Consider the following 576,716-nt stretch of genomic DNA (forward strand, 5'->3'; position numbering starts at 1 on the left):
CCCAAGGCTTAGCAGAACATTCCTATGGCCAGCTCTCTGCTGGGGCCTGCCTCAGTAGTTCTCTCAGAATGAGGTTGAAATCCTATGGTTCCAGGAAGCTCCATCCTTTGAAACCTAGGTAGAGGCAGTCGTGCCCCTTGGGCCTGTGGTGGCAGAGATGGCACCACACAGATGCCACCAAAACTTGCTGCCTGTTCTGCTCTGCACTGGGGCCCAGGGGAGCAGCACTTGTGGTGGCTGAGGAGCATGGTGCTATGGAGCAAAGAGCAGAGCCATGGATGTGAGGCAGTGCTGGGTAGCAAGCACCAAGGTTCTTCAAGTGCCAGAAGCCTCTCCTTTGAAACTGTTCTACCCTATGGGCCCTTGCACTCTTCGCCTGTGATGGGAGTGGCAAATCTGATGATCTCTGAATTGCCTTTGGGGTCATTCTTCCATGGTCTTATAGAATAGCTCTGCCTCAAGTTAAGTTGGCCCACTTACACTTATTTCATTAAACTATCACATGGCTACACCCTTAGTGTTTAATTAAAAAAAATTTTTTTTTAATGTTTATTTATCTTTGAGAGACAGAGCATGAACAGTGGAGGGCAAGAGGGAGACACAGAATCTGAAGCAGGCTCCAGGCTCTGAGCTGTCAGCACAGAGCCCAATTCGGGGCTTGAACTCATGAACTGTGAGATCATGACCTGAGCTGAAGCCGGACGCTTAACTGACTGAGCCACCCAGGCGCCCCATAGTGTTTAATTTTTTTAAATGTCGAAAGGCTTAGAATTTTGTAAATCTTTTAAGTTCTACTTCCCTTTTCCTTAACAGTTCCATCTTTAAGTCACTTTTCTCTTCTCATATTTTCCTATAAGCAGTCAGGATGTGCCAAGCCACACCTTCAACACTTTGCTTAAAAATAGCTTCAGCTAAACATCCAATTTCATGGCTCAAAAGTTTCACCTTCCACAAAACACTAGAACATGAACACAATTCAGCCAAGTTCTTTGCCACTTTATAATAACAAGGATGACCTTTCCTCCAGTTTCCAATAACATGTTCCTCATTTCCATATGAGATCTCATCAGAATGTCCTTTACCATCCATATTCCTACTAACATTCTTTTTAAAATTATTTAGTATTCTCTAAAAAGACTGAGGCTTTCTCTACAGCTCCTTTCTTTTTCGAGCTATAAATAAAATCACCCTTAACAGTCCGTTTATAACAATGTAGGTTTTTTCTAGCGTGCACCTCAAAACTCTTCCAGCTTTTGCCCATTAACCAGTTCCAAAGCCATTTCCACATTTTTAAGTATTTGTTAAAGTAGCACCCTACTTCTATGTACATATTTCTATTTTAGTCTGTTTGGGATACTATAACAATACCATATACTGGTATAAACAACAAAAATTTATTTCTCACCATTCTGGAGGCTGGGGAGTCTAAGATCAAGGTGCCAGCAGATTTGGTGTCTACTGAAGGTATGCTCCCTGCTTCACAGATGGCTGTCTTCTCACCATGTCCACACATGTCAAAAGGGGTGAGGAAGCTATGATGTCTTTTATGAGGGCATTAATCGTTTACATGAGGGCTCCACTTTCATAATCAAATCTTCTCCCAAAGGTCTCATTTCTAAATACCATCACATTGGGAATTAAAGTTCAACATACGAATTTTGGGGAGGACACAAACATTAAATCTATAACAAAGTGTTTAATATATTTTGAGTTATTTTTCTTTTTTTGTTTTTGATGGTAGAAAATCAAATTTACTAGTGTATATACAAGGAATCTACATAGATATGGGAATTCCAAAGACAGTCAGGCAACATGTATGTGTGTATACACACACACACACACATACACATATATATACATATATATAAATATACATACATATATCTGTAAATATTCATACATATATCTATAAATATACATATATATATAGCTATAAATATACATATATATAGATATATATATATATATCTATATATATCTTAGGGGTTTTTTTTATATGGTATAAGATAAAGGTAAATTCACTATTTCCGTGGATATTCAGTTTTCCCAAGACCATCTGTTGAGACTATCCTTTCCCTGTTGTGTAGATTCAGCAGCACCCTGTTGAAGATCATTTAACCATAGACATCAGGGCTTACTTTGGGGCTGTCTATTCCATTGTTCCATTGGTCTATGTGTCTGTTTTTATGCCAGTGCCATACTATACTTTTTTGATTACTATAACTTTGATTACTGTAACTTTTTAAAATCAGGAAGTATGAGACCTCCAGCTTTGTTTTTCTTTCTTAAATTTGTTTTGGCCCTTCAGTGTCCTTTCACATTCCATATGAATTTTAGAATAATTTTTTTCTATTTCTGGAAACAATGCCATTAGAATTTTGAAAGAGATTGCACTGAATCTAAAGATCATGTGGGAAGAATGGACATTTTAACAATATTAGGTCTTCTAATCCATGAACATAGATGTCTTTCATTTATTTGTCTTTTACAATTTTTTTATCATTTTGTAATTTTTAGTGTACAAGTCTTTCTTTTCATTATTACCTTGTTATATATTAACTAAGAACTATATTATTTGTAATTCATATAGAGTACCCACTTTTTCCTTTTCTCTTTCCCAACTATTTTATTTAAGGAGTGTTTATGGTGATTAATTTTCTAGTATAGTCTTGAGGCCATAGGATGTCCCAGTGCAGTGTGTCTGAATAAGAGCAAGAATTGACATGCTCAAATGCACAGGTGACCAAAAAGGCCTTCTGCCCTCCAGTCTTTGGAAGCACCAGTGTGTCATTGGCATGACAATAGCTACAGGATCTTAGGCCACGGCTCAGTGTTGCTGCTGAAACTGGGAGGTAAGGTAGGAGGTGAGTACAGGTGCTAAAAGCCCAAAGGGTGCCCATGCTGGGAAGTCTGTTACCCAGCCTGTGTGTCTCAGCAGCTACAAGTCTGGAAACCATGGGCCTTTGCTGTCGGGATCCCTTATTGGGTTCTGAGATGAAACCAGTGTGAGGTTTGGGAAAAGCCACTATGGTTCAAGCCAGTGACAGGCATGAGGCTTTGCCAGAACCCCAGGCATCCTTCCAGAGTTGCCCACATCAGAATTTCTGGCAGCCAGAATCAGGGTGGCGGGTCTCCATGAATGCCATACTTCCTGATCTCCTGTCCATTGTTCCAGCCTTGATCTCTCAAGAGATTAAATTATTAATCAAGAGATTAAATTATTAAATCTTTCTGCCTTAAATTTCTCAAGTGGTTTTGATTTTCCTGACCAAACCCTGTGAAATAAACTGATGCTGACCTGGGTAGAGACAGTTTCCAGTCCCCTCCTCAGTGAACACAACCCCACATTACTGTCAAGGGGAGACAGAGACCCTCTTGAGCTGCATTTCAAGAAGAGGCAGAAAATGAAAACTCCATGTGATGGTAAAGAAGGATATGAAAGACCACCCTGGAATGAGTGTCTCTTCCTCTTCCCATCCAGAGGTCACAGAAAACTCCAAGTGCTCCTGCTTTGAGAGTTTGGTTGTCCCCAAAGGCTGATGGACTAGGATTCACCCTGGAACTCATATACTGTCTTTGGAAGTACTGTCCTAGTTGTTCTCTTGGAAATCAGGACTGGGACTGCAAGGCCTCCTCAGACATCTGGAGTTTTCTGGACACCAGAAACTCAGACTGGGTTTTGCTATGGGATAGGCACTCTTCATGTCTGAAGGCCTACAGCAGACTGAGTCTGTGGTGCCACATGAGACAGGTAGTCAGTGCAGTCAGTGTCAGCAGAAGCAGAGCAGCTGCTACTATCCTTGCAATAGAGGAGTTGGTGCTGCTGGCACCACTGCTACCTCCATGTTGGTGTAGGTGGGCTCTGGTGCTTCAGCAGGTTATACACCATGTCATCAAACATGAGCACTCACAGCTCAGCCACAGTATGAGTTTGTGGGCCAGGGTGCCGGTATGGAAAGGTGAAGCACAGTGTGATGATACCTGAGTGAGTCAGTGGCTGCATCAGGGCTATAGCATGCATTCCTAAGGAAGAGTAAGGAGGCAAGGCCCATGAGCAGTGGCTGGAGAGGAGCAGCATTAGGACAATCAGCTTGTCCCAGGTCTGTGACCTACTTGGTTAAGTTGATTTCTAAGTAATTTATTCTTTTTTATGTTATGCTAAATGATTATTTTTCTTCATTTTTTTCTTTCTTAAGATTATTTTTAAAGTTTATTTATTTATTTTGAGAGAGAGAGGGAGCATAGTGGAGGAGGAGCAGAGACAGAGGAGAGAGATAATCCCAAGCAGCCTTTGCACTGTCAGTGCAGAGCCTAATGTGGGGCTCAAGGTCATGAACATGAGATCATGATGTGGTATAAAATCAAGAATCAGACACTTAACTGACTAAGTCACACAGGCGCTGCTTTCTTAATTTCATTTTGGATTGTTCATTGTTAGTGTATAGAAATGCAACTGATTTCTATATGTTGATTTTGTATCCTGCGATTTTTCTGAATTAAATTTTTAGTTCTGACAGCTTTTTGTGTGTGGAATCTCTAAGATTTTCTACATTTAAGATTATATCATCAGTAAATATCTTCCTTTCCAACATGGATGCCTTTTATTTCTTTTTCTTGCCTAATTGCTATGGCTAAAACTTCCAGTACTATGTTGAATAGAAGTGGTAAGAACGGAAACACTTGCCTTGTTCCAGAGCTTAAAGGAAAAGCTTTCAGTTTTTCACAATTGAGTATGACGTTAGCTGTGAGTTCTTCATCTATGGCCTTTATTATGTTGAGGTAGTTTCCATCTATTCCTAGTTGGTTGAGTGTTTTCATTATGAAACAGTGTTCAATTTTCTCTAAAGTTTTTTCTGCATCACTTGAGATGATTATCTGATTTTTTGTCTTTCATTCTGTTAAAGTGGTGTATTACATTTCATATGTTAAACCATCCTTGCATTCCAGGACAACATCCCATTGGTCATAGTACATAATCCTTTTAATGTTCTGTTGAATTTGGTTTGCCAGTATTTTGTTGAAGATTCTCGCATCAATATTCATCAGGGATAATGGTCTATGGGGTTTTGCTTCTTTTCTTTTTATACCTTTGTCTAGTAATCAGAGTAATGCTAACCTCATAAAATGAGTTTGAAAGTGTTCTCTTAACTTTTTTGGAAGCATTTAAGGATTGGTGTTAATTTTCCTTTAAGTATTTGGTAGAATTCTTCAGTGAAGCCATTTAGTCCTAGCCATCTAGTTTCTTTGTTGGAAGGCTATGAATCCTGATGCATAATTGATTTATTTATGATTTAATCTTAGGAGGTCTTATGTTTCTAGGAATTCATCTATTTTTTTCTGGGTCATCCAATTTTTTGGTATATAATTGTTCCTAGTAGTCTCTTATGATCCTTTTTATTTCTGTTGCATCATTTATAATATCTCCTCTTTCATTTCAGGCTTTGTTGAATTTCCCTGTGTTTTTCTTAGTCTAGCTAAGGATTTGTCAATTTTGTTGATATTTTCAAAATACCAACTCTCAGTTTTGTTAAAAATGTTACTATTGTTTTGCTATTCTCTCTTTATTTCTACCCTAATCTTTATTATTTCCTTCTGTTAATTCTGGGTTTAGTTTGTTCTTCATTTCTATTTCCTTGCAGTATAAAATTAGGTTGTTGATTTGAGATCTTTCTTCTATTTTATTAATGTAGGTGATTACCATTATAAACTTACCTCTTAGTTCTGTTTTTTCACCTCATACATTTTGGTATGTTGTTTCATATTCATTTATCCTAAGATATTTTCTAATGTCCCTCATGATTTCTTCTTTGGCCTGTTAGTTGCTCAAGAGTATGTGGTTTAATTTCCACATATTTATAAATTTTCCAGTTTTCCATTTACTGTTGATTTTTAGGTTTTATTCCATTATGGTCAAAAAAGATACTTGGTATGATTTCAGTTTTCTTAGATTTGTTAAAACTTTTTTTTTAACTGTTACATGGTTTGTAACCATATAACATGTGATCTATCGTGGAGTATGTTCTGTATGTACTCCAGAAGAATATCCATTTTGCTGTTTTGGGGTAGAGTGTTCTGTATATGTCTGATATGTTCAATTGGTCTATAGTGCTATTCATTTCCTCTATTTTCTTATTTATCTTATGGCTGGTTGTTCTATCTTATATTGAAAATAGGACATTGAAATCCACTACTATCATTGTGTAACTATCTACTTGTCCTTTGATTCTATCAATGTTTGCTTTATATAGTTAAATGCTCTGATATTAGTTGCATATATAATTGATATATCTTCCTGTGAAATTGATCCTTTTATCATTATATAATGTCCTTCTTTGCCTCTTGTGATTATTTGTGACTTATAGCCTATTTTTCCTGAATTAAGTATGTAAGTATGGCCACCCCTACTTTTTCTTGGTTACCATTATATTGAATATCTTTTTCTATCTTTTCACTTTCAGCCTATGTGTGTCCTTATATCTAAAATGAGTCTCTTATAGGAGCACCTGGGTGGCTCAGTCAGTTAAGCATCAGACTCTGGCTCAGGTCATGATCTCTTGGTTTGTGAGTTTGAGCCCTGTGTCAGGCTCTGTGCTGACAGCTTGGAGCTCAGAGCCTGGAGCCTGCTTCGGATTCTGTCTCTCCCTCTCTTTGCTCTTTCCCCACTCGTGCTGTCTCTCAAAAAATAGAAATTTTTAAATGGGTCTCTTATAGATACGTTATAGTTGGATCTCATATTCTTGATCTATTCAGCCACTCTGTGTCTTTGATTGAAGAATTTAATCCATTTAAATTTAAAGGAAGGATTTACTATTGACATTTTGTTCACTATTTCCTACATGTCTTATAGTTATTTTATCCTTCCTTTCTTCTCTTCCTTCCTTATGTTTTATTGATTTTTTTGTGTGTGGTAATCTGCTTTAATTCCTTTCTGATTTTCTTTTGTGTATCTTCTATAGGTTTTATGTGTTTGCATGGTTACTATGGGGATTACATAAAACATCTTATAGTTTTGGGGTGCCTGGGTGGCCCAGTCGGTTGGGCGTCCGACTTCGGCTCAGGTCATGATCTCATGGTGAGTTCGAGCCCCGCGTCGGGCTCTGTGTTGACAGCTCAGAGCCTGGAGCCTGTTTCAGATTCTGTGTCTCCCTCTCTCTCTGACCTTCCATCATTCATGCTCTGTCTCTCTCTGTCTCAAAAATGAATAAAGGTTAAAAAAAAAATAAAAAAAAAAACATCTTATAGTACTAACAATCTATTTTAAACTGTTACCAACTTCAATTATATACAAAAACTCTTCTCCTCACATGTCCTTCCTAGTTTGTCAATGTCATAAATGACATATTTTTATATTTTGTATGCATTAATATAGTTTTATAGTTATTTGTTACAATTTTATATTTTAAATTCTTTGCCAGAATCAAATATGATTTATGCACTACCATTAAAGCATTCTGTGTTTGTTTACCATAGATTTATGATTTCATATGCTAATCATATTGCTGTTAGCATCCTTTTGTTTCAACCTGAAGGAGTCCACTTAGCACTTCTTCTAAGGCAGGTCTAATGCTAATGAACTCCCCCAGGTGTTGTTTATATGGCTAGGTCTTTATTATCCCTCCTTTTAAGCATTTTTAAAATTTATTTTTGAGAGAGAGAGAAAGATACACACAGAGTGCGAACAGGAGAGGGACAGAGAGAGAGAGAGGGAGATGGAGAATCCGAAGCAGGCTTCAGGCTCCGAGCTATCAACACAGAGCCAGATGTGGGGCTTGAACCCATGAACCGAGAATCATGACCTAAGCCGAGTCAGACGCCCAACTGATTGAGCCATCCAGGTGTCCCTTCCTCATTTTTGAAGAACAGTTTTGTGAGATACAGTTTTCTTGGTTGGTAGTTTTTTGGTTTTTTTTGTTTTTTTTCTTTCATCACTTTGAATACATCTCCACATTTTCCTTCTGGCTGATATATCTGCTAAAAATCTAATGAGAGCTCACTTGTGTGTGACAAGTTGCTCTTCTCATGATACTTTCAAGATTCTCTTTTTGTCTTTGAGTTTTTTTGTTTTTTGTTTTTTGTTTTTTTTTTAAATTTTTTCCCAACGTTTTTTATTTATTTTTGGGACAGAGAGAGACAGAGCATGAACGGGGGAGGGGCAGAGAGAGAGGGAGACACAGAATCGGAAACAGGCTCCAGGCTCCGAGCCATCAGCCCAGAGCCTGACGCGGGGCTCGAACTCACGGACCGCGAGATCGTGACCTGGCTGAAGTCGGACGCTTAACCGACTGCGCCACCCAGGCGCCCCTTGTCTTTGAGTTTTAACAATTTGATTTTAATGTGTCTCAGTTTAGGCCTTGTTAGATTCCTCCTAGTTAGAGCTCTTTGAGCTTCTTCAACCATTATTTCCTCAAATAAGCTGTCACCTTTTCTCTCTCTTCTCCTTCTGCGACTCCTGTAATGCATATATAGTAGTCCCCCTTTATCTGCAATCTAGCTTTCTGTGACTTCACTTACCCGTGGTCAATTGCAATCTGGAAGCAGTTGATCCTTCCTCTGAAGTATCATCAGAATGTTAGTGGTAGCCTAATGCTATACCACAATGCCTACATCATTCACTTCACTTCATCTCATCACATAGACATTTTATCATCTCACCTCATCACAAGAAAAAGAAGAATGAGTAAAGTATAATATTTTGAGATAGAACACATTCACATAACTTTTATTATAGTATATTGTTATAATTATTCTATTTCATTATTATTGTTGTTAATCTCTTAATATTCCTAATTTATAAATGAAATGCTATCATAAGCATGTAGTTATAGGAAAAATCATAGTATATATAAGGTTCAGATACCCTATGGAACACCCCATGGATAAGGGGGAATTACTATATTGTTCCATAGATGGTGTTCCACAAGTCCCTTTGGCTTTTTTCATTTTTCTTCTTTCCTTTTTTGTTCGTTTCTTCCTCTGAGTTGATAATTTCAAATGATCTGTCTTGAGTTTGTGATTCCTCTGTTTGATAAAGTCTGCTGTTGAATTCCTCTAGTGAATTTTTTAATTTAGTTACTATATTCTTCTACTCCAGAATTTTTGTTTGGTTCTTTTTTCCAAAGTTTCTATTTCTTTGTTGATGCATGTTTTTGTCATTCATCATCTTCCTGATTTTGTTTAGTTGTCTGTGTTCTCTTGCAGTTCATTGAGTTTTTTGAGATAATTACTTTGAATTCTTTAATAGATAAGTCATCAAATTCCATTTCTTTTGGATCAGTTTTTGGAGATTTATTTTGTTTCTTTGATAGGGCTATGTTTCCTTATATTTTCATATGCCTTGTTATTTTTTTTTTCAGTCATTTTTTTTGGTATTTTTATTTTATGGCCTTTTTATTTTTTGCTAGGATCTGGGCATTCAACAAAACAGCCACCTTTCCTGTTCTTATGAACTGGATACATACAGAGAAAGATCTTTCCCAATCAGCTTGGCTAGAGATTCTGGCCTCTCAAGTCTTTTCTAAGAAGGCATCTTTTCTGGGCTTGTATATGCCATTTCCGAATTAGAGGGGTTTGCTGGTTTCTTTTTCTGGAGCTCATAATCTCTCTCTCCCTCTGGTGTATGGGCTCATAATCTCTTTCTCCTTCTGGGGTATGTGCGTACTCTGCAGGTTTGCTCGAGTTACAATAAACCATTGAGCTCTTTTTTCTCAGAGGCCCCCACATATCCAAATATGCCAGTTCTCTATCAGCACTGTGAGTTAGGTAAGACATTGCCCGTCCCTCACGCAGTCCCCAAAAAGCCAGAATGTTAGGGACACGTTCCACATTTCCCTTTCCCTTCTTAGAAAAAAGTGGGCACTTTATCCCAAATGCATTAAGCTGTGTCAGCTTGGGGAAAGGACTACCACAGGTAAAATGCAATGGCTTTTCTTACCCATTTCAGTGCAAGTTTTCTGGTTTTGCACTTGTTTGAGGTACTGTGTTGTCTTAACTAAATTTCTGAATTCTCATGAAGGCTTTTTGGTATATTGTTGTTAAGTCAGTGTCTCTGTGAGGAATGAAGTCTGGGATGCCTATTTTACCATCTCGCTCTGACATAGTGTTTTTGGAAAATTTGTATTTGATTATAGATCAGCAGAGCATGCAGCTCAATTTAGTCCTACCCTCACTTATCTTATATGGAGCCCTGAATGATACAGAATTGTCTTCCAGGCCCCTCTAGACACTCTATATCCATACATTTTCCAATGTTTGAAAACCCAGTATCAGAATACCATTCACAGGAAGCCTCACTACAGGAGTTTCACCTTCAAGAGTGAAGGGATTACCACTTCATGAATGAACTAATTCAACTGATAAATAGTCTTAGGCTTCAGAAATTGAATTTTCATGATTTTTTTAACACTAAATTGTAATCTACTTCTATATTGTTTCTACTCATTGCTCCTATTCCTACCCTCAGGAGAAATTCAAACTAATTGGTCTGAGTTTGTTTTTGTTGTTGTTTCCTTTTAATTACATAGGGCAGTCCTTTATCTAAACATGAATACAATGACTCATTCTAGTTTCATCTGGTTCTGGATGAACATCCCCAAGCCCTTTTGTTGTATGAATCAAGGACTTCTTTCCATCTGTATGGCCTCCATGGAGTCTGGTTTGCTTTTGTCCTACCTAAAATTTTCTTTAAAGGACTCCAGAACTTAACACAAGATTCCAAATTGTGTCAAGTTAACATTCTGCTTTTTTGTCCAATCCTCCACATATTTTTCACATAAAATAATGCCAATTGAAGTCTTCCATATTCTATTCTTGTGAAAGGAATTCCACAGTTTCCAGACTCAGAGTCCTAAAGGAGGAATATGATTAGCATAGAAAATAATAGGTTTTATTACTTCACTGAGACCCAACCTACTCTGATATTTAATATTCCCCACCTAGCGTTCTCTCTACTCTTTTCTTAGATTTTTCTTAATATCACCATTGTGATTCTTTGCTCAATTATTTGGTGGGTCCAGTGTTTTGTGTAATTTATTTGTTTAATACTATTCCTATTTGACTGTAGCCATAAGAAAAGGAATCTTGTTTATCTTGTTCATGGATACAGCTGGTGTTTAGCATATCACTTGGCCATTATTGATCATCAATACATACTTATTGAATAAATAAAAATGCTCTCTCCATTTTTCTTTGAAGGTCATCTGCATTGGCTGGGTCTTCCAGGAAGCTGACATTGAGATGGAGCTATGAGTGTAATCAGTTTATTGGAATAATGTTTGTCAAAGATAACAGCGAGAGGAAACAGAATTAGGCAGGAAGAGCCTTGAACAGTCTTCTCCAATCCAATGAGGAGCTCTAGAGCAAAAAGTACTCATTAGAGGAATTCTGTGTTAGGAAGAAATAGACAAGCTCCAGTATCCCAACCTCTTGGGAGCCAATACTATGGTTTGATCATATTTTCTGGCATGTTATAAGCATTAAGTAAATATTTACTAAGTGAAATAGCAATATCATAGGATTCTTTATGCTCTCCTCCCCCTGTCCAGGAAGGAAAGATGTGCTTTAAAAGAGGATACGGTTCTGGTAGTGTATTTATTAGAATTCCTCATTAAGAGGCAACAGAAACCAAATCTAGTTGGTATAAGTAAAGAAACATTTTTGGTTTTGGTTTTGTTTTTTTGGGGGGTGGATATATTTTAAGGATAAAGAGATGCCTTACAGATCCTGAAAGATGCCAGGCCTCACAGATTCTGGAAAGCCTTCTGGATCCCAGGCAGTGTTCCTCTTCCACATCATGCCTGAGTCTACAGATTGGCTTTCTCCATTTCTCTTGTTCTCCAGGGGAAAGTGGCCATCCAACATCTTATGAGTTTACACTGTATGGTTACAATACAAACTATCAGCTGCTTCTCAGTTCCAAATACCAATTCTCATGAGAAGGATTAGGCTAAATAATCTGCTTGGTTCATCCTGAATCATGTTTTCAGCCCAGTTCCAATCAGCCTTGCCTAGGGAGTGAAGTAGGATGGTAGGTGAGGTGGTTGGATTATACAATGGAAATATGGCTGGTAAGTTCATCTCATGCTTGTGACCTGGAGGAGCAGTTCGAACAGAATGAAGATAGCAAGTGAAAGAATGTATCTCTGGACATGAAAAGATGTCATGGTGACTGTATCCCTGGAAATCTTAAAAGAGAAGATTTAGGAGCTCCTGGGTGGCTCAGTTGGTTGACTGTCCAACTCTTGATTTTGGCTTAGCACATGATCTCACAGTTTGTGAATTTGAGCCCCTTGTCAGGCTCAGTGCTGGCAGAGCAAAGCCTGCTTGGGATTCTCAATACCACCCTCTCTGCCCCTCCCCTGCTTGTGCGCATGCTTTCTTTCTCATTCTGTCAAAAATAAATAAATAAACATTAAGAAAAAAAAAAAAAAAGAAGAGAAGCTTTAATGATGTGGTTTAGATATTCCCTTAGAGGCAAAACACCCTCTTAATGTCTCTTCCAGCTCCCATGACTCCAGTGATCAGGCACTCTCTCTCCTGAGGGGTGAGTTTCTCTTCTATGTCTTTTAAGACCATCTCGAGTCAAATTTACTTTTGGATCAAGCAGGTAAATGGAGATAGGGATCAAGGTGAAAGAACTGCACCTCTCAGAAATCACTCAAGAGAACTGGTATTAATAGGGCATGGATGTTACTCTCTATAAAAATCACTCATATAATTAAAGTTGCTTCAGTTAGGACGGTAACTGATTCTGCAAATTTAATAGTCGTTCTTTTAGTTAAATCAGTTTGTCAAAGAGCATGATGGGTACAGTTTTTTATGAGTTGCAAAGCAGAACAAATAATAATTTCTTATATATATAAGTTTAAAACCAAAATTTACAATGTTATCCTAACAAATACTTTGACTGTTTGGGTCTCAGTGTCAATAGTTCACTAATTCTCTTACATATTCACTCATTATTTCATCTAACAAACACATCTCACGTGTCTCCACAATGTCAGGTTCTATGCTAAGTTTGGGAGATACGAAGGTAAATCACATAGTTCCTTCCCTTAAAGACACTACTATTTTGCAGAGATAGTCACATAAATAGGTAATCACAAGACACCAAAAAGTACTACAATGAAACCACATAATGGTGCTGAAGGAATCCAGGGGAGGCAGTAGGAAAGATTACCTGAAGTTTCAAAATTTAGATCTCTGAGATTCTACGTGTACTTTCTATTTCTATTTCAGATCCAAAGTACTGCTTTTAGCATGAGGCACTTCTTCCCTAATTAATTTTTCATTTTTATACTTTATGCTTCAGTCAAAGTTGCAAGCCTGGTGTAGTGCTTTTTACTGATTCTGTAACAAATTACCACAAACTTAGTGGCTTAAAACAACACCTTTTATTACCCTTACAGTTTCAGTAGGAAGTATAATATGACATGATTGTTTAGGGTCTCACAAGGCTAAAATCAGTTCTCAGCCTTTTGCAGCCCAAGATTCATATCCAGGCTAACTGGTTGTTGACAGAATTCAGTTACTTGTGGTTGTTCCAAGGTGGGTTGATGTTCTCATTGCCTTGACACATGGTCCCTTTTATTTTCAAGCCAACAAAAGCACATAGCATCCTCCTTGTATTTTGAATATCTCAGATTTCCTCTTCTGCTTTAAAGGGATCATGTAATCTCCCTGTCTTAAAATCCACTGATTAGTAACTTTAATTACATTTGTGTAATTCTGTCATGTAACAACATATTCATGGGTGTAAAACCAGAAAGAGATAAGGTCACAGAACAAAAAATCTACCTATTATACCTGACATATGTATATTATTCTTCCTTTCTTTGCTGGTTGATTCCTTTTGAATCACTATAAAAAGTGACCAGTGCCTTAGACAGAAGATGTACTAAACTCAAAGGCAATGCCTAATAAAATGAAGATTTCTTTGGACTAGGTCAGGTGATTAAACCACTTAGTCCTAATTTGTGGTTTTCTTTCATTAAACCTCTCAGTCATTCTAGGGTAGTCAGTAAAGGTAGAGGCTGATAACCGAGCTGATTGGTATTTATTGACTACTTACCATGAATCAGGCACATAAATTCATGTAATCCTCACAATGCTCTTATGAAGTAGAAGTATTACTGTGATTATTTGAAAGATAAAGTAATGAAGGTCCAGAGAGTCTGTATAGCCAGACAGGAAATCCTGAGATGTAAATCTAAGGCTACTATCCAGTGTTGTTTCTCCTGGTAACCAGAGAGAAACTTTCTTTTATATGTAAACTAGGTGGGAAAGAAAAAAGAGATGAGAAGGGAAGGGAATATTTATGTGTCAAACACATGCACACACACACAGTCTCATGGAATTCCCCAAGATATTCTATTTGGTTATATATTCTCCATTTATGGAAAAGGAAACTGAAGCTCATTCAGGTTAAGTAATTTTGCCAAGACCCTAGACTTTGTAAGAGGTAACCAGAGAACCACGTGTAAATCCAAAGTCTGTAGCCCTTCAGTTTATGCTACCTGTCCTACAAGTGACACACTCCTTCCAAAGTTAAAAGCAAAAGTTTTGCCTATTAGGAGCAGGAAATGAAAAGAGAAATGTTCTGTGTGCAGTGAACCAGGATGTTATTAGCACCCGTGAGGTTCTGGACACATCCATGGTGTCAGGCTCAAGTATGGAGCTGAATGTGCCCAATCTCTTCAAGAAATGAGCCCTGAGGCCAGCACACCTGGGCCTGTGTCAGCCACAAACATGCCAGGTGATGCCTCTTCTACTCAGGAGAACACCTTGGTTCAGCCAGGATACCATCTGGGTCTCTGATTAATTTGAAGGTGGGTTAGCTCTAAATACCTAGAGAAACTGGTACTAACCTGTGAAATCATTCCAGATTGCTCTACAAAATGACATCATTCAAATGATATTTTTGTTCCCAGGCCTTTGATTTGGCATGGTTCAGCTGGTCTGAAAATGTTCTGCCAAAATAGAACTTATGCCACTGCTTTGACAGAAGCCACTTTTGGAGTCAGAAGATGCCAGGCCATTGTCCACCCAGCCAGAGCTCCTGGTTTGGCTTTCCTTCTAAACAAACCCTGGCCTTTCAAACCTTTCCTGTAGAGAGAGCTTTCTCCTACCTCTTCTTTAAGACTTCATAAATATGCCCAAGTAATTTCTTATGAGAAAGAGCAGAAACTTTATATATATACATTTTTTTACTTTTTCATTATTTAAATTTTTAAATAGACTTTCATATACAAAGGGCTCAGGTTATTCATTCAACAAGCATTTATTGAGTGTCTACTGCAAGTCAGACACTATTAGCTATCTTGGGCTCTGCAGTAAATAATATTGACAAGGTTTTTCAAAGAGCGTGGAATCCAGTGGAAGGAGACAGAAAACAACAAAGTAAATACACACATAAGCAAAATAATTACAGATTGTAAAAAGTGTTATGAGAGAGACATATAAGCATGGTTATGAGATACCAAAAATCCACAGAGGCAACTTTAGATAGAAGGCAGGGAAAGACCTCACTAAGACGGTGACATATGAGCTGGGTCCTGAAAGGTGAGAAGGAGCAAAGAGCTGTAAGTATAAAATTACAAGTAGAGAGAAGAATACATGCAAAGGCCTTGAGGTGGGAAACAGCTTGGTGTTTTTGAGGAAGAGAAAGGCAGTTAGTGTGCTAGGAGGGTAGTGAGTGAAGGAAAAAGGTATTATGAGATAAAGTTTTGAAGGTAGGGAGAATCTAAATCATGGTGGCAGTAGGTGCTGGAGGCCACATTGTATATATATATACACATATATAATATATAATATATATAAGCAAATATATATATTTGTTTGATCTTTCCACAAACCAGTTAAGGATTAATATCTTTTCTACCAATAAAATTTAACCAACTGAATGGTGGCTTTCCTCCAAAGACAAGGAAGCCTAGCCTTGGAGAGCTACTATTAACCTACAAAATAGTTCCAAATTGCTGCATAAATAAAATTCTTCAAATATAATTTTTGTTTCCAGGCCTTTGTATTGATGGGGCCTAGAAAATTAAAAAATCTATTTAAAAATAAGAATTTTTAAGAGAGACAACTTCCTTACTTTGCTGGTTGATTCCTTTTGAATCACTATAAAAAGTGACCAGTGCCTTAGACAGAAGATGTACTAAACTCAAAGGCAATGCCTAATAAAATGAGAGACAAGAGACAACTTTAAAACAGTGAATGAGGGATGAAATTATATGAATACTTCCATCCAAAGTTGATAACGGAAAACAGGTTTGGGGATAGGCAGACAAAGACCTCTCAACTACTTCTGTATAAATGATTGTAAAATCTGTGTTCAACCCCAAGATCACACCCAATTCCTATTCATGCCTCCTACTCTCTTCCATTGTGGTTCCTAATACCCTTTAGTTGGCAGCATACGTTGACATACAATATACATGAAGGGGTTAAAAGTTAGAAGTTCAATACTGATTTTAAAATAAGTTTTGTCAAATAGAAAAAAATGCACCCAATTATAGTGCCACTCACTGATTTTCCTTAAGCTCTATGTCTCTGTGTGAGTAGCAATGTTTACTGCCCTGACCTTTCTTATTTTGTTTGTTGGATAAGCTATCTAAGGAAGATGGAGTTTAATCAGTTTTATTTTTTATTTCCACTGCTGCCCTCAAACCATTCTACAAGATTTTTCTTCTCTGTCCTCTTAGGCCAATTTGTTAACTTTTTTGGCCACTTCTGGATATTAATAAAACTGTTATTTTCAAATATTAAAATCAATCTAAAACAACATCTATCCTCAAATTTAGGTTCCTCTCTTTTCTAGTTTGGCATTGCACAATAAATCTACAGATTAGAGTGGGAAAGGGGATAGCCATTTCTTTGCTACTCTGATATCCCATTCTCCATATTCTCACCTCACCCATTATGTTCCTGTGAGAGCACCAAAGTGAGAGAGCCATGTAGGCTGGTTCATTGGTCAGCCATTTTTACCTAAACATTCTGTCCTCCCAGCAGAAAGGTCAGTCAGCATTTCTCACCTGTGCTGTGAAGAAGTGCAGGCTGGGTCTGGGGACATCTCTAAGAGTTCAGATTCTCAAGCTCAATTTGCAAAGAAAGGAAGTAGACCTAATGTAGAGAGAATAATAAATTACATCACAAAAATTACATTATCTATACCATATACACTGACTCTCAATTTTCATCTACAGAGCCATTTTCATTCTTACAACCATGAAATCCTTTTGAGGGAAATCAAAGCCGAGAGAATAAGTGACTAGCTTCATGGCTCCAGGTGAAATGAACCTTCCAGCAGAGCTTATAAAACTTAGTCCCTCTCAAGTTTTGGCTTAAGAGATTTCTTAATCGTTAGCCATCTTCATTGAAGACCTCTAAGTCCTGCCTATGATGATTTTGCTTAGTTATAAATTTCCTGTTATGCCTAACTGAAACATGATATGTGACTGGGTAATACTGCTCTGTCATATTAAACTGCCTTAAGTTTATACTTAATGATATTCAAATGCAAGGACACACACTGTCATACTATGGCTTAGCAACCTGTGTAGACTGATGAAGACTATATACTCCCTTACACCTGGACTGTAGGCCATGGTTTATGAAATGCTCTCTCACACACACATATCATCACACTGACTTGCTAGTAAGGCAGATACTCTCATAGAGAAGTGGGGCAAAGGACTTGAAACGTTCATGTTGCTTATTTATTTGTGTTGATGAATGATTGTTTCTGAATTCATACTTTAAGTAGTCTGCTTCAAATTCCATTAGGTTTAACAAGTAAGAGAGATTTCTTCTGCTACTGCCACACTGTCTGTAAGGAGAAATTAATGGAGCTCATTGCATTTTCCAGGTTGGCTAAACTTCTCAAATTCAGGTAGGATATGGGAGAGTGGGTAATCTTTGTAAATAAGAGTTGCTTGGTTACCAATGGCCTATTTTAATAGTTAGGGTAGGGAATGTATATAAGGAGGTTTATAATTCCTACGTCTCAAAATTTAAGTTAAAAATTTGAATTGTGATTTATTTTCTTAAATAGAGCAAAGCTCCTTAGGGACAGTGCCCAGGCAGTGAATGAATACCTGTTGATTGTTTGACAACATCACTTTGTGTTCTATATTTATACTTTTATCAGTGTGCTAACTGATGTACAAAAGGAATTCCCCAACTTGGGTCAGATGCTGAACAATAAAAAGATATAAAGGCAAAAACATGTAGAGCAAAAGGAGTGATCACCATTTAGAAAGACCAGGCTTTTCTCCAAAAATCTTCAAACCAAGTAATTTCTTTCTAGATGGATTTTACCATGAAAGGGGCAATTGTTCCAGCAAACTTGGGTTGATTCAGTGTTTAATAGGCTTAAATTGTAGATTATGGGTGGCCCTTTTATTTTTTTAATGCCAGCTGTAATTCTATAATAAAACTACTTTTATTTATTAAAAACCACATACAAATTGTTAAATAGGAAATCTACCCTCTTTGCTCTTCCCTTGTTTTTCTCATTTCTTTCCAGTGCCTCTGAAATGGTCAATTTGCACATCTGTATATTTGTGAATTTTGGCCATAATCCATAAATTAGAAACAATAATTTGTGTGGGGAATAAGCTTAGGAATTCCCTGAGCCTGCACTGATGGGTTAACAAGGCATAAAGAATTAGAAAGCCATAGGATGTTCACGTCCAAGTTTGGGTAAACTAGGTTAGGTAAGTAGGTATAGAGAGGGTGGGGCAAAGGCCCCAGTATAGATAAGGCAGGGCAAATGCCCCAATATAGAACAAAGGTATACAAGGTAAATAAGGTTAGGTATTCAGGGCAGAAACACCCCTCCCCCCCCCTTTAGTAGTATAGCAGAAAGCTGCTTCCACAGGAAGGAAGGACCAAATTAGGTGAACAGGTTAATAGGGTTATATACATCTGCGGGGCAAAGTTGCCCAAAGCGGAGCTAATTAACAAAAGAAAGGTGCCTTTTTGACCCTTAGGTAGCATGCTCTGTCTTTCTTGTCCCCCTAGACCAGTTTAGGTAAACACAGGTGGTGCCTCACGTCTGCTGTAAACAAACTTCCACCAGGAGTCAGGATTTTGTTTTGTATTAACCCAAACCCTTAACATCATATACCTTCAAAAACCCCTTTCCCTCACGCCCATGAGTTAATATTGTTTCATTGCCTCTTTGTGCACTTCCATCACCATGTTTGTAAGCCTTCTGATCCTAATAAAAACGGAGCAAGTACCCTTAATCAGGGCTCTTGTCTTCTCCTGGACATTAGGAGAAGAAAAATCTGTCATATTTTTAATCCTGCGTCCCGCTTTCTTGCTGGACAAGAAAGAACTCCAGACCCAGAGTATATGACAAATTTGTGGCCATATTTGTAAACAATTCCTTGGACCAGGTTATGGTGATCATCTCTATTTTGAATGCAGGCATTGCCCCTTATTTGTCTTTAGCTCCTGGAGCACACAGTAGGTATATAGTAAATACTTGGAAAAATGAGTACATATGAAGGGAGTAGAGAGGGAAGGTTAGAGCTTGTATCCATTAGCCTAATATTGGTGGCTATCTTCAGTGTAGCAGAGAAACATTTCTAAGGGCAAGAGAAAAACTCTGCAAGATGTCCATGAAACAAACCATTGTGGCTACAACACCTTCTGTGCTATCCCCTCCCTACTCCTTTTATAATCTTTATCATTTATATATTTTTTTTTCATCAACACTTTACTTAAAAATATTTACAAAGAAGCAAAACCAATCCTGATATAAATCACAAAACTCAATGCCTACAGGGGATGGAAATTGACTGGGATCTTCTAGGGAGATCTAAGTATTCTACATCTCAATGTGATTATATATATATATATATATATATATATATATATATATATATATATATATGTTAAAGCATTGAAATATATGCCTAAGAACTGTGCTGATTAAAGTATGTAACTTTTTCCTTAATTAAAAATATATTTAAACAAAAGAAATAGACCGGGTAACTTAAATACATTCACAATTAAAACAAAAATTGTGTTATTAACTTCTAGATAGATACTATTCCTTATAGAAGGCTCTACGCCTAAAGCTGTTCCCTTTTTAAAAGAGAAAAAAAGTATAAAAAACACTAGCAGCTATATCTCTCCCTCTCCCCTTCCCCTTTGTTTCTTTCCTTTTTTCAAAAAAAAATATTTATTAGCATTTTTCTTTCTGTTGTTCAATAGCCATGAGTTGAGTCTGACAAGGAAGGCTGAGGGCCTATGCAGAAGAAGCCAAACATAGCATGGGGCAGGTGTATTTGCAAAGAGGGTGGTGGCCCAGCAGTATCAGAAAATTGGCTACCTCCAGGGAGATTGAGCAAATAAATAAATACATCAAGAACAATAAGAGTCAGGCTTCTCACTATTGGATAAAAAGCTACAAATACAGAAAAAGATAAAGCTAGAATAAATGCAGCTGCCATTGGGTTGGAATTGGATGTACCAGAGTGAGCTAAGTTTCCATTACAGATAAAGAAATAAATATAGATGTAAACATGTGGTTAGTTCCTAGCTATCTGCTGGAAAGGCTTGGGAGCAGTGGCATCTTAGTAGTAACGAATACCTCATGCTCTTGGTGTCAAATGCTAAATGAACCAGGGCTCTTTGAAGAAATGACTAAATCCAGGTCTGGGGCTGGAAAAGAACACGATGAACCTGAATCATCTTTGGTAACAGAAAGTAAGGAAATGCTCAAAGAAGGATAGGGGCATGTCAAAAGAACACAGAAGTAAACTTGAGGGGGCTCTAACTGGCCAAATAAAGGACAATTGGAGCCTTTAAAGAATGATATAACAAACTGTAACTCATTGATTTAACTAGTACTCCACTGATATAAATAAATGAATGACTAAATAGATGGATAGAAGAGAAAGTTCCTCCATAGAGTGGAAAGCCTTCAATGAAATGTAGAAGGAATAATGGTTTTTAGAAAATTACCATTTGGCAAAAGGCATAGTAATAATTAGCCCAGGCAAGAAATTTCAGTGGATACTAAAACAGGTAGGTGAAAATGAGACAAGGAATGAAAATTTTACATGGTTTCAAAGAATACTCTTACAAAGTACTTGTTAGTTACAGATGGAACAAAAAGTAGATAAACCTGGTCTTGATAAAGTGGTCAAAATGAACACTAGTAATGGAACAAATAGCCATAATGTGCAACTGATAAAATATAATGAAGAGACTACAGTGAGACAGTCTGGCCAAAAATACACAACGGGTATAATAATGGTTATATATCCAATAATGAAGAAACACTGGATGAATCTATACTGCAAGACATTCTAAAAAAAACAACCGGCCTGTCTTCAAAAGTGCCAAGATCATGCAAGCTAAGTCAAGTATGGATGCAAGAGGAGGACACTCTCTGAATTCTGTTTATAGATGTCAGGGAAGGCTAATCAAAGGAGATGACTCACAAGTGGTCTTGTAAATATTGCCGTATAAACTAGAGAGGAAGTCATTTTAGGCAAGGGGATAGCATTTTCAAATTGCAGGGTCCTGGGTACTTGTAGTGAGCTGGGTATATCTGGAGCCTAGAGATGGTAGAAGCAGCCAGGGTAATGAGGTGAGGCCAAATTATAAAGGGCCATTTTCTTTGCTTTCTTTTGCAGAGTATTATATACATATACAGTTTGAGAAACTGAAAAAAAATGATCTGAGTTAATGTATTAGTCCAGGTCTTCTGAGAAACAGGTGCGAAGACAGGATTAAATGTACAAGTTTATTAAGAGAAATGCCTGCATGAAAGGGAACTGGGAGGAAGCTGAAATCTGGGAGAGTCATTTGGCTGTGACATACATCTGATGCTGAGTGAAGGAAAGGTAAGGAAAGTTGGTGGGAAGGTTCAGTAAAACCATTTATGAGTCCTTGAGCCAAAGCATTCCCCTGTTTCCCAGGAACAAGACTGCATTACTATCCTACCTCACTCAGTTACTGGTGAGAAGCAGCCCACAGTAGGCACAGCCTCAGTGCAAACACAGGGAGAAACTTCATAGTGCAGCAGCTTGGATCCTTAGTCAATTAGGCTCCCTCTTGTAGAAGAAAGCAATATACATTCTCATGTACAAAACTCAAAAACATTTGATGATTATGAAAGGATTTAATTGACAGAAGAGGTGAAGGATATTCCAGGGAGAGGTGTGAAAAACCTTCAACTCAAGCATTTAGTACTTCACCTTTGTTGTTTTTAAATTATCAGTTGGCTTTTATTTACAAAGGAATCAGGCACTTTTGAGCCATGAGCCATGAGCACACTTATCAATCTGCAGTTAATAAACATGGACATCTAATCCTGGAGAGCCTACCAACTTGCTTTGGCTTCTTAATGTAGTTAAAATTTCTGTTTTTATTTGGTCCATCTGTGGAGGAGGCTAACTTAAATATCACATAACTGTCTTTTTCTGGAATTACTTTGATCCATCATGGTAACACAAGTTGTTTTACACTGAACAGAAGCTGTTTAGTAATTACATATGTGTTTCACTAATAAAATAGGGAAATACATTTTATTTATACTTAGTAGAAAAGCACATTTTTCCCCCTTAAACACTAGGTTCATGTGGTAGAGAAAAGCTGGTAAAAAGGAAGAGCAAAAGGGATCCTCAGTTTTGTGAAGGTTGGGAACAATTGAAATTACTGATCTTGTTGAGGTCCTATTGAGTCTGAAAAGAGTATGAATTCATAACACAATTTCAAGTTGTTTTAGTCTATTCTTAATTGCAAATTTTCTAAACCCTATTAAAGAAAGGAAATGGTCTTTCTAGACTCATTTTATCAGGTCTGGAGTCCCCTCATTCTTTATCAAGGGCCTGAAAAGTTCTCCAAATTGCATAAGTAACAACTATAAAATATGACTCACTGCATTTTTTTCACTGAGTAATGCAATTAACACTGCAATACTGTAGCCACTATTTTGAAAAAAATCTTATTAACATTTATTAACTGCTAGCAGAGAGATTTTTTTTAACCCTAAGAAAAGATTCAAGATGTCCATTATAGCTTTTAACAAACTTAACAATGTGCCCTTTCCTCAAAGTATGATTTGTCTGTCCCAAATGATGCCATTTAAAAACACAACGAATATTTTATCAGGTAAAAAAAAAATGGTGGCTAGAATAGTTTGGAGGATTTTTTTTTAATTTAATGGCAAGAAAATTATTCCAAAAATGAAATGCATACAAGAAATAGCTTAACTGGGGAATCATGCTGAAGATGTGTCTGTAAAACAGCTACATATATATGTATATGTATACTCTAGCTTATATATGAGCTATAATTTTGACATTTGGTCTTCAAGATTATTCAGTTAAATGTCCTATAGTACCTGAATAAGATAGCAATATTTTATGAGCGATGAAGAGGTTGAGGAAGGAAGATTCCCACTCCCTCTTTTTTTTTTTTTTTAAATAATGATTTGCTTTAAATATCTTTCTCTATAACCATCATTCCTGGCTTAATATATGCTGTGGTTGTTTCCTGGCCAGGAATGCATCAATTTACCTACAGTATAAACTCGTCTTTTAATGCTGATCAACCCTGGTGTAGTCAGCCTGAAGCAATTTTTAGAGAGGTTGCTAGTATGAATTAGTTTGATTTTGGATGTGGCTACAAAGATCTGTTTTGGTTATTTTATTTTTAAAGCTGTTTTGGAAGTCGTACCAAATGCATTGGCCCTTTAGAGAACAGGATTGACAAGATGCAGCTTCCTCCTGATCAGGGCCACTGCACAACATGGTTTCAGGGGGCATGACTTGCATCTCTTCCCACGTGAGATGCAGTACAATAGAAGAAAATAAACTGTTCGTTTCTTCGCAGATAGTTATGGGAGAAAGTATTCTTAAAAAGGTAAAAAACTGATCACTGCTATAACAAAGCCGGGTATACAGAAAGATTGACATTTATTCTGGGCTTAATACCTTCCTGTCCAGTATGAAAGCCACTACACACTCGTAGCTACTGAGTTATTGAAATGTAGCTAGTCCAAACTGAGATGTGCTCTAAGTGTAAAATACATACCAGATTTCAAAGACTCAGTACAAAAGAAGGAATATAAGATATCTTGTTACTTTTGTATATTGATTACATGTTGGAATATATTGGATGCATTCATTTAAATAGATTATGCTATTAAAATTGATTTGAACTGTTTCATTTTACTTTTCTCAATGTGACTTCTCAAAATTAAAAATTACAGTGTGGCTTGATTTGGTGGCTTGCATTGTATTTCCATTAGACAGCACTCATCTGGAATATTTGATCTACTCAGGTTTTTGGAAAGAATTTTATCTCTTCTATTCATTGTGCCCAGTCAAAACTGTTACAGGAGCTCAGATTAGCCTTGGGACACTGCCCAAGTGGGTGATACCAAGATTGGGATCCTGGAAAACAACATATGGAGCTTGAAGTATCTAGGACTGAAGAGACCAGGTGAACCTGAATGGTAGAAATTGTCAGCCTTGATCCTTAGATGTTTCACAGGGTCAGATTTGGAAATGCGATGAACTGAGATGTTTTTCTAGTGCTAGAGTTACTGGACTTGAGCCCATCATAGACATGAGGGCTTTATAACCACTCAATATTACACAAAATTAGTCTGTGTGTACCTGTTTATTTAAAGAGACTCTGGGGTGCCTGGGTGGCTCAGTCAGTTAAGTGTTAAGCATACGACTTCAGCTCAGATCATGATCTCATGGTTTGGGAGTTTGAACCCCACACAGGGCTCTGTGCTGACATCTCAGAGCCTGGAGCCTGCTTCACATTCTGTCTCCCTCTCTCTCTGCCCCTCTCCCGCTTGTACTCTCTCTCTCTCAAAAATAAATAAACATTAAAAATAAATAAAAATAAAGAGGCTGTAATTTTAAGAAGATTCTCATAGGAGGCCATGGCTTCAAAAATATTAAGGATCCTAATTCTACTTTTCAACAGAATTATTTATTTTTGCATTAAGTTGTATGAATTCTTTATATATTTTGTATATTAATGCCTTACCAGGTGTATCATTTGCAAATATCTTTTCCCATTCAGTAGGCTACCTTTTCATTTTGTTAACGATTTCTTTAACTGTGCAAAAGTTTTTTATTTTGGTGTAATCCCAATAGTTTATTTTTGCTTTTGTTCCCCTTACCTGAGGACATATATATAGAACAATGTTGTTAAGGCCAATGTCAAAGAGATTACTTATGTTCTCGTCTAGGAGTTTCATGTCTCACATTTAGGTCTTATTCCATGTTGAGTTTATTTTTTATGCATGGTATAAGACAGTGGTCTGGTTTTTCCTGTCTTATAATTCTTTGTTATAGATTAATTGACCATAAAAGCATGGATTTATTTTGGCTTTCTATTCTGTTCCATTGATCTGTGTGTCTATTTTTGTGCCAGTACCATACTGTTTTGATTATAGTAGCTTTGTACTTTAGTTTGATATCTAAGATTGTGACACTTCCATTTTGTTCTTCTTTCTTAAGATTGCAGGATCTTTTGGGGTTCCATAAATATTTTAGGATTACTTGTCCTAGTTGTGTGAAAAATACTATTGGTAGATTGATAGGGATTGCACTGAATCTATAGATTGCTTTGGGTACTATGGACATTTTAACAATATTGGTTCTTCCAATCCATGGTCATGGAATTTCTTTACATTTGCTTGTATTGTCTTCATTTTCGTTCATCAATGTTTTATAGTTTTCATGATATAGGTACAAGTCTTTCACCTCCTTGGTTAAGTTTATTCTTAGATATTCTGAATAGACATTTTCCCAAGGAAGACATACAGATGGCTACCAGCCACATGAAAAGATGTTCAACATCACTTATCATCAGGGAAATACAAAATCAAAACCACAATTAAATATCACTGTCAGAATGGCTAGAATAACACACACACGCGCGTGTGTTGGCAAGGATGTGGAGAATAAGGAACACTTGTGCACTATTGGTGGGAATCTAAATTGGTGCAGCCACTGTGAAAACCAGTTTGAAGGTTTCTTAAAAAATTAAAAATAGATTACCATATGATCCAGTAATCCACTACTGGGTATGTATCCAAAGAAAATGAAAACACTAATTCAAAAAAGATATATGCATTCCTATGTTTACTGCAGCATTATTTACAATAGCCTAGATAAGGAAGTAACTCAATTGTCCATCAATAGATAAGGAAGATGTGGTACATTATACACAATGGAATATCAATCAGCCATAAAAAAGAATGAGATCCTGCCATTTGCAACAACATGGGTGGAACTCAAAGATATGATGATAAGTGAAATAAGCCAGGTGGAGAAAACAAATACCATATAATTTCACTTATATACTGAATCTTAAAAACAAGACAAATGAACAAACAATAAGCAGAAATAGACTCATATACAGAGAACAAACTTGTGGTTGCCAGGGGAGAGGGGGGTGAGGAGATGGACAAAATGGGTAAAAGGGAGTGGGAGGTACAGGATTCCAGTTATGGGATGAATAAGTCATGGGGATGAAAGGTATAGTATAGATAACATAGTCAAGAATATAGTAATAGTGTTGTATGGTGACAGAAGACAGCTATACTTGTGATGAGCATAGCATAGAGTTGTTGAAATCATCCACTATGCTGTACACCTAAAACTCATATGAACTCATATGAAAAACTCAAATGAATGAAACTCTAGAATGAAATGGCTCATTTAGATAGGATACTTCACAATTATTGTAAGGTAGTCATCCGTGTCTATGACTAGTAGCCTTCTTAATAATGTGAACATGTGTATACACACATCATGAAAATGAAAGTGCATGGAGCTCAGTGAACAAGAATCACCAGCAATAAGTATAAGATGGGAAGGCTATCAATGGCATTAAAAGGAAAGACACCTGGTGTTGATTATGTCCCAGGACACTACTGATGATTCAGCATAAAATTCCTGTAGCTCTTACACTTAAAGGTTAAGTTATAAATCCAGCTCTGCTTGAAAGAATAAAACATCATTCACTTATTCATTCCTTTGTGTTCTCAATAGTTTAACCTCTATTACAGAATTTAACCCATTATATTCTAACTTCTCATAATTTGCATGTCTGTGTCTCAATTTATAATGTGGCTCTTCATGAACAACAGGCACAACTTTTCTTTTCACTCTTTTGCCCTCAGCGCCTAACAAGTGGATGCTCAGTAGATGTTGAGTAAAATAAGTTAATGGTTGTTGCCTGACTTCTACACATCTGAGAATAAAAGATGATTTATGAAACAAATACAGCTTTAAAGATTAAAACTTAATGGAGGGCTAAATAAAAGGCTAGAGCTGTGTAGTTTTAGCCAAATCAACGAGATTCAGCATTTGATCTCGTTCAACATCCAAAATTGAGCTAACCTGTAGAAAGACTGCACACAGATTGTGGCTGCGATACACTTTTCCCAGGCCCAAATAGTGCTGATTCATTCACCACAGTTTATTTGCAAGTGAAGGAAACAAGCTTTTAAGTTAGAGAAATATAAGCAGTCTTAGATCTGGGAGTCATCAGGAAATGTTTGATATTTTAAAGAACTGACTGAAAGTTAAACAGGTTAATGTGACATTTCAAAGGGATTTTGAAATTCAATAGCTTTCTCTAGCAGCTGATGTTTATTCTCTGGCTGTAAGGCAAATGTTGAATTTCTTCAAAGGAACAATGATAGATTCTAGGATAGCTAGATAGGTTCAACGTTCACTATAGGTTTTGCTTTTTGTCTTCTCTGTGACCCCTCCCCATCATGAAAAATATATATGTATGTACACAACAGGAAATGGGAAAACCATCTGGCTGACTTTAAAACATGGTTTTATTCTTCATCATCAAAGGGTTTCTGTGTGAAAATAAATTTATGGATAAAGAAGCAGATATGGTGCCATTAAAAAGAGAAAAGCAGAATCATAAAGAATATATGTAAATTTGGAAAGAGGACATAGTCATTTTTTCCCTTACCATACCAGCACTGTGCAGGAATGTAAGATGTTATCACTTAAATGAAAGTTCCATGGGTTGGACAGTCTCTTTCAGATGGACATATTCAAATTTAGTTAGAAAGACTAATGACAAAGCCATGTGATATCTAGTTAGGTAAGTTTGAGGAACTTATTTTATTGCTCAGAACCTGGATATGTATTGTACAATTGTGCATGTAAAATAATTTCGTAAGTGTTCATTAATATGAAGATCACATTAAGTGATTCAGTAAATTAGGAAAGCTAAAGAACATATTTTAAGGAATTATTAAACATTCAGGTAAAATAATTCTTAAGCATCATCTATTCCAAACCTATACTGGTGTAATCGTAAATAACAGAAATTCAACCTGAAGTGATTGTCTTTAAAAAAAAAAAAAAGTGATAGGAGGAAGGAAGGAATATAGTGGCTTATAGAGTCCAAGAATGAGCTACACAGCAAAATCATGGAAAAGGCATGGATACAGATGGGTTTCCAGAAAAACTGAGATCTGGAGTGAGAATGCTCCCAGGAGTAGCTCTCCAACTTCTATCTCTTTATTGTCTCTGCAAGTCACACTCTTTTTTTACATGGTGGGATGTGTACTCCTAAGAGTTCTTCAGTTTTACATCTTTCAGATATGGAGGAGGGATCAAGAGATTTCTTTTTTCACATTAAATCAAACAATTTTAAGAAAATAATGCATTATTGGTCTAGATTAGGTCAATCACTTGTAGTCAGGATTAATCTAGTTTGCATCAGAATCCTCCCCTGGACCAATCAATTATTGTGACAAGAGTGGAGCAAGAGATTTGGGGAGGGGAAGCCGTCATGGAATAACACAACAGATTGCAAAGAAGTCATGTAGATGAGAGTCAGCTCTAGAAGAGGTGGAGGGTACAATGGAATGTCTCATACAAATTCTGTCGTTTTACAGGTAAGCAAGCAAAGAGATGAATTGGTTTGTTGTAGCTTATATGACAAACTAGCAAAATAGCCAGAACTCAATAAATGAAAATAAAAAGATAAATGTTGATTGCTTTGGCCATAAACTGATAAAGTGTTGTATATACATATTTATGTTTAATACAATCACCTTATAAAATAGGTATTAACATCCTCATTTTTCAGATGAGAAAACTGAGGTCCAATGATTAAGTAAATTTTCTAAGGCTACACTGCTACTTGGTGTCTCAGCCCAGATTTATACAAAGGTCTGTCAGATTCCAAAACCTGTGCTCTTTAAAAATAATAATACTGACGATGAGATTGTTTTTATAAAGCATGTAAGTGCTCACTATAAATAGTTACACTGTGCTATGTTTAACACAGAATGAATAAACACCCCACATTCCTCCACCTAGAATTTAACATCATTAACAAAGAATATCTTCAATATATCACTAAGAAGAGTAAATAGATCAGCAATGCTTTTTTGTGTGTGTGTTTGTTTTGTTTTGTTTTTGCAAAAGGGACCCATCATGATGTATCTTATTTTTAAAATAAAAACAGAACATTTAATTTTACTTGAATTTAACTGGAAAGAAATTAGAGAGTGAAGAACTGCTGAATCTCTATTTTTTTTTAACTATAAAAAACCCTTGTTTTTTGGGGTGCCTGGGTGGCTCAGTCGGTTAAGCGTCCGACTTCGGCTCAGGTCATGATCTCGCGGTCCGTGAGTTCAAGCCCCGCGTCGGGCTCTGTGCTGACCGCTCAGAGCCTAGAGCCTGTTTCAGATTCTGTGTCTCCCTCTCTCTCTGACCCTCCCCCGTTCATGCTCTGTCTCTCTCTGTCTCAAAAATAAATAAACGTTAAAAAAAAATAAAAAAAAAACCGTTTTTTTACAGAAACAAGTTACAATTATGTAATGTACAAAATATGTAATGTACAAAAATGTACAAATTAATGTACAAAAAGGTTGGAATATTTTTAAGAAACTATGTTTCAAATTTTCACAGTATTGAGTCCTTGCTCTAAAAATAAGGAAATTGGTGCACTATACTTCCCTGTATCTTGACCTCTTAACCTTATAATTTTGGTGAGTTCTGTTAATTTTCAAGACTTATGCTTGTATTCTGTTCTGTAGCCATAATTCCCACAGTTATTTACTCTTAGTTCTGTATTACATGGATTCCGAGCTTATCATGGTACCCTTTACCAAACTTCTCCCTTACTGGTTTTTTGTTTTTGTTTTTCTTATCTTGGTTTGCTTTATTTCATCATCAATAGTTACCTTTCCCTAAGAATAGTTCATGTGAGCCATATTCCTAGAGAATGCCTGTTGCCTTTGATTTTGATTTCTAGTACGTTTTAGATGCTGTTTCTAGAAAGTTTTGAGCCTTCTTGAATTTGTAGCTTGGTGTATTTCATTAGCTTTGGAACATTCTCAGCCATTTTCTCTTCTTCCTCTTTTCTCAATATTCCAATCACACATGAATTAGACCTCTTATTGTAACTGCTAAGTTACTCATATTTTTGTGTTCCTTATCTTTTGTCTCTCCATGCATTATTCTGAATATTCCCCTTTGAAATATCTTCCAGTTCATGATTTACCTTTAGCTGGGTACAATTTGCTCTTTAATTAATCCACTAAGTTCTTAAGTTTGAATACTACATCTTTCAGTTGTATATTTTCAGTTGCTTTATTCTCTATAGTTTTTAGTTCTATTTCCTTGAACATATTTATAGCATTTGTCTACATACCCTATGAGTATTTTTAAATTATCTATATTCTTCTCCTTCTTTTAAAAATTGTCTTGTCTCTTCATGACTGGTTATTTTTCTGATTCAGTAATAGACAATAAATACGAAACATAACAAATTGTGTGCAAGAATTCTGCACCCTGCCCTCCCCACCCCCAAAGAGTATTTAAAATTGCTTTGGTCAAACAGGTAGGGACTCTAGCATCTAGGATCAGTTTAGTCCAATTTCAAGGACTAAGATGATTTGAAACTGAGTTTCAGTTCTTTCAAGGTCCAATTGACTTCCAGTTCACCTGTACTCCATAAAAGATTGTCAAAAGTTGGGTTTTCCTTCTCACTTGCCTTCTCTGGAATTAATTGGCAATTGGCAGTTACAAATGCTAGGGTTTCCTTCTTCCAGATATTCTTCACTGCCTTATTAGCTTTTTATGTTTTCAAATAGACATTAAAAAAAAAACACATTGTTTTTCTAGATTTTCTAATTGTTCTTACTGGGATGTTTGGTCCAAGTTATTGTCTGCCATTACCAAAGCTGAAGTCCTGATTAGTATATACTTTAATTTGATGTCAATTTTAGCATCCAGGAAGACTCCATTCTCTGTTCCTTCCACTGCTTGTTATCTTGGCAACATACCCATCTTTCATCTGCTTCACAGATGATTATGGAGTGATTTCATAGCAGTGCCTTCACTAAATGTAGTTCTTCACTTGGTATACCTACACCATGAGAACAAATCACATGAGACATGGTCTGGCTAGATTGGACAAAGGAAGAAAATCTGGTGAAGGAATTAGAGTGTGAGAGAAATAAAACTACAGAAGGGGTGATTTTGGAGAATGCAACAGAGAACAGGTTTTTATGGAAGGATAGACCAATATTATCAAACACTGGAGAGATAACGTACCACAAGAAGAAGATTACAAGATTCGGTCTTGTAATTAAGAGGTGACCATTGTGCTTACTCTAGCAGCTCATTCACTAAAATTCAAATGACACCAACAAGAGTACCATGGCCCCTGTGCAAGGATGACAGGCACATTTGTGAAATGTTCCATTAAAAAATTAAGGTCACCATTAATCATTAAGAGAACAGTTTCTATAGATAGTGTACTAGATTGGATAAATAAAAGACAGGAGAGGAGTTGGAGGTAGTGTAGACTTTAAGAAGTCAAGTTATGAAAGAAAACAGAATGATGGGTGTGGTATTTTGGTAAGGAAGACAGAGTCAAGGAGAGATTTTAGTCCTTGTTTGCTTTTCACCTAGGCACTTTTGAGTATGTTTGGCAGCAGAGAACAGATTAAAGCCTGGAGGGACAAGCAAAATTAATTGAACTAAATCGCAGAGAAAATAAAAAGAAAAGGAGCGAGGCTAATCTCTCCACTGAGATATAGGAGTACAAAATAGAGATAAAGGACAAGATTTCTAAATACTGAGATGAAGATAAAGAGGTGGGAATTACATGGATTCAGTTCTGTAGTATCTATTTCTATGGTGTTGTAAAAAAGGTCATCAACTCATTCTAAGTGTAAATAGTTCTCTTACCTTTCACTGACTATTTTCCCTTTAATATCTACAACACACATATTTAGTCCTTCTCATTGGCTTTGGAGCCCTTTGGTATCCTTTCATTGCCTTTAGTGTGAAGAAGTAGGAAACTTTTTTAATACTCCCAAAGCAATCTTTTCTTACTTCACAAAGTACTCATTTCCTTTACCTCCCTCAAAATGTATTCTGAAAAATCTTAATATAAGGACCATGTAGGTTGGCTACTTACTGATATGTAAGTGTAGGAGGACAAATACTTTCTCCAACCTAAATGAATGTCAAATAACCTTAGCAACTAGTTCTTTTTTTCTTATTTTGTTTTCTTATAAATGGAAACTCCACATGAAAAATGACTGTGTTTTATAGGCCCTGTCAATGTGTTGCAAACATTGGGGGCATTACATAAATAATAAATGGGGATAAAGCTTCCAAATAATAAAACTGACTATAACCCAGTCAATTGCTGCTAGTAATGTAGATACTGAACTTAAAATTACAAAGAATAAAGCACACACATCCTTAATCATGATGTCCAGAAATGTGAGTTACATTTTGGTAATTATAACTTTCAGTTAATTCATAAATATTTATTGAGTGTTTTCTATTTGACTCATAGCAACTGATGAGAAATTATCCTCAATATTATCCTCATCTTAAGGTGAAATAAATGAGGATTCAGGAGATTAAAGAGCATGCCCAAGTTTGTATATTCAGCTAATATATGCAGACCTTGAATTCAAACTTGTTTTTCTGAATCCAAAGCCAATAGTGTTACTTACAATGCTATACAGCTTCCTCCCCAGTCTAGCACTTATAATTATGAGTTGGATGATAATATTTTTCCTTGTGAGAGAATAAGAAATTAGAATATTTGATTGTTTATTGTAACAAATTCTAACCCTGTGCAAGGCAGACAAGTATATTGCCCAAAGTATAAGGATGGATTTTAATGGATAGATGCAATTATTCAAGAATGAGAAATGGAAAATGTCCTGTCATTTGATTTCACCTTTGTTTTTTAGTGCCTGGGCAATGATATATTTAATGAGGCATGTACTAAGGGGCACCTGGGTTGCTCAGTCAGTTAAGCGTCAGACTTCAGCTCAGGTCATGATCTCATGGTTCGTGAGTTCAAGCCCCATGTCGGGCTCTGTGCTGACAGCTCAGAGCCTGGAGCCTGCTTCTGATTCTGTGTCTCCCTCTTTCTCTGTCCCTCCTCTGCTCACACTCTGTCTCTCAAAAATAAATAAACATCGAAAAAAAATTTTAATAGGACATATGCTAATGTAGAAAACTTGTTCAATATTTAAGGTAAAGAACTGTTTAAGGAGATGTGACATTACCAAAGAGGCAAACTTCTACTGTGCATATCAGAGTATTAAATTTTATTCTTTATTTTATTGTCCAACAATTTTGGTAGAATATATAAGAAAAGAATAAGGTTGACAAAAGTCTACGAAGAATTTTTAAGGTCCATCTAAATAACAGGCATTATGACTATCACCACTGCATCTTAAGTAATTAATTCTATTGAACTTTTTAATGCTTTGGGAAATCTATGCTGTAACTAGACTTATAAAAAATAATTTATATATATTTAAACTTTCTCTTAGTATTCCCACAGATCATGCTGTGTGTTACCAAACATTAGCTGGAAATAGTAGCTATAAACAGATGAAATTTGACAAAATAATATAAAAATAGTTATGCTTGTTATACAATCCAGCCTCTTTAGAATATGATGCTGATTTTTATAAATCATGCTTCATTCAACATCGAACATATGGCATTGTGGTTCTGAGAAAAATATATCTCTGATTAAGATTTCTATCACTAAATTTATATTTACGAAGCACTTCACAAAATTCCCTTCTATTCTTTATTGCTTACCGCTTTCTATTAAAGAATGTTACTTACACACACACACACACACACACACACACACACAAATCTACTAGATTAAGGCAGCAATCACAAAAACTCAGTAGAAAAGTAGCTTAATTAAAATTATACAATTTTGACCATAAGCAATTTTTAGTTAATTTTTAGTCATTACAGAAATCCTAACATGTAGGGCTTAGTTTGTGAGAGTACATGCTAATATTGTCTAATATTTCTTTATCTACAGTAAATATGAAACATAATGCCACCACAGTTGGTATAAGAAATTCACATACCAATGTGAACAGAAACGGGAAAGGGAAAGAGCTTAAAAACAAGACCAAGTCAAAAGCTTCCATGTTTAATGTTATCCTCTTGCTCTATAAGTAAAGCAAATTCCTTTAGGCCAGGGTCTGAGAGGGAGCTGTCTTGTCATCTGTTAGAGTAAAGTAAATATTCTATACACATTTGAAAATGGCCCTAAATAAATCTAAAATTAAAAGTTTTGAAAGAATAAAATAAAAAAGAATATCTGATAAGGGACTAATATCTAAAATATAAATATATAAAATATATTTAGATATCTAAAATATCTAAAATATAAAGAACTTACACAATTTAACACCAAAACAAGCAATCCAATTAAGAAGGGGGCAGAGGACCTGAATACACATTTTCCAAAGAAGATACATGGATGGCCAATAGACACAAGAAAAAATGCTCCACATCACTAATCATTAGGGAAATGCAAATCAAAATCACCATGAGCTATCACCTTATACCTGTCAGAATGTCTAGTATCAAAAAGACAAGAAATAACTGTTGGTAAGGATGTGGAGAAAAAAAAACAACCCATGAACAGCTGGTGGGAATGTAAATTAGTATAAACACTATGGTAAATAGTATGGAGTTTCTTCAAAAAATTAAAATAGAAATGCCACACAACCCAGTAATTCCACGACTGGGTATTTACCCCCTCAAAATGAAAAGACTAACTCAAGATGATATATATGCACACCTATGTTTATAGCAGCATTATTCACAATAGCCAAGTTATGGAAGCAACCAAAGAAAGTGTCCATCAATACATAAATGGATAAAGAAGATATGATATATACATACAATGGAATATTACTCAGCCATGAATAAGTGAAATGTTGCCATTTCTGAAAATATGGTTGGAATTAGAGGGTATTATTCTAAGTGAAATAAGCCAGACAAAGACAAATAACATATAATTTTGCTTTTATGTGGAATCCAAAAACCAACCAAAGAACAACCAAAGCAACAACAAATGCAGAAACAGAATCATAAATACAGACAACAAATTAGGTGACTTCCAGAGGGTAGGCAATTAAGGTAAAGGGAATTAAGAGGTACAGACTTAAAGTTATAAAAGAAGTAAATCACAGGAATGAAAAGTATAGTGTAGGAAATATAGTCCATAATATTACAATAGTGTTGTAAGGTGACAGATAGTAACTATACTTACTGTGGTGAGCAAGCATAATGTATAGAATTGCTGAATCACTATGTGGTAAACCTGAAATTAATATAACATTTATGTTAACTATACTTCAATTAAAAAAAATAAAAGAAATATCACCTTAAATTTATTAATTTAATGGATAATACAGTGTAAAATAAAACTATAAAAAAGAAGTGAGAATTGTTTTGATTTCTTCCTAAATAGCTTAAAAAAATTATTTATTTAAGTAATCTCTGCTGCACCCAATGTGAGGCTCAAACTCACAACCCCAAGATCAACAATCAAGAGCTGCATGCTCTTCCAAATGAGCCAGCAGGGTGCCCCCAAATAGTCAGCTTTTAATACATACTATGTAAGAAATATACATATACATTTTAACAGAATAAAAGTGCTGATACAGATTTTTATTTGTACATTTATATGTACATTGAATTTTCCATTAAGAATTATCTCTTACTTTTTGAATGAGAGATTTAAAATGAAATTAAAATTGCTTTTGTTTAGAAGTCTGCAGTGTAGATGCATCATTATTTCTGCTTATTTAAAAACAAAAATCAGAAAAAAGAATTTTATAAACCTCTGAACATTTATTACTTTGCATAGACTAAAGAAAATATGATTTTCAAATGCTCACAAGTGAATTTTAAGAGATATAAAAAACCTACTTAGGCGTATTGGATTCTCTCATGAACTATTGGTTGTAACATAATAAATACTTCAATAAAAATGACTTTAAGCACAAATCATGTATCATATATTACATGAAATAGAAAAGATGTCTCTCAAATGATTCATGTCTCTCAAATGACCCTAGAAACTCCAAAGAGAAGATTATATAATAACTAATATACAGTACTTAAAACAAAATGAATATACAAAATAGAGATATCAACTAAAAATTGTGTGCTGTTATTAAATTTAATTTCTTAATAAGCAACGAACTAAAACCTCTTAAGAACTGATGTACTACACAGTGGTATTGATGCTATATTAAAATGATTAGTAGAAAGCAGTCAAGAAGAGATTCAGAAACATAAGACACTTGTTTTATATTCATTATATTTGATTAGAAAAGAAATACACATTCATTTTTAAGACCAGTGTTTATTTTCTGTATGTACTGTTTGAATTTCACAAAAACATTTTCCAGCATAAACTCATTCATGTATTTTATTATACATTCTACAGCAAAGACTAAGAACCAGGCAAGAATGATTGTGGCAAACAGCCTAGATACAGAAAATAACATATATTTTTACACTACAACATTTGAAACTAATTTGGTATTTATCGAAGAAAGGATTTCTATTCAAGATTTTTTTCTATCACGGTATTAGCTTCCCAGGGCTGCTGTAACAAATTACCACACATTAGGTGGCTCTGAACAACAGAAACATATTGTCTCGTGGTTCTGGAGTCTGAAGGTCTGAAATAAAGGTGTCAGCAAAATTGTTGGCTCCCACTTCAGACTGAGGGAGAATCCCGTCCATGCTTCTCTTAGGTACTAATGGTTGCCAGCAATCCTTGGTGTCCTTTGGCTTGTAGATGTATCATTCTGATCTCTGCTTTTATCTTCATGTGACATTCTTCCCTCTCTGTCTTTCTTCTCTTCTTAGAAGGATACCATACACATTGGATTAAGGGCCTGCTCTGCTCCAGTATGACCTCAGCTTAAGTACTTACATCTGTAGTGACCACAGTGCCAAATAAGGTCATATTCTGATGTTCTGAGAAGGACATGAATTTTGGAGCGGAAACACTATTCAATCCAGTGCAGTTACTTTCCATTCAATGTTAAAGAAAAAATTCCCATACTATACAGGATCCAAAAATGATGAATAAGTGAATCATTGTTATATATGAGTGTGATCTCCTATTTTCCAATCAGATACTCATACAGGTATTCACCTTTTGGAATTTTCTCATTCACAAATATGACTTACATGCAAAACATTTTTTTTTCAGAAAAGATTAACTTGGGTGCATTCATTTCTTTCTAAATTGAGGACACTGCTCCCTAGAATATTTTCTAATTCTGCATAACTAGAAATTACTTTCACTGCAGAATTGCTCAGACTTGAATACAGCCTATACAGTAAAAGTTGTGGGGCACATGGGTGAGCTAATCAGTTAAGCATCCAACTCTTGATCTTGGCTCAGGTCATGATCTCACAGTTTGTGAGTTCAAGTCCTGCGTCGGGCTTTGTGCTGATGGCACAGAGCCTTCTTGGAAATCTGTCTTTCCTTCTCTCTGCTCCTATCCCACTGCTCTCTCTCTCTCTCTCAAAATAAATAAATAAAATTTAAAAAAATAAAGTAAAAGTGGCGCACAAGCTTGAGAACTAAAGTTAAATATCACAGAGGTAGATAAAGTAAATCTAAGGAGAATTAAAGTATTTAGTTCTTATCTTTTGCCCATAGTTATGTTAATATTTTATTCACTTGTACTCACCAATTCAGAATGTCATCATAGTGGAGAGAATGAATTTTCCCTGTATTTGAATAGTTTACTAAGCATATTAGTAGTATAAATATGATATCAGGAACTACTTAAGAAAGCAATCATTTATATACACCTTTATTCAACATGCCAATGTACCCTTTGACTATATCTCTCATTCATCCTTCAAGTCATAATTCAAGCATCACGTTGTCAGGCCTGGTTTCCTTCAGTAAATGAAATCCCTACTAGATGTTCGTATCCCTGTATTGCTTCTTTGTAGCTTTTACCACTGTGTTAATTTTACATTGACTTTTGTGATTATTTAACTACCATCACTCTTCTCCACTAGACTCTAAACTCTACAGGCCAGATACTGTGACATACTTTACTCACCTTTATTTCTCTGCCTAGTTCAATGCTTGCTGAATAATTAAAAAAAAAAAAAATAGAAATGTTTATTTATATATAAAAAGTTTATACGTGAATTATGAATCAATGTCATTAAGAATCCTCTACCAAGTGAACGTCTCCTGAAAAAACATTTTACTATTACAGTACTGTTGGGTAAATAAAAACATTAAAGGGCACATTCATTTTAAACTTTTTTTTTTTTTTTTAAATGTCTATTCATTCTTGAGAGAGAGGGACAGAGTGTGAGAGGGGGAAGGGCAGAGAAAGAGGGAGACACAGAATCCGAAGCAGGCTCCAGGCTCCGAGCCGTCAGCATAGAGCCCGCTTCCAGGCTCGAAATCACAAAACGTGAGATCATGACCTGAGCTGAAGTCAGACACTTAACCAAATGAGCCACCCAGCCAAAGGGCACATTCGTTTTAATATCTTTAATATGCCCTATATTTTATTGCAATAGACTTGGTTGAATTATTTTGAATAGCTCAATTAAAAAATGCCAGATTCAAATGATGACAGATTTTATTATTTGTCAAAGACATTCTGGGATATTATTAAAATATAATTGACTTTAAATATTAGTTTTATGAAACATTCTCTATGAGGGCTATTGAACAATTTTGCATTTTTACTTTATAATATATAAAAATATAGTACATATCATATTGCAAAATTCCTTTAAAACAATGAACTCTGTAATTTCAAAAGTGACATTTCTCAGTATGATGCATTTTAAAAATAATACTTGAAAATTTAAAATTTACATAATACCTGTATTTAAGAAGACTATGGTACTTACTAATTAATTACTCCTAAATAGAAATGAAAATTTCTTTGATGATCTTTACTTACTTATTATTTATTACTTGACCCATAGAAAGTTTGTTGCAAATCTGAATATCTAAATTCAGAACTTAGAAAATACAGATACAATTATAATCTCTATCTTCCGACAGTTTGAGTGTTCATACTTAAATAAATACACATAGTATTCTTCTTTTTAAAAATTTTCCATGATTAGGGAAAGGACTACATTTCAAAAGTCAAATATAATGCTCAGATAGAGACATTTTTCCAGTTTTGGGATGCTGCTTCTCCTTGAGTTGAACCTTCTGTGTCATGCTAGTATTTCTGAGATTTTCTTTCTAAGACAAAAAATGGTAAATACCCTCAATTTCCACACATATATAGTACATGTTTCTCTATAGATCCCATACTTCCTTATATTAAGTTATTCAGGAATATCCAATAAAAGAAGAGAAACTCTGAGGGAAAACTTGAAGGACCACATGATGAAAACTTTCTTTATCATAATTTGATGGCTGCTCTAAGCTTGGCTGAGCGTGCTCTGGGGTTATCCTGTACATCCTGATCTTCTGGAGTAAGTACTTTCTTGTGTATCAATTCCCACATTAAAGGGGCTCTGCTTATAGAGTCTCCTTCCTTGTTTTCATAACTTGAACCTAATTGTGATGCTTGTATCACCTTCTGTCTGGCACTTAGGTTAAACCTTTCTGTCATGCTTATCCCAAGCAAGAATCGTTTGACAATGCGATCCTCTAGTGAATGGAAGGAGAGGGCAACAAGGCGACCACCAGGTCTCAGAAACTTCTGAGCTGTCTTCAATCCTATGTAAAGTTCATTGAGCTCATTATTTACAAATATTCGAAAAGCTTGGAAAGTCTTGGTAGCAATATGGGTAGATCGTTGTAGCAAGTCTTTTCGTGCAAAAATAGCAGATGGAGGAAATGCACCTATAAAAAAATTTAGTAAAAACAGGAAAAAAGGAGAGGAAAAATTAATATTTTCCACTCTAAGTCTACGTTGTATTGTGTGTGCATATATTTAAGGAACTAAGTTTCTTTAGAAAATTGTGGCATTTCAGCCATACTTTCCCATTTTATTTCCAACCATTCAACCAAGATTCAAACTATTGTGTCAGAAACAGGTTTCATAACTCATAAGAGTAACTGGTGTCAAACACGGAGCAGATAAAGAGGTAGCCAAATTTTTGAAAAAATAATGATTAAAAAAACTTCCCAACTTAGGTGAAAGACATTAACTCACTGATACAAGAAGTTCAGTGAACCCCAAATATAATGAACAAAAGAAAACTGCATCTAGGCACATCATAATCACACTATTACAAGCTAATCAGAAAAATCTTGAATACAACGAAGAAATACATTACATAAAGAAGAGCAAAGATATGATTAACAGTTATTTTCTCATTAGAACAATTGAAGCTATAAAGTACTAGAATAACATTCAAATTGTTAAGGAAAAATATCTGTCTTCCAAGAAGGCTATCTAAAACTATTCTTCAGAATTAAAGTTCAAAGACATTTTTAAATGAATAAAAAAATGAGAGGATCCACTGCTAATATGTCTGTATTCAAGAAATGCAAAAGGAAATACTTCCATGTTGAAGTAAAATGACACCAGATGATAATTTGCATATACAGAAAAAAAGAGATTATAGATACATCTTTATATATTAATTCTTCTCTTAATTTCTTTAAAATACAGGACGCTTTAAGTGAAATTACAACAATTTTTTACATTTATAAATATTTTAATATAGATAGATATGTCCTGTATATGATAGGCAATAGTGTGAAGGATTAGAGTGGGTAAATGGAACCATACGCTTGCAAGATTCATGTTTTGCTAGAAGTTAAAGTTGCATATTGTGGTCCCTAGAGCAATCGATAAAAATAATGCAAAGAAATAAAGCTAATAATCTAACAGAGAATAAAAATAATACAAAAAAATTATTGGTTAACACAAAAGACAGAAGAGAACAAGAAACAAAAATGAGGCAAAGAGAAGACAAATAGTAAAATGGCAGACAGTAAAACCAAATATATCAATAATTACATAAAGTATAAATGTACTCAACATCCCAATATAAATGCAGAGGTCATCAGATGGAAAAATAGTGAGACCTAACTACACTGTCTAGAGAAATGTACTCTAAATATAAAAACAAACAGAAGTAAAAGCAAGGAACAGGCTGTGGAAAGTTATGCCATGTACACAGAAGCATAAAGAAGAGAGGTCATTATATATTATTATATCATAATATATAATAATGATATTAATATTAGAAAAAACAAGTTTTTGAAAAAAGGGAGAATTCCTAGACCCAAAGAGGAACATTTCCTATTGACAAAAATGTCAATACAGCAGAAAGATACAACTATAAGTGCATATGCACCAAATAACATAGTTCTCAAAATTTCAATGAAAGAGAGTACCTGTACAAAAGAAGATGAACTTCAATTCTTACTACACACTATACACAAAAAGCAATACAAAATGGACCACAGACCTAAGAGTAAATACTAAACATAAAATATATATCTGACAAAACTCTCTTATCCAGAATATATAAGGAAATCTGACAACTTAATAAAAAGAAGCTAAACCACCTATTTGAAAAAAAAGGCAAAAATTTGGACAAACACTTCACAAAAAGAAACACAAAAAGTCAGTAAACATGTAAAGACATTCATCATTATTAGCCATAAAAATGCACATTAAAACCACAATGAAATACCAGCACACATCCACTAGATGCTACATCCTAGAAAGCAACAAACTATTGAAAATGACCCAAGAGGGGCGCCTGGGTGGCTCAGTCGGTTAAGCGGCCGACTTCAGCTCAGGTCATGATGTCGCGGTCCGTGAGTTTGAGCCCCGCGTCGGGCTCTGTGCTGACAGCTCAGAGCCTGGAGCCTTTTTCAGATTCTGTGTCTCCCTCTCTCTGATCCTCCCCCGTTCATGCTCTGTCTCTCTCTGTCTCAAAAATAAATAAATGTTAAAAAAAAAAAAAAAAAAATTAAAAAAAAAAAAAAAAGAAAATGACCCAAGAAAGAAATAGATAATTTGAACAGAACTATTACAAGTGAAAGGATTAAACCAGTAATCAAAAGCAACCCACAAAGAAATGTCCAAGCCCAGATGGCTTCACTGCTGAATTGTGCCAAATATTAAAAGAATTAATAACAATACTTCACAAATGCTTCAAAAAATTTTGAAGAAAAGAGAACACTTCTCAAATTACTTTATGAGGCCAGTATTACTATGAAACTAAAACCAAAGGCATCACAAGAAAATTACAGATCAATATCTCTTATGAATATAAACATTAAAATCCTCAACAAAATATTAGCAAAGCAGCATATTAAAAGAATTATATGCCATGACCAAGCTGCATGGTCATGACCAAGGATAGCTCAACACATGGAAATTGACCAATGTAATACATCGTATTTATGGAATGAAGGAAAAAAAAAACACATGATCATTTCAATGGATGCAGAAAAAAGCATTTGAAAAATTTCAACACTCTTCCATGATAAAAACACTCAAGAACTAGGAATAGAAGGAAAGTACCTCAACATAATGAAGCCCGTATATGAGAACCCAGACCTAACATTATACTTAATGGTGAAAGACTGAAAGTTTTTCTTCAACGATCATGAACCAGCAAGGATACCCATTTTTACCACTTCTATTCAACACAGTACTGGAAGTTCTAATCAAGGAATCAAACAAGAAAAAGAAATAAAAGGCATCCAGATTGGTAAGGAAGAAGTAAAATTATCTGTTTACAGAGGACAGGATCTTCTATGTAGAAAACAATAAAGATTACGCATATACACACCTTGTGAGAACAAATGGATTCAGCAAAGCAGCAGTATATAAAATTAACATGCACAAATCAGTTATGTTTCTACACTTAATAATAAACAATCCAAAATGAATTTTTTTCACTAGGGTTAGTTCATTATTTTTTTAAATATGAAATTTATTGTCAAATTGGTTTCCATACAACACCCAGTGCTCATCCCAAAAGGTGCCCTCCTCAATACCCATCACCCACCCTCCCCTTCCTCCCACCCCCCATCAACCCTCAGTTTGTTCTCAGTTTTTAAGAGTCTCTTATGTTTTGGCTCCCTCCCTCTCTAACTTTTTTTTTTTTTCCTTCCCCTCCCCCATGGTCTTCTGTTAAGTTTCTCAGGATCTACATAGGAGTGAAAACACATGGTATCTGTCTTTCTCTGTATGACTTATTTCACTTAGCATAACACTCTCCAGTTCCATCCACGTTGCTACAAACGGCCATATTTCATTCTTTCTCATTGCCATGTAGTATTCCATTGTGTATATAAACAGAATTTCTTTATCCATTCATCAGTTGATGGACATTTAGGCTCTTTCCATAATGTGGCTATTGTTGAAAGTGCTGCTATAAACATTGGGGTATAAGTGCCCCTATGCATAAGCACTCCTGTATCCCTTGGGTAAATTCTTAGCAGTGCTATTGCTGGGTCATAGGGTAGATCAAAAATTTGATTCCCAATAGCATCAAAAAGAATCAAACACTTAGGAATAAAGTTAAAAAAAGAAATGTAAAATTTATGCTATGAGAGCTACAAACAATATTTTAAAAATTTGTTTAAGATGGCAATACTCCTTCCTCCAAATTGGTTTAAGATTCAATGCAATCTCTATCAGATCCCAGCTGACTCTTTTATATAAACTGACAAGCTAATTCTAAAATTCACATGGAATTGTAAGAGACCCAGAACAGTCAAAGTGATCCAGGGGTGGGGTGGGGGGATGAAAAAAAAAAAAAAAAAAAAAAAAAGAGAATGAAGGAGGACTCACACTTAAGGATTTCAAAACTTTCTAAAAAGTAATGGTAACTAAGACAGTGTGGTACAACAGACAGAGAGATCAAAAGAATCTAATTGAAAATCCAGAAATAAACCCTTCTATCTATGAGCAACTGATTTTTGACAAGAGTGTCAAAGCCATTCAATAGGGAAAGAATGGTGTATTGAACAAACAGTGTTGGGACAACTGGGTAGTCATATACTAAAAACTGGAGTTGGACCCTTAAGTTATATAGAAAAATTAACTCCAAATGGATCAAAGACATCAATGTAAGAGCAAAAATTAGAAAACTCTTAGAAGAAAAACACAGGGATAAATATTAATGACATTGAATTTAGCAAATAATTCTTAGATAGGACACCCAAATCACAAAAAAAAAAAAAAAAAAAAGAAAATTGTACTTCATCAAAATTAAAAATTTTGTTCTTTAGGGGCATGTGGGTGGCTCAGTTGGTTAAGCAACTGACTCTGGATTTCGGTTCAGGTTATGATCTTTTGTGTCATGACTTTGAGCCACAGGTCAGGCTCTGCACTGACAGTGTGGAGCCTGCTTGGGATTCTCTCTCACTTTCTCTTTGCCCCTCTCCTGCTCGCCGTCTCTCTCACTCAAAATAAATAAATAAGCTTAAAAAAAATTGTTCTTGAAAGGACACAATCAAGAAAATGAAAAGACAACCAAAAGAATGGGGAAAAAACTGCGTATCATATAACTGACTAGAGATTTGTATCTAGGGTATGTAAAAGAAGAAAATTACAAAGTGATGCATGTATGTATGATAGTATTTACATTTTAAAATATGCACATCAAAAGAGACAAGCCCCATCTAGTTTTCAAGAATAGGGTTAAATAAAAAGTGTTGATTTAATAAATCAATGAATATAATTTTATTTAGACCTACTCCATTGGCATACAAATTATATTAAAGTATAATGTTCAATGCATTTATACAGAAATTTTCTATTTAAATTTTTGTTTAATCGTGTCTTAAAATTTTTGTTCCTAAAGAGTATTATCCCAGAGAGATGTAATCCTTCCAGTCCAGATTTTCTATGGATGAAGATCTGAGAGTGTGGCTACAATCCTGGCACTTGAGTTTCCTTGGCATGCTTCTTACAGCAAAGTAAATTATACAAGGCTGGTACCTTGGTACACATTTTAGTAACCTGCAGGTCCAGAAGTACATTAAGACACACCTGATTAAGCTTCTTGGGGAACTGGATCAGCGAATGAAAGAAATAGTATCTTACTTGTACCAGGGAGCTGAGAACCTGGCTGTCAACAGTTAACCAAATCAGTGTTATGGATTCACTCTTTCCTCTACCAAAACTACTCTGATGAAAGGCTCTTAGAAGATGTTAGATGTTAGGAAATTTATCTTCTAACAACAGGTCTCTCAGAAGCAAACTATCAAAGACAAAGCTGAAGAGGGAGATCACCTCTTTTCTATTTGCTATTCAATCTCCCTGCTTTCCACAGAATGAGTTTTGGTCACTGGGAAATGTATTTTAAAACATTTGAATATCTGAACAAATACGCAACTCTTCATATTTTAGAGCATGAATTTAGAGGATGCTTCAGGAAGGGTGTATTCCTAAAGACTTGCATGATTCAAACCTTGCATAGTTCAACACTAATTTTCTCAAAGAAGAAATGTAATATAGAATACATTTTAATTTACATGTATTTTGATGTAAAATAGGAGGTTAACATCCATGGAGCACACGAAGCAACAAATAACGTAGCATTTAAAAAAATGTTTTTTCTTAACATTATCTCTAGTATTTTGTAGAAATAAAAGGATGGCTCAAAAGGTTAATTCCCTAGCTTTCCTGGTTCTTATCACATTTCAAGGATATATATTCGAGGATGTTGTTCTAACAGCACTGAATTAGTCAGACCTGGCTATATGTTAACTAATTTGATGAAATAACACAATGGCAGAGAGCTTAAAAATATTTGCTTGATATTGTCAATGAATGTATTTTTAAAAACTAATGAAAATAGAAAATGCTAAAATCATAACTCAAATCACCATGCAAATTCTAATATAAACAACAGCATTGGTTGACATAAAGTATGGTAGGCATTTCCATTTACCAGCTAAATGGTACCTTCCCATGGCTGAATTATCATTATAATTCATTCAGCCAGCTAGCTGTGAAATTATGAGATCCCCAATTATTTTAAATGAAGGGATCTGTTTTTATTTCAAAGTATTTCACATAACGTGAGAATTTATTCATATTTTATATTATACAACCTCATGTTTATATAATTAATACTTACATTAAACATATGCATACTGCATACGAATCTGCAGCTGAAAAATTAACACCACTGTGATCAGACAAGTTTTCTTTATAGGGTCTAATTAGGCCTTGCCAATGTCATATAATAGAGAGAGAAAATAAGAGCTTTCATTTTATTTAGGAATGGTCTTAAAGATAATAGGAGAACTCCAATCCATGAAAAGCTTTTCTTCCAGGGCTTTCTTATTTTGCTTAGAAAATCCTAAACTAGACTCTGTGAAATGAGTTTCCTGGACAGGATTTCCAGGTGTGGTCCGGTGACCTCCTCAAGCCCCATCTTTACGGGAAGATAAAGAACTGCAATGGGCAAACGATGTGTTCCGTGGAGTTTTCTGGTGCTGCTCTGGGGATCAGAAGTACATATGCTGCCTTATTTTAGAGAAGTTCAATTTCTAGGACTACCCTTCCTTTATAAACTGGCACTTCTGTGTCTGTAATTTATAGGAAGAAAGGCTGACGATGCAGATTGTATAAAATGAAATTAAAAAGAAAAAAACAGAATTTAAACAGCCAGTAATGGAAATTAAAATAGTAAAAACAAAACATCAACTGGCAATGGTACACATAGACAAGAAGAAAAGACAATCCTACTATCAAGGATTAAGCAAAGATTTTTGGTCTGAATTAGCAAGTTTAAAGACAATCAGTAAATGTCCTGTGCCTGTAAGGTACCAAAAATGGACTTGCTTGTGAAAGTCACTGGCCAGAGAGCAGGGGCCAGAGTTCTCCTAGGTAAGCAGAGACTATGTGGGAACATCTGCTGGACTCTAAATTAGGTCAGAGAAAGAAAAATATTAAAATGAGACCTGGTTCTTGCCCCTGAGGAACTCACTGTTTTGCAAGACGTCTTCCTTCTCCCACCTCCTTCTCATCGCTCATATTCTATTATCAGAAATAGAAACAGGTCTCTGATCTTCCCTCTATCCTGAGCTTAGTCACAGATCTTAGATGGCTAATTCATTTGATTAAGGGATACAGTAGGTAAGACAGAAAATATTGACTCAATCACAAATTTGGTCCTTTGATTTGGTGCTTAGAGAAAATCTCTTTTGTGTTTTCTAGTCCTTCAATGGACTTAGTTAACACCAGGCCAATGTGAATGAGTTCTAAGTGGGCAGAGGTGTGCTTACTCCTAGTGGAGCACTTGTCACACTCTACTCTGATTACTAGGTTACTTGTGTCTCAGTACCTTGACGCTGAATAGGAGCTATTTCATGTTCATTCTTCATATTCCTCATACTTAACAGAGAAGCTTGTGATTCTTAACCTTGACTGTACATCAATCACCTGTGGAGCCTTTGAAAAAAAAAGATGCCTGGCCCCAGTCCAGACCTATGGAATCAGTTTCAGGGGTTTATTACATGGGAATCACTACTTTTAAAAAGCTTCACAGAGGATTTTGATTGCAGAACTACTATAGTAAACACTCAGTAAATGTTTATTGAAAAGATAATAAATAGATAATGAATGGAAAAAATAAATGGATAAGTGAAGAGTATAATATTCAATCATATAAATGAACGACTAAATGAAGGGCATATTTTTAGTCACACAAAACATTATGAACTGAATTTTCAAATAATGTTGTGAAATGCCCTACTTTTTGGCCAAATGTGAATATGGGTAACAAATTATGATTTTAATGGGACAACAGAACTCTCAAATTTGCTAGTTATTTCATTATCTCAATATAATTATTCCTATGTATTTAATGATATTTTATAATGGCTGGGAATGAATGTCTTTAATGAATCAATTATTTGCACATGCAACAGAGCACCTGCAAATAATTTTAACCTCAGGAAATGCAAACTTGCAAGCCTTTATTAACTGAAAGTAACCAATGAGCAAGGTGAACGTTTTTGCATATTTCTTCTACAGAATAAAATAAGACATGAGAATGATCTTCAATGATATCAACCCAAAATTTTTTCCACAAAGATTAGTGCACAATACTGTTGATATTTTTTGTAAGCTTTTATTTCACTTAACACCTATGAAATCCTTAACCATGAGTTTTCTCAATTCTTCAAAATAGCAGAACTGCTTTCCTCCGAATACGTTTTTTTTTCATGTTTTGAGGTTTTTTATATCCTTCTAATACTTTATGATTGCAAAATTATGCTAGTAAATCTGACTACAAAAGGGAATTAAAGGTTAACATACATTTAACAGCAAGATGTTTTCGAGTTAAGTACACTTTTAACAATGTATAGTTAAAAGTAAATGTACATTAAATCCACTATGCGGTAACAAGTTGTAATTTCAATTCAATTTTACATTATTTGATACTTACCTCTCACACAGTAATTTGGGAAAATTTCTGACATACGAGATTGACCCTAGCTGTTCAAGAAAACTGTTGAGTTCTGCCTCATTAAAGGTACTCGCTTCTCACATTCCAAATCAAGTTTGTTGTTGCAAGATTTTTAAAGTTCCTGACAGTCTCATATGGTTACTCTTCCCTTTCTCTCATATCAGCAATTTTTGACAGCTCTATATCCGAATTGTATCCAGAACCCCACCATTTCTCACCAGTTCCACTATCACACTAGTCCAAGCCATCATCATCTTTTCCACACAGCCACCAGGTCAATCCCTTTTTTTCTTTTTTTGGGGGAGAGAGAGAGAGAGAGAGAGAGAGAGAGAGAGAGAGAGAGAGAGAAGGGAGGGAGGGAGGGAGGGAGGGAAGGAGGGAGGGAGGGAGGGAAAGAGAGAAGGAAGGTACGCAGTGAGGGAGAGGGGCAGAGGAAGAGAATCTTAAGCAGGCTCCATGCTCAGCATGGAGCTCAGCTCACACAACCCTGGGATCATGACCTGAGCTGAAAGCAAGAGTCCTACCCTCAACCAACCAAGTCACCCAGGCACCTCAGACCACTTCTTTTCATATAAAAATTAGATCATGTGATTATACTATTCAACACCTTTAGTGTCTTTCTATCACATGATTATAAACTGAAGGGTCGCCTGGCTGGCTCAGTCAGTTAAGCAGCGGACTCCTGATTTTGGCTCAGGTCATGATCTCAGAGTCTTGAGATCCAGCCCTGTGTCAAGCTCTGTGCTGAGCGTGGAACTTGCTTAAGATTCTCTCTCTCTTTCTCACTTTCTCTTCCCCTATCCCTTGATTGTGCTCTCTCTTTCTCTCTGTTCCCCTCTCCCCTGTTCGTGCTCTCTTAAAAAAGAAAAGATTTTAAAAAAGAAAGAAAAACTGAAGTTCTTACCTTGGTCAAGTGTCTCTGTGCCATATGCAACTACTGCTACCTACCACTCCCATTTCTTTGACCTCACCTTCCTAACCTTGAGCTCTGTACTCTTAACTGAACCATGGCATTTTCCTTCCTGGGACCTTTGACTTCCCTCACATACCTGGATGGCTTATTCCCTACTTCATTCAGGTCTATTCTTAAGTATCTCAGAATTAGATAGCCTTTGACCACAGTTATGAAAAGTAGTATCCTGTCACTAAAGTCCCTTACATTGTTTAATTTTTTTCCTAATATCTTATCAGGAACAAATATTCATTTGTTTACCACCTGTCTTCCTCCGCTAGATTATGTACTCAGTGAAAACAGAGAACTGTTTGTTCACTGCCATAAATCCTTTGCACCAAGAAGAGTTGGTGGATTTAACGAATGATTTCATTTGTACTTTAAATTTATAAACATAATTATTATTTAAAAAACAAACAAAAACATATCATTAGTTGTACATGAAGTAAAACATTAATGTCATTACTCCTTAAATCCCACCCCAAGAAGCAACTGAGAGGTATACTTTATAATTTTTTTCCTGATACACACATATGACATTGTATATGTAAATGTATCTATGCATATAAATATATTTGTAAGAAGGAAATGCACAATAATCTGCAACTTGCTTTGTTTACTTATCATACTTTAAAAAATAATTTCAGTTGTAGAGATGAATGTAATTCATTTTGCTTGTTCATATAACAAATGGGTGTAGTGTGCACCACAGTACCAGAATACCATGGTAATTAAGACAGAGGCAGTCTCTACTCTGGTGGCACTCAAGCTGCCATCACAGCAGTAACATTTAGGATTGTCTCTATTTTTGCTATCACAAAAATATTGCAGTAAACATGTGAAATGCACATTTTAAATTTCTGCATGGTAGAAAACTCCACAAAGTAAAAAGACAGCCACACTGTGGGAAAAAAAAAAAAAAATGTGTAACTATTTGAACCTATGATAGTCATCTATAGGATTAGAGTTTTTAGGTCAAAGGCTATTTACGTCCATTTAAACTTGAATCAATGCTTCTAAATTCACTCTCAATAGATTGTACCAATTTATTTCCATCAATAGCACATGAGTCCATCCCCCCATATCTCCACTAGTACTAAAACTAGCTATCTTTTAAACTGTAACTAGTCTACTATACTGAGCAAATGATAGTTTATAGTTGTTTTAATTTACATTTCTTTGGCAATTAGAATTGGGCATCCTACCAAATCTAATGGCCATTTGATTTCAGCTATGAATTTACTGAGCAAACCCTTTGTCCATGTTCTTATTCTGAGGTTGCTTTTTTTTCTTTATTGATTTAAGAGAGCTGTTTATAAAATAAGGATATTAAACTGTTTGTCTTATATATAGTTGCAGATATGTTTCCTGGATTGTGACTATCTTTTTACTTTGTGGAGTTTTTCTGCCATACAGCCATTAAAACAGTATATAGACTTTTTTTTCATATTTTTTTAGATTTTATCAAGTTTAAAAAGGTTTTCCCCATATCAACATTATGTAGTTACAATCAACTGTATGTTCTCTGGTATATTTCTAGTTTTATTTCCTATATTTAAATATTTAATCCACAGAAGATTTAATTTTAGTATGGTATGAGGCAGGGATCTAACTTCATTTTTTGAAAATTACATAGCCAATTATCCCATTACATGGTACATTAATTCCCTACTCATTTGAAGTACCACTTTGATCATATACTACATTAAAAAATTTTAATGTTTATTCATTTTTTGAGACACAGAGAAATAGAGCATAAGCAGGGGAGGGGCACAGAGAGAGGGAGACACAGAATCTGAAGTAGGCTCCAGGCTCTGAGCTGTCAGCACACAGCCTGACACAGGGCTCAAACCCACAAACCGTGAGACCATGACCTGAGCCGAAGTCCAATGCTTAACTGACTGAGCCACCCAGGAGCCCCTAAAAATAATTTTTTGTTTGACCTTAACTATTTAATAACTAATACTAAAATTGTAAGAGCCCTAACTGACTAACCTAAACCTTCCTGGTTGCATTATATTCACCTGGCCAGATTATTTTCCATAATTAAACTTCTATATTTCTCTTGTCATCCAAGTACACAAATTGTATTCTGGTATTTTGAGCACACAATTTTATTTATTTATTTATTTATTTATTTATTTATTTATTTGGTCTCTACTCTTGTCTTATTCCTTTGCTCTAGTTTTCATGATGCACCTTTCTGTACAGGGTATCTTCTTTCTTAAGCATAGTTCCACAAGGATGAAATATATTTGTGTATCATTTTAAATCATACCCATTGTTTTCACCGATCCAAACCCTGATTTATTTAGTCCATTTATTAGTTGAATGATATCTGACATTAACTGAAATTGTTTCAATTAAAACTGGCATCAGCAATATTTGGTAAAATGCAGTAATGATGGGGTTAAGTGTCTGACTTCAGTTCAGGTCATGATCTCTTGGTTCCTGAGTTGGAGCCCCGCGCATAGGGCTCTGTGCTGACAGCTCAGAGCCTGCAGCCTACCTTGGATTCTGTGTGTCTCTCTCTCTGTTCCTCCCCCTCTCGCACTGTCTCTCTGTCTCTCAAAAATAAATATAGATGAAAAAAAAATTTTTTTTAATGCAGTAATGACAACCCGAATAACACATCATTCATTCACTTAGTATTTATTATGCACAGTGTACAAAACACTGGGGATTAAAATGTTTATGAGGACATCTTATTTAGTCCTTGCCCTCAAGAAATTTAAACCCAAGAATGGTATGTAAATATTGTGTAGAGGGCTATAAAGGATTGTACACAGTATGAAGGGAACAAAACAGGGGAAAAAAAAAGGAATTTTGATCCCCTGGAAAGACAGCATTTTCCAATCTACTGTTCTGGAGACAGTGACCTTGTGAACTACATAGCACTTTCAACCCCTATCCAAATACCAATGTGTCTGTTGTCAAGTGAGTCTGAGAAATGCAGCATGCTATACTCCTCTTTTGGAGAGCCACAATGCCCATTAGCATGGTAAAGCTCTGCAGATAATTGTTTAACTTTGTTTACCTCGTATTTCCAAACTTCCTGAAACAAAAACTTCAATTTTATAACCATCCATTCCATAGAATTTGTTTTCTGGGTAGGAAAATACTTAGAAGTATGCTTGGTGTTAATCACTCCACACATGTTTTTTCATTAAGATTTTTTTTAAATGCTTATTTTTGAGAGACAGAGGGAGAATGGGGGTGGGGCAGAGAGAGAGGGAGACACAGAATCCAAAGCAGGCTCCAGGCTCTGAGCTGTCAGCACAGAGCCCTATGTGGGGTCTGAACCCATGAACTGTGAGATCATGACCTGAGGTGAAGTCGGATGCTTAACCAACTGAGCAACCCAGGTGCCCCTAGTTTTTTTTTTTTTTTTAAGTTTATTTATTTACTATTTGAGAGGGACAGAGACAGTGCCAGTGGGGGAGGGGCAGAGAGAGAGGGAGAGAGAGAGAGAGAATCCCAAGCAGGCTCCATGCTGCCAGTGCAGGGACTGGCTTGGGACTCAAACTCACGAACCCATGAGATCATTACCTGAGCCAAAGTTAAGAGTTGGACACTGAGCCACCCAGGCACCCTCTCACATATCTTAATTATGTCATTAAATCCCTATAATAATTCTGAGGGAAAAGCAGATATTCGTATTTGCATTTAAAGGTGAAAAACTGAGGGTTAAAGGCCTCTTCCCAAGTTCGCAGAGCTCAAATGGAAATCTGGGTCTTTTTAACATGAAGCCTATCCCTACACCTGTTCTTCCTATGAGACCGAATGAAGTCGACTCCTCCCAAAGAGAGGCCTAACATTTCTGACTAGTCCATCTGATAAACACACTCTGGGAAGGCCAGTTTTGTTTCGTTAAAAAAAAAAAAAAAACAAAAACATTTCATTATATAGGTTTGTTATGTTAATTTTTCAGTTTCTTGTGGATGTTCTTGAGTTTTCTTGTCTTTACGTGTGCTCAAAACAAGGCAACAATTTTAAGATGGTACATTCACCAAACCACCTCATCTCCTTTTTCCTGATTAGAATTTAAGGAAGTTAAGATGAAATCACATGGCTTAGAGTGATTTGCAGAAGCTCTGATTCCATGTCTAGTGTTTTATTTCGGGGAGAAAATGAGTGTGGAATCTTTAAGCCTGAATAGCCTTTTACTGAGAGATGTTGTAATGGAACCCAAATCACTTTGCATCAGGTTGCAAGAGTTTGGCTTTCTCTACACTTTTCCCTTGGGGAGATGTGCATTGTTAGGCCTCAAGACGGCACATCTGGTGAAGGCAGCGAGTGCCCTGGTCTCTTACCCTGGGAACGGTAATGAATACCTTTGGCTTTTGTCCTTTTCGTTCTATTGAAAATAACATATTGTTAGCTCAGGTTATTAGACTGTACATTTGCCTCTCTTCTTCATCAGCTTTCTTGATAGTGGGTTTAAAAAAGAAACTGCTGTCATTATCAAAAGACTTTTGGGCAGGTACTGATTACATGTTTTTGATTAAGAATCTAGACTCACCAATGCAGTACACACTGGGGCCTTTCCTGACTCACTTGCTAGGAAAGGAGCCCTTTATAGTTGTTTTTATGCTCCAAAAATTAGTGCTTAATATTCTCTTGCTAAGCAAAATGAGGGGACAAGCTTGTGTAAAATTAGAAATAAAGGGTTCTGGTGGCTAAAGTCTTGGGAAATTAAACCCAGCTCTAAAACTTTTTCTTTAAAGCTTCTTGAGAAATATTGAAAGAGAAGAATGAAAGATTTTTTATACATTTTATATTATGCATTTCTTGTAAATACAGTTTCAGCAATGACAGGGCAGTGATCTTTGCTCTTGTTCTGTCTAGAATGCCCTTCTCCCTCTTCTTACAGTTTATGTCTACTCATCCCTAATGCTCACTAAGGTGGCATCTTCTCCAGGAAGCTTTTGCAATAACCTTTTTATACATATTTCAACAAACTATTGCCATTCTACATTATTGGTCTATTAACATCTACTAGCCTGTAAAAGGTCCAAAGATCTTGTACTATCTTCATTTATATCCTCAGTCCCAGGTCTCAGTCCCAGGGCTAAGGCCTGGTGCACAGTAAGTGGTAAAGGGATAAAATCCACTAAATAAGAGACACTCCTCCAGTCCCAAAGATCAAGATGCACCATAAATGGTATTCTAAATGTGGACATTCCTGAAAGCGCTGGAATCTCTGTAAGATTTTGTGTGTATGTACAGTTTTATGTGGAGATAATCCAGGGTTTCTACTGAATTCTCAAATGCATCAGGGACCCCAAAGTAGGTAAATTCCTGGTAAAAAGAGTTGGCTGCGTTGTCAGCTTACAATTTACCACCTTTAGTGACACCACCAAAAAAGCCTTTGCCTTCATGTAGTTTGGTTTTGCATTTTTAACTCCAGGAGTACCACCACTTAGCATCATCAGAGGCACGGATTGAGAACCCCCTTCATGCATGACAGCAGAAGCTGGAAACTGCATCAGTGAATACTCAGTTTTCTGCTGACTAACAAGGGATTTCATATTAAAAGTAAGAGAAAACCTTGCTTAGTAACAGTCTGCACTACATATAATAATAGAACACAATTTGTATGGGGAAGCTGTAAGATAGATTTCATTCATAAAAAACACCATGCTTCTGGCTAGATAAATGACTTGAAGTCCCAGAGAGAAATTATCATTTTTAGTTCTGGGATACCCTTATGCTACTTACACTTTTTAAAATTTAATACATTCACATGTTCAAATGTATTGAGATTTTTAAGCTTGTGAATGAAATTAGCAACGTGCTGTGGCTGTCAACGTGATGCATTGCAATTCCCCCTGAGTGGTAGGGTTTAAAAATTAATTCAGCTCTTGCACCTGTTTGCCGGCATTCGTCTGTTGAATTTCCATCACATTTAATAAGTCTCTGTGACGCAACTCGTGTCCTTTTGCCTGGACTCCTATAATACAGTGTTAAATTCTCACCCATTTGAAATTCAAGTAATATTACAAATTTCAAACTGTTAATTAAAATCTGTGAACTTGAATGGTTCTGGATAAAATTGGCTTTACTCAGTGAGGTTCTTTTTAAACTTCTTCATCGTCTCATCTAATCCCCAACTCCTACAGGTTAAGTCTGATGACAACATGATCTCACTACGGGTGGTTGAGGCTTACAAATCCTCATACAATAGGGAAAAAAAATCAAGTTATAGGCTTGAGCAAAAAAGATAAAGAGGAACATTACCTGCTGAGCTGAAATAAAAAACATGGCTTAGAATTAAAGAAAAGGACTGATATTTTTCATATATAATTTTTAAATAAAACATATAACACTATATAATATTATACTATACTATAATATAGTATAGTACTATACTTCTATAGTATCTAAGTCTTAAAATGTTGAGGGTAGATGGCATATCTCAAAGTGAATCATGACTCCTTTTACTTATTTAGGTGGTCAATATTAAATTTAATTATTGAATCTTTAAGAAGGAATTGAGGCCTATTTGCCAAATACTGTAAACACAAAACAGAAGAAGGTTCTAGCATATTTAAGACCCATAATAAGATACTTTATTTGAACCATTACTTTATTTGAACAGGGCAGTGCAGTACTGCCCTCTGAGTTGGGACATTTGCACTTCCCAGCACTGGGAGATAGTAACAAGAAAAGGTATGTAACTATGCTTTTTTGTGAGATGAGCAAATACCCAGACCTGATCCTTGGGATCCAAGGTAAGTTGCCTGCCCTCCTGTAGCATACTTAACCTGCAGTGGAACACTGATCAGCTGTTTACAATGATCTTTAAAAAATGTTTATCACTTCCACTGAAGCATAAGCTTGCAGAAGGCAGGGACTGCGTGTTACTCTCAGAAAGTAGGGAGTTTGCATTATCATAATTTTTCTCATAACACGCTTGTTGAAAGACTAACAGACTATCTGATTGAATTGAAGAATAGATGATTAATATCTCCAAGGGCCAATAGCATATGGATTTTAATTAAATCACAGGTTATAAGTAACTTTTTTCTACCACATCTAAATTCACTACTGAACTGCATTCTTCCATCTTTTATTTTTCCGCCTGTTCTATTCTACTACCTTGGTCTAGGAGCAGTGCTTTGAATAATGTCCAGTAAAGTCTTTTGGTTTTGGATGTGTATCCATTTTGAAAAATAATGTTTCGAAGGCAAAAGTCATATATGTCATTAACCTCATTAGGGAATTTAGACTAGAAAGAAAGTACACCTCTCCTCTCCAAAAATCTCTTAAATATGCACAAAAAACTATTACGGTTTTTAATAATAACCCTCACTAAGATGTATGCCAAATATTTAATAATAAGGATGTGATTAAATAAATTCTAATATTTCTTACTGATACACAGTATAGTGGCATCAAAGGTAGCATGATAAGATACCAAGTGAATAAATTTCAAAATTATATAAATTCAATCATTTCAACTAAATGATGTGAGAATAAATAAAGGTAAAGAGATAAAGAAAATATGTAAAATTATAATCATGTTATGGTGGTAGAGTGGTGTTACAAGCTTCTAAAAGTTTTCACTTGAATTCCTTAACAATGTTGTATATATGACCAACAAATGAAAATGCTTATATAATACAGAAAATCATGGATTTTACATATTTTTACATATATTTATAAAGTAGATTCTGTCAACAACTAGATAAGGTAAATTCTTTTTACTGACTAGCTTTATCAAGTGGCTATCATATGTCTACCATTAGGGTAGGTAGTTTTACATTCTAATTTCTAATCATCATGGCCATCTTATAAGTTAGGAACTATTATCCCCATTTTAGACAGGATTAGAGTGGTTATATAACTTGTCTAAGTTCACACAGCTAGTAAACAGCAGGGCTGAAATCTGAATCCTGGTTTTTGTATAATTCCAAAGTTAATTTCTTTTTCAATTACTCAGTAACACAATAGAATGCAGTGACATAAACCCATAAATAATGCAAGGGTGATGAGACATTAAAAAAAGACTAATAAGGAAAAATGGGTAAGCAATATAGAAATACAGCATGTTGGCTTGATGATTTGAGTCTGTCATCAAAGTCCATTTCCATCTAAAGAGTACAGAGATAAATCAACAGCTTATAAATTCTACCTGTTAGATTACCTTTCTCAGCTTCAACTTTTGAGACAAATATCTGAAGCACACAAGACTCTAAATTAAGGCCTTCTAGTAGATTTTACATAAATGTTAATATTTTTTGTTTGTTTTTTTTAAGGAAGGAAATGTAGTGCTTTCAACATGGTTGCAGTGTATGCTGTGTCTGAAACAGCTCATTGAATAATAATAATTAGGCAACAGAAATCTCCATTCAACAATAATTTATGTTACTATTAATAACAATCCACTTTCCCTTTTCAAAATCCATAGACCTTTTTGTGTGAGGTCTAACTTGTCACCTGGCTAATGAGATGCTGATGAATCTTGAATGAATTGGCAGCCAGCCCATCCTTAGAGTTCTTTAACGTGAGGAAGAAAAACTAGGTAGAAGGGTAAAGTGACAGCAGAGAATAATGTTTTCAACAAAAAAGGGGTGCTTTCCCCAGTCTTAGGCTTTTCGCACGCTGCTTCTCAAGGTTCAGGTTCCCAGTGCCTTGACTGCAACACTGCTGCATGCTGACATCTTAACCATTCCTTTAAAGAGTAAGACAGTTGTTGCTTGTATAGAAAGTCTTTCCTTTTCTGGTGAATTCGTTATAAAAAAATTTTTATAGTATTTGCTCTATTCACTCAAGTGCATTCGCTCATTCAATTATCCACTCACTCACTCATTCATTTTTTATGTGCCCATGCAACAAAAGTTGAAAAATAAATAGATTATCTACTAGAGGTGGATCTCTTTTGGGCATTTAAAATACATCGTTGGGGCACTTGGGTGGCTCAGTCCGTTGAGCGTCCGACTTCGGCTCAGGTCATGATCTCACAGTTTGTGGGTTCGAGCCCCACATCAGGCTCTATGCTGACCGCTTGCTCAGAGCCTGGAGGCTGCTTCAGATTCTGTGTCTCCTTCTCTCTCTGCCCCTCCCCCACTCACTCTTTGTCTCACTCTGCTTGTCAAAAATAAATAAACGTAAAAACATTTTTTTAAATACATTGTCTGATTTAGTAATCCAAGAATCTTGTAAGGTAGTTATCATAACCCATATTTTGCAGATGAAACAACAGAATCAGAGAAGGTAATAAATGCCCAAATTTACAAAGATAGGAAATGACACAGCTGGCTCAAATCTACCTGACTCAATAGTTCTTGCTTTCGTTAATCCAGTTTGTTGACTTCTTCAACATATCCTCTAACAGATGGGTGCTGAGGCTATTCAGGAAAATGAGATGTAGTCACTCTATCTTTGAGCTCACAAAGTATATAAGGGAGACAAAGTATAATGGAGCAAATGTTCATCAGATATATAAACATCAGATAAACAGGAGATATATAAATATATTGAAAAAGTAAGCAACTTCAGGAGGAGGGTAAAAAGGAAAGTGCAGGAAGGATCCAAAGTAATGATACATAAGCCTAGTCTTAAAAGAAGTAGAGATTTTGTAGAGTAGGTAGGGGCAAGAGAAAACATGAAGAAGGACATATCCTGCAGAGGAAGATCATACACAAAAGGATGGAAGTGAGAAAACAGAAAGTGAGTTCTGGGAACCTAAATGGTGAGCAGTTTGGTGTAGATATGGAGGGCTGTGGTGGGGAGTGGCAGTGAAGAAATTAGGTTAAAAAGACAGGCAGAAGCCAGATCATGAAGGACCTTGTTTTTCATGTGAAGGTGTTTAAATTTTGTCTTACAGATGATAGGAACCTATTAAGAATTTTATGGAGAGGTGTGATGTTATGAGGCTTCTATTTATAAACATAACTCTGTAAGTATATTTTATAAATATGACTCTGGCAGAGTTTGAGGAGGTTGGGAGAGACAGAAGATAGAGTCCAGTTAAAAGATTAAGGTAGTAATTTTGGCAAAGATGATAAACATTTACAATAAAACAATGACAGTGGAAACCTGGGGTTGGGGAAAATAGAAGGATTTAAGAGACATTTAGAAGGCAGAACTGAAAAGTTCTAGTGATAAACCTTTACACTTCAACTCAAGGTTGATTTTCAGGTTTTGATTTGGGCTTTTGGGTAAATGTAGTTAGGTGCATTGGAAACTGGGTAAATGTAGTTAGGTGCATTGGAAATAAGGAAGGGTCAGTGGCACTCAGCAAGGTAAGATTTGGAACACTGAACTTTATATGCTTGTAGGACACATTGACTGATATGTTCAGAAAGTTGGGCAAATATTGGTCTAAAATTCAGAAGAAAGATTTCAGCTGCAGATGGGAATACAGATGATGTCAGATCTGTGGAAATGGATGTAGATGTCCAGCATCATATGTATTGTGAGAAAAGACCCAAGGACTGAAACCCCAGTAAATATCAACATTAAAGGCACAAGCAGAGGAAGAGAAATTAGTACTGAAAAATACAATCAGAGAGGTAGGAGGGAGATAAAAGGGAGATTATGTCATCATAAACATCAGTGGAGAAGGGGAAGGTAGTTAAAAGACAGAGAGTGGCAAAATATTCTGCTTCATTTTAGAATTATTTGTTTAGATGTCTAATACTCCATTAGAGTTTAAACTTCTTCTTATGAACATATAACAAGGATGGGCATATATATATATATATATATATATATATAGAGAGAGAGAGAGAGAGAGAGAGAGAGAGATGTAGATAGATATGGATGGATGGATATATATATATGTATATATATATATATATATACACACATATATATGTATGTGTGTATATATATATATATATATACACATATATATGTATGTGTGTATATATATATATATTACTGAAAAACAAAGAAAGTAGAAAAAGGGAAGTCGTCAAAAGGAAATAATCAAGAGATGTTAGAATTAAAACAGCAGTGCTTGTCCTGGTTTATTCATATTTCAATGTTTTAGAAGAAAAGGTTGGTCAAGTACCAGAGTGACACAGCTTAACAGATACACAAAATTGATGCTAACAATTATCAAGATTATGCTACAAAATGTCACATAACAGAAATAGAGGAATGAGAATTAAGCTTGAGATCAAATACATCAGGAATGAAGAGCCAATGGAAGTTTTTGAACAAGTAAATTAAATGATTAGTAAACTGTAATGTCTTAGGGGATTGGTTGAAATAATAAAAAATAAACATGAAATAATAAAAAATTGAGAGTGAAGTAACATTTAAGAGAAGAGAAAATATTAGTGATGAAATAGGATACAGAAGGGCCCCAGTACTTTGATTTATGTTTAGTTTCTTTGTATTGAAAACTCTACTCCCAGACTTGTCCCTTGGCTACTTATTCTTTAAGTCTTTGCTTAAAGGCCTCCATAAAACCCCTAACCTGCTATGTCTCCCTACTATACTTTCTCATGATTTTTTTTTTCTTAACATTTATACAATTTATAATTCTCTCTTTGAGGGATTATTTGCTTATTGCCTGCCCCCCCCCCCCCACACTGAGGCACAAAAAGATTAAATAACTTGTCAAAAATCACACATCCCTTAAGTAGCAAAACCAGGATATGAATGCAGTTCTGTCTTACTTGAAAGCCTATATTCTTCCTGCTATACCACACTGCCACAAGGAAAATAAAAGATGGACAAAATGCTATGATAGTTTAAATCAAAGACTCTATCCAACTCAGGAGATCAGAGATGCAATCATGAAAAAATGGCATTTATGCTGGGTCTTAAGAGTGTAGATGTTTTCAACCAGTGGAAATGTTTTCAACAAGTAGAGATAGAAGGAGAATTTTGTTGTTTTGTTTATTTGTTGTTGTTTTTCCAGGTAGAGGATATAGCATGATCAAAGATATAACCAAGGAAAGTACAAGTCATGTTTGGGGAAAAAGGACGAACAATTAGGTAAGAATATAGGAGGATGATGAGAGAGAAGCATGAAAACTATGGCTCAGGCCAGAGAATGGACCCAAATATGGCAAACTTACGGGATAAAATGCAGCAGCAATGAAGAGCTAATGAAAGTTTTTGAACAAGTAAATTCAATGATTAGTAAAACTGTAATGCCTTAGGGGATTGGTTGGATGTTAATGAATAGAGCAAAACCCACTCAAATTAAGATAACAAAATAATAAAGGATATGTAGGGATCACAAAAAGCCAACTATAGGAAATACCATTAGACTTTATGGGAATTGGAAACCTATCCAACAAGCATTCTTTCCACACTTGTGTTTGTGTGTGCATTTGTGTGTGTGTGCGTGTGTGAACATCTCTTCCGTTTACTGGATGTCTGTTCTTTCTTCAAACTTATTTCCTTCACTCTGCTCATGGTTCCCAGTTCTCTTAACTGTGATTTTCACCTTGCTCTGGACTGACAGAGAGTCAAATCTAGTCTCAATTCTACACTCCCAGTACCATATAATTATAGTTTCTGGGTTTGGTGGCTCACATTTTGAGAAAAGTATCTAATTTATATGACCTAATCAGTTGCTTCTTGGGTGACCTGGTATCAACATGGCTGCCTAGGTGCACTGTTTCTTAATCAGGTATCAGGAACTGGTAGGAGTCTGGGCAATTCTAAAGGAAGAGAGTGTGGGCTGGGCAGACACTTGTAAATATGAGTAACAAATGGATTTAAGGGGAGAGAGTGAAAGCAGGTAAACCTCTAAGGAGGCTCTTGTAATAGTCTACACAAGAAATAACAGTAGTGGTGGTAGGTATGGAAAAGAGAACTTAACCAAAAGCCACAATCAGAGCAGAATTTAATAAATGATCAATGGAAAAATGTGTGTGGGGGTGTGTGTGGCAGAAAATGATGCAAAACTATCTTTGAAGTTTCCATACCAGAGACTAGGAAAATGCCTGATGTAGTTTCATAAGACATTAGACTCTGGGGGGTTTAATATACCTTCCCTTTATGAGAAAATAAAATTGGGACCAGAGAGACAAAGTGACTTAAGTAACAGTCAATTAGTAGTAGAGTAGGAATTAAGACTTGTGGAGATTGGACTTGGCCAGGAAGGGGTGATAAAAATTTGGACCTTGGGTGGGGTAGAAGAAATGGTGCTGCAAGATTTCCAAGAAAATAGGCAAGAACACTATTCCATGGGAAGTGTTAGAGATACAAAAGGAAAGATACCTGTGTTAGTAAAGTGAAGATATAAGAGTAACAGAATTGGGCACTGAATAAGAGAGAAGTGGAAGCTGGTCAGGACTAGGGCTAGTCATGGTCAGGTAGGTATAGAATGTATAAGAAATCAAGTTAGCTGGGAACCAAGAACACTGAAAAGAAGGCTTACTAGTCACCAGTGGTAGTGTGAGTCGGAAGCCAGACTGACATGGTCAGTCAGCCAACTGGCAGCAATTGAATGGAATCCAGGTATTAACATATGCACAACAAACCCAGGAAGAGAAGATGGTTTTGGTGTAGAAAATTATGAATTTGCCACATTACACATTTTGAGATGGGGGTGTTGGCAAGAAATTCAGGTGGAGATGCCCTGTAGACCACTGGAAATATAGGAGTGGACCTCGGAAATGTGATCCTAGCCAGAGGCATATCTGTCTGTCTATCAAATGACCTGCTAAAAGTGACATTCTAGAGAGAAGAGAAGATGTCTCAGTGTAGCCTTATTTTGGTGGGAGTGGGGGGGAAGGAAGAGAAGATCTCAAAATAAGGCTATTAGTCTTGGACAGTAGAGTGGTTTGATTGCCACTGGAGATTTGGGAAGACTATAAATTTTATCATGCTTTGGTAGCATATTAGAACTGTTATACAGCAGTTACACAGCAACTCTTTCAACAAAAGACTACTGAAAAAGACACAAATTACAGGGTCCATTTTGTTTACCTAGGTAGATGAATTAAAGGGGAAAAAACCTCACCACTAGTCATGGCCTCCTTCATTAAAGAACAACTCCTTCTTTAAAGCATTATTTGAATAATTGCAATCCTGAGGAGGACTCTATGGACTGACTGGAACTGTCCTAAGTAGTTCCTCAAGCTTTAGTCACCGTGCTAGTGCCACGTAATTCCAGTGGCAGGCATTTTAAATGGAACTAGTGTAAAATTCTGCCAAACAAGGAGATGCTAAGGATAACTATGGTCCAAATTAAGTCCTTTAGTTTGGGAAACTTGAATACCAGGCCAAGAAAAAGAAAGATGAGGTGATGAGAAAAGAAGGAGAAAGACAGAAACAATTGGCAAAAGAAGCAAAAATTAAAACACACAGTAAAAGATTACTTAAGTAGGAGCCATGAGACAGTAAAAACAAGAAAGATCTGAGTAAGCAGAAACTAGTAATCCTGGAAAAAAGTTAGTAGTAGAGAAGAGCCAAACAAAAATAATAATAATTTACTCGAGAAAAGAAGTTTCCTGTTGAGGCTGCAACACAATCGTTTAGTTGCAAAACTGTGTAGCATCCTGAACAACCTTTGAGTTGTCTTCCAGTCTTTCAGAGATCTGTGAAGCTCAGATAACTGTCTTTCTTAATAACATGAATAGCCTTATAATAATTTCTTCTTATTATCACATATACCTTATAATAACCGTTTATCACTTAAGTCTGCCTACATGTGTCTTTGATTTCCACAACCTAAATAGCCAAACATACGTTTTGCTCATCAGGTGAACCCTAGATGGAAAAGGGGAAGGGAAAAAGGAAGAAGCAAGCATTCAATCACAACAGACAAAACAGGATTTCTAAAGGGGATGTGTCTATATGTAAAACCCTCTGAAGACATGCTCATACTATATACATTTATGCATACAAGTGTGTGTGTGTGTGTGTGTGTGTGTGTGTGTGTGTGTGGTAAATCAGTGGATGAAATAAATAGGAAGAACTGGAGATAACAGAACAAATCAGCACAAAATATGAGATAACTGTGTATATTTACTATTTAAAATGTTAAGATTTAAAATAATTGATAGAGACTATGATGAAAGAATAAGAACAAGAGTATTTTTTAAAAATAGAACTTGCAGGGATGAATAGTGAATTTAAAAATTCCACAAGTGGGTTAACAGCAGATTAACTATCTCTTTAAAAGAGACTTAGCAAATCAGTAAAGGATCTTACCTAGATTGTAACGTACAGAGACAAAGACACAGGAAATATGAGAGATGTGGTGAGGAATAAGTGCTGCCCAGGAGTCAAGAAAGTAAAGGAAACAAATATGGAAAGAAATAATATCTGATATTTCCAGAAATAGAAATATTAAAGAAGTTTGTTTTGTTTCATTAATGATCAATAAAAACAAAGTCACAACCAAGTACATCACAATTAAACAACAATGACAGGAAAATCTTTAAAGGTAGCCAGAGAAAGAAAAAGACCAACCATAAAATAATGACAGTTAGACTTTTCATCAACTATGATAAATGTCAAGAAACGATAAAATATTACCTTCAAAGAACTGAGTGAAAATATTCATAAAACTGTTGACTTTATACTCAACTAATTATCATTCAAAAGTGAGGGCAAAATGAAGATATATTTAGACAAAGTTTGAAAATATATCACTCACTGATCTTCAGTGAAAATATCAGAATATGTACTTGGGTAAGAAGAAAACTGATCCCAGAAAGGAGTGGGGAGTATATGCTAAGGAGAAAAAAAAGTAAACATGATGCTATATGCAAATAAGCACTAACTATGAAGACTACTATCTAAATAGGGGAAAATCACTTTTTTGTTAATTCTTAGAAGATGAAAACTTCGTATTTATCACTTACGCAATTTCATCAGTGCCTACAACAAAGTGGAGTCACAATAAATACTTGATTAAATAAATTTGTGATGTATAAATAAAATGTGTCTCATCTCAATGTTAGGTCAAATTCCCTGCTTTGCTAATGAGGAAACTGAAAATATAGAAGACTGACCCAGTATTGTGTGACATATTGAACCTGATCCACCCTTTAGAGAACAGGAAAGATATTACAATGCCAAGAAGATTATGACAGTTTCTCTTATTACTGTAGGTTTGAGTCTACTAACAATAGAAAGTGCCTATTGCTGAAGAAACTAGTTGGTTGGGAAATTTTATTATTAGCTGTCTCTTATCTCATCCATGTTCTAAACATCACAAGAACTACAAAGAAATGGACACTGATGAATTCATTCAAGAAATATTAATTAAACACCTATCATAAGCTAAATACTATATTAGGTGTTGAAGATGTAACAATGAAAAAGATATATCTAATCCTTGTTCTCCAAGAGTTAGTAGTCCAACTGATAAGAAAGTCATTAAATGAATACTCATGCATTATGAGAATGTAGGAAGTCCTACTGCTTACTGTGTACTACATGCAAATGTAAGGGGAGAATATACGTTCTCTGGTTTATCATATGGAATGAGATTCTAAGTAATTAAAAATATGTGAGGCAGTATATAGTCACATAAAGAATAAATGGGTAAAATAAATTAAAATGCAAAACTACTATATTCTTTAAGAAAAACTTTTTTTTAATGTTTATTTATTTTTGAGAAAGAGAGACAGAGACAGAGCTTGAGCAGGGAGGGGCAGAGAGAGAGGGAGACACAGAATCTGAAGCAGGCTCCAGGCCTGTACAGAGCCCAACATGGGGCTCAAACCCACAAACTGCAAAATCATGACCTGAACTGAAGTCAGACACTTAACCAACTGAGCAGCCACCCAGGCTTCCCCAAACTGCTAATTCTTGACAAAAATAAAAAGATGGGGAAAGACACAAAACAATTACATACATAAAAGATACGAAAAATTAATATGGATTCCTTTTATTTTTAAATTCTGAGGAATATCTTTTCCAGATATTCCATAATTTCTCAACTTCACAAAACAAAAGATATAACAGAAAATAATTTGAAAGCTTTTGTGTTAGTTTTCCATTATAATTAAAGCTTGGACATCAAATCTACTCTCATTCACTATTCCCCCTCCCAGCCCTAGAAATCTAACCTTTGATCTTTATCAACCTATTAACATCTGGGGTTCTCTTTCTCTGACAGTCTTTTGGGGTGGTTTAAACATTTAAACTTTGAAAATGAAAGCAGATGCTTGTCTTCAAAATATGTTCCCAATGTATACATATAACTGCTGATGTCTGAAACCTACTCTTTGGAAAAGTGCTGCACACTGTTGATCCTCTCAGTACTTTTAGGGTGAAGTAAAGACAGGTAATTGTACCTACCATGTAGATGAGATCTGAATCATGTTAATCTCAAAAACAGGATGGTAGTACAAATATAGAAGACTGCTTTATCTTAATTCTTAAATCAAGAGCTCTTGTAAATATCTAGCACCAAATTCTTAAAACTTCTGAATAACTAGTTACAGGAACAAATAATCTTTCTTCTTCTTCTTCTTCTTTTTTTTTCTAATCAATAAAGATAAGGACAAGATGGCCAGGCTATTTATATACATCTTTGCAAAATTAATACCAATGTGAAAACTACTATATGCAGAACATACAATACCAGCAGATCACTTTAATTTTCACCTGTAGAAGTACACAAAATATAACATAAGAAATGGGATAAGAAATAAGTAAAGGGATGCATTTCTCTTCTCTTGTTCCATAAAAGCAGTTTGAAATTCGGCCATAATCATTAAGACTTAGAGGACTTGATTATGCTGAATTATTGTTCTAAAAATCTAACCCAACTCAAGGTCACATTTAGGATAGTGGATACCAAGATAATGGGGGGAATTTTAGGGATTTGGAATTCCACTGGGTTTTGGGATTGGACTCTGAATTGCCTATCTTGTACTCCCTTCAGCCCTTTGAAATCCTACCTGCTATTTGTTCATTCCTTTTTTACTTCTGCGATTACTGAGTATCTACTGTGTGCCATGCACTTTTCTATAGATAGCTATCACTTCTCCCCCTAAAGACTCAACTCAAAGGTCTCCTTTCTGTAACTTCTACTTAACCCTTCTCCACAATAAATTAAACCCTCTCACTACATCAAAATCAACTTCTCCCTTCTCTGGGTTCCCATACCTTTTCATTCATGACTCTATACAGCACTTATCACAGGGTGACAGAGTGAGCTGCTTTTATGACTCTCTCCCATATGAGAGATGTGAGATCCTGGAAGACTGAGCTGTCAGCATCCTCCAGCAACAGTTCACACTGTACCTTAATTATGAGAAAGGGATCTAGGGTAGCGTCCTAAATAAGAGCACAGAATCTACAGTGAGATTACTTCTAATTCCAGCTCCATGTGACAAGAGACAAGTTACCTAGACTCTGTGCTTCAGTTTACTCATATATAAAATGGGGATAAAAACAGTACCCACCTTGTAGGTTATTGAGGATTGATTTAATACATGAAAATAATTTAGGATAGTGTCTTATATTTGCTCAATAAGTGTTAGCTAGCATTCATCATAATCATCATCATCATCATCATATCACCATCATCATCAAATTAGGCTTGGGCCACCATTACTTGGGATTAGGGCAATCCCTGCTCCCCACGTGATACTTCAAACTGAGAATGGCCAGGTTTTTAGAAGGAAAAAAGATTTTTCAGGTTTCTTTCTTTCTTTCTTTCTTTCTTTCTTTCTTTCTTTCTTTTTCTTTCTTTCTTTCTTTCTTTCTTTCTTTCTTTCTTTCTTTCCATATTTCATTTTTTTCTGAGTTGGGCTTCTTGTACAGAATGTCTCTTGGAAAAATTACTTATTAAAATAAGAAATAAGTTTACTTATGAAATGTCATTTGATAATTTAGTTGGCACGAAGTTACCATACTAATGTACACAGTGTATAACAGATTGAACTCAAGAGATTTAAATGACAGAATAACTGCATTATCATAGGTGGTGACAATGACAACTGTAACTCACTGGCAAGCCATCCAAATTTGACTGTAGGTTTGACCATACTACAGAGTGACAGATCGACCAGAGAGTGACAATTGAACTCTCTGATATCTTCATTTATTTCATAATCATGGCAATGTTAGTATACAGAGTGCTTTTGGGGGAAGATGGAGGAAGTAACGTGTAAGTTATTAAAACAATAAAAAGATGGCAAACTGGTCTAATTAATTTCATCAGGAAAAAGTTGCACTAAAATTTGATGGCAATGACTACTTCTTAATGAATGCTACACTTCATTTATTTTGTATTTTGGATGTTTCTCTCCAGATTAACAAAGCTTTGTTGGAAAAATATAATGATTTCAGATACAAGCAGAGGCATAAGCTATTAATGTTACTGTGGAAAGATATACCTTATATGCCAATGCAGAAAAAAAAAAAAAAAAGATTCTTCTTTTTTCTAAAAGTCACATAATCCCTAAGGGAAGAAAAGCTTGGAATGAAGCAATTAGCCTATCACAAATCACACGGTTTGGCTGTGGACAGGTATTCATTGGTATAAGATCACAGTCATAGTTCTGACTACTGCACTTGTTTGTTCCCTGGATCTTCTCAGGTCTGGATAGAGAGAAGTAGAAAATGCTTATAGTTGTATATACACTTTACAATTCACAGAGAACTTTCTTACATACCACCATCTCATTTATTGGTCATAGCAAGAATTAGTTATTCTTCTTTTCCAGATGAGGAAATAAGGATCAGAGAAGAGAAGTGATTTACTCAAGTTCACAGAGCACATAAATAGCAGAATCAGACAAAGAACTTGAGAATTTTTGATTCCATGTCCTAGGGAGTCTCATCTATTCCTCAAGCTGTTTTAATTTATACTGTACTTGGAAGCTTAGGTCTCCCCCCTCTTCAGTGTGAAGGGGAAAGTACAATTGATTCTCAGTAACACCTAACAACTTATACTTTTTCCCTGAATTTTCATTTTACCTTGGCTGGGAATGTACACATCTTTTTATTGATTTATTTGTTCAACAAGCATTCATTAAGATCTGGCCATGTACCCAGTTCATGAGTCAGAATAAAGGTTACATAGAAGTTTCAGTCAGGGAATAAAGTCTATATATTTAATCAACAAGAATCAAACAAATCTAAGAAACCTACCCCCCTCCATTTTACCTTTCAAAAATTGATATTGTATGCCTTCTGTCACTTTTTGATTATCAGTGCATTGATTATATATTTTGTGAATTTGAATCTAAATTCCAATGATCTGAAAAGCATACTTTGATTTTGGCATGTGCTTGGAAACTGAGTGAATTTCAATATTACAAAACATAGTTACATTATGAACAAAATAACAAATGGTCATAATCATCAATTTTATTCACTTCCATTTCAAGATGAGAAAGAAAAGGCCTAGAACTGTTCGAGTCTACACAGGAAGCAAGCAGAACCAGGACTTGAACTAAACTCTCTTTGTTAAACTGAATTTAATAATTAAGTTTCCCTTGATGTATCTAGAGAATGGAAAGAACAATGGAATATGGAATAAAATATGGACAGCCTTTTGAGACAATATTCAGAGGTATGTCTAGAACCAATCCCATTTTTTAAGCCTCTGTAAATCAAATATACACAAATTCTGCAAAATCTAGACCACAGCCATGTTTTTTAAAAAATTAAGTACATAAATCTTTTTCCTGGGGAGCTGGAGGGATTTTTATATGTATCATTTCCCATTATTAAAGATTCTTAATTAATAAAAATATTTTATTAGTGTTATTTTTCTTACCAGCACCTCTAAAGAATAAGGGAAGAAAAATATCATTTCAGTCTAAAGATGAATAAACTAAAATACTGGGAAGGCAGTGTGTTTTTCTAATTTACCTGAGTACTTTAGTGTTAATGTTATTAGTGCATATTGGTGTGGGAGAGATTCAGTTTATGGTCTACAAGACTGAACACCAATTTTTTACTAACATTGATGTTATTTCACTGAATACCAACTGTATAAAAGCAGAATCTTCCTGGATCTATGTGATTTTCTTTATTTGATAAATTAACCTTGAAAAAGCATTTACCAAATGTCTTCCAAGGGCCAAAATTATGATAAGTGCTGGGGACACCCTGATGAGTAAAAGAGTCACAGCAGTGCCCTCACAGTGCTTAGTATCTGGAGTAGCGACATCCAATAAAAATATAATGCAATCTACATATGTGATTTAAAAATTTCTACAGCCACATTAAAAAAGTAAAAAGAAACAGGTAAAGTTAATTTTAATACTGTATGTAACTCAATAATTTATAAAATGTTACCATTTCAACATAGAATGAGCATATAAATTTTTGAGACACATTAAATTCTTTTTTCAAACTAAGGTGTGTATTTTACATATATGACCTCTCAATTAGGAGCAGCCGCATTTCAAGAATTCCAAAGACACATGTGGCTACTGGCAAGTGTACTAGATAGTATAGGTCTAGGGGAGAAGTTAAATAGAAAGCAATAAGAACAGTGTCAGTGCTTCGGCAGGGAAATTCAGCACTATGGGGAGCATGTGGGAGAACACCTCAACTAACTAATCTGTGTAGAGCTAGAAAAACCTTCCTGGAGGAAGTGACACTTTTAACTAAAGCTCACAAGGATGAGCTGGCATTAACCACAGGAGAGGATAGGGGTTGGGCACTCTAGTGTTAATGTTAATAATATCCAAGGCCTGTAAGAGTAGAGGGACTGTGGTGTGCCGGAAAGACACGACCATCAGGACTCTAGCATGGCCGGAACGGAGATTACTATGGAGAAGCAACAGAGATGAAAATGAAAAGGTAGAAACCGGTCCATGAAAAGCTTTGCAAGCCATGTAAAGGAATTTGGACTTTATTCTAAGGAATTCATCCTTTCTAAAGACTTAAGGCCTCTATTTATGGAACTAGCAATTTCAGACTGAAATGTGCTCCTCTTCACTGAAATACAAGGGGGGAGTAAGATAGATGGAGATGAAAAGGCTAAAAAGCAAGATGACCACTTATTAGAGATAATGAAGAATTTGGCTCTACATTAAATTAGTCCCTCAGGCCATTTTCAAGTCTTAAATTTCATAAATCCAATTTTTCAGCTATAACTGCATTAGAATAGAAACTATGCTTAACAAAATGTGACTTGTTATTTATAAATTATTTTTGGAGGGAACACTATCTAACATGTGTGACATATTAATATTGAAATTTCTGCCTAGCAGTTCTGAATAGTGTGTATGAATAGTGAAGTCCCACAGGTCGTTTTTGGAATTATAAATTACTAATTTGGTAATTTACAAAGTAATCCATGGTAGTTATAAGTTTCCTGCCTCAATTTGCAGCCTTGAATCTGTCTTCTGGTGCTGATAGGATATGGAAGAGTACTGGACTATACTCATTTGTACTAGTGAAATGCACCAGGCTCTAGGTTCTACAAATTACAACTTACTTACTTGAATTATTATATAATCCCACTAAGTATATTGTGATTATAAGTGTGGTGGTCTTCCTTGTCCTAATGGATTATTAGCTTTTTGAAAGCAAGGGGAATGATTTATATTTCCATCAATATATGGGTTTTACCATGTGTCAGGAACTGTGGCATATTTCCCAGAGTGCCTGGATAATCTTGAACATATTTAGCATGAATTTATTAGAACCAGAAAAGATGTCCAGATATAGTCACAGCATATTATAGCTTGACAAAATACATGTTTGTTAAATAAAGATATTGCTTAGAAGCTGTACCAGCTTGAATAGTGTCCCCCCAAGTTTGTGTTTACCAGGAAGCTGTGAACGCGACTTTATTTCAAAATAAGGTACTTGCAGATATAATCAAGTTGAGGACATACTCTATTAGGGTAGGTGCTAAATCCAATATGACTGGTGTCTTTATACTAAAGATAAATTTGGACACAAAAAACATGTATGGGGATAGTGAGAGTGGAGGCAGAGACTCAGTGATGCATACACAAGCCAACGAACACCAGGGATTATTGGCAAGTGCCAGACACAAGGTAGCGTCAAGGAGGTAGCTATTCTCCCCCAGAGCCCTGCTGATACCTTCATTTAGGACTTCTGGCCTCCAGAACTGTGAAAGAATAAATTTGTGTTATTTTAAGCCACCAAATATGTGGTACTTTGTTAATACAGCACTAGGAAATGAAACTAATAGAGGAACCTTCCTGGGCCCTCCATTGCTTCCCATCTTCATGGATTAGCTCTCTTAAGAGACTTCTGTTTAATGGACTTGACAGATTAATCCCTTTCTCTGTTAAACTGTCTCAGCATGGTATTTTACTCTCGAATATTCCTATACAGTCCTGCTTCCACCAAAAGAGCTGTAAGCCAAGAGCACTTACTATTGCCATTAAATAATTCAATCAAATGTTACATAAACTGGTGAAATATGAATGCAAAAGGAAAGACATCTGCTGTTCCCATGAAAAGTAAATTGGAGACTTTGGAGAGTCTTAATAAAGATAAGTCATGTAAAAAATGCAATCAAATTAGATGTAGGTGAGGTAATTATGAAAGATTTAAAAAATTATGAAAATGTAGAAAATTAAGAAAATCTAGAAAATATGCTCAGATTGCTTTGTAAGTACCTTTGAACTCTAAGTTCGTTTTAATATAAATAAAATCAGCGCTTGTAGAAGGTATGCCATGGGTATGGTTTATGTAAGAATGGACTTTGTGGAACTGCAATTAGGACCTAAGCATCTCCATATATATAAATATGGATAGGTTCTATAAATTCTCCCCATGTACCAACTTTTTCTATTACCCACACAATCATAACTTCAGACTACAACAAATAAGAGGGTTTCCACTATAAGTAGAAAAACCTTGTTACTATTACCATTTTTTAATCTAGTCACCTCTGACCCATTTTTCATTAGTACTCAGTATAATGTCTGGTATATACCAGCCTCTTCCAAAATATTTTGTGAATGAATGAGCATAAAATGCAAACTGTTTTTTTTATGTTTTTTCCTTTTCTACAGAATTATATCATCATCAATAAAGTTGTATTATTATGGGCTGATTTGAACTATAAAAATGGACTCATTATGGGGAACTCAATCTTTTAATGGCATTTATTAAAGCCTACACATATATGAATATTCTCACTTTTACAATATCATTTGTTATAGCCCTAATACGTTTTTCACATCATAATCTTTCTGAAAGTACTTAAATTGTTTCTATTCTACATCTTGATATAATTTCTCTGTAATGCCAGTGTTAGTACCCCAAGTTCGAAGATTAGGACCTTGAGACCAAAAAATTAATATCTTAAAGGCAAAAATACCCAGTTATGCCTCTGATTCTAGATTAGTACAGACTCTGTCATTAATTAGGCTGTATACCTTCGAGGATACTATTGACCCTCTCAGAGTCGCAGTTTCTTCAGTTATCAGATGAGGTTTTTGATTGGCTGACTGCCCTCAGCCCTAGTCTTCATTTTCAGCACCAGAAAATTCTGGATTTTCTTATGAATAAAAAATGTGACTTTTCACTGTCATCATTTCCATATGGGAGACAGAGAACAACACATATAGCTAGTTAAATCATGACAAAAAGATAAGGTAAGGTGGTAATGTTTAGTGAGTATGGGCTGGAAAGAAAGGGACACAAGACAGAGAGTGAATTAATGCAGCCTACTAGTACAAACTCTTTTTGGGAAACAAATACAATGGCATATTTTATGATCATCTAACCCACAAGAATTGTGCTCTTAGTTGCCTAAAGGAATCTCAGTGGTAAGTTGGAAGGGCCTTGAGGTATATATAAAGCTTAAAACATTTAAAGACTTGGTCAGCTCTTTATATTTTATTATTCTAACTAAGTAAATATAGTCTTATTAAGTTATGTCATAAAAAAATTGCTATATGATCCCTAAATCTTGATCTGAATGAATTTATAATCAAGCTTTATTCCTTAAATTATAGATAATATTAAGATTAGAGGCAACCAATATCAGGTTCTTTTTACAAGTTATACAATTATTTATTTTTCTCCACTTCTTTAGCTACTTAGGTAACTTAATAGGGGCCATGGGAAAGAAATCCTAATACATTTGGTAAATAAAAATGATGTAGGGTTTCAGATGGCCCACAAGACAAAGAATGTAACATGAATTCTGTTAAATAACTGCAGGAGTTGTATTTTTGCCTTGGAAAACTTTCATCATGGAACACAGCTGTGAAACAACTTTGGCTTCAAACAGAAAGGCTATAATAAAGCGCCTCCTAGCTAGACTTAAGTTCAAGAGGTTTATGGTGGCGAACAGCAGAAAAGATGAAATGTTTCAATAAGCCCCTCAGGCTGATTTAGTTAGCATTCACAAAGTGGAATAACCTATACATCACATACCCTTTGTTAGCTGGTTGTTTAGAATAGATGTATGAGTCACTAGATTTTATTTTAGCAGTTGGGCAATGCAATTCTCCTTTTGCCCAAAATATTAAAATGCAGAAATGTGAAACTAAGAGAGGTAATGTCAGATCTTATACAGAATGCTTATCAACCACTGTGATGGATCAAGAAATTCTGCTCTCACCATTCCATGTTGCACCTTGGTAGGCACAATGATAAATTACCTCTCATGAAAAAACAATCTATTGTTCAACTAATCAGCAACTATAGTATATTTTCTTAAATTGTGTGGGGAGAGGTGCTGGGTGAGGGAAGCTTGCAGAACCAAAAGAAAGCTGATATAGAGAGAAAGATAGGCAAGATTCTATCCTGAATGATTTTAAGTACAAATGAATCCCTCTGGGAGTTTGGAGGATATGTGTATATGTGTGTGTGTGTGTGTCTGTATATATGTGTGTGTGTGTGCGTCTGTATATGTGTATATATATATATACATATATATATACACACACATACATATGTGTGTGTATATATGTATATATATATACATATATATACATATATATACAGACGCACACACACACATACATATATTAGTGTTGTTTTTTTTTCTCTGAGACACTGTTCAGAATTAATGAGGGTACCTGCAACGATGCTGGCAAGCTGCTGGGTTCTGGAGATGGGGTAGAGGCTGCGAGCCTGAACGATTGCTGAAGCGATTTTCTTGGCATGCTTCTCCTCTCCGTATGTTCTCAGGATGGAGGCAAGTGCCTGTTGATCTAAAGCGTTCACAACATCAGCTGCGGTGGGCATGTCAGGGTACCTACGCACAAGAAGAGCCAATTAGTTCGCTGACGTCAGTTTTCATTGACAAGAGGTGAGACTTCAGAGTACTGAAGTCAGGCATACACACACAGTCTAAGCATCTGAGGTTTTTCAAGTCAGAGACTGAAATCTTACACAAATGAAATAGATTTTCCATTTCAAATACCCATCATAATGGCAAGAGGGGATTGTGTGTGACATTCATCAAGGTCAAAGGCAGCAGGAAATTAAAATATTTTACTAACATTTAATTCACGAAGTTATTATTCCTTATGCAGATTTCCCCTAAGCCAAAATAATGGAAAATGTTTGGATATAGTTTGTTGAAAATTTAAACTACCATTTGATTTTTTTTCACTATAAGAAGATACAAGATACAAGATACTGACATATTTAGATGAGCCTATATCCCAGGAACTTGACTAAATCTGAGATTATAAAGTAACCGAGTACTGATATGGGAGCACAAATTGAACTTAGAAAGTCTATACAAGAAGGTACTCCCAGTCAGTTTCCCTCACAAAAAACTGAACAATCTTAATGACAATAATGTATATTACTTCAAATATTTAACGATATTGGCTTATAAACTCAGGACTAAAGTCACCATGGGGTAAAACTTAGTAATCAAGAAACAGTACTAAATAAGCCTAAGACAATAATTTTAGGTGGTGGAGACAAAGGAAAACCTCTAGCCAAACAGAACAGATCACATAGTAGGAAACAGCATTCACTCTGTCAGACCATTGCAGTTTACTTTCCTTTAGGGAAATGTGCCAAGGAATTCTAAATGATGAACGAACCGAGAACTTACTTATTGGTAAGACAGCTTTGTTAACAGTATTGTTACTACTCCTGTAATTAATACGTTGGGTTGATTGCCAGTATCACACTGTGAGGACTTTAAGTAATAAGGATATGGTAGAGCTTTAAGGCCTAAGAGGGGGGTTGTAAAGAAACACCTGAAAATCCCTTCTTAAAAATAATAACCTAAACCTTGTTAACATATCTAGTGCCTCCAGGAGAATGGCTTGTCCCCTATTTTGTTATGATCTCTCTCTCTCTCTCTCTCTCTCTCTCTCTCTCTCTCTGTGTGTGTGTGTGTGTGTGTGTGTGTGTGTGTGTGTGTGTGTGAGAGAGAGAGAGAGAGAGAGAGAGAAAGAGAGAGAGAAGGCAACATTGCTTTCCAGATCTGCCTCATTTTTTTTAGCTGCCATGACACCCCCAGACCAATGAACATCCTGTAAGGTAGTCCTGTTTCCATCTCAATAGGCTTTGTTCTGCTAATAATAATAATAACAACAACAACAATGAGGAGGAGTCAGATCCACATAGATTAGAATACCTGACTTGCTATTCACACTGAGTAAGACTTTTAACTTACTGAAACCTCAATTTCTAACCTGTAAAATGAAAGTAACCATGCTTTACTCATAGGATTGTTGGGAGAATTAAGGGTGCATGCAGCTGTAAAGCAGATAGTAGAATGTCTGGCACACGGAGAAGGTCAATGAATGTGCATGTCCCCTAGATCTTGCCCATTCCTAAATTTTCCCATCATCATTCTTGGCCTCATTGACAAAATCCCTGCTACATCTTACCTAGTTGTGCATTCAACTGCCCAAAACCACTGAGCATCAAGATAAACCTTATTAATGATGGTAAATTCAGACCCAAGGGACAAGGTCCAGTTCTACCAGGACAACTCTGAGATTAGTATAGATGGACTTAGCAGTTCTTTATAATACCTTTCTACTTTTAAGTGAGACAATTAAAACAGCATTTTGCTCAAATAGAGTTCAGTGAATAATGGGCATCATTTTATTTTACTCTCATTCTAACATTGAATAGCAATGTACAGGTTTCCATTGTTCCACAAGACAAAAGGGGCAACACTATGAAAAGCTGACAGGCTGCTAGCAGACACATCAGGGTAGGCATTCATAATGAAGAAGTCAAAATCTGCCCCCCCCCCCCAACTTAACAGGTAAGAGATTTTAACGGTTCTCCAGAGATTTAAAATGACTACATTAACAACAGAAGGAAAATATTAACATAAGTGGAAATTTATTTATTAACTTTCAGGGAAGAATACAACTAACAACAGTTAGACCTACAAGTACTTGAAGCTGTGCTGTAAGATTCTAGTGATAAACGGAACAGGTTAAGAAAGCCTCTTGTGTCCACCTTCACCACAGATATATCAGCCTCCAGGATCTGACTGGCCATACTTTTTGGTGTGGCCTCCCTCTCCCCATGATACCACTTGGGTAAACATTGCACATATTTACCATGATTCTCCTTTTCTATGAATTCATGCGAATGAACTCCCTTTTTCTGAATGCCATATACTTTCTTCAGATCTGTTAATATCTTTGATCAGGTTATACAGTCTGGGCTATCTACCTGGAAGCCACCCTGCTTTCTAAGATATATTTGCTAAACTCAAATCTCATCCATTATGTATTGACTTAGAGTTTAATGTTTAAGGAAAATTTTATTTTCAGGTTCTTAGGGGAAAACCTCAAGAACCCTGATTCACAACTACAATTTGCTGAGAAGTTTTTACATTAACAATATGGGGATTTACTACCATTAACTAGAAGCTTTGTTCTTCGTATTTCAGAAGGCATCCTCCTTAACAAGACATAGGAACAGCAGAAATTTGCTTGACATTTTATTACCTCTGCACAACAACCTCAATCTCCAAACATGAAAAGATATTTGACCTTTACTATTAGTCACTGCTTTTTAAAGGATTTTCATTATTTTCTTTTATGATCACATTCTTCATTCAATGAATGCCAACTTGGGAAAAAGAAGGTATAAGACTCAGAACAAAAGGTTCTAGCAAGTATGGGTCACAATCCAAGTTACTAGGTCATATCAGAACATGGGGAAAAGGCTATCTGTGAATAATTAGCATTGGACAAAGAAGTTTGTGGGAAAAGAAGTCAAAGTCAACTCAATATGAATTTGCTGACTTGAATTGGACCTTAAATTTCTTATATATAGGTCCTTTGAATAGACTGTAAGAAATTTTGGAAAACCTGTTGGTCTCAGTAGAAATGTTTATGCAGGTCTAGAATTGCAGATTAGCAAGAGTAACAGAATGGTTTGCTTATTCAGATATAAGAAAATCTAACATTTCTCTTAGAAGATAAGGTTCCCAAAGGTAGGGGCCATGATACATAATTTGGCAGTGGTGGTGGGACATGAAATAAGGGAGAAAAACATGGTTAAGCTTTGTAGGAACAGGCTGTTCAGTCCCTAAGCCAGTGTTAGGCATAGAGACAAGTGCTAATCTAAGCTTTACACGTTAATTTGGATTTAAAAGAACTTACCCTATACTTTACTAGAATGTGAGCCTCATTGTGTTCAAATGTACCTATTTGAATAATGGAATAATGGAGAACAAACTAGTATTTCCATGGTGGTGAGGAATGAACAGGAGGTGTAAAGCTGTCCTATATATAGTACTATGTGGATACAGTACCATAAACTGTAATTTCCCTGGAGAATGTTAAATAAAAGTGACTATACAAGAGACAGCACAAAACACACAATCACTGACCCCTAGAATCCTGCATTTCATGCAGGATTCAAAAGAATATGTGTTAAGTAGAGTTCCTTTTACATCTCACAAGAGGCATAGTTGGGCCTGCATAAAAATGGATCCATTGTTTCAGATTCACATTAATCAATATTGTAAGCAGTCTAAAAGCCCATATTGTATCTATAAAAAAGATAATTAGTATGAAAGTTATCCTCCTCACTATTTTGTGTAAAGACAGCAATGATTTTTCTTTTAGAATCTCAAATCTAGAGAAACACTAAAATCTATAATGAGTAGCAAACAAAACTGATTTATTATGTATGGATAGTGTTAGGTGTGGGCGTGTGATGGGAATTCTGCAGTCTTAAAAGGAAATTAAATTCAGGGTGTTTTTGCAAAATTGATTTCTTGTTGTGAGGAGAAATGCTTTATCAATACTCACCTGCCACCATCCATTCTCATGTCCAAGGGGCCGTCCTTCCGAAGGGAAAAACCTCTTTCAGGAGCATCAAGTTGCATGGAGGAACACCCAAGATCCAAAAGAACTCCATCCAAAGTCCCTGGCTGCACTCCAGCTTTCATTAATAAGGCTTCTGCCTGGCTGAACTGGCCTAGCATAGCTCGGATCTGTTTACTGTGAATAAACCCAGGAGATGGGAGAAAAGACTTCTGTTATATTAAATTCTTAAGGTCTATGATCAGTGAAAGGAAGTGTATCCTATTATTAGCTTATTTAACCAATATATATTTATACCAACCACATGTTTAGTACTACATAAAGACATTTGGAAATGGAAACTTTACATCCTTGGTTTCAACACCAGAGGTGATTTAATGTAATTTTAGTTTTGCTAATAAATGTAATTTATTGTATACCTATGTGAAGGTATACAATAAGTCACTGAATTTGCAAAATCCCTTTGTCGGATCAGGTCATTCACTTTTTTCTTAAAAAAATAAATCTTAAATCTATAGGTTAGGAAAAAAAGCACATATCATTTATCAAAAGAATAAATTTAGGGATAACAAATGCTGATGAGGATGTGGAGAAAAGGGAACTGTGCACTGTTGGTGGGAATGTAAATTAGTGCAGCTACTATGGAAAACAATGCAGAAGTTCCTCAAAAAATTAAAAATAGAATTACCATAGGATCCAGCAATTCCACTTCTGTAAATATATCAAAAGGAAATGAAAACATTCTGTTCAAGGTATGTGCACCCCCATTTTCATAGCAGCATTATTTACAATAGCCAGAACATGCAAACAACTTAAGTGTCCACCAAAAGATGAATAAAGAAGCTGCATACACACACACACACACACACACACACACACACACACACACAGGAATATTATTCAGCCATAAAAGAGGAAGGAAGTCCTGTCATTTGTGACAGCATATATGGACCTTAAGGGCATTATGTTAAGTAAAATAGACAGAGAAGACAAATACTATATGATCTCACATGTGAAATCTTAAAAAATGAGAGAGAGAAAGAAGCCAAATTGATTAAAAAAAAAAAAAGGCAGATCAGATTTGTGATTACCAGAGGTAGGAGATGGGGAAAAAGAGAATTTGATGAAGGTGGTTAAAAGGTAGAAATGTCCAGATAAATAAAGTGAATACATATGATGGATGTTAACTAAACTTATCATGGTAATCATTTGACAATATATGTCGGTCAAACCATTACACTGTACACCTTAAACTTAATACAGTGCTATATGCATTACTATCTCAATAAAACTGGAAAAAATAGATTTTTGAGTAAGCCAATTTAATTACAACAAATAATAAAGTAGAGATCACAGAAAAAAGATATGTCAAACATCTTCAAGCCAAGCATTTTAGCTTTCTCCATATTTTTCCCATAATTTAGGATAGGGGTACTGTGTAGCTGCATACTTGAAGCATGAAACTATGCTTAAAATAAATACCTTCTTGCAGAAGCATGTTTTAGCTTTCAGCAGGGATTTTGAAGTCAATGGAGCATTCAAAATCAATAGACAGGCAAGAAGTTGGGATCACCTTGCAGCTATACTAATTCTCCTTCCTACACAAAGTGAGATGCTGCCTGCAGGGTTCTTCGGAAGCCTTAGGGCAACTGGTATGCATTTTGGATGGGGAATGAGAAGAGAAAAAAAAATGGCAACTCTCCCAAGACCTCATTCCCTCCATCTACAGGTGGATAGGGTCAATTTGGATTTCAACAGTGTTGGGGAATTCGTATTTATGATGTTTACTTATGTGTTATGTTTAAGGAGAATTTCACTGCTCATTGGTAATTTCTTCCCAAATTCGAATGGAGAAAGTGATTCTCAGATTCACTCCCCAAAAATTCACTGAATATCTGCTATCTCTCAGGCATTATGTTAATTGAAGGTATATAAAAATTAATAAAGCATGGCTTTCCGAGCTTTGAACTAAGAGGAAGAAATGTACAAATGAATAGTCTGTGAAACAACCTGATGGGGGCTAATTGTAGAAAGATGGATTGTTATGTCTGTCTTTGGAAAATATAAAATGAATGCTAATACTAATACCGGGAACACAAAAAATAGAATCATGGGATTGAAAAGCAACTCACAAATCACTTATTCCAATTATTTAACTGATGTTTGAATCTCTTCCCTCTCCACCATCACAGTTGAATGGGCTGGGTGGGGGGGAGGGCAGTTATTTTTTAGCCACCTCCCGTTCACCCCATTGGTGAGGGAAGGATTCCCATTCTAGGATTATGGACATTGCTTGAAATATGGCACCTGACCACTGGACAGATGAGATTGACAGTTTATTAATCACACACACTTACAGCCCAGGGGAGGAGGGCAGCATGTGCCCTGCATGGCTACAAGAGGGTTGTACTCAGAGACAGAATGGGCAGGCAGAGGCTGTAGGATGCAGGTTTTATACTAACAAAAGAGCAGGTGGCCCTTCGTTCCCATGAAAGTGATTGTCTTGTCTGAGTAATTCCACGGGCAGGGAACTGAAACCTGCTTTTCAATGATAAGCAGATGTTGTTAACAAGGGTCATTTGGCTCAGGGACTTTATCTGTGGGAGCACAGTGGGGAGGACAATTTTTGATTGGTCCACTGGAGGATCTCCTAGTCTTCCTCAGATGTCAAGAACACATAATATTGGGATTTAATTTTAAGGCCTTACACCACAATCCCCTGGTCCATGTTTGAACACTGCCAATAATAAGAACTCATTACTGTTTTCTTAGTTATTTTTTAGTTGATAGCTGTTTCCTCACTATTTCTACAATTTTTCCTCTTGGTGTCAGTCTATGTAAAACAACTGAAAACTCACAACCATGGAAGCCTTTTACATTTCTTCTGTTGGTCATTGTAAGGGATATTTGTTGGCTACCTCTTAGTTGCCAATCTCTGTTTCAACAGGACGTCAACGTTTCAGCCATGTATTTTGGAAGAGACTCATTATATCTATGATGGTTTATGTGTCAACTCGGCTAGGCTACAGTACCCAGTTATTTAATCAGACAATAATCAAGGTGTTGCTGTGCAGGTAGTTTGTAGATGTGGTTAATAATCAGTTCACTTTGGGGGAGCCTGGGTGGCTCAGTTGCTCAAGTGACCAAATCTTAATATCATCCCACGTGGTGACCACTCAGGTGTGAGACTGAGCCCTGCGGCAGGCTCTGCACACAAGGGTGAAACCTGCTTGGGATTCTCTCCCTCTTCCTCTGCCCCTCCCCCGCTTGCACACATGCACTCTCTCTCAAAATAAATATACTTGCACACACAATTTATACATAAAAATATATTTTATGTATAGTCTATAAATTATAATATATATCAATATATAATACAATATATGTAAGTGTGTGTGTGTGTGTGTGTGTGTGTGCGTGTGTGTATGTGGGTATCTTTTGCTGATTCTATTTCTCCTGAGAATCTTGACAGACGTAGTATCTTAGCTCAAGATGTAGATTTGTGGGGGCGCCTGGGTGGCTCAGCTGGTTAAGCATCCAACTCTTGGTTTTGGCTCAGGTCATGATCTCACAGATCATAAGTCTGAGCCCTGTGTCAGGCTCAGCACTGACAGTATGGAGCCTGCTAGGGATTCTCTGTCTCTCTCTCCCTCTACTCCTCCTCTGTTGCTCTCTCTCTCTCAAAAATAAATAAACTTTAAAAAAAAAGATGTAGATTTGTGATTAGCCATCCTAATTTACATACCATCTCCAAGCCTATATAATTTGTTCAGAGACTGGCATATGTCACAATTCTAGCCGGTGAGATACAAGAGATATTTCCTAGGGATTTAGGAAGAGAAAATTATTCTTTCTTTCAATGAACTATATAGGAAGAAAAAGGTTTTTCAGATTCTCACTTGACATTAAAGAAGCACACTGTCTGGACTGTTGCCAGCAAATATTCTGACCCAAAGAAAGGAGAGAGTAACCATTTTTGGCCAAACAGCCACTAGATTGAGACTCAAATAAAATCCAACTTGTCTTAGAACTTTTGAGTTACATGAACCCATAAGTTGTTTGTTATTGAAGCCAGTTAGAAATGCTTTTTCTCTTACTATGGCAGACAAACATCATAACTATTGTAGCTATCATGCTCCTTTAAGTCTTCTTTCCTCCAAACCATACTCTTGTTTCTTCTGCTATATTCTCCATTAAAAAAGAAAATCTATCATGCTAGATGCTCTTTTCTGAATGTGTTCCAGTTTGCCTATGCCCCTTGATCTAAATTCTATAATGATCAGCATGGAATAAAGTCAATTCTGGCCTTTTCTTATTGTAGTTACTATATTAACGCAGCTCGATATCAAAATAATTTTAGAATTGATTTCACACCATTGCCTTATGGTACCTAATACCCTTCAGTTTTTTTCCTGTACACAGTTGCTAAGCTTCCTCCATCACTGTGTTTGTATAGCTTTGTTTTGTCAAATGTTGCGGATCTAAGTATAATTTCTGCCCTACACATTCTCTACAACCCTTTAGGATCCAGGTATTACCTTTAACCACAGAATCTTCTTTATATTTCAGCAAAACCTCCAACAAATCACTACTTCCCAGTCTTAATTCCTTAGTATTACAGCTATTATCCTGCTTGAAGCTAACATACTTGTTAAATAACAAGTAACATCTTATAAGGAGTGTTTGCATTCTTGCGTACCCTCAAACATAATTGTTTAACACACAGTACTCACACAGTTTTATGCCTATTAGTAAATAATAAAAATGCAATCCTTGTGGTACAAAACTCAGTGTAAAACACAAGTATGAAAATGTCACATGGGAACAAAAGTAACCACGTGGCAATAGCACAAAGTAAATCATATGGCAGATCATTAAGGCAGAGTTTTCTGATGCTGAAATCAGTTATATGTTTCCAGAGTTAGATCGTTCTCACAGTCAAAAAACCATCCACAATGTTTACTGACCAATCTGTCGCATGAAAACTCAGCCTTAACTTCAGACCCTGGGGCATTATTTCATATATACAATTATGTTCAGGCTAATTTTCCTGGACAGGCACATTCCATGCACCCTTTTCTCTTTCTTCCTCCCTTCCTTCAAATTTTAATTTTCAGTATTTTTTGCATATGTATTTCACAAGGATTCTAGAACAAGTAACATAAAGTGTGAATTGGCCAGGGAGGATCATGATGGTCACAAAAAATAGAGGCAAACCAGGACATTTAGCCATAATTACAAGTGCACAATTTGTTCAAATTGTCATCATCGTGTGTCATCACCTTAGGCTCCCTAGGATGTAAGCAGAATACTACTGTGACTCAAAGCACATCCTATGTGAGAATGGTTCTGCAACCCAAGCCCAGGAAAAGCCAAAGTGCTTAGCAGTAGAGTGTCAACAATACCTTGGTTGCTGGAAGCCATTTATGAGGTTCTCTGTGATAATCTTGATTCTAACAAGTCATCTGCACTTTGAGTACAAGTGATGGGTCTGTTTATTATAAAGGACTAAGGTGCACTGGGATATACTGCGGTGGTGATATAAGAGTAGTTACAACTCACTGTGTATTTGATTTAGGATTGAATGTGGCACATCACCACTCCTCTAACTGCACATAAAGTCTAATAATAAGGGTTTAAGGATGTTAAAGATGAATTACTCTACAAATTATAAAAGTGGATCCAACTCACAGGGTTGAACACCTTGGAGTTAACATGAATATCTATCCATCTTGGTTTTAAAACCCCAAAACTCCAATGGTTTATAAAATGCTTGATACAAAAGAGGTACTTTGGCTGCCCAGGGATATGTAATTTTCAGTTTCATGGAGAGAAGACTTATTTGTGTAGAATCAGGTAACACAATTTAAAACATATGAAGTCTGAACATAAATGTTCAAAAAACACTGAATTTGGAGACTAACTCTGAGACAGGCTAGGGAAGAAAACCACCACTATTATACTTTTCCTCATAGGATTTAACACTCTTCCACCTTCACCAATAATACTAAATAAATGCTTTAAGTCATTATATGCCTCTAGCCTCAAGTACAGTAATGAACTTTTCCATAATAAACAAATATAGAAACATACACAACTGACAAAAACAAAAAATGGTTCTTGAAAATGATTAATGACAGTCTTGATTCTTTCTGAATCACTTAACTTTTGCTGTGTGGCAAACTACCCCAAAACTTATTAGCCTAAAACAACAATTATTTATCAGCTCATGTTCTGTGCATCAACAATTTAGGTTAGGCTCAACTGGGTGATTCTTTTCATAGTGGGTGACTGAGGCTTAGTTGGTCTCATTTGGCCTCAATTACATGTTGGGAAGTTGGCTGGGGTAAACCATGTGTCTCTACCATGTAGCCAGCTAGCCCAACCTTCAACACAGAGTGGTCAAGTTCCAAAAATAGCAAGGTAGGACAACCCCAATACAGAAGTACTTTTTAAGTTTCTGATTATGCCAATGGGATTTTCTAATATCCCATTGGCCAAAGGAAGCCCACAGCTCAATTCAGGTTCAAAGGCTATAAAATTAGATTCACCTCTTGATAAAAATAGTAAAGACATATTACAAGGGAGTATGTAGAGAAAAGAGAGGGATTACAGTGGGCATTTTTGCAAACAATGTACCACTTTCTTTGTATTTAGGAGTGAATTTGAAAGTAGGAAGGAGAAAAAAAAATTCCCTCTAGATTCTCTTCTATGGAGTTAGAATTTATATTACAGAGTAGCTTCCTCTACAGGCATCACAAGAAATACGCAGTGGTGAGTGGTGGTGTTTGATGTTAGAATGCAGAGGAAGACTAAGGTGCTAGGTTCTGGTACCAGAAATACAACTCTGGGCAGAGACGAACAAGGAGTCTGCCATACGGGTCTGGCAAGAGCTAATACGTGATCATCTGGGAGGGGGTAGCATGCGGTAGTAGGGGGCCTGCAAGAAAGCAATGTATTGGGAATTAGTTGTGTTCACATCAAGTAAATGTGGCAGCAAATAGGCGGGCTCTAACTGTTGGCCAGACTTTTCCTAAAAAAACAAGTCGTGTAGGACAAGTGTAAAGGAATTGAGGTGCTAAACAGGAATAAGGGAAGAGATTCAGGCATAAGACAATAAGCTTAGACACGTAATTAGAACCAGCCCAGTCACTAAAACTAAGGCATCAAATCGGGAGTAGTAGTAAAGGCAACTTGATGCTATCACTTAGGCTACAGACTAGGCCATCTTCAATCCATTACCGGAGCCCTGTGGTGAAAAATGAGGGTACACTGAACTAGCAGATGGATATACAGAAAACTCTAATCATATGAACTAGAGTGATAAGCAGAGCAATGGAAAGCAGAAGAGAACTAACATTTCTTAAGAAGCTGCCAGGAACAGTACCCAGACACTTCAAGTTTGTTTCACTGAACTTAAAGTGAACTGAATCCAGGGTTCACTTCATCATAAACCTGAATCATTCATTTTGTGTGTACACTTGGAGACATACCTAGGTGATAACATTCCATAAGAGGATAAGAGCAAAATACAAATAGCTTTTTTTTTCTTTTTTTTTTTTACTGTGGCTCCAGGTCCTTCTTACATTAGCATCAACATTATTTCATATGAATCCCAATGTACTGCCTATTTTCCAGTCATTAAATTTAATTGATCTGTAGGCAAAAAGCAGGGCCCGTGGCTGCTTTTACCATGTCCTTAGGCCTCCCAAATAGGAATTCAGAGTGAGCCAAAGCAGTGGATGAAACATGTAGTTAATTTGAGCAATGGTAAGAACAAACATCCAGAGTGCTTTCTGTGTGCCAGACCCTATCAAATCATTTATACTTATCAAATCATTTCAGCTCCTGATAACCTTATGATGTAGGTGACACTATGGCCTGCAATCTGCAGATGAAGAAACAAGTTCAGAGGTGAAGTTATTTATCCAAGTCATACGACTACTAAGTGGCAGAATTAGAATGCAAACTCAGGCTAGTCTGGCTACTGAGTCTCTGTTCGCAACCACTATACTGTGATACCTTTCAACTTTCTATTTACTTAGTACCATTTCAGATCTCTTACTCCTTACCATTATGACCTTGTCATGATCCACAAATCTGCCTAGTTTGTCTGACTTTTTATTAAAATACTTTAATTGTTTTTAATGTTTGCCATCTCTTCATAGTTGTAGGTCTGCAGATTCAGCACTCAACAAATATTTGCTGAATAAGGATTATCTATTAGGTGCTGGACACAGGAATATAAAAATGAAAGAGAGCACATAATATAGAAAGGTATATGCACAAACTCACTAAATTACAGAGGAGGTGGTTTATTTCTTCTTAAAACAACAGTGGCAGAGTGGAATGGGGACACTGCAGCATAAGGTTTATGTTTAAATCTTGGCTCTGCTACTTATTAAACCCTGTGGTATTGGACAAGTTATTTAATTTCTCTCCATTTCAGTTCCTAATATCTCATGCTATTTAAATTTTCCCCTTTTATTTTAAGTTGTTTTTTTTTTTTTTTTTTTTTGAGGTTGGGGTAGAGAGAGAGAGAGAGAGAGGGAGAGAAAGAGCAAGCAGGGGAGGGGCAGAGAAAGAGGTAAAGAGTGAATCCTAAGCAGGCTCTGTGCTGAGAGCATAGAGTCTGACACGGGGCTTGAACCCATGAACTGCGAGATCATGGCCTGAGCTGAAACCAAGAGTCGGATGCCTAACTGACTGAGCCAACCAGGCGCCCCAAGTTTCCCCCCTTTAACTCAACTTAGTATGGAAGAAATATCTCAGTAAGTTCTGGACTCAGACTGAATCAGACCATTAGCTTTCTAATTCTTTAATTATTTTTGAATCTGACTATGTTAGGTATTGTTAATCTTGACTCCAGCAAGATCTGCACTTGGAATACAAGTTATGGGTCTGCTCTATTACAAAAAACTGTGGTGCACTGGTATGTACTGAGGCTGGTGATGTAAGAGCATTTGATTTGTGTATTTAAGATCGGATATATAACTTCATCCTTCTTCTAGCTGCATATTGTCTAATGATTCTGGAGCCAGATTCCTCATTTGCACTATGTGAACAACACAGCAGTACCAATGTCATGGAGCTTTTGTGAAGAGTATATTAATTAATGTACATGAGAACACCTACTAAGATGCCCTAGGCATAGAAAAGCCCTCAAGAAATGTTACTTCTCTTCCTCTGCTCCACGTTATTTTATTCCTTTAGATACTCTTCTTACAAGTTGGTCACTATGCTGCCAATCAAGAGCTGGGAGCATTGGCAAGGATTTCCTTCAAGCCCACCAAATGCAGGGCATACTGGCTGTGACCCTTTGACTACAAAGATTTTTCTCTCCAACCTCTTTGATGTGCCACTATTATTTCTCCTTCCACTTCACCATGCCCCTGTTTTAGTTTGAGAACTTGTTCACTTTTCTTTTGAGTTTTTATTTAAATTCCATTTAGTCAACGTACAAGGTAACATTAGTTTCAGGTGTACAATATAGTGATTCAACAATTCCATACAACAACTGGTGCTCATCACAAGGGCACTCCTTAATCCCCATCACCTATTTTTTTTGCCCATCACCTATTTAACCCATCCCCCCCCCCCCCCATCCACCACCCCTCTGGTAAACATCAGTCTGCTCTGTATAGTTAAGAGTCTGTTTCTTGGTTTGCCTCTCTCTCTCTCCCTCTCTCTCTTTCCCCTTTGCTCATTTGTTTTCTTTCTTAAATCCCAAATATGAGTGAAATAATATGGTACCTATCTCTGACTGACCCATTTCACCCAGTATAACACTCTCTAGCTCCATCCATGTCATTGCAAATGGCAAAATGTCATTCTTTTTTCATGGCTGAGTAATATTCCATTATATATTGGAATTATATATTGCATTATATGTCACACCCTCTTTATCCATTCATCGTCAATTGGCACTTGGGCTGCCTCCATAATTTGGCTATTGCAGATAATGCTGTTACAAACATCAGGGTACATGTATCCTTTTGAAACAGTATTTTTGTATTCCTTGGGTAAATACCTAGTAGTGCAATTGCTCTATTGTAGGGTAGTTCTATTTTTTTTACTTTTCAAGAAACTTCTATACTGTTTTCCAGAGTGGCTGAGCCAGTTTGCATCCCCACCAACAGGGCAAGAGGGCTCCCTTCTCTCCTTTTCCTCACCAACACCCGGTGTCTCTTGTGTTGTTGATTCCAGCTATTCTGACAGGTATGAAGTGATATCTCACCATAGTTCTGATTTGCATTTCTCCGATGATAAGTGATGTTGAGAACTGTTAACTTTTTGATATGTTTATGTTTACCATACCACATAGAGCTCTTTGAAGACACATATATATGTAATCTAAGATATTTTGATTTTCATATTAATTATGATCACTTTTAAATATTATTAAAAGATGCCCTTGCTCAAAGAATAGTTCCATATACCGCAGAGGTAGAATGAAAAAAAACATTATTTTTGCTTTGCATAATTTGTTCAAAATCTTCGATAGCATATTTACTGACCATTGTATTTCCTTTCAGGAAATGCTTGTTAAAAATTGATCTAGCCATTCATTCAAACTCATAATGTACATTTTAGAATAATACACATTTTAGAAATGATAAAATGTAATTGGTATTTGTATCTCTTACAAAATTTTTCAACATTTATTCACTGGAGTAATCTCCCCTGTTCTGGAATAATAGCTTGGCAGGCCTCATAACTTTTCCACTCACTAATTTGTTACAGTCCTATAGCTATTGTGAGTTGTAAACATAGCAAGGTTAGAAATTAGACTGCCCAGTGCTCGGCTACAAAAACAAACAACAAATGAATATTTACCGAGCAACTATTAAATATCAATCATTGTTCTAAGCACCTGTGATATAAGTAAATAAAACATAAAATCCCATGACTGCAGAGCTTACAATCCAGAAGATAATCCAATCAATATATTTGAAAACATCTATTTCTGTCTATAGCAATTAACTTGACCAGAACAACCCTTCCATTGAAAAAACCTAGGAAAGTTAGAGAATTACAGTTATCTGTTTGAAGGGATCAGACAGCTACAAAAGCAGCTAAGACTTGAGGAGATAAATGGGTAGTGCAAACAAGTGAGCCTGACACTCAAGGCCTTTGTTTATTTGCAAGTAGAAACTCAGAGGCTATGAAACTGAGAACTTTTGGGAACCTTATAGGATGAGGGAGACAAAGATTGAGCTTAGAGTCCATTAAGTGGATATGACCAGGAAATAGCCCTAAAATTTTAGATGGGACCCAAAAGGGCTAAAACTCGTGGAAAGGTAGACCAAAAATAAGTCACACAAAGACTGCAATACAGTTTCAAATCAGTTCAATACACACTGCAATAAGGTGATATGGTCTTTGATGAATTGCCCACCAGAAGCAACAGTAAACAATATCTGGAGGAAGATACATTTCAGACTCTCAAAATAGCTCCATGAGTTTTCAAAAACAATGTATGAAATCAAATAAAAAACTACTAGATAGACCAAGAGATAAAGCCCAAATACCTTAAGGAATAGATAATAGAAACAGACATACAGAATATAGAATAAAGTCCTTAGAATGAACTTTAATATAACTAATATGCTCAAGAAAAGAAAGGATAAATTAAGTAATTTCAACCCAAAAATGCCTCTATAGACAATGGTAAAATGAAAATCAGAGCAAATGGAAAACAGATAAACACAAGAATTAAAATTAAGAATTCAATAGGTAAGTTTAGAAAATAGACCAAGAAAGTACTACTGACATAGAAGATAGTTTAGTGGAAAGTATTAAGACTGAAAAAGGCAGAGGAAATGATTTGAAAAATACAGAACAGAGCATAAGAGACATGTAACATGGTAATGAAATCTAACATATGTATAACTGGAATTCCAAAGGAGAAGAGAAAGGAAATGAGGCAAAAAAACAATGTTTATAATGATATAATGACCAAGAGACTCCAAAATGATTCAAGGTTTCAAGCCACAGATTCAAAAAGCATAATAAAGTCTAAAGAGAATAAATACATAAACAAACAAAACCAAAAGGAAACAAAACCAGCAGTGGGACCTTCACAGTAGAATTTGTGAAGACAAGGGAAATTAAAATATTAAGAACAAAGAAAAATGATATATTGCATTCACAGGAGCAATAGTCAGAACTGAAGTAATGAAAGCCAAAAGACTGGTAAATTTTTTTTCAGAAGTGAAAGGGAAATAAAAATATTTTCAGATAAAGAAAATTGAGATAATTCACCACTAGCAGACCCATACTAAAAGACATACTGAAAATAGTTTTCTTCAGGCAGAAGGAAAGTAATCTCAAGTTGAAAGAAAGAAAATACATGATGGAATGAAGATCACTGGAATGTGTAACATATTGGTAAATCTGGATGAATACTGACTGTATAAGACAATAATAATTTCTTGTGCCTTTTATATATGTACAGTTAAATATATGGTAGCAGCACAAGAGGCAAGCGTGTGATAAATGTAGTTAACGAATTTAAAATTCTTGCAATTCCAGTGTCCAGAAAGAGATTAAAGTACTAATTTATGTGAGATTTTCATAGCAAATTATGCATATTGTGATCTCCAGAGTAACCTTAGAAAGAATAATAATGTATAATGTATGAGCAACCAGAGAGAGAAGATAGAAAAACAACAAGAAAAGAAGACAATAAAGGAGTTAAAAAAAAAAAAAAGGAACAAAGAATAGGTTAGGCAAGCAGAAAACAAACAGGAAAATAGTATACAGATTTAAACTCAAATATAACAGTAATTATATTAAATACTCAGGTTAAATATTCAAATTCAAAGACTAAGATTTTTAAAATCTATATGCTGCTTATAAATAACAACTTAACTCTTGGAGACAGAAAAGTAAAAAGTAAGGGGGAAAATGTCATACATAATCATCATGGTAGTTTTTTAAATATCACTCTTAGTAAATATAGAATAAGCAGACATATAGAAGACTCCAAATACATAATTATCAACTTTGATATAACTGAAATGTGAAAACTCCCCACTGTAAAACTACACAATATACATAGTTTTAAAGGTATACTGAATATGTAAAAAATGGACTATATGCCAGACTATAAGACTAGTTTCACCAAATTTCAAATAACTGATACTATACAGAATGTGTCTTCTAAACATAGTGGAACTTAATTGGAAATCAATAATAGGAAAATAGCTAGAAAGTCCCCAAATGTTTAGAAGTTTAGTGGTACACTTCTAAATAATACAGAAAGAATGGAAATTAGTAAATATTTTTAACAATAATAAAAAGTACAGCATAACTTAAAACCCAGTGAAAATATAACACATCAAAACTTATATTTTTAAAATTATATTTGAAAAAAAATTCACATACTTGAATGTTCATGTTTAAAAAGGCTGAAAAGCAATGATCTATGCATTCATTTTTATAAGTTAAACAACAGCAATTTAAATTCCTAAAAAGAGGTAGGAAATTCTCTAGAGCAAAAACGAATTATAGAAATAGAAAAAGAACATACAATCGAAAGAATTAAACAAAAACTAAAAATTTCTTCCTTGAAAATACTAAGAAACTTGTTTAACCCCTTATAAAGATGATGACAAAGTGAGAAGAGAGACATTACTAATATAAGGAATGAAAAAGAACATGTCATTACAGATTCTACAGACATTAAAAATGTAATAGGAGGACACTGTTAGCAACTTTGTGAAAATAAATTAGAAATTTATAAGAAATAAAAAATTTCCCAGAAAAATCCTACATATAAAACTGACCTAAGAAAAAATGTAAACTAGTCCTAAAACATTAAGATATTATATCTATAATTATAAAACCTCACACAAAGGAAACAGGCGTAGATGGCTTTATTATGAATTCTTCTAACATTTATACAACATCAATATTATGTAAACAAACAAAAAAAAATCAGTAGTAGTATATAAGCTCTTCCAGAGAATAGAGAAAGAGGAAATCTCTTTCAACTCAATTTACAAGGTCAGAAAAACCCTGATATAAAATTCAACAAAGATATTACAAAAAAGAAAAACTAAACACCAATCTCTCTCATGGACAAAATAAAAAAATAACAAAATTAACAAAATATGAGCATACCAAATCCAACTACACACATATGAGATGATAGATATCACTAGGTTGACATCCAAGTGGCAAGACCCATGAAGCAGTTGACCATACTGTACTGAAGCTAAGGAGAGAAGTCAGGGCTGGGCAGATAGCTTCTGCAATTGTCTCAGAATAGTAAGCACTTAAATTTTTACTAAATGAATATATAACAGGACGTTAAAGTGGAAGACTTCTTCTGGCCTCAGTTTCAGGCCTATATTTTCAGGAGATGGATACTTGATACTAAAAGAAATATCAAATAAAAATGTAATTTTCCCAAATATTTGGTCTAGAGAAGGCTTCATTATACTTGGGCCCCTCATAGGGATGTTATATATACTTTAATAGTATAAAAAGATTAGAAAAGGAATAAAAAAGACTTCTAATAAGGAAATTTTCTTGGTAAAAACTGCTTTCTTATTTTAGCATTTCATGTACTCTTTTGACATGGTATTCAAACACTGAACTCTGATTCTATGTAATGCTCACATAAAAACACCAACATAATTGGACTGTACTATTCCAGTGTTTGCTGATCACTTCTTCCTAGATTGCTATAGAATTTACTGATGATTCATTGGCGCTCAGTACATGCTACTTTGTAACATTATTGTGTGCATCCTGCTTCATCTGCAATAAGAACCTAAAGTTCTTAAGGGTCACATGGACTAGGTCATATACTCTTTTGTATCACCCAAAAATTTGTAAGTGTATAATAAACTTTTTTTTTTTTTTACAATAAAGGTGGTGATTATCATGACATTTAGTATAACTCATTTCTTTTTTTAAGTCATACTTAAATGTGATCAACTACTAAAAAAGAGATGTAAGATACAAAGTATACTTATACAGGCTTTGGAGAGGAAGCGTAGTTATACAGTGCTTATCCCACAAGTAGTTAACTAAATACAATTGTTATATGGGCATAAGTTTTAGACACTTATTTTTCACATGTCTGAGAGTTATAAGTTTTATAGAACTAATCTGTAACCACAATCAATTTAGATTATTTTAAGTTTTTGTTCACAATATCTTGCCACCTACATACAATATCAAAGGAAGAACACTAGCATGTTCTATTACAAAAAAAATAAAATTCACAATTCATACCAACTATAGCCAGAGAATTAAAGATAAATTTAATTCACTCAATAAAAAAGAAAACTTTGAAGAGCTTTACTTTGAAAGATAGTATTACAGTCACAATACTATTTAAACAAAATTTCTTTTTGGAGTATTCTTTTTCCTCATCTGGGGCACTTAAAAAGTCCCAGAAATAAATGTATTTTTTTTCATATGCAGAAAAATTTATCTACAATCTGGTTTTCTCTGGGTAATAATTATACAGTAATTAAAAAATAGTCTTTAAACTGCTCCTTCTATGATTTCTAATATGTCTCTGGCTTTTGCATGCTGGTTAACCTCGCTCCCTTCATACTACCCTCACATCCAATTTTCTAAAAAGTAATGTGATAATTGGAATAAAAAGTATCCATTTCTCGGAGGTTTCACTTTCTAAAATTTATACCCTGTGAAGTAGGTTAGATGAATTCAGCCTCTAAATAATCACTGTGCATATACACTGCCAAAATATATCACTGATTCTATTAGTTATTCAGGGAATTCTATCACAATTTAAACATCAATAGTTTTGAATGCTTGGGATTGTTGATGCAGGATGCTTGGATGATGGCCTGAATCAAGTCTGAAGGGGCCAGATGATTTAATCTAGACATCTCTAATTAAGGATGAATATCACAATCATCTGGAGAGTGTTTACAAATTATGGATTTTTTTTTTACCAACCTAAAGAATCAACATCAAGACAAACATGCTATATTTTGGGGATTTTCCTGAGGTATTCTCACTTACAGCCCTCTTTAAGGTGCAACAGTTAGATTCAGACACAAAGAAAAAAAACTTTAGGCATGTTTATAAAGACCATGAGGAATGGTAAATTCTTGAGGCTGATAATAGCTTTAATGAAGTATGTACAACAAGCATGAAGCAAATGAGTGAGAAAAATTAAATGCTTACTATTATACTAAAGAATGATGGTTGTCACATAGACAAAGGACAGCAGCTGTTAGGAACCTGAGGCTTAGGAAGTAGGTGTGTATGTCACTCCTTGCAGAGAGAAGAGAGAAATTCCACTTAACTTGTGGTAAGCAATAAAGTCACCTACACAGAGGAAGTGGTATGGGGACACATGCTAACCTGCCTTCATGTATCAACTGGCCCTAACTCTAGTCAATCTGAAATTTCCAATTCCTACCCTAGTAGCCTTTGATGGATGGACTCTAAGACGGCACCTTGAGTTCAGTTTAAATAAATAAATAAAAATCACTAAATTCAACCAAGTATTTTAAAATGAAGGAAAAAAATCTATAATGGAAGTCAGCAGTGTTTTTCATTTTTTTAATGTCTATTTATTTGTTTTGAGAGAGAGAGAGAGGGAGGGAGAGAGAGACAGAGAGAGACAGAGAGAGAGAATCCAAGCAGGATCTACACTGTGAGCACAAAGCTCAATGCAGGGCTCGAATTCATGAACCGTGAGATCATGACCTGAGCTGAAATCAAGAGTCAGATGCTTAACCGACTGAGCCACCCAGGTGCCTCAAAGCAGTGTTTTTCAAATGAAGAGAGTAGTCATTAGTTCAAAATTCAGACCATGAAGTCTGAGGTTTTAATGTTTAAATTAATGCACATTTTTTATCTATTCTATATCTGTGTTCATTTTAATATAATGTTTAATTATAAAACCATGTTTAACTTAACAAGTTGATGCCCTAAAAGCCATATCATGTTTTTTCCTGTAGTCTTGAATACTCACTGGGCAACACTGCTGACAACTACTGGCATATTAAAATGTGTATCCAGAGAAAATAAAATAAAATGATGTATCCTGAGAAGAAGAAGAAAGCATGCAAACTTTTGTCCTGTTGGTGGTTCTCATTAGCTTAGACACTTAGTGTGGTCATTACATAATATAGCAAGAAGATTATGGCAAATAGTTAATGGTTTTAGTCTAAGGAAAAGAAAATATAACCTTTCTGGCCTCTTTAAGAAAGTTCATTAAAACTTAAAATTGATAGTGGGAAATTTTAGTAAATTTTCATTGCTTTTTTAAGTTCAGTGGGAGTAAGAAAATTCATTCCCTCTGTAAATGCAAATTAAGTCGCTGGGTGTGTGTCAGAAGGAAATTTCTTTTAGCCGTATTATTTTCCAGTGACCTCTCTCTGAAAAAAGGCTTTCTGTACTTTTCAGTTGCTGAGTTTTAGTCCTGTAACTACTATATATAATTTCTCATTTTAAAAGAATATTCAAGGGTATATTAGTAGCAGATAATCTCCCAAACCAAGCATGGATTTAGTTCATATATATCTTGAGTGCTGTTATTTTGCAAAAGGGTGCCTGGGTGATTAGATTCAAACCTGGAAATGCAATGTAAGAAATAATCTCCAGGATCTATTTTTTTTTTTTTTTTTTTTTTTTTTTTTGTCAGATTAATGTTGCCTAACTCCAACACTTTTCTGGTCTACAGGATTTTACTTCCTGCATTATTAACTTAAAATACATTAAACACATTACATGAAAGATTTTTAAATGCAGTCCAGTGTGCTAAAGTTTGTGTTTCTCGTCCATTCAATAATGTTAATAAACATATAGTGTCCAAATAATTAGAAGGATTTTAAGGAGTTGACTACAATGCCGATTAAGTAGATTTCATCATTCAAAGATTATTATTAGGTTTAGGTATAAAATATATTTTCAACCACTCAATATATTTCTATATATGACATATAAATTCAATTATTCTAAAATCTGGAGGCTAACTGTGGCTTTAGGTACATCATAATAATACCAGCTTTTGGCCATAATAGATTAAATCAATTTTGAAATGTTAATATCCTTCTATGCACAGATAAATGCTTTTGAGATTTTTAAGGAAATCAGTCTGCTAGCATTTTCTGAATACTTCTTTGTGTCAGGTATTATGTTAGATACTAAGGTAACAAAGGTAACACCTGGTCCCTACTCTCCAAGATCTCACAGTAAATAATAGTACAAAGCTTTATTATTTACCGAATGTTTTAACTTAGATGATTACATTTGGAGCTTCATCACAATCCTAGAAGTTATATAATATAAATACTTTTACCTTTAACTTATAGTTATTGAAATGTGGGCTTAGAGAATATTTTTCTAATGTATCTTTGTATAAGATTATCTAGCACACTAACGGGGAGCATAGTGGATCCTCAATAAATATTTGATAATGAGTGATGTGCTCAAGGTCACATAGCTAGTACCAGTAACACTAAAAATTAAACTCAGGTCAAGTTAATTCTAAGACCAAGAGGTCAAAGTATTACTATAGATAGTTTTGAGAGGTTGATTCAGGGCATCTGTTTGTACATCTCTCTGATGTAACTGATTCAACAACTTCTTAATATAGTAATTCTTGAGCTATGTATACATTTTTTTTAAGGTGGAATGGCAAGCATGCCAGAAGAAAAAGTCTATTCATTGTTCTAGTTTTAGCATCCACCCTTGAGGGAGAGGAGGCAGCAAAGAAATGGAATTATAGAGCTCTAGCATCCAGGTCAGCAATATGGATGGTTAGGGCACTGGCAAGTATTATCAGACTGAAATTATCAGCCTGCTTAAAAAACAAAACTAGGTGCGCCTGGGTGGCGCAGTCGGTTAAGCGTCCGACTTCAGCCAGGTCACGATCTCGCGGTCCGTGAGTTCGAGCCCCGCGTCAGGCTCTGGGCTGATGGCTCGGAGCCTGGAGCCTGTTTCCGATTCTGTGTCTCCCTCTCTCTCTGCCCCTCCCCCGCTCATGCTCTGTCTCTCTCTGTCCCAAAAATAAATTAAAAACGTTGAAAAAAAAAAATTTTAAAAAAAAACAAAAAAAACAAAACTAAACTAAAAAAAAAAAAAAAAAAAACTTATTGTGTGCTCAAAAACAGGAATAATCCAAATCTCAATCTTGAATCAGAATTAACCAGGTTAGCCTCAGACCAGTGTAACTAGATTTCCTGGAAGGACTCTCTCAACTTTCCAAAATGGAACACCAATAAAATCTGAAATAACATGGTTTTGCATTAAGTACTAAAATGAATTCACCTGAATTTTAGTGTCAGTTATTTGGGTTATTTCATTTGTGTTTAAATGAGTTTTACAATAAATTTTTATTGAAAGGCAATTTACAGGATGCGTGGGCTCTGGATGTCAAAATGCTCAGAAATGCTGTGTGTCTTTGGGAAAATCATTTCTATAGCTGGGCCTGTTTAGTCATTATAAAATACCAGAGCTAGACTTAAACAAAAAGCAAAACCAAACCTCAAATATACCAGGGAAACTAATATTCAGTAATTTTTGGACAGTGAAAAATAATATTTATTGAACCCTTACTATGTGGCAGGCATTGTTCTGAGTACTCTCGTTGTATTAAAGCATATAATCTTCAAACACACCTGAAGTAAGTACAACCATATTCTCCCATTTCATAGATGAGGAATCTGAGGCAGCAGAGCTCCAGAACTTCTTGAGGCTTACACAGCCAATAAGTAGTAAACATGGGATTCCAGCCTAGGCAGTCTAGTTCTAAAGCCGGTCCTGTGCCATACTGCCTCTGTAGACAACAAGAGTTAATCGAGTGCAACAGCTCAATTGATGGCTACCTTTTACTGAGTTGTTACTATCTGCCAGACATTGAACTACCTTATGTTTGTTATTTCATCTAATCCTTACAGAAACAATAATCTTTGAAGTAGTTGTTATTATACCTATTTCACAGGTCAGGAAACGGACTCTGGATTTAAAAATGCATGGTCACTGTCAGAGGTAGCGGCAGGCTGAGATTCTAACCTTGTTTGCTCTTTGCTTCTAATGCCTCTATGCTTAACCAATGTGCAATATTAGGATGCTTTGTTAGAAATATGCTACTTTTGGAGTTGGAACTCATCATATACATTTTGAACTTCAAAACAGTTTTGGTGGGGTGGGTTTCAAGAGGAAAAGATGAGTTGAAAAAATTATATAACGTGAAGGGGTTACCAATTTATATAGAAGTATTTGAATTTTCTGAAGAAAAACAATCAACCCAATAATATGTGAGGATTAAAAAGTAGATGACACATGAAAAATAATAGTAAGATGATTGTTCATTTGAAGTTTCACATTGGAGTTTGAGAGAATTAACTTTCTTTTCTCAGATTAAATGCAAGCATCTCCTTAACTGACAACTGAATTATTCCACAAACACAAGTTTGGCAAAGTTTTATACAGGGTTTTAAGAGCAGCTAGGTCATTAAATAAAAAACTCAAAAAACTTCCTCTTCTTAATTCTAAATGGTGGTCCCATCAGATCCAATTTGAAATGCACTGGCAGAGCTCAACATATAAGTTGATGCTTGGCTGGCTCAGGAGTCAAGGGACTTTAACACCATGCGTGGATGCACAGCGCATATTTTAGTATCTTCAGGGGAAAAAGAAAAAACCAAAAAACCAGACAAACTGAAGCAGGAGGAAAGCCTGTCTGTAACTGATTATATTACATTTGTACAACACGGTATTACCCCATCACTTCCAAAGAATCTACAATTGGTAGTAAACAAATGAAATGCTATGGAGTCCTCTTAAAATAAAAGCAACAGCAATAATGACAACAAACATGTAAAACTAAGCAGCTAATCAGTATCCACATCGATAGTGAGAAATAACAATAATATATAGGTAATGCTTTTCCATGAAATACTAAGCAGTCTTAAGAAAATAAAAACATAATACGTGGCTTTTGAGAAGAAACTTTTAAAAGGCTTTATACGTATAATGTTAGAGTATATATAAATATAAACATTTAAATATATATTACACACCTTAGGAATATAAAGCATATGCATATTATGTATACACACATGTATATATATTTGTGTATTATATATAATTTCTTAGTTCTAAGAGGGAAAGAAATCTAATTGGTCAAAATCAGTCATAAAATTTTAACCATGTTTCTGCAAAAAACAGCAGTGCCAAAGGGTAATGCATCGCTAATGGTTTCCAGTGGAATAAATAGCTACTCTGACGTCAAAACTTTGTTACACTCCAATAACTGGCTCACTTGGGGTTTCAGGTACAGCAAGTTACATGTCAGTTTTAAATAAAGTTATAAAAATAGAATGCCTGGTGAACCATATTGTCGCTATGCAACCTGATACGTTATGATTTATATCCAATAAAATGTTAACAAAGGTGATAGATTATACCAAAATAGTATCTGGTGGTGTAGGATGCCCTGCTCCTTAAATTTCAGATTTAAAAAATACTATATTTTATTTTGTCTGGACCTAAAGTGGTACACAGCTGAGTTATTCACTGTTAGCACAGTGTCAAATTAGAAATATTTACATATCTCAAAGACAAAGTGATTCATACACTGGTAAATCTCCCTTGATAGGTATAATGATGATATTTTAACCAAGGACTTACAGCAATAGGAACAGTGAGTCTACAGAATGCCAAAGGAAGGGCGGGGGGCTTATTATGTTAGCTCATATAGGAATATCAGTCTCCTTTCTGAAAGGATACTGCTCAAATAAATACAGGCATTCCAATCAAAATAGAGCAACTGTACAATCTTACCCTAGAACCAGACTTGGAACTGGTAAGTTGAAAACACCTGAAGGGTGTGCTCTAATTATGCATTATATTTAATATTGAAAAGATGCTAATTGAAACAGTTTATTTCAAAGTGAGTGCAAATCAGATCTTATAAGGTTGGAACAATCCATCAAACAGATCATGCACAATCAGAATGATAATAGTTTTTCTATACCAGTGTCTTGCTATGGACTGCATAGAGGATATATTTGTGTAAAGAAAGAAGAAAAAATTTCTGTTTCAGCAACAATATTTACTAATATATCAAAACAAAGCAATATTTATTTAAGTGATTGATGAAGACAATGATTTATACGAAAGAAAATATTTGAATTGTTATTCAATTATTATTTCTATATTAAAATAAAAAATATTTTATTCTTATAGTAGACACTTTTAGAACAGTGCCTTATCCATGAAATAACACCTAAATCTATACATAGTTATTATTTAATCTATCCGTATTTATTCTATTGCCTTGTTTTTCCTTACTTTGCATAAGAGAGGCAAGTAGCAGAAGATTTAGACAGAAAAATCTCAGCTCCACTATTTACCACATGTTGACTTCAGCCAAGTTAGGGGAGCTCTATGAGTTGTCTTCCTCCATACATGCAGAAATAATAATTAAATGAACTAATGTATATAAAATCTCTAGAACAGTGCTCCTCACAGGCAATATTCCAGGCACCGTTCTATGCTACTGAGAATCATCAGCAAACAAAACAAAGAATTCTGTTTCATGGAGTTGATAGTCTGGAAGGGGTAGGGAATGAGAATACACATTTTAAATAAGTAAATTATATAGTTTAATAGGTAATAAGTAGCATCAAAAAATACAAAATACAATAGGAAAGAGTAAGATCAGAAGTGCTGGGTTGTGATTTTAATAAAGTAGTGAGGTAGGCCTCATTGAGAAGATGATGTTTGAGCAAAGACTTTAAGGAGGGAAAAGAAGAGGGAAAACATTCTAGGTAAAGGAAATATCTAATGCAATCCCTTTAATTCAGAGGCATGCTTGGTAATTTCAGGAATAGCAAGGAAGCAAGAATGACCAAAGCAAAATGATCAAGGGGCAGAGAAGTAATGAGGAGGCTATACATTGTAGGGCTTTGTAACCTACTGTAATTCTTCATTTTTTTTGTAAAATAGCTACCATTGCAGAGTTTTGAGCGAAGGAGTGGCATAACCTGATTTTTGTTTTAAAAGGATCATTAATGTTTGCTGTGTTGAGAATATACTGAGGAGACAAGAAGATTGGGTAAGAGACTATTGCAGTGATTCAGGTAAGAGATGGTAGTTAGGAACAGAGCGGTAGCAGTAGAGGTGGTGCAGTCTAGGTATTCATTTATAATATATTGTGAAGTTAAATGGAGGAGATGTAGGCTGAGAGAGGAAGGGAGAAATCAAGGATGTCTACAAGGATTTTGGCCATACCTATTGGAAGGATGAGGAAGGACATAAATAAAGCAGGTTTTGGGTGAAGATCAGGTGTTCAATTAGCACATTAAATTTGAGGTCTCATCATATATGCAAGCAGAGATGTCAAGAAAGTATTTAGGTATACACGTCTAGAGTTCCAGAGAGAATATTGATATGAAGATAGTATTTGAGGCCATTAGACTTGGTGAGCTTACTAAGGGTGTGAAACTAGACAGAGAAGAGAACCACAGAACTCCAGTACTAATACCAAGTTAGGAAAGCTGATGAAATTATGATTGACAATGTATTTATGTTTAATATTTATTCATTGCAATAATAATAATTTAGATTAGGATGCTCCCCAGATACTGTATTTAGGGCTTCATGTGCATGTCTAGACTCCAAATAGGAGATAATATAGAGAGGCCCAAAGGATTGACAATTTCATTTACTCACTGCCTCTTTCATGCTTTTCTCAAAGAAAGTTCTTTCTCTCTACCTTTCTGTGATATAAGTAAGCTTCTACCTGCTAAGGTGGAAGACTTCATCATTACATTCCATATAGTACTAATCTGGTTGAATAATTCAGACCTTGTAAAGTTAGGGAATTCACAAGGGAAAGGGGGAGGGGAGGTGTGCAGAGAATGAGGATCCTACCTGCCTATGAATCACAAATAGGGCTTGGCCTGACCTTAACATACACAGACCTTAAAATATCTGTTTTGTTTAGCCACTGTTTTCTATAGCATTAGCTATCTTTGGTAATTTGTACTTACTCATTCCCAGCACATATAGAATTCATTTCACAAAGTCTCTGATTGGCTTATTACGTATTTTACAATTGTTTTGATTACCACCAATTACAGAGGCTTGTATATTAGATGGTTGATATATTATAGCTATTATTATTGATGCAAAGCATTACTACAAGTAAATCCTTAGGTGAGTAAGAAGGATTCTTTTCTCCATACACAATGCTTACACCAGGTCATATCCTTCTGTAGTCAATATTTACAACTTAAATGTTACACAAAATCCGTGAGATCATATAGCCTAACTAAGCCCTTACCATACAGATAAGGAAAAATTCAAAGAGAGCCAGTAGTCTGTCCAAGTTCAAATAGTTAACGAGTAGAAGAACCAAAGTCTATTCAGAATTGAAGTCTACCACAAGAGACTGTGAACAGGGTATGAAAAGGAATATATTAAAGAGACTGTATTCTAGAGTATTCTAATCCTTTACATCTTTATTCTCTTAATATGCAGAACAAAATCTTGGTACACAATGATTTTTCTTGGTTCCTACAAACAATTGATCCTTGACTTGATCAATAACTAGGTAACATGTAACCACAGGATCTGAGACGACAGTGGCGTGAGGTTCGTTACCAGAGAGGATATTCTTAAGCAGGGTCCTCAGTCTACACTGATTTTTGAGTAGTTGCAAACCAAAAAAAAAACCAAAACAAACAAACAAACAAACAAAAACAAAACAAAACCAAAAACCATCCAGATAACCACTAATTCTATTGCTCTAATTACCAATGTACAAAAAAATTCTACTAAAATGAATGGAAAAAATGGTGAGATATTAATGTTGATTATCAGATACTAAGCAGTAATTTAGGTCAAGAAAAAAATAAGTTGTATGAATAGTAACAGAAATACAATAATAGTCTATGAGCAATATTATTCAAAATATTATACTAGAGAATTGGGCTGAATGAAACACTTTCACATTTTTTTTAAGTTTATTTTGACAGAGACAGAGTGAGAGAGCGGGGGAGGGCAGAGAGAGAGGGAGAGAAAGAACCCAAACAGGTTCTGCATTGTCAGTGCAGAGCCCAATGTAGGGAATGAACTCACGAACTGTGAGATCATGACCTGGGCCGAAATCAAGAGTCAGATGCTTAACCGACTGAGCCACCCAGGCGCCACAACACTTTCATATTTTTAAAAGAATTTACTTCTCACAGTGTCGGTCACACGATTTGAACGGGGATTACAACAGTAGGGATTCAACCAGCTGTGCAACTTAGGCAAAGTCATGAGAATTTTTTAGGCCTGTTAAGATTCTATGTGGTTAAACGGAGCTTAGAATTTAAGTGTAAAAAATTAACTGCCATGTGTGTAGCACTGTGCAGAGCCCTAAGGAAGAATCACATGAGGCATATTATGTGACTTTTGCTTTCAAGGCATTTACCATCTTCTTAGGGGAATGATACATTCTGTTGACATTAAAGGTCAATATAAGTCAGAATATAACTGTGCATTTTATGTGTAAAGGTTGCATGTCTATTGAGTTCTAGGAACTGGGCAAGGTACTATACTGGAAATATGAAAATACATGGACAGTGCTTCCTAATGAGAATAAATACAATTAAGAATACAAAATGATTAATTCTACAATGGTATTTCAAAACTCAGAGACAGCTAAATTCTTTATATAAAAAGGAATCAAAACATATATTCAGGTTTCAGTAAAATCGAAGTCTAAAAAAGAGATACATATATATATATATATGTATGTATATATATATAATTTTCTCTGTAGTTTTAGTCTTTATCCAACTCTCTCCTTGACTATAAGACTAAATTTTATTTCATCAATGTCATCTATGCCTATAAGACCAACAGGTAAAAGGCATGACAATAAAATATGAACTATAGAGAGTCTCATTTTAGATTATTACATCTAACTTTACAGAAGTGGGTATACTTAGTAAGTTTTATCATATGTAAAATGAATCAACTACATCTCTTAATATTTTGCTAATAGGAGGCTAATTTCCAGAGTATGGGAAGACAGAATGTCACCATATTCTCCTGGGGTGGGGGGTGGAGGGGAAGGGAATATCAAAGCATATACCATGTTCAATTAGGAGCACCAAATTTCAAAAGATACACTGACCAAGAGGTCAATGGGGAAAAGCATTTGGAGGTCAGGTTAAGAGATCAAAAATGGAAGGAAGTAGAAATAATGACCTAAAAAGAAAAAAAAAAAAGTTCAAACATAAAGACTGAGGCACTCAAGAACATGAAAAATATTAAAATTTCAAGATTTGTATGAAATTGCACATCAAGTTCCTCTTTGTGGATACAGTTCTGAAGTTTCACGTGTGGGAAACCAGGAAGACTGGTATTTTGAAGACTCTGAATAGATAGATAGAGCCCAGTAAAGGCAGACAGAAAAGCAGATGGCTTTTGCAGTAAGCCTGGTTAGAGATGATGTAGCAGTAGAGATGGTGAGAAGTGGCTGAATTAGACAAGAAGTATTACTGAGGGAGAGGAATTGTGTGGATGACCTCTTATTTTTTGACTGAAGCAATTGGGTGCTAATTCTGAGACAAGAAATAGAGGATGATTTTGGTGGGGATGAAAAAATATTTCAGGTTTGGCCATGTTAAAGTGGTGATTTCAAGTAGCTAATTAGACTACACCTGAATTTAAACCTTGAGTTTAGGAGAAAGGTCAGGGATGGAGATGAACTGTAGAGCCATCATTGAAGAGCCGACTTTGGAGGTCAAGGAATCAAACTCTGAAAGGATGTAGATAGAAAAGAAGGCTAGGGACACTCCAAAACTAGAAGTCTGGTAGAGGAGGAGAAGACCAAGAAGTGGCATTAATAAGGAAAACCAGTGACTTTGAGGTCATACAAGCCTAGAAAAAAATATTCTATCAACAAGGAAGAAGTGGTTATTTCAGTAAAGTCATGAGGACAAAAAAACCATTGGGAGTGGTTTAAGGAGCAAATGGGAAGTGGACAATTGGAAGGAGTAAATATAGACAACTTTTTCAAGCAGTTTTGCTGGAAAGAGATGAGAAAAATAAAGCAAAGCTGTAAAGAAATTTGGGGTCAAGAGAATTTTTTAAATTGTGATATTAAAAATGCTTGTTTACTGATGAGGGTGTATCATAGAAGGGGAGAGACTGATAATGCAGGGAAGGGAAATTTTCAAGAGCAAAATCCTTGGGAAGAAAAAGAGAGTGGGGTTCAGTGCTTGAGGCCTACTTTATAAAAAAGTACTTCTCCATTACAACTATAAGGAAAAACAGTGGACAGATACAGATACAGGTAAGATGGTGGGGCTGATGGGAGAAATTTGAAACAGTTCATATTTTATTTCATCCTTTTTATCTGTACCTGGCAAGTCAGTGGCTGAGAGGGAGAGAGGAAAAAGGAGCTAGGATATAAGAAGAGTGGAGGTATGAAAATACCTATCTAAGAGAATGGAAATTTACTGGCAGTAATATTGTCCCTTTGAAATTAGCGATGCTGTCTTTGTTAGCAAAGATATCAATACTTCCCCTTTCCTCTCATCAATGCTTCTATTCCTATTCTCTACTATATATTATCCTTAGCACTTGATAATATATATATTACCTCCCACTAAAATGTATGCTATATGAAGGAAAGGATTTTTGTATTTTTTGTTTACAAATACAGTTCCAGCACTCAGACCATGTTTACCACATAGTTAATAAGCAATACGTATCAATTAATTGAATGAATTTGTGGTAATAAATTTGAGATTTGTCCACCCAGTAAAATTATATTCCCTTCTCTAATAAAGCTCAGTTGCAGCTGTGGAGTTGGGAGTTAGGTGGGTTTAGAGAAATTCGGGGGTAATGAGAGGCAATATGACAGAGGAAGAAAGGGAAAATGATGAGTAATGACTTGAAGTGGATGATGAAGAGTGAAACAGAATAATAGTCATTGGATGTTAACTAGAGGTCGGAGGTCACCAAGCAGCTGAAAGTTGGCAGGTATATTTTTGGGTAGGGGATCTAAAAGGACAGAAAGTGATGGTCAGAAAGTAGAATGTTTGAAATGAAAATTTTAGAGATCTAAAATCTCTAAATCTCTTGATGGCTGAGGTGGGATAAAAGAAAAAATCATTAGAGTTAAGGAAGCCAAGGAACTGAGACAGCAGGATGTTGAATGGAATTCATTGCGGAGACTGGTTAGTAACATATTTCTAATATTGATTCCTGGAGTACCAGGTACCTTGTGTATATGAAGCATCTAGGACTTTGTCAGTTATTACAAGGAAAGTCTATTCCAGCATTATATTACTTCTGATGGCATAAAGAATCTCAGAGCCCTGGAGTAATGACTCAGATAGACAAGAAAATTAATGACCTAGGAAGAATAAAATTAACCTTCAACAATGACTTGAGAGAGAAGTTTATGAGTTTGGAGTTAGCTGAAAGCCTTGGTCTCCTTAAAGCTAAAAGCTTTATTAATTATAAAATTTATGGCTAAGAGGGTTATGTGTAAAGAGTGAAGCAAAACTCTGACCAAAATAGGAAGTTTCTAATTTAGTAACAGGGGGCTAGGCCAAAAAATGATCATTCTCATTTACCCCTTTGCTAGAGAATAGCAGACACAGCGGGGTAGGACCATGGTATGAAAAGCAAAAGGAGTAATTTCGCTATCTCTTCAAATTTGCTTCAACTATTAGTAGGAATATCAGGATCTGCATTACTGAGAAGCAAATGAGAGGTTAGAAAGTCATAGAGCATTAGAGAACAAGTTATATTTCACATGCGACTATGGGGAGGCTTTGTTTAAAAGGACAAAAGAAAACTCCAGATCTGATACTTTTGATTCAAGAATCACCCTTTCCCCAAAATATCCACAGAAACTCCTGAAGCTCCTCTCTTACACCCCACACACAAATAATGCAAGTGGGACAGGAAAGTGAAGAGCTAAAACTGACAAGGTGGTTGACCTGAAACATTTTATTAGTGATGCAGAAATAACAATGTTTTGAATGCTACTGACAAGTCAAAGGTCACTGATAACAAGAGAGAAGATCTTTTTCTGGCAGGTGAAGAGCAGAGTTGAAGGGGATTTTCTGGACAAGAAAACCAATGAAGAGAAGGTTGCTTTGGCCTTTGAATCAATAATTAATTTTGCTGCATCAGCCATGCCTGCTGCCCAGAAAGTTACATAGTTAGGTTCCTCTACTCATACTTTTATGAGCAAGAAGAAAATGAAGCAACTTGATGTAGGGGAAACATCATGTTTTAATGGAAAAAAAGTTTTAAAATATCTCATTAGTGTCGTACCAAATCAGTGCAACATCACATGACAACATCATTTGTTTAATAGGGCAAGGCAGCTAAATTATACAACATATTAATGTGCATGATGATGAGCATTACCTGTCTAATGATGTAAAGAAGGAACTTACCCGTTAATGAACACTTACTGAATCCCTTACAAAATGCAAAGCAATAAGGAAATAATAAATTTAAGAAGCATAAGATTTTCCCCACAGAAAATATAATGTAATTTAGGAAATAATATATTTACATGCTATAATACAATATTAGGTAGAATACCAGAGGAGTATTTCAATTTTTAGTTAAGTACCTAATGTATGAGGGATGCTAAAAGTAGTAATTCTAATTTTTATTCACCTAATAATAAAGCCTCAAAATATATGAAGCAAAAACTGATAGAACTACATGAAGAAAAAAATAAACCCACAATGATAGTGATTTCAGCAAAAAAGCTACAGACTTTACATTAGGGTGACCATGAGTGAATTTTTACTTCCTTCTTTGATTTTAAAATCCATCAGTTTAATTGCTTTTGCAATAGAAAAGTAAACTGAAATTAGAAAAGTTATATAACATTAGTTAGCTTCTCAGGATAAAAAGTATCACGCTTTGAATTTAAAGCCATCTGCAACTGATCCATTCCCAGATGAAACGCCTTATTTTTCAATTTATTCAATATCACATATCTATCAAATCCTTTCATACACCACTGTTTTAAACAATGAGGATTGAAAAACACCCTTACATCAAGTTATTCACATGTAGTAGGAGAGACCAACAGGCAAATCTCTACAATACAATAAATGTTATGAAAGAGATAAGAAGTAGATGCTAAGGGAACACACGGCAGGTATGTGATCTGGACTTGGGAAACCAAGGAAGGCTTGCAAAGAGCAGTAGGAGTTTACCAGGTGTAGGAGGAGGAGAGGGGTTCTGGATATAATCAACACAAGGGACTGCAGGCTGGAATAAAAGGAGAGGTGATAGGGATGGGGTGTAGACAGACTCATAAGTGGCTTTCAACTTCTGACAAAAGGATTTTGAATTTTATTCTTAAAAGATGAGAAACCACTGAGTAACCTGATGATGAGATTTACAGAATAAACTGGCAAGTATTCTTTTTCAAATACTCTCATTGTTGTCTTCAACAATAAATATAAATATAAATTACCAAGAATTTGATAGAAGCTATTTTCAAACTCAAAAATATCATTTTGAACAGGTGAATGTCTTTTTAATTATTATTACAGTTACCTATTTTAATTTACTTTAACTAGCCATTGTTGGTTAAAATATGCTGCTTAACAGCTTTTGTTTGATTATTTTTCTGGTTGATTTCAACCCCTTGGGTGACTTGTTAGTAAATGATTTGGAAATAAAAAGTGACGCAAAAAGCCTTGAAAAGCCTTATTAATTGTTAACTCACTTTACCTTTAAGCCACCTGCTGTACCTCTAAAAGTTGATTATGGGACAAAGACGTCAGCAACCCAATAAGGAGAGAATGAGTTTTTAGTTCCGGATTTGCAACATGGTATTCTCTTTCCCCCCAGGAAGCTCTGTTCAAATTACCAATCAATCTGAAAATGTTCTCAGGTTCTGGCCTTATATAAGGCTTGATCTGTGGGTCAAATTATAAAAGATGCTAACTGATATTTATAGCATAAAAGTATGAAGCAACTCACTTCACAAACCAGTGAAAGGTATACAGAAATAAACAGACTTCTTTTGAAAAGTTCCTTTTCATGAACAAATTTAATATCTTGAGAAATTAGGAAAACCAGTCACAAAACTAAAAATTAAAACTATATTATTATAAATTGTACATTTGTGACAATATTTACCACAATTTAAATTTTTTTTTTAACGTTTATTTATTTTTGAGACAGAGAGAGACAGAGCATGAACGGGGGAGGGTCAGAGAGAGAGGGAGACACAGAATCTGAAACAGGCTCCAGGTTCTGAGCACTCAGCACAGAGCCTGACGCGGGGCTCGAACTCACGGACCGCGAGATCGTGACCAGAGCCGAAGTCGGACGCTCAACCGACTGAGCCACCCAGGCGCCCATACCACAATTTAAAATATGCATACTTTTTAATTCGCATATTCCATTTTCAATAAGTTTCCTACTAAAAAATTATAGACATGTACCAAGTTATGTGAAGAATATGTCCACTGTGGATAACTTAATGTTAAAATTATTAATGAGATCTTTTACATTCTCTTTTCTACACTAAGTTTTGGAAATCCAGTATATATTTTACACTTACAGCACATCTCATTTCAAATGCAAAATTTCATCAGAAATGTTCAATCTGTATTTAGATTTCATAAAATGCAGGTGAAAAAGTAGATTCATATGCCCATGTTACTCCAAAAACATTTAAAAGCTTTCCAATAATTTAAAAAAATGTTCCAATAATTAAGTACTGAATTTTTAATTTAAATTAATTAAAATTAAAAATTCAGTTACTCACATGAGCCTCATGTTAAGTGTCTAATAAGCTGTCACATGTGGCTAGTGGCTACCCTATTGGACAGTGCAATTCTTGAAAATGGTCATCCTTGCTCATAGACATCAGCCATGTGCATCACTAATGTATCTTAGTAGGAAATGTGAGCTTGACTGAAAGGGGTCTCCCCAAAATACCATAAAAGCCCCAGGTCAGTTTTCCCTGGTTTTCATGATAATAGAAGTACTACTGGCCATAGTTATAAATCTGTTGATTACGCCTTTTCGATTATGTGATGTGACACTTAAACTGCACTGATACTTAAGTATGTGATACTTAAACTGCACTTATTAATTGCTATACTTTTAAAATCATGTAATGCTATGGATGCAAAAATTCTCAAGAAGATACTAGCCTAGCCAACCGGATACAATAATACATTAAAAGAATTGTTCACCACGATCAAGTGGGATTTATACCTGGGATGAAGCGCTGGTTCAATATCTACAAATCAATCGATGTGATACAGCACATTAATAAAAGAAAGAATAATAACCACATGATCCTCTCAATAGATGCAGAGAAAGCATCTGACAAAATACAGCATCCTTTCTTGATAAAAACACTCAAGAGAGTAGGGATAGAAGGATCATACCTCAAAATCATAAAAGCCATATATGAAAGACCCACCACTAATATCATCCTCAAAGGGGAAAAACTGAGAGCTTTCCCCCTAACATCAGGAACATGACACAGATGTCCACTCTCACCAGTTATTCAACATAGTATTGGAAGTCCTAGCCTCAGCAATCAGACAACACAAAGGAATAAAAGGCATCCAAGTCAGCCAGGAGGAGGTCAAACTTTCACTCTTCACAGATGACATGATACTCTGTATGGAAAAGCCAAAAGATTCCATCAAAAAACTGCTAGAGCTGATCCATGAATTCAGCAAAGTTGCAGGATATAAAATCAAGGCACAGAAATCAGTTGCATTCCTATATGCCAACATGAAGCGACAGAAAGAGAAGTCAAGGAATTGATCCCATTTACAATTGCACCAAAACCCACAAAACACCTAGGAATAAACCTAACCAAAGAGTGAAAAATCTATACATTAAAAACTATAGAAAGCTTATGAAAGAAATTAAAGAAGACACACAAAAAAAGAAAAATATTCCATGTTCATGGATTGGAAGAACAAATATTGTTAAAATGTTGATACTACCCAAATCAATCTACATATTCAATGCAATCCCTATCAAAATAACACCAGCATTCTTTACAGAGCTAGAATTTGTATGGAATCTAAAATTTTTATGGAACCAGAAAAGTCCCCGAATAGCTAAAGCAATCCTGAAAAAGAATACCAAAGCTGGAGGGAGGCATCACAATTCTGGACTTCAAGATGTACTACAAAGCTGTAACCATCAAGACAGTATGATACTGGCACAAGAACAGACATATAGATCATTGGAACAGAATAGAGAACCCAGAAATGGACCCGCAAACGTTCGGTCAACTAATCTTTGACAAAGCAGGAAAGAATATCCAATGGAATAAAGACAGTCTCAGCAAATGGTGCTGGGAAAACCGGACAGTGACATGCAGGAAAATGACCCTGGACCACTTTCTTTCACCATACACAAAAATAAACTCAAAATGGATGGAAGACCTAAACGTAGGACAGGAAGGCACCAAAATCCTCGAGGAGAAAGCAGTTAGAAACCTCTTTGACCTCGGCCACAGAAACTTCTTACTCAACATGTCTCCAGAGGCAAGGGAAACAAAAGCAAAAATGAAATATTGGGACCTCCTCAAGATAAAAAGCTTCTGCACAGTGAAAGAAACAATCAGCAAAACTAAAAGGCAACCGACGGAATGGGAGAAGCTACTTGCAAACGACATATCAAATAAAGGGTTAGTATCCAAAATCTATAAAGAACTTATCAAACTCACCACCCAAGAAACAAATAATCCAGTGAAGAAATGGGCAAAAGACATGAATAGACACTTTTCCAAAGAAGACACCCAGATGGCTAACAGACACATGAAAAAAGTCTCAACATTACTCATCATCAGGGAAATACAAATCAAAACCACAATGTGATTCTACCTCACACTTATCAGAATGGGTAAAATCAACAACTCAGACAACAACAGATGTTGTCGAGGACGCAAAGAGGAACACTTTTGCACTGCTGGTGGTAATGCGAACTGGTACAGCCATTCTGGAAAACAGTATGGAAGTTCCCCCAAAAATTAAAAACAGAACTACCCTACGAACCAGCAATTGCACTATTAGGTATTTATCCAAAGGATACAGGTGAGCTGTTTCAAAGGGGCACATGCACCCCAATGTTTATAGCAGCACTATCGACAATAGTTAAAGTAGGGAAAGAGCCCAAATGTCCACTGACTGATGAATGGATAAAGAAGATATGGTGTGTATATATATACAATGGAGTATTATTTGGCAATCAAAAAAAAAAATGAAATCTGGCCATTCACAATAACATGGACGGAACTAGAGTATATTATGCTAAGCAAAGCGAGTCAGAGAAAGACAAATTATCATATGACTTTACTCATGTGGAATTTAAGACACAAAACAGATGAACATAAGGGAAGGGAAGCAAAAATAACATAAAAACAGGGAGGGGGACAAAACATAAGAGACTTAAATACAGAGAGCAAACTGAGGGTTGCTGGAAGGGTTGTGGGTGGGAGGACGGGCTAAATGGGCAAGGGGCATTAAGGACACTTGTTGGGATAAGCACTGGGTGTTATAATAGAGGATGAATCACTGGATTCTATTCCTGAAATCATTATTGCACTATATGCTAACACACTTGGATATAAATCAAAAAATAAATAAAATCATGTAATGTTTATTAGCTTAGTTCATCCTCTCAACAATGCTATGAAACAGATGAGAGGTTAACTTGCCTGGTTCACTGTACCCTTAGTGTTTCAGTCATTTTTTTTTCACAACACCCCCCAGGACAAAATAAATATCCAAAAGTTCTGTTATTAAGTAGTTAGGGCCAAGCAGCTTAATAAGTATTTATGTCTTCATCATTTAGAGACATTTGAAGTATGTATTAATTGAAACAAGAAATATTTCTATTTTATTCTTCATCACAATTACTTACTAAAGGTATATGTATGCCTGTTAGACAATGTACAGCTTTTCAAATCTTGGCATCAGACTGAATGTTACCACCCTTACTTATTTCCACGTTGCCTTTATGTGGTAATTTTTTTTCTCATAACAACCACTAAAAATCAAGCTTTGTAAAGATATAACATCACTGAAAGAAATAATGCATGATCTAATGTTGAAATCATCAATAACCTTGAACTGGTGGGTTGGCAATATACAAAAGGTATTAAGTATCACTATGTTTCCCTTGAAAATTCAAAATATCCTTTTGTGGCCACATTAGTTAGCTTAGCCTCCTTGGTATACAGTTTCAGAAGTGGAGAGAGGTAGTTAATTACTTCCATTATTTTACAAATGGGGAAATGGGCACTGGGATTGAGTAATTTTCCCAAAGCCTCACATGACTAAGGGTAGAGTTGGGTTTTGAACAGAATTTGTAATGGTTCATCATCCGTGCTTTTTTTTGTTTTTTTTAACAATTCTGCAGTTCTGATTTCCAACTGATACAGACCAAAATACGAGAAGCCAAATCAATTAAAAAGAATGTCATCCCCCATCTAGCCGGGCATCAGTTCAGGTCCTAGACATGCTTGTCTCAAATCTATCTTCTGACCTTCTCCTGCTCTGCTTTCTATTTCAGGGGGGCTAATGCTAAAGGCTGCACTCTCCGGGGGTCTATCAGGGTCAGCCAATACAGGATACTGACATAATATCAGAATGCAAAAGGAAGAAAGAAGCCAGGGGATTTCTCCACTTCCTCTGGGTCTCTTTTCCATAGCTCCAGCTTCAGCTAGGTGACCCAGGTTCTTGAGCTCTAGTAAGACTTTCATGCCTTTGTCCCCCCAGCCTAGGATTAGTAGTGGCTTCTGGCCTTTTTAATCCCTGGAAAGCCTCCCTGTTTGACTTCTCAGCTCTTCAGTTACTGTGTATATATCCCCTCCCCTCACTGAGAGAGTCTCCTTTTGTTCTAGAATTCTCCTCACACTTGCTAATACTCTTTCCAATAAGTATAAGGTTTGGATAAAACTCCAGTAGTTCTCAAACCTGGACATAATGTCAAAATAACCTGGAAGAGCTTTTAGAAATACAAATTGCTGGGCTATAGTGAAAACAAAACAAAACAAAACAAAATTGGAGTTAGAACCTAGGAATGTATATGGGAGGTGGGGCGAGAAGAAAACAAACAAATAAAAAATCACCCCCAATAATCTTATGTATCTGGAATTTCAACTACTTAGATCCCACAATCTATGGGAAATGATTGTTACATTGTTTCTTATATAAATGTCATCATGTTAAAATTCAGGTAGAGCTAAAAAAGATCAGGACAAGAAAAAAATCATTATAATAAATGACACTTTTCATATTAAAGAATAACAATAAAATAGATACCCATGCAGATACTCACCAGGCAAAGAAACAAAATTTTCTTGATCCTCAGCAATCTGATTTCCTTGCCTAATATCAAGTTATAACTAAGATCCTGAATTCTGCACTAATTATTCCCTTACTTTTATTTATAGCTTTTTATTTTTTACAGTCTATGACTATATAACTAAATATTACTGTTTACTTGCCTGATTTTGAACTTTTTTTAAAACTTGTTTTGAACTGGCTGTCCTAGCCACTTCCAGCCATTTGAGCTACCCAGCTGAGCAGCAAATTGGTCAGTAAATTTCAATGGTCAGTAAAATTGATGATTTGTCCCTTACTTTATATACTTCCACATAACCCATCTGGAGATCCTGGAATGCTATTCTTAATTTGAATTAAACTTTAATATGAATAACTTTGCTTAGGTATTTGAATGCTATAACACTGGCAAAAGGGAGAAGAATAGAATAAAACAGTTTTCTTCTCAAAAAAGTAGTTGATGTCAATGCATCATTTTATTAAGTCAAGTAGGAAGATGAGTCTTCAATCACAAATTCAAGGAAGCAAACACATCTGTATGTTTTTAGATATTCTTTCCCACCTTAACTACTTTAACTGTAGCAAATAACACATTGATTGACCACAAGAAGTCACAAGACTAATTCTAACCAAACCAATATTCCTACAGCTGAGTACTCTACTAGAAGTCTTGCTGGGAAACATACACTTATACCAATGATGGCACCAAGACCCCATACATTTGAGGAACTCTTCTTTGGCATTCATCTATAAAATCATTTAAAAATCCCTCTAGAATACCAGTTTTAAACATACCATTTTCACTCTCATGCTGTTTTTGCTTATCCTTCTATTAAGATACAGAATTACAATTTTTCCTCAGTAAGTTCTTTTATTTTTAAAGAGATTATAAAAATATATGTGGTCATTCTTGGCTATGAAGTTTAATCCACATTACCTCCTTCAAAACAACAAGCATTCACTCAATAACAGACACTTATGTTAATGAAATTATTAAAGCAATAGGATGTCTAGAAAACAATGTAAGAAATTTGGTGTCTGCCAATAAACAACTCTTATAGGAAGGCTGGGCTAGATTTGTAAGATTTAGTTCTCTGCCAGCTTAGCGTATCCTTTCCCTTCAGAGCAGCCTTAAAGAAACTCCTCCAGGGTCCATAGAGAGAAGGAAATTAACTCTAAAGTTCCTTTTCCCTGATTCTTCAAGACTATCGTGAATATTTATTTTATCATTTGAAATTAAAATAGATGCAGAAAGTCCAAGGAAGGTAAAATTGGAGTTTTATCTACAAAAACATGGAAAGACACAAATGAAAATGAAAAGCAATAATATAATAGATAAACATGGAAAAGGAAACTATCATGACTTTGTAATCTGATGAAATCCTTTTATTACATTTGAATAAATGGGTATTTTTATATGCTAGAAATGATATTCTCTAAATTACAGTTGACTAAGGTTTGTCGTTTGGAATCCAGCCTCTGGCTGTCTCTCTTTCTAGGATAATTTTTGCATATTGATGGTATATTTGAACTATTCTAATTCAAGAAACAAATTTTGAGCACTGAAAATACAGGTGAATAAGACATCATTTCTGTCTTTGAGTTGTTCATACTCTGGAGCAGAGATGATGCAAAGCATGAGAGAAAATCAATAAATCTAAGTATAGTAACAAGAATTTTAACATGAATATTTAAGAACTGACAAGTGCACGCTAATAACATGCAAACGTGTGTATAGATCTTTTACCAAATACCTAGTTCTGACATTCTCACAATCCTAATCAAGATTAGAATTTTAAAGAGTTTTATTGATATTATTTTAATAGCCCCCCTATTTCTAGCTTCCTTGCATCTGCCCTTGGCCTCTTGAGAGTACTCTCAACATAGCAGCCAGAGTTGTGCTTTTAAAACATGTCAGACAATGTCATTCATTCCTGTACTCAAAAATCTGTGATAACTTCCCATTTCACTCAGAATAAAAGCCAAAGTTCTTTCAATGGCCTAAAAAGTTCTGCATGATCTGTCATCCGAGCACCACCACCCTCCCTCCTTCCCACCCATTAGCTTTCTGACATCTCTTATTCTTAAAATCTTACTTGATCATTATCTACTCCCCATATGGACTTCCTTTTTTATTTTTTTTTTATTTTTTCCCTTGAACACTCTGGATGTGAGTGGTATAACCCTCATGCCTTCACCCTGCCCTGGCCACTCATATGCCTCAATGTTCATCCTCGCAGATCCATCCCATGCTAATTTCTCAACTCCTCTGAATCTTTGCTCAAATGTCCCATTCTTAATGAGATCCCATTTACCTTATTGAAAACTGCAACTAGTTTATGTCTACACTCCCTTCTCCTTCCCATCTCAACCCCTTTTGCTCTGTTCTGGTGTTTTTCCAAAGCATGTAACACTTTCTCACATACTGGACAACAATATGTTTATCATGGGTTCTGCTGTGCTAGCGTTAACTCCCATGGGTAGAGTACTCTGTCTAATTTGTTCACTGATTTAACCCAAGCACTGAGAAAAATACCTGGTACATTGTCAGTATTAAAAATATATGTGTTGAATGAATGAACAAATGACTGTGTGTCTAGAATAAAACAATATTTCAAGAAAACGTTTCCAGAGTATTTTACTATTCTGAGAAATCTGATTAGCTCTTTAAAAATGCATCTTGGGCACCTGGGTGTCTCAGTCGGTTAAGCATCCAACTTCTTGATTTTGACTCAGGTCATAATCTCACAGTTTGTGAATTTGAGCCCTGCATCAGGCTGCACGCTGACAGTGCAGAGTCTACTTGGAATTCTCTCTCTCTCTCTTTCTCTCTCTCTCTCTCTCAAAATAAATAAAACACTAAAAAATGTTTTTAATAAAAAAATAAAAATACATCTTTCATTTTCTGATGATCATCTTGCTAAATAATTCCATTTAGCTTTTATTTTCTTCAAATTTGAAACCTATCAGCAAATTAAAAATTTTTTCCATTATCTGATTTCTTACCTAGGTGTCTTTTAATACATATCTCTATTGGTCCAAGCCTGTTTGGAATCTTCAAAAAATAGGAAGGAAACTGGGAAGCTGGGGAAGCTAGAATGATGTAAAATGGAGGCAAGCAAAGAGCAGAGTCGTGACATGATCTAATTTGCTTTTAACAGTTAGAATGACTTGTGCTGGTGGTAAGAATAGATTACAAAAATATTATAATGGCAGAAAGAAGCAGGGAGACCAGTTAAGAAAGCAAAAATCCAGGTAGGAGATGAGAGTGGCTTGAACCATGGTACACAGTATCACTAAGGTGGCTTATAGGAGTCAAATTTTGTGTGTATTTTGAAGATACACCTAACAGGATTTCCAGACAGAATTGTACTGGCATATGAAAAGATGATATTCTCTTCTTAATTAAAAAATTTATTTTATTTTTTTTGCATGAGCAAATAGAAAAATAGAATTGCCCTTAATAGATGGTCAGAATCAGGGCAAAACATGTTTTAAAGGGGAAGATCAAAAGCTTTGTCTCGATGTATTAGATTTGAAATTTCTATTAGCCAAGTGAAAGTGTTAACTAAGCAACTGGATGGATAAGTCTAGAGATAAAAATATGAGAGTCATCAATGGGTAGTTTTTAAAACTCTGAGACTAGATAAGATTACAGAGGGAGTGATTATAAATAGAAAAGAAGCCTGTAGAATGAGCCCCAGAGAAGCACAAATGTAAGGGGAAGATGAGAAGAATGTGGGGAGAAGTTCACAAGAGGTAAACAGCCCAGGGAGGAGGAAAACCAGAACACCCAAATAAAATAGTTTGAAGAAGAGAGACATGGTCAACTATATCACATGATGCTGCTGGTTCAAATAGGATGAGGAATGAAAATGGAGCACTGAATTTGGCAGGGTGATATACTGGTACCTTTGATGGGGCGCAGTTCTGGTAGAGCTGGGAGGTGCGGCAGCTGAAAAGTCATACTTGAGTGAATCCAAGAAAGAATAGAAAGAGGAATTCAAAACAATGAATGCAGAGAGATGATGGAATAACTAAAACAGGACAGTGAATATGACACTCATGTATTTGTACTTGGATGTTAGCTGGGGGACTGACTACAAATTAACAATAGCATAAGAAGCAACAGCTATGGTAACAATGATTAACATTTATTTAAATAATTGAGCATTATTTTCTTTAAGCCTATAAACTACACTCATCAGGAAGAAGACAAGGTGACTAACACATAAAGGAACTTGCTCAAAGTCGGACAGTTAATGAGAGGAAAAAACTGAAGGTAGTCTTGTATTCCAAAGAGACTTTTATCCTTTAGGTTAAAAAAAAAAAAAAAATCAGCCACAGATTACATAGGAGTATCTGGATGTCACATGAAAACAAAAATGAAATAGAACAACAACAACAACAACAATAAAACACAGCAACAAAACAAACAAGAGTTTTACGGCTCAGATGGATAAAGAAATTTATAGCAGATGTGATCGTTTATGTGAGCAAATTATTTTTAAAATACTTTTTCTTATTCTCTATATAATTATTTTGCTTGATTTTAAAGAATTCTACCAGTATTACTATTCAAAGTTTTAGTCTTCATTCAATTATTACTATCTATATTATTTAACCAGTAAGGCAAATACTTTGTGTCCTAATCTAAAATAGTCAAATTCAGAAGGAGAGAATAAAATGGTGGCTGTCAGGTACTGGGGGGGAGAGAGAAATGGGGAGACATTAGTCAAAGGGTACAAAGTTTCAGTTATAAAGATCAATAAATCCTAGTCATCTACTGGAAAGTATAGAGCCAAAGTTAACAATACGGTACATATATTTTAAAATTTGCTAAGAGGGTAATCCTTATTCTAAGTCTTTTCACACACACACAAAATGATAATACAGAGGGTAGGAGTAAACTTCTGGAACTAATGGATATGTTTATGGCATAGATTGTGGTGATGGTTTCATGAATGTATACTCACCTATAAATTCATCAAGTTATATACATTCAATATATATAGCTTTTTGTGTGTTGAGCATACCTCAATAAAGTGGTTTATAAAAAAAATACTTTGCATCCTAAAATTCAGATACAAAGGCATATTCATGATTTATAAATGTGTTCTACTTTTGGTATTCACATTCATTGCATTTGATAACATAAATCTTAAGACATTAAAAATGAAGCCATATTGATGATACCAGATGTGATTCCTTGATATGAGAAATTTAGATTTTTATTATGGGTATAATAAGAAATAAAGAGGAATTTTGGTTTCCACTTCAATTCCTTGCATACAGGTAGATAATTTTTTGAAAGTCCAAGTTTGGACAAGCTCTTATTCTATTTTTCCCCATGATGTGTATGCTGCTACCTTAATAAGGGGAAAAAAATAGGTCAAGCCCTGTTAGATATTCAGAGTGTAGGTGGAAATCCTTTGACGAGCTTTCTGGGGATGCCTCTGACATGGGAATTGCTGTTGAGATTCCAGGGGAAAAAGGTAAAATTCTGTCAGTAGCAATATCTCTTACAAATAAACCCTTTCACACCCACTAAAAAGAAGGTTAGAAAGGTGCCCGAAATCTAGCAATTAACCAATATCATTGCAAAGTTTTAGTGCAGAAAATCCTACGCTGAGCCTACATATTGCACACAATATGTTCCTTTTAATATACCTGCTTATATGAAAACAATCCTTTAAGATACAAATAAGGATGTTAATATAAAAATTATTTTCTAGATTATTCTATGTATCCTGATGTCTTAAATTATTACATGACTTTAATATCATGTAGTACTGACTTTTTTTTCTTTTAAAAGAAATTATTAATTTTATCTATAGGAGCTTGACATTCTAAATCTGAATTTTTAAGTTTCAGTGAAAGAGAAACAGACTAGCATTACTAGAGAATGGAATTAAAATTTCTTATAACATATGGTATCTAAACACCTTTATGTAATGGGAATACATATATTTCCATATAGGTTCCCTGGATGTGCAGGACTTCAAGTGGAAACAAGTGGTAACTACTTTCTCCATAGTAAAACTGGTAATAAGGGCTTTTAGCTCATTCTAAAGTTTACTGTATCCAATCAGAGTTTATCTCCTAGTATTTCTTCATAAATATTTAATGAGTAGTTGAATCTGCACTTAGTCTTTAGTTCTCACTAGAACCTTGATCTGGACTAACATGATTTCAAACAGTGGTTTGGAGATTTAGAAGGGTTATATTTACATTGTGAAATGGAAAGCAAGATAAACTCTGCAAATTATATCTAATTTGACTCCTTCACACATGTGATCCAGATAATAGAAAATCATCACCATTCATTCATCCATCTATCCATATGACATTAATCAAGTATCTACTACAGAATTTGGAAGATACAAAGTCAGGAAAGATTACAACCATACTGTAAGAAGCCTGTAATATATGGAAGTAAACCAACAGAATAGTGTGTTAAGAACTTAGACAAGGGTTGTACAGGGTGTGATGGGGAACAAAAGAGAGACATTAAAACAGACTGGGAGAATCACTGATGACTTCTCAGAGGCCATAGTGCTTAGTCTTGAAAGATAAGTGGGATAAATAATGCTCCAGGTAAATGAACAGCATGTAGATATAAAGTATGACATAACATGATAAGTTTATGTAAAAGCAGTTTAGTATTTCATAGAGGGTATGGGGAAACTGGTATGGAGTCATAGGAGGGGATTCTAGAGAAAAGACAGAGGCCAAATCCTCAATGGCCTCCTGTGGTAAGCTGAAAAGTTTAACTTTATTTGGAAAGCTATGGCTCATCATTGAAAAACTATAAGACTTTTACCATGGAATAAAGATTGCTGTATATAAGTATTACTTGAATAGCTCATTTAACTTGATCAGTGTTATCGTTATTATAGACATTTTAATTGTCCTATGAAATGTCCGTAATATGTGTTATGTAGTGAGTATTCCCACTTTTCATAAATATTTGTGGAAATGGTATTTTATTTAAATAACATAGAATCAGTTCTTCCATGATATAAAAGCTTATTCCTGTAACATCTAATGCTTCTGGGTCCTGACACTCATTACTATCTATTGTAAACACCTGTTTAATATCTGTCATTTTTAATAACGTAGGAAGGGATTATACTGCTCTTTTTATCCAGCTGTACTCCCAGAATGTGGTTAATATCTGCCCCAAAATAGGGTTTCCTGAAGTGCATAAATGAATAAAAGATAGTACTAACAGAGAAAATAAGAACAGATTTTCCAAAAATAATTTAATTTTGGATTTAGAATACATCTGGTATTTTCCCTTCCAAGAGATTTACCTAACTGATCTCATTATTGGTTTACCTGTCTAGGTATTAGACAATGAACTCTCTCTTGTGGTACAGAGACCTTGTCTTGGGGCTTCTGAGCACTCCCCATGCCAAGCCTATTTCCCTATACACAGGAGGTTCTAAAATGCATGTTGAGTTGTGTACTAAATTTAGATTGTATTCTCTCAGGAAACAAGAATAAAATACTAAAGTAGATAATCCAATCTAGCAGCTGTTTGTCTCAGTTTTACTTTAAATATCAGGCAAAAGTGGGGGTGTAGAGAACAGGAAGATTATACTTGTAATTATAGCTAACCTATTTTGATTTAATTAGTTTATGATGTTAGAGAAAATACAATTATTGTTTTCATTCTTTTAATATCTCAGAAGCCCAAACATAAAGGGTTTTACTAAAGCTTTCTCATATGTAATAATATATGTCCCTAAATATGTATTGTTTACCCAAGATAAAATAAAATGAAGTCTTTCTAGGTATAGTCATTCTTGTGCTAAACAAGCTGCTATTCTCATCCTGGTACCATATGGATATGTTCAAATGACGTAGGCAATAAAAATGGATTATCTTAAGTTTGTGAAGAGATAATTCATCTTCTCATAGTTATCATAATATGAAACATGATTTGAATTTCAAATATAATGTTGACTTCTATGAATCAGTTTTGTAAACCTTTAAGTCAAATATTCTAAGTGAAGAAATTAATCTATAACACCACTTGGAAATGGGTGTAGAGGTGTTAATAATATAGATGTAGAGTTAAATTTTTAATGTCAGAAAACAAAAACAAAATATTTTATTTTATTTTTAATTTTTTTAAAAATGTTTTTAACATTTATTCATTTTTGAGAGAGAGAGGGAGAGCTGAGAAGGGGCAGAGAAAGAGGGAGACAAAGAATCCGAAGCAGGCTCCAGGCCCCGAGCTGTCAGTACAGAGCCTGACGCGGGGCTCGAACCCACGAACTGTGAGATCATGGCCTGAGCTGAAGTCCGGTGCTTAACTGACTGAGCCACCCAGGTGCCCCATCAAAGATTTTATTTTAAATAAACACTTGCAGACTCTGTCTCCCCATGCTGGTAATAAGCTAAATAATAGACAATTAGAACTTAAATATAAAGGCAATGAAGATGACTCAGGAATCAACCTTTCAGAATTTTCAGATTTCAGAACAAGAAGTAACTGAAAAGTAAATGACAGAAAACCTTCAATCTTCTTTAATGGGGAAAAAGTTTTGGGGAAGGTAGCTGCATATAAATATAGGAGAGGGCCAGAGAAGAAGAGACACATAGAAAAGGTCTTTTGATTGGTTGATGGCATTCGTAGAATATTAATTATTTTATCCTGAAGCCAAGAATTGATAGAGAAATCACAATCAATAAAAAAGTAAATCGGGGGGGAGGGGGGTAAAAAGGAAGACAATGATACAGCTCAGTGGAAAAGTGTTTGGAATTGTGACAGACATCGTCTTCAGTATTTTTTGCTGATAACAGGAAAAAGAACCTGTAATAAAAGACAGAAGGCAGAATATGGCAAGGTGAAGAAAGCTGGATGCAGTGTCCCACACCTGAAATCTCAGACCAGCTCGTATCCATGCATGTTAAGGAACCAAGAAGGTAAGGACAGGAAACAAAAGCCAACCATCATCTTGGTATATGCCAAAGAAACTTTCCATACTTTTAGAATAATGGCAATAATTATTAGTATAATTATGTATTATCTTATATAACAGTTATTATAACAAAGGAATGATAGCTAATATTTAGTAAGTAAATTGAAGCTACACAATTTAATTGTATAATTTTATTTAACTTAATAAACACACCGTGGGGCATATATTAATAGTACCTCATTTTAGAGATGAGAATAAAAACTCAGAAAGTTTAAGTCACTTATCTAAAATTCCACAGCTAGAAAGCTGAAATAAGACTCCAAACCAGGACTGATTGATTCCAAAATCTAGAGTCCTTCTCCATCAGTGGGGATGGAAATTTGTCATAAGTTAGATCCACATGAGTCCATAGAAGGAGAACCCAGAGATAAAGAAGGGTCAGAAACCCTGTGAATCTGCAAAGTTTAAGGTAAGAGAAAAATGGCACATCCAGGCAGGGTAAATAGAAAAAGTTTAATAAAGAGACTATTTACAAAAGTATGACTAGGTTAAGGAGAGTCAAAACGGGCTGTGAGAAGCACCCCAAAGCTACGAGGTGAAAAGGCAAGGACAAGAAGTGGTGAGTGGAATCCCGAAGAGCCAGAGATACATCTGGTAGGAGGCTATGAACAATGACCTCCCTGAAGAGGAATATGGCCATTGTGTCTCACACTTTGGCCTCACTCTCCTCTGCCCTGTCACTTCCTTCCAGTGCCTCCCATTTGCTGAACTCAACCAGAAGCCAGAGGCAGAGAAGACTGTTGATAAATCCATAAAGGTTATCTTCTGGGATTCAAATGTGGACAAGGGTGGAGGGAGAGCCTAGGGATAAATGGAGATTATTCAGTACACCTCATAGGAATTCAGAAGAGTAAGGGTTGACTTAAAAAAAACTGAGAAAAGCAATTCATTTGGTCAACTTGGAATCAGGTACCTTTCTGAGCCTGTTTATCATTCCTTCTTCCAGGTGCTATCATAGTTCTAAGTCAAAAGAAAAGTTAACTTTTGTCATATATTAAAAATGTTTTGATTATAGACATCATGCTTTATCTCTTACTTTGAAACACTATTCCACTTCCAACCATGTGTCCTTTCTTCATAGTCGGTGTCTAATATTTTATATTCTATCTCAATCATGGCAGGACAGTTAAGCAAATACAAGTTAAGGGATGGCAGTTTTCAGGGGGTTCTAATTCTCTAGGCAAATTGGGCTTTCCAGACAGCACGATCCTAGAAGGTATAATTGCCCTCTATACCATTGGTTTCTTTCTGTTTCAACCATAAACAAACACTTGTTAACTTCCATATGTATATCAAGCACTGAGCCAGGTTCTAGGAATATGGATGTGCATTAGACAGAGTTTCTATCTTCAGTGAACATTTAGTATACAATGTGAACAAATATGTGAAATGTAGCCATATGGAACTACTGTTTTCAAAAGAATTTGATCAAGATACATAGTCAGAAATATGGTTTAGGGATATCTGGGTGGCTCAGTCCCTTAAGCGTGTCCCTTATGCATCAGACTTTGGCTCAGGTCAAGATCTCATAGTTTCTTAGTTTAAGCCCTGCCTCAGGCCCTGTGCTGATGGCTCAGAGCCTGGAGTCAGCTTTGGATTTTGTGTCTCCCTCTGTCTCTGCCCCTCCCCTGCTTGCACTCTGTCTCCCTGTCTCTCTGTCTCTCTGTCTCTCTGTCTCTCTCTCTCTCTCAAAAATAAACATTTATATATATTATGGTTTATATAATATATATAAAGTTTAACTGCAATCCCATATACAAAAATACAATATATTTAAATTGTTAAGTAGATATAACCTATAGTTAAACTGGTGATGGGGATTAAGAAGTGCATTTGTCATGATAAGCACCAAGTGATGTATGGAATTGTTGAATCACTATATTATACACTTGAAACTAATATAAATGGTACGTTAAGTAACTGGAATTAAAATAAAAACTTAAAAATGAAAACAATACAATATATATGTATATATACAAACACACATACATATTATTTCATTGAAAACAATACTTAAATTAACTCCATGTGATATACTATATTTCCTATTCTTTTTCATTCAATTCCATAAAATGCTGATCAAGACCCCCCAAAAAAGGGGTACCTGGATGGCTCAGTTGGTTAAGCGTCCAACTCTTGATTTCGGCTCAGGTCACAATCTCACAGTTCATGAGTTCAACCCCGTGTTGGATATCTCTAACATCTCAGAGCCTGGAACCTGCTTTGGATTCTGTGTCTCCCTCCTTCTCTGTCCTTCCCCCTCTCATGCTCTATCTCTCTCAAAAATAAACATTAAAAAAAAATTTTAATAAAATAAATAAAATTTAGTATCACAATACTAACTTAAATTTCACCTATGAACATGCAACATAATTTTACCTTGGAATGAACTACTTTAATCCCTTCAAATCCCATTAAAATGGGAAGCCACAGACCATCAAAGAAAAGTAGGATTTCTAGTAGGATGATCAGAAAAAGGAAACCTACAGGGCCCAATCACTACCAGCTTTCACAAAGAGTGTCAATTCCTAGTCTTTTAACTTGTTCTCACTAAATCTTTTCCATTTTACCCTCTTCCTACCCATATTCTTCAGGTAGAATAATTTGTTAGACATGCAAATATGATCATATCAGTTTTCTGTTTCAGCACTTGGTACCTTTACATTGCTCATAAAATAAAATCTAAAATCCTTCACAAGGCACTGTATGATCTGGCCCTAGTTTACCTCTCTATCCACTTCTCCTCTCTGTCTCTCATCCATTCAAACTGTTCATTTTATAGTCCCTTCATTGGCATTCTCTTTCCTGCTAAAGATCTTTGAATATTCTGTTCTCACTACTACAAGTGCTGTCTCAACTCCATCATCCCTCCCTCTTCACCTAGCTAACAGTCACTAGTCCTTCAGGTCCTGTCTTGAATTTACATAGTAGGTAGCTTTCTAGGTATTCTAGACTAGAACATATTGCTCCTAGAACATACTATATTCATTCTTAGCCATAATCACAACTGCAATGCAATAATTAATTGTGAAATTATCTTCTCCTATCTATTTTCCATTTACTTCATGAGCTATGTGAAGGCATGGACCCTGTACCCATCCCCTGGGAGCCACTACAACAGTCACGACTGCCTAACACTACTTAGTACAGCATGTTTCCTCAAGCCTTGGAACTAAATGTTTAGTATATCAGAAAATCACATACGTTCATCTCCCCAAACACCTTCATCCTGTAAGATGGATATCCCTCGGGTAAAGGTTATATTTAGTAGTGTTCAGTGGGACAAAACCTAAGATGTCTTTTTAGTAATGTTTAAATTACCAAAAATAGTGAAAAGGTGACAGACCATCAACAATAGTTCAAAATGGCTTTGTTAATTTTTCAAGTTGCTTTTTTATGCTTGCTTATATTTATAAAAATTCTTTTACTTTGATGGTACACAGTAGAACTGACCTCCCATGGTTAGTAAGATTAATAGGAGCTGTGTCTCCTATCTTATCCTGGTAGTCTAAATTTTAGGTAGATAGGGCTGTTTGAGGTAGTGTATCCCTTTGTGCGGTTTTTACACTGGCCCTGGGGACAAAAAGCCTGGGTATGAGTATGGGTTCTGCTAGAGAAAATGACTAAATTGCTTTGCATACAATATTGTAGAGTGGTACAGAGAACATAAGTAGCAAGCCTGAACCCATGAGGTCTAGATTTGCCTTTGCCCTGGCTTCCTGTATGAATTTAAAATAAAATTTAACAAGTTTAACCAAAAATAAGAAAATAGTCGCTTAAAATAAGAAATAGTCGCTTAAAAGGAATAAAAGTTAAATGGTAAACTTCAAAGTGCCAGGGAACGGACTATAGACTTAGAAGAGATCATTTGATTTAGAATAGATCATGTCAGGGGGACGTGGGTGGCTCAGTCAGTTAAGCGTCCAATTCTTGATTTTGGCTCAGGTCATGATCTCACAGTTTGTGAGTTCAAGGTGCAAGTAGGGCTCCTCACTGACAGTGTGGAGCCTACTTGTGATTCTCTCTCTGTCTCTCTTTCTCCCCCACTCATGCACCCTCTCTCACTCTCTCTCAAAATAAATAAATAAACTTAAAAAAAAAAAAAGAATAGATCATGTCATATGAGTAATATACTTATAACTCTCCACTTTAATGACCATGGAACAAACTTTAATCTAAAAAAATGGAGGCCAGCTATTGATACCTATTTAATCTTCTCTGAAAGCAAACAAAACAATGGATGTTCGAATAGTATCAGTAACTAAAAACTTTCCTCAAAAATGTGGCGGAATACTGGAAAAACATCTCTTCTTACCAAAGGTAAGATGAGAGCCTGATTGAAGGCAGTAGAGACACTTAATTAAAAGGTTAAGAATGTTCCATTCTTACTCATTACCTCAGAAACACAAAAAAGCACCTGAAAGGATTATTTAAACAGTCTAGACAGGAATACTCTGGGGCTACCGGGGCCATTTTACCTCACTACTTCTTATGCAGGAACCAATACTTTTATGACTACATGCATTTAGGGCTTACAATTCATACAATGTGTTAACACCAAGGGCAGAAATGGATAGGTATTGACAAAAGGTACCTTGGATATGAAGAATCTCTGTAGAATGGAAGGCTGGAAAAGCCACAGAAGTAATAGGTTATGGGATCAGTAGCATTTATAAACCGTGTTCTCCAGTAAGAATAAGAAAACAGAATACTCCTCCTATTGGCAGATCCTAGACAATGAGTCTAAAATGTTAAACTTTTTGCAGTAAGAGACTATGTGCCTCAAGTAATTTTTTAGCTTAAAATCTAAAGTGAAGATTCCAGCCACATAACACCAAATAATGAGCAGGTCAACAAAGAATCTATGCAAATAGTAAAAACTGTACATATAAATACATGACCAAGAAGGGGGCCTATGAAAAGATCCTGGAAGAGAAAAGAAGGAAAACTTTGCATTCAAGAGACAGAGCAAAAACATACTTTTAAAAAAGATTTGTTAGAAAAAACAGAAATACATATACTTTGGATTCCATAAATTTCAAAAGTCTGCTGACTGTTAAAACAAAAATGAGACAACAGAACAGGAAGAAATAAAAAGGAAATGGCAGAAAAGAACAGATCAACAAATTAAATATGGTTACAAGGAAAGATAACTTCCAATACCTGAATCAAAACATGAACAAGAGTCAATAAAAATCACAATCGACACTGTAGAAAACCAAATCTGTAACATGGAGAATAACCTTGAGGAGATGTCCCAGTATAGTGAGGCAAAGTAAAAGTAGCAGGAAACACTGAAGGGAATTAAAGGTCATGGAGACAGATAATACAACTCCAGCCAACAAATAAAAAGTGCTCAAAGGTTAGAAAATAGAAAGAAAAGCAGAGGCTAACTAACACAAAAAACTCCTTTGTAGAGAAAAGACCTGATCCACAGGCAAAATTGTTCACAGAGTATATGGAAAATTAATGAAAAGAGACCAATTAGTAATATTTCTTAGTGAAATTTGTGAATATCAAAAATGGTCAAGAAATATATCTAGTAAGCATCTAGGCTGGTGTGGGGAGAGGGGAGTGAGAAACAGATTACCTCGGAGTGGAAAAAGGAAACTAGGTTGATCTCAGACTTCTCTACAACATTCCACGTCAGAAGAAAACAGAGTAAAATCTATAAAATGCCCCAAATGGTATGCCAAATCAAGTTACTGATGTAAGAAAGCATGAGTACCACAGTCTCTGTAGACAAAGGCAGAGATGATTCCCTTTTGCATATTTCTAGAAATAACATTTAAAGATGTGATCAACCGACTAAGATATGAGCCTACATGAAGAACTCAAAATAGGACCTGTAGTATAAAAAGGCTAGTGGAGTGCACTGACATGAATTAAATGGATTTAAGTAAAAATAATTATTTTAGGGGTGCCTGGGTGGCTCAGTCGGTTAAGCATCTGACCACGGTTCAGGTCATGATCTCATGGTTCATGAGTTCAAGCCCTGCATCGAGCTCTGTGCTGACAGCTCAGAGCTGGGAGCCTGTTTCGGATTCTGTGTCTTCCTCTCTCTCTAATCCTTCCCCACTCATGTTCTGTCTCTCTTTCTCTCTCTCTCTCTCAAAAATAAACATTAAAAATTTTTTTAAATTATTTTAGATATGACCGCCAAATAGTGTAAATGTTAATAAATTATCATAATAGTAGATATGAATGAATAAATCCAAGATAATACTTTAAAAGACAAGCAGGGGGTTGGGAAAAACAAGTAAAATAAAAATGGGAATATCATTTTCTTCTGTATACTTAACAAAAAAAATGTTTAAATTCGTTAAATTTTAAAAAAACACATCAGCCAGTAGTAAATTAAAAAACAAAAAGTATGTCATCAAAACTGGTAGAGAAAAGGCAAACTGGATATATATATGGACAAAATAGATTTTAAAAGCCAAAAAAATTTCAATGAAACATAAAAATAGAAAAGTATAAAACAAGATCACATAGAAGAGTGCAAGCATGTCCTGAATTAATTATCCGTTTACAGAACACATACTCAGATTTGTTTACACAAAGTACATCTGGTATTTGTTGTTAATAGGAAGACATCTAAAATAATATAGCATAGAAAGATTTAAAATAGCAGCAATATGGACATGGATGACACTACAGTGAAGTTAGAATTCTTATAAATTAAGTAATAATTACATGAAGGAAACACTCTACAATCAATAAAATTATTATTTAGATATTTAATGAAATATGAACGTGCTAATATATAAGTAATAGTATGATACATATATCATATATGATCTATATAACATATAATATATAATGTATAATAATCTGATAATGTATAAGTATGATCAAATTTTATAAAACATATATGTATGCATATTGAATGCATAAACATGTTAATACTGGTGATGGGATTTTGAGTTATTTTAATTTTCTTTTCAGACTGTTCTGTATTTTATCATTTTAATCAAGAAAAAGTATTAATGAGAAATTACACAAAATCTGTAATAAATGGAAAAGCATATGACGCTTCTGGATTAGGATATAGAATAAATATGCCAATTCTTTCTAAATTAATTGTTTAATACAATTGATCAAAAATTTTTTTAAACTTGGCCAAGATATTCTTACAATTTAGATATAAGTATAAAAAGCAAAAGTACCCAAGAAAGTACAAAAAAGAAATAGTACATATAATGAAATATTGATAATTAAAAAGATGGAATGAAATACATAAAATCATTACTATTGATAAAGGTGGTGGAATAATTAGTGAGTTTAATTTTTTCCTTTACATTTTTCTGTATATTATAAATTTGTTCCAATGAGCTACCTACTTTTATAAACTGTTGAACTATAATGTTAAAATTATAGTCAAGTGATGGGGCACCTGGGTGGCTCAGTTGGCTGTGTCCCATTCTTGATTTCAGCTTAGGTCATGATCTCATGGTTTGTGGGTTCGGGCCCCACCTCGGGCTCTGTGCTGACAGCATGGAGCCTGCTTAGGATTATCTCTCTCCCTCACTCTCTCTGCCCCTCCCCTGCTTGCTCGCTCTCTCTCTCTCTAAATATATAAACATTTAAAAAAAAAATTAGTCAAATGATAGAATCAATTATGATATTTATTATTTTCTTTATATATGTCTATATTCTCTCTACTCAATAGCACATTTTATTCCTGAATTTAGAAAAAAAAAATCATTAAAAAAATTGTCTTCCAACATCCATCTTCCACTGTGGCAAAAGTAAGCAAACACCCCACTGCTCCAATTTAAATGTGTTTTCTCTCTTACAGTCTTCAGAGGCAATAGGAAAAAGCTTCAGTTTTCAAACAAGAGGTGATCTGACATGCCATCTTTTCTGAAACACCTAAAATTGGTTAGCCTAAAATTCAACCTTCCCATGAATTTCTTAGTTTTCAATGAAAATGTTACTTTCTATTTTTGACTTCATTTTGACAGAGTAAAGAATATGAGATTTTTCACAAGCATAAGCTTCTCTTTGACAATGGCAAAATAAATAAATGAAAGAAAGAAATTACTATATTTCCTCAAAGGATACTCACACTGAAACGAAAAACCGTTTCCTTTATTGTGTACCTTACTACAAGTCGTAATTATACATGTATCTTTAAGAAGATGTATTTTTAAGAAGTTTAATCTGTCCATCCTTCCAACCATTCATCCATCCATCCATCCATCCATCCATCCATTATCCTGAAAAATAATCCTAAGGCCGAATCTGTGTTTTTTTTTATCTCATGTATGTTCCTATACTACAACTACATAGGTAGGTATTCATAAATAATATATAGCATTGCTTGGCATTTTCTACTTTCCATATCATGCAGACATGTGATCATACAATCTCTGGGTTTGTCCTTTTTAACCAATTTTCCCTTTTTCCACACATCCACCCACAACTAATTCCTTCTTCCTCAAGTACTCCATGATTATATATACACAAAATGTATATATAAAGTCTACGATAATGCTGAAGATATGCTTCCTTAGATACCGATTCTTTTACTTAGATGAAATAAATTCTTAGCATGTTGTGTACTTTTTTAATATTAAAAGAAGCTCACGAGAAATGGATGAATATCCTTTCCCCATATCTTCACTTTCAAAATCATTCTGTTTTTCCAGTCTGATATATATAGGATATTAGCCCTTATTATTTTCACTTCATTTTCCTCATCACCGTTATTGATATTGAGCATCTTTTCATACCTTAATCTACCATAAATGACCTTTCCATATCTTTTGTTCATTTGCCAAATTGGATTTTGTTGTCTTATCAATTTTGAAAAAAAACTCTTCTTACATAATAAATATTGATCGGGTTCAGGACATGCTACCTCAAAATACATTACCTTGGCACACTGAATATTTCAAACTGAAGGAATTTGAGAAATGGCACATGAAAGAACTTGTTGACCTTCTTCTGCAGTAGGTCTTCAGACCCTTATGTGAGAGATGCCCTCCCTCTATGCAGAGGAAAAAAGCCTTCTTATCTCTGAAGATGAGGGACAAGAGGAATCTGAATGCATGGGGCTTGCTAAGTTTCTCCCAGTTGACTACACTTAGTTCATACCCTTGTCCTATCATATTTATCCATAACTTTCCACTCTTCATCAAACCCAGTATAGAAATAATCAAGTATAACCATGTCTTAGGTACTTTACTTCCTTATGAAAGCTCCTATGTCACAGAAAACTTAAATAAAAAATGTGTATGCTTTTTCTCTTGTTAATTTGCTCAGGCTGAGAATTTAGGAGGATAGAGGAAAAAGATATTTTCCTTCCCTAGAATATCAATTCTGTTCCTATTCTCTATATTACTAATATTTCTTTTTCCAGATTGACTGGAAAATATACCATATTATTTTTGTCATATACTTTTAAAATTTTTATGAGATACTCTAGCATTTAATTTTATAGATTTATGATTTCTAGTCTTAAGAAATTTTCTTACCTTGGATTATCTATATTATCTCTTCAATTTTCTTACAGAATTTTTATTTTCAGCTTTTCATACCTTTTTACTTTATCTGGAAGTTATTTTTGAATCTGATTTAAAATAGGGGTTCATTTTATGTTCTTCATAGTGATCACTGTAACAACCCTATTTATTTAACAATGCACTATTTTCTCAAAGAAGTGAAATACCTTTGTCTTTTATTAATTTTTTTATAGTATAGTATATACCTATTACATACTGGAATCTATATCTAGATTCTTTCTTCCACTAATCTACTTACCTATTCTTGTGCCAATATGATACTGATTTCATTATAGTGTTTTTAAAGTATGATCTGACATCTGGTAAGGCAAGTTTCCCCTCACTTTTTTATTTCCCCCCAAAGATCGTGTCACTCCCCCCATCCCCTCAAAAAAAGATCTTGTCACTCCCCTGCCATACATACTTAACATCATATTATATAAACTAATAAACAAATGTACCTCAGTTAAAGTGCAATCAACTAAGATAATTCCTGGGAGTACATTAAATTTGGGGAGAATTGACTTTTTAAATAATACTAATTTACTGGTACTACACCAAAACAAATGTTTTCTCTTCGTTCATTTCCATATGTCCTTCAGTAAAATTATATTTTTTTAAAATTTAGAACTGCGCCTTTCTTATTAAATTTATTGCTAAATATTCTATATAGTGTTAGGTACTTTTTTGAGAATGGAATTTTTTTCCTAATTCTCTTTCCAAGTATTTACTACTGAGTATATTTTAAAGTTTTTATCTAGCCATCTTATTGTATCATCTTACTAATTTTACAAGTCTTTCAGTTAAATGATTACAAGAAGAATATTTTAACCTTTCTTTTAGTTTCTTACTTACATAAGCCAGAACTTCCAAAAATACTGATTAGAATATTTATAGAAGCTAATCCATATTTAAATCTAGATTTTGATTTAAATTGTTATAGTATTTTACCTTTTGGGAAAATAATTTCTGTTTGTCCTTGCATAATAGGATATTTTACATTTAAGTAGTTTATTTATATTCCTGCTTAGCATAGAGATTTTAATAAGAATAGTTGATTATAGTCATGCTTATCAACTTATCACTGGCTGTTTGATGTGGAACCATCTCTATATTCTTTAGGTATTACTCTTAATTAGGCTATACATATTCTTCTTCTTTTTTTTTTTTTTTTGAGTTTATTTCTTTTTAAGAGAGAGAGGGGTGGGGCTGGGGGGAGGCACAGAGAGAGAGATAATCCCAAGCAGGCTCCATTTTATCAGTACAGAGCATGATGCTGAGCTCAAACCCACAAACCATAAGATCATGACCTGAGCCGAAATCAAGAGTGGGACGTTTAACCAAATGAGCCACCCAGGTGGCCCGTATTATTCTTTTAATTAAATAATATATGAGTTAGATATGCTAGTATTTCCTTTTGAATTTTGCATCTATATTCTTCAGTGAGGTTAGACTTTTTCTATTTTTTTTCTTTTATACTATTTCTATCAGGATTAAATATTAAAACTAGGTTAGATTCAATATAAAATGAACTGAAAGGGCTTTACATATTTACCATGATCAAGAATAGTGTAAAAGACAATGCTCTTTCCTATTTTTTTAAGAACTAGGTAACAACTGCAAATCTAGTCATGGTACATTGTTCTACATACTTTAGCTACCTTTCTTATCTCTGTTGTGATAATGTAATGATCTACTCAACTTTCATAATATTCAGTCATTTTTAATAATTTATATTTGATAAAACATTATTCATTTCATCCAGGTTTCACATATTACCACAGAATTATGGTTGTATTATCTTATGATTAATTTATCTTGTGTCTATGGTTGGTGTCCTCTACAGTCTTAATCATATATTTTTGCTCATTTTTTTCTTTAATAATCAGGCTATTGGGGCTCCTGGGTGGCTCAGTCGGTTGAGCATCAGACTTCGGCTCAGGTCATGATCTCGTGGTTTGTGAGTTCGAGCCCCGCGTCAGGCTCTGTGCTGACAGCTCAGAGCCTGGAGCCTGCTTCGGATTCTGTGTCTCCCTCTCTCTCTGCACCTGCCCCACTTGTGCTCTGTCTCTCTCTGTCTATCAAAAATAAATAAAATGTAAAAAAAAAAAAAAATTTTCTTAAATAATAAAAAAAATTAATCAAGCTATCAAGGACTTTTGTTATTTTCAAATAAACACTTAGGATTTCTTTATTCTTTTTTCTTTTTAGTTTCTTTGATTCTGATTTCAATCTGTATTAATCCCTTCTTCCTATCTTATTTTGATTTACTCTATTGTTCCTTAACTAATTTATTATGCTTGACAAAGAATTATCTTATGGATGATGTAAAAAAGTATCAATTAGATTTGAGTCAAGGTAGTATAAAACAAAATAAAATGAGATTATTAGGCTTGAAATGGAAGAACAAAGCCAAAGGTATCATAATCCCAGATTTCAAGGTATACTACAAAGCTATAGTAATGAAATAGTATGTTACTGGCACAAAAATAGACACATACAGCTCTTTGGACAAGAATAGAGAACCCATAAATAAACCTATGATGATATGGTCAACTGATATATAACAAAGGAGGCAAGAATATACCATGAATTAAAGGCAGTATTTTTAATAAATGGTATTGGGAAAACTTGACAGCTGTGTGCCAGAGAATGAAACTGGATCACTATAAACAAAAATAAATTCAAAACGGATTAAAGACCTAAATGCCTGGGTGCCTGGGTGGCTCAGTTGGTTAAGCCTCTGACTTTGGCTCAGGTCTGATCTCACCATTTGTGAGTTCGAGCCCTGTGTCGGGCTCTGTGCTGACAGCTCAAAGCCTGGAGCCCACTTGGGATTCTGTGTCTCACTCTCTCTCTGACCCTCCCCCCCCCTTGCACTCTGTGTCTCATTCTCTCAAAAATAAATAAACATTTAAAAAAAATTAAAAACAAAGACCTAAATGTGAGGCCTGAGGGGTGCCTGGGGGGCTCAGTCGGTTAAGCGTCCAACTTCAGCTCAGGTCATGATCTTGCTGTCCTTCAGTTTGGGCCCTGCTTTGGGCTCTGTGCTGACAGCTCAAAGCCTGGAGCTTGCTTCATATTCTATGTCTCCCTCTCTCTGCCCTTCTCCACTGATGCTCTGTCTCTCTCTGTCTCTCAAAAATGAGTAAATGTTAAAAAAAAAAAAAAAAAATTAAATGTGAGACCTGAAACCATAAAACTCCTAAAAGAAAACAAAGGCAGGAATCTCTTAAACATTCACCCTAGCAACATATTTATGCATATGTCTCCTTGGGCAAGGGAAACAAAAGCAAAAATAAGCTATTGGGATTACATCAAAGGGAGAGACAGAGAGAGAGACAGACAGAGGGAGACAGAGAGAGAGAGGGACACAGAGAGAGAGACAGAGAGAGGAATTAAAAGCTTTTCCCAGCAAAGGAAACCATCAACAAAACAAAAAGGCAGCCTCCTAAATGAGAAGATATTTGCAAATGATACATGCAATAAAGGGTTAATATCCAAAATATATAAAGAATTTATATAACTCAAATAAAAAAAAACAAAAACAAACAAACAATCTGATTTGAAAATGGGCAGAGGACTTGAATAGATGTTTTTCCACAGAAGACATACAGAGGGCTAGCAGATGCATGAACAAATGTTCAACATCACTAATCAAGGAAATGAAAATCAAAACCATAATGAGATATCACCTCACACCAGTTAGAATAGCTAGTATCAAAACGATAAGAAATAACAAGTGTTAAGGAGGATGTAGAGAAAATGGAACGTTCCTGTGTGAAAAGTAAACGGGTGTAACCACTGTGGAAGATAGTATAGAGGTTCCTCAAAAAACTAAAAATAGAAATACCATACAACCTAGTAATTCCACTGCTGAGAATTTACTCAAAGAAAACAAAAACACTAAACTCAAAAGATAATAGCATCTCTATTTTTATTGCATTATTATTTACAATAGCCAAGATACAGAAGCAACCCAAGTGTCTACTGACAGATGAAGAGATAAAGGTATATATACATTGGAATACTACTCGGCCATAAAAAGAATGAAATCTTGCTATTTGTGACAACATGGATGGAACTAGAGGGTATTAATACTAAGTGAAATAAGTCAGACAGAGAAAGAAAAATATCCTATTATTTCATTTATGTGTGGAATCTAAACATAAAATGAACAAACAAAAAACAAATAGATTTTTAAATACAGAGAAACTAGTGGTTGCCAGAGAAGAGGTGGACGGGAGGATGGGTGAAATAGCTGAAGGGGTAAGAGGCACAAACTTTTAGTTATAAAATAAATAAGTGACAGAGATGAAAAGTACAGCCTAGGGAATAGAGTCAATAACATTGTAATAATGTTATATTGTGACAGATGATAACTATACTTACTATAGTAAGCATGGAGTAATGTGTAGAAATGTTAAATCACTATGATGCATACCTGAAACTAATAGAACATTTATGTCACCTATTCCTCAAAACAATAATAATAATAATAATAATAATAATAATAATGATGATGATAATAACAATATTAGGTGATGGGGCAGGATGCATGTCTCAGCTTTGTTTCTATTTAGTCATATATGCCTTTTAGCAAATCATATCTGTCTAGCTAATGGTTTCTACTACTGAAAACTGAAAAGAAAACACAGTCTCAAGATAAAAAACTACACCTGACAAAATTGATAAAATGTTAAGTTCTATCCGAGGAAAGGAGGCTATTTGAAGGAATAAGAGACTTTGGAAAATCTGAACTGGAACTCATTGCCTTTAGAAACAACAATGTCTAAGAAAAATCCAGTTTTTCTATGATAGTGAAATAGGAGACCTACATGCATTCTATGAATGTTCAGGTCATAAACAAGTGAACTCCTAAGATGTTTTACAAACATGGATGCCCTAATTAATACAAGATCTTCTTAAAGAAGATGCATCTATGGGACATTGCAGAATGACAGAGGTAGGTTTAAAAAAAAAAGTATCATATCATTAAACCATATCCTCATATTTTTCTTAGAAGAAAATAACCTGGGGTCAAACTGATTTCAGGCACTCCAATAAACCCTCTGATACTGCTAACAAAAACTTAGGTGTATTTATTCACATTTTTATTGGGAGAATTAATCACATTGATAGATTTGTAGAGTTTGGGACCTGAAAACGTGAAATAGACTATTCTTCTTTTTTTAAAATTTTTTTAACATTTATTCATTTTTTGATAGAAAGAGACAGAGTGTGAGTGGGGGAAGGGAAGAGAGAGAGACACAGAATCTGAAGCAGGCTCCAGGCTCTGGACTGACAGCACAGAGCCCAATGCGGGGTTCGAACTCACGGACTGTGAGATCATGACCTGAACTGAAGTCGGACGCTTAACTGACTGAGCCACCCAGGTGCCTCAAAATAGACTATTCTACATTAGTAATTCAGCTTCCTATCCTTAGTCTGTGATTAAACTTTTCCATGGTCATACTTTTGCTACTTTACCAAATGGGCCTTTTCATTATTGGACAGTTAGAACTATCAAAAGACCCTGGCTTACATCAAGTCAAAATTTACCTCTAAAATTCTCATCTATTTTCTTGATTTCAGTCTCTGAAGCATAAGAGAAGAGAACAATTCCTTATTCCTGAAAACAGCCCTTTACATATTTGTAGATAGTCATCTTAACTCCAAGACATTTTCCTTTTTCAGGCTGAAAACTTTTAAACGACATAGCATAACTCATCCAAAATTTTCTCTAAAGGAAGATGCTTTCACTTAGGAAGTGAACAGGAAGGAAGTTCTTCCTAAGGAAGAACTTAGGAAGACAATATTTTATATTCATTTCCAAGGTGAAAGGTCACCTAATTCGTGACAGAGGGATAGACTGCTCTAAATTTACTTGTGAATTTCAAAAAGAATTCAGAGACAACAACTGTATTACGTTAATATATGTGACCTAATGAATTCTGCAGAAGTCTCACATACTTATTTACTTCAGTAAATTCTTGGAAACTGTAACTCATAAATTCTTTAAAAATTATTTTTTAAACCAAGGCTTATTTGTCAAAACATTATTCATGGATGGATTTCAACCCATCTTCAGATTTTAGCCATAAATCATTTTTGTATTCATTTTTATGAATTCAGAAAGGATAAAGGCAGTAATATCATTTTAAGTGGTACTAAAACATTATTTACATTAATTCTTTTGAGGAAAAAAGGGAGAAAATATGTAGCATAGTGAAGCATAACATCACACAAGGGAGAACAAATGCCAAAATGGTAAACCAAGCTCTATAAAACTCAGCATGAAAATTCAATAATTATACAAGAGTATTACTTACGGATAGAATTCTGAAAGCTGTTCAGCTATTGCATAAGCTGTCGGGTCTCTGTCTAAGGCATACAGAGTAATATCTGACTCCTTCTGTAGAATGGCTCTTGTGTGTCCTCCAGAACCAAATGTCATATCTAGAAAAATCTAGCCAACATGAAAAAAGAAAATTACCACTTAGCATGAAGAAAATATTCTTGCTAGCTACCTTAATTTCTAGAAGCACATACTGAATTTCAGAGCTGATAGTAATTTGAAAAACAATTAAAATCATTTTGCCGAGAGTTGAATTTGTTATACATGAGATCTGGATCAATTATGATTGATCGGTCCAAAAGAACGGGACAGATATCAGTAAAATGATAATCTCTGGTACAGGGTGGCCAATTCAAGACAAATTTACATTTTCCTCCAAAGGTCAAACTGGCCACAGTGTTGTACTGCTAGCTTTTTAATGCTTTCCAGCACCTGGCTGATAATGATATTTCCAACAATTTCTCATCAAAAGGAGACAGCTTACAATTAGTATGGCTCATTTTATCTCAGTTTCTCTAAATACTTTATATTACACATAAAGATATTCAAGAATACAAAGAAAGAATGACAGAGCGAGAGTGAGAGAAACATCGAGAGCGAGCAAGGGAGAGATGGAGGGAAAGAGAATGAATATATCCAACAATAAATAGTCACAGGACAAATCTTTAAAAATCTAAACTGGAAAAGGCTCAAAGCTAAAGTCAAAACAACTACAGTAAACTCTAGCTTTGCCATGAAGTAGCTATACATCTTTGGGAAAGACACTTAAAATCCCAGTGTCTTTAGGTTTCTCCAGGCTCTGAAAAGAAAAAGAAAGTCTAGAAGAAGATACCATCAATACCTACCTAACTGGTAAGATGACATATAATTACCTAAACGAAGACAGTTTTGAGAGTAAAATATTTGCTAGTAATAATTTTGCCAGGACAACAGATTAAAATGTGCAGGGGTGCCTATCTTCAATGCTTAGATCATTCTAAAAAAAAACAGTAAAGTAAATTGGATTTGAACCTACTTTTTGGCTATTTTATTGGGCCATACTATAAAGAAAATAGGTCTCAGTTGGGCAAGAAATCAGACCTGGACCATTAAAAACATATTTGTGAAGAAGTTAATTGATGGCAGCCAATGTGGAAGTCAAGACACTCAGTGTTGTGCTCTTAGTTTAATGTACCCTTTCAATAAGCTTCATGGTATTATGAAAATAAAAATAATCATTCCAATAATATCGATACTGTGAAAAAATAATATATACTAAGCCAAACTATTAAAATATTCAAACATATAACTTTAAAGTTATATGAATACACTGCACAAGGGAAATCCCTGCAATGAATGTGAACATTTCCCTGCCCTGAACGCTACAACTTACTTCCAGCAGAGTGGGCAGAAACAAGACGCAAGTATGCTTTCAATTTTTGCTACCAGCAATCATGCTGAGCCCCATCCTCTGATCAAGTCCTCAGAAAAGCTATCCTGCTATTTGAAGAATAATATGGAGAAAATATTCCAATAAAAATTGAAAAGAAGAGAGATATAAGTTATGAGGGATGTAAATGTGGTGAAAATACACAAGCACTGCTTTTTAACAAAAGTATGTTAATACAACTTAACCTTGCATTTCTGTCACTGTCAGCACAAAAGACATGGCTACACACTCTTTTCACCATTATAAACAGTAATGTGAAAACAATACTTGAAGTCATATTATTTGTATAGTTGTTAGGAGTACGTACTTATACTCTCAAGAATGAATAATTTCTTTTCCCAGTCTGTATACTTTTCTTATGCATCTATGAATAGGTAAAAATCTGCCATCTCACCATATTTCAGTTTTAAAATTGTTAGGGATTTAGGGGCCCCTGGGTGGCTCAGTCAGTTAAGGGTCCAACTCTTGATCTCAGCTCAGGTCATGATCTCACAGTTTGTGGTTTGAATCCCACATCAGGCTCTGTGCTGATGGCATGAAGCCTACTTAGGATTCTGTCTCTCCTTCTCTCTGTGCCCTCCTGCTTGTGCTCTATTTTCTCTCAAAATAAATAAGCTTTAAAAAGAAATTAAAAATGAAATTTCTAGGCGTTTGGCATAAACAAAAAAACTTCTCCAAGGCAAAGTATAAATTACCTTCTTGTTATGCTCAGTATCAAGTCTTAATATCAAGTCTATAATCCTGCACTTAAAATATGATTACCTTATCCCAAGCCAGGAAAAGTCCCCATCAGTAATTAAAAAGAAAAATTCCTTATCATTAAAAATGTTCTTGAAAATGTGAGATGATGATAATAATTTACATGATTATTTTTTTTAATATACAATGATTACACCATTGGAGATATACTGACAATCAAGGAAGTTTCCATAGAGGGAAAAAATTATTACCAGTCAAGTGTAACACAAAACAAAGTGGGAGATATGGGATTTATAAAACTATAAGTGAACCCCACCATATGTCCTGGGTTAATACATGACTGAAGCCATAGACTTTCATTTTTAAAATTCAAATATACATTGCTCATCAAATATAAATCATGACATCCAGGCCTTGTGAGTCAACCAGCACTACAATTGAAAAGGGAGCCAATCAGTCTCTCCCTTTTCCTGGGTCATTAACTTGACATAGGACCACATTTTTTAATTTGTACGAGTTGATGATAAAATTAGGAGTTTGGACAAGAACAATGCACAAGAACAAATATATCTGCATGTTAAAAAACAATCTTTCTATGAGTCTGATCTGTGTGTGTGTGTGTTCATATGTTTAGGTCATGTTCCAAACATACATGGAACTCTTTCTTTGAGATTACCTGATATAATTTATCTAAAACACAAAACCCATATTTGATACTAAGAGTTTATTCTGCTAATGTCAGTTTTCACCTGTATAACCCTGGTCAAATTTTAACTCTCTGAGCCCCAGCTGTTTCACCTAAGAAAGGGAGACAGAATGTCTCCCTGTTTACTTTACAGAGATTTATAAAAATTATGTTATTTCTTCCTTATGACCAAAAAAGTAGATGTTATTAGATTTGTACATACACAGAAACTAAGATTACATTAAGCTAGTCAGTGGCAAATGCGGGAACTGAATACAGGAACTTGAATACAATTTGTGTTTTTTCTCGCACTACTCTGCCTCTGCATTAAATCAGTGAAGGCTGTATTTGCCCACTACTTCATGTTTACAAGCATTAACGTTTTCCTTCTTGGTCTAACAAAAGCTCTGTTAGTGAGTATGGACAAGTGGTGTTATTCCCATTTTTGCAAATAGAAAAAAAACTCAAGGTGCAGAGAGATGATGTGACTTGATTTCTTAGATAATATTACTAGCAAGTGAGGGAAAGAGAACTCTAAGCCATGTGTCACCAACTCTAAATTCTGTGCTTTTCTGAAAGAAAGAAAGAAAGAAAGAAAGAAAAAAAGAGAAGGAGGAGGGGTGAGCAAACAAAAGAAATTTTAAAAAGTGGATGGCACAGAAACAATCACAGCAGAGATAGCTTTACAAAAATTATACAAGAAAACTTTACTTGTTTTATAGAGCACTCATTCCCACTGGCATTTAGGCTCTTGGAAACCATGTCTTAATCTTTGTTGTACCAGGGTAATTCTTGAGATATGTGTGTTTCTCTCTTTTTTTCCTTTGTCCTCCCTCCTTCTCCTCTTTCAAACAGGCACCTAAGGATTCAGAGCTTTACAATGTATGTTCCTTGAGGATTTTTGCATGGCACAAAGAAAAAAGTATCTTTCCTATAGTCTGAAGACAACTACTTTCCTGTCAGTAGTTAAAAAAAAAAAAAAAAAAAAAAAAAAGCTCAGAAAGAATGCTAGTTATCCTGGATAGGTTAGTGTCTTTAAGGAAAAGAGACAGAGAGAGACCGAGATTTCACTGAAATTGGGCAGAAGAGCGATGGAAATGAATGAACAAATTCCAAGAAGGTGCAGGACCAATGAATGACTGACAGGGGATAAGATCTCAAAGCAGCTGTCTGTTTGAGGAACTGAGGGAGTGTGGTCCCTCAACACAGGGTTCTCAGCGCTACTAGAGATTTCCATACCACTATGTGGTACAGAAGAAGCAGAACCTTTGGTCCTCGAGGGCCTACACAGGTTATAACAAAAGGTATCTCAGGGGAAACAAAGGGTAGTATGAGGTGAACAATAAGATGCAGGGCCTCTGCACAGCTCTGGATGGTGTGTGGAGTCAAGAGAATGACTGAGATTGATGGTTTCTTAGCACAAGGACATTGAGGCTCAGAGTCAAAATGAAAGTGACTTAAAAAATAAACAAGCATTTGAGGGAAGATCCATGACTACAATTCTCCAACTTTTTTTCAAAGTTTATTTATTTATCTTGCGAGAAAGGGGGGTGGGCAGAGAGACAGGGAGAGAGAGAGAGAGAGAGAGAGAGAGAGAGAGAGAGAGAGAATGCCAAGCAGGCTCTGCACTGCCAGCGAAGATGCGGGGCTCAACCCCATGAGCCAAGAGATCATGAAGTGAGCCGAAATCAAGAATTGAATGTGAACTGACTGAACCACCCAGATGCCCCTTGCCTCAAATTTAATAGATTAGCATCAGTGCACAGAGGTAGATGCATAGTAAATATTTAGTGATGCAATTTGAAAAAAAGAGCTCAGCCTCCCAAGGTAACAATGATAAAGATAGCAATACTCATTTGTGCATATTAATTCAGAAATACTCAAGATAGAAGATTCATTACCATAGGAGGACATAAAACAGTCACAGGATATCCAACTTTTGGATTTATTTAACATTAATATAATCCTAACATTACAAATTGATTCACTAATGAAAAAAACTTTTGCAAAACATTCATAATAATCTGATATTAATAGTATTATGTACCTCTAATGCACCATGTTCCTATTTGTTGACTAGTGTTCCTTTGCGTTTGAAATAAGAAATGAATATTTCTTATTTTAGGTTACCTCTTTTAATCAAATACAACTAAATGACATTTTATCCCCATGGTCTTCTAAATATAGAAATGATTAGGTTCTACCTTGCACCATGATGAGTCACACTTGAATAGTTGAGCTATAGCTGTGAATCTGATAATGAACAGGGTACAAATGCAGAATTTCAGAGCTGAAAGGGACATAACACACTATTTATTCCACCTCCTCATTTTACTTATGAGGAGACCGAGGACCAAAGAAGGTAGATGTTTACTAGTGGAGGGCAAAGCTAATACTAAAACTCAGATCCTATGCTCTTTCCACTTGATCTCATAATATTCTTCTACTGACATTATACAATAACAATCAATTTTTGAAAAAGTATTTTTTCTTAATATGAAGATAGATATATGTAGGAACTTTGCATCTTAAGCCTCCAACACAGTTGAAAGCAACCACTGTTCTACTGTTCTAAATTGTTTTAAGACTTTATGAAGATAAATCCAATTGAATTAAATTCCAAAGACAATTATGTTATATATATGGCCTCATGTAAATGTCCACCCATTATATGTAAGAGCAACTGGGGATAACTGACTTCTTGACAAGTTACAGTTTTCAAATTGATATTGAAATTAAGAGCAAAAAATTAAAATACTTAAAATCACAGCCTCATGGGTAGTTAGAGCTAGAATGACCCATAGAAATAATGCTAATTTAATCCCATTAGTGTATACTACTCTTTCTAGAGTATTCTTAGCATTCCTTTATACCTTTCAGAAATGATATCCTTTAAGACTCAGCTAACGCTGCTCTCTGAAGGGGGAGACTGACAGAAATCAAGGGATTTGCCCAAGATCATCCTGCAGACTAGATAATTAAATGATTTGTTTTTTCCAAACCAAGAATTCTAATCATTGAAATTTTCACACTGGAACACTGTTAAAATTGGACATGAAAACATTTTTAGCCATGAATAGCATGAGGGCAGATCTTTCAATTTCATTTTCCTAATGTTGATTAGTCATTTCCAATCTGTGCAAGATTTTTAATAGTAAGTTCTCATCCGAATTTGGAAACAATATGGCCTGATTTAACTTTAAAATTTCTTCCTATGAATATTTTCTTTTCTGGCAATTACTAATTTTGAATTTTTAGAATTGAAGTGTTTTTGAAAGAATTTTAGTTAAGCTTCACCTATTTGCAACGGGCACCTATTTCGGTATTTTTTTAAATACTGAAACGTCTCAAGCATATACTTAACTTTCTGAATTTTTTTTCAGGAGGTAATTAAATTTAAATGTAGCATTAATTAATAATCTGTATATTTACTGAACACTCAGTACAGATAAGCCCACATGAGGTAATACAAAGATATTAAGCTATGGACCTTTAAATTTGGTAAGGAATTTAGACATGCATACAAATAACTACTAATAAAAAGAAATCAGCAATACAAGAAAAAGCATATTTTATAGGAGTGAAAAAAACATACTTATGTCAATCACTTGTGAGATGGACAGAATCAGGGTAGGTTACAATTCACTCAGCTGGGCCTCGAAGACTGGGCAGAAGTCCGAAAGCACCCTATCTTCTCACTCTCCTATATTCTCCAAATTCAATTAGCTACCAAGTCCTGTTGATTTTATCATATAAATATGTCTTAAATTTCTCCGCTCCCATTTTAAATTCAGGCCCCTTTATTTCCTTGTTTTACTACTGCAATAGGCTCACACTCATATCCGCACCTCTAATCTGAATTCTAATTTTTTTTCTACACTGTTAACAGGATATCCTTTCTGAAATAAAATTGTTAACATGTGACATTATTCTCCTCAAAAGCTCTCCAAAGGTTCAAGATAGAGTCCAAATTTCTAGGCATATTGGATAATATTCTTCAGAATCTGGCCTCTGCATTTCTGCCTAACGTTATCTCCCACCACTCACACATGAATTTTACAATGTATTCCTTAGCCATATGGTTATAAAACATAATAAAAGCACATGCAATTACCAAACATGCTGAACTGTCTCATGTCTTCTCTCCCTTCTTTCCTTGTTCCATCTCGCTCATTTTATTCTCAAACAATTACAAGGATTCTGGTATATCCACAGCTCTTTTCCAAAAGTTGGAAATACAACAGTAGGCCGAAACAGACATGGCCTCTGCTCTCATGTAATATTTAACTGGGGGCCTTAGTATCTTTAATATATTCTTCTTTCTTTCTCCTTTCCTCCCCTCTCCTCTCCTGTCCTCTCCTTTTCTTTTTCTTTCTTTCTTTCTTTCTTGCTTTTTTCTTTCTTTCTTTGCTTGCTTTCTTTCCTTTCTTTCTTTGCTTGCTTTTCTTTCTTTCTTTCTTTCTTTCTTTCTTTCTTTCTTTCTTTCTGTCTTTCTCTCTCTCTCTCTCTCTCTCTCTCTCTCTCTCTTTCTTTCTAGAATACACCTCAGGAAGATGTCCTAAACATCTCTGTCCCCAATGCCAAATAATGAATGACACAGAATATAATCAATAAATATCTATTGAATAAATATATAAAGACAAAGAGAATTAAATCTTAGCAAAGGTGTAGACATAGGAAAGAATATGTTATATAGAGTTTGATTGGAATCCAGGATGTATTAATAGAAGAGAGGAGAAAGAAAAAGGGAGGAAAGAGAAACAAGGAGAAATTAAAACTTTCACTTATGTGCCAGATACTGTGTAATTTGTTGTGATATGTTCCCTCTCTCCGTCCTAATAGTAGCCCTATGAGACAAACTAGGAAATAATGCTGGAAGGTAGGGTGAAGCAACTGTGGCAATCACAAAAGGCCAAGGTAAGTGATTCACATCACATTTGCTAGAAAATGAACAGCTTTTGAAGACTTCTAAAGTACATAAAATAATGTAACTGCCAAGAGTATTAGATAGGTGGCAGGTTGTGAGAATATAGTTGTGACTTGGTATAGAGCATGCACCCAGGCCAGAGGACACAAACGCTGAGCTGTCAACAGAAATGGAGAGTAATTATGATAAATAACAACATACAATGCACTTATTGAGTGCTTATTTTATGAACCAAAAATGGTGCCAAACATTTGATCTGCATCATGTATTCATTTTATACAGAGGCATAAGCACACACACACACACACACACACACACACACACACACACTCAGTTAATTGAATGTGATTCTTACACATTCTAAGTTACTATTATTATTACTATTTTATAGAGAAACAGGAGATTTAAAAGAGGGTTAGGTGAATTGTCTGAGGCACAGCTGATGAATGTTGGAAACAGATTTCAAAAGCAATCCTGTCTCCTGAACCTAACAGCTTTGCCTTTCTATAGAGGTAGAATAGACTAATTAGATGTAGTGAGTGGAGAAGTCAGAAAAATAAAAAAATGATTACAAGGCATGCTATCTGGGTAACTAGGAGTACACAAAAGACAATATTTATTGTGCAATTATTATGTGCCACCATACATTATGCCACACACTTTAAAAACTTGACCTAATTTAATACTTACAACAGATTGTACGGTACATAAAATAATTTCATTTCACAGATGAGTATATCAGAGCCATTTACTTAGGAAAATATAAATTGGCAGTGTAATTATAGATAGAGGCAGAAATAAGCATTTCCCTCTCCTCCCTTCCACCCTTCTACTCCACCCTCACCACCTCCCAATTAGTGTTAGAAAGGCCAACGAACAACTTCTTTTACTCCAGAAGAGAGAAAAACAGAAGTATGAGAAGATACAGGCAGCTTGACAGGGAGAACAAAGATTTAAGAACTCCACGTGGGAATAGAGTAACTCTTTGTAGTAAACTGGAAACAGTGAAGTGAGGGGCCATACTGAGCAGAGATTCTGAAGAGAGTAATAATAATACAAAGCTGGAAACCCAAAAACATAAGACCAATTATAACAGCATTAATGCATAGTGGGAGGAAGAAGTTTGATTTCCTAAAATACTTAAAGAACACTAAGTTCTAACTATATTTTTAAAGCTCATCCTAGTCAAAAACATTGATACATTAAAAAAAAGTAAGATAAATTACTTTTATTATATATCCAAATTGTATTATGTAGCCTTTGGAAGTATTGTGCCCCCAATACAGTGTAACGTAGCACACATTAAACCAAATGCAACAGAAGAGAGCCCCTTGATGTAATTAGTGAGGCAAATGTTAAAAGGGAGATGAGCTAGTTATTTGGACATGATACGATAAATATAATGGATATTTTGAATTAAAAAAAAATGACTAGAAGAAGTTACCTGCTTTACAGTGTCACCGGAATATTTATAATTGCTAAGCAAACTATTGTTGTACCATTGTGTATTGAATCATACAAGACTATCACTGACTTCTCTCAGACTTTACTTATGTATCTGTCTAATCTACTGACAGGTAGACATTTATCACACCGAAGAATCTGAAGACCCAAAATAAATTAGAACATATAACTGTGAACATAGAAGGCTACCAACCTTATAGTCAGCTAACATTCTGAACAAACATTTTTTCTACCAAACTCCTTGATTTATTATTGTCTTGTCAAGCTCCGTTGAGTATCTGTCTGCTACACGCTTATTTTGTTTTATTTGTAACTATTACATGGGCTTATGTAAAAGAAAAAAAAAAAAAAAAGTCTCAAAAGGACATAAAAGTTATACCACAAACAAAACAATCAATGCACTGCAATAAATTTATCTCTTTTCCCATTTTATCAAGAGTATTGGTGTTACTATAACTCATTCTGCAAACATTTCATCTTGTAGCTTAAATTCCATCCTATTCACAATAGAAACCTTTACTTGTCATAACAAACCTTATTTTTCTCTTGTTCATAAAGTATGTTCTTCAGTTATATTAAATTAAATAATTATAGTATTCATCTTTCTCCAGTGATAAGTAGGTTTGCTCTTATCTGTAACATGGATGGGTTTCAGTCATAAGTCCCAACTATGTACAATGGACTCCCACTTGATCTGCTTGCAGATACATACAATGCACGAATTAACAAAAATAGCTAAAAATAATATGGCATGGGTGGTCACAATAAGCTTAATTTCACAGACATTTCTGGCCCAGACAATGCCAATCTGTTAGCATCTTTTTAATAAGAAAAAAAGTTTTTATCTACACCATCAAGAAACTCATATGACATATTCTGGACACACTTTCTCTGAGAATGTCAGACAAATATTTTCTTATAAATATTATTAAATATATAGATTGTTTACAGTACTTGCAAAAAATAATGTGAAAATAATGGCATATTGAGCTCTTTAATCAGTGTGCTCAGCAAATGCTCTTTTCAATATTATTATTATTATTTTTTTTTTGGTCAGAGGGGCAAATGTCATTTTACTGATGGCACTTTCAATGTGGTTCTAGTACTAAATTTTTATCAGCATTAAAATAAAACCAATAATGGTAACATTTTCTACTACTTAGCCTTCAGATAACAACTTTGTACAAATCAAAGCAGACCAACATATACATAAGTACTGGTGTCCAATCTACTGTGCTATGTGCGCACACAAGAAGGCATATGTGTATGCACATGCATGCATACATATAAAAACAGATGAGTACAAACTGCCAATGTACTTGACTTGTTTAAATATGTGACTCAAGGTTGGACAAGTTTCATACTCAGAATAGGGTACACTACACTACCACGAAACCCTTGTGTGGAGTAGATGTTAGAAAGTAAAATTTAAAGAGAAAGAATTTCATAGGTTAGTAAGAAGGAAAATCATTAATTATTTTGAAAATAATTCAAAATAATCAGAAGAAACAGGTTCAATAAAATATCTAAATACTTTTAGAACTGCCTTTGTGACTTTCAAGTACTATATGACTTGAAAAATAAGACATAAATGAGGCAGCAGGGTGTAAAAGAAGGAGACTGAAGGTTACAATATCTAGTTTCTGGTCCAGAATCTATTATTTAACTGGCATAAAAGTTGGGCAAGTTACTTCTCTAAACCTCAATTTCCTCATATGCAAATGGAGATAAGTATATGTCCTACTCCACATCACCAGGTTATTGGGATATGGAAATAAGACAATATACATAAAGGAATTTTGAAAATGGTATAGTGCTATTTAATAATACTAGTAATAAAATGCACTTTAAGGTTAAGCATCAATTAAGTGTCTGACTCTTAATTTCGGCTCAGGTCATAATCTCACGGTTCCTGAGACTGAGTGCTGCATTGGGCTCTGCTTGGTATTTTCTCTCTCTGCCCCTCCCCAGCTCATGTGCTTTCTCTCTCAAAAATAAACAAACATTTTGGGGCGCCTGGGTGGCTTGGTCAGTTAAGCGTCCGACTTCAGCTCAGGTCACGATCTCGCGGTCCGTGAGTTCGAGCCCCGTGTCGGGCTCTGGGCTGATGGCTCAGAGCCTGGAGCCTGCTTCCGATTCTGTGTCTCCCTCTCTCTCTGCCCCTCCCCCGTTCATGCTCTGTCTCTGTCTCAAAAATAAATAAACATTAAAAAAAAAAAAATTAAAAAAAAAATAAATAAATAAATAAACATTTTAAAAATGTACTTTAAGAAAATAATTATTCACAAAAGACTTAAATTCCATAATAATTTATACTAAATACAAAAGTAATTTAGCAGACCAAAAAAAAACACCCCACTTTTTTTGGCTTCTGAATCTGAAGAAACACTAACAGAACATTCAGTTGGCAGATGGTCTTTAAAAGGAGACTCTCTGTAATAAAGGGAAAAAGTCATGATTCATTTGATGTGATTGGCTTCTTTTTATGTAGCATCGAGAATGAAACTGTTTAACAGCTGTAACCAATGGTACTCATCTATCCACCCAATCTTGTCTGATTGTGGTTTGATAGTATTGCATTGTCACACTAGGAAAGCTAAAGAAACAAAATGGCTTTAGTTTTCATGAAGATTGGCCTTATTAATGGACAGCTTTCCTAACAAGCGATTATTAACTTTTATCAGGTGTTAACATCTGTTTCAGGAACATGGCAGTATGTTTACACGTCAAAATTTTTGTTTAATTCTATGATATTTCTAAACTGATTTGTTTAAATAAATTCAGCAAATAAAAGAAGCCTCTCCATAATGTAATGCTTCTAGAGGGAGAAATTTCAAAAACTTTTAAATGCAACAAAAATCACTAATGATACATCTGAAATAAGACAATTTCATAATTAGTCTGTCTTTGGTATGCTTAAAACTAAGAAAATGTCTTTGAGTTATCTTTTAATTCAGCCCAAATTAAAAAAGCAAAACAGTTTACTAGATGATCTTTAAATCCTTTTTCTTTATATTTTTAATTTTTTTGAGTATAGTTGACACAAATGTTACACAGTTCCAGGTGTACCACATAACTAGTCAACAACGCCAAACATTATGCTATGCTCACAAGTGTAGCTACCATCTTTCACTATACAGTACTATTACAATACCATTGACTATGTTCCCTATGCTGTTCCTTTTATTCTTGTGACTTACTCATTCCATAGCTGGAAGCCTGTATCTCCCACTCCCCTTCTTCCATTTTGCCCATTCCTCTACCCCTTTCCCTCTGGCAACCAACAATTTGTTCTCTGTAAGTACTCACTCTTTAAAAATATTTTTCCATGAATATTATTTTATATATAGACTTCTGAGTCATATAAATTTTACATAGTCAAAACATCAATTTAAATTAAAAAAAAAAAAACAAACCCCCAAATTGGAAACATTTGTTGGTATTCTCAAATAAATAACCTAACCATGCAGAAAAAAATTATTCCAAGTGACTTTTGAGTAAAATAAAAAATATTTTAATTAAAAAATTTTATTAGTGTTTATTTATTTTTGAGAGAGAGACAGAGCACAAGCAGGGGAGGGACAGAGAGAGACAGGGAGACATAGAAATCTGAAGTAGTCTCCAGGCTCCAAGCTGTCACCACAGAGCCTGACACAGGACTCAAACTCACCAACTGTGAGATCATGATGTGAGCCAAAGTTGGATGCTTAACTAAATGAGCCACTCAGGTGCCCCTAAAAAATATTTTTTAATGTAAGAATTATTACTTTTCTTTTTCAGATAGTAATAGCTTTAAAAAATTTTATTATTGCCCTTTAAAATTTTATCACACTGCTGGTCATATTTTAGAGTGGATAAACAATTCCATCTAGGACAATGAATTGGGCAGTGGGGCAAATTTAACTGCACTAGTACTCTGACATAGTACTAGGAACAAAGAATTCAAAATTTCTCAATTCTTAACTGACCCGGAAGACTTTATACAACTTTCAAATTGGCCAGTTTACTCAAAGTAAGCACTATTCATATGAAAATCAATTAGCTAATTATCTCGACACTAAAGAAAAATTATATACTTATTGTATAAATTCTGTATGCAGAATACAGAATTTTAGAGTATAAATTTTGTATGGAAATATAAGAATTATTAAAATAATTCCTAGTTCCTAATGAACATTCAATCTACTTGCAGAGACCAAACATATCTATAGAATGATTAAATAAGAAGAAAGAAAATTCCAGGCATGCTAAACACCAGTATACAATTAATGGCAGAATTAATAACGAGTAAACTATGTTTTACAGAAGCAAATAATACGCCATGCAGTCATTGTCTTAAAAGTCCCCTTTATTAAAAAATCATGGCCCAAGTCAAGCCTGGATTATAATTAACTAAGTATAATAGAGGGGAAAAAATATGCCCCCAGGGTAGAGAAAAAATCTAAAACAAAGATATTATCCTTGAATCATTCATTGATTTAATTGTTTGAAATACAAGATTTGTAATAAGAAATAGAAGAGACCAGGTTGAATGTTAGATTGTTTAACCTTTGTAAGTCTGCTCCTTAGTTATAAAATGGAGTCAAAAACACTGCCTTACAGATTAAGTGAATTTTGTGTTTACATATAAAGTGCTTAACTTCCAGAAACATAGTGAGCGTTCAAATAATAACAATCACAATGACAACGATAATAATTATAAAACCTACTACTTCCACTGACAAAAAGTAGAACAGACGAGAGTCCATGGCATGACAGGACTTGCACTAGGATAATAACAGATGGAGAGGAAAGGGTCCATATGAGAGAAATGACAGAAGGAATACCACCATAAAGAAGTACTCATAAGAACTAAAGCTCAGTTTGGATGTAAATACTACACTTGGAAAAAGGTTAACATTGTCACAACACTTTCAAAACTAATGATAGTGCTTACCAAAAGATGGTATCATGAAAGGAGATAATCTGTTTTTCAGGGAATTACCATGATCCTCTCAAATCCGGCCCTCTCAAAATCAGAAGCATGAATTTAGAAGTAGAGGTATTTTTCCCTAAGACTCATCATCATCTCTACTTCACCAATATAGTTTTGTATATAAAACAAGGACAAGAACAGGTTCTATTCAAGATCACTAGCAAAAAATAGTATAGTTAGGACCTTATTTTTTCATTATTTTTTAAAATATTTTATTTATTTTTGAGAGAGAGAGAAGCAGAGAACGAGCAGGGGATGGGAAGAGACAGAGGGAGACACAGAATCTGAAGCAGGCTCCAGGCTCTGAGCTGTCAGCACAGAGCCAGATTCGGGGCTCCAACTCACGGACCAAGAGATCATGACCTAAGCTGAAGTTGAATGCTTAACCTATGGGGCCACCCAGGCACCAGGAACCTTACTTTTTTGTTTGTTTGTTTTAAGTTTGTTCGTTTGTTTAAAGAGCAGGGGATGGGCAGAGAGGCAGAGAGAGAGAATTCCAAGCAGACTCCACACTGTCAGCGTGGAGCCTGATGCAGGGCTCAAATTCACAAACTGTGAGATTATGACCTGAGTCAAAATCAGGAAGTTGGATGTTTAACCAACTGAGCCATCCAAGCACTCCATTAGAGTTAGACCCTTTTATTATTACTACTACTAATAGCAAAGATTTATTAGATTCTTTCTATATGTCAAGGAGAAGGTTACTTTATATAACAACTCTATGAGATAGATGCTATTATTATTTCCTTTTCATGTAGAGAAGTCACCTAAGCTTGTAGGGTTAATAAATTACAGATCCAAAGGATGAAGTCTATCCTCTGAGTTTACACTCTTAACAAAACCATTTCCTACCATTTGTTTTTGAGTAGCACAAATACAAGATCACATCAACAATTCTGCTCAAAACTTTCTGATGGCTTCTATTTCACAAAGCCCTTTTCAAAATATGCCCAGCACACCTCACCCAATTTGTCTGATTTCATCTTCTACCCTTCTCCTCCTGGATCACTCTATTCCAATTACCAGAGCCTCCCTACTGTTCCTCAAACACACTCCTGTTGCAAAGCCTTTGCACTTAAGTGTCCCATCTGCCTACTCCACTGCAGCCAGATATTCAAGGCTGGAGCACTTACCCTATCTTCTCTTCTGGGTCTTTGCTTAAATATAATTTCCTTAGTAAGGCTGTCTCCAGTAAAGCTATTATTTTAAACTGAAACTCTTTTCCTCACCACTAACACTCCTCAATCCCTATACCCCTTTCTTGTTTTACTTCTTCCCTATACCATTTATTATTTGTTGAATGTATACATGGGTAAACGAATACAAATATATTGGTAATTAAACACAATTTGTTTTCAAAAGAATAAAGGAGAAAAGGCAATCATAATTAATATTTATTTAACATCTAATGTGTGCCAGGAAGTCTACTGGGTGTTTAGCATATATTAACTCACTAAATACTCATCTAATCCTCCTGTGAGATACAGATTTCCCCTATTTTATAAAACAAGAACAAACTCTGAGGTTAAGCAGCTTTTCCCAAAACAAACTGTAGTAAGTAATGAAGCCAAGTTGTAAACAGTGCCTTTTTGATTCTGAGGGTCAATGAGCTTCCTGCTTTATCACCCTGCCTCCTATAAAGTATTTTAGGTACTAGCTAAGATTTACATATCTAATCTAGCATGTGTAAACTCCATCAATGGAGGGATGCAATCATAGGTAACTTTTCAAGTAAATGGCATCGTGATGATTAGTTTTATGTGTCAACTTGGTGTGGCTATAGCACCCTGTCACTTAATCAAACACTACTCTAAGTGTTGCTGTAAAAATATTGTGTAGATATAGTTAGCATCTAAAACGAATTGACCTTAAGTGAGATTAGGTGAGTGAGTGGGGCCTCATCCAATCAGTTGGAAGGCATAAAGAGCAAAAACTAAGGTTTCCTGGAGAAAGAGGAAGTACTACTCCAACACTATAGTATTGACCCCTACATGAGATTCCAGACTGCCAGCCTGCCCTACAGATTTCAGATCCCCACAAATGTATGAGCCAATTCCTTAAAATAAACTTCTTAATATATATGTATACATTCTACTGATTCTTTTTTTCAGGTTCCAGAGAACCCTGACTTTTACAAATACTGCCTAAATGTCTGAAACAATAAATAGGACAAAACAGAAACTCCAAATGTAGACTTCCAGCAATGCTATGAACACAGCAGGTTATAAATATTTGTTAAGTATAGATGAACAAATAGATGGCTTACTTAAAATGGAAAGAAGAGAGGAAGTCTATAAAATCCATAAAGAAAATATTATCTACCAGGAAAAGCTTTAAATAAACTTTGATATGAAATGAACATCTTGCTTGATTATTACAGTGTTATTAAAATACATTAAAGATATCCAGAATTAGGAGCACCTGGGTGGCTCAGTCAGTTAAGTGTCCAACTCTTGGTTCCAGCTCAAGTAATGATCTCATGGTTCGTGGGACAGATCCCCACACTGGGCTCTGTGCTGACAATGCAGAGCCTGCTTCGGATTCTCTCTTTCTCTCTCTCTCTCTCTCTCTCTGCCCCTCGCCCACTCTCTCTCTCTCTCTCAAAATAAATAAGTAAACATTAAAAAAAATGATATCCAGAATTAGTGTTAATTTTATTTGTTTGAATCTTAGATTCACTATGGGCTTCTTTCAAGTGTTCTTTACTATAGGTATTGACATAAGATAGTTCTCCACATAATTCAATAGAGTCCCAATATAGTGCTGGAAAACAGATGGGTGCCCTTAAGAACACTGAAAATGGAGTAAGCAAAGGGTGGGTTCATTTAGAAAGCGGTCTCCACTATAAATGACTTTGGAAAAGTCATTTAATAAAAGTCTCAATACTGTTGTTTAAAATAATGAGATAATTCATATGAAAATGTGTTGTACACTGTAGATCACTACACAAATATTATTTTTGCCATTAATCATTTCATGGTGGCAATAATGGCATGGCATCTAATTCTATCTCATATGTGTTTAGAAATATTGTATTTCAACTGGAATTCAAATAAAAACTTGAAACAAACAAAAAATTAAAGAAAACTGCCTCTCAAAATGCCATATATCAAAAATGAAAAAGTTCAAGTCACTTGAAATTATTATTTTTTATTTCATTTGTCTATGAAAAATAACTAAGAAGCTCGAAAGTCTCACTATTAGAGATCTACTACTCTTTGAGTTCAACTGTAATGGGAATCTCAAAAGCCCAGATCATGGTCCACATTCTTGAACAGTTCATGACCTGTGTTGTATACTTCCTGTCTCTCCCCCAATTTTCACACCTCTGCACATCCAAAAAGTATGCTGGAATACTTGAAGCAATAACCCAAAGTATATAAATATTTTCAAAGCTACAAAGGTACTTAGGGACACCTGAGTGGCTCAGTTGGCTAAGCATCCAACTTCAGCTCACATAATGATCTCACGGTTTGTGAGTTCGAGCCCTGCATCAAGCTCTGTGCTTGACAGCTCAGAGCCTGGAACCTGCTTCAGATTCTGAGTCTCCTCTCTCTCTCTGCCCCTCCCCTGCTTGCTCTCTGTATCTATCAAAAATAAATAAACATTAAAAAAAATTTTTTTTAAGCTACAAAGGTACTTAAATGCCAAATATATCCATTACTACAGGGACCATTTAGGTTTCAAAACAATAATTGTAACGTGCAAAATAATTATATTTTTAAGCACCAGGACTATATTATGTTAGAATACAAGGAGCAACTTCTTAAAACAAAAAATGTAAATTGCTATAAATCTAATAACAAAAGGAAGCTAGTCTTCTCAATATATCTTCTTTCTTCCACTTTTCAAGTGGTGCTTGAGTTACTTCTATTTATGAAATGACCAAAAAAGTCCAATATTTTCAATCCATTCTAAATTAAATCATCTTAACATGCCTTCTGGATTTAAGGAAGAAACATTAAACTAGATGAAAAGTCAATTTTTCCAATCATTCCTTCAACCCTTCACCTAAAATTAAATGCCTACCCTAAATTTTCTATCTCCAATTCTAGATTTATGCTGCAGTAAACATGACTACAAACAAGTTCATAATCACTTAAAGCGTGTAAATCTTTTAGTTACGCCATGTCGTGTACTGCAGTATGTGTTATCATTTGTTATCGAACAATATCATTTATGTCTTCATAATGCAAGTACTAAGCCTATTTATTTGATATGATTTTAAGAGAAGATACCATAAGCCAGAGAAGATATGATCTTTGAATGAATACCCAATCCTGAAAAGACATACAAATAAGCAAAGAAGAAAGTTTAGTTGCCAATGTTTGAAGTAAAACATAATACTCCAAATAACTTCAGATGATTTGATTAATCATTATAAAACATGCTTTAAATATGTAAACATTAAGTATAGCAAACAGAGATCAGAAGCAGGCTAAGAGAAAATAAAAAAATATATATTAAAATATTAGTGCAGATCAAGAAAATTCTTCTTACTCTGGCTAAGAGTTATTAGACAGAAACAATCAGCACTTTCGGTTAGTTAAGGTATTTTACTGTCAAAACACAATGCTAAGCTATTTTCTATTAGTTCTCACAAGAGACTTAAAAATAAATCAACTTTACCTTTCAGGAGTTTATCTAACTTCAGACATGTAATTGCTGTTACTTCTTAAAATATTTCTGTGCCAAAAGAACTCTTCCACAATATATTACCACTTGCTTTTTTATACTCGGAATTCAAATTAAACACTAGAATACTATCCACAAAGCCTGAAGTATACCACAGACTTATATCCGTATGGTATTTTTATAAAAACATTTTTAAGTTGTAAAAATGACTATTATTGACTAACTGTTCCACTAAAAAATAGTTTTTTATGAAAATATACAGACTCTGAAAGGTAACTTTCTTTATGCTAGATAGAAAGGCCAAGTAAAATTTCGATCTTTTTGTCTTTTTTGCCTCTATTCCAAGTTTTTCCTGTTTTTTAATTTTAGTTAATAATTGAATTCTCAATAATACCTGAGAGGTACAAAAAAAAAAAAAAAAAAAAACAACGGTAACACAAAAGAGAAAAAAAGCAATTTGAATTACACCAATACCCAAACTAATGACATCACAAGAAAAAGAAATTTTTCATAAATTTAATCAACTTACATAGAGAAAAGGTTTGCTTTTAAAATTTCAGACAAAATTTTAAGTAAAAGTATTGTCACCCACTTTTAAATTCCACTGGCAAATGTAAGAACTTACAAAGCTAGTTTGGTTCTACAAAACAATTTATAACTTCAGGGATAACTATAAAATATAAAACTTATTATGGTAATTATATGAAGGAAGCATCACTTGTCTTCTGGGAGATAATACAGAATCTAACTGTTGTCAAGCAAAGGTATTATTAATAGGCTCAATGTTATAACTTCATTGTATAGTATAATGTAAATAAAATCTAGTATAATTCTCATTAGTGCCATTCTACATCTATAACTTGGGTTAAACAAGTTATAACTAAAGCACATGAGCTAAGTATGACAAATATTGCCTTGCATCATTCCAAATCTTGAGAAAAAGTTCACTTAATTTTTTAAATAAATATTTTATTTTTTAAATGTTTACTTTTTATTTTTGAGAGAGAGAGAGAGAGAGAGCGAGCGCTAATGGGGGAGGGGCAGAGAGAGAGGGAGACAGAATCCGAAGCAAGCTCCAGGCTCAGAGCTGTCACCACAGAGCCCGATGTGGGACTCGAACTCATGGACCATGAGATCATGACCTGAGCCAAAGTTGGACGTTTAACCAACTGAGGCACCCAGGAGCCCCATAAATAAATATTTCAATTTAAGTCACATTATAATTCTACCTAATGTAAACATTAATTCTGCCTTTTCTGTCATAATCTCTTACCCAGGTTTTGAAACAGATAATTAGTAAACACTTCATGTATAAGCATCATGCTAAGCTCTGTATATAAAAACAGGTATGTAACTTCAGGAAGCCATTTCACCTCTCCAGGCCTTAATTGCCTAAATGATAAGGCAAGGGGATTAAAAAAGATAATCTCTTCAAGCTCAAATATTCTAAAATTCTAAAATAAACAGGATCTAAATATAGCTGACTATAAATTCAGAGACATCTTCTTTGCATTTTTAATAGAGTTAAATAGACTTAAAATAACTCTCTTATAACTTAATATCACGTCAAGTGCACTGGAAATTTAAATCCAAAGAGTTAAGTAACTGAAAGATTGATAAATACTTGAAATAATGATTTTTCCTAAAATTCCTGAAAAATAGTTGAATTTCATATATATATCACTTATAAAAATATAAATTATTTTTGTTACTGCTAGCTACAGGGGGGAAAAAGTCTCATGTGATGAAGGGATTTTATTCATGTTCTAGGATAAATGCAAAAAGAGGCCATCTATTTCCCTTCTCTAAATAATTATTGTCACACACAAGAAGAGAACTATTAAGGGAAATTTAGATGTCAGAGGTCTCTCTTTATGAGAAGTAATCTTAAAATCATCAATAATAAACAGTATTAAATCAACTTTTGAATAACCATTGATCAAGAAAAAAATTAAAGTAGACAATAAAGTATAATCACTATATAAGAATAGATCAATTACATTAACTCAAAATACAGAGCACTGCAGAGGACTCTAGCAGGAGCCCCAAAAAGAAAAAAATTATAAATCAATAACATTGCAAATACACATGAAATCTGTTTCAAAGAACTTTGTGGTAATGGCTTCATAACTAAGTGCTGTTGCAATAAAAACACAGCTGACTGTGATCAATTGGGAGTCTTTTATTAAAATTTCTATTATAATGTTATTCGAACAATTCACAAAATACTCTTGCATGACATCCTACTGATATTTTATAAAATGTGAAGTTTACTGTACTGGCTAGCTAATTATCACTGGGAATCATCAATGCAAGTGAACTCATGGAAGTTTAGTCCAATTATAACCATTCACCCAGTTGTACACGTCAACTGATAAAAGTAGTCATGGAATCAGATTTTTAAACTGGTCTGTGTCATTTACTACCACTTCCTCTATGCTTAATTGAGACTAATAAGTTGATCCAGATTTGTTTATATTTGTCAGAATAAGAACTGGAGAATAGATATAAGGAGTTTGTAAACAAAATTCAAAAAGAATTCAAATTAGAGCTTTTGGAAAATTCCTTGGGAATTATTTCATGGTCTCTTTCTCCATAAATAATATCTGATATTGACTTTAGGCATAATCCTATCTTTATCTACTATGACATTCTGTAGACTTTGTTTCTTTCTTCGGTTAATAAAAAATGAAGATACACAGGATGAAATGCCATTAAATTAAGCACACAAAAATCTCATTTGGTAGTTCAAGTTATTAGTGACTTTGCAGCAAGGTTTATAACCCCAAAATTCTAAATACATGTTAAAGAAGGAAATGAAACTTGGAATTATGATTAAACATTAAATTTAAAATTTCTTGAGGGCTTCTGAGGGAAATAAAAATTCAACAATAAATTTACTGGCATACTAGTTCAGTCAATTTATACTATCACCTATATGCTACACTTTATTATACACTTAAGTGTGTTCTAGGAAATAAAAACAATAAAATAAGCTATATACCTAAATTATACATCGAATAAATGATGATATTTCATGAATGCAAACATTAAAAATAAGTTAAGATGAATGGGTTACTAAGAAACAAGTTAATATATTTTTATACTATCATTTATGCAAACAATCACAGTTTCCTTTGGGAAATAAATATTATTTTACACTGAAAGAAGTTAGTGATGACATTTCCCAGTGTAAAAAAATAAATAAGGTTACAGGGAAGAATCAGTTATCCATCTATATGATATGATTAAATTGACTTTGGGTAAATTACAATAACAGCCATGCTTCAAAGGGCTAACAGGTACAGCTCAGCCAAGACTATACGGAATGCACCAAGGCTTTGAAACTAAGCAGCTTAATACAAACTCAAGAAAGTCCTAACATCAGCTTTGCTACTGATCTTATGTATCACTTTTTGGTTTTTTTGTTTTGTTTAATTTTATTTTTATTTGAGAGAGCACTCCAGTGTGTGCATGCGCGCTCATGGCAAGTGGGGGGAGGGGCAGAGAGAGGAGAGAATTCTAAGCCAGCTCCAGGTCCCACAAGGGAACAAAACAGGGCTCCAACCCACAACATGGGTTGAGATCATGACCTGAGCCGAAATCAAGAGTGCCCCTATCTACACCTTTTTGAAAGGCATTTCTGGGAAGCCTAGGTGGTGTAGTCGGTTGAGTTTCCAATTTCCACTCAGGTCATGATCCAGCAGTTGGTGGGTTCAAGCCCCGCATCTGGCTCTGTGCTGACAGCTCAGAGCCTGGAACCTGCTTTGGATTCTGTGTCTCCCTCTGTCTCTGCCCCTCCCCTGCTCAGTCTCTCTGCCTCTAGAAATAAACTTCAGAAAAAAATTAAAAAAAAAAAAAAGATTTCATATCTTTCTGTTTCTTCTGTACATCTATACAACATTATTTATTGTTATGAATATTACAAACTAGTAAGCTAACATTTAGGCATGAGTCGAGTCAATTTTTTAATATCTGCTTGGTATCATTACATCAGTTTTCAAATTCATAGTAAGTTAGTTCCAATAAGTGAATATCTGACTTTATGTTTTTCATCCCTAAATAAATCCAAACAAAAGATCAAAGTTATTTAATAATTTTCACTGTTAAATATCACAAATTAAAATACCATATATGCCTCAGTTTAAAACTTTGTCAGAATATTAAAATATCTCTCCAATGATATATTTGAATTTATTTTCAAATAACATACGTAATTCATATTCTTTGATGAACCAAATGCCAGAAATAGGCTAAGTCAACTATGATATGTCTCAGAATATTTTCCCATTTAGGAAGTTAATTGGATAAAATTTTGTGAAATGGTGTTCATTGTATTTTCAAATGCCATGAAAACTAGTGTAAGGAAAGGTAATGAATAAAACATTAATCTAATCTGGCATAGGCTGGGGTAGGGGAAAACCTAAAAAGAATGAATGGTAAAGAGAAAAGTACCCAAGAAAGTAATACTTGCATATCTAAATTATAAATGCAAATACTATAACACTAAAATTTAAGTTATAGTCTACAATTTTATGGAATCAAAAACATTTCTTTTCCATATATTTGATCACTTACCTGTGTGACATAAATCAAACCTCACAGTTTCTTATACATGAAAATACAGTAAATCCATTCTCCCAAGTAATCGGTTAACTTACAGTAGCAGTCAAGCACTTTTAAGTAGAAATTAATCCAATTCTGCTGTCAATAAATTGGATAGTATCCATATACATGAAGTGGTGAAACTATCACCTAAAGGCCTTTCCAGATCAGAATATATACTTTTTTCTTCTCTATTATTATTTTCCAAATTAGAACACTTCAAACAATAAATAACAATGAAAAATAAATAATGGCTTCTACTTCCTCCTCCTAGTTTTTCCAATATAAACTTAAGTGCTGCTTTTTCATACCTTGTTTTATACATATGCAAACATAAATACATATTTTTTATAATGTTTATTTATTTTGAGAGAGCAAGAGAATGATTATAAGTGGGGGAGGGGCAGAGAGAGAGAGACAGAGAGAGAAGGAGAGAGAATCCCAAGCAAGCTCTGTGGTGTCAGTGCAGAGCCTGATTCAGGGCTCAATTTCACAACCATGAGATCATAATCTGAGCTGAAATCAAGAGTTGGACCCTCACCTAACTGAGCCACCCAGGTGCCCCAAATATAAATATATTTAAATATGCATATATAGCTTTTCACTACAAAAAAAATAACAGATTAAAATAAAATTATACAGTAAGTCTTGTATTGCAACTATGAGGTAACTATGTTTTACTGACATGTAGAAAAAACCCAGCATTTATTGTGTGCTTCCTATGTATCAAGTACTATTTCATATGCTTTTCTTCAATCTTCATAATGACTCTGAGTTTTATTTTATTAATATCCCCTACCTCCTCTACCAGTCCTACTTCATCATTTCTAAAAGCTGCATGTGCAATCTTATAATTCTATTTAAGCATTTCCTGAATGATAAATTTTCAAACATTTTCAAAATCTCCAGCTACCTAACTGTATGTGTTCAAAGTTCAGCTAGGATTTATTTAGTCAAAGAGGGCCATAAGCAACGTCAAAGTTTACAAACCCACCTACTTTTGTGCAGAATCACCTCTAGATATGTGGAGAAATTTAGTTACTTTTATATTCATTAATTATTATTTTTAAAGAGCTAGTATACCCCATAGATTTCTGAAGCTTTCTATTATATACTTCTGAGAGGTTTCCAGTAAAGATTTACTTAAGGTTATTCAGTTTAAGCTCCTCAAGAATAGAGTTGTTTTTATATTTTTATGAGGTTTGTCTCCAAGTATAAGTACACAGTGTCACCCTGTGTACATCCCATCTGATTACTGGAATGAAGATATGTGATTGGTAAACTAATTTATTTCCAAAAATACATACTTAAAGATTAACCAATATGAGTACATCTTCAAAGGTTTTACCAGTCTATTCTATCCAAGGAATCTCCTTGCTTTTGATAAGTATACTATACATAGATTGATTAAGCTTACTTAACCACAGTATCCTCTTCCTAAAAGTTTTTAAAAATGCTGTATTACTATAGTGTAGGGTAAAATTAAGATGATAAAAGTACTAAAGATAAACAGCTACACTGCATTTAAAAATATTTTACATAGAGGAGTACCTGGGTGGCTCAGTCGGTTAAGCACCCAGCTCTTGATTTCGGCTCAGATCACAGTCTCACAGTTGGTCCTGGGATCAAGTCCCATGTCGGGCTCGGCATTGAGTGTGGAACCTGCTTAAGATTCTCTCCCTCTCTCTCCCTCTACCCCTCCCCTACTTCTGCACACTCTCTATCAAAATAAAAAAAACAAAGTTTAAAAATATTTTACATAGAATTATTATCCCACTAAATATTCTCAAGCTTGTGGGATTTAAAGCTTTGTTCACACTTGTCACCTATGCCATTTTCATTCATAATATAGGTACTATATATTATTGTACATAGTGAAAAACTAGGCAATTATGGTTATTTATAATTAACTATTATGAAACAAGATGTTTTCATCTCAAGGTATTAACCACTAAAACAATTTTTATTATAAATATAAAATCCAAATTCATAAAATTAGCCTTCCAAATAAATTAGTAAAAACACTGAAAAATTATATCAAGAAATGCAAATCTTAAGCATATAAACATTAAGAAATCATTTATTTTCTTGCTGAATGTAAAATATTTGATAATTATTGAAAATAATACAAATTTCTGTAATACAGGTTTCCTATATTTGCTATCCTTATAACATTATTTCTTTAACCCACTCCAATCAGGTTTTTCAATCCCTACTACTTTCCTGACACATCTCCTCACAAAATCTCCAATGACCTGTATCTAGACAAAACTCAGTTCTTATCTTACTTGACCACAGCATTTTACACAGTGGATGATTCATTCCTCAAATTACTGTCTTCCCTAGCCATGACTTTAAATACCCTCTATAGCCTAACTTTTCATTTATTTTCTAGACCCGAACATCCAAATGTCATATTTGTCATTTCTACTTGGATTTCTACTATGCATCCTACACTTAACACAGCTAAAACAGAATACTTGATTCTACTACATTTTAAATACATACATATATGTGCATACATATATATATATATATATATTTATATATGTAATATATAAATGTGCATTTTATATTTATTTATGTATTAATTATGTCTTCCCCAGTAACTCATAAACTCCATGAAAACATGAATGTTTTCTTGTTAGCTGTTAAATCCTCAGGGCTGTGAACAAACCTGTTTCAGTACCTGAAACATAGAGCTCTATAAATATGTACTAAGTGAATGAATAAATAACATACAGAATTGGAATAAATGATTCTTCACTTTGCTTTTGCCCTGGGCTTTAAAATAATACGCAAAACAGTTTTAAACCTAAAACCATCACAGGGTAATAACTGATGAACTGTTTTATTTTTAAGTGAATTACATAACAATGGATTTCTTTTGTTTCATAGCAAAGTCAAGTTGATCCTAATCAATAATAAAAAAAAAAAATGATGATGATGACAATAGCTACTAACTGTTCAATGGCTACTATATGGGAGTCACACTTGAAACGGCTTTATACATAATTAATCCTAATTAACAATTTTAAAAGAAAGGTATTTTCATGTTCCCAAATGCAAATAATGATAGATATAGAAACTAAGACTCAAGGTTAAGCAACCTGTCCAAGTTCTTTTAAAGGGGGGGTTAGGATTTGAGCCCACCCAAATCAGTCTGACTCAAAACTCAATGTTTTTAAAATAAATGTTTTCATTTCTTCTTATTTTTAGTGTCTACTCATTTTCAACAGTATTCAACTTAACCAAAAGAACTATCAATCAATAGCTACAATGTGTAACACACTGTAGGACAGTAAACAAATATACAGATATAATCCCTAGTCCTATAAAGCTTATTATATACAACTTAAGGGACCACTGTAGATAGCTTTCAAATCAAAAAAATATTTAAAATATATATATATATATATATAGCAGTTATTTTATATATATTTTTTAAAATGCAATTTTCTTCTTATAATACCTCTTCTGGCATTAAATGCATTAAGTGAAATGTGAATTAAGTAGGATTCATCATTACAAACTTCCAATATATCTCCTTTACCCAGGGATGACATATCAGGGCATTTTCAACAGTTTTTCTCCATCATACATTTGATGGAAGATGGCTTTCACAGGTGACACATACTGCTAGGAGCCTACTTACTCTGTAGGGAAGATAAGACTGGGTTTGATTCCTAACCAATACCCATCATTTACCATCTTTCCCCCATATGAACATATATGAGAATATTTGCAAAGTATTAGGTAACATTACTATAACAATAACCTGAATCGGCTATAATTTTAAAAATTTGCATTTGGTACTAATGACAATAAGAGAATGGTAGTTAAGAATTATAAACCCAGCACAGTCCTAAGTACTTACATGTATCATCTTTAAATATTATTAGTAACAAATTACTTACAATTATGACTCATCAATGTGTCTCTACACATATGCTTGAGACCTTTATGTAACACAGTAGTTATTCATGCCTCTGGGCATGAATATTTTCTTTATTATTTATCTTGCCGTTTGGCCATTTTTGAAATCCACAGGACAAACAGGAAAGAAAGGAAAATAAATTTAGTATCAGTCAATGTTTTATCTCTGTAGCTATTACACTTGAGAGGAAAAAACCTAAACCTGGTAAAAAAAAATATGGAAGATTTAGTGTATGTGTAAATTATTAATTAATTACTAATGCTTTTACTTCCTTTACCAACAATAAAAGGAAAAACTGGTAACACTCGATGGCAATTGTCATAACTCAATTTTCTTATTCAAGTCTTAGAGACCACCAGTAGAAGAAAAGGCCTAAAAAATGAAATAAAATACCAAAGAATTGGGGAAACTCGTGTTCAAATGTTATTCATTTTATTTGCATTGCTTATAAAAACCATCTTGTTCCTACATTTTTCTAAGGCTAATAATGATTATGACTTGAAAGTATTCATGTCAATGATATTGAGTTTTTGTTCCAAACAGTAAAAAGATTAGCACCCCAAATTTTTTTAATGGCCATATTGAAAGTAAGACATAGAGACAGAAGATTAAATGTTCAACTTTACATATAGTTAGGAAATGTAAATTAAAATAGAAATAAAATACTCTTGACAAAAAAGTTTGTTAACATCTGGCCTTGTAGGAGGGCGACACTGATAACACTGTTGGCAGACTATCACCTGGTAGGTGTTTTCTGGAGGGCGATTAAGTAATATGTATCAACTACCATAAAATGGTCTATGTCAAGTAATTGATGCGAATGTAGTAATTATATAAGTGAGATACCAATTTTCCATACAAAATTGTGAATAATAGCAAAAACTAGAAACAAAGTGTATTTCTTTTTTTTAAGTTTATTTATTTATTTTGAGAGAGAGAGAGCATAAGCAGGGGAGGGGCAGAGAGAGAGGGAGATCGAATCCCAAGCAGGCTGGGCACCATCAGCACAGAGCCTGATGCGGGGCTTGAACTCACGAACCGAGAGATCATGACCTGAGCCAAAATCAAGAGTCAGATGCTTAACCAACTGTGCCACCGAGGAACCCCAAAACAAAGTGAATTCCTAACAATGACTGCTTAAATATTTGTGGTATATTTTTATAGCAGAATCCTATACAGTTAATATACTGTATTTATGTTTATTAATATGACAAATGTTAATGATAAATTGCTACTCAAAAATACTGGTGTAAGAGCGGTGAATGCGTATATATGTATGGGTTTTCATACTCGCATAATCTTGAATAAGCAACCACACTGCCAGTAAATGTGGCTTAGTAGAATGGCTGGGCAGGCAAATAAATGATAACAGAAGCAAATTAGGCAGTCAAGCATCAAATCATTTCTACCTCTATGGAAAGGAAAAAAGCAAGTAACTTGGGTTCAGTATTTCTTCCAAGGAAGTGAAAAGCACTGAAAAGTCCCAAATCAGAGATGTGATAATATAGTAAAAATCACAGTCTTAAATCATAGTAAGGTCCTAAGTTCTAGTCCCATATACATACAATGAACTCATAAAGGGTTGTTCAACTTTGTTTTAAATCCATCTGTCCATCCATCCACCCAAAGCAATTTAAGCTACAACCTCTCTTCAGACTTTCACATTAAATGTTCCTTCTAAGGCCTAAACACTCTAGGATATCTAAATTCCAAAAGATTCTATCACTTTTACCACATCAGATGAGGAACAGATGCCAAGAAAAGCATGAAAATTCATAAATCCAGTGAAGAAAGCATACAATTTCAAATGCCTTCCTAACTCCTCTGATCATGTGAGTAGTTTAATTTTGCAGTTCCCAGAGTTCTGTGTTCTAACTTTTACTTTTTCTTACCTAACCTTTATAATCCAAATGTTGTGCCTCCATTGCCATATTTCACATTAAATACAACTTTCTATGTGAACAGAAAACATTTTAGTTGGAGTCTTCACACAACCTGAAACACTTGAGACACTTGTCTCAAATAAAACATCTGCTTTGCCACCAAATGTTTCAAATTTGAAGACATTTGTTTCAATCATCTTTGTAGAAATTAGCATTTCTCTTGATTTGAAGCCAAATACTTACAAAAAATTACTATATATTTTTTTATGGCGTGATCTATTCCCTAGTAGAAATCTGAACAAAATTCATTTATTTTACTACTGCAAAAAAAGTTTACATAAAATATTTTCAAACTTTTAAATATTTTCTTCCAGACTCTGTGAAACTTTTCATTTCTAAAAAGACTTACCAAATATCTCAACTAATGTAAAGTTTAAAAAATAACTACAATGTGAATCATTGAACTTTTCTCCTAGTGTGTCCAGCTTACATAGAACTTTTATCCTAGTGTGTCCAGCTAAGAATTATTACATTTATAAATTTATCAAAGCTTATCACTCATAACTTCTTAATTTTACAAATATCATTTAAAAACTTAAGATACCCTTTTGATGCCCTTTATGAAGCTATTCTACCTTGACAAAAACAGTAGGTAACATTTATTGAGTATATTATGTGCCAGGAGTTTTTCTAAGTTGGTGTTTTATACGAATACTTTATTTTTCACAAAAACCTTACACAGTACCATAACAACTCGATCTTACATGTAAAAATAATCTCACAGAGTTAAAGTCAATGGTTCAAGGTCACACTGGTAATAACTGGCAACACAAGCCAGGTCCACTAGCTTACAAAGACCACACTTCCTAAGATTGGATATCTTAGTGTAAAAGAATACTGGATGATAATAATAATAGCAAATACTTATTTAAAGCTGATTAGGTACCAGGCAGTGTTCTAAACATTTTCCAACATCAACTAACTTAACCCTTGTTATACCCCTATCCTTACTTTATAGATTAGGAAATTGATGCACAGAAGAGAATAACTTGCCCAAGAACACAAATAGTACTTTGCAAGATCAGGATTCCGACTCAGACATTCGAGGCTCTTAATACTATATCACAAAAAAAAAAGATATTTAAATTTTGCTACATACAAAAAAGTGTGAATAGTATGATTCCAATTCTATAAGAAAAGAACAATCCTTCAAACACAAAGAGTTTGGAAAGATATATGCCAAGGGTATTAACAGTGATCACCCCTAATAACAGGGATATTTTTGGTCTCCTTCAAACTTACCTGTGTTTTCTTAAGTTTCTAAATTTAATATATATTTATTCTAAAATGTAATTAATATTAACCCAGTTAATAGTTATAGCTTTATGACTAATGTAATTATCAAAATAAGATTTTACAAATTTAGTAACTTAAAACAAGTTTTTTTTAAATTTTTTTTTTTAATGATTATTTATGTTTGAGAGACAGAGAGAGACAGAGTGTGAGCAGGGGAGGGGCAGAGAGAGAGGGAGACACAGAATCTGAAGCAAGCTCCAGGCTCTGTGCTGTCAGCACAGAGCCCAACATAGGGCTCAAACCCACAAACTGTGAGATCATTACCTGAGTGAAGTCGGACGTTTAACCAACTGAGCCCCCCAGGCACCACAAAACAAGTTTTAATGTTAAAAAGTGTTCACCATTAAAGAAACCAACAAAAAAAGTTTTGAAATGAAGAGAGAAATTAATTGCTATGATTCTACAGTAATTTTGATATATCACCTTTCAGATCTACAATGAACTCATAAAGTTCATAAAGTTTTCAGCTACATCAAAGTTTTAATGGCTGTATAGTATTCTTCTATATCATTTGCCTTTACTTTCTAAATTTATTTTTAAATAATGTACATTATATTTTTTAAAAATCACTTATAACTGAACCAAAAAGAATACCTAGAAATAAACTTAACCAAAGAGGTAAAACACCTGTGCTGTGAAAATTATAAAACACTGATAAAAGAAATTGAAGATGACACAAACAAATGGAAAGATATTCCATGCTCATGGATGGGAAAAATTAATATTGTTCAAATGTCCATATTACCCAAAGCAATACACTTTTTTCAATGAAATCTCTGTCAAATGCAAACAGCTTTTCTACAAAACTAGAAAAAATAATGCTAAAATTTGTAAGAGCCACAGAAAACCCCAAAAGCCAAAGCAATTCTGGGAAAAGACACAGCTGGAGGTATCATAATACCAGATTTCAAGATATACTACAAATCTGTAGTAATCAAAATAGCATGGTACTGGCACAAAAATAGACACACAGATCAATGGAACAAAATAGAGAACCCAGAAATGAACTCACAATTAATCTATGACAAAGGAGGCAAGAATATACAATAGGGGAAAGACACCTTCTTCAATAAATGATGCTAGGAAAACTGGGTAGCTACATGTAAAAGAATGAAATTGGACCATTTGCTAACACTGTACACAAAAGTACACTTAAAATGGATTAAAGACCTAAATGTGAGACCTGAAACCATAAAAATCCTAGAAGAGACCACAGGCAATAATTTCTCTGACAATGGCCACTGCAAAATTTTTCTAGATAGGTCTCCTGAGGCAAAGGAAATAAAAGCAAAATTAATCTATTTGACTACATCAAAATAAAAAGCTTTGGCACAGCAAAGGAAACCATCAAAAAACAAAACAAAAGAAAACGACAACCTATTGAATGGGAGAAGTTTTTGCAAATAATATACCTGATAGAGGATTAGTATCTTAAATATAGTAAGTTAACTTATAAAACTCAACACCAAAAACAAAACAAACAAAAACAGTACAATTAAAAACTGGACAGAGGACCTGAATAGACATTTTTTCAAAGAAGATATATAGATGACAGACACAAAAGTTGCTCAACATCTCCAGTCATAAGGGGAATGCAAACCAAAACCATAATGAGACATCACCTTATATCACTTTAGAATGGCTAGTATCAAAATGACTAGAAATAACAAGTGCTGGCAAGGATATAGAAAAAAAGGAATGCTTGTGCACTGTTGGTGAAAACGTAAATGGACACTCATCCAAAAACTGAAAATTATTTCTATTTTCATATGGTATTTCTCCATATGATCCAATAATTCCACTACTGAAAACGAAAACAAAAAGACTAATTTGAAAAGACATATGCACCCCTGTTTGCTGCAGCATTTACAATAGCCAAGATATGGAAATAACCTAAGTATCCATCAATAGACAAATGGTTAAGGAAAACGTGCTATCTATATATAATGAATACTATGTAGCCATAAAAAAGGATGAGACTGTGCTGCATTTGAGACAACGTGAATGGACCTAGAGGGGATTATGCTCAGTGAAATAAGTCCAGCTGAGAAAAACAAATACCCTATGATTCCACTCATAAGTGAAATCTAAAACAAAACAAAACAAAAACAAATGAATAAACAAACAAAAAGCAGAATCAAAACTATAAATTCAGAGAACAAACGGGTGGTTTCTGGTAGGGGGAAGGGAGGTATAGGTAAAGGGAATTGGGAGATACAGGCTTCCGGTTATGGAATGAATAAATCATGGGGATAAACGGCACAGCATAAGGAATATAGTCAATGATAGTGTAATGGCAATGTAATAGGACAGATGGTAGCTACACTTGTGGTGAGCACAGCATGATTTATAAACCTGTCAAATCACTATGCTGTACAGCTGAAACTAATGTAACATTGTGTATCAACTATACTCAAATAACTAATAATAATGTATATTAGAGACGAATGAAAATAGGAAAAGCCCTCATAAATGTTTTAAATCTGAAGCTTTCAAAGATTTGGAGAGCCAAGATAAGAAACATCTGGAGAATCTTTCCTCCATGAAAATTTCAAAACACATAAAATGACACCCAGATTGGACGTAAAGCTTGAACATTAATACCTCTTATCCGATCCTTTGAATTAACCCTCAGATTTCACTCTCAAACCTGCTCTCTTCTCTCCACTGTAACAGTGATTTCTTTAGTTACGTTGTCAGAATCATTCACCTAGATTACATAAACATTTTTATTAATTCTACCATTTATTCTCTTTCCCCATTTTGATCTGACCGCCACTTTGCCTTCTGAAACATCTTCTTAATAAAACAAATCTAAGCATATCACTCCCTTGTTTAAAAAACCCCAGGGATTTCCTGTTGCCTACAGGTTAAAAATCCAAAGACTATAGTTGTTCTTGAGGAAAGGGGTTGGGAATGGAACAGTGTGGGTGTTTGTTAAAGGGAACTTAAGCTATATCTATTAATGTTTTATTTCTTTTAAAAATTAACTAAAAGATATTATGACAAGGAGTTAACTTAGAGAGATGGGAATATGGGAGTTAATTGTACTACACATTGTGTTTTTCTATATTTAAAAATTTCTCTTTAAAAGAAGCATCACTTAGATTACGGATTCTTTTTTTTTAATGTAATGTCTACTTTTGAGAGAGAGAGAGAGAGAGAGAGAGAGAGAGAGAGAGAGAGAGAATGTAAGCAGGAGAGGGGCAGAGAGAAAAAGACACAGAATCCGAAACAGGCTCCAGGCTCTGAGGTGCCAGCACAGAGCCCAGTGCGGACTCAAACTCAGGAACCGGGAGATCATGACCTGAGCTGAAGTTGGACGTTTAACTAACTGAGCCACCCAGGTGCCACTAGATTACTGATTCTAAAAAACCAAATGAAAAGGCGCCTGGGTGGCTCAGTTGGCTGAGCGACCGACTCTTGATTTCGGGTCACGTCATGACCCCAGGGTCATGGGATCAAGTTCTACATTGAGATTCCGTCTCTCCCCCTCTGCCCTCTCCTTGTGCACTCTCTCCCTCTCTAAAAGGAAAAAATAAATTTAAAAACCAAGTGAAAGCAAAGAGATTATCCTTAATTATCCTACCACATAACCTATCAAAATTTATACTTATTTTTATACCATTTTTCATTTCTCAATTATAATGGTAATCACTTGCATTTAGTATCCATACCTGTCTGCAGTTCTACACTGGACTGTGAGTTTCCTCAAGGGTGGGTGAGGCTGAGGGTGCCATGTTTTTTTTTTTTTTCTTTTAGACATCCATGCCTACATATAGAAGTGCTCAATAAATAAGTGACAAATGGAAAGAGGGCTGGAAACAGGATAAGAAGGAAAAAGGAGGAAGGGAAGGAGGAGGAAGGGAAAGAATAAAAATCGTCAGTATAAGAATCTTTCCCCAAATATAGGAAAAGTATTGAATTTAAAATTTAAATTGGGGTGCCTGAGTGGCTCAGTCAGTTAAGCGTCTGACTTCAGCTCAGGTCATGTTCTCCCAGCTCATGAGTTCAAGCCCCGCATCGGGCTCTCCACTCAGTGCAGAGCCCACTTTGGATCATCTGTCTCCTTCTCTCTCCGCTCTCTCTCTCTCTCTCTCTGTCAAAAACAAATAAACAGGACGCCTGTGCATCTCAGTCCATTAAGCATCTGATTCTTGATTTCAGCTTAGGTCACGATCTCATGGTTTGTGAGTTTTTTGATTTTGAGCCCCACATTGGGCTCTGCACTGGCAGTGTGGAGGCTGCTTGGGCTTCTCTCTCCACCCCCCTCCTGCCCCTCCCCTGCTCTCATTCGTTCTCTCTCTCAAAATAAATAAACTTAAAAAAAATAGATGAACATTTAAAAATAAATAAAAATTTAAAGAGTTTCCATTATTACCTTCTTCTCACTTTAATTCTAAAAAATGGATTGGCACATTACAATCTTATAGAACATAAGTAGTTTTCACACATTGATGCTAACAAGTTTTTCTTCACGTTTCTCAAAGACTAAAACAAGAATATAAAATTATTTAAAAATTAACTTACGCTGGATAAAAGAAAATCTAAGTAGCAGATCACTGTGATAAGATATTGAAATACCATCTGAGAAAACTTGTAGGGTTCTGTCATTACAGTCTAAATTTGACTTTTTAGTATCTAGCACCAAAAATCTTTCCATGGAGGTAAATACCCCAGCGTGGGCTTCCTTGGTAACAAGTACCCTCTATCTCCTCATAAATAAGCTGCAGGGACCACATCACCCCCCTTCTGCTCTCATTCCCCGGCAATAAGTGATCTAGATTCAGGCAGTTCAATGGTTCCACCTGGGATTTTGAATCCTGAAGGAGTGATACTAAGTAAGAATCGGGGATAGTTAAAATTATACATGTGAGGATAAGAGCCCGGGTGTGGCGAAAGTGTTGAGAATTTCGCAGCAGCAACAGGACTGAGAATGACAGATTCCCAACCTAGACTATTCAGTGGCATGATGCTGGTTATGTTTGCCACTGCTCAGCTTCCCTTGATTTCTGCCCATTTTCTGAACCTGGTTCTCCAGTGCTTTTGCTGACTGTGAGAACTATTCAGTTTACTTCAATGAATTCCTCTTCCACTCTTGCCTTGATAACTAGCCATATCCATTCATTTGGCAATAAGCAAAGATCTCTCAAAGTTCCTGGAAGCCCCATTATTTAATGACTGTGTCTTTCAATAGCAAAACTTGTTAATTCAGGGGGAAAAAAAAGGAACAAACACTATCAAAAGGTTAAGTCAGAACCCACAGGGTATAGAGAGAGCAGATGAAATACGTAATCATTTTGTTCACACAGTTTTTAAATGCTTGTTTTAGTTTTAGACCAGGAAAGAAAGGTATAATAGTGACCCAGTGTGTGTGTGTGTGTATGTCTGTGTGTGTGTGTGCACATGCATGTGTAATAAAGTCAGTATCAAAATAAAGTACCAAGGAAATACAGTGATTTCATTTTGGCAATGAATAATCCCTAAGGGTGACTTATGTTTATGTTTAAAGAGCTCAAGGGGTGCCTGGGTGACTCAGTTAGTCGGGCGTCCAACTTCAGCTCAGGTCATGATCTCACAGTCTGTGAGTTCGAGCCCCGCGTCGGGCTCTGTGCTGATGGCTCAGAGCCTGGAGCCTGCTTCAGATTCTGTGTCTTCCTCTTTCTCTGCCCCTCCCCTGCTCATGCTCTGTCTCTGCCTCAAAAATGAATGATAAAAAAAAAAAAAAAAAAATTAAAAAAAAGAAGAATTCAAAATGTGAAATTTTGGTGTTTGTATTGTCTTCAGACTTTACCAATTGCCTCTAAAATTCATATTTAATTTTTAAAAATAAATTTAAGCCCACCAGGAAAAAAGGGGGGGGTCTTGATTCTTAAAATGAAAAACAACAAAAGAAATAAAAAGAGCCTCTTCTAAAAAGATACAAATTATAATTTGGAAAATACATTACCAGTATAACTCTTTCTAATAAAAGAGAAGACATATTAGTTGTGGCAAGTTTTCAAATTGGACAAAGAAAAGGCTTCCAGACAATGAAATGCACATTGAAGAATTAACAACAGTTCACTAAATTTTAGTTAAAGATAATGAAGTTCCCAAGGAACAAGCCATTTTGGGTAAGGTAATTCTAGGGGAAAATTATATAAACAAAATTATTCCACCTAAGTCATTAAGGGTGAGGAAACGTATTTGTGTTTATTATGTATATGATGATTGTGTGATATATATAGTTCTATAAGAAAAAGGATCCTATTAAAATTAGATAACCAAGTAACAGCATGTGGAGGAGTTATGACAGGAAAAAATCTGGAACAGATTTCAAATGACAGCGAAAGCAGTGCTGCTGTAGAAAGAAGTTCTGGCAAAAGGTCCAGAAAGATGGGCACATGGGAAGGCGGCCATGAAGCCTGACAGAACTCTGGGAATACAATAATAATATTTAAAATTTATGCCATACTTTTTTTCTTCAAGCATTTTACACACAACTAATTAATCATCAAAACGCCCACATGACTATTTCTCTCTTCATTATCACACCCAAGAATGATGAGTGGCTTCTTCTGGACCGCATAGTACAAATCATACTTAAAATTGTTTCTCTTTTACACTGAACTTTTCTGTAATATTTGTTGCTCCAAATAAAAATAATTTAATTGTTGCTTCTGGTGTTTTCAACAGATTCTACTGCTCCAATTAAATCCAAAATTAGACCGCTTGTTTCTGATAGATCTTCGAGAATGGCATAAGGATTTATTAAAAGAATGGCTACACCATGGTTGCTGAAGCTCAAATTCAATCTGTATAGAATATATTAAAGTTCAGAATAGGTATTGGAGAAATAGAAAATTAAAAATTTCTAGAAAGTCTGAAGAAACACACTTGGATAATTTTTGTGGGCTTTGTAACATTACTGAATGATGATTTCCCAAGGATCTACTAATCACCAAATCTAATGACCTTTTCTAAAATGCTCTTAATCCTGTGATATAGCTATCATTCTCGTGTCTTTGGCCTTCTATAACAACATAATTTATTCACTAACTGCTATTTCTTATTACTGTTGCCTCTAAAATGAATGAACTCTTCAAGAATTCATTGAAACTGGGCTCCAGAGTCAGATCACCTGAGTTTGTATTCAAACCCTGCCACTTACTAGCTATGTGAAGTAAGGCAACCTTTCTGTGTGTCCATTGTTTAATACGTAAAAAGGAGATGTTGATAATAATTTTACCTATTTTATAGGGGTTTGTGAGAAATATATAAGAAAATATATGTCAAATAGATGTATAATGCATGGCACAAAAGAAACGAACAAATGTTAGCCATGAAGATATTTATTATTATTATATTATTATTATCATCCTCTTCTTTATTTGTAATATTGTCTAATCTTACAGCTTCAATGATTCCTGCTTTGTGAATGACCTTCAAAACTAAATCTTGTCGAGATAACCTTTTTCTGGAACTCTAATTCTCATTTTCAATTACCTGCTGAATATCTCCATTACAATGCCCTGACAATAAGCACAAATTCAACAGACCCCAAACCGAACTCATTACTACCCCAAAATTATTACACTTACGTTCCTTTTTCTTGATGTAGAAGAATTCCAAATACAAATCATATTTTCTATCCTATTTCACTACTATACCACCTTATGTCACAACCTAGACAATCATTTTACTATTACACATAAAATGAGGCCCAATTCATTGTCTCCAATTTGATAGTATATAATTTGTCTTCTTATGTTTCCCTACTTTGGCTAAAGGTATTATCCTTAAAAAGGTATTTTGCTTAAATAAAAAACTAAAAACATGGTATGTTATTACTTATTCTAACATCCCCTGTGACTCTACAGCCCATTTGTACATGAGCTGTTTCAATTTCCTATCTTTCTTATATGGAATAATATGTGATCTCCTCCATCTCTTAACTCCAAATATTCACTATTAGCATTGTTTTCTAGCATTTACATATTGTAATACTTAGTTTTTACTATGATTTACTTCTTTAAATTTCTCTGAACTGCAATTGGTATATTACATTGATTTGCTTTATTGTGCATATTTGGCTATATATTCAGGATTATAAGAGATGCTACAAAATATTTATTATAAAAAGGGGATGTTACCTCTGACAGGATTTATTTATTTCTTTATTTTTAATGTTTGTTTATTTTTTGAGACACACAGAGAGAGAGACAGAGCATGAGCGGGGAAGTGGCAGAGAGAGAGAGGGAGACACAGAACCTGAAGCAGGCTCCAGGCTCTGAGCTGTTAGCACAGAGCCTGATGTGGGGCTTGAACCCACAAACCATGAGATGCCTGGTGCCACCCAGGCACCCAGGTCTGATAGGATTTAGAATCACTGTACTAAATGAAGAGCTACATCATGAAGTTCTATTGTCTTGCTAGGTTTATTAAAGGGAGGAATGTTTTGCTATTGGGTTTACTTATTTTAGTATTATAGCCACTTGGTATGTACTATATATGAATAATAGGGTGAATTTGATCATTACCAGTACAATACTATTTCACAAATGTCTTCATCATACCAGTATGTAATTATTGCAAAATCTCACTAAGCATATTGATTTCATATGTATAAATTCTATGACAGAATTAAGTATACCAACTCCAATATAAAAAATAAAAAGTTTTTAAAGAGTAACAACAGGGGTGGCCTGGGTGGTTCAGTCAATTAAGCGTCCGACTCTTGGTTTCAATTGGGTCATGATCTCACGGTTCGTGAATTGGAGCCCTGTGCTGGGCTCTGCGCTGACAGCGCGAAGCCTGCTTCGGATGCTCCCTCTCCCTTTCTCTCTGCCCCTCTCCCGCTTGCTCTCTCTTTCTCAAAATAAATAAAAATAAACTTAAAAAAAAAAACAAACTAACAACGATTTTCTAAGAAGCCAGGGCCACACTAGATCAGTACATAACTATGCACTTGTATTTATAAAGGATATCCAGGAAACCATTCTTAAACAGATTAAATTGTACAAAAAATCCTAAATCCGACACATAAGCCAGGTCATTAATTTTAGAATCCTATTATCTAACAAGCAATTTTTAAAATAGTCTATTAACTTGTTATGAAGAGAAAGATGCCATCCTTTTCTCTTTGACCACTTCCCAACAACAAGAATTAACTACTACACCTGTTATGAAATAAGAAAATGAGGGTTTATAATTTCAGGAGTAAGAACTAATTATCATTTCTCTTATATCTATTGCAGATTAAATAACCATGTTTTTCAGACATAATTTAAAGTAACTGTTTTTGCAGAATTTTGATGTCAAGGATATTTTCTGTTCTTTTATTGTGTTTGAAGCCCATTTTCTTCTCAGTGGAGCCATCAGAGTCATATGTCTAACACTACCAGGGAATAAAATAATTGCCCATACTATCATTTGTAAGTTTTAAGGCGATACACTTAATTTTATAAGATAAGAGGGGAAACAAATTTGTCCACAGGCAAGTTTGACAGCTCGTAAATATTATATTTTGGAGTTTTCTTCATTTAAGAAAGTGACCTTACACAAATGTCTTTTTGGTTGTTTTATTCCCTCCCCATTCCCAGAGAATGAAGCACTGGTAATTGTTAACACTTCAAAAAAAGAATAAGAATGGCTTAAAACATCTACAAAGTGATGACATAAATGTTTATGGGCAAAGATATTTACCTATTTGAAAAGGTTATTTTTAAAGGCTTCAAAGATTCTATTGTAATAAATATCCATGGTCAGGAAGAGTTATGGTATTTTGAACTAAAGATACACTTTCCTAATACACTGAGATGTGTTAATGTTAAAGTTTCAAGCATATGAAATGCATTTATGACATGAATAGAAAGATGAATTTCTAACCATTCTATCTATTTGAAAGATACAAAATGTTCCCAAGTTATATATGCCTTAATATAAATTCCAGGTCTTCATCTCTTCCTTCTTCTCTAACTGGGTACCTTATCACGAGCATGTCTCCTAAAAAGTACAAGGGATAAAAAAGATTTTCTCTGAGGTCCCTTCCAAATCTAATTTCCTACCCTACGGTACACTTTAGACCCCAAAAGAGCAAGAGTAATAACACACTAGATACACATGGGAACATACAAATTTTTCCAAACAGAATAGCATTCATAGAGGAAATTTACACATATACCTACACAGCCTTCAGCTTTAGGCATATCAGTTTCTAGTAATTCACATTTATCACAAAAATGAAGCCCATGCTTCCCGATCTACTTTCTGATATAATCCTAAGAACTTTTTAGTAACAACCTTTAAAATAATAATTGTTAATATTAGCAAGTGTTCATTTAGTGTTTATCACACATTAGTTAAAGATCACTACCAAGTATGTATCACATTAATACAGTCCTCTGAGGTTTATTGTCTTCATTAAACTGAAGGACACAGGCACAGAAAGAAGTCAGGATGTGAACTCAGGCAGTCTTTCTCCAAGTCCCATCCTCATAACCTCTTCTCTGTATTGTCCTTTCTTCTTTGTCCTTTACTCAAATCTTCAGCTCCTAGATTTATTATGGTCTCACCACCCCCTCCATCTCACTCTTGCTAAGAGGGTCTATGGGCTATTCATTCAAACACAACCGCTCCAGAAACCTGGCAAGGGAGGGAATGAAAAGACAAAGTAAATTCTAATAAAAGTTAAAGAGAGAAGGACACATTACTCAGACTGTAAAGTAGCAAGAGCTATGCTTTTTGACAGATCAAGAATTGGCTCTAAAGGAAATTTTATTGGAATAAATGTAGCATTTTCTAAGGTTGATTACTCTGCACTCTGCAGGACAATATATTTAGGTTAATATTAGAGACGGTAACATTTTAGAGGTGGGAGACATTTAAATCATCTATTTCGATCTCTGTCTCTTCCCCCCTTTCTCCTTCCCCAAAAAGAAGAGGCTGAAACATTAAGTGAACATTAAAAAAGTTGGGGGACTTTTCTCAAGCCCTAATAAGCTGTGGCAAAACCAGATAAAGAACCGATGTTGAATTCTTATTGGAAAGCAATACATTCTAAAAATCCTTAATACTGGAGAATTACCAAATACAGTGCAGTAATAAGGCACAGAAAGACTTCAGCAAAATAATCAGAAGGGAAGGAACTGGGACTGGTTTTCCCTATAAATTGCTGCATTAGCACTGCAGATAACTTGAGATCCACCCTACCCTTACACTGCTTTTGTAATTCTTTTTCCCTGTGTTCTCAATTCTGATCCTGCCAGAATAAATGCCATCAGGAGAGCTTCTTTCGAGAGCTTCTTTCTATCTTTTGTGGCTTCTTAATTTTCAGCAACCTTAATACGGCTTTCCCTTCCACAAAGGACTGGATGAAATTTGCTTCATCTCAAATTCACTGGCAACCAACAAATTCACTTAAGTCATATGCTACAACCATCCCAGATTGAGACAGACACATATTCAAATACACAGATTAGAATGAAGTTCCTTTAAGAGAGAGAAAGACTGTGTATGTAACTGTAAGTTAAGGGCAGCAGCATTTTTGAATATATATACTACATATCAAGCATAACTGGCAGTGTGCACATTATCTCATAAAATGAGTACAACATCCCTATGAAATAGCTGCTATTAACCTATTTTATACACAATACTATTGAAGCTTAAAGAAAAAACTTTGTCCAAAGTAACACAATATTAAATCACAGACTTCTGAGATCAGAAACCTTATTCACCTATTTAATATCAAAAACTATATACTTCATATACACTGATGCAATAAGCTGCTACCTGTCTACTTCATTCTATTAAAATTAATTCTAGAACCAGAAGGAAACCTGGAGCTTAGTTTCTTGTACAAAATAAATAAAATAAACAAAGCCAAGGATATAAAGTAACTCACGTAAGATTACATAACAAGTTAGTTAACTGGCAGGACAGAAACTACAAACTGTTCACATTTATGTTGAACTTACTACCCTGTACCATAGGTGTTCTTACTATCCAATTTTTTTAAATGAAAAAAACTGAAGCAAAGGGAAGGTTTAAGTGGCTTGTGTAAAATCATAAAGCAAGCAACAAGAGGAGCAGAGATTTGTCCTCAGTCTGGCTCCACAGCCTGTGTTTTTAACTGCTGTGCTAGAATGTGCCTTTCAATTGCAAGTTGGATCTCCTAATTCCCTTTTCAGCTCCCTTTACTGCAGACTAAATAAACAAAAATTCCTACCTGAAATTAAGATAAACTTTGCACTTATGAGTTATGGATAAAAGAATTAATAATAGAAACATCAGATAAGAACCCTAGTTTGAAAATTCAAACAACTCCATTATTTCAACTCATAATAGATATTTATATTAAAAGGCAAATGAGTCAATTTATAGAGATTAACCGAGGCTCAAATTTTAAACTAGAACTTTTCCCAGCACAACTAATTTCTGCACTTAGCTCATGCTTCCAACTCTACCACATGGATGTTTGTTAAACGAGCTTAACGATTAGAGTCTGTGTCCAGAATCATTCTAAATTGGGACCTTAATTGTTTCTGTTTCATGAGTCAGTGGGTGTAATATTTTATCTGTTGGATTTTCTAAATGCCAGTTCCATCATGTTCTGAGCACACTCTTTTGCCCACTCAGTAGCCTGGGTCACCAAGACAAAATTTTGAGATAACAGGAAAATGAAGTTTTCTAATTCTTTAATTATTACAAGCAACCAACAGACTAATATTTTCCTGGGCTCAGATCTCTCTTCCTCCACGTCCTTCCACCCCCCCGCATCCCTTCTCCATGTAGCCAAGCCCAATTGTATAAATCACACATTAGAATATTTCTTTTAAAAGATTATTTTTCAAAATTAAAAAACATCACTAAAGGCTATGAAGGTTTCATAACCTTTTTCCTTTTTGCTCTCTGTGAACTGTCAAACTATAAAAAGAATGTGATGGGACCACCATTTGGCTACACTGTTTATATATTTACAGTATATAAACAAATCTCTTTCATCAAAACTGACTGGAAAGAAAATTTTTTGTATCCTAAGTTCCACTTCCTTCCCTATCATCCATTTGGAAACGAGAAATGAATCAAGAAAGCTAAGGTTACAAGATGACTGTAGAGAGCAGCTTAGGCATAATGCTAATGAACCAGAAAGGAACAAGCAGGGTGGTGCAGCAAAAAAACACACACAGGCTCTGAGGCCATGTAAAACTAATTCTATCACTTCCCCACTCTGTGATGTTGGGCTACTCATTTCACTTCTCTAAACCCAATTCCACTTATCTAGAATGTGCATAAAGTAACAGGTGTGGCCTAGAGGATAGAAGGAAAATGTAAAAGTCTCAAGAAATAAAAGCAGAAATACAGATACACTAACCAATGTTACATAGTATGAATAAAGCAAACATTCATGCCAGGGGTTAACCCTCTCTAGACAAATAATTACAACTGATTATTGAAATCTGAAGGAAGAGGATGGGACCAATGATAGCAGGGGTAAAAATTAGAAATTAAAGATATGTTTTCAGGGGAAAACTTAGAAAATATGGGTCTTAAAGAACAGCCATCAGGGCACCTGGGTAGCTCAGTCGGTTAAGTGTCCAACTTCAGCTCAGGTCATGATCTCACAGTTCATGGGTTCCCGCCCCACATGGGGCTCTGTGCTGACAGCGTGGAGCCTGCTTAGGATTCTCTCTCTCCCTCTCGCTCTGCCCCTCCCCGCTCACACTCTGTCTCTCTCTCTCTCTCAAAAAAAATAAATAATAATAAAGGATAAACATAAAAAAGTAAAATAAAAAAAATTAAGTGGTTTGGGAAAAAAAAGAATAGTCATAAATTTACTTACAATTCTAAATGTTGTTGAACAAACACAGAGTGAATTTTATAAGACACAGAAGGAGGGGCAAATGGGCTAACTGGCTAAATGTTGAGAAAATACAGAGTTGGTATGATCCACAGTCTTAAAGAGGAAACAGGTAAGTTAAGAGACAATTATAAAGCATGTAATAAATGCCATACTGGAAGAAAAGAAAAAAAAAATAGCGTAATAAACAGTGCCTAAGTGTCATCACAAAAGAAAACAAGGGACAGAAGCATGTGCAGAGTAACAAAGACCTAAAAGAACATCACAGGTCTGATCAGAGTGGCAAGTACGGCATGTGGCAGAAGAGGAGCCTGAAGAGGTAGAATGGGTCTAGCGGTAAAGGAACCTGTACATTTGTCAGGAATTTATAGACGATTAAACTGAAAAGTGATATGATCACAGGTAACATTAGATCCATTTAACGGCAGAGTGGAAGATGTATTCAAGGTAAATGACCTATTATGATGTTCTTGAGTCATCCTCGTAAGAGATGAAAAGGTGGTGATACAGTGTTTTAAAATGGGTGAGATATTAAGCAAAAGAATACCTACTGGGTCTTGAATTCAATCACCAACCCAAACAAGTAGATTATATAGTACAATCTTGAAAGCTATAAGTTTGTTTTTAATTCAGGTCCAAATACTTGCTTTGAACATCAGGTCCAAATATTTGTCATATGGAAACAAACAATCCCTTCCAATGAAAAGCTTTCATCCACAAAAAGCACATCTCAAACAGGGAAATCTTTTTTATTACCTATTTTTTTTATCACTGTTCTTCTGTCTGAACAGATGGGAAATTCCTCCTCTTAATCCAACTGAGGGCAGAAACTTCAAATGGTAAGAACCTTCTGGCATGGGTTTACAAAGAGTGCTTAAATCTATTCCAACAACATAGTGTGGGAGTATTTCAGCACAGGTTGGAGGAGCTTTGGGTTTATCATTACCTCCTGAGAATGCCTTTGATAAATAAAGCTTTATAAGAAAAGTAAGGCTAAAGCCTCAACTCTCTTGAATAGACAGGAATTATTCTCTTCTGTTTTTAATGTTCTAACCCTCATGGGCAGGATTCCTAAACTGCTGATCACCAGAAGTTAGAACAACATATCCCATCCTTTAGAATGAAATTATATAAATGTTAGGGGGTTTTGTTTAGGTTTTTGTTTTTTCCTCAGGGGGCATGTATGTATGTGTAAGGGGAGAATCTTTCATTTTTTTAAAATCATCTACACTTCGAATTCAGTACAGATATTCCCAATGCATCTTCCCAACTCAACATCCTCACCTTTTCTCCTTTTTCCATCTCACTGTCTCCTCCTTCTCCATGTCCAAAATGCTAGGTATTTGTGTGTTTGCTTGTGGAAGAGGTGTTAGTGAGAAGATATTGGTCAAATTCTTTGTTCCCATAATCTCTCTCACACAAATCCACCTCAGTACAAAGGCCGAAATAGAAATAGTAAGAAAGAACAGGGAAATAAGCAGTAACAGGGAAAAGGCAAAAGAACCAGTAACAATGAAGCAGGAGCCAAGCTGAAGAAAGATCAGTATATACTGATATAGCAAAACTACTGAATTGGAAGGTATCTTAAAAATATTCCAGTCTAACTACTTTGTTGACAATCTGACACAAAGGAGAACTGGAGTACATAGGAGGGCATGGAAAGAAGAGCCTTTCAACCCTAATCTGGCTAGGAGTTGAAGACTGCCTGCCCAAGAGATGCATCCTGCACAGTAATAGGCCAGAAGTTTGTATATCTGAAATGTAAAGAGGCTACATTTACCTTAGATGTGTAAGGACTATAAAAATATCAGATACTACTCAACTTATTTTTTTCTAAATTCTTCAGTTAACTCAGTGAGCACTTTCCAACTGCAGGGATGTTTTCTTGTCTGAGAATTTTATGTATTGACTCTCAATCTGAAAAACACAAATGCATTTTAAATGCACTTTAAGCACTGTTTTGGTACAGTGCTGTGTGTGTGTGTGTGTGTGTGTGTGTGTGTGTGTGTGCGTGTGTGTGTAACTCCTTCTTGTAGTTAAAATAATTTTTCTATTGGAAGCAGATGAATCCTGAATAGTCATTTACCAGTTTGTTTAGGGTAATCCATCAGAAATAGTATAATGAAATAAAAGAGATAGCCCAACTCTCCTGTCATCTTTAAGCCATCCTTAACTACTACTTGCCTGGCCCCAAAATATCATATATTTTAAGCTGGGATAATATCTTTTAATAATTACCTAATCCAAATCCATTATTTTATCTATTTAGGTACAGTGGCCTAGAAGGGAAGGTGACTGGCAAAGTCACACAGAGCTAGGACCAGAACCCAGGTCTCCTGATTTCTAGTCTAGAAAATACAAGCTGCAAAAATGGCCCTGGGGTGGTATGTCCGCTACCCAGCTAGGCTTGCTAGACTAGAACAGATTGTGTGGTTTCAACTCCTGCCCCGAAACTCCCCACACACATACTTCGGCTATACCCATATTCCAGTACTTTTTGGCACTTTATTATTGTCATTGTCATATGTGCCAAGAACTGTTAAATGCTTTATGAACAATGTATAATTTTTTTTTAATTTTTTTTTTTAACGTTTATTATTTTTGAGACAGAGAGAGACAGAGCATGAACGGGGGAGGGTCACAGAGAGAGGGAGACACAGAATCTGAAACAGGCTCCAGGCTCTGAGCTGTCAGCACAGAGCCCGGCACGGGGCTCGAACCCACAGACCGTGAGATCATGACCTGAGCCGAAGTCGGACGCTTAACCGACTGAGCCACCCAGGCGCCCCAGAACAATGTATAATTTAATCACCAGAAAATCCTATGACATAGGTTCTTCAAAGTAGAAAAGGCTAAAACATAATATCAGAAAACAGGCTGAAGCCAAAAAGATGTGGTGGTAATAAAAGCATCAAGCTTCTTGAAATAAATTCAAGTGTTTAGGCTAACTACATAGCTTGATAGGAAAAATGAAGTGTATTATTCCCTTGCTCAAGAGCTATCCTACTCTGGCAATAAAACTGCTAAACAACCTGGCACCAGTCCACATTTCTAATCCCATTTCTACACCCTTAATGCAGTATTATACTTCTCAGGGTCCCCTTTATATGCTATGAATGCAGTAACTTATGACTTAATGGGTTTTTCCTCACTGAGATCATAGGATGCTTAAAAGCATGAATATGTAAACTCCATGATGGCCACTACCATTTTAGAAACATACTTCAAACTCAAGAGTACTTGCTAGCAGGCATAATGATCACAAGCATAGCTACAAGTACCACAGGTAAGAAAGGAGGAAATTGGAAAACACTGCAATAAAATCAGCATACCTGAATGCTTGGTGACTGAAAAGACATGATGATCTATTTATTGGCCAACAGGAAGACTGGTAAGAATTTAGTTTAGCTTAAGCATAAAAAGCCAAAAGCAGGCTCTGTTGTACAGAAGTGCTAAGAACAGGGCTCCAGAAGCAAGATCATTAAAATATACAATGGGGAATGAGAGTATACAAATATTACATGATTAAATTCATAATCCCGACAGAACACAGAATTGGTAAGTAAACTGAGTCCAGATATTAGGCAGAGGGCAGGGGGAAGGATAGAGAGGAGGAGAGCGGAGGGGAGGGTCAGGAAATAAGAAGATAAGTAAGAAAAATAGCAGGGAACATACTCCTCCTTAGTAAGTCCTTGGAAGATGAAAAATGTCATACCTTTGAAGAGATCAGCATAAGATATGTAAATGAGTCTCCCATAACCTACTGACCTTTAGATGTCATAAAATGAAAGAAAATGTGATTTATACATTTGTAATTTATACATTACCAAGAATTCTCTGGTTGTTTAGAATCCTTAACAAAACTCCAAACACCCAGTTGATAAGCTTCAAAAATTTTGCTAGCAAATGAGGAAAAACTGTACACCAAGACACAACTCAAGAAACTTAAAAAAAAAAAAAAAAAAAGACAAGAAATTGGTAATGAGGTATGATTAATACATGAAAATAAAAATAAAATGAGGTTGGGTGAGAAGTCTGAAAAAGAAAAACCTGTTAACCCTCAGAAAGCTAAGACTCTTAAGTGGTGATACCCTCAGGCAAGAGAGTGTGTAATCCAGCATTTCCCAAAGGTATAAACAGGGTATTAAGTTCTTCAAGTGCAAAAAGACAAAAAAAAAAAAAAAAAAAAAAGAATACAGGAGATTCTTTGGTCAAACAAATTTGTACAACAATGGGTTAAACAAAGTTAAATATATTTTACTTTTCACTTTTTTTTTTTTTTTTTTTTTTTTGCTAAAATGCTTATATGCTACTGTGAAATGAGAATCTCCAAGAGGATAGAGTATGCTATGTTTCTAAAACTTCGTTGACCATTGAATTTTTTAGACCATCTCATTAGAGCAGACATAGGAAAAAATGAAAGAAAAACCAAAAGGTTAAATGGTTGCTTTTGTTCTTAAACATTTCTAAGGAGTGACAAGAACAAAGACTATCTACTGTATTCCAACAAATCTAAGATCATACTGATTATAAGATGCAGCATTAATCTTACATACTATAAAAAAAAGATGCTGCCAATTAAACTGACATATCATCAGTCGTAAAATGTTTCTCAATTTCAATGAAATAACTTCAAAAGTAATGGTTAAGAGGAATGATTAAAAAAATGTGTCATCCATTTGTTGTCATATAGATGGTCTATTGTATAACTAAAATAAATACTTTTCCTGCATTTTCCTTTGGCATAATGCCCGAATCTGGCATGAGACAGCACACTAAAGAGCTGCCATAGATTGCCTAAGGTGTTTACTAAAGGACTTTGAATAAGTTATTAACTTGCTGGGCTTCAAGTTCCACATTTGATTGTGGGTAAATAAGTCCCATATTAAAGACATGCTAAGAGGACTTAACGAAATAATATATGCAAAGTACCTGGAAATTAGTAGGTACTTATTATGTGAGTTTTCTTACTTTTATTTCTTTTTCCCCCTTACTAATTCACCTTAGCGTTTTATCATCTTGCCAGAACATATTTGACCTCTCAGCCAAAATATCTTCCTGGTCTTAATTTCTTGTTTAATCTTCTGTAAACATGAAGAACACCTAATCAATGTCCCCCTTGCAAAATCCTTCATACAAATGAAAGTACTTTCAACAAATCTAAGTACAATAAAGAAAAAGAATCTTTCAAAAACATGTCATCTTTAATGAATTTATTAAGGTCAAATTAAGGCAATGTAAAGAAATCTATATAAGCCATTTAATTTGTATTTGTTAAATTAAACACATGGTGTTTCATTGGAGAAGGGGCTCTTATTTGATAAATCAATATATTATTATTGTATAAACTGGTTTCTGTGGAGCATAAAAGACTTCTCTCGTGACCTGATAAATTAGCAAGCCAGAAAGAACAGGAACTGTATTGAATAATTTTTAAAGGAAAAAAGGCATCAAGCAAGGGAGAAATTAAACACAAATGACACAAGGTTCATAAGAGAGCTTAAAAAAAAATCAACATGGTAACTATAGGTCTATTCAACAGATTTAAAAAAAAAATACATAAAGCAAAACAAAAACCTAAATACCAAAGAACAATTAAGCAAGTTGCCAAAAAACAAAATACTTTGGTGGGATGTCAATCAGTAACACTGAGCTGACAACTGTGCCTTAATTAATTTTGAAACTGTTTCCAATTAGTTCGTATAGAACACTAGAGGCTTCATGCTGCCTATGACTCAGTGCACTGACTCATCCACCAAAACTTTTCTTACAGAAGAAATATCCAAGCACCCGCCAGGATGCAAGATCAAAAGGAAAGAAGGTTCACCAACCTTCTTAGTTAAAGGCCTGTGATAAATTTAGATGACCGGAAGGATATGGAACAACTTTTCAGAAAGGTTTAATAGTCAAAAATAGCTTGAAAAGTTTGATTTGTTAACAAAACAATGAAAATATATTACTTTAAAATCAGTTTTGCAAATATATCCATAAGGAATGCTAGTTGCTTTCTAAACCATATAGAGGATATAAATAACTCATATTAAAGTGTTTAATGAAATGCACCAATTCATATATATATATATATATATATATTTATATTTATATTTATATATATGTACATATCCCATATTTCCTAACTCTTTGTAAATAGCAATGGAAATAAAATTTAGATATGAACAAAAGCCTAGAAACATTAAAATACATTTAGCCTATGGGAACTTTATTTTTTTTTCAGATTTAGTTTATTCTTAGTGTGATCCAAGATTACTGACCTTTCTAGAATTAATATAAATGAGTTAAATGGTTCTTCAAAAAAATTACAAAACATAATATAAAAAAGAAGGCAAGTAATTAGCTTTCCTTGCTTTTAGTATAAAATTTACTTCTACCTAATTCAAAGGTTTTATTAGATCATAGAGTTATAATATAGGTAACTATTTTTAAAATACTTAAAAATTGCTTTGGGGTTGGGAGAGTGGGTAGAGGACCAGTGAAAAAAAGAATGAAAGACTATTGCCTGCAGGGTAGACAAACAAGACCCTGTATTCACAAAATAGAGTCTAAGAGAGGGGGTGTTCCACAGGCCCCAGCCAGTCTCAATATCCTGGAGAGCCTAGAGAATCCAGTGAGAGAAGCCAAAGTTAACACCAAGTCAGTTCCCAAACAAACTGCCAATAAGAGATCCATGTCTACATGTAATTTTTAATGCCTTGTGATTCAAAGGAAATTTAAAATGACTTACAGAGAGAAATCAGCACAGAAAGTAAAAAAGCAATGAAATGGAGATAGGAAGGGGAGGAAGGTGGCAACAAAGACAGAAGAAATTAAAAAGTATAATTAAAATCAGTAGTAAGACTATTAGTCAAAACACAGAACAAAGAATGTTTATGTCCTCTGATAAAGGCAGCTACAAAATTTATCTGAGTATCCCAGAAACCAGTATAAAGAGAGAAACATAAGCAGATGCATCATTTGCCATATCCATGGAAAATTAAACACACACACACACACACACACATACACAAACCATAGTCATACAAAATAAGTCTTCCTACTTACTGTACCTTGAAAAAAATTTCCTACTAGTCTTCACAAAGAAATCACAGTAAACTACCTTCTCCTCCAACCTTTCAAGTGATCACAATGGTGAGTGTCAGAGCTGTGTTACTTTCAGTATCCCTTGATATAAGCTATGGAATAACACAATTCAGTAAAACCAGTTCTAAGAATGTGAAAATGATATGATCCGAGTACAGTGCAGTCCTTCATAAATTCTATTTCCCCCCAACTTTTTATATGTATTAGGTGGCAAAGAGTTCAAAGTCATAACCTACAATAAAAACTTGGACTATAGCTATTTTATGATGTTTGTTAAAGAGAAAGTCTATATATTTTACCAGTAAGCTAAGCAGGGAATGTGGTTGATATACACATATAAAACCTAATGAGTCCAATGAGAATACCTGCTTAAATTAATTAAACAAGTGCTTAAGGAGTCCCATTTTTAACAGATAAGGCAGTACTTACTGAGGATACAATAGTGAACTTGTCCTCCATCCTCCCAAGGTTAGAATATTGGGGACCACATGCAATTAAATAATTATAGCAATGATGAGGACAATAATAGGGTTCAGTGGCAACTGGAGAAGAACCTAACCTGGAAATGAAACGTTAGAAAAGGCTTTTCAAAGAAACGACTATCTAAGCTGAGACCTAACAGAGGAGTCAGCTCAGAGGTTCCAGTCAGAAGTCAACAGATTGGTCCTTCTCTAGGCTCATCTTCCTAACTCGAACCATTACGTGATAGAGCTACTTAAGGATCAGGACACTCTTTCATTTACTCAATGACAGGCAAAATCATCTGAGCCTATGGCTTCAATTTTTACTTAACACGCTGAAAAATCAGTGATGTAACGAAAATCATTAATGTGTCACTGTTCCCAAAAGTGTTCCTTGACTTTCCTCTCCCTAAGCCATCTGAAGAACATCTGGCTTTGTGTTCCCAGTTTCCCTACCCTCCATTGCCAGGAAAGCCCTATTTTGTCAAAACAGGACAAAACAGTTACATCAATTTAAGCAATGAGGAGCAAAAAACAAAAGATAAAGGAAGAGTTAGTATAAAAGTTGGCCTGAATAGGAGGGAGCAGCTTCTTCAGGAGTGTTGAAAACAGGGGTGGAAGAGCAGCTGCATGTGACGAAGAAAGAGGAAAACGGAACAAGAGCATTAACAGAAAGTACTGCTGGGAATTAGGAGTCCCATTCACAGTTTTAAGAAACGCACAAAGGATCTGCATTATTTTGACGTAACTGTTTTGCTAGACTGTGTTCTTTTGACCACAACACTCTTCAAGGACTGCATCACACAGGTTATGACTTAAATAAATCTGACAAACTTTGGTCTCATGTTCATAACTCTCCACTGAGCTTCTGAACAATGTATCTAACTAGTTCTGGAAACTCCATTTTGGCTGTCTGAAAAGCACCTAAAAACATGTCCAAAAAGAAATACAAGATCTTTCTTCCTTTAAAAAATTGAGTCTTTATCCATACAGTAACAAGGCCAAACACCTTCATTAACAGCTGCCTTTCTCTTCACCTCTCATATCTAACTCCTCACAACATTGTTTATTTTAAATAGAAAACCTCCCAGATCTGCCCACCTCTTTCCATCTAAACTGCCACCACATTAGCCCAAACTATCACCTCTTTAGATGAATTCAGTTGCTTTCCCACTGTCTCCTCTCATCCACCTTTGTACAACCCTTTGCCAGCCTACCACTTCTAATCTATTCTCCACAAGGCAGTCTGAATGCTCTTTACAAAACACATCTAATCCAGTTACCCCACAACCCCTGATAAAAACTTTGTAGTAGATTCCCACTGCTTTTTAAAATAAAGACCAAAATCCCTAACACGGCCGCAGGCCTGGCATCTTCTGGTCTACCTTCCTTTCTTTCCATCTCTTCTCTGCTGTCTACCCTTAGCCACACTGGTCTTCTCCAGGTTTCTCAAAAGTACTCTCCTTTTCCCACAACAGAATTTCATATGATGCTTCCTGTCAGGAATGCTCTTCCCTGTTCTTTAGATCTAAACTCACAAGCCCTTCTCAAACCCCCATACTAAGTCAAAAGTCTGTTAGCCATTCTCATAGCAGTACATACCTTTCCTTGATGACATTTATCACAATTGAAACTCTTTTATTTGTGTGTATTATTTCTGCATTACTGTGCAGCATATTAATGTGCTGTGTAACAGGTTACCCTAAACTTAGGGGCTTAAAACAATAAATATTTCTTATCTCACAGTTTCTATGGGTTAGGGATACAGAAACAGTTTAACCAGGTGATTCTGGCTTGGAGTCTCTCACAAGGTTGCAGTATCAGCCAGGACTACATTCATTTGAAGGCTTGTCTGAGCCTAGAGGATCAGCTTCCAAGATGGCTGACTTACCTGTGCTGGCTGTCAAGAGGCTTCAATCCCACCCTATGCAGGCCTCTCCATGGGTTGCTTAAGCATCCTAATGGTATGGTAACTGGCCTTCCAGAGCAAGCAAGCAATCCAAGAGACAGAAAGGAAGAACCCACAATTTCTTTCTTTTTTAAAAATTTTTTATTAAATTTTATTTATTTATTTTTAAGAGAGAGAGAGAGAGTGCAAGCGAGGGAGGGGCAGAGAAAGAGGAAGAATCTCAAGCAGGCTCCTCACTGTCAGCACAGAGCCCACTGGGGCTGGAACTCAGGAACCATGAGATCATGACCTGAGCCAAAACCAAGAGTGGGACGCTCAACAGACTGAGCCACCCAGACACCCCTACACAATTTCTTTTCTGACTTAGCCTCAGATGTCACCCACCATCATATCTGGAATATCTTACTAGTTACACAGGTCAACCCAACTCACTGTGGGAAGGAACTCCAAAGACTGTGAACACCAGGAGGTGAAGATCAACAGCAGCCATCTGTACACTGAATATCACAGTATGTTAACTGATTTTTTGTAATGTTCCCCAAGAGATTAAACTCCAGGTCCTAAACTCAAGTGACTATAGTAAACCTGAAATTACCTTGAAGTCTGTGCTTAATCTGAGTCACAGCTCCCACCCCCAAGGTAACCTATTTCTTGCCACGTTCCAAAAACATCCTCTTTAAAGCACTCTACATCTGCCTCCCGCACTTCAACCACTACCTAGCCTAACTACTCTAAGAGACATTTTTTTTTAATGCTTATCTATTTTTGAGAAAAAGAGACAGAGTGTGAGCAGGGGAGGGTCAGAGAGAGAGGGAGACAGAGAATCTGAAGCAGGCTCCAGGCTCTGAGCTGTCAGCATGGAGCCCGATGCAGGGCTGGAACTCACGAACTGTGAGATGATGACCTGAGCTGAAGTTGGACGCTTAACAGACTGAGCCATCCAGGTGCCTCGAGACATTTTTAAAATAATTTTTATTAGTGAGCTCTACACCCAGTGTGGCCTCAAACTCAGGACACTGAGATCAAAAGTTGCATGTTCTATCAACTGAGCCAGGCAGGCTCCCCTAAAATCAATGTCAATATTTGGAGAAAAAAAACTTACAAAACTACATATCCTAAGATCTTTAATCTTTTTCTTAAATCAGATTACTCTTAAGCAATATTCTCAGGATTTTTTCTTCATGACATGATAGGTTTTAACAAATATTAAAACTTTTTATTTTCTAAGTTGCAATTAATTTCCTTATGCATCATTATTCTAATAGGTCTATAGACTTCCAAATCTGAGGAAATGAAAATTGAAAGTTAAAAAATATACCTTCCCTTTAATCTTACCAACTCTTGCTGATTTTTGGAATCAGTATTAATTCAATATTTTATTCAAATAAAACTTGCTAAGATTATAATATACAGTAAGTAAATGGAAGTTTCTGAAATTTGATTTTCATAGAACTTTTCAGGAATTTGTCACTGGTGGCAAAAACAACAAACAAGCAAACAAACAAAACACTATACACCATGTATCAAAGATGAAGAAGTAATTCTCCTCTAATATACCACATGCCACACCAAAGTGAATTTCAAAGAATAGATGACTGAAAAACTCATTTATGGTATATATAAGCTCAAGTATAGTTTACGAAAAACTCATAGGGGAAAACCCCCACAGAATGAACTTAAAAGCAGCTGAAATTAATTTAATTGATTTAATAGACTCATTTTCAAGATTATTAAGGAGCCATGATAAAAAGAGTAAGACAGTAAGAACAAATTATTTTCTACCAGTTTAAAACATAGACTAATGTATTAAGGTTAAGGGACAAGAACAAATTGGATTTATGAAAAATCTATTTTTTCTCACATAAAAATGATATATATTTTAATACAGAAGAAATGTAACTGAATAAAGAGATGCCACCCATGCGTATAATTATGATGTAATTACACAGTGCTAGGCGACCATACTAGTGCTTCATTTCAAGACCATATTTGTTGCTCTGACCTTTATATGGGAAAAAAAAAAAAAAGGTTCCATTTTTACAACTCTGGCTAATCTGCAGGGAAACCCAAGAGGCATAACAATTAATGCCAATCACAATGATTTTCTTGGCATGGACATTTCTCCCAGGAAACAGACTGAAAGTAGGTATATTGCACAAAGCATGTATACTTAAGGAACTACAACGAATCTTCACTATTAAGGATGGGGTTTTACTTCCCAAGGGAATCTATAAAAACCTCATCAAACCTCATTTATCCCTGACTAATCATTTTTTTATCATCCTAAATTTTTATTTAAAATGGAAACTATTGGGGCGCCTGGGTGGCTCAGTCAGTTAAACATTGGACTTTGGCTCTGGTCATGACCTTGAGGTACAAGAATTCGAGCCCCACGTTGGGCTCTGTGCTGACAGCTCAGAGCCTGAAGCCTGCTTCAGATTCTGTGTCTCCCTTTTGCTCTGACCCACTCCTGCTCACACTCTCTCTCTCCCTCTCTCTCAAAAATAAATAAACATTAAAAAAATTTTTTTAATGGAAACTATTGTTCCATATTTCAAAAGTAACCTAATTTTATTTTTTTATTTTTTAATATAATTTATTGTCAAGTTATATAACATACAGTGTATACAGTGTGCTCTTGGCTTCACATGCAGATTCCCATGATTCATTACTTATATATAACACCTAGTGCTCATCCCAACAAGAAAAGTCACCTAATTTTTAAAAAGCATAATATCTGAATGGCACAACTTGACCAAACTTTACTCTTTCAAAAGCAATACTTTTGATTAAGATCACCAGAAGCAACCTGCTGCAAATGAGATGATTCTTCCAAAATAACAAAACCTGTTGACATTGGACAAAGGTGACACTATGAAAGGTTTATCATTTTGAGCAAAAGATGAAACAGAAATAATACTACTGCATTTTAATGCATTGGGTTACGTTCACAAGCAAACACAGAAATTCAATGATTACAATTTTATGCAACACATTTACTGATGGCAAGGAAAAAAATGAGAATAAACATTTAAATGGGAATGATAAGGCATTTATACCAGTCTTCATACAGAAAAGGAAAGCTTGGAAGTTAGCAGAAAGGAAGTAAAATGCTAATGTAGTTAAAAGAGAAATTATGCTGAAACTATACTCTTCACCAAATCCAGTCAAGAATTCTTACTGCACCGGGCCATGAAGTGTTAACATAGGTTGGCTACCAGCTGCAACTGGGCTGGGGGTGGCTTGGAGGAAGGAATTAATGAGGACAAGAGGCTAAGGTGGTAAGAAAACTTTACCACTTTGCACCATTTCAACTTTGTATCAGGATTCTACCTGGAACTTTGTTACCAGGTAATTCCCTTCCTCATATCTCTATAATATTAGGTCACTGTGCAAAACAGGACCGTTTTCCTGGGATCCAATCCACATGCTACTCTGTGCCTTCTCTCCCCTAATTCCCTGTAATGCTCGACAGGAGCATTTTGAAAATGTGCTTAGGCTGTACAAAACATTAGAGGACACCGCTAGCTATCAATGGATCAGGTACAGGAATGCTGGATGCCCTGCAATAGACAGCACAGTGCTGAAAAAGAACCCAAATTCTATAGGACATACAGTTCACAAAGGGGGTAGGGGAAAGGGGAGGACAATTATGCCTGAAACCAAATTTAAATTTACATATCACACAGTACTTTTTATAAGAATTTAATATACAGTAAATTTTCCAAGAATGCAACTATTAGGTAAATTAAGAGAAACTTTACCAAGAATAGCTTTCCATTCCAGAAAATCAATTCACGTTTAGCAATGCCACTTGTCATATTTAAGTGGTCAACAGTCAATACCACACCCCTTTGTCAGTCTGCAGAGGTTGCATCAATCATTCTGTCTATAAGTACAAAACTCTAATACTTTGACAATATGTCCATCTCAAATCCAGTGACCTTTACCTCTCACAGTCAGTTACCAGACCTTCTCATCAATTCAACATGTTCTAACTAAAATTTTTAATTCAAATAACCTATTCTTTAACCACAACTACTCCAGCTCTTGCATGGACACAACCACATATATTCTTGCTCTCTTTCCCTCTCCATACCACTTATTCACTGCTTCATCCCTCACATTTCAAGTATAACAATCAGAACTATAATTTATAGAGTATTTACTAAGTACCAGACACACTTTAGAAGGTAAACATTTATTAACTGTCACAATATTCCAGTGAGGCAGGAACTATAGTTATCTCCATTTCTCCATGAAACTTGAGGCACAGAAAGATAGTGTACCCTTCCTGTGGTCACACAGCTAAACAGTAGCAGAATTCTAGAGCTCAAGCTCTTAACCACACTTCATTTCTCAGTGACTACTCCAAATTTTTAACAACCTCCTAAAACCCCTACTTTAATAATTTCTTCAAACAACCCTCAGATTTACAGACAACATTGTCTTTGACCTTATCATGAAAGTAAAGGCACTCAGACTCGATTCCTCTCAATGTTTCTGACTCCTTACCTACAAATTTACCTTTAATCATCCCTATCCTTACTTCAAGTCCCAAAGGGTGCAGTGACTCTCCTCTACTTAAGGCCAATCTAGTACCTGTGTTCTTGAACCAAGACTCTCTGGCTTTTATCAGACATCCCCTCTCCTGTATCTCCAAAATTTCATTCTGCCCTACCCCATTCTCATAAAAGTAAATCAATATCTATTTCTGCCTATCTACCTACCATCCTACTCACCCACATACATACATACATACACACATACATAAAACCTTGTCTTGACATATTTCCATCCATATTCTCTCCTTTACTCACCTCAATTTTTTTCATATCAGTTTACACTTGCTCTTTCTGTCCCTTCCATATAGAAATCTAATATCTAATGAGCAATTACTCCATTGAAACCGCTGTTTCCCTACAGTAATCATTTAACTGTCAACTCCAAACACTATTTTTCAGCCTCTACCTTTCTGAAATTTGGGTGCATTTGCCATTGTTGATGGTCCTGTGTTTTAAAGCTCAGTTTCTTTGGCTTCCAGGCTACCAGCGTCTCCTGGTTCTCTGCATACCCCTTCAACCATTCCTTCTTTCTCATTCCTCAGGTCAACTTCTTCTACCAAATTCATATTACATTAGTTTTCTCCAGCTTCCGATCTTTGGTGCACATTCTTTTTTACACACAATTATTGAGTGATCTCATTCCCTTTTTGGTTTTAATAATGGTTTGCTGATGACTCCTTAGGTTATTATTTCTAATCTGGTCTACTCCTCCTTGCTTCAGACTATTCCAATCAACTGCCTTCTATAACAGGAGAACCTAGATGTCCTTTAGGCACCTCAAATACACAAATAAAAAATTAATCCATCATCTCTCCCCCAAACCTCATCTTCCTCCATTATTCTCCATATCATGTCACCATCCTCCATCTGATTACTCACACAAAAAAGATAAAAATGATGTAAAGCTTTTTCCCCTTTCATCCAGTCCACTGCCACAACCACTCATTTTTCAACTCCTTCCTTCAACACACTGATTACTACTGTTCTTCTTCAGATACTTATAATCGTTTATCTAATATAAAACATCAGCCTCCTTACCTACAAATTCACCCAACATATAGACATCTGAGGAGCCCATAAAAAATAGAAATTTAACCAGGTGACTCCTTGACTTATACTTTTTTTTTTTTAAGTCTATTTATTTTGAGAGAGAGAGAATATACATGCACACGAGTGAGCAGGGGAGGGGAGAGAGAAAGAAGGAGTGAGAGAACCCCAAGCAGGTTCTGCACTGTCAGCCCAAAGCATGACATGGGGCTTGATCTCATGACTGCCAAGATCATGACCTGAGCCAATATCAAGAGTCAGACACTTAACTGAATGAGCCACCCAGGTGCCCTGGACTTATACTCTTCAAAGACTCCTCCTCACTGGTACAAGAAAAGACTCCACACACCTTGATCCAATTAGTCTAATGATATTTTCTTCCAGGAAGATGACTTAAATAAAACTGTTCAGTTCTCACTGAATGCAAAGAAAAGGGGCACACACAGAAGAGTACACACACATCTCTTAAACAGGTAGCATACAATCCAATCATAGCTACTGACAATTAACATAATCGCCAGACAACTTAACATGTAGTTCCTCCCAGAATATTTTCATTTTATAGAGACTCTTGATAACACGTAATGGCAATAAATCTTTAAGATATAGAGATTTGTGGGACATCATTCCAGGAGAACAGAAAGTATTCAGTCAGTTCTGGCACAAAAAAAAAAAAGTGGCATGCTCAAACTTGGTAATTTGAGAATGATAGCTTAACTAAGGGTCTACTTCAAAAACATGGACAGAGTCTAGGGGATAGAGAACAGGGGATAGTGCACAGTTCCTGGGGATCTGGCAACAACAAGAGATATTACCATCCCTAAGCCTGAAGGGCAAGAGGAGTAAATAATTATCAGAATCTAAAAAGGGGTAATTATATAGAGAGGGCCTTCTGACAGGAGGTATAGCTTTTGGGAGAGGAAAGCTGCCAATTCAAGGCAACACAAGGGAGGGCACCAGGGGAGTAACTACCCTGACTCCACTTTCACCTCACTCTCTGATCTCCAGCTGGTGACTCCCATTTGTGTAATCCAACCAGAAGCCACAGGGCAGGGGAGCCAGATGATTTGGCTGGGGAAGGTCAGTCTCCCAGGACACAAATAGTGTAGACAGAGGTAGAGAGTAGTTCTGAAAAGGTAAACAAAAGATATCCAGTCCATTTACAAAGTCAACTCTGATAATTACAAATAATCTGTTACAGTTTAAAAGAACCCTTAAAGAGGAATATAGTTCCAAAATCTTCCTTTTCCATATTAGGAATTGAGGTTTAGAGAATCAAGTGACATTTCCAAAGTCATATCATTACTTAGGAGCAATACATGTACTGGAAGTTAGGTGACAATTTCCATTACACCTCATGAGTTCTGTAAGCTTCCATTAAACAATGAAATATTCAAGTCTCCAAAAGCATAAGCATCTTTCCAAGCCTTTATCAAATGCCACCTTTTCCATAGTGTATTTTCTAAAGATCCCTATTTAATAAAATTGCTCCCTCCTCTAATTTGAATAATACACCTTTGTTATAACACTTACCTTTTCAACTAGTGTTACTACTATGGTCATCTACATATGGATTATTCTCACAGGTTGAATTATAAACCTTGAGAGAAATTTTAAATCCATCCCCACACATACCACCCCTAACATGTGACTGCTCCTTAAGTAAGAGAAAACCCACCCCTTTTCCCCATGAATAGCCAAGCTATTTCATACCTGGGCTCTTTCTCCACCAACTCTAGATTTAGATGATCATCCCACAAACACAAAATAAGGGCCTTCATTTAAAGGATAAAATCTCCTTAGTTTTGACTATCCCCTCAATATTTATTCACCCACTATTTTGATAACTCCTACGTCTCCAAACATAATGCCAGACACATAAAAAACATTCAATACATACTTACTGAATTTTTAAAAAAAATTTTAGAGCATATAAAAGATCCATAAGTAATTTGATATAACTTGAACATTTTCCCCATCATTAGATTAGAAAGAAAAAAGTACAAAAATGAATATCAAAGTATATGAGTATGCCTTTCTTCTGCAATCTAACAAAATCAATATAATAAAATGTTATGAAGACTGGGGGGAAATCTAAACAATTTCAAATGTTCAAGATAACCACAAATATCTATTCATAGACATGTTGATCTAAAGTCCACTGACCTGCAGTGTAAATGAATAGAATCTAAAAGAGCTCTCATTTCTGAGTCATGAGAATAAATTAACATAACAAAAAGCAAAACCATCAAAGACTAATTGATGCATTTTGTCAATTTAATGTTTTTGTACTCTCCTAAAACACCATCAGTGCTACTTTAAATTACAGTCTAAAAACTTCTGTTGATGGTCAACACATCCCCAAGTCATCTAATATAATTAAATAATAAAGCCTTACCTATAAAATCTGCTCAGGAAACTCATTTGAAAGAATTTAGTTTCCCAATTCACATTCTTACAGGAAATCATATATCCCTGATTTTAGTAAAAAGAAAAACAGTGAATGCGTAATTTCTGCTCCGTTTTGAACTTTTACACAAAACATGAAAAAACAAAACCCCAAAGATTCATATAAAATGTCCATTGCAAAACAATTAAGTTTCTATCTCTAGCAGTAATATTATCTGAGGAAAAACTATACAAAATACGTGTCTGATTTTTAAGCATCTTGAAAATGTTTATAGCAAGCATACACATTCATGTTAATTTTCAGCAAATGACAACAAATTTACAAAAAACATACACCCTGAATGCCTCTCTTAAAACATCATACAAACTCTACTTTTCAATTTTGAACATTATGTATATGTAAGCTAAATTATTCTTATTTTAAATGTTCTCATTGACTAGAAGTGTGGTATATAGTGTACCTTTTAGCAACATTCATTCATTTTGAGAGTAGACTATTATTCCTAGTTAGTTTTCTGCTCTTAAATTTATTTACTTATTTTCCTTTTGTTTTTTTTACCCAATCTATACAATACCATCAATATATAAATATGGAAGAGAGGTTTATACCTCGATTAAAACAGTTGCCATAAGAAAATGCCTGGGTGGCTCAGTCAGTTAAGAGTCCAACTCTTGATTTCAGCTGAGGTTGGGATCTCACTATCCTGAGACCGAGACTCAGTGGGGCTCCGCACTAGGCATAGAGTCTGCTTAAGATTCTCTCTCTCCCAGGTGCATGCATGCTCTCTCTCTCAAAAAAAAAAAAAGAAAAAAAAAAACAACGCCTACAGATAATTCAATGGAAACTCATATGCAGGAAGATCCTTTCTTTTCTCCATTAGGTATGAACATTATATATAATTCATCAAGTAGGTCCAAAAAGACAAAATTAAAATTCACAACTTAAGTAGGTGTTCTGTTACTTAATTTACATGGAAATTAAGTCTCTGAAAGGTAATAAGTCAACTAATAGGTTGAATATTAGCCCAAAGCATTGAAGCTATAAACACATGGAAAGAAATACAACAAAATTCAAACAATGGACCAGAGATGGGTAACCTCTAATTCGAAGCTGGCAATTCAAAACAGGGGACACCTGGGTGACTCAGTCGTTAAGCATCAAACTTTGGCCCAGGTCATGATCTCTCCTTTCAGAGTTCAAGCCCTGGGTCGGGCTCTGGGCTTACAGCTTGCAGCCTGAAGCCTGTTTCGGATTCTGTGTGTCCCTCTCTCTCTCTGCCCCTCCCCTGCTCACTCTCTCTCTCTCTCTCTCTCTCTCTCAAAAATAAATGTTAAAAAATAATTTAAACTGGGCAATTTCTTTGGAATTCCTTTTTGTAAATAAATCTGTCAAGATTAGTAGTGATATAGTATTAATTTGATTAACTGGATCTATGTGGTAAAGTTTATTCTACATAAAGCAATAGCAATGTAAAGCTTTTAAATAAAGTCATTTTTTAAAATTTAAGTTTCTAGATTAAATAATGCATATATTGCAAGTGGGTGTTTTGGAACTTGGATGAAATGTTATTATTAATTATAGCAAGGGAAGAGTTAATTCTAAATATAAAGAAGAAAATAGTCCAGTATTAAAGATGTTATAAATCATTTTTGCCTTTCACTTGAGCTGTTCACAGAGCCAGAAAACAACCTTTTCCTTTAAACCCCGGGCCAATGGGCCAAAAGTAATGAATCAGATTAGACTAGGTAGCCATTCATTCCAACTTACTTTACATACCTACCAACTTCTCTAACCCTTTCTTTTTCTATCTCCCAAATTCTTTTACAGCTTTGATATTCAATGTGTTATCCAAGAACCTCTTTTATCTGCCTTAACAATCATATCTATTCTCAAGGGTTTAAATATCACTTGTGTGATATATTCAATCTCCATATCTAGTACCTATCTCTTTCTAGTCTCTTCTTTCTGCTGGTGAACATTTCAAATGAAAACCTTATCTCATCAAACCCAACTGTCCATCTTTCCATCTCTACCCCCAAATGAATTTTAACTCCAGATTCCACACCAACCTGAAGGTAATGAGAAAGAGGAAATGACCAATGTTTCCAATCTCCAACAGGATAAAGTTCCTATGTTATTAGCATTCCTTAGACATTCCTTCATGTTCTGAACTTTTGCCTCCCTGAACAAATGTTGCCTTCTCTTGCCTTTTTGCCTTTCTACAAATAGTTCTCTCTAGCTAGAATGCCTTTCCTCTACTTATCCACTTAGAAAACTCTGAAAATGTATATTAGCTTTCCATATCTTCTGTGAAACACCAGGCAGAAGTGTTTCCTTACTATTATCCCAAAGCAATCTATACATTATCTCTAAAATAGATACCTTTATTCCAGAGAGCTCTTTTACCACAGGTTATCTTTTCTGTATCCCCATTACCTAACACAGTGTCTAACGTAAAAATAGTGTTTTAATAAGTATCAGTTTCATCCAGTGTTTTTACCTCCTAAATATCTCTCAGATCTATCCATTCCTCTCCAACTCCACAACCATCACTACTCATTAATTTTGGTCTTCATCCAACCACTTGCCACATCTCTCTCCTTAACATCTCTCTTACTAGCATCTTTCTTTTCATTCCTCCATTCAGTAATTATTTCAAAAAATATTTATGGGGCACCTTCTATGTGCCATACATTGTTTTCAGGGTTGAGGATAGGGTTGTAAAACCCAGCCAAAATCCAAGCTTTCATGAAGCTTATATTCTAGGATTCCACAGAGGAAGGGCATAAGACAAGGGCAACAGACAGTTAAGAAGCAAGACGAAAATTAAATATATACCATATATATTAGTGATAAGTGCTGAAGAAAAAGAAAAAAAAAGCAAGAAAAGAGGACATCAACTATTGGGGGTGGGTGGTAGCTGAAATTTTAGATAGGGTAGCCAGGGAAGGGGGTCTCTAAAAAGGTGTTTTTTAAAGAAAGACCAGTAGTAAGGAAGCCAGTCATGTGGATAACTAAGCGATGAGTATTTGAGGCTTTTTTTGACTCAATAAATGTGTTATCTACTTTCACCTACAAACTCCCCAATTTGCTTAGATTAGCTCTATGTTGTAAGTAAGTATGTAGCTCTTGCTGTAAGTCTGCATACTACAAAATGAACACCTGCAGAAATAATTTAAAAACAAAAAGGCATCTAGAAATACATAGCCATGTAGGGATTTAGATAAGGGAGAAATTAAAGCACTAAGAATATCACTGTTACACAGAACAGAAAAAGAATATTGAAAATTACTACCATAAGTCAATTAAGAAAAGTTTAACTTAAATGCATATATTCTAAGGTAAGTAAGTTTGCATTTTTGAAAGATCAGATTTTAGAAGACTTTTATCGAAAAACCAATACAAAACAAGTGAACAAAAACAGTTATAATACTTAAAGTGGTAACTAAATATGCAATCACCCTAATTCAAAATCAAACATAAGTGTTAGCTATGGTTTGTTTTCTCATTTAATTAGTTAGTTCTTGTTTTCCCATTATCATAGAAGTACAGTGAAAAGGGCCCGAGGTATGCAACACTGTGGTTAACATCTTAAACTGACATAATGAACTAGACAGAGATGCAATATTGAATCCTATTTAAAACATAAATTAATATCTTAGTTTTCATATCACCATACAAATGAATATCTGCCTTTGCAGATCATAACTCAATTAGAGTTTGCTCCTATTTCAGCAAAATGAAAATCTATATTAACTTTGATATATCATTTAATATTAGTTTTGTCAACAGTCTCCTATCCTGAAACCTAGGCTGCTTCTCTCTTACCTTCAATAGGAAACTCTAAGCTATTTTTGGTGGGTACCAGATTATATTCTTGTTTCCTCAAATGGAAGAAAAATGTGTACCTTGCTATGCTCTGAATGTTTGTATCTACCCAAAATTCTTATGTTGAAATCCTAACCCCCAAAGATGATGGTATTAGGAGGTGAGGCCTTTGGGAAGTGCTTAAATCATGAGGATGGAGCCTTCATAAATGGGATTGGTGCCTTAAGAGAACCTCCAGAGAGATCCCTAGCCCCTTCCACCATGTGAGGACACAGCAAGAAGGTGCCTGCAATGAACCAGGAAGAAGTCCCTTGTCCTACCATGCTGGCACCACAATCCTGAACTTAAACCTCCAGAACTGTGAGAAATAAGTTTATGTTGTTTATAAACTACCCAATCTATAGAGTTTTGTTATAGCAGTCCAAATAGACTGAGGCATATCCAAGCAGTTGGTCAATAAATATTTATTGATTAGCCATGAACAAAAGAACTTTCTAATTTTTATGGTTACATCTTCAGAAAAAATAATTCTGGCAAAAGTCATTCATTAATCATTTATAAAAAACAATTACTTTTTGGATTTTTTCCCATATATAATTATAAAACCAAATGTGTCAAGTAAGATAGCTTGGGTGTAATTAAAAAATTCAGAACAGAACACACAGAAAATAAAATGAACAAACAAAAAATGTTAGTTTTAGATGGATACCAATTGCAAAAGGTTCAGAAATAATACATTCAGCATAATAGAGCCACAGTAGTGTCAATCTACTTATGGAAGATTTTACAGGAACTGAAGAATCTGACACAACACCACTTCTCACCTCTGGCTTTCAGAAGGCATAGTCACGTTAAGCAGAACTGATTAAAAGTCCCTGATATACGTTTCTCAAAGAATTTCTAATATATACTTTGAATGAATCCCGAAATAATTTTTTTGTTTTGTATGTTATGAATCATGCTTTAAGCTAATGGCTTTTCAGGGGAAAACTTTGTAACTTTAGAAAAATCTGGGCAGTTTCTGTTACTAACATATTACAAAAATAATCATTAACACAAGAAAACATTATAAAACATTTCTCTCTCATTGGTATCTCTATTCTCATTTCTAAAAATCCCATTTTGTATTTAAATTCTACAGTAATCTTCCTTAGCAAGAGAAATTGATTCATTCATTAAAGTGACTCACCATTTTGATCATTTTAAACTGAAGTAAAATCAAGTCTTTCTTTTTGTCATTGTTGTTACTTGAAACACACATTACATACTGTGTAGTTTCATTCAGGTAAGAATAGGTCTATTCCCACGTGTTTCATACATATGTTTACAAACATATATATCAATGAAAGAAGGTGTTATTTGAGTAACAGTTTATACACAGCTAAGCATATAGCTTTCACATATATGTCTACACATATATGTAGAAACTTCTAATGAAAGAAGATGACACTTGAAAGACATTATACATCGTGGTTTCAGAGCGTGAAGCATACAGCTATTCCCATATGATTCTACATATACATTTACAAACACATGTATTTTAATGGCACAAAAATAGACACAAAGATCAATGGAACAGAACAGAAAACCCAGAAATAGACCCACAACTATATGGGTTGTGGTTCAAAGCAGGAAAAAACATCCAATGGAAAAAAGATAGTCTTTTCAACAAATGGTGTTGGGAAAACTGGACAGCAACATGAAAAAGAATGAAACCAGACCACTTTCTTATACCACACATGAAAACAAATTCAAAATGGATTAAAGACCTAAATGTAAGACAGGAAACCATTACAATCCTAGAGGAGAGCACAGGCAGTAACCTCTCTGACATCGGCCATAGCAACTTCTTACTAGATATGTCTCCTGAGGCAAGGGAAACAAACTATTGGGACTTCATCAAAATAAAAAACTTCTGCACAGTGAAAGAAACAATCAACAAAAGTAAAGGGTAACCTACGGAATGGGAGAAGATATTTGCAAATGACACATCTGACAAAGGGCCAATACCCAAAATATGTAAAGAACTTATAAAACTCAACACCCAAAAACCAAATAATCCAGTTAAAAAATGGACAGAAGACACGAATAGGCATTTTTCCAAAGACAACATGCAGGTGGCCAACAGATACTTGAAAAGATGTTCAACATCACTGATTGTCAGGGAAATACAAATCCAAACTACAGTGAGATATCACCTCACACCAGTCAGAATGGTAAACTTAACAAAAAGAAACAACAGGTGTTGGCAAGGATGCAGAGGAAGTCCTTCTATTTAACAATGTTGGTTTCATACATATGGCTCAAAGAAGAAATCATCTTAGTGATGATATCCTATATTGGTGGAAAAGTTAGTCTTCATAGGACAATTATGAAGGTCATTTTTAAAAAGGGGGTGGGGGAGAATAAACTCATTTTTTTCATGATTTCTGCTGCAAAGAAACAGTAAAATCAAAACACAGAGAAGAGGCATATGGTAGCAAGGTGTAGGAGAAAGAACTGAAAACATATAAAAGATGGAAATTCATGAAGCTGTTTCTCTCTTTAGCATTAATACTGTTCTTCAAATCATCCTCTTAACAGTTTCCTTCCCTTGACCCTGTCCTTTCCCTCCACCTTCATTTCTAAGCCTTAGTCACTTAATGGCTCTAGTCAATTTATCCTATACCTTTATTACACGAATATACCTCCCTCTCCTGTCATTAGAAATACAAGGTTTCCTTGCCAGAATGAAAGATCGATCTTGAAACAAGCTCTGAAAAACCTAGAAAGTAGACCAAAGAGATGTGTCAGGACCCCTTGCAGAGTGTTGTGATGGCAAAAGCAGCATAATGTGCTCTGAATGACTGAGTACTAACATAGTCCCTAGAGTGCTTGGGAAACTAGTTATCTATTTTCTAAGGATATTAGGCCAAAATGGCTGACGTAAGGGATTAAGGGACCAAATACAGATCCTGAAGGTCTTGTAGTCTGACCACTAGATACAAGGGAACTAACACTAATGGTGGAGTTAAAAAGCATACTGCATAATCTGATTATTAGCTAGAAGCATTCAAATCCAACCAATATCATTTATTACTACATGGTTCCAGTAGCACAGAAGCACTGGAAATATTTCCTTTCCTACTTTCTACATTTAACATGGTACTTTGTACAAAAAGCTACTGAGATCGGACCTAATGAAAAGCACAGACAATATATGAAAGTGCTTTGCCAACAGTAAAATCTTACGTAATTCTATGCTATTATTATTAATAATATTCTTCCTAGCAAACACTGGCCTCATGTGGAAAAACCTCCATCTTTATGAATATATTCAATATCCAGAGTTAACTTACTTGCTTTCCAGAAAGAAAAACACATACAACAAAAGAAAAAGCTAGGTTTTATTTGGAAATTTAATTATAAATATAGAAAAATACTGTATGCCACTCAGAGAAAGTAAATATGACAAAGATAAAATATATGCTTAAATTAGTATGAAATGTGATATAATGACATCTCATATACTGAGGACCAAACAAGTGCAATGTTTACACAGAACAAGAAGAAAAATAACTATAAAAAAATGCACATAAACACTTTCTAAAACGACATTCATCAAAGTAAATAAAACCTTTAAAGGCACATTACCTCCTGGTAAATGGTATTTGTTTCACCCAAGAGAAACAAAAACTAGCACCCGCAAAAAAGAAGAGAGAGAGGGTTCACAGAACATTACAAGAAGATGAGTCATCATAAAGCTTTGCAACTTGGTTTATTATAAAATAACATTTTAAGTATGCTACCTACAGCTCAGTAGTTTGTTATATGAGGAGAAAGTAGTGTAGGAAGAATAAAATAAAATATTATGAGAACTTACAAGGTCAAGGTATACTTCCTACCACTCTTAAAAACAGTATGGGACTTAGAAAAACAATAGGAAAAGAGAGAACCACTGAACCTAGCCTCTTGCAGTAACTATGATTAGACTATTGATTAAGGACTAGTGCTGACTGACCTAAATAGAGAGTAACCAGTACCCAGGATGACTCATGAGAATGTGTTTTGGGAACAAAAAAAGTCTTATTTCTCCTGTTTTCTTTGAGCTTCCATTCTAGAATGGACCTCTGTTTTCTTCCTGGGTCTCTATTTACTGAACTAAAAGAATGACTCTTAAATAAATTTTAAAAATCAGTACATAAAGCTGACTTTTAGACATGGTGGAACATCATTTTTCACAACCACAGAAACATATTTATTTGGGGGGTTTTAACTGGACCAGTGATTTTTAAAACTGTAGTTCCTGACTATCATTTAAGTTGAATTTAAAACTTAAAAATCTTTATTCTTATATTTTAATAGTAACAATGTAATAAAGATTCAGCTTCTGGACTACAAAAATGACCAAATTGTAGGACGATAATGTGAAGACATTGGATAGGCCAAACAATCAAGTTAAGTAATTGGCCTTATTTTTCCTATGCCCTCTTTAATTTGATTGTAAACTCTAATGAAAAAAATTTTATTCAGTGATAAAAATGCATTAATTCGCTGGTAAAAAAGCAAGAATATTCTCATGGATGTTGAACTTAAAGGAAAGGGTGGATATACATGCAAGAAATATACAGCACTTATTAAAGATTTCAATATGAAAATTAATATATGTATTATTTACATAAATGTGTACAAAAATACATGTAAAATAAGTATTTTAAATAGTATCATATCATTATGAAAAATAAGCATAAACAAGTTATTTTCCTTTTAGTTTTAAGTGACACATTTATATCAAAAACTTTAAAGGAATTGTTAAAGAAACTAACATTTTAGGTATGACTGAATAGTTCATTTCGTTACAAAAGCTTTATTCCTTTATATATACCAAGTAAAATTTTAAAAAGTAACCAGAAAACTTCTTTCTGCATCAATTCTCAACATTTTTTATAACGAGACACAAGCAAGCATTTTATAAATAACATTAACTATATAAATTCCCATTGAAAACATTATATTAAATTTACCACTGGGTTCCATACTCCCATATGCTCCACCTCAAAACTCTAAGAGGAATTTCTAAATTTGACAGTCTAAGGAGATGGGATTTACTAATAATACACATTAACATTTTCATAAACGATAAATTTTATTGAGAATATTTGAAAAGAAGGGGCACCTGGGTGGCTCAGTCTGTTAAGCAACTGACTTCGGCTCAGGTCATGATCTCATGGTTCCTAGGTTCGAGCCCCACATCGGGCTCTGTGCTGACAGCTGAGAGCCTGAAGCCTGCTTTGGATTCTGTGTCTCCCTCTCTCTCTGCCCCTCCCCAGCTCATGCTTGCCTCTCTGTCTCTCAAAAATGAATAAACGTTAAAAAAAATTTAAAAATATTTGTAAAGAAAATATTTTAATAAATGATCAAAAAATATAAGGATTTAACATTTGTCTATTTTATGTTTACTACTGTTGACTCCCTATAAGATTTTAAATACTTTAACAGTATGTTCATCACATCATCAGGTAGTGTAGCTTTCTGTAAATGCTTAATAGTTCAAGTGAAAGATAACAAAATAAATGTCACTAATAAAATATTACATATAATAAGCACAAAGCTAATCATGAAATTCAGTACTAATAAGATTCTTAAGTATATATTAAAGACATATTTTGGAAGTACACATAGAAAAATCTGCAAGTATACAGGCTTTGTGCTGTTAGCTCAGAACCTGGAGCCTGCTTCAGATTGTCTGTCTGTCTGTCTGTCTCTCTCTCTCTGCCCCTCCCCCACTTGAGCTCTGTCTCTCTCTCTCTCTCAAAAATAAACATTAAAGTTTTTTTTAAAAAAATAAAAATCTGCAAGTATAAAATTTGCAAAAGAAAAATAAAAAAGCAACAAATTCATTTTACTTGCAAGCTTCATATTAGACAATCATCTATACCTAGAACCATAAAGTAATATAAGAACTGTGCTTTCTTCAAAAAGGTAACTTGCTTTAAAAACAGTTTTATTGTGCTAAAATACACATAAGAAAAAAACTTACCATATTAACCATTTTTAAGTATACATTCAATGATAGATATTAAATACATTCATAATGCTGTGCAACTGTCACCCCCATCCACCTACATAACTTATTTTATCTTATCAAACTGAAACTCTGTACCAATTGAACAATAACTCCCTATTCCCTATTCCTCCCAATCCTTGGCCACTACCATTCTACTTTCAGTCTTTATAACTCTGACTACACTAAATACTTCACACAAGCACTATCATCTAGTATCTTTTTATGACTGGCTTATTTCACTTAGCAAAATGTCTTCAAGACTCATCCATGCTGTAGAAAACAGCAGAATTGTTTCCCTTTTTAAGGCTGAATAATACTCCCTGTATATATATGCCACATTTTGTTTATCCATTTATCCATTAATGAAAACTTGAGTTAAATCCACATTTTAGTTTTTGTGAATAATGCTGCAATAAACATGGGTATACAAATACTGCTTCAAGAACCTTCTTTCAATTCTCTTGCATATATACCCACTGTGTCTCCCTCTCTCAGTGTAATTGCTGAATCATACAGTAAGTCTATTTTTAATTTTTTGTGGAAACACCATCTTATTTTCCACAGCAGTTCTACCATTTTCCATTCCCACCAACAAAACACAAGGATTCCAATATTTCTACATCCTTACCAACACTGGTTTTCTGGAGTTTTTTGGATAGTAGCCATCTAATGGGTATGAGGTTAAACGTCATTGTGGTTTTGACTTGCATTTCCCAAATGATTAGTGATATCAAGCATATTTTCATTCAGATATCATCTTTGGAGAAATGTCTTTCCAAGTCCATTTTGAATTGGGTTGTTTTTGCTGTTAAGTTTTAGGAGTTCTCTATATATTCTGGATATTAAACTCCTATCAGATATATGATTTGCAAATATTTTCTGCCATTCTGTGGGCTGCCTTTTTACTCTGTGGATAGTGTCTTTTGATGCACAATTTTTTTTTTAATTTTCATAAAGTACAATTTGTCTATTTTTTTTCTTTTGCTACCTGTGCCTTTGGTATTATATCCAAGAAATCACTGCCAAATCCAATGTTATAAAGGTTTGTCTTATGTTTTCTTCTAAGAATTGTATGGTTTTAGGTGTTATATTTAAGTCTTTGATCCATTTTTTGAGTTGATTTCTGTATATGGTGTTAGGGAAGGGTTCCACTTCATCCTTCTGCATGTGGATATACAGTTTTCCAGCACCACTTGTTGAAGACTGCCCTTTCCCTCTTGAATGGTTTTGGTACTCTTGTTAAAAATCATTTGACCATATATTTAGGGGTTTATTTCTGGGCTCTCTAGTCTATTCCATTTGTTTACATGCCTGACTTTACACTAGTACCAGTTTTGATTACAGTAGCTTTGTAGTAATTTTGAAGTAACAAAGTATGAGTCCTCCAGTTTTGTCTTTTTCAAAATTGTTTTGACCCTTCAGGATCCCTTGAGATTCCATATAAATTTTAGGACAGATTTATCTATTTCTTCAAAAACATCATTGGGACTTCGATAAGGAATGCATTGCATCTGTAGATTGCTTTGGATAGTATTGACATTAACAATATTAAGTGTTCTAATCCATTTATACAGGATGTTTTTCATTTTTGTTAGGTCTTCTTTAATTTCTTTCAGCAATGTTTTATAGTTTTCAGTGTACAAGTCTTTCACCTCTTTGGTGAAGTTAATTCCTAAGCATTTTTTTAATGCTATTGTAAATGTAACTGTTTTTATAATTTCCTTTTCAGATGGTTGATTGTTCACGTACAGTGATTTTTGTGTGTTGACTTTGTATCCTGCTACTTTACTGAATTTATTTGTTCTTATAGGTTCTTTCTTTTTCTTTTCCTTTTTTTTTTTGGGGGGGGGGAGAGCCCATATAGTTTTCTATATATAAGAGCACATCATCTGCAGATAATTTTACTTCCCCTTTCCAATTCAGATAACTTTTCTTTTTCTTGCCTGACTGCTCTAGCTAGAACTCCCAGTACTATGCTGAACAGAAGTGGTGAAAGCAGACTTCCTTGCCTTGTTCCCAAGCTTAGAGGAAACACTTTGTCTTTCACTATTGAGTATGATGTTCACTGTAGGTTTTTCATTTAAGACTTTTGTTAAGTTAAGGTAGTTTCCTTCTATTTCTAGTTTATTGAGTGTTTTATCATGAAAGGGTGTTGAATTTTGTCAAATGCTATTACTGCACCAATTGAAATGATATGGGTTTTCTCATTCTGTTGATATTACAGATTACATTAATTTTTGTATGCTAAACCCTCCTTGCATTCCGGGAATAAAGCCCACCTGGTCCTTTTAATATACTACCTAATTCTCTTTGTTAGCATTCTGTTGAGGATTTTAGTGTCCATGTTTATAAGGGATTTGGGGCTATAGTTTTCTTGTAGTGTCTTTGGTATAAGATAATTCTGGCCTCATAAAATGAGTTGGGAAGTATTCCCTCCTCTTCAAAGTGTTTGGAAAAGCCTGAGGTGCTATTAATTATTCTTTAAACATTTGTAGAATTCACCAGTGAAGTCATCAGGTCCAGGGCTTTTCTTTGTCAATAGATTTTCTTATTAGTGATTTAATATCCTGAATAGTAATAGGTCTATCCTTATTTTCTATTTCTTCATGGTTCAGTAGGTTTGGTAGGTTTGTTTTGTTGTTTTTTGGTTGTTTTGTTTTTTAAGCAGGCTTCACACCCAGCAAGGAACCTAACACAGGGCCCTAACCCATGACCCCAAAATCAATACCCGAGCTGAGATCAAGAATCAGACGCTCAACCGATACACTTAGGTGCCCCTAGTCTTGGTAGGTTTTGTGTTTCTACGAATTTGTCTAGTTTCACCTAGGTTATCCAATTTGTTGGCATACAACTGTTCATAGTGCTTTCATATAATCCTATTTCTGCAAAATTGGTAGTAATTGTCCCCATTTTCAGTCTCGTAATTTGGGCCATCTCTTTCTTTTTTAATTGTCCCTCTAGCTAAGATTGTCAATTGTGCTGATCTCTTCAATCTGGCTTCACTGATTTTCTCTATTGGTTTTCTATTTCCTATATCATTTAACAGTGCTCTAATCTTTAATTTCTTTCCCTCGGCTAACTTTGGGTTTATTTATTCTTTTTATTTAGTTCCTTAAGTTATAAACTTAGATTGTTGATTTGAGATCTTAACTGAAGTATAGTTGACATACAATATTACTTTGAGGTGTACAGCAGCAATTCAACATTTATATATGTTACAAAATGTGCTTATATACATTATGGAAGACTTGGCACCTTTCTTGATTTTTAAAATAAGCAATTTATAAATTTCTCCCTTAGCACAAATTTCACTGTGTCCCATAAATTTTAGTATGTTGTATTTTTTTTCATTCCTAAGTATTTCCTAATTTCCCTTGTGACTTCTTTGATCTTCTTTGACTTCTTAGTTGTTTAGGAGTATGTTGTTTAATTTCCATAAATTCATGAATTTTCCAGTTACCATATGTTCTATCCCAGAAAATGTCCCACGTGCACTTGAGACAAACGTGTATGCTATTTTTGGGTAGAGTGTTCTGTATACATCTGTTAAGCCTAGTAAGTTTATTGTGTTAAAGCCCCTACTTCTTTATTAATATGTGTTCTCGTTATTGGAGAGGCTATTTTGAGTGAGGTATTAAAATCTCTAACTATTATCATAGCACTATTTCTCCCTTTAATTCTGTCAGGTTTGGGGGCACCTGAGTGGCTCAGTCAGTTGAACTCTTGATTTCGGCTCAGTCATGATCCCAGGGTCATGGGACTGAGTCCATGTCAGGCTCCATGGTAAGCATGGAACTTGCTTGGGATTCTCTCTGGTCCCTCACCCCCACTCTGTCTCTCAAAAATAAAAATAAAAATAAAAATAAAAATAAAAATTCTGTCAGGTTTTGCTTCATATAATTTGATGGCCTGGCACTAGGCACATGAATATTTATTAATATATAGTGTCCTTTTTAATCTAATTAAAAATTCTCTTACCACCTCAATTTAACTACAAATTAAGCTGAGGGGCACCTAAGTGACTCAGTGAGTTAAGTGTCCAAATCTTGGTTTCAACTCAGGTCATGATCTCACAGTGATGGGACTGAGCCCCACATCAGGCTCCGCATGGAGCATGAAGCCTACTTAGAATTCTCCCCCACCCCTGCCCTCTAGCCCCCTTGCATACACACTTTCTCTCTAAAATAAAATAAAAATAAATAAAATAAATTTTTAAAAAATTAAGCAGATTTCAGAAAGACTGTTTTAAAAAATTTACATTTTATAAATTATAAATTATAATATACCTTTGTGAATCCAAATTATGCAAACAAAAAAAATTTTTTTTAATTAAAAAAAAAGTGGGGGAGGCACCTGGGTGGCTCAGCCAGTTAAGTGTCTAACTTCAGCTCAAGTCATAATCTCACCGCAGTTTGTGAGTTCAGGCCCCACACTGGGCTCTGTGCTGACAGCTAGCAGGCTGGAGTCAGCTTCAGATCTTGTGTCTCCCTCTCTCTCTGCCCCTCCCCTACTTTTGCTCTGTCTCTCTTTCTCAAAACTAAATAAACATTTTAAAAAATTTTTGAAATTATGCAAAAAAAAAAAAAAAAAAAAAGACACGGATGTTGATTTTGAAGTTTTGCACTCAACAAAATGCCTCTGTTCCGTAACTGACTCTGTCACAACTAAATTATATAAACAAATTTACACTATGTAATGCTGTTTTTATCTGTCTTATGTTTGGGATTATTTATTAGAGAGAGAAAAAAGAACTCTGTTGTTAAAAAATGTATGAAAAACAATATTCTTTGGCTATACCATGGTACTTCCTAGGGCAGAGAAACATAAAACAAAGGTTTTAACTAGGGAACATCAAATGAACAAAGACAAAAGAACTCTACAGACCATACTGATTTTCAGAAACGTAAGGCAAAAATTCTGCCATTATATAATTCACAGATATCTCATGGCATCATGAGAATCATACCTGGTATTGGTCATACCAGCTGAAGAGCACCAGCTCTTCATATTTCTCCCTAAGGCTACAATCAGTGACATTAGGTTGGTAGGCTGAAATGGCCTATGATAGGAATACATATATCATGAAAATCTGTAAACAAAATAAATCAAGGGTTTTTGTTTTGGGTTTTTTTTTTAACGTTTATTTATTTTTGAGACAGAGAGAGACAGAGCATGAACAGGGGAGGGTCAGAGAGAGAGGGAGACACAGAATCCGAAACAGGCTCCAGGCTCTGAGCTGTCAGCACAGAGCCCGATGTGGGGCTCGAACTCATGGACTGTGAGATCATGACCTGAGCCGAAGTCGGACACTTAACCAACTGAGCCACCCAGGCGCCCCTTGTTTTTGTTTTTAAAGCTACACCACACCCTGACTCTCAGACCAGGCACTAAATATTTACCAGTGTAACACTGGAAGTATCACACTGCAGAAAGTATTCTGATGCAAAGTTCACTTAATTAGCTACCTCATTTTTTAAGATGGGAACATTATTTTTTTCAAATAATTGGTAGAATGCAATGTAAAATAAAAATTTACTTCAAAGAAACCTATACTTTAAAAAATATGGGAGAGGCACCTGGGTGGCTCAGTCGGTTAAGCGTCCGACTTCGGCTCAAGTCATGATCTTGCGGTCCATGAGTTGAAGCCCCGCATCAGGCTCTGTACTGACAGCTCAGAGCCTGGAGCCTGTTTCAGCTTCTGTGTCTCCCTCTCTCTCTCTGCCCCTCCCCTGCTCACACTCTCTCTGTCTCTGAAAAATGAATAAACCTTAAAAAAAAATTTAAAAAAATATATGGGAGAGGAAGCACTACATTTTGACAGTCCATTCCATCTGAAATTTTAATAGTCCTTCCTAAAAAAAAAAAAAAAAAAAAGGCAACTCCCTACAGGAGCTATGGTACTGGTCCTGTCTCTCAGAAAAGTTCCTTTTTAAATAATTTGAGGTCAAACAAAATAAACTCCTCCTCTCTGTGACCAATCAGCCTTCAATTGTTTTAAGACAGCAAACATATAGTCTCAGGATTTTCTCTTTGATGTTTACTCTACATTAAAGATTATAAAGATTTTCAAGTAAAATATTGCTCCTGATCTTAAGAAAAATCCATTATACAGGGAATAATGAATCTTTTTATAAAGAAAATTATCATAACTGGTACCGGGACAACTTCAGTAAATCTAGTAATTATGAAATTAATATTAAATGTTAGAATATCAAAATAGCAAGATAATGATTTCGAGTACATATAAAACCAACCTTACAATCTTACTCTGATATTTATCATAATTGATTTTGCATCAGTTTAGATATCAGCTCATTTTCTCAGTCCTTGTATCTACTCCCTCACCAGGGACTAGACCTGTCACACTGAAGTTGGAATGATATAAAGTCTTGAGCCCAAGAAGCAACCTTAGTACCCAAGGGACATTCTTTTTATTTGTGCCTCTCATCTGTCCTTCAATTTGACTTTTACTCATTCACTTAAAAAATCATTATAAAACCCACCATGTTGTAGGCCTGTGCCAGGCACTGAAGATATAATGGAAAAAAAAAAACAAAAAAACACACCTATGACTTCATAGAGGACAGTCTGTTAGGAGAAATGTCCACTGAACAAATAATGTCATTAAAAAATTATAATTATAAATTATTATTAATGCTATGAAAGAAAAACATATGACTCAATGAATGTATAACAGGAAGACCTGCCACCTCTGGAGCCTTAGAAAAAATTTGCCTGATAAAGTGAAATTTGACTCAAGACCAGAAATATGACGATAAGGAGAGTTCAATAGTGCAAAGGAAACTACTTTTTCCAATTCCAGACATATTGGTTTCACCTTTCCTGAACTTTTGTTTCCACCTTTGTTATCTCTTGGTATTTTTTTCCTAAGTTTTATTGTATCTAGCTAGCTACCAGCTCTGACCCTTACTATCCCCCCTAATAATAACAGCTAATGTTTATTGAGTTCATACTACTTGGAAGATATCATTATAAGCAATTTACATATGTGAACTCACCTAATCCTTACAGTGACCAGGTGGTACGTCACATTTCCCCATTTTACAGATGAAGAATCTGAGGCACAGTCATGATTAGCTACCTGCCCAAAATTACACAGCTACTGGTACTAGTCCTTGCATGTCCATCACCTGCCTCATAACCTATCACTCTCACAGAAACCCCAAGGCACCAAACTAAACTGGCACTACTACTAGGAAAAAAATAAATATCAAGTCTCCTATATCCTCCAAATTGCTACCATCTTCAACTAGGCAGGGTCATGCTTTCTCTCCACTTTTCAGAAATTAGGAATGAAAAACTGACCACAGTAGCCAACACTAAACCATCTCCAGAAGCAAGAAAAAATTTTTAGAATAATATATTCTTACAAAAAGTTACCCACCCAGAATATGAAATGGAAACTTGCCAAGGAGAAAGAATTATAATTTATTCAATCCCTTCTATACCTCCCAAAGGAAAAACTTTTTTTTTCTTTTAATCCAAATTTATAAATATTTTGCATGTATTTGCAATAGTAATATAAATTAATAACAGTAAATTGGTTATGATATAGAACAAATTCCCCCAAATTAGCTTGAAGTAAGCAACTTTTAAATGTTACAGAAAAAAAAATTACTATTAAATGAACAAGGCCTCATTGAAAACTATATTTAGATATTTTTAAGGTTCCTGTTATGATCAAAACTTTCATTTGTTAATTCACCATTGAAGGTGATGTGAAAAACAATAATTATGTGGGTGATTGATACAAGTGAGTGTATGACTCATAGTTTGCAAAAGAAAATGATTTGGGGGAAAAGGCTCAGGAAGAAAGAAGCAAATAATGGATTCTGGAAGAAATGAAGACCTTTCCTGTCCAAGAACTGTCACCAGTTCTTTATTACTTGAAGATTAAGGGAATAGTGAATAAAGCTGTCTGCCAGACAGCAGAAAAGGTAAGAAATAACGTTGTCTCTAAATGTACCTCGCATGAAAATTTTCAAATATAACATTCATAAAATTAAACTTTCTATAAAAAGTTACCAGAAAACCCAACTCAAATCAGAACAATGGAAATGTCAAAATAAACCAACATTACATTTGTCAGGAACCTGAACAAATGAAACAGCAAGATAGGTCAAGTTGTAAAATTGTCTCATTTTATTCCACTTGGTTTTAGAACAAAGGCAGATCCAATACTGATTTAGTAGGAGACTTTGTGGGGTTTATTTTTGTTTGGCTATTTTTCTACTTTAGTTATTACAAAATAAATATTTAGTTGTTACTAAGTTTCAGCGAATTTATACAACGAGCTTTAGTTTCTGGTTCCAGAGGTCAAATTCAAGCCACTAAATTCAGTTCCACTTTTTTACTAACTACCCCTTCCCTCTCCTATAGATCTCAAATATATCATATATATTTACATGTACTTTTTCTTAGACTCACATTAAGGTATGGGTATTAATTGCTATTCCTGCATTATGAATCTTTACAGAAAATGAAGAGAATTTCATTTTAATTAATGTTCATTTTAATTAATTTCATGTTCAAGTTACATGTCTCAAAAAAAAAAAAAAAAAGAGCTGTGTGTGTGAATGTATGTACACACTTGTGTGTTAGATGACGGATTCAAACCTAGGAAGTCCAATTATAGAATCTTTGCTCTTAACCATTAAGCCACTATATCCTGGAAAAGAACCAAGGTGTGACTTTTAAACGTACATAACTGATTTAGGGAATAATAACTTTTAAAATAAGAGATCATATTTCTGAAGTCAGTAAGCTAAGTATCAGCATTAGGTTATAAGAACACATCTGATGAAAATTTACTATGACAAAAGGGTTTTTTTTTTCTCTCTCTTGTGAATGAGCTTAATTTCCAGAAATTCTAGCTTTATCATATTGGATATTATATTACCTAACATTTTTGTGATCTCTTTATAGAGTTTAAAGCATTTTTGTATCTAAAACCTTATATAATCCTGCCAGCAACACTATAAATAAGTCAAGTATGATGGTTAATTTTATGTCAACTTTGCTGGGCCATAATACCCAGACATTTGGCCAAACATTATTATTCGGGATGTTTCTGTCAAGGTTTTTTGGGGGGGAGTGAGATTAAATTTTAAATTACTGGACTGAGTAAAGCAGATTACTCTCCATAATGTGGGTGGTCCCATCCAATTAGTGAAAAGCCTTAATAGAACAAAGACTGACATCCTGAAAACAAGAATTCTGCCGGCAAATTGCAGACTCAATTTGGACTCAGATTTTTTACTTGGGTCTCCAGCCTGTCAGCCTACTGTACACATTTTGGACTTACCAATCCTCTTTGAGATTCGATTCCTCAAAATCAATCATTCAATCTCTTTTCCACCTCACGCATGTGTGTGCACACACATATGTACTCACATACATGCACATGTACGTACACATATACATGCATGCACACAAACACACACATCCTGTTGGTCCTATTTCTCTGGAGAACTCTAAATCAAAAAGCAGGGTAGTTGAAAAGTCTAACAAAACAAGAAAACAGGAATTCATATCCTTATCTTTGTCTATAGTCATTCTTAAAAAGATAGTAAAATTCTCAAGCTATGCTAGAATTGTTTTCATACCCAAACCACTCAGCCAATGTAATGTTCTTTTTCTTTTAAAACAGTTACTTGACAAAACTAATCAACTCCGTAAAACAGTATGGCAGATCCTCAATGAGTTAAGCATAGAATATCATATGACCCATCAATTCCACTCCTAGGTATATACCTGAGTGAAAACATATGTCCCTACAAAAACTTGTACGTGAATGTTCATAACAGCATTATTCACAGTAGCCAAAAAGTGGACACACAAATGCCATCAATTAGTGAATGGATAAAAAGGATGTGGTATATCCATAAATGCAATGTTGTTCAGGGAAAAAAGAAATCAAGTACAGGCACATGCTATAACATGGATGAATCTTGAAAACATGCTAAATAATACAAAGCAAATGCAAAGGGCCACATATAATATGAATCCATTTATATAAGATTTCCAGATTAGGCAACTCCATACAGACAATAATAGATTAGTAGTTGTCAGGAGCAAAAGGAAGGGGGTCAATGCGGAGTGAATGCTAATGGATATGGGATTCCCTATTGAAGTGATGAAAATGTTCCTGAATTAGATAGTGATGATTGTACCACCTTGTGTATATACTAAAATCCACTGAATAATATGCTTTAAAATAGTGAATATTAAGATAAGTGAATATCTCAATTTTCAAAGTGTTAAAAATTTTAAAAACTAATCAACTTACCTGGCCTTTTTGTGGTGCCAAACAACGAACAACTTCATCCACCATTACTGGGATATGTAATTTAGTCATAGCTTCAAAATCTCCATTTTGAGATCTATGTAACTCCTGAGCTCCAGTTTGATCTGTTTGCTCCTGGGCTTCATATTCATTACATCTTTCTGTTGTAGCATGTATTTTTTTTGGCCAGATACCTAAATTAAATATGCCAGATTCCAACCAGCATGATAGAAATTCTTTATAGATTTTACAAAAATATGGGTATCGAAGCATCTTGTAGGTCAACCAATCTAGAAAAAATTAAAAATATCATGATTGTTGGATTTTTAAAATATGTAATTTTGTATAACTTTTTAAAATGGCCTGGTAAGCTTCTAAGACCATTAACATGTTAATTATTAGAAATGTAAAAACTGTTTATTAAGTCATCATTTTTCTGAAATATACTTTTTTTTAATGTTTATTTATTTTTGAGAGAGAGAGAGAGAGAGAGAGCACAAGTGATGCAGGGGTAGAGAGAGGGGGAGACACAGAATCCAAAGCAGGCTCCAGGCTCTGAGCTGTCAGCACAGAGCCCGACACGGGGCTCAAACTCATGAACCATGAGATCATGACCTGAGCCTAAGTTGGGCACTTAACTGACTGAGCCACCTAGGCACCACAGAAATATACTTTTCTAATTTTAATTAAGTCTAAAGAACGGATTCAGTGCATTAGAAATGTTTATTTGAAAAAACTATCTGGATGATTGAAGGGATTATAAATATTATCCTATTTTAGGTTCAGGTAGTCTTTCATTTCAAGCTCTTCTATTTGTTTTTTCTCATAATGCTAAATCTTCATCTTTAATTTAACTTTGAGGAACTGTCCCTGGAAAAAGCTACATATGTTTATCTAAAAAGAAAGAAAGGTAAAACTGTCTGTGAAAATCTTGCAGACTTGTTATGAATATGCTCTGACAAGATTGTCTCAGATGGCCTATATCAGCGAAGCATGTTTCAATTTAAATTATAACTTTACAGGGGCACCTGGGTGGCTCAGTCAGTTAAGCACCTGACTCTTGATTTCAGCTCAGGTCATGATCTCACAGTTGTGAGATCGAGCCCTGTTTCAGGCTCTGCACACACAGCGCAGAGCCCGCTTGGGATTCTCTCTCTCCCTTTCCCTCTGCCCCTACCCTGCTTGCTTGCTCTGTGTTTCTAAAAAGTAAACAAATAAACACTTAAAAAAAAAAAAAAAAGCTTAGGAAATCTATAAAAATAAATAAATTTTAACCTTATAAACGCTCAGCTGAGCCTACCTTGGCATTTCGTATTCACCTTTGTTTTAACTGTCTGTCCTTGCCCCCAAAAAACAAGAAAATAAAGATTAAGTTCCTTAACTTTCTCACACTTGTTCCTTTTTATTCTGCAATCTGTAACTCTTAAATGCAGAGGAAAAAAGTATGTAAATATATTAACGGAAAACGTTTTAAAAACATTATGCTTTTAATACAGGTTGTAAGCAATGTTTTTAATACTATTATAGTAAATGCAGAGTTAACACTGTTTTTTAGTCCTCATAGATTAGGAGTTATTTAAAAATAAGATAACACCTTTTTATCTACAAAAGCAGATGCACACTCAGTGCTTAGTGTTTTCTGAAAAAAAAAAAAAGTGAATGGATGGATAATTCTACAGAATTAATATTTTTAACAAAACTTGCTTTAGGAAATTTTGCCTGCCTGACAGACCCTACCAAAAACCACATTCTCAAAATACTTCGACACATAAATATCCACCTCCAAAAAAGAAAAAGAAACATAAATATCTTGTTTAAATATGCCTTCCCTTCCTTTTGCAACAGAAAATGAAAAATGATGTTGAAAAGTTGACCACACGTAATGACTAGAAAAGAAATACATTTATATTATATAAATATAGTATCAACAAGATGTTACCTTAAAAATACGCCAACTTTACCTAAGGCATAATCCACAGAATTTTGTAGCAAATGTGACACAGGAAAAATATTGGGGGAGGGGGGGGAATGTTTTAAGTAAAGTTTTCAATGTTCACCAGTTTCAAATTAGTCAAATTATTAATTATGCCTCATTTGTTTCTGAAAAGTTATACAGGGGCACCTGGGTGACTCGGTTTAGCATCCAACTATGGCTCAAGTGGATGGTGGGTTGTGTCCCAGGTAGGGCTTTGTGCTGACAGTGTGGGGTCTGCTTCAGAGTTCCTGTTTCCCTCTCTCTCTGCCCCTCCCCCACGCATGTGCACAGCAAGGGTTCTCTCTCTCAAAAATAAACATTAAAAAAAAAAAAAAACTTTAAAAAAATAAAAAAAGAAGGCTTATACAAAGTAAACCCTACTACCCTCAAAACCTAGTGTTTCTAACATTTTTCAAAATAGAGGCTAACATTTATTAAGCACTTACTAAATACCACTAAACTCATTCTATCCTTACAACTCTTAGAGATAGACAGTATACTTATTTCTATTTTACAGATGAGAAAAACAGAGAAGTAATTTGCCAAAAGGTCACATACCTAGAAAGCCATAAAGCTAGAACTGTAACTCCAGCATTCTATCCCAAGCCTTTAATCTTAGCTTCTATGTTACAAACATAGCCCACTAGCTCCATTTAATGCACCCATGTAATTGCATGGCACTTTAATTATACTGACTGTATATTTGTTGTATCTCATGGGTTACTTTTTCTGTAAAGAGCCAATATCCTATTGCTTAATCCTATATCCATATGTTTATATTTAAATATATACCTAGATAAACGTATGATGTATATTTAAATAGACAGATATACATACATCTATACATCTCTATAATATTCCAGTACAGGAATCAGAACCGCACAGGAAGTGCGCACAGAACCGCAAGTAGAATAGAAAAAAAAGCTTCCTTTGCCAACCGTTAATTCTTTTCTTTTTGCATTCAATTTATACGTATTTACTCAACTATGTTTCAAGTACAAAGCCTGAAGATTTTATTATGCAGCAATTGGCTACTAACGTGGGTTAACATGGAGAAAGGACCTCAAATAATCTTCCTCTTTGGTGGTTTCCTTGACTATCTCCCAAGAATGGAAGGGGACAAGCTCTAAAGGAGGATGTTCTTTCCTTTCCGCAGCCCAGTGTCCTACCAGATAACTCAGAGCGCTCAAGCAGTTGGCTATGAACCAAACACCCTACAGGATTTAAGATCCTTTAAAAGTTTCCTCTGGTCACAGGAAGGAAGCGGAGAGACGGGAAACCGGCCGCTTGAGCCAACTCTGGTTTCCTAGGTAAGTCTTTTAGCTTTGCCAGCAAAGTTCAGTTTCAGCTGTTGAAAGCAGGGAATTGGCCAGGTTACTCTTTAATTGTGGGTACAGAAGTGAGGGATACCTTTGAAAACTACTTCCTCAACGGTGCCGTTACCATCTTAGCACTCAGCTTTCCCAGTGGAGAAAAACGTTCGAAAACTTAATTCCTAAGGCCAAAAACCCAGCCTGGAGGCTGGCAGCCGAAAGGAGAGAAACTGAAAGAGGTTCTAAAGTTCAGGAAGAATGCATCCTTTTGCCTAAGAATTATACTCGGAGGAGGGAAAACTGTTCACAAACTTCTGAACTCAGGATGAGTGTTTAGGAGGGAAAGCGGGAGCAGGGGCGTGTTTCCTTTTGTCCTGGGCGAATTCAGCGACCTCTGGAAGTTCCCCCAAAGGCTTGGGGTGAGCTCCAAGAGAGCTCCCGGGACTCGGCCACCTTCTCCTCACCTGAGGCACGAAGAATTCACTGTTGGCTTCTAACTCGGGCCAGCGACGACCACTACTACGGTGCCAGAGAACACGAGTTGGCGCACGTCTAGGTCCCAGCCTTGGGGGAAACTTGCAAGGACGGACAGATCTGGTCCACGTCCGCCCCAGCAACCGAAAACCGTCCGCCTTTCGTTCCGCTCTTTTCAGGCCCCAGCTGACAAAGGGTCCTGCAAGCACGAGGGGGTTCAAATAGCGTTCCTGAAGAGGGGGCGGAAAGAAGAACCTACCACTGCCAGGTTTAAATTTACTTTTACTTTTTTTTTTTTTTAATGTCTGAATCAACTTTAAACCTAACTCCATTTTATTCTTAACTCCACTCTATTCCGTTTACTATGAGCCTCTGTTAAATTTCCGTGTTCTATTGTAACACATTATACTCCCAATTTCTAACAAAAGGTGGGAATTTCTGTCTCCTTTAGTCCTATGTTTTTATGGTTTCGGTTCTTTTTCCTTCATTTCGTTACAAAATACACTAGTCTCATACTTTGTTTTATTTCTTGATGTCTTGCCAAACAGAAGCCAACTGGCAGAGTGATGGCATTTATTGTAACATTAAAGTTTCTTTGCTTTGACTACACAATACTTTAAGAATATAGACCTCATCATCTAAATGTGCTAAATGGCAACTGTAAGGCAGAATTTAAAGTTAAATGTAAAATAAGCACTTAGATTAGGTGTGGAAACACCTGTTAGCAAGGCTTACAATGTGGTGTCGAAATGAAATCTAAAACACTTCTTATTCACCAATAATGAACGCAATTTTACAAGAAATTGGTTTTAAAATACCTATTTTCAGAATAGATTAAGTATCTTAAGATCACTTAACCTAGAAATTATTTCCGAGACAAATGCCTCATTTCTGAATTGGCTGGTTTGTACAGTTAAATTTCCTTTAGGGATCTTCTGAAAACTTGTTTTTGTCTTTGTTTTTTAAGTAAAATAAATTGTGCCTGTGTCTCATGGGCTATTTTGAGAGTGAAATAAAATAACATATATAGAGTTAACAAAATGCCTGGGACATCAAGTACTATAGAGTGAGTACATATTTGAAATAAAATAAAAAGACTTCTCAATTTTATTACCAAACCCAGCACCACACAAGTAACTATTGTGTTAGCTAACATATATGTAATATAGCCAGCAATTAATATCTTTATTGATGCACTATCCAGAGTTCAGAAACAATCATATAACATGCATCATATACAATACACTGTGCTTCTGATTTTCTTCAAAAGGAAATAAGTGTCCATAATGTAGAAGTTTTCATAATTGTTTCACTTATAATATTCTGCAATGTGTTGTGCCATCCTATTTATTATGGTGATAAGCTCCATATAAGAATATAAGCTCCAAGAAGGCAGGGAGTTTTTATTTATGCTATTATGTCCCTAAAGTCTACAATCAGTAAGTGCAGAATGGATACAATAATGTTAATATAAAGAATAACAATGACATTCAGATCATGCTATTGAAAACATCCTGACAAATAAAATGGACTTATCTTAGCAAACATATTTCCCTTTTTTCCTGGTATTTTTTTTTTCTTTTTAAACCGTACATTTTGAAATAATATCTACAGTCTAGGACTTTAAAAAACACTGCATCCAAAAATGAACTAAGCCAATAAATTTAAATGGATTTATTTTGTAAAGTCCTCATCCGAAAGGAATGTCAAAAACACCAAATAGTTTCAGTCAGCAATAAAGGGAGTAGGCCTGGGAGTCCTGAGAAATGAAGCCTAGGGCCTCAAACCTAAAGCTCTGGACTTTCAATTAATTGAGGCGAATTGACCCCAGTTCGGTTTAAGTGAAAGTGGCTGAAAGGAACAGGTCCCTACACCTTCCAGAGCATGGGACCTGTGCCTTGGAGGCCTCACTACTCAATAGAGAAAAGAAGATAAACATTCAGAATCCATTAACCCACACCCAACAGGCTCCGCCTCTCCCCCAGCAGACGGCACAAGCCAACCCCTGCCCGCTCCCTTCTCACTCACACCCTGAACCCAAGGACCGGGCCCTGCGCCCGCGGCTCTTGAAGTGGTCTGAGGATCCCAGGTGGCTACCTCCCACCTGCAGCTGCGGTCTAGCCCCGCCCACCTCGGCCAACGCCTCCGGAAACAGCCGTGCGCGTTGCCCTGGCGACGCGCAGCAAGGCCGGTTCCACAGAGCCGCGCGGCTGAGACTACTGGCGCCAAGCTACCACGCGCCACGGCAACGTCCGACGTGATTGCGTCACTAAGTCGGCAGCCAATGAAACGAGGTGCTGGAAAAGCTGGATTGGGTTTGAATCTTGTTGCCGAGTTTGAATCGCGGGGAGGCGGACATCGAAGTGAAGTGTCGCGGTAACCTTTGGTGGACCAGAGGTGAGTGAGAGGCACGTGAGGAGAAACTTCTCGTCTCGGGAACGCTTCTTTTGATGGCCTATCTCGCTGGAAACGGAAGGCTCCTGCGGCCGCCTGAGGAGAAGACGGGATGGGCTTGTTGACAAACGCCGAAGGATTGAGTGGGGGGGGGGGGGGGTAGGGGAGGTGGGCGTAGGGGGCGGGTAGTTAGCGTCCCCGGGGAGAAAGTGAAAGGAAGAGGAACTCGAGTCCCAGCTAGAGCAGAGCTCTACCTGATCGGGAGCTCTTCACTGCTCCACAGGAAGGGCAAAAATCTCCTGCCTTAAATTCTGAGAAAGTCGGAAGTTTTAAAGGGCATCCTGGCTCTTTCCCTAGACTGGCAGAGCACTTTAATTGCCTTGCACCTTACAGTGTAAAGTTCGTTCCGGACTCCAAATTCAGAATGTTTTGTTTAAGATACAGTTGTAAATGTAACTCTGAGCTTAACTATGTAATGAGGAATTTTGGTTTTCCAACTTACAAACTTTTTGTCCTGCAAGGTCCTGGTGTTAACGTGGCAAAGGTCAGTCGGGAACCTCCTCTGAGTCTCAGTTGTAGCGTCAAGATGAGACCTGCCAGCACTGTGTAACGGGATTGCCAAGAATCAGATGAGGTATGGAAGCGGTACCACTTGGCAAAGTGCTTTGCAAATGAATCAGAACTCCTTTTACCCTCTGTTCTTAGTTTATGCAAGACTTTTAGCAGCTTACTAGGCATTCAGTTACAGAGAGATCAAGGCTAACTGCTGTTTATGAAAAGAGTTTATTTGTCCAGAGTTGAATAATTTTGTATAATACATACTTTAGGTTATTTACTATGAACTATGGAGTAGACTGTGTTAAGCATTCTACAGGGTTTAGTTGGTAGTGTTATTCCACCACATTCAGGCCCTCTGGGAAGTATTTATGAACTTTGGTGCTAGAGAATATCAGATCCAAAGACTAGATAGTGCTTGTTAATAAGTTTCCGTTACATTGTAAGAATTGACTTTTTCAGTAAACAAAGATTATCTGCCTTTAACGGTAGTAATTAATCTCTTGTGTTACTGAGCAAGTATATAGAAGTACATAAAATTTTCACTTTAAAAGTGCATCTTGTCAATATCCATTGATAGCCTGAATCAATTAAAGTACACAATAAAGTCACTTTTATGGTAACTCCATGAAATCTAGGAGGAAAAAATAGCCCAGATATTAGTGCCACCCTTAAACTCCGTTTGAAATTTTTGTTCCTCCCTGATGTTTTTAAGTTAGTAGAAGCACTGGCTCTAACACTAAAGTTATTTCCAGAGAGGTGTAAGCTGCATAGAGACTATAAATGATATTGTGGAGGATAGTTCCTGCTCCTAAAAAATGTTTGTTGAACCTGAATCTAATTCAGATTTGAGTTTGAATATAAGAAATCATTTATAACTGTATAACTCCACACTCAAGATAATTTGAGCAGCATTTCTGTTCCTTTGTTTGAAAATGTTCTGTTGTTATTCCAGTAGAGTGTAATCATTAGGGACATGGGCTTTGGATTTAGAATGAGTCTACATTCTGGCTTCTCATTTACTAGCTATGTCATCTTGGAAAAATTACTTGTCCTAAATTAAGTCTCTGTTTTTGTAAAATGGAGACTATTGTAGAGTATGCCTTATATGATTATTTTAAGGATTGAATAAGATGATGAATATTAAATGTTTACCATACCATATGTATGTCTGACATACATAACATGCTCAAATGATAATCATTGTTCATTAATAGTAGTTATCACTTTACTGATCTAATTTAAGAGTTCTCAATAGTATATTTGCTGAGAGTAGATGCTGTTGGATATCCCACAAGCAGAAAGAAATCATACACTTTTGGTTTTATTTCAGTATTCATTCAAGAGCTCCTACGCTAGGCCCTGAGGTTTCTATCAAAAATAGGCAAATATATATTTTTATTCTCTCTGAGAAAATTTCTAGAGATTAAATATTTACAACTGAAAGAGTAGTGATTTAAATACTTTGACTTCATATCCAGTTAGTCTGAGTTCAAATCTCATGTCTTGTGCTTCCAAGTTAACTTTAGCCAGTTAACTTAATCTCTCTATATTATATTTTTCCTATGATAATAATACCTATATTATAAGATTGTTACGGGGATTAAATGAGAAGTATGTAAGTTGCTTAGCAATTTCTATTTGTATACTAAGAGCTCAATAGAAAATATTCCATAAATACAATGTAATTAAATGGAAGATTGTGCTTAAGGTAAATTTTAGTACTTTCTCCTTTGGTTTGTTTTTGAAATAAAAATAACTAGTCTTGTTTAAAATCCAAATTCTACAAAAGAATATACAGTAGAAAGTAAGCCTGCCTGTCACCCAGACCTTCATATTTCCCCACCATGGGGCAACTGGTGTTATCACTTATTTTTTTGCACATATTTTTTTTTTTTTTGCACATATATTTTGAAAAGCTGCATTAGTTCATTCATTCATCTATTGAACAAGTGTGTTTTGAGTCGTAAATATTGAACAAGCCCTGTTCAAGTTTCTAGGGTACAAATGAAGTCCATAGTCTCATAGTGCTTATATTCTAAAGAGGAAACAAGCAGTAAATATGTAACCAAATAATATTTTCCAGTTAATCTAGATGCTAAGAAGAAAAATAAAGCCCTTAAGAGATTAAAGAGGAAAAGGCAAGGTGACACTATTTTGAATGGAATCTTTAGGGAAAGCCTCTGTGTAGTGCTATTTGAACAGAGACCAGAATAATGAACTGAGAGATTAAGATTTGCAAGTGTCTGAAGGTAGAGCCTTCCAGGAAAAGAAGAGAAAGTGCAAGGTTTATGAGGTTAGAATAAGACTGAGTATTTTAGGAACATTTAGGACAGTGTGACTGGAGCAGAGTAATCAAGGAGGAGGATAACATTTAAGGAAGGGGTTGAAGAGGTAGACAGGGCCAGATATAGAACCTACAAGACATGCTAAGGAGTTTACATTTTATTCTGATGCTGGGAAGTCATTGGAGAGTTTGGAGCTGGGGAATGACATGAGATACATAACATGATCTGATAGCTCTTGAAGAAGACATCAGTGCATGCAATCAATGAATTAAATAAAATTTATTATTTACTTGCACATAACTGGGGGTGAGTCTAACTTATTTGGTTTATATTTTTTTCTTGGGTGAACAGTAGTGGCTTGTAAGTTAAGAATTTGCCTCTTCAACTTGGTTTATATTATCTTGCAGCTGGTGTAGAGAATTAGATTTTAACACCTCTTCATTAAATGTAGCAGAGGAATGAGCTTTTTTTATATAAGTGAATGTCCCAGAAAATTAAATGTTACCCTTGTTAAGTATAACATGGCATGGTGTCTTAACCACCCTCAATAATTCATATAAAAGATGATCTTCCCATTTTCCTAATTTTGTAAACAAGAAACTGGGTACACTATGTAAAAATTTTTTTTTTTGATGCCTCAGAATCCTCATTGTAACTGCCTATTACTCCAGTCATACTTACTATAATATGTTCATTCTTTCAGAGAAATATATTGTATGTTTGCCTCTATTCTGAATGAGTGAGTTACTGTCTTGGATTCTGTGTCTACTTTTTATAATTTATTAATTTACTCATTAATCAAATATTTGAGAACATGCTATTGACTAGGCTCACTGCAAGAGATTAGGGATATAATGGTAAAAACATACAGTCCCATTAGCTATTATTTCTTGTCACTTTCTTAGACCCTTTTCCAATCACATGTAATAATAAAATATTAGAGCTAAAAAAGGACTTTATCCTTTCACCAATCCTATCACTTTATAGATTAGCAACTGAAGCCTCTTCATTATTCTCATTTATATTCTACTTTCTCAAGACTAAACAAATACCTTTTTATTATAATGAACAGTGGTGTTGGAAGTATTTATCTTTAATGTTTTAGTCCCATCAGTGAAATTCTAGCAGCTTACTCTTGGTTCTATTAAACAAATATAATTAGGAGTAGATATGACAGAATTAATCAGAAATTGTGATTCTATCTTCTGAACAGTCATCTGAAAAGAATGTTTGAATCAACACATTATTACACAGATAGCAATATCTAGGCTTTTCTTTTGTTGCTTCTTGGTCAACATGGTCAAAGAATTTGCTTTCTGTGTGCCTTTATTCAGAGTCAACTAGATGCCCATCTCTTTTAGTTGGCCATGTCAGGAAAAAAACTGGCATCATGCATTAATGTAGGAAAAACTTCATATTTTAAGTTTATGTGATTATTTTGAGAGAGAAAGAGAGCAAGTGCACACGTGTGTGTCCTTGAGTGGGGGAGGGGCAGAGAGAGAAGGAAAGAGAATCCCAAGCAGGCTCCGAGCCATCCACAGAGTGCAACGCAGGGGTCAGTCTCTTGAACTGTGAGATCATGACCTGAGCTGAAACCAAGAGTTGGATGCTTAACCAACTGAGCTACCCAGGCTCCCCCAAGACATCAGTGTATTTGAACATAGACTACTTGTTTACATTTTGGTGATTCTGTTGACCTTGGGTGTTTTTATTAAGAAAATTATAGTCACTCCTTTGTTTTGAAAAATTGGAGAAATATGTGATACTTTAGAAGTTAAGATCAATGTCTTTCTTAAAATCTGTAACAAGTTGTAAAACAAAGTTGTATTTGAGTTTATACTTCTTAAACCCCTTTAGATATTTGTCAGTATTTCTACTTGATGTATTCCTTGAGTAAGATCATTTGCCTTCTAAAATACCTTCAGCAGTTTCCAGTAAACTGCAAAATTAAATCTAAACTTGATAGCCTGTACTCAAGATTTTCCAAATCTGGCCCCACTCTTCTTAATGCAACCCACTCTGTTCCCTTTCGTTCTCTCCAGCTGCCTTAGGACTGGGTAAAGCTAAGTTGAGTATTTCTTTATATACTGTAAAGTTGCAATTAGGTAAAACGAAACAGCTAAAAGAAATGAGATTTAAGCAGATTGACCATGCTTAAATCAGTTATGTCTTCACCACAAGCTCTTTCTTACCACAGGCCTTCAGACTTGCTGCCTAAGATACTCTTGTCCCAGAGAGCCACTCCTCTTCAGTTTCTGTAAAAAGACACTCTACTAGACAAGCTTTTCTCAACTGCCCCATCTAAAATAGGAGCCCACACATACACTCCTGCCATCTATCCTGAGACCCAGGAAAATGCCTAGCTCATATGTATTTAATGTGTAACTAGTTTTCCTTCCTGAAATGCTTTTTTTTTTTTTTTAACCTTGTTAATAACTATGCATCCTTCAACTCTCTGCTCCTGTCACTTCCTCTAGGAAGCTTTCTAACTATTTGAGCCCCCCATGATAGTCTTATGTAGCACTATTAACCTTTATTTACCTTACAGTACTTGTCATAGTTACACCTTTACATATTTGTGTCACTATTTTACTAATACCACTTTCTCTCACTGCACTGTATATAATAATAATAATAATAATAATAATAATAGCAATGGTGGCAAACACTTGTAGTACCTATCGTGTGCCAGGCATTGTTCTAAGTTCCTCACAACAGTTCTGTGAGGTAGGCATTATTAGTCCCACTTTACAGATGAGGAAACTGAGCCACAGGGAGGTTACGTAACTTGCTGTCACAGCCAATAAATAGTAGAGCTGGAATTTTAACCTAAGGTATCTGGCTCCAACATCTAACAGTGAACGTATTGAGTTGATTCGTTAATTAATTCATTAGCAAGAGATCCCATCCAACCTTGAGATTCTAAGGTCTATTTTGAAATAATTACCTAATGTTTTGTGCTTATTTAACCATTTCATTTGTGTGTATTTTACCTATCATTGGCGGGGAGGGGAATTGTATCCGTCAAAATCAAAGCATTCAATATTCCTAAGAGCTTTTAGAAGTGTGTATGGAGGTCAGTTTTTGGTATCACCCGGAATGTGGGATGCTACTGGCCTATAATAGAGGTCAGAAATGTTAAACATTCTCTAATACATGGAACAGTTCCAAACAAGGAAGAATTGTCCTATCCAAAGGGCCATCATAAGCCCATTGGGAAACACTAAAAAGATGAACCATATCTCTGGCAAGAAGAGACAAGAATGGGGGTGGATAGGGAAGAGAATTGACATTTATTGAATGCCTTAATACGCTTAATACTTGTTATATCTTTTAGCCTTCACAACTATGAGGTATTATTTCTTTAATACAAATGAGAAACCTGAGACTCAATGAGATTAAGTAACTTGTCCAAGGTCACAGAGGTGAGGCATAGGTGCTTTGTGGGACTTAGCTAGTCAGAAGGTAATTCTTCTGGATGGAACCTGACTGTTGGAATCAAAATGACCATCCTTCCCTCTTCAGCATTCTATTTTTGGGGAAAGACAGAGTCCTAAAAAGGGAGTGCTGTGTCCAGTGTCTCCTGCTTTTAGATTACTTCGGCCTTCTTTGAATTCTTCCCAAAAGTGTATGGCTTTATCATTGTTGATATTCATCCCATTTTAAAATAACAAAATATTGGGGCATCTGGCTGGCTCAGTTGGGCAGCCAACTTCGGCTCAGGTCATGATCTCACAGTTTGTGAATTTGAGCCCTGCATCGGGCTCTGTGCTGGCAGCTCAGAGTGTGGAGCCTACTTTGGATTCTGTGTCTCCCTCTCTCTCTACCCCTCCCTTGCTCACGCTTTGTGTTTCTCTGTCTCTCAATAATAAATAAATGTTAAAGAAAAAATTTTTTAAATAACAAAATATTTTCTTCTAACCTTCCCCCTCCCCCACACCATTTCTTGGCTCACTTTTGTATTATTATTACCTGTGTTCACCGAGTCTTCTCTCATCAGGTTTTTGTCCCGTCTTCCCCTAGAACTTTTCTTCTAGTCGGCTTCCATGTTACTAAATCTCGTGGTTACTTCTTAGTGTACTTTATGTATTAGCAGTATCTAACACAGTTGATGATCCTGTCCTTCATTTAAAGATTCCCCCAAAATCTTAGTGTCACTTGAAGCTCTAAAAACTGTTAAAAGCTTCAAAGAGCATTAGGACTCTGAGGACAAACTGTACTTTTTTAACTTGGGTTCTATCCGCCTTGACATTTGTAGATTTCCAGATCTTCCAACACTCAGGCCAAGAACTTTGGAGTTATTCTTGAATCCTACTTTCTCTCATACTGCACATCTATCAGGAAAATCTATTGTCTTTACCTTCAGAATACATCCAGAATATGACCGCTACCTGCTTCTGAGTTGACAGCATCATCTCCTGTTTATATTACTAAAGTGTTCTAACTAGTCTCTATTCCTTATAGTGTGTTATCTACGCAGTAGTCAGAGTGAGCAGATTATATCGCAAAACAAAAAATTAAATGACACACACACAAAACCCTGATAAATCTCTCTGCCTGAAGTATAAGTCAGACCCTGGGCTTCCACTTAGACTGAAACACTACTGTTAAACCACATACAACCACAGCTAGGCTGCCCAAAAACCAAGCTTTGGCTTTCATAAGAACTTCAGCACTATTTTAGTTTGGGTTATGGGAATGGACAGGAAAAGATCTCTCAGAATCATCATGGTAATGAAGGGAAAGTCTTGGCTTTTGAACTATTTTTAATAAAAGTGATCTTGGCTGCAAGCCTGTTGGCAGTGGAAATTGATACATCCAGACTCTTCTCTACCTGTATCTTCACAAACCCCTGTGTTTAAAAATAGTTACAAGGATGCTTCAATTAGTTAGCCCAGGCATGAAGGTGATAAAGATGGCATATACACGATGACGTGTTCAGAGATCCTAATCTGCTCTGTAATTCTATAAGTCTACTGTACGTCAGTGATGGTAGGTTTAAAAATTGTCTGATTGGAGCGCCTGGGAGGCTTAGTCGGTTAAGCATCCGACTCTTGATCTCGGTTCAGGTCCCGATCTCATGGTTCATGAGGTTGAGCCCCATGTTGAGCTCTGCGCTGAGCATGGCACCTGCTTAGGATTCTCTCTCTCCCTCTCTTTCTGCTCCTCCCCTGCTTATGTGCTTGCATGTGCGCACTCTCTCTCAAAATAGATAAACTTCAAAAAATTTTGGCTAGACTGTCTCACATAAAATTAGTAAAAGTGAAGATAAACTAACAAAGATCAATAATTTGGAAACCTCAATTATCCAGAAAATAATCTAGAATCTAAAAGTTAAAACTAAGAAAAAAAATTTAAAACATTTTAGATTTTCTAACATATTTATTCATCAAATAGTTATACAGTCTACCATGTGTCAGGCACCGTTTTAGGCTCTTGGAACATTATCAGTAATCAAAACAGATTTAAAAAAATGCATGCCTTTAAAGAGTGCATAGTTTACCTGGAAGAGAGAAAATAAACAACAAATACAATAAATAGGTAAAAAATATATACTATTTGGAGATGGTAAGTGTTTGGGGGGGAAAAGCTGTATAAGAGTAATTAGGAATTGGTTTGATAGTTTTAATAAGTCGTGAGGAGGGCAACATTTGAGCAAGGACTTGAAAGAAGCGAGGGACTTAGTCATGCAGATATTGAGGGAAGCATTTTGTAATAGAATGGCTAGTGGAAAGACCTTATTGGGGTGCCTGGTGTGTTAGCTGGAATGGAGGGAACAAAGGGAAGATCAATAAAATGGGAAATTGAGACCATTTAGAGAACTTAAACATGTACTCTGAATAAAATAAAGAACGACTGGAAGGTTTTGAACCAAGGAGTGAAATATACATTGTATTTTTTAAATGTACATATTTCCAGTAACATTTACCAGGTGAGTAGAATAGAATTATTCATAGTTTTTTTAGTGACTACTACATTCCAGTCATATTATAATAGAATTAATATTAATACTTTATTTTCCTTTTTAATTACAGAGAAATATTCAGGCTTTCACATAAACAGAAGCAAGATAGTCAATAATGTCTGTCACCGAGGAAGACCTGTGTCACCACATGAAAGTAGTTGTTCGTGTGCGTCCTGAAAATACAAAAGAAAAGGCAGCTGGATTCCATAAAGTGGTCCATGTTGTGGATAAGCATATCCTAGTTTTTGATCCCAAACAAGAAGAAATCAGTTTTTTCCATGGAAAGAAAACTGCAAATCGAGATATTACAAAGAGACAAAATAAGGATCTCAAATTTGTATTTGATGCTGTTTTTGATGAAACTTCAACTCAATTGGAAGTTTTTGAACACACTACTAAGCCAATTCTTCGTAGTTTTTTGAATGGATATAATTGCACAGGTAATTATTTCAGTTAGAGTTTAATTTTTCCACCTGATTTCAGTTTTACATTAGAATGTACATCAGCTTGGCCCATTCTTCTAAATATAATCAATTTTAAGGTGCTTTTTGCTAAAAATTATTAAGTTCAGTAGTATTTCGCTGTAAATGTAGACTTCCTTTGAAATTCAATTATCACGTGCTCACTTCGGCAGCACATATACTGAAATTCAGTTATCACATATAACATATCTTGAAACTCTCTCTTCTAGAGCCTTGCTATGGTCCCTTTAGGCAGTCATCTTCTCAGTTTCCTATGTTATTAAACCACACATATCTTGTAATTGATGCCAGATTTCTCACAATTTAATTCATTAGTATTCTCTCCGCTTACCTATACAACGATCTATCCCTGGGGAATAGTTGGACATTTCATTTATAGTACCTTGAAATAAAAATGTTAAAAGACCATGTTAATTGAGTACCATGTGCTATTTCAGCATATCTTCAGCCCACAAAGCATCTCTAGTGTTCTGGATAGATCTCTAATTTGCCTTTCAAAACAGCCATGTTCATTTCCTAGAGAGAGATCCAAAAGGCCAGTTAATTCAGTGTTTCAAAGGCCCTTAACACTATTATTTATATCTTATTTTTGTAATTACCACCATTTATGACATTTTCTTTAAGATACCCCAAAACTGTAACATGTTTCACTGTCTCTGACTCATTCAGTTTTATTACAGAAGACTTACCGTCTTGGTCAAATAAGAATAGAATGTGGTTTATTGATTAGAACTGCTGTTATTCTCATTTTTAAGTGTATATTTTCCTCATTCATGAAACTCCATATTGTCTCTAGAGATTTTTAAAATTTTTCTTGACTCCAAATGAAAAAGTCTCCACCAAGCAAATAGTGAATCTCTGTGAATCTTGACTTTTACACTATGATCCAACTGTCTTAAGACTTCTCAGTTTACCACTAGCTTACATAATATAGAACAAAATGAAACATGTGTCAGTTCAATTAATTCTGTTGAAAAGTATTTTAGTAGTTTGTTAATATTTGGTTTAGCAGGGAAATTTAACTTATAAAAATATTCTTACCAGTAATAATATGAGGACTTAATTGTCTTAATTGATTATTATGTCAGGAATTGCCATATGTAATTCAGAGTAGCTTTTTGTTTTTTGTTCTTCAAACATCACTTTTATGTTATGCTAGAGAGAATTGTGAAAACAAAGTAATTTGCCTAAAACAAATTTTATTTTTTTTAATTTTTTTTTAATGTTTATTTATTTCTGAGACAGAGAGAGACAGAGCATGAGTGGGGGAGGGGCAGAAAGAGAGGGAGACACAGAATCCAAAGCAGGCTCCAGGCTCCGAGCCATCAGCACAGAGCCCAACGCAGGGCTCGAACTCACAAACCATGAGATCATGACCTGAGCCGAAGTCGGTCACTCAACTGACTGAGCCACCCAGACGCCCCTAAAGCAAATTTTAAAAAGGAATTTTATAAATGGCTTCTATTGGAATTCATTTATTCAGCAAACTTGCAGTGGATATCTGCTTTGTTTCAGCTGATTCGTGATTTGTGAAGGATACACAGTTTCAGACTTAGAGCTCACAGTTGGAAATACAGGGTGATACAGGCTAGAATAGAAGGATGTGCAGCATACACTGAGAACTCAAATGAGGGAGTACACATATCTGCCTGTGACATGGAAAAGTGACATGTGTGCTGAATATTTAGAACAGGTGTAAGTGTTCCAGCTGGATTAACTGGAGGAACTCTTCAATGGAAAGGCAGTGGAGTAGATAAGGAGCAGCACATGCAGAGAACGTCGCACAATCTAATATGCCTAGACCACAGCAAGGAAGGAATAGGATAGAGGAATATTATAGATATAATATTAATATTCCAAGTGGAGGAATTTCTACTTTCTCATATAGGACTGTGGAACAATTAAGGAGATTTAACATATTCGATTTTGTTTTCATAAAAATAACTGTACAAAATTCTAAGAGATGAATTAAAGAAGATTGAGACTAGGTAGGGATACTGATAACTGATTAAAGGTTTTAAGAGTGCTGTAGAGGAAAGGGAGCAGATGAGCTGGGGTGGGGGGGGGGGGGGGGGGGAGAGCAGTGGTACCATTAACCAGAATAAAGAATACAGGAGTTAAGAGCAGATTTGTGCTAAAATTCCTGGGTTTTAGGATAAGCCTAGAAGTTAATTTAGGATCTAATGAGTTTAAGGTTATGTTCAGGATATACAGATTGAACTCTCCACTGGACAGTGGATAGAGTAATGTTGTGTGTCATAATAAAGAGCTTTGATCCCCTTTTATAAAAACTTAGTACTTGCATATGGTGCCACTGGAGCTGGGAAGACCCACACGATGCTAGGATCAGCTGCTGAACCTGGAGTGATGTATCTAACGATGTTAGACCTTTACAAATCTATGGAGGAGATTAAAGAAGAGAAAGTATGTAGTACCGCAGTTTCTTATCTGGAGGTGAGTTGACAATATCATTCTTTAGATGAGTCAATGGTATTACAAAATCTTTAAGACGTTCCATGGCCTATTCAAACTATTTTATCATATAGGAATTTTCTTATGAATGTATAAAATCATTGAAATTCCTGCTCTTAGGTATTTGTTATGCATCTTTATCTCTTTCTGCTGAGTATGTTATTTTGGCCTAATTTCTGAGTAGCATGATTAGCACAAAGTCCTTCCAGATACCCTTCACCCAGATCCCCCATATTTTACTACCTTTACTACCTTTGTTTTTTCCCTTGGTATGTGTGTGTCTTCCTCTTTTTTCTAATCTGTTTAAGTTACAAACTTGTAAAAACAAGAATAACCACTGAATAGTTATCAAAAAGAGGAAATTAACAGTGATAGAACACCATTACCTAATCTATAAATCTTAATGAGATTTTGCCAATTATTCCAATGTTGCCCTTTTTGAAAAAGGAAATCTAAGATCATAAGTTGCATGCAATTGTCATATCTCTTTAGTTTTAATTTGGATTTTTTTTCTCTGTTTTATGTCACTGTCATAAAACCTCTAATTTGTGTTAGTCAGCAATTGGATTCAGGTTGTAAACTGGCAAGAACACCGTAGAAGTAATGTTGAGTTCTTATGGTATCATAACTTACGTGGTTAGTTAGTCCCATTACTGGTTTGGTTAACTTTGATCCATTTCATTATGTTGATGTAGGCAAAATTTCTGCCCTATAAAGATATTACTTTACCCTTTATCCTCTTATTCCTCAAACTTTCATCTATTACTATTGGCATCCACTGATGATTCATGCCTGAATCAGTTATTATGATGGTAGATGATAGTGATACTTAAATTCCATAATTTCATCTATAGTCATTCCTCACTTTCTCCTATACGGAAAGAGCTTTTCCTTTTCTTTATTATATCAGTGTGGACTCATGGTTTCTTATTATTATTTAAGAGCTTATAAACCTTTTCCATAATTATTTATAAAGCTCAAATTATGCTAGATTTGACCAGTCAAGTCTCCTTCATGTTTCTCTTGTGTCCTTTGACATACGCCATCATTCTTTGAGGACTTCTGCTTTCTTAGTAGTAGCTGACATTCAACAAATCATAACTAGGTGGTAGACACTCTTAACTTTGTGTTCAGATAGTGTTTCTGATGCCAGTGCAGAAACAAATCCGTGATTTTACTGCCTATTCGTTTGTGGTATCGGAGAGAACATTTCTACTGGTTACAGCTCTCTTATTGACATCTTGTAGTTTGGTTCCTACTGAGAAAGTTTCTTCACATTTCAAAAATTGATTAAGATATGTAGGTTGCTGAAAAAACTCATTGTCTATAAGTAAGTGTTGAAAAAATTGCTTTGAACTTAATTGGGGAAAGAGCATAGCAGTATTCATTATTTCTTCCTTAGATCCTTTTGTAACTGGGGGAATTCTAAAGTTTGGTTATTTTTATAATGTTTTTAATTGTTTTTTCTTTTAATCTGCCTTCATTTTATTAATGGTAAGGAAGGCAATGTCTAATCTAGTGGTTTTTCACTCAGGCTCTGCACCCGAGTTGGCTATGGAGCTTTTTAAAAATAGACATACCTAGGTATCACCCCCTGGACATTTTAATTTAATAGGTCTGGATTGTGGTTGAGGCATCTTAGGTTTTTTAAAAGTTCCCAGGTGATTCTGATGTGTAGACTGGCTTGAGAATGATTGTTCTAATTGTGTATTTTGTGTGATTGAAATGGGTAAGGGGAAGCGTTTGAAAAGTGACTGCTGCTTATCAGAAAAATAACAACCAACAAAAATTATCTCTTTCGATTTTACTACTTTTAAGAATTTATTACATTTTGGGGCACCTGGGTGGCTCAGTCGGTTAAGCATCCTACTTCGGCTCAGGCCATGATCTCACGGCTCGTGGGTTCGAGCCCCATGTCGGGCTCTGTGCTCACAGCTCAGAGCCTGGAGCCTGCTTCGGATTCTGTGTCTCCCTCTCTCTCTGACCCTCCCCATTCATGCTCTGTCTCTCTCTGTCTCAAAAATAAATAAACGTTAAAAAAAAAATTTTTTTATTACATTTAAAAATGGTTATCATTCATTGTAGAAAATCTTACGAGAAATGAAGTATCACTATTGGCTATTTATTAGAACATGGAAATAACTTAAAATATTTCTTAAAGCCTTAATTCTCTGTGTGTGTGTGGGGGGGGGGGGGGGTGTGGGTGTGTGTGTGTATGTGTTTAAGTTTTATCACTAGTTGTAGTTGTGATTTGTTTGGCAAGTAGAAAATTCAGTAACTTTGATAAATTCATAAAATCAATAGTACCATTTTTATGCCTTGCTTACAAAATTACTAAAAAATATATATATTGCCAGAGACATAAAATACAGATGTGTATTCAATGCCATGCAGTAGGGTAAAGCTATTTGGCACCACTCTGCTATTACTTTTGTGACCATGGACAAATCACTTAACCTTCTAGGGCCTCAGTTCCCCTCATCATTCGAATGAAGGGTGTGTGTGTGTGTGTGTGTGTGTGTGTGTGTGTGTGTGTGGTGGGGGGGGGGGGTCCTATTATGGAATTTATTATTAAGAATTGCATATTAAACTTAATGCAATTAAAAGATAAATGAAATATATCCCTGAGTATGGGTTTTCTTTAACTTTTAAGCTCTAAAATTTAAAAAGTTTTGACTGTTGGGCATAATAAAATAACATATATCTTCAGTAAGAACCATGGCATCTCCATATAACTTACTAGAATCTCCCAAGACCTTATGTCCCATATATTTCCAGAAAATAGGAAAAGACACATCCAGCTATCTTATTTGTTTCACTGTAGTTATCAAACTAGGAATTATAGAGTAAGAATATAATGACTCACCTCTAAATTTCAGTTGCAAACCTAGGTAATAAAACTTCTGTTTTCTCAGACGATAGAAAATTAATGGCAACAAGAGGTAGAATGGGTGAGATGAATGAAAATGAGTTGATGCTTACCTTTAAGATGTAATTCTAATACAACGTTAAATCAGTAGCATATGTGATGTTATCACTATTATTTCAACATCAGTGCTAAAGCAGTTGTTTTTGGGTTTTTTTCCCCGCTTAAGGTATATAATGAACAGATTCGTGACCTCTTAGTAAATTCAGGACCACTTGCCGTTCGGGAAGACGCCCAAAAAGGGGTAGTTGTTCAGGGGTTGACATTACATCAGGTATGTTTATAAATTTCTTTTTCCTTATGCTAATAGCAAGTGTGATTATTTAGCCGTTTACTTTTTTTCCATTGTGTTCAAGATAGAAAAATAATGAAGTGCAGAGTTAAAATAATCAGAGTATATCTTTAGTATTGTTTCCCTTTGAAATAATTGAATGACCTTTTCTTTTAAAAATCTACTTGAAAATTTAATACCATGTGTTCTGCATAATACATTTATATTTTATCTCCACAGAAAGAAAAGATTTTATCTTTTATTTCTCATAGAACACCAAAGTATAGTTGACCCTTGAACAACATGGGTTTGAGCTGAACGCGTACTCTTATATGCAGATTTTTTTCTTATAAACACAGTACAGTACTGCAAATGTATTTTTTTCTTCCTTATGATTCTCTTAATAACATTCCCTTTTTTCATTTATGGTAAGAATACAGTGTATAATACATGTAACATGCAAAATATGTATTAATCACCTGTTCCTACTATCAGAAAGACTTCAAGTCAACAGCACATTATTAGTAAAGCTTTGGGGAAATCATAAGTTACACATAGATTTTCAATTCCCTGGAGGGGAGGGGTGGGGAATATTTAATGGGATTCAATTTATAGAAAACGTTTTTTACCTTTTATCTTTAAAAGTCTTTTTTCTTGTTGAAAGTTTATTAAAAATTTTAAAGATAGATGGCTAATTTGTATATTTTTCTTTCACTTAAACTTTTCTAGCCCAAATCCTCAGAGGAAATTTTACAGTTGTTGGATAATGGAAACAGAAACAGGACACAGCATCCCACTGACATGAATGCCACATCTTCTCGTTCTCATGCTGTTTTCCAGGTAACAGGCCATTAGACTATTGCTCTTAAAATTCAATTTAAAATGAACAAAGCCAAATTCATGTGTGGTAGTTTTCACATATACAAAGAAAATCCCTTCATCTGTGGACTCCTTACTCAGTATTTCCTTAACTCTACAGCTTTGAAAAGATTTTATCAAGAATATTCAGAATTGAGATGATGTAAATCGGAAGTATAAAGTTTTACATGTGTGAAGATACAGGATAGTAAGGTAGTAGTGTTAGAGGGTTTTTTCCTTGAGTTAGTTGTTTTTCTTTTTTTAAGTTAGCAAAAATATTTAGTCTTTTCTAAAGATAACCTTATATTCAGAGCAAACTTTCTCTTTATAGATCTAGATTTACAGAACCAATAAGTTGGGGAGATACTGATTCACTTTCTAAAGATTTCACCATAGGGACTGTGTGAGTAGTTGCATTCCTGAAGGACATCAATTGCATTGTTACAGTTCTTTTTAGGAATACAATTCTAGAAAGAGTTAAAGCATAGGTTAATATATATTATTTTTTGTAGCTTCTGGTCCTGTTAAAATACAAATTATTTTATAGCTTCATTCCAGATTATATTATTGGAGCACATCTTATAAAAGAAATTGACATAGTTGAAAGAATTCATATCGTAAGCAGTCAAGTCATTCAGAAAGTCTCTAGTCCATAAAATTTTATTAATCTTTTCTGTTCTTTCCAATGACTCTTCATTTATCAGTGGTCATGAGAGAAATGTTTATCTGTGACACTGAAATTTCCCCCAAATGTCTTAGACCCTGCTTCATAAGAATATTAGCAAAGAGTTTTATAATGGAATAATAGCTAATCTTCTCCATCTTTTTAAGTTTGCCACTTAGCTTATTTCAGTTAAACTATAAAGTAACCTAAATTGGCTCAATAAATGATGCTGTATGCCAACGAGCTGAACATGACAAGTACATTTTAGTATTTTTTTTTATATGGGATATTTTCTTAAATATAACAACATACAACAATTTTGGGAATTAGAATACATTTACTCTCCAATTTAGGCCGACATCAAATTCACCTTTCCTTTAGGAAAAGTCCCCGGACAAAGGCAAAGCATTCTGACCACTGCCTTTGGTTCTGTTAAGAATATTATTTCTATGGGAATGCAAGCTGGTGCAGCCACTCTGGAAGGCAGTATGGAGGTTTCTCAAAAAACTAAAAATAGAACTACCCTACCACCCAGCAATTGCACTCCTAGGCATTTATCCAAGGGATACAAGTGTGCTCTTTTGAAGGGACATGTGCACCCCCATGTTTATAGCAGCACTATCAACAATAGCCAAAGTATGGAAAGAGCCCAAATGTCCATAGATGGATGAATGGATAAAGAAGATGTGGTATATATATATATACAATGGAGTATTACTTGGCAATCAAAAAGAATGAAATCCTGCCATTTGCAACTACATGGATGGAACTAGAGGGTATTAGGCTAAGTGAAATTAGTCAGTCAGAGAAAGACAAAAATCATATGACTTCATTCATATGAGGACTTTAAAAGACAAAACAGATGAACATAAGGGAAGGGAAACAAAAATAATATAAAAACAGGGAGGGGGACAAAACAAAAGAGACTCATAAATATGGAGAACAACCTGAGGGTTGCTGGAGGGGTTGTGGGAGGGGGGATGGGCTAAATGGCTAAGGGACATTAAGGAATCTACTCCTGAAATCATTGCTTCACTATATACTAACTAATTTGGATGTAAATTTTAAAAAATAAAAAATAAAGTAAAATTTAAAAAAGAAAAAAAAAAAGAGTATTATTTCTAGAGTACCTGTTCCCTACCACCACCACTGGTAAGTCTATGTTCTGGTTCAAGGGTTACCAGAACACAAATGGTAGTTGTTTTGAGCTTCTGTCATGCCAACAGTCATTTGCCCTCTGGTACACATACGGGAAATCTCACTCTTGAGGTTTTTTTCAACTTCCATAATTCTGGTATTCTTACATATCAGCCAGTCAGAATATTATACTTTCTTCAGTATGTTTTTGAAATGAAAATAATTTTGATTTCATGCTCTTTTAAAAATAAAGTGCACATTTCTCTTTTAATTTTGTTAAATCTTATCCTTATTTTTCCTATTCTCCTGTAATTTCAAAAAGATTTATTTGCGACAACAAGACAGAACAGCAAGTATCAGTCAAAATGTACGAATTGCCAAGATGTCACTCATTGATCTGGCAGGGTCTGAGCGAGCCAGTACTACCAGTGCTAAAGGGACCCGATTTATAGAAGGCACAAATATTAATCGGTCACTCTTAGCTCTTGGGAATGTTATCAATGCCTTAGCAGATACAAAGGTAGGTGCCATATGTTTACTTATTTAAATATATTGAAGTGATGAAATATGTATGATTCCTAGAAAGATACTACTTAAAATAATTTTTTTTTAATTTTTTTTTTAACGTTTTATTTGTTTTTGAGACAGGGAGAGACAGAGCATGAACAGGGGAGGGTCAGAGAGAGGGAGACACAGAATCTGAAACAGGCTCCAGGCTCTGAGCTGTCAGCACAGAGCCCAACGCGGGGCTCGAACTCACGGACCGCGAGATCATGACCTGAGCCAAAGTCGGCCGCTTAACCGACTGAGCCACCCAGATGCCCCAAAATAATTTTGTTTTAATGGTCTATTATAAATCAAATGTCATTTGTATATAGGGCAAAGATCACAGAAAGCCTAGTATATCAAATAAAGCTATATTTTGTTTCATTTTAATTTCTAGTTTTAGAATCAGAATTTGTTGAAAGAAAACGATTGACTATCATATTCATAGTCAGTATTTTATCGTACTTTCTCATCACCTATTTTCTACCTGATTATTAAAATCACCATTTAGGGGTACCTGGGTGGCTTGTTTGGTTGAGTTTCTTATTCTTGATTTTGGGTCAGGTTATAATTTCATGGGTCGTGAGATCAAGCCACGTGTCAGGCTCTGTGCTGATGGCATGGAGCCTGCTTGGTATTCTCTCTCTCCCTGTCTGTCCCTCCCCTGCTCATGTACCCTTTCACTCTCTCTCAAATAAACATTTAAAAAAATAAAATGATCACTTAATGATCACTACACAGCAAGCATGATAAGTGAATTGGGATGAATATGAAAACCATATTTAGAAAAGCTAAATTTTGTTCTGGTTTGTATTTTATATACTGTAAGATTGGGTTAAATGTTAGAGTTTTAATTTTTCTTAGGAAGAAGGGCTTAAGATATAAAGTATAATCAAATCACCTAATAAGGTCATGTTTATTATTAGATGTCTTTGAGGCATTTAAAAATATTTTACGTCTATATGCTGGAGTGCTTACTAGAATACAGCATATTTAACAATTTCTGTATTGGTAAAAATGACTTTTTTTTTAATCAAGTTCAAGCCAGGTTCAAGATTTAAGAAATTATATTTAGGAAAATACAGGTCAATGAATGCTAGGAAAATGTTGTATTTTGATTTAATAAAATTAAAATGATTTGGGAAGTGTTTTTAAAAAAGGCAAGTTCCTGAAATCACATAAAGATTACAAAGGCAATATGTCTTTTATATTCTAAGTTAAAATGTCAAACATGTAAATAGCATGATAAAGAGACTGATTTTCTGAACTTAAGCCATTTATAGCATTTTTTCCATACTGTCTAAATTTTTAATAATTGACTCTCAACTATTGAGTCATTTATGAGTCCATGTTTAACGTATGGACTTGTACATGTAAAATCATTTCAAGTTAACACCAGTAATATACATTCCACACTATTTGGGAAACACTGCTATAGTGGAAAGCACAGTACTACTGGGAACTGGGGCACCTCGGGTGCATTTCTAGCTCTGAATTATCAGGCACATGACCCGAAGCAAGCCATTTCACTTTTGGTTTAGCTTCCATTAGTCTTTTGTATAATATGAAAGATCTACACTAGATAACATAAGATTGTTTTTAGCTCAACATTATAATGTTTTGTTTTTATATAGAAAATGTGCTTTTTGGAATTTTGATTTTTACTTTAAAATCAGAACTGTATCTTTTAAGTAAAGGGGAACCTAGAAGTATTAAGTTCTCTTAGAACTCTGTTGTCCTTTCAGATGAAGTCTCTGTAAAATTATAATTTTAATTTACTTTATGTCCATGTTAGCTAATTATTTAATGAGAGAAATAGCTGTATGCCATACAAAATTCTTATTATATTTGTATAGGGCATGTAATACTTTTGTATTTTAATTTTTTTTAATGGTGATTTTTTTTTAATGGACATTTATTTTTTTAAGAGAGGAAAGTTGCTAAAATAATATGGAAAGATCTTCTTAAATATACTCCACATTCAGTTTTCCCAGTTGTTAACATTTCACATTTATCTGGTGTACTTATCACAACTCATAAACCAATATTGATTTTTTTTAATTAGCTAACGTTTATTGAGATGGGGATATAATCCTTAGGTAGGATATTTGTTTTATATATTCACTCAATAGTTCCATAAGATTCATCATCATCATTTCAATCACCAATTATATCATAAGTCTCTGCAAAGTTGGGCAGTGCTTAAATTCTTAGAGTGAAGTGATAGCAGGTTTGCATTTAAATGTGGAAAATGACATAAGAATTCTTTTTTTGTTCTTTCAGAGAAAGAATCAGCATATTCCTTACAGAAATAGTAAGCTCACTCGCTTGTTAAAGGATTCTCTTGGAGGAAACTGTCAAACTATAATGATAGCTGCTGTTAGTCCTTCCTCTGTGTTCTATGATGACACATATAACACTCTTAAGTATGCTAATCGTGCAAAGGACATTAAATCTTCTGTAAGTGTGTTTACTCTGCCTTTGTTGTAAGGGCATTAGATGTATACTATTTTTATAACTCTGAAAAATATTGTATTTTTACTAATGAATTAGCAAACAGGGTTAGAAATGTCTTTATTGGCTTGGTTAATTGAGCACTTACTTGGACAATTAAATCATTAAGCATCTTGATTACATATATAATAGATACCATTATTTAGTCTTTTGGAAGCTAGAATGCTTTAGTGCCTTTCTTCCTAAACTTTTTCACATCATGGCACATTATATTTTGATGGCACCCTGGGGTAATTGATCAAGGCTTTAACACATTTGTTATAGCCAAGGATGATGCCATCTGCTATAGCTCAGATCTAGCCCTTTCTTCGTGAAAACCTTGGACATGTTAGGTAATTTCTCCAAGCCACGGTCACTTCATCTGTAAAATAGATATATCTGGCTCAGTTTATGAAGTAAATAACCCCTTTAAAATAATTCATGATATTGATGCAACCAATATAGCTCTAACAATATAATAATTATTGATTAGGTCAGTATTCTCGCCAGTAATTTGGGGCAATTTAAAGAAATTTAGGTCAAACATGATATATGTTTAAAAATCACAGGATCCCAGGGTTGGAAGAAACCTAGAGTTCAGGTAGTATGATGATTTCTCCTCCTGCTTACCCTTCTGCTACTCCCACTGTATGAAGATGAGCCAGTTATTGTCTTCCTTAGAGAAATGTCTATATACATTTTATATAATTAATTGGGAAAGATTATATTATATGGGTACACAAAGCTTTTCACATGTTTTTCATATATTCCTTACACCAACCTATTGATACTCAGAATTTTAAGTACCAAATTCTAAATCAGTTAAGTAAGAAGTGGACAGGGCCTTGAAATCAAGTATTTGGACTTATATCTTTGATGTTTTCCCACTATTCCATAGCTGCCAAAGAGCCCATACAATTATAAAAAGGATAAAATGTAATAAGAACTCATTAAAAACTAGTTGAACTTAAAAATGATTGAAACTTAAAATTATCTCTAAATTTCTTAGAAGTCAGAGGAAAAAGAAAATGGGCAATTTTAATTATAATGTGAATGAATGTTTTGTAAGTTCTTAAAAGTATCTTTTCTCAGGTAGTAAGATAATTTCTTTATAATTTCATTTATTTTGTAGATGTGCTCAGCATGTCCTCTTATCATAGATTTTGAACATGAGCGTAAATGATCATGATTATCACATGACTGTAATTGTCTCAAATTTTGAATTCATGGATCTGAATTAATGAGGATATAATGCCATTTTTCTCATATATATATATATATATATATATATATATATAGCTATGTGCTTATTATCTACCTACATACAATCATAATTTCTATCTTTTAACAGTTAAAGAGCAATGTTCTTAACCTTGACAATCATATAACTCGGTATGTAAAGATCTGTAATGAGCAGAAGGAAGAGGTATGTCTTCTCTTTATGTTAATCTCCTTTAGTTCTTCATTTATGGGATTCTGCAAACTTAATTGCTTAAAAATTTGACATTTTTTTTCTATTATAGTTGAAAATCTAGCATGTTCAGTTATTTTTCACAGCTAACATTTTTCTGTAGCCATGTATTATGGAGACAAATAATTTGTATTTTAACTAGTGTTTCTCTCTACTAGATTTTAATGTTAAAAGAAAAACTAAAAGCCTATGAAGAACAGAAAGCCTTTACTGATGAAAATAACAAAGCAAAGTTAATGATTTCAAACCCTCAGGAAAAAGAAATTGAAAGGTAAAAATGACATTAAGATCTCATTTTGAGGATTTTATGGTTTTGATTTAGTCAGATATTTTATGTTATCATTTTTTGTGTAAGTATGTCTTTATATATATTCTCAACTGAATTCAGGAAGTCACTGATTGCTCTTTATTTGCACACTTCGGAGATCAGATAATTTTAGTTATGATTATACACAGTTGTGATTATACCAGGACTTGGGTATAAGATGGAGAAAGTAAAGCCAGTTACGTCACTTATGAAATTAGTTTTTAGCTGTTTTCATATTTTTCTTCTCAGGTGTCTTATTCCACTCAGGCTGCTGTAACAAAATACCACAGAGTGGCATCTTATAAACAAAATAAATAAACAAAAATTCTTTCTCACAGTCCTGGAGACTGGAAGTCCCAAGATTAGGGGGCTAGTATAGTTGGGTGAGGGCATTCTTTCCAGCTGAAGATTTCAATTCTTGAATCCTCACATGAACTCTGAAGGGAGATCTCTCTCTCCACAGCCTATCTTATAAGGGCACTAGTCCCACACATGAGGGTCTCTGCCCTCGTCTGATTACCTCCCAACAGCCCCACTTCCTAATACATCACCTTAGGTGTTAGGTTTCAACATAGGAATTTTGGGTAACAAACATTCAGGCAATCTCATCTGGCATAATATCATTATTTGTATAGTTCACATGAATCTTATCTACTCTTTCTTGACTATGTATAACTCTAATAACTCACTTAGTTTGGTTAATTATTTGAAGGGACATCTCTCAGCGATATAAATTAATACGGAATTTTGATAGGTTCCCACTAAGCTTCCTAGCAGGTAATTGGGAAAAAAAAAAAAAAAGGTGTTGATAATACGATATTCACGAATACTTCTCCCCTAAGCAGTTAAGATAATTTTCCAAATTGTCCCAAAGGGGATGCTAGTTCAAAAGCTGTGAATCTTGAGTAGCTCTAAGAAGGCAGTAAGAAATTCTTGGATCAAACAAATTTGGAAATTACACCTTACTTGAGGATTCTAGGTGATTTCCAAAGTATATCAGTTTATTAAAGGCTCTGAGAGGTCTTATAATAAAGGAATCTGTTCAATCTTGATTGAAGTTGACTGAAGTTAAAGTTACTTGACATTCTCTAGAGCCAGTGTTCTGTTATCATTAGTATGAGAAACTAACCACAATTTGGAAACCAATGATTATTCACACTGTTTTGGAACTCTAGAGGTTATAGAAGATATCTTGCTATATGTAAGGAAGACTAGTTGACAGTGACTTTCAACCTAGTTTCAGGTACGACACCATTTTTAAAATTGGATTTGTATTTTGAAGTTTATGGAAAATATCCTTGATTTGAAAAAAATAATGTTTTCTGACTCAGTTGACCCCAGATGCTAAGATTGCTACTTCTAGTAATAGTACTTTATCTTTGTAGATGACTTTATAGTTTTTGATGATTTTTAGCCCCATATCAATTTAATCTGATCACTAGAACAATCCTTTGAAATTTGAAGTGGGATATTGTTTTTTCAAAGATAAGCCAAGAACTTTTAAATCTTAATCTTTTTCTTCCATACCATGCTATTTTACAAATATCATAAGAGGTAATTAAACAACTATTTCTCTGAGTGACAATCAGTTTTTAATATAGCATAAAGTTGACCTATATATTGGACTCCTTTCTTGCATGGAATTGTTCAACACTATCTAACCAGATTTAGTTATCAGTTGAAACCTTATTAAACTTTTCTGCAATTGATGGCTTTAAGTTTTGAACCTTTCCTTCTGGTAAGATAATTCTGGAGGGAGATGGCCTGAACTATGAAATAAGCATTTCAGGGGGGTATTTTTCACATTTCAACCTGATTTAACCAAGAGTAAAAGCCTTTAGAGTTTTAATTTGTACAACATGTTAAATAATTTACTTGTATTACAAAGAAGCTTTAATAATCGGGTTATATACCCCATAGCCTTTGTCATTTTCCCTCAAAATTAGCTGTCTCCTGAAAGAAATATATGAAATAACTTTTATCATATCCATCATACTGTTACTTAGAGCTTTTTTAATGCCATGAATTTGCAAAGTGTCTTTTTAAAAATAAACTTAACATTTTTAAATTTTTTTTTTTTTTTTCAACGTTTTTTTATTTATTTTTGGGACAGAGAGAGACATAGCATGAACGGGGGAGGGGCAGAGAGAGAGGGAGACACAGAATCAGAAACAGGCTCCAGGCTCCGAGCCATCAGCCCAGAGCCTGACGTGGGGCTCGAACTCATGGACCGTGAGATCGTGACCTGGCTGAAGTCGGACGCTTAACCGACTGCGCCACCCAGGCGCCCCTAAACTTAACATTTTTATATGGTTGAATGAGATGAAAGGAAGAATGTACAGTATTTACTGCCTATCAAAGCTATTCTAGGAGAAGTCATAAAGAGAAAGTACAGTTCTTTATATACAGAATAATTATAAAACTTCACTATGAGTGTATCACGAAAATTGTGTAGAATTTAATATTCATCATGTATCACCTAAAATTATTGGCAAATATTTTTGTTACTAGTTACTTGAATGTTTTAAATGACTAGAAAATAGTTATGAGTCAATCCCTTAGGGTTCTTACTGTTTTAAAATGGTAAATTTTTTTTTAAAGGAGATCTCTAGAAACCTTTGATACTATTACCTTTTCTTCCATCCTAAACAATAGACCCCCACCAACTAAAATAAGTCTGAACCACAAAATTACAAAATTGACCAATATTTAGCTATGTCCTTGAATAAAATGTTATTAAAAAACCTGAGAAATTATCTTTGAGTATAACCTAAAGATAACTTATCAATTCATTTACTGGCATTAGCGTGTTGTAATATAATACAATGGAATTGCAATGTCCGTACATACTTCCTATGAAATATTTATCAGTTTGACAAAACTGCAGTAAAGTCGATGTATTGTGGTTTATAGCCATTCCCAATAGAGTTTCATTAAGAACTACTGACGTAAATTGGCAATGTTTTTACCACAGGTCCTCACAAATACATTTAAAATTCTAGCTGAGGAACATTTATTTTTAAATGCATATACTTTGTTACAGTTGTATTTTAAAGGCTTCACAGTTAATTTTTCTTTGAGAGTTTTACCTGTATGTGACTATTTATACTGTTACTGTAGCTCAGACCTACCTGATCTGAGATTTTAAAACATAAATATATACTTACAAAACTAGAATATTGCTGTGACCAATGTTCTGGTGACCCTGGAGGATGCAGATTTGCAGGTTCCTTTTAGGCCTTTTATAGTAGTTTCTCAGCTTGAGGCCTTTTATGTGTTTGGAGATGCTGTGAATCAAATTCCCCAACTTTGATTCTCTAAATCTCCATTGCCTTTGGAGGAAAGACACTGGAGTGGCTTTTCTAGGTTTGCCACATTGCAAACTTGGTTGTTTTGGGTCCTGGCAGTGTCAGCTGACTCTTAGCCAGGCTGTAGGGGGTACCTAACCTTATGGTGTGTTTTTGCTGTAACAAATTCTGAAACTAAAAACTGGCTATCTCACTTTCCCTAGGGGGCCATGGAGGCACCATATGATCATGCCACCCACTGCTTCTTTCTTTGCAGTGAGCCAACATCAAAACAACACACAATAATGTGTTGCTTCTGGGGCCTTGTTAATTGGGATAGTACAGGTCCAAATTATCATCCTTTTCCTACAAACAAAATATTTTTGCTAATCAGCTGGATTACATAGAGTATATGACTTATATACCTATGACTTATATATAGAGGCCTTATAATACCCATATCTTTTAATAACATGATCTTCCTTGAAAGAGGAAGAATACAGTAAAACTAATTTAATATTCTTTTCCAAACATTTTGTAATTTCATAGGAAACAGTCACTCTAACCTATTTGCTGTTTGTCGTTTAGTCTAATTCTGTGAGTGATATATATTCTTTTGCTCATTTATTTCTTTAGGTAAACATTGTAACATCTGTCACAAAATTAGTGAGATTCTATAATGTGTTTTAATTTTTAATTTTGGTAGATTTCAAGAAATTCTGAACTGCTTGTTCCAGAATCGAGACGAAATTAGACAAGAATATCTGAAGTTGGAAATGTTACTAAAAGAAAATGAACTTAAATCATTCTATCAACAACAGTGCCATAAGCAAATTGAAATGATGTGTTCTGAAGACAAGGTAGAAAAGGTATTTATTTATAATTAAATTTTAGGCACTGTAAAGACATGGGGACTTCTAATTCTAGAAATGTGATAGGTAATGTTATCTAATCGCCCATTCACTACAAATACCTGGAAATGCTGGGGGAAATGTATCAAAGATTGTTTCAAATGCATAGTTACGTATGCAAGACAGAAAATTAAATTCCTAGGTGTCAGAGAGAAAACGGAAACCAAAAGAACAAAATCTCAGTTGGAACTGTTGCTTCTGTGAGGGTTGTTGGAATGCTTAACATAAACCTACCGCACTCAGGAAATGTTGGGTATCAAAGGTGAGGCAGTGGGAGCAGTATATCCCAGATGTAGGTGATAATGTACAACTTAGACCAAACTCAGATCTTTTTTTTCCAGGAAAGAATATTTTATCACTAACACTGTTAGAATTTCCATTGCGTGGTACTTGAAAAGGCAGACCATCTTTTACTTGGTTTTATTATTTTATGCAATTGTACACTGCCCTACAACCTCCATATACACAGCCCACTCCCGATACCCTAGCTTTGATGTACACTGCTATTTAGATAAGGGACTGAAGGGAGACCAGGGAGATAGAAATGGCAGACCCCACGTAAAGCTGGGAACCTCAGAAGCCTTCACCGTTCATATTGGTGGTACACCTTGAAGAAACATCTTCTTAATCAGCAAGACAACCATGCCTAGAGTAAGAAAAAGTCTCATATAAAGATTGTCATTATAAATATACTTTTCAAAGAGTTGAGGTTTGAATTTTTACAATCCATATGTTTTATTTAGTAAAGCCTTAAAATGAAAAATTAACATAGAAAATGGTATCAGAGCAGCAATAATCTATGGGTAACCGTGCAGAAGCCGTACAGAAATAGCCTATTGAAACAGACCCTCAACTCAAATTACTAATGAGAACTCACTGTCCAAATTACAAAACACATGGTAAAACAATCCACCATAAATAAGTCAGCAGACTTAGCAAATAATGACAGGATCTCCAAAAATTCAGACACTAGAGCAATCTGATTTAAAAACTAAAAAACTACTGGGGTACCTGGATGGCTCAGTCGGTTAAGGGTCTGATTTTGGCTCTGGTCATGATCTCATGGTTTGTGGGTTCAAGCCCCGCATCGGGCTCTGTGTTGATAGCTCAGAGCCTGGAGCCTGCTTCAGATTCTGTGTCTCCCTCTTTCTGTTCTTACCCCACTCATGTTCTGTGTCGCTCTCTCAAAAATAAACATTAAAAAAAAGTTTTTTAATCTATAAAAATGACTGGGGCGCCTGGGTGGCTCAGTCGGTTGGGCGGCCGACTTCAGGTCAGGTCATGATCTCTCAGTCCATGAGTTCGAGCCCCGCGACGGGCTCTGTGCTGACAGCTCAGAGTCTGGAGCCTGTTTCAGATTCTGTGTCTCCCTCTCTCTGACCCTCCTCTGTTCATGCTCTGTCTCTCCCTGTCTCAAAAATAAATAAAACGTTAAAAAAAAAAAAAAAAAAAAACTATAAAAATGACTAAAGTCGTCAAAGTAGGAATTAATGATAAAGGAATTAAAGGTCAAAAGAACATACATTATACAAAAAGAAAACAAATGAAATGTCCAGAAATTAAAGATTTATTCACTGAAGTTTATAAGTTCATTTTATAGGCACAATGTTTTAAATACTTTGCATGCATTAACTCAATTCTCAGAAAACCCTATGGGATATGTTATTATCCTCATAATTAAGATGAGGAAACCAGAGGACAGAGAAGTCATTTTGGGCAAAGTCACACCTCTCATTAGTATCAGACCTATATGGTCTGAACTCAAGCAAGTTGATTCCAGAACCTGTTACCTCTGTCCTTTTCTATGTGTTAGATACAGCTAAAGATGAATTACTGAACTGGGAGATCTGAGGAGACTATGTCAAATAGAGGATAAAAAATAGCAAATGTAAATAAAATGTTGTTGCATGAAGGACAGACTGAAAAGGCATGCATTCTTCTAATAATTGTTTTGAAGGAGGTATATTAGTGCAAAAAGGGGAAAGGATAATATGCCATTTCAGGCTTAGAATTTTCTAGGACTAATAAGATGTCAATAAGATGTACATTCAAGAAGAATGAGTTCTAAACAGGATAAAAAATAATGTATTCCTAGGTGTATGTCACTCCAAATCACCAAAGAGCAGAAAAATAAACATTTTGATAATTATTCCCCCCCAGTTCTGGTGTTCACTGATGATAAGCTTAATTTATTTTTATTTTATGAAATTAGTTACATAGATAATACATGAGATGATTTGCAAATTACTTATTCAAAAGCTGCCTCTTATAGGGGCTCCTGGGTGGCTGAGTTGGTTAAGAGTCCAGTTTCGGCTCAGGTCATGATCTTGTGGTTCGTGGGTTCAAGCCTGCAACGGGCTCTGTGCTGACATCTCAGAACCTGGAGCCTGCTTCAGAGTCTGTGTCACCTCTCTCTCTGCCCCTCCCCTGCTTGTGCTCTGACTCTCTCTTTCAAAAATAAATAAACATTAAAATACTAAAAAAAAAAAAAAAAAAACTCTTATAAATAACTTTTCAGTCCTCTTAGACCTCTACCCCAAATGTGTTTCTCCTGTCCCAGAAGTATCAACTCTATATAAAAATTTCACATGTTTTAATGTTGAAAGCCATCAAATTTTAAACAGTGCTTTAAAACACTAGTATTTCAGTTTTTTTTCCAGCCTATGAAATTGTAAAATGTGATATGCTAAGAAACTAATCTGAAAGGATTCATTAGTATATCACTGATGCCAGCTTATCAGTAGCTGTTACACTCTCAACATTAGTATTTTTACTTATGAGTATGCATTTATTGTGCCTTATCTTATCAAAAAATGTCTATTTAAAAAATCACTGTTAGATATGATTGACACCAAAAATGTGAGTACTTAGTAAGATGGAGTAGGGGAATGGGTTTGGCTGGGTTTTTTAATTTTTTTTTTTTCTGTTTTCATCTGTATTCTTCTGCTTAATTGCCTTTTTTTCAACCCACTTACCTTTTATGATTTCTTACTTTTGGTCATTTCAATCTGCATGTTCCAGTTCTTATAGGTATTTTCATGAGACTAGGTAAACAATGGAGATAAAACCTCCTAAGTGTATCGGTTTGGGTTAAATTATTGAAAAGCATAGGAAGACATCTATAGAGATTGAGTTGTTTTTGTTTTGATTTTTACACACTAAAGTGTCAAACTATAGTTTTACTAAACTGCTTGCTAAGGCAAGAAATTTTATATCTGTGTTGGACCCTCTCCAAAAGTGGTTTATTATCAGAAGTGCTAAAAGAATCTCATAACATTGATTCAGGCAGAAATGGTTCCAGAGTATAGACTCTGAGATTAGAATTAAAGTGAAGCTCTTGGGTAATTTTATGACCATATAAAGATAATCTGCAAATTATTTTTAGCAAAATAATGAGTTTATTTACCACATTAGCAGTCCTTTTGCACAGAGCAGTAGTAACACCTAAATTTTAGAATTATATGTTTGTTCTCACTCAAAAAGTTTTGTGGTATTCTGGGGGTTTGTTAATAAAGTGTATAAAGTTCTTTTTAAACCTTAACAGGAAGCATTTACTTTAATGTCAGGGTTTAACATGCATATTTAGAATTTATTCTCAGATAGTTATTTGCTATTTATTTCAGAACAGTAGGTTATTATGAGTACCTTGATGGAAAATGTCTCCATAGGGAACCATCATAGAGGATACATTTGATGGACATTAGAAGTAAAAACTCAAAAGCATACTTTTTGGGGTTTTGAGTTAGGAACTTTTTGGTATTAAATTATTGGCTGCCATGAGAGCCTCAGAGCATTTCCTGCCCTGGTTTCTAAGAGTTCCTACAACATTTATAAATGTTAAAGCCAAGTAAAGATAATCTGATTTAACTGCCTTCCTCCAGGCAGGTACAATACTTTTATGTTCATTTTCAGATGAGGTGATAAAGAACCACTGAGATTAACTTGCCTAAGTTTTCCTACCTGCTGAATACAGCAGAAGAAAGTCAAGAAGCTACATATCCTACCTTCTGTTAAGGTAGTGGCTCTAAACTTTTCAGGTCTCAGGACCCCTTCCTATTTAAAAAAACAATTATTTAGGACCTAAAAGAGCTTTTGTTCATATGAATTCCATCTACCAGTATTCCTATATTAAAAATTCAAATTGAGACTTATAAAAATCTATTTAGTATCAGTTAATTTTAAAACCATTAGCTCATTGCATGACAACATAACTAACACTTCAATGAAAACTAGTGAGTTATATTTTCTAAAACAAACCAAAAGAGATAGTGAAAAGAATGACACTGTTTCACATTTTTGCAAATGTCTTTAATGCCTGGCTTTCCCCAAAAGTTTCAATACATCTTTTATGAAAGATAGCAAGAAAGAAGAAGTTAGCTTTTAAAGAGAGCCAAAAGGCCAGATTTGTGCCTACATAAAACATCAAAACTATTCAGAATATCCATTATGAGTCCTGAACCAATCATCAGGTAAGATCAGATATTTATAAGCACTCTGATATAAGCTTTATTTTCTATTACTTGCACCAGCCTATCTAAAAGCATTGTGGGCAAAATCAGAGCAGAGTTATTTCTTCACATCTTTCATGTTGTAGGAAAGGCAAGGTAGGACTTGTGTCTACTTTGATTTTGAGTAAAATTGTGGGAATTATCAGACCTTGTACGAACTTTTCATATGCAACACTTAATGGAATGTATTTTAGCACACACACACACAAAGTTATAGTCTTCAATTTGGCCAGTGAAATTCTTAAAGCCATAAACTCTCAACATGTAATTTTATAAAAATGAGTCACAACTCAATTTCCTATTTTCCTGCAAGCAGTAGTATTGCGGAGATTTCAAAGGGGAAATAGATTTAAATATAAAAGTATAGTCTAACTTAATAGATTACAATGGCAAACTTACAAGAAAATTTACTACTTTGCTAATATCACATACATCAAATATCATAAAAATTAGTCTGGCTATTAAATACATTATTTTTCAGGCCACTTGCCGACGAGATCATAGACTTGCAATGTTGAAAACTCGTCGCTGCTACCTAGAGAAGAAAAGGGAAGAGGAATTGAAGCAATTTGATGAGAATACTAATTGGCTCCATCGTGTAAAATCCGAAATGGAGCTCTTAGGTCAAAATGGCCATATTCCAAAGGTAAGATGTGTTTATGTGTTCAGATTCACTTTGTAAAAACTGAGTTCTTTAAACCCATTGTCTTTGTCATGGAGTAAATATCTTTCATAAGACAACTATTGCTCCATCTCTCTGAGATTTGATTCTTTTTACCATTTATATTTGAATATACCATCTGCCTTGCTAATTACCCGTTAAATTTGCCTTTTCTGTACTTTGAGAAGAGTAAGGTTATTTTTAAGTGACGTTACTCTTAAGCAATCGCTTCCTTTTATGAGGTAGCTCTTAAGTTAGAATGAAGTAATCAAACTACTTGAGGATTCATCATATAGGTAATTTGTTTTAATGCTTGATGTTTTATGGAAAAATAGTTTTAAATGTAGTCACCCTTACTTGTATTATGGCTAATGAAAGCTGATTTGAAAGCTGTATGTGTGTGTACGAAAGTGAAGATATTCCACCTAGAATGGCAAAGGATTATAAAAAGTAGTGATGGGTAATGGTTAATGGCTGAATCAGATAAGAATTCTTTTCATCCGCATGGTTACAGAAATGTGACTTTACTGCCTTTACCAGTTAGGGCTGTATTTTGTTCCTTTCACAATAAGTCTTGGGAATATGCAGTTCGTTCCCAATATAGCACCTCCAAAATGTCATCATTCTACTTTTCATTTCATAGTTGCCATGTCATCATTTCATCTTTAGCCTCAAGTTCACACTTAGGCCAAGAAGAAGAAGAGAGAAAGAAACGGGGGAGAGCAGAAGCTTTTCCAGAAACTCTTAACAGACATCTTATTGGCTAGAATTGTCACATGACTGTCCCTAGATATAAGGGAATATGGAAAGGTGACTGTTCTTGCTGGACACATTATCACCCTGAACAAAATTAGAGTTTTCTTAATAAGAAAGAAGAGGGAAATGAATATATAATAAGCGACAAGTAGATGCCTACTACAAAGTAACTAATTTTGATCCAAGTACCTAATACTTTAAAAGAACAACTTCTTTACACTCTTTTTTTTTTTTTTAAGGACGAGTATCTGCAGCCTTTACTTTGGTGGTGCTTTTCTGAAATTCACTACTATGTATTAGCAAATTGGTATCTAGTCCTAGAACTTTGAAATTTTTAAAAAAGCACTAGACTGATTATCAATACAGATAAAATAAAGCTCAGTATATTCAGTAACAAACGAATCCAGGTTGTAATGGTTAATATTCAAAGGTAATTTTAAAAGGTATTACCCAGTACACCATGATTAGGGAAATGAATTCTCTGGTTGTCTAGCAATAGCTATCAGGGGCCATCTTTTAGCATTACAGCTCAGACTGGAGAGGGAGAAGATTAGAGGGAGCAGTCAGTGATGATAGTCAAGGTAGTGAAAGGAGCAGTGAGCAACAAACAGCAGATACCCTGTTTCCTAAAAAGAAAACCAAAGACAAGTAGAAACTGAGTAATTGTTCAGTGTGGAGATTTGTGGAGGGTCAGCCAACAACTTGATCTACACTTCAGTTATTCTAGAAGTCTTCAAAGTATCTTACCGAAAGCATGCCACTGGATTAATTCAGTAGATTAGGTATTAAGTGTAATACAAAGCATAATTTAATAATATTTTATAATATAATTTAATTGATAAAGCACTTTGGAATATTCCCTACAGAGAAAGAATGTAAATATTGGGGAAAGGTTAGACTTCAGAGTTGGAGTGGTTAGTCATTCTGTTATTTAGTAGTTGTGTTGAATATCCCCTCTAACACTGTTGTATGATTTTGGATAAGTTGTTTAATTTTGTTGTCTTAATTTCCTGTCTTCAAAATATATTTAAATATTTAAATGAGATGCTATATGCAGAGGCCTAGCACCACCTAACACATAGTAGATGGTTGACAAATAATAGTATTCTCAGCATCTATAACATACATGTCAGTAGCCAAAGAAAAGTGTCAGCTGCATTACAAAATGCACTTTCTATTCTTCCTCCAGAACAGTGATTCTGACCTTTTTGGGTAATAGATGCCTTTGAGAATCTGATCAAAAAGCTATACAGATCTTCTCCCAGAGATTAGGGAGGTCACATTCATATAATTTCACTTTTTTTTTAAGTCATTTTTCTATTTATCAGCATTAAGAGTATCTACTTTAGAAGCAAACTAAGGGACACTTTTTTTAATGCTGTATTCATATTAAGATGACAGAATAGACATTTATATAACAAGAGGAGTAAGCAAAAAGAGACAGTGATTAATCAATAAACTGTACTAGAGATTATTTAGGTTTAGAAAAGGTAGCTTCTAAAATTCCACGTAGGTCTAAGGCATCTAAAGCTGTAAGGGCTCATCATAGAATGCAGCAGCCTCCGTCAGAGCACCTACCAGAGCACCCAAGCCAGGTGCTGAGTGACAGGTTTTCTGAGAAACCAGCTGAGAGTCCTGGGCACATAAGTGTTTCTCATTCACAGCACAAGAGCCTCTTCTCTTGGAAAGGCAGCAGGTGTTGAATGTTTAGAGTAGTTTTTGGTTTTGTTTCACTTATTTATAAGTTTTACTTATTCGTTAGATACCATGTATCTCTAATATGGTCTTGTTTTCAAAATGATCATTGTCAAAATGGCTTTAGGTTAGAGTTAAAATTTTTGCACTTGTTTATCTATTTATTTGTTTACTTGCTTTAAAATAGCTAATTTTGAGAAAAGACTCCCATTGTAAACTTGGCTTTCCAAAGACAACAAGCTAGCCAAGGCCCATTGTTGACTAATATAATTATACATTCAAGGCTTGTCTTTTTAAGAGATAAGTAATTCAAGAAGATAAAAGAATAAAATTATTGGAGGAAATATTTAAAGAAGGGTTTTGTTTTTTTAAGAGAAAGGATGGAATATTTGGCAAATATGTTCAGACCATTAGGATCATTGAATTTTCTAACTGGAAAAGACTATAGAGATCATCTAGTCAAGCTCTTAAATTGTAGTCAAGTAAAGTGATCTCCATAAACACTATATTTTTGGCTTAAGGTAGCACTTTTGTCCTGGCTGAAACCATCTCTAAGACAACTTGACTCATAGGCCAGTGCTCTAACCATATTATCCTGATTCCCTAGGAAGGATTTTCTCTAAAATGCATGCTATATTTCTTGAAATATAAATCATGTAAAGAAACAACCCCCAAGTTTACTCTGTCTCAGATATATTAAATGACATTATTTCCAGTCATAGTGCCTACCACTGGCATAGGAAGTTTTGAAAAAAAGAAAAAGAAAAAACAGTTTTAAGCTTTTAGATAATCTGGTCAAATGCAGGTTAGGAAGGAATATTGAAAAGTTAAAATGGATTATGGGAATTGTCTCCAGGAGGAAGTTTCCAAGCTTAGCTTCCCTGCTTATCGGATTGCTGTTTTAGCCCCTCAAATGTCCAAAAGATTTCATTTCCTTTCATCGTATTGAGTAAAATTTTCCCAGTTAAGGATTCTGAGAATGCTATTGGACTATCCCATTCACTCTTTCATATGACCACTTAGCTGACATTTTCCTACTGAGGGTATAGTAGGCTTAAGGAAAGAAGAATGACGTTAGGTGATAGGTTGGAGAACACTTGTACCTAAGCACATGAAGTTTAGGAAAATGGGCAGCTACAAGAGACTTTTCATACTTTTGCTCTAGGATGAAGCTTACACCAGATTGAGTGAGTGAAGGCAAGAAATTTTTATTACATGCAACTTCAGACACTGGACACTAGGTCTGTAACACTAAAATAGTTTGACACACCCCCCTCCTGGTTCTGAACCTAACATTCTAGTATAGATAGTGAAACTATAAACAAACAAATAGGTAAATGAAATAATTACTGATCAGTGCTCTGGCAGAGACTATTGGTAGTAGAGTGTCCATCTTTAAATATAATGCTCAGAGAAAGCTTCCCTGAAGAAGTGACATTTAAGTAAAAACTGGTCATATTCATGTATTTTCACAGCATTATCAACAAATTGGATAGACCAAGAAACTGCCACCAGAATAAAATTTGTTCTGAGTTCCTAACACTTAGTTTCTGAGAAACTTGAAACTTATCTTGCTTGTAAGTTATAGAACTCCTATACCAATATGTTTATTTGTCAAATTGTTTCTAAACATTATCATTTTATATATAAAAAATTAAAATTATTAACACCAATATAAAATAAGTTTTATTAAAATTTATTTAATTTCAACATTCTTAAAGGAATCTGAAGTGTAGTTTGTATTGTTTTCCCCAGGAGCTCAGTAAAGATCTTCATTGTCACCATTTGCACCTTCAGAACAAAGACTTGAAAGCACAAATTAAACATACGATGGATCTAGCTTGTCTTCAAGAACAGCAACACAGGCAAACTGAGGCGTAAGTGCATGGATTTACCTATTCTACAAATTTTAACATTGTGGCCCTAAGGAACCTGAAACAGAAGTTGTTTTCCAGAAAATTGAGTTTTATTAGGTATAGGATACATTATTTTTTAGTGTCTGCCAGCATCAGAAAGTATGCAGAGTTAGAAAACACTGATAAAGTATAAAATAGGTAGTTCTTCTCCAACTAATATTGTTATTGCTTTATAATAAAGTTTTGAAGGCATTTTTCTATAAAACTTAATTATTAGAAGCAATTACTATTAATACCAAATCAATTTTTAAGGAGGCAGTTTTTAAGTATTCATAATTCCAGAATGATTTTTCTGTCATTAAAATGAAATTACTAAAAATGTATATTTTTTAACTTCAGTTGTACCAGTTTTTATGTGATGCTATAGTAGCTCTTTCATGCTCTACTAGCTTAGTAGTAACATCTTTTGAAACATAATATTTAAAAAGTATAAGTCTTTATTTTTGTTATATGTCAGTCGCTTCTTTAGGTGTCACTTTCATGCTCTGTAGAAAAGAAATTTATTTTTCTAAGGGCTTTCCACCAGTCTACAATTCTGCAGTTCTAGTATTCTTGCATATCTAGCAATTAATTTTCCATACGTCTCATGTAAGGGAAATCATATTAGGATAGTTACTTTAAAAAGAAGAAAAAAGAGGGGCGCCTGGGTGGCTCAGTCAGTTGAGCGACCGACTTTGGCTCAGGTCATGATCTCACAGTTTGTGAGTTCAAGCCCCCAGCTCAGAGCCTGGAGCCTGCTTCAGATTCTGTGTCTCCCTCTCTCTCTTTCTCTGCCCCTCCCCCACTCATGCTCTGTCTCTCTGTGTCTCAGAAATAAACATTTTTAAAAAAATTTAAAAAAAAAAAAAGAAGAAAAAGGAAAGGAAGAACTTTAGGGAGATATTCTTCTATGGATAAAAGTTCAACCTAATGTCCTCATACTTTCTGTATCTCTGTCTAGAACAGACAATGAAAATTCTTTTACTAGCAGTCAAACCACCTGCAAGAGTTAAAGTTATCAAAGAAACCCATTAATTTATTTTACCCATACTGTATTTATTATATAAGACATATATACATTTTAAGGTAAATTTTAGTTTCAAAATGGGCAAAAAGATTCTGACTAACTCTCCAATTTAGTAAATTGGTGAGCCAAAACATTACAAGCAGAGGTAACACAGCATAGTAGAAAGAGTATGAGTTTTAGAGTTAGTCTTGAATTCTATTTTATATTAGCAGAATAAACTTGCATAAATTATTTAACCTCACTAAGCCTTAGTTTTCTTTTATGTTAATAGACCATAATACTTTCCTTAAAAGATTTTGAAAGGATTTAAATGACATTAAAAAGGAGGTGAACTGTCTTATTCTGACCTTGTGTAGTGGAGGCAAAAAAACTGATTTAATATACATTCAAAGTGCTGAAAGAAAAAAATTTCCAACCAAGAAAACCCTAACCACCAACAAATTATCATTCAGAACTAAAGGGGAAAGATAAAGAATTTTCCAGAGAAGCAAAAGCTAAAGGAATCCATTACCATAAAACTGGTGTTATGAAAAACATTAAAGAGACTTCTTTAGGCTGAAAAGAAAGAATGCTAATTAATAATAAGAAAAAATGAAGGTATAAATCTCACTGGTAAAAGGAAATATATAGTAAAGGTAGAGAATTAATTACTTAAAAAGCTGGTATGAGAGTTAAAAGAAAAACTCTAACTGTAATAATTAATGGATATATAAGATGAAAAGACATAAAATGTGTCATCAAAAACATAAAACTTGGATTATTAATTATATATTATATATATTATTATAGATTCTATGTAGAATCTAAAAAACAAAACAAAAAAAGTCCTAGCCAGAGCAATTAGACATTAAAAAGAAAGAACAGGAGTCCAGATTGGAAAGCAAGAACCGAAATTGTCACTATTTGCAGATGACATGATACTATATATAGAAGACTCTAAAGACCACCAAAAACTGCTAGAACTAATAAATGAATTTAGTAAAGTTGCGTGATACAAAACCAATATACAGAAATCTGTTGGGTTTCTACATACTAATAAACTATCAGAGAAATTAAGGAAACAATCCAATTGACAATTGCATAAAAAGAATAAAATACCTAGGAATAAATTTAGCCAAGGAGGTGAAAGACCTGTACACTGAAAACTGTTAAGATACTGATGAAAGAAATTGAAGAAGACAGAAATAAATTTAAGATATTCTGTGTTCATGGATTGGAAGAATTAATGTTGTTCAAATGTCCATACCATCCAAAGCAATCTATGGATTGAATACAATCTCAATCAAAATTCTAATGGCATTTTTGACAGAAATAGAACAAAAATTCTAAAATTTGTATAGTGTTACAGAAGATACCAAATAGCCAAAGCAATCTCAAGAAAGAAGAACAAAGTATCACACTTCCTGTCTGATTTATTTCCTTCAAACTATATTACAAAGCTGTAGCAATCAAAACATTATGGTATTGGTTTCAAAACAAGCATGTAGTATATTGTATGTTGACTAACTAGAATTTAAATTTAAAAAAAAAAGAAACTGCTCTGTGTATTTAAAAAAAAAAAAAAAAAAATGTAGATTAATAGAACTGAGTAGAGAGCCCAGAAAATAAACCCACAGATATAAGGTCAATTAATTTATGACAGAGGAGCCAAGAGTATACAGTAGGGTGATATGCAAAAGAATAAAACTGGACCACTGTCTTACGCTATACATAAAAATTAACTCAAAATGGTTTAAAGACTTGAACATAACACCTGAAAACATAAAACTCCTAGAAGAAAATGTAGGTAGTAAGCTCCTTACCACCACATAGGTGGTAAGAGATGGTATTTTGGATTTGACACCAAAAGCAGAAGAAACAAAAGCAAAAATAAGTGAAATTACATCAGACTTTAAAACTTCTACATACAAAAGGAAACCAACAACAAAGTGAAAAGGCAACCTTCTGAATGAGAAAAAATATTTGCAAATCATATATCTGATAAAAGGTTAATGCCCAAAACACATGCAGAACTCATACAATTCAATAACAGAGAGAGAGAGACAATCTGATTTAAAAATGGGCAGAAGATCTAAATAGACATTTTTCCAAAGAAGACATATAGATAGTGAACAGGTACATAAGAAGGTTCTCAGTATCACTAACCAGGATAATGCAAATCAAAACCATAATGAGATATTACCTTATACCTATTAGAATGGCTCTTACCAGAAAGACAAGAAATAACAAGTGTTTCCAAGTATGAAGACAATAAGGAATCCTTGTGTATTATTGATGGGAATTGGTGTAGCCACAATAGAAAACAGTATGGAGGTTCTTCAAAAGTTAAAAATGGAACTACTGGGGCACCTGGATGGCTCAGTTGGTTAAGTATCCAGCTCTTGAATATGGGCTTAGGTCATGATCTCACAGTCATGAGATTGAGTCCCATGGGCATGAAGTCTGCTTAACAATCTCTGTCTCTCTGCACAGTCCTGCTCATGCATACACACTCTCTGCTCTCTCTTAGTCTTTCTTTAAAAAAAACAATAGAACTACCATATGATCAACAAATTCCATTTCTCAGTATTTATACAAAGAAAATGAAACACTAACACAGAAAGATATATGCACCCCATGTTCATTGCAGCATTATTTATAATAGCTAAGATATGTAAACAACCTAAGTGACTATCAGTGGATGAAAGGTTAAAGAAAAAGTGGTATATGTTTATGTGTATAATATATCTATACACACACAATGGAATATTATTCAATCATAAGAAAATAATGAAATCTTGCCATTGGTGACAGCATGGATGTACCTTGAAGGCATTATACTAAATGAAATAAATCAGTGAAAGAGAAATAACAAATGATCTCACTCCTATGTGGAATCTTAAAAAAAAAAAAAAAAAAAAAAATTCATCAATACAGAGAACAGATTGGTGGTTGCCAGAGGCCAGGGTTGGGGACTAAGCAAAATAGGTGAAGTGAGTCAAAAGATACAAATTTACCATCATAAATAAATCATGAAACAAAATGTACAACATGGCGACCATAGTTAGTAAAACTGTATTGTACATCCAAAAGTTGCTCAAGAGTAGATCTTAAAAAAGTTCTCATTGCAAGAAAAAAAACTTACATGTGGTAATGAAAATTAACTAGATTTATTGTGGTGATCATTTGCAATATAAATAAATATTAAATCAAAAAATATAAATGAATGAATTCATAAATACATTCAAACAAATATAAGTACATATGTATGTCATGGGTCCCTAAGACCACCTCCTTGTTTGATGATTTACTACGATGGCTCACAGAACCCATCATATAGTTGTACTCATAGTTATGATTTATTATAGCAAGAGCATGCAAAACAAAATCAGCAAGAGGAAAAGGCAAATGGGGCAAAGTCCAAAGGAAACCATATGCAAGTTTTCAAGTGTCTTCTTCCACTTGGACCCACATGGGATGTGCTTAAGTCCTCCAGCAAAAAGTTGTGAATACATTTTAAATGTTGTCTAAACTTTGGGATCTCATTATACAATTAGTGCACTTGGGTTTTTACTGGGAGTTGGTTACAAAGGCACCTTCTTCCTAGCCTGTACCAAAATTCCAGACTTTCCAGGAGGAAAGTAGTTGTTCAGCATAAACCATATTGCTTATACAAATAGTTTAAGTACAGTGAGCCACTCTTATTAGTTCTGAAAATGAGAACACTCTCAAAATTCAAGTATTAAGATGTCAACCAAGGGCCAACCTTGCCAGCAAGCCTTTTTTTTTTTTTTTTTTTTTTTTTTAGTGTTTATTTTTGAGAGAGAGACAGAGTGGGAGCAGGGGAGGGGCAGAGAGAGATGGAGACACAGAATCCAAAGCAGGCTCCAGGCTCCAGGCTCCAAGCTCTCAGCACAGAGCCTGATGCAGGGCTTGAACCCATGAACCACAAGATCATGACCTGAGCTAAAGTTGGACGCTTAACCAACTGAGCCACCCAGGTGCCCCAACTAGCAAGACTTTTTAAGAATAGCAACGTCTGGCTGGCTGTGTTATGTGTTCTCTGCACAGCACCTCATTAGTATAGGTGCTCAATAAATACTGTTTCTTTTAGTGACTTTATACTTAATGACTTATCCCTATAGTTGTTGCCTACGTGATTTAAATGGAGTACTCTCTACCCTCCCCAAAAGGGGCAGTGTCACAATTTATGTGTACTACTATCTAAATATTTAAGTCTCTGAGGTAAAAGCGCAGTTATTTCCTTGATTGTTAAAATTAATGCCTATCCTTTTTCCGCTGCCCTACCATACTTCAAATAATCCTTTTCTGCCGGATGTTATGAGTCAACTGAATCAACCAGGTCCGAAGCATTTCAAGGTCATTCAAGTTGTTTGACATCTTCCTTGATATAAAAATTAGGAACCATTAATTGAGTGTATAAATTTATAACTGTTTAGCTGTGGTATTTCTTCAGTGAGCACTTACATGGAGGTCTAATACATAAAAAGATACATTCAGTACTGCTCTGATTGATAGCATTAGGCAAGATTTTGAATCAGAGCCAAGAATCCAGTGCCCCTTTGATTCCCTTTAGCTACCATCCCTGTCCACAACTCTTCTACTTAGAACCCCTCTGAATGGCTTTGAAAGCCATTGCTTTAACTCATAAAGAGCTATCTTGGAGGAAATTTGACTCTGCGGTTCCTTCAAAATACTATATACCTGAAACGGATCTCATCATTTAACAGTGCATTTTTTCATTTTAATTCCATGGTACTTAGTATGAGTAATAACAGTATCTTTGTTTTATAAATCACATAATGCTTTGTAGAAACCTTTTACATGTATTTAACTCACTTAGTTTTGACAGTAGTCTCCTGTTTTAAGTAATGACTGTCTAGTTGTACCCCAAGTTATCGAGAAGAAACCTCAGTTCGTGTATTACCCAAGATCATCTTGGAATTGAAAACTAGCCAAGTCTACACCCTGGTGCTTGTAATTCCCATCCAGGATTCTTTCCACTCTGTACTTAATGTAGTGAAAATATGTTGAGGTATTTTATTGAAATATCTAAATGAAAACATATACAAGATATTATTTAATGATGTGCTAATACTTAGGATATTATGTAGAACTGTAATAGTGTATTTAAAATTTAATATTTATGTCTCTTGTCACCTTTTTTATATAGAGTATTGAATGCTTTGCTTCCAGTCCTAAGAAAACAGTATTGTGCATTAAAAGAAGCTGGCCTTTCAAATGCTGCTTTTGAGTCTGACTTCAAAGAAATTGAACATTTGGTAGAGAGAAAGAAAGTGGTGGTTTGGGCTGACCAAACTAATGAGCATACTTTAAAGCAAAATGACCTAACAGGGGTTTCTGTTCTTATGACCTTTCCACAACTTGGACCACCAGATCAATCTCCTTGTTGTAAGTACAGCTTTTCTTTTATTAGGTAAATTATAAGGTTATTTCTAAAGAGTAACCTCCTTTATATATTGATCTCCAGGACAGTTAATTTTTTAATAGGTTTGGCTATTTTGTGAGAATTAATGGGAAAATTAGCTTCACAATCATTTCATTAACCAGTACCTTTCAAAGGTTTAAGAGCCAAGTATGTTTGATGTCCTAAATAACTCTAGCAATAAAACCTTTAAGTTATTTTACCTATTTTTGATGGAATAATTGTACTTCCACCCTTCTTTAAAAGTTAACCTCATTTAAAGATGAAGATGATAATCAAGAATATTATATTCTGTAATACATAATAATCTGTTCTTAAGATCAACTAACAGCATAGAATAAACTATATTTTATTGCCATATATCACTTGTTATCAAAGTGTGTTTAGGACATTTTAATTGCAAAACAAACATATAATGTTTAAAATAAATTCAGGCAATATAGAATTACACGTACAAGTAGAATGGCCTTTTCAACTTTCCCCAGAACCCAATCTTGTGTCCTGTCTCAGAAATAAATACATTTAACAGTTTGATTGTCTTTATAGTGTGTGTGAATGTGTGCATCCGTGTGTGTATGTGAATGTGTAATATTTGTAGTACATAATCTAACTCTAGCTTTTTGTTAAGTTTCATATGAATCATAGCACATAATATATATTGATCTACAACTTTTTTTTTATTTGTCTAGTTTATTATGAACATATTTAGGGTATATGCTTAAAGAATTTACCTTATTTGTTTATTTTTTTAACAATTGTGAGAATTCAGAGAATAGATGTACCATAATTTATTTAACCGTTGATCTATTGGTGAACAGTGCATCAGAAAACATGCTTGTATATTCACATTTGTGCATATGTACCAGATTCCTAGAGACTGATTTGTTGGAATATAGGACAAGTAATTTTTTAAAAAATTAATCTGTCAAACTCCAAAATTTTCTCTATGCCGAATGTATATGAGATAACCTCTCTCATTCTTATCCCAAAATAATAGCAACCCTAAACTGGTCTGTATTCTTTTTAAATTTGCAGCTCTCAGACTTTACCTCCAAACTTTTCTGTCTTTCTAGAAGTTTGGATCTTCCCAAGGCCCTATTCTACTTTTCTTTGTTTCCAATGCTGGTACTAGGAGGTTTCCATTTTGTTTAGAGAGTTTTAATTGACCGTACAACATCGCAGTCAATCCATTGATCAGTTAATCTGATTATCATTGGTAATTACCTTGTAGTCTCTCCCCATTCCTTTTTTCTGAGTTTACAGATTTGGGAAAAGCGTTTCTCATATATACAATAGTGGGGTCCCAATTTTCCTTGTAGCTTTTCTGTTGATCTGATCCACGTGATTTCCAACTTCCAAAAATTACCCAGTTTCTGATGTTGGCAGCTGTTTCTTTTTTCTATTGCTGATGCTGTGTCAATGGATTTTAAGAGGAAGATGAGGCAAATCTCTGTAGATTTGTGTATTTGATTTTATTTCTTTTAGTATGATCTCTTCTTGTCAAAACGGTCAGTCGAATATTTATTTTGTAGCTTTTTCCTTTTAGGTGTTTGTTTCCTTTTTCACTGTGGGTTTTATTTTCTATTTAATTGCTTTTATCTTTACTTTTATTATTTCTTTCCATCTACTTTTACTCGGTTTATACTGCTGTTTTTATTTCTGACTGGATAAAGATGGATATTTGTTCATTAACTTTCACCTGACTTTTCTAATTTATGCATTAATGTCCATAGGTTTCCCTCTAAACACAGCTTTAACTTCATTTCACAAGTTTTGATACATAATATTCTAGATTATTATTCGTTCAAAATATTTTCTGATTTCTGTTGTAATTTCTTCTTTTACCTATGGAGCATTTTTTTCCTCACTTTTTATTTAAAATTGCACTTTCAGATTGAGCAAATTTCCATTTGTGTTCAGGCTTGGAGAAGCAATTAAAATGAGAATCATACTTTTTTTTTTTTAATGTTTTATTTACTTTTAAGACAGAGAGAGAGCATGAGTGGGGATGGGAAAGAGAGAGGGGGAGACACAGAATCTGAAGCAGGCTCCAGTCTTTGCTCTGTGAGCACAGAGCCCGACGTGGGGCTTGAACTCAGGAACTGTGAGACCATGACCTGAGCCGAAGTTGGACACTTAACCAACCAAGCCACTCAGGCGCCCCGAGAATCATACTTTTTTAAGTGCCATATAGGCATCTGATAAATATTTCACAAAACTGGTAGATTAGTTTTAATATTTTTTAGTTTTTATTCTCTAAAAAGCTATAGCATATTCCATCCAATTTTTTATTTTTAGCTTAATTGAATTGTATTCAGAGAAAATACTTAATATGATTTTAATCCTTTGAAGATTATAGAGACTTGTCTTATGCCCAACATATAGTTAGCTGGTATAAGTGTTTCAAGTATGCTTATAAAGAATGTGTATTTTGTACTCATATATTGCCAGTCTGTTAGGTCAAATTTGCTGTGTTCTTCAAATTTTACTCTTACAGACTTTTTTTTTAATTCACATTCTATCATATACTGAGGAGACCTATTAAAAATTCCCTTTATTACATTGGATTTTTCTATTTTGCATCAGTTTTCTTTCACCACCCTAACAAATCAACACAAATATGTCAACCTAAAATAACACTGATTTATTATTTCCAAGTTCTGTAGATCAGAATTATGGCAGGCTCAACTGGTAACTCCACTTAGAGTTTGAGAAGGCCAAATCAAGGTGTAAGCCAGCTGGATCTCTTTCCTGGATGTTCTGAGGAGAGAATGTGCTTCTAGGCTCATTCTGGTTGTTAGCAGAATTCAATTCTATGCAACTGTAGGACCGAGGTCCCTGTTTTCTTGGTGCTGTTGGCCAGGGGTCATTCTCCAATTTTAGAGGTCACCCATATTCCCTGGCACGTTGCCCTCTTCATCATTTCATTTCCTAGCCAAGAAAGGCAGGACACTTCATTCTCATGCTTCGAATCTCTCTCACCTTCCCTTCTGCTTCATCTCTCCTGCCTACAGTTAAAGGGAAGTCTGTGCTTTTAAGGGTTCATATGGTTCTATTGGGCCTGCTAGGTAATCTAGGATAATCTCCCTGGTTTAAATTCCATAACCTCAATTACATCTGTAAAATCCCTTTTACCATGTAATGTAACATATTCACAGGTTCCAGGAGCTAGGGATGGACATCTTTTAGGAGATATTTGTCCTTGTAGTTCTGTCAATTTTTGGTTTTTATACATTGAGATTATATTATTAAATCTATATATTTCAGAATTCTTACATCTTCCCTTTTTTACAAAATGTACTTACTCATGTGCTTATTCTTTTTTTTTAAATATGAAATTTATTGTCAAATTGGTTTCCATACAACACCCAGTGCTCATCCCAAAAGGTGCCCTCCTCAATACCCATCACCCACCCTCCCCACCCTCCCACCCCCCATCAACCCTCAGTTTGTTCTCAGTTTTTAAGAGTCTCTTCTGCTCTGGCTCTCTCCCTCTCTAACCTCTTTTTTTTTTCTTCCCCTCCCCCATGGACTTCTGTTAAGTTTCTCAGGATCCACATAAAAGTGAAAACATATGGTATCTGTCTTTCTCTGTATGACTTATTTCACTTAGCGTCACACTCTCCAGTTCCATCGACGTTGCTACAAATGGCCATATTTCATTCTTTCTCATTGCCAAGTAGTATTCCATTGTGTATATAAACCACAATTTCTTTTTCCATTTGTCAGTTGATGGGCATTTAGGCTCTTTCCACAATTTGGCTATTGTTGAAAGTGTTGCTATAAACGTTGGGGTACAAGTGCCCCTAGGCATCAGCACTCCTGTATCCCTTGGGTAAATTCCTAGCAGTGCTATTGCTGGGTCATAGGGTAGATCTATTTTTAATTTTCTGAGGAACCTCCACACTGTTTTCCAGAGCAGCTGCACCAGTTTGCATTCCCACCAACAGTGCAAGAGGGTTCCTGTTTCTCCACATCCCCTCCAGCATCTATAGTCTCCTGATTTGTTCATTTTAGCCACTCTGACTGGCGTGAGGTGATATCTGAGTGTGGTTTTGATTTGTATTTCCCTGATGAGGAGCAACGTTGAGCATCTTTTCATGTGTCTGTTGCCCATGTGGATGTCTTCTTTAGAGAAGTGTCTATTCATGTCTTCTGCCCATTTCTTCACTGGATTATTTGTTTTTCGTGTGTGTAGTGTGGTGAGCTCTTTATAGATTTTGGATACTAGCCCTTTGTCTGATATGTCATTTGCAAATATCTTTTCCCATTCCGTTGGTTGCCTTTTAGTTTTGTTGATTGTTTCCTTCGCTGTGCAGAAGCTTTTCATCTTCATGAGGTCCCAATAGTTCATTTTTGCTTTTAATTCCCTTCCCTCGGGGATGTGTCAAGTAAGAAATTGCAGTGGCTGAGGTCAGAGAGGTTTTTTCCTTCTTTCTCCTCTAGGGTTTTGATGGTTTCCTGTCTCACATTCAGGCCCTTTATCCATTTTGAGTTTATTTTTGTGAATGGTATGAGAAAGTCATCTAGTTTCATCCTTCTGCATATTGCTGTCCAGTTCTCCCAGCACCATTTCTTAAAGAGACTGTCTTTTTTCCATTGGATATTCTTTCCTGCTTTGTCAAAGATTAGTTGGCCATACTTTTGTGGGTCTAGTTCTGGGATTTCTATTCTATTCCATTGGTCTGTGTGTCTGTGTTTGTGCCAATACCATGCTGTCTTGATGATTACAGCTTTGTAGTAGAAGCTAAAGTCTAGGATTATGATGCCTCCCGCTTTGGTCTTCTTCAAAATTATTTTGGCTATTCGGGGCCTTTTGTGGTTCCGTACAAATTTTAGGATTGCTTGTTCTAGCTTCGAGAAGAATGCTGGTGCAATTTTGATTGGGATTGCATTGAATGTGTAGATAGCTTTGGGTAGTATTGACATTTTAACAATATTTATTCTTCCAATCCATGAGCAGGGAATGTTTTTCCATTTCTTTAATATCTTCTTCATTTTCCTTCACAAGCTTTCTATAGTTTTCAGCATACAGATCTTTTACATCTTGGTTAGTTTTATTCCTAGGTATTTTATGCTTCCTGGTGCAATTGTGAATGGGATCAGTTTCTTTATTTGTCTTTCTGTTGTTTCATTATTAGTGTATAAGAATGCAACTGATTTCTGTACATTGATTTTGTATCCTACGACTTTGCTGAATTCGTGTATCAGTTTCGTCAGACTTTTGGTAGAGTCTATCAGATTTTCCATGTATAGTATCATGTCATCTGCAAAAAGTGACAGCTTAACTTCACCTTTGCCAATTTTGATGCCTTTAATTTCCTTTTGTTGTCTGATTGCTGATGCTAGAACTTCCAACACTATGTTAAACAACAGCGGTGAGAGTGGACATCCCTGTCGTGTTCCTGATCTCAGGGAGAAAGTTCTATTCTTAACCCTAAGTTTACTATTAATATAGCTGTCCGACTTTTCTTTTGCTTCATGTCTTCATGGTTCATCTTTTTTCTGATTCTTTCACTTTAAATCAAACATGTGTCTTATAAACAGCATGTAATTGGGTTTTGCTTTTTTTATATATAATTTTTTTTTTTTTAAAGTTTGTTTTGAGAAAAAGAGAGAGACTGTGAGCAGGGGAGGGGCAGAGAGAGGGGGAGACAGAGAATCCCAAGCAGCCTTCACACTGTCAGCGCAGAGCCCGATGCAGTGCTCAAACTCACAATCTCTGAAAGTATGACCTAAGCCAAGATTAAGAGTTGGACACTTATCCCATTGAGCCACCCAGGCATCTCTGGGTTTTGCTTTGTTGTTCTGTTTATCAGTCTTTATCTTTTAAACTATTCATTCCTTTTCTACTTGATGAATGTATTGATATTTGGTTTTAAACCTGCCATCTTGTGCACGTTTCTAATTGTCCTGCTTATTCCAAATTCTTTTTCTTTTGAACTTTGCTTTAAAATGATAGAGTGATATTTAATATTCCATTTTTTTACCTCTCAGCTTGGAAACTATATACTCTTTTTATATTCTTTTAGTAGTTACCCTTGAGTAACATTATGTATCCTTGCTTTATCAAAGTCTGTTTATCAAAGTAATTATGTTACATTCACCCTCAAACAGTGCTAGAAACTTAAAAAATTCTTTACCTGGGTAAACTCCTCTCCTGACATACCATTGTTATGATGCATTTTATTTTTCTATATATAATATACCCATAAAATGTGTTTTTTTTTATTGTCTATGTAATCAGTATTCACCTTTACTCTTTTTATTCTTCTATATTTTCTCAGCATCTCTGCATCTCCATCCAATAAATTTTTTCTTTCATCCAGAGAATCTTTTGTATTTCCTTTACAGTGGATGTGCTAATGATGAATTTTCTTAGTTTTTATATGTCTGAAGCTGTATTTATTTTACTTTCTTTCTTAAAGACTATTTTGCTGGGTATAGAATTCCAGTTTGGTATTCTTTTCTTAGCACTTTAAAGATATCATTTCATTATCTTCTGGGTTTTTGTTTTTTTTTTTTTTCTTGCTGTTGTTAAAGTCAGCTGTCATTTCTTCCTTGAATATAATCAGAATTCTGATCTCCCAAAATATTTTCTCTTTGTTTTTGGGTCTTAGTAGTTTTGCTCTATTATTCCTATATGATTTTATTTTTACTTCTCTATGTAGGTTCATAGAACTTTCAAATTTTGTGTCTGGATTATCTCACATTAGTTCTCCTTGCCTTATATGTGCCTTTTTTTTTTTTTTTTTTTTTTTGGTCTCTGGAAATTTCTTTTCACATATTCTATAGTTTACTTCTCTTTGCAGCTGTGTCAAATGGTTCCTAAATCCATCAAGTTCTTAATTTCAGTTGTATATCAGTTCTAGAATTTCTATTTGATTCTTTTTTATAAACTCCGTTTGTTGACTAAAATTCTCACTGAACACAATGGGTGTAATTATTTTAAAGTCTGTGTCTGAGAATTTCAGGTCTGGAGCCCTCTGGGTCTGTTTCTGTTACCTCTTTCTTCTGGTTCTCTTTCACGTGGTCTCACTTCCTTGAAGACATGCTAAGTTTTGTTCATCGGACATGTATTTGCAGAATTGTTTACAGAAATACTTTGACTTCTCATAGTAATGTCTTCCTTCAGAGAGGATTTACATTTGTTTCTTCTAGGCTTCTGATGGCATTAACAATCCAAAATCACTGTAGTCCAGTTCTAAGGACTGGGATAATTTGAAACTACACAGAAACTTCTGCTAGGGTCTGCCTACCCCCTGATTTACCCTCAAGAGCATAAGCTGTTTAGAGTTCTAACTCAAAGCAAGGAGGGTTTAGGAAGAACTTTGCCCTAACTTCAAGCGCCAGCACCCCAGTTCTACCAAGTTCTCAACAACATTAAGTTTTTCTGCCACCTCCTTCAGGATCAGCAAAAAATCTCAAGGGGAAAATAGCTGTAAATGCAGAGATTACCTTCCAGAGGTTCCCAACTTTCTCTTGATACTTACCTATAATTCTTCACAATCTTGTTAGCTCTTCTGTGCATTCAACCATATGTTTTTTTATATTTTGTCCAGAATTTTTTACTGCCTTCAGTAGAGAGATTGGTCTGGATTACCTAGCTCTCTATTATTAAGTTCCCTATGTTAATATTTTTACATTAAAATGAGTGGGAATTTGGAGATACATATTTATATCCTCTTTTTCTTTTAATAAAGTACTATCGTCATTAGAACTAACCTAGTTGAGATCTTAGGAAAGAAAACTTAAGATTTTTTTCAGATTCTCTTGTACCTTTTGGGCCTTGGGGTTTTTTTTTTTTTGTTTTTTTTGTTTTTTTTCTTATATAATGTACTCAAGATGTTGGAGAGGAAATAGTGTTTTAACCACCAAGATTGAGAAATACTGACCACCTGATGGTCATTATTACTTATTTAAAAATCCATATTTCACTTACAGTGTAATTGCATAGACTATACTTGTCAGCAGTAAAACACAACATTTATTTGGCTCATAATTCCTTTTCATAACATTTTTAAAAGGAAAAACTGTTGAAGTCATGTTACATTTTATAAACATGTATTTCCTTTTGAAAGTGTATCAGAAGATGAGTTTTGTTTTTATTATGTTTTGTTCTTGGTTTGTTGTTTAATATTTTGTTCACATGATTTCATAGATTAACTATTTGTTGTGTCTTATTCATTCCATGAATTTTATATGTTGTATTCACTATGAGTAGGGAGTCAAAGATGAGTAACAGGGAAGGGGCATGGAGTACAAAGCAAGTCCACTTATAAATATTTATTTTCCTTAGTCTTAGAATACTAAAATAAAATCGTTCATTAAAAAAACATAGTGAAATTTATGTTTGTGTTTCTAAAGATATGAAGCAATAGCTAGATAACATATTATGAAAATTATACTATTAATGGTAGCCTTAACACATTTAAGAAAATTGAAGAGATTCAACTTAAGCAAAACCTGAGTTAAAAATGTGTCTCATTCATCTAAGCTTATACATGTGTTACTGACTTTTTTCCTACATTCTCGTTAATAGGTAATAAGTAGTTTTGTTGTCAAATTTCTTGTTGTTGTTGTTGTTGTTGCTGTTGTTGTTAAATTTCAAAAATGCTAAATGCTCTGGTATTTGAGACTTGAATTTGTTTTTTTGTTTGTTTGTTTGTTTTGTTTTGTTTTGTTTTTCTGGTGCATTAGGGACCTTTTAATAGTATTTATTAGATCAGCAGCGGTCTTTATATTTAAAATGCCTACATTGCTTTTAAAAGTCTGATGAGATTAACCATAATAATTTATTCTGTGCTCTGTTGTTAGGCATCTAGATTGTTTAATAACTTTTTATTATAAATAATATTGCAGTAAGCAAATATGTATATTTATCTTGATGCTCATGTCTGATTACCCTTATGACAAATTCCTAGAAGTAAAATTTCTAACTCAAGAAATAAGCACATTTTTTTAAAGTTTGAAGTATATATTGCTTAGTAACTTCTCCCACTCCCATGTGATTATACCAATTTTAATTCCCATCATCAGTGTAAGAAAATGTGTTCCTTTCTCCCTTTATTCTCACCAACTCTTGGTGTTAAAGTATCTTTAATTTTTAATTTATAGAAAATTATTTTCAAACATACGTAAAATTGCAAAGTATACAGTAATGAACTCTATGAACCCATCACCTAACTTTAAGGTTTATCTCATGGCTAGTCTTGAGAACTCCATCTGCTTTTCTCCACCCCATCAAATCTGTACTGGATTATTTTGAAGGAAATCTCAGCGTATCATTTCTTCCATTTACATCTTAGTGTCTCTAAAAGAAAACACAATATCCTTTTCATACCTAATGTCATTAAATATCTATCCAATTAGTGTTTAAATTTCCCCCTTTGTCTTAGAAATGATTTCTTTTTAAGTCCTTTCATCAGCATACAAACAAGGCCCATACCTTGTCATTGGTTGATATATCTATTAAATCATTTTGAATGTGGGGTTCTCTCTCCCTCTTTTGTCTTTGCTAGCTAATTTATTGATTCTTTGCCAATTTCAACCATAAATATTCTTTCCATTTTTCCTTTGTTTACTAGTATAGTTGAATATATTTTTTCTCATCTATTCAAGGATCTATTTTCTTTTCTGTGAATTACTTAGCCATCAATTGATCATTTTTCTTGCATAGTCATCTTTTGTAAAAATTGTTACATATTTACAAGAGCTTAGGATATGAATGTTTATTCATTCAGCAATATTTATTGAACTTCTATGTGCCAGATACTTATGCTAAGGATGCATCAAAGTACAAAACAAATTTTTTAACCCTTCCGGAGTTTACATTCTAGGGCAAGAAGAAAGACAATAAATATAGTCAGTAAAGTAACCAAATCTTAGAAGGTGGTACATGCTATGAGCAAAGAAATACAGGGAGTTCAGAAGGGGGGGGTGGGGAGAGGTTGCTACTTTAAATAGCATTGTCACAGTAGGCTTCACTGATAAATGTGAAGAAGTTCACAGTTGCCCATGTAGATATCTGAGAGAAGACTCATTTTTAGGTAGAACAACTCACGCAGATCTCTAACACAGTCTGACATATTCAAGGAATGGCTAGGACATATAATTGGTACAAAAGAAAAAGGAATTAAAGTAGACAGTGATGAGATCACAAAGATCAAGTGGAGGAAAGCAGATCAAGTAAAGTCTTATAGGTCATTATAAGGACTTAGACTTTAACGCTGAACAAATCAGGGAACCATGGCATGATCTGAGCAGAGAAGTAACATATTTCCATCATGTTTTCAAAAGATCCTTCTGACTGGTGAGTTGAGAGTAGATTGTAGTATGGCAAGAGTGGAAACAGGAGGCTACTACAATAACGCAGGTGAAAGATGGTGGCTCAGACCAGATTGGTAGCAATGGAGTTAGTGAGAAGTAGTCAGATTTCAATATATTTTGAAGGTAGAACTAGCAGGATTTCATCACAAATTGGATTTGGGATGTGAGGGAAGCAAAAAGTCAAGGATGACCCTAAGGTTTTTGAATTTAACAACAGAAAGAATCAAGTCACATTACAAGAGATTGGGAAGACTTCAGGTAGAGCAGGTTTGTAGGGTGGGTGTGGCAGAAGATTAAAGCACAATTGGGGCATTTTAAATTTGTCTACCATACATCCAAGTGGAGGCCGTGGAAGCAGTTGGAGATAAGAATCTGGAGTTCAGAAGAAAAGTCCAAACTGAAATATAAATTTGAGAGCTGTTAACATTTAGATGATATTTAAAGCCATAGGACTGGATGAAATCATCAAGGGATATTAACTCTTTCCTCTAAGATACATGTTGTGAATATCTTAAGTTTATCATTAACTCTAAACTTTGAGATACCCCTTTTAATACTGAATTTTTAAAATTTTTATGTCATAAAACAACTTCATTTTTTTTCTCTCTTGCTTTTGGAATAATTCCTCAAAAGGTCTTTTTATCCATAAGGTTTTTTTTTTTTCTTTTAATTTTTACTTTCGTTTTCTCTAATTTATTTTGATGTAAGGTAACAGGCAAGAACCTAGTTTAATTTTTTGCAAAGAACCTGACATTCTTGTGTAATAAGTTGATAGTCCATCCTCATGGTACCTTTGTTTTAAATGCAATAGGTAGTCCTATAATTCCTTTTTTGGAATTATTTATCCTATTCTGTCCTATTCTTTAGCTTATTTGTCTGTCCTAGAACTAGTAGCTATTATTTTCATAACTGATACTTGATAGTATCTTTGATATATAGCAGTGCGAGTCCCCCTTCATTATTCTTTGTTTTTAAAATGCTGTTAGCTGCCCCTAAGAAATAAATTTTAGTAGAATTTTTTTAATTCCAAAGAAATAAAATAGTTTTAAAAATTTGTAAGTTAATTTTGTCTTCACATTTTTTCGCCATCAAATCTTCTCACTCTGCAATAGTGTGTCTCCATATTCATATTTTCTTAGATGTTTCTCAGCAAAATTTTAGAACAGAACTTTCTTTGTATATATTTTGTACATTTGTTATTAAATTCCTAAATGCAATATTTTATATTTTTGTTACATGGATTATTTAAATTTTTCTTATTAATAAGCCTGTATTATCTCTTAAGAAACTAACTTTTAAAATTTTGTTCATTTTAATATCTTACCAATGTCAGTGCTTGATTTTGGAATAGTTATTTGACTTGAAATCTTTGCCTCCAAACTAAATGTCTGTTTACTTGGAGTAAAACATGCACCTATTTTAGGTCTGGAAAACAGTGCACTCACTGAGTGCCATGCAGGATGGGGGTGCTGGCAGCAAGGTTTATTTATGGAACGGATAAAATTCCTGACATTAAATGAAAAGTCAAGATTTCCTCATTATCCATCTGGAAACTCACATTTAGTAATATTTCTGTCTCTAACCTTTCCTTTTCTTAAATTTTGTACCTCATGTTAGTGGTTTTTATCTTAAAGTACAATAAAAGAAAAGATACCAGTAGAATCAGTGTCTTCTATATAGTAGATATATTATGATTGAATATAGTTCCAATGTAAGTTTAGGTTTACCCTAAAATTACTTGAATATGTCATTTAAAAAAATAAGTCTCTAGATGAATTCCTCATATAATAAATATGAAATAGCAAAAATATTTATAACCTAAATTTTCCATGTATTTTCCCATTTGGCAATAAAATTTAATCATTACCAATAGACAATGGAAGTCATGTTTATATCCTTAAATACATTTCATTTGGCCCTTATTCTCCTCGTAGACAAAACAGTGTTCAGTTGCTCATCCATAACTGTAAATGTTACTATAAATTATAAGGTTCTTGCATTGTCCCCCCCCCCCCTTAAAAAAAGCATGAATAGTAGGAAAATGAGACTGAGTGGAAAACATGGTATCTGCTATTTCCCACAAAGGCAAGTATCAAAAGGTTATGGTTGATTTATTACTCAGAGTGTTGGATTAATTTAAAACACTATGCCAATTTTTTAATACGTAGGAAAATGTATTCTCTCTTTGCAATATTTGTAAATAGCTGTAAACTATCTATATAAGCATTAATACTGCAGTAACCACAATAGTGTCATATGAATGCATTATAAAATGTTTATTGTATGTATGGTTAATCAGTAGTGCCTTAAAGTTACATATCTTTTAAATAGTTAAAATTCACTCACCTGTATCATTTGCAACTGAATTCCATGAGTCATAAGGCTGTTAAAGGAATCCAGATTTATGATTAGTACAGTAATTGTATCAAGCATTTGTAGCCTAGAAGTGTTTATTGAAATGCATATATTAATATTTGATTTCACTTTAGACCTTTGCCAACTAATTTTAATTTAGCATAGTTTCCCAAAATACCTCCTCACGTACATATTAACATGAGTACTAGCAAAAGAAAAATCCTTGCCATCATTTTGTACCAAGCCTCAATTAGATCTAATCCCATTCATCAATGTCTCCCTGTCGTGAACCCTGCTTTGCAGCCTGTGACTCATGTTTGCTAAATACTGCATTCTGCTTTTTACACTAACGTACAGCTCTGTAAATCTTTTAACGTTTGCAGTCTTAAGCTCTTGATAAATTAGTTCCTCTGGGTAAAATCACTCAGGACACCTGATATGGCACATCAAAAGATGACCCCAGAAGGCCTGCCCATTTTTTAAGAGAGGGATTTTTCACTCATTAGTGATAAATTATCTAGTCTCTTTATTTAAAAGAACCATCTGTGGAATATTTCAGAAAGCTAAAAAATATAGACCCCTCGTACCTAAGACATCACATGAAATTGCCAATTCATACTTGTGTTTTAGAGATTTATTTAAAACCAAGAGAGAAAGACAGGAAATAGAATGATGGTTCTTGATTCAACTTATTTTAAAACACTTTGAGAAAATGTGATGTAAGAAATGAATAATAATAGCAATATCTAAACTAGTTTCCATTTCTCCTGTCTCTCCTCTCTCCAGTCTACCCTTCACACTACAATTATCTTCCTAATAAAGTGCAGACCCCCTTATTTAGGAGAGCCTTCTAAGGCTTTTGCCAGTCTGTTTTCAAGCTGCAGACTTACTTTTCTACAGCACTTGGTGTCCCGGGCTTTTCTTAAACATACTTTCTGTTTCTTGCCTCTCTAGTTTCCAAGCTTTTCCCTCAATCTTGAATGCTGTTTCCTCTTGCTTCGTCCCACATCCTAACTTATTAAAATCCTTATCCCCGCTGAGAGTCCAGTTCAGATTCTGCCTTCTTTATGAACCTTCCCTTTACTGAGTCCTCTCTCCTTGGCCTGTACATACCCTTGCATTTCCACCATATTTTTTGTATTTCTGTTACAGTGATTACCACTCCTTACCTTCTCTCTCCCCAACAACTGTATCTTCATTGGCAGTCAGAAACTGTTTTCTGTAATTCATTTTTAACTTTATTTCTCCTTTCACTAATATTTTAGCCTTTTTATTATCTTAGCAATAAATGTTCATTTATTTGAATTTGGAAAAAGAAGTCCAGCCAAAAGAAATAAGATGTCTTTCATTAACGTCTATTAATATTTTGTTTTAATAGTTGGACATTTTTTCTAAGCATTCATATGCAGTTGGTATTTTTTAAACAATAAATATTGAGATCTATTATACATAGAATTGATAACCAGCTTTTTCTCACCGAACCACTTGTTACACACATTTTCCTATCAAATATGAAATTAAATTACTTTTAACAATTGCATGCTTACCTAATCCCCTACCAATGAACGTTTAGTTTGTTTTCATTTTATTGCTGTTAACAAGTAACATTCCACTAAACATCTCTCTGTGTGTTTATGTTTCACAGCTTGTCTAATTATTTCCTTAGGCTAAGCCCCTAAAAAATAGAATAGCTAGATCAAGGGGTATGTACATTTTCACAGTATTTGATATGCATTGTCAAATTATTCCCCAGAACTATTATAACTGTAGAATCTACCACTTTACATGGGTAATGAACGTGGGCATTTTTTTATGTGCTTTTGTCCAGTTGTGATTCATTCTAAATTACCTGTTCACTTCCTTTGCTTTCTTTTTCTCTTTCATGTTTCTTATTCATCTTTTAAGAATTCTTTCTTGGTAGACCAAAGATAACCAACCACACAGATACATATATATATATAAAAATACCCAGACAGAGACATGTACACATACAAGAGCTTTAAACCCTTTGCCATGTATGGTACTTTTTTTTTCTTTTATTCATGGTGATTTTTAATTTTTATGTAACCCAACTTTAAATTATAAAAATACCCATATTTCATTCACTCTTAACGTTCTTTTTCTGACAGTAGTAGTCAGGAGATAGAATCTGTTTTGGGGAGATGAAATTATATATTACCTCTATTCATATTTTTGAATCTGTGAAATTTTATTTTTTTAAGTCTTCGTTATAATTATATATGCTATTACTTTGGTTTCTTTACCTGACTTCATCAAGATACTTGAGTTCTGTCAACAACAAATATGATTGATATGATTTTGAGCATGTCACTTTCTTGCTGTGAACAACAAACTATAAGATAATCTAATACTAAATTCTGGTTCTTTGTGTGAGATGGTACCCACTGTGACTTTTCTGGTGATCTGTAATTAGGAAAGAAGTAGGACCTGCTTTAAAGTGGGAATTTCTAAAGTGGAAATTCATTTAAAAAATGTAGATTGCTAGCCACCTGAGTGGCTCAGTCGGTTAAGTGTCTTGATTTCGGCTCAGGTCATGATTTTGCACTCATGAGATCAAGCCCCATGTCAGGCTCTGCTCCGAGTGTACTTAGGATCCTAATCCTAATCCATCTGCTTAGGATTCTCTCTTTCCCCCTCTCTCTGCCCTTACCCTGCTCACGCTGTCTCTTTCAAATAAATAAACATTTAAATATAGATAGATAGCTAAATGTCATGATTTCTGTGACATAGGAATATCACAGTGACATTTGGTTTAAAATTATTTAGACCTGACTTTCTTAATAATTTATTAATTTAAGGGCATTTCTTATAATAAAAAATAATAATCAAAGAATTATTTAAAAATAAAAATATACCAACATTCTTATAACTACCTTTAGGAAAATCAGCATATCAGTTTTTATTCTGTTGTTCACTGAAACTCATGATGGATGACATAACAAACTGCTAGAATTTATCTAGTATTTCTAAACAGTATGCTTACACTGCTGTTTATTGATTTATCTATGTTTAGATTTTTATCATCTTCTGATTCTGATGAAGATTTAGTTCATTTATACCACCACTATTTCTTCTTCCCTGATCTAATGTAGCCAGGTATTATACAACATACATAGTTTATTATTATATATTATTTTATAATTACTATGTGATAATTATTAAAACATTATAGACATGTATAATATTATATAATACATAATTAACTTAAATCTATAATATCCTGGCATATTAGCAGGATCAGGTAATAAGTGGCATATATTATATATAATATTATACTTAACACATATGTTAATAATATAACAATACTAGGGCCTATTTAAGGAAATTTTTATAATAAAATATAAATATTATTAAAACATTTTTTAAGTTTTAGGCATAATTTTTAAGTTAATAAATATTAGCAAGATTTTTTTAAAGACATTCCTTAAAACTACTTTCAGAAAGATAGATATGAAAGCAATCTGTTTCTGCTTTCTACTAGAAATGTTTCAGATTCCTCAACCAAATCTGTGGGATAGGGTTCTTGGAGAAATGAAATACTGATAGAAATAATGAAGAAGACTAGATTGTGCTTAGAGGTGGATTTAAATAGCTTAAAGAACAATACAGCCAATAAATACATTTTTAGATGTTTCTCTTCAGGTCTTTTGCATATACTTTTTCATGAGACTGTCCTATATTTCATTAAGAGTCAAAATATACAACTTACTGTTTTTATTATACTACCATAATTGATCATATTCCTTAAGATCCCAGAAGTTTGAGAAAGAGATGGCAAGTGGTAGATTAATTAGTATATCAATTTCATTTACTTCTTCATTAACTCCTTACCCAGGGATCAAATATTTATTCATAATTTCTTTTCATCACTAACAAATGTAATTTAATGGAGAAGCAAATTATTCTAATTTCATTATGATTGTCACTGTTTTTATTTTGATTTTAAGCTGTGGCTTATATTAGCATATTTTATTCTGTATAATACTATACAAACTACACAAATGTTAATGTACATAAGTTGTAACCTAGGTAATATTGTGTTACAATCTGGACAATCACAGATGAAAATTGTATTTTTTTTTCCATCTAATCCACAACTTTAGTGCTTGCATTTACAGTTCATTTTAAAAGTGGTTTTAATACTTAAAAGTCTTTTGAAAGGCTTCTAAAACTTGGCAGTCTCAACAAAATGTTTTTGTCTGACTTCCTTTTTAAGCCTCTCTATGGACTTACAGTAAACAAACTTTTTAAAGCGGGAAATCTCTAGCCATAATGCAGGAACAGATGAATAGAACACTAACCACTTTATCCTGAAATGCACATTTTCAGTTGTACATAAGATGCCTTAAAGCATCATATAAATATTTTAAGATGTTTCGTAAACTATTAATGGATAAGTATTACAAAGACTAGGATTGGATTCATTAAACACAACTTATTATAGGGTTTAGAAGAGGAGCTCTTCTATATCTTTCAGTAGTCCTATCTCTGATTACTTTTAAAATCCTGTTTTGAATTATAGCACATAATTATTTCGAAAATTCTATTATTTAATCCTATAACTTCCACCGCCTACCCTCTTTCCTAAACTAGGAGTTTATCAATAAGTCTTTAGCATGTCATATGTATTTTTGTTAAATTGTTATTTTTAAGAAAAGCCTCATGATTCTAGAAATAGCAATCAGGTGCATTATATTGTTACCTCATTAATATGTGCCTTCAACAATGTGAAGTGTTAATAAGCCTAAAAAGATCCTCTTGAACTTAAGAATAATTGTATTAGGCCTTTATAACTAAAGAAATACCAAAGTTATTTTTCAGTGAACAATTCTCTGAGTAGTTCCCAAAGTGTTTTTACAATCTTATATAATCCGGTTAAGTAGAAAATAGTAATAGAAAATTTGCGGATCCTTAAAGTGACCTCTCTCTGTTTAATCATCTGAATATTTCTCAACAAACATATAAAGAAATTAAAGTATGTCATGTCATCATATGGAATCTAAATGTGAAGGTAAAGATAGGTATAAGAAATCCAATAACTAAAGCTGGAGATCTTTAAGACACTTAGAATATCTGAAGACAAACTGATTAAATCCTTGTTCTTATACAAAGTATGTCTTCTTTCTTAGAGATTTTGCTATCCTAAATGTTATTTTTATTTCTGCTATTGTTCTCTATATATTTTTGGTATATCAACATTACATCTGCTGGCATTCAGATTACACAGGCAGGTCCCTGAAGAAAAGGAATTTTCCTTCATTCTGGAACTCATGACTTTAAATCTGTTTTATCCATTTCTCACCATATTGAATGATTTATTTCTGACAATTGAGTCACATTTTTATTAGCCCTTTTTAAATTTTTCCGGGTAGGAAGTTGTTGTCCCTTGCTTTTTGTTATATGCCAGAGAAAACATGACGTGGGGAGGGAGGTTGGTGGTAAGCATCTAGAGAGTAGGGCTAAGTAAAGATCTTTCCCACCTTCCCTAGGCCTAGAACATTCATATGCTGTTCTTTTTGCCCATTCCTTTCATATTATTTGTTTACATGTTTCAGTTAGACTTTTGAATGTAAAACTTCACAGCTTTGGCTAGCTTGACCCCACTTGGGGTCTACAGATTTTGAGTAAAGCCTTCCCAGAACAAGCAAGATACATATTTTGGCCTGCTTTTCTCTTTACAGCTCTAAAGTCTGATTATTTTATTTTCATCAAAACTCTTACATGTGGGTGCGTATGTGTGTTTGTCTGCCTCCCCCTCTGCTTTCTCTCCCCTCTCCACCTTCATCTGCTTTTAAAATCCAGCTTACATTTTTATAAAAGTAATAATACATACTTTTTAATATGTACATAGTGTACATAGTGCATAGGTTAGAAAGCTAACAGGTACTCCTATTTGTGGAAATATCTCTGCCATTTTGTTGCCCATTCCCAATTCTTATTCCCCTTTTAGCGATAACTTCTGGTTTTTCCTTTTAATTTCCAAATTTCAAATTTATACTGCTAATTCCTATTTGCTTACATTTTTCCAATTTTAAATATCATCTACTTATTTTTTTACTTTGGACCCTAAGTATTTAATACCTTTACATGCTATATATGTTTCCTCCCCTACTCCCATCTTTCCAAAAGTTTTTCAGCTTTGTAAAAATAAATCTCTAGGGTGTGTTCAAGTAAATATTGTTTCCTGTTGAGCCAAAAAAATACGAAAGTTTTCTTTCTTGTATAGCTTTATTGTTTCTGTATGTAGTACTTGCTTTTTTTCCCATCCTCTTTTTTGTTACTCTCCCTTATTTTACAGAAATACATCCTCCAATAGAGTCTTCCAGTGGGTGTGCAGGAAGTAAACTTTTTTGAGATAGTGCATGTTTGGCATTGTATTATCTGGTTATTTGACTAGGTATAGAATTCTAGGTTGGAAATAATTTTTCTAAGAACCATGTAGATATTGGCTCCACTGATTTCTAAATCCCAGTGTTGCTGTTAAGTGACATGCCATTTTTATTCTCCGTACTTTGTGTGTGACTTTTTCCTCTAAGGAAGATTTTGGGATTTTCCCTTTATCCTTAGTTTTCTGAAATGTCACAATGATGTACCCTGGGTATTAGTCTTTTTTACTTCATTAAACTAAATAGTCTGGGCTTCTCTCTCTCTGAAAATCTTTATCTTTTCACTCTGAGAAATGTTCATATATGTATGTGTGCACATATACATACATGTACCTCCATATAATAATATTTTTTTCCTACTTCCTGCTCTGTCTTTGGACTCTTAACTAATCTGATATTGGATTTCCTGGGTTGAGCCTCTAATTCTTTTATTTGCCTTCTTGTATTTAACTCTTTCTGTTTGCTTGTTCTTTCTAAGAGATGTCCTCCACTTGATCTTACAGACTTTATTTTGATTTTTCGTCCCTCTCATATTTTAGATTCCTAAGAACTCTTTTTAGTAATTCAGTGTTTCTTTCCATAACATTTTGTTTCTATTTCATCAATGTAGTAATTTCTCATCCCTCTGAAGATATTAATTGTGGTTATTCTAATACAGTCTTCTATTTCTACATTGTCTATTTCCTCTCTCTTTTTTTTTTTTTTTTTTTTTCTTTCCTGCATGTAGTTCTCTATCCTGATTATCGTGTTGAAAGATATATACTCAAACATCTGGTGACTCTAGTTATATTCTGTGTACATAGTTAGGTCTTTCAGCTTTACTTTATGGTGATCTCCAAAAAAATAGTTTTGGGGAGCCTGAAAATGTGAGTACCTATGTCTTTATTGTTATGGTTTGTCTATGAAGAATTCTGATTTCCCATTTAGGAGGTGTGTAAGTCTGGCACCAGTGTATTAGAGCAGTAGGAGAAAAATCTGTGCATTCATTATTGAGAAATTACTAAAAAACCCCTAATGTAATCTTTGCATGATGGCGCCAAGTCTCCACCTGTCCAGAGAATAAAACCTCATGTCTTTTAACAGGGTGATGAAGGAATAATCACCTGGCAGGACAGGTGATATTGATGGGGCAAGAATTTAGGGGGTCCAACTTCCTTATACATACTTTCAATCAGTTCTGTTTTTAGCTCCGCCCTGTGCCTTCAGAGTCATCCTCATGCCTCCAATTCCTGAGATTTTCTGAGGCTTCAGAGAGCTAGGTTTTTATTTGTTTTTGTCTCATTCCTTACATTACTCTTATTTTAAAAAATGTTTTTGCTATTTACAATTTTGGAGGAGCAATTATACGTTTATTACAAAAGTAGTCAAATACTTTAAGAAGAAAATAACATCATTCAGAATTTTTCCAGCTGTAATCACTAATATTTTAATAGATTATGCATATTTCCTTCTGCTGTTTTCTTTAACTTTCCCCCACCTTTTTTGCTTGCAGAGTTTGTATGTGTATGTTTTTTGTTTTCAAAATTGAGATCATGCTGTGTGTACAATTTGTACACTACTTCATTTTTCCATATTTTCAGATAATCTATGAAACATGGCTTTAAATAATTTTGTAGTTATGAATATCCCGTGTTTTATTTAGCCATTATTCTAATCGGTTTCATTCTCCATGTGGTAGGGACTCCATCTTGTGTGGGAGTGAAGAACATGCATCTTGATTATCAACAGGCCTGAGTTTGTATGCCAGTTCTGCCATTCCTTTGTTCTGCCATGTCTTTTTACTGATCCAGTGAGTTCCCTCAATACGTGTTATCAGTATGCTTTGCCCATAACTTGCTGATACTCAACTAGAAATTAGGGTCCACAAGTGGGGGACAAATGCATTCCTTTTCATGGATCTAACAGCCCCAGGAGTATAGAAAAGGAACCAGAGCTCTAGGTAGTATCAGCTAGAAACTTTGCCATTTTGCCCAAGATCTTCTGATGCACGTGTAGTGTGGTACCAATGCTAGGAGCAAGGCCCACAGGTTTGGGTACTTTCTGTTCCGTACTCCTCTCAATACTGAGACAGCTGGGCCAGGACTGGGTTTGAGGGCCTCTTAGTGCTACTGCTAGTATTCAGATATTACCATTTTACTGCATCCCATAGCTTTGTCTCATCCTTTCTACTTCTACTTCATCTACTCCCTCATTCCTATTCCTAATGTAAGGGACTCTAGTAACATTCTGCCAGTGTCTTTTACTCAACTCCCAGGGATAGCACTGAAGGATGAGGTGGGGGAATATTTTATCATATTCTCCTCCATGTCTTTCTTTATTCTAGTTCTAGGTACACAGTATCATCCCTAAAGTCCTCTAATGCCCTAGTGTGCAGATAATATTCTTCCCTTATCACCAACATTAAGACAAGTTTTCTCCTATTTTTATTATATGGTCATTTTAAAGGAAATGTGGAAGGGAAGCTAGATGCCTCTACTCAGATTACCATCTTGGTTAAAATTGATTGTCTTTTGCAAAGTTAACCTTCATGTCCCTTCTTGTACCATGGATGCTTCTAAAACAACACGTACAAGGTGAAGCCAACCAAGTTCTGGCTCTTCCAGCGAGAAATTCTTCCAAGTATTTGATGCCTTTCTGTCTTCCCTCCCTATCAAAAAGAAAAGGTTCTGATACCATGTATATCATATATTATTTGATCAAAATGCATTCATTATGGGACCACATTTGCATTTTGAAGCTTCACTAAATACGCATTAAAATGCAGTGGCTCCTTTTTAAGGAATTGAATGCAGCAATCAATCAACAAGGTATTGGGGGTGGAGCAGTCAGTCCTTGTATCTGAAATCATAGTAGGTCTATGCCTAGAACTGAAGATAAATCTGTTTCAATTGTTAGAGGGTGTCTAGAGATAAATTTGCAGAGAAAGTAGAGTGCCTGACCTAAAAAAGGATACTTTTTCTGTATCATTCTGTTCACTTAAATCTTTCCCTCCCTTTGTATAAATTCCTAGGAGCCAAAGTCCATTTTCAGTAATTGTCTTTCTGCCACCCTTTTCTAGAACCATTTCCTACTGAACCTCTGTCCTCTCTCCTGTTCTTTCCTTTTCCTTACCCAAGCATGACAATAACAGCCATCATCTCTGAATAAGAAGCTATATCCTCAAACCCCAAAAAGTATCTGCTGCCTCAGGTCCATGAGCATCCAAACTAGACAGGGAAGGAAGCAGATTCCCAGACACCTGCATTTACTTGAATCAGAGTTCCTCAGTAGAGGACAGGACCTCAAATGTGATAAGTGGGAGTGGGGGGAAGAAGCTGTCAGTAACAATGAGGATGCCAAATTTGAAGGAATGACATTTAGGACCTTTTGAACTTTTCTGTAATTGCTCACATAGAAATGGCTCATGGTTTCACTGAAAGTTGTCAATTTTGTTGATTAAATTATATGAAATACTGCTCCTTTGTGTGAAGTCCTTATCTTTGGTCCTGATTATTGGGCAGCTAGTCACATGTATGTATGCCATTGAAAATGTTCTGAATTTACTTTGTATAATTTTAATCTGGTCATTTGATTACAACACCCTTCCCACATCCATCATACTGCTACCAGTCTAGTCCAGGCTCTCATTTTTTGCCTGAGCTGTAGCAATAGCTATGTTACTGATTTCTCTGTTTCCTCTCTCACCCATTCATATTGTTATCTACACATTAAACAAGGCAATCTTTTTTTAAAACATAAATCATATCACCTCATATCCATGTTTAAAATAATCTTCCACAGATAGCCCTTTGCACTTAGAATATCTCATTTTATCTCATTCATAAGCCCTAACGTTGGCTGGCCCCTTTTGAACTCTCTGGCCTCTCTTATTTCTGTTTTCCCTCTGACTCACTACACTTCAATCACATTAGTCTTCTTTCTTTTCCTTGAGCTCAACAAATTTATTGTTGCCATCGGGTCTTTGCACTTGCTATTTCCTCTGCTTCTTTCCCATATCTTCGTAGGGCTGACTCCTTCCCAGCCGTTCACGTTGCATCCCATCTCCCATCTTTAGAATCACCTTCCCTGGCCATCTAATTAACACCCTTCCTATCTCCCATCGCTCTCTATTACATTTCTATGTTTTATTGAATTTAAATGAATTTGTCATGATTATCTTAATTAAGATAATTTACTTTTCTTCCCTCTCTCCCCAGAAATGTAAGTTATTAAATGTCTTGTTTACTGCTAGATTCTCAAAACCTAAAAAAGGTCTGGAACATGGTGGGTGCTTAATACTGGGTGGATGAACAAACAGTGACTTCTCTTTATGCGGATACAGTCCTCTTAGTTATTTCTCTTGTACCATAGCTGACGAAAACTTTTTTTTTTCTTTTGTAATTAAAATAAACATTGATACTAGATTGGAAATAATAGTAGTGACTTCTTTTAGGTGTCTTGACATGGTTACTGTTATTATCTGGAAATGAATTTCAACATATTCATTTATATCCCATGGATCATAATTGTTTCAGAGCAGTAGAAATGCAGTATACTTACAATGTGTTGAAGAGCTAGAGTCCCAAAACTGCTATTTCTAGACCGTAAGATACATTGCTACCTACTCCCTCCTATACTTAAATATATGATGATGCCAGTTGGTTTGCGGGATGGAAATGCCCAGGAGAGAAGACATGCTGTCCTTCCAAGGGGCTACCAATCATTTTTATCCCACTTTTTAAGAGCCTATAACAATGCATTTTTAATTTGCTATCTTATCCTGTGTGACACCATGTTCCTGAGGTATTTTATTGACTATTATCATCTGTTAGAGTCCCTTGTTCTGCAAGTCTGTAACTGCATGATTCCTTTTCTCATTTTATGAAGCTTTTTTTAAAGGAATTATAATCTGCCTCCAGGTTCCTTCTTTATCATTTCCACTCTGTAGGCCCAAGAATTACAGAATCTTGTTAGATAGTATTTTCCCAGTCTGAATCAGGGGAAACTACAACTGCCCCAAGCCTTGTCTTCTGGAAAGTTACTGTACATCCTCTAATGGAAAAGTACAGCAAATCTCTTTTATAGACATAGACCTAGCATACCCAATGGTTCTTAAAGCCTATTAAAATGTACAGTGTCCCTAACCTAACAAGTCTCCAGTTTGCCACGCCCACTTAATATACTTCACTTTATCGCCTAAAGGAGAATAATTGTTTATCATATAATTGTATTTATATATTATGGAAATCATATTCAAAGTCAAATGTCAGTTTACTGTGTTCTTTTAGTTTTCATGGATTAAATGGAGACATAAACTCTTTATCAAGTAACAGTAGATTGACTGTTGAATTTCTATGTAAGCCTCTAAATCTTGTTTTTAGTCTGGTTATCTCCTGTGCCTTTCTGAGCAACTAGTCAGCCTAAGTAGTCCTGAAATGACCATCTATTTTCTGCTCCCTTTTTATTATTGTATGTATTTAATAATTGAAAGGATAAATATAAAAGAACCCTCTAGATTTGTGTTTTGCATGTGTGCTGTAGGTTTGTAGCATCTCTTCTTCCAGGCACAGGAAAACCATGGTATGTGAATCTACATTAACTACCACATCTCCATGTTTCTCCTTGAAGTTACCATATCTTTCTTTCCAAGAGAGCAGAATTATGGCTAAAGATGTGTCATAATGACATTGCTGTTGATTTCACTGACAAACTGTTAGTCTGATGATATCAAAATTTGATGTTGGCTGTATGTTTAAATTATCCCAGAGAACAGGTGGATATTTCTTCAGTGTCTTATGGAAGACCCCTGTTTTCATGTTCTTTACAAGCAGTAGGGTAAAAGTGGTCCACCATCATGGGAATTTGCCCAGTGCCACTCCAGAGATTATCCCTTTCTAGATACTATGTACAAGAAAAATAGTGACTCTGGATAATCCTTATCTCTTGAGATTTCATGTTCCATTGTGTTTTAAGTTTTACAATATTGTTATGAAGCCTGCATTTTTAAAGAACACTTAGTTGTGTATGCTTTACCAACACTTTGGGTTTATATTACAGTTTACTATCAGCTTTGGTAAACTGGTTATCTGATAAACTAAAAATGAGACATTGTTTGAAATGTGTTCTTTTTGTGATAACTGTGTATAAGGTATTAATGGAAAGTAAATTATAACTTTCTCTGTAAAAGTAGTAGTGCTAACAGTTGGATCATATTTACATTTCTAGAGCCTTTCTTTGAACCTTAAGTATTTTATAGATCTTACCTAATCCTAGAAAACTCCCTGTACATGAAGGTAGTATTCCCCCCCACCACCAGCCTTTTTTAGGGGGTATTAATGCCCACACTGCTTAAGTGAGTTGCCCAAGGTCACTCAGTGAGTTGTTGCTGAAGCCAGAAATAGAATCCAAGTCTCCTGACTCCCAATTCAGCTCTCTATCCTTGATATAGTTTTCTATCCTCTATATACCCCTGCTGCCTCTCATGGGAAAAGAAGTTAATCTTCCAGCTATTAATAGCCACCAAATTGGTGGTAGCAGCACAGTGGAGAAAAGTAACTGTCTTTACACTGCAGCATTAGTATAAAAATATCTGGTAATGGAAAATTTGACAAATGTCATGTTAAAGGGAGTGGAAAATTATTTTAAGATCTGGATCTCATTTATCTAGTTCTCAGAAAAGTAAAATTCCTTAGTAGAACAGGGATCATATTTTTCTTCCTGTTTTTAAATTGTCTTTCCTAGAGGGTAATTGTCAACCTCGCCATAGCAGAGCCTATTGTCAACTAACATAGTAAGAATAATGCATGTACTGATTATTATAAGTGATTATTATAAGTGTATTTTCTAACTGGGTTGAAAGCTTGAATTGCTTTATTGAAATATGTAACACTTATGCAGCTTTCAGTGTTATTTAAGTTAGTATTATATCATAAAGCAAATATAGCATTAGTTGGGAATCTTACTGCACGATTTGAAAACATGGGCAGAAATACACATTGTAGTTTCCTGACAATACACCTCCAGCAAAGTTGCTTCATGTCAGGCACCTGAAGTTCACCGTGAATGAAACTGGCAAAGCAGCGGAAAGTTAATTAAGAAAGACAAGATTAGCACGCTGGAGCTGAATAAGTGTATTGTTATGTATTCAATCAATTCATTATTGTATATATTTTAAAAAGGTATTTGAGAGGTAAATATTAAGCCTGTCTAGATTGTGGGAATTCAAACTTAAGTTCAAACAAAACAATTTGTCTCTTAATTTTGGAACAAGAAACAGGAATTTCCTTACTAATAATCTCTGGATATCATGTTTCTGTTTAAAGATCACTAAAAGCCTTTAGTCAGAAGAATGACATCAACATTATGTTTCAAGTTTAAGTGTAAGAGAGAAAGGATTGGTGGAGGTTCGAAAATGCAAGGAAACAGTAAGAGTTAGTTATTTGGGACCCAGGTGACTGAGAAAGTAGTGGCGAGAGGATAATTACAAGAGTGTAGAATAAGACTAGAGGTCAAGTACAGATCTTTAGGGAAATATATATGTTTACTGGATGAAGGAAAAAGAAGGTAATAGATGTTGGAGAGGGAAATCATTTTGAAAAGCTACAGAAGTTGTAGGATAGAGCTAAGAAAAGTTCATTAAACTTGACGACCTCTTGACATTTAGGAGACTTACTTGTACAGAGTGATAAGGAAGGGCCATGTAAGAGTATTCTGACCTCTTCAAATTATGTTCATTTATCTTAAGGCACTAATCTAATTTTCAAAAACTGATGAATTATGTATGGTATAGGAAACAAATGATCAGAACGCTTTATTAACCATCATATCTGAGATAGTAACAGATTTAATTCTTTCATTCACTTGGGATTTTATCGGTTATTGCCATTCTTGTTAATTTAGACTAGACTGCCACCCAATTAAAAAATAACGTGATATTTTATAATCTCTAAGTTATTAAGTTATTAATCTCTGTGTGTATGATTATTGAGTACTTTTTTGTTATCTTAAACATAAATCAAACATAAAATCTAAATTCTGCTATCTCTAAGAATTAGGGTTGGTATTAGCCATTTATTATTTATTTTCTGTTCCAGAATCTCTTTATAATGAGTTCATTAACATTATTTAAAGTTATTAGCAATAAACTATGTTTTTTCTTTCCAACTTTCTTTTAAATTTTAATCAATTGGCAGAAAATGTACTTTATTATTGGTGGTGATGTTGTTGTTTAACTGATATGGTTATTGGAAAACTATTTAGGTGACATTATTGAGCTTCTTTTTAATTTTATTGAATAGGTACATCTTCAAGTGAATCTAATCTGTTTAAAATCCTTCCACAAAAAAGAACCCGAAGAAAATTAATGCCTTCTCCCTTGAACACAAAACATCCCCAAAAGTCTACACTGTCTGAAAGTTTGCAGCTCAATGATTCTCTCAGCAAAGAACTTCATCCTATTGTGTATACACCAGAAGACTGTAGAAAAACTCAAAATTCATCTATAGTGACCTTACTACAACCATCATCACATTCTACAAGTTTTCAGACCATCAGCTCAAATGTAAACAGTGATAATTCTCTGAAAATGTTATGTGAAGCAGGTATTCCTCTCAGCAGGAAGAAAGAATATGGACAGGAAGATTTGGACTCTACATTTACTATATGTGAAGACACCAGGAGCTTAAAGAGTAAATTACCTGAACAAGAATCACTATCAAACAATAACATTTTACAAAGGTACAAAAAAGAGTATTTACCAGTTCTTCTTTTGTTTGTGTTTTTATTTCATTTTGTTTTGTTTACATAGTCTTTAAACCGTAGCTTTTTTTTCTTCTTTAGTTATATTTAAGGTCTATTTCATGAGTCAAGTATGCTATCTTGATTACAAAAGTCAGTGTTTTACCTTCATTAAATCTTGTTTTTATAAATATTAATCCACTAACACAATATTTTAAAGTCTTTAATTTGATATCTTAGTTGATTGACCCTCAGTAGACTAGAAGAAACCTTAAGGTATATTTAGTTTGTCCTACCTACTCCAAAGTTAGATGATACAAGCCATCATCAGAGGATTACTGTGTTTACTTTTATTTATTAATATGTTCACTAAAGAAAATCTCACATTTTTTATTCACATTCGGTGAACCTCAGCTTACCCTGAGTCATCATATATCTAAGGTATGGCTGACTACATGTCATCCAAGCAAACAGCCTTCTCACTTCTTCTCAGTTCATGTCCTGTACACTTCATCTGTTTAATCACAAGTAATCCAAATATGGGAAGAATGATACCTTCACCTTTCTATGCTGTTGGGATGCAGAAATCTCTTGAGAGCAACTCTTTCTATGAGATAAAAAAGAAGAAAACCCTAGGGCAAGCAAGAGAGGCTTTATAGTCTACAAAAATATTTTTCTTTGTATATGCATACAAAATAATATTCTAATTATGAAAGTGTATGTTCATTTTTCTCCATAGTACAAATCAAAAGTACTCATTTTATTTTTTATTTAATATGCAGGCTTGCCTCTTCTTCATTTTCAACTAAACATTCTCTGCCTATACCAAGCATAGTACCATCCTACATGGCAATGACTGCGGCTGCCAAAAGGAAACGGAAGTTAACAAGGTACAATTAAACATAAACTGACTCGGTATTTACATAAGATCATCTTTATACTTTGTTTCCTATAGTTGCTTTTTATTTCATGTGATTAAACTGTGAATTATTACATATTTATTTAATGTTTCTTTACTTTGGAGAAAGAGAATGTATGTGAGCAGGGGAGGGGCAGAGAGAGAGAGGGAGACAGAATCTGAAGCAGGCTCCACATTTTCCACACAAAGTTGATATGAGGGACTTGAACTCACAAATCATGAGATCATGACCAACCTGAGCCAAAGTTGGATGCTCAACCAACTGAGCCACCCAAACGCCCCCTGTGAATTCATATTTAAACGTATATATAATTAATTGCTCTGAATGCAGCACTGGATTTATATTATCAAAAGCAGATCTTGATAAATCCCAAGTATTTCACTTGCTATTTACATAAAGTATTCTATATCTCAGATAATTAAAAATAAGTTGAAAAGTCTTCTGGCCTTCAAAAATGTCATTTAATTTTAACTTTTCTTCTGGTGACAACTTGTACTCATTTGGTATTTTTCTTTTTATACATTAATTAATTGCTTCAGTCCTAAAATATGTATTTTGATATATGACTAAATGTATTTTGATATATGACTAAAATGTAATGAGCAAAGAGACTTCTATTTCTGGCTATGACAATGTAGCTTATATCAGACCGAGCCCACCCATCAACAAGTTATAAAAGCTGATAAAATACAACCAACGGCTGCTTTAAAGGCACTGGAGAACAACCAACGTAGCCAAGACTTGAAGGTTTAAGATGCAGAGGAAAGGAAGACAAGCTATAGAGAGTCAAACCTTCTCTGCCTCTTTTTTCCATTTAGCATTTGCCAAGCATCAAGTGTAGAGGCCAAGCACAAAATGGAAGACTCCAGCTACCAGCAGTCTCACTGAGCTAAGGAAATAAAATAGTTCTGTATGTAGCTTTTGCCCTCAAGATGTTTGCCAAGTTCTGAATTCTGTGGCATAAGAGGCCAAGAAATAAAGCCGAAAGAAGCAGAAGTATTAAGTAGAGTTTTGACATTCTCATGCGGCTGGGACACAAAAACTGTACCGGGATCCATCAAGAAGAAAAGGTGCTGTTAAACCTTCAGGATTTTATTTGAGACTCTTGAAGGCCTGTGCTGTAGGAGTAGGGCAAACTGGAGATAGACCAGTTCTTAAAAGCCTGAAACAGACCTTACAACAACTCAGTCTCTTTTTGGATCAGAGTGATCTAACTCTGTCCTGCCTGCTTGCCAGAAGAAATTAATTTCTGGAGAAGTATACCTAGAGCATATACAGGTTTTTGGTTTGTTTGTTTTACATGTTTAGCACTTAAGCAAAAATCACCAAGTATGCCAGGAGACAGGACCAAATTACTGAAAACTGAAGATCCATAAGTGATACAGATATTAAAATTATCAGGTAGAGACTTTAAAAATTTAACTGTGATTAAGTTCAACAAAACAGTGACAATTTCCGAAAGAACTATATTGTTTTAAAATGAATCAAATGAATATTCTAGAACTGAAAAATGAAAATCTGAATTTAAGAATAAATAAGTAATAAAAAAAAATTTTTTAATAGATTAGACACAGCAGAAGAGAGTTTAGTGAACTGGAAGACAGATTGACAGAAAACTATCTAAACCAATGTGCAAAAGGATAAGATAGAAAATATGGAACAGAGTGAAAAAGACATATGGGACACAATTAGATCTAACATGTGTGTATTTTGAGTCCCAGAAAGAAATGAGAAAAAGAATGGGAGATACTGACTAATAATTCTCCCAAACTGACAAAAGATAACTAATCACAGATTCAAGAAGCACTGCAAACCACAAACAGCATTAATACTACAAGAAACATACCTAGTTACATAGCAATAAAACAACTAAAAATCAAAGACAAGGAAAAAATCTTAAATATACTGAATTATAGGACACAAAGTCCATTTTGTAGTCTTTATATCTCACGACACTGAATGCAATGACAAGATTGTAGTAAATGGTTATATTATAAAATGACTGAATTGCTTTATCTCTTTTTCTTTGACATGTGATTATGAGGAAGAGTATAAGATCCTAAGATAGGATAACTCTTTTTAAGTTTACTGTTTTCCACCATGAACCTCTTATCATCTGGGCTAGTGTAAACAAATTTACAAATAGTCTGTTTGTGCCACATAGAGTATTACCTCATTAGCATATTTAAGATCTGTCCTTTTCCCTTCCAAAGTATAGCAGAACCTTGGAACATAGATTTAAGATTCATGGATTGATTTTTCTAGAATGTCTTTATCCATAACGTTTAAATTTCTGTATTTTGCTGTGGCACAAATTTGAATGATGCAGTTTGTCTGGCTCCTGTATGAGTATCAATCATTTAATGAGTGAGCCTAGCTAACCATCACGTTTCATCCATCTTATCACTAATTTTCATTGCGTCAATTGTGTTATTCTTTCTGCTAATTAGTGTTGGAATTTTTGGTTCTTGTGGTTCTTCACTGATAGCATGCTCTTTTGTGTTAACTAAGATGTAGCAAAAGTTTATAGCTAATTATCATTTCAAAATGTTTGCATCCTTATCAAAATCAAATGAGTTTTCAAGAAATGTCCAGGTATGAAAATTATATTTAGAGTGGTTTTAGATGAATTAAAGAGCTTCCACATGAGCAGCTAATATTGCGAAATAATATTAAAGGACATATGAAGAAAGTAAGATTTCTCATAGCCTATTAATTGCTCTATTACATTCCCTCTGGTACCAATAATTAGATCCTGCCATTAACTAAGGTTAAAAGAGATTAATGCTAGAAATGTACATAATTACTTTTTTTTTTTTTTAATCTTCCTTTTCCCCAATTAAGCCTACATGAGTTTGAGAGTAATAAACTCTGGTATTTTCCACTTAGCATATTTTCCATTTTATGTACATATTTAGGTGTGTATGTGTATTCTAATGTGGTTTCTAAAAATGAAGAAGGGAAGGCTCCATATGTATAGTTATTTTAATTATTTTGTACCAGTTTTTCTCTCTGAAAAAAAAAAATTACAGTCCAAAAAGCACTGGATATTCTAAAAACTTATGAAACTCAACTTCTTAGTTACTGCTTAAATTGAGAATATGAAATTTTTAATCATTTCAGATTAAAATATAGCACACTGATTTAACTATAAATCAACCTATCAAATGTAATATATACATATGTAAAATTGTACTTATAAATTACACTAATCAGAGTTTTGGAGGTTTGTTTGCTTTGTCTTTATTTGGTTAGTTGGTTTTTTTTCTTTGTTTCACAATCTAGCTTAGCACCCAGAAATGAGTCTCACATTCATAATACATTTTTGGTTTGTTTTGAAAGACATCTAGGGGTGCCTGGGTGGCCCAGTTGGTTAAGCGTCCAACTCTAGATCTTGGCTCAGGTCATGATCTCACAGTTTGTGGGCTCGAGCCTGCGTCGTACTCTGCGCGGACAGCACAAAGCCTACTTGGAATCCTCTCTCGCTCTCTCTCTCTTTCCCTCCCCTGCCCTCTGTTTCTCAAAAAAAAATAAAATAAACCATAATAAAATTCTGAAAGGCATCTAATGAGTCCAACTAGAAACTATCTCAACTGAAAGAATATGAAATGCATTATGTTAACATAATGCAGAAACATACTACTTTTATAAGGGACAGGGGTTAAATCTTTACTTTCATTAATAGTTGTAACAGTATATTTGACACATAACCAGAAGAGTTATTAAATTTCTTCTCAATATAGTCTTTAAGATAATTTGAATTTTCACTCATACCAATTTTAAGTCTTTTTATTTTGTGATCCAACGTAAATCTAAAATAAATTTATAACATGAATGTTAAACATTTCGTTAGTGGACTGTTTTATCTAAATCCTAAAAAACTGTTTGCAGGTATTTTACTTATATATAAATATATAACTTATTTTTTATTTCATTCCTCGAAATATGAAGATTCTTTCAGATAGATTTATTCGAAAGCCTAATTTTCAAGTAAAAACAATTTATGAGTAAAAACAGAGGTCCTAGAACCAAAGTGAAAAATCGTACCACATAATAATAAAGGTAATTTTAAGATAAATTGTTAGGAAAACTAACTCTTATCAAAAGTAACCCATGACATTGATCTCTATACTTGAAATAACCAAATGACCAAAAAAGAATTTTTGCCTTAGACAGCGGATACATATATTATCCAAAAAGGGCAGTTAGTACCCCAAACAGAATTATAGTAACTTAGTTTATTTAGCACCATTTAGAAATGGAGAATTTCTACAACCAAATTTGTTTGCTTTCATAATACTAGTACTTTTTTGTTAGCATTCTGAGTAGATATAACTTATATTCTTGAACAGAGTAGGCAAAATTACATTTGGAGTACCATAATTACTTTTCTCACAGGCTCTAGAAAAATTGAGGTACATAGGTTGATTTATTTTTGCCAGCACTCAGTGTGCTCATGCCTGTTTTTCTTTCCTATCATGGTAAGTTGCCATTTCTGACCACTGTCAGTTACCATACAACTGATCCATCTTCTCCCTATTCCACAAACACACCCACATCAGTTTACTATTTGGTTAGAGCAAGCTGTTTCCATAACAGGGAAGCCCCCAAGTGTTAATGCAACCCACATTCAAATTAGTATCAACTTGTAAAATGGCATATGATATCTTTTTTAATCAGCAACTCCCTAAATTAGCTTATTTGAATCAGTATGAAGGGGGGATGTTTATCCTTCACTGGATCCCAACCCTGCCTGTTAAAACTTGATCCTCTTTGGATTAAGAAGGATTGGATTGCTATTTTTCAGGACCCAGATCAAACTCCTCTTATCCACAATCTTTCAGTTGTTTTGTTTTTTCTACTTTTAAAATCAGGAACCTACAGCTCCTTGTAGTTTAAAAACCTACAGCACTATTTTTTGCTTTACCTTGTATTATTTTGTGTATTTGTCTTATTTGTCCCCCACTCCCCATAAATTCATTATGTAAGTTTTCAGGACAGGGGTTATTAATGCCTAACTTATTTGTATATCCTGTAACATGAGGCCATAGTAGTAGGTGTTTAGTCATAATATGTCACCTCAAATTGAGTTAGAAATTTGACCCTTTAAAATTTTTTTAAGACAAAACAAATGAAAATAGGCCATTCTTTTCATTTCAGTTTCTATAATTGTAGTAATCAGAGAGAGATTCTCAGTCTATTACCATGCTTCGATATAAAAACAAGGTTTCCAAAAATCTCACTTGTTTATATTCTCCAGATTAAGGTTCATGCTCCAAATGTATAATATGAACTTGGTTTTTAACCTCTTGCAGGGTGTTCTTTATCTCTACACTTGGAATAATAGAGTTTGCTTATATACTAGCAGGGCACTCTGAAAATATTTTGTTACAGACTTGTTTACATATACCTACAGTCATAATCTCCAACTTGAGTAAACATCATTAAAATCACTACATTTCCCTATGGGCCAAAAATGTGTTTAGTACCTCCAATTTTATGGAATTTTGCAACCTGTTTTATGATTTCACTTTCTCTTTAATCTTTTTTGCATGTAGAATATGTATTAGAATTCTAAATATAAAAAATGCTTTACTAAAATAATTTTTTTTTTCCCTCAAGTTCTGCATCAAATACTTCATTAACTGTGGAGGTAAATTCTGGATTTGCCAAACGTGTTCGACAAGATAATGCAAGTGATAAGCACTTACAAGAAAACAGACCAACAGCAGGTATGTCTCAGCTCTTAATTTGAGATTTAATAACATGATTGCCAAACATATGTATAGTACATTTTTTTTTTACAGTGTTCTCATAAGAATCTCCTTTTATCTACCCATTACATTTACTACATGATAAGTGTGACTTTCCATGTTACAGATAAGAAAATTTAAGACACAAAATAGAAAACACTTACCTGAAATCACACAGATATTTCATGGTGGAGCCAGACTTCTAACTCAGTATTCTTTACACCCATACTGCAGAAGAATTCATAAATAATTTAAGTAATAATTGAAATAATTAGCTAAATGTATTATTTAATAAGTTAATGATTAACTGTATTTTACAGTTTACTTGAAATTTATTAGCTTATTATTTTTAATAATTTGGCCTCTGAATCATTAGTGTAATTATTGCCAGGCTTCAATCTGTATCTAGTTATAGTCATATTGTAAACCACATTAGCAAGTTGCAAAAGCTGCTGATGGAGACCGCTACATCTTCTCAATTGCATATGGCAGTGACATGAATCTGTAGTAACAAAACCACATCTTTGGTAAAAGTAGAGGTAGTAGCACAAACCAGCATCTGGGCGTTGGTGTCCAGACCTTTGTCTCTCTGACACTGTAATTCATAAGACTTCATTTAGGAAGTATTTCTTTACTATGCACTGACTATATGCTAGGTTCTGTGACAGATAGCAAGATCTTTAAGACCCAGTTTGGTTTCTTCCCTAAAGTAACTTGTAATTATGGTGCTTGGAATTTAAAGGGGTTTCATGAGATAATGAGGGTTTCTAAGAATAACATGAAAACTTTTTTTTTCCCTGTCAATCCTCTTTATTAGAGTAATACAAAATCTCTCAATAGCTTTGCCGAACTGTATCGATAAATCCTTACTTATTGTGGTAGCCAGTGGCATCCTTAAGTTCAGTGGAAATGTCTTTAATGAAAATTTTAAAAATCAAAAAAGTCCTGAAATGTAAAATTTACTACAATTATTTGGTTAGCATGCCAAACTTAATAATGTTTAAAAATGTGTATGTGCAGTTGGTATAGATATATATTGCCCCATTGGTCTCCTGAAAAATTTCCCCAGGAAATCATAATTTACAACTAAATAATTTATGATATTTCTCAAATAGAGATTTGGTTTTCCTAATGTGCTTATTTCCTAAGAGTGGTATAAAAATGCATTAAATATCTCATGTATAAAGAGAGGTGAATTAAAAAATTCTACAGAGAAGAATGTAGGAGTTGATACTAAACTGCAGTGCTTGCCAGAGCAAAGAGGAGCTAAAGCTAAGTTAAAAGATTATGTGTTATTAAGGATAATGGAGTACTTAGAAAGAAGTATTGGTTTAAGGGGCAGTAATAGTTTATGTGTATTAGGATAGCCAAGTGAAAATGCCCAAATACACATGAGAAATTACTAGAAAAGTAAGAGAGAACTAGAGCTGCCTTTCCTAGAATATTTTTATCTGAGTTTTCCAACTAACAATGTACAAATAAAAAAAACAAAGGAACATCAGTGGGAAAGAAGGTAACTGCTATTTACTGAGAAATAAGAGTGTCAAGAGACTAAGTGCCCCTGAAACTAAAACCTAATGTGACCAGGAAAATGGATAAGAGATTAGGCTGATCTGTAAATAAGTCAGTGGCACTGTTTTTAACGGCTTGGTTGAGCAGTCATGGTGAAGGCTTATGAAGAACCAGAGGAATGGACATTTGAGAGGTGGCAGGAAAAGGAATAAGGGCTATGGGATCAGGATTAGCACTTAGGGAAGTACTAGATGCAAATTATACTCTTAAATAGGAAAAATATGAAAGTTTAAAAGTCTTAGGGAAGTAATCCCAAAGAATGAGGGGAAAAAATGATGCAAAAAAGAAAGAGAGCAATGCTTGTAGAATAGTTGAAAAAGAACAAAAGTAAATGTAGTGGTTTATTCAGTGATATTACTTGATACCTGTCAAACTCAGTTGACAACATGGAGAAATGATTTCCTATTTTTAAATGAATGTTGTTAATGTTTCTTTCATGTCATGTTTTAAATCATGTTAGTTAACAACTATGAATTTTAAAAATAAATTTTTCTTATTTGGTTATAATTTTTAACAAATTTTTATACGTTGAATGAAAAGTGAAAATTATTTTTGAATGATACTTTTACCATATTTATATGTCTTTTTTTTTTCCTTTCTAGACTATAAAAGAAACATCCATAAAGTAAAGGCAAACATGGTTAGAAAATTTGGAAGAAGTATTTCAAAAGGAAGTCTAAGATAAGTCACTTCAAAATCAAGGAAAACGAAATTGACATGTCTCCTTTTAAAAAGATTTGTTGCCAGTCCCCTTTCAGGAACTTATTTAAAACCTTTGAAAGAAGACCATCTTAAATAAAGCTCAGTTTACCCTAATTACTTTAACAAGCAGAAGATGAAGTTCTTTCTGTTTTATTCTTTTGTATTCTAAACAAATATGAAATTTCAACAGAAAAAGTTATGGTTTAATAAAGTTACTAACATATTTGTTACCTTTTGAGATCCTTAAGTCAGCATGGTGGCAGATCAGTGTTACTGTGCTACAACAAGTTGATTAGGACATTTTAGAAAATAATAGTGAGTTACGTTATCCTTACTGTTTGTTTTAAAATAAGGAGAATTTAGAAGTGATAAAATTATGGCACAGGATATGTTTAGTCTTACATTATTTTAATCACATGTGACTTTACTTTCCAAAAATACTTTGATGTACAAATGTACATATATGTGCCCATAAAGTTGTTGTAAAGATTATTTAAGTAGTCTTCATGAATAAAATACTAATATTGTTCCTTGCTACTCGGTATATTAAAGATGTAGATTTTACAATGTTGGCTTTTCTGTCTTATTACCACCCCTTACACACTTTAAACTATCATTTTGTGTAACATGTGAATTTTGTAGATTTGTATTTCAATTTAGATCAAGGTATATGGCAGTAGCACCAAGTCTGAAAATAATCCGTAGATTCCTTAATGATAGTGAGACAATGTTTTTAATCATTCCTTCTCCTATAGGAAATATATGGAGCTGCAATTAATCATATTGTTCACTTGCCGTGTTTGACCTGTTCATCTTCTGAGTGCAACAAATATTTGATCAAGCACATTTTTAATTTTATGTGGCCTGGGAACTGTTCCACCAGAACAAACAACCACTTAACAACCAGTTGAAACATCTTAGGACCTTTAATTTAGTCATGTTTTTCAACTTAAAATCTGGTGGGAGAGTATGAGATGGAATAATAATCTTTCAGGTTCCTCCCAACTCTGGGTCTGCAATTCCATGTTTATAAATGTGCACACAGGATCTGTCCTAGCAAGAGCCACCCATGCAATTTCTTTGAGGTCCCTTTGACATTAAGCCTTTAGTTGTGTTGCCTATTTACCAGTCACTTTCGCCTGTTTTCCTTTCCATCTGTCTTAGGAAATTATGTGTTTCAAAAAAAAAACACATCCTTTTACTAGGTAATGATGAATAGCTAGCAGGATTCAGTGACCACACCTCGTGGTCCACCTCATACCATAAGATGTGAGTGATTATTTTTTCCCCCATCTCCCACTCCTCCCCACTCTGGCAACCACTAGTTTGTTCTCTGTATTTATGAGTCTATTTCTGCTTTGTTTGTTTGTTCGTTTGTTTTGTTTTTTAGATTCCACATATAAGCGAAATCATATGGTATTCGTGTTTCTTTGTGTGACTTACCACAATACCCTCTAGGTCCATCCATGTTGAAATGACAAGATCTCATTTTTGTATGGCTGAGTATGAGTGAATGATTTTCTTATATGCCATTTTTATAAGCTAGAGGTTTGGCCTTCTATAAAAATTAATAATAATGCATTTGCGATACAACCATGTTAAGGAGAAAGTAGTGGGAAGAAATCATAATGATTGTGAGGAAAGAAAGCTGTTGACTATATGAATACAGAGAAACTACATGCATTTAAACTAGAACAAGAATGCTATTCAGTAAGTCACTGTGAAATAATTTTTTTATTATCATTTTAGAGCGAGAGTGAGCAGTGGAGGGGCAGAAAGAAAGAATCTTAAGCAGGGTCCACGCTCGGCATGGAGCCCAACACAGGGCTCTGAGCCCACGACCCTGGGATCATGACCTGAGCTGAAATCAAGAGTCAGGTGCTCAACTGACTAAGCCACCCAGGCGTGCCTGGAAAACAATTTTTAAATGAACTTTATTCATGTAAAAAGGAGACTAATCATTAGTATATAGCTCAGTGAATTTTCACAAAATGAACACATCCATGTAACCAGTACTTAGATCAAGGAAGTGAAAATTATATCTCCAAAAGCCTCCCTTGTATCCCACCTTCCTATAAAGGTAACCACTATTCTAACACTATAGACAGATTTTAACTAAATTTATTTTTATTAAAAAATAATATCTTGTTTGAAAAACTGACATGAACTATAGACAGTAAAAATGTGTTCCCTCCTCATCCCTTACCAATATCATCCCAGTTGTAACCACTGCTAATAATTTAGGTACCCCACCGGGTCATTTCCAAACCTGTATGCTTGGTTTTATACAAAACTTGTATCATGCTGTATATTGTTTTGCAGTTGGCTTTTTTATTCATATCTGAAAGCAGCATGGCCATCTATGTCAAATTTTTAAGTGTGAATTTTTTAAGTACTGCTATCGCAAATAGACTGCTCTTAGTATCAACTGACAACAAATTTATATGTGACAAATCAAAGATCAGAGAGGAACCTCGATGATGCTCAGTCTCTTTTGACTAACACTGAACATGGTTTCTGAGAATAAGTTGGATTACTCAGTATTATTTGTAGATGAGTGTCCAAAGGATGGTCCACAAACATGACTCACCTTGGATATTCTACTAAGAGAAGAGTGTTGTGTAAAAGAAGAGTGGGAAACAGAGTCTCTTGGGACATTGATCATGCACGTTGACAATGTAAACCCTGAAGTCTTGCCATCCAGCATCTTATTTGATTTAATCCAGTAATTCTCAAATTCCTTTCAAACCTCAAACTTATTAAAAATGTTTAAGTGAGGGGGCGCCTGGGTGGCTCAGTCGGTTGAGTGTCCGACTTCGGCTCAGGTCACGATCTCACGGTCCGTGAGTTCGAGCCCCGTGTCGGGCTCTGGGCTGATGGCTCAGAGCCTGGAGCCTGCTTCCGATTCTGTGTCTTCCTCTCTCTCTGCCCCTCCCCCGTTCATGCTCTGTCTCTCTCTGTCTCAAAAATAAATAAACGTTAAAAAAAAAAAAAAAAAATGTTTAAGTGAGGATAAGGCAGTGAACCCTTTTATAATCCTAACACTGAATCCATTTATCAAAATTTTCCACATTTGCCTGTAGTATCCCTTTTATCATTTGATTTTGTGTGTTTTTTTTTGCTTTGCACACCCTAGACATTTTATTTCACCTTTATATACTGTTCATGAATCTCTAAAAAAAAAATGGCCATTTTTTTATTTAAATATAAAAATGTATCTTTTTATTAAAGCACTCCTAGTAATATCTCTAAGAATGTACTTTAAACGATAATGTTCTAGGGGCATCTAAGTGGCTCAATCCATTAAACACCCAACTCTTGATTTCAGCTTAGGTTATGATCTCATGGTTTGTGAGATCAAGCCTTGCGTAGGGCTCTGTGCTGACAGCATAGCCTGTTTGGGATTCTCTCTCCCTCTCTGACTCTGCCTCTCCCATTTTTGCATGTGCTCTCTCTCTCTCTCTCTCTCTCTCTCTCTGTCTCTCAAAATAAATATTTAAAAAATAGTGTTTTAGATTAAAAATCTCTATAAAGTTAACAGGATTATAAAACAGAGTTTTATGGTAGGGATTTACTAGTTTCAAATAACCTCTTTTGACATGTTAGTGCTAAATCCACCAATCTTTTTCATTCATTCGTTTTTGTAGAGTAACATTTTTTAAAAAGTAAGTTTATGTTATGATTTCCTACTTTTTAAAATTAGCTGGGGAACTTGTTCTTATGTGCCTGGATATTGTGTTAACTGTGTACATGCTAAATACACACCTGGTATGTATTCCTAAAAATCACCACTGCTGTGCAGAACTATGCAGTGAAACCACAGAGCTTATGGGGAAAATGGGTTAGGGGACACAACACTCAAAAGCTTTGTCATTGACACAATAAAACAAAGACTGGAAGCTAATATCAACAGTAGCCCAGCTTCACACATTAAATGTTTAAGAAATGTATAAATGAATAAATAAGTATGGCACTTTGCTTTGAAAAAGAAGTTAAGTTTGCCTATAAACTTGGGTGTCAAAGGGTTGTAGCTTGTACAAGTTAATGTAAAATAATGGAAGGAGGGTGATCCAAAGTTAGATGGACATTTATAAGATCAGATGTGGATAGCCATGGCTCCTCGTTCTTGTGAGGTGTGTGCATTTTGTGTACTCCTACATGGCTTGGTTCAGCCGGATGCAGTGTTTTGTGTTCACCTAGTGTTTCATATGGATGAAATGACACAAACACGAAATGCACATTATGCTCAAATTGTTTCCCCTGATCTCTCAGTGGTGCTGGAGCAAACTCATGTGTTTTCAAAACAGTTAAAGCAGAACTATACATGTAAATACTGAGTTTATTATTAATAATCAGAAGAATTAGTATTTATGAGAAATGTATTTTATTTTAAATTATCCTTTGTTTCTTTCACATTTAAATAACTTAGAAATATCTAAGATAACTGCTCAATTAGAGCTTTGGTGTTGTTACAGATACAGATTGTAGAATAGACATTCTAACCCTCCCTTGAGAGAGAATTCCAGTCACAAGTCTTCTGAAGTATCCCATCCTTGGGAAGGAGCCATCAATCAATACCTCTTAATAATAGTCACATTTGGGGCGGGGGGGGGGGGGGGGGGGGGGGGGGCTCTTATCATGTGCTAAGTGCTTTAAATGCAATTTTCATTTATTCTTCACAACAAACTTAAAATAGATGAAACAGGGGCACCTGTGTGGCTCAGTCGGTTAAGCATGGGACTTCAGCTCAGGTCACAATCTCAGTTTGTGGGTTTGAGCCCCACATCCGGCTGTATGCTGATAGCTCAGAGCCTGGAGCCTGCTTCAGATTCTGTGCCTCCCTCTCTCTGTGCCCTTCCCCCACTCGCACTCTCTCTCCCTCTCAAAAATAAACATTTAAAAAATAATAATAGTAAAAGAAAACAGATCCACAGCCCCTCATACACAGTTCTAAAACTTCATAGGTTTTGAAAATTACTAGAAGTTTTTTGTTTCTGTAATTTTGGGCAGTAAAACCTGAGTTCCGCTAATGTGAAACTAATGAGAGTATTTATCCCACTTGGAGTGAACATTCAAAGTTTTCAGGGGCTCATGGGTGGCTCCGTCGGTTTAGGCACCCAATTCTTGATTTCATCTCAGGTCATGATCTCACGATCCCTGAGATTGAGCCCTGCATCCAACTCACACGGACAGCACAGAGCCTGCTTGGGATTCTCTCTCTCCCTCTCTCTCTGCCCCTCCCCCCTCCTTCTTCTCTCTCGCTGTCTCTCAAAATAAACATTAAAAAAAAAACTCAAAGGTTTTACTACAGAATGTTACTGATTATGGAGTGTTGTCCTAGATCCCATTGAGGGTGTTGTATCAGCAAGTATGTGTACTATATTGCCTTTCCGAAACAAAGAATTTTGAATTCCCGAACTCCTAGCCCCAACTATTTCAGAAGATGTATATCTATTTTTCTGCTTAAAAAGGAGAGAAGACAATTAGAAAATTTTATTAATTTGCCAAAAAAAATCCCACAACTAAATGGTAGCAGAATTGGGATTTTGAACTAAGATTGGTATAAAAGGGTTGCTGTTAACCCTAGACAGTAAACATTGCCTTCATCTACAGTGGAGCGGATAACTACAAAAAGTATCTACTACAGAAAACCAGTTCCACTCGCATGGTCACCTGTGATTAGGTAATTTAATTTGTGGATGAAGGTCAGCAAATTGATTATACTACAGATTTGGTGGAAGTTTATTCAATGCATTTTATAATTATAAAATCATAATTTATAAGTAAATTATATTTATCTCATATTGTTTATATGAAAACAAAAACAATTTAAAGTATTATTAAAATATTATTAACAAAAGTCTATAGTATCACTGAAGACATTCACAAATCGTATGGATTGATTATTCAATCAATTGCATATTCACAAATTGCTCCTGAGGTTTTGGCCACTATTCAAGGTAAGATATGTCACAAAATCACTGGTTTATATCCTGAATCTTTTTGTGTTAAGATTCTGTATTCAAAGTCTGAAGACACCACTTGGACACTAATACAAAATATAGTATGTGTTTTAAGAATAAGCACAGAAAAATAGTTCTTTAAATGTATAGGTAGAGTACTAAGTTCTCCCTCTCCTGTAACTTCCCTCAAAAGACAGTAGTTGACAGATAGTCCATACTTCTCAGAGTGAACATCATTTAACAAACCACTCAAGCCCCGCAAATGGCAAGTTCTGCATAACACTATAGGGATTAGTCTGTCAAGTTAAGAGCTGTCAGGAAAGGTTAGTTCTGAGATATTTCTATCACGTATATGTCTGTATACCTAAAGCAGATATAAGACAAAATAAGCCAGGAGTTATAATTAAAAAAATATTTATTCTCATACTTTCAAACAGATGGAAGGTGAAAGATGTCTGTTTGGTATAATTAAGAAGATTAGTGACATGAGAGGAAAACAGTTCTATGATCAGGACTTTGTCCTCAGCCTCATTTCTCATCCCTGCAGAATGTTCTTACCCTCTCACTTCTCAAAAACGAAATGCTGGGGATCCTTTCTACCATCCCCTGCACACATCCCTTTCCCATTCTCCCTTTATATGACTATTCCAGAATCACACTTTAAAAAATATATATATATTACTCTCCTGTTTTTCCCAGTAGCAATTAATAACGTAGGTTCTTAATTCCCACCCTAATTCTCACTGTTCAAAATGCTATTTGAAAATGTTCCTTTTCCAAGTATATTGCCACTCTGAATTCTTCATATCAAATAAAACAAATCTACTCAAGCTGAGTCTGAAAGATCACCACCTGACTGCCATTATGTTTTCCTCTTTGCCTGATTCCTTTGCTTTCTCCAAACAAGTCTGCCAGTTTTTTCTACCTCCCCATTCAATTTCAAGCTGAACTATGTTGTTAGTCCCCGATTAGCTCTGCCCCCACAGTTTGAAGAGAATCTCCTCACTCAGAGTACATCTCTGACAACCAGCAACCCTCTTTCTCTCTTTTGCTACAGAGCACTACCTAAAATGGCCCCAACTCAAAAAAGTCTCCAGCTACCACTGAGCTTAATAGATAATCACAGTGGGGTTTTGCCAATAAAAAAAGGTATTTTCCAGGTTTGAGAGCATAAGTGGGTATTTTTAAATCCTGGAATCAGTGTTAGAGGGCTTCTACTTTTTTTTTCCCCAAAACTTCAATTTAACCTATTTCAGCTATTCCATCATTTTACCTATAAAAGTTTAGTTTTCTGTATGATTTAGAGACCATGGGGAATTTGTAGTTTTTTGTTAACTTCACTTACATTGCAATTTGAGATTCATTTTGCCCTACATCTTATCATGTTTCTGGTAGATCTTTAGCTAGTTACTAAATTCTATTCAGTCTTTTTAGCCTTAACTCTTCTCCCCCACCCCCCAAAAAATACATGCAATTTAAACCTGTAGCCACTCTTCATTATACTTTATCAATATTCAAATATTAGATTTTCAAGTATTTATATATATCCACAGAGTTATCACTGTGACATTTTAATAGGATAGTAGAAATCTGTATTTTGCCTGGCCCAGCCTAACATGAGTTTGATAAAACCATCTCAGTTTTTCTTTGGGAAACCACTCTTCCTCAGTGAGGTCCTAATGGAGCTATTTCTGTGCATGTGTGTGCACACACACAAGCACACGCACACATTCCCCCAGCCCACCGTGACCAGTCAATGTAGTCCCTCTTCTTGGCAACAATGATCTGTTCCAAGAAGACATCTGATCCAAAATTTAGAGTCTTCCCTAAAAATGGAGAATTTGTTTTCCTCCCGGGTTACTATTGGATCGTGTAAGCATAGATCTCTGACATCTTCCCCAGCTTCATGGAGAAAGCTGTCAGCAGAATGAAGTCAACACAGAAAGGTGAGCAGAACTGAAAAAAGGAGAGAGAGAGAGAGAGAGCAAGCGCCCGGTGACATTGCTTGAGCTCCTATTTTTTTTTATTATTTTTTTAATGTTTATTTAATTTTGAGCAGGGGAAGGGCAGAGAGAGAGAGGGAGACACAGAATCCGAAGCAAGCTCCAGGCTCTGAGCTGTCAGCACAGAGCCTGACTCAAGGCTCCAACTCACAAACCGCAAGATCATGACCTGAACGGAAGTCCGGCCCTTAACCAACTGAGCCACCCGGGCCCCCCGATTGAGCTCCTTAATCCAGGTTTGCCTGAAAGTAGATTCAACTTCTGGACTATCCTATTCCAATGTATTCCCTTTATCACTTGAGCCACTTTTTCTTTTCTTTTCTTTTTTTTTTTTTTTTACTTTTTAAGATCTAGATTCACATGAAGTTGCAAAAATGGTACAGAGATGTCCTGTGTCCTCTTCATCCAGTTTAAGTACAGCATAATACCAAAACCAAGAAATTGATGTTGGTACAGTATGTGTGAATAGTTCTAGGCCATTTTATCACATGTATTTTCATTTAACCACCACTGCAATCACCACCAAGACCTCCCTTATGTTACCCCTTTATAGTCAAACCCACCCATCATCCCTTACCCTTGGCCATCACTAATCTGTTCTCCATCTCTAAAATTTGATCATTTTGAAAATATTATATAAATGAAAATCAAACAGTATGTGATCTTTTCAGATTGGCTTTTTTCACTCTTTTAATGTCCTTCGGAGTCACTCAAGTTGCATATATCAATAGTTTATTTCTTTTTTATTGCTGAATAGTATCCCATGATGCGGATATGGATATACCATAATGTGTTTAACCATTCATTTCTTGAAGGATATTTTGGTTGTTCCCAGTTTGGGGCTGTTAAAATTAGAACTGCTATAAACTATTCACATACAGGTTTTTGTGTGTTGAGTCACTTTTAATTTTCGATCACTTGTATCTAAAAGAGTTTTGAGTAATAGAAGCAGAAAATGACAGAAGAGTATAGGAAGAAAATTTTTTTCCATCTTTACATATTCCTTTATTGCCCATAAATTAGGAATTTTATCCAACATTTTCTTCTCTCTGAATGGAAATAGAGAAGCTTCTTTCCTCCACCTTCCTATTTTTACTTTCTCAAAGAGAATAGATTTATCTAAGCTGGGATAGTAAAATCCCAATGCCCATTGTTCTACATTGCTCTACTGGGTTGAGTTAAACTGTAGAATGTTATTACTCTATTTCATGTGTAGCCTGGCCTCTTGCTATATTCTCTTGCATCTCTTCTTGCATTCTCTTGGCTTGTGCTTTCTCAGACTTTATTTCCATGTAGTAAACAGCCAGGATTGGGACATAAGCCGGGAGCCTCGCTGTCCTCCAGCATTTCTATTCTTGCTCATTCGCATTCCAGGAGCATTGCATAGCCTATGTCCCTGAGGAGCTAGGTGGGTATAAGAATTCCAAGATATAAACTAGGGGGGAAGTGATAGAAAGCTCTATACTCTATTAGTAGCCCCATCCAGATCTCATGTCTACCTCTTAATTGGTTTTGAACCTAGAGAAGAGATGTGAGAGATTAGTTTTTCCCAAACTTCCCAATATAAGATGCTTATATATATTTTAAGAAGTATTATATGACTTCTCAAAGATATTGCCACACTTAAGTGCTTTCCACAATTAAATTGAAATTTTTTTATTGCATCATGGTGATCACTTAAATTCTAATCTGTTTATGTTCACTCTACCCCTTCTCTCCCCCATATATAACATATACATACATACATATATATGTACACACACACACACTTCAAACATGGTCCTCAATTCCTGAATTAAATCACTCCTATGCACAACTGACCCATAACTCCATTCAACTCCACTTGACTCCATCTCTTGAGTACCTATTCTCAACTTTTCATCCTCAGTTCAAACACATTTACTCACCTTTATTGTTGTGATGAGGGCTGCCACTCTTTTTACATTTTTTTACATTACTGAAATAAATTTACAATGTTTCCATCTTGTCCTCATATGCTTTTTTTTTTCTTTTTTTAAAGCCAAGGATTGATAGCAACAAAGCTTGCCTTTCTGTTCCTGGCCATCACTGGCACATGAGCCTCAAAGCTGAGAGGAGATACAAGGTATCAAAAAGAGATATGCATGATGGGAAAAGGTAGAACGTCTATTGGTAATTAGAGTAACAAAAGCCATCTTTCACACAATTTTTTTCAAAATTAGCATTTGACTCTGAGCAGATGCTTCTACCAAAGTCCTCTATTTGGTTCTTAGTTCGATAAAGCTACCCTGAGTATACCAGAGTATAAATCTTTCAAGCAATTGGGCACTTCCACTACTGAAAGCCCAAAGTTCATGATCTTAGTTCTTGCTTTCAAAGCCTCCAATGAAAGAGGATTCTCTCTTGCTTATGTTTTTTTCTTTCTTTCTTTCTTTTTATGTTTTCTATTTTTAAGAAGTAACCAAGTCTAATTTAGCTCTGTGTGGTACCCAGACAGCCACAGGGACTCTCTTAAATATTTTAATGATCTTGAATTGAAAAAATGTGCTGTTACTATTCTCCATTTCCTGGCAAGATTTAAAGGACAAGCCTCGAGGGGTGTCTGGGTGGCTCAGTCAGTTGGGTGACCGACTTCAGCTCAGCTCATAATCTCATCTGTGGGTTCGAGCCCCGCGTCAGTCTCTGTGCTGACAGCTCAGAGCCTGGAGCCTGCTTCAGATTCTGTGTCACCCACTCTCTCTTCTCCTCTCAGCTTGTATTCTATCAAAAATGAATCAACATTAAAAAAAAATAATAAATAAATACAGGGCAAGCCTTGAGAACTAATTGAACTAAATGAACTCCATGCAGGTGAATTTTAATGCTTCTTTTTCACCAACATAATACTTTTTGATTCCTGTAACAGTGATGTTCCCTGGGAGACTGCTTCCTTATGACTACAAGTTTAATTTTGTCGGCAGTGTAGTGTAATGAACTTTTGGTTGTATTTGGTAGTCATCATGACTCTCTAGATCAACCCATGCTCCCTCCCAAAAAAGAAATGATGGGTAACAATTCGTGATATGAAACATCTTTTGTAGGTATTGGGTAGATTTCATCATCTTTCTTTCCCACTATTGGAAGTTAATTTTTAACTAAGAGTGGTGGGAAGTGATGGCTGTCAGAATTAGTTGGAACTCATTTCAAAATTCTCCATCTGTCAGTAGTTCAGCATCATTGCTCATAGGCCCAAGATGATACAGTTGATTGCATTGAAATGACATTTCCAGGTGAAACTCATTTACAAAAGTAAACTAATTCCCAGCAATGACCTTAATGACCATTAGAGAGTCCCTCATCAACCAAAAGTAAGCTGAAAAGGGGCGATGAGTGCAATCGTTCATTTGGCATGAACCAGACATGAAAATTTTCTAGTTTTTTCCCCCAATTCATTTAATGCTCATTTAGAAATACACACCCAAAAGGACTTGATATTTAATTCTTTTATAAACTGTAAACACATCACAGTGGTATTTGGATATCTTACAGACTTTGTCTGTAAACAGAAGTTGCTTCAAGGCATATTCCAGATACTTGCTGGTACAAAATTTTAGATGCTTCACCAGTTCTTCAAATGAATGCCAATAATTTTTAACATTTGGATATGGAAAGCACATTTGGTACAATGAATGTAAAAATGTTTTCCTTTTATAGTGGCCATTGTAAAGGCTATTTATAGAATTCAAGATAAATCCTGAACTATAGGTAGTTTCATGATACCTTGAAATCTATCTCTATCTGAAACGTATTTTAAATTAAAATTCAAGATTCTACATCCTAACATATTATCTAATGCCAGATGGAATGTAACATAATATTGCACAACTTAGCATGACTCAGCAATCCAAGTGGCTTAGATTTAGAATATTTTTCAATTAGAAGTATCATTAGAAAGAAAAATGCTGGAGTTGGGGGAAGGGAGAAAACCTGTTCCTGAGTAACCAATTCTTCAGACTATTATATTGATGAAGGCAGTTGTAGCATTAGCACACATGTAGCAAAATGGACCCTTTGTATTCAAACATGTCTATTTGTGAAAGGGCCAATTAGCCTATCCACAGGTGTACATTAAGAAGCGTTCATAACTGGTTGAAATGTCAAAGTAAATTAGAAGAAATCATTGATGCAAACATGAAACTACCTGTACCTTAGATGAAAACAAAAAGCTGAGTAGAAAATATCCACTGTAAATATTCATGAGGCCAACTTTGAAACCTTAGATTTGCCATTTTAAAATTAACTTATTTGTAAAAGTTTCAGAAATGTCATTTAGGTTTATTTCACCTAACTATAATCAGAGCCATAGTCTAATAGGTTTGCATAGCCATAAACATTGGGCAGAACCCAGTGACTTATTTGTGAGTAAACTTGCATTTCTTGGTAATGAGCTGTTTCTATTTAGAGTAGGGAAACCAAGAAAGAAATTATTTCACTTAAAATGAATAAATCAGTATTTCATATTCCACTGCACTTTAGTTATGTGATGCTCATAGCAATAAGACTCGAAGCTGTATGAAATTCAAGATCATGTCACTTTTGTTCACCTTGTACATAACCCAGTACTTGGTTTGGTGTTTTCCTGTGCTCAAGAACTCCAGTGGGAGGCCCTATCATGGTTCATGTTTGGCATTTCCCAGAGGGATGCAAACTGCTTAATTTAGGAGAACACAATTCCAACACTGTCTGTACAAATGGCACAACAATTTTTTTTTTAACCAGCAATTAAAAAGTGATTTATTTCTTACAATTATCTCTTAAAATATGTTCTGACTTCTCCAGAGTGGCCTGGGTCATATGTTCTATATCTCTCAGGTAGTGAGTGAGTCATATAACCTGAGAGGTGTATGCCATTTTTCCCTCTGTGTGGGCAGAGGGATAGATGGCTATGCCATTCTCGGCAAGGCTCTCATTTGAGCCCTAAATACTGTAATTTTTTAATAATAACTTCTGTTGAAATTTTTAAAAATTACTTTTAACATATTGGACTTGTCTATAATGCCAAGATAAGTGATTGCCTGGAATTATAACTGTAATTGTTTACAGGCTATTTTTAGCTAAAAGTATTATTTTCTTTTGCTGTATTGGAACTCATACTACACATCTAGTACACGGCTTTTATTAATCCTGTGTAAATTTACCACTTCAATATGTTTGAACATCTAGGTTTTATACTATAGTTTCATTTTCTTTACCTACTGACTCATAAAGAAAAAAAAAATCACATTTTATATGTAAGTGAAATGTTTCATTTTTGAGTAGGAATTGGATAAAACTACTATTATCTCTGTCTGACAAAATCCCAATCAGAATTAAGGAACTGGGTGCTCTGGCTATTTGAATTTGAGATTTAATGGTTTAAAAGAAGTTTCTGATTTAAAACTTTTTTTTGATTTTGACACTCATTGTTGAAAAGTGGTATTAGAACCTTAGAGTAAGAAGGAATATTAGGAGTTCCTCCTCTAACCTTCCACACAATGCTAGAATCCTAAGCTATGGTGTTGCTGCCTCTTCCTGAAAATTTTAATGGTTAAGAATCAATCTCTTTGCAAGAGAGCACACTCCATGAATGGAATACTTTGTTAGTTCTTTTTTTTTTTTTTTTTAATTTTTTGTTAATGTTTATTTGTTTGGTTTTTTTTTTAATTTTTTTTTTTTTTTTTTTAACGTTTATTTATTTTTGAGACAGAGAGAGACAGAGCATGAACGGGGGAGGGTCAGAGAGAGGGAGACACAGAATCTGAAACAGGCTCCAGGCTCCGAGCTGTCAGCACAGAGCCCGACGCGGGGCTCGAACCCACGGACCGTGAGATCATGACCTGAGCCGAAGTCGGCCGCTTAACCGACTGAGCCACCCAGGCGCCCCAATGTTTATTTGTTTTTGACAGAGAGAGAGAGACAGAGCATGAGTGAGGGAGGGGCAGAGAGAAAGGGAGACACAGGATCGGAAGCAGGCTCCAGGCTCTGAGCTGTCAGCACAGAGCCTGACGCGGGGCTGGAACTCACAGACCTCAAGATCATGAGCTGATCCGAAGTCGGATGCTCAACCAACTGAGCCACCCAGGCGCCCCTATTAGAAAGTTCTAATTTATGTTGAATTCAATTTGGCCCATTGAAACTTTGGTCCATTGGTTCTAGTCCTGTTATTGGAAGCAATAAAGGTATATCCTTTCCTCCCATGTTACCACTTATATATAATGTAAAATCTGCTGTGCAGTATCATTAACCATTATTGCAAGTACTTGATAACACCACTGTGAAACATCCAGTTCCTAATCACTTGTGTATGCTGTGTCAGTCAAAAATGCCTTCAGCTGCAAGGAAGAGTACCCAAGTACAAAAGCTTAAGGAATGAGGATGTACTTCCTCTCCTAGCTAGAAATCTAAAGATAACTAATTGCTAATGTTTGTTCAGCAGTTGAGCAATGCTCAGGAATGTTCTCTCTGCAATCCTCTAGGTCTTTCTTGTCATTTCCTATGCTCAAGGCACGAAGAAAAGGAAAGTGCAAGGTTTTCCCCAGATGCATCTCTCTTTTTCTCAAGAAAGCAACAAAAGCTTTCCCAGAAAGACTCCAACCAGACTTGTATGGTCTATTTACCATTTTGTTTCCAGCCCTTAACAGAATGTGGCACCCAGCAAGCAATCACTAAATGTTATGAAATTAATACATGAATGAATGTCTTACATCAGCATCATCATGTGTATAAAACACTGGCCTTAGAGGAATCCAGACCAGAGGGGGGATAAATATAAAATCAAGACACAATGCAATCCAAAAGCTCTCACTCCTCTCTGAAAGAGAAAAGAAAACAACCAGAAGGAAGAAACTAAAGGGAAACCTGTTTAAATGCTATTTCTTGCTTGCTAGAAATTTCAGTCTGACAAAAGGGGCTCTCATGGTACACATTTGATGACACTTGTCTTCAAATAATAGTAAACGTAAAATAAATGATCAATACGTTGTTGTTGTGGAGACTTTCCTGGTGAAATCTCAAAACATAAAGAAAATAAATAAATAAATATTACCAGGGAGGAAAAAGACCTGGGAACTTGTTAGAAATGGAAAATCTCAAGCCTCACCCCAGCCCTCCTAAATCAAAAACTGTATTTTAATAAGATCTCCAGGCAATCTGTAATATGTACTCTTTCCATCCTTTCTTCCTCCACCATCAATTTTTCTTCATTATGTATATGATTATACTATATTATTATTATTATATTAAACTATATAATATTATATAACATGTTCTGTTCTTTTACATAAACCAACTAAGGACTCTCAATGTTATTACTATAGTTACATAGAAATCATGTATACAGAACTAAGTAGTATGACTTTATCCAAGGTGAAGGAAATGTAATACTCTACATTGGAGTTGACACTACTCCCATTTGGGGCGTTACTTGAGCCAGATTGTTCTTTGATATAGAGGGCTGTTCCTGTTCGTTATAGGATGGTGAGCAGCATTTCTGGCCTCTACTCACTAGATGCCAGTAGCAATCCCCACTCCAGTTGTGGAAGCCAAAAATGTTCCCAGACATTGCCAGATTTTCCCAGGGAGCAAAGTTGTCCCCTGTTGAGAAACAATAGTCTGCAAGAAGACTTTGCCCTTTGACAGAAAATCTTCCAAACAGCTTCCCTTCATTTTTTCTAGCTCTTCCTTTACTTCTTAGTTTATATCCAACCACTAGTAAACCAACTATTAGTAAACCAACTATTTACTATAATCCATGTATTTTTATTTACATGATGTAGTTTCTATTTTGCTATTGTACCTCCTTGAATAATTTTTTTTTTTAAGTAAAGAGTGTGTGGAAGGCAAACTTTCAGACTTCTTCCTAGTCCCAAAATGTCTCAATTTGGCTCTTACTACTGATTACTGGTTTGGCTGAGTATTCAGAATTCTGTATTCAGTATCCTTTCCACCCAGAACTCATGCAGCGTTTCTAGTGTGATGTCTGATACCAACATTATCATCATTCCTTATGTATTTGTGTAAATATATCTCACTATTGTTTGAGTTATATGAAATTGCCAATATTTGATCATTTTTCCTACAAACCAATAATTTCATACGGTTCAATCTAATATTTGCTTTCTGTTTGTCCTGCTTGTTCTATTAGGCTTCTCTTTCCCTTTTGGTCTCCTTCCTTTGGATTATTTTTTATTACATTTTTCTTCGTCAGTTTGGATGCATATATTCCTTTACTATTAGTGATTTCACTAGAAATTACAACATGCATCACTGACTTAACAAAGTCTAATGGTCCTTGGTAATTTACCTCCTCCCAGACTAAACAAAGATCATCACACACTTTTGCTCCTTTTACCCCCTTCTCACTTACGTGTTTTCGTTTCCTTGTGAATTTGTTCTGTATCTTATCTCTCAGACAAAATTCTTATTATAATATACAATGTTTATTTAGATTTATTCCCATCATTTCCATTTTAGTTGTTTTTCTTTTTCTCTCTTTTTTTAAAGTTCATTTAATTATTTTGAGAGAGAAAACACAAGGGGAGGGACAGAGAGAGAAAGAGAAAAAGAGAGAGAGAGATGGAATCCCAAGCAAGCTCTGCACTGTCAATACAGTGCCTGACACAGGGCTTGGACTCACAAACCATAAGATCATAACCTGAGCCGAAACCAAGAGTCGTATGCTTAACTGACTGAGCCACCCAGGTGCCCCCATTTTGGTTGCTTTTCATTCCTCTTGTATCTTCTTTTATTAGACAGAATTCCTTTTATTAGACAGAATTGTGTTATATATCATTGCTCATACCTGTATTAATCAGGGTTCTCCAGAGAAACAGAACAAGTAGGATGCATTTGTGGGGAAATGGATAGGATGGGTGAGTGTATATATAGGTAGATGGACAGATAGATTTATTTCAGGGAATTGGCTATGTGTTTATGGAGGCTTGCGAGTCTAAAATCTGATGACAGAGGCTAGCAAACTGAAGAATCTGAAAAGAGTTATAGTTCGAGTCCTAAGGCAGTCTCCTGGAGAATTCCTTCTTATGTGGGGGAGGCCAGCCTTTTGTTCTATTCAGACTTTCAGTGTTTTGTGTGAGGCCCACCAACATTATGGAGGACAATCTGCTTTACTCCAAAGTATAACCTTTATTCAAATCTTACCTAAAAAACACCCTCAGAGAAACATCCAGAGTAATGTTTGACCAGATATCTGGACACTGTGGCCCAGCCAAGTTGACACATAAAACTAACCATTGCAATACCCAACAAGGAAAACATAAGCAAAATAAACTACCTACACAGGTATTCCTAAAAATTTTTTTCCCATAAAGAATCTAAGTCTTCTGAATCACTTTTTGGCTTCTCTGCATCCATAGCTTTTCCTCAAAGATTCCATTAAGGAACTAAAATCCATTAGTGATGGGCTCTTAATCTGGTTTTGAAATTATATAAAACTAGCCTACGAGTGACTTCTCTTTGGAAAATGTCATTAAACATGCCTGTGTGATCTCCTTCATCCTCTTCCCATAACCATTTGTTTTCTAGCAAGTGGAAAGAGTGTTCCACTACTGTCTCAGGGATTTTCCTCCAAGTTTTTGTTTGCACTTTTGCTATTCACATATGCACAGGCAATGATAATAGATAACAGTTGTCTAACTTCAGTAAAAGTAGGAGGCTATCAGTTATCAGATAAATCCTGGTCTCAGAAAAGATAAAATGTACTAGAAAAATGCATCACAGAGAAATATTTGATAATTGATCATCTCTGCATTTTCTCTCTCTCCTCTCCTAGGACTCAAGTTAAATGCATACTAAACCTATTCATTTAAGTATCTCTCTCCCATACTTTCCATCCTTTCACTGCTGCCAAATTGAACTTTTGGGCCCTAACCTTTCATTATTTTTCAGTTTGAGCATTTCTAGCTGATTCTGTTGCAAATAAGTGCTGTCCCAATTTTTATAGTTTACAATTACTTGCTGTCATTTTTGTCTTCTATCTCCAGGAGTTTTTCAGGTATTGTTTTGCACTTACATTTTATGAAAGGACAGAGGGCTTTTTATAAGTGACTGAACACACTTTGTAGAAAAAAAGTATATTGTGTGACTTGCAACTATATACAGTATACTGTAAATGGACAGAACAGATCATAAAGGATCAATGATGGATTCTGCTATCAGTTTCCTGATCTTCTCTGACAAGGTGGTAGAGAATAATGGTTACAAGCAAAGCCAGTTGGACAGATGTGTGTTTGAGTTCCGGCCATGAACTCTTGGGTGGTTCCTTTACTTCTCTGAGTCTATGTTTATTCATATAATTAAGATAATCACAGTAGTGATCTAAAAAGCTTGTCTTGGATCAGGTTACAGTAAATACAGATCGAGTCTGTAGACTAACATGGCACCTGGCATGCAGTTCACATTGAATAAATGCATTGTCTCATTATTAGGGAGTTGATGACAATCAACCCTTTACCTAGGGAAGTCTGTGTCTTTCTTCAGGAATCCCACACTGTAGCCACATGGGCAGCCCTGATACTGGGATGTCCACTGTTTCTTTCAGGTTCTTTCCACTAAGTCCTGAACTTTGTTGTGCATTTGCCCAAAAGTTTGTACTTGAAGTACACCTCTAAGTTCCAGGGCTTTATCCACTGATGCACAGCCTAGAAAGCCTTGTTTCCTTCCATCCTGCTCTGCAAAATGCTGGCCATGCATCATGCTGCAGCTTCCTGTCTCTCTAATTCTTATCTGCATTCTTATCTGTATTCTTATCTGCAAGAGTCTTGGCAATTGAAAGGGTAGAAGAAGGAAGAGAGCAATTGTGAGAGAAGTTGAAAAAGAACATATAAATTCCATCTGGCAATTCAAGTCACTTCCTGTGCAGGGTCCAAATCAGAAACAGATTCTCCAGTGCACAGAAACAAGGGTGCTAACTCCAGAGCTATTCCACACACCTGACCCCCAGGGGAGCTCCACAGGTGTTTCTATTGTGCTTCTTGTTTATACACACATTTCAGATCTCCAAGGGGAGGGGAGGGCATGTGCCCACCAGTGCAGTCTGAGAGGATTATACAGGAGCACTGGGTCATCACAGAAATGGAAAATGTCAGCTGCTGTGAGGAAGACTGGGCTCAATGCCGAATAGCCCTAGGAGATACTCTGCTGCTGTAAAAAAATGCAGAATCGTCAAAGATGAACTCATCCTCCTATTTGCCTACTTTCTCCTCAAACTTGACTACAGACAAGTTTCAATTAGTTGGGTTTGGGGTAATTAAAAAATAATTTCTATAAGGATAGGGCTTATGCCTCGTTTATCTCTGTGTCCCCCAGAGCTAGCCCTGTGCCTGTAACATTACTGCTGCTGCTTAATGCATAAACAATAGTATTGTTGAATTTGGTCTACTCCAAATGACTTAATCCATGACTAATCCATGTTGGAAGAGAAGTAACAACTCATGCTTTGTTAACCCCCCACAGAACTTTTGATGAAGAAAAATGAAATATTTCTAAAACTGCTACTCGATAGTGTCAAGATATTTATTACTATTATCATTTATGTGACTTGGAACCTTAAGCAACTCATTTCTCTTCTCTGTTGGACCTGTTCCATTCTCAAAATGTTATGTAGTAAAGATTAATATTGTGTGAGAAAATTATAATTCTCTCTTTAAAAAGTCATATTCAGTTTAATCTATAACATAAACACAGATACTGGTTCCAGCCCTCTTGGAGGATAGTTCACTGTGATATTTCTTTCTGTTACAAATGTTTTTCCCAGGCCTTGCTTTGGTAATAATCACTGGGAAATATTTAGTGCCTGGCTGTGTGCATAGCCCTAAAAGGAAAATGATGATGGTCATGTTGGAGAGAAATCAAATCCCACTTATTATTAGACTTCTTCCTATCAAAGATTAATCCCTCTACCTGTGCTCTGGTCCTCTCCCCTTCTGCCCACTCTTGAAACCTGTTCTATCAGGTATACTAACACTTGCCTCTAACAGTTGCCCCTCACGCCTGGGTGGCTCAGTTGGTTAAGCGTCCAACTTCCGTTCAGGTCATGATCTCATGGTTCATGGGTTCAGGCTCTGCACTGACAGTACACAGCCTGCTTGGGATTCTCTCTCTCTTCCTCTCTCTCTCTGCCTTCCCCGCCCCCCTAAATAAATTTAAAAACTTAAAAAAAAAAAAAAAAAAACTGCCTCTCTCTCTTCATCAAACTTCTTTCAAATAACCTGGTTCTTTAGTTTAACAAACTTTAATGAAATACTTGACATATGCCTGGCACAAGGCCGGGAACTGAGACAGATGCAAAGAACACTAAGATATTGTCTTGGCTTCTAGATTCTAGAAGCTCACAGTATAGTTCAGGAGGTTGACATGTAAACAGAGTATCAAGCACATGTGTGTTGTAACAGAGACATTTAAAAGTGGTCACAGGGGTAAATATGATCAAGTATTTTACATCTGACCTAAAGCAATTAAGTAGACTTAAATCCTTTGTAGCATTTGGTGGGATATAAACACACAAACAAATGTGTGAATGAATTTGTTCTCTGAGCATAATCTAAATTCTTATGATTGAATGCAGCACAGTAAGTCAATTAAATTCAACGAACTTTTACTGAGTATGTTCACGGTGGCCAGTCTTGTACTATTTCCAGATCTATATAAAATAAAAGACACTAGTGTGGCCCCAAAATGCCCCTAGTACAGTGTAGAAGTGTGAAGTCTATGTGTGTTTTCTGGGCAGGAATGGGGTATATAGGGTGTAGTATGTGGGAATGAAAAGGAAGAGATCAAAGCTACCATTTATTGAGGACTAATAAGGTTCCAAGTACTGATCATGTAATCCTCACATCTCTATAAGGAAGGTACCAGCACATTGCTCCCCAGGTTCCCCCCAAAAAGAGATCAAAGCCAACCCTACACTTCAAAAAGCTAAATACAGCTTCGATTGCCTCCAAAAGCAAGATGTTTCTAATACAATTCATTCCCTTCAAAGATGGGGTGGATAATGGGGGGTATGGTTTGGACAGTGTATTTTTATTTTTTACATTTTAGTTCAGATCAGAAAATTGGTATTTCATTGCCAAATCCATCAAGAATACATTTATTACTTCGTGTTTGAAACATCTACAATGTTCAAAATTTCAATTAAAAGCATAAAATTCTTTCAAGCTCAATATTAAAACAAAAAACATAGATATAAAGTGCATTTCATGTTCTGTTAATATTTCACTGTGTGGCCACAGATGAATCTCTCTCTCTCTCTCTCTCTCTCTCTCTCTCTCTCTCTCTCTCAGCTTTTGTTTTCTCATCTGGTAAATGAGGAAATTGAAATAGTATCTTAAACCATTTCTATGTTCCTTTCACGTGATTGAATATAACTAAATTTGTTATGCCTGTAAATAATAGGTGGTGATGAAGGTTTCTGATCCCCACAGTTGGATGCTGTAACAATTATGGGCAGGATATTAGGCATTGTTACTCAAAGGGGTAGTCTGATTGTGACAAGAATAAGAATGCAGCGGCAGCCCTTCCTGATGAAAAGGGTATCAGCATGTCCTCACAGTCAAATCTTGAAAGTAATGGCTGCTGCCATGCACTGAATGACAGCCATATGCAGGGGCTTCACAAACTTTATCTCATTTAATCATTGTAAGCACCTCTGAGAGAGCTGGTTCAGATGCAAAAACAAATGCCCAGACAATTTAAATGACTTGCCTTAGGTAACACACCTGGTAATTCGCAGCCACTCACCAATAATTCACACTCAGAGGCCTTCTGGAGGGGTTACCTTAATGGGAGGGTCCAGGAGAGCCAGCACCTCTCCACTGAGACACTGGGCTGGTGTGACTAATTCTGAAGTCCTCTAGGAGGCAGGGGTTATACATATACTCACCTGTGACCCTCTGATAGCACGCTAGTACACTGGTGTGGTGCCATCCCCTCTGTGCCCACCAGAGGAGACTCACACACTGGGGCACAGAGCCTACTGCCATGGATTCACTGGCCTATGCAGGCTTTTACAATATTGGAGCCACCATGTAAAAGTTAGATTATGGGGTATGTGGGTGGCTCAGTTGGTTGAGCATCTGACTCTTGATTTCATCTCAGTTCATGATCCTAGAGTTGTGGGATCGAGCCCCATGTCAGGCCCTGCCCTGAGCGTGGAGTCTGCTTAAGATTCTCTCCCCCTCCCACCGCCTTCGCTCCTCTCCCCCACCCTCGCATGTGTGCTCTCTCCCTTTTTCTAAAATAAATAAAATTTTTAAAAATGTAGAAATATTAGGAGATTACAGACAAAGTTGCAGATTTCCAGCTTCTCTTCAAAAATCCAAAGACCTAGATACAGAGTACACTTTGTAGTCTGGCAATAGCAAGCTGGAACCAGCTCTCTGTCTATACTCCTGTACTTTGCATAAATTAGAACAAGGGGCTGCCCCAGGCTGATGGGGCCCGTGGGCTCACAGCTCGGTGAGAGGAGGCCAGGTCAGATTTCCCCCACCTCCCTCATTGTCAACACCCTCTTGCACACTTCCATCTGGCAGCTGTAGCCACACACCTCCTTCTAAAGGTGGGGCACATTCTTCTCTAACATTCTCTTCATTCTCCCCAGCTTTGAGACCCAGTACCAATTAAACAACTGAAAATCGATGGACTCTCAGTATTTTATACCCAGTCCACTTCACTTGTTTCTCTTATCATCTGGCCCCTGTAGAATTTTTTTTTTTGTTTGCAACCCTCACTCTAATGAATTATGGAGGAAGAGTAGTATGGTGGCTGTCACATGTATTTGTAAGGATAGGACACAGAATGGCAAACAGGGAGGTAGAGACTAGAATTATCAAGCATGGAAGCAGTTGTGCTCAACCGTTTCAAAATTTCCAGTGGTGAACTTAACTTCTTCCATTCCATGGGCTTGCTAGGACTTCCAACACTTCTTGAAGTGCCTGTGAGCCAGGGGTGGTTCCCCTGTTCACCTCATCTGCTTTACCCCAAACTCATACCTTAACCACTCTTGATTCACTCTTACCTTCTCATAAATGCCCCTAGTGTTCCTTCTTGTTGCCCTCTCCTCATCATGTAGCACTGGCTCACACATCAATGTCAAAGCTGCCACATTTGATTATCCCAACTGGACACTGACCTTTTCGCAATGAAGGAAACACATTCTTTGCTCAGTTAAAGTCCATTGGACCCTGTTATGGGTTGAATTGTGTTCTCCAGGAAGATATGTGGAAGTCTTTAGCTCCAGCACTTTAGAATGTGACCTTATTTGGAAATAGGGTAATTGCAAATGGAATCATTGATATGAAGTCATCCTGGAGTAGGATGGGCCCTTACTCCAACATGACTGGGGTCCTTATAAGAAAAGGAGAAGAGACACAGGGAGAATACCATGTGATGAGAGAGGCAGAGACTGGAGTGATGCATCTACATGCCAATGAATACCAAGAGTTGTTGACAATGACCAGAAACTAGGAGAAAGCCATGGAACAGGTTCTCCCTCCGTACCCCTAGAAGGAACCAACCCCACCAATATCTTGATTTCGGACTTCTAGCCTCCAAAACAGTGAAAGAATACATTCCTGCTATTTTAAGGCACACAGTTTGTGATAATTTGTTATGACAGCATAGCAAACAAGGATACTTTGCTTCATCAAAAGCAGTGCAAGTCTGGCAGCCCAGGCCTGGACGGGTAAAGAATGTGGCTGGGATTTGTTTCAAAAGGACAAGGCCCAGTGGGGATCACTTGGCTTTGGTCTTTGTTCCATAATCTGGGTGAACTGAGCAGATTGGAGACTGTAATTTTTTTTTTCTATATCTTAAACATAGTCTTTTATTTTTCCTAACTCCCTGTGTACCACCTCCACTCTCCCTCTCCCCACCCCCAACATCTTGCTCATAGTGTGTTGAGAGCAATATTTCTCTGTGTGGACGTTCTGACTCACTCCTTTTCAATAACACCCTCTTACTTGATAAATCAATAGCCTGACCAAAGTGATGGTCCATTTAGGTCATTAAGCAAAGTAATCATGGCAGGAGAAATGAGGTACAGCTTTGTTTCCAAGGTATTTTTGCTTTTGGTCTTATTTACCTGGATAATGAAATAAAAGTACAGCTTCTAAAAACCAACTAAAGAGAAAACTGACCATACAGAGCTGTGATGATTGAGCAAAGCAGCCAAGAAAAGGTGGAGAATAAGCTCTCGTGGGAAGATATAAATCGTCCTGGGAAAAATCACATCCCCTTTTCTGAACTTCAGTTGTCTCAGGATGGAATAGATGTTCTTTTCTGAATCTGTTGTAGAGTTCTATGACTCTCTTGTCTTTTCAAAAACAGTTGCAATGTCCAAATAATATGCAAAATCCTCAAGCATCATCAGGTTTGTCCCTTTTTCAGGGGCTTGTTTGTTAAGTATATAACTACCTTTGGATGATGGCTTTTGTAATTCTTGAGGCACACTAGGGGCATTGACTTACCATGCCTGTCTACCAGAGATGCAAAGAAGCTGCAAATGGCATTGCCACCAGTAAACTGAGACACAGAGAGCTTCAGAGAACATTTCAAGGAGGACTGCAGAGAAAATCTGTTAGGGAAAGAAATGTGAATGCAGATTTCAATATTGTGCTTTCGATTTCAATAATATGTTTCAATTTTCTCTCTTTGTTTCTGTCTCTCTTCCTCATATACTTTCTTGGTAAAATACATTTTATTAAGTTTTATGGAAAAATTATAAAAGGCTGATAAGCAAAGAGGAAATAAGAAATACACATAATCTATAAACTGGTAATAAATACTATTGGCAGTTTGGTATCTGCTTTGAGATATGTCTCAGTGCACTTGCATGAGTGTAAGTGTGTGAAATACAACTTCCAAACTGAATTTACAGAGACTAGAAGAATTTTTATAAACTTTTATAAGCCCTCAGAAAGTTTCAGGAGCACAGCTTCTTTCCAGTTAGAAACTACTCAGCAAATCAATCAATCAATTGCTTATTTGGTTGTTTGTTTACTTATTTATTTTTTATAAAACATTTATTTTTTATTTTCGAGGGAGACAGAGAGAGTGTGGGCAGGGGAGAAGGGCAGAATGAGAGAGAGAGAGAGAGAAAGAGAGAGAGAGAGAGAGAGAGAGAGAGAGAGAGAGAGAGAGAGAGAGATTGAATCTTAAGCAGGATCCATGCTAAACATGGAGCCTGACACAGGGCTTGATCCCACAACCCTGGGATCATGACCTGAGACGAAATCAAGAGTCGAATGTTCAACCTACTGAGCCACCCAAGCACCCCAATAATATATTTAATTTAGTGCCAACAGCCCAATGTTTATAGGGTCTCTGAGAAAATAAATTTATAGTGTTGATCTTTTTTTTTTTAATTTTTTTTTAATGTTTGTTTATTTTTGAGAGAGAGAGAGACAGAGCACAAGAGAGAGAAGGGCAGAGAGAGAGGGAAACACAGAATCCAAAGCAGGCTCCAGGCTCCCAGCTTTCAGCACAGAGCTCAATGCAGGACTCCAACTCATTAGCCATGAGATCATGACATGAGCTGAAGTTGGACGCTTAACTGACTAAGCCACCCAGGTGCCCTATGTTGATCTTTTTTAAGGATATCATATAACCATCTTCAGGCAGGTCATGTGTGGTTTTGGATATTAAAAATCAGTGGATAAATATTCCACATTCTGCTACAAGACCAAGAGCCAAAATGAGTTTTAGTTCCTTTATTGGTTGGACATTTATTGAACATCAACGACAGGTACAATCTCATGGTCTATACTGAGTTATGACCAAAGAAAAGTATACTAGATTTCCTCTCCCCTCTGCAACTTATAGTGTAGGTTTTAAAAAAATAATAAATTTTAGGGGTGCCTGGGTGGCTCAGTCGGTTAAGTGTCTGGCTCAGGTCATGATCTCATGGTTCGTGGGTTAGAGCCCTGCGTCGGGCTCTGTGCTGACAGCTTAGAGCCTGGAGCCTGCTTCGGATTCAGTGTCTCCCTCTGTCTCTGCCCCTCCCCTGTTCGTGCTCTCTCTTTTTCAAAACTAAACATAAAAAAATGAAAAAACAATAATAAATTTTAGAATTCACTTTTTTTGAACTAAAATCTTATGCTGAAATTAATGTATAAAATACTTCAATTCAGACTGTTCTGGAGGACACAGAAGTAGAAGCTTAATGTTCCATCGATAAGTTTTTTCCAGGTTGCCTCTAAGGACTCCACAAACTACAGTGTGAAAACCAATAGCTCCAGAAGATGTATAAAAGCATAGATCAGTCAAGGTTTGGGATTATGACTATGGTTGGTCATGGTGAGGAAACCACAGCTAATATGCTCCCCTCTGTGCTCGACACTCTTACTGGGGCTTTGCCTCTATCAATTAATTTAATCATCAAAACAATCTGGATATGTAGGTATAAGCATTTATATTTGACCCAAAGAAACCTAAGGTTTGGAAAGATAAAATGACTTACCCAATATCTCGTAGTTATATTTGGCAAACCTGAGATTCCAACATAAGTCTAGCTGACTCCAACATCCTTGAAAACTCTTATACCTAAAAAGAATGCAAGAGTTGAAAACTACACACACACACACACACACACACACACACACACACATACATACAGAGACAAAAATGCACAAGGACTTGCATGATTGATTGTGAAATGAGAGGTAATGGCTAGATCCAGTGTGTCTTGACCATTGGAATGAAAAACGATAGTATTATAGCTAGAAGTCTGAGCACAGCCATTGGACCATGGCAAAAAAGAGAATGTGTGTTTCAGGTAGCTCATAGTGAACAAAGATTGATATGTGCTAATATACACACTGTGTGTGAGACATTCCAAGGATGAGAATCCTTATTGTTTAGAAAATCTACTTGGAGGAAGAAGAACTTGATTTAGAGTTAAAATAATGCTTGGTAGCCTCATAAAAACTCCCTCCCAGATATTTATTAAATTACTATGTCCACAAATTCTTTTGATACTCCTTCCTTCAGGTGGTAGAGCTTAATTCCTTGTTCCCCAAAAGTTACAAGATATAGGTGGTAAGGTAAATAGCATGATAGGGCACTGAATTAAGCTTTTCTGACTACTAAGGCAAAAAATACATGTATATGTATATATAATATATATAATATATATTAGATTTTATTGTCATTTTCAGATGAAGGAAAAATCATTGATTTGCAAAAGCAAAAAATATTATTTTCTGTTACCACTTTTAATGTAGAACAATCATGTAGGTCTTTTATTAACTTATTCGTGACTAAACAAAAAAGTTTTCAACTTTGGAAAATACACAGTGAGACTGTCCAGATCGTATGGCTCTTTATAAAAGGGTTTCATGTCTACAGTCAAATTGTAGCTCAATTAAGCTATTCCCGCAAGGTCAGAGATAATGTGAACCCACTAGTTTGTTTTAGGACTATCTAAATTGATTCTGAGAAAATTGCCTTGAAAAATGGAAAAGAATGAATAGTTAAGCACCACTTTTATCACACCTCTCTTACTAAAAATGTTTCAATGATTCCCTATTGCCTACAGGTTTAAGACTAAATACTCTATAGTAAAAGAGCTATGCCTCAGAGGCCTGCTAGAGGAGTCCATCATTAACTATCCATACCCCAGCATTTGCCAAACGTTTGTATTTTACTGACTTTGGCTATTCACAAGTATCTAGTGGATTTGCTTTTAATTTTTAATTTTAATTTCAGTAACATACACTGCAATTTTAGCTGCAGGTGTACAATATAGTGATTCAACGCTTCCATACATCACCGTGTGCTCATCACGATGAGTGCACTCCTTAATCCCCATTTCCTATTCAACCCATTCCCCCACCCAACTCCACTATGGTAACCATCAGTGTGTTCTCTATAGTTAAGAGTCTGATTCTTTGTTTGCCTCTCTGTTTCTTTTTTTCCCTCTTTGCATGTTTGTTTTGTTTCTTTAATTCCACACATGAGTGAAATCATATGATATTTGTCTTTCTCTGACTTACTTCGCTTAACATAATACCCTCTAGCTCCATCCACATCCTTGAAAATGACAAGATGTCATTCTTTTTGCTGGCTGAGTAATATTCCATTATATATACCAGCTCTTCCTTATCCATCCATCAGCCAGTGGACATTTGGGCTCATTCCATAATTTGGCTTTTGTGGATAATGCTGCTGTAAACATCAGGGTGCATGTATCCTTTTGAATCAGTATTTTTGTATCCTCTGGGTAAATACCTGCTAGTGCAATTGCTGGATCATAGGGTAGTTCTATTTTTTAATTTTTTGAAGAATCTCCACAGTTTTCCAGAGTGGCTGCACCAGTTTGCATTTCCCACCAACAGTGCAAGAGGGTTCCTCTTTCTCTGCATCCTCACTAACATCTGTTGTTTCCTATGTTGTTAATTTTAGCCATGACAATGAGGTGATATCTCATTGTAGTTTTGATTTCTATTTCCTTGATGGTTAATGATGTTGAGCATTTTTTCATGGGTCTGTCAGCCATCTGGATGTCTTCTTTGCAAAAGGATGGGATGGAAGGGGGCTCAGTTGGATGGGACCTGGAAAGACCTGCATGCTAGATAGAGGACTTGGGATGCTACTGGGGCCTTCTTGGCACCAGATGATATAGGTTTGCCCTGGAAAAGTAATGACAGGAAGAAAAAGGTTGATCGACATTATGTAACTCCCTTTATTTATTACCAAAAAATGCATATTGAGTTCTAGTTTCTTGGGATGCATCAATAAACAAAACACACATACACAGACACATGCATACACATACAAAGGTTCTACCCTCACTATATTTATATTCCAGTGGAGAGAGACAGACAGTATTAGATGAATAAGAAAGTTTCATGGTGTTTTCTTAGAAGACAGGAAGTGCTTTGAAAAAAGAAAAAAATAAAGAAGGGTACAGGAGGGCATATAGCAATTTTAACTGAGTGATCAGGGAATCCTTGCTACAAAATTGAAATCTGAGCAAAGCCTAAAGAGATGAGGCCATCAACCATGTCGATATGAAAGAAAGATCTCATCATTCAGAGGGAAAGGGCAGAGCTGGGAGTTGAGTGAGCTGGGGGAAAGGAGTAGGAGATAAGGTCAGGGAGGTGACATGGGGTCTCACAAGCCACTGTAGGAGCTTTGGCTTTTACTCTGAGTCTAACCAGGAGCCACAGGAAGGTTCTGAGTAGTGAGTTGACTTGATCTAACTTAGGTTTTAAAAGAGATACTCCAGCTGAGGCAAGGATAGAAGTAAGAAGACAAGTTTATGAAAGAAGACCCATCCAGCCATTGATTTAAACAGGCTTAAGTGCCAGGACCACTTTGTGGATAGTCTCATCTCAGCTGACCAGAGAAGATTGTCACAGCATGAAGCTGATGAGAGCAAGGCTCTTTCTTGATTTTCCTGGTTGCATGTTTTCTTCAGTGGGTCAGTTCGACGACAGAGAAATTCCTGGGTGTCTTGGTGACCAAGGCACTGGTTGTCTTTTGTATCCAGCCAGGCCTTAGTCCTGTCGTCATGTGTGGCTGCCATATTTTCACTTTATTTCAAGACATGGGCGTGTCTCAAATCTCTTCTGTGGCTTTTTTCTCAAGGCAGAGACACCCCTAGTGGCCTCCTTCTTTTGGTCCTGGGGCTGGAGAAAGGAAGCAATAAGGCGTTTATCTGGACAACTCCAGTCTGTCTCCTAGATTCTATTGAAGTGATTCCCAGCACTGCCATGCTAGGGAGAGGCATGTCTTCTTAACAATTAAAGAGGGGTTAAGGAGGTTCAAACTAGCTCATCCCCAGACAGGCCTTCAAAACAACACAGTCCAATAGAAATATAATGCAAACCACGCATGTAACTTTAAATAGTCTAGTAGCCACATTTTAAAATGTAAAAAGAAACATGTGAAATTAATTATAATAATATATTTTATTAATCATATCTAAAATATTTCAATATGCAAAAATATAAAAAATATTAAAGACATTTTTTTATAGCAAGTCTTCAGAATCTGGTGTGTATTTTACACCTCTAGGGCTTCTAAATTCAGACTAGTCTATTTCAAGAGCTCAATAACCACAGGTAACTACTGTACTGGATAGCACAGCTGTAGAGTTACAGATCCCAAGATGCCTGTTGACTATCACTGCACTCAACTCTTTGGTGCATTAAGTACTAATGATCTGTAGAACTTTCACCATGGAATTGGAATTTGGTTTTATATGGTAGAAGGAAGGTAGAAGCACCTCAATCATATCCTGTCCCCAACTGCAATCTGTCTTTTCTCCACACTGAGAACAAATACATGTAAGAAAGGGCTTTGTAAACAGAAAAGTGTTTTGCTTAAGCTTATTACTATGATTACAACTGCTGGCTCTATCTTTAGAGCATACACGCTGTTCCTGCCAGTATGTGCTTCAAGAGTAAAAAGGAACCTGAAGAGCAAAAGTCTTCCTATGACAAGGGTGATGGGCTCGTTCCAGGAGTTTAACCCCAGGAAGATGTGAAATTTGAACACGGGGCAAATGGATCCTTATTTGAACCAGATTTTCTCTAGCTGCTACTGTCAGGGTAATTTATGGCTAAAGTTTGGCATGTTTTTCACCAAGACAATTTATTTCCAGGCCCCATCAAGGGTCTCCATATTGCTTGTCAATGATTACTGGTCTTGGCTGGGAAAATCTCTCCAGCAAACACAGCAGAGCAAGAACTTAGGCTTCAGCAGATGTTTGCACTAGGCAATGTGCAGTCTGGGGTAGAAGAAAGAGAGTTGAGAGGTGTCTCTATATGACTTATAGAGTTTCTTTTACTTTCCCCTAAAGTCAAATTCAGGCTGTTGAATAAATCTAAGAACAAAGTGCTAAAATTGCTAAACAGGACAAATCAATAACAAGGATACTGAGGGCAGTAGAGGATAGAAAGAAGGACATATACAGATATTTTACTGGAGTATAAGCATCTTGAAGACTGAGCTATAAGCACCTTGAATCAGTTTTGTCACTCCCTTCATTGAGTGAATGAATGATACAACTAATACATTTTATTATACTGTAACCCAAGACAACAATTGGTTTAAGCCCTTGTGCCTTTCACAAAACCAAGTGTTAGAATTCTGAAGATTGCATAATTGGACCAGATGAACTTCAAAGTCTTTATGAGATTATGATTCTGTAAGTTGACTGGAAATGTGCTAATGTGTATCAAATATCATTAGGCCTCAAAAGTGCTTTAATTAAATTTTGGGGTAGCTACTAGAAAAAACACTTGTCCATTTTTTTCTCAGTCCATGCTAGCTCAAATGCTGGGCCCAAATTAGCTAGTATAAATATGAGACTCCACTGAGTGACAAGGATTGTTTGTGGTTATTGTTGTGAGATAAAACACAGGGTGAGGGAGCCTGTGATATTAGGTGCTAGCCCAGAATCTTTGTGCCCTAGGCACTCACTAGAGCTCCTTGGGCCATGGTATACATAACTGGACGAGATGACCTGCCAAATACTATGGGCACTGACTTTTTACATGAACTTAAGTGGAGAAGCTTCCCAGGGCCACATCTTTGCCCAAGGGTTGTGACAATTACCTTTCAGTCCTATATCCCCCAAGCATTATGTAGGATGCTTTTCTCCCTCCAGGTTATCCAGGCACAATGTAAACATGTGGGGTGGCTCATTTCTACAGCACTGAAGACCATCAAATTCCAGAAAGTCCGGGACACTCTGAGAAGCTCAGCAGAGAAACCATCGGTTTGAAAAGTGAGCAGTTGACAGGCTCAAGGGCGGGCATTCCCAAAGGTGGGCTGGGGGGATAATTTTCCTCTAAGATCTCTCTCCCCACCCACTCCACCTTACTGCTAGAGTAATTGCCCTAAAACCAAAGTCAGATAGAGTCACTCCCAAATTCACAGACCCTAAACGACTCCCCAGCACCTGCAGAATGAAGTAAAAACACCTTGATGAGGGATTTCAGGATGTCACCGTCTGACCCCAAGCCATCATTCCAACCTCATATCATGTTTCATCCCACCATGCACTCTAGGAAATACCACAGCCCAATGGACGACTCATCATCCCTTGAACAATATGTGCATTCCCCGCCCCCCACCCCGCCCCACATCTGTGTTTTAGGCTACAATGCCCTCCCTTGCCTTTCTGGTCTAGCAAAATCTTTCTTACTCTTCAATGACCCACTCAAACAGCAGTCCACCAAGCACCCCTGTCCCTATAACCAATTGCTTACATCTTATTATTACTTTAATTTAATTCTGCCTTTGATTAGAATACATTGTATAAATGTTCCTCCCTCTTCTGCCACTTTATTTTTGAGGACATGGGCCAAGTCTAATTAATTTTTGTTTTTCTCAAAGCTTCTATTATATGGTCCTGATCACTGTAGATGGTCAGTTGATGTTTGTTGCATGAAGGAATGGGGAGCGGACTTATGTCTTAACTTAAACTAGCACTTCACCTGGCATTGGTGGGATAGGATTTGTGGTAAGTGCTTCACTGCTTAAGCAAGAGGGGACTGTTTGGAAGAACGTCTTGGTAGGAGAAAGGGCCTTAAGTAGCAAGATTCAGAACACTTGTGTTTGGATGCTGGTTGGGAAGGCAATGTACCCAGGGGTACTTCAAGTGGTTCCCCACTCTCCATTCTCCCCTTTTCTCTTATGAATAGAACATTCAAGTTTTGGGGTGCCTGGGTGGCTCAGTCGGTTAAGCGTCCGACTTCAGCTCAGGTCACAATGTCATGGTCTGTGAGTTCGAGCCCCGCGTCGGGCTCTGTGCTGACAGCTCAGAGCCTGGAGCCTGCTTCCGATTCTGTGTCTCCCTCTCTCTCTGCCCCTCCCCCGTTCATGCTCTGTCTCTCTCTGTCTCAAAAATAAATAAACGTTAAAAAAAATTTTTAAAAATAAAAAAAGAACATTCAAGTTTTAGCTGAGCTCATGACTGTCCAGCTGAAGATGACTTTGCTTAGTTGTCTTTAAAACCAGATATCAAAATTTTGGCCAAAGGAATGTGGAGTGGAAGACATATGAACAACATCAGATGTTTGCCTTTAAAATGAATGCTCTTCACTTCCTCTCTTCCTCTATTTCCACATGTAGGAATGTGGAGTCAGAGCGAAGTAGCAATGTATATTTGACCATGAAGATGAGGGCAACCCCCTAGGTTGTGATGGTTCCACCTACTCCATCTGCAATCTTCCCTACCCTGCTGTATTGCAGCCTCATCCTTTCGTAGGACATCTGGCCCAGCCTAAAAATCTCAGTGCTATCTTGATTCTTTATTCTATCAAAGAAAGAGATCCAGTCCATTAGCAAATCCCATTGGCTCTATTTTCAAATATATCCAGAATTCACTGACTTTTCCCCAGCTCTACTGGTACCAGCCATCATTACCTTTTACCTAGATTACTACAGTAGCTGTTCATGACCTCACAGCATTTATCCTATTCCCCCCCTTTCCCCACCATCAGTCTGTTTCCATAGAGAAGCCAGAGGGATTCTTTTAACTCTTACCAAGTCACATTAATTCACTCCCTTCCAAACCCTCCCAATGCTTCCCACCTGAATCAGAGATGGGAAGTCCTTAGCAATAACCTATAAGGACTTTCATGGTCTGGGCTTTTTACCTCTCCAAATTTGCCTACTACTTTATACCCACTTCTCTGCTCCAACTGCTTAGTGGCTCCTTGCTCTTCCTCATACACTTGGTGTACCTGGTCTTATGGCCTTCGCAGCGGTTGTTCCTTCTTCCTGAAATGGTCTTCCTCCAGATAGCCACATGGTTAACTTGCACACCTGAAATTGTTTGCTCAAATGTGAACTTCTTAACTAGGTCTGTCCTGAAAATTCTATTTAAAATTGCAACCCCACCTCCACCCCCATCCTACTCATTACCTACTTTGTTCTTCTTAGAAGAACTTACCATTTTCTTTTTTAAAAATTTTTTTTTTCAACGTTTTTTATTTATTTTTGGGACAGAGAGAGACAGAGCATGAACGGGGGAGGGGCAGAGAGAGAGGGAGACACAGAATCGGAAACAGGCTCCAGGCTCCGAGCCATCAGCCCAGAGCCTGACGCGGGGCTCGAACTCACGGACCGCGAGATCGTGACCTGGCTGAAGTCGGACGCTTAACCGACTGCACCACCCAGGCGCCCCAGAACTTACCATTTTCTAATATACCTTACAATTTATATTTTTGTCTATTGTCTATGCCTCCTACAAGAATATAAGGTGAAGGTGGGCAACTATATATATACATATATCACCTCTGTACCTCCTGTGCCCTGGTACATAATAAGCACTAAATAAATATTTATTGAAGGAATGAAAGTCATAAGAATTCTGGGGCCCCAGCACCATGGGGCTGCTATATCAGCTATTAGACCCTGGATGGTTCTATGACACATAAATAACTTTCTGCTCTTGTCGGGTGTGGTCTTGGTTAGAGCAACTGACTCCATGTCCTTATACAAAGATAAGGAACTTGGGCTTTGGACTTGGAAGACTCCATTCAGTCCTATCACACCCCTGCTTGCAACCCTCCTAAGGCTGTCATCATAATGAAAATAATTTCTGATTTTCCTTGCCAACCAAAAAATTAAATCAGATCCATTTGTTCTGGCCCCTAACTCCCTTTTCCACTTCATATACTATTCTCACCCATGTTTGTTTCTTCATTAGGGGCTTGGCACCCACTGTTCCACCTGCCTGAAACACTCCTCCCCAGCCCCAGATCTTTATAGAACTGCCTCCTTATCATCAGTTCACCATTCACCACCCTAGAGAGGTTCTTCTTGGATATCCAACCTACAAACAGAGCCTTGCCATCCCTGTCCCAAGATCCCTCTCTACCCCTTCACCCTACTTTACATTTGTGATAGCACTTAATATAATTGCTCATTAAACTTCTTATTATTTGCCTGTCTACATTGGGAATTGGGAGTTTTATCCATCAGCTCCCATTCTCTGTTGGTTGAAGTTTGCATCGACAGGTGCTAATTCCTTGCCCACATCTGAGCTGCTTATAGGCCAAAATACCTCCAGGGAGGGAAAACAAAGATGTTAGGTGCACTTTTGAGGTAACACACTATCAATGCCAAGTGATGGGAGCCTTCAGGGAGTTGCTCAACTCAGAGATATGGCTTAGGGGTTATGAGGGGGCATCAGAGGCTCCTGATAGACATCACTTTCTCCCCCCCATCCCCCCACCAGATATGTAAGCTTTATGAGAAAGGGATTTTGTCTGCCCAGTACTCTATTCTTAGTGCATACAGCACTGCTTGGACTTCACAGGTATTTAGCAAATGTTAGCTGAATGAATTAATTAAATTCCATAGACTTTTCTTTGTCTCTTTCCTCACCTATAAAAGGGGAAAGATAATCCAGTTGATCCTGCAAGATTGTTGCGAGAGGCAAATAAAATAAAACACGGAAGATGCTTAGTACAGGAAAAGACCACAGCAAATTGTAAACTATTATGATTCAGCTGTGTGATTTTGATCTAGAAAAGATCACTTACTTCCTCTAGGCCTCAATTTTTAAATAATTATAGTTTTACCTTTCTCCAAGTTAGAAAAGAGTAAAATGTGATAATATGTATTACTGATAGCATTGTATATGTATACATTGTTATTATCACTCATTCATCCTTTTGAATTACAGATTAATTACAGCTGGACAGGCAGGCAAAAATCCCTGTGGGAGAGACAAACAATAAAATGAATATATTTGCTAGGAACTGGTCCTGAATCTTTGTGTCTTAGGCAATCACTTGACCTCTCTGGGCCTCAGTGTTTATAACTGGACTCCATGACCTGCCAAATCCTATGGGCTCTGACTTTTTTAATATGAACTTAAGTGGAGAAGCTATCCAGAGAATGCAATTTGCATAAAGACTTTACAGAACAGAAGGAGCAGGCTGAGTATTCTTGTCAAGTTACATTGTTTGTTTATCAATCAAGATACGTTAAGCAGTGCCAAGCAGCAAACATCTCTGTGGCTCTCGACATCAAAGGTTTATCTCTTGCTCACACTACATGTCCACTCTGCTTTGTCAGGAAGCTGTTCGGTGTTGGTCTCATCCAGGGACAAAGGCTCACAGAGATAGGGAATAAAGAGGGCTGTAAAGTCACACACTGGCAATTAATTGCTCCAGCCTGAAAGTGACACATGTCACTTCTACCTACATCTATTGGCCAGTTATATGATTTTGCTCAACTGCTAGGGGACAGGGAAATATAATCCTCCCACATACTTGAAAGGGGAGGAAAATGCAGATGAACAATGGAAATTTCTACTATATTTCATAATCTACTTTTCCCACATACATATCACAAAATTATTTATGAGATGGTCAATATTTAAAAGTCTTTCATCATGGGAAATTTCTTTTTTTAAAAATGTTTTTTAAATGTTTTTATTTATTTTTGAGACAGAGAGAGACAGAGCATGAGCGGGGGAGGGGCAGAGAGAGAGAGAGGGAGACACGGAATCCAAAGCAGGATCCAGGCTCTGAGCTCTCAGCACAGAGCCCGACGCGGGGCTCGAACTCACAGACTGTGAGATCATGACCTGGGCTGAAGTCAGATGCTCAACCGACTGAGCCACCCAGGTGCCCCTATCATGGGAAATTTCAAACACACACAAAACAGGATAGGATAACAAACCCCCAGATATCCACCATCAATCAACACACCACTATTGTTAACCACTGAAAACGTCCCCAGTGTACAAAACAACTTCTTATTTATCCAAATTCTTATGTTGGACATTTGGGCACTGCTGAGTTTGCCACTGCATCACACTGCAATGAACATCCTTACTCAAAAGTTGTCACTTATTTGATTATTTCCATATGATAAAATCCTTTGGTCCTTTTAGTGACAACTTCCAGACCTATCTTTCTCCCTACGCACTGACTTCCTGGGTCCCTGCCCATCCCCAAAGTAATGCAGAGTCCCAGGATAAAGGTAAGGACAAGACAACTAAATGTTTGTCCAATCAAAATGTTTTTCAATTTTTAATAATACTCTAGACTTACAGACGTTTCAAGGAAAATATGATTAATACATAATTTGTCAGACTGAATTAAAATGTGATTTGGTGCTCACTCGGGCAGCAGATATGCTAAAAATTTGAGTGGTAGAGAGATTAGCATGGCCACTGGGCTAGGATGACACACAAATTCACGAAGTAGCCTGTGTTTTAATAAGTAAATAAAAATAAGTAAATAAATAAAGTACGATTTGTGACTTAAGAGTTTAACATGACTTAAACTGATTATTCAGTAAGAAAATTTCTGAATTTCCCCCCAGAGCTCCTACTCCCTCACATAAGTCCCCTTATTGGAGAGAGTACTTTGAGTCAGGGGAGACTTGCAGTTTGATAGAAAGACATGAATCCTAATTGAAGTCACACTCTATCTACAAGCTGTGTCACCTAAGTCAAGTTATTTAACTCTTTCCAAGCCTCCATTTTTTTCCGTTTGTAAACTGGCAATTCTAACTCCCAGGTGTCCCAGTGTTGTGACACGTAGACAACATGGTGTTTGTGGAAACATCGTTATTACTAGGCCGGTATGCATGGGTGCACAATAAAAATTCCACATCCTGTTTTATTCTTTCTTTCTCTTTTATCTTCAGGATATACTCAAGGCATGAAGGTTGCAGTTATTTTGAACAACAATGTTCATGTTATAGTTCTTAGCGAGCATGTGATTCTTGACGACATGTCTGGCAATCAGTAACATTGTTTTGAATTTAGTGTTTTTCCATGACACCAAAACCAAATTTGGGGAAATTCTTTCAGGTAAGCCCTTTCCTCGGAAAATTCCCATTCCCTCATTTGCAGCAGCCAAGTACTATTTGCCCCAGGATGCAGCACCTTTCAAATTGTTATTTTCAATGTTAATAAATGATTTCATTCATTTCCCGTTTTCCTCTGTTCACCAACCTGCCGGGAGCAGTCACATGCCGGCCTTAAAATAACTGTACTGGTAAACAACTGATTCAAATTATTAGTAGGGTATCTGTAATTGTGTTACATAGTCAAGCCAGCTGGAAATGGGCAGACATGGCTGCTAGCATCCAGCTGTGTGATTTGGTGACTGCAAGCGAAGACTGGGTTCAAGAGGGCCTGGAAAGAAGAGTATCATAAAACTTAAAAATATGAGTTCAAGGTTCGTGAGAAGAGAAAGCTCTGTTCTGCTTTTGTCGTATTCTCCAGGGTGCCCGGCACACAGCAAGCACACAGTAGGAATTAACAAATACATCTGGGTCAAGTGGATGCCAGGAGGGGAGCAAGTGTTCTCCTTCTCCACATTCAATTTTGCTCCAATATTTTTTCAAGACCCTTCCTATTTTTAGTAATTTTCACCATTTGGGGTTTCTTTGCTTCACCAGTCAAACTTCTCTGTGTATTTCTTTACCTAGTGGCAAGGCTGGCCCTCCGAGACAGTTCAGTAAAGGTTTGTTCAATGAACAAAAGGTACAAAATATCTTCTGCAAAAGATACAAGGAGCTAAACTCCGAATGTTTTGAGAGAGAGATGGAGAGGGATGGAGAGAGAGAGAGAAAGATGGAATGCCTGCCTTTGTGCGTGGATACTTACATGTGTGATTTTAAAGTGTTCTTCTGCGAGGTGGGACACCAGATTGCTGTTGTACTGAGGAGTATACTCCTTATTCATGGCTTGCTGATGTTGAAACTTAATTAAGAGAACTTTAGGCAGAATTCAAATCTGTTTTCTCAACAGTGATTTTGATGAGGAGTTTTTTTTATCCTTATTGCTTTCAGATACACATAAATCTTTTCTCTCTCCATTTTCCCCCACGTGTGTGAAATGTGATACTTTTCAGTATTCTTGGGTTCTTTTGGAATCCAGACTTTTCACTTCCTCCACATCTGCTATGAAACCAAATATTGATTAATGTGACCTATAAACCTAAATGGTTAAATGGGGCCAATGACCAATTCCTATTCTTGGATTTTTTAGGAGTTTCTGTCATTTTTTCCAATCTCCCTCTTAACTGTGCTTTTTTGTTGTTGTTGTTTATGAAAAGATTAAAGGAAAATTACAACATCAGCAGTAAAGTTCTCAACCACATCTGAGGTTTAAACTCCAAGCCTTTTGACTAGCATTAACCCAGACCGTCTCACCAACTTTAAGACAGAAATGTTTCTAACCTTGCCACTTTTGTCCTATAAAAATTACAAAATAATGTGAAAACATAAAAAACCTAAACATCTCCAGAAGGTAGTGCCCATTTGTTTGAAAGTCCCATATATGACAGAGAATAATTAGCAATAAAATAGGACTATCACTCAGTGACTCCACAGGATGAAAAATATACTTAAGGGGAAAACTGTTATAACCCACAAGGGCCTGATATTCTGACTTAGACTGGTAAAAGGATGCTATAAAGGATGGCTGCCATGAAGACTGGGAGAGCAATTCAAGTCATACTATTATTTTTTCCCAGACAAAATATCCTATCCAAAGTAGGATATACAGAGTCCTCTGTCACAAAATCCCAAGGGGTATTATTTACATAGAATACAATGAGACCCTCCATAGTTTGTGCAACATGGAGACCTGAATATATGCATGCAAGTGAGCAGAGGCTTCCTCTACATAGCCACCTCCATAGAAAGCCTTAATCCAAAAACATTGCCTTGTTAACAACTTTAGAATTACCTTAAAGGTCTGTGTTACATTCTTTGGAATACCTTTAATAGCTGCAAATAATTCTTCAATGGTGGACTTGACATTTGGAAATATTAACAATCTTTAGGTACCAAATCTCATGTAAATGGTAGAACATGGCAAATGTCTTTTTTTTTTTTTTTTTTGCTAAAAAAGAAAGAATTTTGAAGTATTTAGATTAATTTTTCCATGTGACTGAAGTGAGTCTGAATGTTTTTTCCCAAGGAGATAGGAGAAAGTTAGGAGCAAAGGAAACCTCAAAAGAATAAGCATGTGGCCTCCTATTGACATACTTCTAAGGATAGTAATGTTAATTTGGTTATTATATATTTTTTCCAGTCTTATTTTGTTAATATCACATGTACAATCTAGTCTGAGTGTCCATATCGGTGCCTTAGTCTCCTCAGAGATGAAATGAGAAGAATATACTTTAAGAAGGCTGTTTCTGAGAATGCATACATTTAAAAACTTGCTCTGGAGATTTCAAATAAAAATCCAGATGGAGAATTCTTTTGGTAAAACCTCTGTTTTGAGGCAAAGGACTTGATCCCCTACCCCAACCCCATCATGAGTTTATCAACACTACGTGAGACCATTCAATATCACCATTTTTCAGAAGGGATGACAAAAGGGAGCAATTATGAGTTAACATGATTCCTAAGAAAGTTGCCTCTTACAGTTCACCTGTTGATTATAGTTCAGCAATTCTGCACAAGATTTCCAGCTGTAGACAAAATAATCAGCTAACATTTTCCTCTTGATCTTTTTAGTTTAATAATGAACCCAAGGGCTAATAAGGCTGACCACCTTAGACTTCCCCCCAAAACCAGGAAACCACCTCTGCCTTTAGAAGAGAAAACCATAAACTCAGAAACTAAAATTAGTCTTTGCATACAGCACAATTAGTTCTACCAACTGAGAAGCCTCCCTACTTCCCATTTGCTTCTATTGCAAGTAGAATCTATTAAGGTTAGTCAGAGCCCCGAGGGGTGGAGTGGGTGGGGTGCATGTGTGTCTGTCTTGTGTTGGCCTGTTATTGTCATGGTGCTCACAGGACCATGGGAGGCAGTGTTGAGTGATCCCTTTTAAGTCTAGACAGATATTCATAATGAAATAAATGTCTGGCCCCTTGAAGTTAACTTCTTAGACTGGAGGTATTTTGGTTTACAAAGGCCCAAATAAGAATGGATGACATTGTCCTGGGTGAAGCCACAGAGACTAGGAGGAAAAATGAGCAGGGGGTGGAGAGAGGGTAAGGAGATCTCCTGCTGAAAGTTAAAATGTCACCTGTGGCAGAATAGCGTCTATAATAAGAATCCTGTGTGTTAAATCATATTGACCTGGAAAGCATTCTTCAAGCCCAACTTTCCCAGACATCCAAATAACCTGTCTTGATCTTCTTAATACCCCCAAATGATGGTGAGTTTTCTTAATAGCTTGTTTTCTTTCCTTTGACATTCTTAGGGCCCTCGATTTTGGCAGAAGCTAGAACAATCCTCTGGGGGTTCACATTACACAGCTTCCATGACCATTTTATGAATTTCATCATAAGCAAGGCCAGTTGGACAAAGAATGGGCTCTTGCTTTTTTTTTTTCCCATGTTCCCCCCCACCCCATTCCCAATTTTCCATACTGTGGAATGACGTTTGAAAGGAATTTCTCATGATTAATCCATTTTTATGTTAATGAAAGTGCATCATCCATAGCTTGGCCAAATTTAATATCTCTGTGCTACCTATAAATAAGGGTGTGATAGAATAGAACAAGTTAAAATGGAGTGAGCTGAGGAAGTACTTTCTAAAAACTCCTTTTTTTCTGTGCCCCCACCCCCACCCTCTTAAGCATTACCGTCATCTGCCTGCCAGGTGGAACTTATTTGGATAATACAGTACAGATGTATCTTGTTGTACTCAACAGATGAATTCCTGAAAAGCTGTATTTGATAGAATTTTTATAAATTAAATCATCTTTTCCTGTAGACTTGCATTATAGTAACAGAAGCCATTATCCACATTTGACTGATCTTCAGTTGCCAGAGTCCTCTAACACTTGAGTTTCGTGTTTCTCAGCCAAATCTCTATGTCAAACAGTTAATGATCTGGAAATAATGAGCACTTATGTGAGCTAGGGGAGCACTATACTTAAAAGAAACTTGGTTGTATTCCTCTGAAAGTAAAGAATCTTTATTTCATGATGTGAATCTCCACTCATGGAATCTTAGACTATCAGGGACGTAACAGATGATGCAGTCCTGACCTCTCTTTCTTACAGAAGGGGAAACTGAGGCCCTCAGTGTTTGTTCATCTGTTCCAGCATGCAACAATACACCAAGGAAAGGATGACATGTTGAGGTTGGCAGCCTTGAATTCAAACGTTCTCTTCCCAGCATACTAATTGTTTGGCTTTGGGCAAGCTATCAGAAATTGCCTAGCCCAGTTTCCTCATCTTTAAGACAGACAGAGTATTACCCACCTTGAAAGGTTATTGTAAAAATTAAGCGAGGTAATGTATATAAAGTGATAACATACTCCCTAGAACACAAGAAGAGCTTGATGAATGTTTGTCTTCTCTTCTCATTTCCATGTTTTGGATTTTTTTTAATGACCTGTTTTTTTTTTAAACACATTCCTTTTAAAATTGTAAAAGTAATAATGTTTGGTACTAAAATGTAAAGAGAGTCAAAGAATATAGAATAAAAACCACATAGTCCCTTTCCCACACCCTGAGCTCCTTTCCCCAAATCTCTTTCTAAAGGAAAACACCGTTAACAGTTTGGTTTGCTTTGTATCCTTCCAGACATTTTTGTCTTCAGCATCTTCTTAGGTGAAGCACATCCTATACTCAAGTCATTTTTGGAACTTCAAAGAGTCTTTGATTCAGTCCTCTTTTGCCGTAAAAATGCCGTGTAACAGAACAACCATAAAATCTCAGTGGCACGTGACCATTAGTATCTATTTCTTACACCTACATCTGAGGGTCAGCTGTGTGGTCCTGCTGATGTCAGCTGCTGGGCATGGCTCCAGGCAGAAAGTTCCTGTTTCATGTCTGCTGTACAGGTAGGGATTGGCTGTAATTTCAGTTTAGGTCTATTGCATGTCTTTCTCCTTCTGCTGAGACCATCAGGACACACAGGGCATGTTCTTCTCACGGCAGAGGGTGGAAGTTCTCTGAAAGATGAGTGGACACTGGTTATGTCTCCTGAGGACAAAGTTTGCAGTGAGCTCACTTTTACCCTGGCACAAATTGCACTGGCCAAAGCAAGTCACCCGGCCAAGCCCACCAAAAGTGGGGGAGGGAAGTAATTCCATTTCTAGAGAAAAGAACTACCACATCACATGGCAAACAACAGGGCCAGAGGGAAGAGTGGATAGTTGGGAGCAACAACACAGGCCTCTAGAGTCCTAGCAAAGGCAAATCCACTGGCACGCAGAACCTAGACCCCTGGTTCCTACAGCTCCAGTAGAAACTCCTGGTGGGCAAGGACCATGACTGTTTTGTTCCTTGTTCTACTTCCACTGAATTTGGAGACTGCAGGAAAAAAAAAAAATGGTGTTAACTATTTGTTGAATGAATATGGAGAATTCTGGTCCAAGAGAGTCCAGGAAACAGAAACAGAAACGAGGTATATTAACCCCAAATGTTATTTGTACGTATTTGTGAAGTGATCTCTTTTTCTTCAGATTTCAACAAGCATTTATCAAAATGTGAAGCTGGCAGCCAGTATTTAGAGCAGGCCAGAGGTTCTGCAGAAGGCCCTCTGTCAGTCAGCATAAGTTCTATGATGGTATAAACCTTTGCTTAATTGCTCTGGCCTGACCATCTAAGAATGACAAGCCCATCAGTAAAGTGTGGAAATAGGAATGAACCCACAGCTTGCTTTTAAATGTCAGCAGTGTGGCTTTGGTGTTGGCCCGAAATTTAGATATGGTTTCCAACCCAATTGTCCTTTAAAATTTGTTGTGTTACCAGACAGAGATGGTAAAGGTAACATTGTGGGGTTACCTGAAGGGCGACCACCCAAGGAGACTATGGAAAGGACCTGTTTCTGAGCTGGGAGGAGGGGAGGCTGGCCAGGGAAGCCTGAAGCTGATGCCTGCCTCTAGCACCTGGTGCTTGGATCCCAGGGAACTGACTTGATTGCTCTTTCATTCCCCTCCCCCAACCCCCTCAGGTTTACCTCAGGACCATCCAGTCCTCTTTGTGTGTTATTTAACATTATCTTTCAGATAATCATAGTCTATTTATATAATTAGCCTAATTGTGGGTAATTGTGTGCCAGCACTGTGTAATTATGAAACCTAGCCTCCAACACTGTGGCACAATCTGTAGGCAAGAAGCACTGTACATGCAAAGCAGCCACTTGATCCTTCTTCTCATTCAGGGACTTTTTTTTCCTTTCAAGGTGCCAGAAAGGAAGAACAAGTCCCTTTGTAAATACAATATCTGCACAACAAGGCCCCTGACAAGCACGTTTGCAGAGTCTCTGCACTGGAAGTCACAACCATGTGTTGGGGGAATGATACGTTGTCTCTGGAACTGGCAAAGGTTTTCTTTCCTACACTGAGGAATAAAAGGGCCAAATTGCAATCTTGGGGCCGATTCCCTCACCAGGGCTGTGTCATTGAGGGTGATTTTGAACTAAGGCTTTGTGAATGCCATCCTTAATATAGGCTAATTGGCATGAGTTTGGGGGTGATGGGAAGGTCTCTCCTCTCCTGGAACATCTCTGGTATCATTTTGCCCACAAATGCCGTTGTCTGGACCTTGTGCTGGTCATAACAGCAACTGTGTGTTGAGTGTTTAAAATCTTCCAGGCCTGGGAGTGCAAGCTGGTGCAGCCACTCTGGAAAACAGTATGGAGGTTCCTCAAAAAACTAAAAATAGAACTACCCTACCACCCAGCAATTGTACTACTAGGCATTTATCCAAGGGATATAGGTGTGCTGTTTCAAAGGGACACACTCACACCCATGTTTATAGCAGCACTATCAACAATAGCCAAAGTATGGAAAGAGCCCAAATGTCCATCGATGGATGAATGGATAAAGAAAATGTGGCATATATATGTGTGTATATATATATATATATATACACACATGTATATATATACATGTGTATATATATATATACATGTGTATATATATGTATATATATACACATGTATATATATATATGTGTGTATATATATGTGTGTATATATATATACATGTATATATATATGTGTATATATATATACACACACACACACACACACAATGAAGTATTACTCATCAATCAAAAAGAATGAAATCTTGCCATTTGCAACTCCGTGGATGGAACTGGAGGGTATTATGCTAAGTGAAATTAGTCAGTCAGAGAAAGAGAAAAATCATATGACTTCACTCATATGAGAACTTTAAGAGACAAAACAGATGATGCGAAGGGAAACAAAAATAACATAAAAACAGGGAGGGGGACAAAATGGAAGAGACTCATAAATATGGAGAACAAACTGAGGGTTACTGGAGGGGTTTTGGGAAGGGGGATGGGCTAAATGGGTGAGGGGCATTAAGGAATCTACTCCTGAAATCATTGTTGCCCTATATGCGAACTAATTTGGATGTAAATTTTAAAACAATAAAAAACAACATTAAAAAAATAATAATAATAAATCTTCCAGACCAAGCACTGTGCTGAACATCAACATGCATTATCTTACTGAACCTTAAGACTATCCTTGAAAGATAGGTACTATTGTTATCCCCATTTTACAGATGGGGAAGCTGAGGTTCCAAAAGGTTAAGGAAGTTGACCAAAGTCCCACAGCCAGTGAGTAGCTTCACAGGAATTTGAATCCACATTCTCCTAAGCCCAGAGCCCTTGCTCACACCATGCTTTGGGATAGTTATCCACCCGCACACATTTATTTTTAATATTTACACATATGCTTACTTTCATTGGCTGCTTAGCTGGGTGGATGCGAACTAAAGAATGGTGTGAGTGGGGGCAGGGCGCACCCTGAGAGAACATGCAGGTGTTGGTGAGCCCTGGGTGGGAGCTGGAGGAAAGGATAAGGATGAAGCTTTCAAGGGAAGGTAATGCAGGATGAAGAAAATCAGTTGTACCAGCAACCAGACTTGGTGTTGTGTGTATAAGACAGAACCATAAACTTCCCCAGAGAGTCTGCTTCACTGGGGCAGCCCACTCCTGACTCTATCACCAACTCTCAGAAAAGTCCTGGGATTCCAAGGGATGCTCAATAGATATTAGTCAAATAAACTAAACTCCTGGATGGAGGGCAACTCAGATGACCGCAAGGTCCAAGTGGTTATGAAAATGAATGATGCTGGATAGATTAAAGACAAACAAATAGCGTAAAGTGACAAATGCTAATAGGGATGAAGTCCCAGAGAATATAGGTGTGACTTCCTAAAGTCACACACCTAGTGAGTAGCAGAACTATTAATAGGACCCGGGTCTCCTGACCTTCTGTCCAGTGTTTGTTTTTCCATTACCGCTGCTAGTCAAGCCCCCAGATGTGTATTTCTTTCATCCACCATCACAGATTTGTTGAATGTAATCCAATGCTTTCATTTTACAATGGGGAAACCAAGGCCCAGAGAAGGAAAGGGGCTTTCCCAGAATCATATAGGAGGTAAGTGGCACAACCATGTTTCCTGGCTATCAGCCTAGAAACTATCAGCTATCAGCTTTCTATTAATCATGGGGCTTCATATATATCCAGGAAATAACCTGACTTTGAGGGCAGCAAAAACACTATGAGAATTCACTAGGCTGTTTTTCTACCTGTAAATCAGGATACATTTTTAATTACAACTGGGGGAGTAAAACACTTTTAAGAAAAAAGTTGGATTTATATTAAAGATGGTTCCCTCATAGCATTAGAGAATTTTAGATCTGGCAGGGCCTTCATTTTTTTTTTTATTATGAAATTTACTGTCAAATTGGTTTCCATACAACACCCAGTGCTCATCCCAACAGGTGCCCTCCTCAATACCCATCACCCATCCCCCATAAACCCTTAGTTTGTTCTCATTTTTTAGGAGTCTCTTATGTTTTGGCTCCCTCCCTCTCTAACCATTTTTTTTCTTCCCCTCCCCCATGGTCTTCTGTTAAGTTTCTCAGGATCCACATAGGAGTGGAAACATATGGAATCTGTCCTGGAAGGGCCTTTAAAGAACAAAAGATCTGCCACCCTCATGTTACAGATGAGGAAACTGAGACCCAGGAGGATTAGTGAGGAATATTTTTTGTCACTTACATTATGGTCATTCAGAAATGACCATAGAATTTACATAGTGTCATTCAGAAACTAGGGAAGGTGAAACAAAGAACAGAAGCCTAGCAGACAGAAGCTATTCTTCATCTCCTGCAGTGAAACAATTCCTTCCTACTCACCAATGCCCTTTTCCTCTGGAGCATTTAGGAAAGAGTAATCACCAGCACAGATGGAATGAAGTTTCAGGAGTAGACGATGCCCGGTATCTTTATTCCTGCATGAAGGGGCAAAGAGTTTGTCCTCATAGAGGAAGTTCTTCAATGCTTAAAAGAAAGTAATCATTCCAGGAAGGCAGAATCTGGCGCTAAACTTGGAGAAGAAAATTAGAGAAGGAGGCAAATTTGTAGCAGGTGTTCCTGCAAGCCCTCTGCATCATAAAATGATCTACTGGGAATCCTGAATGGTGAGACCTGAGCTGGAAACGCAGGAGCCCATGGGGCCAAAAGGTACAAAAAAGAAGGAAATGGAGGGTGTTTGTCTCATCTCATTGTCAGATCCAGTGATTTTAGCAAGGTCAGCTTTTCTTTTTCTTTTTCTTTTTTCCAAGAGAAGCTAGGCACCTGATCTTTAAAAATTAGGAACTAATTACATTTTTAAAAATGCAGTGTAGGGCAAAAACCAAAATTAAATCCCATATCTGAGGTCAGAGTTGACTGCTGGCTTACCATGTTGAAATCTCTGTTTTAGAGCTCAGCTGAGCTGACCAATCAAGGGCAGATGTTGAGTCCTGGAGGGTGACAATAGGACAAAAGAGCAAGATGTGTGGGAAGTTCACTTGGAGCCCCTGTAGACAGACACACTGTTTTGAAGCTCCAAGTCTTCTTTCCTTCCAGGAAGAAAATATAACATCTATGCTGGAGATAGTGCTGTTATACAGAAACAGCCCTGGCTTAGGAGACACACATCTGGTCCTAGTGCCTCTGGTTTTGGGTTTAACAACCTTGGAAAAATCATTCCCCCCTCTGACCCTCCAATCCATAAAGAGAGGCCCTTCATCCTACCTTAATTGCCTCCCAGATTTATTGTGATCAAATCAGATAATGCTGTGGAAGTACTTGCTAATCTGTAACATTATACAAGCAAAAGGGAGTCTGAAAAGTCTGAGAATCAACTTTTTATATGAGAAAATGGTGACACAATGGAAAAAGCGCAGATTTGGACTCAGATAGAATATGGGTTCAAATTCTGGATTTCCCACCACCAGCTATACTGTCTTGAGAAATGTTTCTCTGTTTTGAAGCTCAGTTTTCTTATCAACAAAATGGGATAATAGTGTGTCTCTATTTAATGCTTCTGTGAGGATTAAATGAAACTATGTATGTAAATCATGCACACAGTACATCAGTGGGTGGTAGATAAACATTATTTCCTTTCTAAATATGTAATTAGAATTCATTGATTCATAAAAGCACAGCATTATAAGAGAGAATTGGTAGTAACTTTCCCTATTCTGAAAGGATGTAACGTTGAACAAAGTAAAAAAGGGGGATTTAGTAGATTTAAAAAAAGAGAGAGAGAAGGAAATGAAAGGTAATAGAAGGCTATTGTGGGGAGGCAGTTAGGGAAAGCTTTAGCCAGGAGGTGACATTTAACTTGGTCTCTTGGGCATGAGATGACATTGAGGAGGCTTAACAGTGGAGTGATGTCAGTGAATATTCTAAGCAGAGGGATAGCATGGGCAAGACCCTGGAAGAGAGATAGAGCAAGCTACATCCGGAAAATAGAAGGGTAGGGACCTGCAATATAGATCCTGGGGTAATTGAAGGCAGTAGAGACAACCAGAAAGGGAGCCAAGACTAGTTTGCATTACTCAGGAGTTTGTTTTATTCTGTAGACCATGGGATGGCATCCAAAGGTTTGACACATGGGGGAAAAAACATGATCAGACTCACTTTATAGGAAGAACTTTCTGGTTGGAGCATGGAGGACAGAGGGAGAGGAGCTGTAGTAGAGGCAGAGAGACCATTAGGAAGCTGTTGAACTAGGTCCATGGTGTGGGAAGGAGTGGAGTCAGGGAAAACTGGATAAACATTTCAAAGACTAATGCTGCATTTGACTTATACCTCTGTAAGACAGAAATTTTGGTGCATTATTTCTGGGGGAAACATTTCCTTTTCCCAACTGGACTGCTTTAAGGCCATCATTATTCTGGCCAATGAAGGAGAATGTAAGGAGGCTTTAATTGGCTTCCTGAGTAGACCAATTTTTATTATTAAGATGGTTGACAGGGGAGACTCGTAATAGATCCCATGTTACTAACTTCTGTCTCTGTCTCTCCTTCTGGTAGCCTCTTTTGAAATAATAGCATGTAACTACAATATGTTCCATCATTCTAAAATAAAGTCAAAATGATTTTATTTTACTATGAAACTTATAGCAATCAGGCATCATTAGTAATACCAAAAGGGATTATATTAAAGTTTGATATTAAAATGCTAACATCTGTTCTGGTCTCAGACCTTATTGAACTTTCCAAACTTTTAGATGAAGAAATATCAAACTTGAAGTGAAAGGACCCTGAAAGAATAAAATAACTTTGTCTCCTTGAAAATTCTGGAGAAGAATGAGAAATAAACTCCATCTTCAGGGAGAGATTAAAAAAGAAGCATTAAAGAGATTTTTCCACACTGCATATATGAAGGGTTCCATTTAGGGTTGGTCTGTGCCACTTAAGTTAATTTTGTTTTAGAGGGAAACACTTTGCCCACCTAGTTCTTAGGTTCCAGTTCCCAAGCTGTAGCAATCAGAGTCCAATACAAAACAGATGGCCACTCAAATGGAGTAATTTAGGAGGGTTTAATGAGGGGATTATTACAAAGGTTTGATAGGATTAAGGAAAACCAACAAGAGATGGGGAAGCACTTTGCTTCTAGTAACGGTCCTTGGCGCAAATATTAGGAAGAGGAAATAGATCCAAAACTTCTTTCATTCAAAACAATGTCAGTTCTTCAATTTTAGTATTTGAATGGCCTCTTGCATGGACAGTGTGTTGGTATCAATCAACTGATACTCAGGGTATCTGAGACTAAGCAATAAAAGTCTTCTAGGAATTCATTTGGGTTAGTTAATATCTTGTTTTATCATTATTCTTTAGAGGCAACATCAATCTTTACTTTGAATGTTTGCCTCTTAATCTTTTCCTAGCCAAAAGTTGAAGGAAGCACAGAGCTAATCTAGATTTTCCCCAGTAGAATATAATCTTCACCAAGGGCAGGGACCTTTGTCTTTCTTGTTTCCTACCGTATCTCTAGCTTCTAGCTCAAAATAGATACTCGATATGGATTTGTTTGTAGAAAATGAATGAAAAACTTATTTTGAAAAATAATGTGTTAAGAAATCAAGACACCTCTTGGAACCATAACAGTTGAAATTTCCCTGTTTACAGTTCCCAAAAATGTATGTTGACATTTTCGTACTCCTTTTCAGAATTTAAGGAGCTATGTCCAGATAACATCCAGAGATATTGGGTTTTTCTGAAATTGTCTCCAAAACTTTGGCCCTGACCCATATCAGAGATGTGCTTGTGTTTGTGCCATCTGGGAGGCAGACTTAGGGCTTGGCTCTGCGGCCATGGCTCCCAGGGGAGGAGAGCTGAGCATTGTTCCCCACGTAAGAATGCCAGTGTGTCTGTTGGCTCCAGCCAGGAAGTGTCCTGGCTCAACAGTTGGATCACCCCTCTTTCTGGGTCCTCACACTATCTTCCTTTTGTGCAGATCATATTTTAAAGTTCATTAAAGATAAAATTATGTGTTTTACCTGAATTGATAGTTTAAAACCTTGCTATTTGTTTTTAGTCTAGTCTACGATAAAAAAAAAAAAAAAAAAAAAAAAAAAAGATTGGATTCAGATGGTTGGATTTTGTTACCAATTCATCAAATTACAGGTATTGATTGCAAGTTACTACACCTTAGCATCTGATACCCTCAAGATGTTTAAATAGGCACTATCTCATTTCTCCAGGGGGCTAGCATTCCATAGCAAATGTATTTCCTAGCTAGTTGCTTCCCAGATAAGCAGCATCAGAAAAATATTTAATGAGAGTCATTTATTTTTATTTTAACAATAACATAAAATGTGGTTGAAAGGTCTTTAAAGGAAAAATAACTCACTGATAATCCCCACAGTAAGTTTTTTCTTACATCATATTTCTGTCTAAAATTTGTTCACTTAGATGAGTATTTTCATAATTAAAAATCATACTGTTATAAATTTTATTTCTATTTTCTCTCTAATATTATGCTATAAATATCTTTTATGATCTTATATGTACCTTAATTTACTTAAGGTAAATTACTTGCTTAATTTACTATTTCCCTGTGTTGGACAAGTAACTTCTTTTTTTTTTTTTTTAATTTTTATTTAATTTATTTTTTTTAATGTAATCTCTACCCCCAATGTGGGGCTTGAACTCATAACCCTGAGTATGATAGTATCTTTGTGTTACTTTACTTTTTATTTCTTTAAATAGCAATGAGAGGGGCGCCTGGGTGGTTCAGTCGGTTAAGCATCTGACTCTTGATTTGGGCTCAGGTCATGATCTCATGAGTCATGAATTCAAGTCCCGCATCAGGCTCTGTGCTGGGAGCGCAGAGCCTGCTTGGGATTCTCTCTCTCTCCCTCTCTGTCTGCCCCTCCACTGCTTGTGCTCTCTCTCTCTCTCTCTCAAGATAAATAAACTTAAAAAAAATAAAAATAAAAAAAATAGCAATGAGAATCACTTTCCCCACGCATTGAAATACTTCATTTGTACTACATTGGGGATAGTTCTGGAATGAAAAAATGCTACTTTCTTTTTAAAATGTTGTCATTATAGCTGGATATTTTGAATGCTACAGTTATACAATGAGAGGATTGCAACTTTTCTTATTGCTGGACTCATCTGTGGCCACAGATCCCATTTAAAGACTCCTTTGAACTTCTTAAGAACTGATCTGACCAAGAAGTGCCCTCTAGGTGGGATATTTCACCAGGCATGGCCATTTAATCCTGAGTTTCTTGAAGTAAAAATACATAATCTTCATCTTTATAGAGATATTGATAGTACCTGACATGTTGTGGAATGAAATAAAATGGAGACATCTGGACAATGCTGACCTTGACTAAGTTTAGAAAAATACATTTGGGTTAATTTTGAGCTCATTCAAACACCACTCTTCACTCATTTACCTTAAGGAATCGATATCAAGTTCCCACTGTTATGGTATAAGAACTACTTTTAACTCTACTGGAGATCTTCATTTCCCTATGACACTCTACTTCTTTCTCATAAACTGTAGTTTGGTGAAGACTAGTATAAACATCTAAAATGTAACTATTTCACCTTATGAGTTACACAATACTTTTCTCTTAGCTACATACACATTTCCAGCCTGTTCATTTCCCGGACATCTAGACTTATATATCCAGCTACCTACCTAGTATTTTGACTTGATTGTCTAATGGACATTTTAAATTTCACATGTCAAAAATTGGGCTTTTAGGTTTTCCCACTTCAGTAAATGACAATTCCATCCATCCAGTTGCTCAGCATGAAAACCTTGGGGTCATATGTTACTCTTTCCCTCACACACCATATCCAATCCCATACATATCATATACTCTCTGCTTTTCCTTCAGAATAGAACCAGAATCTGACCATTTATCATTATAGTAACTGCTACTACCCTAGGCCAATTGCAATTATTTTTCACCTAGAATAGACCCAAGGAATCTCTTTGTTTCCATTCTTTATTATTATTATTATTATTATTATTATTATTATTATTTTATCATGATAAGTAAACTCTTTAACCCCATCACCTATTTAACTCATCCCTCCCACCTACCTCCCCTCTAGTAACCATCTATTTGGTCTCCATAGTTAAGAGTCTGTTTCTTGGTTTGTCTCTTTTTCTTTCCTTTGCCCATTTGTTTTATTTCTTAAATTCCACATATGAGTGAGATCATATGGTATTTGTCTTTCTCTGACTGACTTATTTCACTTAGCATTATACTCTCTAGCTCTATTCATGTTTTGAATGGCAAAATTTCATTCTTTTTTTAGTTAAATAATGTTCCATTGTATACATACACTACATATTTTTTTAATATAATTTATTGTCAGATTGGCTTCCATACAACAGCCAGTGCTCATCCCAACAAATGCCCTCTTCCCTGCCCATCACTCACTTTCCCCTCACCCCCACCCCACATCTACCCTTAGTTTGTTCTCTGTATTTAAGAGTCTCTTATGGTTTGCATCCCTCTCTCTCTGTTTGTAACTTTTCTTCCCCCTTCCCTTCCCCCATTGTCTACTGTTAAGTTTCTCAAGATCCACATATGAGTGAAAACATATATTATCTTTCTCTGACTGATTTATTTCACTTAGCATAACACCCTCCAGTTCCATCCACATTGCTGCTGAAAGATTTCATTTTTTCTCATTGCCAAATAGTATTCCATTGTATATATAAGCCACATCTTCTTTTTTTTTTTCAATATATGAAATTTATTGTCAAACTGGTTTCCATACAACACCCAGTGCTCATCCCAAAAGGTGCCCTCCTCAATACCCATCACCCACCCTCCCCTCCCTCCCACCCCCCATCAACCCTCAGTTTGTTCTCAGTTTTTAACAGTCTCTTATGCTTTGGCTCTCTTCCACTCTAACCTCTTTTTTTTTTTTTTCCTTCCCCTCCCACATGGGTTTCTATTAAGTTTCTCAGGATCCACATAAGAGTGAAAACATATGGTATCTGTCTTTCTCTGTATGGCTTATTTCACTTAGCATCACACTCTCTAGTTCCATCCACGTTGCTACAAAGGGCCATATTTCGTTCTTTCTCATTGCCATGTAGTACTCCATTGTGTATATAAACCACAATTTCTTTATCCATTCATCAGTTGATGAACATTTAGGCTCTTTCCATAATTTGGCTATTGTTGAGAGTGCTGCTATAAACATTGGGGTACAAGTGTCCCTATGCATCAGTACTCCTGTATCCCTTGGGTAAATTCCTAGCAGTGCTATTGCTGGGTCATGGGGTAGGTCTATTTTTAATTTTCTGAGGAACCTCCACACTGCTTTCCAGAGTGGCTGCACCAATTTGCATTCCCACCAACAGTGCAAGAGGGTTCCCGTTTCTCCACATCCTCGCCAGCATCTATAGTCTCCTGATTTGTTCATTTTGGCCACTCTGACTGGCATGAGGTGATATCAGAGTGTGGTTTTGATTTGTATTTCCCTGATGAGGAGCGACGTTGAGCATCTTTTCATGTGCCTGTTGGCCATCTGGATGTCTTCTTTACAGAAGTGTCTATTCATGTTTTCTGCCCATTTCTTCACTGGGTTATTTGTTTTTTGGGTGTGGAGTTTGGTGAGCTCTTTATAGATTTTGGATACTAGCCCTTTGTCCGATATGTCATTTGCAAATATCTTTTCCCATTCCGTTGGTTGCCTTTTAGTTTTGTTGGTTGTTTCCTTTGCTGTGCAGAAGCTTTTTATCTGCATAAGGTCCCAGTAATTCATTTTTGCTTTTAATTCCCTTGCCTTTGGGGATGTGTCGAGTAAGAGATTGCTACGGCTGAGGTCAGAGAGGTCTTTTCCCGCTTTCTCCTCTAGGGTTTTGATGGTTTCCTGTCTCACATTCAGGTCCTTTATCCATTTTGAGTTTATTTTTGTGAATGGTGTGAGAAAGTGGTCTAGTTTCAACCTTCTGCGTGTTGCTGTCCAGTTCTCCCAGCACCATTTGTTAAAGAGACTGTCTTTTTTCCATTGGATGTTCTTTCCTGCTTTGTCAAAGATTAGTTGGCCATATGTTTGTGGGTCTCGTTCTGGGGTTTCTATTCTATTCCATTGGTCTATGTGTCTGTTTTTGTGCCAATACCATGCTGTCTTGATGATTACAGCTTTGCAGTAGAGGCTAAAGTCTGGGATTGTGATGCCTCCTGCTTTGGTCTTCTTCTTCAAAATTACTTTGGCTATTCGGGGCCTTTTAAACCACATCTTCTTTATCCATTCATCAGTTGTTGGACATCTAGGCTCTTTTCCATAATTTGGCTATTGTTGAAAGTGCTGCTATAAACATTAGGGTACACGTGCCCATGTGCATCAGCACTCCTGTATCCCTTGGGTAAATTCCTAGCAGTGCTATTTTTGTGTCATAGGGTAGTTCTATTTTAACTTTTTGAGGAACCTCCACACTGTTTTCCAGAGCAGCTTCACCAGTTTGCATTCCTACCCACAGTGCAAGAGGGTTCCTGTTTCTCCACATCCTTGCCAGCATCTATAGTTTCCTGATTTGTTAATTCTAGCCACTCTTACCTGTGTGAGGCAATATCTCAGTGTGGCTTTGATTTGTATTTCCTTGATCATGAGTGATGTTGAGCATTGTTTCATGTGTCTGTTGGCCATCTGGATGTCTTCTTTTACACCACATCTTTTTTTTTTAATGTTTATTTATTTTTGAGAGAGAGAGAGAGAGAGCAGGGGAGGGCAGAGAGAGAGGGAGAGACAGAATCCAAAGTAGGCTCCAGGCTCTGAGCTGTCAGCACAGAGCCCAACATGGGGCTCAAACCCACAAACCATGAGATCATGACCTGAGCTGAAGTTGGATGCTTAACCGAGTGAGCCACCCAGGTGCCCCAACACCATATCTTCTTTATCCATTCATCTATTGATGGATACTTGGGCTGCTTCCATAATTTGGCTATTGGAAATAATGTGGCTATAAACATTGGGGTGCATGTATCCCTTTGGATTATTGTTTTTGTATTTTGGAGGTAAATGCCCAGAAGTGCAATTTCTAGATCATAAGGCACTTCTATTTTTAATTTTTTGAGGAAGTTCCATACTGTTTTCCACAGTGGCCACACCACGGTGGTGGTTCATTCCCACCAATAGTGCACAAGGGTTCCCCTTTCTCCATGTCCTTGCCAACACCTGTTGTTTCTTGTGTTGTTGATTTTCACCATTCTGACAGATGTGAGGTGATATATCATTGTAGTTTTGATTTGCATTTCCCTGATGATGATTGATATTGAGCATCTTTTTATATGTCTGTTGGCCATCTGGATGTCTTCTTTGGAAAAATATCTATTCATGTCTTCTGCCCATTATTTTAATTGTGTTATTTGTTTTTTGGGAATTGAGTTGTAGAAGTTCTTTATATATTTTGGATACTAACCCTTTATCTCATATGTCATTCGCAAATATCTTCTCCCATTCTGTAGGTTGCCTTTTAGTTTTATTGATCTTTGTTTTCATCCTTGAAAGTCCCCAATTCTATTCTCAATACAGCAGCCAAAGTCTTCCTTCTGAAACCTAAATTACATCATGCCACTCTTGGCTCAAAATCCTTCACCAGCTTTCTACTTCACTCTGATTTAAAGCAAAAATCCTTACAGTGAAGAGAGACTTCTGTCTCTCTCTCTTATCTCTTAGACAATATCTCTTACTTCTTTCCTCAGGGTTTACACTTCTCTAGTCATATTAGCCCCTTTCTGTGCTTCTGTGAACATTCCAAGAATGATTCTGTCCTAAGGCTTTTTGCTCTTGTCCTTTCCTTTGCCTTCCTTTAGCTGTTCTCCCAGATAGCCTTCTTTATTTCCTTAAGATCTGTTATGTTACAGGCCTTCCCTAACCATTCTTGGGTGTCTATGTTCCTTATCCTACTTTATTTTTAACCCTGGCATTTATCACCATCTGATGCATCATATATTTCCTTGTTCATTGTCTGTCTCCTTCACCAGATTGTCAGTTCCATGTGGACAGGGACTTTGTTTTGTTCATTACTATACCTTCAGTTCCTATGTCTGGTATACAGCATATTCTCAGTAAATATTTGATGAAAGACACAGTGAATAAATACATTGAAATTCTTCAGTAAAATAGTATTTTCTGGAACTTCTTATTCTTATGCAAGCCTATGGACATTGCCTGGTTGGCCCCATACACTGATAAAAAGAAAATCGTAGATCAATTAAATCCCTATTCAGAAGATGAATTCCATTACTTATATCTGCATAGGGCTTCATTTGCAGATATTTAAAGTGGTCACTCACTCAGAGAGGTCACTTTCCTCTCTGACTTTCCTCTTCATTTTTTAAAAGTTTTTTTAATGTTTTATTTATTCTTGAAAGACAGAGAGAGCATGAGCGAGGGAGGTGCACAACGCGAGAGGGACACAGAATCCGAAGCAGACTCCAGGCATCGAGCTGTCAGCACAGAGCCCGACACAGGGCTCGAACTTATGAGCCGTGAGATCATGACCCGAGTGGAAGCCGGATGCCCAACCAACTGAGCCACCCAGGCGCCCCACTTTCTTCTTTTTTTAAAGAACAAGAGAGAGAGCATGCACATGTGCATGTATAAATGAGGGAGGGGCAGAAAGAGATGGAGAGAGAAAATCCCAAGCAGAAAATCTGTCAGCACAGAGCCCTACATAGGGCTCGATCTCACGAAGTATGAGATCACGACCTGAACCCAAATCAAGAGTCAGAAGCTTAATCAACTGTGCCATCCAGGTGCCCCACCCTCCTTACTTTCTTGAATTCTGAGATTTTCCTTGAGACTAATGGAGGTTAAAACTTTTTTCTCAAGTTCTTGGTTGAGTAAAGTATTATAATAAAGTCATGGAATTAGCATTGAAGAAATTGCTAACTAAGTATTTTCATAGGTATCTGCCCACACAGTGACTATGATAAAATCATTGAAGGAATATTAGAAAAAACAGCTAAAAGTCTTGGAGATAAAGTGTGATTGGAAAGAGTACATAATTGATTTGAGTGACTGAATGAATGAATTGTCAACTGATTTACTGAAGTCTGCTTCTTTCATATGAGAAATATCTATGATGTTTTAAACCCTACAGTGATAACAAAGGATGCTTCTTTTCTTCCCTACCCCACACTTCATTCTCCAAAATAATATTCTCTCCTTTTCCCCCAACTTTTTTTCCTGCTCTTCACCCTGTCTGCATCCTCATGCTCTCCTCTCTATCTTACTCCTACTCATTCTTCAGTTTAGACATCACTTCCTGTTCATGTAGGAGGGGTCCTGATCCTCTCCTGTTTGGGTAGAACTATGACTGGATTTAGCTAATGTGTTGTGAAGAGAGGTGACATGTATCACTCCCAGGCTGTAGCATTTCATTGGTATTTCCAGACCCTCTTGAGCTAAATTCCCTCTGTTATTGCTGGTTGCTCCATTAGCTTGGATCCCCTGGCAGCCTGCTTTGGACTCATAGCATGAGTGAGAAACAAATCTTTGTTGTCTAAGCCATTGAAATTTTTGTTTGTTTCTTTGTTTGTTTGTTTGTTTGTTTTTGCCAAAGCGTAACCTGACCTACCCTGACTGATTCAGTCACAGGGCTATGTGCTCATCCTATGTCCCCCAACAGAATTGTGGAATTTTTCCCTTCTTTATACTTACTACCTCTCTTCTAACTCGGGTATGAGTTATGGCTATCATGTTTATCATTATATTCTCAGTACTTGGGACAAAATGTGCTCAGTATTTGTTGAGTTGACTTTAATATTTTTATGAAGAAGTAGTAATGCTGTGAAATTTATAGATGATACAAAGCCTCACTTTGATCCTTGATTTGAATTAGATCTTCAGCCGGCAGTTAACCAAAATCAAATTGGCCTTAGTCAAATTCTCCTTCTTTTCTCTCCATGAAACTTCTGCCTTAAGGAAGGGGTAGGAAGTCCCAACATAGATGCAAAAGCCCAGAGGGAAAGATTGAAATCTACTACTGTTCTGCAAGTAGTAAAGGGACCACAGATGGGATCCAGAAGTGATGGGCAGAGCATGGACTTTGCATGAAAATTCTCCCCATTTTGAGAGTTTAAGAAGTCTGTATAGCTCAAAATCTCAGCATCTAAGAAGTAGAAAAAGTAAAAACAAAGTAGAGAAACTTTCTGCCAGATCATCTGAGAGAAAGTTTTGCTAACAACCTTGAGAATGCTTGGAAATGAGATGGTTAATTTTATGAAACTTGATTTATAAAACCAGAGATGGCAAATGGCAGGTTTGGAACAGGTTAATCACCAAACACGTGTCCTTCTTGCCTACCTTCCTTTTTTCCTTATGTCAACAAATATTTACCGGACAGACATTGTGGTGAACACTTGGTAGGGAGAAAGAAAATAATTCACAGTTTAATAAAGGAGACAAATAGGAAAAATCAAAACAATTTTATAAAACTAAGTGGGAATGACAGAAAGTGAACTCGTGTAGGAAGGGTCTTCAACCCATCCCAGAGGAGCTAGCTTTCCCCAAGTGTTCTCTGTTGTAGACAACTTTCATCCTAATGAAATTTGGGATGCAACATCAGCATGTGGGAACCAGCCAAGTGTGATAACTCTCTCCTCCCTCACTCCTCCACAAGCCCACTGGCCTGGCTCCTAACATGTCAACCTCTTTTCCTTTGTACTTAGTGTTCCCTCTGCTTAAAATGATCACTTTTTTGGTCTCGCACAGGCTACTTTCTTCTTATCCAGAAGGACCCTGGCTCTGTTCCAGTACCCCCTCCCCAAATGAAGCATTTTCCAACAGCCCTGTTGAGAACAGCCTCTTCCTGTGCACACTAAAATATCTTCTTACACTTCTTCTGCTTCCCGTTTTTTCTTATAATAAGCAATCATAATTTTGCTTATTTATTAATTATCTCCAGACTTGAGTTGAAAGTTCATGAGAATAGGATACATGTCAATTTTGCTCCCTGTCACATCTCCATTGCCTGGAATAAGGCCTCAGAAATGAAATGCCCTCAATAAAGATCTACTGACTGACCAGTGAATGAAGAAAGGAAGGAAAAAATTAACCAAAAACAGATCCAAGTAGACCAGAAACAGAGGACTATCTGGTTAGATGGGCATGGACCAGGTTAATCAAGGTCATGTAAAGCAGACAGGTAGCTCAGGTCTGGGCAGGAAAGTCCTACACTCTGGAAGGGCCAATAGTAGGAGTTAAGAGTCCAGGCAAAGATTAGAGGGATCAAAGACTGGGAAGGCTGTGAAATAAGTTGTTAGGATCTAGCCAGCATGCTGCATTAATTTGTGGGTGCAGGAGAGAAGCAAGAATGCTCTAACCAGAACCAAAGGTCTTCTGCCCAAGACCTGAATTCATCAAAACTATGCAAGTATAGGCTGGCTGGAACCCAGGGCAGAAAGCTTGACAAGCCTGTAGCAAAATCTTTTGAGCATGCAGCCATATTCACCCTCCACATCCTCGGGTTCTCAGGCAAAACACCAACAGCCTCAGCTTGGCCAACTGTGGCTTTTTACCATACCAGAATTATAAGAAAGGACAACACTATGACTTATGTCTGAGTATAGAAAAAACATATTTTTTGTAGGCATACAGATCTTAGATTTAACCCTAGCTCTACCACCTACCAGCTGGATAATTTAGAGAAGTTTATTTACCCTCTATGGTCTTAGTTTGTTCATTTGTAACAGAGAGGTACTAATGACCAGCTCTCAGTTTTTGTAAGCCTAAAACAGTGATCTAACCCATTTAGTGTAGTGCCTTACCTGTGGTAAATATGAAACAAATGGCAGCTGTGTAAAAAGATGAAAGTAAGGATTCCTTACTTACATAAGGGAATGTGGTTCTGTACTTGTTTATAGCAGTAGATGCATACACTTTGGAGAATTCAACAGCTCCAAAGATGGCTTCCACTGAGTTGATCATGCAGTATTTTCACTCTTGTAAGGTCCCTCCCCAAATACCGGCTGGTCCTATGACTTTAACCAGTAGAATGCAGCAGAAGTGACACTGCCAGTTCTGAGCCCAAGCTTTAAGGACTGATAGCTTCTACTTTTGGAACCCCTGGGCCATTACATAATAAGTCCAGCTACTCAGTTGAAGAAATTTCATGGAGACTCCATGTAGAAAGGAAGGAGCCCTGAGACTATATGGAGAGATAAGCCTACCTGCCTTGGGGTCCCGTCTGAGCCCTATCTTCCTTCCAGCTTTTCCTTCCATGGTACAGACATGGGAGGAGTCATCTTGGATATTCCAGATGACTTCAGTCCAGCCACCGTTTGATTGCAGCCTCATGAGAGATCCCAAGCGAGACAGCATATGAACTACTTGGTTGAGCCAGTAGACCCACAAAAATATGAGAAATAAATAAATATCTGTTGTGTTAAGCCACTAAGTTTTGGAGTGGTCTGTTTTGTTTCCTTGCAATAGATAACCAAAACACTGAGGTGCCTGAAATTTAGTTATCAGGAGCTGGATTTTCTCTTGGCTCCTTGCAGGATCTAGAGTTAGGGCAAGGTGCTACATGCAAGCACTTTCCAATTTTGGATCCACATTTGTCAATTGCATTAGCAGGTCTAATTCGCTGAATCTCTCCATCTGGTCTCTAAACTCAAACCTGGAATTATTTGAGCCAGTTGCCTCTTCGGGGTCAATAGGTAGCAGTTCAACAAAATGGGTTTCAGCTGGAGTTTGCTGTGCCTGCTCTTAGCCTAAAAAGTATTGCTGTGATCCTATCCTGAGTTTAGCAGCCCTGGGATGTGAGAAGCAGGAGAGAGATTAAGGGGCTGTCACAGACTGCTCCAGATGTCTAGCAACTGGGCAGTAAACTTGAGACCGAGGGACCTTGTTGAGATGAAAACCAAGTTGTAAACTAGGACCGTCTGGCTGGTATTGGATTTCAGCCTTCAGACAGTAGGGTGAGTGTTATTGGTGTTGAGCCCTTTCTGAATGGCTTCAGGAGCTTGTGTTGCTGAAAAGATAGTGGGGAAGCTATTATATTCATTGGGCAGCAATTAGGCTAAAAGTGCCAGAGAAGCAGATGCCCATAGTTTGCTCCTGTTGGAGTAGGTTTTATTTCATCAGGTGTCACAGGGTTGCTCAGAGAAAGGGTAGAAGATGGGTGGTGCCTGCGGCAGTGGCTGGGAGGAAAGCTGGAAGTCTCCCCTGTCCATAGATGTCCCCTCTTGGCCCAGCACTTTCCACATAGTAGTTATCAGCCAATGAGACAATGTACTCAGCTGGCTGAGTACAGACATACTGACAGGCAAGCTCTTCAAATGGCTGGATCTTAAATTCTAAAGGGTCAAACTCTGAAATGAACAAAGTTGCTTTCAATAATTGTGAGTGGGGCAGAGCCACTAAAATATAACTTTATGGTTTAAAAAGTTTGTTCTGACATCAAACATTATTCAAGTCTCACTTCTGTCTGTCACATACCAGCTTTGTGGCCTTGGGTTAGTTATTTAACCTTTCTGGGTCTCTATTTTCTCATGTCTCCAATGGTAATAATAATGGTACCAATTTCATGGAATCACTACTGAGAGACTTAAATGAAATAACCCATGCCAACCATTAGCACAGGGCTTGCAAACAGTAGGTGCTCATTAGTTAGTAATTATCTTAGCACCAGTAGCATCTGTCCTGACTCTGACGTCTCCTGGAAAAAAATCCTAGTCATCCTTCCAAACCCATAAAGCCATCCCTGACCCCCACTGCCCTGGAAAGAATTCACTGTTCCCTCTTCATGCCTTGGATTTATCTCTGTTGCTGTACTTCTCCCCCTGTATTAAAATGGTTTCATGGTTGCACTTACCTTGTGCTGGGATTGTTCTAAACACTTCACACATATTAAGTCATCTAATCCTTGCAAAAATAATACATATGTAGGACTAATATCATATCTCCCCTTTATAGATGAAACTAAGGCACAGAGAGGTTCAGAAACATGCACAAGGTCACATAGTAAAGGCTGGGGCAGGGATTCTGCCCAGCTTCCCTGATTCCAGAGGCCACATCGTATGCTGCCTCCATTTCTTCACATTTCTCTCCATCCGTCTTCCCTATTAGAGGGCAGGGATGGCCTTCCTCATTTTTATGCTGGCAGTGCTTACTGAAGCACCTGCCACAGGAATAGCACTGTGTGGAGGTTTGGTGAATTTAATGGCATTCAATCTGAACTGAGGCCCATCTCCTGCCAGTCTCAAGAACTTCTTCCAATCCAGCCTGGATCTTGGAATTCAGATGATACGTTAATGTTGATTTTCCCAAAAAGTTATCCTTGATATGTTGTCCTAAGCCCAGATCTTTTATTTAATGTTTATTTATGTATTTTGAGAGAGAGAGAGAGAGAGAGAGAACACATGTGTACACCCATGAGTGGGGGGAGGGGCAGATAGAGGAGAGAATCCCAAGCAGGCTCCTCACTGTCAGCACAGAGTCTAACCTGGGACTTGGGCTCATGAACTGTGATACCATGACCTGAGCCAAAATCAAGAGTTGGACGCTTAACCAACTAAGCCACCAGGTGCCCCTAACCCCAGATTTGACAAGAGGGAAGAGTATGAGTCCTCTCAACACGTAAACTAAAATGTGAAAACTGGATGAATCCATTACTTCAGGAGCTCCAGGGAGGTCCATTCTGGGGCAGTAATGGATGTAAAGGCCCTGCATGCAAGAAGGAGGTGATCAGTAAACACGGGCCTTCCTCGCCTGCAGACCCTCTACTTCCCAGAGCACACAGGGGAAGCTGTTTGTTTTGCACACACAGGTAGAGCCTTGTGGTCTCAGCACAGGGGCTCTGGAAGTATCCCAAATCTGACACTTTCAATCTAGGTAACTTTGGTGGAGTTCACTGAGAATGTGATAGGTCCCACACATGGGGGAGGTTTAAGTCTAGTGGGCACTGAGTTTGTTTACAGATAGGTGATAATACCTATTTCTTAAGGCCATTGTGAAGATTGAATCATATGTCTGAAACATTTGAATATAGTGCCCTCTATGTGCTTGTTATCAGTGATGCAAAGAACATCTGACCACGGGTCAGCTGACCTGGGTCCCACTAGAGCCTTACTTGCGAATCAAGTGCATGCCACATAATCTTCCTGTGCCTCAGTTTTCTCAACTGCAAAATTGGGATGGTGATTGCTAACATTTTCCTTGTAGAATGGCTATGATGATTAACAGATGTGTGAGTGTGTGTATGTATGTATGTATGTGTGTGTGTGTGCATGTAAAAGTCAGTGTACTGTGCAAATAACAAGGATAATAATTATTGAATGCCTCAAATGTTCCAACAGACTGTTTGAAAGCCTGGTTCCCACTTTGAGCAGGTGCATCTCTGCATTTGTAGCATCTTCCTGGCTGGAGTTCAAATTAATAGGCTGACAAACCCTGACTTCTGGGAGTAGCTGAGGCCATTTAAAAAAGCCTGATGCTGAATGAATGAAACCCACAAAGGCTTCTAACAAGGGAAGTCTCTGTTACTCTAATTCCAGAATTCTCCCTCATCCAGGTATAGATAGGGATGAGGAGAGGTGAAAGATGCTTAAAGGGATCTTAACGGTCACTGGGCTTCACAAATGCACAAGTGGAGGCCTGGAGGATTGGGGTGACCTGCCCAAGTTTGCCCAGCAAGTTAGAGGAAGTGCTGGGAACAGTTTCTCTCTACCATGTACCCTCCTAGAGCCAGTACCTTTTTTTAAAACTTAAAAACATTTGTTTTTAAAATTTTTTGTATTTCTTAATGTTTTTTTAATTTATTTTTGAGAGAGAGAAACAAAGAGCAAGCAGAGGAAGGGCAGAGAAGGAGACACAGAATCCAAAGAAGGCTCCAGGCCCTGAGCTGTCAGCACAGAGCCTGATGAGGGGTTTGAACCCACAAACCGTGAGATCATGACCTGAAGGGAAGTCTGATGCTTAATCAACTAAGCCATCCAGGCATCCCAAAACTTGTTTTTAATATTTAAAATTTGTTTTCACTTAAAAAAATTTTTATTTAAATTCCAGTTAGTAAGCATACAGTGTAATACTAGTTTCAAGTGTATAATATAGTGATTCAACACTTCCATACAACACTCGGTGCTCATCATAAATGCACTCCTTAATCCCCATCATCTATTTCACCTATCCCCCACCCGCCTCCCCTATGGTAACCTTCTGTTTGTTCTCTATAGTTAAAAATCTGCTTCTTGGTTTCCTTCTATCTCTCTCTTTTTTTCCCCTTTGCTTGTTTCTTTTGTGTCTTAAATATCACACAGTGGAATGCCTGGGTTGCTCAGTTGGTTAAGTGTCTGGCTCTTGATATCAGCTCAGGTCACGATCTCATGGTTTGTGAGATCAAGCCCCACACTGGGCTCTGTGCTGACAGTGAGGAGCCTGCTTGGGATTCTCTCTCTCTTTGCCCCTCTCCCACTTCTGTGCATGCTTTCTTTCTCTCAAAATAAATACACATTTTTAAAACTCCACATGAGTGAAATCATATGTCATGTCTTTCTCTGACTGACTTATTTTGCTTAGCATAATACTCTCTAGCTCCATCCACATCAGTGTAAATAGCAAGATTTCATTCACATGTACATGTACATACACACACACACCACATCTTTATCATCAGTCGTTGGAAATTTGGGCTCTTTTCATAGTGTGGCTATTGTTGGTATTGCTGCTATAAACACTAGGGTGCATGTACCCCTTTGAATCAGTATTTTTGTATCCTTTAGGCAAATACCTAGTAATGCAACTGCAGGGTTACAGGCTAGTTCTATTTTTAACTTATTGAGGAACTTCCATATTGTTTTCCAGAGTGGATGCACCAATTTGCATTCCTACCAACAGTGAAAGAGGGGTCCCCTTTCTCCATATCCTCACCAATACCTGTTGTTTCCTGTGTTGTTGATTTTAGCCATTCTAACGGGTGTGAGGTGATAGCTCATCGTGGTTTTGATTTGCATTTCCCTGGTGATCAGTGATGTTGAGCATCTTTTCATGTGTCTATGAAGCAGCACCTTTTTTTTTTTTTTTTTTTTTTTTTAAAGGAGGGACTGGAGTGGGATGTAGGGATGGGAGACAGTGGCTGCATCAGAACTGTGAAATGCCTCAGGCATGTGGTGACAGTCATTATCTGAAGAAAAGGAGGAAATGTGGACCTCCACAGATAGAGAAACTTAGATCCAGGGGAAGAAATTACAAAACTACCTAAGGCAGCTGGAAAAGAAATGATAATTATTATTATAGTTAATAATCATGTGACTTTCCTATATACCAAGCACAGTTTTAAGTGTTGTAACCCATTTAATATTCATAATGATCCTCTGAAGATAGATACTATGATCACTCTCACTTTACAGGTGAGTAAACTGAGGCACAGAGAGACTAAATGACTTGCCCAATTTCCTATAGCGGTAATAGAATCAGGACTTAGACCCCGGGCATATCCTTGGTGTTGTACTGCTGTCCCCCTGCTGTGCTTCAAGACAAAGGTAAACAGTACAGTTTGGCATCAGTCAGACTTATCAGATCTAGCAGCCCCCATCACCTTGCCAAAAAAGGGAAAATTATATCTTTCTCCCAAGCTTCTTTTAAAGAAATAGGAAATGTGGTATACTTTACACTGGGCTTGGTGGATGGCAATTCAGCAATAACTAGTGATTCCTGCCCTGTTCTTCGTGTGTTTCTTTCTCATTGTTGACACCTGGATTTTGTGGAGAAAAATGGAGAGGTAACATTTTCCACTGGGCACTAGATTTATTCTGCATCAACTTATTTTCCAAATAGAGAAAATAATGGCCTAAATATTCCCCATCCAGTTCTCCTTGTGAAATTTTTGGAAACATTGTTGGGACAATTAATTTTCTATTTCCAGTTTTCTTTTTGAGAACTGAGTACTTTGATTATAATACAAAATTTAGCTGCTACCCAAAAGATAACCTGTATCTCAGTGGTTCTCAGTGGTGGTAGTTCTGTATCATGAGGAGCATTGTGGAAATTTGTGGGGATATTTTGTTTGTCAAATAACTGGGGGATGGCTTTCAGTGGGTGGGGACCAGGGATTCTAAATGTCTTGCATTTTATGTGGGCTGAACTGCATATGAAGAATTGTTCCCTGTGTCCTGCATGACTTTTGAATGTCCAAGTAGGTTTTCCTGTAGGTAAATCAAACAATCTTTTTATAATTATTTGAGTTTAAAATTGAACTGAATGTTATATATAAACACAAAGTATGGACTGAATTTTCCAGCAAAGCACCTATTGTGTAAATAGAGAAGACTGTCCTTTATCCTGTGTAGAACTCTACCAGGAGTAGTTGACCCTTTAAGAAAAATCACATCATTGATGGCAACACTAACCCAGGGTATATGAGTTAGCAATACAACACTTCCTTATCAGTCTGCATCTGTAGCTGTCACATTCCTGGAGACTCTATGCATAAGTGCAAGTGTGTTCTTCAGTAGATGTTCTAGAGTAGTTGTAGCTAAACATTTACATGTTGCCACACATGTTTAAGACGTTTTTCTTTTATTTCTTTTATATTACAGTTACCATTGATCTTTTAAAAAATGCATATACAAAATATAGGTAAGTTTCATCATCTATGAATTTCATTTTAGGATGATAAAGGGAGTATTACAAAATGTTTGTAGAAAAAGTATTTCTGTTTGACAGAGTTGGAGTACTCTAATGTAGTAAGGCTACTTGCAGAATCTTATATTCTACAGTAAAGCACTATTATTTCAGGCTATTCCTATTAAAAATTGTAATTATTTGTCTTGGCTGAAGTTTACTGACAATTACTAACAAAGGAATTGAATGGTGAATTGTATGGTATAGCATTTCCTTCAATGAGTTTCATAGAACTCTAGTTCTAAGTGAATTGATAGCTATATATAAGGGGGGAAAATCCATAGTAAAATTACTTTGGGAAATGGTTAGATGAATAAGCTAAACAGGTTTCCTTACTGCAGGACTTTTTAGAACCTTCTATATGCTATTGTGCAGAGTGTATCACCAAGAAGAAAATTAGTATGTTGTGTTCATTCAACCATAGAACATATGTAATTATAGAATCTTCTTTAAGAAACAAACTTTCTAAAGGACATTTTTATTTTGATGTTAATGGCTTCTGCTAATTACCAATGGACTTTTACCATGAAGAGACTGAATGTAAAAGTGTCTTGAAAATGATATAGCTCCACAAATGGAAAGTGTTATGTGGAGAGAACCTATGGTAGACATAGGCTGTTTTTGTCTCGTTAGTACCCTTTCCCTTTATTCTAGTAGCAGTGTCTGCCTCTCAGCTCCTTGTTTTAAGGGTCTACATCTCCTCCCCTTCTGCCCGTGATTCTAATGGAGCTTCATGGTTAGGCACATGGCCCAGTTTTGGCTAGTTGTAGCTCCCCATCCCCTTGGCTATAGAGGTAGATCTAGATGTTGGTATGTATCCACGGTGGGCCCATAAGAATTCAGGGAATCCTCTGGGATTCTTTCTTATACTGAAATTGGGTGGAAGACCTTCCCTCAACCTAAGCCATAATACTGCTGAATGTAAGTTTGGAGCTACTAATGGAGAAGTTTCCCACCGTGTGAAAATGTCTTCTGCAAAAAGTAAGAGTCTTGGCAGTCCTGGACTGGGTCATTTCTCCTGTGAGCTTGTTATTTGAGCCAGTCAGGTCATTTAACCAAAATGTTGCTAACTGATACAAAGTCAGCCTAGGTCGATGCCCTTGAACCTAGACCACCACCCATGTGACCTTCACAAGCTCCTCTGGCTCTCAAGCATTTCATACATAAGATGCCACAGACATGTAATCTGCTTACCCCTTGGATTGCTGGAGACAATGTTAAGTCGGTAATGTGAAAACACATACTAAAACAATATATGTGAAGTACTCACAACCTATACTGTAAAATCTATTATTCCATTAAAGCAAGTCCATTCAGAGCTCAAATACCAATTATTTTTCAAAATCACATATTCAGATTTATTTCACTCTACCCAATTAATTGGAGTTTCTGAAGTTTGGATGCCCAAATGGATTACTTCATTCCAAACTGAAGAGAACTATACTGCCAAGATACAAAAAAGAAGTTAAATGTTTTTGCAAAATAGCGTCTCAAAATCACGTATAATAATTTTATCACATATAATCTCCTGGAGGAAGAAGTTGTATCTATTAAAAAAACAAAACCCTAAATTCCTGGGTTCTACTTAGGACCTTTTGAATAAAAATCTCTAGCCTTGGTGCCTAAGAATATACACTTTTAATAAGCTCCCCAAATGATGCTCATGCCTGCTAAAGTTTTAGACCCACCATGTTAGTGGAAAAAGCACGAATAATAATTTGAGAGACTTGATGTTAAAGAATCAATTAATTGAGAGTGTGTATAAAGTTTGATGTTAAACTAATATATATATATATATATATATATATATATATATATGTATATATTCCATAAAGTTGTGTGATATATTAAGAAGTTACAGAACGATATGTATAAGATACTTCCAATTTTTAATAGATTTTACTTTTTAAGAGCAGTTTTATATTTGTATAAAATTGAGTGGAAGATACTTGCATGTTCAAAAAAAATATGTTGACATAATTTATGGCATAAGCATAGAAAAAAATGGAGGGTTCTATACCTAACAGTAACAATGATTTCAGAGGGTTTACAGAGCACTCTTACTTTCTACTTGTCTATAATACTTGAGTATTTAGTGAAAGTTTGTTACTTACATCATCAGAAAGCAATTATAAACAGTCATCTATCTATCTATCTATCATCTATCTCCCTATCACTCTATCCATCCATCCATCTCTGTGAAAGAACATCAGTTTGGACTTCAGATTGAAGTCTCAGCTGGGCTTCCTACTCATTGGGTTATAGGGAAGTAGTGTGATGGTTAAGGATTGGTCATTAAAATAAAAAGACCTGGGTTCCAAACCTGACCCCATTACTTCTTGGTGACATGTTTTAGGATCATTCCCCTTATTCCACTGAGTCTTTGTTTTCTCATTTGCAAATAAGAATAAAAATACCTATCTCATCTCCCAAAAAACTGTAACCTCCATCTATAATCATGAGAAAAAAGATTAGACAAATTTCAACAGATGGGGCATCCTAAAATATACCTGATCAAACTACTAAAAATTGAAATCTGAATATGGACTTTAGTTAATAGCAGTGTATCAATATTGGTCCATTTATTATAACAAAAGTACTATACTAGTGTAAAATGTTGAGATGCCTGGGTGGCTCGATTGGTTGAGCATCTGATGTTGAATTTGGCTCAGGTCACGATCTCACAGATCATGGGATCAAGCTGTATTCCGAGCTCTGCTCTGACAGTGTGGAGCCTTCTTGGGATTCTCTCTCTCCCTCTCTTTCTGCCCCTTCTCCACTGATGCTCTCTCAAAATAAGTAAATAAACATTTTTTTAATAAAATGTTAATAAGGGAAACTGGGTGTAGGATATATAGGAACTCTCTGTGACCTCTTTTCAATCTTCTATAAATATAAATCTGTTCTCAAAAAAAAAAGAAAAGAAAAGAAACCTACCTCATAGGTTTTCTACGAAGCTTAATTGATGTAAATGTTAGAAACTAGTGCCTTGTAGGCACAATGGGGGTTACTATTATAAATGGTAGTAGTTACTATTATAATCTTCTGTTTCTTTCCATTTGATTTGTTGAGTGTGAATCATGCTCACCATTCTTGCAACCTCTATGGATCTGTCTTAGTGACACTACACCTTGCCATTTAGTTTCTTCATTATCCAGCTATGTGCCACACTTAGGATAATTCAGTGGTCTCTTTTATAAAAAGATTGAGAATCAGAATGACTAGCCACACATATAACCCCAAAAGGCCTCAAAATGTTTCCAACCAGACCCAGATTGATGTCAAATAGGGACGGATGTCCGTATTACTTTACCAGGTTCTGTGTATCTGTGCCTGTGATAAGAAAGGCCTTGGAGAGGAAGAAAGAAACCACCAAAAAGTGTCCCAAGGGAAAAATAGCCCCCCTCCCCTTCTCTTCTACATAAACCCAGGATCATCGGCTGGCTCCCTGTCTGTATGTTACAGGGCTGCTTCGAGGTCCATTGGCTCTCTTGGAACCTAATTGTTTTGCAGGGCCCCATCGGCTCCATCCCAAGCAGAGAAATTAACTAAGTGCAAGCTGAAGTGTGTATGCATTTCTGTGGAGCCCCACAATGACTTGAGTCTCTTGAATGGAATTTCATACATGTGTTGGGTGAGGTGATTTATTATGGGAGGTAATGGAAATTAATTTCACTTTGAACCCTGGGGCACCAGAAAATGCCTAAGTGCTGAGCCATTTTCTGTAAGTAGGCTATAAAGCTGCTACTGGCTTCTGACTGGGCGGCGAGGTGGCGATGACCACTTGTAAAACAATGAGCTGGAAGAGGAGGTTAATGGGCCCTGGCCGTCAGGCAGCCTCCAGTGCGTGCCCTACCAGCCCCTGCTGTCATGGGACTGTTAGTCTTCTTGGCGCCACAGATAAGGGCAATGCTGGAACAGTCCCTGTATGCTGAAGGAGAGCCAAAGGAAAGGAGAGGAACATTCTTCAGGGGCCAATGACCGTGTTTGACCGTGGGTATTTGGCTGGTTTGGGGGGGGGGGGCATCCTGGGAGTTCCCTTAGTAGGAAACAGAATGACTCAGAGTTATAAATTGGCCACAAGGAGATCCTGTTTCTAAAGATGGCCTCAGTTCAGGCTCTCACTACTTAATTTGAGAAGGATAGGGTTTCCCAAGAGAGCTTTTGGGCTCCAAAGTCTCCCACCCCAGAGTCTTTTGATTTAGAATTTTCAAAGGACATCCCAGGCATTATTGGGAGGCACACAATCCAGGGACCATTCTAAGGCCTCCAGCAAAGCCATTCCACAGACCCAGGTGTTATATTACAATTGTGAGGCCTTGTGGTTAGAAGACCCTCCAGGGTTTTCTGGGGGATAGGGCTCCTTCTGGAATTTATACAAAATTGAAACATGTGCTTACTACAGTGAAGGATCACTCACTATTTAATATACTGTATAAATATTTTCATATATATATATATATATATATGTATATATATATATCACTTCATTTGTTGTTTCTTCACTAGAATGTTTTGTTCACTGCCATGTTCCTAAAGCTTGGAACAATATCTAGCATGTAACAGTCCCTCAATAAATTTTTGTTGAGTGAATAATTATTGGGGGGGGGATATAAAGATAAATGAGGGACAAAATAGGCCTTTAAATAATTTTCAACTTATTTATTAGAGAAAGCAAACATTGATTTCGTTGATCCATTTATTCATTTTTTTCTAAAAAATATTTAATGAGTTTTTAATAAGTACCAGGTACCACTCTGGAGTTTAAACAATGAATGAGATATATCCTGAGCCCCCTTTCTGAGCCAGGACAAGCTTCTGAAAAATAGTGATGGTCTGATCTGTTGAACAGTGTGCATCTCATAACTAATCAGGCATCCCTTTATGTTTTTGTCACAAAGAAACTCAGAGTTGATTTACCAACACAAATGCAGCCATCATGTTTGCATTTGTGCTTTTCTATGTATGAACTTTCACCTCCAAGCATTCTTGGACCAGGTTTCTTTCTCCTCTCAGTTTTATGTTCTGTTCTAGTTTTGTTTGTTTGTTTGTTTGTTGGAAAAACATAAAAAAGTGTAAAATCATAAAGTACCTTGAATCCTTTAGGGAATGATGTAGAACATGAAACTATACAAATAAACGTATGTGTCAGTCTATTTGTAAATAGATCACATGACCAGATTTCCACCAAATTTGGAGACTGGGATTATGGGTCCTAAACAGGCAATATGTTGTACCTGAAGCTCACTTTGCGGAGTCATTAGGGGGTACTTCAAAGAGATGGGCAGTTACTCTCCGGAGTAGCTGAAAGCAAAGCACGTGAGGTCTAAGTTATTGACCAAACAGAAAAGATGGACCATAAACATTAAGATGCCAGTTGTAGTCAAAGAAAACAAACCTTAGTTCCAAATTTAAGTCCCAAGTTGAAAGTCACAAGTGTAAGACCCTTCAAATCACTGTTTCTCCCAAAGGCAACTCTCTGTAATAGCATTAGGATAAAGAGGGGTAGGGATTAATTATTTAAATAATAATTAAATGGCTAATAATCTACCTCAGCAATCTAGGAAGGCCATCTAGTAAAGGAATAAATACCTTTAAAGACAATATGAGCACTAAAGAGAAATGGACTGTGAAGAGTAAGAAGTTCACACACCCAAAATGCAAGGCAGAGACAGATTGAGCAGCTAATAAAGCTTAAGTTTCAGAGCTCATTTGCATCAGGCCCTTCCAAGTTTCTGGGAGAACTCTAGTAATGTACTAATGTGGGCATATGTTTTGTAATATTTACAATATATGTCACACTCTCCTGCACTTGGTTAAGACTGCCCTTTCCCCTCAGTGTTCCCTCTCTTGAATTTGTCTGCATGCCCAGTAGTATTGGTATGACAATAGACATCTTGCACATCCTAAGGGGAAGTTGAATTGGGAAGGCAATGACCTTGGGCTTGCTACTACATACTCATGTGATTTAAAGTCACTTCCCTATACACTTATGATTAGTTATGCTGGTGTTGATGTAGCTTCCAGGAATAATCCTATTGTGTTCTGTGCTAACTTACTTGGTGTCATGACTTAAAGGTGCAAGGCCAGAGGTCATATGATGATAGGAATGTTTTCTGTGGCACTCAGCACCAGCTGTATGTGGAGAGTGGAAGAGGAATAAGGTTTGAATATACGGAGCCAACAGCTGGTATTGTGTGGAAACTCCTTCCAAATCTTATAGTTTGATAAAGTTTTTGTAAATTTGACAATTCTAATTTACATGTTACCTAAAATGAGTTGTAAAACTGAAAGAAGCTTTTCTAAACTATCAATAATTTAAAAATATTTATATTAACTGCACTCCACAAAAACCACATCTGACCTTAACAATAGGGGGAAGCCAGTGGAGAAATGTCAAGTGCCCCTTGCTGGGCATAGCAGAGGAAGCCAGAAGAGCCTAGACTTGGGGGAACAAGGCTCTCCAGTGTCTGGGAGCCCCTGGGGGAACACTGCAGCAGCAAGGGAGGAGAGGAACCACAACATTTTCACAGAAGTCTTCTCTGTATTTGGGGTCTGAGCTTTCTGAAAATGGAGGGCCTGGAAGGAGTTTCAACTCTAACTTACTATGTGAATGTTTGAGGATGAAGCATAGCATGTAGCCTTCTAGTGGTGAAGAGCAAGAAAAAGGTAAAACCATAGGTAGAAGGAGAGCAGGTCTTTCGTCTCTGTGTCTTCTTTTCAGCATCCATGCTTTTCTGGAAGGAGAGGATTCTCCCAGCTGTAAGACATGGACACCTCCACTTCCTTAGCAGAAAATGACTTGTAAATTGAGGAAGGGAAAGCCTATATTTCCTAGACATGTTTGGATCTATAATTATTTGAGGTCATGAACCTACTTGTGAAAATAAATGTCCTGTGGTTCTTCCTTAACATAGTTGGGTTAAGGAAAGAAATAAGCTTCTCGTAGGAAAGTTCCTCCAGCTTAACCTGTAGCTAGAACATCAGGATGCTGAGAGTTAGCCCTCTTTAGTTGCCTCTGCCAGAGGGTAATTGTATAAGGGTTCTCCAGAGAAACAAAACCATAAAATATTTACTTATATATATCTAGGAAGATATTTCTTATAATGAGGTATTGGCTCACACAATTATGAAGGCTAAGAAGCCCCATGATCTGTTGTTTGCAAGCTAAAGATGTAGAAAAGCCAGTGGTGTAGTTAGAAGGCCTGAAAGCCAGAAAGGATGGTGAAGATTCCTGTCTGGATCTAAAGGCCTGAGAACCAGGGTCATTGGAGGCAAGAGAAGATGGATGTCCCATCTTTTAGACAAGAGCTAATTAAACCTACTTCTGCCTTTTTGTTCTATTTACATTCTCAGTGGATTGGATCTGCTTTACCCAATTCAAATGCTAATCTCTTCTGGAAACACCCGCACAGACACACTCAGAAATCAAGTTTATCAACCATCTGGGCATCATGTAGCCCAGTCAAGCTGACACATAAAATTAACCGTCACAGTAACCCAACCTTCCCACCATGGATCAGAAGCCAAGGAATACTCAAAGAGACTCTTCTAGTTTTGCCATTCCAAAACAAGCTTGCATTCTGGAATTCCTGGACAGGAGTCCTGGTCCTGGGTGTCCATCTCAGTGCTTGCTGGCGGCTTTCAGGGATAAAACTATGGTGCAAAATGATCAGCTTTGAAGCCAGTCAGCCAGATGGGAGCCCTGGCTCTGCTACTTTCTAGCTCTGTGACTGCAGGCAAGTTATTAACTTCCCTAAACCTCATTCTCCTCATCTGAAAAGTAGAGAATAAGGCCATCAATCACAAAATTGTGAGAGTTGTGCCTGGCACTTAAAGAAACTCAAACATGTGTTCGTTCCATATCTATACCTATCTACTCCTAGATTTCATTCTTCTTCCATCACAGGTACTTAATCTCTTCTAAATATACCTTTTCCCAATTTCATACTTTGGATCCTAAATCTGGTGACTGAGCCCCCCTGATTCAGAAGCTTCAAAGAGACCAACACTGCCCTCCTCCTGACTGGCCTTGGACAGATGTGGCCTGTCTTATGTCTTGCCCACTTACATCTACTGCTAGGGACAGTGCTTCATCAGAGAAAGAACTGGACTGGCTGTATCAGTACTTCTCAAGTTTGAGTAACGAATGCACCTACTTTAAAGGGTAAAAATTATCTCATGGATTTCCAGTACTGACAAATTATTTTCAGTAGCATGTTGTTTAAGTATATATAACATGAAACTAAATATGAACTCCATATGCTTCTAGTCCTTATCACATAGAAATAGAAAACTAATTTACAATTAGCTATAAGCAAACGATAAAAGTAGCAAAATTTAAATGAACTGTAATATGACAAATGATATTATTTTGCAGAAACTAAATTGCCTCTCTCTGTGCTGTGGAGTATGTTTATGGTACTATGTGCCATATGATTACTTAATTCTCTTATGACTTTACCTGTTACAAGTACTATGAATCCTCTGTGCACTGTGCTGTGATGCTATTTAGTCTCCACTTCTTACACAGTGATAAAGGCACACATTAATTCTGCCTGCTTCTGTTAATAGCCGGCAATAATTAAGCTAGTACTATCTAGTGATACTACCATTTATACAGCACTTGCTCTGTGCCAGGCACTGTTCTAACATATTAATATATTTAATCCTCTCAATAATTCTAGGAGTGTGGTATTTTATCTCCATTTTATACATGAGGAAACTGAGGCTCAGAAAGATAACATAATTTGCCCAAAGTCACACATATAATCAGTCGCTGAGCTGGAAATCCAACTGAGGCATCCTAGATCCAGTGCTCTTGTTCTTACTCAAGGATAGCCTCTCAAGTGACTGTAAATATAAACACAAAGTAAACATGGGCATTGAAAATGTGCGACAGTACTCTGTTATGAGTACTCTGTGGTCATGGAAATCATCCAGAATATACCTATATTACTTTCTTTAGAGTGTTATAGAAATAAATTTTAAAAAATTTTCCATGTGTAACTCATGGAACCTGAGAGTATGTCCATGGGAGTTCTCAGAACCGAGCTGAGAGAAAAAACAAAAACACAAACATTGAAACAGATTAAACGGTGGATTATGGCCTTTTAGCAATGCTCAGGAAAGCTAAAGCCCCAATTATAAGGCCATCTCTTCTTAATCTGCTTGATTTTCTTAATTTATTTATGTTTGAGGAAGCAAGAGATACTGGGTTCCTCGTCCCAAATGACTTCAAGCCGAGGATGGGTGAAGATTTAACAGAGAAATTTCTGGATGTTTATACTAAATGATTTCTAAGGTATTTCCAACTCTGAGAAACCATGCTTTTATGAAAGCACCATGAGCCATAAGGCTGGGAGGTGAAAAGAAGAAGATGGGAGTACCGGAAATTCATTCCCCAGAGAATTGAACCTGAGTAGTTGGACCTCTGAGAAAGGCCTGCATACTTCAGGGTCTCAGAGGAAATACTCCCACAGAGCTGGTGCTCAGATTTTTGAGGAAGAGGCTCCACTCAGCTGTTGCTTGGTCCTCTAATGGGGCAGCACAAGGCTGGTCTCAAACTGCCAATAAGAGCTGGGTTTACCTAAAAAGAACTAAGTTTGGTTTAACATTTGAAAATCAATTTTATACACCACAATAGCTAACTCAAAAGAAACAATGGAAAGATCCTAATAGACGATTTTTAAGAAAAGCATTTGACAAAATGCAACACTTACTTGTGATAGAAGCTATGAACAAACTAGGAATAGATGGGAACTTCTTCAACCTGATAAAAGTCATCTGTGGAAAACCTTAGGCTAACATCAAAGTTAATGTCAAAACAGTGAATTCTTTTACACTCAGAATAGAAACAAAGTAAGGGTGTCTGCTCTTACTATTTCTGTTCAACATTAGACTGGAAACCTAGCATGTGCAATAAGGCAATAAAAAGAAATAAGGTCATAAATATTGGAAAGGAAGTAGTAAAACTATATTCACAGACAACATAATTGTCTGCATAGAAAATTCTAAAAATCCATAATAAAGCTACTAGAACTAATAAGGGTTTAAACAACTACTCAGGAAACAATGTTGATATATAAAACTCAATTGTAATTCTATGCAATATCAATAAACAATTAGGAAATAAAAATTTTACAATAGCATTTATAAGAATATCAACACTTAGAGATAAATTATGTCCAAAACTTGTATGGTGAAAACTCAGATATATCACTAAGAGATCAGAGACCTCAATAATTGGACAGAAAACATATGTTCATGCATGAGAACGCTCATTATTATTAAAATGCTCATGCTCCCCAAATTGACTCATACATTTAACACAATCCCAACCAAAATTCTATCAGATTTTTGGGAAGTTGATAAGCTGACTCTAGAATTTACATGGAAATATAAAGGACCTAGTTTAACCAAAACAAATTTAAAGTAGAAGATAGTTGGACCTGAAGTCTTACTATAGAGCTATAGTAATCAAGATGAGGTGGTATTGACATAAGGATAGACATATAGAGTAATGGAACAATAGAGTGTGCAGAAATGGACTACCATAAATGTGGTCAATAAATCGTTGACAAAGATGCCAAAGTAATTCAATAGGAGAAGAACTATCTTTATGTCTAACAGTGCTAGAACAACTGAACAGCCACATGAACACACAAAAAGAACCCTGAGCCTCTCCTCATACCACACACACACACACACACACACACACACACCTTAAAGTTAATGATAAAACTAAATGTAAAAACTAAAACTACAAAACTTTCAGAGGAAAATATAGGAGAATATTTTTGCAACTTTAGGATTTCCTTGAATACAAAAATCGATCGTTATTGAAAGGAAAAGTTGATAAATATGGACATCATTAAGGTTAAATGATCACCAAAGTGCTCACCAAAAGGCACCACCAAGAAAATGGAAAGATAAACTGCAGATGGAGGGAAAAAAATCTCAATACATATATCAGACAAGAAATTTATATCCAGGATATATAAATAATGCTTACAATTCAATAATAACCCATTTAAAATGGGCAAACCATTTGACCAAACATTTCTCCAAAGAAGATATACAAGTATTCAGTAAGCATATGAAAACATGCTCAAACATCATTAGTTATCTGGGAAGATTGAAATTACAACCACAATAAGAGAACACTACACACCTATTAGAATGGCTAAAATTTTTAAAAACTGACAATACCAAAGGCTGACAAGGACATCGAACAAATGGAACTCTCATTTATTGTTGGTAAGAAAGTAAAATGGTAAATTTGTGATTTAAGAAAGTGAAATCAGTGGAAAAGTGGACAATTTGAAAAAAAAGTTTAGCAGGTCCTTCCACCCCTTCCTTCCTTCCTTCCTTCTTCCTTCCTTCCTTCCTTCCTTCCTTCCTTCCTTCCGTCTTGTCTTCCTTCTTCCCTTTCTTCCTTCTTCCCTCCCCTTCTCCCTTTTCTTTCTTTCTTTCTTTCTTTCTTTCTTTCTCTCTTTCTTTCTACAAATGAAGCATACACTTAACATAAAAAATAGCAATTCTACTCCTAGGTAGACTTACTCAAGAGTAATAAAAACAGGGGTACCCGGGTGGCTCAGTTGGTTAAACATCAGACTCTTGATTTCAACTCATGTCATGATCTCATGGTTCATGAGATTGAGCCTCAGGTAGGCTCTGCACTGACAGTGTGGAGTCTGCTTGAAATTCTATCTCTGTCCTTCCCCTATTCTCTCTCGCTCTCAAAATAAATAATAAAAAACTAAACATTTTTTTAAAAAACTAATAAAAAATGATATCTACACAAAGACTTGTATACAAATGTTCATAAATGCTTTATTCATAAACACAAAACTGGAAATAGCCCTAATGTCCATCAACAGATGAATGAATAAACAAATTGTGGTTATACACACAGTGAAATACAAGTCAGCAATAAAAAGGAACATACCACTTGGGGTCCTGGCTGGCTCAGCCAGTAGAGCATGCAACTCTTGATCTCAGGGTTGTGACTTGGTTGTAAGTCAGTCAGAGAAGACAAATATATGATTTCACTCATATCTGGAATTTAAGAACCAAACAGATGAACATAGGGAAAGGGAAGGAAAAATAAGATAAAAACAGAGAGAGAGACAAACCTCTTATATATAGAGAACAAACTGAGGGTTGCTGGAGGGGAGGTGGGTGGAGGAATGGGCAGTAGGGTGGGCACTTGTTGGGATGAGCACTGGGTGTCATATGTAAGTGATGAATCACTGGGTCTTATTCCTGAAACCAAAACTACATGGTATGTTAAGTAATGTTAATTTAAATAAATAAATAAACAAATAAATAAATAAATAAATAAACAAATAAATAAATGAAATCTCAGGTTTCCAAATCTCCAGCTCTGTGGTCTTGGTCAAGTTTCTTAGCTTCTCTGAGTCTCAGTTTCCTCATCAAAAAAGAAAGAATAATAATACCTAGATAATAATGGGTCTTAAGTGTTTCACAAATAGTAGTTAACCTGCTTGCCCTGTGCCACTGAGCAGTGTGGTAGATTGGTAACAATGACTCTGCAGTTCTTCCCATCAAGAAATGACACTCACTTCTCTACCCTGAAATCTGGGCTGGCCTTGGGCTTTCTTTGGCCAAAAGACAGTGACAAAAGTGATGATGTGTCAGTTCTAAATCTCAGGAGACCTTGCATACTTCCACTTTTATCTTAAACTCTTACAGCCACCATGAGAACAAGTGCTGGAAAATAAAAAACTACATGGGGCAGAGCAGAGTCATTTCTGCTGAGGCTATGCTAGACCAGCAAGTCCCACCCAACTGACCAGGTGACCAGAGATGCATGAGCAAGAGCAGCTGAGATCAACCAACCATCCAGCCGTCCTGTCCAACTCCTGAGACATAAGATACTTGTTATTTAAGGTATTGGTTTTGGTATGATTTGTTATGCAGCAATAGCTAACTGATAACCACCAGAAATTAATATTATCTGATTTATTTATTTATTTATTTATTCATTCATTCATTCATTTATTTATTCTGAGAAAGAGAAGAGCACAAGCTGAAGAGAGGCAGAGAGAGAGGGAGAGATAGAGAGAATCTCAAGCAGGCTCCACACTGTCAGTGCAGAGCCTGATACAGGGCTCAAACTAGCAAACTGTGAGATCATGACCTGAGCCGAAACCGATAGTCAGATGCTTAACAGACTGAGACACCAAGGGCCCCCAATGTACTATTTAGAAGAAGCTCAAAAACATGCTCAACTTTACCCAGAGTAGTATTCCCTCTCTGGTGAGTAATATCATAAGCAAACTCATATTTTCCCCATGTGTTCATAAGAGAAGATCCACACAGGCTACTGGATGATTATTCTAACAACAAATGAGAGTAGTGAATTTTTGTTCCCATGGGCTCAAATCAACTTTCTTTACACATGAGAAAAAAAAAAAAGTAACAAACTATGGATATATGCAATAACATGGATGACTCTCAAAAACATTATGCTAAGTGAAAGAAACTAGACACAAAGGAATTCATATTGTCAGATAATATTCATATACAATTCTAGAACAGGCAAAATTAATTTATTGTAACAGAAAGCATATCAATTTTTGCCTGTATCTGGGGAGTAGGGGTTGATTACAAAGCAGCATAAAAGAACTTTTTGGTTGCAGGAAATATTTTACATTTTGATTGTGGTATGTTTCCATGGATATATACATTTGTCAACATCCATTGAACCACACACTTAAAATAAGACATATTTTATAATATATACATTATTCTTCAATAAAGTTGATTTTTTAAAATTTAGAAAGAATTAAAAGTGGTAAATTGATATAAGATAAATTTATTTTATTAATTTGTTAGGGCTACTTGAAAAACTATCACAGAGTGATGGCTTAAACAACATGATTATTTTCACATGATTCTGAGGGCTAAAAGTCAAAGATCAAGGTGTTGGCAAGTTCAGTGTCATCTGAGGCTCTTTCCTTGGCTTGTAGATGGTCATCTCCTCCTCCTCTTCATGTGATCTTCCATAATCTCCTCTTTATATAATGACACTAATTCATTTTGGATTAAGACCTACCCTAATGATTGCATTTTAACTTAATTACTGTTTTAAAGCCCTATCCCTAAATACAGTCACATTCTGAGGCACTTGAGGTTAAGATTTCAACATATTAATTTTGAGGGGACACAATTCAGCCCCTAACAGTTGCACAAACATATATTTTTATTTAATAAATTTATGGTGACTATAGTATTGGTGAGGCTAGATAAGAATTCCACAGAACTCTCAAAAAATAATTGATCAAAAAATTTTGCCTTCACTTTATGGATCCTAGCCCAATTAAAAAGAGGGGGGTAAAAGATAAAGTAGGGATTCTGGGATAGGAGAAGAGAAAGGTAAGAACATAATGGCTTGAATGATAAACTTTCAAACAAAATTACTAAGCGAAGAAAGAAAATTTGAGAGTTTAAGATTAGGCTTTCCATTATTATCCTATTGTAAGGGAAGATTTGGAGGATCCCCCACTTTTGTGAACCATAAATTCCCCAAGTGCTCAGGGCTGACACTACTGAAGTTATACTCCCTTGAAGTTTTTTGTTTCAGAAGGAACCAAAAAGGTTATACTTGTATTTCATGGCATAAATAGAACTCTTCAAAAACATAGTTCTTGTTCAAGAGAAATAGTATGAGGATAAAAATCATTTCAGATGTCAAATGGGAAACCCAATGAGTTGATTTTTCTGTGACCACATTCCCATGGTGGGAAGAGGGATAGCATCTGAGAAAAAAAATAGGGCATAGCAGTATAAAGGAAATCTCTCTTTATTGATAGTCTCTTCAGAAAGGGTAAGAATGATTTCACCCTCTTAGAAGAATCATTTGGGCTGAGCAATTACCTTTACAGCAAAGGTTAAGCAAGAGTGAGCTTTACCTTTCAAATGAAATCATTAATAAAATCCCTTCTGAACTCTGAAATATGCTGTTTAAGGCCAATTAAGATTTCTCAGCCAGTGATATCAATTCTCTGGCACCTTTGAAGAACATCAGGAAACATGGAGGTGTGAGGGTGGGTGTTTGATGCTTCCCAACAGCAACTGGAAAGTAGAGAAAAATCAATCCATTTACAGACCCAGAAAAGATACAAGAGATACCTTCGTTGCTATCCCACTCCCACTCCAAATCTGGGAATCCCTACACAGCTCACTAGGAGTTGAATTTGAATAAAGACCCTCTAGGCCTCCAAGCAGAGAAAGAGTACAGGGAGCTATGCAACTCTAATTTAGGTTCACAGACACTGAGATTAGGAATATTGATTGGGAATAGTGGTGGAGCAGGGAAAGGCTGGTCTTTCCCTTGGAAGTTCTGGGAAGCTGCCCTAAGGAGGGAGAAAATTGAGATGCCTGGGTTTCACGTTAAGGAACTGGTTTGAGGTGGCAGTGTTAGTATTCTTAAGTGCGTGCCACTGTACAAGACCAATCAAATCTCTTCCTATTCAGTCCCAAGTGGGATGACCCTAATGTCCTAATTTGCCTGAAACAGTCCCGGTTATTCCTGCTGGCCTAGTGTGATTATTAAATTTAACCTCCTTTCATGTCAAATATGGATGATCAGTTATATACTCACATTAGCTCTAAGAGACATTCTCCAAATTCTTCAACACAGGGCATGAGAGAAATGGAAAGAGCCAGGCCACACTTTCTAATAAGTGACACATAAACATTCACAAGAAGAGACCCTTACCTGCCTTGGTGAGGGAGCACCCATAGCAGCAGCAACTAGCAGCTCCATTAGCACTACTGGAAGCTGCAGAGTGGAGGACAGCATCAGTGACAACAGAAAGACATTTTCATGACTTCCAAGAAGACCATGGAAGCCATCTGAACATTGGCAGGAGGAAATCAAACAGCTTTGGAGGCTTGGGAGTCACCCTTAGATTAGCAGGTGTTATTTATACCTTGAGACTCTTCCTGCTTTGTGATTAAGGGTACCACATTTTCATTTTGCACTGGGAATGGCTATATAGTCATCACTGCGTGTTCTCCTTAAGAAGCTGAGGTGGCAAATGTCGTTTGGAGAACAACCTGTATCCCCCTGGCTGCCAGGCAGTACATGTCCATCTTGATACTCCTGTGATGTCTCTCTGAGGTGGAAAAAACCCACCTCTCACTCCAGTCTCCTTTCTAGAACACTCACACAACCTCATCCTCATGCCTTGGAGATACCTGCCTTTCTGTAACCACTGCCCCTCATGTCTTTAGCACCTCCTTGGCTCCAGCCCATTTCCAATTATTGGCCCCTAATACTAGTCTGATTAGGTCAGTTGATTCACATCAGTCTTTTACTATGGAAACTCTGAATTCTCATCTTTCTTCAGATGTTTATAAAACATTTGGTATAATGGAAAGGACATGATATTTGAAGTCACATGTCCTGGACTTAATACTGGCTCTGTTATTCATTAGATATACAAACATGAATGATTTATTTCACCTTCCTGAGGCTCAGTTTCCTTAACTGTAAAATAGGAGGTAAATCCTACCCTCCAGTTCCTTGATTGCCCAGGTGTATGGGGCACCTGGAATCAGATTCTGGTATTTGCAAGTCAGGTTGGTTACTTTTATGACTGCTTTCCTGGATATACTCAAAGCCCTTGTCACCACATTCTTTAGGTCAGAAAGGTTGTCTTCCTATACTCTCCTTCAAAGTCACTTGTTCCTATCCAGTCTCCTAAGCCTCCTTCCAAGGGCTCAGCATCTAGAGTCTCTCTCATCTACTCCTATACAAATGACCTCTGGTTTAGGATAGTCTGGTAGTATTGATTTTGGTTTGTCCCCAAGACGTGTCTTCTTAGTTAGCCACTCAGTTCCATGAATTGGAAGGAGGCAACAGGCAAACGGTATCCCCCACGTGCCCCAGAACCACCCATCTCATCCCAAGCCTCTTGCCTAGCTCAGATTCTTAGACCCTGCCAGGGTCCTCTTTTCATGAAGGGAGATTCAGCATCATTACCATGTTGTCCCCCTTGCACTCTCTTGCTGAACCTTCTTTTTACTTTTGGCTTGTGTAGACGAAGGATACAATGGTTAGTTATGTGGTTGTCTTAATCATTGTAAGAAGAGAAGTTGAAAAAAAGCATTGCTTACTGCATCAGAAGACATCATATTTCCAAGAAGTACTCTGTGCTAATGAGCTCAGAGATAGAGACAGTAGAAGCATGCATACAGGCATCTTCCTCCTCCCCTGGGAAGAAGAGAGCAGAAGCCAGCAGGCTGTCCCCATGGCTTTATAGGTGGGGAACCACAGGCATCAAGACGCTAAGTGAAGCTCCTGGAGATCAGAGTGATTTTAAGAATGAGACTCTCAAACATGGGCTGGCTTACTTCCCGCATGGTTTTACAATGGAGGGGATTTATGTCTTGGCTTTTCCTGTCAGAAGCCTCAGAGTCACAATACGATGATGAGTCTAATCCCCAGGGATTTGGGTGTGAAGACAAAATGGTTTTGGCTGCCCTCCTCTCTCTTCACGTCTCTACTTTACAATGAAGACAGTCGCCTTGAGTCAGACAGGATTCAGAAATGAGTTCTGCACCTGGTTGCAAAACCAGCCTAGGGGAAATCCACCTGATTATGGGTTTTAAGATGTGACCTTCCTGTGGTTCTGGCTCTCCGCTGAAAAAACCCACAAGTTAGTGGGTCAAGATTATTTTTGGTCTTTCGCCTATATAGAGTAAGATAATCCCGGGAGAGAACAACCATAACCTTTACTTTTATTGTCTTGTGTAGGGCCTGCCACAGTGTAGGAGCTCACATATTTGAGTTCAAAGAATGAATCTGTTTAGTCTGGCGTGAAAGACAAGACAGAGAGATGCTCACAGCGAAGGCCAAAGGACCCTGTCATGGGCACAGGCATCTAAGGGTCCTCAGCTATCTGGAAGCTTTTATGACATACCTCATCCATCTATTCTGCCATAAAGGCTGGGCCCCCTCCTCTCCATCTTCCACTCCCTTAATTAAAGTCCTAATAATTTCTAGCCTGGACTATTGCAATATTCTCCTATTCATCTATCGGCTTCCAGCATTGACCTCTTCTTCTATCATCCCAATACTTCCTTAACTGCAATAAAAGTCATGTTTCTAAACTGCATTGTTAATCATGATTCTCATCTGATTACAACCCTTCGATGGCTCCTCATCCCCGACTATAGTGTTCTCAGCTCTTCACACCCCAGCTTTAAAAAAGCTCATTCCTCAGGGCGCCTGGGTAGCTCAGGCGGTTAGGTGTCTACTTCAGCTCAGCCCATAATCTCACAGTCTGTGGGTTTGAGCCCCATCTCGGGCTCTGTGCTGACAGCTCAGAGCCTGGAGCTTGTTTCAGATTCTGTGTCTCCCTCTTCCTCTGCCCCTCCCCCACTCACACTCTGTTTCTTTCTCTCTCAAAAATAAACATTAAAAAAAAAAAAATCTCACTCCTCATTCTTGCCAAGCTTTGGATATGCCCCATATCCTCTTTTATTTTCTGAATTGACAGGTCACCAGTGTCCTGAAGACAGAGTATCTTGTGTGTTGAGAAGTTTGCTTGCATTTATTTTTGGTAGTGTGCATTATCAAAGCATTGGGTATTCCTAATGGTGAAAATGCTGTGGAAAAAATATACTGCCCAACCAGTGACTCTGATATTTCCTTCCAAAGACATATTTCAATGAAGAATAACTTCCTTAGGAGATGAAATCCATGCATTGTGTACAAAGTTTTTCATGATCCAGCCCCTGCTGCCATCTCTAGCTTCATCTGCCACCATTTGCCAGCTCACCCCATCGCTTGTGTCCCCAACAACTCCTTATGCTAGTCATTGTGAACTGCTAGCAGTTCACTTACTCTACTATGCTGTTTCTTGCCTCTGTATCTTTGTCCATACTGTTTTCTCTGAGTCAACATAATTGTGATGTACTAGACACTATTTTCAGTGATTTATGTGCTTTAACTCTTTTAAACAACAGAAAAACCCTATAATGCCCCGCAATTGTTGATCCTATTATAAAAAACGAAACCAAGGCAGGGGCACCTGGGTGGCTCAGTCAGTTAAGCATCCGACTTAAGCTCAGGTCATGATGACCTCATAGCTTGTGAGTTCAAGCCCCACATCAGGTTCTGTGCTGAAAGCTCAGAGCCTGAAGCCTGCTTCAGATTCTGTCTCTCTCTCTCTCTTTCTCTCTCTGCTCCTTCCCTGCTTGTGCTCTGTCTCTCCCTCTCTCTCAAAAATAAACAAACATTAGAAAATTTAATTTAAAAAAATGAAACCAAAGCTCAGAGAGGTTAAGTAACTTGTCCTAGTCTAGACAACTAATGGTGATAGATTCAGGAATGAGATACATACAGGTTGCTTCCAGGTTGTATGCATTTAGCCACTGTGCAATAGCCGCCTATCCCGTGGCTTCCTGGTGAACTCCTTTTAACTCTTCAGTAGTCCACTCCATGAAGGCTTTCCTGATCTCTTCAGGTGGAGTTGAATATTAAATATTTCTTCTCTTGTGCCCCACTGAACCCTGCATATAACCTCTGGAATAACTCTTAACAAAAAAGAAGGGAGTTATTGTTCCCATGCCCCACTTGTGACCTCATGACTATTTTATCTGTATGTACCTAATACATAGGCTGGCATATTCTAGATGTTCAATAAAGTTTTGTTGAATGGAAATTCACATCCTTAACATATGACTCATTGACTCATTTCCTCTTTTAGTCTCAGCTTTGTGAATCAGTTCTGCCTGCCTGTGATTCTCAGCATCCCTCTTCTGGACTATGTTTTTAGTTATGGAGAATACAAGAGCAAACCTTACAGCAATGACAGGAATCATGAGGTTCCACTCCAGGCTAGATCACCAACATGTAAGTGGACTGCAGAATTATTGAGGCTTCACCCTGCTTAACAGAATGTGTATTGTTTCTTTGTCATAATATCCATATCATGTTTTATACCTGGCCCCAGTCTCCCAAAGAAGATGGTCCTGCATGGACATTTATGAATTTATTTCCCACTTAACTATCACCACAAATAAAACCACTCTAAATCTTACTAATTTTTTTGCTCATGAATCTGCAGTTAGGACCAGGCTTGGCAGGGACAACGCATCTTGCTCCATGCGATGTCTGGGCCACCAGATGAGATAATGGCTGGGGGCTAGAGCGGATGGGTGCTGTCCAGGCACGTTTCTATCCTCACACTGTCTCAGGAACTCTCATGTGCTCTTTCTAGCATGGCACCCCCAGAGTGGTTAGACATCTTATATGGCAATTAGCTTTCCTGGAGTGATTGCTCCAAAACGCCCAAGCAGAAGCTCTGAGGCTTCTTATCAGTTTGTTTCAGAATTTTAGAGCATCATTTCTGCTGCATTCTATTGATCAAGAAAGACAATGCTCAGCCCAGATTCAAGAGAACAAAAATTAGACTACTTCTCAATAGGATGAGTAGCAATGAATTTGATGTCATTTTTAAAAAAAAAATTTTTTTTGTTTATTATTGAGAGACAGAGAGAGACAGAGTATGAGCATGGAAGGGGCAGAGAGAGGGGGAGACACAGAATCTGAAGTAGGCTCCAGGCTCTGAGCTGTCAGCACAGAGACTGATGCGGGGCTCGAACTCACAAACCAAGAGATCATGACCTGAGCCAAAGTTGAATGCTTAACAGACTGAGCCACCCAGGTGCCCGGAATTTGATGTCATTTTTAAGTTGTCACAATACTATAAGCCAAATAGTAAGTAAAGCATGAATTAAAAGACACATCAGGAAAAGAGAGAAATCTTAATATTTGCAACAACATGGATGGAATTTGAGGGCATTATGCTAAGTGAAATAAATAAGTCACACAGAGAAAGAAATACTCATGATCTCCCTTATATATGGAATCTAAGGAAAACAACAAACAACAAAACCGAATTTGCAAATGTAGAGAACAGACTGTCAGAAGTTGAGATTTAAAAGTACAAACTTCCAGGGTGCCTCGGTGGCTCAGTTAAGCGTCTGACTTTGGCTCAGGTCATGGTCTCACGGTTTGTGGGTTCAAGCCCGGCGTTGGGCTCTGTGCTGACAGGTCAGAGCCTGGAACTTGCTTCAGATACTGTGTCTCCCTCTCTGTCTGCCCCTCCCCTGATCATGCTCTTTCTCAAAAATAAATAAACATTAAAAAAAAAGTACAAACGTCCAGCCATAAAATAAATAAGTCATGAAGATGTAATTAATATACAGCATAGTGACTATAGTTTTTTAAAAAAAATTTTTATCATTTATTTTTGAGAGAGAGACACAGAGTGCAAGTGGGGGAGGGGCAGAGAGAGAGAGGAATCCGGGCAGGCTCCAGGCTCTGAGCTGTCAGCACAGAGCCCAACATGGGGCTCAAACTCACAAACTGTGAGATCATGACCTGAGCTGAAGTCGGACGCTTAACCTACTGAGCCACCCAGGCACCCCGAGCATAGTGACCATAGTTAATAATCCTGTATTATTCGGAAGTCGCTGAGAGTAAATCTTAAAAGTTCTCATCGCTAGAAAAAAAAAACCTGTAACTGTGTGTGGTGACAGATGTTAATCAGATGTACTGTGATGACCATTTTACAACACATTCAAATATCAAATCCTTATGTCATACACCCAAACTAACATAATGTTATATGTAAATTATATCTCAATTAAAAAGAGGGGCATTAGTGTACAGAATGTGTAATTTAGAAACTAGGACAATAGGAAGTCCTATATAATCTCAGAAGACCTGAATCACAGAAGAAGGAACACACCAAGAGCCCAGGGAAAGAGTGGAAGGGCTACTCCTCCAAGCTTCATATTGGTCTATGCAATTTTATTATAATGGGATTTCTCATATTTCTTCTGATAACAGTAAAAGCTAGCATTTATTATTTTCTGTATTTTATTTGATCCTTTAAGAGGTTTGGGTCTACTAACTTACTTAATCCTTTTAACTGAAATCTGAAACCCTGAGGTTAAATGACATGTCCAAGGCCACATAGTTAGCAAGTAGCAGAGCTAGAATCTCCAGAGCTGGTATTCCATATACGTCTCTATCTCTAAGATTTAGGGCATTTTTTTCTGCAATGTTTGGGCAGATGTGTGGAGGCAGCATATCTTCTCAATCTTTGGGTCAGTTCTAAGCCTCTTAGTCTTTAGTTTAAACAGAGATTTTTACTACATTTATCTCAGATAAAGTCTGATGATTCTTAGATGATTCTAATGGGCAGCAAGGGTGGAGCATATGTGGACTAAGCCACACTCTCTGAGACTGCCCCTCCCATTTTAAAAGCTAGCCATGGTTTTGATTTGATTTAATCGTTAACACCCAGGACCCTAACTCAGGTTCTGGTTTACCAAGTGGGCTAGGGAAGTGCTGTAAGTGTGAGTAAATGGGTGACTTTCTCCCCATACTGCCTTGTATCAGTTCATTTCTCACTCTGTACCTTCCCCAGAGTCTGGGAGCCCCATGAGAACAGGAACTGTGTCTCACTTGTTCCACACTCTATCCCCAAGCACCTGGCATGGTTCTTGGCATGTTGTGGATGCCTAGTAAAGAGGTGTTGAGTTAACAAGTGGATGACACACAAGCACTTGACCAAGAGGGTCTTTGTGGTGGAAAAAGCAACGACTATGGAGTCAGGAAGACCCAGGTCATCATCTCAGCTCTATATTTCAAGAGAGTGTGTTCTGAAGTATATTAGATAAAACTAACACACCTTCAAAATTACCTTTCAAAGTCTTTATAAAGGTGCCTCCAGTTAAACTTAACACAGCCAGTGTTTTTTCCAGAAACAGATGTCTGTTTCTTCAGTTGTGCATTAGACCAAGTTGGCTTGCATTTAAGAGACAAGTCATAAGAAAAATAGCTACTCTTAAACCGTTGAATCACCCTCAGCTTGGCAAGTTGCTGCCTGTCTGGGCAGGACATGGGAACAGAGACCCTCTATAGTGGGCACATTAATGGCCCCTACCACTTAAATGTTTATACGAATGTCATTTTTATTACATATTTTATATTAATATCCAATTTAATATATGTGTTTATTATTTAAAAAATTATTTTATTTTGTTTTATTTTGCACTCATGTAAATTGAGTGCTCATATAAATAAAGTCCCAGTTTGCTTCTTTGTCAGGTAATACAACTGCTCTGGTCTACAAACGAAACAAGGGAGGGAAAAAGGAAACCAAAGAAACAGAGAGAAAAAAAGAAAAAGAAACAAGCACAGGACAAGAGAGCTTTGTACAGTGCACACTCTCTTTTCTGATTTGCTCCAACAAAACTCCTTTGAGAATTCTATCCTGTCCTCTCCATTTAATTAACAAAATGCTCTCGCAGTGTTAATAAGTGCCAAGCACTGTTCTAAGTGCTTTATAAATATTATCTCATTCAATCCTCATAATACCCCCCATGAGCATACTATTACTCTCATTTTATAGAGGAGGAGACTGAGGCACAGAGAGATGGAATCGTATGTCCAAGGTCATTTGCTAGTAAGGGACAAAGCGGGGATTCCTACCCATGTGGTTTGGCTGCAGAGTCCGTGCTCTGTACTGTTACTCTGTTCACTAGTCTGTTTAAAGGCAATTCTGAAGATGCAGTCTCTACTGCTGTGAAACCTATGGCAGCATTTGCCTAATGGAATTTCTTAGAACCAGTATTGGAGGGTATGGGACAATACTTGGGGGAAATGCTATATATGCTTCTTCATCTTGGGGCAGGAGGACTCTTAGTATGTTAAAGGCATTGCACAGTCTGGCAGCAAAGAGCTCCCTGTAGTTCTACCCAGCACTTCCTGGATTTATTGAGGGCAGACCATGTTCATGCAGAGGTTGCTTACATCTTCCAATGTGAGTATTTTAAAGAAGAGATCCTGGGAGCCGTTGGCCTGCAGGATAAAGTCTAAACTCCATATTTGGTCAAGAAAGGTCTCCTGCATGCCCTGGCCTGATTTACCTTCTCACAGCATCTCTGACCACTCTTTCCCTTCTCTGATTCACTGAATTTATCTTCTTTGAAACTGCTGTCCCCTTTCTTTTCTCTGTGCCTTTGCTTCTGCTGTATCCTCTGCCTGGAATGCCCCCTCCTTTCTCCCCTGGCAAACTCCTAACCATTTTAACCACTAGCTCCAATTTCTGCCTCCCCCAACCCAGCCCACTTCCCACAATCCACAATGGATTAATGCCTAACTCCTCCTTTGGCACCTCATAGATCTTTATTAATACACTGTTTCTTTTAAAGCAGTTGTGTTTTCTATTACTCTTCTTTTATCTATTATACCACACTCTTTAAAAGCTATAATTATTGAGTATTCATTAAGTGCTTAGCTTTGTGTTAAGCATTTTATGTGAATTTTTCCATTATGCTTTATAAAAACTTTGAATTACATATTTATTATTATTATTATTATTACTGGTATTGTTATTTTCATTTTAGAGAAAAGGAATTTTAGGTTCAGAGACCTCATGAACCTAAAGTCACTTAGCTCATCAGTCATTGGATTTGAACCAAGAGCTTTTTGGTGACCCAAAAAGCTGTATCCATGTTAATTCTATATGTCCATCTTATTCCTTGTAATGTGATGATTTCAAGAGCACAGACTCTTTTTACACATTTCTCTAACCTTTGCTTCTAGCACAGGACCTACTAGGAAGAATGTAATAACTACTCGTGTTTCATAAATGAACAACTAGATACATGGGTGGAAAATGATCCCAGTGATGACTCCCCAGCCTTAACTGGGGATCCAACTGGTGACACCCAGTCTTTCTGCTTAACTTCTCATCCCATTAGGTAAGTCTCTTCTCTCCAGCCTGTAGCTGTATGCAGAGAGAAGTAACCTGCAGAGTCTTAGCTCCATAGCCCTTATCAAAGAAGGGACAAGCTGTAGCTCTCATATATTTTGCCAAGACTAAATATTCTAAGTTAATTTTTACCAAGTATTTCCAAAGTTTAGTCACTGCTCTATGTGTTTACATGAAAATTAATCACAACAACCCTGTACTAGGTGTAGTTATTACAGATGAGGAAACTGAAACAGAAGGAAATAAAGAAACCTACTCTAGCTCCACAGTTAGTGAGTGGGACAGCCAGAACCCCAAGTAGGGTAATCTGGTCCCAGAGCCCACACTTTCACTCACTCCTGAATATTGCCTTCCCACAGCCTATGCAAAGAGAAACTGGGAAGAATTCTTATTCTAGACAGAAAGAAAATAGAATTTGTTTTGTTTTGGAATTTGGGTGGGTCAGTTAAACTATTTCCTCTGTGGATCTATTGTTGACTTAGCCACATTTCCAAGGAATTCCATGCAGGTGGGGGCCCTGCTCAGCATGAAGTTGTATGAAACAGCAGCATGACATCTCTTCATGTCTCTTTCTATCTCTGATTCTTTCTTTCTATCTCTCTGCCAACCTCTGTAAGTCTTTCTGTTCTTTCTCCCTCTTTTTATATCTCTCCCCAAGTTCTTTCCCAATCCCATAGCTCAACACACATGCTAATAAATTGGGAGATTCACTCCTTTAAAAATATAGAATTCAGGCTTTACAAGCAAATTTATTTTGGTAGAGGTTGGTGGGAGGAAATCTGCCTCTGTTTGTGGAGGGATTATTGTCAAGGAGCAGAAGCAGGAGCCATGTCAGGGGAAATGCAGACTCTAGAGCCAGAATGAGCCTGTAGCCAATTGGATAATAATTGTGTCATTTATTACCTTATTGTCTAAATTGTGTCTTTTGAGTTTCCTGACTCTTAATCCAAGAAATCTCTTCTCAGTGCTCAGGTGGTAAATTATTTATCCACCTTTCTTTCTCTTTCATTACCCTTGTCTTCCTATGGGAATGCAGCAGTTACTAGCAACTTGCCCCAGACAGTACAGTAGAGCAGAGCTGGGGCCATTAACCCTGAGCTTTTCCAGGGATTTCAAGTCATGATAACTAGTTTCAGGGAGGTAGTGATGAAGGATAAGAACTCAGGCTTTACAACCAGAGTCTGTAGATTCAAATCCCAGATCTGTCACTTAAAAACTGTGGGTTCTTGGGTGAATTACTCCTTTTTCTCATCTGTAAAATGAAGATAATAATATCCACCTCATAAAGCTACGAGGATTGTGTGCATGATACATGTATGACACTTAGAAGAATTCCTAGCTCATGTAACTGCCTTATAAGTGTTTGCTTTTGCTGTTGTGATTGTTAGTGGTAGGAGGAGTAATTGTTGATTAAAAGGGAAAGGATTCTTTGAAAATCTTCCATCTATTTTCATTGACTCCTTGGTTTCGCTCATCAAACATTCCGTGATCAGTGTCATTATACTGAGGATTAAAAAAAGAAATAAGACCCCGAAATAACTAACTAACTAATGAATAGATGGATGTATAAATAGATAGATGATAGACAGATGATGATGATGAGAGATAGGTAGATAGACAAGCAGACAAAGGCCATACCATCACCCAGAGGCTTACATCCTCCTTGGTAAATTAGACACATTAACAGGCAATTCTAATACAATATGTTATCTGCTTAGATAAACAAATGCAGAGCGTTGAAGGAGCCCTCACTGGGAGAAGAATGTCCAGTCTCAAACTACATCAAGGATGAGTAAGTGGGAATAGGTGAATTGAGATATGAATGGAATTCCAGGGCGAGACCATGGCATGAGCACAGCATGGTGCAGTAAAACAGCTTGCTGTCAGTGAAGCACTAAAACCATGAGGTGTTGCCAGATCTCAGCAGAGAGTTTAGGGGATGAGGCATGTAAGTAGGGGGCCAAGTCATGGATAGAGTGCCAAGTATTCTTGGATCTTACTTCGGTTTGTTCCATGAAAACGATCCCAATGGAGCTCACAGTTCCTATCCCAGGTAATAAAAATTCAGATGAATTGTAACCCAATCTCCCCCATAAAAGGATCTCTTGACAAATACTAGATTACTCACAGTGGCTATAATTAGGAGGAGAACACTTTACCCCAAGAAAGTGGTCAATTCCCAGCTGGGACTGCTTTGGACATGGAGAGAGGATTCTGGATGTTCTGGTTGTTGCCCACCACCCCCCACCCCTTAAAAAAACACTCCAAAATTTAGTGACTTAAAACAAAAATTTATTACTATGTTCCATGTTTCCATGGGTTAACTTGGCTCAGTTGAGTGATTCTTACTTGGTGTTGTAGTTGTACATGAGACTGTAGCTGTACATTGGCTGGGCTGCAGCATCTCAAGGCTCAACAATGCTGGGTGTCTAAGATGGCTCACTCACATGGCTGGGAGTTGATAATGACTGTTGGCTGGAATCTCAGTTGCACTATTGACCACAGCCTCTCCAGATGGCTTGCACTTCTCACAGCATGGTGGCTGGGCTCCAAAAGGGAATTTCCTAACAGTAGGCATTCCAAGTAGCCCAAGCAAAAACTGTAAAGAAGCCACACTACATCAGCATTGCTTCCACCACATCCTCTTGCTCAATGCAGTCATAGGACTCACCCATATTCAAAGTAATGGGAAAATAGACTCTACCTCTTGATGAAGGAGTGGCAAGAATTCACTGTAGAACAGCATAGGGCTGAGAGATATTATTGAGACCATCTCTGGAAAATACAATCTGTCACATTGGCATAAGGAGGACACTCCCAAGATTGTTTTAAGAATATACTCTTATTAAAAATATGTGATCTGGGGCACCTGGGTGGTTCAGTCAGTTGAGCGTCCGACTTTGGCTCAGGTCATGATCTCACAGTCCATGAGTTCGAGCTCTGCGTCGGGATCTGTGTTGTCAGTTCAAAGTCTGGAGCTTGTTTTGGATTCTGTGTCTCCCTCTCTCTCTGTCCCTCCCCCACTCATGTGTCTCTCTCAATCAAAAAATGAATAAATGTTAAAAAAAATTTTGTTAATAAAAAAATAAAAATAGGGGCTCCTGGGTGGCTCAGTCGGTTGAGCGTCCAACTTCAGCTCAGGTCACAATCTCACAGTCCGTGAGTTCAAGCCCCGCATCGGGCTCTGAGCTGACAGCTCAGAGCCTGGAGCCTGCTTTGGATTCTGTGTCTCCCTCTCTCTCTGCCTCTCCCCTGCTCATGCTCTGTCTCTCTCTGTCTCAAAAATGAATAAAAACATTAAAAAAATTTTTTTAAATAATAAAAATAAAAAATATGTGATCTGAGTGACCTTGGTGTTTCTGACAGGAGGAGGAACCTAAACTCACACCAAAAGGGAATCAACACTTCTGAGGTCTCTTATATTGAGGAAAGAACACTGTACTAGGGGACCAGAGACCTGGGTTTGAGTCTAACTCTTCTACTTATTAGCTGACTGGCCTTGAGCTAATTTCTTCTTTCTGAACCTCAATTTCTTTGCCTGAGAAGTAATAACATAAAAAAAAAAAAAAAACCTTGAAAATTCCTTTTTCAGACACATCTGGGATTTTGATGATCCTATAAGGGGTTTGTTTCACTACAACTATGTCCAACCTCATTAATTCTTTTATCAACTGACTCTCTTTATAGGAGTAGTGTGACCATAATAGCCCCAGTTTGTCCAGAAAAAACCATAGAGTAAGCTTGTTGTTTTAATGCAATTATGAATAACTCCCACTTTCACTCTTGAGTGTTGCAGTTTAGATAATAAATTTTATGATCACCCTCATGATAGGACAGAGGGTAATGACAGCTTCTGTGGTTATATGTTTACAAAGGGCCTATTTCATTATTGAAACTTTATTAGGTATGAATAGTGTCTAATATTAGGTTCTTCTGATTGCAAGCAACAGAATTCAATTTAAATAGCTTAAGCCAAAAGTATAATGTACTGGATAGATACTAAATTATCTTGCAGAAGTTAGGGACAGCTAGGTCTGAAACAAGGAACAGAAATGTTATCAGGTCTGAAACAAGAGATAGTACTAGGCAGTGCTATCTTTAAGTCTCTGAGATTTGTGTCATTTTCTTTCTTTCCAGACTGGCTTTCTCTGCTTCTTCAGGTAATGATAGTCAGAAGATGGCTGTCCCATGGTTACTATTTGTTTCCCTCAGTTATAGCCATGCACAGAGACTACCTTGTTACCAATTTCAAATTCCTTGGAAAGAAAATGTAATTAGTCTATCCCTGGTCTAAATTGGGAGAGTGAAGGACAAGTGGGTGCGTGGGTGAAGGACAAGTGGGAAGTGGGTGAAGGACAAAGAAGCTACTTGGGGGCCTACCCAGTGCTGTAGAAGAAACTCTCAGAGAAAGTAGTTTTGTTAGTCCTGGTCCTCCAAGAAGCAAATGCCAAGACAAGATTAAATTAGATAAAATGTCTTAAGGGAAATGCTTGTGTTATAAAATGGTAAGGGAGCCAAAGTAGAGCCATTAGATATAAATATGACCTCAAGTGAAGGAGAGAGAAAAGGAAGGAAGGAAGGAAGGAAGGAAGGAGGAAAGGAGGGAGGGAGAGAGGAAGCGAGGGAGGGTAGAAGTGTTTTAGCCTGGTTTTAGATCCAAGTTTTAAGCTCCAAGGAGAGTTTAGCAAGGCCACTTGGGAGTCCTCAAGCCAAAGTTGCTCATCAGGGGAGACCCTAGTCAACTAGGAAGAAATCTGCATTAGCACCCTTGCTGGATTCAGTCATTGGTTAGAAGTAGCCTTTGGAAGCAGTGGCCTTAGAACAAACATGGCAGTGGATTTCAGAGCTCAGCAGCTTAGGCCATTAGTGGATCATACTCTCATAGGTAAACATCTGTGAGCTGCATTCCCATGGCCACAACAATCAATGATCATTAAGAACAGAGTAAATACCCAAAAGGTATCTAGTGTAACTGGTTCCCCAAAGTATGAAGACAACAGTCACCCAAAGTATGAGTAAACATTTCTATTCTAGACCCAAAGAGAAGACAGGAGAAATAACAGAAGACAGAAAAATGAGACTGGAGACTGGAACTGGGAAACCCTAACATCAATCATACTTTCATTCAACAATATCAATTGACTATGTGCTGTACACAGACAGTGTTCCAGGTTCCGGGAATACAGTGGTGAATGAGCCAGGGATTCTATCTATAGTCTAAGGAGGATTTACAGACCAGTCAAGAATGACAATATCCTATTGTTAAGTGTTATTACAGGAAGAAACACAAGGTGCTGAGGCTGCACAGAGAGTGGACACTTTACCTTGATGAGTATCGGGCTACCAAGGAAGAGTGACAGGGACTTTAACATTCTCCAGGCTAACTCTACCTGGAGAGGCACATCTGAGGTTGGCAATGTGCTTTGGTCAAGGTCAAGGCACCCTGCTGGTCACTCAGTTCTCTTGAATTCCACCTTATTTCCATGCTCTGCATCCGATGGCAACTTAATTATTGGCAATCCTCCATAAGCATCCATTCTTCCAGCAGAGCCAAGGGTTGTTATTATTTTCTTTCAACCTATCAACACCACCACCAGAAATATAGATGATTAAACACCAAGCTGAGGATGCTACCTTTTAGAACTCTTTGAGGGCTTCTGAACAATCAGGAAACTTTAGCCTGTATTTTCAGAATATGCTGCCAGGGAAGGTCATCTGAATCATATCCATCAAATGTTGGGGATGACTCACGGTCAAACAAATCTCACTTTTAAAAACTTGCCTTTATAAATACACGAGAAGAAATCACTTCTGTTGTTTCTGAGAGGGTTCTTCATTTCCTCTACCTCCCCTCCTAGTTCTCACTCTGAGCCCCCCAAACAAAAGGCCTGCAGAAGAAGTACACACCTCCTCACTGCCCCCAGCTTGACTGGCTTCAGACACCCAGGATAACGCCAGAACAGCTGCCCCACCTTCATGCTGTTCTTCCCTGGCCTTATTGGGGCTGACTCACTAAAGCCCAAAGGCTTTGCCTCCTCAGGGTTATGGCCTGTGGGGAAGGAAAAGAGCTACTTGCTCAGCCTGTGGGCAATTAAAGATACGCATGCAGTCCAATCAGTGGCTGTTACACAGAAAAGGCTTGCAGTCAACTGACGCCAAAGAGTGAATGTTCTCAAAGAGAAGCCTGGGTTGCCTTTCCCTTTATTGGGTCATCAGCAGGAAGAGGGTCTTTTAGGCCACTCACTGTATTGGGTACACTTTCTTCAAGACTCTTCTGAGCAGCTCTCTTATCTGAACATTTCCATGTTGGAAGGAGAGGATTGCAGGAACAACTCAGTTTATGCATCCTTCAGCCTTGAGGTAAGCTTTGTTCAATTTTACCAGAAAAACCACACACTAGGTCCCCAAGGAAGCTGCAACCTTTTGGCATATAATGTCAAGAGGAAAAAGAAGCAAACATATCAAACAAATCCCTACTGTTTAGGCCTAGAAGTGGCATATCCCTCTCCTCCCATATCTACCTTTAGGAAAAAAAGGTAGAAAATTTCTTGTAGAAAATACCAAAATAAAGAAAATACCAAAGAAAAGAAAATCCTGTAATTCTCCCCTAAGATTTTCATTGCTAACATTTTAGTGTATGTCCTCCCATGCTTTTTTGCCTAGGCCAAATATATATATATATACACACACATGCTGGAACAAAATTCATCTGAAGCCATATTTCCATGTTAATATACTTTTATGCTATTATTTTTAATGGCTATATAATATTTCATTATATAGGTATACCAGGATTAACTTAACCAACTTTCTATTGGCTGTGGAGGTTGTTTCCTATTTTCAGAAAAGCTCCACTGATCTGCACCCCAAATCCCTTCTGGTACAATGGAAATTTCATTTAGCAAAATGGAAAGATGTTGGCTACTTTCTTCTAAATCTATAGTTCTCAACTAGGGGTGATTTTGTCCTCCAAGGGACACTTGGCAATATCTGGAGATATTCTTGGTTCTTAAATACTCTTGGCATCAATAGGTAGAGATCAGAGATTTTGCTAAACATAGTGCAATGTAGAGACAGCTCCCCAACAACTCGGAATTATCCAGTCTAAAATGTCAGTTGTACAGAGGTTGAGAGACTGCTTTAAACATTGGTCTAATTGTAGTTATAAACTTAAGTGAGCTGTTGATCAGAGGATCTGCATGCTAATCCCCTTCTTCATAGTTCCTCATCACCACCTTTTCACTTTAGTTCATCCAATACAAAATAGAACGCTGAGCTGGACACAAAAGGGACAAGATGCAGCTCCCTCCATGCACTGAATCACACCTTGCATTGCAAAAGCTTTTTCCAGATCAGTGGAAACTGTGCTTTTCCATGTCCATGTTGCTCTTAGCAACCAAACTCTCAGTCTTTATTCAATTACTCAGTCTGCGGTCACGTGCTGTTAACATTCTCCTCTCTGAAAAAACTTTCCTTCAAACCTCCACCCATCCCCCTGAGGTCTACGACCAGCATCCCTTCCTGTATACTCCCAGACCTTTGGTATATAATTTTAATAACAAGGATCCATTTACTCACCTGTCTCCCACATTAGACTGTGAGTTCCTCAGGGGGAAAGGAGAGCATCTCCTTGATCCCCCTCTCCCTAGTTTCGATGCCGCATCAAATGTTTGGTGAATGAACTAATGGTTGAATGAAAGCCCTTTTGGAAATTCAGGCACCTTCAGGACAGGTATTGCTGTCCAACACTCATAGTGAGGACTAAGGCAATGCAGACAAATGCCTCTTCGTAATAATGTTCAGTGGAATTTTTTCAACATCATGTAAAATCAAAAAGATCTCATCCTGTATTCTACCTGCATTAGCCAGATTTTAGGATTCCCAGCAATTAGTATTTCCCAGCTGTTAGGATTTATCTCATTAATGCTCACGGGAAATTCTCTGGAAATGCCCCCAATGTACCCACAAAGGCAATCTACCTTCTATAGTAAAATCCACAGGGCTATTTAGTTTTTGCTTATTTATTTTCCACTCGTAATAGCATTGACAACTGAGGTTAGGGCATTTCCAAAACATCAAAAACTAGTTGTGGGTTGATGTTCTCAGAAATCAGTTCAAAAATCACCTTCCTTTTCCTACCTTCAGATCTATCTCTCCCCGGTGGCTACAATTGCCAAGCACGTGTCCAATTCAAGTTTGCCCCAATTATGGTTGCTCTCCGTCTCTCAGCCCCTTGAAGACCAAGTCCCAGGAAAATAAGCAAGGACCAGCTTCCTTCCTAGTTATCAAGTGTGAAGGATTCTAGAGTATGAGAGGTATGGTCTGAAAGCAGAATTTTCAAACCTCATAGTGTCTCTAAGTTGAGATATTCTGTCTTTAGAAGGTCCTTGCTGATAATACAAACACATTCACTGAAGGTGGTGCAGGAGAGAGATGGAATGGTATCTTTGCAAAAGGGAATGGACTTAAGTACAAAGAAAGCTCCTGGCAGGAAAGGAGGGGGCAATGGAGGGCTGATATGAAATACATCTGAGCACTGAACAGGATCAGAAGTGATTTGTATGGGAACCCTTTATCACACCATTTTCTTTCTTTCTTTTTTTAAGTTTTTAAATGTTTGTTTATTTTTGAGATAGAGAGAGAGAGGCAGAGTGTGAGCATGGGATGGACAGAGAGGGAGACACAGAATGTGAAGCAGGCTCCAGGCTCTGAACTGTCTGCACAGAGCCCAATGCAGGGCTTGAATCCACGAACTGTGAGATCATGACCTGAGCCGAAGTTGGACTCCTAACTGATTGAGCCACCCAGGCACCCCTCTTTTTTTTTTTAATGTTCACTTATCTATTTTTTAGAGAAAGAGAGAGAGAGCAGGGAAGGGGCAGAGAGAGAGAGAGGGAGAGAGAGAATCCCAAGCAGGTTCCATGCTTTTAGCACAGAGCCTGATGTTAGGCTCAGTGCTGCAAACCGTGAGATCACAAGGTGAACTGAAATCAAGGGTTGGGGGCTTAACTGATTGAGCCACCCAGGCGCCCCTAAACCATTTTCAATACAGAATGAGGTAGGTACCTGGAAGGTAAATGCATATGCCCACATACTGCCCTGGGCTACTGCTGCTTCTGGGTTAGGGGTGATTGATTGTATGAAAAACAACAGTTAACCTTTGGGGAGCATGACATGTATTAGTCTTTATACTTATAAGTATTAACTCACTCGATGCTCATTACAACTTTATAAGGTAAGACTATGATTATTTCCATTTTAAAGATGTGGAAATTGAAGCATAGAGAGGTTAGGGAACTTGCCCAGTTCACACAGCAAGGCAGGAGTAGAGCCAAGTTGAAGAGTCAGGTAAGAAACAGCAGGATACAAAAGGATATGGACTGTCTTTTCCAGTGGCATATTTTAGGATAATAATACTTTTGAAAATAGTGACTAAGAGTTCACCCAGAACTTTTCATTCTCATAATTCCAAGTGAGCCATGGAAAAAGAAGAAAATGAGCAATCAAGCTTATTACTTAAAGAAAAACACATCAGTTAATATGGTGTGAGTTCTTTCAACATTTTTCTATGCATTTAGAGATACATATTAATTTTGTGAAAACAGTCCATATTCCTGTACATCCCGCTATTTCTTACTTGAAAAACTATTGTGAATATCTTTCCATTTCATGCTAATAAATAATAAGCTACATTATAATTGATAATCATTGCATAGTATTCTGAAGTATGGAAATAACATGATTTATTATAACAATACTGTAATTTAAAGCACTTAGGTTATTTTAATATTTTCACTATTATAAACCATGCTAGAATAAATACTTTTATTTACCTTCTTAATTGTTTCCTTAGGATACATTCTGAGAAGTGGAATTTCTGGGTCAAAAGTCAAGATACATAAATCAGGGCTTTGGTATATGTTGCCAAATTTCCTTCTGGAAAGATTGTGGCAATATACATTCACACCAGAAGTTCATATGGAGTTCATTGCTCCATACCTAGACTTAGATATTACAATTTTTGCTTGTGTGTTTGTTTGTTATGTTTTGTTTGTCAATTTGATAGGACCAAAGTGGCATTTCATTACTGATTTGATATCATTACTCTTTTTATTGAGGGAAACTTCCTGTTTCTGTTTTTGGTTTTCTAATGGGAAGAGCTTTTGTATCAAAAAGTATACAATTCAATCTATTTTGCTTTACTCATTTGAAAGATATCCGTATTTATATTTACCTTTCCAATGGTTACTCTGAAACTTTTAGCACGCATACTCAAATATATTTTTCCAATGTGTAGAATTAATAAGTATCTCTCCTTCTAATAAGCTAGGAACTTAAGCGTACTTTCACATTTATCTGACTTCATTATCTCCACCACCAAGTTCAGCAGCTTGTTTCTACCTGTAGCTATTCAGTCTATAGTCTGTCCACCCACAGTGAAGTCCTTGCCTTCTAGGATGAAAGAGACTGAGCTGGAGGTGGCCAGGAGAGAACAAATTACGATGCAAATTATCTCAAAAATAGAAAACTTAAACAAAATGAAGGCGACTTTATTATCTCATCATCCCATCTACTCAAGACGTAGTAATCAATGAGTTTCTCCAGTGAAACAGGTCCAATAGAATATGATAAGTATACATAGAAAGAGGAGATTCATCATAGGAAATGTTTCAGGTGGTCAAGGAGGCTGGAAAGTCCCACAGTCTGCCATCTGCAAGCTAGGGAACCAAGAAGTCCAATGTTGTAATTCAGTCTAAGTCTGAAGGCCTGAGGACTGAATGGTGTTAAGTCCCAGTTTGAGCCCAAAGTGCACAAACTAAGAGCACTAATGTCCAAGGGCAGAAGAAAAATAGATGTCTCAACTTAAGCAGAGAGGGTAAATTCATGTTTCCACTGCCTTTTTGTTCTGTTCAGGCTCCCAGGGGATTGCCTGATGCTCAGACACATCAGGGGGCCGGTGGGGGAACAGCTTTACTCAAGATAATGGTTCAAATGCTAATCTTTTTCAGAGACACCCTCACCAACACACCCAGAAATGAAGTTTTACCAGCTACCTGGGCATCCTTAGCCCAGTCAGGCTGACACATAAAATTAACCATCGCACAAGGGTAGAGGGGAAAAACAAGAAACAAGAAACAAAAAAACAGGCATCCAGAGAGACCAGAACCAAGAAATGGAAACAATTGAAAATTGTGCTCACTTCTCACAGCCCCTCTCTGCTCCCCCTCCTTTCTATTCATCAGCTTGATTCTAAAACTTTTTTTGTTACCCAATCTTACAATGCAGAAATTTCCTTTGAGACTCAGGAGAATATCCAAGACTGAGACTGGAATTTCTTTGTCCCAATTCCAAATTCTTGGGGTGGGGGGGTGGGGAGGGGTGGGGGGGGTGGGGGGGGTTGGGGAGACTCACCTATTTTGAGTCAGATGACAACCCCCAGACAAACTGGTTACATGGAAGAGTCGGGATGATAGGGCAGAGTTGGCTGCCCACCTCTGTGGAGTGTGGTCATTTCCCAGAGAAGAGCCACAACCCAATGCACATCCACTGCCGGGTAAAACACCCAGGACAGCCAAAGCATTAAAGTAAGGACGTGGACGTGTGGGTGAGATGGTCAAAAAGTACACTGATTTTTTTTTAACCTAGTTCTGTTTTTAATTTTTTTTAATATTCATTTATTTCTGAGAGAGAGAAAGACAGAGCGTGAACAGGAGAGGGGCAAAGAGAGAGGGAGACACAGAATCTGAAGCAGGCTCCAGGCTCTGAGCTGTCAGCACAGAGCCGGATACAGGGCTCAAACCCACAAACTGTGAGATCCTGATCTAAGCCAAAGTCGGACGTTAAACCAACTGAGCCACTCAGGCGCCCCAAGTGCACTCTTATCTGAGTAGCCTTTTCAAAATATGCTCTACCCAGGCGTACCAACTCAGAATCTCTGGGAGAAAGAAAAGGGTGGATAATCCCTCTTGGATAAATTGAGGCCGAGGCTGACTGAAGGGAAATAATTTGCCTCAGGTTACTCAACAATTAAAACTGCAACGAGGGGTGGGGGGAGGGGCGGAGAGCAGTGCCTGGGAGGCTCAGTTTGTTAAGAATCCAACCCTTCATTAGGGCTGAAGTCATGATCTCAGGGTTTGTGAGTTTGAGCCCCCATCGGGCTCTGTGATGACAGTGTGGAGACTGTTTGTGATTCTCTCTCTCTCCCTCTTTCTCTGCCTCTCCCCCACGTGTTCTCTCTCTTTTTCAAAGTAAATAAACTTAATTTTTTTTTATTTAAAATAAAATAAAATAATAAAAATGCAACTGGAATTGGTAGAGCATGTGACTCTTGACTTCAGGGTACTGAGTTCGAGCACCGCATTGGGCATAGAGCTTACTTAAAAAAAAAAAAAAAAAATGCTACTGGGATTAGAACCCAGGACTCTACAATAAAGACTTGTCTGTGTCAACTGTGCCAAACCCAAACATGCAAAAGCCAGGGCCCGGGCGAAGTAGAAAATAGGGAAGTTCATATGTATTCTTGCAAATGGGAAATGAAGCTGGAAAAATGCAAATGTTCTGGGGATGCAAAATTGTTCCAGGAAGGAGATGAATTTTCCTAGATTTTATTATCAAAATGCTCTAAGCTTTAATGGCTTTCCAGGGTCTGTAGAGTCTGTTCTCTGGGCTCAAAGCAATCTGCCATGACCAAGGTAGTAGAAGGATTTGGAGTATTTGGTTTCTGTCACATAGCTATAATCACTGTGGTTGGGGCTGGAGGCAGGGGTTACTGGAGTGACCTTAGAAATGCTGTTCTCTACTCCCGATATCCCTCTACTATGTACCTATCAAACAATCTTTACACTCTAAAAATTGGATTTAAGAACATAGAACTGAATTAATCATAATCAATGGTTCTCGATTCACAGTTACCATAAGTCCAAGAATGACATTGTGTTTGCTTCAACAATATAGTAAGTCTCCATCCAACCAACACCAACGTCGGAACCTTGGCAATTGCTTACACATACCTGTGCATTCCTTCCCCTCCTGCCTGCTTCTGTCCAACATAGTTGCCAACCTCACTCTTGTGTTCATCATTCATTTACTTTTCCTTTTATGTGGTTTTCTCTCATCTATATATATTCCTAGTAAGCATTGTTTAAAGTTTAGTTATTTTTAACTTTATAAAAAGGCATTATACTGCTTATAATTTCCGGACTTACTATTTTTACCTAAAATTATATTGCTAAAGGGAAAAAGGGTAACTCCACAGAGGGGTGGCTTGGCACACATCATCTTAATCAGGGGATCAAAGTGAACTTCATCAGCAATGGGACAAATCAAAATCATGTGCTTGATAGGATGCAATGAAAAAAATGCAGCATTGCTTCTGGGATATTCTTGCCAAAGATACATAACCTGAATCTAATCATGAGAAAATATCAGACAAATGTCAATTTGTCACATTGAGAGACATTCAATGAAATAACTCTGCTATAATCTTCAAAAGTGTAAAGGTCATGAAAGTCAAAGAAAAATTGAAGAACTGTTCCAGATGATGGAGACTGAAAACATGACAACTAAATGCACTATGTGATTCCGAACTAGACTCTTTTGCTCTTTTTTAAAAAAATTTTTTTTGGTTTTATTTATTTTTTTGAGATAGAGAGAGGCAGAGCAAGCAGGGGAGGGACAGAGAGAGGGAGACACAGAATCCGAAGACAGGCTCCAGGCTCTGAGCTAGCTGTCAGCATAGAAACCAACGCGGGCCTTGAGCTCACCAGTGAGATCATGACCTGAGCCGAAGTTGGACGCTTAACTGACTGACCCATCCAGACGCCCCAGGGCTCTTTTCCTCTTAAAAACACTTTGGGGAGCACCTAGATGGCTCAGTCGGTTGGGAGTCCGACTTCAGCCCAGGTCATGATCTAGCAGTCTGTGAGTTCAAGCCCCTCATTGGGCTCTGTGCTGACAGCTCCGAGCCTGGAGCCTGCTTCAGATTCTGTGACTCCCTCTCTCTCTGCCCCTCCCCTGCTCATGCTCTGTCTCTCTCTCTCTGTCAAAAATAAGTAAACATTAAAAAAAAAAAAATTAAAAAACACTTTGGGATACCTGAAAAAACTCAAATAGGGTTTGAGGATTGCATGGTGGTCAAACATTAATACAATTTCCTGATTATGATGGTTGTATTGTAGTTGTGTAAAAGAATGCCCTGGTCTATAGACAATATACCCTAAAGTATTCAAGGATGATGAAGTATCAGATTGGCAACTTATTCTCAAATGTACCAGAAAAAAAAAAGAAAGGTATTTGGACTGTACTTGTAGCATTTTTATAAGTTTGAGTTAGCTTCAAAATGAACAAACAAAATAAACACAAAAAGCGGATTGCTGAGGTGTATCCAGATTTTTGTATATGGCTATAATTCATATATTCTAACTGTGGTGCTTTTATTCACTCTCCCATTGATGGGAGGAGAAAACAGGCCTGAAGCTTATGTGGCCATCTGTAGGTCATGCAACTAGTAACCATCAGAGCCAAATGTCAGTCCAGGCCTTTTGCCTCCCCAAGTCAGTATCCCTTTTACCAGCTTGCATGGAAAAATGCTGTTTGGCATGATTATCATCACTAAAATCTTTATGGCAAACTGCAGTCAGCTGCTGATTAACCAGGAAGGGACATGGGAAGGAGACTGTGGAAATCAAAGAAAGATTGATGAATCATCAGCAACTCTAAATCAGGCTTCAAGAAAATTCCACAGTTAAACTCCTGTGGAATGGGAAGGGTTGGGGGATGAAGGAGGAAGGTAGGCGTTTAGTCCCTGCTTCTGTTCAATAATCGAAGTCATTTTGAATCTTCCAGACACCCTCATTTCAGGTCCCCATTGCAGCTTAGCCATGGTTCACACACACACACCAGGTAACTTTGACCGCACATGCAATGACAAAGTAACCGAACCATTTCTCTGGGTATAGAAAAGAGATAAAGGTTCTACTGGAATAGAAAAACAGGTTAGTCAAGATTGTGCAGGGTTAAAAGATGGGAATGAGTAGTCAATAAGACAAGTGTATATGCGGTGGATGACACAGCATCTGGTACATGACTAGGGCGAAATAGACGTTGGACATGCTCCCTCAAACCTTTAGGAAATCGTGAAGAAATTCAGGAAGGAATAAGAGGATGTAGCTTACTACTGGTGACCTGGAAGCTTAGTTACAAGAAGCCCCAGACATCACAGACATGGCCCAGAACCCCGGCTCTGCCCAACCTCAGCAGCTTATTTTTTCTCTTGGATCATTTGTTTTCTCAACTCCATATGAGAGGATTTAATTGCTTGATCTCTTATAATCTTCCAATTCAGATATTCTATGTCACAGGATGGGACCAAACCGCTTCCAAAGGCAAAAGAATGGTCTTCCTCGTCCCCTTTCTCACACGGTCTCTGGATGCTCTATGGAAACGTCATTTTCCATCTAGGGCACACATTATTTAGAGCAAAGAGGATGCACAGAATCAAGCAGTATTTCCCAAGATGATCCCACAGCCCACTAGTCTCCTAAGAGTCCCTTCCAAAAAAGCTTCATAGCACAGCAGAAAAGATCCCATTCATAATAGCAACGAAAGATGAAATACCTAGAAATAAATTTAATAAGAAATATGTGACATCTATATAATGAAAAATTGTAGATTCTTTTGAGGGATTCAAAAGGCTTAACCAAATGAAAAAAAGCATTCTATATCATTGAAAAGGAAGTTACAACCTCAAAAAGGTGTCAATTCTCAGTAGGTAATCTGTCAGATTAAAACAATTCCATAAATATACCAACTGGAATGTTGTTTTTTTTTTTTTTTTTAAATCAGACAAGCTAGCTCTAAAGTTCATTTGGATAAATAAACAAAAATGTACGGTCAGGAAAATTCTGAAAAAGAAGAGTGACATGGGAACAAGAGGTACCAGATATTAAAACACACTATAAACCCTTAATAATTAAAAGTGTGCTACTGATGCATGAATAGAAAATGATTCAAATAACAATTAAAAGTTTGGACATAGAAGGGAGCCTGGGGGGCTCCGTCGGTTGAATATCCGACTATTGATTTAGGCCTGGGTCATGATTTCACAGTGCGTGAGATGGAACCCTTCATAGGGCTCTGTGCTGACATCATGGGCCTGCTTGGGATTCTCTGTCTCCTCTCTCTCTCTCTCTCTCTCCCCCCCCCTCCCCCACTTGCTCGCTCTCTTTCAAAATAAATAAATAAACTCTTTTTAAAAAGTTTGGAAATAGACCTAAATACTCACAGAAACATAAGAAAGTAGTATTTCAAAACACTGAAGACAAGATGAATTATTTAATAATTGTTGTCAGTACAACCAGTTAACCATCTGGAAAAAAACAGATGTATAAATTACACCTTACCCCACTATAAATGTTAAAAGAATCAATTATTTAAATGTAAAAACGAAAATATAAAAGTACTAAAAGAAATTGTGGAAAAATTCTTTTACAAGTTCAGAGCAGGAAAAGCTTTCTAACTGTGATTTTTAAACTATCCCAAAGTTGGGGCACCTGTGTGGCTCAGTCAGTTCAGCGTCCAAATCTTGGTTCCAGCTCAGGTCATTGTCTCATGGTTTGTGAGTTTGAGCCTCGTGTTGGGCTTTGTGCTGACAGCATGGAGCCTGCTTGACATTCTTTCTCTCACTCTCTCTCTGCTCCTCCCCTGCTCACTCTCTCTGTCTCTTGCTCAAAATCAAATAAATAAAGTTAAAAAAAAAAATTAAATATTCCAAAGTCTTGGGGCACCTGGGTGGCTCAGTCAGTTAAGCCTCCAACTTTGGCTTAGGTCATGATCTCACCATTGTGGGTTCAGGCCCCACGTCAGGCTCTGTGCTGATAGCTCAGAGCCTGGAGCTTGCTTCAGATTCTGTGTCTCCCTCTCTCTCTCTCTCAAAAAATAAATATTAAAACAATAATAATAATATTAATAAGTAAAAAATAAAATATCCCAAAGTCTTTTAAAAGGATGAATAATTTTGTTTACAGGAGGAAAAAAAAAAGTCTGGATGGCAAAAGTCACCATGTTTAAAGATAAAAGGCAAAAAACAAATTAGAAAAAAATATTTCAACTCATTAAACAAGGGGCTAGGGGTGCCTGGTCAGCTCAGTTGGTGTAGCATGTGACTCTCGGTCTCTGGGTCTTGAGTTCAAGTCCTACATGGGGTGTACAGATTACTTAAAAAACAAAACAAAACACAACAAAAACAGGCCAATTTTATGATACCTAAAGAGCTCTTACAAATCAATAAAAACAAGACAAAAAACCCATTGGCAAAGATAATAAAGAATTCACAGAAAAATAAATACAAATGTCTCTTAAACATATGAAAGAATGTTCAACATCCTTCATAAGAAAAAAGCACATTATTGCTACACTGAAAAAAATATTCTTCACGTATCATTTTGGCAAATCTCCAAAAATTTGATATAGTGCACTCAGCCTCTTTATATTGTAGATATATTAACATGGCAATTCCACTTCTGGAAATATGTCTCACACATGTATAAAACCTATGTATGAAATTATTTATTGCAGTAATGTTTCTAATAACTTGAAATTAGAAAAAAGTACATATTCACAAAAGAGACTACTAGTACATCCATGAAACAATACTACAATGTTGTTAAAACATTAAGGTGATTTTTAAAGTACTAACGTGGAAAAAAATATTTAGTGAGAAAAAAATTAGGTGTAGACTAGTGTTTAAAGTATGATACCATTTGTTCAGAAACAGATGGAAGAGATATATATTTGCTATACATGAATAAAATATTCCTAGGAAGATACACCGAAAAATAATATAGCTTGTAGTGAGATAAAGTGGATACGAAGAAGAAAAGGTTCTTGAAGTGTATACCCTTGAACCATATGGCTGTAATCCCTACTGAAAAAATATTAAATTTGTAAGACTTCTATAGAATTATCCCTGCTCTAAGAGATCTACAAGAACCATCAAGATAAAGGCTCTGAGAAATCCTATAATAAATAAACTTGTTTAACCTAGTATTTTTCAAACATATTTGACTCTGAAACTTTTCCCACTTAATGCCTGCTTATATCCTGTGGTGCACAGTATGGAGGAAGCACTATCTCAGGGCCCCCAACTGCCCAGGGTTGTCCCAGGCCCTATGTCCTGGATGGAGAGCCTTGCTCAAAGGACTCTGATCAAGGGAAATAATCCTTAGCTGGAATCCTATAGAGAAGGAACCAATTATAGTTTCTTCTTAGGCTCTGAGTAAAATGGGAAGACATCTCTTTTCCCCGTCAACTCCCTCTTTTCTGAATGAAGCCATAATTTTCAGCTGTATTTAAAAAAAGAAATCAATGTACCATATCATTTGATAAAGACGATGCACAGCTAGCTTTTGGCCATGGGAGCTTATTCATGCACAAATAAGGCATGAGGGAGGAGGGCTGTTAAACAGTAAATACGAAGTGACTTTGTAAGTTAAAGTTCTCTTCTTTACATTATATCCCAAAGGAAAAAGGAACACGACACTTCTAATAGTATTTCCATGTCAGCGTTCCCCATTGCTCAAGACGTCCATAATTTACACACTTGACATTCCCCTGGCTATTAAGCTTAAATGAGCTATTCTGGTTGAGAAGTCAACTTTCTTTTTTGGAGTATGGCTAAATAGGGTCACTCTGGTACCATTTGAGCTGACTTTCAAAGGTAGATTGTTTTTACCGTTTGGAAAAGTCACTGTCAGAAAGAGCCAACCAGAAACCATTCCTGGCCTTAACTAAGAGCAGAAGGTCAGCAGAAGGAAATGTGGAGAGCTTCCCAGAATCCTAATACAGTTGGCTAAACTTCAGCAATGCAGGAGTACATATGTCTTCCAATAGATCGGTTCTCAAAGTGGCCCCCATCCCAGCAGCACCAACACCACCAGGGAACACAATAGACATTGCAGACACTGAGTGATTCTGATGCTCGCTAGGTTTCGAGAACCACTACTCTAACAGCAGAGCCACCTGTCATCATCCCCACCTAACAGGGCTGAAGTTTCAAGAAATGCTTCTGCCCTGGGTGGGCCTCTTAGGAGCTTAGTTCCTAGTTTCTTTTAAGTCCTGGTTTAGATATTGAATGTTCAGTCCCATATTAACATTATTATTTTGGAGGAAATGGTAGGGATTTCTTTCTTTCTGGAAGATTCAGAGATACAATTATTCCTATTTTATAAATTTTTTTATGTTTATTTATGTTTGAGAAAGAGAGTGCACGAGCAGGGGAGGAGCAGAGACAGAGGAAAACACAGAATCTGAAGCAGGCTCCATGTTCTGAGCTGTCAGCACAGAGCCCAACGTGGGGCTCAAACCCACAATGGTGAGATCATGACCTGAGCCAAAGTTGGATGCTTAACTGACTGAGCCACCCAGGGATCCCCAGCTATTCCTATTTCAGAAGAAGAAGGATGAGGAAAAAGATGAAGATGGGGAGGAGAAGAGGAAGAAGGAAAAGAAGCATCCTGGCTGAGAAAATTGGCTTGTACAGCTGGTATCCAAAGGAGTAATAACAGTAACAATATTGCAACAGGGGAAACAGCTATACTGGAACTGATATTCAGGAGTGACTAGAAAATGGACATATGGAACCACCAGGTCACTGTATGTATAACATGGTACGTTACTTAGTAGTTGAAGAACCTCCTAGAGAATGACTGATTCCCAATTCCCAAGGCCAGACACAATCAGGCACAGGTTTCATGTGGAGGTGTGGGTAGGTGGGTCTTGTTGGAGCAAAATTGCAAATGGTGGTGGATTGACACCAGAGAGACAGTTCATACCAATGGCAGGAGTCTAGCCCAAGGACCTGGACTTTGTCCTGGAGCTTGAGAATGGAAGGGGGGGGCTGTTGGTCCTCAGTCCCCCAGGAATGGTTCTTAAATCTATTCCCCCTGCTTCTCCTCTGGTGCGAGACCTCGCTGTGGGTAAAAGGGCTAAGTATGACACTTCACAGCTGTGTCTTTAGTCTCTGAGGCCTAGGAAATTCCATCCGAGGGGAGTGAAGGGTCTTGCTCAGTTTATTAAGAAGAGAAAAAAGTTCTTCAAGATATCACCAAGCTGTGCTGGACCCTCTGGAACATAAACAAGGAACATAAGGATAGTATGGGGCAACAGAAGCCAGTGGAAGACAAGGCCATTTAAAGCAGCAGAGGCCAGAGGAAATGACAGGTCAGAGGAGCAGGAGAGAAAGTGGGGCAGAGGTGGGCAGGAAGCTCAAAGCAAACTGAAGCCAACAAGAAGTTTTATCAAAATGACATTTTCACGTTCCCTCAAATACATTCTGTGTTACCCCCTTCTCTTTAAGATGTACTTGGAAAAGCATGTAATTTGGAGTCAAACAGATATAAATTTCAGTTCTGACTCTGTCGCCAGCTTGTCATTTTGGATAAATCACAGCATTTCTCTATGCCTTAGTTTTCTCATCTGTGAAAGGGATAAGCCAGCTTTGTGGGTCCATTTTGAACATTGTTTTGAGCAACGAGAATAAAAACACCAGGTATTGCTTTTTGAGCACCTGCCAGGTGTTTCACATACACGATTATCTTGATCCATCTTTGTAACCACACTTGAGATAAATATCTTTTTTCCTTATGGTAGATTAGGAAACAGCACCAGATGGGTTAAGAAATTAGCCCAAGGTAAGTGGCAAAACCAGGATTTTCAAAGTCAGGTTGAATCTGGCCCCAATATCCACGCTGTTTCCACTGTCTTTCGCAATGTGAAGTATAGTGTCTGAGAGGTGGGGTCTACAAAGCCGAAGCTTTCTTTTTTCCCCTCTTCCCTGCAATTCCTTTCTCTTTACCTTCCAGGTCTGGCTGGCATTCCACCTTCTTCCAGATCACCCTTGTCAAAGGTGATATATATATATATATATATATATATATATATATATATATTTAAGATTATTTATTTATTTTGAGAGACAGCAAGTGAGCAGGGGAGGGGCAGAGAGAGAGGAAGAGAGGGAATCCCAAGCAGGCTCCACACTGTCAGCACAGATCCCAGTGTGGATCTCAAACTCACACACCGTGAGATCAGGACCTGGGCCAAAATCAAGAGTCAATCGCTTAACTGACTGAACCACCCAGGCACCCGGAAAGTGATATTCTTTTAACTTTCATCAATGATGATCCATACAACTTGTAAGCTGCGTTTTGATTTCTCATCAACAGCCCATCTACTGAGGTCAGATAAAGCTTCTTCGAGCGCTTACTGTGATGTCTCTTTTCTCTAGTGCGTGTCTCTTTCTCACCCACCAGCTTGCAGACTTCCCATGAACGGATCTTGTTATTTTCTGTGTTCTCTACCCCTGGGGCCTCCCTGGTGCCTTGCACACCCTGGCCAAAATGAATGTGTTTAGCTCCTTCTCAACTTGTGTATTCAGAGCTGTAGGTGGGAGGACCTGGAACCTCTCCAGCTGCCTGACTTGGAGAGAATGGCCCCTGTTCAGGGGTCCCTGGTGCTCCCCCCTCCCCTGGAACATGTTCTCTGGTTTTCCTGCCTGGGGGCCCACAGTGACAGATCCCCTCACTTGTTTTCTGCCTCACAGGATTCACTGCTCAGACATACCCAGTAATAAATAACAACCTAGATGATTGTGTCGGGTAGCTAATTGACTGTGTAACATAGGCTACCAGCCTCTGGGGCAGCACAGCATGCTGCTTGTAATTAATCACCCTCATCCCAGCTTGACTACCCAGCTATGTCGAATCACAGAACAATTAGGCATTTTCTGAGTGGGTTTCCCTGCCTGGGTTGGGGAGGTAGAAACATCCTACTAATGCAGCTTTCTGTAGGTCCTCAGAACCATATTGATTCTATGGGAATCAGTGCTGTGCCAGACACTGTGGTAAATGCTCGTAGGAGTTGGCAAGATGAGAGAGAAATAATCTGTGCCCTCCAGGACCACATAACTAAATGGAGGATATAAAACAAAGTTGGGGTAAATATAATTTGAAAGGTGTCCTGTCAGGTGTACAAACACATTCCTATGAGATAAGGGTGCATTTTGATTGAAAAAAGGATAAATTAGTAGCATGATGGACAGAATCACAGCACAGTGCAGTGGTTTTTGTTCAAATCACCCATGAGAGCAATTAGAAAATATAGATTTCCAAACCCTATCCAATACCTGTGGAATCTGGATCTCTGAAGAATGATGAAGTCAAAAATCTCCATCTGGGTGTTTGAGAAATCCTGATGCAAACATGGTTTAGGGCAGTTACCCAGCCTTATGTTCTGAAAGCTTTGACCCCCTCCCATAAGGATGGGTCACGACAGCTCTCCGAACAATGAAACCCCTCTACCCCAGCCTGCCCTTCAGTAGCTCTCTGAACCACGCATGCACATCCCACACAAGCTGGGTTCCTTTGGAGCTGGAAGTCAGAAGTTGTACTTGATTAGCTGCATGTGCTAGACCCGGACCTGGATTCTGAGGCTGAGGGGGCCATTTAAGAGCCGTGCACCATGAGGGAGGGAGAGGAATTGTTTCTATCCCTGAAAACTCTTTAGTTTCCAGTTCTAGTCCTTTATGAGAAATTTACACTTTTGGCAGTAACTCTCATGAGAATTTCTGTTTCCTTATAAGATAACTCCATCAACTAAAATTTGCTTGCCTAAGTTTCCCTTCCTCATAGGTAATGCTGTTCATGGGAGGAGAACCTCAACACTGGGGAGACTTCTGAGGCCAGCTATTCCAAGCTGGTCCCCCTGCAGGACTGATTGTCCCCACTCCACTCTACGTGAAATTGCTCAGCATCCTGTTTGGCAGAGTAGATGCTTAGAAAAGCACCTGGGCCTTATTCCTTCTAAGAAAGCAAACTCAGTACCTCAACTATGGATGCTCCATTAGAAACTCCTCTTGTTACTGGGCCCAAATATTCCCCCCTATAAATTTTTGTCATTAGATCTCATCTCTGAAACCAAACAGACTCATTCGATCCCCTTTTCATCATAATAGTAAACAAGTATTTTAAGATGGCTCTCTCTATTCTCCTTCTTTGGCCCAAATATCTTGTCTACTCAGCTGTTCCTTCCATGTTCTCTACTCCAGATCCTTCACCATTCTAGTCCCTCTCAAATTGGTTATCCCAGTTTGCCAATGTTCCTCTTAAAGTACAATGTCTGAAGCTAGAGATCCCAAGGATGTCATCTCAATTACTGCCATATCTGTGTGTTTTATAGTCTTTTGAGACAAGATAAATTTGCAGGTTCAGATGTTTATAGAGTCCTTTAGAGTCTCCTTTGCCTTCCACAACAATCTTGTTTCCTTGTTCCATTTCACAGATTGACCTAGAATAAAGACTGGGGCAATTGAATGTCTTGCACAAAGTCATAAAAAGTGGTGGAGTCTGGTTGTTATGAGCTACATTGTATTCCTCCCAAGGACCAGCTGTTGAAGTCCTGAGACCCAGCATCTCAGAATGTGACTGAATTTGATGATAGGGCCTCCTTAAAGAGATAATTAAAGTAAAATGAGGTCATATGACTGGGCCCTAATCCAATATGACTGGTGTCCTTATAAAAAAAGAAGATAGGACGCAGACACACACAGAGAAAGACCCATGTGAGGAAACACAGGAAGAATATGGCCAGCTGCAAGCAGAGGAGCCTCAGAAGAGAGCAACAGTGCCAAGACCTTGATCTTGGACTCCACAATGGTGAGGAATAAATTTCTGTTATTTAAGTCACCCAGTCTGTGGTACTTTGTTATTGCAGCCCCAGCAAAGTAATACACAGATCTTGAACCTCGTCCTTAGATTTCAGTTGCCAAGGCTTCTTCGCTTTACTACAGTCTCTTGGCCAGGTTTCCTTCCTGGACTATCTTCTTCTCAGAGCATGTTGAAGGCATTAAAAAATCCCAGCTAAAAACTATCCTGGGCAGAACCTCTCTCTGTTAATGTAAACATGGCACACAGCCTCTGAGGGTTGATAAAAGAGAGCCTTTGGATTCAAGTTCAGGCACAGGGCAAACACAGACAGGAGAAAGAGGGTGAACTGGGTGAGCCAGACCTTGTTGCCTTGGGGCCATTTGGGTCTTCCATGATGGAACATGTGCCCAAACAGAGCTACAGCACCAAGGAGGATGCCAAGTCATAAAACATCTAGATTGAGAACATGAGAGACAAATTCTAGAGCTAGAGGCAGTAGAGTGACATGGTTTTATGTAAGCTCTGGAGCTTGTTTGCATTTGACTCTTGGCCCTACCATTTGAGAATATTGCTTGTTTGTGTGGGGCCTCACCTTTTGTATTTATAAAATGGAGGAATACCTTTTTTATAGGGTTTTATAGGATTACATGAATAATGTATATTAGGTTCTTTAGGACATACCTAGCACACATAGTTTTACTAATCTTGTACTTATCTTACTTATCTTATACTTCTCTTTGTTCACCATGTGCCAGTGTTCTAAGCACTACACATTAGTTCTCTTGTCTACTTAAGGTGAGGGCAATTGTAATCCCCACTTTACAGGTGGAGAAATGAGCCATAGGGAAGTGATTTACTCAAGGTAAGTGAGAGAGTTGAGATACAATCCTTGAATTGGCTCCAGACTCCATCCTCTAAACCACTAAACTACATGGCACTCAGCAAGTCTTTGTTGTTGTTGTTAGATATGTAACCTATGAGCAAGTCCTTTGGTCTCTCTGAGCCCCGGTTTCCTTATCTGTAAATTGGAGATAGCACCAAGAAATATTGTAAGATAATGCCTGAGGACAATATAATATAGTATGGAAAACATACGTAGTATTCAAAAAAAGTTCTTTCTTTCTGTCTTTTCACTTCTTGAGATCTCCTTAAACTTCTTTCTGTGTTTATAGGAACCTCCCCAGCCCAAGGAGGCAGAGACTAATCTAACATAAAACCTGACTTATCTCTAGTTGCTTATAGCCCAGCTTTATGGTCCAAAGGCTGTATTGTCTGTCCTTTGCCCCTCGGACACTTTACTTTAATTTCAGGGGGTTACTGAGTATTATTCCACCCATCTCCCAATCTGGAATGCCCTCAAGGCCCACTTTGACAGGAAGACTCTTCTCGTTCTAAAGGGTGTGTCTTCCCATTTACTGCATTTTTGTTTAGATGGGAAACTTCTGAAATGACTGGAATGCTCTTTAAAAACACTCTCAATTCTCATTTGTCTGCTCAAATTTTTCATCCTGCAGACACACCCATATCATTCAAAGTGCCTTTAATGTTGGCAATTTACAAAGGACCCCAGAGTCGTTCACTGCCGCTTTTATAATTGTCCAGGCTTTCATGGGACGGTTTAAAGATGAAAACAATGTGCTAGTCATATCATTTGTACCAGATTTTACCAGTCTGGTCTGATCTGAGAAGAGAGAGGGCTAACTGATTTGGGGCAGGTTTGGGGCATGACTACATCACATATACAGATTCATTGGCAGGCTCATTGCCTCATTTCCCTTCCCATCTACTGCCTCCAAGCAATCAATTGCCGGAAGACCAGGATTCTAGTTCCCTTGTTTTCCTTACAAGTTCAGTGATGATTTAAATCAGGAGTCAGAAAATGTTTTCTATAAGGGGCTAGACATTAAATTTTTTAGGGTTTATGGGCCAGATGTTCTGTATCTCAAACTGTTCAACTCTACCGTTGTTAGCAAAAGCAGCCATAGATAATACATATATGAATAGGCATCGGTGTGTCCCAAAATTTTTTTATTTGAAAAATAGGCAGCAGGGGTGCCTGGGTGGCTCAGTCAAGCGTCCGGCTCTTGGTTCTGGCTCAGGTCATGATGTCACAGTTGGTGGGTTTGAGCCCTGCACTGGGCTCTGTGCTGGCAGCTGTGGAGCCCACCTGGGATTCTCTGTCTCCTTCTCTTTCTGCCCCTCTTCCCATTCGCTCTCTGTCTCTCTCTCTCTCTCTCAAAATAAATAGACAAACATGTAAAAAAATAAATAAAAAATAGGCAGCAAGATGGACGTGGGTAGGTGACATCTAATTGAAATAATAGTGAAAAGCACCCTCACTGCAGAAAGTTTACGAGAGGACAGACATGCATCCCAAGAAGCAGCAGGCAGTATATTGTAGGGGTCAGTCAAGTCGGCCTGCCGGAGCCAGGGTTGTGGGACCGCCTTGCACAGTAACTTAATGTCTTCAGACGCCAGCTGCTTTATCTGTAAAATAGGCATAATCATACTGTGTTCCTCGTGGTGCTGATGGGAGAGTTGAACAAGATGATCAAGCACTTTGTGTTGGTTAGTGGTCACGGCAAGGCCACAGAGCACTGTGCGGGAGTGAGCACGGACTCGGAAGCCTGGCTCTGCCCCTGATGACCTGATGCAGAGGGAGGTTACCGTGCTCAGCTCCATCTGTAACAGTCGCTGTCTTTCTAGGATATTGTCTTAGGCACTTCAGGCTGCTGTAACAAATATTCCATAGACTGGTGGCTTATAAACAATAGAAATTTATTTCTAACAGTTCTGGGGGCTGGAAGTCTAAGACCAGGCTGCCCGGGTAGTCAGGTGCTGGTGAGGGCGCTCCTCCAGGCTGCAGACTGTGGCTTCTCATTGTGTCCTCACATGGCAGAAAGAGGCTAAGATTGTTCTCTGGGGCTCTTTGTAAGGAATTGAGCCCATTCACGGGGGCTCCACCCTCATTACCTAATCTCCTCCTAAAGTCCCCACTTCCTAATACCATCCACACTGGGGACTAGAATTTTAACACAAGCATTTTGCAGGGACACAGGCATTCAGTCCATACAGGGCTATGAGGATTAAATGAGTAAATACATGCAAAATGCTTAGCAGAGAACCTGGTATATTGTAATTGTTTCCAATGCTACTTCTTAAAAATTACTAGTATGTTATTGAGAAATGACTATTCCATACCCTGAGGTAATCACTGTTAACACTTTGGAATATTTCCTTTTAGCAAGTTTATATGGTTATCACTGCACTATTTTTGTATACATAATTTATTTTCTTTATTTGACATCGTATGTTATCACGTTCCCATTTGATTAAAAGCCTTTTGCTAAAAGACCATTTTAGTTGCTCCATTACAGTCTACAGAGTGGGTTTGCCTTAATCTCCTTAATCTTTGCCCTAGGTTTGAGTATGTTGGTGGTTTCCAGTTATTGTTATCTTAAATAATATTGCTACAAATGTCTTGGGCACACAGCTTTTTGCAGATTTTTGGATTCTCTCCTCAGGACAGTTTCCCCAAAGTGGAACTGCCAGGTAAAAAAATATGCATATTTTAAAGTTACTGTACATGTGTGCTCAAATTACTTTCCAAAATGAAGGCACCAATTTACAGCACTTGTTTGACCTTGAGCAGGTTGCATAGCATGTACACTCACCAGACACCAATTTCCTCATCTGTCAAGTGAGGGTGCTACAACTTGCGTGGTCTACTTTGTACAATTATTGTGACATCCCGAGTGTATGTAGACATGCTTTGGAAACTGCCATGAGATCTATCCCTATAGTCATTTCTTATTGGTGACAGCATCCAATGAGGCCAAGTAGCATTGACAGCATTTGATTGAGCCAAACATGATCGTCTTCTGGGCAGCTGAGCCTACCTGTGGTGCCAACCATGGTGGTCACATCTGATTCAATTAAGATGGCAAGACATTGCGACCCAGACCAGCCTTTCAGCACTAGCCACAGTGAGCGGCCATTGCCATGATTTCATGACTTGACTACTGTTTTGATTTAGGCTTCCCAAAGAGGAGCACTGCTCACTTAATAAGAATGGCGTACAACATTTTCCCAAAAGGGAAACAAACTAACACAATGGCCCAGAATAAGCACCCTTTCCACTTCTGTAAGTATGGGTGCTTATGAGTTTTGCATACTTTATCACGTGCCAATGTACAAATCACCATCAGGTCAGCCAAAGTACTCGTAGAAGCACCAAACTTTTAACAAGGAGACCTAAGCTTGGATCCCACAACTATGACAACTTTGTTTGACCTTGAGCAAGTTGCTTCTTTTCTCTGAGCTTCATTTTCATGACATTTAAAAAACAGATATTCATACTAACCTTACAGAATTCTTGGGACACTTAATTAAGATTTATATGTCAAAGCACAAATTAAAAATTTAGCAAGCTGCCACGTAGTAGGTGTTCAATAAAGGATAATAAAATATAAGTATGTCAAAGCATACTTATAGAGAAGGAAGGAAGGAAGCAAGGAAGGAAGAGAGAGAGAAAGGGGGGGAAGGAAGGCGAGAGGGAAGAAGGGACAAAGGAAAAAAAGAAAAGGAAAGAAAGAAGGGAAACAGAAAGTGAGAGAAATAAAGAGAACAAAGGAGAGAGAGAAACCAAGAGAGAGACAAGGAAAGAGAGAAAGAGGGACTGAGAGAGAAGGGAGATGAACAAGAAAAGGAGAAGGAAAAGCAGACCTAGAAGACTACAGAATGCAGAGGAAATGCATGGAAAGCAAAGAGTTTCTGGCCTTAGCTGCCAGCACTAATTAGAGCATCCTATAGAGCACTTTTCCTCGAAGAGAGGAAGGGCAACATGTCACATACCATAACGTGCATATACATGAGTAAATAAATTGCCAACCAATACATTTTTAAAGGGAGCCCATTATGCTTATTTATTGAAGCTTTCAAGTGTTATGTCGGATGCTGCAATGAAGTAAATTATTAAGCATCTCTGTATCTACTCTGAAAAATATCATGGCTTCTTTTGAGCTTTGTTTCTATTTCTACTCTGAGTCCTTCTTTTGGGGCCCTTAGAGCAATTCTTTATATTTACCACCTGAGCTCCTCTTAAGAAAGTGTCAGAGACTACCCACTTCCAGTGTTCACAGGAACTCTGGGACACACAAGCTCTCAGTGTCTGGTTGATATGAATGTTGAACATCAAAGTAATGTTCATCACCTTTATGCTCCTGTGGCCCCTTTTCCGTTTCTCCCTGTTCCCCCATTTGTCTACCCCCTTCTCTCAGTTTCTCCTCCAAGAAGATTTGTTTTCTTTCCGAAGCCAGACGTTGGAAATAGCTGACCTGAAGTTTGAAGGCAACAGGAGTTATCAGTCATATGATCGCTTCCCCAACCTGCAGAGATTTCACTTTCAAAGTGAAGGCAAAAATAACTACACGACTCAGTCAAATGAAAGCAAATGAAAGGGCTAGAAAATTAGAAAAGGTTCCAACTCTATTTTTATAAATGCTCTCGCTCATTGATTTCAGTGAATTCAAGTTTACTTTCCAATTCTATCATCCCCAGCTCCCCTGCGTGGAACTCGGCAGGGAAGGAGAGTGGGCTTCAAAGCCACACAGCGGCTTCAGAGCCTGGCTTCACCACTTTGGTGCAGGATGTCTGTGGGCAAGGGACTCCGCCCCTCCAAAGCTCAGCTTCCTCAAATGCAAAAAGGGGATATTAGCAGGACTTATCTCATTAGATTATAGGGAGGAGGAAAGAGTGCCTGTGTCAAATCACAGCGTACTGCCTCACTTTTCCCTATGTGTTGACACTTCTCTGCATAGAGAATTCTGTCCATCCTTCAAGGCACAGTTCAAATGCCACCTCCCAAGTGAATTGTTCCCTGACCCACCTCTGACATATCATTAGTTACCTACACATCTCACATGTCACCTACTCAGCCCCGGAGTTCTCTGTGTCCTAGGCCCCAACACCTATTATTTTTAACCCAGGGAGATGGAAACATGGGTCCATCCATAGGTCAATGTTCCTAGTCTAACCAACTCATTTAGCAGAGCAGCGACACTTAAGAACTTGAATGGCGAAGTGGGCTAATGCTCTTGGTGGGAAGGCAGGTGACCATTTATCAAACATGAGACCTGACATCTCATTTTCTCTGCTTGGGTGCTGCTAAGGTGATCTTTTTGATGGACCTAGGCTTTATCCCCTCAACTAGAGTATAAGCGTTTTGAGAGCAGAGATCATATCCTATGCTTCCTGATCTCTCCCCTTAGTATCTGGCATAGTGTTTGCAGTAGATTTACTAAGTGCATTTCAACCCAATTTCTTGAGATATCTGGAATGTCAGAGAAAAAGTCCTTGTTAAGCAAAGAGGCAAACTTGGATGCAATAATGCATAGGATTTGTTCAGGAAGACAATCACAACACTTGTCATAACATGAAAACAATCCCAAGCAAACGTTTCCATTAAAGGTAAGTTTACGTTGCCTTTTCATTCATGCCTTCACCCAGCAAATATAACGTGATAGCCTCAGGTCTCTGCTGTCAAAAGTTTATACTCAAGGTGAAGAAGGAAAGTCTCTAGACCCACAAAAATGATCCTGGCAACAGTTCCTAGATTAATGAAAATGAGATGCCAGCTCTTGGGCTTGATAAATGGTATGACTCATCTCAGATTAGGTTGGGTTCTCATTAGCTGGTCACAAGTCTGTGTCCCTCATTCATCTAGGAGCTATTCAAGGGCAAGAGCCATGCATTAATCATCTTTCTATTGCAATGTGTAGAACAGTGCTTGGCATTCATTCATTCATGGATTCATTCACTCATCACATTTTTAATAAGCATCTACTATGTGCCAGGCATAGTAGGTGTCCATCTTAACTCAACTCCTCCAAGGCCTCTGTCCTAAAACACATCAAGGTCCATTTCAAGTGAATGTCATTTTAATTTAACCCAATTAAACTACACATTCTAAAAATCCCCTGCTATGCATTAGACATTAGGGATACAGCAAATCAGATGAACACAATTCTTACCCTCAAAAGCCTTTCAATTCAGGGGTGTCTGGGTGGCTCAGTTGTTGGGCATCAGACTCTTGATTTCAGCTTAGGTCATGATCTCACGGTCTGTGGGTTTGAGCCCGATGTTGGGCTTTGCACTGTCAGCACAGAGCATGCTTGGGATCCTTCTCTCTCTTCATTTCTCTCTCTCTCTCTCTCTCTCTCTCTCTCTCTCTCTCTCTTTGCCCTTCACCCATTGTCTCTCTCTCCCTCTGTCTCAAAGTAAACAAACATTTTTTTTAAAAAGGCTTTCAGTCTAGCATGGGAAGACAGGTGCCAAATGAGCAAAAGATATTCTAGGGGACATCTGCATTTACACACTCAAATCCAACTGTCCTTTTCCTGGTCCCTTCTCACAACTTGCTCTGCTGTGTGACTCAGCTCAGTTTATGCCTCTCCTGTTCCCTCCAGCCTGACCCACCTTCTGGCCTTCCTGTACCAGCCCTCTCCCTGAATCCCTCTTGGTTTGCCAAACTAGGAGCAGTCTTTAAGGTAAACAAGTCAATTCAACTTGGCTCTGAAGCCCTCTCCCACTCACTTGCCCCCAGGGTGTGGCCCCCAAGCCTGCCTACAAAGCAGCGTGTGGTAGGACACACTCACTTTGGAGTTGCTAAATGAAGGCATGAATGAAGAGGCAGTCTAACTTTTCTGTCAGCAGAGAGGTTTGCCAGGGGTCACCCTTCATGTTATGATAAGTCTAAGTGCCGCAATTGTCTTCCTGGCTATAGAGCCCTTCTAAGCACTCGTGCGTGAGGGGGAGGAGTGCTTAAAAAACCATTTTAATTAGGCAATTATGACAATTAAATATTTGAGACTCAAGGCTCCTAATCCTTATTTGATTTCCACTTTAATTTTCTAATAATGCACGTCTCTGTTCTCATTGTAATCTTCACCTTTGAATTTGTGGGGAATTCATTTGCTGGGGATAATTGCTTCTCCATGAGGCTCTCCCTTGTCACGTTCACAATGATCTAACAGTGAGGGGAGGGGAGACATAAGCTTACTGTCATGAGAACAGTTTTTTTAAAGACTAGTGAATACTAGCCTTCTCATTATGTCCCATTAGAGACAATGAAATAAAGGGACCACAAGAGGAAAGGATAGCTCTGGACATTCTGATCAGAGATTATGTCAGCGACTTTCCTCTTTGTCAGAGTCCCTGAACTCAAGATGGAACTAGGAGAGGCCAAGAAGAGGAGAGATGGCAACAAACACTGAATACCTACTAAGCGTCAGACTCTGCGCTGGACACTTTGCAGACACAGCTCGTTGGGTTGTCATAACAACCCAGAGAGGTAGCTCTTGTTTTCCATATTCTACAGAGAAGGCTCCAAGAGCATCTTGTCCCGAGCGATTCAGCCAATTAGCAACCAAGCTCCAATCCAGGTGTTCCTGAGCCCATAGCCTATGTTCCCTCAACCCCACTGGGCCACCTCCATTGGTCTTGACTGCAGAAGCTGTGTGACTTCAAGCAAGTTACTTAACCTCTCTGAGCCTCAGTTTCTTCATCTGTAGAGAGAAACTTCTCCATGAGAATTAAAGTATATAAAACACTTGGCACTAGATACATAGTATTTTTGAATTCAAAGGAGAATCACTGTTACTACCATTCTTTATCAGAACAGGGTCTTGGGACCTTGTAGGTATCTGAAGCACTAGGAAGTAGCAATGTGATACAGAGACAAAGGGCAGGCCTCAGACTGGTTAGAGTTGAGCACCATAGGCCTCTTGCACCTGCAGACCACAGATGGCTCTCAGTGTAGGCTCTCCTCTGGCATAGGCTGGGAAGCAGGGACAGGAGCTGAGCTGCTACAGGAACTGGTGGGAGTAAGGGAGGACAATATCTGGTTCTCAGAGGGTAAACTTGGGGTCCCAGACAACTCAAGGAGCAGGGACTCCAGCAATGATACAGAGTGAGTCTATGAGACAGGGATCTGCGTACTAAGACTCTAGGGTTCAAGGAAAGTTTTGGTTACAGGAGCAAGGCCCTAATTCAATCTGTTGGTCCACCACCGACTGGCCATCACCTAGGCTTCAGGTACTGGGCTGGGGCTGAAGATACAGCAGTAAACAAGATAGAATGACTGCCCTCAAAAAGCTCCAGGATTAGGAGGCAGGAGAGTCAGGCACATTAACAAATTTCTGTAATACAAGATGATAAATAACTCTCGCAGAAACATATATATCAAAAGCCTCAGGAAGAATGAGAGCAGCAGTTGCTAGAATCACCAGCATTTAGTTGTTAGAACTAGGACATTAAAGTCAGAGACTGATGAGTAGCCGAGGTGCCAAACACTGCATCGAGCTCCTTAAAATAACCCCTCCCTACTTCAGCTGGAAACAGGCCCGCAGGGAGAGGAGCTGAAGCCCTAAGCTGGGGGAGTGGGGGCTGAGGAGGATGGGAGTGATGGGGTGGCAGCTGGTCTTGGTGGGTGACCCTCTGTCCCCCACACTCTTCCCTAATAATGCTTCTACAAACGCCCTCACGCCTACTTGGCTACATCCCTTCCTCCTACAAATACCATGGCAGAGGTGAGGCCTTTGATCTTCACAGAGCTCTCAGTGCCCATTGTGACTGGAGCACTGAAAATATTTACAAAGCCACCAGATTGATGGCTCCATGTCAGGTCTCCCTTAGATCAAATATGGAATGTTGGCTTTGTAAATCACCGCGCGTAGCACCAAGAATGGACAAGAAGCCTGCATGACATCAAAGACATTTCCTGTGTCTGCAAATCATGTGTGTTTTCTGGAGTACAGGATGTGATGGTAGCAATAAACACACGCACAAGCAGATGTGTGTGTGTGTGTGTGTGTGTGTGTGTGTGTGTGTTTCATAGACATGTGACCACATATTTGGGCTCCCAGCTACACCTCTGCACTCACGTGCTCTTTATTTCAGATACACACAAGCACACGCACAGACACATGTAAACGCAGTCCCAGTGATCCCAGCTGTTATTGTGGCATTTGGCTGGGACTGGCAGATGGAAGTCCATCCTAAACCCAGCAGCCATCTTCACTCAAATGCCGCGTTCAGTGCAACTTTAAAAGCACAGCAGGCTCATTACGATGCTATTACCTGCAGAGATGGGTGTGATCAGCCCAGCCACAGGGGCAGTGGAGCCTGCCTGCCTGTCTGCAGCTGCCCGCCCAACACCTCCTTAGGGGAAACTGTGGTACTGAGTCTCCACACCTGAGATCAATCACTCCCTAGCTGCCCTCCTGTTTTACCATCTGAACTCCATAGTCTGTGCATTGGGGGCAAGAGCCTTAAACTTAATGCCGGGACCCCTGAGTTCTATTCTTTCCTCTGTCCCCGCCTTGCTTTGCAGTCTTCATGGGCCACTTCCTATCTCAACACTGCCTGATCTACAAAATCGGGTCCAGATCTACAATTGGTCTAGATCTAAACTGTCTGTTCACCAAAAACTACTGAGGAATTTATAGAAGTAAGCAAAATATAGATTCATGGGCTCCAGACTTCCTAAGTCCAAATCTCTCTGAGCAGGACCCAGGAATACACGGTTTCACAAATTCCCAAAGAGATTCTCATACAGATCTGTGAGATAGGGAACACAGGATTATACGTTTCTAAAACACCTTTTCAGCTGCCTCTGATTTTCTAAACGCAGCTCAGCCAAATGCTTTCCACTAACATGAGAGCATGTCTATGGGGTTTTCTTGAGATGCTCTGTATTAGTTATTTATTACTGCATAACAAATGATCCCCAAACTTGGTGGTTTAAAACTACAATGAATATTTATTATCTCTCATGGTTTCTGTGGGTTAGGAATTTGAGAATGGCTTGGTGGGTGGTTCTGGCTCAAGGGCCGTGATGAAGTTACCGCCAAGATGTGGGCTATAGTCATCCGAAGACTTGACTGGGGCTGGAGAATTCACTTCCAAGATGGCTCCCTAACATGGTTTGCATCTTAGTGCTGGTTATTGGCAGAAAGCCTTGGCTCCTCTCCATGTGGTCCTTTCCAGAGGGCTGCTTGAGTGTTCTTAAAATATGGTAGCTGACATCCCCAAGAACAAGTGATCCAAGAGACCAAGGTGGAAGCCATGATGTCTTTGGAAGTCACACTTTATACCTCTGCAACAATCTATTGGTCACACGAATCATCTCTGTCTCAATGCAGAAGGAGAAGACATAAGAGTATGAATACTATGAAGATCACTGGGGGCTTTTTGAGGAAGAAGCCTGGTAAAGGCCAGGCCTTAGGTTGGAGACATGTGGACATGTCTCCATGTACACTAATGGCACTAAAAAGATGCCCCTATGCTAACCTACCAGCTTCACTCTGAGCTCAAAAATCCCCACAACTTTCACAGGTCTGCTTAAGAGATCACACAGGAGTCCCTAAATTGTGTTTATCTGCCTTTTGACTTTATATACACATCCAAGAGGGCAGGGCCTCCTGTCTGCAAACACAGCCCTTGTTAGAAGCTCATTCTGTACCCTCCCCTAAATCTTTACAGAAAGGGAAACCAAACATCGTCTCTATTTCCCCTACTCTTTTGTCAATCTTTTGCACTCCCCTGGTCTTACCTAGAGATTTTGCCCTGGGGCCCTTATCAGGTTAAATATTTGATTTAACCTTCATAATAACCTTGACAGCTTGATATCTCCATCCTCACTTATGGGCAAGGAAACAGACTCAGAGAGATTACATGACTTTACAAAGTCACACAGCCTTTCAGGGGTGAAATTCCAGGCAGCTTGGCTGCAAACCCTTGGCAGAGATGACTAAGTCTGAAACAAGGCTTTTAGCTGCCTTGGCATCAGCAGACCACCCACCCAGCATCCAAAGGGAGCACCAATGTCTCCCCCACAGGGAGGTTCACCAGAAGCCTCTCCGGGGCCACAGGTCACAGGTAAAGAAGTGGTTTAGAGTTCCTCCAGGGCAATGGAGCTCCCCACACAGGCTGGCCCCTAGATCTGGTGGCTGGAGGGTCCTTGGTCACCCAGCTTTGAGGGGTCAGGGCAGAGGTCATGCCCTCTTGAAACCAGAGAGCCCCGTTCTGCTGGGGCCACGTGTGTCAATGTGCTAATGTTTCATGATTGCGACTCAGTCTCTCACTTTGACACAACCTCCCAGAGCAATCATTGCAAAGCGATACCTGCCGGCTGCCCTCCGATTATTTTACAGCCCTCCCCAGCTCCAGCTGCACCAGCCTCTCCTCTCTGGTTTCTTTTCCCTCTCTGTTTCTGGCAGGTGGAGGGGGTTAGGACAGAGGGGTCGGAAAGGGGGAAGGAATTAGTATCTCCCTCTGTCACCCCCCCCCCCCCCGGCTTCTCCAGCCTGGGTCCCCTCTCAGATGCTGCAGCCCTGGTAGGGAGAGGCTACGAGTACTTATCCTGCGCCCACACCATGCCAGGCATTGTGCTGGCTCTCTGGCACATATATGGTACACCAAATCCCACAGCAGCCCTAAGAAATGGTTGGGGAAGGGGCACTTTTCCAGCTGCCTAGTTGCTCATCGCATGCCCTGAAGAGAAGAAAGGCTCGGGCTGGCAAGTTGCAGGAGGCCCTAGGGATCACTCTTTTCCAGTGACTTCACTTGTCGCTGGTGGCTGGGAGTCTCCTCTCCCAAAGTCACATGGCTTCGGAGCTGCATGGCCAGGCTGAGAAGCCGGTTTTTCCTTCCCTTGGCTCAGGGTCTTTCTAATACCCCAGGTTACTTGGCATGGGCCCTGTCATTAGAATCGTATCTGTGGAGAACAGTGAGGAAAGTTAAGGGAAGCAGGGCTATGTAGAGTAAATTTATGAAAAATATATTTGAACATGTATTAGAAAAAGCAACTAGCTCATCAAACCCACAATTATTTGGGAGTTTGGGGTTAGGATGCGACAAAATGTATTAAAGTGAATAAAGGAGGTGGAGTTTCATTTGAAAAAAAAATATATTAAGCTATAAGGTCAGCGTGTGAGGATATGGAAAAAAAAAATCATGAAAATAGCAAACAAATAACTGAAGTTAGGAAAATGCCAGGGCATGGGATTAGAGCCACACGACTTGGATACAAATCCCAACTGTGTACCAGCTGCCTGATCTTGGGAAAATCTAACCTCTATTTCCACTTCTATAAAATGAAAACAGCAGAATTATCGTGAGACCCAGATTGCATAAGGCACATCAGTCCTACAGAATTGCTCTCTTTTCAGAAGTGTGCTAAGAGTGAAGGCCAATCTGAGGTGGGTACTCAGGGTTCAGGGTACAGTGGGTCTCTGGAATGTCAAGTTTGCACTTGGTATGACGTGAGCTGTGGGAACCACACAGGTGGTGACGGGGCTGGTCCTGAGCTGATCTGGTTGCCATGGAGCTGGTGGAAGATGACTCAAGAAGTATGCAGGGATGGAGCAGGGTGGATCCCAGAAAGCCAGCAAGTGGGCGTGGCCCTCATCTAGAGAGAGAAAGTGAGGGTCTGGACTGTGATATACACAGGCCTGGGAAAGGATTCAGCCAAGTGGTAGGGTGGACATGGCAGCAGTGGGGCAGCCACGGGGTGTAGACATCCATGTGGATAACTGAGGCCAGGGCACCAGGTGCCCAGCCAGACCTCGGGAAAGCCAGCCCTCCTGGCGGCTGATGCCTTGGACCGTGTAGCGTGATGCTGAAGAGCAAGAGACCTGAGGTCAGACTGCCTAGATTTAAACCCCAGGCCACCTTCTCTGGGTGTTAGCTTCTTTACCTATCATATGGGAGAATAATTCTACCTACTCTATAGGGTTGTTCTAAGGATGAAGTGGGGTGATGCATGGGAAACATTCAGTGCATGGCATATAAGTATTCTGCAAGTGTCATCTCTGCTTTTTTACCAGTACCTAGCTCCTGGCAAATAGGAGGTGCTTAGTAAATTGTGTTTAATGAATGCCTAAGTTAACTCTTTACCACTGAGCACATCAGGCCTCAGCCTTGCTTAGGCAGAAGTGGTAATCCTGCTGCATTTGACTAAAGGAGACACTGAAACTGACCAGGATGACCCAGCGTCTGAGACAAAATGCGCCCAGGGTCTCAACCATATCTTCTCTGGGATGCCTTGTAGATGACCTGACATCCTGCTTTTCTGGAATCACAGGTTCTTGGAGGGACTCAGGGTCCTTAGAGTTGTTAACCACTCATCATACAGATGGAGTTCGGAGAAGCCTGTGCCTTGCGGGGAATCAGCGACAGGGCAACAGCAAGGACCTGGATTGTTCGCTCCCAGCCAGAGTTCTTTCAAAAATGCCAAATGGCTTTCTTTCCAGGTGTCATCTGCTCCAGAGAGCTGGATTCAGGCCTGGCTCCCTCCCTCTAGTAGCCACAGACAGCTGGAGTTCCTCCTTCCCTGGATCCTTCCAGCAGGAAGCCTTGTTTGTTTTCTGATTTTGAATAGACTGGACACCCTAGTCACAGACCTCAGAGGGTTTAGGGAGGAGAGAGAGTGTTTTGCAAATAGAAAATACAAATCCAGGCCCAGCAGGAAGCGAGTGCCTACTGCTTGCCCTTGTTCTATGGGGAAAGGAGGGGAGTAAAGGGCCTGAGTTGCACCTGCAGAAAGAATCTAGTTAGATGCCTGGCAGGTCCTGGATCTGACCGAGGCCTGACTGGGGAGGGGAGACTTGGGGGGAGGGCAAGCTGCAACCAATAAGATTATACATTTTAATATTTATTAAGATTCCCCAGCACCACTCTCCATAGTAACTTGATCTAGGACGGAAGTGAGAATCTGCATTTTTATCAGGCACCCTAGCTCATTCTGATCACCTGTTCTGCAGACCATTCTTTAAGAAACAAGAATTCGGGGCGCCGGTGTGGCTCAGGCTTTTAAGCGTCTAACTCTTGGTTTTGGCTCAGGTCATGATCTCACGGTTTGTGAGTTCCAGCCCCACATTGGGCTCTGCGCTGACAGTGTGGAACCTGCTTGGGATTCTCTCTCTCCCTCTCTCTGCACCCTTCCCCTCTCAAAAATAAACACACATTAAAAAGAAAGAAAAAGAAAGAAAGAAAGAAAGAAAGAAAGAAAGAAGAAAGAAAGAGAAAGACAAGAATTTGAGTAGGTCTGACTTTGCTACTTATTTGTTGTATGACCTTAGGCATGTTATTTAATCTCTGTGAGCGTAAAATTTCTCACCTGTAAAATTGATGCAACAGTAATACATTTCTGGGATGGCTATTATGAAGAAAAATAACATAACAAAACTTGAAGGACTTAGCACAGGTACTGGTATGTTGGAGGTCCTCAAAAATGGTATTTATTCATGTAACAAGTGAGAACTTTGTTTTCCACAAATTCTCCGGGAGACCTACTCATTGAGAAATAGTCAAAACAAGAAAGAGCTAAGCTTTCCAGAAGATTACGTGTCTTGCTTGGGACGTGAGCAAAGAGCTGAGACCCAGAGCTGCCAAGTCCCTTGACAGTCATGGAAAGGCATCTCCACTTCTGGGAGAAGGGTGGCATGCATGTCAGGGAGAGTTCTGAGAGAACAAAAAAGTATAAACTGGGAAAGAGAGAGGCACTGGAATGATTTGGGGGTATGAATAAATTAGGAAAGAGAGACAAACGGATTTTAAAAAATCGTGTAAGTTATGAGATGGGTCCCATTTAATTTTTTTTTTTTTTTTTTGAAAGAAAACTAAAAACCACTTTCTACTTATTTTTGGCTCTGGACTGTACTCTTTTGCATATGACTCAAGGCATACACTGGACCACATGGGCTCCCAGCTATATAAGGTTATATTACCTTCACTGAAGCACTTGCTACATATTCCTCATTTAGCTGTGGATCTGCTAGAGATCTCTGCTTGGAAGCTTCTTGGATAAAGTACTTCCTGAAGTCTATCCATGAGCTACGCAGAGAAGACATAAGCTTAACTCAAATACTTCCTCCAAATATATGGAGGATTTTCATAAAGCATCTACTGTGTAGGTGTTTTTGCCAATCCTCTGCACTGATCCAGAGGAAAACAACAAGGATTTAGCTACAATAGTAGAAGAATGAGCCCAAAATGCAATTCAGTGTAGAGGTTAAAAACACTGGTCTGGAGATAGATTGTTGAGGTTCCTCTCCATTCTCCACCACTCACTAATCAAACGACTTTGGGAAAGCTCCTTAATCTCTGTGTACCTCAGTGGTCTTCTCTGTGAAATGGGAAAAATATTAGTACCTACCATGTAGTGTTCCTGTGATGATTAAATGAGTAAATATTTCTGTGGTGCTTAGAACAGTACCTGAAACACAGTAAGCATTGTATTAGTGTTAGATATTAACTTAGTTGATTGTCAATGAGAGGAAAACATGAGATAAGCTTTCAATGGATGTCCCATTGCTCCAAGAAGTGAAAGGGGGTGGTTTAGACCAGGGTTTGGCAACCCATTGCCACATACCCACAGATGAAATTAAAATATTACTGGTCCATAATGGCCAGAGCTGTGTAGAGGGACCTAATAACCCCAGCTTTATGTGCACAGCTTGGCCAGGCTGATAGCAGGTGGAAGGAAGGAGGCTCCTACACTCTGTGCCCAAGACTGTGTTTACTCCTACTTCATGTCTTTAAATGAAGTAATAGAACTATACCTTAATTGCCTGGCAGCCAGAAAAAAATAGTTAGAAGCCCCCAGGCTTTGTTTTTACTCTGTCTCACTCCATACTCTGTTCATGTTCTACTCAACCTTTGACTGTGTTTTTCCACTCTGTTTCCAGCTTTGCTTTCTCCTCTTAGAATTTAGCCTCCACCATTCAGACCACTCAAAGATGGTCTTTTGCTCACTTGGCATTTCATCATATGTTTGGCTACCTTGTTAACATGCTCTCTTAGCCCTTGAGCATCAAAATTTGCCTGGGTCTACACAGTCCCCCTAAATGGAAACCAAATGTCCACTAGCACCTCCCTCACTCCCACTTCAAGTAAGGGAGGAAATGAGAACCACTTTGGAAAGTTGCCTTCTCCCCAAATGAGATGTCCACCTGCCTTAAGATCCTAGGTAGGACTGACTATGCCCTTTTGGCTCCAGGATTGGGTAGAATTCATCCCCAGGCTCCATTACCACTGCCTAGCGTTGAGCCTTTCCTACATGCCTCCCACTCCAAAGAACCCCCAGACAAAGTGTTAAGTCCATTCACAAACCGTGGTGCCTGCCCTCTGGGAACTCAAGTTCAGAAAGTTTGTAATCCACGTGGTCTCCCTGCTAAGTGGTCTTGGGCAAGTCACAGAAGCTCTTTGCATCTAACATTCCCCTAGGTGGGCACATCCCATTGCTCCGTCGCTGTTGTCAAAGAGAAGTGCCAAAACCAGTACTCCCATAAAGGCCTCTTTGAGATGAACACCTGGCATTACAGGATGTGAAGGGCATCTCAGTTCATTCCAGGATTGGGTGGACTCCAAGGCCTCATTAACATCTTTTTGATGGGTTCCAAGATGCTGGAAACATGCTTTAATTTGACTGGGGCTGACATCTATCCACAGCTGGCCCCAGAAGGGCGACTCTTCCGTGAATAGTTCCCCCACTTCCCCCAGCTCTGTGTTTGCAACCAGCACTGAGTGGGCTCAGAAGTGGTTACCTTTAACAACACTAGGTGTAGAGCTGGGTGGGAGTAGAAAAGCTGCTAACAAGCAGCTCACTTGGCCCCATCCCAAGTCCCAGAACTCCAAAGGTAAAGCCGAAATGGCGGGTTGTTTTCTCTCTTACAGAAAGCAAATATTGTAACCAGGGCCTGCTCTCCATGGCAGTTACAACTTGTTTGACATTTGAGTTAGTGGTGCTGAAAAGAGGAAAATCCACCCTGGAGGAAGGAATGCTGTTTCCGTGGCTAATTGACTGGCTGACACCTCCCCACCCCTGGTTCCCTCCCCCTCGGGCTGCCAGGCAGAGGGTTATTTGCCACGGATGATGGCCTCAACAATTTATTGCACAGGCCAGAGGAATGCCAGGCTGCCGATTCTGCCGTGTGTTCGCTGTGGTTTAGGGGAGCCATTACCCAGCTCTCAGTGGGCACATTTGTTTGCTAGCAGAAGACTATCCAATTGCAAAACTGGAATGATCTAAAGTAGGCTTTTCAGACTGGTACCAAAGTGGGCCCTGAGCATTTGCAGGGGAAAGGCAAGGATGGCAAGGTTGTGCTTTCTCTTCTTCTTGGGGGACATGTCGTCAGAGGACTTGTTGGCCCAAGTGACAGGCCCCCATGGGAGCCTAACTCCTCCCTTGGAGGCATCAGCCATTCTTCTCTGTTCTGGTTGGGCCTATTCGGTGGGACCCTCCACTGATTAGTATGCCCAGCAAATTCCAATAAAAATTTCCAGTAGAAGTTCCAGTAAAAAACTGGAAGTCACCTGGCTTCTCAAACTTCACCAGTATTTGAATTACTGGAGGGAGGAGCTTATTAAAATGTAGATTCAGATCAGTGGGTCTGGGGTGGAGCCTGAGCTTCTGCATTTCCAGCAACTTCCCAGTGATGCTGCTGCTGCTGGACTTCAGACACTCCCTGAGGAGCAAAAGCCTGTACAGTTCCCAGAGTCTATCCTATTGCTGGACATGCCTGGGGCTCTCTCGAGCTGCTGAGATTCTGATTTAATTAGTCTGGGATTGAGACAGAGGAGTTTTTATTTGTTTTAAATCTCCCCAGTATATACTAGGGGGACCCACATATATTATAGGTTTGAATATACATCAACTATTTCTGGAAGATACATAAGAAAAAGTAATGGTAGTTGTCCCTGGGAAAGGAAACTGGTGAACTGAGGTGATTATTCACTGTATGCCCTTTCGAATTGCTTGCATTTTTTGAATGAGTGCATGTATTGCTTTTTAAAGCATAAAAACAATTAAAAAAAAAAAAAAAGGAACCTCTCTGAATGATCACTATAATCACCAAGTGTTATGGGCTGAATTATTTGTCCTCAAAATTCGTATGTTGATGCCCTGACCCCCAGGACCTCAGAATGTAACTGTGTTTGGAGATGGAGTCTTTAAAGAGATAATTAAGGTTAAATGAGGTAATTATGGGTGGGTCCTAATCCAATGTGACTGTCATCCTTATTAGAAGAAGAGATTAGGACACAGGCATGCACAAAGACAAGGTCGTGTGAAGAAGCAGGGAAAGGACAACCATCTATAAGCCAATGACAGTAGCCTCGGAATGAAGCCAGCCCTGCCAGCCTCTTTACCTTGAACTTCTAGCCTCTAGAACTCTGAGGAACTAAATTTCTGTTGTTTAAGCCACAGGTCTTTGGTACCTGTTGTGGCAGCCCTAGTAAACTAATACACCAGCTTCTACCAACACTTATCTAATGGAGGAAGCAGTAGGTCTGGGAGACTAGGAAGAATAAACCTGCTCAGGCACCAACTGGCCATGAGGCCTTGGGCAAGTCACTTGTGCTTTGGGTCTTCGGGTTCCTCACATGTCAGAGGAAGGAGTTCACCCATGTGATCCCCACAATCCCTTCATACTAAGAAGCGGTGGTTCTCTATATGTGTGAAAGGGTATAGAAGAGGGTAGCATTGTTAAGTGATCATCTATTATAGCCCAATGACTTTTCAACTTTTTAAAGCATGAATCCATTTAAAAAATGTTTTTAATGTTTCTTTATCTTTGAGAGAGGAGGAGGGGCAGAGAGAGAGGGAGACACAGAATCTGAAGCCGGCTCCAGACTCTGAGCTGTCAGCACAAAGCCCGATGCAGGGTTCGAACTATAAGATCATGATCTGAGCCGAAGTCAGACACTTAACCGACTGTTTCACCCAGGTGCCCCCCATGAATCCATTTTTAAACATAAACTATATTGCAAAAGTCCAATACAGAAATAAGTTGAGTCAAATGGAGCAACTCTGGTTGAAATAGCTAATTTTGTTCCAGTTCCCATGTGCCTTTACAGTGGACCCTGCATTGCTTCTCCATGAACCACTAGGGACCCCTGGGTTATAGTCTGAGAACCACCTATTGGTATAATCCTGTCATATTCCAGGCATGGAAACTGAAGCTTGGTACTGTTGAGTAATCACCTCAGAGTCACCTCGTGAGTCAGTATGAATGCTGGGCTCTATTCCTGACTGTCTGGCTCATTAATCTTTTCTCTGCATTCCGCGAGGCATTAAGAATAATTTGATGTTGCCGATAGCATACAAACCATAACTTCTATTTTTCCCATAAAACATGATCAATATTTATTTACAGGAGAGGCAATATTTTACCAGAGAAGCCAATTATATTGTCTGTCTCTCTATATGTCTGTACATGTAGACATAAGTGAGTTTGTATACACCCAAAATACCACAACTTACATTAAAACTCCCTATTCTCTTCTGAAACTCAGCAGGCTATTCAGTCTCCTAGGGCTAACCTCTTTCAGCCTCATGTGATTATGTGGGCTACACAAAAGTGGGGGGAAAGAGGTAGAAACCAGATAAAAATTACCAAATAGGTTTGAAAGAAAGGAAAGTAACCAAAATATATCCTAAAAAAGAAAGAGACCTTGAGAAAAGAAAACATCATATAATATGGACTCTGTGTTTCTTGGCTCCAGCTTCCATTTTCATACCTTGTTTCCTTTAAGAAAACCTAATTTTCCCCCAAGCTGTCTCCTGATTGACTTTCACTTGATATGGTTACTCGATAGCACCGATCAGTTAATCCTTCCATATGGTTAAAATTAAACCATCAATCCATGCTCATTTCCCCCCTTATGCTTGTTAATTTCTTGTGAAGATTATCCTTCCAGCTAAATTACCCTCATTCCTTTATCATCGTGTCCATATTTTCCCTGGAAACCATCAGGGTTCCTGGGGAATAGGAGACTTGGTGGAGCACCTCCTCTGTCTTGACGTGCTGCACACTCCTGTGCTTTCCCAGGTTCAGTGAGAGCCTGGCCAGGAGTGAGAGCTTTACATTCAATGACCTCTTAAGTTTCCTATAACCCGGAGACTGGTTATGTGAGACCTTTGCTCTGATGTGGGTCTTGCTCCCAGAATTCGCTGCTTCTCCTCTCAACTCCAAGGCTTAAAGCAAGACAAATAGTCTTCTGTGTCATCCTGACCCTGAAGGCCAACGCCGTGAAGTTATTTCCTTTCAATGGTCACGGATGTCGATTCCTAATGCCTCACCACAGTTGCCTCAGAAGAATCTGATCTGGCTCGGCAGTCCCAACCTCAATGTTTAGAATAAGAATTTTTCATAAACTAAGGGTACCAAGCAAGATTTGAATATAGGTGTAGAAGTAAGTTATCCAGATCATTTTGAATTTAACCCAACAAGTCGCCTAATTACAGAGTTTCACCAACGGACTCTGTTGGCTTTCTGATGGAAAATCCACAATTTATGAGACTTTCAGGGTTAGTTTGAGTCCTATAAGGCTAATAGGCCCTTGACTGTGAATAGTCATGGTAGACACAAGTGCTTCTGCATTCCCAGATGGGGTAAGTCTTGGGCCCTAATAAGTTAAAATTTTGAGCACTAGTTTCAATTTTCTCATCCTGAGCAGAAAATTGTTCCTCATTTAGGCAAACACTCATCAGCACCAACATGAGCAAGCCCATTATTTTTGCTTTTTTTTTTTTTATGGCTCTTGTTATTTCTTTCTGCCGAAGTTGGCTGTACACAAGCCCGGTCCCACACAGTACAAGCAAAGATAGGATTCCTGCCCCAAGGGTTCAAGAACCTCAAATTTTCCTCTCTGCTGCCTCTACTTTTGTTCCAGTGTACCATGAGTTCTAAAGCCTTGGCGGTCCTGAAACACTTTACTGTGTTTTGTTTTGTAGGAAAGACTTGGGTTTTATGGCTGTGGGTTATAAAAGGTTTTTTTGTTTTTTTTTTTTTTTTTTTTTTTTTTTTTTTTTTCTCCCCTCCGCTGTTTCCCCTGGGGAAATTTGATGGGTGTGACCGTTACCAATGAGCCCTGCTGGGAAAGTCCAGGCCATGGTCAGCTTTCAACCTGAGCCATGACTCTTTCTTTTTTGGCTGTGGCCTGGTCCTAATTTTGTCCCCCTCTGGCTGGCTTTGTTTATTGGCATTAATGTTTCATATTAAAATTTAATATTTAACTTTTGCTTTCAATATTTAATGTTCTGCATCTTACATTTGGATGTCTCCCTTCTGGGAGCGGTCAGCTGCACTGCGTGATGCAAGAACTAATCCCTTTGACTTCCAGTAAAATGACCCCCACCCCCTTCCTTTCTTTCATTGTTCACCATCACTCCACATTCAAATCCATCATGGTAACTACCTGGAAAACACTTCTGTCTTTTGCTCATGCATTCATTCAACACATATTTTGTGTGCCAACTTTGTCAGATATTATAAAAGGTACTGCTAGGGACCCACACACACAAAAATAAGACCCAACTCTTACTTTGAGAAAGTCAAAGAGAAAGAATCATACAAGTAAGGTGCAAGTGTTCAAGTTTTGTAGGAGCATAGGAGTGAGAGACTAGCTCCGCCTCGGGAACCATGCAAGGTTTTTTCCAGAGGGGGAGTTATCTGAAACAAGTCTTAGAAGGAACAGAAGGGCATCTCAGATTGGGCAGACAGAAAAAGGTCATTCTATATTCAGTGGGCAAAGACATCAAAATGTAAAAGTATTAATGATGATTAATAATGATGGTGATGATGTATTCATGGAATGGGGAGGAAATTAATTATTACTGGAAACTGGGCTGCATGTGTGGGAGAGGGAAGCAGAAGGCAAGATGAGCCTGGTGACATAGTTTGGTACTCAATTATGAAGGACTTTGTAAACCATAATAGATGGTTTGAGCTTAATCACTTATCAAATAAACCTGTGAGAGACATTTGCAGCAAGTGAGAGTCCCAGGAAATCTCTTTTGCAGAATATTGTGTAAAAAACAGCCTTCATTAGGGAAAGAATCTGGATCCAGAGCATGGAAAACATATTTAGACCTTCTCTGTGGGATAAAGAGAATGGTTATTCCAGACACCTGTTTTGAGAAATTCAAAATATAGTCAGAAATATAAGGGAAATACCAAGAACCCATGAGAAAACAATTGGGTACATAACCTAGTGCATGATTGTATGATAAGAACACAAATTCCTGTGCGGGCAGAGAAGGGAGCTTTATATTCCAACTGTCTTTCCTCTGAGGCTTTCCCTACTTGATGAAGGTCACCTTCATAGATTATTTGCTCATCTACCAGAAAAGGAGTTGTAGGGTTTCAGGGAGGTATGAGCAAAAAGAGGAAAATGAAAATAAATAAGCTGAAAGAATAGAACTAGAGCCTGGTAACTTGAAGGGACCACTATGTGAGCAAAATGGAGTGGACAGAGTAGACTAAGATACAAGTGAATGAGGTGGTACAACTCAAGACTAAGGTTGTATATCCTCAGTGTCTGCTGGAGCATTTCCAGTGTTGATGAAGATATCTTTGTTTCTGCTGATGATAAAAGTAATAATCTTTGTGAAAAGGCTATGCTTTTTTTCAATTCACAAATACATGAAGTAGAAAATAAAATCCTCTCCAACTCCACCTTTGGACAAAGACAGTCAAAGCATATGCACTTAAAACGTATATAGACACATGTTGTCAAATGGGCTGAGTGTCAAAGGGATTAAGAAGAAAAGGGGCGTCTGGGTGCCTCAGTAGGTTGAGCGACCGACTTCGGCTCGGGTCATGATCTCACAGTTTGTGAGTTCGAGCCCCGCATCGGGCTCTCTGCTGACAGCTCAGAGCCTGTAGCCTGCTTCGGATTCTGTGTCTCCCTCTCTCTCTGCCCCTCCCCCACTCATGCTCTGTCTCTCTCTGTCTCAGAAATAAATAAACATAAAAAAAAATTAAAAAAAAGAAGAAGAAGAAATGACACTGTCATACTGGGTCTGTAGTTTACCAGAGGATTAGAAATCCTAGCACAGTCAGGCACTAGTAAGAGAATGTGCTGGAACTGGAGGCTAGGAGCAGAGCTCAGCAGGCTTCCAAATTGGTAAACCAAAGGCCAACTAGGTATCGGGAGCCTGAAAATAAGCAAGACCCACAAATCAGAAAGCCACCATGAAAATTATCACAGAGAAAGCTCCACGTGAAGAAATTATCTACCTGCATGATGGGTTTCTCATACAGATGGTTTTGGAGGAACTTCTACATAGTGGGGAAAATAAACATGGAGTGAAAGACAGTTTATTGGTAAAAGATATACTTGCGATGATGAATAAGGTCTGCGTCTCAGCTCAGCTGCCCATCAGCTCCCTGTTTTGGAGTTTCTATGCCTCTGAGCCCCCTTTTCCCCTTGTTATAGATGTGGATGATCAGAAGGACACCTGCCTTACCAAAGTCACGGGATTGGCAGTGAGAATCCCATGATGGAGTCATTCAGTCAGCAAATGTGTGTTGAGTGCCTACCTTCCTCTAGGAGCCAGAGATAAAGAATAAACAAAATAGATAAAAGTCCCTTCCCTCAGGTAGCCTACATTCCAGGGAGTTCAGAGTATGTGAAAGTGTTTTGTACCCTGCGGATTGCTGATTCAACATGAGCTGCTCTGCCCCTGGCATAGGAGGACTCCGTGTGCTATTGAATGAACTTGCTGCATCTAAGCTATGAGGAAAGTAGTGAGTGGTGTCTCACGGACATGAGGCTTTAAAGGGTTCATTGGATCCCATTAGGCAGAAAGGAGGGAGGATTTCTAGTAGGTTGGCTGAATGCATGTAATGGTGGGGATCAGTGGTTGTCTAGGAAGAAACACTGGCTTTGAATGAGATGGGCCATCACTTCATGGAATCACTTCAGCAGTTTGCCTGCTGCTCATCTTCTCACAAGAGGCCAAGATCACCCCAAGTTGGGTAGATTTCCCATGATAGTTGGTACAGCAAGATGTCCAGGTGCTCCGAGCAGCATGGCATTTTCAGGAAGGAAGCCTGCAGACTCTGGAAAGAACCCACCACCACCCAGGGCATTGCATCGGCCTATTGCCTTTTTTCTCAGATCTAGTAGACACACAGATTTGACTTTGGCTTACAAATCTTTGACCAACTTGGAGCTGTAGACGTATCTGGATGGAGGGCAGGGCTAGGTGAGAGAGGGCTTTAAAGCATCATTCACAAGGCTGGAAAAGGAAAGAAAGGGAGAAATAAGCACTGGATAGGCAGCAGCTATGGGACTGTTTATTTACAAGATATTCCATTTACTCAGTCCTGTTAACAGATAATAATAGCCAGTATGTTTTTGAGTAACTATTATGTGCCAATTATCTGGGTTTTTGCACATTATCTTATGAAGTCCTCTCAACCACCCCCGTTCATGTAACAAATATTGGTTGGGCCTTTGCCATGAAAGTCAGATATTGCTACTGTCTCCATTTAGCAGATGGGAACACTAGACCTCAAAGAAGTTAATTTTTACAAATTGCTTCATCAGTGGCTGCAGTAAGACTCACACCCACATAATGTGATCTATACATGTAACTTTTATGCATCAGGCTGTGTAATATATTATGATTCTGGCATATCATAGTGCTTTAAAACATTCACTATTATATTTTATTAGCATCACTGTCATCTTTGTTTTATAGATGACGCAGTTGAAGCCCAGATAGGTGACATAATCTGTTCAAAGTCACCCAATCAGAAACTGGCTGAGCTGAGACTTGAACCCAGGTCTCTCTGACCGCTGCAGTCTAGTCTTTTTGCCGCACAACTTTTCTTCCTTCAGGCTGATCCCCCACTGATTCAGGAATCCTTCTCTTTTTCCATTCAGTCCCTGTGTACATTTCCAAATGTAGCCATAGCCTCTCCGGTAGGATTAGAATACAGCTGCCAATAACTGTAAAGGGGTCCTGACCTTTCACCAGCCTTTTCACAAAACCACCTTCCCCTTCTCTCTTGCAGCCTCTATCTTTCTTCACACCCTGCTTTCCAGACTTACGTTTTGTTCTCACCGATAAAGAAAAGCTGGGTGTGCATTAAGGCCACACTGTTTTTACTGCCCCCAGCGAGACTGAGGCTGACATGATTGGTCCTGACTTGCTCACCAGCCTGCATCTTGCCCTCAAGCCAAGACCTGTGCCCAGCATGTTCCACCTTAGTTTTTCCTTTCTCCCTAAACTCCTCCCGCCCAATGTCTTCTCCCCCATGTTTGCTGTGATGAAGCTGGGCTGCTGCAGAGGAGCAGGAACGGGTGACTTGGGGTGAACTGACTCCACAGGCCACAACCACCAGCCTGGCTCCACTGTCAGCCAGGCCAGCCACTGTAGGGCAGCGGACGCTGCAGGGTTCTGAATTCCCTCTGGATTATTCATGAATGCACACCACCCCCTCTGACAGTCACAGGTAAATCCCAGATCGAATTTTTCTCTTCCCCTGAAAAGAACCCTATCAATATCCCTGGGGTCAGGCAGACTCACCATCTAGCCTTTCTTACCTGGGCTGGGGGGTACTTGGAGGCCACTTGGAATTTGCCGGCTTGGATTAGGTTTCCTCCTACTCATTGAGCCCTGGTGAATGAGATCCAGGAGTTAAGGGGTGCTCAGAATTATCTAATGATTTGGGGTAACTGTAAGGTGGTTTCTGTACTTTTTCAACCTATCCTATTGCTGTCCAGCCCTCCCAGCACCCAGCCCCTGGTCCTCCAATCTTTCCTGCACACTTATGCCACACTTGTCTTCCTTAAAGCCTTTGCACACATCACCCTATGTCTAATGCCTTGTGGCTCTGTATTGCTTACAAGTTTACCCCAGTCACTGATGTATCCCAATTATATCAGGTATGCCTCTAGTAATTTATGCATTAAGACAGTGAAAACAGGCATATTTGGAAATAATTAAATTATTAAAATTAATTAGAACAGATTGAGGGTTATCTCTATTGTCTCCTGTGCAGGTAATTGCATTTTGATACGATCTCTTGTCACGTGTTTTAATATGCCATGACAACACAGGGCCTAGTCACGCGATTCTAGAAAAAGGACTAAGACTCTATTTCCTCAATTGCAAAATGAAGATAACAATTTATCCATTGAATAAATATTTATTAAGCTTCTACTATGTTCGAGGCACTGCAGCTTACGTCCTCGTGCATAATTGTGTCAGGTAGAGTGAGCAAAACATCTCTGGGCTCATGGAGCTCACCTTCTAGTGTGTTCTGGTGTAGATTCAATGAGATAATGATGGGTGACATTTGTTGAAGTCTCAGAACCCAGCCTAGCAGGTGGGAAAACCCCGATGGACATTCCACATGCTTAATCCTTAAATAACCTCAGGAAGTTGCCGCTGCAGGGATCCCTAGTCTGTGAAAAGGCCTAACTGAAGAATAATGATCCAGGTAATTGCCCAAATTTAACACCTAACAAGTGACAGGATCTGAATCCAGGCAACCACTATTCTTTGCTGCATCTGCATTTGAACTTGAAACACTTAGTACGACACCTGGCACGTTGTAAGTATTTAGTCAAAGCTATTATTTCAGTCCCATTTTCATCAGAATTTTCGAACTCAGGGAAGTGTTTATAACTCATGTAATCTGTTACTTACATTCTTTTGCATAATTGTGCCAATTATAAACCGTGGTAGTGCTTGTAAGTGCCTCATGATACTATTTGTTTACTTTCATGCAAAATACTGTTTGCTTTCCATCAAACTCTGAATATATGATGAGAATGTATTATACACATGAGTGTTTTCTGCTACATTCACAGTGGTAGGGGAGGAAAAAAAAAAAAACACAGCTGCTCCAAATCAAATCTCAAAGAGGAACCTGCCTCTCAAGGTCACAGTTAGGAAGTGTGTTGAAGTGGAAAAGGCATGCATGGGCTTTGGTATTGGATAAATCGGTGTTCAAATTTCCAACTCTGCAGCTGGTTAGCTGTGTGTGTTTTTGTAAATAGCTTTCCTTCTCTGAGCCTTCCTTTTCCTGTTCTGCAAAATGAGAAGGTTACCTCAGGTATCACTCTGGTCCTTTCCAGCCCTCAAGTGTGTGATTCGAGGTATAGGTACAGAGTCTCATAAAGCTTTCCCTTTAATCCAATTTTCCTGAGACAAATTGCTAAAGAAAGACTATTAGGCCAGAGGCAAAGAACATTCAGTGACAACAGTTCTGAATTCCATTACTAATAGAAAACCAATAATGAACATTGAACTTTTTTCAGGTGCCCTAAAAATAATTGGTCATGGATTTTCTTTCAAAATGCAAGAGTTTAACCTCACACTTTGCATTTACATGTTGCAAGTTACCTGCAAGTGCAGGAGTGTCCTGTGGTGATAATTCATTTCTAAAGGCTTATTCCAGATCCAGCAAACTGAGATGAGCATTCCAGAACAAACAGAAGTGAAAGATGGTTTATTTGACGGTAGCATTGATGTTCAAATTTACGATGGAGCTTTGAGACTTTCTTTCTTTGAGTCATGGATAAATAAATGGATCTTTTCAAATAGAAAGACATAGGTATCTTTTTTAAAAAGACATACTTTTGAGGAGGGAAAGATACCTTAGCAATTATTTGGCTCCAACCTTTTCATTTTACAGATGATGAAATTCAGCTTCAGTAAACCTATAGGTTAAAAAGAGATGATAATAGTACCTAAGGTAATGTTTAGAAACAACTTAGCACAGGGGCACCTGGGTGGCTCAGTCAGTTAAGCGTCCGACTTTAGCTCGGGTATGATCTCACGGTTTGTGGGTTTGAGCCCCGAGTTGGGCTCTGTGCTGACAGCTTGAAGCCTGGAGGCTGCTTTGAGTTTTGTGTCTCCGTGTCTCTTTGCCCCTCCCCCACTTGCACTCTGTCTCTCTCAAAAATGAATATAAAAAATAAACAAAAGCCACTTAACACAGTACATGACATGAAATCTCTGTTCAGCCTATGATAGCACCTATTTACTATAATTTTGCTTAATATTGTATACTTACCTAAATCTACACAGGTAGTCTTGGCATAGTCAAATTAGAAGTTAGGCCTCCTCAAACCAGACCAGTGTGCTTCTAAAAATATCATTCACTCAATAAATATTTATTGAGTGTCTACTAAATTGCATGCACTTTTAGAATACTGGGCCTACAGCAGTAAAAAAGAAAAAAAAAAGGCACCCCCTCCCAATCCCCTCCCCAAAAGTCCTGGCTTCACAGAGCTTAAATTCTAACAGGGAAACAGACAATAAACAACATAAATAAGCAAATATATCTAGGGTATAAGATGAGGCAAGATAAAGGACAGAAGATGTTTGGGGAGGGAGGGAGGGAAGGAGGGATACGGCTTTGAATAGGATGGCCAAGAAAGTCAGGAGGTAGAGCGAGCTGTGTGGATTTCTGGGGAGAGGCACTGCAAGCAAAGGGAACACGAAGCATGCGTGTCCTGAGGCAAGAGTGGGCTGCTCCCATGAAGACTGTCAAGGAAACCAGTGCAGCTGGAACAGGGTGAGGGGCAGTGTGGTGACAGGTAAGTATGATCAATGCCCAGGACTTTGCAGACCATCACCAAGATTTAGGCTTTTATTCCTAGAGATCTGGGGAGCTATGGAAGGGTTTGAGTAGAAGAGTTGCTGAAGGAGACAGACTTGAAGAAACTGCTTCTGAACCAGAATATGTGAGGGTGACAAACCATATATAAAAGACTATGAGACGGAGACTATATGTGTCCTGCAAAGCCTGAAATATTTACTAACTGACCCTTTCCAGGATAAGTTATCTTAAAGATCAAGATCAGGTCTCACATGGAGGCAGGGGGCAGAGCGGGGGGGGGGGGGGGGGGGGGGGGGGGGATGAAGGAAGGGAGGGAAGGAGGGAGGGAGGACAAAGGAAAGAAGGAAGAGTCTGTATTGGTTATCCATGGTTGTATAACAAATTACCCCAAAACCTAAGGGCTTAAAGGTACACATTTATTAGTTCACAGTCTCTATGGATCAGAAATCCAACCACAGTTTATCTGAGTGTCCATTATGGACTGAACATTTGTGTCCCCTCACAAAATTCATATGTTGAAACCCTACACTCAGGTATGATGGCATTAGGAGGTGAGTGAGGCCTTTGGGAGGTGATTAGGTCAAGATGAAGACATGAGGGCAAGGCCTCAGGTTCTTTCCAGCTGTTGGCAGGAAGAATCAGTTCTTTGTCACTTGGGCCTTTCCATCAGGCCACTCACAATTTAGCAGCTGGTTTCCATTTCCTTGGACCAAGAGAGAGAGTGAGAGAGAACACCCAAGACACAATCCACAGTCTTTTGTAACCAAATCTTGGAGTGACATGCCATTGCTTCTGCCACATACTATCATTAAAAGCAAGTCAATCGTCCAGCCCACAGTAAAAGGGATAGAATTACACTGAGCAGGCATCCCAGGAGGTGGAAGTCACTGGGTGGCCTTCTTAGAGGTTAGACCTACAAGTTCAGGAAATAGAATCAGCTTTCACAAAAAGAGGGGAAGTGACAGCCAAAAATTATAGGAACTACAAAATCAGTCCCTCCTGATTTCTGCAAATGATCAATTTGGAGAGAAGGCTATACCCATATCCAGCGGTAACAGTCAGGCCCCTTTTTAGGGACCACAGAGCCCACAGATGGGAGAATTCCAGAGCACACAACCAATTCCACATCACAGGAAGCCTGTCAGCTGAATCTGACAAGGAAACTGTGGTACAGGCAGAATAAGGGCCCCCAAACCCTACGTATCTCTAGAACCTATGAAAGTGTTACCTGACGTGGCAAAGGAGACTTTGAAGATGTGACTGCATTCAGCCTTTTGAAATGGGGCAATTATCTTGGATTATCCAGGTGGACCCAATGGAATCACAAGGGTCCTCATAAGTGAGAGGGAGGCAGGAGGGTCAGAGAAGACATGGTGACAGAAGCAGATGTTGAAGTGTTATAATCACTGGCTTTGATGATGGAGGGGAGCCAAGAACAAAGGAATATAGGTAATCTCTGGAAGCTGGAAAAGGCAAGAACATGGATTTTCAACAAGACCCTCCAGAAGGTTGGTAGTCTTGCTGTCACCTTGAATTTAGCTCAGTGAGAACTAGGTTGGACTTCTGATCTTCAGAACTATAAGATAATATATTTTGTTGTCTTAAGCACTTAAGTATGTGGTAATTTGCTACAGTAGTCATCAGAAGCAAATACTGTAGCCTAGTTATTTTCTAGTTTTTCTTGATTTTTACTGGCAGTTTTTCTAATTATAAATAATCACCATCTTATTTTTAATCTTTAGCAATAGTTTATTACACAAGTAATACCCAAATACACATAATAATGAAAACATATATAAAAAGTGAAAACATAACACATACAGATGAAGTTCCTTATGATCACATTCTCCAGCCTGTCCTTCCCCCAAGTAACCACTGTTGCCATCTTGGGGTATATTCTTCCAGACCAATTTATCTGCTTCTTCATTCATAGATAAAATACAAAGCCATTCAATAATTATCTCTTTCAGCAAATATTTATTGTGTCATTACTATGTGCTAAGTAGTATTGTAGGTGCTGGAGATACATCACAAATCTCTGCCTTCCTAGAACTTATATAGATAAAATATACACACTGGATGAGGCAGATGGGACTCAGGAGGTGATATGACCTGCTAGGTTTGCACTGTCCATCAGGGTAGCCACTAAACGAATGTGGCTGTTGAGCACTTACACTGTGCTAGTCTTAAGTGAGATGTGTTGTAAGTGTAAATATACATTGGATTTCAAAAACTCAGTACAAAAAAACAGAGTGTTCAATATCTCATTAACATTTTTTATATGGATTACATGTTACAATGATGATATTTGGGGTATCTAATGGGTTATAGAAGTATTTTTTACAATGAATTTTATGTGTTTCTTTTGACTTTTTATCAACATGACTGCTAGAACATTCAAACTTACATATATGGCTTGTATTATGTTTCCACATTCCACTGATCATTAGTTAGTACCCAGAAATTAGAGGCATTAGCAGGTGGGGATCCCATTCTTCACTTTGACTGGGCCCATCCAAGGGAAATTCCTTATCAGGACTAGACTCATCCTCAAATGTAGTCTCCCCTCCTCTGCCTACAAGGCCCCCTTCAAGAGTCCCAGTGTTCAAGGCTTTGACCCACAAATGTCCAGGGCTTCTCACTATGATAGAGTCTCAGTCACCTTCTCCCCAAACCCAAACAATCTTCAAGTTTTCAGGGGCCATGTACAATGCCTACATTCACAACTCCTCATCCTGCTCTTTGACAATTCCATGAAGTGGAGCCTATGGACCGGGATTTCTGTGCCCCTTAAAACAGCATAAAATTACCATTCTTAGAAATTCACAGAAAACATTTGCAAAGGTCATTTTTTTTTTTTGCAACAACCTAGTGAAACAGGTAGAGAATGAAAAAAGAAAAAAAGAAGGCATTTAAAAAATAACATTTTCTTAAGGCTTTGGCACTTGCCAGTGCATTTCAGATCGGATCTGATAGCAGACTATTGATGGAATCATTTTAAGACTCACATATTGATTTTTTCATGGTATCCTGCAAAAGCATCATGACTTCTTAGCACTGGGACACCTGCACAGGTATGTGAACCTCTAATACGAACACTCAGCCTCCTGGTTTTGGTCCTGATGCAAATCCACCCCAGTGACACTCTCGGGTTGTGGAGTTTTGCTACCACCATTAACCATTACTATGATTTTGAACAAGGTCTCCGGGCTTTCTCCTAGGTTTCTATATTTTAAAAAATAAAGATACTCTAAACCATAACTCTCCAGTGTGGAGACTATACGTACAGGTAATTATATGGGCTTCATTTAAGAAAGGAATAGCAGAACAAGCATAGGATGGAAGATAAGAAACAGCTGTTCCCTTTATATTCTCAGTTCCTTTCACCGTGTAAGCATCTTGCCTTGCTGAGTATTGTTCTAACCAAGATATATACTTTTCATACATTCCTATCTTCTTTATTACATACTACTGTAGATTACAAAATGCATTGTACATTTGTACACACATATACATACATCCATATGCAGGGTTGTACACAGAAAAATCATGTGCCTTATTCTACATCAATTATTTAAAGACTTTTTCAAGAATACTTTGACCACATGAAAGTTTACCTTATGTGCTAACTTTAGCACCTAGTTTGACATAAATGCAATGCCACTAAACTAGTCCCCAGTATTCCCCAAGCCTAACACAGGCATAGGCACAGAGCAAGAAACTGCATGATGAATGTCTTCTGGACAACAAAATCTTCAGGCCACCCATGCCCTCTGGCCTCATGTGCCCATCACAACTTTGTTGGGTGCCTTTCAGGCACATCTGAGAAAACTACTTCCATTTTAGTATCTTCTAGGACCTCTGAATTCTGGGACAAGTAATAAAATTCATCAAAAACAGGGCCAAAGAGAACCAAAACAATGAATGTTCTTGATATACTGGAAAATGAATTGATCCCCTATCTCTAGAGGAAAAACACATGATGTTTTCCATCTGGCAAGACTGTGGAAGAATAATGTTGTAGAAACAAGAGTCTATTCACTGGAGCCATTGTGCCACAGTCCAGCAGCTAGGAGTGGGGAGTTTACATCACCCCACCCACTTACGAACACTCAAATGTGGAGTTCTGTTTATTGGTAAAAGTGTTTTCAAACTCTCTCATCTTCGCCCCCATGAGTAATTTTTGTCTAATATATGACTACTTGTCACTATGTTATCTCAAAGTGGGAAGACTCCTCAGAGGTCCTATGGCCCTCAGGTCACACAGCCTCTAATGAAGAGCTAGCCACTGGGTCCAGGTTGGGGTGCTTTGGGCTTCATGTAACATCATGCTCTGACTCAGGCCTAAATGTTAGGGGAACTTGTCTCCTATAGCCAGAAACCCGAAGGAGAAAGAAGGTGAGACTCAGGCATGGCACAACAGAGTTGAAAGATGTCATCAAAGACTATCTTCCTTCCATCTCTCTGGTCTTTAACAGATTTTTTTCTAAGGCTGATTCCCCTTGTGATCAGAACATGGTTACAACCAGGGTCCAGAGGCAGCAGAAGACTGTTTATTCTTGTGCTTCTTTTTTTTTAATGTTTATTTATTTTGAGAGGTGGGGGGAGGGGCAAAGAGATCCCAAGCAGGGCCTATGCTGTTAGCACAGAGCCTGATGTGGGGCTCCATCTTGCAAACTGTGAGATCATGACCTGAGCTGAAGTCGAGAATCGGTGGCTTAACCAACTGAGCCTCCCAGGCACCCTTCTTGTGCTCCTTCTTAAAAGGGGAAATTTTTTCCCAGGCCTCCTTCCAACCCCAAGCAGGACTCCCCCATCAAGAAGTTATATGCCTACTCCAAAATCAGTCACTGCTAAGGGGAGTGGGATGCCCATAATTGGCTTGACTGAGGCATATTTTTGTCTCAAGAGGATAAACCTCTGGAGGGAACAAAAAAGAATGTTCTAAGAAGAAGTTAATTTTAGGTAGACAACAACACCGCCTCCTGTATTTACCATTCATGGAACATAGACAGTGGGATAGCCAGGTACCTAATATTGTCATCATACACAATGGAGTTGAGCAGTTTATGTAGCTTTAGGTGATGTTGTGGACTGTTTATTCCACCTTTCTCCCCTCCTCCAAATTCATATGTTGAAATCCTAATCCCTAATGTGATGGCATTAAGAGGTGGGGCCTTTGGAAGATGATTGGATTATGAGGATGGAGTCCTCATGAATGGAATTAGTGCCCTCATAAGAGAGACCCCACAGAACACTCTCATCCTTTTCCACCATGTGAAAACACAGTAAGAAGACAGACATCTCTAAACCAGAGAGCTGGTACCTTGATATTGAACTTCCAGCCTCCAGAACTGTGAGACAAAAAATGTTCTTTGTTTAAGCCACCCACCTACAGTATTTTCGTTATGGCAACCCAAATAGACTAAGTCATGTAGGTACAATCAAAACCCTTCGTTCGACTTTTCATCACATTTTTCTCACTCTTGGATCTGAAATTATAGCTTCTCATTGTTATTATTTTCATCTAAAACTACTGAGCATTTACTATGTGCCAGACACTGTGAAAACCATTTTCCATAGATTCTCTCCTTTAATTTTTTATAACAGCCCTGTGAAGTAGGTACTATTATCCTCATTTTACAGTTAAGCAAATTATGGCCAAGAAAGGTTAAGTAAGTTGCCCAAATTTGCACAATTAGTAGAGGGGCCAGGACTGGAATCGTGTTACTAAAATTCCAAATGAATCATCATTCATTCAAAAGATGAGGCTCCATGCTCTGTGCTAGGAATTGTGGTAAAGCAAGCAGATGCAGTTCTTGCTTTTAAGACATCTACAATTCTAATGGAAAAGAAAAATAAAAACAAATAGATTACACAAATTTTACAAAATTTTGCTAGGTATTAAAAGAAAAAGGAATGAAGGAATGAATGAGAGCCTTTATTCATGCTGTGGTGATCACAAGAGGCCTCTCTGTAAGGCAACTTCATGCTGAATCCTGAGCAATGAGTAAGAACTATGTAAAAGGTAAGGAAGGAAATATTCCAGGAAAAGGCCCTGAGGTGCAAAAAGCTTGGCACTTTTGACACATGAACAAAACCAGTGTGGCTGGAGCAAAGTGAGGAGGGAGACAGTGGCATCAGTGGTTTTAGAGAGGTAGGCAGGGGCTAGAACACTTGAGCCTTGGAGATCCCTTAAGAATACTGAGTTTTGTTCTAGGTGCATTCTGACACTATTGAGGAGTTACAACCAGACAACTAATGTGATTATATTTGACTTTAAAACCTGATCATTTAAACTACTGTTTGGAGAATGGATAAGTTGGAGAAAGAGCAAATGTAAAGAGATCAGTGCGGAAGCTATTGCAGCCACTAGAAAAGCAGTGATGGAAGGTGGCTATGGAGATGGAGAAAAGAAGATTGATTCAAGACATATTCTACAGGTAGAAATGGCAGGAATTGGATGGAATTGAATACAATGATAAGGGAAAGGAAGGAATGGAAGAGGATTCCAGTTTCTGGTTCCCAGAACTTGTGTTAAAGAGGGAGGCCACTGGGGTGCCTAGGTGGCTCAGTTGGTAGAGCGTCTGACTTAGGTTCAGGTCATGATCTCACAGTTTATGAGTTCCAGCCCCATGTCAGGCTCTGTGCTGACAGTGCAGAGCATGGAGCCTGCTTCAGATTCTGTGTCTTGCTCTCTCTCTCTCTCTCTGCCCCTCCCCTGCTCATGCTCTGTCTCTGTCTCTCAAAAATAAATAAACATTAAAAAAATAAAAAAATTTTAAAAAGATGGAGGCCACTGGGGGGTGGCAGAGCAGGTGGACAAAGGTAAGAGGACAAAGGTTTAGTTTGAGGCATACTAAGTTTGAGATGCTAGGTGTTGATTAGGTCATTGCATATATGATCTGGAACTGAAAAGTTTGCTGGAGATGTGTGTTTGATCATAGTTGGCATACAGATTGTATTTAAAGCCATGAGAAGAGCTGGTTGCACCCAGGAAAATACTGAAGATAAGGGAAAACAAAGAGCCCAGAATACAAAATACATAGGGAATTAAAATGGAGCCATCAGAAAGCTAGGAGGAAAACTGTTAAGAGTGAGGCATTAGCCAAGTCAGATACAGGAGTGTTTCAGGAAGGAAAGAGTGGTCAGTTATATTGTTTGTCACTGAAGGTCAAGTATGATGAATCTGAAGTTATATACTGAAAGCACCCATCCATTGGCCAATACTTGGAATTTAAAATGACCCACATCAATAAATTTAAAAAATTAATTAAATTAAAAAATAAATGAAAAGAAAAAAAAAAAAGAAAAAAATTAAAGGTAAAAAGGCAATGAAAAACTAAGGAACGCTTTCAGATTAAGAGATGTTAAAGAAACATTTATGACCTGAAATTTGATTCTGAGCCAGGGTAATAAAATCTATAAAAGGGGCAGTTGATAAAATTTGAATATAGACTTGAACTAGATAATATAATCTTATCAGTGTTAGATTTCTTGACTTAACAACTTTTTTATGAGTAAAAGGATATGATGTTTCCATTGATTCTAAATTGGTTCAGATAAGAATAAATACACACACTCATAGACACATACACAAAATTATGGAATAAATGTGGCAAAATAAATACACTGACATGTATGTGTGTATGCATGATATATTTACATATATATCAATAATATAAGTATATATTTACCAACATTATGTATCTCATATTTAATAGACACAAACACTTAATGAGAGTTTTTTTTGTATCATCCTTATAACTTATCTGTAAGTTTTAAATAAAAAGTTACCAAACTATTGGGCAATGAAAAAATAAAAATAAATAAAATGACCCACCTCAAGACACATTATTATGAAATTCCATTACATCCCAGACCAAAAAATAAGATTCTGAAGTCTTTCTTTGGAAGAGGAGAGAGAGGGGCAATTAGAACAAGCCACATACAAAAAAGTTGGATTCAAAATAACATAAAACTAATCTAGAGTACCATTAAAAGCTAAAATACAAATGGATAATGCTTTCAAAATTTCAAGGGAAAATGATTTCCAACATAGAACTATATTCATAGCCTAGTAAAAGTAGAAGAGTCTGTTTAGACATGAAACTTTATCTTTTATATATCCTTTTCCAGGGAGCTAAAGAAGGATGCTTTCCTACAAAATGAGGACATAATCAAAGAATAAATCCAAGAAAAGGGATAAGAAAAAGGAGAGAAGTGAAGGAGATTCACAGAGTGGTAATAAAGGGAAGTTCCAGGATAACAATTCTACAGCAGGCTTAGAGGGTATTTATTCCCAACTGAGTAGCAGGTTTGAGGGTTCTAGGAGGTATTGGGGGTGGGGGGCAGTGTGGTGGCAATGATAAACTACCTGGCATGACTTGCCATATTGAATAAAGTTTTAGAAAGAAAGGAAATTTTGGGCTGAATGAGTAACAGATACACAGTAAATAACAAATGAAAAAAAAAAAAAACAATACAATTGTCCATTCCAGTGTTAAGGAGCAATTTTCAGGGGGAAGAAAGATAAAATTATGACTGTAATACAAATGTAAAATGAACATGTGTCAAAGATATTATTTAACCCCTCACCTGAGGAGAGAAGCGGTAAAATGGTTCAACTGATACAAAGGGTGAATTCAAAGAGCAGAATTATGCATAAGGAAAAAGGAATTCTGAAATGAATTTACCAAGAGAAGCAAAATGGTCTATTTACAGGGCAATAATCAATTGCATTCATATTAGTTTTCTTTTGCTGTGTAACAAATCACCACAATTTTCACAGCTTAAAACAACACACATTTATGATCTCACACAGTTCTGTAGGTCAGAACTCTGGGTGGGTTCAGGTGAGTTCTCTGTTGACTCTTAGAAGGCCAAGATCAAGGTGTCTATTGGGTTGGACTCTTCTGTGGAGGATCTAAGGAAGAATCTGCTTCCAGTCTCATTCAGATTGCTGGCTAAATTTAATTCCGTATGGCTATAGAACTGAGGACCCCATTTCCTTGCTGGCTGTCGACTGGGATTGCTGTCAACAACTAGAAACCCTTCTCTGGTTCTTGCACATGTGCTTTGCACATCTTCAAAGCCAGCAACTGCATGTCAAATCCTTCTGGTGCATTGAATCTTTCTAACTTCCCCTTCTGCCACTAGCTGGAGAAAGCCCTCTACTTTAAAGGTTCATGAAATTAGGGTACATGGGATTAGATTGGACCCACTCAAATAATCTCCTCTTTGCTATGGAATATAACATAGTCACAGGAGCAATATCTCATCCACATGTGCTGCCCACACTCAAGGGGAGGAGGTTTTCTTAGGACATGGTCATCGGGGGACCATCTTAGAATGTGCTCACCACAGCACTCCACCATACATAACCATTTGTATTTCTGTGAATAACAGTAACATGCACTGTTATTAGTTTTCTACAACTGATAGAATTATTTAAAAAGATCAAAGATAATGAGAGGCAAAGACAACCTAGATAGATGAGCTTCATGCACCAATCTTGTTTTGCCCATTTCAAAGTCTTTCATAATTTTTTCTGGCACCTGTTATATAAGAAAAATATATAGGGGCACCTGGGTGGATCAATCAGTTAAGTGTCAGGATCTCATAGTTCATGAGTTTGAGCCCTGCCTTAGGCTCTCTCCTGACAGTGCGGAGCCTGCTTGGGATTCTCTCTCTCCACCCCCCCACTCTCTGCCCCTCCCATGCTCACTCTCTCTCTCTAAATAAATAGATAAATAAACAAGTAGATAAATATTTTTTTTTAAAAAAAGAAAAATATAATTGTAACATACATGCCTCACTTTTGATCAATGTTTAGGTAACTATTGGATATTCATGTAGCTAAAACTTGTGATGTGACTGTATCGATGACTATTTGTTAGGTTAACTTGGTTTTATAGAATAACAAAGGACTTGCAAAGACGATAGAACCTTTAATAGACATTTTTGTGTTTCCCTACCTGGAATCCCTACCCCTTTCTTCTAGTAATAGCACCCTGATTTTCAGTTGGAGAGCCACTCCTTTTCCATTAACGTGAGTGGCACATGACCTAGACAAATGTGTGCATGCTAAGGATGAAATATCACAACGCAGATAAAGGATCAATCAACTCAGAATGACAAAGGCAAAAAGATTTTGGCACTGGGTGACAAAGGAGCTTGATTTTGAGGGATGATAAAAATGATAATACCTAACATTTATTATGTAGTTGTCACCTATCAGGCACTACTTTTCATGCTCTTCAAGCATTATCTCTTTTAATTCTTACAGTGCAAAAAAATAGAATTAGTATTACCTCACTTTACAAATGTGGAAACTGAGGCACAGATAAATGAAGTAATTTGCCCAACATTACACAGCTAACAGGTGATAGAGACCATTCTCTCATACTACACCATACTGATTTCAGAAAATAAAATCAGGGGCGCCTGGGTCGCTCAGTCAGTTAAGCGTCTCACTTCAGCTCAGGTCATGATCTCATGGTTCATGGGTTCGGGCCCCACATCAGACAGCTGTTCTGGCAGATCAGAGCCTGGAGCCTGCTTTGGGTTCTGTGTCTCCCTCTCGCTCTGCCTCTCCCTCATGCTATCTCTCTCTCTCTCCCTCTCAAAAATAAAATAAAACATAATTTAAAAAGAAAAGAAAATCAGCTTGGGGCACGTGGGTGGCTCAGTCAATTGAGTGTTTGACTCTTGATTTCAGCTTGAGTTGTTATCCCAGGGTCATGGGATCAAGCCTTATGTCAGGTTCCACACTGAGAGTGGAACTTGCTTAAGATTCTCTACTTCTCTCCCTCTGGTGCTCTTCCCCACTTTCCCTCAAAGAAAGAAAGACAGAAAGAGAGAAGAAAGAAAGAAAGAAAGAAAGAAAGAAAGAAAGAAAGAAAGGGAAGGAAGGGAAGGGAAGGGAGGGGAAGGGAAGGGAAGGAAAGGAAAGGAAAGGAAAGGAAAGGAAAGGAAAGGAAAGGAAATCAGCTTGTGGAAAAATAACTTCACTCACAGAATAAAGCAAACCATTTTCATACACTGAGAATGACCAAAGAGTTTCCAAGGTCCTCCTTCCTTGCCCTGACCTTTAGTACCTAGGGGTGCACTTCATAACCCCCAGGAGAAATCTCTAAGTCTTAAATACATTGGACCTCTATTCTGTTGAAGATTCAAACTTGGATGTCTATCAGAACCACCTGAAAGGCTTCTGACTGCTGGGCCCCACCTCCAGAGTTTCTGATTCAGTAGGTCTAAGGACAGAATCCAAGAATTTGTATTTCCAACAAATTCTCAGATGCTGCTGCTATTTCTGGTCAGTAACCTACCTACATTTGAAGAACACTGGCCTACGATGAGTAATAGCAGTATAGGCAATCTGGGCTCAGTCCCTACCCACCTCATTCTTTGCTTCCAAACCTAAAGAACAGCCACAGTGACAAACTGGTGTGGTTATTGGCGGATCACCCAGGGACAGAACCACCAAGTAGAGAAGCTGGCTTGGGGAAGATCTCACCAGAGCTGATGGAGAGAAATTCAATATCTGTTTGAAATGAAATTAGGTTGGGTCTTGCCTCTCTGTATCAGGAGGGAGGAAAAAAAATCTAATAACATGGGGGAAAATATGTACTTTTTTGCAACTGTGAACCGATTCCTTGATATCGCCAGAAAGTCATCCTTAATAACATGACGCTTTATATTTCTATGGCAGTCTTTCCTAAAGAATTTTAAAGTTACTGACAGAACCCATTAACCTTCCAAAACCTCTAAGAGGTTTCTGGGTGTTGTTTGATTGGTCTTTCAAAAAAATGAACCATACAAAAACTTGGTTTTCCTCCCAGGTTCTACAAGAAGGGAAACATTTTAGGATGCCTCGTATGTTGTATGTTTCCTGTTGCTTTCAAATGGCCCAGCTTGAAAACCTATAAATGCTATCTTGTGGATCTTAATTGGAAATATTTATTTCATATTGTTTTTCTCCATGGCTTTAAATTTTATTTCCATGTAACTCTGACCACTGAATACATACTAAAAATGTGTGTTAAAAAAAAAAAAAAAAGCTACTTTTAGGGATTAAAAAAACTTAACATCTGTTGAACTATTCATTGTAGACTAAGAAGGGAATGTTCATCAAAAGTTGCTAACTTCATCCTCTTTGGAAAAGTTTGGACTATAATATTTCAAAATTCAAGGGTGGTGAGTGTAGACATTTAATGGAAAGACCCAGAACTAGGGTTGGCTAGAGAATAAAATCCACACAATACAGAAAAATTTCTTATGACTGAGTTGTAAAAATAATACAATGGATCAAACGCTTTGCACCACAGGGTTTTTTCACACCCTCTGGGGAAATTGCCAAAATTACTTAAAAATATGGTAAATCAAAGTTGGTTATCCATCAGCCTTACAAACATGTCTTTCACCGCTTCTAATCTCATACAGATGTGGCAGACTATTGACGATTGGGTTCAACACACTTGGACCTTGCTTAAAAAGAAAGCAGGATTACAAATTTTTTTGAATTTCTGCCACCTACTGGCGACTCAATGTGCTAGAATTGAGCACAGGGTAATATTGCTTCCTGTTGGAGGCTGGTTATGGCCTTCATCTGGAGGATAGTTAATTAGCACATGCTTTAACTGCTCTTCAGCACATGCAGTTGATTTAGGGAGAAAACAGGGTGAACTGAGTTGTTTGGGGGCTAGCTTCCAGGCCCCAGAGCAACCCTTAACCATCCCTGCTTGGTAGACCTGATTACAAAGTAAACTTGGCATTTTTGGATTCCTTTCCCTCGTGGTGTGAATCATGTGGCTTCAGTGCTGGTGAGTGGTGTTCAGAAGGCACTGCTGTTTGCACATGTGTTGCATAGCCCTTAGCGGCAAGGCTGGTGCCTTGCTAGGTGTAATTCTAGAAGACAAATAGTGTGTGTTTGTGGACTGCAACAAAATGAATCTGAATATTGATTTGTATGGCATCTGGAATACATTCTGGAAAGTTCTTGAGGGAGAATGGGTAACGGTTTGGGATTGCCACCCTGTTGCATAGGGCCAGGATAGAGGGGGGAGATATTTCAGCTTGAATTATCGTCTAGTTTTTGATGCTAATTTTGACAGCTGAAACCTAGGTTCTTGGATAATCTCCTCAAATCTGTTCTTTAACAACAAAATAACCTACACAGAGCACCCTCTTGGTCTTAACCTCGTAATTCCTATGGTCCTGTTTTATCATTTCTAGGTGTGCCAAACTTTGCTTCAAAGAGTTCATTTCATTCCAAGGGGCAACCAGAAAGGGATCAAAGACTTTACTTCATTTTGCAAAGCCCAAGCTGGAGAGTTTATTACACCGAGTCAATCTCCCTTTGAAGATTGCTATCTGTGAGTGTGAAACTTGAGTCCCAGGAGAGGCACATGAGAAAAACTTTGGGGCAGCCACCAGACAGGAAGGTGTCATTTATACTGAGATGGGAAAGCAGAGTCAGGGATGCTGGAGAAGATCAAAAGGTTGAAGGTACGTTGGACATATGGCAAAGAGTAACGGCCATCTGGAAAAGTGGATATTGTAATGGGGCAAACAACAATCAGAAAAGAGAGGTAAAATTAAAAAATAAATTAAAGGCCAAGAAATACATTGAGTGATATACCAGTGAGCATGTTTGAAAAATAAGGGCTGTTAATGGTAAAAGTCCCAGCTCTGTGGTCCAGCTATATTAAATTTCTTTCCGTTCTGCAAGCGTGATATGCTGTCTGTAGCCTCTATGCCTTCATGCATGGCCTTCTCTCTGCGGGAATATTGTTCTCTCCCTGACCTCCTACATTTTCTTTTCACTCAACCAACTCCTCCCACTTATTGTTCGGGTCTCAGCTTAAGTCCCTCTTCCTCTGAAAGTCCAAGGAAGTCCCTTCTAGACCTAAGTGAGTTACTCCAGCTCTCACAGGGGAGCACTGCCTTTACCGTAGGACTTCTCACACTTCCTCTTACTTTCAGTTCATTTCCTGAGAGCTCTGTGCTCAATCATGGTGGGAACTTATCTGTCCCGCTTCCACTGCTACTACAACCTCGGCACCCAGCACAGTACCCACAATACGGTATGTTGTTAATTCTCATATCTGGAATGAAGAATAATGAAAAATAGATTGAGTGGTCCAGCCGAGCTATCCATTTTGAAAGAACATTCTGTTGGGGTGCTTGAGTGATTCAGTCGATTGAGTGTCTGACTCTTGATTTCAGCTCAGGTCATGATCTCATGGTTCATGAGCCCATGTTGGGCTCCTTGCTGACAGCACAGAATCTTCTTGGAATTCTCTCTCTCCCTCTCTCTGTGCCCCTCCCCCACCCACTCTCTCTCTCAAAATAAATAAACTTACAAAAAAGAAAGTAAGTAAGACAGAAAGAAAGAAAGAAAGAAAGAAAGAAAGAAAAAGAAAGAAAAAAAGAACATCCTGTCAATTTGCCCTCTCTTGCACAATTCTTTTCACTAGTGAGCAAAGCTGAAGACTGACATCATCCTGGTGCCAGAGAGAGTGGGCAGGGGGAAGAGCAAAGAGAGAGGGAGAGACAGAATCCCAAGCAGGTTCTGCACTGTCAGCATGGAGCCCAACAAGGGGCTTGATCCCATGAATTTTGACATCATGACCTTGACTGAAAGAGTCAGATGCTTCATCTACTGAGCCACCCAGGTGCCCTGTCCCTCAGTTTGTGATTGCAGTAGGACACTAGGGCAAGGATGCTGGTGATTTGTACAAATCATAACTGTTCCTCTCCCTTTGGGCTGGAACAAGGACATTCCCTCAAGTAAGGTGAACTTTATGGCCTTCTTTACATATGTTTCAAAATGTATAGAATCAAATCCTATCACTATATATTTTTTTAAGTTTCATCAGTTTAATAACAATTTTAAATGGAGTTGACTGAGAGTGGTTGCCAGCATCTCCCCCAGGGAATGGACCCTATGTACCAGCGAAATATCTTCTTAGAACCCCAACAGAGTTAACAGATAGTTATTTTGCTAGAATAGCTTTCTATTGAAAATTTAGCTCAGATCCTGTACAGATGTTAAAGTTAAGGAGAGGACAGGAAGTGGAAGCACTGGGGTTTTGCTGTGTGTTGATGCTGATACGGGACACTTTTGAGGGTGCATCCTTTTGTCAATGTGCAGTTTTACAAATAGTTTAGAATATTTTAAGTTTATTTACTTATTTTGAAAGAGAGAAGATGGGAGCAGGGGAGGGCCAGAGAGAGAGGGAGAGAGAATCCTAAGCAGACTCCCCACTGTCAGCACAGAGCCTGATGGGGGGCTCGAACGCACAAATGGTGAGATCGTGACCTGAGCAGAAATCAAGAGCCAGATACCCAGCCAACTGAGTCACCCAGGCACCCCTAGAATATATTTCAAAATCAGGTATTTCCCAAGCTTTGTGAAACCACTGAATACCTCTGCAATATAGATTTGAAAAATGACTCTGTGCGAGAGTTCTCAATGTTTCACCCATATCAACACTTCTACTCTCCAGAACAACCCCATGAGGCAGATACTAGTATCCTGATTTTATAGACAAGGACGCTGAGGCACAGAGAGGTTATGTAATTTACTGACAGCTAGTAAGTAGTAGTACCCAGATTAGGAAACAAAATCTGGCTCCATTCATTCATTCTCCTAACAAACATTTATTGAGTGTCTGCTATGCGCCAGGCACTGTTTTAGGCCATGGGCACACCACAGTGAAGCAAATAGACAAAATCCTTGCCCTGTGAAGCTTCTCTTATGGCAGAGCCTTCCATGTCAGCATGCTCCCTCTTACCTACTACCCTGCCACTGCTCCCCTCTCTAACTGGTCACCCTGGGCTCTGTGGGAAAAGGGCAGGGTGATGAGAAAGCCAGAGTCAGGAACAGGTTCCTGGACTGACACCAGAAAGGAGAGTAGCAGTTGACAAGGAAGGTGTGGGGGAAGGGCACTGCAGGCACAGGAAACAGATGGGAAAACCTGGGGCCCATGGCATCCCAGAGTCCCCACCATTCTCCCCACAGTTGTCCTAGCCCCGCAAAGAGGTCAAAGTCATGCCTAAAGTGGATGCAGGTGCACTTTCTATTTTAGAGAGGTTAATATTCTTCTGGCCTTGACTTTCCTTCTTGGTATTTTGTTGTTGTCCATCATCACCACCAGGCCTGCTTCCTACCTCCTGTCTGCTCTACTTGGGGTGTCCATCCACCTGAATGAATTTCAACTTCTGATCTTCTTGCTTCCTTCTCCAGTTTGTGACTCCTCCTCTTTTTTTTTTTTTTAAGTTCCATCAGTTTAATAACAATTTTAAAAACCCCAAAATGGAAACTGAGGGAACAGGGAAGAGGGGTCAGGTTCACAAGAAGCCTTGTTCATGGCCCAGGCCTGGCTCAGGGCCCCCTGGCATTTGCTGTTGCAGCAGTTCTTGGAAGGAGGGGGCAGTAGATGTCCTGTGGGAGCCACCAGTCAGCTGGATGGAGGACCCTTATTTCCTCTGGGGTATGCTCAGTTTTGTGTGCCCCATGTCTTGTCCTACAGGCCAGAGAAGGTATCAGTGGGTTTGTAACAGTCAACCAGCAGCTCAATGACCCTGGCAGCCCTGGTATCATCACTCTTCATGAACCCTAAGAGTTCACCCATGTCAGTCTCCAATTCCAGGATCTCTTTTTCCTGGTGGTCGTAGAGGCCAATGAGCTGCCCCAGAATTCACTCCTCCAGGTCGAGGCACTTCCCCAACTCCTTGTGGTCTTGCTTGACCAGTGACCTTCCCTTGGTGCCCCACTGGGCCCTTGTGTTCTGTGGCCAGAGCCCTCACCTGGAGCCCCAGATGGGCCCTGAAGGTAGATGCAGGGCTCTGGGTCACAACTGCCAGGGAGCCAGAACCACCAACACCACTCCCCCATTCCTACACACCCCCACCCTCTCCACCACACCCACCCCTGCCCCTGCCGCCCTGTGGAGCTTCTATCTGCCAATGCCATGCTGCCCTTTGGGCTGGAGGCCACCACCTCTGGGATGCCTGCCACCTTCAGGATGCCCACCAGCTGGCTCTGGGCCACTGGCTCAGGTTAGTTTGTGGGCTTAGCTCCATGGGACTCCACGGGCTAGGTGGTGCCAGGGATGCCCAGAGATGGCGGCAGCTTGTGAAGCTCCTGGGGCATGGCAGGGCACACCTGCCTTATGATCCCCCCTCTTGATTCTTATTCCATGTCTTTTCTGTGCAAGAGGATGCCATTCTCTCCATACTCATTCTTATGTTCCCAGATTAGATGCAACTTTCCTGATGCATGTAACATTTGAGTGCCTGCAAGTGCCAGGCACACTTCAAGCACTGGGTACTACGAAAAGCTGAAAGATGCCACCACCACCACCACCCCGCCAAAGATGTCCATATGCTAACTCCTGGAATCTATGATTGCCACCTTATATGGCAAACAGAAGACAACAGGTGATTGAACTAAGGATCTTGAGATGGGGAGATGATCCTGGATTATTTGAGTAGGCCATAAATGCCACATCTGTATCATTATAAGGGGGAGACAGTGGGAGATTTGACACACACAGAGGAGAAAGGCATGGTTTTAGGTTTTAGTTCCTGCTGTGAAAACAGAACAGAGAGAGTCTTGAAGATGCTGGCCTTGAAGATTGGAGTGACGAGGCCACAAGCCACGGAAGGCTGGTAGCCACCAGCAGCTGGAAGAGGCAAAGAAAGGATTTTCCCCCAGAGCCTCTGGAGGGAGTATGATCCTGACTTCCGGCTTTTGGCTTCTAGAACTGTGAGAGAATAGATTTCTGTTGTTTTAAGCTACCAATTAGTGGTCATTTGTTACAGTATCATCAGAAAACTAACACAGTGTCCTTTCTCTGGGTCCTTCCTAGACCTCCCCAGGCCATTTCTATGGGTGTGCATAGTGCCCCACATCTTCAATACCAGCTAACACACTGCATATTACCAGCATGTTTCCATGCCCTCCATTGGACTACACACTCCTTGAAATCAGGAACAGGCACCTTGTTTGTTCATCTTCATATATCCCCAGCATTTCATATTGTAGCCAGCACGTAATAGATACTCAAGAGATTTTTGTTAAGTAAATGAATAAGCTATCACAGAGCACTGTAGTATTATTTAAGGTTTTTTTTTTTTTTTTAATATGTGAAAGCATTTCTTTTCCAATTAGTTTTGTAAGAACCATGGTTTTATGTAATCTGTGGTGCAAAGCACAATATGGCACACTGTTTCTAGTCAAAGGATAGCACACAGGTTTCATCTCTCATGGTTTTGTAAATGTTGCCTGGATACTCAGTGCAACAGGATGCCTTAGACAATAATGTCTGTTATAGATGTGATCATAGGGAGGGGTGGTATATGGACATAGACTTTGCCATTCCTGACCTGTTTTTGTCCTGTGGATACGATCTCTTGTATCTAAGCGTGAAACAAACGATGTTCCTGCTCTCCAGACTCATGGCACTGAAATTTGGCTTTTCTAACTCGTCCATGGTAGTAGTAGTTTCTCATATTTTAGTTCCTGCTGTGAAAACTGACCAGTCTGTGTGTCATTCTTTCATTCAACATTTTCAACAGCAGACCCTGTTCTAAGTGCTGGAGCTGTGTGGTCCCTGCCCTCAAAGAGTTTAAAGATTAACAGAAAAGATATGCGTGTTTTAGAGGGATCCTGCCCAGCAGTGTGAAATGGGCTACAGTGGCGGTATGTGGAGCTATGGCGGCACCACAGAGGAGTCAATGTCTCAGGAGAGAGGGAAGACTGAAACCTTCAAGCCAAGACCTTGGATTAAACCTGTAAACTGGCTCTTGAGGCACTGACTGAGGGAGGGGACAATTCGCCCACTATGGATCAGAAGGAAGCATGTGTGACTCAGTGGCTCTTTGCCTTGGGCTCCAGGTCCCAAAGGAGGCCTGGGCTGTCTGGCTGCTTTTGCAATGAGTCTGGTAAAAATTTAGCATTTCGGTCACTCTGTGTCCTCTGAGCAGAGCTCCGGAAGCAGGATCAATAGAGAAACATTGTCAGCAGCTAGAGGATGCTATAAATCTTTTCAGCCCTCATCAGAACCATTTGTGAGAGGATGGGATGAGGTTCCTGGGAGGAGCTAAGGGGAAGCATTGGGGTTCCATCCTAATGAGCCCTGCCGATGGAGAGTGAGGGCAGGAGGCAGGTGTTGGTGATTCTCTATCCAGACCATGGGATGAAAACTCATGCCCAAACACAGTTATATAAATGCCCTTTTCACGTAGCAAGTATTTGCCAATGCTGAGCACACTGTGCTAGGGACTCCCACAAAGGTGAATGCTCCCTGCTGTGGTCCAAATGTTCGTGTCCCCTCCAATTTCATTCGTTGAAATCCTACTGCCCAATGTGGTAGCATTAGGAGGTGGGGTTTGGGAGGGGGGTGATTAGGCTGATTTGGGAATGGGGGCTGATTAGATTGATGTCCTTATGAAAGAGGCCTAAGAGAGCTTCTTGCCCCTTCCACCATGTGAGGATGCACCAAGAAGTCTGGGACCCTGAGAGGGTCCTCACCCAACTACCTAGTGTGTGGTGTTTTGTTCTAGCAGCCCAAAATAAGACACACCCAATCCACCCACCTAAACATACTGATGTGGTGAGCAAGGGTTCGAGCTATCGAGCAGAGTATGATCTGGGGTGAGCTTAGCCTACACCTCAAAAGCTGTGTGATTTCAGGCATCTTTCAGCACTGCTCAAGCTTCAGTTTCCTCATCTGGAAAATAAGCATAATAACAGTGCCTACATCACTGAAGTATAAAAAAGCTTAGCCAAGTGTTTGGAGGATAAATAATATTAGTCGCAAATAACTTTGGGGGGGAGTGACAGTGAAGGTTGGGTAGGTGGGTTTAAGGGTCACCCTGGAAGCCAAGAGCAGGTTGCAGAACCAAAAGTACCAGCCTTGCCAGGGGACTGTCTTAGAGCTGAAAGTTGATCCACACTCATGGTTAGATTGGAAAGAAATGGTGTGGTTAATTTATGTTGCTCCTTGTTCATTCATTCAGCAGACATTCATTGAGCTAGAGGGAGCCAGGCACCCTGCTAAGTTCTGGCAATACAGAGATGATCAAGCATTTCCAGCTATATCTTAAGTTCTCTAAGAGCAAAGACCATGTCTGAGCTGTAGGCTGTTGTCGACCTTGCACCCAGTAGAGCTAGGAAGAATTAGATTAATAGGTATTGAATAATTATTTTTGAATGAAAAAAAGTAGGTGCTTGATAATTTTTTTCTTTTTTTCTTTCTTTTTTTTTTTTTTTTAGAGAGAGAGTGAGCACAGGAGCGACAGAGAGAGGGGCAGAAGAAGAGAGATTGAATCTTAAGCAAGCTCCATGTTCAGGGCAGAGCCCAATGTGGGACTCGATCCTGCAACCCTGGGATCATGACAAAATCAAGAGTTGGACACTTAACTGACTGAGCCCCCAGGGGCCCCTGATAATTATTTTTAATGTAAAGATGAAATCATAAAAAATAATAACTATCTGAAACTATGTGTGTCAGGGGGTGCCTGGGTGGCTCAGTTGGTTAAGTGACCAACTCCTGATCTCAGCTTAGGTCATGGTTTCACAGTTTCTGAGCTTGAGCCCTACATCCAGCTCTGCACTGACAGCATGGAGACTGCTTAGGATTCTGTCTTTCCCTCTTTCTGCCCCTTCCCCCCTTGCTCTCTCTCTCTCTCTGTCCCAAAAATAAATAAATAACCTTTAAGAAGAAAGAAAGAAAGAAAGAAAGAAAGAAAGAAAGAAAGAAATGATGTGTGTCTGAATTTGGCTAAATACTGGTCAAATGGCTCTCTTGAAGCACTCTTGCCTTCCCAACGCTCCCCACCAGCAGCAGGTGAGGGCAGTTATATTCCTCATCTCCACTTACACTTGGTACTCTCCAATTGTCTAATTTTGGCAGTTTAAAATGTGTTGACAGCTCATTTTTTAAATTTAATTTATTTTTTCAATTTACATCCAAGTTAGCATATAGTGCAACAATGATTTCAGTAGATTCCTTAATGCCCCTTATCCATTTAGCCCATCCCCCCTCCCACAACCCCTCCAGCAACCCTCTGTTTGTTCTCCATATTTAAGAGTCTCTTATGTTTTGTCCCCTCCCTGTTTTTATATTATTTTTGCTCCCCTTCCCTTATGTTCATCTATTTTGTATCTTAAAGTTTTCATATAAGTAAAGTCATATATTTGTCTTTCTCTGACTAATTTCACTTAGCATAACACCCTATAGTTCCATCCGCATAGCTGTAAATGGCAAAATTTCGTTCTTTTTGATTGCCGTAGCTCATTTGTTTTCATTCACGTTTTTCTGATTACTAATACGTTTGATCAAAATTTCAAATGCTTGCTAGTCCTTTGGGTTTCCTCTTCTGGAAATTGCTTGTTCTTGTCCTTTGCCCAATTCGGCTCCAGGGCCTATATTCCAAAACCATTCTCAAAAGTACCATAAAGAGCAGTGCACATTGCTGTTATTTGACATGGTTAGAAATTGGAGACAGTGTGAAGACCCTTCACTTAGAGAATTAATTGTTCAAGGTGGGAGGGAATTAATATTCTGAGGTATTATGTGACAATTCTAAGTAATTAACTAGGTGCACAGATAAGTCTTAGAAACATAAAGATGGGTGATAACAGAAAATGAGATGTATAAAATGATGCACAATATTGTGATTTATAAGAAATATGTATTTGGTCATTCAGATGACCAAAATATATTTTTCATATGTATTTGGTCATGGTTCTTGGCACACAGCTTCTAAAATCCCTGGAATTTCCAGTAACAAGGATAATAACTGTGTCTTTTGTTATGTTAATAAAGGTAACTTTTGGGCCCCACCTAAGGGCAGGGATTAGTTGCCAGGAGGACCAACCATGTGATTAGAGGTTTAGAACTTTCAGTCCCACCCGGATCTCTAGGGAAAGGAGAGGGGCAAGAGGTTCAATCAGCCAATGGCCAATGACTTAGTCAGTCATGACCTTGCAATGAAACCTCCATAAAAACCCAAGAGATCTGAGTTCTGAGAGCTGCCAAGTTGGTGAACACATGGAGATGGGAGAGAGTGGTGTTGTCTGGGGAGGGCAGTGAAGCTCTGCACTCTTTCCCCATACCTTGCCCTATGCACCTCTTCACCTGGCTGTTGATTAACAGCCTTTATCATAAACTGGTAAACATAAGTGTTTCTTTGAGTTTTATGAGGCATGATAACAAATTAATTGAACCTAGGGAGGTCACTGCAAGCTCCAATCTGTAGCTGGTTAGTCAGAAGGACAGGTGACACCTAGGGCTTGTGGCTGACCTCCAAAGTGGGGTAGCGGGCAGTCTTATAGGACCAAACCCTTAACTGGTGGAATCTGATGCTGGTGTCCAAGGATTGCTTGGTGTTATGTGGGTACAACCGACCCCACACGTTGAAACTGGGTCTAGGAACCCTAAAAGACAACGAGATTCATATGTAAATTATAACTCCATGCATATGAAACACCTATGTGTGTGAGTGTGTGTGTATTTTCTCAAGAACATATTAAACACATTAGTTGTTGGAAGGGGTAGTGGTAGTGGGAAAGAGGGGTGAAGAACCAGGATCAAAGAGAATAAAGAAATAAAGAAAAAGGGCCTTGGCGATGATAATATTTCAAGAACGATGAAGTAGAAGTAATTCAATCCCGTGTACCTGAGATCAGATAATAATAAAAAAGAGTAATGAATAGCCATAAATAAAATGCTTTCCATTTCTATGGCTCTTTGAATCTTTCAAAGCATTTCACAGCTGTTTCATTTGATACCAATAACGAGTAGCCCTGGAGGGAAAACACTCCTTTCCCCTGTTGAGAGAAAAAGGTCCAGACATGGTGAGATGAATTGTCCCTGAGAAGACACTAGGACCCAGAAATTCCCACACTGAACCTGCCTTCTTTCCATTACAATGGATTGGTTGGACACTGTCACTGGGCTCCCTGAAGGCTGGTGAAACTTGAATCAAGCTCTGCATTTATCTTTCTTCACATCCCTTCCTGCCGGGTAAAAACCCATGTGCTTTAGTGGGCTTCCCACTTCCCTACTACATCTCAGCTATTAAGGCTCTTTCACACATAGGGCTCCCATTGACCCTGGCTCTCTCCCTAATTGAACCCAAAGGCTAAAACATCCTTTACAATAAGCACTTCTTTGTAATAGACAGATTTCCTGGACCCATAAAACAGCTTTTAGAAAGGGCGAGCTGTATTTAAGGAAGACATTAATATAGTGCCACAAAATGAGGTTTGCTGACATATGACTCTTTGAATAATTTACTTTAAATAAATTAACACTACAATTTACATTTACCTTTGAAAGTCCAATTTACTGGAGACACTGAGGATGTGCTCCCCAGAGAATGGGAATAACGAAAACCACCAGCCTCTGTCTGACTGCCTTGCTAAGAACCATAGTGATGAAATGCCTACTTTTTCCGGAGAAATCTCCCTGCAGTCCACTTTCAAACCATCTGCTGGTGGGGCTACCCATTTTTCCCTGCGGTCCTTCTGTTTGCCAACAGAATGAGTTTAGCACCCAGATGGGGGCAAAGGAGAGGGGATAGCTTGGAGGGAAGAAAACTGAGTATAATTGAAAAGCTAATACTAATTATAATAATAATATAGCTAGAAGTTATTGCTAAATTATTTGTATATATTATCTCATGTAATCCTCTATGAAGTAGGATTTTTTTTATATATTAACCCATTTTGACAGATAAGGAGACTATGTCTTAAATAGTTCACTTACTCACGATCACATAGCCAGTAAGGGGTAAACCTAGTATTCAAATATAAGGATTCTTTTTTTTTTTTTTTAATATTTATTTATTTATTTTGAGAAAGAGAAAGAAAGAGTGCTGGGGAGGGACAGAAAGAGGGGGAGAGAGAGAATCCCAAGCAGGCTCCGTGCTGTCAGCGCAGAGCCCACGTAGGGCTCAAACCTACAATCTGCTAGATCGTGATCTGAGCCAAAACCAAGAGTCAGACGATCAACCAACTGAGCCATCCAGGTGCCCCTCAAATGTAAGGATTCTTAAGTCAGTGTCCACACTTAGATTTTTCTTTTAAATAATTATAGAATTATCAATACTTTAAATATTCAAAGTTACATGATCGTTATAAAAATCGGAAAAAGAAAGTATATATAAAGAAACAAACAAAAAACACCAACTCAAAATTGATTTTTTGGGCATATCCTTTTCTTGTGAGAAGACTTCATTTCTGTTTTTTGGAGACTGAGAACACATCTCTGTGCATTGGGGCAGGCTGGGTTGGGCAGGCCTGCTACAGAGCAGAAAAGGAAAGCAAGGACCTTTTGGCCCATTAAAACGAGTGCATGATTTATCTGTCCTTTCCAACTGGCGGCTGACCAAAGAGGCTGATGGGCATAGCAGGTTTTCTGGGCACGTGTGGCTCCAGCATATGGAACCGCAGGGCTGCCCAGGCTGGTAATGACGTCTCCCCCTCCTTGCTCAGGGCATGGAACAGAGTAAGAACCAGGGGCGAGGGAGCCGCTCAAATCGCTGGCCTGGAGTTCGTCCCCGCAGGCAGCAGATCTACCTTTTGTGGCCTCTCGCCACAAACAGCCCCCAGCCAGCCCTTTGTAGGCTGTGCCAGAGAGCTCTGTATCTGACACCATCTACACTTGAACGTACAGGATCCAACAGCAGGGCATTAGGCTGAAGAGCATGATCTTTGAAATCACAGCTGGGGTCAGATTCTGGCCTACCCACATTTGAACAGTGTGAATCCTGGCAGATTATGCAACCCCTAAATTTCTGTTTCCTCAGCTATAAAATTAGGCAGTTCATTGTGCGGGACACCTGAGTCAGGCTCCCTGGGGCCAAATCCTAGCTCCATTCGGTACTAGCTGGATGCAGTGGGAAAGCTCCTCAGCCTCTCAGCGTCTTGTTGTCTCACATATTAAATAGGAATAATGACAAAGTCAGGAAGAAATGAGACATTACATGTGAAGTGCCCAGTGCAAATACCTGGGAAATAGTAGTTGTTTTTACCGCTATTAAAATGGGGGCAATTAGAGTACTTTAGCTCATAATATTTTTGTGAGGATTAATTGAAATAATATAAGTAAAGCACCTTAAAATATGTATTCTCTTGGAAGTTTAGTTCCTTGGGTAAACACTTGAAAGTTATCCTAAGTTCTTTTTGTTTTTTTTCTTCCTAAAATCATTCTCCCAGCAAATATTGTCAGCACCACTGTCAAGAAATTTCCAGAATCCAGCTACATCTCACTTCCTTTCTGGCTACACCCTACTCCAAAGTACCATTAGTCTCACCAGGATTATGTCCAATATAGCCTTCTGATTTTCTGACTCCTGACCTTGCCCCCATACAGTGTATTGTCAATCTAGCAGCCTTCAGTCAAAGGTTCTTATTTAAAATATTTTATCTAGGTTTTTACAAAGTTGAAATATAATTGAAATATAACATTATATTAGTTTCAGGTATACAACATAATGATCCTATATATTTACACATTGTAAAATGACTACCCGCAATAAGCCTAGTTAATATCCATATTCTCTCTCTTTTTGTTTTTATTTTAATTTTGAAATACTGACTTTCAGACAAGTTCCACAACTGGTACAGACAGTTCACCCATGTCCTTTACCCAATTTCCCCTAGTGTTAACAGTTACATACCATAGTCAAATGGTCAAAACCGGAACATTAACAAGACTATTAAGTACAGATCGTGTTCAAAGTTCACCTTTTTTTCCTCTGTTGTTTCCCTACCTCTTGATGGATGCAATCCAGGATCCCACATTACATGATGTTATCTCTTTCGTATCCTATAATTTAGTGACAATTTCTCAGTTTTTCCTTGGCTTTAATCATCTTTGATGAGTACTGGTCAGTTATTTTGCTGAATGTCTACCGACTTAGGTTTGTCTGGTGTTTCCTCATGATGAGATTAAGATTATATATATTTTAACAAACATACCACAGAAGTGATGGTATGTTCTCAGGGCACCATACTTACGCTACATATGATGTTGATGTAAGATGCTGTAAGATATTGACATCTTATTGGTGAGGTTAACCTTAATCACTTGATTTCAAGTGCCATTTATTGGGTTTCTCCACTATCATGTTATTGTTTCCTTTGTAACTAGTCAATACTTGGGAGGATATACTTCAAAACTGTGCTAATATTCTATTCTGTTCAAATGTTCACCCTCAAATTTGAGCATTTATTGGTGGAACTTGCCTGCAGCAACTATTACTGTGGTATACTAATGGTAATTTTATGTTTCCTTGACTGATTCTACATTTATTAATTTGAATTCTTCTGTCTCTCCTTCTCCATTTTCTTATTTAATGAATTACATATTTATATCACTATTTTTATTTTATTCTATGAATTTAATCTAATACTACCACTATTTATTTTGCTCAAATTGACCCAGATTTGACCTTTAAATTGATTCTTGTCTCCTTTCAACATGGCCCTAAAAGTTTTTCAGGCATTTCCTTGATTTCTGGTACCAAAAGATATTCCATCTTAAATTTTTCCTGCCTTAATCCTGGAAATAACAACTTTTTAAGGGAGCCCTAGTTTCTTTCATTGGGAAATAATACTTAGAAGCCAAGATCTAGGTGCTAAATGTACTTGCTGGTAGGGGGATGTCATTGCTCCTGGGCCCCATCAGCAGACAGAACTATGAAATATCCGTATGCACACTGGTCCATACACAGCAGTCTTTAGGGTGTAAGTCTGTTCAAGTCACACCTCTGGTCAAAACCGTCCTCTGACTTATCACTTCACTGACCTCATACAATGGCTTATAAAACCCTGCTTGATCTGGGCCCCCATTTCCTCTCTGAACCAATTTCCTTCTATTTTGCCTCACTCCAGCCACACTGGTTTCTTTGCTCTTCCTCCAGTGCCAAGCATATTCTCACCTCAGGGCCTTTGCACTTATTCTCCCAACTGGACCCCCCCCCCCCTTCACCTAAATGGCTCCCTTAAATTAGGTGTCTTCTTATGGGGGATGATATTCCTCACCAGCCAATCTAAAGTTAACAAGTACTCCTTTCCCCATTCTAGTATTCCTTATACTCCTTACCCTGCTTAAATTTTTTCCTCCACTTAACATCCAACATCTGCATCATTTTCTTCCTGCACATCAACAACTAACATACTACAGTTTCACTAGTTTACTGGGTTTTGTCTGTTTCCCTGTTAGAATGAAAGCTCTGTCTGTTTTGTACACTCCTATACCCCTAGTATATAGAAAAATGCCTGACGCCTCGTGGACACTCATAAATATTTGTTCAGCACGTGAATGAATAAATGGATGAATAAATGAATAAAGAATATGAGCTTTGGAATCAGAAAAAAAAAATCAATGCCTCAAATCCCACCTCCACTATAAAAACCAGCTTAGGGAAACCAAACAAGTTTTAAAAGTACTCTTCAGTTTTATCATCTGGAAAAAAAATAACAGCTCATAAAGGGTTATTGTGAGAATTAAATAAGAGAACGTGAAGCAATCTTCAATGAACGAATGAATGTGTTAAATGCTTGATAAATAATATTCAGTAAATGGTAGCTATTAACATGATCCGCAGCAGCAGCAGCTTCTAGTAAAAGCATACAGTTTGGTCACAGAATTAGGTTCACCATATAGTGTCTCCCCACCCCTTTCAGGGGGCCATTTTGGCAAGTTTCCTCCTCCACTGAGGGGCTTCAGAGTAAGTCTTGGTCCCACATCCTACAGCTGTCCAAATGAGTGTTTTTCCAGAGGGTCTGGGACCACTGGGACATTCTCCAGAGCTCTCAGGCATGTTTTGATGTGCTGGCTTGTGTGAGAAAACCCAAAAGGTGTAACTAATTTGTTAAATAGAAATATAAAACAGGCCCCTCTACTTGCATCTGGAAGGAACCAGCAGGGGAAATAGAGAGGTTTGACAATGTGTCCACGTGACCCTCCAGCAGAGGGACAAGGTTGAGTTGAGGGACTCTAACACTGCTCCTACCTCACCCCATGCCACCCTACCCCAGCACGAATTTCCTACGCTGATCCTCAGCCAGTCCTCTGGGGTCTCAGAGGGCAACTGAGAACAGGGAAGGGTTTGGGGTCTTCAGCTGTTCCCTGGGTCAGGGGCTCTCCAGGATACCCACCAGACAGGTTCCCATCCAGGCCCCCCGGTGGGCCTCAGTTTGCTTCTCTCTTTCCTGACATTGACCCGAGGAGAGTGTCTCCATTCTCCAAATGGTTCCTCATGCAGTTTCCCAGTCTGATGCTGAAACATTTTTACAGGCTCTGCCACAGCAGCTGCGTGCCGGGAAATGGGCCGAGACGCCCGGAGGCCTCCCAGCCATCCAACCTCAGGAAATAAGAATGCTGGCTCCTTGCCACGCTGTTGGTCAGTCTCATTGGGGCCTTAGAAATGTGGAGGGAAGCGTGGATGGTGTCTGGACTCAGAATTTGAAGGAGGCTTATGGTATGTACTAGAAGCATGAACGCAGTCCTTGTTTTAATGTGCATCTAGGCAATTTAAGGCAAAGAGGGGAGGCTGGAAGGAGCTTGAGGCTCATTTCCTCCAGCAGCAGTCCCATGGTGGAAAGGGTTGTGACCCGAGAGCAGATGCCCAAGTTCCCCTCTTCAGCCACTTTGTTAGCAGCCCTAGTACCACACTCAAATTAATTATTATAAGGGCCAAATGAGATAATATATGTGAAAATTCTTTACAAAGTATTACTTCACTGTGAGCTTCCATCACTTCTCTCTCAATCTCTAATACGGTCTAGTTTTCCCTTCTCTGTTGTGTCTCCTTCTTTCTCTATCTCCTTGCACATAAGCACACACTCTCATCCACCCCATGTGTTCCAGTGGTTCTAAAATGGGTTGTCCTACAGGATTCATTGCTTCAGGATTACATGGTGATGGTTAAACATATGGAATAGGTGCCAGACTCCACGAAAGCACAGACTTCCTGCTGCTTTCTAGCAAGTGACCTCTAGCATGTTACATAACCCCTCTGTGCGTCAGTTTCCTCAGCTTAAAATGGTGGTGATGATGATGATAGTGGCTCCTACCTCCCCTGAGTCATCATGAGGTCTTCGAACCATGTGGAATACACATAAGTACTCAATCAATTTAAGCACCAATGTTCCCATATACAAATAGGTGATTTTCCAAAAAGTGGAAACATGATCACTTTTATCTTATGCTAAAACTACGCTGTATGAATCTGAGCTTCTTTCTGTTTTGGTTCAGAAGTTGTTCTAAGGTCCTAAAGGGCCCCAATTAACACCATGAACCTAAATCACCACTGTGTGAGATGGAAAAAGAGTTCATTATTTGAGCTCTTGTATTGTGTGGACTCTGCTAGCGAAGATGAACCTGATGGGTCACACTCCATGATTTTAATCTGAAGCTGAAAGGGCCAAATGGGAATAATATTATTGCTAAACTGAAGTCACCAGACAGTGTTGCCTCCTTGAATGCCGGAGGCTGACTTTGAAAAGTCCTGTCATTACTTGTGATGTGACCTCTTCTGTGGCTGGGAGCCTTGTTTTCCATAAATGGAACTCCATTGGCTGAAGACATTTCCTAAAGCCAGTTATGTGAAATGCTATTTCCTTAGAACGTTAATAGATGTTGCATGAAAAACAGTTCCATGGTCCACATTTGGGAAACTTGGATGAAACAGAGATAAGCAGGTTCCCTTAACTAGAGGACTTCCCAGGGCCTTCAACATGTAATTCATACTGTGAATCCCCAAGACCGGGCCATCGTACAGGACATTCCTCAAATATCCTTGACCCCAAACCTATCTCACAGAGCTTATAGGATCTTGGAAAATGCCAGCATGGTGGAATTTAGAACAGACCTGGAGGAGTCAAGTCTTAGCTCTATAATTTCCTACCTGTTGAAGTAATTTGTAAGGCACATTACTTCATTTCTTTGAGCTCAGTTCTCTCATCCACAAAATAGGGATAAAGTACATGCACAGATACACTGTATTTTGGAAAGAAAAGTAATGTGTATATATATGGGATGAAGATAAAAGTTAATGCTGGTATTTCTTGCCAACAGGCTTTAGTGGTAAGAAGTTTCTCCCAACTGTCCAAATCTGTACTTCCATTCTGCGACTACTAGCCTTGTGTGGCTACTAAGCACTTAGAATGTGGCTAATCTGTAAATGTAAAGTCTGTGCCAAATTTTGAAGACCTAGCACCAAAAAAATGTAAAATATTTAATTTTTTCTCCCATTGATTACATGCTGAAGGGATATTTATATATAATGAATTAAATAAAATATATTATTAAAATTAGTTTCACCTGTTTCCTTTTCTTAAATCCTTTCACTTTTTTTTTTTTAACTGTTTATTTATTTTTGAGACAGAGAGAGACAGAGCATGAACAGGGGAGGGTCAGAGAGAGAGGGAGACACAGAATAGGAAACAGGCTCCAGGCTCTGAGCTGTCAGCACAGAGCCCGACGCAGGGCTCGAACTCAGGGACTGTGAGATTATGACCTGAGCCAAAGTCAGACGCTTAACTGCCTGAGCCACCCAGGCACCCCCCTTTCACTTTTTAAAAATAAGTCTACTACTGGAAAATTTTAAATGATATAGTGGCTCACGTTTGTGTTCGCATTACATTTTTCTATTGGAGAGCATGGGCCAACTGATTGAATGAGTCTTAGAACTGTTCCTTGTTCACACCATATAACACATTGTCCAACACCTGCACAAAGCCACTGACCACTTCCCAGGCCGCCTGAGCAGTTCTTGGGGGCTTGTGGCCAGGCTGAATTTCCAGAAAGTAGTGAGCATGATCTTTCCTGTCATGTAAATTCTCAATTGGGTTCACGAAGAGTTAATGAGCAGGTTTAAGAAGATGGATAAGCTATGGATAATAGAGGCCAATTTCAAAGTCAGGTTGGGGGAAAGCACTATTTGGTCTGAAGTTCATTATTCTGGACTGGATTTTGATTTCATATGAGCCTCACCCTCTGTCAGCCTCTCACAGACAGGCTGGCACTGCCAACTTAATCACCAATTAAGAGTGTCTGCATCAACTGGGCACTTTCTCAGAGCTCTTCAAGTGATGAGTTAAACAGATGTTTGGCCTCATGGGCTTCAAATAGGTATTTGCCTTGAGACAAAGAGTCTCAAGGCCCAAGAATGTCAACCCATCCAAGGGGGATCGCCTTAAAGTTGTAATAAATACCTGAATATCATTTCTGGACTTTGGATAGCATGGGTGAATAGCCAAGATGGGGGCAGAAGGGAGAATAAAGAATTCCCCTAGTGCTTTGGCTGTGTCTCTTTGAAGACACATATCATTGCCTACCCTATATGATGATGGTTGTGTGTGAACATATCCGATCTCCCTTCTTAGAACATAGCTCAAAAAAAGCTTCCACTGAGGATTCATATCTGATTTACCTTTGCGTTAATCTCTGATACAGAACCTTGAACTTGAATGCTCAATTAAATGTATAAGGAAGTAAGTGAAAGAGGGATGGTGGGACGGTAAGAAGAAAAGACAGAAGGAAGGAAAGGAGGGAAGGAGGGAAGGAGGGAAGAGGGTCAAGAAGCACATCCTATTAGAAAATCTTAATCTGAGAGCCTCAAAGAGTCTCCCAGGCTACCCCGGGCTCCCTAGGCACCTCTATGGTAATTAACCATTTAATTTCTAGAGTTGCTCCTATACCAAGTAATCTCATTACCTCCTCAGAGGAGGGAATGTAAAGTTGGGGATTTTGATAGCATCAAAAAAAGCCCTCTTTCGACACTGTGCTCTGCCCACCCACCAGTCTCTCACCATCACATTACCCAGTTGTGTTTTTATTGCCACACAAATAATTGCCATTTTGTTTTGTTTTTTTTTTTTATATTTATATCCAACCTTATTCCACAAAGATCTGAGGAGGTTTATCACAGACAATGACTCCGATACTGAAATAATGTAATTATAAAATGAGAATCAAGTTTAGAAAAACTGGAGTTAGAAAAGCAAGGCCCGGTAGAGATAGACCCACGTGCTGGACCGATGTCACCCTAGGTGCTGGAGGGTGGCCTCCGATTTGGGTCTGAACCCGGTCAGGTAGTGTTCCTGCCATAGCACTATTTTCCCTACCAGGCGTCGAGGGTTTTTTAAGCCTCCTCGAGCCACTTCCTCTTCTTCCCAGGCTAGTCCGGAGGACAGGCTGGTCTCCGGGTACCACGCTGCGGTGGACGGAGAGGGGGGGAGGGGCAGGAGATGCAGCAGGAACAGCAATTAAGAAATACCGATTACTGTCTTAATTGAGCTGAGGGGAAGCGGGGGACAGCCAGCAGTGTGGTTTGCGCCAACATCCTTCCAATAAGCAGTGTCTGTGTGGGGAGGAAGTCTGGGCCTTCCCCGCAGCCGCTCTGAGCATTCCCATCAGAAGTCCCGGAAGCACGAGCCCGACGCTGTTGGCAGGGCCAGGCTTGTGTGGGTGCCCTGGCCTCCTCTGCTACTTACTCCGTGCCAGGCCAGCCTCGCCTTTCCGTCGCGAAGCCCAGGCCTGAGCACATCTGCTCTTTCCTGTAAGGCTGGCAGGAGTGGTTGGCTGTGTTTCCCAAGGAACCGATTGCACCGCAGGGGCCCTAATTAAGACCTTCAAGCACAGCGCCCTTGCAGGTGGGCGAGGGTGACCAGAAGTGTCACTCGGGGCAGCTGACTACAGCTGCCCCTTCGTGCTCTCTCACGGCCAGCCCACCCCTGCCCTCTCAGCCCACATTCCTGTTAAGAGGGATCTGACCCCTAGCCCACTGCCTGATTAGAGATGATGATGCTATTTTTTAAAAACCATTCCTCCCTAATGAGCTTCCACATCCCTGTTTCCAGTCAGAGCCCACACGAGGTAGGAGCTGGGCAGGGCCTGTGTCCTTAGCAGCTGGCTCAGCCCAGAGGCCCTCTGCAGGCTCATTATCACAATTCCCAGAACCAAAGCAAGCCTTTGTCTAGGAGCTTATAACTGGTTAGTGGCTTGAGGCTGATTCATAGCTTCTCTGCTTCTAGGGGGAAGGCACAGGACCCCGAACAAGCATTTATCTAGCCCCTTCTTTGTCAGGTACTAGGCACCAGAGAAGCTATAAGAACTTCAAGGATCTCACACTTGGGGTGACGGTGGCAAGGAGAAGAATATGTATGTGTACCCCAGTTATGATGCGATGTAAATCATGCTGTAACAGAAGTATAACATTTAGTATACTCAGTCTGGAATAAGGTGAGTATAACCAAGAGCTCATGGTGCTGGGTGCTCCTTCTCCCTTGAGATCTAGACAAGATTGGTCCCAAATTCTCTGTCCCATGCCTCCATAGAATTTTAAGACCTTCCTGGATTTCTGCAGATACCTGCAGGTCTTACGCTATCACTGTCACCTCTGGGCTCCTGTGTCTATGCATGGAGTCTCTGGTTTACACAACACAGACCCATGAGAAATCCACCTCTCTTCTTAGATGTTCACCCAGCTAGAACATATACACACCCTCCCTGGAGGCATTCCTGAGGGTAGTAGACTACACTGAAGAGTCACAATTTGAAATTATGTAACTCTTTTTGTATCAAACAGGACAGAAACCCAATACTAACTAATCTAATCCATAAAAGGGGATCTATTGCCCTACCTAACCCAAAGGCATCTCTAGACCAGGAGTTGACATGAAGTTTACAGGGTTCTTTCTCTCTTCACCTCCTAATTTCTGCTTTATTCCATGCTTGCATAAATTTTCAAGCAGACTTTTTTTTCCCCATAGGATGGCAAAAATGGCCACTCTGTCTTCCAGTATTATACTTCTTTACAGACCAAGATCCCCAAGAAAAGAGCACAGATATTTTCCCCAGTGGCTTCCACAAAATTTTTGGGCATGATCATGGCCAGGCTTAAACCAATCACTAAAGGAAGGATCACTGATTGACCAGATCTAAGCCAGGTGCCCACTCTGGGTTCAGTTAATGTACAGGCAAATTAATAAGGCCAGTGCTTCAGAAAAAATCTACGTATTATGAAAAAGGTAATGGATAATTTCTCAAAAGACGAAAACCTGAGCAACCAAAAAAATATGGAATTTTTCTGTTGCATGCCCATCTTCCCCCTTAATCGTACATGCTATATTAACTGGAGCCATTTCTGTTTTCTTCGTCACTTGCCAGAGACCCTAGCACATGGTAGACATTCAATTTATTGTATGAATGAATGTTTCAAATGTGTCTTCTCTTCTTTAGGTTGAAGACCACTCCTCCCTATTTCTGCAACCTTTCTTCATGTTGCCTGGTTCTCAGTATTGTCAGCAATTAATATCACACTCTTGATCAGGATACCTAGCTTCCAACACAACCCCTTCCAACAAATGAGATCGTGTGACTTTGGGCAAACCACTCTGAGCCAGAGTTTTCTCATCTGTCAAATGGGAAGAATAATCCTGGACATCAGTCTTGGAAAAGATTAAGTGAGACAAGATTAAGTGAGAAGTGTTTTGTGGAGTACCCCATCTGAGATTTAAGGCAAAAATAGTGCTAAATGCCAATGGAGCTTCCTTAGAAGTGCTTTCAGTTGAATAGACAAAAATAAGCAGTTAAAGATCCTTTACTGTGAACTCAAATTCAGCATCTCTGGGAAGCTCCCCAGCTCCCTTCCTGGCTGTTGACATTGCATTTTTCAATCATCCCAGTGCCTCCTAGGGATTGTCAACACTGACCTGCAGATCAGAAAGGAAGGACTATGCTCACTTCTGTAAGACACAGCACCATGGAGGACAGGAAACCCACAGAACAGACTGGCAGGAATGCCATTGCACATTTCCTACTTCATAGTCTTGTCTATTGCTTTAAACTTCTCTCTACTGTAAGATGCCTAATCCATCTAATGAAAGAAGAAAGAGCCTGCAAATCTTAAGGTATCTGGTTTCCTTTCTGGCGTTGAAAATAAAACCCCTAATTTAAGGGAGAATCACCTTCCTATTTAAATATGTTTATTGCCATCAGAATAAAACCCAAGAGTCTAAACAAGACACAGAATTCCTCCCTGACTTGATCCAAACATCTCAAATCGTTCCCTGTCTTGCACACTCTGGTCTGGCCTTGGTGAAATACTTGTAGTTCCTCAAATTTGCCTTCTCTTTCTGTTCCTTCTGGGCTTTCCTTTATCTCATGTCTTCCAGGAAGTTTTCCTTGATCACTAACCTAAAGGATAGGCTAGGTGCCCTTCAATATGCTACCAGAATGTCCTGTACTTCCTGTCTTATCAATGAGAGTAGAGACCTTGTCTTTTTCATTGCTCTGTTTTCAATATGAAAAGCGTATGGCATATAGTAGGTACTTGGGGTTTTTTCTTGTGGTTGTTTTTAACATGAATGAGCTCTCAACTCCAGATAACAAGAAGACACATCTACCATTCAGAAATAAAATTTGGAGCATAACTCATTGTCTGCTCCTCTACTACATCCTGGGTCTTCTCAATGAGGTCATTAAGAGCCATCATTTTCCACCCACACACATGGAATTTGAACTGTGGCTTGTGACATTTGGAAGGGATTTAGGGATCGTGGTGATTATTTGGATGGATTTATATCATGTTGCAGGCCCCACAGCATGTCAAGCCTTTGATCAATATACAGAGTGGATGTGGGCCAACAAATTGTGATATGTGCTAGCAAGGGACCCAGAGCATCCTTTCTTAGGGACTAAGACACTTGTGGATTTTTCTATGCTTTTTTTGGACTGTATTCTTGAGTGCTCACTTTATAACCAGGGCCATGACTTTTTCAGAGATGTTGACAAATACAAACTCACCAGGGAAATTGTAATCATCCCTAATCTAGCTGGAGCTAGAGTCGTAACCTTAATAAGTATAAGTAGATGCCATCTGTCTATCCACCTCCGCACTGGTGCACTAGCCCCTTCTTTATCTGCTCAGTCTGGGAGAACTGCCAACTTCCTGTTAGGGGCCATTCTTAGAGCAAGAAGAAGGCCTCATGTTTCTCAACAGGTCCAGATCTTGTCCTTCAAATGAGTGAAAGAGGAGCAGTATCTCACTGACTTCAGGGTGTGTTGCCCAGTCTATCTCAGTTTTCAGGGATTTAAAGACTCGTATCTTTAGAATCATTCTTTTGGGCTAGGGTATCATTCTCCCCAAAAGCCCTTGTAAATGTGTTTATCAAATATCACTCTTTTAATTTCAACTGATGGAAAACCCAAATCAAACTGCCTCATGGCAAAAGGGAACTATTTTGGTTTGCATCACTGAAAAGACAATGGAGTGGTGCTAGTTTCGGGCAGGGCCTGATTCGCGGTACCTAACAATGTCCTCAGGAAGCACTTCCTCTTTCTCCATCTCTCCCTCTGTCTGCTCTATGTTGACTCCTCTCAAGAAAGCTCCCATGGGGGACTTAGCAGTAATAGGCTGCCATTTCTTCCAGCTCCACATCCAAGAGTAAGAGGACGGTTCAGCTCCCATGCTCAGTCAAAATTGCCATGATTGGCTCTGATTGGGGCGTACATGTCTCCTTGTGGGTGGCACGCCCATCCCTAAATGAATCACTATAATTGGAGAAATAAGTTGCTAAGCCTGAGGTCATATGCCAAAGGATAGAGTTAGCGCCACAAAAGTACATGGACTGAGGATGTGGTACCAATTGTTCCTAAAAGGACATTCAGATGCTACCCCTATAAAAAAATAGGTATTGGGGAGCAAAAAAAATAGCAAATTCTTACCACAAAATGAACCTATGCATCAAAGACTTAAAAATGCTTATTCTCTTCCTCTTTCTTCCTCTCTCTCTTTCTTTATATTATATAACACACACACACGCACACACACACACACACACACACACACATCCTAAGGGAATAGTCACATGTACAAAAATTTGTGCTCAAAAACACAGGGATGTCATTGCAGCGTTATTATCCAAGTAAGAGTGAGTCGACTATATTATAAAAAGTCAAATCATGGATTATTACACATATGCTAAAACGATATTTTTCAAGAACATTTCATGGCATAAGAAAATGTTCATGATATAAGTGGCAGAATGAGATGAATATATATGGCATGTACAAATTTTATTTAAGAATATGTTCATTGTAATTATGTGAGGTGATGGATGTGTTAACTAATATTGTAGTAACCATTCTGCAACATGTATGTATACAAAATCACTATGTGTACACCTAACTCACAGGTTATGTGTCCACTATATCCTCAATAAGCCTGGAAAATACATTTTAAAAAAAGAAACATATTCATAAAAATATAATGGTAAATAGCAAAACATTAGCAATGGTTATCTTTATGTTTTTAGAACTGCAGGTGATTTTTTTTTTTACAATCAGAGAAAAAAAGCAAGTTCTTTTAATTTTTTTAATGTTTATTTCATATGCATATATATATAGAGAGAGAGAGAGAGAAAGAGAGAGATCAAGTGAGTGGGGAAGGGGCAGAGAGAGAGAGAGGGAGACACAGAATCCGAAAGAGGCTCCAGGCTTTGAGCTGTCAGGACAGAGCCCAATGCAGGCCCAAACTCGGGAACAGCAAAATCATGACCTGAGCTGAAGTCAGATGCTTAACTGACTGAGGCACCCAGGCGCCCCAGCAAGGGCAACCGTGTTAAATAAAAGGCAACCATGTTACCTAGGGTTGTATAGTCATGTTGCTTGGATGAAGAACCCTAAGCAAAGCCTTGAGGTCAGGTTAGTGTTGATGGAGAGAAGATTTCAGAGAAGAAAAATAAATAGCGCATGCACCTGCTGGAAGAAGAAGAACCTGAGGCAGGAACCAAGAAGCATTTGAAAGCGGAATAGTGTTGTCCTAGTTGGGCTCTAGTCAGTCCTGGGTGGGCCCCGGAATGTCCTTACTGAAATTCTGCAGCATCCAGAGGCTTGTAAAGGGGTGGGCACCATTCTTAGCTCATTAGAGGGAGTGGTGTGTGAAGCATGATAGAGAATAACAAATCCCTTGATTTGGTGCATGTGAGGGCAGCACATGAGCTCGCTGGCTAGTAGGTAAGATTTTCCTACGACTTTCTCTAATTCTGCCGATCCTTTTCGGAACATCTTGAATAATTACAGAAGCCATGACAATTTAATTTCTTATATGTGTTTTATACAGCATCCTATATTTCTCAAAATTCAATTTTCCCACCTCGTCTGATCTATCCACTAACAAGTAGGGGGTACTACCAATGTTCCCACATGTCAGATTTTGAAAAAATGAGGCATTTAGAGAGAAGAAAACGTCATGGAGAGAATCTTATTAAAGGCATTTAAGTGGCATTCAAGTTGATTTGGATAAACGGGGATGTATTATAAAAAGAGAGAAGGCAATCCCATGGACATCCCAAGGTCAGGAAGTGGCCGTGGAGCCTACACGTGAGAACCAATCACCGCAGCTCATCTCAGTATCTATATCATGTGCTCTCTCTTCTCTGCTTCTCTCTGCCAATTGGCCCTATTCACTTGCTTCTCTCAGGAAATCTTCTGCTTACTCATCTTGCACGTGGCCCAACTCGGTCACCTGACCTCAAGATCCAGCGATCTTATAACCTCAAGGCCCACCACCAACTAACAACCCCCGTGTGACTTAGTCCAAATTCTCAAGGGAGAGAAACTTACTGACTCAATGCCACCTTAGAACGGGATGAAGATGTTTAGAAGCTCCGAATACTGGAAAGATCATATTGCCCAACCTCACGAGTAATTCAAAATAAAAACAGGAGTATGTAGTAGAATCTTATCTACTATCATATTTGGCAATGTTTCCTCCCCTCTCAAAAAAAAATAAAACCATGGGGCGCCTGGGTGGCTCAGTCCGTTGAGCAGCGACTTCAGGTCAAGTCATGATCTCGCGGCTCCTGAGTTCAAGCCCTGCATTGCGGTCTGTGCTGACAGCTCAGAGCCTGGAGCCTGCTTCGGATTCTGTGTCTCCTCTTTCTGCCCCTCCCCTGCTCGCACCCTGTCTGTCTGTCTCTCTCTCAAAATAAATAAAAACATTAAATAAATTTAAAACATTTAAAAAAACAAAAACAAAAACTATCCTTTAGAAAAGAGGGAGTCCCCAGGATGGCTCAGTCAGTTAAGCGGCTGACTTCAGCTCCAGTCATGATCTGTCAGTCCATTAGTTCAAGCCCCACAACAGGCTCTGTGCTGACAGCTCACAGCCTGCCTGCTTCAGATTCTGTGTCCCCCTCTCTCTCTGCTCCTCTCCCACTTTCACTCAGTGTCCCTCTCTCTCTCTCTTTCTCTCTCTCTCTCTCTCTCAAAAATAAATACACAAAAAAGAAATGAAAAGAGGGAGTCCCCTTATATTCAAGTTCTTTCAAAATGTCTCATATTCTGGAACATTCTCTCTAATACTTCATTTTGAACAAAAGCGCTGTTTGAGGATAATAGATTAGCCCTAGAATTTTCTCAATTAATGCTGACTTGGGATGATTACTGAGGTTACCTGGCAGAATTGGTAAAAAAAAAAAAAAAAAAGAGAGAGACAAAGAAATTCAACACAGTTTTACTAATTATTATAATTACGAGCCCCTCATTCTAAATGTTGAATATTGTTGTGAACAGGTTCTTTAAAGCCACCTTTATATACAACAGAATAAGTGTTAGTGTTGAGGAAATTACAAATATATACATATGAAAAACTCAAGGATCCTGATGTTACAGAAATGGTTTCTTGTGTGCTCGAGATAAAAAAAAAACCAGTGGCTATGTCACACAAGGTTTCAGTAAGTGTTCTATCTCTAACAACTCATGCAGAAATACAAATGATGTTCTCTGGAAATAAACTTTTTGAGTCTTAAGTGATTAAATGACTCAAAACTGGCTGCAGTAATAACAAGATATTGATGCCAAAAATACTTTGAAGAGTTTGAATAGAGTTGTTTTGTGATATATGAGAAAGAAAAGACATACTTCTAAATCGATGTAGTATTCTATATGTGATTTATGATATTTAGATATAACTAAATGACTAATTAGATACAATAGGCATACATTTGATGATTCCACCTATAAACCTAGAAGTTTATCTTGTCATGTTGGTAAACAAAATTTTCTTATTGGTTGGCAACAGATATAAGGAATTCAAAAAAAGTTTTGATTTTTTTTTAATATGTCTATTTTGATTTTTTTTTTTTTTTGAAATGTCAAGTGTCAAAATATTCCAAAAAGCCTTTTTGGATGTTTGTTTCTGATTCAGCTAGGATATGCTTGATCTGTGTATCATATAGCATATCAGTCTGCTCATTAGCTCAACTAGGTCTCTTGGGTCTGTGGTCCAAATATCATCCAAAAGCTGAAATCCAAGAGCAATAGAATGACATGGTACAAATGCAGACACATAGAATTGTGCCTTTCAGAGTCTGGGGAAGATGCCACATCACAATTCTGTCATTCTCTTAGTAGGACCACTTTATCCTGATTCCTGGTCTCTTGTCTATTCCGGGAGTGAGATCATAGCAAAATCTCATTGACCCTGTAATTAGTTCCCAAGGCAGCCTTAACAAATTACCAACTAGTTGATGGCTTCAAACAACAGAAATTTATTCTCTCATGATTCTGGAGGCCAGGAGTCTGAAATCAAGGTGTCAGCAGGGTGGATTCCTTCTAGAGGCTACGAGAGAGAATGCATTCCATGCTTCTGGGGACTGTAGGTAAGTAAGCCTTGGCATTCCTTAGCTTGTGAGTGTGTTACTCCAATCTCTGCCTTTTCTTCACATGGCTTTCTCCCTGTGTATCTATGTCCCAAATGTCCCTTGCTTAAAAGGACACAAGTCATCAGATAGAGGACCCACCCTAAATCCAGCATGATCTTATCCAAAGATCCTTAATTTAATGCCACATGCAAAGACCTTTTCCCAAATAAGGTCTCCTTCACAGATTCTGGGTGTTAGAACTGGGACATATCTTTTCTGGGGTTACTTATTTAAACCCCCTACACACCCTTATTTCCTATCTGGGAAATTCTGCCTTTCTACAGTGCTTGACTACTAGAGCAAGTACCTTCCCAATTTACCACTGAGGTCTGACAGTTTCTGGGTAAGACAGGTAGAGAACACAGCCACCACACAATGTTACCCAGGTCTGTTGACCTTATTCCTGGTCTGCTCTAGTGGGGCATGGAAATGAGTAGCTGGAAAAGTAAAATTAACATAAAAATAAAACCCCAGGCTGGGGCAGGATGTCCCTTCCTTGCACATTTCCTATCATTTTCTTTTCTGTACTCTTCAGAAGGGAGGTCTGAGACAGCAAGCAGACTGTGGGATTGACCATTGTCTCCTTAACACAAGGCCGATACAAAGTAGGCACTTTGCAAATATTTGTTACATGAAAGAATGAATGAGAGCAAAAACTTGTTCAGCACATTGGGCTACGTATCTCAGACCTGGCTTTCACTTGGAGTTTTACCTGCTCAGCCCACACTGTCTCTCACTGGTCCTTCCAGACCCTCAAGGTGTGGGCACTCCCCAAATTATGGGCTGCCTCTAAGATTAAAACACCCAACCTTCCCTCCCTTCCTCTCTCCTTCCCTTACTCCTTCCTTCCTTCCTTCCTTCCTTCCTTCCTTCCTTCTCTCCTTCCTTCCCTTCCTTTCCCTTTCTTTCTTATTATTTTTATTAATTTCCTTCTTAAGTATGCCTTCTACAAAGCAGAATTTAAATGGGGTCAAGTCATTGAAGCTGTCCGTTAATGGAAGTCTGGACTTTCAGAAATAGATACAAATGACAAAATCAAAAAGAATGTTCTTTTGTACAACTTCTAACAGAAATAAACTTATTTAATTAGGAAGGCTGTGCTTGTGTGTGTGTGTGTGTGTGTGTGTATGTGGTATATAGGGTATATTCCTGAAGACCATCAAAACTGAGAGGTCATACACAAGAGAGATGCCTTTCCTTGAAAACCAAACTAGAAGTCAGGCCCCAGAAGACACAAGCCTTAATGATAATGGTAACTCCCACAGGGCTATAGTTTGGGCTCTGAAAAGGTGCAGTGAAGGAAGTCTTGATCATTCCAACCAGCCTTTATTGACCCTACTATAAATATCTCACTCTCCCATCTCATTGGCTTCCTCCCTCTTCTGTGATGTGTTCTTGCATGGTCCTGATCTCACTTTGCTAATTAATAACTTCTCCACTGTTTACCCTTCTTAGGAGTATTCACAATTTGGTGGAACAAATTGATGAAGGCCTCACAGCTTTCCAGCTGCAGAGGAATGAATGGGGGTGGGGAGGAAGTATTTACTCCATACCACCTGGACAGACATGAACTCTGCCAACTTGGAAGTCCATCACTGGACAGTAATTCTCATATTCTCATTCTCTCTCTCTCTCTCTCTCTCTCTCTCTCTCTCTTTCATCTAAGACAACAGTCACTAGCTTCTAGTATGCACCTTCATAACATTTTATTCTTCTAATTCTTTTATTCTTTTATTTTATTCTTTCTTGGACTCACCCCTAGTCCGAGGAAGATTAGACAAATCAAACATGACTTACCTTTCTGGCTAATTTTGTATGGACTCATTCCAGATTGTTCATAACAATTTAAAAATGGCACCTAGATTTTATCTAGTTATCTTCCTCCCTAGCACCCAGTATAGCCTTAACTAATATGCTATAAAAAAACTGGATTGGATGTCTCTAGATAAGCAGTGAGTTGAATTTAAATAAATTATAAAGTAGAAAGAAAATAGCATAGTAATTTGAAGTAGGTTCAGTTCAAAAGAACAAAATATTCTGTCATTTGAGTACAAATTGTATAAAGTGAGCATCAGTTTCCTCATCTGTAAAATGGAGCTGTTGATAGGCAATTCACAGGGTTGTAGCAGGTCCCAAATGGAAAAAAAAAAAAACAAAACATGGAAAATGTATAGCACATAATAGCTATTCAGTAAATATTCAATAAATCAATAAGCTGTTCAATAAGTTCTCTTACCTCCAACCCCTAAAAATGTTCTGATATTGACTAAGTTTTTTTTTCATAATAAGTGTTACAACTAAACACATTTGCTCCAAATTTCAATACAATTATATTCAGACCCAGATTCATTTCAAATATTGTGGCAGGAGCATATATGACTTTAAATATAGGCTTATGCTATACACATAAGATTTAGGCATTTGATTATATATAAATTATATTTCAATAAAAAAAATTCTACTCTCTTCCCTCCCAAAAGTGTGGGATTGTGTTCTTACTCTCTGAAAGGCCCCCTGACATTCTAGCCTGGCCTTCAGGTGCAGATGTGCCCCAGCTGGAAAAGGTGAAGACAAGCTGGTTAAATGTTTATGGTACTGTATCTCCTCAATTAGAAATCCACATTTTCTCTTTTTAATATTTCCAGAGAAGCAACTTACATTCAATGGACATTTGATATGGTGTTTCTTCTCTCCACAGCCTCTGCAAGCCATTCACCCCCTTATTCTCTGGAAAGTTGCTCTTAAATCACAGTGTTTTAGATCGATACCGTTGAGGAACCAATGAGATCTGCTAATTGAATGTAGATAAGCTAAGGATAAATAATACTAATACACTTAGCATTTCCCACATGCCAATAACTATTCTCAGGTTTAATATTAATTCATTTAGTCTTCAAAACAAAACCTATTGAGATGGTAAGATCATTATCCCCACAACATAGATGAGGAAAGGGAGACTCAGAAAAGTTAAGGAGCTTGTAGAAATTCAACCAGTGTGAAAGTGGAGAGCTGGTATTTAAAGCCTGGCAATCTGGCTCCAGAGGCTATGCCCTTAAGCACTATGCCTTACCGAACCGCAACAGAAAAACTTCAGTGTGTTTACTGAAAGCCCACACTGAAAACAAGGTGACAAAATATTGTAGTTCTGGCGCTTTGGGGTTTACGATCTCAGGAAACAGACACCTGAAACCTCAACATGAGAAATGTGGGGTGTCAGGAAATACGTTTGACATGAGAGTACAAGACTTATGTTGCTGGGCCAACAGAGAGGCTCTGTGGAAGACTGCATTCATCGACTGGTTGCATCACCGGAAAAGGGCTTTGGGGGCTGGCTCAGTCCATTCAAGCTGCTATAACAAAATTACATACACTGGGGTGGCTTACACATAACAGAAATTTCTTTCTCACGGTCTGGAGTCTGGGAAGTCCAAAATCAAGGTGCCAGCAGATTTGGTGTCTGGTGAGGACCCGCATCCTAGTTTATAGACAGTATTCTCTTTGCTCTGTTGTCACATGGTGGCATAGTGAAGGAGCATTCTGAGGTCTCCTTTATAAAGGAACTAATTCCTTTCATGAGGACTCCAACCTCATGACCTAATCACCCCTCAAAGTCTCCACCTTCTCCAAATACCTCACACTGGGGATTAAGTTTCACCATATGAATTTGTGTAAAGGGTGTACTAAACTGGCTGCAGCCCTCCCCTGCTACTGCTAACAGAAGCCAGTCCCAACCTAATCTGACTTCAATGAGAGGCTCCACTTTTATTTTGAACATGTTCTTCTTGAGCTCAGCAAAGACTTTCCATCCTGTCAAATCAGTTCTCCATCCTTTTCTTAACTTGATCTCTCGGCACATGCCCCATCCTTGACCATTTCAGCTGGCGATGACCATGTTTGCAGCTCCTATGGTTATTTCCTACACCATTGTGGTACTTATAACGATTACTGGCTCTGTGTATATATGTCTTATCTATAAGATTTCTCCATGAGACCACAAATCACTTGAGAGCAGGAGTACCATTCACCTCTGTACCCCTCAGAGCCTAGAACTCAACAGCTGCTCAAATGCTTAATGATGATGGTCAGACACCTTGGTTCTCATTGTCCATTCCAACTCAACCTCAGTTTCTCTGTTAAGTGTCTCGAACAGTGTCCAGCTTACAGGAGGCAGCCAACAAATACTTTGGAAGGAAGGAAGGAAGGAAGGAAGGAAGGAAGGAAGGAAAGAAGGAAGGAAGGAAGACCATCTCTACCTGCTTTCAGATTCCCTGAAGATCAAGGAAACCCCTGTGAATGAAACCCCATTACATGCAACAAGCCTCAAGTTTTTTCTTATTTTCAAATAATGTAGTAGACATGATCAAATGCCCACAACAATGGCTGTTACAGTGGTCCAAGGTGACCTCTGTTGGTCTCTGTTTCCTGGTATGAAACCCTTATAAATCAGGAATGTATTGTGTAACCAATAGAATATTATAGAGGTTAGAGTGAGTTATATGTAACTAGGTTTAAAAAAAAAAAAAGCATAGAAGGCATGCCTGGGTGGCTGGCTCAGTTGACTAAGTATTCTGACTTCAGCTTAGGTCATGATCTCACAGTTCATGAGTGCAAGCCCCGCATCGGGCTCTGTGCTGATAGCTCAGAGCCTGGAGCCTGCTTTGGATTCTGTGTCTCCCTCTCTCTGCCCCTCCTTTGTTCATGCTCTGTCTCTCTCTCTCTCTCTCAAAAACAAATAAACATTTAAAAAATTTAAAAAAGAAAACAGAATAGTCATTTCCATCTTGAACTCTGGCTTTGCTGGGAAGCCAGCCACCATGTCATGGAACACTCAATTAGCCCTGTGGAGGAGCCTACACAAAGTGGAAGATCTCTCACCAGCAGCCAGCATGAACCTGCCAGTCATGTGAGTGAGCAATCTTTGAAGTAGATCCTCCAGCCACAGTCCAACCTTCAGATGACCGCAGCCCCAGCTGACATCTTGAATGTTGGAGGACCACACACCTAATCTGCCTCTGAATTGCTGGCCTCAGAAACTCTGAAAGATAATACATTGCTGTTTTAATCCACTAAATCCTGGGGTAATTTCTTATGCAGTAATAGATAACCATTACAAAGGAAAACAAAACAAAACAAAAAGTAGAAATATCAAATGAAGCACCCAGAGAGCTTAATATCTTATAGTCAATTTTACTCATCATAACATAGAATCTTAACAGTATAAGAGAGATTATTCATGTCAACAGGTGGATGCAGGTAGCCCTGGAAGCTTCATAATGGATACAAGTACAGTAGGAGGCAGAAGACCCTGACTAAGCTAGGGGATTATGCTTTGAGCATGTGCATCCCCCACTGCCACCTCTCCCATATCTTTTCACCTCTCTGACAAACCCCTAATGAGAAACACTGACCCCATGAGGTGATAAGAGAAGAGAAGTATCCTGTGCCAGCCCCTGGGAGAGCTGGGCCAACCTTCTCGCACTGACTATACAGGGCTGAGATAGTCCATATAGGGACTAATGCAAGTCTAGGAAAGGCACCCCTTCCTCCCTGCAGCTGGAGCCTCACTCCAGGGCACTAGCATGAAGAACCAAGTGTGGTCTGGATTTCACACCCTCTGGCCCTCTTGGCTGGCACCCTTTGGCACACCACAGCCAGCCCCTTGAGTGATTATATTGACCAATGGATACCCAGACTCTTCTCTATTGCCAACCCCCTCCTTGCCCGCCATAGAGCTGGCAAGTGATCTGCAGAGGGCTCCCAGACCTAGTGCCAGAACGTGATGAAGGGTGGAGGCAGGCCCTGCCCACACTAGAAACAGGGTAGGCACTGCCGAGGGAAGCATACCGCCTCGTGCTGGGCCAATGCCAGACTTGTGAGCCTGGGCTCAGAGGGGCAGCCTTTATTTTTAGCGGGTAATCAGCCCTCATTTCGTTCCCCTCAGTGAAGCCCCACCCTTGTCTAAATGGCCCCTGTAATTAGCACCTCACCAGCTCTAATTCCCTCCCTAACTGTCTGTAATTATCATGCAGCTGACCTTTGTTCCCTTAATTGCTGTTTGACTCCTGATCCCTGTATACCACACTGCCTTCCCCCTCTTCCCTCCCTTCTGATTCAAGATGCTCTTGTACATAGTACAGTATTTGGTTTTTCTTTTCTAATCCCAGCGAGTCTCTGGAATCCCCATCTCTCTGCTATTTGAGATACATTTTCTTGAAAACAACTCTCATTTGCAGACTGCTGTTTTAAACTACTTTCCCCTGCCTAGCCCTGCTGGCTTCTTAGAAACGAATTTGCAAGTCAAGAGAATGGGTATTACTAGCCTTCTTTTATAGGAGAGACAATTGGAGGCATAAAGTAATTCAGGGCTTACTTATGTAGCTTGGTACTGATGGGGAGAGAGCACTCTCCTAAGCATTTTGACACAGTGGCCTCTTTCTTCCCTGCTTCTCCCAGTTGGATAACTCAAACTCGGACTGCCTCAATGACCTGAATTTCTGACCCCTTCTCTCTTAACACCAGGCATGCCCACTTACATTTGGTTTTAATCTCTAACTCAAGTTTTCTGAATTTAAATACTGCTTTTGCCACATCTCCTGCCCCAAGATACTATACAATAATAGTAAAAGGTATCATTTTCTGACCACCTATCATGTCTCAGGTACCTTTTTGATGTCTTACAGAGACCATCTCATTATATTCTCCCCTGTGAGAATGTAATGTCCCTTCCATCTCTTGCAATTTTAATTTTTCTCGCTCCAGTGGATCATGACTATCAACACACAAATGTGACTTAATGTCTCCCATCTTCAAAAAATAACCTTCCTTGGTTCATATGCTCCTCTAGTCATCACCTATTTTTCTCCTCCCATTCACAGAATAATTTCTTTAAAAAAAAAAAAGCCATATCTTCTGTTCCAATTCCTCTCCTCCATTTTCATGGAAGACATTCCAGTTGGGGTTTTGTGCTTTCCACAATTCTTGTCAAGGTCATCAATGGCTTCTGGGCCGCTAAAGCCAATGGTCAATTCTTATGTATCATTTTACTTGACTTATCAGCAGAACTTGACACAATTGATCTCTCTTCTCCTTTTTGACACAGTCTTAGACTTCCAGGCTTCCAGGACACCACTCACTCTTGCCTCTTCTGTCACTCCTCCTCAGTAACTTTTGCTGCACCCTCCTCACCTCCATCACCTCTAAACTGGCTTAGAGTTCAATTCTCACACTCCTCGATTAATACTGACTCTCTTGGTCATCCCATTGAGTCTCATGACTTTTTATAGTATCTATATGCTGATAACTATTCCGTTTAATTTCCAGCCATGACCTCACCTACAAATTTCTGATTCACACACCCAATATCTTACCCAGTATGACTACTTGCCTGATGAATAGGCAAACTAAATTTAGTATCGTCAAAACCAAACTTCCGCATTATCTTGAGGAATGCCTCCTCCAAACTTTTCCTCTCACTATCTTCCTCATAAATAAATAGGAACTTCATTGTTTGACCTGTTCAAACCCAAAATGTTAAAATCAGCTTTAACTCCTCTCATTTTCTTCCGCCGCATATCCAACAGTCTAGCAAATCTTGTCTGCATTTCCTTCCAATTATATCCATGATCTCATTACTTTTCACCATTGCTACTTTTACTGCTTTGGTCCAAGATACCAACATTTTTGCATCTATTATTAAATAGAACCTTAACTCTTCTCCTTTTTGCCTCACTGCCTTCTCACATGGTTGACACTCCACAGGAGAGCTAGATCATGTCAGACGACCATACTTCTTTGACCAAAGTCCTTTGAAGGTCCCATCTCACTCAAAGTGAAATGCAAAATCCTTACAAATGTCTATAAAGCTCTAGATGATCTCACTCCACAGTATCCCTCTGAGATTATCTCCTATTACTCTCCCCTCTGCTCACTCTGCTTCAGCCATACTTGCTCCTTGAACCACCAAGCAAGTTTGGCCTTAGGGTCTTTGAGTTTACCATTTCCTCTGCCTGATGAATCCTCTACCAGATATTTGTATGGTTTGCTCTCTTGCTTCATTCAGATCATTGCTTAGATATTACCTTATTTGAGCATCCTTTGACCTGATCTAAGCCTCTTTTGACCACTGTGATGGACAGATTCCAAAGGTGGCCCACCATCTGGTGTTCTTATCTTTGTATAATCCTTCCCCTGGAATGTGGGCATGACCTGTGACATGCTTCGAATGAATGAAATATGGCAAAAGTGATGAGATGTCACACCTGTGATTGCTACATTATATAAGGCTCCATCCATTTGGCTGTCAGACTTGTTCTAGAGACTTTCTCTTTTTCTGGCTTTGTAGAAGTAAGTATATATCTGCTGGTTAGGAAGCCTAGGAGCAAGGAGCTGAGAGCACCTTCTAGAAATTGAGGGTAAACTCCAACCAATGACCAGCAAGAAACCAGAGTCCTCGGTTCTACATTAACAAGGAAATTAATTCTACCAACAACTTAAGTGATTATAAGTGGGTTAATCCTCAGTTGAGCCTCCAGATGAGAACACAGCTCAGCTGACACCTTAATTGCAGCTTTATGACACCCTGAGCAGAGGACTCAGCTAAGTAATGCCTGAGTTTCACCCATAGAATCTGTGAGATTATAAATGTACATTCTTTAAGCCACCAAGTTTGTGCTAATCTGTTTTACAGCAATAGATAACAGATGAAACCACCCTATCAAAACCCCTTCCCTGCTATCCCTTTTCTCTTCCTGTGCTTTACTTTTTTCTATAATACTTACCATTCTGGATAGTTTTTTTTCTTTGCATATTTGTTTACCATCTCCTCCACTAAAACATAAGATCAAAATAGATACCCAACTGAATTTGCAACTTCAAAAAAGATTTCTGGTTCATAACAGAAATTTAATAGATATTTCTTAAATGAATGAGCAAATAAATGAATGGCTTTCAGTTTTAATAATAGCTACATTGTTTTATGCGCACCATAGCCTGGTGCTTCTATGATGAACTAGGGTTCTTTTTGTCCCCCAGTACATCACAGACCAATTGTTTTGCAAAGTGCAAATAAAATAGATTACTAGAAAAAAAAAATAAAATGAAGCCATTTAAAAAAAAATTATTATTAGGGGCACCTGAGTGGCTCAGTCGGTTGAGTATCTGACTCTTGATAAAGAGTTAGGTCATGAACTCATAGTTCATGAGATGGAGCCCCCACTCTGATAGCATGGAGCCTGCTTGGGATTCTCTCTCTCTCTCTCTCTCTCTCTTCTCTCTCTCTTTCTCTCTCTCTCTCAAATAAATGAAAAAAATTATTATTACATTCAAAAGACTTACAATTACTCTGTCAAATTGCTATAAAAATTTCTAAGTGCTTACTTTCAATTTCTGTACTTATCTCATTACAGACCTATGACAGTCCTTGAACAAACACCAGTCCAGGTAAAACATTCTGAGTGTCACTACTGAGCAATAGTCAGTGCTTTCCTCGGATTTCCTCAAATCCCTTTTGCCATTTCTTTGTGTTCTCCCTCCTAACTTTGGTTGCTCACCCTACAATAGCCTGCACCAGTAACTCTTCTGAGGTGCACTCCCCTCAGACCACTGGAGCCCTGCATAACCCAGAATTTCGGAATGAGACATAACCCAGGATTTTTCCATGGGATTAGACCAAAGCTACCTTCTTTGGAGCATCACCTGAAATCATACCCTTGCTTGGCTTCTTCCCCTTCACTGTCCAGCTTCTCCCCTTCCTTTATTTTCTTTCCTAGAAGCACCTCATTAATAAATCACTCACATATACATTCTCATCTCAGGATCTACCAGACCTATGACAGGCACTGAACTATTGAACAATGATCCTATGACACAGGTCCAACCACGATACCAGAGTGGAACAAAGTTTCAAAATTATTATATTATAAGGGTACCTGGGTGGCTCAGTCAGTTAAGCTTCCGACTTCAGCTCAAGTCATGATCTTGTGGCTCATGAGTTCAAGCCCCACATCGGGCTCTGTGCTGACAGCTCGGAGCCTGGAGCCTGCTTTGGATTCTGTGTCTCCCTCTCTCTCTGCTCCTCCTCCTCTTGCACTGTCTTTCTCTCTCCCTAAAGAATAAACATTAAAAAATTAAAAACTTGTTATATTATGTGTAGTTTACTTTAAAATACATCAGCATAGAAGTAGTGACAGATACATAGAGAGTTAGCCAGCTGGTAGTGGTCAGTAAAACAGATAAAGTGCCCTGAAGATAATCTATATTCTAGAATTGGTTGGGTAACATTTGAAATGAACAAATCAATAGTTCATACTATAAGATTTATTAATTAGTGTAAGGAATATTGAAAATAATCTGTCATTGGGGCACCTGGGTGGCGCAGTCGGTTAAGCGTCCGACTTCAGCCAGGTCACGATCTCACGGTCCGTGAGTTCGAGCCCCGCGTCGGGCTCTGGGCTGATGGCTCGGAGCCTGGAGCCTGTTTCCGATTCTGTGTCTCCCTCTCTCTCTGTCCCTCCCCCGTTCATGCTCTGTCTCTCTCTGTCCCAAAAATAAAATAAACGTTGAAAAAAAAAAATTAAAAAAAAAAAAAAAAAAAAAAAGAAAATAATCTGTCATTGGTGAAATGAGTGTTTAAAATTTGTGTTTAGCTAGGAGTATTGTATGGGATCCTCTGTGCACACATGTAATATAAGAATTGGTGAAGCTGCTCTCTCTCAAAAATAAATAAACATTAAAAAAAATGTTTTAAAAGGGGCGCCTAGGTGGCTCAGTCGGTTAAGCGTCCAACTTCGGCTCAGGTCATGATCTTGCAGTTCCTGAATTCAAGCCCCACATCGGGCTCTGTGCTGACAGCTCAAAGCCTGGGGCCTGCTTCAGAGTCTGTGTCTCCCTCTCTCTCTGCCCCTCCCCTGCTCGCATTCTGTCTCTGTCTCTGTCTCTCTCAAAAATAGATAAACATTAAAAAAAAAAAAAAGGAATTGGTGAACCTGGCACCTTAATACCTATGCAGTGGGCACCACAGATCCAGAACTTTATTTGCTCTTTTTCAGCCATACCTAAGGGGGGACGCTGTCACCTGAGCCAACTAGAATATCCTGCCACCCACACATCATCACATTTTCTGAGTGACCCTTTCATGACAGATATTTGTCAAGGTCCACTAAGGGGAGCACTTGTTTGCAACTGAGTAGTTTTGTGAACCTGTGTCCCACCCATAGAACTTTTGGAAGCCCATCATTCTTTCATTTCATCCTGTCTCTGTCCCTGTCTCTCCAAACGGGCAGTGTTTCTGATGATATGACATTCTCAAAAAATGTGTCTTATGTGTCTTCAGTGTATGTCACCAGAATTCATATTATTTAACTAAAGGGTCCTCCTGAATAATCCATCTCTGGTGTCTGCAGTTATAGCAAAATTGTGCGGCCACACCCTTGGACTTCTATCCAAAGCACACTTTCCTAACAGTAAGGCTGATTTTAGGATCTTTTGTGATGTGGATATGCCAAGAATATTCCAAAGCATCAAGTTCCAGTTCATTTTTGCTTTGTAGTTCTTCCCTCAAGTTACCTCTCTCTTCTCACATTTTGCTAAGAGCACTAAGAAAAAATCAGGCCACACACTCAACATTTTGCATGGAAATCTCCTCAGGTAAGTATCCAAGTTCACTGCTTACAAGTTCTGCTTTTTATGCAACTATAGGACACAATCCAACAAAGTTTTCCCCACTATATAAAAGGATAACTTTTCCACCGATTTCCAATAATGTGTTCCTCATTTTCTTCTGAGACCACACCAGAAGCTCCCTGAATGTTCATATTGCTGTAAACATTTTTTATGAGGATATATATTCTCTAAGATGGTACCTTTTCTCTGCTGTGTTCCTACTTCCTTCTAAGCCCTCACCCAGTGTCATTAATATCCATATTTCTACCCATTGTCTATTTAAAGAAACCTCGGCTTTTTCTATCATGCACCTCAAAATTCTTTGAGCCTCTACCCATTGTCCAACTTCAAAGTCACTTCCAAACATCTTCAGATACTTGTGACAACAGCACCATACTTCCCAATACCATAATCTATTTTAGTTTTCCCTGGCTATTGTAACACATTACCACAAACTAGATAACTAAAAACAACAGAAATTTCTTGAAGCCAGAAGTCAAAATTTAGTATCACTGGACTGACATCAAGATATTGGTGGGATCACACCCTCTCCAGAGGCTCTAGGCAAGAGCCTAGAGTGTTCATGGGGCACCTGGGTGGCTCACTCGGTTAAGCATCCAACTCTTGATTTGGCTCAGGTCCTGTCTCACAGTTCGTGAGTTTGAGCACCATGTCATGTCAGGCTCTGTGCTGATGGCACAGAGTCTGCGTGGGATTCTCTCTCTCCCTCTCTCTGCCCCTCCCCCACTCATTCTCCCTCCCCCCCGTCAAAATAAATAAACAAACATTAAAAAAAATGTGTTCCTTGCTTACCCACTATTGGTGGCTGCCAGTATTTCTTGGCTTGTGGCCTCTAAATTCCAATCTGCTTGCATCTTCTCATTGCCTTCTCCTCCATACATGTGTCTTTTCCTCTCAGTTCTCTCTTATGAGGACATTTGCAAATGCATTCAGGCCCCCTCTATGTAATTCATAACCCTCTTCTTATCTCAAGATCATTAACCTAATCACACTTGCAAAGACTCTTTATCTTCATAAGGCAACATTTACAGATTCAAGGATGTCTGACTGGGACCTGATACCTCTGGAGGGCTACTATTCAGACTACTACACTCGGGTCAAATAACTAGTCTTAGTCATAAGTCCCAGCATGTCACTCCTGTGCTCAAAACGCTACAACAGCTCCTCATCTCACCTAAGGTAAAGTCCAAAGTCTTTACAACAGACTGTTGCTCTCTCTGACCTTAGTTCATGTTCTTTTCATTCACTTTCAAAACCTTGAAAATTGGGGGTGGAAAGTAGGTGGGGAGGAAAGACTCTATGTACTGTTGCAAACGCTAGAGCAGAGCTATTCCCTATATTCCCTAAAAGAACATCCCACCTGCACCTACTTTATTGGAAGCGACTGGGGGAGGAGCACCTCATTTTGCTGCAAGGGAGTCTGGGAAAGAGGGAAGGAACTAGGGTACAGGAAGATGATCGCAAGCTAAAATCTCAAAAATGTTTATCTCTTCTGTGAGGTTTTATGGGATTCTTATTTTCTTCCCTCTGATTTTCTGCAGCTTCCAAATTTTCTGGGATAAATGTATATTAGTTTTGAAATAGAACAAAAATGTTATTTGGAAAAACCAGTAGGCATAGCTATAATAGCACACAGAGCAGAATGGTATTCTTCTCCCCATTTTTACCTCACACCTTTTCCATCTTGACCTCTCTCATAATGTCTATTGTTTTTTTTGTTGTTGCTTTCAAGTTCTTCCTTTTTAAGGCTGACCTTAATGTATGTACTGTGTGTTAATGTCTCTAATACACAGTATACATTTAATAAATCACTATTGAAAGAATGAATATGTTAATTAATTAATAAATGAAATGGATTTCTACCAGGTGCAAAGTGAATGGATGAGAACGTTCTTGAAATGGGCTCAACTGTGGCCCTAAGATCCCATACCCTGTACCCTCCCATTACTGACTCTATTCATAGTAGCTTGAAGGAAAGATTTTGTGCGAAAACCTGGCATTCTGAGGTCTGAATGTGGTTTCACTTAAATGATCTCTCTAGTTGCTGTCTAGATTCATCCCAGCTGGTAGCACTCACCTATGAGCTTAGCTTTACTACACAACCTCCTGCCTAGAATGAAGCTTTTCTGATCATTGAAAGAGCCCTCATTGACCTTTACCTGCCCCCAAACAGATCCTTGATAGCAATTACTCTGAAAATTGCTACAAGATGGACTTCATGAAGAGACAGTTTTCCAAGGGGTCACTTTCTGTTTTCATGTCCCAACTATGTTTACCATCAGACCTGTCTCAGATGAAACAGGCAAGGAGAAAAATGTACAAGCAGTAACAGTTACAAGTGTCAGGCTGTCAGTGACCTAGGCCTTAGCTCCTTTTAGCTTTTTCTCATGCATATCATTGAGCATGTATGAAACCCAGAGGAGTGAAGCAAGAGGGAGAACTGGCACCTATCATGTGTCAGGTATTTTACATATATGATTATGCGTATTCCCACTGATTGGGAATCATTATGCTTATTCCCACTTATTATGTGCTGGGCACTTTTGCAAACCTATGTCCTTTGTTTTTTAAGTTTATTTATTTATTTTGAGAGAGAGAAAGAGAATGCTAGTGGGGAAGGGGCAAGAGAGAGAGAGAGAGAGAGAGAGAGAGAGAATCCCAAGCAGGTTCCACACTGTCAGCACAGAGCCCTATGCAAGGCTCAATCCCACAAACCGTGAGATCATGACCTGAGCCAAAGTTGGACACTTAACTGACTGAGTCACCCAGGAGCCCCACAAATGTATGTACTTTAAGCCTCACAAATCTTAATGAAACAGACAATATTAGCATCATTTACGCATTGAAAAATGAAGGGTCAAACAGGTGAATTACTTATTACGGCTAAGATTGCTCCTTGTGGTTCAATATCTGTCCTCTTCTTCTCTCTCAGTTGAAGAACCCCCACATTTGAACTGGGCAAATGGCTGTCCAGAATACAGACTACCTTTTCCAACCTCCCTTGGAGGTATGTATGAACATGAGCAAATCCTGGCCAATGGATTATAAACAAAATTAGTATGGTCGAATTCTGGAAAATGTTCTTAAATGAAAAGAGACAAGCGTTTCTCCTTCCTGTTGACTGGAATGTTAGTGGTGAAGGCTGGAGTTAGAGCAATCCATTTGATCCATAAGATGGAAGTTAGATGTTGAAGATGGTAGAGCAACCAGGTAGAATCAATGTCCTTGATGAGCATGGAGATCCTCTAATAGTTCTGGGTGGTCTACCTTTACATGACAGAGAAACAAATTTTAATTTATTTAGGCCATGGTCATTTGGATTTTTCCCCTAAATCGCAAGCCTGAGATCCCATACCTAGTGTGTCATAGAGCACATAGTCCAGCACAGGTTTGATTATAGACCTCCTGATTTCTCTAGTCCATTCTACTATTTCTGGGTAACTCTAGGAGTTTGTTATAAATAGCTAGAAATACAGCTGGATTGGGCAATGGGAACCTGGCCTTCCATGAGATTAAGCCATATTGGGCCCTTGCTTGTCTGGTTAGAGCCAGAGGTGACCAACCAACCAATCAATAATATAACACAATCCACATGACCAAATCCAGTGTTCTTTCCATATTCCCAACCTAATGTGAAGTCATTGGTCCAAAAGACTTATGAATCAGTGACAGAACCCAATCAGAGGCTTGATTTTCTGATTTCTAATCCCATATTTTCCCCATCACACCAGGCACTTCAATAGCATCTGAGCCAAATCTGAAAATGTAGGATCCTCTTCTGTCTTCTCTAAGAAGAACACAAATAGATAACCAAAGGTTGGAAAGAAAGCAGGAAAACAAACATCTGATGCCTCAAGAGCAAGGGCTCCCTTTTATTCGTCTGGCATTTTATTCCCCAAGGACTCATATAGGACATGGCATACATCAGGCATTTAATATAATATTCTTGGGAGGGAAAAAAAATGAAGGGTTAAAAGCTGAAATCAATGACCCAAACTGATTTGAGTCTATGGTGTGGCATATGGGTGGCAGCAATAGCTCTGATGAGACTCTAGGCAACACACTTTATTGGACAAGAAACCAAGGCTGGGTTTTAATAAAACATCCATATTGACATATTGATTTCTCTTGACCAGGCCCCTTGCTTTCAGGCTATTCTCTCAAGCAAGGAAATCCATAGAGAGAACCAGCCAACCATCACTCTTGTCCCCTGGTGACTAGTTGACATGTTAGCCACAGAGCCCAGACAAGTTAGGGTTAATCTCTGCTGGGTCAAACACAGTAAGTACAGACAGTATGGCCCATTGAAAGAGAGGCAAAGAAACTTTTTAAACATCTATATGCTCTGTTGTCTCCTGGCTGAGCCATTCTGCATTGATCTTGGTTAAGCTACTTAATCCATCAGTGACTCAACTTGTTTCATCTGCAGAATGGGAAATTAATAGCATGTGCATCATAGAGTTGTTGAGAAGACTTAATGAGTTAATATATGTAAACCACTTAAAACTGTCTGCCATACAATAAATGCCTAATAAATATTAGCTGTCAATGTCATGGCCTTCATTATCATTGTCATCATCCAATCGGCTTATTCTTCAGGGAGTCTTTCCCTGTGGGTGCTCATTCTCCATTAACTATGAGCTCACAACTGAGACACCATATACTGAATGCCCAGACACTTGGAATGATGTAGGGTTATGCTCATTTAAAAATTTGACATATATTACTACAATTTTATTTATGACTTATGTAATTGACAAACTGCCTCTTCTTGCCAGATTACAAGTCCTTTCATTTTTGAGTCTTACTTCTTTTGTCTCTCCTTTCATTGTACCTTTTCTGTTTCCCTAAGACTCTAAAGAATTGGCTGCCATGTTCTTTCACACTGCTCTTCCCTTGGCTTCCACCTCAGTGTCTTCCTTCCGGACCCTCCCTCACCACTTCCCTGCAGTTAACTCATCCTTCAGGACTCAGTTCAAGCAACACTTCTCCTAGGAAGTCTTCTCTCACCCTCCAAATCTAACTTAGTGTGGTTGACACTGTAAGTTGCCCACCCAACAAACATTCTTAACCTACCTTCTTCCCAAAGCACCTTCCACTCTAAAGACTGAAAAAGCCAGATACTTGCTTTCCTGGATCCTCTGTCAGCTAGACTGGCCATGTAACCTAACTCTGCCTTATGAAATGTACAAGAATATCTGCTGGGGATGCTCTATGGTAAGATTTTTTGTCTTCTCTCTGATCAATGCAGACAGTATGCCAAAAGGATTATTTTTTGCCACTCTGGCTTCCCCATATCCTGACTTTGAAAACGATTGTGTGAGGATATCTGCATCTGCAACAATCATCTTGTGACCATGGAGAGACATAAAAAATGGCTGATACATAGACCCACAGACCCATAGATCCAGGAACTGTTGCATCAACCTTGGATCCACCAACTTCCAGACCTTTTGTTAGGTAAGCAGTAAATGTCCTATGGCTTAAGCCACTATTCATTGGTTTTTCTATTACTTGCAGCAGAATATAACATAATTGATACAGCCACCTACCAAATAGCATCACTTCATTTGCAGCCAAAGGCACCAGGTCATGACACTTGATTCCCAGACCAAACTGTACTTTTTTTAAAGTTTGCTCATCTTTTTGAGAGACAGAGACAGAAGGTGAGTGAGGGAAGGGTAGAGAGGGAAAGAGACACAGAATCTGAGGCAGACTCCAGGCTCTGAGCTGTCAGCACAGAGCCCGATGCAGGGCTCGAACCCACAAACTGTGAGATCATGACCTGAGCTGAAGTCGGACATTTAACCGACGGAGCCACCCAGGTGTCCCTGGACCAAACTGTACTTAACAAGCTATGTGCCCTGAGTTAGGCTTCGCGTACTCAGAAGAAAAGATCCAGTTTCTAATTTTCATGAAGGTAGCATATAAGCTAATGGAGACACAGCCTATTGTGCTCCTAAAACACCACACTGTATCCCTTATTATAGCTCCTATCCCGCACTGTCCCTGCTGATTTCTTTTCCAAATTCCCTAGAAGACTGAGTTTCTTGAGGACAAGAAATATTTCTGATCTATCCTATTCCCTTAAAGCCTGGCAAAGTCCCTGGTGTATAATAGAACTAATAATATTTTAAACTAATTTGAATTCAAGTCACAAATTAATCTTTGGCTGGGCTTGTCCTCATTTTTTAGGTCAGGGAATATATTCCCCAGAAAGGATAAAGGCCCAGGGATACACCAAGCTGGGCTTCTTCAGTTGAGTGTGTCCTGATGCTTAAAGAATATGTCTTGGTGATGACTACAGCCTGTGCATCTCTGTAGCAAAAGCTTGACTTCAGGTCCATCCAATACCCACCCCCACTCTGCTTTCATTTATTCAACAAAAATTTTCTGAGTGCCTACTATATGCCAGCTCCGTGCTTTCCCTCCGCAATCCATCTCATTTTAGACCTCCCATACTATCCCTGGAGAAGAAATACTATCTTTGACGTCTCCTGGAAGAGAATCCACCCTGTCAACTTTTTATTTATGAGGTTTCCCTCCCAAGTGTATTTGCATTTTCAAGGAAGCCCAAGAAAAGGGACAACGTTAGCTTAGAGCAGAGGATTACAAATTCAAATGTTTACAAAGGTCAGAGCTTAAATGCCAACAAGTGTAATAAAATGGGGAGTAATGGAGACTGGTTGATTAGAGATAACCCCATACCCGATCGAGCTCCAAAAATTGGTGGGTAGGAGAAGGCCCAGGGTGGCCAAATCTTCTGATCTTTTATGAAAAGTGTTAGGTGCTTGCAGGTAATTCAAACTTTCTAAATAAACACTATATTGGACAGTCAAAACCTATCTATTGGACATATCCAATCTGTAGGACACCATTGTGAGACCCCTGACCTAAAGAAATGAATGGAGGCCTCCATGATTCTATGTTTCTCAATTGGAGAAGGTTTAGGGTACAGCATGGGGAGAAACAGTGGTGTGACAGAGAAGGACAAAAAGCAGGCAAAGCTTTACTTGGGGTCACGGAATACAACTAGCTCTTCCTCAGCCCTGGTGCCTCGTATTCTTGCTTTAATCTTCACATTGCCCTCAAGGTGAGTGTAATCTCTCCATTTGATAGATGTGTCAGTAACGAAGCTAGAACTTCAACTCAGGTCTCCTGACTTCCAATTTGGGCTCTTTCCAATTCATACCACTGACCCATTTTGTTCTTCTTCAGTCTTCTCTAAACCTACATTAGGTGGTCCATCTCCATGCACCTTAAACTGATGTGCCATAGTTTCTTCATTCGTGAAATGGGCATAATAGTAGCACCTGCTTCATAGGCTTATGCCTGGCACATTGTATACACTTAATAAATATTCACTTCTTCTTCTTTGCTCCTGTTATTTCATTTGCTTTACTTTCCTTCTCTCCTTTTTTTTTTTTTCAAGAAAGAGTTTTGTTTTGTTTTGTTTTGTTTTGTTTTGTTTTGTTTTTTTAAATCACTCTTCCGTGCCTGCAATTCCATTCCTGAGAAAGGGTATACTTTCTGGATCTTCCCCTCATGGAAATGATTTATTGGTAATATTGCCAAGATTCCCACCAGGAAGGAAGGAAGGAAGGAAGGAAGGAAGGAAGGAAGGAAGGAGCAAGGAAGGGGGGAAGGGAGGGAGGGAGGGAGGAAAGAAGGAAGGAAGGAAGGAAGGAAGGGAGGAAGGGAGGAAGGGAGGAAGGAGAAAGAAAATGTTCATTCTCAAAGCAGAATGTAGCTTCCAGCAGAGTGTCAAGTTTCTTTGCTCATACTTCTCCCTAACAGCCTGGGGTGTGATGCTAGAGCCCAGAAATGACCCCAACAACTAATGGAGTCAAGCATTGGTGGGTTTAAATAGTTTTAAAGCTAGTATACCTCCTGGTAAGAAAGCCCATTCTCATGTTATAAGACCCAAACCAGAAGACTAGTATCAAAGATGATACATTGTGATTTAGGAAAGAATTGCACTACACGACTATTTTAAAATTCACCACGGGGTCCCCCTAGTGTATTTGAAATACAATTTTATTTGTAAAATTTAATTAAGAATCCGTAATTCTAGAGCCAGGATGAATTGCTGAGATAAACTTCTTCACATTATGGGTAAGGAGAAATGAGGTCCAGAAAGGAGAAGGAACTTGCCCCTGTGTGGTAGAGCCAGTTGTAGCAGAATCAGAAATGGACCTTTGGTCTGTGGTTGTTATAAAAATTTTGAGCTCAAGTACAGCATTATTAGGATGGGAAGGAATCCTTACCTAGCAGCTAATAATCAACATAATAATATTAGCTCTCAGTGGGCACTCACCATTGCGAGGCACTGCATGCTGGGAGCACGGAGCCATTCAGACACTCTGCCTCCCCATGCAGGAGTTTACAGCCTGTCTTCATTCTACAGGTGAACACAGCCAGCAGAATGGAGGACTTGCTGAAGATCACTCGGCCCATTGTCAGTGGACATCCAAATTAGAACCTAGGCTTCCAACTTTCCAGTTCTGACTTTTTTTGCGTTACATTATCTTGTCTCTCAGGAGTCCAGGGTGTGCCTACTGAGTTAAGGAAGAAACAGGTATCCCTTGCATACTTTCCAATTCTCTCAGGAATCAAGGGACCCAGAATTAAAATATCCACCTCTCTGGGCCCAAACACTTTAAGATGAGGACACTTGGTTAAGTGAATGCTGTTGTCATCATTCAGATCTCAGTTCCTAAGTCATGACCTCAGATGGAAACGACTCCTGCAAACCTTTCCTGATTATCCCAGAGAACTACTCAGCCCCACCTACAGTCACCCACCATACATTACTTTGCTTTATTCTTTTCTTAGTACCGATCACGATAGATATGGCATAGATCTTGACCTATTTGTGCTTATTTTGTGTCATCAAACTGCCTGTTAGAAGAACTTCACAAACCTGTTTGCTGTTGTGATGTGGCACCCACACAATGCCTAGGTCATGGCTGATGTTACCATGGTAGCTCATGGTAAATGGTAGCTCGTTTGCAGGGATGAATGAGTGAATGATAGTTCTTGATCTCAGCCATTGGATTTACACTGACTACTGTAACAAAGCCACACTGTTGCCCAGTCACCCTATCCCTCAGCAGTGTCCCCCAGGTGGGGAGATAATATCAAACCCAGAGGTGACAAGAGTTTGGTGGGAATGTTTTTTCAACAGAAATGTTCACTGCCTGTCAACCTTCCTGCTGAATCTAACAATCTGTTTCCATTTCGATACGGTTGTGATTTTTTTTTTTTTTGAGGCTACATCTGTAGAACTGAGAAGTGTTAGAGCAATTTCCATAATAGCAAGTTTCTTACCCCACTCTCGCCAGTTTACATGAAGTGACAGTGTTTATTGTGTAGAATACGTACATTATGGCTCCAAAGTCATTTTCTTGGATGTCACCCACTCTGCTTTGTTTCTGCTGATTGCTCCAGCAGAATGATTCTCTCAGGAGAAAAACTAAGATTTTTAATAAAAGCACAACACTATAAAATGGTTTTTTAAAGAAAAGTCATTTTTTATGAGCTCTGCTAACTGCCAGACTGCTGAATACATTCCATTTCTTTTTCAATACTTTGTCCCTTTCTGGGGTAACTGCCTTATGGGGAACATGTTATATTTCTTCTTGTATCCTACAGCCTTACTGTAGTCCTGGCAGCTAGGGAATGTTTAATTCGTGTTTGCAGAATAGAGAAAATAAACATCTCTACCTATGTTACAACCAGCCAAAGACGGCAGCTGACCAGCCCTACCCTGCAAATCGGACTTAGCAAAGAAGTCTATTTGTTGTGCCAGCATCACAGAAATCAACTGCCTCATCAAAATTTTTCCTTTTCGTATCTCATTCATTCACAAGGTTGTTTACCTTTCCTACTTTGTGCAAAAAATTTTTTGCGTAATACAGAAATCATGCCTTATATAAATAATTCTGAATAGTGGCAGTCCTGTGCCTCTATTTTTAGGTACTGTTTTAGGAAATTATGGGGACATTTCTGGTGGTTGCAATGAGTTGAGAGAATGATTCTGGTGTTTATTAGACAAAAGTTAAGGGGGTGCCTGGGTAGCTCAGTTGGTTAAGCGTCTGATTCTTAGTTTCGGCTCAGGTCGTGATCTCACAGTTTCATGAGCTCGAGCCAGGTCGGGATCTGCACTTACCACAAGGAACCTGCTTGAGATTCTCATTCTCTCCCTTTCTGTCTGCCCCTCCCCTACTTCTGCTGTCTCTGTCTCTCTCAAAATAAATAAACTTAAAAAAGAAAATAAAATATTAGAGAAAAGTTAGGGATCCCCTGAAATGTGCAGCACAGTCCTGATAAATGAAACACAGTTCATGCCCCATACAACTTTCTAATGTCTCACTTATTATTCATATAGGTGAGAGAGAAATTTGTGCATGTGTGTGTGTGCACACATGTGTGAGTATGAGCATATCTGAGCCTAAAATCTGGCATTTGGCATGTATACTTTTTTTTTTTTTTTGGCAAGGAACAATTTTCGAGGAATGTAATTTCCATGTAAATCAAGGGTAGATTATGACTTAAAAAAAATTTCTACTGAGAGTTATGTGCCGTTTAAAAAAAATACACCACGGAAAGCAACATCACGCATGGCATTTAAGACAAACACCTGTATCAGCCTGCATGTGCCACATTCCTAGAAATTCTACATATAGATGAAAATATCCGACTTGTACACAATGTCTTCTAGTGTGCTTGTGCTCAAGCAAGTGCATACAGAAATACATATTATCTTATTATTATTTAATTTCCTTTTAATTATCCTTTACTTCACACTTATAACATTATAACTGAATTTTTTTTTAACTGTGAGAGTGCAGACAGAATATGTTATCCATGAATTTCATTTCAGGGTAAGAAAGGGGATGCTACAAAATGTTTATTATAAGAAGGGCGCATTGAGTTTCATCGCTTGAGAATAAGTACCTTAGAGGAGCTTCTCATATAAGCACCACCCTGTGCTAATAGTTGAAGATACAAAGATAAACCAGTCAAACAGAGGTCTGTCTCCATTGAATTTACACTCCACTGGGGAAGCTAGACCTCAGCGTATAATTGGTCCAGGGATTATTTGGTTCCATATATGGTATGTGTCAGGATGGAAAATATAGGTGCAAATTATAAAGGAGTCTGATTTGTACTGGCAGAAGTTCCTCTGAGAAAGCGATGGTTGAGTTCTAAAGGATAAGTAAGAGATACTCAGAAGAATACAGGGTGGGGTGGAGATTTCCGGGCTGATAGAAAAGTATGTATGAAAGCCCTGAAACATTCAAGAAGCAGGGAGAAAGCTGGTGTGACTGGAACATAAAGAGTTATTTAATCCTTGTCTTAGTTCAGGCTGTTAGAACAAAGTACCATAGACTGGGTGGCTTATGGACAACAGAAATTTCCTTCTTACATTTTGCAGGCTGGGAAGTCCAAGATCAAGATGCCAGCAAATACAGTGTCTGGTGAGATCTTGTTGCCTGGTTCATAGATGACTGTCTTCTCACTGTGTCCTCCCATAGAGGGTCAAGGAAGCTCTCTGGGATCTCTTTTATAGGGACACTAATCCTATTCATGAGACCTCTGCCTTCATGACCTACTCACCTCCCAAAGTCTCAACCCCCAAATACCATCATGTTGGAGATTAGGTTTCAACACATGAATTTGGAGGGGAGAGATACAAATGACCTATAGCAATGAGGGAAAGAGTGGCATGAGATGAAAGAACATTTATTAGGAATAGAGGTTTTGAGTGTATTTTTAAAAATTGGAGCAACCCCAAATCACTGGAAGTTTTGGAAGATCAATGACCTGCTCAATTTCACATTTCAGAAAGATCATTCTGATTATTGCCTGCAGCACGAATCAGAGGTGGGCAACAGAGAACGACCAGTTAATAGACTATTCCACATGAGAGATGATGGTGTCTGGAAAATAGTACTAGAGTGTGATGGAAAGAAACGGCTGGTTTTGAAAAATAATTAAGAGGTGGAATCAAAGGAACTTTGAGACTGATTTGATGTGGAAGTGGGAGAGAGGTAGTTGTCAAGAAGGTTTTCTGGGTTTGGTCATGAGCAATGGAATGGGGTACTGATCAATGAGACAGACAATACTGTGGGACCAGCTGGTCTGGCAGAGAGGACTGACAAGTTGCATAAGTGACCACGTCTACCTTCACAGCAGCACTTCAGGTAAGAAAAATGCAGCTCTGAGAAATTAAGCGACTTACATAGAGTCATGGTTTAGACTAACACAGATTAGGGGTGCTGGGTGTCTCAGTCAGTTAAGCGTCAAACTCTTGATTTCAGCTCAGGTCATGATCTCACGGTTCATGGGATTGAGCCTTGTGCTGACAGCGTGGTGCCTTCTCTCTCTCTCTCTCTCTCTCTCTCTCTCAAAATAAACTCAAAAATAACTTTTTTTTTTTTTTTAAGGACAATACAGATCAGATGGGAAGTTTTGGTCTTCTGATTACAAAGCCCCAAGTTCTTTCCCTATGCCACATTTGCTGAAAAAATGTCTCCTGTCTTCCAAGAAGTTATAATCACTGAGGTTTTGGGTAGAGATGCTAAAGATATGTCTACAAACGGCCAGGATGATGACTTCTCTGTTTCTTCTTCTGTAAAATAGCACTACTCGCAGGGTGTTTTTGAGAAGTAAATGACATCATGCATGTCCTTGTCATGGGCTACAAGGCCCATAAGACCTGGGTCCTGTCACCTGTCAGATCTCCTTTTCCATCTTTTTCTTCTCCCAATCCTGCCTCACTGGTCTTCTCCTAATTCTCCAGGACACTAAACATGCTTCCCACTTCAAAGCTTTCCATTTACTGTTCCTTCTGCCTTGAGTAACCTTCTCTTGAGTATCTGCATGGCTTTCATAAGGTCCACTTTATCAAAGAGATTTTTCTTCTCTACTGCCCTTTAAAAGAGCCCTCTCACTCTAACTTCCTCATCCTTCAGATTTCTTCAAACACACGTCATTTCTTGACAAATCATGCATTCAATTTTTTTTATCCATCTCTTTTCTCTAGAATTTATGTTTCATGAAAGCTGAGATTTTCTCCCCTTTATTCAGTGCCTAGAATGGGATCAGGCATACAATAGCTACTCACTAAATTTTTTCTGAATGAATTCATGCATGAAAAGTATTTTTGCCCAACTGCTAACATACAGTAAAGTACTTACTATTAGTGCTTTTTTTTTCATTATTCTTAAACCTAATCTGTTGATATTTATCTGGCCGAAAGAGATGCTTTTTTAATATGTAGGGCACCTCGTTTTATGTTTTGTATGAAGTATGTATTATTTTATGTGACTTCCTTTTCTTGTCTTATAGGGTTTCTCTTCTAGCTTCAGCTTACCCTCCACATTGCTGCAGAGACAAACTTTCAAAAGCAGAATTGGATAAATACTTTCACAGGATCCCCCATTGTTTGTGAGAAAAAGTCTAAAGCTAATAATGAGGTCCTTCATGGGGTGCCTAGGTGGTTCAGTTGGTTAAGCATCCAGCTCCTGACTTTGGCTGAGGTCACGATCTCACAGTTTGTGAGTTCGAGCCCTGCATCAGGCACACTGATGGTGTGGAGCCTGATTGGGTTTCTCTCTCTCTCTCTCTCTCTCTCTCTCTCTCTCTCTGTGACCTTCCCTCGCACTCTCTCTCTCAAACTATATAAATAAACTTTAAAAACAAGTAATGGGGTCCTTCATAATCTGGGCTCAAATTTCCTCTACTCTCCTTTGCTGCTACTTCTCCCCATTTGTTACATACTCTAGCCCATTAATCTACTCATTAATCTCCAAGCATGCCAGGATTTTCCATGTGTCTGTGTCCTATAGATGCTATTGCCAGTACTAAGAATACCCTCCTTCTTATTTTCTATATGGTGAAATCCTGTTAATCCTTCAAGACACATATCAAATATCCCCAACTCTGTAACGTTGTATTAATTAGCGTATCCTCCTCAATTCTCCCAGACAAATGAATTGCTTCCAGCTCCACATTTTGCATGACATTTTGAACACAGTCTACCAGAGCATGAAACACATTCTATTAGAATTATTTGTATATGGGTCTTATCTTCCTCACTAAACTCCGAGCTCCCTACATGCAGGGATTATATTCAAATCACTTTTTATCACTGGGGACAGACAGATCAGAAGGGTTTCTTGGCCGGATGATCTCTCACATCCTTAATTATTGAGTGGTGATTAGTACAGCAATACCACAGTTCCTGCTCTCATGCTGCCACTCCCTACTTCTGTACCTGTGGCAGCACTGCTAAGTGATCAAGACACTCTTTCCAGCTGAGCCCATACCCAGCTTTTGAATCCTCTTTAGCCAAATACCCCAGGTAGTCATTTCGAATCTCTCAGAGTTGGCGCTAAAGAAGAAACATATTTGCCGTCTCTTTGAAACCCTAGAACTTGGTAGATGCTCAATAAATGCTCGTTGAACAGATGCTGAGTTCAGAGCTATTTACAAGCAACAAAAATCTGTTTTTTAAAGGTACAGATTAGCTTTTTGGTATTACAAAAAAAACATTTAAGAATCAAGTGTTTCCTAAATTACTCATTCTTTTTCCTGTTTGTGTCCTTAATCACATCATCACTACTGACTTATCCCCTCCTGGGCCCATGGATAGCCCACGGTCCTTCTCCTTAGCTGAATGATTCCCGTGTTCCTTTTGAATGCACTTCTGAAGTAATCCAGCTCCATTTTATAGTCTTAAATACTTTTTCTTGCTTCTGCTTTACAATCCTAGCCTATCTCTTTCTCTAGTTTATGTTCTCAGTGACTCGCTTAAAATTCTGCCTAATTGGATAAATGAACATTTATGCTTCTGAGAAAGTGGCGTAGGATGGTGAGTGCATTTTCTCATTAGATAATTTCTATCTATACAGGTCCATTTTTCTAAATGTGGCAGTAATAACATCTAAAGCTGCTCCTCTTTTCAGCTATTTGTATGATTTTGACCTTTGCTATTTTGTGCATAGGAGGATACGCATTACCTAAAAGGGTCAGGAAAAATAATGGGGCATCTACATAATTTTATAGTCTGGTAATCTTAGGGGAAATTCCAAACACATCTTTGTTTTAAGAAAAATGTTTATGGGGCGCCTGGGTGGCGCAGTCGGTTAAGCGTCCGACTTCAGCCAGGTCACGATCTCGCGGTCCGTGAGTTCGAGCCCCGCGTCAGGCTCTGGGCTGATGGCTCGGAGCCTGGAGCCTGTTTCCGATTCTGTGTCTCCCTCTCTCTCTGCCCCTCCCCCGTTCATGCCCTGTCTCTCTCTGTCCCCAAAATAAATAAAAAAACATTGAAAAAAAAAAAAAATTAAAAAAAAAAAAAAAAAAAGAAAAATGTTTAAACTTTTAACAAAAATGCTTGAGTTTTGCTTTCTACCTTAACAACAACACATCACTGCCCTAATTGAGTCTTAGAAGCCCAGATGATTGAGCATTCCCCAGGACCCACAGTTATCCTTTTCGGTGTCAGTGCCCCTTGCCCAAGGATGCAACTATTTAGGAGATGAGCTAAATATGGATTGGCCCTAGGACTTAGTCTATAAATGTTCCTTAAGTTAGCAATGTTTCTCACTAACTCCCTGATGTCTGCCTAATTTTTTTGTGACCTATGAGAGACAAAAGCTTCCACAACTTGAAATTTCCAGAGTCTACTTTTTATTTTATTTTTGGATTCATAACTGTATTCTTGTGTGAAGGAGGTTGATATTAAAATTACTAAATATCAATCCACACACTCTCACCCACTCTTATACTAAAAATCCCCGTTGGTGTTCTCCCCATCTACCTTCTTCCCAATCCAATGACGCTGCGGGTCCAGATTGGCACCTGTTGTTCTTTTTATGGGGACTTTTATTTGTGTCTGCTGCCTACAAGGTTATACTGCTACAAAAAAGAGAAGGCAAACTGGAATCACTTAATAGGAATTCTGGCAATTTCAGCACAGCTGACAGCAAAAGCAGTAGCTTCACTGTTAATTCTTCAGCTAAGATAACGGAGCAAAAAGATCTAGACACATACAGTCAGATCCAAACCCTCCCATGAATTAGGTGTATGACCTCGTGCCAATCATCTTGATTCTCTTTGAGTCACCTCTCAAGTCTGTAAAGTGAGGGGGTTGGATTAGATCACTTTTAAGGCCCTTTCTTGCTAACAGATTCTAAATCTGAACTGCGTGAGCCTTAATTTGGGGAACAATTTCTCATTGCCTCTTCCATTCCAGCACCATCTTCCAAGGCACCCTATATAAAGACTGATAGTATTTTGTTGTTATTTTTTCCTTGCTTTAGCGCTATTAAGTGGGGTGACTCACAAGGCCAGGTTCCAGCTGGGGGCTCAGAAGCGATCCATTTCTAAGAGGGGAACTCTGAGAATCTGAAGGAGGAAGGGAAAAACAAGGAACATCACGTCTACTCCTAACTGGTTGACTCCTCTACGGATTCCAGGGAAATGCACAACCCAGCAAAACAAAGAAGAATCCTCTGTGGGAAGAAAACCCGTTTCCAAGGCCCAGATCCTTCTGATACATAAGAACTTTCATGCCCCAGGAAGTCGAGTGGCACAGTGAAAAGAGTTCTTCGGAGAAATATCTAAGTGTTATATTCATGTTGTTTGCTGGGGAGGATATGTCATAAATCCCTTCTTTTTTGCATCCTGCTCATGACTTTGTGCCATTTTTACCCTGGAGAAGTCACTTCGCAACAACTGTCTCCTAATCTTTATGTGAATTAGGCCTTTTAATCCTGATTATAATAATAATACATGTTTGTTGGGGAAAACAGAAAAAAGGTTCAAAACAAATTTTAAAAGATTACCCACAGTGTCCCCAGAAGCATTTCAGCGTATTTCAATTCTGGTTCTTTTTTCAAGATGCATAATTGTAACTCAGACATCAGCTGTTCCTGCTTCCTCTGTTTGAGCTCGCAACAGCTCACACAAAAGCTTTTTGTGTGTTTGTCAGAACCCTTTCAAGTACCAGACAACTCAGTTCAAACTGGCTTAAGCGGAAAAACACATTTATCGGATCGTAGACAATTTCAGGGTAACCACCTAAATGTCCATCTGAAGGAGAAGAGAGAAATAAACTGAGGTATAGCCATGTAGCGAAATACAACAAAGGAAATGAGTGAACTAAAACTATACATTGGAACACAGACCATTTCACAAATATGTTGAGTGAAACAAAACAAGTGGCGAAAGAATGCATGTACTATAATACCATTTGCGTATGTATAATTGCTTAAGGATACATGCAAACATAGCTCAAGAATACATATGTATCTACAAAAAATGGAAAAGGAAAGATTGGAAGAAATAAACCCCACGTTTAGGAGGGAGGGACGGCTGTGATCAAGAAGAAGGAGAAGGAATGCTTTAGCCATGATGGTCATGGTTTTGTTTTGTTTTGTTTTTTCTGACGTTGGATATGTATACAGGTTTTGTTCTACTAATTCTACACATTTTTAAAAATCTGAATGATTTCATAACATTTTTTTTTTAATGTTTTATTTATTTTTGAGACAGAGAGAGACACAGCATGAGCAGGGAAGGGGCAGAGAGAGAGAGGGAGACACAGAATGTGAAGCAGGCTCCAGGCTCTGAGCTGTCAGCACAGAGCCCGACGCGGGGCCCGAACTCATGAACCGTGAGATCATGACCTGAGCCGAAGTCGGACGCTTAACCGACTGAGCCACCCAGGCGCCCCTCATAACATATTTTTAAGACCACACACACACACACACACACACTGCCCCAAAACAGGTCCAGTCGCAACTCTGCATCTGCTACGCAGCATCCCAGCGTATCTGTGTCAAGCTCTGGCTTCCTCCAGGTCACCTCCATGCATTGGTTCTTCCTTTGTGGTAGCAAGAGAGGCAACAAAAGTTTCAGGTGGGTACTCTCACAATTCTCTCTGATAAGCTCACTTTCCCTTCAAAACTCCAGGGAGAGAGAGAGCATTTCATTCTTTCCACAGTTCCAAGGTGAAATCTCCAGTTCCATTCCATGATATCACATGTGCATCCCTGAATCCGTCACCTTAGGAGGAAAGGATATGTGATGCTCTCATTAGCTTGGATTGGGGGGTGGGGGTGAAAGGGTGCAAGCTTCATGCACTGGGAGGGAGAGATTTGTGGCTCCCCAGAGGAAAACTAGGGTGTTGTTATCAGAAGATGAGATTCTGGGTAGCCATAAACAACAGAGGTCCACTCTTACTAGTGAAAAATTCTTAATCTACTGAAGATACCTTAAGGGGCATGGAAGAAAGTATGTACAACAAAAAGCTTGCAGCAAACAACCTGACAATGCCACTTAAACATCCTTCCAGAGCCCCTTTCTCCCTCTGCTGCCGCACCGCCGTCTCTGGATATCCCTCCTCTGTTCTTTCTCTTTCCTTTCCTACACAGTACACTGATTCCCTAACTGTCCTACCTCACTTATGCACAGTAAGACTGTTCTACCCCTGGACTTGCTTATTTCCTGATCAGCAAAGCAAAACACCTACAATCAATAGGATGCACCTCTTTAGAAAGCAAGAAAGTTTAAGGATTATCCTTTATTACTTGACTCTACACCCTTGGGAGTTCTATACCTATGCAAACAATTTATCGAAGCCCAACTTCCAAATGTTTGCAAACGATTAACCCAGAGAAATGTTAATGCCAGTTGCTTGGATGACACATTTTCTCCCTATTACTGCCTATATGTTTGTTTATATAACACTTGTGTTATAGTTTTGTGCTTCACTTTTGCATTTTTCTCACATAATTAATTATTCCACTACAATCTTATCTTTGTAATTATTGTCTAACATAACATTACATGAATGTATCATATTTTTAAGCAATCATCTATTATCAGACACTTAGGATGTTTCCATTTGTTACCATCTTGTAAGTAATGTTGACGTTAACATATGTTCATAACCGTTATGTTTTTCTCTGAGCATTGCCTTAGGATCTATTCCTAGAGTTGGAATTTCTTAGCCAATGGAGTGTGAACATTTTTATGGCTCTTGATACAGTTTGCCAAATAGCTCTTCAGAAACGCTGAAACCATGTACCTTCCCCTAGCATTGTATGGGAATGGGATAAGGTCGTTCTTATTTTCTGAGCATTTCCTGTGTCCTCAGATACAGTACCTACTGAACATACTGAACTCTGAGTAGACCATAGAGTCCAGCTGTAAAGCAAGGATGGTTACACGGTACTTTCCCACCACATTAAGTGTTACGCCCCTTCCAGAAAAAGCCAACTATGAGGTAGTAATTATGCCTTCCCATGTTGTCTTTTTTTACCTTTCTCCCCATCCATCTGGTTTCTCAACCCCGAATCTTATAAATGATTCCTTTTTTTTTTGTGTCCCCACTCCCCATATTTGATCTTGAACCAATTCCAATAGCTTTTACTTCCAGCATCTAACCTGAATCCGTATGCTTCTTGTCATTTCCTTGGCAGCCATGTTAGGTTAAGCCACCATCAGCTCTAGCCTGGACTATTAGCCTTCTCACTGCTTTCCAAACTTTTGTCCATGTAGCAGCCAAAGTGATCTTTTTAAAAGGTAAAGCAATAAAGGTATCTCCATGCTTAAAACTCTTTTTTTTTAAGTTTATTTATATTTATTTTTGAGAGAGAGAGAGAGGAGAGAGCATAGCATGAGTGGGGAAGGGTCAAAGAGAGAGAGACACACAGAATCTCAATCAAGTTCTGCACTGTCAGCACAGAGCCCAACTCAGGGATCGATCCCACGAACCAGGAGATCATGACCTGAGCCAAAACCAAGAGTCAGACGCTCAACCGAGTCACCCAGGCGCCCCCTGTTTAAAACTCTTAAGTGGCTTTAGAATAACTAGATCCTTCTTACTTCTCCAGCCTTATCTACACCTCCTTCCTTTCGCTGGTAAGGCTGCAGCCATGCTGGCCTGTTTCTGCTCCAGAAGCACAGTAAGCCTATGCCCATCTTAGGGACTTTCACCCCTCGGGTCTTTGTAGGGCTGGTTCCTTCAGGTCATTCAGATTTCAACTCAAATATCCCATCCATGGTGACTTTTCCCTGGCTCTCAAGTCTAAAGGAGTCACCGCATCCCTCCCGAAACTTCCTTCTCCACACCCCGCTGCCAGAAGTGTTATTCTAAAATATACCTAACATGATGTCTGTGGCTTATGAAAGAAAGTACAGCTACAACCATACCTCAGAGATACTGCAGACTTGGACCTTGAGAGCTTGTTTGGAGGTTCCAGCAGGAGAGCGCAGCTACTCGTATACCCTTGACTGAAGAAAGGTCCCCCTCTATCCGGGAAGGTTGTCCTTTTCAACCGAGCCTGCAGCTTCAGGAGGAATGCATATGGAGTGGTGAGGGAGGAAGGGGACACCGGCCTAGCCAGCCGGATCAGCCAAATCAACCCTGGCGATCAATAGTGACAGATGTACAGATAGATTGATCAATCGATAGGTGATAGATAGATAGATAGATTCCTGCTCTAAGAATCTGCATTGTAATATTGAATACTTCACCCTGGGCACGTTTTTTCATACTTTATATAATAGTTACCAACTCATATTTCTTCTTCCTTTGCCTTTGAATTACCTCTTGAACTTAAGCTTAGCCTGTTAGGGCCTGGCATACAATGTGTCACATTATGTGCTCAATTTATTCTTCCTTGAATATAGTGTTTTCTGTGATGACCTCCAATATAGACCAAAGGAGACAATGGAGCTGTAAAACAAGGAATGAATGAAGAGATTTAGGGAACTGACTGAACGTTAACTCTGTCTCCTGATTCTTGACTGAGAATACAATGCTGACCTGGAAGAATGGTTTTCTAGAAAGAGTGAAGACTCTAGAATGAGATGACTCTCAGTCCAAATACAAGGTTTGCCACGTTTTAGCAGCCTAAACTTTGGCAACCACCTTAATCTCTCTGAGATTGACTGTAAAATGGGGCTACAATCCCCATCTCATAGGATGTTATGAAGATTAATGAAAGAAAATATGTAAGTCAATGAGCCTAGCGTGTGGTGCTGTACTGGCCCCCGAAATATCTTGGGTTCCTCCCCTTCTCATTGGCCAGATGAGCATACAATGGCTCTCTTACTTAATGTGGAGACACCTGGGATACCTCAGATGGCAGAGAAAGGAAACAAGCTGGCCAGATCCCCTGATAGAAAGGATAGCCAACAAAACTCAAATGACAAGTGAGAGCTAGACTTTCAGAGTCTGGATTTAGTGATGAAGCATGAAGTTTTTCTGAGTGCATTTCAGAAATCAGTCACCCTCTTGTCTTGTCTCCTCCACCTCTCTTTTCATGGAGTAAACAGGCTATTAAGCTACATCACCACATTCAATACCTCAAGGAAATTCCCCACCTGCCCATGAGCAAGGCTCATCTGAGGCTCTGGCCAGCAAGGGGAGAAAGGAAACAGTAAAAATAGCACATATGCCCATCCATTTCCTGAAAACTCACCTCTGGAGCTTACAGTACCTGTGAATTAGTCATAACTCTGTGACACTTAACTTTCTGATCATAAGAATAAAGCCATTTCCATCTCCCATCTCTCTGTTGGACTTCTAATTTTAAATACATGCACGCACACACATATTTTTTTTTTTTTTGCCCAAAAGTGTCTGTTCTTGAATTGAATGTTCTTATGTTTCCCTCTCAAACACAAGCCCTCCCTAGCCCCCACCATCCATGTTTGCTCAAGAGAGGAGCCAAGAAGAGAACAAAGCTCATAGTCCTGAGCAGCAAGCATAGCTACCTAATTCTCCAACTGCATTTCCAGTGGCTTACTGGGTTATTGAAAACTGAGGCTGTAAATTGTAAGTCACAGAAGGACTTACATTTGGGGAGCCCTCATTTTACAGATGGGAAAACTAAGACCTGAGAAGAGACAGCAAGACAACGAAACAACAGCTTTCCAGTTTCCAGTGTTTTTCTGTTCTACCATATGCCAAACTACAGGACCTAAATATATTTTCCATTTTCACATTACACTACTTGGGGCAAAACAAATGATTCATTAATAACACGTTACCGATGGCTAACATTTCCTGAACACTTGCTATATACCAGCTGACTTATGTGCACTGTCTTATTTGGTCCCCCCCGGAATCCCAGGTGGCTTAGTTATTGTCCCCATTTTATAGATGAGAGAGCTGAAGATCAGAAAGGGTGGATGGGGCGCCTGGGTGGCGCAGTCGGTTAAGCGTCCGACTTCAGCCAGGTCACGATCTCGCGGTCCGTGAGTTCGAGCCCCGCGTCAGGCTCTGGGCTGATGGCTCAGAGCCTGGAGCCTGATTCCGATTCTGTGTCTCCCTCTCTCTCTGCCCCTCCCCCGTTCATGCTCTGTCTCTCTCTGTCCCAAAAATAAATAAAAACCGTTGAAAAAAAAGAAAAAAAAAAAAAAAAAAAAAAAGAAAAAAAAAGAAAAAAAAGAAAAAAAAGAAAAAAAAAATTAAAAAAAAAAAAAAAAAAAAAAAAAAGAAAGGGTGGATAACCTGTCCAGGGTTCTGCAGCTGTAAGAGCAGAATTTGAAACTAGGAAGTTTGACTTCAGAGGTCTCATGCCAAACCACCACTTCATCCTCACCAGGAGACCTTCACTAGGGGTGTACCCTTCAAGACCATCAGACATCTAGCAGCGACCAAAGAGTGGAAAATGCACAGCGATGGAGGCCCAGGCCGGCGATCAAGCGAAGCTGACGTAGCTGGTGCATTGTCAAGGATGCAAAGAGGTGAGGGGCCCACCTCGGCTCAGCACTGCTAGCATTGGGAGCTGTGGGAAGACCAGGCCTATAGGATTGCCCTGCACCTGTTCTATTGCCTGATCTACAAAAGCAGACATCTGATTACCAGCAGCAGGGCCCAATGGTTCCAGGGCTTTCGTGGTCATCAAGGGTAGCTGCTGTGGCTGTGCCCAGCGGTGTCAATACTGCATTACCCCAGATGCTGAGAGGCACCCATTTTCTTTGTTTCTGTATATGTTCTTCAAGGAGAGAAACACGTATTCCTTCCACCCTCTCTTCACCCTGGTGACAGACGCCATTCTTGCTTCAGATCCATTTCCCCTGCTCTCCTTACAAAAGAAAAGAATGCCTCTGGATAAATTCAGAAAGGAGTCTGGCTAGGCCTTGAGAATACAGACCGGTTTGCTGGCTTAGTCACTGATGGGGGCCTGTCATCTGATTTGAGTCCTGCCATTCCCTCCTCTCTCTGTCCTGTCCCTTTGTCTCTCTGGACCACACTTTTCCCATTTGTTTAAAGGTAAATGTAAACTGTGGGGGAGCTGCGTCTAAGATAAACACGTCTAGCTGTCCGTTCTACATCCTTCACGCTCTGGGTGTTGCTGGTGGGGCAGGAGCAGTAATCACAAAACAGAGGCAGGAACACCGTGCTGGTGGAAAGGAAAGGAGTGGTGGAGGAAAGGTAAAGACGGCAGCAGGGAAGCCCTCAGGAAGGATGCCGAAGTGGAGCATCTTCGTGAGGTGCCCACGCCCTTGTCATATGAGATCCTCTCTTTGCTGAGCTCTAGGGAAGCTACAGACGGGCCTCAGAAGACCTGGGTTTCACACTCCACCCATCCCCTGGCATCCTACATTCCAGTTTATCTTTTAGGACCCATTGTTCTCAAAACCACCAAGAGAAGCACTTCTTCATTGACGGTGTTAAGAAGGATAAGCAGTGAGTTTCGAAGCCTGGTTAGTTAGAAATGGGCAGTTTTGAATTTTGAAACATACACAGACACTCACAAGTGCTTGGACACACACACATTTGTCATTTTTAATAGTGCCTCAATAAGAATAATAAGAGCTCTGTAGTCTAAGAGGGCCTCTAGAAAACTCCCTGGTTAAACTGGAATTGTTATGCCCAGAATTCGTGATCCCCAAAGACCACTAGGGAGCCGAGTCCGATGCAAAAGCAAAAGAACCTTTATTCGAGCTAGCTCGAGCTCAATCCCCTACCTGCACCGACGCAGCGGTGAGATACCAGGGAGAGAGAGCGAGTTTCAAAAGCACAAAGGTTTTATAGGGGTCTAGGGGCAGTTGGTGAGGTAATGGCTGTGGCCTCAGCCGATTGGCTGGGGAAGGGTCGTGGCCTCAGCCGATTGGTTGGGGAAGGGTCGGAGTCCTGTTACGCAGGTCGCTGGGCGTGTTTTGATCAGAAAGTTTGAACGGGTGAGCGGGAGGTTACTCAAGGGGAGGAGGCGCAGTCTGAGGTTTCTGTGAATTTCCGGGAAAAGGGGTCATGTCGGGGACATAGTCACTCAAGGTGGAGAACACAGAACAAGATGGAGTCGGCCAGCGTAGGCCCGCCCTTTCATTCCCCCCTTGTCATGTAACTTACGGACCCAATCATGGGTCCGGCTGCATTTATGGTGACAAGGGGAACAGAGTTTAGAAGTTTACGCCAAGTTCTGGGAAGCATGTGTCCCTGGGGTGGCTCTGGGAGGTCTAATTAAGTATTGTCCCTGAGCTGGTATCTATGATCTGCCAGGTGATGTTTTGGGGGGTGTGGGGACTCCCGGTAGCATGAGCAATGACAAGCAGAGTTAACAGAGTTACCAATATTAGGTGGGTCGAATGTGCTGTAGCTTGAGCTTGAGCTTGAGCGGGTTGTGTTGGTCCCGACTGATGGCCCATCGCGTGACGAAGTCCTTCTGGATCGAGGAGGGGTCCGCTGGCTGAACGTGGGTGTGATGGACCCAGGTCGCGATGCCGTCTACTTTGAGAGCGGTGGGGGTTGTCAGCACTACAATGTAGGGTCCCTTCCAGCGCGGCTCGAGAGTCTCTCGGTGGTGCCTCTTGACATAGACCCAGTCTCCCGGCTTGTACTGATGAGGTGTCGGGGTCGGGCCAGCCTCGTAGATGGCACGGAGGCGCGGCCAAATATCCTCGTGCGCCCTCTGGAGCCCTCTCAAGGAAAGAAAAAGTTCTTGATCTTTAAACTCTGCAAGAAGTTCAGCTCGAAGGCTGGGAATAACAGGGGGTGGCCTGCCAAACATGATCTCGTAGGGAGTAAAACCCAGAGTGTAAGGAGTGTTTCTAACCCGGTAAAGGGCGTACGGTAGGAGAGTCACCCAGTCCCCGCCAGTCTCCATGGTTAATTTGGTAAGGGTCTCTTTTAGGGTTCTATTCATTCTTTCTACCTGTCCTGAGCTCTGGGGCCTATAAGCACAATGTAATTTCCAGTTTGCCCCCACCGCCTTGGCTACTGCCTGTGTTACCTGAGAGATAAAAGCTGGTCCATTGTCTGATCCTACCATGGCAGGAAAACCATACCTGGGTAAGATGTCTTCTAGTAGCTTCTTAGCCACCGTCTGAGCCGTTTCATGCTTGGTTGGGTATGCCTCCACCCAGCCAGAGAAGGTGTCTGTAAATACTAAAAGATATTTATAACCATACTTTCCTGGTTTGACTTCAGTGAAGTCGACTTCCCATTGGGCTCCCGGTCTGGTGCCTCTGAGCCTGGTTCCTTTTTTATTTGATGTGGCTTTCGCGTTGGTGAGTTGGCAGGTCTTGCAGGCAGATACAACTTGCTCTATTTTGGTGTCCTGTTGGTGAATCTTGATTCCGGCATGTCGGATTAAGTCTTTTAATTTTCGGGCCCCCATGTGAGTAGACCGATGCATGTGCTCTAATATTGAGACTCCGAGCCGGTCTGGCAGCACGAGCTCCTTGTTAGGTGTATACCACCATCCCTTTATCTCCTGGGCCATGGGGAGTTTCTTGATCCGCTGTAACTCCTCCTGGGAGTATTTGGGCTGGTCTGGTAAAACTGGGTCTCCCGGGTCTGGTAGTTGTATGGTCATGGTGGGGACTGGAGTAAGGGCTACTGCCTTGGCTGCCTGGTCAGCCTTTCGATTACCTCTAGCTACTGGGTTATCAGCTTTTTGGTGCCCTTGGCAGTGGATAATGGCTAGCTTGGCAGGAAGCCATAAGGCCGTAAGCAGGTTAAGTATCTCCTGCTTATTTTTTATAGTCCGTCCTTCTGCCGTCAGTAACCCCCTCTCCTGATAAATTGCCCCATGAATATGAGCTGTGGCAAATGCATAACGGCTGTCTGTGTAGATGTTAAGCCGTTTTCCAGCTCCCAGCATCAGCGCCTTGGTGAGGGCTATGAGCTCCGCTCGCTGGGCTGACGTTCCGGAGGGTAGAGCCTCCGCCCATACGGTGTCCATTTCGGTGGCCACCGCTGCACCCGCATACCTGTGTCCATCTCGCACAAAGCTGCTGCCATCAGTGAACCAAGTAGCCTCGGCATCGGGGAGGGGCTGGTCGGTCAGGTCCATCCGGAATCCATGTACTTGTTCCAGGATTCCCGCACAGTCATGTAGTGGAGCACCTAGGTCAGGGTCGGGCAGCAGGGTTGCAGGATTGAGGGCTGCACTGGGGTGGAACCGCACTCGTGGAGGGTTGAGTAGGAGGCTCTGGTAATGAGTCACACGTGTATTGCTCATCCATCTATCAGGAGGCTGTTTCAGGACCCCTTCAATGGCGTGTGGGGTTGTGATCCAGATCTCCTGTCCTAGGGTCAGTTTGTCTGCATCCTTGACTAGGAGTGCTGTCGCCGCAATAATTCTTAGGCATGGCGGCCAGCCGGCAGCCACTGGGTCTAGTTTCTTAGACAGGTAAGCCACTGGGCGGTTCCAGGGGCCTAAGGCTTGAGTTAGAACCCCTTTTGCTATTCCCTTATGTTCGTCTACAAAGAGGTGGAAGGGTTTCATAATGTCTGGTAGGCCCAGGGCTGGGGCACTTAGGAGGGCCTTTTTTAACTGATTAAAGGCAATTTCTTCTTTTTCAGTCCATTTAAATGTTTTCCCCTCTTTGGTAGCTTCATATAGGGGCCTGGCGATCTCAGCAAAACCTGGAACCCAGAGGCGGCAGTAGCCGGCTGATCCTAGGAATTCCCTCACTTCTCTTCGGGAGGTGGGAGTAGGGATCTTTAGGACAGTTTCTTTTCTGGCATCTGATAACCGCCGCTGTCCGCCCTCCAGGATATATCCCAGGTAACTTACCCTCTCCCTGCATATCTGAGCCTTCTTCGCGGATGCCCGGTACCCTAAAGCCCCCAGGGTAGCCAGCAGGTCCTGGGTCCCTCGCTCACAGTCTTTGGCCGTGTCAGCAGCAATCAGGATGTCATCTACGTACTGTAGGAGGGTGAGGCCAGGGTGCTCCCTTCTGTACTCACCCAGGTCCTCGTGTAGTGCCTCGTCGAAGATGGTGGGTGAATTTTTGAATCCCTGAGGTAGCCGTGTCCAGGTGAGTTGCCCACTGTAGCCCTCCTCCGGATCATGCCACTCGAAGGCGAACAGGGGTTGGCTCTGGGGTGCCAGCGGCAGACTGAAGAAGGCGTCCTTTAAATCTAGTACAGTATACCAGACCCTGGAGGGCGCCAAGGAGCTCAAGAGAGTATATGGGTTGGGAACAGTTGGGTGTATGTCCGCGACCCTCTTATTTACTTCCCGGAGGTCTTGTACCGGTCGGTAGTCATTTGTGTGAGGCTTTTTGACCGGCAGTAAGGGGGTGTTCCAGGCAGACTGGCAAGGAACTAGTACCCCTAGGCTTCGTAGTCTCCGGATGTGTGGCTGGATCCCCTTCCGGGCCTCCTGTGACATGGGGTATTGTTTGATCCTTACCGGACTCTCTCCTGGCTTGAGCTCTACCAGGACTGGGGTCCTATGAGCGGCTAGTCCCATCCCCCCCCCAGTCTCTGCCCAAACCGAGGGGAATTCTTGTAGCCATCTGTCTATATTATCCTCTCTCGGGAGCGCCTCCTGGTGGAGGAGGTATTCATCCTCCAGTTTCATGGTCAGGACCTGGATGGGGTGGCCCTTGCCATCGGTGACCTGAGGCCCCCCTTGTCTGAAAGTTATCTGAGCTCCAATCTTGGTCAGTAAGTCCCGTCCTAACAGCGGGTAGGGGCATTCTGGTATTACCATAAAGGAGTGGGATACCCGGCCCGTTCCCAAATCTACTGTTCTTCGGGTAGTCCATGAATACTGGCTCATACCAGTTGCCCCTTGTACCCAGGACTTCTTGCTGGCTAGTTTTCCTTGTGGGGTGCGGAGGACCGAATGTTGTGCTCCGGTGTCGACAAGGAAGTCAACAGGGGTCCCCTCCACTTTAAGAGTTACCCTGGGTACTCGATCAGTCTTGCTTCCTTTCCCGCCGGCCCTTTTCAGACAATCTCGGGCCCAATGCCCTATCTCCTTGCAGTATGCGCACTGATCCTTCTGCAGCCTCTGCTTCCCCCCCTTGGTGGTTCTTTTACCTTTTCTTGCGTCGTCTGCCAGCTGCCAGAGACGGCGGTCTCGTTCCTCAGGGGAGTCAGCAGTGGTAGCTAGTAGTATTCTCGCCAGGTCTCGAGTCTGCTTACTGCTGGCAGCCGCCATGGCGCGAGCCTGCTTGTCCTCAGGAAGCTCCCGGTTATTATATACCTTTTCGGCTACCACCAGTAAGTCCTGCAGACTTTTTTCTCCTAGTCTATCTATTTTCTGTAATTTTCTCCTAATGTCTATGGCCGATTGGTTTACAAAGGCCATGATAACAGCTGCCTTGCTTTCCGGAGCCTCTGGATCCATGGGGGTATAGGTACGGAATGCCTCCATGATCCGTTCTAAAAAGGCAGCCGGAGATTCATCTTTTCCCTGTTGTACATTTCCTACCTTGGCCAAATTGGTTGGCTTTCTAGCAGCCATTCGGAGACCCCCCATTAGAGTCTGGCGGTAGACCCGGAGCCTCTCCTTACCTTCTGCCGTGTTGAAATCCCACTGGGGCCGAGTTAAGGGGAAGGAGGCATCTATCTGAGCCTGGTTGGTGGTGGGATTCCCGTCTGTGCCCGGAACTAGTTTTCGGGCCTCGTTGACGATTCTTTCTCTTTCTTCAGTCGTGAACAGGACCTGCAAAAGCTGCTGGCAATCGTCCCACGTGGGCTGATGGGTAAAAAGAACAGAGTCTAATAAATCAATAAGCCCTGCCGGTTTCTCGGAAAACTTAGGATTCTGAGCTTTCCAATTGTAGAGGTCACTAGTGGCGAAAGGCCAATAGTGATGGGGCTGGTTCCCCTCCGCGTCTGGGGGTCCGGTGGCTCGCAGGGGCAGAATAGTGGAGTCGGCGGCGGAGGCGGATTGCTCCCTCTGAGCCCTTTGTCTGGTGAAGGGCGGGCTTCCTACTGGAGCGTTTCCGCCTCCCGCTCTCGGAACAGCGTCTGCCTCCCCCGGAGGGGGAGGATGGTGTTCTTCCAGCATCCTAGAGGGGTTATACGAGGGAGGAAAAATTAATTCTTCTTCAGTACCCCCCTGTAAGACAGGGTAGAGGGGTGCTGAAGGCTGGATAAGACTTTTCTTCTTCTTTGTCCCCTGCAAAGCAAGAATGGGTTTTGGCTCCGGAGGGAGCGGGGCTAGGAAGGGTTTAAGCCAAGAGGGTGGGTCTTCCACAAGGTCCTGCCAAGTGATAATGTAAGGGAGCTGATCAAGATGGCCCGTCTTAGGCTGAGAGATGATACTCCTGACTCGGTGGATGGTAGGGAGGTCGAAGGTCCCCTCTGGTGGCCATCCGACATTGAAAGTTGGCCACTCGCTAGAACAAAAAAACTGCCACCGACCCTTTCGGACTTCCACACTGAGGTTGTTAGCTCTTCCCCTCACATCCTTAAAGTGATCAATCATAATACTTAGAGGAGTAGTCTGAGTCTGTCCCATAACGTCCGTCCAGTAAGTCCACAGAACAAAACAGAGAAACACAAAAACAGACAAACAGAGGGCCCCTAGAAAATCTTCCAACTCCATGGAAGCAAAACTGAAAGCTAGCTTAGACATTTGAGGGGATTCCACGTCCCTCCAAAACCGATGAGGGGATTCCACGTCCCTCCAAAGACGACGGCCTCACGCCGACCAGCGGGAGCGACCCGCCTCGTCTCAGACCTTTGAGGGGATTCCACGTCCCTCCAGAAGGGAGAATCGGAACGTCTTCCGAAACTCCCGGCCCGTGGTCCTCCAGTGCGTCCACTTAGACCGCGTCGGGCACTACCAGAACTCCAGAAGTGAGCTCACACAGAAAAGACAGAACAAACAAACAGACACTAACCGTGGCCAGTCAGGCTCTCCGGGTCGGGGGTCCCTCAGGGGTCTTGGGGATCCCGGGCCGAGCCCCCAAATGTTATGCCCAGAATTCGTGATCCCCAAAGACCACTAGGGAGCCGAGTCCGATGCAAAAGCAAAAGAACCTTTATTCGAGCTAGCTCGAGCTCAATCCCCTACCTGCACCGACGCAGCGGTGAGATACCAGGGAGAGAGAGCGAGTTTCAAAAGCACAAAGGTTTTATAGGGGTCTAGGGGCAGTTGGTGAGGTAATGGCTGTGGCCTCAGCCGATTGGCTGGGGAAGGGTCGTGGCCTCAGCCGATTGGTTGGGGAAGGGTCGGAGTCCTGTTACGCAGGTCGCTGGGCGTGTTTTGATCAGAAAGTTTGAACGGGTGAGCGGGAGGTTACTCAAGGGGAGGAGGCGCAGTCTGAGGTTTCTGTGAATTTCCGGGAAAAGGGGTCATGTCGGGGACATAGTCACTCAAGGTGGAGAACACAGAACAAGATGGAGTCGGCCAGCGTAGGCCCGCCCTTTCAGAATCATATTTCTTATTGTGGGGATAGGGAAGGAGGTTTGATCACCAAGTTAGACCTCAAAACTGCCTAGATGAACTAGAACATATGGCAAGACGGAAAGGTAGCAGAGATAAACACTGGATCCAGCATTCGGGTCCAGATATTAAATGTCTCACTACACAAAGCCTTGCACCAGGTTCTGGGAAACTGCCAACAGGACCACACATCAGCTTGGGCTGGGTAATAGAAGAAGAATGTTTGTATTCATGAATTAGTCTGGCTCAAAAGTGCTCAGAAGTGGAATCCTCACCTGATCTAGCATGGAGTGGAGAGGACTTAGGCAGATCTAGATTCAAAGCCAGGTTTGGCTTACTATCTTTGAGAACTTGGGCAAGTTACATCTGAGCCACTATTTCTTAAGCTGTCCCCAAACACGCTTCCCTTGACTGGTTGTCGTAAGTAACAAAGATAATGTATGGTTACACTTCTCAGATTAGGCTGGCAAATTCCTAGGAGTATTTGGCAGTGCACTTGAGAGTATGGGAGGCCATGGCATAAATACAAGGCATGTTCCCAACGTTTCTATTTTCCTCAATGGCAACTCACTTACAACCTATTTTTTTTTTTTTATGTTAAACCAAACAGATCTATTATTGAGTAGGAAGAAAAATCCGCTGCCATCTTAAAGCTCAAAGTGGTAAAGAACTTTCAAGATACAGACAGCCACTGCATGGTCCAAGCCCCTAGTTCCTTAGGAATACACGTTCACTTTCTCTGTCTTCAGGGTACTTTAGCAGAAAGAGAAGTTTTTGTGCATGCAAAATACCTAGCATGGTGTCTGTCACGTAGTAGGTGATCAGTCATTAGTAAATGTCATTATTTGAAATTTCTGGAATCTGACCATCTCATTGGCCCCTGCATTGATCAGACCACATGTGGGTAGTGTAAGGCCTATCGAGGAGCATCCTTTGTTTTCCCCTTTAAGGTTTTCCTTTTTTTTTTTTTTTTTTTTTTTTTTTTTGGAGAGAGAGAGTGAGAGTGGCAGAGAAAGAGAGAGAAAGAATCCCAACCGGGCTCTGCACTCTCAGCACAGAACCCGATGTGGGACTTGAACTCATGAACTAACTGTGAGATCATGAAGTGAGTCCAGATCAAGAGTCAGTAGTTTAACCGACTGAGCCACCCAGGTGTCCCTTTTTGAGAAGGATACAATCTAAAATGTGTCTAGATTAAAGGGTGATGATCAAGCTGGTGAGAGGTCTGGGAACACTTTAATATGAGAAACTGTTCTAGTAACTGGGACTCTTTAGCTTGGAGAGGAGAGAGGACAAAACAAGTTCTTACACTCCCTGAGGGGCTGGCAGGGGGAGAGACAGGAAACATTCTGAGTAAACAGACTATGGCCAACCAAGGTGGAATAAACAAGAGGCTGATTAAACCTCTGTAAAAAGAAACACTTTTTAACATTTGAGTCTCTGGCGGGGGGATGCAGACTATAGCAGTTAAAACTCAGTTTCTGGAATCAGACTCATGGGATTGAAATCATGGCTTTGACTTGTGATAACTTTGGGCAAGTCAGGTAATTCTCTTTGGCTCAGTTTCCTCAACGATAAAATGGTGATAGTAAGACATTCTACACAGGATTGCTGTGAAGATTAACAAAAACACATAAAGCACCCAGAGAAGTGCCTGATACATAGCAAAGACTTGATACATTGTTTCATGCAGAAGCTGGTTGGAAATGTACATATGGGAGTGCAATAGATGAATGTTTGTGTCCGGCTACAGAATTCATATGTGGAAACTCCACCCCTCACTGTGATGGTATGAGGACGTGAGAGATAACTAGAACTAGATGAGGTCAAGGGGTGCCCAGGTGGCTGAGTCGGTTGAGTGTCCGACTTTGGCTCAGGTCATGATCTCGCAGTTTGTGAGTTTAAGCCCCGTGTCGGGCTCTGTGCTGACAGCTCAGAGCCTGGAACCTGCTTCGGATTCTGTTTCTCCCTCTCCCTCTGCCCCTCCCCTGCTTGTGCGCTCTCTCTCTCTCTCTCTCTCTCAAAAATAAATAAACATTAAAAAAAAAAAATTAGATGAGGTCATGACAATAGAGCCCTCATAAATAGGATTAGTGCCTTGTAAGAGTCATGAGCAAGCTTCTTCCCATCTCTCTTTTCTATAAAGACCCAGTGAGAACATGGCTATCTATGAACCAGAAAGCAGGTCTTCACCAGACACTGAATCTGCAGGTGCTTTGACCTTGAACTTCCAGACTCTAGAACTGTGAGAAATAAATTCCTATTAAGCTACCTAAACTATGATATCTTTGTTATAGCAGCCCAAATCTACTAAGATAGGGAGACACCAGGGTACAGGACATACTTGACTCCATGGATATTATAAGAGAATTTCCAGGGAGAAAAGAAGAGAATCAAAGCAAACTGAAGCCCTAAAATACTAGCATTACAGTATTAGGATGCATTTAGCTACAAATAGACAAAAATCCAACTAACAGTGGCTTAACTTATTAATAAAGTCATTTAATAACCTTGCACAATAAGAAATAAAGAGGTAAGTGGTTCTGAGGTTAGTCCGCAGTTCAGCGATGTCGTTAAGGACCCAGGCTTTGTTTTCTATTCTGCCAATGTCTGCATGTTGACTTTTCATTTTCACATTTGTTGCCTCATAGTTTTAAGATGGATGCCGAAGCCTAAACTCCATAACCTCACTCAACCATGTTCAAGGCAAGAATATGAAGGAGGGGCAAAAAGTTTTCAATTTTTGAGATTCTGTCCTCCATATGGAAAAATAATTCTTCTCAGAAGTCCTCCAGCAGATTTATCCTTATGTCTCCTTGGCTATACCTGGCTTAAAAGCAAGTCACTAGTGAGGGCAAATGAGATTGATATTCCTGCTTAGACCCACCATAATGTACCTTTCCAGATCTGAGGTAAGAGCTTACTTTTCCTAAGTTAAGTAGATCTCTGCCTAAGAGCTAAACAAAATTTAGAGGCTATGACTGCTGAATAGCCATCATGTGTCACATTTGGCCCACACCAATATTTAAAGGGTTAGGATACATAAAGAAGACAGTGAAAGACATCTAAAAGGAAATACCAGAGTATTAAAGGAAAATGAGAAAAAGTGTCAAGGAAATGAAAAAAAGAAGAAAGTTCCAAGGAAGAGAGAGAGGCTATCGCAGCCAAACGCTTCAATACTTAGGTCAATAGAAACTGAGGGGGTCCCATGACTTGGCAAAACTGATAAACTGAGCAAGAGCAATTTCAATGAGGTAGTGGGAGCAGGAGCCAGTGGGGAAGGTTGTAAGAAGCTGAATGAAGTGAGGGAGTGCAACAGGGAATGGACAGAACTCTTTCTAGTTGTTTAACTGTAAAGGGAAGATAGATGGACAATAGCTATAGGAGAAGACAGAGTCAAGTAAGGGTTCTTTAAGAAAGGAGACTTTCCATGCATTTATTCAGGGGAGAGCCAAAATAAAGGAATATATTAGAGTTAGGAAAGGAAGCAAGAAAGAGAATGAAGATAGGACATGTAGGAAAGGATGGAGTCAAGGCCATGTGTAGAGGTCAATGCTAGATACGAAAGGCATCTTTTCTTCTGAGATGTCATGGTAGGCAGGGATTGGGAAATTGGAAGAAGGAGAAGGAAACAAGGAGGGGTGTGACTACAGCTAAAACGTGTATTTCAGACTCACAGAAGGTATTCAGAAGGGCCTGCAACACCAAGTGCGTGGGGAAGGAAGTGGGGAGGGCGTATAGCTGAAATAGTTTTCTGTAAACAGCTTCAGAAAATCAAATTTTCTGGCCATGGAGAGAGGAAGGAAAAGGCCACATTTACCTGTCTTTCTCAGGAGAGTTTAATATCAATCCCTTAGGTTCTAAATGAAAATGGGCACCGTAGGACCAGCCAGACACAGCAACAAATTGTTTGTCCAGAAAAGGCCCCCAAGCCCAAAAAAGCATTTCTTCCCATCCAGTAGGACACCCTACTTCAGTCCCTCGAGTGAATTTTAAATAAGTCCGTTGATTAGGGGTACCATCTGATTGGAGTCTCTGATTGCCCACCATGTGCATGCACCAGCTTCCAGAGGTGAGAAAAACAAGTATCTACCTAGCCTGTTCACCTCCACAGGCTGGGTAGAAGACTTTCCCCCACTATGGAAAGGAGCTTCAGATTCCATGCAGGAAACAATGTCAAATGCTCACTGCAGGTGGTCTAGTCCTTCTTGATCTGACTTCCATTTTCCCGTGGAGTCTTTTACCACTTCCTCATCTGTAACTGTTGGGTTGAGATATTTTCCAGTTGAGACGTTCTCATGTCCTGATAGAGCCTTATCATTCCCATGTCCATGCTTTCATCAATGCTTTCTTTCATCATGATTTCTTCCTCCTCTTTCTGAAAATACCTCAGATTCCAGATGTGATTCCTCAATTCTCCAAAGTCTACTTGTTGACTTTGGCCTGGCGTGTTTATTGAACACTGATGAATCTAGTTCTATTGTGTTGTAAGGACCTCCCTGATGAAAATTGTTCTTGCTAATATCCCACACCCCGCTGTGTCCCCCTCCCTCAAAAACATATCTAGTCTAGTTCACAGAATGTAATGAATTTATCATATATATATTACCAGTTCATGAATCAATCGATAGACTATGGAGAGAGGACCCGGAATCAGGTTCTGGTCTACTACCAGCTGGATGTGCTTCCATGGGTGAGTTACTTCTATTCTAAGCTGCTGCTTTGTAAATGAATGAAATAGATGAAAGCCGTGGTTTCCAACTTGTGTCCTAATTAGAATCACCTAGGGGAAACTCAAATATGAATTTCTAGGATCCAACACAACTCTTCTAAATAAAGATCTTCCAGGGTGAGTCCAGAGAAGGGCTTTTTGTTTTGTTTCATTTTGCTCACTTTGTTTTGCTTTAAGCTCATCAAGTTACTCTGCTAATAAGCCAGGTTTGAGACCCCTGGTCTGAAAGACTTCTTGCCCCTTTGACCTTTAGGGAGTGGAGCGTAGTAGGTATGTAGCAGTGAAGGATTCCACCTCTGGTGTCAGAGAGAGATTCTGATTCTGGCTCCGTAACTCTTTAGTTCTGAAACTTGATCAAATTACTCAATGTCTCTAAGCATCATTTCCTCATTTCAAAAATGGGACTGATGAACGTGCCTACATTCATGGGATATTTTGCAAGGATTAAGCGATATAAGGCATTTGACGCTTGGAGCCCAGTGCCTGGCCCGTGGACAACACTCAGCAATGCTAGCTGGATTATTATGATGGCAAAGGGAGGAGAGAGCTAAGGCATCCGGCTGTGTTGGGGGAGGCTCAAGGAAAGCTGGTGGAAACATGACTTTCTTTTTTCTGTTTTTGTGCTTGATTTAACTGTGTAAAAATATAACTGATGAACTTAAAATGTTCAGGATGTTGGCGTTTTTCCCCCTTTTTTCTGGCTGCAGCTTCTCAGAAGACGCGTTCCCAAAGAGGAACATCTCAGCCGCACCAACCAGTATCTGACTCCCTGCTGTGTCTTGGCACAGGGCTGAATGTGGTCCATAGTAAGTTGCTTTGCCTTAGTGACTCAGCATAGTAGGCCCTTTTTCATTTCTCTCTCATTCCCCAGCCAAGAAACTCTCCCACCTCTCTCTGCCGTATGCTACTGAGATTGCATTTTGTATCATCTGCTAGGAGATAACATAGTTAAATTGATGCTCGGAACCTTATAAGGGTATAAACACTTCTTTGCAGGATGGACGTCATAATAGCAAATCGAGGGCGAGTGCCAATAATAGATTTCTTGGGTTTCTTTTTTCCTTTGCACATTCCTCAGGGCTCTCCAAGGGGGGACAGAAATGACATGGCAGCCTCAAAATAGTCCAGGGAATCAGACTGAGGAAGGGACCTTCTGAGCAGGCAGGCAAACCAAATACAGCCCACACCTTCTCAGCAGCCTCTCCTCTGCCTCTCCTCAAGAGTGAAGGACTCATTTTTGTGGCCCTTGGTTAGAGCAGCTGGAAGGTGGCTTTGCAGTTGAACAGGTCTGAGTCTTGGGGTCCTCTCCCTCATACCCGCTGTGAGACTTTGGGCAAGTTGTCTACTTTCTGAGCCTCCTATCCCTCATCTTTGTAACGACCCAGAATGTGCTCATAAAATGAGGTAGCATTGTAGACCAGCCTGCCACATAGTAGGGATTCAGAACGTGTTTGCTTGCTTTGCATCCTAAAATAGCCCTACAGAATCAGTCCATTTCCAATGTGCAGCTTTCCACAACAGGGGAATTCTAGATTGTTGCAAAAGGCAGAAATTCAGTTCCCCATGAAACCTTTGGAATGTGCTGTATGGTGTAGTAAAAAAAAAACACACTCAGCTCAGACTCAAACTCAAAGTCTAGTCCTGTTTTGTGACTTACCATCTTTGTGTAACATTATTAAGAGTTTCCACATTTGCCAAGGGCTTCTTCTGTGCCAAGTGCTATACTGAATGCGTGATATGCCTTATATTACTTCATCTCATAATAACCCCTCTACAGTAAAAATTAGTGTCTTCATGTTATAGAAAAGGGAATTAAAGGGCAGAGGAATTCAATAACTTGCCCAAGGTCTCATTGGCATAAGGGGTGAAGGTTGGATTTCAACCCAGTTCTGTCTGGCCCAAGAGTCCCTGTTTCTAATCACCATGGTATCTGGCTCCTGCTTATTGTTTCTGCCCTTGTTTTCCCCATATGCAAAAAAACAAAAACAAAACAACACAACAACAACAACAACAACAAAACCCCCAAAAAAACAACAACAAAAAAGTCCCCAAACAATGGGGGGATAATAATTCCTGCCTACCCTCCAGTAATTTCTAGAGAGGAACATATCAAATCATAGATTTAGGAAGCTTTATATACTAAAAGGACAATTTAATATAAAGAATTGTAGTTATTATCACAAAGAGTGTAGTGGTCTCCTTGATCCCAGAAAACGATCCCTGTCCCCAAAGAAAACGAAAGCTATAAGGCTGACCGTTCTTGCCTACACCCGGCAATGTGAGCCTGAGGACAAGGTGGCTTTTGCAGCTACAGGATTGTATATTGAGTAGGGTAGAGTACACACTAAGTCTGTATTTATACTCGGGAAACCACGCTGTGCTTAAATTAGCACTTGAAGAATAAAAGCTTCTCTAAAGCTGCCCTTCTTAAGTAACACAGACTAACATTTCTATAACTACAGACAACAGTATTTTGAAAGCAATAGCAAGATGCCTTGGATTCACCCTAAATCCTTACTGTCCCCTCTCCAGTCACACCTCCCAACCTCACACCCCCTCGCAACAAACATCGATCTTACATTGAAGCTTTTTCCCAACATTTGTGACCCAAAGAGGTTTGAATAATAAAGACCATCAGAGGTTCTCCTGGGATCTCTTGGTTTATTTGATAGCGTGTCACTCAGAAGTCACAGCATTTGTCAAAAAGGGGCCCAGAAGCAGTCAATTAATCAGAGATGCCCAAGGCATCATCACACTAGCACAGGAACCGAATTTCCAAATTCATGACAAACCCAGAAATACCGTCCAATCTTTTCTCCCCAGCTTTGTCCCAGTTTGCTAGGGTCACTTCATTTACTGCCTGGTAGCCCCCAAATTCCACCCGGCCTCCTCCCCTTTGCTCTGGGGAGTTCGCTCTTATCCAGGCCTTTTCGCCCAGACACACACTCAGGCATACCACATACACACACGTACACGTGTGCACATGCACGTGTATGCACGTGCGTGCACACACACACACACACACACACACACTGTGCATATCACCAATCCCCATGGAAACCAAACTAGAGGGAAAAATTGAAAGGCAGCACAGAAACTACAGAAGAGCTTGCTGACCTTGGTGCCTGGTTCTCCCCAGATCTACAGCCCTGAGACCCCTCTTAGATTTCTATAGAACTGTGAGTGAACATTCTATTGCCATTTAATTTACAGATAAAGGGTGATTTTCTTGAGCTGAGAATAAATAACCAAATAATTGAGCATCACAATGAATAACCAGGTGAGATGCTCATGTTAAAGCAATCATGCAGCCACTGTAACAGACAGAAGCCACTTACGACTTTTGATCCCAAAGCCACCTTTGCCCAATAAAATATTATAGGTGTGGGAGGCAAGAAAGAGAGAGAATGAGGAAAGATACGAAGATTAAATATTTTCCTTGCTCCCTAAATAGCTTAAATAGGGACTGAATAAATAAAGCACAGCCATACAATGGAAACTTCTATAGCCTGTAAAGAATCAGGGCGAGTTCTAAGTACAGGGGAAAATGTCTAAGTTATATTGTTATGTAAAAAGAATTGCAGAGCTACATTATTGTATTAATCCATTTAAGTAAAAATAATTATATGTAGAAAAACTATGTCTTTGCTAAATTACAATACACGTGTAGAAAAAAAATTTTGGAAGAATATAAACCAGAGAATTCCAGTGACTTTATCTGCAGAATAAGATAATGAAGAATTTCTTATTTTCTAAGCCATTCATTTCTGTATAGTTTTTTTTTTTTTTTTTTTTTAATAATGGGAAATCTATAGCACTTACAATCAGAAAAAGTGATAAAGCCAAGCAAAATTCTTTCTCTGCTCTATAGGGACTGATAACCTTGAGACTTGGGGGTCCCCTGTAATGATATCTACAATAGTATGCCCTGGGGCCTTCATTTCCCTGTATAAGCAGCTGTATCTGGAAACCCAGACATGCCACCCTCTAGCCAAATCTCTTTTCTTCTATTTTTGAAAAACCAAAAAACCCACAGTGACTTATGTTCATCATTTCTGATCCAGCAGTGGCCAAGTGGGTGGGTGGCAGAGTTCCAGGTCCTGATGGATGACAAGACTTCAGTGGCCAAAATGTTAAAGACCTTTCCTTCTTCTTCTCCTTTTGTGGGTTCTTTTCCCCTTTTGTGTTGGCAAAACACATTTACAGAGTTGTTGTAATGACAGGTCATCCATCATTAGTCTGTAACGTTGCCAAGGACCAGTCCTCCTGTCCAGTGTAGAATCTGGTCCCTTCTCAAAAAAGAATGGCATCTGAAACATATGCACTATTTTGACTGAGAAGAAACAGGAGTTGGGCTACGTGGTCTGGGGTTTCCCTTAAGCCAATTTCTTGGCACAGCTTCTGATTAGAAAAGGGGAGACCCTCCCTCCCTGGACAGCCAAGAAGAGATCATAGGTTTAAAATGTGACTAAATGTAGCAAAACTGAGTGTTAAATTCTTTTCTTGGGAGTACTTGGTGGGTGTGCAGAACCACATGAACCTCCCCCCTACTCGGAGGGCCACTTTAAATCTGAGCAGCCATGTCTGCTCCACATGACTTTCGCACAGCCCCCCAATTCTAGTTCCATCCAGGATGAGCATCTGAGCCACAAGGGCCAATCAGATTTTCCTGGGAATTGGTGATTAGAAATCAGATTCAGCAGTTTTGTTTTTGAGGCTAGAGCTCGTAAGCACAACACCCAGAAGCTTTGGCATATTGCGATCATATATACCAGCAAAGGAAGTCAGTCTTCGGGAAAAAACAAGAGCAGAGAAGATGCTCAGAGAGAAGCAGCAACGAGATACCGTGGGGCATCAGACATAGATATAGACACTGCCTGGCTAGATCCTTGCACTTAGGTTCACTAAGTCCCTTCTGTGTCCCTAAAATAAACCCTGCGGTTTGTTTATGCCAGTGTGAATGGGTTTCTATTACTGGATATCAAGAGAATCTTTGCTAAGGCAACATGTGACAAAACCTTGATATTTAAATGAATTCTGTGCATCAAAATAGATACCTTCAGAGGCTAAACCCTTATTCAATATTACTGTTGATCAAACCAGTTTGAAACGTCTTCCTGAGAAGGATCTTCAGAATGAGCCCACCCCATCACTCATTATTGTTATCACATGATTTAATCACTATACATATTGGGTATTTACCCTGTCAGACCCTGAAGTGAGAGGTTTATTGGCACTATTCTGTTAATTACCCCAACAACTGAGGAGATAGGTTCTACTGTTATTCCCATTTTACAGATGACAAAACTGAGACTCCGTGATGTAGAACAACTTGCCAAAGGCCTCACAGTGAGTAGGTAATGACAACAGCATTCAGAAACTAGGTCTCTGTAGGGGCGCCTGGGTGGCTCAGTCAGTTAAGCGTCCGACTTTGGCTCAGGTCATGATCTCACAGCTCGTGAGTTCAAGCCCACATGGGGTTTTGTGCTGACAGCTCAGAGCCTGGAGCTTGCTTCAGATTCTGTGTCTCCCTCTCTCTCTCTGCCCTTCCCCCGTTCACGTGTGTGCTCTCTCTCTCTCTCAAAAATAAACATTAAAAAAAGAAAAAGAAACTAGGTCTCTATGGATGAAAGCATGAATTCTGAAGCACTACGCTGATCTACCTCACATCTTCCTTTGGACTGAAACCTGTCATCATAAGCCTGCTTGATTTAATAGACAAGGATTGACCCGATGTCTGGTTGATGTTGAAAATCACATCCATCCTGCAAGGTCTGAGATTTGCTACCATTCATACAAAAGAATGTGCCAATGGTGCAACCACTGTAGAAAATAGTTGAATAGGGGTGCCTGGGTAGCTCAATACGTTGAATGTCCAACTCTTGATTTCAGTTCAGGTCATGATCCCAGAGTTGTGGGACAGAGCCCCATGGCGGGCTCTGCGATGAGTGTGGAGCCTGCTTGGGATCCTCTCTCTCTCTCTCTCTCTCTCTCTGCCTCTGCCCCCTACCACATTTGTGTTCTCTCTAAAAAAAAAAAAAAAAAAAAAAAAAGAAAGGAAGAAAAAAGAAAAAAAATTACGTAAAATTATCATAAGATCCAACAATTATATTTCTGGGTATGTACTCAAGAGAATTGAAACAGGTATTTGAACACCAATGTTCATAGCAGCATTATTCACAATAGCCAAAAGGTGGAAACAGCCCAAATGTCAACAAATGAATGGAAAAGCAAAATGTGATATGGATATACAATGGAGTACTGGCCTCAAAAAGAAATGCAATTCTGACACATGCTACAGCATGGATGTACCTTGAAGACATTATATGAAGTGAAACAAATCAGATACAAGAGAGCAGGTGTTACATGATTCCAAATGAGTGATGTTAATTCATACAGACAGAAAATAAAATGTTGGTTACCAGAAAATAGAAGTGGGTAGGAGGGAATGGGAAACTGCTGTTTAGTGGGTACAGAGTGTCAATTTAGGAAGATAAAAAGTTCCAGAGATGGGTAGTGGCAATGGCTGAACAATAATGTAAATGGACTTAATGCTCCGAAACCATACACCTAAAAATGGTTAAGATGGTAAATTTTATGTTGTATAGGGGCACCTGGGTTGCTAAGTCGGTGAAGCATTTGGCTCAGGTCATAGTCTCGTGGTTCATGAGTTCAAGCCCTGCATTGGGCTCTGTGCTGACAGCTCAGAGCCTGGAGCCTGCTTTGAGTTTTGTGTCTTCCTCTCTCTCTGCCCCTCCCCCCACCGCTCAAAAATGAATAAATATTTTTTTTAAAATTGTTTTTAATTTATGTTGTGTATGTTTTATCACAATAAAAAAAAGAAGAAAAAATGTGTCACAAACTCTGGCCAATATTGGAGTTCTAGAACTGTGGGGCCAGAGTAGCAGCTTTGAACAAAATACATTCAATTGCTCACATATTTTCTGAGTGTCTGCTGTGTGTCAGGCCTGCTAGGGTGTTATTCAGAGGATTTAGGGATTGATGAGACCTAGTCTAAGCCTCAAGAAGCTCACACTGTAGAGAGGTCTCAGAAAGTACACAAATACAAGGCAAGGTGTTATAAAACCATAAATAAGGAACAAATATACCATGGAGGATTGAGAATTCAGGGGAGAATTCATTGTATATTTGACATTTAAGATGGACCATGGAATACTGGCAGCTGTCTTAGACTGAATATTTGTGTCTTCCAAAAAATTCACGTGCTGAAATCGATTCCCAAAGTGATGGCATTTAGAGGTGGGGAGTTTCTGAGGTGATTAAGGCATAAGGGTGGGGCTCTCAGGAATGGGATTAGTGCCCTTATCAAAGAGGCCTCAGAGAACTGCCTCCTCCCTTTCTCTAGGCCGAGACACAGCAAGAATGCAGCTGTCTGTGAACCAGGACCTGGGCTCTCCTCAGACACCGAATCTCCTAGCACCTCAATCTTGGACTTCCCACCCTTCAGATCTGGGAGCAATCAGTTTCTGTCGTTAATAAGCCTCCCGGTCCCTGGTATTTTCTCACAGCAGCCAGAGCAGAGTGAGACAGTGACATGGCAACAAACAGAGAATACAGGTGAAGGCAGGCAGCCAATCTGAGGAACAGCAAGTAGAGGGTGGAATAAAAATAGGAGCAGAGAAGGTAACACTGAACATTTATTTGAGATTTGCTATCAGCCAGGAACTATAACCTATATTTTCCACATATCCCATTTCATCTTTGCAGCAGTCTGGGGTAATATTAGGTAACACTGTAAAAGACACTTCTGGCCCCCTGTCCAACAGCATTTTCCCCCTCCTTCCTTGCCACAAAACCTTGGTTTCATTTGGGAGTGTTCTTTCTAGACAGACTTGTGTTGTCGGAAGAGCCTCTACCTAGCTCCAGGGCACAGGTCTTCATTAGTCTGAGCCAGTGAGGCTAATTCCATTCCTGAGGCAGCTGGGTGGAGCTAAGGGCAAGACGCAGCTTGACAAACAGGGACTAGAGGGACAGACGTCTGCCAGAGGACTCGTGGAAAGACTTTATCCTCTGTAAGAAAAAAAGAAAGAAAGAAAGAAAGAAAGAAAGAAAGAAAAACCCCGCAAGGGAAGACTCCTCTTTCTGCCTTTGGGTGCATCTATTTCGGAATGCGAAGCCTGGGGCAGCGGTAGCCTTCTTGGGACTGTAATCCTAGCACTCTAAGATAAAACTAACCCTTTGGAGACAAGAGTAGAGAAAGACGGAGAGAAGTGGAGAAGCTGCTGACTTTAAGCGCTTGAGTTAAACCAATCCTGCAGCCACTTCCCTCCCTATCTCTTATTTACCTTAATACTCTCTCTCTCTCTCTCTCTCTCTCTCTCTCTCTCTCTCTCTTTTAACATTTAAGCCACTTTAAGTTGGGTCTTCTATTTATTGTAAATGGAATGCTACAGATGAGTCTCTGAGTAGGTAAGAGGTAAAGTAAGTTGTAAGTTAAAGACCAAGGTGTATGATTTAGGAGAACACTGGGGGTGGCAGTGGGGATTGAGCCAATAGTTTGGAGCCTCAAATGCCCTGGAAACCAAAGTGGAGGGCACCAGGGGCACTTCTGCCTTGGATGTGTGAGTGGCTCGGGACTGCAAAGCATCAGTGCCCTTGTTTTACAGTCACACCTCATTGTCTTCACCCTGGGGGAGGGAAAGTGATGGTGTTTCCGTGGTGACTCAGCCCTTCCCCTCAAAAACTCAAGGAAGCGTCAAGTGTGTCCTTGGAAGCAACCTTCCCTCTGTCACGCCTGTGTTTATATAGGGCAGTGCTTGGAAAGTCTCGCTCTTCCTTTACGCTTGACTTGCGCCGATGTCTCCCACCTCCTCGACTCACTCTGGCGGTGTGGGGGGCCCAATGTCACCCCAACTCCCTCCCTCTGCCTCCCACACGCTTCCAGGCCTTCATGCAGCCTCCGAGGTGGAGTGACCTCCCTCACTGGTATTTTTACCATCCGTTGAGAGGCGATGAAAATTGTTTGATAGAAAAATACAATTCACCACGCTGGGAGAGCTTCGTGGAAGGTTTCAACCAGAAGCTGCCAGAGGCCATAGGATAGAACAGTAGACAGGGAGTCAGAAAAACCTCGATTTACATTCCAGCTTGGATACCATGAGCTACATGACCTTGGGCAAGTCACTTAACCTCCCCAAAACCTGATTTTATTGTCTAAAGAATGGAAGTAATGTTACCTGCCCTGCTTACCTCGCTGGGGCTAATGGTAGGGTCAAAAAAGACAAACACAAACACAGCCACTGTACCAACCAAAGGACTAGCCCTTGAGGGGCTAGGCCTCAAACAGAAATTTTCATTTGGGACAGAGGAAAAAAGTTCAGAAACAGGAATTTAGTGTATCCAACCTGTTATGTGTATCCCTTGAGGAATCTGGGAAAACAGAAAGGCATACATTCACTGGGGAAGAAGGGGAAAGATCCAGTTAGCTGAATTGCTTCTATGAGGCCTTGGGGCTTTGCACACATTGTCTCATTCAATGCTCCTGACAGCTCCTGAGATGGGCATTTTCATCTTTGTTTTACAAATGAAAAACAGCCACACCAAGATATATATGGTAACAGTTAAAGGTAGATTCTGGCCTCCTCATGACTCAAGTTATAAGGATTTTTTTTCTTCCCCCCAGAAGGCTTAAGTTTTCCTAAATCATTTTGGCTCTTTTTTTTTTTTTTAAAGTTTATCTATTTTTTGAGAGAGTGAGACACGGAGTGCAAGCAGGGGAGGGACAGAGAGAGGGAGGGAGACACAGAATCTGAAGCAGGCTCCAGGCTCCAGGCTCTGTGTTGTCAGCACAGAGCCCCATGTGGGGCTCGAACCCTCGAATGGTGAGATCATGACCTGAGCCAAAGTCGGACGCTCAACCGATTGAGCCACCTGGGCACCCCACCCCCCTTTTGGCTCTTTAAGAAGAATGAGAGACAGCAAAACCTTGAGTGGTAATCTTGCAGCATTATGGGAATTTTCATGCCTTGTGGTTATAGCTTATCCTGAGCATAGGGACCTAGAGAGTCAATAGAAATAGCACTGTAAGTGACTGAAATGTAGTGGCTGTTCTGTAATTGGATTGAATAATGAATATAAGAAATCTATATTATAGCCTAGCCAACCTTCTAATTATATACCTTTGGACAAACTATTGAATCAGGTCTCATTTTCTTTTTTTTTTTTTTAATTTTTTTAATGTTTTATTTATTTTTGAGACAGAGAGAGACAGAGCATGAGCAGGGGAGGGGCAGAAAGAGGGAGACACAGAATCCGAAACAGGCTCCAGGCTCTGAGCTGTCAGCACAGAGCCCGAAGCGGGGCTCGAAATCACGAACCATGAGATAATGACCTGAGCCAAAGTCGGACGCTCAACTGACTGAGCCACCCAGGAACCCCTCAGGTCTCATTTTCTATTAGTCTTTCATGTCTATCCAAGGGGCCTGGATTATAATCCTAGGATGAGAACCATCGGCTTTGATCAAAGTAAGGGGAAGGGGCAGCGCTGGACGGTGGAGCAAGTACCATTGTGGGGACCAAGAGATCTTGAACCCTCAGCCTTCTCATTTGTAAAATGGAAGATCATTCTAGATCCATGGCTTCCAACTTTTGTTTTCTTTTTAAAACAGCTGAAAGCTTTTGCTACCTGCAATCTGACATAGAGCCCCAAACTATTAGGTGAAGTGTGCTGTACAGATTGAAACAGCACAGACATGCAGAGCCTGCATGTCTGGTGTTCCTGCATCATCCTTCCCTCCCTCCTGCCAAGGCCACTTTGCAATATATGGGATATCACAATATCAGTGCAGTCTCCCAAACTTGAGTTCTGTGGTACGGAAAGATAGACCTCTTGGGTGTTTTAAACGAACTCTTCTAAGTACTTTCCATGCCATGACTCTTTACTCTCACGACAATCCCATACCACAGGTATTATTATTAACTCTTTTTTACATGTGAAAAATTTGAGGCATAAAGAACCTAATTAAATTGCCCAAGAATTAACACTCCTAACAGAGAATGCCTCCTTCAATGATGGGAAGACATTTCAGGTCCACAGTGACATCTAGTCTCCTGCCCAAAGAAAACTAAAGTCAATCTTAGACAGAACTCTGGTTTTAAAGGAAATACCAGTCACAGATGAAATAGCATTTTTCAGATAAGCTTTTCCACAATAGTCCCTCTTGAGAGCTGAGCAGAGTTGGTTGCATGGGCTTCGTAACTGGGTAGTGGAGGGAGAAGTCTAGAAAATTTCATGATGTCACAGACTTCAACAACACCAAATGTGTCAGAACTACACCATGTGGGCTGACGCAATAGATCTATGTGTGTAAACAAATCCACTCTTTAGGCATTTTGGAGGGAAATGACTTTTCTGGCTCTAATGAGTGTGGACATGTCAGAAGCTTGCCTGCCTTAATGTGTGAGCTTGCACAAATAAGTGTCTGTGCCTCCAAGAAGTTCTGAGAACAGAAACAAAGCCATTGTCGCACAAATGAACAGCCCAAGTTTCTGGTAATGCTATGGAATATACAGAGACTTACTTAAAAAAAAAAATAATAAAATAAAAATAAAAAAGGCACATTCAAAGCATAAGGATCCTGATCTCAGGAGTTAGCCCAGTATCTTTCCATTACACTTTGCAGATGTCATTTTTGTAGCTGAAAAAAATGGCTACTTATTCATTCTGGTATCATTCTTTGACTGCCTACTATGTGCCAAGCATTTGCTAACCTTCAGCAAACATTCACTGAGATTCTTGGTAATAACTTTCCTAAACAAGAAGTGTTCATTGAATGCTTATTGTATGAGAGACACAGTGAGCGTCTTTCCTTTTTTATCCAATCAAAGAACATGTGTTGAGTTCCTATTGGGTATGTACCACCTAAATACTCATTCTACACACATTTATTAAATGTCTACTAAGTGCTAGATGTTGAGACTGGGGATACACAGGATTTGGATAGTGTCCCTTTTTTCTGATAAGTCCCAACACAGTATCCTTGCTTTCTATAAGTCCCCTTGTCCCAAGGCCATTTCACTCTTAGATTCTAGGCCAATAGTAGCCTACACACAAAATATTAACAACAGTATCCTGGATCCTTGAAAATCTTTCATGCATAAATGCACATCTGTAAAAATATCAACTTTAAGTAGGAATTAATACAGCACTGGTCTTATCTACATTAGAAATTAAAAAGCATAGCCATCCTATCAATCCTTGCTTCCATATTACTTAAAAATACATATAACTAAAAATTGGAGAATAGATTGATGTTGCTATGAAAAGCCAAAACAGGGGAAGGAATAAGAAGGAAATGGAAAGGCCAGTTGACGTAATTTCTCCATCAATATTCATGGTTAAATTGACCAGATTGCTGTAGCATAATTTTAGGAATTTGCCGTTTGGGGTTTCGTCTGTATGTGTTCAGGGTGTGCAGTTCCAAGAACAACTGTGACTTGACTTCAGAAGTATATATATTTATATATTTCCATCATCATCTTCTCTATCACCATCAAATGTCAGTTCTCTTCCACGAAGGCAGTGGGGCCCACGTGATTTGCTGAGCCCACAATTATTCACACTTGCTGGTGCCCAAGCCAAGTTTTTGCCAGCCCACATCCAAAGTACCATGTGGCCCGTTTCTGAGGTGGAAGAAGGTGGGGATCATCAAGGTCAGCTTGGGCCAGCATCTCTGAGTTGAAGCCACCAAGCAGAAAGGGCACCTATTTCCCTTTCTGAGGGTCCCCCTGATGTCAAGACCTACCATCATCATTTCCAATTATGGAAATTTGGCATTTGTTTCAGAAAATGCCAAATGTGTTTTCCTTGCATATCTGGGGCCACATGAGTGATCTGTCCTTAGTTAGATCTCTTTTAGAAAAGGAAAGTCACCAAGAAGCAAGCAAATCTTTCTGCTTCTTGCTTGCTGGGTGATCTTGGATGATTTAACTGTCTGAACATCAGTAAACTTAACAACTTAAGCATTAATACCCACTGAAAAGAATTACTATGAAGATTAAAGATAGCATCTGATACATAGTAGGTAATAATACTGTTATGACTACTGTTATTAATGTTATGTACTGAGTACTTACAATGTGATATTGGGTAATAATCGTTATTTTTTCCTTAAGTTGTCTGAACTACATCACTTCTTCAAAATTTACTTTTCTTATCCATGCAACAGGTCTAATAATATTTTACATGTTTGTTTTAAGGCAGCAGTTCTAAAACCAGAATGTGCATCCGAATCCCCTGGTGAACTTCTTAAACATTGGTTGCTGGACTCCACTGCCAGTGTTTTTGATTCAGTGGGTCCAGGTTGGAAACTGACACTTTTCAATTCTAACAATCTCCCCATTAATACTGATGATAATGGTCCGAGGTCACTACTTGGAGAACCCTTGCTCTAAGGATTATGTTTATTGAGCATCTATTCAACAAATATTTACTGAGTACCTAATGCACGCTAGGAACAGTGCTAGGTATAGAAGGGAAAGCAGGGAAGGAAACAAAGTCTCTGTCTTCATGAAGCTAACATTCTAGCAGGGGAAATAGACAAACCTAGAGACAAAATGTAACATACCACACACTGAAGAAAAGTAAAGAAGATCAAAGGAAAAATGAGTGACTAGGTTTACTTGGAAACATTTTTTTCAGATATAGCAGTCAGGGAAGACATCTCTGAAGAGGTGATATTTGATCAAAAATAATAGGAAGGGAAGAAGATATCTGATCTAGGAGAACAACGTTCTAATAAGAGAGAAGAGCGAGTACAAAGATCCAAGATCCCAAAGAAGAAATAGATTTGAAGACTTTGAGGGACAGCAAAATGGCTAGCATGACCAGAGCACTGTGAGCAAAGAAGGAGAATGGGAATATGAAATCAAAGACATAGACAGTGGGGGCAACATCGTGTAGAGCCTTCTAGACTGTCTCAAGCAGGTTGCATCTTATTTGAAGTATGATGGAAGGTGCCTGGAGGATTTTCAGTCGGTGAGTGACACGATTTGATTTATATTTTTCAAACAGCACTCTGGCTGCTGGGCAGGACAGAAATGGAAGCAGGTGCAGTTAGGAAGCTGCTGAGATCCTCCAGGAAAGGCGGGGGGGCGGGGGGGGGGGCGGGGGCCTTGGCCTAAGGTGGTGGCAGAGAAGGCCTAAGGTGCTGAGCAATATTCAGGGTCACATTTTACTTTGTAAATCAAGCTGATGGGATGTGCTATTGAGCTGAGGTTAAGGTGAGAGCAGGAGGGGAATCAAGAATGACTCCTGAGATTCTTGGCCTGGTTTGGTAAAATAAGACCATCTGTGAGAAAGTACCTGGCACAAAGTGTTCACAATTCATCTATGTATTTGCAGTTGGGATATTTTCAGTTTGGAAATTTTAACCCTACCAAAAGTGACCACGCAGCCTGTGCACTGCACAACTAGTATAGACTGTGGTATGAATGGAGTTGTGTGAAGTAGTTGCTCTGGGAAAGCTCTGACATTCAGCATTCCACTTCTTTGTCAGTGCTGTTCCTTAGGTCATTGCATCTTTTCGAAAACAAATATAATCCCAATAAACTGAGTTGAATGTCCAGTGTGAAAACCACTGTGCCAGGGGCTGAGCATGTGTCACCCATTTGGGAATATTCTAGAACTCAGGGGTCCCCTTTGTAGTGTGAGCCAGTACCGAGAAAAAGAGTCATCGTGTTATTAGTGATCAGGATTAATGTTGGAGCCTTCTTTCCTGGCATTTCCCTAAGATTCTTTGCTCCAGGACTTTCAGCCATTTGCACCCCTTGATTATGCGGGTGGCTTAGAGTACTGACGGTGTGTAACCTAGTCAAGGACACCCAGCCTGGATGCCCACCCCCTCACCGAGCAGGGCTGGCAAGCATGCTGCAACACCAGCAGAGACAGAAACGCATGCATTCTGTGGGAGCTATCACGTCTGGACTCTAGATCTCTCCAAATATCATCAAGAAAGAAATATGACTCATTGAAATTCAGTTGTATTTTTTAAGAAGTTTGTTCTCATTGTTTATAGCTTAGGATATTCAGCTTGTGTTGTTCATGCACTAGGACTGTGAAGAAGGCAAAGTGTGTCACCATCAGCTGCTGTAGCCTACCTTCTATAACTGCTTTTGGCATTTACTCCTGGACACTCACGATCCTCATGGATGTCTACATCCATTTCCCATTCCTCTCCTCCCTGGACATACCCAGCTGCCCCAGCTTCAGTTGTGAATTTGTCAACATCTATCAACAGTTATTCATTCAGAAAGTATTCATAGATCATGCTACAGGTGGCTTACAAAGCACCCACTTTGGGCATTGTTCTTGCTTCTAATAGCCAGTATTTGTTGAGTACTTATTATCTGTCAGACACTATGCCAAGTGCTTTCACTAGATTATGTTACATAGAAACTCTATGATTTTGGTACCATGGTTGTGATCCCCATATACAAATGAGAAACCTGTGAAGAGGTGAATAATCAACCAGGAAGCTTACAGCAGTTTGGGACGCAAACCCAAACCTTCTTGATTCCCAACCATCACAATATTGCCTTTCAAGGCAGAAGAGGACTCGTATTTATGGAGCACCTATAGTGTGACATGCCCTTTGCAATGCCATCTCATTTAATCCACACAGGAATTCTTCAGGGTAGATATTATTGTCAGCTAAAAGGAAGCAAGGGCCTCGGAAAGGTTAAGAGTCTTTTGCAAGACCCACAGTGACTTTAGACGTCACTGAGCCAGGACACAAAATCAGATTCCCTGGATGCCAATGTCCATGTGCTTTCTGCAGCACCAAATGGTCCAGCTTAATAGCTTCATTGAAGAGTTATGGTATCTGAGGGGTTCTTTGAAGGCTGTAGGATTTCCACAGATGGAGATGAGGAAGAGCGTCTGGATATTAAGAACAGAAGGAGCAAACAGAGCAGCTAGGAGAGCTAAGAGTACACATAGGAGCCATCAGTGGTCTAGTTTCCCTAGAGTGCTAAACCAAGGAATGAATAGTCTTACTTTTTTATCTCCATATACCTTGTCTCCCCACCCCTTTGTTTGAAGTCCTGCAATGACTTTCTGTTGAACAATGGCTTACGTGACCTCTCTCTTGCCTGCTTCATGGAGTTGACCACTCTATTCCAGCTTCACACTGGTCTCTTTTCTAATCCTCAAATTTATCAGCTCTTTTGCACTTTAGAGACTCCTGAAACTGCTCTGTGCCCTACCGGTTACTTCCTTGTACCTCATGTTTCCATGACAAGGATCAGTTCAAACGTCACCTCCTTAGAGAGGACTTCTCAGTCCCCAGAGTTATTCTCATTATGACATTCTGCTAAAATGGACCTTCAATAAACAAGCCCATGCATCCTTGAATGTTTGCCATTCAAGAGAAAAAATAAAGTACGGTGTTTGTTACAGAACTTTTTCTAAAATTGGCTTGTCTGTAGATACATTAGTCTTACCCAAGTCCCAAAATCAGTACTCAGCTGAATCTTCAGACACTCTCAAAGCAGCTTCTTGGCATATGAAGTTTAAAACTGAATGCAATTTTGATGAAAACCAAAAACCATGTAACAAACCCCATTAGAAGAAGGTGATTGTGAGAGTTTAGACTCTTCAAAAACTTGTCTTGATAGATTAGAAAGACAAAAGAGCTATTTTCTCTTTAACCTAACTTAAATTTTAATTGTCCTGCTGGCCTGAAATCATAGTCAATAATCCCAGTGGTTTGGAATACACACCAGTGTTTCCAGGACATATTTCACAGATCATATATTTTTAAATAATTCTCATCATTAGTTTCTAATATGGTAAAAAATGATAAATATAACCTATATGAACAAAAGCTCTTTGAAAGTCATCAGTAGTTTTTAAATGTAAGAGGAACCAAAATATTTGTGAGCCACTGAGTTAAGCAAACCAATAAATTCCATTTTTTGCTGAGTTCGTTTTTTGTTGGATATCTGTCACTTTCAAATGAGAGTCTTGAGGGGCACCTGAGTGGTTCAGTCCATTAAGCATCCGACTCTTGGTTTCAGCTCAGGTCATGGATCTCATGGCTCGTGAGTTTGTGCCCCACGTCTGTCTGTGCAGAGCCTGCTTGGGATTCTCTCTCTCTCTCCCTCTCTCTCTCTGTCCTGCCCCCACTCGAGCACATGTGCTCTCTCTCTCAAAATAAATGAACTTTAAAAAGAAGAGTCTTGGTATTGTGTTTCATGTCATAGGGAGATAATATTGCTCTGAGAAGTTGAATATTACAGTGATTAGCCTATAGTAAGCATTTTGTGTTTTAGACCAAAAAAAAAAAAAAAAACAAAAACAAACAAAAACCCTCTCCCCCTTCCTCCCATAATCCAAAAATGAGGAGTAAGTTTATAGTAAACGAAAGAAGCCAGGGAATGTTAGAGCGTGTTACAATGTAAACTACATATAGGAAAGAGACCTTTCTGTCTCCTAGCAAATAGATCCATGAAGCATCTATATATACAGCAGCAGTACATGCTAAACCAGACAGACCCAGTTGTATATAGTGACATAACTTGATAAAGAGTTTTTGAAAAGTTTGTTTTATTTATACCTTTAAAAGTTTTCAAAATGGGGACACCGGGGTGGCTCAGTCGGTTAAGCGTCTGACTCGATTTCGGCTCAGGTCATGATCTCAGAATGGTGAGATTGAGCCCAGCACAGGGCTCTGTGCTGAGTGTGGAGCCTGCTGAAACCAAAGGTCTTGACAAAAGGGTAGGCCAGGAAATAGAGGAATAAAATCCCAAGCAGTGGGCTGACTGGTTAAGTATTAAGCCAAATTTGGACTTTATACTAAAAGCAATGACAAGTCACTGAGCTGTTCTTAAAAACGTGATATGAGTTATGATCATGCAACTCAAGGGTACTATGAAAGCTCGTGGCTACCTTTCTAAACTATGCCAGGAAACCCGAGAAAGTCTTGCAGGGGAAGTGACACTGAAGTTGAGAAGCAAAGGAAGAGAAGGGCTAACCAGGGAAGAAAAGGATAGTGAGTGTTCTAGGCAAAGAAGATGTAAGAGATCCACACATTTAAGAAACTGAACAAAATCCAGAAATGGCTGAAGCATGACTGGAGGTGTGGGAGGGTGATGTATCTAGAGAAGTAGGCCGTGTGTAGAGCGTGAAAGGCTTTGGAAGCAGCTTTCAGAGGTTAGACATAAGCACAAGAGCTTTGGAAATTCATTGAAGGGGACTGCCATGATCAGATTTATGTTTAAAAAAGATTATTCTGCCTGCCCCTTGGGGAAAGGGGTGATACATGCTGGTTGTGGTCCTTAGGGCAACAAATATATATTCCTTTGGAATATCTTATCTCTGCATATACTTACATAACTGGAAAATAAATCTTCCTTTGTCCACTAATATTTTTTTTTCTTGGTTGAAAAAGTGGAACATGGGATTAAAATAACAGGGGTCCCTCAAAACTTGCAAAGAAGAAAACAAGATTGCATATACTGAGAAGATTTAATTGTATGATCTGTGCATGCTAGATCAGAACAGAGATTAGCAAAATTATCCAAAAATCAAAGGACTTTCGTTAGAGCAAGCATTTGTCTAAATGCAAAATTCTGTCTAAAAAAGATTTGATCATCCTTGTAACCTCAGACAAGTCAAATAATAAAGGCAAATCTTGGTGTTGTAGTTCCAACCAGCATCCAAGAGAGAAAGAGTCTTGCTCCTGGGAAATTTACACCACTGCAAAACCATATTGTGAAGACAAATGTGTGTCAGATCACTGGTCTCAACCCTGACAGACCAAGAGAATCACGTGTAGAGTTTTTAAGAAAAACATGCAAATGCCTGGCCATATCTTAGGTCTGAGATGGATCCCAGGCTTCTGAAAATTTTGTAAACTCCACTGGTTCCAGAGATATAGCCAGAATAGAGAATCACCATTGTGTCAGGTAATCTTAGCTTGACATCAGAAACAATTTAATCTCCTTTATACTGATTCCATGCTCACCATACAATCTTCTAATTATAATTTGGTTTTGTTTATAGGTTTTTGTACAGAGTAAGAAAATACCGATTCTTGCCACACAAGTATTTGAATTCAAATGATTATGACATTCTTTTATGAACTGATAAACTGACACTGGCAATTTATACAACAATCTTAATATACCTAGTTAATACAAGATTGTCTTTGAGAGAACGATACTTCTCTCTGGGTAATGACAAATCGGGTTTCAGAGGCAACAAGTCTTGAAGACCCTCTAACTTCACCAAGATAATGTTATCATTTGAGGCTTAGGAATCAGCTTGCAGGTGTTAATGAGTTTTTATTAATTTTATGTAAATGGTTTATTCCCCCCACCCCCCAAGTATCAAATAACAATATTTTAAACTCAAGCACACATGTTAGTGGTTTAGAAGTGAGAATCCAGGTACTAGGACATTGAAGAGGTTCTGTAATGAGCCCCCTGGTTATAGTTAAACTAAAAGCCCCACTTACCTTAAAAATATTGTTTTCATCATCAAGGGAAAGTGTTCCCTGCAGTGTATTAAGCTGCTCTGGGTGAGAGGGGAAATATTAGAATTTAAATGTGGAAATGAATATAAAAGATGCATCATAAACTTCACAGACTCAGCAGCAGGTACTAAAAGAAGTCTTTATTTTATTAAACTATTAAATGACTATTGCGTTGAGTAAGTGGGACTGACGCAGGTATTGTTCTGGCTTTACAGCGGAGTTGCTACCCTTTTTCAAATGTAAATGGAGGGTATCTTTTGTCATCAACAAAAGTTACAAAGAACAATGAAGAATGGAAGAAATGCCATAAAAGCAAATGGAAGGAAGCACAGAGGTGGATAATTCAGAGGCAACATCCTTGACAACATGCCAAAAATCCTTATCTACTGAGAGAGCAGCAGTGGGGAAAGAGAAAGGGTTTATCCCAGGAAGGAGGGCTCCTTGTTTTCCTATCCAGATGGCACGGGGCCAGGGTAGCCATCCAGAGGAAAATGGAAGAATAGGGTTTACTAGATGGAGGCCAGGCGAAAGCAAAGATTGAGTGAAAGGGAAAAAGACAATTGCTTGCTGTCTTCCCCAGCCTCCTAAGGAAGGACAACCCTGGAGGCAGGCTGGGCACCTGAGGGTCCCTGGGGCTTTTGTAGGAGACACCCCTGTTAGATAAAAGAAAAGCGACGCCCCTGCCCTGGCTCAGATAGCAATGAGGACCGGGGCCTCTTAACATTCCAGGGATCCATGCACCTTACCACACAGTCCAAGTCTAAGCACAAGGGATATTTACCCTACAGCACCAAGTGTTATGCCCCTGCACTTTAACCTGGTGTTAGAAATACAGAAATGAGGTAAAGGAGAGGGCACAGCATTCTTTGCTCAAATTGCATCTCTCTGGCGATAGGGGCAGTGAATGAAGGGGTAGGCAAATGGATGTGGGAATTAGAAAGCCCTGGTTTTGTGTGCCAGTTCTATTACTTACTGGTCACATGATCTTGTACATGTTACTTAACCTCTCTGGGCTTCCTTTGCCTCACCCAGTAAGTCAGGAAATTATACCTCCTCCGTGGGTTGCTATGAAAGTTAAAAAAGATGCCTGATTAAACAGTGTTAGGGAAGAGAAAATTTTGTCTTCCCCATTCCCCTTCCACCTTCACTCCTCATTTCATTTCTTCACATGAACTCTGCGACCCTTCGGCCCTGGAAGCTATGCAGGAGCCAACTTTTGCCTAAAAGAACAGCATCAGCATAGAACCAGGGAAGAAAAGGGTAAAAGTATTTGGTTCTTGAATTTCAAGAACTATGACACAAATGTAAGCCAGGAAAGATTTATAAGAATGAATGTTTGGGGCACCTGGGTGGCTCAGTCAGTTAAGCATCTGACCTCGGCTCAGGTCACGATCTCACGGTTGGTGGGTACAAGCTTCTCCCACCCCGTTGGGCTCTGTGCTGACAGCTCAGAGCCTGGAGCCTGTTTGGATTCTGTGTCTCCCTTTCTCTCTCTCTCTGTCCCCCCCCCCCCCAACCTCCCCGCTGCTCACACTGTGTCTCTCTTTCAAAAATAAACTTAAAAAAATTTTTTTTTAATTAAAAAAAAAAAAAAAAGAATGAATGATCAAGTGTTGTTTTCTCTCCAGACCAAGTAAAGATTCAGGTCTGAGAAAAAAGAAGGACTATTGAACAGACAGGGTTACAACAGAATAGGAACTTGCCTAGACAAAGTACCATCAATGGTCAGCCCAAAAGAGCTGCCAGCCTTCATATGGTTCACTATCCATTCCTATAATCCATGTGAATCACCTGACCCAAGTAGCTATTTTGGTTTTCTTCTTATCTGATAAGGATCACCCAACAGTGGCAGCCAGCAGTCATCCAATGATCACCCAATGACTGTCTGAAAGTAATCCCCATTTAACTTCTCCAAACTGTTTATTCTTATCTAACCTGCTTTGTGACTTCCCTTCAGTGACCAGGATACTCGTTAGCACAGACAACTTAAAAGGGTGATAGTGGTTCAAAAAGAAAATCCCTCCATTTCTAGAAAAAAAGTTACTCGGTAGAACCAGGTCAGTGTGGCTTACCTGAACTTCCCATGTGACAATATCTGTTGTTATTTAATCTGCACCTATAAAATCCCCAAACAGATTTTGACCATGCTTCATACTTAATCCAATCTCAGAAAACAAAGTAAATCTCAGTATTCTGTGATTTCAGGGAACTTCTGTTAGCTAAAAAAAAAAGGGGGGGGGGTTCCTATCTCCTGATTCCTTGAATCAGAGAGTTGGGTGAAAAAAGTCCCATTTCCACAGCAGCAAAGTACCAATGACTGTTCTAATCTATGCCCAAAATGAGCCTTAAAGGAACCCTACAGATTATCTCAGCTTCTCTACTAGGCAAGCCCCCTGTAATGACCTCTTCACACCTTGAAGTGGCTGGAGAACTATCTACAGAGTAAGAAAGGAGAATCTATTTTCTCTAAATAAATCCACTTTTATTTATTTATTTTTAATTTACTTACTTATTTTGAGGGAGGGAGGGGCAAAGAGAGAGAGAGAGAGAGAGAGAGAGAGACAGAGACAGAGAGAGAGAGAGAGACAGAGAGAGAGAGAGAGAGAGAGAGAAACCCAAGCAGGCTTCTCACTGTCAGTGCAGAGCCCCAAGTGGGCTCAAACTCACAAACTGTGAGATCATGACCTTAGCCACAGTCAGACACTCAACCAATGGAGCCACCCAGGAGCCCCAGTAAATTCACTTTTAAAACTTAGCCAGGAGAGGAGCAAGAATTGGCCCAAGAATTTTCTGTGGGGACATGAAGGATAATTTTCAAAATTCAGAATTCAGGCGGCATGTGATATTCTTCAGGTTTGCTATACATAAGACATTGGATATGTGAACAAACTACAAAGAGCAGATAGATACTCAGGGAAACAAAGCAAAGAGCAAGGTGTGAATTTTCCATGCAAAATGTACCCTAAGAATAATGCTGGGCAAAGAAAGCAATTAGGAGTCATGCCTGTGTGATAAGCAACTATCAATCGCTTCTCGGCCTTTTGGCTAAGATCAAGTGTGGTAAGCAACTATCATGGCAGGTTTGGCTTCACTTCTATTTTCCTTCCCCTAATGGGACATTATAAAGCGAGTCCACAGGACCAATTTCAGAACAAACCGCGTTTCTAGCCTTTCTAACCAAACTCCAGTATTGATGACACTAATGGAGTACAAGGAATGTTAAAACCCTTGTAACACATTATACATTAAAATCTCTATTCTTCCCTTTCTTTAACCACCATCTTATCATACCACTGTATCTTCCCCCACTTTTTCTTCACTCTCCATTTTCAACTAATCATAAAAGAAATTTGGGCTACATTTTAGAGAAAATGAGAATGCCAATAACCAGTATAGAGCATGAGTTATGAAAGCAGGAACCACGTCTACCTTGTTCACTGCTAAACCCACTGTGGTGATCCTAGTGTCTGATTCATAGTAGATCCCTATTCATTTATCCATTTATTCCGTCAGTCAGTCAGCCAGGCAATCATTTGACAAGTATTTATTGAGTACTAACTATATGCAAGATACTATTCCAGAAACTGTTGTATACAACAGGGAACAAAATAGATGAAGTCAATGCCCTCATTGAGCTGACATTTTGATGGAGCAATTCAAACAATAAATACAGATATAAAATGTTGATCGTTGATAAATACTTTAGAGGAAAATAAAGTAGAATAACGTTACAGGAAATGTCAGGTGACTGTAGGCAGTAAAGATAAGGTGTATACTGTTCGATGGGGTCAAAGACCTCTGTGACAAAATGACATTTAACCAAAGAATTGAAAGAGTCAGGGAGTGAGCCATGTAGTTGTCTAAAGCAAGAGTGTCCAGGCAAAGAAACAGCAAGTCCAAAGGTACTGAAGAGAGACTATGCTTGACATGTTTAAGGAACTGTAAAGGAGACCAGTGAAGTCTGAACAAAGTGAGTGAGGGAGTGACTAGAAGGAGATATAGCCAGAAAGATACTGGGAACCCTGAGGAGGAAGAAGATAATGTAGAGTCTTGCAGATCCTTTAAAGAGCAAGTCATATAATTGCTTTAGGAATATGGACTTTTGTGCCAAATGAGGTTGGAAGCTCCTGGAGAGTTTTAAGCAGAAAGGCAACTCGACTTCACTTCTATGCGAAAATGATCTTTCTGAGTCCTGTGCTGAGGGATACTGGAGACACACCATTGACATGGGCCAGGGTCGGAGAAGGCAGGCCAACTAAGAGGCTGATAAAATAATGTAGATGGAGGTAATGATAGTATAGACCAGGGGAATATGGGACAGTGATAGAAAGTTGTTGGATTCAGGTTACATTTCACAGATAAAGTGCTGACAGGATTCACTGATGGATTAGAAATGTCACATGAGAGAAAGAAAGGAGTTAGAGATGACACCAAGATTTTTCTCCCAAACAACTAGAAAAATCAAACTGTCATTGACAATGTGGGAAAAGCATATTTTGGAGGCAGGGGCAGGAATCTATAGTTCAGATTGGGACGTGTTAGATTTGAGTTGCTTATTAGATATCTAACTGTCTATCATGTCTATTCATGTGGGATATACATGTCCAGTGGAAGTATAAATTTTAGAGTCATATTACATAAAAATATTTAAAGACATGGGACTTAATAAATCAATTGAAAACTAGAGAAAAAACACCAGGAATTAAAACCAAGGACTAAACCCCATAATTTAGAAGTCTGGAAGTTGAGAAACAATCAGCAAAATGAGACCAAAAAGTGGCCAGTGAGATAAGAAAACCAATAGAGAGGACTCCAATAATTCATTTTATTGAAAATGAGTGAATGGGATCAAGAGTTCTGAGGCAAACACCAAGTCTTGGTCATATTTGCATTCCTACTTACATGTGGTCTAAAAAGAGGTATGAAGGCAAGTAATATTAACATTTCAAAGTGGAATTTCCCAGGAAACCCAGAATATCAGTTGTGGGCCTCAATTTCTCATCTGAGGCTATAATGTACTTCACTTAAGAATGCAGAGACTGAAGCCTGACTGAGGTTCTCATCACAGCTTTATTACTTATTAGCTACATGACTTTGACCAAGTTACTTAGCCTTTCTCTGCCTCAGTTTCATCATCTGTAAAATGAGGATCATAACAGTGTCCATCTCACAGGACTGTTGATAAGATTAAATGTCAAGACGCATAAAATCTCTGAACAGACCATGGCACCCAGCACCTTAGTAGCTATTATTATCTGATACATGATAGGTGATCATAGACTGATCCAAAATTTTTTAAACCCGAGAATTCCTTCAAAAGAAAAACAAACTAGAAAATAAATTTATGGCGGGGTTGGGGGGGGGGGGGGTATTCCAATGAGCTGCAAAATTTTCTGCTTAGTGATACACATGTCTATTTTTTTTTTTTTTACAAATGCCATACCTAGGGCCCCCTTTGCTAATGCAATATTTCTCTTTGCATTGTGTACATACATTCATTTTTTTCTGAATTTTTTTAAATGTTTTTATTTTTATTTTTGAGACAGAGAGAGACAGAGCGTGAGCAAGGGAGGGGCAGAGAGAGAGGGAGACACAGATTCTGAAGCAGGCTCCAGGCTTTGAGCTGTCAGCACAGAGTCTGACACGGGGCTCAAACTCACGGACTGTGAGATCATGACCTGTGCTGAAGTCGGACACTTAACTGGCTGAGCCACCCAGGTGTCCCTCATCTTTTTTTTTTTTTAAATCTCTTATGGGTGCTGAGGAAAGTCCTTGTGTTTTTGAGCTGCTAGAAATGGATAACATAGTCTGGGTGGTAACTTCTAAACACAAATTCATTTTTCATGGTTCTAGAAGCTGAGAAGTTCAAGATCAAGCCTCTGATATCGGTGGTGTCTGGTGTCTCGCTATATCCTTACATGGAGGAGCCCACATGAGGAGCTCTCTTAGGCTCCTTTCATAAGGGCACTAATCCCATTCTTGAGAGCTCCACCCTCATGATTTAATAATCTCCCAAACGTCACACCTCCAAATACCAGCACATGGGGGATTAAGTTTCAATATATTAATTTGAGGAGGACACAGCATTTGTTCTATACAACTTGTCAAATTGAAATGCCTTACTTCAAAAAATACCCTATGTTTTGTTAGCATATTAAAGATTAGACTTCCCTAAGGAAACTAATCTAACAGGAATTAGGCTTTTTTTTTTTCAATCAGAGAAGAAAAGGAAAAATGAATATGTTTTTTCTATATCAAGTGGAGGGGAAAAGAAATTCATATAGTAATTTCAGTTTCCATATTGTTTTCATTCACTCCAATTGAGTGCTTTAGTTTTGTTTCTTTACTCTGAATTGTTTTTCCCTACAAAAAAAAAAAAAAAAAAAGCACTCCTTTTTCCTTGTTTTGATTCATCTCATACTCCAGTGAAGGCAATTGAAATTAAACCCTATTTTTCTTCTTAGGTGTGTGGTATACAAAGAAAATTCAATACACAGTTGATCTCATCAAAAAGATCAATCAGAGGATAATGATTTGCTTCCAAAGTGATTCTTTGCTTTTCAAAAGAAAGTCCCAATAGGATTTCCTAAAATAGTTTTCATTTGTAGGGTATTGCTACTACAATCTATTGTTGAGAACTTGATTCAGCATATAGTAAATACTTAAGGAATATCTATTTTTGTTGATGATATGATCTACCTGCTACCATACATATTTGTGTATATATCTGTCCCTCCCCTAGAGTCAGGATGGCAAATGGACTTTATTGCTTGTTCCAATTCAGATTGATTGGAAAGAGCTGCCGAGAGCATTGAGTTTAAAAGGATTTTGAGACTGAATCCAGGTTCAGACAGAAAGAGCACCATGATCGATTAGAAATGTCTGATGTGGGAACAAAAAAGGGTAGTGGCTGCATATGTGCTTACCAACCTGCACTAGCAGTAAACATCTTCTGGGAAAGACAGTATGTATCTTTGAATCCCTCAGAGAACATAGCACAGTTTATAGCATGCGTAGATGCGATGTGTATTTGTTGAATTCAATTAAATGGAAGGATAGTGACTTTCAAGACTATTTGCAATAAACCAAGTAACTTCTTATATGTGTCTGGTACTTCTGTCACCCAACCAACATATTTACTAAGCGTTTGTCAGTTGCAAGAAGTTCCTCTATAAATGAATTGTCAAATCTCTCGTTGAAGAGATCAAAGTGGTCATACACACACACACACTCCCCTCAATCATAAACCCATGATAACAGAGATTTGGGGTTTGCTTTGCCTGTGGAAGCTGCATGTGTCTAGGACTCTGCCTACAGTTACCTGTCCTAACTTCATGATCATCCATGAGCACTGTTGCCTACTTCTCTTTGCGAAAGTCATGAAAGTAGGCAAATAAAACATAGGCGAACACAGATCTGGCTTAGAAGTTGTATAAATACCACGACACATGTCTGCCTTCAGTCTCCTAAATAAAAGGGTAAAATGTTGGCAGTCCCTTAACTACACCGGATCATAATCACTGAAAAAGTCTATAACCTGAAGGCTTTCTGACATCAATAAAATGGTCACAAGATTAGGAGAACTTTGACAAACCATAATAATGCTGATAAATTTAACGTTATGAAGACACTTTGGCCTTTTAGCTGGAAGCTTCCTGTCTTGGGTGACATGGCTAAGCACTGCATAAAACTCTGGGGCAAGGTCAATAATCATGTGGGAAGTCTTACAAGTAGTACATGGCATGTTTTATGTAGCAACTTAAGTGTTTTCTCAGTTCCACCCAAATATACAGTTACAAAGCTGGGTTGCATGGAGGGGTTTGGTAGGTCTGTAAATACTCTAAAATTCCAAGCAAAGTTTGGAAAGTGGGTACATTTTTCTAAGAAGAGATTCCAGAACAAGTCCAAAAATAGTTAGGAGCATCTATAGAAACTTTACTTTGTAATTCATGACCACCCCCCCTTTTCCTCTCTTCCATGGCCCATCTTCATTCATCTTAATTCCAGGGACAATTTGTGAAATTGTTAGATTTTTCCAAGATATATTCTATCCATGTCAAGGAAGAGAAGGGTAACAGGGTCATATCCAGTATAGCAATCTTTTCATCACCCATGCTAAACCAAAGAAAGTGCTCAGTAAACATTTAGTGATGGAAGGAATGAACCGTCTATTTATAACAGCAGAGTCATTGAGCTGTTAAGTAAGATTATCATAGGCCTGGAGTTAGGGTTTGATTTGGTGTCGATGTGTTCACAACTTGACTTTTTTAAGAGCTTCAGATGAAGGAAAGAACTCATTTTAATTCTGAATTTAAATATTACAATAGATAGCAATTAGCACAGACATCAAAGGAGTGGAGAAAATTTCATCATTAAGAGGATAAGGATGTTATTATAACCAAAGAAAGATGATCAGATGCAAACCTATTAAAGCAGCTGCTAATAAAATAAACCTTCATAAAATGGGTTAAATTACCCCTTTAATATTAAACAAATGATTTTATAGAGGTGTCTTGCTGGAACTGAATATGAGGGCAGGTCATGGCACATTAGTCCCTTGTTTCTGCGTTCCATGATGAAAACAGAAAATAAACACACACATGTAACGATGATCGTGGCAATATTTATAGAGCCATCTCACTTTCCAACACCTTTCACTTGTTCTTATTCCTTTATTAGATTGAAAGGTATATCAGGTCTGGCTCAGGATGTTTAAGGCTCAAATGTATAACCAACTGGAATCTATGGTTGTTTTATTAGCAAGGTAAAACATGTGGCCCCTGGCAGTTTTTAGTCAGGACTGTGTCTTTATAAGAAGGGGAATTCAAATTCTCTTTGCATTCATTCTGCTCCCATATCACACATGAATCAATCACTGTGATAGAATCTTCATGTCTCAGTGTCATTCTTTAGCACTGGAGGACAAATAATAAGGTTCTAAAATAGTTCTGAAATAGTAAGTGGGAACAGCCTTTCATCCTTTGGAATCACCTGAAATCATACAATGTCTTAACTGGTCACAATTATTATTAAGCCTCGGCAAAAGTACACAGTCCTTCAAAAGAAAAGTGCAAAATGGCTTACAAATGAGGTGACATCTCTGTTTAACAGCCAAGGACAGCAGTGCAAAATAATTTGGGACGGGAAGCAAAGCCTACCTTATCCAATTGAAGAGTGCAGGGGAACTCGAAATTGTCAGAATGCAATTATCCCTGCTGGAATTTGGGCAGGCCAGCATCTGACACTTCCAAGCAATGCCGTAGGCCTTTTTAATGAACATGAAGCCTCCAGATTGGATTTCACCTCAATTCAAGGTATAAAACCTGCAGTCTGAGAATATAGAGTGCAGAGATGTTAATTAGTTCACTGCTGTCAGGTTCAGAATTGCCCTCCTAGAGATCAATAAGTCTAATGCCTTCATCTCACAGAAGGAAACTGAGGCCTGGAGAACATCACATAGTAAAGACATGATTTAGTGACTTTGATTTTTTTGTGCTCTTTTTTGTGCCACTGAGTCCACAGTTTCCTCAATTCAATTTAACTCAACAACTATTATCTCTTGCTCTGTGTCAGATCTTTCACTGGAGTCCTGGGAATTTCTAGAGATGAAGGACATCTGCTTTCTAAAAAGCTGCCACTCTGGATGGAAGGACAGATATGGATGCAAGTAATTCTACCAGAAGGCAGAACTGCCATGGGCTAGACTTGTGGACCAACAGGGCCATGGGGGCATGCCAGGGCAGAGTTCCTTCCAGGGAGGAATCTGGGAGAAGTAGTCCCTGCAGGAGGCCTGCCTTCCTGTGCTTCCCAGACTCCACCCTAACTTCCCACTGGGTTTGCCCTCCTAATCAGAGTTTCTGTGCTGCCATTCCTCAGACCCAACTTTTATTCAAAACTTGTCTGGAATTGAATTCCAGACTTTCCTGAATTTTGGCTTGGGGATGGGTATGGATTCAGATTTGTGGGACCTGCAATGTATACAATTTGGGGGACTCTCTTTAAGAAAGACTACAATGTTGCAAACACACCCTGAGGCCCCAAAAGGGAATGTTTCTTTAGAATAAAAAAAAATACCACAAACAAATTATTGCAGCCTTGGGGGTTGGGTGTTTTTCTTCTTAGGTCTCTGTCAATTTGCTGGAAATGCTCACATAGGAATGCTTCCTAATTGCTACCCCGTTTCCATGCCCCACCATTCCACCTCCAGCCTTCTACAACTCCAGCTCCAGGAAATTCTTGTCTCTCTCCAAGGGTCTGTGCAAGTGAAGTGCTTCATTAGGCTTCACGTTAAACCTGACTTTGCCTAGGGAAATGACTGCCTCAAGGTCACACAGTGAGGAAACTGGCCAGTCCAGGACTAGAACCAGGTTGCTTGAGTGGAATGAGCACAGACTTTGAAGTCACACAGACCTGGTTCCAGTCTTGTCTCAGGCACTAACTGGCTGTGTGTTTTTGTGCAAGTCACTTCTCAGTTTCACTTTTCCCCTCTCTTAAACGGAAATGAGAAGATTAAGCACATAGGGCAGGTAAGTATTCTAATTGCCTAGCACTATTCCTGACTTGAAACAATGCTCAGTAAATAGTAACTGTTAGAAAGACGATTTATTTTCCTTGTCAATGGCCTCTTCTTCCATGGTAATAGAATTCCTAGATTTTAGCTGGGCACATGGATGTCATTACTCAAGCCTACATTCCCCAGCCTGTGTAGCATATAGTTTGGCCACGTGACTAAGTTTTGGCCAATGGGATATAAGCAAAACTTGTGTCCATCTTCTGGGAAGTGTCCTTAAAGCCATAGGGTATGCCCTTCTACAACCATTTCTTCTTTCCTGATGGTATAGAAAACAGAAAGAGCCTGGATACCTGACACCATGGAACGTCACTATGGCACAAGTCTGCCTACTTGGACTTTTACATGGAGGTCAAATTTCTAATATATTTAATCTACTGTTTTGGGGGTCTTAAGCCACTGGTAGCCAAAATTTATTCTAGAATACGTCAAGTCCTATGCTCTTTACGCTTTGCTACATGGCCTTTATTTAGTTTGCAATGTCATTGCATACATTAATCCCGCCATGTAGAACTACGACTTTATGGGGTATTGAGTCCTTAGGCTGAAATGCCACAACAGGAAGGAGTCAATGGTGGGATTTTGGTCTCATGGCACACCAGTGAGAGCTGCTTGTTTGGAAGGTGCATCTCACCCAACTCCACTGACAGCTATAAGCAGGATGATTTCATCACCACAATCAGCTGCATAACTTTCCTATTGCAATAATAGTGGTTACCATTTGTAGTATGCTCCCTATCTGCCTAACAATATGATGCCCAATTAACACATTAAATTTTCTCAAGGCCACACAGCAGGGTGATTATCTTTATTTTACAGATAAGGAAACTGAGATCAGAGATGTCAAGTGACTGAAACAAAACAAGTGACCTGTCAATGGCAAAGTTCATCAGAACTCAAATCTCAATCTAAAGACTAAAAACTGCACCTCACTTCTTCCTACAAAGTGAGACCTGGTAGGAAGAGACTTGTATAGAATTAATATAACAATAAGCATCCAGTAAATCTGTTTAGAAATGTTTATTACATTGTTGTAACAAACTATGCCCCTGACCTCAGTGGCTTACCTACATCAGCAATCATATTATATCTGATGATTTAGTGAGATAGGAATTCAAGCAGGGCTTGGCTAAGCAATTCTTTCATTCCACATAGCATTGACCAGAAACACTTGATGGCCTTCAGCTGGGGCTGGTCTGGTCTGAAGGTTCCTGGATGGTTTCACTCACATACACAGCATCTTGGGAGGGCAAACGGGAAAGATGAACTCACTAGGGCTCTTTTCCCTCTCCATCTAGTCTCATGGATTTCACATGGTTTCCCCAGCAGGGTAGTTGGACTTCTGACATGGTGGTGCAGAGCTCCAAGAGCAAGTGCTTCAAGAGACAGGACGAGGAAGCTAAGAATCTCATAAGTCATGAACCCAGAAACTGTCACAGTGTCTTTTTGCCATATTCTATTGGTCAAAGCCATCACAGAGCCCACCATGATTTGAGAGAGGAGCACACAGATCCCATCTCTTGATGAGTTACTGTCAAAGAATGTGCAGGCAACTTCAGTCAGTTCCAATACTGAACCTAGTGAAGGAAATTCCACAGAAACAGGAAGGCAGATAATTGGACTTTTTGAAATATGTATTAGTTTGCTATGTTTGCCATAACAAAATACCACAGACTGGGTGGCTTTGACAATAGAAATTTATTTTCTCCCAGTGCTAAAGGCTGGAAGTCCAAGATCAAAATACTAGTGGGATTGGTTTCTTCAGAGACCTCTCTCTTTGGCTTGCCGATGGCCACCCTCTTGCTTTGTCCTCATATGGTCTTACCTCTGTGAACACACATTACTGGAGTCTCTCTCTTCTTATGAGGACCCCAGTCATATTGGATTAGAGCCCTATCCATGCATCCTCATTTTAACTTAATCACTTCTTTTTTTTTAACATTTTTTTAAATGTTTATTTATTTTTGTGAGACAGAGAGAGAGAGAGAGACAGCACAAGCAGGTGAGGGGCAGACAGAGAGGGAGATACAGAATCCAAAGCAGTCTCCAGGCTCTGAGCTATCAGCACACAGCCTGATGCGGGGCTCGAACTCACGAACCATGAGATCATGACCTGAGCCAAAGTCGAATGCTTCACCGACTGAGCCCCCCAGGCGTCCCTTAACTTAATCACTTCTTTAAAAACCCTATCTCTAAATACGGTTACATTCTGAGATACTGAAGATTAGCATTTCAATATATGAATTTGGGGGGAATACAATTCAGCCCATAACAAACACCAAATCTAATGCCATTATATAAGTGAAAAAACTGGGGTCCAGAAAAAGATTACGATCTGCCCAGGTCAGACAATACCATTAATAATGGAGTCAGAATAAGAGTACTTTCCCGTGCCGCCCTTTTCCCAACATGTCAGTTGATTCCAAGATTTCTATCCTGCCTTACAGGAGACAGGAAACAGAGACAGAGAAAAATGGAGAAAGGCCCAGTGTGGGGGCCAGAGATTTCTCCTTTTTCTTGAAATTTCAGCCTTTTCACAGTTGTATCTATTCCAAGTCATTGGGTTTGTGGGCCTCTCAGCAGACCTAGATCCCTGGACTGTACATTCCTTTTCCCATTTCTTGGCTGACATTCCTGATGTTCAGGTCACTATTTAGATTCTGAATCACAGTAATATTAGAGAATATGACGTCCTTGTTTCTGCCTTAACATAGATCTGTCAAGACTTTAGGAACATCTCTTCAGCGATTTGCAACCTCAGACCCATTCTGGGACTCTGAGTCATCACATTAGTGCCCCCTAATTTGCAGTGTATACCCCATCTTTGATTTCTAGCTCTTGGATTTCAAGAATAACCTGCATCTTAGAAACGAGTTGGTCTATATTCTGTCTAGGTTTTTTCTAGGATGCATGTGCTACCTTCTAGGATGGAGGTGAAGGAAGGGGAGACTCCAGATGTGGTTTAAGACTTCCCAGAACATAAGACAATTGGTACTCAATGCTCTTCTTCCAGTCTCACTTATATTCCAATCTGTGTTTTTATATTGCACAAGGTTAGAAAACAAGTGTTCCCAGGGATAAAAGGAGAAGTTTAATTCCAAGTCATGTAACAAAATTACATTAAGCTTCTATTATCTGCCAGCCATGGTGTAGGGGGTGGGGGGGGGGCAGTATAGTTCATTGAGACTAGCTTTTTGCAATACTCAAACACACAGTAGACAGCAAAAAATCAATCACAGATGTATTAAGGGAGGGAGAAGAAAAGGAGGGATAAATGCAACCTTAAAATCATGAGCTTTGGAATCTGAAAGTCTTGAGTTTTCATCCTTACCCTACCACTTACAAGCTGTTTGACTTTGGGAAAGTTAGTTCACCTCTTCATAACTTGGTTATAATAGTCACATTATTGAAAGGATTAAACAGAAAGATGTAGGTAATGTCCTAAACACAGGGTCTGGCTAAGATAGTCCCCAATAGATGGTAGCTATCATTTTAACTGGTCTCCCAATGTGGTTCTTGATCCTCCCCATCCCTCCCTTACATTATACATCTGCTTTTCCTCCAGTGTTCTTCACTCAGTAAATGATTTCTTCAACCATGCCATTGCTCACGCCAGAAACTTTTGTCATTCTCATTCAACATGAACCCATCACCAGGTCCTTTGATTTACCTTCCAAACAGATCTCATATCCGCCTTTCTAAGTGTAAGCCTCTAGCTGTAATTGACTCTTACCTGGACTCTATACCTAGACCCTCCTAATACGGTCTTCACAGGGCATCCAAAGTAATCATTTAAAAATACAAAGTTAATCATGTAACTTCTTCCATTTAATGGGTTTCCAAAGCCCTGAGGATAAAAATCCAAAATGTTCCATAGGCCCTGCATGGTCTAATCCACATGCTCACTTCTCCAGCCTCATCTTGTACTCTTCTCTCCCTCTTTCACTATGCCCCAGTTGCATTGCTCTTTTTGGTGCCAAGTTAGACAGTTTAACATTTTCCCCACCTGTGGTAGTTTTAAAATACATTATAAATTTCTTTGACAATCCTCCATTTCATAGGTGAATTCCAATTTTCTTCTCTTTGCATGTAGGCCAGACGTAGTGACTCACTTCTAACACAGAGAATGAGGCAGAAGTGAAGCTATATGATTTCTGAGACTAGGTTATAAAAAGGTTGGTTTCTTCCTGCTTCTCTATTTCTTGGATTGTGGGCTCTAGGGGAAGCCAGCTGCCATATTATAAGGACATTCAAGCAGCTTCTGGGGAGGTCAATGTGGGGAGGAATTGCACCAACAAATAGCAGCAATTTTCTGTTTATGTGAATAGCTGGGAAATGGATCAACCCCCCCTGCATCTGCACCCTGTCTCTATCAAGTCTTCAGATGATTGCAGCCCTAGCTGAAATCTTGACTGCAACATCACAAGAGACCTTCCCTGTGCTGCCCCCCAAGCCAGAGCCTCCCAGCTAAGTATTCCAGACTCACAGAAAATATGGGTGTAATAAATGTTTATTTTCATTTTAAGCTACTAAATTTTGGAGTGATTTGTTACACAGCAGTAACTAACTAAAGCATCACCTCAGGAGCTTCACAGAGGCTACTTTTTCTTCTTGCAACACTCATTCCTCTTCTGTTCCTCAGGCTAACCCTTACAGAGGATTCAGGGGAGGGCAGAGTAGTATGAAAGTGAGGATAGGCAACCCTTTGCTGTCTTGATGGAGGGAGCGGCAGTTAGAGATAATAGCATACATATGAGCATCATACAGCTCTAAGGGGAAGCTAGAGAGAAGTGCCTCCTTCTCTTACCTGCTTCCCTGAATTATTGACCATTCACAGCAGCCTGAGACCACTTAAAGCAGTGGACCTAGAGCAATTCCTGCCAAAGTCTGTC

The 576,716-nt window shown here is 37.8% G+C and overlaps 2 protein-coding genes and 3 non-coding genes across 10 annotated transcripts; 4 read left to right on the forward strand and 1 right to left on the reverse strand.

Moving 5' to 3' along the window:
- Positions 1-17,000: 17,000 nt before the first annotated feature.
- On the reverse strand, positions 17,001-229,112 carry METTL15 (methyltransferase 15, mitochondrial 12S rRNA N4-cytidine). 6 transcript variants are annotated; one of them, XM_078433341.2, is made up of 9 exons: positions 228,926-229,026; positions 226,888-227,096; positions 223,139-223,425; positions 202,944-203,020; positions 201,535-201,673; positions 141,002-141,138; positions 79,824-80,015; positions 75,645-75,823; positions 17,001-17,118 (listed from the first exon to the last, which is right to left on the reverse strand). In XM_078433341.2, exons 3-9 carry the CDS (start codon positions 223,406-223,408, stop codon positions 17,093-17,095), a joined length of 1,020 nt encoding a protein of 339 aa, XP_078289467.1. In that variant the 5' UTR covers positions 223,409-223,425; positions 226,888-227,096; positions 228,926-229,026; the 3' UTR covers positions 17,001-17,092. The 6 variants fall into 6 exon arrangements, with proteins under 6 accessions (XP_078289467.1, XP_060462241.1, XP_081646419.1 ...); XM_060606258.3 differs by lacking the exon at positions 17,001-17,118 and adding an exon at positions 35,126-35,661; XM_081790293.1 differs by lacking the exons at positions 17,001-17,118; positions 228,926-229,026 and adding exons at positions 35,689-40,212; positions 229,029-229,112.
- On the forward strand, positions 31,646-31,752 carry LOC132662612 (U6 spliceosomal RNA). Its single transcript, XR_009602632.1, has one exon. It is a non-coding gene; the product is annotated as a U6 spliceosomal RNA (small nuclear RNA).
- Positions 229,113-229,176: 64 nt separating the features above from the next.
- Positions 229,177-308,779, forward strand: KIF18A (kinesin family member 18A). Its single transcript, XM_060606251.3, has 18 exons — positions 229,177-229,294; positions 229,813-229,925; positions 238,170-238,539; positions 240,878-241,035; positions 244,149-244,253; positions 244,980-245,090; positions 247,232-247,429; positions 249,739-249,915; positions 251,300-251,374; positions 251,578-251,690; positions 255,720-255,882; positions 260,914-261,078; positions 265,300-265,421; positions 271,640-271,878; positions 299,280-299,718; positions 300,501-300,608; positions 306,261-306,370; positions 308,566-308,779. Exons 3-18 carry the CDS (start codon positions 238,215-238,217, stop codon positions 308,646-308,648), a joined length of 2,691 nt encoding a protein of 896 aa, XP_060462234.2. The 5' UTR covers positions 229,177-229,294; positions 229,813-229,925; positions 238,170-238,214; the 3' UTR covers positions 308,649-308,779.
- LOC132662638 (small nucleolar RNA SNORD57) lies at positions 266,789-266,854 on the forward strand. The gene has a single exon (XR_009602653.1). It is a non-coding gene; the product is annotated as a small nucleolar RNA SNORD57 (small nucleolar RNA).
- A 36,947-nt stretch (positions 308,780-345,726) lies between the features above and the next one.
- LOC132662622 (U6 spliceosomal RNA) lies at positions 345,727-345,831 on the forward strand. Its single transcript, XR_009602639.1, has one exon. It is a non-coding gene; the product is annotated as a U6 spliceosomal RNA (small nuclear RNA).
- Positions 345,832-576,716: the final 230,885 nt, after the last annotated feature.

The sequence above is a fragment of the Panthera onca genome, chromosome D1 (assembly GCF_046562875.1).
Source record: "Panthera onca isolate mPanOnc1 chromosome D1, mPanOnc1 haplotype 2, whole genome shotgun sequence".
Taxonomy (NCBI): Eukaryota; Metazoa; Chordata; class Mammalia; order Carnivora; family Felidae; genus Panthera; species Panthera onca.

Bases quoted from the DNA above. Each gene is read 5' to 3' on its own strand.
- METTL15 (XM_081790293.1), bottom strand. From the start codon at position 223,408: ATGCTTCGATACCCATATTTTTGTAAAATCTATAAAGAATTTCTATCA. The intron at 141,139-201,534 runs GTGAAAGTGGAG...CATGTTGGCTAG, and splicing joins GCTGGAGATCAGAGAGTGAG to ATTTTTCTAGATATGACATT. The intron at 75,824-79,823 runs GTGAGTATTGAT...TCTTGTGCGTAG, and splicing joins ATGAGAATGGATGGTGGCAG to GTACCCTGACATGCCCACCG.
- KIF18A (XM_060606251.3), top strand. From the start codon at position 238,215: ATGTCTGTCACCGAGGAAGACCTGTGTCACCACATGAAAGTAGTTGTT. The intron at 299,719-300,500 runs GTACAAAAAAGA...TTTAATATGCAG, and splicing joins AACAATAACATTTTACAAAG to GCTTGCCTCTTCTTCATTTT. The intron at 306,371-308,565 runs GTATGTCTCAGC...TTTCCTTTCTAG, and splicing joins AGAAAACAGACCAACAGCAG to ACTATAAAAGAAACATCCAT.